This window comes from Lagenorhynchus albirostris, chromosome 17, assembly GCF_949774975.1.
Source record: "Lagenorhynchus albirostris chromosome 17, mLagAlb1.1, whole genome shotgun sequence".
Taxonomy (NCBI): Eukaryota; Metazoa; Chordata; class Mammalia; order Artiodactyla; family Delphinidae; genus Lagenorhynchus; species Lagenorhynchus albirostris.
In genome coordinates this window covers 42,829,724-43,406,439 of record NC_083111.1, presented here as the reverse complement: position 1 = coordinate 43,406,439, position 576,716 = coordinate 42,829,724, and the positions used below count along the sequence as shown (strand labels likewise).

At 40.8% G+C, this 576,716-nt stretch overlaps 1 protein-coding gene, 1 long non-coding RNA gene, 1 other non-coding gene and 1 pseudogene across 3 annotated transcripts; 2 read left to right on the top strand and 2 right to left on the bottom strand.

The window, feature by feature from the left end:
* The first annotated feature begins 78,216 nt into the window (after positions 1-78,216).
* LOC132508234 (uncharacterized) lies at positions 78,217-87,123 on the top strand. The gene is made up of 3 exons (XR_009536482.1): positions 78,217-79,543; positions 81,466-81,599; positions 86,714-87,123. It is a non-coding gene; the product is annotated as an uncharacterized LOC132508234 (long non-coding RNA).
* A 19,277-nt stretch (positions 87,124-106,400) lies between these two features.
* Positions 106,401-568,602, bottom strand: CPQ (carboxypeptidase Q). Its single transcript, XM_060128241.1, has 8 exons — positions 568,405-568,602; positions 466,547-467,004; positions 428,356-428,563; positions 364,715-364,922; positions 268,346-268,457; positions 218,165-218,256; positions 184,409-184,610; positions 106,401-107,143 (listed from the first exon to the last, which is right to left on the bottom strand). The coding sequence occupies exons 2-8, from the start codon at positions 466,977-466,979 to the stop codon at positions 106,980-106,982; spliced, it is 1,419 nt and encodes a 472-aa protein (XP_059984224.1). The 5' UTR covers positions 466,980-467,004; positions 568,405-568,602; the 3' UTR covers positions 106,401-106,979.
* LOC132508244 (large ribosomal subunit protein uL30-like) lies at positions 170,535-171,285 on the top strand (annotated as a pseudogene).
* On the bottom strand, positions 557,167-557,238 carry TRNAV-UAC (transfer RNA valine (anticodon UAC)). The gene has a single exon. It is a non-coding gene; the product is annotated as a tRNA-Val (tRNA).
* Positions 568,603-576,716: the final 8,114 nt, after the last annotated feature.

Genomic DNA, 576,716 nt, shown 5'->3' with positions numbered 1-576,716 from the left:
TTGGATAAACTGGCCCACTTTTTGTTGTTTTCACCATATAAATTAGCCTTCAATGACAGGATGACATATGGTATCTTCTTTTGTCAGTTATATAAAGTTCTTAATAGCTACAAAGTTCTAAATTTAAAGAATGGGATAGTTCTGGAGGCCAGAAGTCTGGAACCGAGGTGTCAGCAGGGTGGTGCTCCCTCCAGAGGCTGTACCGGCGAGAATCTGTCCCTCGCCTTTTCTAGCTTCTAGTGGCTGCAGGTGTCCCTGGCTTGTGGCCGCCTCACTCCAATCTCCCTCATGGTCACATGGCTTCCTCCTCTTCTGAGTCTTCTGTGTGTCTATCAAATCTCCCTCTGCCTTTCTCTTATAAAAACACTTGTGATGGCATTAGGGCTCATTCACGTAATCTAGGATAATCTCCCCATCCCTAAATCCTTAACTTAATTACATCTGCAAAGGCTTTCCCCCCCCCCCCACATAAGGTCACATTCACAGGTTCCAGGGATTAGGACATGGATTATCTTTTTAAGGGCCACCACTGAGCCCACTACAGGTGCTATGATACAAAACAAAATTAAATATAGCTATTGTTGTGATAAAATCTTGTTCAGATGAATAATAGTTGCTAAGAAATAAATTTGAATATTGCTCCAGGTCAAATTTGGAGTGTCCAACTTATTCTTTATACTTTTTTCATTCTTCCACCTTCCCTTAGTGTCTCTTACTTAAATCACGACAGTCATATCCTCCTCTCACATCCAGTTACCTAAAAAAGAAAGTGGTTACATGTGTGTTTGTCTTCCATACAAAAATATCTAAGGCTGCATGGAAACTGGGCATATTAACTCTGAAATGTTAGCAGTGATTGCTCTAGGGAGAACTGGATACGTATTCAGAATACATTGAGTACCCTCCCGTATTACAGACTGCAAGCATCCATCCTTTATGTTTTCTTCTTGCTTCTTTTGGGTGTTTACCAAACTAACATTAGAACCATGTGGGACATGAATTACAGAGTTTCCTCTTTTCAACAGTAGGGATAGAGTTCTAAGGATACACATACAGTAAGTCCCCTACATATGAACCTAAGAACATTTTATGTATATAGTTAGTCAAAAAGTATACATACTAAAATTCCAATTTTTTAGTCATTTCAAAAAGCCTTCAGTCCTTGAGTGCTTTGGCACCAAAGTGGCTCCGTAGTGTTTTCTGCTGCATTTCCCATCTGAGCCAGAAGGTGGAGATGGTTCTCATTAGAGAAGTCACCCCTCCGCCCCTTCCTGACCCAGGAAGTTCAGCGTTCTCTTTTGGAATTAGGGAGTCAGCTTTTTGAAAATTCATAATGGCATTGACTTCTTGAATTTTAAAACATTAAATAATATAACAAGCACTAAATGAATGTTGGCTCATTTGATAAACTACATGTGAGACTGCTTGGCAGAGAGCTGCATTTTTAGAAGACATTTGAAATTGGGACTATCTTTATGGTTCTGAAGGAAAAGAGATTTCATAGCGTTGGACCACTAGTATCAGTTAACGTTCCAGTAATCAACATGCTTCTGATTTCTGCATGCTTAACCTCTTAGGTCCCTTACCAGGAGAAACTTTTTGTCCTCTGATTAGAGGTTGCATACTGCTAATCTGAGGGTCAAATCCAGTTCACTGACCTATTAAATTTGCCTGAATAGTTTAAAAATTGGGAAAACTTACATAAAAATCTTGATTTCTGACTTCTCTTGAGGGATTGGGAAATCTGACCACATTGCTTACATTCCCACAGGACAACAATGGGTTGGTGATACACAGTAGAAACTGGCTTTGGAGAGGACATCCCAGCTCCAGTCAGCTACTATGTGTACCGTGCCCATCAGGTTTTACTTTTCCTGCTTCCTTATTGATGCCTGGCTCCTGCAGGTCCTTATGTTTCTGACTGTTCTTAGCAGATCAGTAAGTGCCTTGCTGCCGAGGAGACAGATAACTACATTTTATATAGATGAGCCAGCGGAACAGTTTTTGAAAGTTTGTGTGTGTGTGTGTGTGTGTGTGTGTGTGTGTGTGTGTTTAGTATAACTGCAAGAAAATTAAGTCCCAAACATTCAACAGACTTAAAAAGAAGAAAGATTTCCCTAGGTTATGTGATTTATATCACTTTTGAAGTTCCTTAATTCTTTCATTAGTTAATTTATTATCTATCTATCATCTATATATCTATCTGTCTTTCTTTTGCTAAAGACATTGGAAAATGTAACTGAAACTAAGAATTAAACCAAACTAATAAAAACTTTACCAAGCCTATTTTTTCTTTCTAAAGTGCTTAATAATATATATATATATATTTAACATACTGAACTGTGAACCACGCAGGCATGTTGCCTGCTTGGAGTTTACTAGAAGCTATTATTTCCACTGTGTAGCTGTGTGTATCATCCCGATAATTTTTGATTTTTATTTCAAGCACATTCAGATTTCCAACTAACACTTGAATAAATGGTACATACAACACGTCGGCAGCCATTGCTGTGATGAGGAACAACTATTAACGTTACCCTGGCAAGATAATAAAAAACTATGTCTTTAAAAAGTCAACATTATACTCGGTGGCAAAATTCTAGAGCAGAGGCCATAAACTGGTAGCCCTACTACTATATCTGTCCCACACACTGTATTCAAAAATTTTGAATTACCGTAGTTGCAAGCACTGAAAATCGCAATACTATAGTGCAGCCTCCACAAGGGGGCGCTTCCAGAACACTTGACTGTGTTAAATGACATGCCTGGCCTTACAGGGCACTAGAGTTTGTGACCTGTGCTCCAGGTATTCTTTTTCAATTCAGAAATATTACAAGGAGGCTCATTTTCACCATTTCCCCCTATTTTTAAAAAGTATTGGTAATATATGAAGGCATGAAAAAAATACCAAGAAGCAGCTGTTGGAAATGATGAAGCTAAAATGTGACATCATCGTAGGGTATAAAATCCAAATAAATTAGCAAACTATCGGAACTAATCAGAAGATTTAATAAAATGACTGTGAATCGATAAATGTAGCTATTAATAATGCTCTAGTATTTCAGCAAGATAATTTCTCCCTCATCTCATCTTATTTTTTTAATTGCAGTATAGTTGATTTACAACGTTGTGTTAGTTTCACCTCATCTTTTTAAAAATGTGTGCTACATACAGTTGGTTCTTGTTATGTGTGGTAGTTAAGTTCTATAAAGTTGCCACGAACTCTGACTTAGTGAATATTGAACCACTGCTTCTAGGGGGAACACAGGGATGGGTTTCTGTGAGCCTCTGGTCACAACATTTTTGTCGACTGATCAATATATGACCTTGCTTTTTGTGTGTTTCTGTTTAAAGACACTTTATTTAATATATAGTGTTGACTCACTAACACTGATCTCACAGCCAACAACACTGTCACTCAGGGGACTTCCCTGGTGGTGCAGTGGTTAAGACTCCACACTCCCAATGCAGTGGGCCCAGTTTCAATCCCCGGTCAGGGAACTAGATCCCGCATGCCACAACTAAGAAGTCCACATGCCACAGCAAAGATCCCGTGCACCGCAACTAAGACCCGGCACAGCCAAAATAAAAAAAAAATTTTAATTTAAAAAAAGGCTGTCACTCATGCCTGTAGGAAGCTTACCTAACACATATTTTCTCTGTAAGGTAATCACAGCCTTGCACTTAGGAACACTAGACAGCACTTCTGCTTAGGGCCATTTTAAACAGCAAAATCACCCACAAAAAGCACAAAAATATGAAAACCATGGCAGTAAGTAGATTGTGAAAAGGACATTTGTTGACATTTTGAGAGCTGGCACAGGAGGCAGAGGGTCACCTTGTTCTGCCCTAGCTGGGAAGGTGCACATTCGGTGACTCAAACATTTTCCCCAGTCTGAGCATTTGTGTGTCTGAATGACCTGAAAGTGTTCTAAATAGTGGTTTGTGGTTACAAATAAATTTTAGTAAGTAGGCAAGTTAAAAAATACGGAATCTGCAAATAATGAGGATTGGCTGTATGTAAACTTACAAGCACACACATAATTTTACAAAAATACATATGTACCTTTTTTTTTTTTTTTTTTTTTTGCGGTACGCGGGCCTCTCACTGCTGTGGCCTCTCCCGCTGCAGAGCACAGGCTCCGGACGCGCAGGCCCAGTAGCCATGGCCCACGGGCCCAGCCGCTCCGCGGCATGCGGGATCCCCCCGGACCGGGGCACAAACCCGTGTCCCCTGCACCGGCAGGCGGACTCCCACCCACTGCGCCACCAGGGAAGCCCCTGTACCTTTTTTTTAATGCAATTTTTCCTTTAGCGTTTTGGTTCCTTCCCCTTTTCATCCTCCTTCCTCTCCTCTGTTACATACTCCTCTATTTTCACCCCTCCCCCAGGGTAATTTATGTTGCTAACTTAATTGACATCATTCCATCTTTTCCTTATGCTTATTTAATCTTATTAAAAAACCCACATGCACATAAACATATATTGTTTTACAAAACTAGAATCTTAAACATTCTTATCTCCATCTTGCTTTTCTTACTCAACAATATCTCATGGAAACTCATCCAAGTCAACCAGTGTGTCTCTAACCCAATCTTTCAATCTTTACAATAGCTGTGTCATATTCCATAGTTGGGGGGGGGTGTATCTATTTCCTTCTTGACAAACATTCACTTTGATAGAACAAATAATGCTGCAATAAAGTTCATAGGACATATATTCCTTTATTTCTGTCAGCTAGGTCATCAGGAAAGGGACTGCTGGCCGTTGTCAGATTATTTCCCAAAAGGTCTCTAACAGCTGACATTTCTATCAGCAGCATATGAGAGTACTCTTAACACACGTCCCTATAAGGAATAGATGTTATGTCTTTTTTATTTTTGCCAGGATGCTAGTAAGAGAGTAATCTATCTCACTATCATTTTAGTTTGTATTTCCTTGACTACCACTGAGATTTTGTTTGTTTTCATTTGGATTTTCTTATCTGAGGACAACCTAATTTTCCACTGTTCTGTCTAATCACTTCTTGTTGAAATATAAGAGTTCCTAATATATCAGAAATCTTAAATTTGTTTTCTGATTTAAAAATATTTTTCCAAATTATTAGACTTTGATTATGGTATTTTTCCTAGACATGGTTTTAAATTTAATATACTCAAAATGTTCAACTTTCCCTTTTTTTTTTTTTCCTTAAACAACAAACTTTAATTATTCACAATTCTGGAGGCTGGGAAGTCCAGAGCAGAGTGCCAGCAGGGTCAGATTCTGGTGAGAGCATTTTTCCTAAGAAAGAGAAAGTAAGTACTCTTTCTCTCTCTCTCTCTCATATAAAGGACGTGTCTCTTCTTATAAGGGCACTAATACATAGGGCAGGCCATCAGGAAGGGCAGGCTGGGGCTCTCCTGCACAGTCTGAAGCTGCTATCCATAGGCAGAATTTCTTCTTCTTCTTTTTTTAAAATATTTTATTTTCATATAGCAGGTTCTTAGTAGCTATCTATTTGATGCATATTAGTATATATATATGTCAATCCCAATCTCCCAGTTCATCCCCACCCCCACACTTTCCACCCTACATGTCCATATGTTTGTTCTCTACATCTGTGTCTCTATTTCTGCCTTGCAAGCTGGGTCATCCATACCACTTTTCTAGATTCCACATATATACGTTAATATGCAATATTTGTTTTTCTCTTTCTGACTTACTTCACTCTGTTTGACACTCTCTAGGTCCAGCCACATCTCTACAAATGACCCAATTTCGTCCCTTTTTATGGCTGAGTAATATTCCATTGTATCTATGTACCACATCTTCTTTATCCATTCATCTGTTGATGGGCATTTACGTTGCTTCCATGACCTGGCTATTGTAAATAGTGCTGCAGTGAACATTGGGGTGCATATGTCCTTTTGAATTATGGTTTTCTCTGGGTATATGCCCAGTAGTGGGATTGCTGGGTCATATGGTAATTCTATTTTTAGTTTTTTAAGGAACGTCCATACTGTTCTCCATAGTGGCTGTATTGATTTACATTCCTACCAACAGTGCAAGAGTGTTCCCTTTTCTCCACACCATCTCCAGCATTTATTGTTTGTAGATTTTCTGATGATAGCCATTCTGACCAGTGTGAAGTGATACCTCATTGTAGTTTTGATTTGCATTTCTCTAATAATTAGTGACGTTGAGCAGCTTTTCATGTGCTTCTTGGTCATTTGTATGTCTTATTTGGAGAAATGTCTATTTAGGTTTTCTTAGCATCTTTGGATTGGGTTGTTTGTTTTTTTAATATTGAGCTGCATGAGCTGTTTATATATTTTGGAGATTAATCCTTTGCCCATTGATTCTTTTGCAAATATTTTCTTGCATTCTGAGGGTTGTCTTTTCATCTTGTTTATAGTTTCCTTTGCTGTGCAAAAACCTTTAAGTTTCATTAGGTCCCATTTATTTATTTTTGTTTTTACTTCCATTACTCTAGGAGGTGGATGGGATTCCTTTGTATGTTATTTGTTGTTTTTCCCTTTCTGCTTTTAATATTTTTTCTGTGTGTTTAATTTTTAATAGTTTGATTAATATGTGTCTTGCATGTTTCTCCTTGGATTTATCCTGTATGGGACTGTTGGCACTTCCTGGACTTGATTGACTATTTCCTTTCCCATATTAGGGAAGTTTTCAACTATAATCTCTTCAAATATTTTCTCAGTCCCTTTCTTTTTCTCTTCTTCTTCTGGGACCCCTGTAATTCGAATGTTGGTGCATGTAATGTTGTCTGAGAGGTCTCTGAGACTGTCCTCAATTATTTTCATTCTTTTTTCTTTAGTCTGCTCTGCAGTAGTTATTTCCAGTATTTTATCTTCCAAGTCACTTATCCATTCTTCTGCCTCAGTTATTCAGCTATTGATTCCTTCCAGAGAATTCTTAATCTCACTTATTGTGTTGTTCATCATTGTTTGTTTGCTCTTTAGTTCTTCTAGGTCCTTGTTAAACGTTTCTTTTATTTTCTCCATTCTATTTCCAAGATTTTGTATCATTTTTAGTATTATTACTCTGAATTCTTTTTCAGATAGACTGCCTGTTTCCTCTTCATGTGTTTGGTCTGGTGGGTTTTTACTTTGCTCCTTCATCTGCCGTGTATTTCTTTGTCTTCTTGTTTTGCTTTAACTTACTATGTTTGGCGTCTCTTTTTCGCAGACTGCAGGTTCGTCCTCGTTTTATTTGGTCTGTGCCCCCAGTGGGTAATGTTGGTTCAATGGCTGTGTAGGCTTCCTGGTGGAGGGTCTGGTTCTTGTGTTCTGGTGGATGAGGCTGGATCTTCTCTTTCTGGTGGGCAGGGCTGCGTCCGGTTGTGTGTTTTGGGGTCTCTGTGAACTTAGTATGATTTTAGGCAGCCTCTCTGCTAATGGGTGGGGTTGTGTTCCTGTCTTGCTAGTTGTTTGGCATAGGGTGTCCAGCATTGGATCTTGCTGGTCATTGAGTGGAGCTGGGTCTTAGCATTGAGGGGGAGATCTCTGGGAGAGCTCTCGCTGATTGATATTACTTGGAGCTGGGAGGTCTCTGGTGGTCCCATGTCCTGAACTCAGCTGTCCCACCTCAGAGACTCAGGCCTGAAACCCAGCCGGAGCACCAAGACACTGTCAGACCCACGACTCAGAAGAAAAGAGAGCAAAAAAAGAAAGAGAGGAAAAATAAAGTAAAATAAAATAAAATGTCATTAAAAAATATTTTTAAAATAAAAAAATTTAAAAAGTAATAAAAAAAAGAAGAGAGCAACCAAACCAATAAACAAACCACCAGTGATAACAAGCACTAAAAACTATACTAAGATAAACATAAAAATCAGAAACTAGTCAGTCGCATACAGCACACCCAAAGGCTACAGTTGCTCCCAAAGTCCACCACCTCAATTTTGGGATGATTCATGTCTTTTCACGTATTCCACGGATGCAGGTTACATCATGTTGATTGTGGAGATTTAATCTGCTGCTCCTGAGGCTGTTGGGAGAGATTTCCCTTTCTCTTCTTTGTTTGCACAGCTCCTGGGGCTCAGCTTTGTATCTGGCCCCATCTCTGCATGTAGGTCGTCCTCTGGCGTCTGTTCCCTACCCAGACAGGACGGGGTTAAAGGAGCAGCTAATTAGGGGGCTCTGGCTCACTCAGGCCAGGGGGAGGGAGGGGTATTGCACCAGCCTGAGGCGCGCCGTATGTTCTCTCTGGGAAGTTGTCCCTGGATCACGGGACCCTGGCAGTGGCGGCCTGCACAGACTCCTGGGAGGGGAGGTGTGGATAGTGACCTGTGCTCGCACACAGGCTTCTTGGTGGCTGCAGCAGCAGCCTTAGTGTCTCATGCCCGTCTCTGGGGTCCGAGCTGATAGTCACGGCTCGCGCCTCTCTCTGGAGCTCGTTTAGGCAGTGCTCCGAATCCCCTCTCCTCGTGCACCCCGAAACAATGGTCTCTTGCCTCTTAGACAGGTCCAGACATTTTCCCGGACTCCCTCCCTAGCTAGCCCCCTTCAGGGCACTAGCCCCCTTCAGGCTGTGTTCACGCAGGCAACTCCAATCCTCTCCCTGGGATCTGACCTCCGAAGCCCGAGCCTCAGCTCCCAGCCCTGCCCGCCCCGGCGGGTGAGCAGACAAGCCTCTCAGGCTGGTGAGTGCTGGTCGGCAGCGATCCTCTGTGCGGGAATCTCTCCACTTTGCCCTCTCCCTCCCGTTGCTGTGCTCTCCTCTGTGGCTCCAAAGCTCCCCCCACCCCGGCTACCCCCCAACTCCACCAGTGAAGGGGCTTCCTAGTGTGTGGAAACCTTTCCTCCTTCACAGCTCCCTGCCAGATGTGCAGGTCCCATCCCTATTCTTTTGTCTCTGTTTTTCCTTTTCTCTTTTGCCCCACCCAGGTATGTGGGGAGTTTCTTGCCTTTTGAGAAGTCTGAGGTCTTCTGCCAGCATTCAGTAGGTGTTCTGTAGGAGTTGTTCCACCTGTAGATGTATTTCTGATGTACTTGTGGAGAGAAAGGCGATCTCCACGGCTTACTTCTCTGCCATCTTGAAGGTCCTCCTGGAAGCACTTTAAAAACTATTTTCAATCGGCAGGATTCCTTTTTATATCCTCTGCTGGATTTTTGTTATTTCCTTCCAAAGAAAATGCATAAATTTTTCAATAACTTAAGGATATTTGGGCCAAGGAAATTATTTTTAGGTGTTAAACACAATATTGCTGGCTTCCTAGAAAAAACATTTGGTGCTTCAGCAGGATGTCTGAACCAATCTTAAATTTAAGCATCAGCTCTGGTAGCTTTAATGTGTAAGGCTGACATTTTATGATTTTTTTTTCTTTTTGGGGGTTCCCCGTGGATCTAAGCAGTATTCAAATTAAGCACGAACATTCACTTCAACAATTACGTTAGAGGCATTTGAATAATGCTTTAAAAAATGCCATAGCAGCAGGCAAAATTTTAATTTGGCCTCTGATTAAAGGCAGTCTTCTCAATCTGGCCCCAGTTCCTAGAGTAATCCTTTGAACAGATAAACACAAACACATACTTTGCTGATAATTGTGTTGACCTATAATAAATTGGCTTAGGAGTTGTTATCATTCGAAACCCAAAAGGGTGATCCAGAATATGGGCTCTTATTTCTCTAGAGCTCCAGTCGGAGAACCTTCCCTGTAGCCCAGTCACTTTGGTAAGATCACCATCTGGGAGACCTCCCCGCCTTTTTATTTTAGGGCTTTTGTTATGTCACCACCCCCCCACCGCCGCCCCCAGAGATGCTAACCTTATTTTTTCCAGTCTCTTCTTGGTTGGGGGTTGGAGAGAGCAGGGAGGGGCATACCCAGCATGGCATTTCTCATCCCTCTTTTCAAGGACTGTTCTAATTAGAGTGGGGAGTAAGCGCTTTGCTACTTCACCCCACCCTGTTGGCTATTTTAACTGTTCCTCAGCCCTAGCTGAGCTAGAGCAATGGTGACCCATGCCAATCTAACAAGAAACGGTTCTGCCAAACAGTCACGGTAGTTCTGTGCCCTTGAGCACTCCAATTGCCACTGGGGCCAATGAGCAATTGGAGAAAATGTGGTGGATCTTGTGCTAAAGACAAAGGGTAAGATGCACGTTGCAGAACGTGCTCACCTTAGAGCTGGCTTCAGGTCTGCGTTTGAAAGCCACGGCCTTCAAACCAGAGCTAGAATGCCAGTTGGAACCAACAAAGAGCAGCGGGCATGGACTGTGGTCTAAGTAAAGCTGGCTGGAGCCACTACTCTGGGTACTTGGTGGAGATGCCAAATGTTCCAGAATGGTTGACTGCTAAATGTTTACCAGAGTTAGGTCGGGGACCTAGAGAGTGGGGGAAGGAATATAATGGGAGGCTGTAGAGTCTGACAGCTAAGGCTTGGAATCAGGCATATCTGGGTTCACATCCAAACTCTGATAGTTAGTAGTCAGTGTGTGCCACCTTAGTAGGTTATTTAGCATCTCCAAGCCCCAGTTTTCTTCTCTATAGAGACAAAAGTTCTGAGTTAGGTGAAAGTCATTAAAAACCAGACTCAAATTAATGCAATAAAAAAAATTATTAGTATGTAGAACTGGAAAGTCCAGGGGCAGTCTGGGCTTCAGATAGGGCTTGATCCAGGGGATCAAACCATGTCAGCTTTTCTTTGCTCTGTATTAACTTCATTCTCAGGCAGGTTCTTCTCTTCCGGTGGCAAGCTGGCTGCCTGATGTTCTAGACCCACAAATATTACTCTTTCAGCAATCCTAATGAAGACAAAAAAATATTTCTTCCCTTGCAGTCCCCCCGAAAAAAAGCCCTGAGATTGACTCTCTTGGTTCATGAAGTCATTACATACACTCGAACCAGTTACTAAGAACTGGGTCACTGCCCAGCCCTGGAGCCCAGAATGGAGTCAGCCCCACCCAAGCTACAACGCTGACAATAGGGAAGGGATAATTTTTTCCAAATGAAAATAAATGATGGTGTCTGTACCAGAGGAAGCGGGGGATGGATGCCGGGCCTGAAAAACAATAGATGCCCACTGGGCAGAAGTCCATTCCCGGGTCATCCTTGTTAATAAGGAAGTGGGAAGGCAGAAAAAAAACACTGCTGTTATTTGTAAGGACCAGGGGCCAAAAACTCCCTACCTTTCTTCACAGCATGACAGCCTTTCTACTATGGAAATCTGGCTGCAGCTTGAATGTGGCGTACAACCCATGTTGCTTTAAGCTCTCAGGGCATCAAGCCTTGCTGTTGCTGCTGCAGCTCCGCCCCCCCCCCACCTCCTTCTCTTCTCCATTATTATTATTCTCTCCAGGTTTTGGTGCTTTTCCTCTGTGTTTTCTGGTGTGACTCTTGGCTACGGATAATCCAGACAGGGACTGCTGACTGTAGCCACGTGAGTCTGGGAAGGCGGTCAGCAGCTACTACTGGTAGGTGAGGAGGGCTCCTTCAGAGGCAGGGGCACGGGGCTTCTCACCTGCGGCAGTTTGGAGCCAGTTGATACAGGCTGGGGCCTCAGAGAATCTGGCGAGGGGTTCCTGGGAGCCATGGGACTTTCCATATACCTCAGAGAGGTTTAGGAGTTTTTTGCTCCCCCTTTCCCAGGCCAGCGGCTTGCCCTTCATCCTTCCTCATGGCTCCCACTCTTGTCTTCTCTACACGATGAGGGGTAAGCCATCACAGGTCACCCCTCAGGAATGTGGGTGGTTCAGGGACACACAGGCAGGTCAGCCTCTTCCAACACTGAGCAGTGCCAGTGAAGGGATGGACGGAAGACTAGCCACACGGGTGAAGTCCCTGAGGCCAGAGACGTGGCAGGATTTACCTTCGGCCATAGGGCAGGCCAGAATTAGAATGAATTTATAATAAGGTGAAAAAAACTTCACAAGAAATGTTCCGCACAAACTGGTAACCAGAACCTCAGCTGGGGAAAGATGAACTCTCCCTGGTGGCAGTGGGCTCTGTGCACTTCCTTGCAGGCCGGGCTGCGAGGAGGGAGGAGGTGGGAGAGAGAACTGAGAGTTTCAGATGAGTTGCACAAAATGCGGGAATAAGAGAAGAGAAGGCGGGACATAGAAGGGGCGTGGCTAATTATGTTCGGGTGGGTGAGTGGCTAGATAAATTCCCCCTGGGAGCCAAGCAGGGAAGACATTTCCTCCTTCAGAGATAAAACAGTGCCCAGAGGAGATGCCCAGCCTTGGGCCAGAGTGAGAAATGGGAAGGAGGGAAGCTTTGCTCTGAGGAAGAGGGTTTAGAGTGAAGGGAGCAGGGACTGCCCGGAAGGGGGAACCCTCTCCTGTCCCAGAGTGGGGGGACCTGGGAGACTGTGCGTGGCTGTCTCGGACCTTGGAACACCTCTGTTTTCTTCATCTGTGGGCAAGCCGTGCTCTGCGCTTGAGCAGCTGCGTGAGGACAGGCGTGGGAGGATGGGGTGATGAAGTGATGCTGCGGGGGCGGCCTGGGTCTCAGGACTGAGGCGGTGGACGGAGACGTCTCCTTTTCCTCCTGATGCTGGGGTGGTGGTGACCAAGTACGGACTGGAGAGGCCTAGTAGTATTACAGGACGCCCTCTGTAGGCCTGCTCGGCCTCGGGGGCCTCACCTGCCCTTGGCCGGGCAGGGCTTGTGTCCCGGTTCCCGTCCTTCGTGAGGGCCACTGTGAGGTCAGGCCCCTCTGCTCCCACCCACACTTACAAAGCTCTCCAGGCTCCAGCCCAGCCTAGAGGAACTCTTCATTCTCTGAAGCTTTATTTCGATTTCCACAGCACAGAAGAAAAAAGAAGTCTAAAACAAAAAGTAAAACCATTTTAGACAGCTAGGGTCTTAGTTTTGGTTCTTTGGGGGCCTGGGGGAGCTGCTTAGGGGGCTTTCCATCCCTGGAGAATCCAAACCAATGAAAAGTAAAAATTGGGTCCCAAGATTACATGGAAAAGTCTCAATTCAGAATAAACTCTGAAAGCCGCGTTTTCAGCCTGAAAGATTAGGGCTTTCTAGTGGAAATGTTGGCAGCCCCTGGCTCCGTGGCCCTGGACCTGGGCAGTGCTATGATGCTGTTTATTTGAAGGCAGGACGCAGCCCCGGGAGCGGAGCGGCGCTCTTGGGGAGTGTGGCCCTCAGCTCCCCGCCCTCCCTGCCTCCGGGGAGCGAGCCCAGCCTCCCACCCAGCCCTGCTCTGGCTCCTCTGCTGGAGGGCTCTCCCTGAAGATTGGTCCCGGGCATCTGCCAGGAGCTCCCTTTGCCTTTGAAAGAAAGCGCTGTTACTTTCCACCGCCTCATCTGGGGGGGATTTTCTTTCTGTCTACCTGCAGGGGAGGAAGTGCAGCTGTGGGCAGGGAGGGTGTGGGACCCACTGGAAGCTGAAGTAAAAGGTGAAGCCACAGCCAGCACCCGAGGGACTTGTCCTCTGGACACCATACCTCATACCTCAGCGGTGGTTTCCTGCAGGCTGGAGGCTCAGCCCCTCAGCTGGACTTGAACCTGAGGGAAAGCCTTGCTTGGCAGGGGTGTGTGTGTGAGCTGTGGGTGGGCGAGGTGGGCAAGGACAGTAGAGGTAGTGATTGGGAGCACTGGCCTTGCAACAAGACAGGAGTGGATTTGAATCTCAGCCCTGGGACGTACTGGCTGTGTGATTTTGGGCTAGTTGCTTGACCTCTCTGAGGGCCAATTTCTTGATCTTTTTTTTTTTTTTTTTTCATAGTGATAATAATGTGTACTGTAGATAAAGGCTTAGGACCTCTTGTGCCCCACAATATATTGTGTGATTTTGAAATCAATGCCTTGGACTCAGACCTATAGGCTGTGGTTTATGAAAATTCCAGCCTTCTCCTGAAATGAGGCTTATGCTCTGGTGGACTTCTCTGCCCCAGCTTCCAGTTGGCACCACAGCCTCTGTCTTGCCTCTCTATCAGCCCCCATTCAACACTCAGGTCCTGCAGCACTTTCCACAAAAGCCTCTCCCAGCAAGCACTTTGCACATCTGGCGTACTTTATGGATGATCTGGGGGCAAGGACCCAGTGGCTTCCTGTCTTCCTTCTGGTTCTTTCTCCTCACATCTCTCCACTCCTGTCCTCCAAGATTGCTCAGAGTTCCAAATCCTTCTGCCTCTATTTGTAGGGTGTGATGCAGTTTTGTTCAGCATCGGTGGGGATGTTGGGGGCAGCTTCCGGGAGCCCTCCTTAAAAACTGCCGGTGCCCGCTCTTTTCTCCCTTTGTCCTTACCCCTCCCTCTGTCCTCCCGTCTGTTATGTGGATGTGGTCTGCACCCCAGGAAGGGCCAAGTTGTGAGCCCAAAGGGGCCTGGGCTCCCCAAGAGCATGTGGAGTTGCCATACCAGCTGTGGACTGGTTTCCTCTGCATTTTTACGGGTGAGAGAACTAAGCGTCTATGTTGTTTCAACCACCGCCACTTTGGGTCCCTGTTTCTCACCGTTGAACCTTGTGCTCTCTGAGGCATCAGGTTTCCTGGCTTCAAGTCCTGCTCAGCCTGCAACTTGACTTTTGGAGAGAACTTGAAAGTTCTCCTGATTCACAGCCTCAGAGCTGATTCCCCCGAAACAGGAAACTCTCCCCTTGATGCTTTAGAAGCCACAGAGATAATGGAAACACTTCCCTGGTGGATGCTGAGAAACAGATCCTTCACAAACACCACCCTTCCCAAGGTCAAGGAGAGCTTGGATGGAATGCACTTGGCCGGTGTGTGCTTACGGGTATTCTTGCAGTGACTCGTAGGACATCGGTGGGAATTTGAATAAAAGGTCTTCATCCTCTTTATTCTTTTTTTTTTTTTTTCGGTACGCGGGCCTCTCACTATTGTGGCCTCTCCCGTTGCGGAGCACAGGCTACGGACACGCAGGCTCAGCGGTCATGGCTCACAGGCCCAGCCGCTCCGCGGCATGTGGGATCCTCCCGGACCGGGGTACGAACCCGTGTCCCCTGCATTGGCAGGCGGACTCTCAACCACTGCGCCACCAGGGAAGCCCCATCCTCTTTATTCTTGAACCAGGTGACTGTTCCTGCCCATTCTAACCCAGCCCACCCCTCTGCCTCTGCTCCTCCAGATTTAGAGTCCTAGAATCTCAGGTCTGACAAAGCATGAGACTGCCTTATCTAACCTCTTACGTATTTCCCCTGAGGAAACAAAGCCCAGAAATATGAACAAAATAGCCAGTAGTTATTCAGCTTAGTATCCCAGCTATGGCTAAGTGGAGCCCATTGAAGGCAGGGCCATCCCCACCGGGGCTCAGGACTTGTGTCCCTTGTTTTTCACCCAGAGGAATGGGGCTGAAGACCCTTTGACGACACCCGGTTAACCCCAGGCTCCTATTTAGAAATGGGAATAATCTGCATTCTAACCTCGTGAATACAGATTGACTAGGACAGAGCTCCACTGGACACACAACTTTGCTTTGTGGACCAGACGTGGTGCTGAAAGTTGTATATAAATTTTTTGTTGTTGTTAACAGCTGCATATTACAAACACCAAGACAACGGGCATGCTTAAGGAAAAGAAAAGGAATCCTTTTGTGAAGCAAGTTAGCATTTCTTAACTTGCCTTTTATGATAAATCTAGATCTTCACAATCCATGAGCATCTCTATATTTGGACATCGTATGAAACCTTGGATTAAGTAACTGCTCCATGTCTTTCTTTTCTCACCCATAACATAATACTGATACTCCTCAGCACCCCCTGACAGGACAACTGTGAGGCGTTAACTTGCTAGGCTGAACAGGAGCTGTTAGCCCCCCTGCCTACTACCGATACTGTCAGCAGTTTCCATTCTGTCTGTGGCCTTTCGCTGATGCTGGCTGGAAGGCTCCTGTCCTGGAGCAGTGAGGATAGATTACAGTGTGTGTGAGAGCGGCCAGCAAGCAGTTCTCATGTTAGAGGAACTATTCACAGTGAAGAGAAGCCCAAACTGAGGGTGTGACAATCCAGTCCAGTTTAACTTGTGTACTGAGCGCCTACTGTGTACCAGGGGCTGTAATGTGCCTGGGGAATGGAGAACTCAGTGACCTGCCGCTGCCCTCACTCGGTCGCTAAGGGAGGGCCCCTGTCAGAGCCCTGCTAGGATTCGATAAAGAGTAATTCTCCACCTTCTGACTTGGGCGTGGCGCATCAAGGACAGAGCCATCTTCCACCGACGTATTTTTGTTGTATTGAGGTGGTCCTAGCAGCTAGTCAAACATATCCTGAACAGCAGAGACAGGAGACCTACAGAAGAAAGTGTAAGAATTCGTAGTGACCTCAAGCTGGAATTTTGTCACGCTGAAGTCAAGACGCTTCTTTGGAAGAGTTCTGATCAAGCTCTCACTTTGCAGGGACACTTCTCCCCAGCTTTCCTCCAGCACTTGAAGCTGCAAGCTCTGAAGGTGAGCTCAGGCTGTCGTATCCCTCCCCCTGGCTCCCTCAACTCCAGTAACCATGACGAGCTGCATCTGGCCATGGCGACGTCTAATTCTTTAGAAAAGCCTATCTGGAACACTCACCATATTTAAACGGAGCACTGGCAGATAAGCAGCCTTCACGATGCCATTTCCAAAAACCCATCTCTAATGAGGCGTAGCTAACAAAATGTGTACCGTGATTGTTTATTCCACCAGCAAGTCCCAAGGTGATAGAATCAGTTGCACGTGAAATGTGCTTTGACAAACCATCCCCGATTATGTAAGGCTCCCTCTGTGCTCTGGACCACGGAGCTTCCACTATTGACTGGAGCTTCTGATCAACTCTTCCTGCAAATGGCAGAATATAGGTGGACGTCATGGTCAGGTCTTGAGTCAGGCACCATCTCCTGGAGCCGCACTCAGAGAAACAGGCTGCTGAATCGTGGGCTAGGAAACCATGCCTTGCTTTGACTTTTCTCCATCCCTGCCTGCTTCCTCGAGTCCTGTGATGGGAGTGTGTTCTAAATAAACCATTGCATGTGAATCCTCCTCTCGGGGTCTGCTTCTGGGGAGTCTGACCTAAGATATACCTCAAACCCCATGAGGCAGATCTATTTTTAAATGCTTTACTATTTTATAGAGGGAAAATCGAAGTTTAGACAGGTCAAGTACTTTTTTTTTTTTTTTGCGGTACGCGGGCCTCTCACTGTTGTGGCCTCTCCTGCTGCAGGGCACAGGCTCCGGACGCTCAGGCTCAGCGGCCATGGCTCACGGGCCCAGCCGCTCCGCAGCATGTGGGATCTTCCCAGACCCGGGCATGAACCCGTGTCGCCTGCATTGGCAGGCGGACTCTCAACCACTGCACCACCAGGGAAGCCCCAGATCAAGTAATTTGCCTGAGGTCATACAGCTAGTAAGGTGGTAGAATTGTGATGTGGACACAGGTCCGCCTAGCAGCACCTGAGATCTTACTTTCTGGCTGCACATCTCTGAATGCTGGCCCAGAACTGTAGGGGTAATGTACCAAGGACTCTGGCATGTCGAACTGCTCAATCAGCCTGCTTGAGGCTGTAAGGTGGAGGCTTATTGTTTCCAAGGGTACTGATGAGCGCATCTAAGTTAAGTCCTCAGTGAGGGGTCAGCAGGGGTGTCCTGGAAACCTGACCCTTTTGACTGAGGTTTGAGGAGGGAGCAGTGGAGCCGGTGGAGAAGATGTAGGAGCACCTGCGTGGCCAGCTGGAGTAGCCGAGTCCAGTCTGGTGGTCCAAGGGGTACAGAGGCCATCGGCGTTCATGCCTCACAGCCGGCCCCTGGCACATCCTCTCCCAGTGCACTCTGCACCCAGCCTGGCATGGCAGCGTCAATTCTGCCCAGAAGATTGGGCTCACTTCTCACTGTATTGGTTCCAAGACATTTTGGCTTTATCTCTTAAAGAGGGACATGCTGGGCCTTTCTACTTCCAAAGGGCTGGAAGCTTGTCCCTTTCCCTCCCTTGGGCTTGAGGAAACTGTCAACATCATTTCCATTGAGGGAGACTGGGAAATAATGAAATTAGCAAATTTCATTTCAATAATTATAAAAAGTCCTCATTATCTGAGAATGATTGATATCAGTAAAAAAAAAAAAGCTACTTGAAAGTGAATCCAAAAGATCATAGTAAAATAAAAAAAAATCAAAAAACAAAATCCTTGAATGTGATTTTTGCCTAGAAAATGAAACATTTTATAAAAACTTTTATAAAAATTAGTTTATTTTCTATCAAACAAACTTAGGGTCATAATACCAACTATTAATTAATTCTTAAAGAATGAATGAAATAAACATTTTTTACATGTGAAAAATTTCCAGCAAAATTACATGCTTGTCTGATACTAAATTCTTCACATTTAAGTTTTGTAGCACAATCCAAAACAGAGTAATTTTTACAAAATACTTGAGTTTTTATCATTTCCCCAAGAGCCCCTTAAAAAGCTTTGCTACTCAAATGGTTTTCTCTGATGCATCACTAACCTTGCGCTTTTTCTCTCTTTGTTGGTGACTGCCTATACTCCTTGGTCAGTGGCTTAGCTAACTGAACTGAGCAGTCTCCAACATCACACTCATTGACTTCATGAAATCCCTCACTTATTGCAAGAGTTGCAATTTCATTTTGCTATCTATTTGCATTGAATTTGCAAATGTGGTCAGCTGTTGTGGGCATCAGACCCTCAGGAAGGGGCAGACCTTCCCCTTTTGGCAGGAAGGAGTGCTTATATTAATTGTAAGGGGATCTGGAGTGGGGATGGATTTTTTAAGTCCTATACCTCAGCAGTGGATAGTTCTGGGGTATGAAACCTTTCACTTTCTGGTGCCACTCCCTGTTTCAGGCACTTGCATGATGAATATCATGGAAGGCCTCCTCTGTGTATGTGTAGAGCATTTCAGAGTTTATGAAGCACTTTGACATTTCATTTGAGCCTCACAACTGCCCAGAGAGGAACCATTATTTTCTGGATGACCTTTCTGAGAGCCATAAAAGTTACGTGGCTTGCCCAAGGTCCCACAGGTGCTCGAGAAGCAGAACCAGGGCTGGAACTCAGGACTGTTGTTTGTCAGTCCTGGCTCTTTCTCTCACTCATTCACAGTGCTGGTTTACCCAAGAGGGGAACTTTGATATTTCTAAAAGATGCATCGAAGTTATAATAGAAAAAAATCAGAACATCTTTAAAATTCCTTGAATTAATTTTAAGGTTTACTACTACATATATTTAAAATTACGTATTGTGGAGGGCTATATTTTTTTTGGTGCTGACATTCTCTGGAAGTTCTTCATCTGGCCCTGCTCCCTTGGGCACCCAGCGGGGCAACAGCAGATCCTGAAAGGCGGCCTAGAATGCACAGACCCCTGATTCTGTCCTGGTCCCTTCTGCTTAGCCAGGAGGCCTGTACAAGGCAGAATCTGACACCTAGCACTCTTCAGGTCTAGCTCCATACCCAGGTTAAAAAGCCCCATTAGCAAAGCTCATTTCTAAACTTTGCCAAAATTAAAGTTAGGTCCTCTGCTTGCAGAAGAGTCTACTGTGAGCAAGAAACTCTCTCTCTGGTCCAGAATTGCTATTTGGTTCACCTTGGCAATATCATTTAAATTAGGGTCAACAACCCTCTTAATTATGCAACAAGGTAATGCTTCATTCATCAGAATATTGTCTCCTAGTTATGACGCTAAGACACCCTTTGGTCTACTCCACTCAAATTATCAACAAGAATAAATCCGAGAGTTCAACATGACTGCAGATCTGTCCATTCATTAGGGCTCGTTTTATTAGTCTCCTGCAGTTTGGGGCTGCCAGGAAGTGGGCAGTCCGCTGCCAGCAAAGGCTGAACTGTTACAACTAGCCACAGAAGCACAGTGGCCAGGTCGGCTTCAAGGCAGGCCAGGGATGGGGGGGTGGCCCTTGGGAGGGTCCTGGGGGAGTCAGAGGGGAAAGGAACCAGTCTCTCGTCCTCAAATCACTTCTAGAGGACGAAGTGTTCTTTTTCCCATTTCTTTCCAAGGATGTGACCAGAGAGGTCAAGGACTCCCGAGAATCATCTGGCTTATTCTTCTTCCTCTGAAACACTGGCTCCCGTGTGCTGGCCTTGGACTTGGGAGAACTGAGGGGTCATTGTAGTAGGTCTGGGCAGCCATAAATGCATGCAGCACTGTATCGCACTGCAATTTTCCCAATGTTTTCAGATGCCTCTGGGATGAATACAATAAATTATATCAGCAGCTCTATGAGGGGCATCTTTTCAGCCTCCAAAGACACTTTTTCTCTGAGAACTAATTTCCTTCTCCCAACAGAAAATGGCCCCTGGCCCATGTTCACATCACCCTTGCTCCCTTCCCAGTCACAGCTAACTGGACCCGGGCTGGTGCCTCGTCTATGCGTAGCTTGACCACAGTCTCCCTTCTAGAACTTGAACTTGAGATTTAATTAATTTTGGGTGCAGGTGTCTGGCACAGAGGTAACCCGTAACTGGCAACCGTGGGCCAGCATCATCTTCTTGTTTTAAGCATGGAAAAAGGGGGTGTTGGGTGAGAAGTGCTGCAAACACACGGAGAGAAGCAGAAATCGAGGCAGCCACAGCTGAATCCCGAACACTCTCCAGATACTGCCTTTCTCTTCCCAGAGGCCTGGATGCTACTGGCTATCCCAGGAACCTTTCCAATGCATTACAAATTGATTAAGGTAACCTCAACCAAAGAAACACTCACACAATAGTGATTTCTTGATATTATATATTTCCTCATACAGTAGATACTAAATAAAACTGTTACTATGTGGGGATCCTGATTTTTATATATTATAAAGGTGCCTGAATTCTTTTTCTTTCCAGTTTATATATATATTTAATTGAAGTGTAGTTGATTTACGATGTTGTGTTAATTTCTTCTGTAAGGCAAAGTGATTCAGTTATACATATTTATACATTCTTTTTTTTTCATATTCTCTTCCATTGTGGTTTATCATAGGATACTGAATATAGTTCTCTGTGCTCTACAGTGGGACCTTGTTTATACATTTTATATATAAAATGTTACATCTGCTCACCCCAAACTCCCACTCCATCCCTCTCCCAATCCCCTCCCCCTTGGTAACCACCAGTCTGTTCTCTATGTCCATGATTCTGTTTCTGTTGCATAGATAGGTTCATTTGTGTCATATTTCAGATTCCACATATAAGTGATAGCATATGTTATTTGTCTTTCTCTTTCTGACTTACTTCACTTAGTATGATAATCTCTAGTTGCATCGATGTTGCTCTGAATTCTTAATAAGAATGTTTTAGAAGGATGGTGGTCTCTGCTTTGCCTGAAAATTCTCTACAAAGGAGATGCATCACTTACAGAAAATTTCTGTGAAGCACTCAGCATCCTTCACAGATTTCATGCTCAACAAGGGTTATCAATTATCTTCATAGACTCCTGACCAGTACTCACAATGACCAGGTTCAGAAATACCCTTCTGAAATCTATTGTGCATCCATGATTTGAGTGTGTCTCCCTCACCTTGAAGACCTTTGCAGACACGATGTACTCCCTCGCTTTCGGGAGTGGGAAGAACAGGCACTGGGATTGGTTGTGGGCTGAGCTGGTCTCACAAGCATCACCTGGAGAATGTGTTGGATTAAAAATTCTCAGGCTCCATCCCAGACCCATTGAATAGAAGCTTCAGGGGAGGAACCTGAGGACTGTATCTTTAACAAGGGCCCAAGGTGATCCTCATCACCAGGGAGCGTGGACCTGTCTGTAAGTGGACAAGCCACAGGTCTGAGCAGATGTCTTACATGCAGAAAATCATATCATGCTTTTGAATCTTGGGAGGGGGAAGGTTGTTTTCACAATGACCCAGCATCCAATTGCCCACCCTAACAGTACTCAGATTTTCAGTCCATTTTCTTCTTCTTCCCCACAAATCACAAGTGCTTCTAGGAAGCTGACACCACACCCGCCCCACCCCTGCCACCTCCAGGTCCAGAGGTGGGCCCTGATTAAATCAAGCCAATCACTACATTCAACTTCCCAGTTTAAGTGTGGACTCATGATCCAGGCTGATATCATCTAAGGGGATTTCAGGCCTGTGGCTTTGAAGGGATGGTGTGCTGTAAGAATGTGAGGGCTGGAGCTGCTGCAGCTCTTTTGCCACAATGAGGGAGAAAGTCTTTCAAATGACTGACCCTGTGGAAATCAGAGTAGAAAAGAGAAAAGAACCCAAACCCTTACTATTAAGGTGCCAAAGCTCAACTTACCTCTGTACTTACCATTTGTGGGGATCGAGAGCCTCAGCTCCATCTCCTTCACTCTCCCAGTGCTTTGCTCATGATTCTCATGTCCTAGTTAGCTGTTTACGTGACCCAATTTCTAGACAGTGCATCCTCAGCTTAAAGGACCTTTATTTAGCCACTGAGTTGGGTATTTGGAACTTGCTAATAGATATACTTCACGTCTTAAAAAAACATGAATTTTATTTCATGTATTGATGCAAATTGATCAAGGCATTAAATTCTTGGCTGATCCGTAAGCAAAAGGGAATGAATTTGAACTTCAGCAAGAGGGATTTAGGTTAGAAAGAAGGAAAACTTTCTTCCCATGAAGGTTGTGAGGTATTTAAAGGGGTTATCCAGAGAGGTTTCAAGAGTTTCCTGTTCTGCAGATTAAAGAAAAAACATAGAGAATTTGGTAGGATAATTTCGGTGTTGTCCTGTAGAGCAGTGGAGGGATAGATTAATTATTCTCACTTAGGATCTCTTCTGCTCCATGATTTCATAAGACCATCCAAACTTTATGCTGGACAAGATTTCTGATTTTAGTTATGAAATTCATCACCCCAGCTCTCCTGGAGTTACTGGAGTGACACTTTGCAAACATTCTCAAGGTAGACCTGCCCAGATGCCTTCTCCCAGGCTGCCAAGGAATGAAAGAGCTCGTTCTCTCCCTCGTCACTACTGACCAGATGTGTCACTTGGCTGGCCAGGAATATTTTTATTGAGAATGATGCTGTTTCCACTGACCACAGTTCCAAAGCCGTTAAGACAAAAACAGAATAAAAGATCATATTCTGGTTTGTTTGATTTTCTGATGTGGACTTGATGAGGCAGACGTTATGCCAGGGTCTTAAATCTTTCTCACCAGAACGTCCCACAGCTGCCAACACCTGCTCATTTATACATGAATATAGCAGTGGAGGTAACTTTGCCAGGAAAAAGATTTGGGTTTTTTTTCTATACCGGGTGCAACACGGACCAGGGTGCTCTTAGCGTGTGGGTGAGACGGCACCGAGGGCCATACCCAAGTTCATTGGTTTGTTATTTAGTTATTATTCACTTATGACGTTAGGCAGAGTTGAACCAGACACTGTCCCTGCCATTGACACTCTCACAGGCCAGGGACAGAGGACCCCAACCTGCATACGAGGATGTGAGAAGTGTGAGCAAAACGTGGGGGAGGGAGGGATGGAGGGAGGTGAGGATCTGCCGGGTGAGGCTCCCGAGAGGTAGGAGGCCAGCCTGGCCAGCCTGCTCGGCTCCCAGAGGACAGTTAGCTGAAGAGAACTGAAAATAACTCTTATCTGGGAGTTAAGGCTCTGGCTGTTTAGTCCCAACTCTGTTGTTTTTTTACCTTAAGCCAGTCACTAAATTTTCCTGAGCTGGTTTGCTCAACAGTCCAGCAGAGCTTATAAAACTATATAGTTGCACTTGGCGTGCAAGTGCTTTAAAAACCACCACGTGTCACTGCGGGTGAGGTGCCCTGTGAGGCTGGGAGGGGCCGGATCGGAATCCGCCTTCCGTGAAGAGGGCGGTGAGCTCAGGGGAGGCCGTAGGAATATGGGCCATTGCTGGTTTCTCCTTTCAGCCTAAAATAGCGGAAAATGCAGGCTCTCCCACATGATGGTGTCAACCGTTTCCAGGGATGGGAGTCAAGACTCAAAATTCCAATCCCAGTTCCCTGGCCTAGCAAAAACCCAATCTGTCCACTTGGTAGTTTTTTTTTCTTTTTTTCCCCGACTCTCTGAAAGCTCAGGAATATTTGACAAGCCAGGCTGCGTCACCATGGAGATGTGAACCTGCTGGTGCTTCCTGGAGCAGGACAGCCCAGGCATCGAGGATGCCCGACTCCGTGGGCCGATTTCAGACACCAGGAAGGCCCCCATTGCTTACTTTCTTCAAGGCTTTTGGGGCTTTCTTTTCCCATTTTGGAGGTCTGTTCACTGGTGTGTACATTTCCTTTAATGAAGATAAAGGCTTTTGTCCCCTAATTTGCTATAAGGGCTAAGATTCCATTGTCCCCAGGAAAAGAGGAGGGTGACTTTCCCGCAGAGACATAAACAATGCGTGAGCATCGTTTGAGAAGGATGTTGGGAGCTGGAGAAGGGTGAGAAGAGGGCTCAACTGTACTTATTGTTTTGAAATCCAGGGAAGGGCCCCCTGGCAAAAGAGAAAGGGAGCAGAAAGGCTGCTGTTAAAAAGCTACTCTCTTCTAATTTCCTCTAGGGCTGGTCCTGTTAACGGTGCCTGAGATTCATGTGTGTCTTCTGTCAGAAGATTGGCTTGATGGGGATAATATCTCCGTTTTCCAAAACAGGAAGAAAAAAGTGAATTTGAGGAAATACTGGGTTTACTGTTGATCCTCACCTAAATTCTGGAATAGATTATTTCGTAGAGGTTTGTGAGCCCCTTTCAAAAGAAAGTAGTTCTCATGAGTTACAAGCAAAGGCTCAGCTAGGAATTTATAGCCTGTAACATCTCCTTCCGTCAAGTGCTATGTGCAAGGGAATCAATAAAAACATTTGTTAAATAACTGAAGGCAGACTTGAGGTGACCCTATAATAACAAAAATGTATCCTAAAATGGGTAATTGGAGATATGAAAGAAAAAATAGTAGAGAAACAGAAAAAATAGATTAAAAAAAGACAAAACAGAAATAAATATTTTAGTACCTGGGCTAATTGAAACACTGCAAATAACCATAAGATTTAGCTCCAAGATTCCTGGAAACCAAAGCAAAAGAGTAATTGTTAGGTTCTCTTATTCTTTCGATGTTTGGCAAAAAAAAAAAAAGGAAACAGGATCGCACCTGAATAGATGTTTTTCAGTTTTTTTTTCTGGCACTAGATTGTATGTGAAATTTATTGCATGAAAATTATATTTTGCAAGGAACAGCAAGCAACACAATAATGCTTCCAAAGATCCAGAAACGTTCTTCAAATAGACATTTTAATACTGATTCTCTGTAAAAGCTGAGGACTTCATATTGAATCATAACTCAGTTAAGACATATCTGCAGGAAAATATTCAAATACAGGCCAGATGAATTTCTTTAGAGAAATAAATAAATAAATAAATTAATTAAAAAAATGTCCTTTGTTTCAGTCCTCTCCAGTATTAGATCTGTGGATGGACTTCTAGATCATAGAACACTAACAAATGCCAGAAATGTCCATACTCTGTACTTGTGATGAGGGAGAGAGCTAAATGCTTTAGGTACCAGACATGCAGAAGCAAATTTGATACAATGTTATAAAAACCTTAAGAATTTGATAAAAATTCTCACCCAGACAAGCAGTGTAGTATACAAAAATAAGAGCCTGGATACTCTTCAGATAGACTGGGTCTCAAAACTTGGCTCAACAATTGCTCTGTGACCATGTTGGCTAAGCTACTTAATGTCTCTCAGCCTTGGGATTCTCTTTGCCAAAATGTGGATAATATGCCTTACTTTAAAGGCTGAGTGAAAATTAGCTGACATAGTGTATTTGTTACCATTAGTTTTATCTACAAGCAGCAAAAACAAACAAACAAACAAAAAAAACCCCAAATAGCAGTGGCTCAAATAAGATGGAAATTAATTTCTTGTTTTTGTTCTAGACCAAGGACTTTCTTATTGCAGACAGGTCTCTTAGCTTTTTGTTCCACCATGAGTGGCTTCCATTCCTCAGATCACCTCATAGTCCAAAATGGCTGCTGGAGCTCCAGCATTACCTTTACATTCCAGCAGGTGGGCAGGAAGGAGAAAGAGAGAGGGGCACACCATTTCTTTCTGTTTTTTCTTTTAATTGAGCATTTATTATGTGCTTAGCTATTGTTTTAAAATGCAGGAAAGAATTTTTAAAATCTAGGGTTCTTAGGAGACAAAAAGTGAATATATAAAACATGAAACTCATAAAGTTTGTAGTACTAACCATAAATGAAATAGAATCCCTAGAAAAGAAATCTTCATGAAGTAAGATCTTGGCTAAATTTCCAAGGAGTGGTTAGGATGACCAGAAGGGAAGAGAATTATTCTTGATTCAGAACTGTTACAGTATGTGAGTGTATGCAAGGAAGAGAGCTTTTAGAAAGCAGACAGCTTGGTCAAATTCCAGACCCTGCATCTGTTATCTGTGTGAATGGTGAGCTAGATGATGTACTAGGACTCTTACATACCTTCTTTCAATTGACCCTTACAAGAACTTTAGAAGACTGATGTTATTAGCCTCATTTTAAAGAAGGAGAAAATAAATGAAAGAAACCAAGATCAAATCCCTAATTATATGGTAGAGCTCTGATTTGAATCCTGATCCCTCTAGCTCTAAAATTATGCTTTTCCAACTATATCGAGGTCTCTTCTTTGCACACTCATAGATTGTGACATTTATTTCTGCATATATAGCTATAATCTTATTTGTATCCCTTTGGCCAGAATTTTGTCACATAATCTCACCTTACTTCAGGGAAATTGAGAAATGTCATCTTTATTCAGGATAGCCTAGTGCCAGATTTACCAACAGCAACAAAAATACGGGACATCCAGTTAAATTAGAATTTTGGATAAATAATGAACTTTTTTTTTTTTTCAGCTAAGTATCCCCAATGCAGTATTTGAGACATACTTTTAATAAGAAAATTTTCATTGTTTATCTGGAATTCAAATTTAACTGAGAGTCCTGTATTTTATCTGGCAACTCTAGGCCAGTTAAAAATCAAGGGTCCCAGGACTTCCCTGGTGGCTCAGTGGTTAAGAATCCTCCTGCCAATGCGGGGAACAGGGGTTCGAGCCCTGGTCTGGGAAGATCCCACATACTGCAGAACAACTAAGCCTCTGTGCCACAACTACTGAGCCTGCACTCTAGAGCCTGTGAGCCACAACTTCTGAGCCCACGTGCCACAGCTACTGAAGCCCACGTGCCTCGAGCCCGTGCTTCGCAGCAAGAGAAGCCACCGCAATGAGAAGCCCGTGCACCACAACGAAGAGTTGCTCCTGCTCGCTGCAACTAGAGAAAGCCCGCACGTAGCAACGAAGACCCAAAGCAGCCAAAATTAAATAAATAAATGAATAAATACATAAATTTATTTTAAAAAATCAAGGGTCCCATTACTGAGGTGGGGGGGAAACAATGAATTTTTGTAGTCTCAGGCCACAGGAGCAAGTGTGAAAGTGTTTCACAGAGTGGGTCTCCAATAAATGTTGGTCCTCCCTCCCTTTTCCCTATGAGGCAAAGCAAGGCCAGACGGCAGTCACAAGGGTAGCTGGTAGTAGAGCCAAAATTTATGTCTGAAATAGAACTTTGAGGCCAGTTTACAAACATGCAAGCATGCGGACCTGGTTAAGACCTGAGAGATCTGTGCATTATGCATGAAAGAGACAATTTTGGCCCGGAAGTTAACAAAGTTCTGCCCTTTTTTATAAAAAACAAAAACAAGAATGCTGTCTCATCTTTGCATAAAGTCCATTTCTGAGCATGTCTGTAAGCGAGTGGACTCACCAACTGCGTTGGCTGCAAGGGATGAGGGAGAGGCCTGTGGGGAAGGGTGGCGGCAGGAGAGGAATTCCGTCTGTGGATTAACTTCTTGCCCTCCACGGTGAATATTTTCCCTTCAGCATAGCTGATGTGAGATTGTTCTTTCTGACTGTAGTTAACCAAATGTTTCTGCTTCTTCTCAAGGCCACTCTGAGTTCCAGGCCATAGAACCATGTCATCAGTATAATGGAGAAAGTCCCCAAATGCTGTGGCAGAGAGAGCATGAGTTTATTTCAGCTAATAGTGAAAGTCAGTTATTTGGGTTTCAGGTAAAATAAAGTGGAGCTCGGACACAGTCTTATTTTTCAGCGTTTAGAATTAGAATTTGCTTTGTCAAAAGACTGTTCTTACTAGCAATACTGTATTCCAGGCTTTGACAAAGAATTATTTGCCTATAATCCTTAGATTAGAGAGAATGGCAGATTTGCCCCATACTTAAGTTCTCAGATTGACAACAGCCTCTGAACTGGTCTCCCTACCACCACTCTCCTGTTCTCCCCACAAATCCATTCTTCACAGAGCAGCAAGACTGATCACTATAAAGCGTATCTCGGTACACACCTTGGCACAACCTTGGAGGCCCGAGACCTATGGCTTCTTACTAAACCCCTTACCAGGCTGAAAAGGCCCTACCCAGTCCTTCTCTTTATTCTTTGACCACACTGTAGTGGGTTGAATGGTGGCCCACAAAAGATACATCCGTATACTAATCTCTGGAATCTGTGATTGTTACCTTCTGTGGAAAAAAAGTAAATGTTGCCTTGTATGGCAAAATAAGTGGCTAAGGATCTTGACAGGAGAAGATCATCCTGGATTATCCAGGTGGGCCCTAAATGCAATCATTTGCATCCTTATAGGACAGACACACAGAGGAGAAGACACACAGAGAATAGGAGGAGGCGATGTGACCACGGAAGTAGAGATGGGAGTGGTGCAGCCACAAGCCAAAGAATGCTTGGAGCCACCAGAAGCTGGAAGAGGCAAATGGAAGGATTCTCCCCTAAAGCCTTGGGAGGGAATACGGCCCTGCCACCTTGATTTTGGACTTCTTCTTTCAGAACTGTGAGAGATTCCATTTCTGTAGTTTCAAGCCACCTCGTTTATGGGAATTTGTTACAGAAGCCACAGGAAACGAATGCACCTGTCATGATTATTACAAGTCTGCTGGTTCTTCCTGTCATTCAAGGCTCAGCTTAAATGCCACCTCCTCAGATGTGCCTCCCCTGATCGCTCAGTCTTCAGTTGGCTCCCCTTGATTCCTTAGTCATTCTTCAGGTGTTTACACGCTACTACTAGGAGAAGGTAAATATTGAGAACTGAGGAAAGGAGGCACAAAAGGGTGAATAACCTGTCCGTTGTGGCATGTTTAGTGGAGGGGCCAGGCTGCCTGACTCCAGAGCTTGTGGCCTTTCTCACCCACCTGTACCACCTCTCAGCAGGGGGAGAGGATGCTGCCACATGGCTGTTTAGGCAGCATAGGATATCTACTTTTATCCCCCAACATTTTAATAAAATTGCAGAGACCCAGGCTGCATTTTATCCCTCTCACCTTCCTCTCCAACAATCTCAGCCCTCCTGCCATGGTTGTACCTGGAGGCAGAGGGAGTCTAAGTGGGAAATGGTCACTCACTCTCAGCCACATAAAACAGCCATGCCGAGGGATGAAGATAGCAAAACGGGGCCGATGACTATTAACCATCAAACGGATGGTCCATACGGTGTGTAATTGGACATAGACTTATACCGCGGTCTGCCACTTAGCAGTCATTAAAGGAGGGTTATAAATGTATTTGATCTGGGTATTTCCCTCTTTGCTTCAGGCAGCTAACCCTAATCATTCCTGGAGAAGAAACTGTCTGGAGAGAAGCACTATTCCTGATCCAGTTTTCCCATGGGTGACTGTTTGACAGAGCCATTGCCAATTTTAGCATTCATGTGTCAGATTCAGCAGATGTTTTGCAGATGTTAGACTCAGAAGAATGGCGAATTGGGTCCACATATTTCTAGGATGTGTATATATTTTTGTAAGATAAGAGACAACAAGATGGGCTTGGAGCAAAATCAACATCAACATTTAGGGGAATGAGTTACCAGGTATGCAGAGCTGAACTGTAATTTTCATAGACTATTACATTTTTTTTTTTTTTTTTTGCGGTACGCAGGCCTCTCACTGTTGTGGCCTCTCCCGTTACGGAGCACAGGCTCCGGACGCGCAGGCTCAGCGCCCATGGCTCACGGGCCCAGCCGCTCCGCGGCATGTGGGATCTTCCCGGACCGAGGCACGAACCCGTGTCCCCTGCATCAGCAGGCGGACTCTCAACCACTGTGCCACCAGGGAAGCCCCCATAGACCATTACTTTTAATGAGATGACACAGATCTTAGTGATTAGGAGCTTTATAGAAAATTAAATATGACCAAAAATTAAATAAAATCCTTTTACCCTCCTCCATTGAGAGATGAGATCTAATTCCTCTCTCTCTTTGAATCTGGCCCTAGTGTCTTACTTAACTAATAAAATATAATGAAAATGATGCTCTGGGATTTCTGAGGTTAGGTCATAAGAAGTGTTGCAGCTTCTGCCTAGGGCTCCTGGAACACTCACTCTCAGAATGGTCTGTCTTGGAGCCAGGTGCCAGGCTGTCAGAAGCTGCTCGAGTGAGCCTTCCTGAACATCTTCCACAGCCAAGCTTTCGGATAACTGCAGCCCCAGCCGACATCTGGCAGCAAGTGTATGAGAAAGCCCAAGTGAGAACACCCAGCTGGGCTCCGTCCACCCAGAAAGCCGTGAGAAACAATACATTGTTGTTGGAAGCCATTAAGGTTTGGGTGGCTTGCTATGCAGTCACAGATAAGTAGAATAGAATTTGGTACCTGGAAGTGGAATGCGGCTATGATAAAAACTTAAATTGTGCAACATTGGCTTTGGGACCAAGCAGCAAGAAGAAGCCAGGAAGTGCTTGAGGAAACTATGCCTGAAAATGGGAAGGAAAAGGAGGAAACTGTTACTGGGGGCTGGAAAAAGGCATCCCTTATTTCGTAATGATGGATAATTTGGTACTCTGTTGTTTATGATAATGCAAACAACAGAAAATATACCTGTGACATAGCAGATTTGGCTAAGGAGACGTCCAGATAGAACGTCAAAAGTGCCTACTGTTTTCTTTTAGGTAGGTATGGGCATAGAGAGATGAGCTGAAAACTGAACTCTTCAGTTTCAAGTAAACTTAGATGAAATATAAAGAAGCAGACCAGCTGGGTTTAGAAATAAAGCTGATTCTTATTCCCAGCCTCTCCAGTTGGAAAAAGGTTCTCAAAGTAAGACATGATATGAGGGTATTGATTATCTCAAAGGCATGGCTCTAAGACACTTGTTAAGCTTTTAGAAAGTTTTAGGAGTATGTCTCATAGACCTTCTCAACTAGACAGAAAAGTTTCAAAGGAATCTGATGGGCGTTGTTCCACCCATCTGACTCTCAGCCCAAGGCAGAAAGGGGGCCTTTCTCAAAGAGATTTGCTGGTGTGTATTTTGACTCATGGTGTGAACTCAAAAGAGTCCTTAGGAAGCTCACAACAATTTAAGGGCATTATGAATGAGGAAGCACCATCAGCTGGGATGGAAAAAGACAGAGGTAGTTCAAAATGCAAAGAGCCTTCTAGGAGTGGGAAACAGGAGAAGAAGGCTACTAAGCTGCAAACCTGGCCACCTCTTATGGAAGAGGAAGGATGATTCAGAGCCCAGAATCAATACCCCAGTGAACAGAGCCAAGAGTCTCAGAAAATCATTAGTGCTCAATTGGTAGTCCCAGAAGAGCTCCCGGCCCACAGCCAACAGTGACAGTCAGCTTACATGAGTTGTCATCTAGAACGTCCAGCCCAGTCGAGGCTTCAGGTGACCGCAGCCATAGGAGAGAGCATCAGTGAAGACTTCCCACCGTAGCCCCGTCAGCCCACAGACCCATGAGAGGTAATGGTAAATTGTTTAAAGCCATTACATTTTAGAGGTGGTTTGCTATACAGCAGTAGATACGCAGATAAGATTTCAACTCTCAAGTTCCTCCTTTATTAGATATGGGAATGTGGACAAATGACCTGAAATCTCTGAACTTCATTTCCATCTCTGTAAAGTGAGAATCACAACAGGACTTACCTAATGGATTTGTTGGGGATTAAGAGAGATAAAGTACGAAAAGCAACAAGCACAGTGCCAGGGTCTTAGTGAATGGGTCAGTGGGTAGCTACTGTAGTTAGTAAATCCGTGTAAATCATGTGCTCTTGTGCAAAAGGTAGATGAAGAGCTTGCGGCATGTGGGAGGAATTCCTTTAAGAGTCTGGTCTTTTGCTAATGCCCTGAGAGTAAGATTAGGTCATTAACACCTTTGCATTGCTTTCTGTTTTTTTCCCACAAGCCAAGAGGGCATTTTGAGTCACTGGAGAAATTTTCCAAAGAAAATCTGAGGTCAGAAGAAATAGTACCACTTGGCCTTTGAAAATGTGGCTGCTATGATCCCATAGATGGGTCTTACTACCAACACATGAGCTGAGCCGACCTGATCCTTGTCACAGTGAGATCTGTGGGCTTCCCGGCAAAGGAGGCGTCTAAAGTCCCCTGGGGCCTAGGATGGTGCTGTCATCCAGTGTGTGTGCGTGTATGTTGAGGGAAGGGTGGGAGTAGGGGGTAGCTGTTGGAATTCAGAGTGGGTGAGGGCAAGCGTAAAGAAGCTGGGCTCCAGCAGAGAGAGCTAAAGGAACATCAGACTGAGGTTCAGTGCATCAGCATACTGATGTGTTCAGTCACATTTTGGTCATTCATTCATTCATATGGTCATTCACGCATTCAACACCTATTCATTGCATATCTCTATGCACCAGACTGGGTGGTATGCCCTGGAGACCCATGATGCATAAGAGACAGTCCCTCCCCAAGAGGTCATAATCTAGTGTGGGAGACAGATGAGTAAACAGGAAGTATAACCAGAGGGTCAGTACCACAGGAGAGGTGATGTGAGAGCACAGAAGAGAGGCCCCCGGTCTTGGAATCAAATCTGTCGCACCTGTGACAAAGCTCTGAGAGGAGCAGCAAGCAGGGCATGAGTTGGCTCAGCACAGACACAGAATGAATTTCAGGCAGAGGCTACAAACAGGCCAGAGGCACCGAAGGACAAGCCACCCTGACCTCCTGGGGGCCATAGCCTGGCCCCTCTGAGGCTCAGCTCCTGGAATCTGGTGTGTTTGTTCCAAACCTCCCAGGGGACCTGCAGAGAGGGAACATCTCTCTCAGGCACAGACGGAAAGCAAAGCATCTCAAGTATGTCTTCGTTTTGGCTCCAAAGACAACTTCTGTGTGGGCAAATCTTTTGCTTCGTGTGTTCTCTTACTATTTACTGTCCATGCTTTAAAACATTAAAAAAACAAAAAGCTAAAATAAACTTCCACAGAGTTCAAAATGGCAGACTGTGGTTAGAGCCAACGTCCTTTCTCTTCCAACGCTGGCTTGTCCGCCAAGTGATGTCATACATACTTGGTGAGGCTGGGCTGCCCCACCCCCACCTTCTCCTTCCTGTCACCTCCCCCAGTTCCCACCCACGTGAGGTTCTCCTGAACATCAGCTGTGGTCAAAGACTACGACCTGGGGCGAAGTCTACCCTGAGCTCTCTTCGGGGCTTGGCCGAGGGACCTTACTTGTATCTGTATTTGGAAGTTGAACTGCTCACATGGGATCGGGACCTAAGATGACATCTTTGTCAGTGACGGTGTAGAACCCTCTCCTTCTTTATCCAATGGATTGTCAAGAATCAATTCCTCCCTGGAGTAATAACACAATGTGGGCAGCCGCCAGGGCCAAGCACAATCCGAGTGTAACGTTCACGAGCCTCAGGTGGTACGGGACCCACTCCTGGTCTGGGAGCTCCTGGAGGGCAGGAACCAGACCTTCCTTCCCCATTTTCCAGCACCCAGCCGGCTCTCCACCATCTGGAAGGGGTCCAACCCGGATATCACCCAGGGTGATATCACCCAGACAACAGCTCTAAGATTCACCATATTATCAGGAGGACTTTTCTACAGTCAAAGAAGAATAATGATAATGGTAATAATCATTTAAAAATGAATACCATTTAATGAGCCCTGACACCCTGTCAGCTACGAGGACAAGTACTTTCCATGCGTGACCTCATCTGAGACTCAGAAGCTCTGGTGTGTAAGTGTCATCACCCTCACTTGGTAGATGAAGAAATGAAATCTCAGCGTTGAAGCAACTTGCAATAGCCTGGTTGATGTGGCTTGAACCGGAATGTAGGAGGGTCAGTTTTGAAGACTGATTCTTATCCATGACATTTTGTTGTGGATCCTGGGCTAAGACTACTAGAGAGTGTCCCTGGTACCAGAGGACAAATCGATACTCGGGGGTGGGGTGTGGTTCCTGTCAGGTGTCACCTTTGTCTAGGGTATACGTCCAACTCTCTCCCTAGGGAAGCAGGAGCCAGGCATATGCAGTGGGAGGATGGGTTTTGGTGCCCAAGCAGCGAAGAGATAAATACCATCCTAATTGCCACTTAAAATAAGCAAACCAGCCCCGGAGCTCACATGGACAGAGCAAGGGGCTGAGGGATTTGGTAGGTCTGTTTATTTCAGTTTGTGTTTGACCTTGCGCTACATTTGCCAAGCAACTCCCAGTGAATGCAGAAACCTTCCCCTGCCTCGGGAACATTTCCATACAAACAGAAACACCACACAGATGACAAAAATTAAGATGTACTCTGTAGCTCGCCTTGCTGTATTATTTAAAACAATTACTGTATGATTTTGCTTTCACATAGCCGTGGAAACCCTGCTGAAAGGATTTAATACAATTTATTGTGTGAAGCTTAAGAAGAAATCTGTTTCCCTAGTGCTGGAAAACAAAGCGAGCCAATTCCTCCCGCTTCCGTACAAGGTGTGATGGATGCAAAATTGTGGACCTGTGACCTCACACAGCAGGCGACCGAGCTTTCTGGGAAAGTATTCTGGAGATAAGTGGACCTGCTTCCCTTAGATGTAGGGGAAAACAAAGCCAGTGCCAGAGGAATGATAATCTCCTTTGATGTACCTGGAGCTGATTTACTTTTTCAGAAAGAGAGGCACAGCTCTGAGTGGCAGGACCACAAAGCTTTGTATTAAGCACAACAGAGAAAGTTTCCCTGCCAGGTCACCTGAGGATCCTCTCATTCACAGGCTCCTCTTACAGGCATCTCAGGCCACAGTGATGGGACCCATGAAGGAGGGTAGCTTGACACCTGGGTCTGACGAAAGGGTGGGTTCACTTCAGAGCCTCTTGATACCTGTGGCGTAGTTTTACAGCTGTGGTTCTCAATACCCGCTGCTTAGACCCCCCTGAGGGGCTTGCAGAAATACCAACTCTTAAGCCCCAGACGTTACTGATTAGATTAGAACCTGTTAGGCTGGGATAGGCACAGGTATTTTAAAAAAGCCCACCAGGTGATTTGAATGTGCACCCAGGGTTGCAAACCACTGCCCCAGGGCTTGATCTTTTTTAGGCTGAACTCTTTTATGCTTACTTTCCGGTTTCCAGAAAGAGATGCGGTGCCTGACGATCTGTAAACCTAAAACTCCTGTTTCCGCACAAATCTGCAGTCTCTGCAGTTCAATCCGTTATCCCTAGTTTCAGTGGATGGTGGGAAGAACATAGACTGTGGCAGAAGTTGGGGAAGCTGGGCTTCTCTGAACTATTTTGCAACTTCCTGGACATTTCAAAATAAAACATTAAGCAAAATTGCAGCTGAAGACTTGGGTTCAAATTCTGGATTTGTTACTTATTAGGTATGGGACTCGGGGAAATGACTTATCCCCTCTGGCCTTTTCCTTTGGGAGATGAGGGTGATTATATCTGTTTATTGTGTGACCAAGGGGGATAATAAAAGTGTAAAACCTAGATGTTAGCTGGAGTCCCTTAAGGGCTAGATGAGATTGTTCAAACCCTCAACCTGCAGGTAGTGGAACATCTAATTATTTTCTCAAGAGTCATGGAAATTTCTGAGCAGCTCACAGCCTTGCGGTCACCTTATGCTGTGAGCTCCTGCTGCCACTAAACTAGTCATTTCAGCCACTGTCTCACCGCCCACTTGGTTTGCTCAACCCAAATGTACAACTCAGTCATTTCCCTTAACTTCCCCCAAACAAACCTCTCACACAGAGTGCAGGTGACTTTACTGAAGGTTGGGGAGGATGAAGGGAATTCCACTGTAGCATCAGAAATGACATGCAACACAGTGTCATACAATCCTGTTTCTCAAGTTTCTGGCCACCTCCACACTGCTCAGTCCTCACCTCTTCTGCTCCCATCTTCCCTCCTGTCTTTTCCCTTTATCCCTAAGTTTCTGCACATTTTTAACGTGGAACATTTAGCCATCTCGTTTGTTTCCTTGGACATTCATCTTTCTTCCAGACGTCTTATTACCGGCCCCTCCAAAGTTCCACAGCGTTTCAGTAGATCAACAGAGCCAGCCCCTTACTGGCCAGGTGTGATAATATCAGCAGGACCATGCTTTCAGCTCAGGGTCAAGATCACGGTCCGCAGCTCCCTCCCACCCTCCACAGTCTCACCAGCAGCCCTGCGAAAGCCCAGGTGTCAGAAGTGGGAAGGGGGTCTAACTCAAACTTTCTCTTCGTTTTAGGTTTAGATTTGAAGACCACACTCTGGTCATTGGGGATCCAAAAATCCAGCCTTTTGAGGGAATTTTAAAAAGGGTTTATAGAGGTTTCTTGTATCATGAATAAAGAATGACATTTTGAGGACTGTAAATGAGTCAGAAACCCAAGACTGATATTTCCTCTGAAATACACAAGTTTATAAAAACGGAAGTAAAATGCACCAGGCAAAGTGCCCCCTACCAAACCCCACATATTCAATGGGAATTTGGAGTTGGTTTGCTGCCCACAGACCTCCTACCAACAAGCCCACCTGGGAGGGCCTGGGCCCCGGAGACCAGGAGGGGCTGGTGCTCTGCAAACATTCCCCCATTTGTCTTCCTGCTGGGGCTGATGACAGGAAATTAAGAGTTTTTAAGCAGATAACTGAAAGACAGGAGGGATCCAGTTGGTTCCCACTGCCTAGGAATAGTTCCAGAAGCCTCCTGTCCCTCCCCTCCCTTGCGGATGTTTCTCTGCGACCTGCCAAACCCAGGGTGGCCTTGTAAGAAGGCGTCCCTGAGAATCATTTCCTCACCCAGGCAGGGCTGATCAGCCCCCTTGCGTGCTGCCCTGGGACGCTGTTGGTACCTCCATCAGAATAGACTTCCCTCTAGTTGAACATCGGGTCTCCCACTTACTCCACCCCTTGCCCTATCTGGTGAGTTCCTCCAAGACAGGAAACACACGCTTTCTAACACATAATGCAGCCCTGGTGCAGAGAATGCGTTTATAAATGCTTGCTCCACAAATCAACGAATGAGTGAGGGCTCACCAAACAACCGCGCTGAGTTTGCTAGTGCTATTTATTTTAATATAATGCAAAATGCAGAGTGGGCATTATCTTCTGCTCCTAATGCTTTTGTGATTGGCTAATCAACAAGTTATAGCTAAAGATAGCTGCATCCTAAGAAGCAGGTGAGAGGGAAGCAATGGTGACCGCATTCTTGAAGAGGTTTCTAATCAACTGCAAATAATAATGCTACATCACATCGTTAGAACCATTCTTTAGAGCTCACCCATTCTTTAGAGCTTAGAAAGTGCTTTGCTTAATTTAAAAATATTCTAGCAAGGATAAAGGACAGCACATTTTATAATCACTTGTGAGTAATTACCAGCTAGCCTGTGATAGGGAAGGATTAAAACTCAGATCGTTAGGACTTCAGACTCTGTGGTCATATACTTTCCTTGCAAGAATTCATTTCTGGAGAAAGAAACTAAATCCTTCTAGCGGGCAGAGATGCGTCTTTTAGCAGCAGAAGGTAGGGCTCGGTTCTCAGCTGCCCTGATGTCCTTCTTCCTCTGGGGTCCTCTGAACCTGGCCTGTGGCTTATCTGGACCTCTTAGCTTCCAGGTCCACGCCAGCACTGGGGATGGAGGTGGACAACAGACAGCTGTGGAGACACTTGTTGAGCCCCAATGCTCATGCTTACTCAGTGCCATTGGACCGAGACAGAATGGCTTCATCATACTTCACAGAAAGTCAGTCCATACACATTTATTGAGTACCTTCTGTGTGCAGGCAGCGTTCTAGGTGCCAAGGATTCTGAGGTGAACAAGAGAGTCATGGTCCCTATCTTGATGGTCTAGTGGAGAAGACGGACATTTAACAAATAATTGTTTATAAATGTGCAAATTGCTGTGAAGGAGAAGCACGGTGCAAATCAAAGGTATCATGGAACTAGTGGGGGAGGTTGAGAACAAGGTCACCATGTGCTTTGTTGTTGTGCAAACTGTACTCTATGTGAATGGCGCCTGCTGGAGTTGTGTATTCTATAACCTGCCTGGTCAAAACAGTAGTCTTCGCTGATAGGGAAGCAGTAACCTGTCAACTGAAAAGGATGTAAAAGATTGACTAGGTGACGAAAGGAGGAAGAGCCTCTCAGAAAGAGGGCTTGACATATGCAAAAGCCTTGAGACAGAAAGGAGCTGAGCATGACCAAAGGATGGAGGGAGACCCGCGTGATTACAGCAGAGAGCACGAGGGACAGAGTGGTGGCCACTGTGCCTGGAGGAGGAAGATCAGGCCTGAGAGGCCATTGCAGGGAGTTTGCAGGCTATTCTCTTTTTTAAATTGAAGTGTAGTGGATTTACAATACTGTGTTAGTTTCAGGTGTACAGCAAAGTGATTCTCTCATACATGTATATATCTCTATTCTTTTTTTCGATTCTTTTCCATTATAGATTATTAGAAGATATTAAATATAGCTCCCTGTGCTATATAGTAAACCCTTGCTGTTTCTCTGCATGCTCATTCTAATTGCAATGGGAAAACATTTAAAACTGAGAATGACATGATCTATGTCATTTTGGCTGCCACTGGGGGAGGGATAGGGGAGCGGGCAGCAAGATTGGAGGTGTAGCGTGCTCAGTGTCAGTCGATTTGCAAAGTGCCTGGTGCGCATTGGGTGCACAATAAACCTTGGCTCCCTTTTCCTTCTCTCTTACCATTGTGACATGCTTTGCAATTCCCAAAGCACTTGCAATTCATTATCTGCTTTGATCTGCATAACAGCCCTAGGACGTGATGTGGGTATTTTCACCCCACTTCACACCTGCAGTAACTGAGAATTAGAAGGGCAAAACGACTTTCCTAAGATCCAAACAGCCAGTACCTCCTGGAGCTGGTTCTGACATCAAATCAGGGAACTTAACTGATGCCCAATCCTACCACATCATGCAATGCCCAAACTAAATCATGTAATTACCTAATTTTCCAAACACGGAAGTAATTTAAAATTTCCAGGAGTCATGATTTGCAAATAGAAAAAAAAGAAAGAAAGAAGAATACCATTGAAAGCGACAATATTTTCCCTAAGAACAGTGTGGGTCATCCAAACTTCAGATTAACTAAGAAGAATGTATTTCATTGGAGTCACAATGGCTCTCTCTTCTTTTCATCTTTACCCTAGAGTGGCCCACTAAAAAGGATCCAGTGTGCTCTGAGTCTCAGAAGATATATTTTTCTCATTAATCACCAAACAGGGGTTAAGACATAAACAAACCAACATTATTTATACTGAATAAGGCAAACATTCCTTGCAAAGACTTTTGTTTCCTCTGGGAACACAGGCTACCTGAGCCATGGCCACCAAAATATGTATTTTCTTTCCCTTTTAAGGAAATGCCACCTCATTGCCAAACCTCAAACACAACATCCCAAGTGGAAGGAGATGTTTCAAATAGAGCAGGGGGGGGAACTCAGATTCAAAAGCCTTTCAGTCCTCTGCCACTAGGGACTCCATCTGAAACTGTCTGTGGAGAGTGTTTAATGTTCTGAAAATCTCCTACTGAAAAGAGATTTTCGTCACAGTTACATTATAATGTTTTTCCCCAAGATCCTTCCTTGTCTGGGAGCCAACAGCTGAAACCTTGAACGAGTGGTTCCCAGACCTCATTTCCAATGCCCTCATTAAAAAGGCGGCAGGCACGCGGGAAGATCAGGCTTATCCTTCCTTTGTTCCTGACTCTGGGGAACACCAGATAAGTGGGGAGTTTGGGGCTTGAAGACTATAATATGCGACTGGCCCTCTTCCTTTTTTCTGGCGAGAGTTTTGTCAGAATTAATTCACTTGGATTTGTTGTTTTGCTAGCATCTCTATGGAAATTACTGATCCAGAATGTTATAAGCACAGTCCCCATGAAAGCAATAAAACTGAGACGTGGACCAATATGGCCCTGTGGGAAACAGAGAACGGTAAACATGAAGAACGGGCTTTTTCAGTGAGCTAGGGTTGAGGCGGAGGGATGGAAGGTGCCAAAACTCAAAAGGACCATGGCCCCAAGTCATGGTCAGTGGAAGGTTTGGGCTTGGGCACTCAGGAGAGACTGCCTGGGGGGATGCAAGGATGCCAGCGTGCCCTCCTTGACCTGGCTCCACTGCTACCACTAGGGACCCTGCTCCCTTTCCCAGGGGCCCCTGCCCAGACATGGAAGGAGGGGTGCTGCATCCGCTGGGTCAGACTTCAGTTCTGGGAGGAAACTCAGCAGGGCCACCTGGCTGTGGTTGTCACACAGAAGCAGCAGCAGAGGTGGCACCTGGGGCAGTTGCAGGGCCTGTTGCAGGTGTCCTGGGTCTCTCCCCGCCTCCTCCTGTGTACTTTTCCCTCTCCTGGTGGCACTTGGTGACACCGTTAGAATTTACCACACCTGCTGAGGATTATCTGTGCCTCTTTTTTTTTTTTTTTTATTTATCCTTGATGGGTCCTTGATTGCGAGCAACAGAAAATGACTCTGATTAATGGGGGCTGGGGATGGGGATTATTGGGAGGTAGATCAGGCACTCAGAATGAACAGGACCGTTGGAGCACCAGGCTAGCGAAGACACGGGAGGCCAGGCGGCCTTGAGAGGGGCGGGAGAGGGAAGCCAGGGAGTCGTGTTTTATCAGGACTGTGCACTTGGGATGCCACTACAGGGCCAGAAGGACCGTATCACGGGTCCTTGGGACACTCACTCAAGACTCAGAGATGGGGGAAAGCATCTGTTTCCTGAGCTTAGTCCTGCCTGGCCCCTGTGGCGTTGGGCACCGAGGGAGGAGCATCTGATTTCTCTATTTTCTCTATTCGGAGGGGAGGCAAGTTCCCCAAACCAGAAGGAAATCAGGGTGCTGTTAGGAAAGGCGCATGGACGCTGAGTGCGAGCGGAGGGTGGGAGAACAAGCTTCACTACACTTTCTCAGCCCCTCCCATGGGACGGCAAGCCATTCCAGGCAGAGAACAAGGTGTTGTTTTTCTTCTCCTTGCATCCCCAGGGCAGAGTTCCCTGTTTAATGCCAACGTTCCCAGACAGGGGCCAGACCTCTGACAGGGCGCTCGGGTAGGCTTGCTGTTGCAGGGTCAATGCTGGGAAAGGCGAGGCTCTCGGAGAGGAGGGAGAAGTGTCCACGACTCGCCCTCCAGAGTAACTGCTGGCTGCGAACACTCTTCTTTGCAGGAGCTTCGGAAACTGGGATCATAAGCCTCTGGGAAGGGAGGATTCTCTCCCAGATCCTGGGGTTGCCCATCCCAACTACGCAGCGAGCCTCCAGGAGCCTGTGAAAGGCAGGAGTGTGGGCAGTTGAGAACTTGGGAAGAGAAAGCACACATTCTCTGCCTCTCCCTGGGGACCCCTTGCTGTCTCAGTGGCAGTGATGGCTGCCTCCGTCCCTTCCCTTCTTCCCCTCCCCTGAGCTAACACCCTGGACGGCATCTATTTATTTCTGAAGCAATTAGAAAAAAAGGTAGCACCTTATAATGGTTGGTGATTGAGTTACAATTTTAACCCAGGGGAAGAATTATGAGAAAAGCATTGGCTAACTGGGAAGCAGTAAATGGGAGGGAAGGGGGAGGGAAGGGGCTGCTGTTTAAGTAACAAACTTCTGAAATTATTAGACTCTTGACACTATGTTTATGTATATTTTATTTTAGAAAATAAATGTTAAAAACAAAAAGCTCATCAGCTCTGTTGCTGGGAAAGCCACAGCATCTCCCTGGGCCCTGTTTCCTCTTCTCTAAAATGGCAGGGGCAGGGGGTGAGCTCCAAGTGTGTCCATTGCTCACCAGGCCATCATGCCAGGTGAGCGGTTCCACTGCTCGCCTAGGATGCATAGGCACCTCATTTATTTGGGGCTGCACTCAGAATGGAAAGGCACAGCTGGTCTCCTAGGTGACTGCCATGCACCACCATGGTACTCTACTTCTTGTGCCTGTTCTCCCCTGTAAAGGGCTCTAGCCAGAGATCCCAGAGGCGCTGCGGAGCAGAGAAGCCGGGAATTTTAATATGCATGTGGTGACATTTAAGGCCATGTCAGCACCTCCAAGCAGAGCTGGCACAGACTTATAGGTGACAAGAGGATGCCTCTGGCTCATGTTCTGCTTAAAAACAAAATGGAGGGCTTCCCTGGTGGCGCAGTGGTTGAGAGTCCGCCTGCCGATGCAGGGAACGCAGGTTCGTGCCCCAGTCGGGGAAGATCCCACATGCCGCGGAGCGGCTGGGCCCGTGAGCCATGGCCGCTGAGCCTGCGCGTCCGGAGCCTGTGCTCCACAACGGGAGAGGCCACAGCAGTGAGAGGCCCGCGTACCGCAAAAAAAAAAAAAAAGGAAATCCACTAGGAATGCAGATTGTCCTTCAGCGCAGAAGGAGGGATACCTGGTACAAGTGAGGTGTTGGGTGGGTCTGAAGGAAGAGCAATTTCTACTGATACTCATCGTGGGGAGTCGAGTATTAGCCTATTAAAGCCCCCTGGCAGTTCTGACAGAAAGAAAAAAGGTTAACTTTTTATAACCTAGCACCCCCCAAACTTATTTGAACATGAAATATTTTCTTTTCATGGAATACTCATTGATTGCTGGCAACTTTGCAATATCTATTTCCACATATACTTTTGTATAGGATGGGAACTGACCATAGGGTTGAGACAGTTGGGCAGCTTTCAAAGAAATGACTCAATCAGGTCAGTGAATATTCTTTAAGTGCTCACCCTGGACCAGGTACTACACTGGGTATAAAAAAAGATAAATTAGTAAAACTTCATGGTTTCTTTATCTTTAAGGAGCTTATGTCTTTTTATTTTTAAATTTTATTGAAGTATAGTTGATTTACATTGTTGTGTTTAATTTCTGCTGTACAGCAAAGTGACTCAGTTATACATATATATTCTTTTTCATATTATTTTCCATTATGGTTTATCACAGGATATTGAATATAGTTCCCTGTGCTACACAGTAGGACCTTGTTATTTATCTATCCTGTATATAATAGTTTGCATCTGCTAACCCCAATCTCCCAGTCCTTCCCTCTCTCACCCTGCCCTCCCCCTTGGCAACTCCAAGTGTGTTCTCTATATTTGTGTGTCTGTTTTCATTTTGTAGATATGTTCATTTATGTCGTGTTTTAGATTCCACATATAAGTGATATCATATGGCATTTTCCTTTCCCTTTCTGACTGATTTCACTTAGTATGATAATCTCTAGGTCCATCCATGTTGCTGCAAATGACATTATTTTGTTCTTTTTAATGGCTGAGTAATATACACACACACACACACACACACACACACACACACATTGGCTATTGTAAATAGTGCTGCTGTGAACATGGGGTGCATTTGAATTATAGTTTTCTCTGGGTATATGCCCAGGAGTGGGATTGCTGGGTTGTATGGTAGTTCTATTTTTAGTTTTTTTAGGAACCTTCATACTGTTCTCCATAGTGGCTGTATCAAGTTACATTCCACCAACAGTGTAAGAGGGTTTCCTTTTAGGAGCTTGTAGTCTTATAGCAGGAAAGAGACACTTGAAGAATGACATAAACCTGCCTTAAGTTATGGAGAGAAGTGTGTCCCCATGTTATGGACAAAATATTTGTGTCCCCACAAATGCATACGTTGAAACCCTATCTCCCAATGTGATGGAATTAGGAGGTGGGGCTTTTGGAGGTGATTAGGATCAGATGAGGTCAGGAGAGAGGAGCCCTCGTGAAGGAGACTGGTACCTTTGTAAGGGTCCCCAGACAGCCTGCTTTTCTCTGCTCTCTGCCATGTGAGGATACCATGAGAAGTCGGCAGTCTACCACCTGGAAGACGGCTCTCACCAGAACTCAACCTTGTTGGCACACCCATCTCAGGCTTCCAGCCTCCAGAACTGTGAGAAAATAAATATCTGTTGTTTATAAACTACCCAGTCTACAGTACTTTGTTATAGCAACTTGAACTGACTGAGGCACCCCTAAAATTCATGTTGAAGCCCTAACTCCCAGTGTGACTGTATTTGGAGGAAATTAAAGTTAAATGAGGAGGGGGCCCTAATCTCATAGGACTATGGTCTTATAAGAGGAGGAAGAGAGGACACACACTGAGGAAAGGCCAGGTGAGGACAAAGTGAGAAGGCGGCCATCTACAAGCCCAGAAGAGAGACCTCACCAACAAACCCAACTCTGCTGGAACCCTGATCTCAGACTTTCCACCTCCAGAATTGTGAGATAGTATATTTTTATTGTTTAAGCCACCCAGTCTATGGCATTTTGTTATAGTAGCCTGAGCTGACTAATACAAGTATGGTATGAGTTTGGGCAGGAGTAGAGGAGCTGAAGTCAAAAGTGGACAGCCACAGAAGTGTCAGAAATGACAGCCAGGGTGGACTGTGCTGGTTCCTTCCAGTACACCGTCCTTGCCATGGACTCTCTGTGGACATTTGGAAACCAAGTCAGGTCTCTGGACCTCAGCTTCCTCCTCTGATAGGTCTAGATGGCTTTAATGTTTTGTAATTATTTGGCCCTTGTATTTGTTTCCTAGGGATGCCACAAATGTGGTGGCTTAAAACAATGGAAATTTATTGACTCGCAGTTCTAGAAATCAAGGTGTCGCCAGGGCCATGCTGCCTCTGAGACTGTGGGTAGAATCCTTCCTGGCCTTTCCTAGTGCCTAGTGGCTATCAATAGTCTTTGAAGTTCCCTGCCTTGTAGCTCATCACTCCAATCCTGCCTCCATCTTCACATGGCCTTCTTTTCTGTGTGTGTATCTGTGTCCTCAATTCTCCTTGTCCTTATAAGTTCACCAGTCATTGACTTTAGGGCTCACCCTAATCTTAATGACATTGACTTGATCACATCTGCAAAGACCTTATCTCCAAATAAGGTCACATTCACAGGTACTGGCAGTTAGGACTTCAACATATCTTTCTGGGGGACACATTCAGTCCACTACAGCCATCCATAGGTAGACAAGATCAATTTGCCCAAAGCTTGTTGAACAAGTTTTAGACCATGTCATAAAGCAAAAAAGATTGATCAAGATTGGCCATGTTTGGAAACAATCGTAAACTGGAAAGCATGACATCGGCTGCTTCCTAGTGTCCCTGCTGTCGGTCTCACACTTCCGTCCATTCTCTACTGTGCTCTGAGAATGACTATAATAAAATACAAATCTAATCATGCCATCTCCCTGTCCAGAATTCTCAGGGGCTCTCCCTTTCTTAAAGCACAAACACTACTCCATCGTAGACCATGCTAGACCTCATGATTTGGTCACTGCCCAGCCCAGTGTGGGTTCGTGTCCTTGCTCCTCCAACTCAGTAGGGAACTGGGATGTCAGAAGACACAGTCAGGTGGAGAGGGGGTAGCAGTCACCCCCAAAACTCCGCAGTTGAGGCTGCAGAGGAGAGATGAGATGGGGGCTTCGGTTCAGTGGAGGCTTCCCCAGGAAGGGGCAAAGAGGAATGCAGTGGGGCTTCTGCCAGAAGAATCTCAAAAGTGACCAGTTGATGCCTAAGGAGTTGTGTGGGATGAGAGGCTTGTCAGCGGGTTTGCATGGCACTCCATCCCTGCCAAGTCTAGAGGGAGCTGGATTGGAGCTGCGGCCATTAAAATAGACAGCCGCCTTACCACGGGTATCAGCTAAGAGGCGCTCTCCCCCTTCCTTCTCCCTGCCTGACACTAGATGAGTGCCTGGAAGACACATCAAAGAGAGGGTGATGAGAAAGCAGATTCAGACCCACCCCTGCCCATGGCCCCAAACTATAGGAGTCACACATCAGGTCAGCACTGGAGGGCCAGCTGGAGAAGAACTTGGAAATAGACATGAGCTGCCACTTAAAAAATAGATAGCCTCAAGTCCTACTGGAGGGAACAAACAACGGAATGCCTAAAAGTAGCAGAGTGTAGTTGCCTGCAGTTACTGAAGAAAGAAAATCGTATGATGTTTATGCCTGCCTAGCAAGTTAAGAACTCTTCAATAATCTTTTCTGATGAGGAAACTGAGGCAAGGAGATGTTAAGCAGCTATCACATTCAGTTCTGAGGAAAATTAAATTGTGCACGGCTCTTGGCATATTACTAAGTGCTCTGCAGAGCTCAGCTTTTGTTATGTCAAACAGAGATAAACAGGGCACGGAACAGCGATGCTCAGCTTGGTAATGCCTCCATGCTGGCATTTGTCATCAGCATCGCAATTCTGGCTTCGCATGTCTGCCTGCCTGCTTGACCGTTTGTACTGTGCCTGGTACATAAATGATGAATGAGTGAATAAATAATCAATAAATGGAGTTAATATATTGAACGGTATTCCTTTTTCAAATTTCAGGAGTTAAGAGAAGACACGGTGCGTAGGTAGGTTTAGCTAAAATTGTTGGAACGCTGAATAAAGATGGTGATAGACTTGGGGTTTGGAATACTGTCTTTGAGACGTGGGTGGTAATGAACTCGGGTTTGTGAGAGAATAGGTGAGAATGGGCTGACACCTTTAACCCATGCTTGACCAGTAATGTAGGGTTGGGGGGAGAGGGTTGTCTCTCTGATTTCTAGGGAGTCCTGGGCAGCCTGGATTCTATAGTGGCCAGTGACAATGTGAAGGAAAAGCTTGTCATTATGTTCATTATGTCAAGTGTCTGTGCATTAGACTTAGTCTTTAAGAGAGCAATCTTACATGGAAGAAAGCATTCCCTGTGAGCCAGTTCTGCTGCAATAACTAAACAAAGCAAAACAAAACTAGCGGGAACCCAGCTTAGGAAGGTGAAATCCTGACTAACAAGGCAGTGCTGGCCCCATTTACAGAAATTCAGCAAAGTGCTGTGCTTACTTAGAGTTTTAGAGAGACGCTCTCCCAATTCCAGAACAAGAAGTTATTCCCAGGCAATTACTCTTGGAAGAGAAGCACGATCCTTCTGCTGGAAACCGAGTTTCCCAGGCTGCATGAGATGAAGGGTGAGGGATGTGAGCTGGTCTGTCCCCAGCACTTCAGAATCTAGCACATGGTAGCTGCTAGATAAAGACGTGTGGATTCAAAAGGAGTTGGACCTGGCGTCCTAGGAAGAAAATAGCTGACCCATGTAGCGTGGAGCTCACCGGCTTATCTTCTTAAATGGCTAAATAATCAGCAGTTCGAGACCGGGACCACACAGGGTTGAGAGGACTTAGCTCACACTGTAGGAGATGTGGCCACCAGCCTCAAGACTTGGTTTCAGAAGATTTTAATAATCAGCTCTTTCATAAGGTGAAGGGCCTACATCTGGTGATCTCCTCTCTGCCCCTTTGATTTAAAAAAGAACCGACTACGTTTATGTAGCACCTCCAGTACACCAAGGTCTGTGGTAGGCACTAGATTTGCTTTCTAGTCTGGGAGGCAGACATGTAAACAAAAAAGGAGAGATCAAGGATGCTCAAAGAACTGGGGCGATTTTCCTCTTCAGCATCCGGGGAGGCAATCCTTGGTCGCTCCCCTGCATCCCACCTCAATGACTTACTCCCTTGGCCATACTGTTTGTATGGCGCCATAGAAAACAAGTGCACAATAGCTGAAATCTTGTTTTCAAGTATCTTATTCAGACCACTACCTGGTTTACTGCCCCAACAACCCTGACACCATGGGGACTGCCAGCCCGTGGACCCAGCCAACTTCTCAGTTACCACCAATCACTGTGTCCTCAGTTCCTTCCTATTCTAGCTTGGAGTCTGTGGGGATGTCCTGTCCTCCTTGCCTCCCTCTACGATACTTTTGTGGCAAAACCTCCGCCTTGATTAAGTCTAATTCTCCCCCTCCTCTGTGCCTGCACCGAACAGCTCAACCTCCCTGGACAGGATTCAAGGTTTTTTGTTTTTTTTTTAATGAATGAATGAATTAATTTTGGCTGCATTGGGTCTTCGTTGCTGTGCGCGGGCTTTCTCTAGTTGCAGCGAGCGGGGGGCTACTCTTCGTTGCTGCGCGCAGGCTTCTCATTGCCGTGGCTTCTCCTGTCGTGGAGCATGGGCTCTAGGCGCGCGGGCTCAGTAGTTGAGGCTCGCGGGCTCTAGAGTGCAGGCTCAGTAGTCGTGGCACACGGGCTTAGTTGCTCCGCGGCATGTGGCATCTTCCCAGACCAGGGCTCGAACCCGTGTCCCCTGCACTGGCAGGTGGATTCTTAACCACTGCGCCACCAGGGAAGTCCAGGATTCAAAGTTAATCCAAGGCTTTTGGTCTGAGAGCTGAAAGGATGGAGTTGCCATTTATGGAGATGGGAGAGAGACTTTGGAAGGAATAGGTTTTGGGGCGTGGGAGTAGGGGGTTATTTCTGGATACTGTGAAGTTTGAGATGGCTATTAATAGCCAAAGTTTGGATTTATGAGTCTGTAGTTAAGGGAAGAGAGGTCCAGGCAGGAGATATAAATCTGGAAATCAGCAGCAGATGGTATTTAAAGCATCGAGACTGAAGATTTGACGACTGAACGTAGGGACTCTAACAGAATTCGGGGAGGTGAGGAGGAACCAGCAAAGGAGACTAAGAATGGGGAGCTCCTGAGGGAAGGAAGCCGGGGAGGGTGGTGTTCTGAAAGACAGGTAAAGAAAGTGTTTGGAAGAGGAGCATGTGAGCCTCTGGGTGAAAAGCATTGAAAGCAGCAGGCAAGGTGAGGATGGAGCAGGGACCGAGCTAGGGACTCGGGCATCATCAGGACACTGTTTCAGGGGGAGGGCGGGAGCCATATTATGACTGGAGTGAGTTCAGGAATGAATGAGAAGGGAAGAACTGGAGACCGGGAGGAGAGGAAACACTTTTGGAGAATTTTGTGTGTGTGTGTGTGTGTGTTATTAGATTCATAAACATATAGAATTGTTACTTTTGTAATTGTCTTTATCCCTGTTAGTATTACTTGCTATGAAATTTAGACCTTCCACCTTCTTTTGATTAATTTGAGCATGGTGTATTTTTTCCATCCCTTCATTCATAAGCTACTTGCGTCTTTATATTTCAAGTGTATTCCTTGCGATCAAGATGTACTTGAGTCTCACTTTTTATACAATCACACAGCGTTTGCCTGTTAGTTGTGTTATTTTGACCATTCTATTTATTGTGATTATTGATATGATTCGATTTGTCTAACATGCTATTTGTTTTATATTTGTTCCCTGTGCTCTTCCCTGACCCCCTTTTTCTTCTTTTTCTGCCTCCTTTTGGGAATACTTGAATAGATTTCATGATTCCATTTTATTGTCTTTGTTAGCTTATTGGCTATAGATCTTTGCTTTGTTATTTGAGTGTTTGCTTTAGAATATATAGTACACTCCTTTAACTTACCAAACTCCATATTTGAACGATACTTTACCACTTCATGTATAATAGAACTTTACAATAGTATATTTCTTCCTTCCTCAACTTGTGATATATTTGTCAAATATTTTACCTCTACATGTGTATAAGACTGCAATAAACTAAACACCACATTGTTATCATTTGTGTTTAAACAGTTAATTGTCTTTTAAAGTGATTTTAAAAGTGGGCAAAAATCATAAATATTTATCCATGTAGTTACCATTTCCACTGCTCTACACTTTTGAAGAATTTTGCTGTAAAAGAGAGAGCAGAGAAATAGGGCAGTAGAAGGGGGGGAGGGGGATGTGAGGTAAAAGGAGGTTTTTAATGGAAGAAATGATATTTGTGTGCTAACGGGAAAGTTCCAGTAAGGAGAGAAAATGACTGAAGCACGAGAGAGGAAGACTGCTGCCGGGAGCAGGCAGTCTCGATGGGATGGGAAGGGGGTCCCCAGGAAGTGGGGCTTGGGAGGGGACGTGGCTCGGGATGGGTGTGGCTCGGCAGCGGGGGGCGGGGCGCATCTTCAGTGCCAGGGGCGGTGGGAATAGAAAGTCCCGGCATCTGAGCGCCCACGCGGTGGGGCTGCGTGGGGTGACAGGGAAGTGTGCAACTTCTTTTTGGATTGTTTCTATTTTCTCAGTGCATTAAGAAGCTGTGAGTGAGGATACGGAAGAGTCGTTTGAGGTGGAAAGAGTGTGAAAAATTCATCTATGAAAAGAATGGTGTGAGTGTCCAGGGATCCTGGACTGGTTCTGGGAAGCTTTCAACAAAATATCAATGCCTGAGCAGGAAGGAGGGAGGGGGATTGGAGGAGGCGAAGCCGGCACCAACTCCAGGTCTGCTTGTACCACGAGGGGTGTGGGAGGGACAAGTGGCATCATGGGAGAGGGCATCTTGGGTCATGGTGCCCTTGGGGACAGTGGCATTTAGTGAGAGCAAGAGAAGAGGGTAAGTTTGCTGCCCGCACACGGATCAGCTGCTACCTCACCACCTGCCACCCTCCATTTATTACCGGCTCTATGTCCCCCAAACAGTCGTGGTTTCCTGAAATGTCTCAGTTTGTTGACCCATTTATCTCACTTGAGTAGAACAACAGCCTTCTGAGGGCAGGGATGAAGACCTGTGCATTGCTTTCTTCCTAGAGTCCTGAATACTACCTAGTGTTTTATATGGGCTGTGTGTGTCAATATTTACCATATTGAAAATTAAAGCAGAAAATTTAAAAAAAAAAGGAATTCAAAAATATTTATTAGTTCATTCAAAAAATAATAAACCCACTACATATTAACATAAATAAGTTGTTTTATGAAAAATGATTGTTTTCCCAAAGCGAGAAATTTAGTAATGTCCTTGTTTTATTAAGTCAAATACAAATCTCTACGTCTGACTTAATTAAAAGGCCAAGAGATTCTCATACCTGCTCGTGCCTTGAATCTATTGTGTTTTCCCTGGTCACGTAGCCTCTGGAAATCTCCATGGGACATTTGTAAGAGAATGAGGGTGATAAAGGTAAATAATGTTTTAGCAGTATTATGAAAACAGATTTGACCACTCCCTGGGGTCCCCAGATCGTACTTTGAGAACTACTCTATGGACAGTCTTTAAATATTTGCTGATTGACTGACTGACTGACTGAATGAATGAACAAATGAATGTATGACGCTCTCACTGTGCTGTGTCCATGGTGTTCTAACTCGGCTTCCTGCTGCCGCTTAGGTCTCCCCCAGATCTACCTTGTGTATCATTGCCAAGTGACCTTTCCATTGCACTCTCCATTATCTTCAGGGTCAAGTGTAATTTGGTAGGAAGACATTCATGGTCTCCAGATCTGGCCCCTGCCCACCCTTTGGGCCTCTTCTTTTTATTTTCCCCAACCCAGCCCTGTGCTCACCTCCAGCTGTCCGTAACTGCTTCCACCTTTACTCACGTTGTCCCACGCCGCCTAGAATATCTGTGTCCTTCTCCCCTCTGTCCTCATAACACAGAGTCTGGCAAACTTGTACAGCTCCTTCAAAATCCTATTAAAGGTCACCTCTGTGAAACCTTGCCTGACTGATTGTCACCTGACCCAAAGGCAGACAAAGAGGCACTTAGTCCAGACCCCATTATGTAGAGGCAAAGACCTTCACATTCAGGGCTGATGACTAAAGTGGGTGTAAACACCCCAGTGGCCTTAAACCTTTAATCCTCAGCAACCCTGTGAGTCAGAGGTTGCTCTGTGGCTGCTTCTGGCCACGCCAGACTGGAACCCAGGCCCCTTTAGGTCACGGCTCTGGATCAAATCCTGAGAAGCTTGGTCTGAAATGCCCTGGTTGTATGATACAGGCAAGTGACTTCATATTGCTAAGCTTCAGTACCCTCATCCTTAAAATGGGATGCTAATTGGACCTAAGGGATTTATAAAGTTTAAACAGGGTAATACATGCCAGTGGTTTAGTCCAGACAGTGTCGGGCACATAGATGTGCTCAGCAACTGTGAGCTCATATTATATATTGCCATGTGTCCATTAGTTCTTATTTTCTGCGCTCTTAAGTGGAGACAGATATTTTTGTCACTTTTCTCTACTTGACTTTGAAAAGCAGGAACTACATCCTGTATATCTATGTATGCACAGCATCCACTACAGCACGTGGCACCTAGTAGGTGCTCAATAAATATCCCATGAGCCAAAGAATGAGCGGCGAAGCTGCAGCCTGAGTCAAGGGACGCGTATTCCCTGTTCACTGTACTCCATTTTGGTTAACATTCAGTTTTCTCATCCTCTGCTGAGCTACACAGTCAAGTCAGCATCTTGAGAAGGCCCTTTATGGTGCCTCCCTTTTCAGGGTTATGAGAGGCATTTCCCCCACATTATTTTGTCAGAGGGAACCTGCAAGGAAGTATAATTTGAGGAAGAGTGTCTGGTGAAGGGAGGCATCAAAACTTCTTTTGAGAAGTGCCCTTTGAAAGCATACACCTTTTCAGAACAAGAGCAAACCCAGGGCGCCCAGTGGGCGCAGAGCCTTCTGGACGGCTGTATCTCTGCGTGTGGCTCCCCACAGCGCCCTCTGAGAGGAGGCCGCCTGGCCTGCTGTGAGGCCTTGGCTCTCACGTGGGCTGTCACCTCCAAACTTTCTCTCTGTGGAACGGCTGGTGGGGCCTGACTTGAGGAAGGACCGCTGGGTTCTGGTCCCTCCACACACTCACTGCCTGGCCTCACACGCACCATTGTTTGTTGTTGCTGTCATTATTGTCATTTTTGTGGGAGTGTCATTCCGAGTCCATCCTCCATCAGGAAGAAAACAGTCTCTAGTCCAGGACTGTGCTTCTCAGGCCTGAAGGCTATGATTCATGATGGCCAAGGGCAGCAGTTTGGGCGTCAGACAAAACTAAACACAAATCCCACCTCTGTGTCTTTCTGGCTGTGTGATCTTTCGTGTCATCTCTCCAAGCCTCAGCTTCCTCATCTGCAGAACGTGGACTGTCATAGTCCCTCAGAGAGCGATCATGAGATTTAAGTGATTTAGGTAAAGCTCTAGTCCTTGACACTTACTAAGTGTTCCAAAAATCCTAGCAGTTGTTAGGACAGAAAGCCACAGCGTAAACAAATTGGGTACTTTCCTTTTTCTGGAAAATCAATTTTATTCAGAGAGTTGGGAAGAAGTTTTGAATTTTGATTATCTTAACAGAGCAAGCACACAATGTAAATATTTTATAAATTTAAAGATAAAACAGACCCTTTGGAGAAGATAAATTGTGTTTTCAATGTCTGTTTTGCCCTTTCTGAACTTGATTCCAGAGCTCCCAGGCACGGGACTGGAAGCTCACCCTCCTTTGGTGGGGTAGGGAGTAGGTGACTTCAGGCCTGCATATCTGTCCTCTCTCTGCATGGCTCTAACAATACAGAGTCCTGGACCCCTTATCTCACTAAGAGGAACTATACCCTTAGGACATGGTGGGGGGGCAGGGTTTGCCCTCTCATTCATTTATTTATTTATGAAATTAATTTTTTAAAAATTTATTCTATTCAAGTATAGTTGATTTACAATGTTGTGTTAATTTCTGCTGTACAACAAAGTGATTCAGTTATATATATACATGTTCATTTTCATATTCTTTTTCATTATAGTTTTTCACAGGATATTGAATATAGTTCCCTGTACTATATGGTAGGGCCTTATTTATCCATCCTATATAAAATAGTTTGCATCTGCTAATCCCAAACTCCCAATCCTTCCCTCCCTTACCTCCCCTCCCCCTTGGCAACCACAAGTCTGTTCTCTATGCCTGTGAGTCTGTTTCTGTTTTGTAAGTAAGTTCATTTGTGTCGTATTTTAGTTTCCACATATAAGTGACATCATGTGGTATTTGTCTTTCTCTGTCTGACTTACTTCACTTAGTATGATAATCTCTAGGTCTATCCATGTTGCAGCAAATGGCATTATTTCATTCTTTTTTATGGCTGAGTAATATTCTATTGTGTGTATATACCACATCTTCTTTATCCATTCCTCTGTCAAAGGACATTTAGGCTACTTCCATGTCTTGGCTATGATAAATAGTGCTGCTATGTACATGTGCACGTATCTTTTCAAATTATGGTTTTCTCCAGATATGTGCCCAGGAGTGGGATTGCTGGATCATATGGTGGTTCTATTTTTAGATTTTGAGGAACATCCATACTGTTCTCCATAATGGCTGCACCAATTTACATTCCCACCAACAGTGTAGGATGTTCTCTCTTTTAGACTTCTAAACTATCACCAGTGAAGCAGCAATTAGTCTGCTGCTTGAGGCCTGACCAGAGCTGATCCAACAGGGAAGGGTAGGGGCGGTTTTATTCATTTCTCTACTCTGAAGTCCTTCAATACACTGAAATTTCTGTCTCCCCAGAATCCATGCTCTTATTTCCCCTGCATTTGAACTCATTTCAGGGCTGCACTCTGGCCTCTGGAAAGGTGGACAGGACTGTTAAGAAATATGGCAGGGCGGAGTCAAGATTGTGGTGTGGGAAGATGTGCAGTTAGCGTCTCCCCACAACTAGGGCGCCTGCTGGCCACTGGTGGGGGACTCTGATGCCCAAGGAGATGGGAGGAACACCAAAGTGAACTGGAAGCTTGTGGGATCTTGGTTCATGAGCCCGGGGTCAGGCCGAAGCTCCTGCAGTGGGATCTTCCAGTCTGAACCACTGGACTAACAGAGAACCTCAGACCCCAGGGAATATTCATCAGAGTGAGGTCTCACGGAGTTCCTCATCTTAGCACCAAGACCAAGCTCTACCCAATAGCCTACAAACTCCAGTGTTGGAAGCCTCCGGTCAAACAACTAGTAAGACAGGAACACAATCCCACTCATTAAAAAAAAGAGACAGCAAAAAAATATGTCACAGATGAAGGAGCAAGATAAAAGCCTACAAGACTAAATAAATGAAGAGGAAATAGTCAATATATCTGAAAAAAAATTCAGAGTAATGATAGTAAAGATATTCCAGAATCTCGGAAATTGAATGGAGGCACGGATTGAGAAAATACAAGAAATGTTTAACAAAGATCTAGAAGAACTAAAGAACAAACAAATAGATGTGAACAACACAATAATTGAAATGAAAAATACATTAGAAGGAATCAATAACAGAATGACTGAGGCAGAAGAACGAATAAGTGAGCTGAAAGACAAAATGGTGGAAATAACTGCCAAGGAGCAGAATAAAGAAAAAAGAATGAAAAGAATTGAAGAAAATCTCAGAGACCTCTGGGGCAACACTAAATGCACCAACATTTGAATTATAGGGGTCCCAGAAGAAGAAGAGAAAAAGAAAAGGTCTGAGACAATACTTGAAGAGATTATAGTTAAAAACTTCCTTAACATGGGAAAGGAAATAGTAACCTAAGTCTAGGAAGCACAGAGAGTCCCATACAGGATAAACCCTAGGAAAAACACACCAAGATGCATATTAATCAACCTAACAAAAATAAAATTCAAAGAAAAAATATTAAAAGAGCAAGGGAAAAACAAAAAGTAACATACAAAGAATCCCCATAAGGTTATCAGCTGAATTTTCAGCAGAAACTCTGCAGGCCAGAAGGGAGTGGCAAGATATACTTAAAGTGATGAAAGAGAAAAACCTACAACCAAGATTACTCTACCCAGCAAGGGTCTCATTCAGATTTGATGGAGAAATCAAAAGCTTTTCAGACAAGCAAAAGCTAAGAGAATTCAGCACCACCAAACCAGCTTTACGACAAATGCTAAAGAAATTTCTCTAAGTGGGAAGCACAAGAGAAGAAAAAGACCCACAAAAACAAACCAAAAACAATTAAGAAAATGGTAATAGGAACATGCATATTGATAATAACCTTGAATGTAAATGGATAAAATGCCCCAGCCAAAAGACACAGACTGGCTGAATGGATACAAAACAAGACCCATATATATGCTGTCTACAAGGGACCCACTTCAGACCTAGGAACACATACAGGCTGAAAGTGAACGGATGGAAAAAAATATTCCATGCAAATGGAAATCAAAAGAAAGCTGGAGTAGCAATACTCACATCAGGCAAAATAGACTTTAAAATAAAGACTGTTGCAAGAGATAAGGAGAGACAATACATAGTGATCAAAGGATCAATCCAAGAAGAAGATATAACAATTATAAATGTTTATGCACCCAACATAGGAGCACCTCAATACATAAGACAAATACTAACAGCTATAAAAGGGGAAATCGGCAGAAACACAATAATAGTAGGGGACTTTAACACCCCACTATCACCAATGGACAGATAATCCAAACAGAAAATAAATACAGAAACACAAGCTTTAAATGACACAATAGACCAGATAGATCTCATTGATATTTATAGAACATTCCACCCAAAAGTGTCAGAATATGCTTTCTTCTCAAGTGCACATGGAACATTCTCCAAGATAGAGCACATCTTGGATCACAAATCAAGCCTTGGAAAATTTAAGAAAATTGAAATCCTATCAAGCATCCTTTCTGACCACAGCGCTATGAGATTGGAAATCAATTACAAGAAAAAAACGGTAAAAAACACAAATATGTGGAGGCTAAACAGTTCACTACTAAATAACCAAGAGATCACTGAAAAAAATCAAAGAAGAAATTTAAAAATACGTAGAAACAAATGACAATGAAAACACGATGACCCAAAACCTATGGGATGCATCAAAAGCAGTTCTAAGAGGGAAGTTTATAGCAATAAAATCTCACCTCAAGAAAAAACTCAAATAAACAATCTAACCCTACACTTAAAACAACTAGGGAAAGAAGAACAAAGAAAACCCAAAGTCAGTAGAAGAAAAGAAATCATAAAAATCAGAGCAGAGATAAATGAAATAGAAACAAAGAAAACAATAGCAAAGATCAATAAAACTAAAAGCTGGTTCTTTGAGAAGATAAACAAAATTGATAAACACTTAGCCAGACTCATCAAGAAAAAAAGGGAGAGGACACAAATCAATAAAATTAGAAATGAAAAAGGAGAAATCACAACTGACACTGCAGAAATACAAAGGATTATAAAACTACTACAAACAACTATATGCCAATAAAGTGGACAACCATGAAGAAATGGACAAATTCTTGGAAAGGTGCAATTTTCCAAGACTGAACCAGGAAGAATTAGGAAATATAAACAGACCTATCACAAGTAATGAAATTGAAACCATAATTAAAAATTTTCCAGCAAACAAAAGTCCAGGACCAGATGGCTTCAAAGCCTCTTCAGTAAGTGGTGCTGGGAAAACTGGACAGCTACATGTAAAAGAACGAAATTAGAACACTACCTAACACAATACAAAAAAATAAACTCCAAGTGGATTAAAGACTTAAATGTAAGACCAGACACTATAAAACTCTTAGAGGAAAACATGGGAAATACACTCATAAACCACAGCAAGATCTTTTTTGACCCGCCTCCTAGAGTAATGGATATAAATCAGATATTTAGAGAAGAGCTAACACTGATCCTTTTCAAACCCTTCCAAAAAATTACAGAGGGAGAAACACTCCCAAATTCACTTTATGAAGCCACCATCACCCTGATACCAAAACCAGAAAAAGATATCACAAAAAAAGAAAATCACAGACCAATATCACTGATGAACATAGATGCAAAAATCCTCAACAAAATACTAGCAAACAGATTCCAACAGGACATTAAAAGGATCATACACCATGATCAAGTGGGATTTATCTCAGGGATGCAAGGATTCTTTAATATATGCAAATCAATTAATGTGATACACCATATTAAAAAATTAAGGTATAAAAACCATATGATCATCTCAATAGATGCAGAAAAAGGTTTTGACAAATTTCAACATCTATTTATGATGAAAACTCTCCAGAAAATGGGCATAGAGGGCACCTACCTCAACATAGTAAAGGCCATATATGACAAGCCCACAGCAAGTATCATACTCAATGGTGAAAAACTGAAAGCATTTCCGCTAAGATCAGGAACAAAACAATGATGTCCACTCTCATCACTCTTATTCAACATAATTTTGGAAGCCCTAGCCACAGCAGAGAAGAAAAAGAAATAAATGGAGTACAAATTGGAAAAGAAGAAGTAAAACTGTCAATGTTTGCAGTTGACATGCTACTATACATAGAAAATCCTGAAGATGCCACCAGAAAAATACTAGAACTAATCAATGAATTTGGTAAGGTTGCAGGATACAATATTAATGCACAGAAATCTCTGGCATTCCTATACACCAACAATGAAAAATCAGAAAGAGAAATTAAGGAAACACTCCTATCTACCATTGCAACAAAAAGAATAAAATACTTAGGAATAAACCTGACTAAGGAGGTGAAAGACTTGTACTCAGAAAAGTATAAAACACTGATGAAAGAAATTAAAGATGACATAAACAGATGGAGAAATATACCATGTTCTTGGATTGGAAGACTCAATATTGTGAAAATGACTATACTACCCAAAGCAATCTACAGATTCAATGCAATCCCTATCAAACTACCAATGGCATTCTTCACAGAATTAGAACAAAAAATTTTACAATTCGTATGGAAACACAAAAGCCCCCAAATTGTCAAAGCAATCTCAAGAAAGAAAAACAGAGTTGGAGGAATTAGGGTCTCTTACTGCAAACTACACCACAAAGCTACAATAATCAAGACAGTATGGTACTGGCACAAAAACAGAAATATAGACCAATGGTACAGGATAGATGCTCAGAGATAAACCCACACACATATGGGCACCTGATTCATGACAAAGGAGGCAAGAACATACAATGGAGAAAAGACAGCCTCTTCAGTAAGCAGTGCTGGGAAAACTGGACAGCTACATGTAAAAGAATGAAATTAGAACACTACCTAACACAATACACAAAAATAAACTGCAAATGGCTTAAAGACTTAAATGTAAGACCAGACACTACAAAACTCTTAGAGGAAAACACAGGAAATAATACACTCTTTGACATAAACCACAGCAAGATCTTTTTTGATCCACCTCCTAGAGTAATGGACATAAAAACAAAAATAAAGAAATGGGACTTAATTAAACTTAAAAGCTTTTGCACAGCAAAGGAAACCATAAACAAGACAAAAAGACAACCCTCAGAATGGGACAAAATATTTACAAATGAAGCAACAGACAAAGGATTAATCTCCAAAATATACAAATAGCTCATGGAGCTCAATATCAAAAAAACCAAACAATCCAGTTAAAAAATGGGCGGAAGACCTAAATAGACATTTCACCAAGGAAGACATACAGATGGCCAAGAGGCACATGAAAAGATGCTCAACATCACTAATCATTAGAGAAATGCAAATCAAAACTACAGTGAGGTATCACCTCACACTGGTCAGAATGGCCATTATCAAAAAATCTACAAACAATAAATGCTGGAGAGGGTGTGGTGAAAAGGGAACCCTCTTGTATTGTTGGTGTGAATGTCAATTGATACAACCACTATGGCGAACAGTATGGAGTTTCCTTAAAATACTAAAAATAGAACTACCATATGACCCAGCAATCCCACTACTGGGCATATAACCTGAGAAAACCATAATTCAAAAACAGACACATACCACAATGTTCATTGCAGCACTATTTACAATAGCCAGGACATGGAACCAACCTAAATGTCCATCAACAGATGATTGGATAAAGAAGATGTGGCACATATATACGATGGAATATTATTCCGCCATAAAAAGAAATGAAACTGAGTTTTTTGTAGTGAGGTGGATGGACCTAGAGTCTGTCATACAGAGTGAAGTAAGTCAGAAAGAGAAAAACAAATACCGTATGCTAACACATATATATGGAATCTAAAAAAAAAAAAAAATGGTACTGATGAACATAGTTGCAGGGTGGGAATAAAGAGGTAGACATAGAAAATGGACTTGAGGACATGGGGTGGGAGGGCAAAGCTGGGGCAAAGTGAGAGTAGCATCGATATATATACACTACCGAATGTAAAATAGTTGGCTGGTGGGAAGCAGCAGCATAGCACAGGGAGATTGGCTTGGTGCTCTGCGATGACCTAGAGGGGTGGGATAGGGAGGATGGAAGGGAGGCTCAAGAGGGAGGGGATATGGGGACATGTGTATGCCTATGGCTGATTCGCTTTGTTGTGCAACAGAAGCTAACACAGTATTGTGATGCAATTAGACTCCAATAAAGATCTATTAAAAAAAAAAGAGAGAGAAATATGTCAATTACTTTACCTGCCCCTTGGCTTTCTGCTTGCATTGGTGGCAAGGCCTAAACCTATGGTTTTCAGTGTCTCCTTCAGGGTAATTAGATACCAAAAGACAAATAAAATATACGATGCAGGCTGGGTAGCTTCTCCATCACACATCTCTCCAGGTGGTGCTGGCAGCCTGTGGCTTTATATGTGGGGCAAGTGACCACTCAAGGCCTCTCGTCTGTGGGTCATTGTAGGTCTGTTTAAGGTCAGTTATGACAAGCTCTGAACAAAGGATTAATATAAATCTAACAAATCATGTTAGGAAATGTATTTATTGTGTCAGATTTCTTGAGTGGTAGTGTTTTTCTATGCAGGCTGAATGATGGCAGTCAACGTGCATACTTACTCATCTTGACAGCTAACAAGATAAGTATGTCAGCATGTGATTTGCCAAATAATGTTCCCATAAATCTCACGTAGAAGTCGCCAATGGTGCACGCTTTGGAAAAGGGATGAATGTCGCCTTCAAGGTAGTGGCTGTCAAATTTGTTTCTTCCTGCTCTGCCTAGGTGCTTGCCTCTCATGACCAGGTCAGCCACACTTGTGCCCGATTGGTGAGCTCAGGATGAAGCATCATGGTATTAGAGGGCTGCTGGCAGAGAGCTGAGGGCTTGTGGGCACAGGGAAAGGAAGCAGCCGATTTTCAGCTTGGGGCGCTTGCTCTGATCTGTGGCATTTCTGCAGCCACAGATGTACAGGAGCTGGGGCACAGAGGGTGCCTGGTACCATCAGACTGCCTGAAGAGAGCCAGATTGGGCCCTGGGGAGGACCTCATGGTCTCAGAAGGATGGCTGGGGCCTGGCGACATAGCAGACGGGGGTCCCGATGTGGGACCCCTGAGATCCCTTGCCTTGCCTGCCAGGTATTGATTTATCAGGGACCACTGTATCAACCTCTCCATTTCCCGGGGGGCTGCACTGGCAAGACGGGGCACCTCTGGGTTAATTTGGTCCTTTTGCTTTGCCTCTGGTTCCTATCGATGGGTGCCCATGGACACAAGATGCCTCCAAGTTCAAGACACAGTGGACCTGAATTTGGAGAACATGCTTTGACAAGGGGGCCATTCCAGTGCCACGGAAGACTCGTCTACCCTGCCCTGCCATCTCCTCTCCTCTGATAATTTCCCACCCTCGGGTCTGGTTTCCAGAGTTAGTGTGCAAACTCCTGGATGCGAGGGCCCTGGTTTCCTTTTCATGGCCACCACACTACCCAGTTAGGTTCTTAATACATTCTTGTAGGTTGACCAAGCTCTGAAGAGACTTCTCGTTTTTTTTTTTTTGTTTTTTTTTAAGATGATGGGCATAGGAGTTTATTAATTAATTAATTTATTTTTGCTGTGTTGGGTCTTCATTTCTGTGCGAGGCCTTTCTCTAGTTGTGGCAAGAAGGGGCCACTCTTCATCGCGGTGCGCAGGCCTCTCAGTATCGTGGCCTCTCTTGTTGCGGAGCAAAGGCTCTAGAGCACAGGCTCAGTAGTTGTGGCTCACGGGCCTAGTTGCTCCGCGGCATGTGGGATCCTCCCAGACCAGGGCTCGAACCCGTGTCCCCTACATTAGCAGGCAGATACTCAACCACTGCGCCACCAGGGAAGCCCCGAGACTTCTCATTTTGCCCACCTAGAAGGCAGCCTCGAAGATAAGGCAAGCTTCCATCTGCTCAATGAGAAGGTTTCCCCAAAAGTGTTTTGTTTTTTGCCAACCTGATTATACAAACCCTAGGGTATAAGTTAACTCATTAGGGATACACATATATTTAAAATTACATAGCACATAAAGTATTTTATTTTCATTTCATTAAAATACTTTCTTTTACTACGGATGTCTTTGGCACCAGCGTCTTTCTCTTACCAGAGCACATCCATTTTTTTTTTACTTCCCTCTCAGCTGTTGAGCCGCAGCCCTTCTGAATCCATGTAAGATGGACAGGGAACAACCCATTGCTTATCTGATGTTATTTCAAGGGGATCTCTTGTACTGTATCCTGAGGGCCCTTGGGCATGCTTGTTCACAATATCTAACAAAACGGGGAGGCTACCATCCCAGGAATAATAACTAAAGCTGTGCTATATTCCTCTACCTTCTTTATTTTTAGCCAAATTTATATGGTCATCTCTATAAACATTGCCATAACGAGCATCTCTGTAAACTAGTATCGACAGGAGGTCACGTCAGCCTCATATGGTCTCTAAACAGGCCTTTGTTGGTCCAGATAAAGTCTTAGAGAAAAGGCTGTTTGCTATGAGAAATGAAACTTTCTAAAGGCTCAGATAAGAACATCTCTCCTCTCCCTATTTTTGTTTTTTTTTTGAAAGGTAATTTTTGTAGGGAAAAAAAGAGCTCAGCTTCTTTGGGGGCATCTATAGTATCTCAGGTTTAAGAGTAAGGGAGCATTATTACTACTCCCTTCTCATGGTTGAAGGGCCACTTCTTCCAGGAAGCCACTCTGGCCAGCTGGATTGCCTGCTCCTCCTCTATCCCTGTGGCACCCACCCTGGTCCCATCGCAGCATTTGTCGTGCTCGTTTATTGTAATTGCTCATTTAGTTGGGTCTCTCTTAATAGACCTCTCTCTTAATAGACCTTAATTAAGACCTCTTAATTCCAAGAGGGCTTTGTTTTACCCTCAGTGTCCAGCAAAGAAGCTGGCATGGTAGGAATTTAGCAGTCTTTTAGAATCTACAGGTGAAGGCGTGCATAAAAAAATTGGTGATTCTGTGGTGTGATGATTTCCAACCCTCCCTCAGCAGACAGGTAACTAATTCCTCCAGACACATGATCAGGGCTGGGCAAAGGGCTCTAGGGTCCCCTGAGGTCGGGACAAGTAGCCCAGAATTTCAGCTAAGGTGGTGACACCTCCCCCAAAGGCGTGGTCAAGTTTACTTCCAGAGCCGACCTAACCCGACGTGGTCAAGACAGCCGAGCCTTAGCCCACCGGCAAGGGCTCTGAACTTGGTACCGAAGGCCTGTTGCTGAGGAATGAGGACCCATGAGTGCGCTGGGCCCATGGGCCCTGTCACACACTGGTTTCCCTTTTTCCCTTCAGGGCTGAGGCCTGCCACTGATGTCAAAGGGCGGGGCCTGGCTCACTAACCCTTCGCTATCCCCTCTGGGGCCGAGGGGAGGTGGGGACCGCTAGATCTTTCCCTGCACACGAGGGGAGTCGACTGATGGCCCAGAACACAGTGTGGCGCTTCCGAAGTTCACCGCTACTTGCATTTGTGCCGTTTTGTTCCCTTGGTCCCTAATTCTGGGGCCAGATGCAGGTCCCCATACCTTAATAACAGCTTGTTAGTGAGTCCTTACCAGGTGCAGAGCAAGTAAGAACCCGGGCAGGCGGGCTCAGGTGCCCAGGGCTGAACCACTGTGTCTGAGCTTCCTCTCTGCTGAGACGAGAGGCCGGCTTTCAGCTGGGTCATCTGGACAGACCTGGAGCCCGCTAAGTGGTCATAACTCAGAGGCCTGATGCCAGGGGCCTGTGGTCTGCCACCCTGGATCCCTGGATATGGGTGGAGTTATTCGCAGAGTTCCAAGAACCATGTAGGTAAAGGGTGGGCGGCTCAGACACGCCCTTGGCCTGGATTATTGGGCCCCAGCACAGAGATCCTCCTCCCGTAGCCCACCCTGGCCACTCTTCAGAAGCACCACAATTCATTATTTGTGATTAGTCATGAGGTGAACCCTCAACTGTGCCTGGACACATCGTCTGCTGGGAAGCAGGGCTGGCCTGCTAGGCCTCGGAAACGGGTGTGTCAGTAACTCACTCCCAGCTGCAGAGGTGGGAAGGGGGTTGGCAGGCAGAAGGGCTGCATCAGCAAAAGTGGGCAGTGACCACCCACTGGTACTGGCCCTGGCATCAGTTCCCCTGGAAGTGGCTTCCCTTTGTCCTGGAACAACACTGCATGGGTCAGATCAACTGGTAATCACCGCCCTTTACAAAATCAGGGCTGGCCCCTGTAGAGGAAGCTCCGTCTCCAGCGGGCCCGGGCCCTGTGGGTTTCACCTGTGCCTTTCCCAGTGCAGAGAAGCGAAAGGGGCTTTTGTTTGAGGAGCTGCTTGGCAGCACCCCTGGTGGTACTCAATTACAGCCCAACTCAGATGAATGCTTAGGGGCTCGGGTTATGAAATGAATACCCACTGAGCCCCGACACCTGAGCTCTGAGGCCAATCAGATTTCTCAACGTCACTCTTGAAAAGTGAAGTGACACAGCTCCTGTCTTACCTGGATCCTATCACTCCCTGTGCCGTTGCCTTCTTGCCTCCAGTTAGGGCTTTTGGAGACTTCCTCCCCCTTCCCCCACCTCCCATCCTCTTGCATGTTCTCCCTGCAGAGGGGCCACATACCTGGCTGGTCAGAAGCAAGGGCTGTGACTCGGGGTAATGCGTGTCACGGGGTGGTGGGTTGTACCCAGGATTTTAGTGGCAGGACATTTCTGTCTTCTATCCCCTGCAAAAGCTCATTTGTCAACGATGTTTCTGGCACTTGCTAATACAGTTCTGGATCTCGTTCATCTTCTGGGGCTCCACTGAGTTAGATGCAGCCATCCAGGGGTTCGGGCTAGCCCACCCTCTGTCCTCAGATAGAGTAGAGGAAAGCCGTGCCCTGTGAGGATGTTATTGCCTGGTGGCTGTGCTCTCTGCTAACTGCAAACACATTATAAGTTCACTGCAAGGAGGAATCCTGTATCTTGGAAAAGATGCGTTGTTTCGTGAAGTTGTGTTGGAGAATTGCTGGAATCACATACAAAGTGATGGACAAATGTTGTTTGGCAGGGTCAGGACAGTTAACAATGGACGAAGAGAAACTAAGCAAGAGGAGGTTAGGAAAGGTGGTTTAAAAGAGAACATTAAAGGATAAGAAAGGTCTTTGGGGAAAATGATGATCTGTGCAATGCTTCTGCAGAGGTCTTCATTATGACTGTGTTGCAAATCAAAGCAGAATGCTTTCATGTCATGTTATACGTGTTATTGTATCGGTCACCTCTGATGGCTAGACTCACGACCTTGCTCTTGGCCTCACCTTGCCCATAGCCAGGGCTTTAGGACAGAAGAAGCTTCTCTGTGGACATCCACACTAATGGGTCCTACCCTTCACTTCCTTCCTGGGCTTCTTTGATGTGTCAGCACTGGTGCAGCTTCCAACACACACAAGTAGCCCAGAAGTGCCGGGAGCTTCAGTGGCCCCAGGAACAGCCTACAAGCAATGTGGAACCAGGAGCTGGGGGAGGAGTAGTCTCATGGTCAGTGCCCAGGTGGACAAGTCTGCCCTCCTTGGAAGGTCACTGGTGAGATGACGCCCTTGTTTGCCCCCAGGAGTGACCTTGACAGTGCACACACTACGCTGTGTTCCTTCCTCTCTTCTACTGCGTGTCCCTCAGCCACAATACCGGGATCTCCCTCTGATTCAAGGAACAGCACACGAGTCCTTGACTCAGTTTGTCAGAAAGATTCTACCCAACCTTCCTTTCAGTCTGGGTTCTAAGCATTAGCTCAAAGTTTTAATTATAACCTATATAGTATTAAATATACAATGAATGAACATTTTATAATTTTTAGTTTAAGTTTTCAAGATACATCGCTCATCGATCCGTTTCTTGCTATTCATTATAACACTTGTTTATGTTTTAAGTGGATTTACTTTAAGTGGCCTTTTCCCATCAGATCATGAGAATCTTATATACACCCCAACCCCCCAAATTCTGTGATTTTTCCCCACTTATATTGTATGTCTTTTTCCATTCATCAAATATTCTTCTAAAGTATACACTTCACCGTATGACTGTACCACGATTTATATACTCAGTCCTTACTGTATTTTGAAGTTATTTCCATTTAAAAAAACACAGAGTTGAAGAGAATAATCTCAATGTATGAAGCTTGGGCAGGTTTTCAACTCTTGTGCCTCAGTTTCCTCATCTGTCATATGGGGACAGGTAGTTAGCCCCTGCCTCATAGAGCTGCTGTGAGGATTAAATGTATTATTACTTGTAAAGTGCTCAGAACATGCCTTACCCATACTCAGTGATCCGTAAAGGTTAGCGATGATGGTGATGGTGACGGTGACGACAGACTCTTATTTTAGTGAATGACATTGTCTATCTAGTTAGTCCAATCAATTCCCAAGACTTGTGAATCCTATCAATTTTGTTTACTTTCTCCATCCTGCTGCCACTGCTCTATTCAGGCCACCCTCCCCTCTGCCTGCAGTCCTGTCCCCAAGTGGTCTCCTTGTCTTGAGTTTTGCCGCTTCCAATCCATCTGTCTCCTGTGTTTCTCAGTGCTCTCTTCAAGAACAAAACTCTGAATAGGTGAACCAATTTACTTCCTACTGGCATTGTATGAGAGTACCTATTTCCAAAATTCACTAATATTGTCTATTATTATTTAAAAAACAGTTTTGAAACATGGTATCATTTTATATTTCATTTACTTGTAAAAGTTGAACTTTAAAAAACAAATGCTTGCCACCATTATTACTCCCTTTGTATAGTGCCTGTTCATATCCTTTGCTCTAAAAGGGCTTTAATACTATGTCACGGTAAACGCTATCTGTGGGGTAGAGCTTAATTTTGCAGCCGGACAACATTTGCCCCGGCTAGCCTTGGCTCTGGGCCTGGAGCCATAGAGAAAAGCCCCTCTTACGGTTGCTTCGGATGGTCCAGTGTCCTGCGCGCATCTGTTTTGATTTGGTGGAGCCCGTGAGGACTTGCGCAGAGGACACCTTGCAGCACATAGCCATCCTTTAGTTGGCCCGTTTCTCATCCCTGGATCCCTTTCCGCATCCACCTCCTTCCGGATGGCCATTTTTAGCCCGGATCACCACACCATTTTGAAGCCTACTGCTTCAGGGGGCTAAATTTAATTTCTCTGGGAAAGGGGCCAACCACAACAGTTTATTTCCATTAGGCCTTGTCTTGAGGCAAGACTGACTATGAGAGAAGTGTGGAGCCAGCGTGAAGACCCAGCATGGCCCCGCCGAGTGCCAACCACCACTGCACAGACGCCTTCTGGTGACAAAGGGGAACCAGAGGACAGGTGCCCCGCTCCTACTCTCCAGCCCCCGGAGGGAAGAGGCAGCTTAGTCATGACCTGCGGCCAGGTTCTTCTGGTCTGAAATGACAGGGGAGGTTGTGTGTGTGCCTCAAACCTTGCTGGAAGGTTCTGCCTGAACTCAGTTTCTCCTGCTGGTATCTTCTGCCAGGATAACACAGGAATTATACTCCATTCTCCAGCCGCGTTGAACAACTCCAGATCCCTGAGTGCCCCGTGCTGTTTTACAGATCCATCCTTTTGCATGTGCTATTTTCTCTGCTTGGGTTACAACTGGAGACCTTGTGCTTTTCTTTCCAAATCCAGACTCAGTGCTCCTTGAGCCACGAAAATACAAGTCATGATTGCTCCCATGTCTGAGTAAGGTGCCCAGTTCATACTTTGGTTGTTTTAGCACTACATTTTCTATGCTTGTGTCTCCTCTATGGGAGTGTGAAAAACCTTGAGGGCAGAGATGTCTTCACTCATTCAGCCATTCAACAAACATTTGTGGGCACCCACCTTGTGCGACATGTACCCTTACTTACCTTTGCATACGTTCTGCTCAGGCTGGTTCTGGAACATAACAAGTGCTCAAGGGTGGATGGTGGATGGGATTGAGTTATGGAGAATGGCTACCCAGCCCATTCCGGCAGTGGAGGGTTGCCCTCAGGTGCAACGCATTTAGTTAGCCTGGGTGTCCCTCACTCCTCACAGGTGAGGGTTCTTAATGTGGTTCCACCATGTGGGAGAGATGTGCCGTTGTCTCCCCACCTTAGAAAAATTCACCACTTCCTGGCCACCCAGCCTCACTCCGTGTCTAGAGTTGCCAGGTCCCATCAGGAGAATCACCTGAATCCTCACCTGCTCTTCCTCCCCAGTTGACTTGCTTTCCCTGTGGAAATTACACATCATGTTGCACCCAGAAGGGCCAGAGTGTGCCCAGTTCACGGCACGCCTCGGTCCCAAGTCCTGGGAGCTATTCCAGGGAAGCACAATACCAACGTGTAGCAGATAATAGGAAGTGGATGTTGGCAGCAGTCACCATTATTCATTGAAGAGGGAGGATTGTAAAAACAAGGGTCACAAAGATGGATTTTAGTGACTTGAGTCTTGATGGTGTTTGGAAAGGCCTGTAACTGGGGATGGAGTTGAGGGGAATGGAATGAATGTAAGTGTGGAACAGAGAACTGAGAGACCCCCCCCCCACGTCTATGTACCATTTACAGGAGTGTGAGCCGTGCTTGTCTTTTGGAGGCGTCTGCCACTTGCAGACTCTTGTTTTCATTCTTGGTTTTCCATACTCTGGACCCGCTGCCCATCCCTCCCTCTACTGAGTCCCTCTGTCAGCCTGGTCTAGTTTCCCTGGCAGCTCCAAACAAGCGTCCATGGAGGAAACTGTCCTCGAACTGATCTGGGATTGAATTCTACACTGGTCATTAAGCATAGATCAGCATTCTATAACCATTAATTTTAGTCAATTATTTCTTTTTTCCATCTTTTTGTGTCTTTTTTGGTATTTGTGTTTGACATATTTTATGCTACTTCTTTAAAAAGAATAGATTAAGCTCTTCCCTAATATGTGGTTCTATAATTCATTTTCCCCCCAAAGTAATATTTATTATGTAAATTCCACAGTAACTGTTTCATTTCTTTACTCTTATTTTAATGACTGATTTTGGAGTTAGTATGTTTTGAAATGAGATCTCAAAACCAGATCACAATTTTATTAAAAATAAAGTTTTATAACATTAAAATATGCTTTTCATTTTTTACATTTAATTTTAAAATATGTTTTTGGAGCATCTGTACTAAAAGATGACTTTCAGTATTTTTAAACAGAATTATTTTTAGGATGTCCTAAGGACCTCAAATCTTGCTTTAAGTTGCTTTCCAAAAATCAATAATTTTCTTTATAAAAGTGTCTCATTTCAGGTTCTTTGTGGGAATGTTGGGGTGATCCCTCTGTCCTCTCCTCTGGGTCTACCATCTCCTGCAACAGGCGGGCTTCCCAAGATCTCAGGGGAGCAGCCAGGGGTCTGCTTCAAGTGGACATCCGGGTCACCTCTGCTTCCCCGACAGTGTGATTGGTCCTTTGATATGTCCTCTCATCCAATCAGAAATCCCTACATGGTAATCAAGTCTTAGTGATGCTTTTCACTGTTGGGGGAAAAGTCACATCACAGCCTAATTTAGAGGATCACCGAGCCACTCGCTTTCAGCTTAAGTTCCTAAATCCCAGGTGTGTGAGAAGTTAGTCCCTGGACATTTCGGGAGATATAGTGCACACTGGTAGATGTGAAATAAAGGTCCATTCAGGCAATTTGCCCTTTCAAGTGTGATTACCCAACTGTACTGACGATCGCACAGCAGGGGCAGTGCATCCCACTCTGTACCCCTGGTAAAGTGGAAAACAGACAAGAGCTCAGACTTTATCTTAAAATATTAAGCTTTTACTTTCCATTTCTTAGAATGAAATTCATATGTGAATTCCATATGTGAATGGGTAGAACCAAGTGTTCTTGAAGTCAGAAAAACCCAATTTAAATCCTTAACTCCACACTTCTTAGCTGGGTGACCTCAGGCATAGTGTTTCACCTCCCTCAGCCTCAGATTATTCACCCATAAAATGAGATGATGACACTGACCCCCTAGGGCTGTTGAGGAGATTCAAGGAGACAGAAGTACGTACGCAGCACCAGATGGACAGTACCCAACAGATAGCAGAAGGTAAAGAAGTGAAAACGGGCCAGGCTTTTGAAAGACCTGGAGTGTAGAAGACAGAGTTTCCAGTTTAATTTAGGCTTGGAGACTCCTGCTCTTACTTGGTGTCTCTTCTCATCGCCCTTAAGTTGATTGTGAGGGCAACCACAGCATTGTGGTCCATGTGCAGGGGCACATCAGGTCAAGGGTCACAGATGCCATGTACCAGCACCTCACTTTACTGTCACCTCAGCTTTTCTGTGGAAGGTTGCTGCTTTATAACAAACTCCCATTACCTGAGGCAACTTGGAGGCATTCTTTAGAGTTAACATAGCTTAAATAATTCAGGATCAGAGATTAGGTGTTAGAAACCTTTTTCTGTGAAGGGGCAGATAGAAAATATTTTAGGATATGTGGCCCATGCGGTCTCCGCTACAGTGACTACATCTTTGTAGCATGAAAGCAATCACGTACTACACGTGAATGAATGGGTGTGGCTGAGTTCTAATAAAACTTTATTTGTAGACACTGAAATTTGAATTGCATACAATTTGCATGGATCATAAAATATTCTCCCTTTTATTTTTTAAAATGACATCTTAAGACATAAAAAACGAGCCATACAAAAAGAGGTAGTGGGCTATTTGGCTCACAGGTTGTTTTGCGGACCCCTTGTCTAGAATGATGTCTTGTTAAAGATAAAACGAGGGAGTCTGCTGGCTTTAGCTTTCTTCCTATTAAACGTGTGTGTTTTTTGAATGTGGACTCTGGGTCTGCACTGAGTTAGCTTCACATTATCAGGGTTTCAAGGAGAAATCAACACATCCACCATTATAATGAAAGGTTCCAACACTCTCCTTCCCATAAGTGACCAATAAATAAGATGTACATTATCTTTTTTCATCTTTACTCAACACTGCAAGGTGGATTTTATCACCGCAATTTTGCCACTGGGGAAACAGAGGTTCAGAGTGGCTGCTTAACTTGTCCAGGGTCACACGTGAGGAAGGGGTGGAACCGAGATTTAGCTCAGGGTCATGTGCTGTCAAAGCCCAGGCGCTTTGCACTGGCTTTCGTAGCCTCCCTTCACCACCAACCTCGTGATCATGTACGAACTCATGGGGGAGCAGAGAGCTGCAACGGCAGGGCTGTGTTGACCCATGACCTCGCTTTTAAAAACCCCAGTAAAGGGTTTTTCCAGAGACTTGGGTTCTGTTGGGGTAACACTGAGGAAGTTTGATCAAACGACCAGCAACTGAAATAGCTATTCATATTCGGTTTGGGGTTTTAATCACATGAGCAGGCATGACTATTAGCCAGGAGTCAACGGCCACACACAGCGAGAGACACCCAGTGGTGGAGCAAAAATTACGGAGGCAAAAGATCCCTGTGGGGCCAAGCTGACGCCGGGGTCTGGTCATGGATGGAGCAGGTCAAGGAGGCTGAGCTGGCCTGGACATAGTTCAAGGCTCTCTGTGTCAGAGGATGCCAATTAAACTGAAGGAATTCAGAGACCAGAAAGATAACTATTAACAGCTCTGGAAGGGGTTGAGTCGGGAAGACCAGCTTCTGATCTGACAGAGTTGCAGCGGGGAGAGGTGATGGGAAGGTTCCTGAGAAGAGCCTTATTTGGCTTGAGAGTAGAGGAAGGGGGTCAAACGACCAACTTGAATTGTTCTAGAGGCCGTTATCAGGTCTCTTCTGAGGAAACACACACACACACACACACACACACACACACAGGAAAAAATGGGTAAAAACAGAAAAAAGGAAAATAGCAAGAAAAGCTTGAGGTTTACCATTAACTGGCCTTGGACTAACTTCTGAAAGGAAGAACGTGTGTTTGTTGTGGGAGAAGCTAAACCAGGGTGTAACATGAGATAATAAGCAAACAGGAGGGGACAGTTTTGTCTGACCAAGAACAGTAAGGAAGTGTGGAGATGCCACATCCGTTTTCTCACACTATGACCAAAGGGACCAGATTTCAGGGCGTGAACCTGCCACAGCGGAGTGGAAAGGGTGTGCGGGAAACACAGGCGGACCCAAAATGATGACAAGAGGACGTCCTAGCTTGGGCTGCTCCCCAAGGCAGACTCTGAGACAAGTATTTGAGTGCAAATAGCTTTGGCAGAGGTGATTGTGGGAAGCAGTGAGGGGTTGGGGAAGACAGACAGGCGGGAAGGCAAGCCAAATAAATGTACATCCTCTAGCAAGTCCACCACGGTGGTCCATCCTCCACCGGGGACAAACAGAGCTTAATCCCACCAGAAACACTGGGGACCAGTGTGGAACGTGGGCTTTGGAATTATCCCACCCGAGGAGAGAGGGAGCCGGGTGTTCTGTCCATCGCCGGTCAGCGGCTGGTCGAGGGCCTTTTCCCACATGGTGTGTGACCCTTGACCCCTGGTGGGCTGCAGTGGGCACAGCAGGCACAGGGGGCTTTTGCAGTCAGAGGGGCCTTTGTGTGAGCATCACAGTTGCTCGCTGGTGGCAGGAGTTATGGCAGGGGTGAATGCTGAGGGGATACGGCCAGGGCACTGACAGCATCTCAGCTGGGCACCTTCCAAAGATGCATCTTGGAAGTGAAGGTCTGAGGGTTATGGCTTTCCATGTACACATGTCCCTGGTTAAACAAGCAGGGGGTGGGTGGGAGCGAGGAGAAAGAGAGACGAATGCTGTAGAGCGAGAGGATGACTACAGAGAAAAAAGCAAATTCAAGTAAGACCAGAGGTGTCAGACTGAGGACCAGAGCTGAAAAACTGAGTGCTAGAATTTTCTTGCCAGTTGCCCATCCCTGTGACAAAGGAAAACTGGATATTGTCCATTGAGCCTGAAAATTCGAGTCTTCCCTGTTGTCATGCTGAGTATTGTGCTGGATACGAAGATAGATGCTTCTCTTCTCAAGAGTGAAGCTGGACATGGGAGAAAAAGTTTGCCATGGCAAAAAAATTAAGCTGCTTTTGTTGGCATGAAAAACTCCACAGATTAGGGAAAACAGAACCTCTGAGTCCTCCTTTTAAGTGGTCTAGCAGTGAGAGCGTTTTCCCCAAAAGAATTCCTGGGCCAGTATAAACCTCTGCTGCGGCCAACGCTGCCGTTCCTCTCTCCACCCATTTCCCCAGAAGCGTGAGCCCAGCCAAGTCCTCTTTCAATACCAGCTAAGCTCTTGGAAGTCTTGTGCAGTGAGAGGGTGTCTCCACTCAACGAACATGCCCCATTCATCCTTCGGGTCTGGGAGTGGCTCTCTCAGGTGCCCAGGGGACAACATCTCTTTCTATCAGTGGGGCTGTGGCTTTTGCTGATTTTTGCTCTTACCCAGGGGATGTTGTGAACTCCTCTGAGCTCAGGGCATCAGCCTCCCCCGGGAAGCCAGAGGTATCAGGTCCTGATTCCTGGAAACTGTAAATATTACTCTATTTGGAAAAAGTGTGTATGTAGATGTAAGTTAAGGATCTGGAGATGAGGCGATGATCGTGGATTATCCAGGCCCTAAACGCCATCACAAGTGTCCTTGCAAGAGAAAGGCAGAGGGAGATTTCACACTCGTGGAGAAGAAGGCCATGTGCCAATGGTGGCAGAGACTGGAGTGATGCAATCTCTGGCCAAGGAACACTGACAACCACCAGAAGTTGGAAGAGGCACAGAATGGATTCTCCCCTGGACCTCTGGAGAGAGGGTGGTCCTGATGACAGCTTGATTCAGGACTTCTGGTCTCCAGAGCTGTGAGAATAAATTTCTGTGTTTTAAACCAAGCTGTGGTTATTTGTTATAGCTGCCACAGGACAGTAATACATGACAGTGTAAACTTGCTTCCCACTGGTGGCACCTATATGCTTTAATAGATGATATTTGTTTTTCTCTTTCTGACCTACTTCACTCTGTATGACAGACTCTAGGTCCATCCACCTCACTACAAATAACTCAATTTCGTTTCTTTTTATGGCTGAGTAATATGCCATTGCATATATGCGCCACATCTTCTTTATCCATTCATCTGTTGGTGGACATTTAGGTTGCTTCCACGTCCTGGCTGTTGTCTTTTTGAATCATGGTTTTCTCTGGGTATATGCCCAGGAGTGGGATTGAGGGTTCTTGCTCTTGAAGGGCAAGGGCTTGACCCCAGCCGACCTTGAAGGCAGGGCCGTCTCTTGGACATCTTTGTGCCCCGAGTCAGTCAGTGTCCAATCAGCAAAGCTGAAACCTACCAGAGATTTGAAACAGAATCTGAAATCAGTCAGGGAATTTATTGAAAAAATCCTGGATAGCACAAGGAAAGGGTAAGGGAAACCGAATATTAGTAGCTGCAGGAAGCTGCTAGGGGGCAAAGGGCAGAGAGTGGAGCGGCTGTAGTCTTCACTGCCTCGATCCCCCGTATGACCAGAGCCACTGCTGCTGCTGCTTCAGGAAGTTAGAAAGCATGACTTGTCCTGGATTGGGGTGCTTTCTCAGGGAGATGCCTGAGAATGACGCAGAGGAGGAGTGAAGCTGAGGATGTAGCTATGGTGACAAGGCTCTGTGCATATGTGTACGTTCGTGGGAGCAGGTGCTCTTCACTGCTTAGTGCCCAGATTAGGTAATTAACCAGGCTCCCGTAGCCCACTGTCATCCTCATAGCACTTGATCCATGACAGTTACTCCAGCTATGATTTTAATTATGCATTTTACTAGCTTCCCATCTAGACTGTTGGCTCCATGAAGTAAGACCTCACCCTCTTGCTTTCCCTCATGTCCCCTTGTGCCCAGCACTCAGTGGCTACTCAGTGCACGGGTGTTGACTGACCACCAACCAGGATCTCTAGAGATACCTTTTCTTTTCTCATCAAAGACACACACAGCACATCAAAGGGTCTCATGGGACTGCCGGGTTTTTGAGAAGAAAGCTGGATTTGCAGGCTGTGTTTTTCCTCGGCTGTGGCTGTATCATTCAACTTTTCACAGAGGAAAGGCAGCAAGAATGGGTAGGCCAAAGGCAGTCAGAAATAGAAGCTGGGAGGACACACACTCCTTCCTGGAGGCATCTCTGAGTAGAGATTGGGTGGTCACCGAAGCAGGCAGAGCTGGGATGCCATAGCAGCAAGGCGCCAGCCTGGACTCTCCCATCATCCATCTCTCCCTCCGACCATTATTTCCAGCCTGCTGCCCTGATCCCACGGGCTTGTCTTCACTCCCAAAGGAAAAAGACGTGAAATAGATTGATATGAGAATCTGTGTGTTTTGTCCCTGAGCCCAGTGGGAGCCGGCATTCTGAGAGCAGTTCTCATTCTCCCAGAGAGAATCTGACGGTCTGGGTGTGGACTCTCCCTGAGAAGCTGCTCTTTCCCTCTCGTGGCTGAAAGTGAACGGACTGAATCCTATGCTCGGTGGTGTTAATTAAGCTCTAACACTGAGAGTTTATGAATGTGACTGTCAGGTCTGCTGGACAATAACAGCTTGGGCTCTCACGGATGCATTTTAATCTTGCCCCTGAAAATGTGCTGAGCAGACTTGCACTTGTTCAAGAGGCTGCCACCTATCCACCGTTTGACCACAATATAACCTTTATACGTCTATAAGATACATACTTTTTTTTTTTAACCCAGATAACTCCTGTATGGGAGGGATATAAAATGCATTTTATCTTGCATGTCCACTTTGATCATTTGTTGGTTGCCTGGGGCACTGTGTTGAGAAGGATTCTGAAGCACTGTGATCAGTAAATTATGGGCACCAGAGGACTTATAAGACTCTTTTATAAGAAATATGCTAAAAAGCAAAGGCTCAATAAGGTGCATTTCTAACCTTCCCTGGGAGGAATTCTGCTGCTCCTCTAGAATGCAGAAGGGACTGTGGTTGTTGCTCTTCTTTCTTTCTGTTAATAGCAAAATTTCCCTTCCTGTCACACTTGCCTGTCAGCAGACGTGACATATTTCATGGTATCATTGAATGTTAATGCTGGGTGATTCTTCAGAGAGCACTTAGTCTAAGCAACTTGTTTTACAGAAGGTGAAAAGGAGGCCGTAGGAGTCAGATTTTCAAAAGGTCAAACAGCTGGTTAATACAGGTCCTCTGTCTCCCCTTGTCTTCTTTTGGACCCTCTGCTTGCAAGGCAGGAAATCTGTCTTTACCTCGGCTGTCTGCTCGAAAAAATGTGGGCTTACGCAGGACGGGGACCTTGGGATGTCACAGCAGCACCTTCCAGCCCCAGAGCCTGGCTCTCTCACTTGATAGTTGAGTAACCACGAGTTAGTGGCTTCTTGCTAAGCCGCAGTTTCCTCACAAGTTAACTGAGGATGAAGATTGTGAGGTTTTAATGAGATAACTAATATAACGTGTGCAGCACTGGACCTGGCTCCACAAACACAGGCTACTGTTAACATCTGTAGGACAATCTAGCTGGGCTCAATGATTCCTTATCCTGAGAGCCTACAATTTGGAACATCAGCTGATAATACACAGGGCTGCCTCTGAAATACCTGTGAGGAGTTCCAGGTTTCCATCAAATGAGATGATACGTGGAGAGTGAGTTCTTTGCTAACTAAAAAGCATTTTTCATTGTTTATTTCAGATAACATATTTATCATCATCATTTTTCTTACTACTACTAATCATTTCAAGGGATATTCTGTGAGTATTGCTCTGATTCCATGACAAGTTTCAAACCCATGAAGGACTCTCTGGAATTCTTAACCTCCTTAAGGACAACCTCTTTTTGCCAACATTTGTATCCTGACTTGTGTCTTTAAATTGATTCTTCTCAACAAGGTGATGTTTTAGGCGTATCTTTATATCCTGCTACAGTTTTAATTAGTATCACAATTATATTTGCTTTTTTATTGATAGCTTATTCCTGGTTTGTATCCACAGTCATGTCCTGAAGGACACAGTTTTTAAAAGCCTAATAAATAAATGCTAAGTGTGTGTGTGTCTAGGCTTAAGTCGGCACAGCTTCTGAGCAGTGAGCATGGGTGTTTGTGAAGGGGAGTGGTGTCTTAAGGCAGAATCATCTCTTATGCCTTGGGATGTTGTCTGGGCACAAGTCCCAAAATATGCCATTCTCAGTGAAACACACTGAGAGCGCAATTGGGACAGGCTGGGACCTGGGACCTGGGACCCTTTGCTGCAATGCTTGCACCTGCCCAAAAGTCTCCTCGAGTAACAAAATATGAAGGACGTATATAAGGGACTAAAAATAACTTCGGGTCTGTGCAGTTGGGGCAAATTATGGACAAACAGATACAAAAAGACCAAAAAGCCCAACTGCCACTTCTGAAGAGCCGGGAGCAAAATCAGGGTGTTGGGAGCAAAAGCGGGGTACTGTGCATGACCCCTGCACACGTCACCACCAAAGGGGTGAGCAAACTACTCCAGCCCGAGCCCCGGACACACCCCTACCCTCACCCCATATAAGGAGCCAGCTTGCCCCCATTCGGGGAACAAGCAAGCCAGGGAACATGTTGTTTCTTCTTGTTCCCCACTGCTGCAGCAGGGGCCGCAATAAAGCCTTGCCTAAATTTCTTGTCTGGCCTCTGATCAATTTCTATTGATGAAGGATGCCAAGAACCCTGGTCAGTAACACAATCATCGTGATCTTGTAGTCTTGACCCACGCGGCGTGTACCAGGAAATCGACCGGGAAGACGCTGTAGACGTGAACTCAATTGATGTCCCATCCTAAGGTATCTTGAAGCCCCAGTGAGTACCCCGCGTCTGCACTTCATCCTGCTGGAGATGTGCTCCGTGAACAAAGTCCAGTAGTGGGGTTTGGCAACATGCTGACAGGCCGGGGAACCCGAAGTGTCCTTTATGGCTGGGGTTCTTGGATCCACTAGGGAAAACTCACTGAACTTTAGGTGTATTGTTTTTTTCATGAGAAGGAAGCATAAAGACGATGAGGAAAAAGAAGGCTTTGTGATCGGAGACCCTGGGTTAGAGTCCTGGTTGGCCCCTGCCTTGTTATTAGCCATGTGATGCCAGGGCTGGTGCCTCCGTCTCCTGCAGGGTCAGTTTCCCCATCTATGAACTGGAGGAGGATTGTACTTCCACAATCTTCCAGACTTATGGGTTGTTGAGATAACAGCCACAGAAGGATTTGTAAGTTCTTAAGTCATTTTCAAAAATATCTCACAATGGGCTTCCCTGGTGGGGCAGTGGTTGAGAGTCTGCCTGCCGATGCAGGGGACACGGCTTCGTGCCCCGGTCCGGGAAGATCCCACATGCTGCGGAGCGGCTGGGCCCGTGAGCCATGGCCGCTGAGCCTGCGCGTCCGGAGCCTGTGCTCCGCAACGGGAGAGGCCACAACAGTGAGAGGCCCGCGTACCGCAAAAAAAAAAAAAAAAAAAAAAAAAAAATCTCATGATAATCATAACAATTTTAGTGATGCAAAGATAGTCCCACCCTACATTCAAGTCCCAAGAGCAGAAAGGAGGAGCAGGAGAGATATAGAATGAATAAAAGACACCATCTCTGCTCTTAAAAGCTGCAGTCTAGACTGAGCATGTGATCCTGCTGGTGAAACCCCAGTGAAGCCTGGACCTCAGGGCTTGTGTCAGGCAGGTCTCTTTCAGCCATGAGTGATAGAGCCCACGCCAGCATGGCCTCAGCAGAGAGCAACTTACTGTCTCTCATCGCGGACAAGATGACAGCTGGATCCAGAGGCTCAGTGGCATTGGGCCCTGGTCTCCCTCATTCAATCTCTTGGCTACACCTTCGTCTTTGTTAGCTTTAGTCTTGGGCGAAACCACAGTTCTTGTGTTGGTCCCAGCAGTAAAAGAACTTCTCATTCCCAAGTCCTAGAACTTGAATCCAGTCTTGAACGGAATGGCTTGGGTCATGTTGGTCATGTTTCCTGAACCAACCACCATTGCCAAGGGCCTGCAATAAGCTCTTTCATTCATTTATTCAACACATACTTATTAAGCATCTACTTTGTTCCTAAAACTTTTCTGGGAGCTGAAGATAGAGCGGTGAACAAAACAGACAAACAAGTAAGTGTGCAAACAAACAGATAACTTCAGACACAGACTCAAATTTAGAGGTTCTGGGTGAGGGCTAAGGCTGCATTTTAACAAGCTCCCCAGTGAGTCGATGCCAGTGGCGTGGTCCCCACTTTATTAGATCGCATGAACACAGTATAAAGAATGTGCTCCAAAGAACTAGTGAGCAGTGTCCAGCCGCAAGCCCCCTTTTCTTAGGCTGGGGAAGTTCGTGTAGACATGAACAGAGTAGACAGCAACACATCAGTGACGATAACTTCAGGATGGACAGGAAACAGTCTGCTTGCTCAAAGGGCAGCAGCTGGAACTATAATTGTTCAAGGCATCATTTCTCACCCTGGAAGGCCCCAGCATCACCCAGGTCAAAACTCAGATATTTCCTGCAGATATAAAAACGAGGATTTTTTTTCTTCCTCCCTTTCCAGCTTACATATTTGTAAAGATGCAGTCTGTGTGGGAATGCATCATTTTGTGCTCCAGATGCGGGGTTACACGTTTAGGGTCCAGTATTATGTATTATGGTTGATCATTATTTCACGAGCTGTCACTCTTTCTTCCCTTCAGAACAGGCTCTAATATCTCATCTCTTTCCCATCCCCTGAAAGGCAGATCCTTGCCAAAGATGTGTCTATATGTGGAGACCAGAAGCTGGTCTCTGGAAGTGAAGAGCGAGTGATGCTTTGAAATCTGGTTTCACAAGCCTCCCAGTTTTACCAGAGGTAAGAAACCAAAGCTGAGTCAGAGCAAAGCCAGATATCGCTTCTGGAACCTTCTCAGGTAAAGCTGTCCTGAGGCTATTTCTGTGAGTTTCTCCTTCTCCTTTCCCAGCTTCTCCTGTTTGCTTCCCTGGGGAAAATATACAGTGTGACCTCCTTTTCTTCTGAATTTTCTGTCTTGATATCTAGACTTTGGTCACTATCTTTCCTTCTCTGAAGGTCAGAAATAGGGGCCTTGCCATGCCAGGTATGTAGACATGTCCATGGATGTTTATTAAGCGAATGAACTATTGCTGCAGTTGAATGTGGGGAGTGGAAGGTAATTATGATGGGAGGCACCCAAGGAAGGCAGGGTGCAGACCTCAGCTGAGGAAATAGGTGAGAAGGCAAATCCTTAGTGGTTGCATTAAGCATTCTACCTCGGGAAGCAACTGATGTGATGCCACTTCTGGATAATAAAGCAAGGAGATGGTTAGAACCACTCTTTAGAACCTCCTTCTGGATCATTCACAGATCCGTCACTTAAACGGAAATGTAGATTAAAGGTGGAGACCCAGAATTAGAAGAGGACAAAGTGGAAATGTCCCAGCGCTCATCCTGTGGGGCTCAGGCACCAGAGAGGAAAGTGAGTCCAACAAAGGGGGTGACCTGACCAAGGTCAGCCAGGACCTTTCAATGACAAAGCATTGCAAGGCATAGGCTGAAGCCAGGGCGGCCAAGGGCAGCTTAGATTCACCTGGGTGCACAATTCCTAAAGTCTATCAAGTTACATAATAAAGAAAAAAAATGATATCATTTAGTCATTTATGGATAAAAGAATGATATGAGTGAAATGTTGACTTTACTCAGAACTTCTCCGTCTGCGGCAAGATGCTTGGTGGAAGGTGGACGGCTCCATCTGTAGAGGAGAACGGTGGTCAGTGAGATGGTACCTCCTGACTGCCCTCTGTAACTGACCAACCTCCTGAAGGGTGACCCCTGGTTCTTTTGGACCTGGCAATTTCCTCCCTTTTTAAAGAGCTTCTTGAGTAGAATTTGAATCCTAATTTTAAAAAGCAATGATAAAACAAAAAGATGAAGAATTCATTCAAATCACACGTCACTTCCCGCCTCCAACCCTCCAATCCAAAGGTCTTAGCAAGGCCTCAGCCCCTAATCAGTCTGCCGTGCCACCTGACTTCTCACCTCTCGGAGCTACCGGCTCCATCCTGTCTAGGACTAAGTTATGCATTGAAATCATCAAGTCTGGGAAAGCGGGTTCTCTGTTGCAGCGTGTGAGAAATTGTCTCCTTTTAAAAAATTTATTTTAAACAGTCAGGTGAGTTGTCAGTATTCATGCCTGGACTATGAGAGATGAATTCAAACGAAATTGTAGTGGAGGGCGTGCGCTTGGGGAGGAGAACAGAAATACAGTCCAGCATTCACTTAAAAATATGAGTTCGACCTTAGGTATGAAGGTGAATGGGGGTAGACTTTCCTGAAACCAAGTTCAGATGTGACCTTTCCTAAAGAGGCCCAATTAAGATCATAAATCAAATCACCTCCCAGATTTGCATGTGTAAAGGAGCAGTTATGGTTGTAGCAGCCTGTTTGCATGGTGAATTATGTATAAGGAGCTGTGCCTTCCTTCTGTCATCAAGACGCTATTTCAGCCATTTCCGTATTGATTTTGTAGACTGGAAAGCCCTTGTTGCCATTAATTACATCTGTTCAAAACAGGAACGAGTGGCGATAGATTGGTAATAAAATAAGACAAGGCAGAAAATCTTGCAGAAGACCTCCACCAGTGCTGGGAAAGGGCAGGCTTGGAATTATCTGTGCAAGGAATCCAGGCTGCCAGAGGTCAGGAGGACAAAACTGTCTCTCAGGGCAGAAGACACTTTTCAGATAACTTGTCCCTGTGTCCTCTCCTCTCATTCCCCCAGGGGCAAGCTTGTCGGAGTCATTTCACAGCATCGGGCAGCATCCTTTCTCTCCACCTGTGCGATACATCACTAGACACCCTCCCCGCTCCATCAGCAGCATGTTCTCTTGGCTCAGTTTGGCTGACAACACTCAGGTAGGTCCATCCCAGCCCAGATAAGTACTTTGGTTCTCAAGTTGTCCACGCATTAAAATCACCACCCAGGGAAATTTAAAAAAAAAACAAAACACTGTAGATTTTCATTATCCTTATGGTTGTTTGATGTTTGTATTTGGTTTGTATTAGAAATCTATGACTATTCCCACTGCCACCCTTAAGTAAAATAAATCACCCTTAAATAAAACAAAACAAAACAAAACACTGATGTCCAGGGCCCTGTCACCCCCTGAGAGCCCGATTTAATTGGTCTGGGTGGGCCCAGATGTTCAGTTTTCTGTTCTGTTTCTTTTTAGCTTTTCCCGTTGATTCTAATGGATAGCCAGGGTGGAAACTTAATGCATTTACGAAAAGCATGAATACTTCAGGGAAGCTGTTGCTTTTCCATAATTGTGTTTTGTTCAGGCAGGGGAGCGTGCTGTATGGGGAGGCCTGAGCTCCTCTGGGCTTCTCACCCCCACTGGCCAAATGCCTCAGCCTCGCTGGGCTCAGGTTCCTCTCAGGTGAAATTAAGAGTCTTCATTTCCTCTGGTTCTTAAGGAGGTGATGTTGCCAGAGCTGCTCCAGGTCTTTGCTCAAAACCCGTCAACCCCCATCTGTAGCAGAGTTAATGTAAATCTTTACTTAAAGTGTCCAGAGATAAGAAAGGAAGCTACAAACACACACCCACGTGGAACCAGCTGGGACCAAGGTGGTGATGAATCCGACCTCCAACAGAGCCTGAGTCTCATTATAAGCTGATGTTACTACGGGAGCATAATAAATGGCACACCTATCGGTGACCATGACAGCATATTAAGGACCAAAAAAGAATAAAAAGGGGGTGGCATCTCACATCCTGGAAAAGCCCTGCCCCTCCCCCCAGTAGACTAATGCATATGCCTATCACTAGCCTCACTCCTCCTCCCTTTGCCTTTACTCTTTAAAATTAAATCCCTCTGGCCAGGTGAGATTTAATTGATCTGTGAACTTAGTTCCTGCTTCTCCATTCTTTGGCCACTGAATAAAGTTTATGCTGTGTCCGTCTCAGCTTAGGTTTTCTTAGTCGACAGCTTGAAAAAGAACCCTCCCCAGCGGAGGCAGAGAGCCTGGCCAGGCTGGGGCCCGAGCAGGGTCTATAGGGCTTAATTCTGTGACAGTGACTCTGGGACTCCTGCAGGACTTCCGTTCCTCTGCCTGACCGAGGTGCAGTGAATAAAAGCAGCTTTCGTGTCTCATTTAGCCCAGTTTGTAAAAGGGACCCCACTTTGTTCTTTCTTCCTTCAGATTTCAGTTTTGGTATAACTCTAGGTTGGCGATTACATTCTCTAATCAAAACATCTTCTTACATTCAACTCTAATTCACTTGAGGTTGGCATCCACGGCCTGACACTGGAGGAAAAAGGTCAGGATGTTAGGTCCCAGATGGCAGTCCAGCTCAGTCCCCTATCAGAGCTAAAAGCAGGCAACATCACACCTCAAAAGGCACCTTGGACTTAAGCTCTCTAGCCTGGCAGCCCAGATGCCCATGACACTTAGAAACTTGTAGATTGAAAAAGAAACTTCAATTTCTTGGAGGCATAAAACTCCCCCCAAGTCCCCGATTTAAACACAAAAGATATGAATGTCTATTTAGCCCTAGAAGACAGGATGTCACACAAGAGCAGCTATATGAGTTAATACATTAAAAAAAAAAATGGGTTAATAAATCTTAAGGGCAAAATTGAAGGGCAGGCAAATTAGAAAGATGCACGTTACGTCTTCCCTGAAATGGAGCACATAGTGAAAAATGAAATAACACAAGGATTTGGGACTGAAATATTCTGAGGTCTCCCTGATCTCGTGCCGTGCACAAAAGCAGTCCTGGTGCTTATGTATGCGAGGGCGTGCGTGGCTCTTTTCCTCTTCCTGAATCTGCTGCTGGGATCTATCGTCCTGTCCTTTTGCATAACCTTCTCTGCAGGGTAGATGCACTCTCCCAACGGGGGCTCTATTTGCTCAGCCAAATCCCATTCTGAGAATCAACTTTCCAAATGGCAGCTTCACAGGCACACAAATGTGGCTGAAAACTAGGGATCCCCCTACAGGAACGGCCTGAGTTTGGAAGTTAAAGACACTAAGCATCCCTGTGGAACAAGCTCATATTTCCTGAGGACTCTGATGGCTTGTGCCGGTTGAGGTGACCGGTCTCTCCAGATGGGACATACCACTTTGTGCACTGGGCTGTAATCGCCCATGACAATTGCAGTCTTCTTAACTACACCAAGAAGGAGAGATATGCCAACAAAAGCAACCAGAAACCCACACTGTTTGAGGCAGATTTCCTATTAAAACTGTAATGTTCTCCATTAGAGAAATTCTTCCCCATGTTCTCATTCTTTGTTTCAAGTACCTATTTTTCAGTAGTCTTCTCCCAACCACTTCCCTCAAATCTCCTGGTCTCTTTTTGTGGAAGAGAACCAAAGGAATTGCTAACCTTGAGTGCTCTCACAGTTCAGATATGTAAGAAAGTATTTTTCTTGTAAATTTCTCATCGTACGGACCCTTGCCCTGGGCATTACATTTTTGCATTAATTCACACATTCATCCATCCACCCACCCACCCATCCATCCATCCATCTATCCGATATTCATGCATTTACTGTGAACTCATGAAAATATTAGCTGTTTTTGCCTGCTCAGAGATGTTCCCTCTTCTCTTGGCAACAACCCCATTTTCCTTTAGGAAAATGTTCTCATTTATTTTCAATCTGTGTGGTTCAAATAGGACTGACTCTACAGCCAGCAGCAAGGGTGCATATATCACCCAGGCCTGGCCACTGCCCCTCATCAGTGACTGGATTAGCTGGGCAAATCAGAGTCAGTCTAACTCATTGGTCTGTGGCTGGAACCCTTGGGAAGTAGAATCTCTCATAGAGTTGACTGCCAAGCTATAGGAATGTCAGCTTAGAGTTGACGGTAGTGAAGTAGTGAAGAAACAGAACTGAGAGATGATAGATGGGCAGGCAAATCCTCCCTGCCTGGTTGAGCCCACGGATCCAGCTGTTTCAGTCCTATTCCCTAAAATTTTCAGGCTTGTGAGTGAATATATATCCCTTTTCACATTTTGCCTTGGGTTTCTGTTACTTGCAAATGAAAAAGTTCTGTCCGCTCTGTGCTAGGCCCTGAGACCAAGACAAACCAGTTTCAGAAGTCAAGCAGCCTAGTAGAGTGGTTGAGTGGAAACTCCGTCACCTCATTTGAATTCTGGCTCCACCACTGACAGTGGGTGACCTCACACACGTTCCTTTGTGCCCTCATTTACTCATCTACAAAATGGGGAAGGGGTAAATAGTGATTCAGCTAGAGTGTTTAGCATGGCACCTGATCTGCAATGAGCATTCAATAAACACAAGCTGGAGGCAAATTGCGGTCAGCACTGTCTGGAGGCAGTGAATGAGATCATAGCCATACCGATATGCTCATGCGTCTGCCTTCTTATCTTTCTTCTCCTCTTTCTCCCACTTGTATAGATTGTATTATTGTTCCTCCACATTTTTTTTTTTTTTTTTTTTTTTTGCGGTACGCGGGCCTCTCACTGTTGTGGCCTCTCCCGTTGCAGAGCACAGGCTCCGGGCGCGCAGGCTCAGCGGCCATGGCTCACGGGCGCAGCCGCTCCGCGGCATGTGGGATCTTCCCGGACCGGGGCACGAACCCGCGTCCCCTGCATCGGCAGGCAGACTCTCAACCACTGCGCCACCAGGGAAGCCCTGTCTGTATCCTTTTGCTGTAATAAGTGTAACCAAGAGTTGAATTGCTTTTCTGAGTTCTATGAGTCCTAGAAAATCATCAGATCTGAGGGTAGTGTTGGGGATCCCTGACACAGGGGCCCACAGATGGTGGGTACCCTGGGCCAATGTCACATACTTGTCCTCCTAGAGAGTTGTGGCGTGCCTGGCCTAAGCTGTTGCTCACCAATTAGCCTGATGAACAGTTAATGAGTTCTATTTGAGTTTCTTGGGCAGAGGACACGTGACCTGAAGCATACAACCAGTATCTTTCCAGATAAGGAGATCATGAATATTAAAGGCTCATATATATTTAACAAGTCCTGATATTTAATCTCATGTGTATTTAGTATACTATGAATATTTAGCACTGAGGTGCATCATACAGATTAGGTATTTCTTGGTTCCTCCATCCTTCGTTACCTGTGTTTAACATGCACATGTTCTACGTGTTGACTACTTATCTTATACTTAACACGTCCCATGAATTCTGCCAATGACTATCACACTTTTTGCTTAATAGCTTATTTATATTTAAACATCTTAAGATAGTTTGCCTATGTTTGTAAACTACAAGCTTCTTTATTTACTAGAACCGAATAGTCTCAAAAGTGTGCACATCACAGGGCACAGTCTGATCAGTGAATTAGGGGAGGAGAGGCAACTATATCACTAAATGCTTTTGTGCTCCAAGCACTTCAGTTCTGGAAACGAACGCACACACTCCTGATTCCTGGCCTCATGATGGCTGCCTCCCAAAGGGCTGAGCTCCTACCTGTGGTTCTTGTGGAATAATGACAATCATGATAATAACAGCAATCACATACACAGAGCTACTATGTTCCAGGCATTTTAAAAAGCACTTCACGTCAATTAATGCTTGACAGCAACTCTGTGAGGTAGAGGCAATTTCAATCTCATTTTTACGGAGGAGAATATAAGATGCAGGTGAGGAAGGAACTTGCTCCACATCAACAGCAGCCGGAGCTCAAACTCAGGAGAGCTAGTGCCACAAACCCTGCATTCACGGCGTTCTGCTCACTTCCGCAACAGTGTCAGCCCCTCGTTTGCTCACTGCCTTGGCTGCACCCAAGTGGAAATGCCTCAGAAACACTGCTAAATCGAAAATATCTGAAAATTAAAAATGCTTCGGCTGAATGCTGATAAGAAACTAGAGTGACGGTAGAATGTATTCATTCATATTAACCTGTAACGACACCATCCTTCAGGAGGAAGTTTTATCATTACTTTAATTGTAAAATGGACATGAAGTGTAGAAGTGCAGAATGGTAGAATTTCATCCAGTGCTAGCACAGTGAAGAAGTCTTTTTTTTTTTTTTGGGGTAGGCGGGCCTCTCACTGTTGCGGCCTCTCCCGTTGCGGAGCACAGGCTGCGGACGCGCATGCTCGGCGGCCATGGCTCACGGGCCCTGCCGTTCCGCGGCATGTGGGATCTTCACGGACCGGGGCACGAACCCGTGTCCCCTGCATCGACAGGCGGACGCTCAACCACTGCGCCACCAGGGAAGCCCGCCAAGAAGACATTCTTTTTGCGGTACGCGGGCCTCTCACTGTTGTGGCCTCTCCCGCTGCGGAGCACAGACTCCGGACGCGCAGGCTCAGCGGCCATGGCTCACGGGCGCAGCCGCTCCGCGGCATGTGGGATCCCCCCGGACCGGGGCACAAACCCGTGTCCCCTGCATCGGGAGGCGGACTCTCAACCACTGCGCCACCAGGGAAGCCCAAGAAGACATTCTTAACAGGTAATTTGATTTGGAAGTGTTAGTAGAAAATAATACTTATCCATAGCAATGGTGAAAACGTACGGTAATATACATGGAGCATCGACACATGCAACCACTCCAGATTGGCCAGGTATTTGTCACAAGGTTTGTCTGCCTACTCTTGTACTCAAAAGTTGGAAATATTAAGCAAAAGAAAAAAGGTCCAGAAGCGTAGATAGGGTGGGTGAGATCAGAGGGTGTCACCCTCAGAGGGAGACATTTTCACATTCCTTCCCTTAAGCTATGTACTTCTGAATGCTAATGGCAAGGGTTTTAACTTCCATTGAAAGTCACTGTCTGGGTTATTCTGTTGAGACAGGGCCAAGGGGTGGCACAGGACCAACTTCAGTCAAAGGACTTGGGTACCAGCTCTGCGCTCATCAGGTGGCCTTTTGCGGTCTGCGAGCCTGACTCTCAGTGTGTCATCTGCAGAACTGGTGACCGTCCACGTGTGCTCGGGGGTCCGTGTGCTGTGGGCACGGTGGAGAAAGGCCAGGAAAAGTACTTTGCACAGGGTCTGGCATAGAGCAGGTGCTCAGTGATGGCAGTGCAATCTGAAGTGTGTATACGTTTTGTTAAAATATTCCTTTTGGAGGTGAGCTCCTAAATTTTGCCCGTCCTGGCTTCCTATTTGTCCTCAGAATGTTGGAGGGGGTTGGGTGGGGTGGGAACTGGGTTCCTGGCTCAAAAGAAAATGTTCCTGACAAAACACAACATTTAGTTTTTCAAGGGCTTCTGAAAGAAAATATCTCACGCAGTTTCTTGGAAATAAGCACTCCCCACCTGAGCGTGTTTTCAGCCACAGCTGAAGCATAGGACGTGGAGGAGAGTGGGGAGGAAAACCTGGAAAAAGCTGTCTCCACCAACTTACTGATCTGAGGGGTCAGGGAGCCAGCCCCAGGCAAAGCCTGTTTGGAGTTTCACCAAGATCCTAATTTTAGAAAATGAGTAACTTTGCTGCCTCTCATCAGCTTGTCTTGCTCCTGCCCCCTTCCCCGCTGCTACTAGTTAATGATCCCTGTGGGCAACAGTCCCCTTAGCTAATGAACCCAAACAAGATCAGGCTTCCTGGTCCCTACACAAGCCCAAATGTGGCACATGGTAGCAGACTCCCCATTAAGCCCTTGCCGGGGAGAGGGCTGTGGTCACCAAACGTGGCCCCCTCACTGTGAGTCACTAAAACCCCTCAGCGTAGGCCAGGGAGTTTTCCTCATAATTAACCTCTCTTTTACAGCTAATGGTTCTTACAGCTAGGCCTCTAGTGTAGGGCAGTTTCACCTGAGGGCTTCTTTCCATGTATAAACCAAACCATTTTTAAAGAGTCTTTCTGTGGCCCAGCAACCTAAAAGTTGCTTAGAAAGCTCATGGTAAAGGCCTTTATTACTCTGAGGACAATTCCACTGGACCTAAGTTGTGTTTTTTTTTTTTTTTTTTTTTTTTTTAGCGTTACGCGGGCCTCTCACTGTTGTGGCCTCTCCCGTTGCGGAGCACAGGCTCCGGACGCGCAGGCTCTGCGGCCATGGCTCACGGGCGCAGCCGCTCCGCGGCATGTGGGATCTTCCCGGACCGGGGCATGAACCTGCGTCCCCTGCATCGGCAGGCGGGCTCTCAACCACTAGCGCCACCAGGTAAGCCCTGGACCTGCGTTTGATTTCCTTGTTCTTACCCCCTTTTTTCTGAACAACAGAAAGAATCAAGTTCATTCCCATTTAAGTGTGTTCTGTGATTGCAAATGGTGTCCTCTTGTATTCCTGGGGCTATCTGACTGGGGGTTGCTGGAAGCTGAGACTTCAGAGAACTTCCAGCCTGAGAGTGATATGGTTCTTAAGAAACTTTCAAAGATAGGGAAGCTATACCATTCACCTGTGAGTTCAGGTTGAGGCTAAGGGAAAAAGGGCTAGAACCTTCCAACAGATAACCTGCTAAGAAATAATTCCCACCAGAATGCCAAATAAATAAATGGAAACAAAACCAAACATACAAATGAACAAACAAAAATTCCAAGATCTTGAAACAAGAAAGAAAATGAGTGTGGCGTCTCCCAATTCTACTTGTAAGAGTAATTGATTTGGTGATAATCACACTAAGAAGAGCTAACGTTTATTGCCAATTGAGGCCATGCCAGACACTATTGTAAGCAGTTGGTAATGGTTCCCTCATAGAATCCTCAGGACAACCCTATGAAGTAAATGCTGTTAGTCCCAATTTACAGATGAGCACACTGAGGTGAATATACACAAAGGCAGAAAATGTTGGCACGTGACCAAGAGCTGGCTCTTGGCCGTGCTTGAGGCAAGTTCATACATCTGCCTGGGTAAGGATGTCCTCTGGGGGCCAGTCTTGGGTGATCTGCTGACCTTCCCGGCTGTGTGTGGCAGCTGATGCTATATTTTCTATTGCACAGAATTATAGCTCCAGGAAAGTTTTCCTTTTTAAAGCCACATCTCCAGTCTGTTCTATCTAGCCTCTCCTCAACCCAGTTGGTTTCTAGATACAAATCCTGCAGCTGTGTCAAACCAGAGGGTGAGTAAGAGAGAGTATCATGCAATGAGCACGCCCTGGATTCATGCAATGGGTGGGCCTCTGGGACACAAAGATGGAAAAGCCAAGGTCCTGGGACTCAAGGATTTCATAATCTGGTGGTGGCGACAGACAAGTGAACAGACCATTCCAATACATGCAACAAATGTTATTATAGTAAGTACAGATAGCACTTAATTTGTACCAGGCACTCTTCATAGCAATTTTCATAGATTTCTCTCATTTAATCTTCACAGCAATCCCATGAGTAGCTGTGGTTATCATTTTGCAGACATGGGAGTGGAGGCACCGTGAGGCTGTATGACTTAGCTGTAAGTGAAAGAGACAGGATTCTGAGTCCAGGCAGTCGGGTCCCAATCCTGTACTTTTAACCAATCTGCTCTGTGGCCTCTGTCCTGAGGGAGGCAAGCATGGAGGACTGTGGGAGCACAGAGGAAGGACTCTCCATCAGGCAGGGAGGCGCCTTTCCAGATGAGGGGGCTCCCAAGTTGGATGAACTGATCTGTAGAACCTAGTCCATGACTAGCCCAGACATGTGTTGGGGGAAAAGTATTAGAAAAGGGTGCAGGCACATCATAGGGTATATTTTGTGGTTGGAAGCTATGGTCTGGCAATGTGGCAACATGGATGTACCTTATGAACACAAGATGGAATGGCAAAAGGAAGACAAAGCATGGGACCTGTAGCCCAATGTCATATATGTAAAGACGCACGCACAAAAACAATATATATACATTATTTAAGAACGTATATAAATGAAATGATTCCTATCAGACAGAGTAGAACGGCTGCCTTCGGGGACGGGAGGAGAACAGGAGTGGAGAAGAGGGATAAGATGAAATAAAGCAAGGGAAGCGTGATGATGATAATGTGCTGTGAACTGAAGAGAATAACTGTGTCAGTCTTGGGCCCCTGAGAGAGGAGGAAGGTCCTTAGGAGCGTCTGTGAAGTGCTCCTTTGCTGAGTTTTGCCCCTTCCTCCTTTCTTTTTTTTTTTTTTAATTAATTAATTTATTTTTGGCTGTGTTGGGTCTCCGTTGCTGCATGCGGGCTTTCTCTAGTTGCGTTGAGCGGCGGCTACTTTTCCTTGAGGTGCTCGGGCTTGTCATTACGGTGGCTTCTCTTGTGGCGGAGCACACGCTCTAGGTGCCAGGGCTCAGCAGTCGTGGCTCGCGGGCTCCAGAGCACCGGCTCAGCAGTTGTGGTGCACGGGCTGAGTTGATCTCTGGCATGTGGGATCCTCCTGGACCAGGGATCAAACCTGGGTCCCCAGCATTGGCAGGTGGATTCCTAACCACTGCACCACCAGGGAAGCCCCCCTTCCTCCCTTCTTCCATGGGTGTAGCAGGAGCATCAAGTTGCTTCTTCCGGTGTAACCCCACCCCCTTCTCATCGTTGATTGGTGCAGGGATGGGCACCTGCCTCAAGCACGGCCAATCATTTCACTTCCTTTTATAGATGGATTTAGTGCCCAAGAGAGGTGCTATACCTGAGGGTTAAGGGCAAACTCGAGCCAAAGTAGATTCAAACCCTGTCTCCACCGACTTCCACGTGACCTTGGGTACGTGGCTTAGCCTCTAAGTCCTGGGTTTTCTTGTCTGTGAAGTGGGAAAATATAATACCCAACTTACAGGATTGTGTGAAGATTTAATGAGTGAATGAAAGGCATGTACAGTGCTTAGAACAGTGCCTGCCCTACAGGACTCAATAAATGTTGGCCATAATTGCTTCCCAAGAACTTGGGAATTGGGAGACTAGAAAAAGGGCTGTATGGGTAGCTGATCAGTATGCCAAGGAGTAGGTCACTTTCCGTTGTGTGGAGCATCCTCATTATTTTATCCCCATGGGCCATAGAAATACCATCATTTTATCTAATACTGGCAGGTGGAAAAGGGTGGGAAGCATTGCTGAGCAGGAGTCAGTCTCCGGTTCAATTCCTGGAGCCTCACTATACTGAGACCTTGAGCTCAGCTCAGTATTTTTCCATTCCATCTAATATCCCTCCCCACCTTTTATGCTGAAGTTAGTTTAACTGTATTTCTGTCGGTAACCTATAGAATCCTGATAACGAGGGTCATAATGACATTGAAGACTCCAAGGCTCAGCCTCTTAGCTCATCTCCACAAGTGGTCACTTCCATGCTGTCATCCTTACAGTGAGAATCATCCTTACATGCTGATTACTGAGTTAAAAATTCTTGAAAAACAAGTACAAAATCATATATCCCTCTTGCTGCCATCACCAAGTCCCAGTTCACACAAATGGTGGCGTAACAACCTTAGCACACAGAATTTTGTAAAATCTGGATTCTACACAGAATTTTCTGGGGTAATGACACATTTGTGACTTCATCAGCTTTAAATACGTTGATAAAAGAATCAGTTCCTGCCCTTACGCATTTACCCCCATTCTGGTAAATTTCTATTTACCATTTCCCAGTAGAATGTTTATACAACTGTTTTTGAAAAAATGTTTCAGTTTTTGGAAAAGATGGTCAAGGCTGTATTGGGAATTCAAACTTGTATATCAAACAGATAATTGATGGATTTATTATTTTTTATCTCAAATACTATTTTTTTATTTGAAATATATTTGTTGTACAGTATTATGTTAGTTTCAGGTGTACTGCATAATGATTTGACATTTGCATACATTATGAAGTGATCACCGTGATAAGTCTAGTAAATCTGTCCCCATACAAAGTTGTTACAATATTACTGACCACACTCGTATGCTGTATATTACATCCCTGTGACCTATCTATTATATAACTGGAGGTTTGTACTTCTAAATCCCCTTAACCTATTTCACCCCACCCCCCCACCGCTTCCCTCTCTTTTGGCAACCACCTATTTGTTCTCTGTATCTATGAATCTTCAAACAGATAATTGATGGATTTAAATCTCCTAGAACAAAAGTACCGAGGAGAGATGTGACAGTGTTTCAGGAAGGAGAAACAAACAGAAAACCTTCCTTGACTTTTGGAAGTCAGAGAATAATCAACACACTGATTTAGGCAATTTCACTGCTTTGAAGGCTTTCAAAGAAGACTGATTTCTGTTTGTTCAGCCACCATTTGGAAGTGCAAAGATCAGGAACATCAAAAGCTTTATCTGAGCTTCTAAATGTGTTTGTGAAACCGCTAATATGCCATGCAGGCATTTCTCAGAGATCTGCATTGTGGCGGTTTATATCTTTGTTGGTTTGACAGGTGCCATCTGATAGAGTGGGTGGCCCTTCCGGCATGCCAAACGCCTCCGAACGCCTTCCAAAGGAAAGCCAGAGAGAAAGGCAAACCAGCCATTTCCTGTGACTGGGAGTCAGAGGCAGCCGAAGGGTTCTGTAATGACTTCCTGAGGATGTTTAGTCCATCACTACTGTGGTTAAAAGGTTTTGCATGAAGTGCATAGTCTATACTTCCCAAGTAGCAGTATTAAATCTTCAGAATCATAAAGAAGTTTAGTCACCCTTCAGTAGGAAGTACAACGTCAATAAAGTCTATCTGAGGGAGTCAGTCCAGGGCTGATAGCGTACTCCATAGTCTCAGGGACCCATAGTCCCTCCTGTTTGCTTCTCTGCTTAGTGTGCTTCTATCCCCAAGTTCACTTCATGGTCCAAGTCTGCTGCTGCTCCTTCAACCTTCCAACAGGAAAGAGGATGGAGGAGAAGGGCATGCCCATCCCCCCAGCTCCCCTTAAGGAGACTTCCTGGAAGTTTCTCATGCTACTTCTGGTTATAACCCATTAGCCAGAATTTAATCACGTGGCTACCTCTAGTTATGAGGTGGGTTGCAGGATATAATCTAGCTAAGATTTAGGGGGCCTGTTACCATGAAAAAAGGTAGAATGGATTTTGAAGGACAGGTAGCTAGCTCTGCCCCATCATCCTTCAGGACTCAGCTCAAATGTCCCTTCTTTAGAGAGACCACCTGAGCCCATCCTTTTGGTAGCAGGCTATCCTCACTCTCTAACACAGAACCTATTTGGTTCCTCCATAGGAATGATCCTTTGTTTATTTCTTTACTTTTATTTTTTATGGCCGCACTCCTCAACTAGAATAAAGTTCCTTGAGCCCAGGAATCTTATCTGTCTTGCTGCTCACCACTCTACCCGCAGTGCCTCACAGCGCTTGGCACCTGGCAGAAACTTTATAAACATGTGGAATGAGTGAACAAATCATGAATGAGGGCCCTTACAGAGAAAACCACTGTGGTACTGAGATTAAATATATAAGCTCTGGGGCTGGACAGTCTTGATTAAGATCTTGCCTCACCTCTTATTAATAATGTGACTGTGGTCAAGTGACTTAACTTGTCTAAGCCTTGACTTCTCTATTTGTAAACATGGAGGGGAGGGCTTTTGGAAGAATAAAAGGAGTCCATACATGTGACATGCTTACCTCTCTGCCTATTGGAGAGCAAACAGTCAATTTTATACACGACCATCAAAATAATTTTTATTTTTGATATTATTGGGATCTATCTAGTCCAAAGATTCAAAGGAGGCTTCTTGGAAGAAGGGATCTTAGAGATGAGTCCAGTGGACAGGCAGGAGTTAACTAGACCGGAAAGGGGTGAGGAGAACATCACAGGGAGAAGGAAGCGCACGTGCAGAGGTCTTGGGGCAGGAGGGGATATGTTGGACGTACTAGAATAAAAGTCAGTGTGGCCAGAGTGAAGAGAGGAAGAGCAGTACATACACAGAGATGGGGAAGGAAGACAGGGCTAGAACGTGCAGGGCTTCCATATTGCGAACGTTACCCCAAGTGCAAAGAGAAGTTACCAAAGGGTTCCAAGCAGGGGAGTGCATAATCAGAGTTGTAAGGTCTAATATCATCCTGGCTGCGGTGTTATCAGGAGGGGGATGGGGTTATCACATTAGAGTAATTTCCGTAGATGAGAAGTCTACTGTATTCTCACTTTCAAACTCAAGTCTGCCCCTATCAAACATTTGCGAGGCTCTGGGCAAAGAGCGCGTAGAGCAGCAGACCAGCCTGGGCTGGCTATTCTTGGGCTTCTTGATTGTGAGAAACTTTTAGATATGCCTAAATATTTAAACAGTATAAATGAAAATTAACAAACTGTTAAACTAAATGTTTTCTAGCATCCTGTTTTGAAAACTATACATACATAATGACTAAAAGTCAGAAAAATATCAGAGATGGTTGAATTTAATTATTATTGTCCATGCTTGGGTGTTCTGTTATTGGATCAGGCATACATAATTTGCAAATCATTATATATGTATTCCATAAACTTTATTTTTCTTGTCTTCAATTCAGCAAAATCATGAATCGTGTTCTTTTTTTAAATTTATTTATTTATATTTTATTTTTGGCTGCGTTGGGTCTTCGTTGATACGTGCAGGCTTCCTCTAGTTGTGGCCAGCAGGAGCTACTCTTTTTTTAAATTAATTAATTAATTATTTTATTTATTTATTTTTGGCTGTGTTGGGTCTTCGTTTCTGTGCGAGGGCTTTCTCTAGTTGTGGCGAGCGGGGGCCACTCTTCATCGCGGTGCATGGGCCTCTCACTGTTGCGGCCTCTCTTGTTGTGGAGCACAAGCTCCAGACGCACAGGCTCAGTAGTTGTGGCTCACGGGCCTAGTTGCTCCGCGGCATGTGGGAGCATCCCAGACCAGGGCTCGAACCTGTGTCCCCTGCATTGGCAGGCAGATTCTCAACCACTGTGCTACCAGGGAAGCCCATGAATTGTGTTCTTATAATCCAGGTTTTCACTTAATTTGTACTCCACTGAAAATAATGTTCTAAAGGACTAAAAAATAAAATGAATTTGTATTCAAAATCTAGAAAATTTGAATATATTTAATAAAGACATAAATTAAAGTGAATGTAAACAATTAAAAACATTTTGTATATGTTTTCAAAAAAGTTATTATTCTTCTACAATGTTCAAAGTTAACTACTGAAGCCAGGGCAACTAGCCAAGAAAAAGAAATAAAAGGCATTTAAATCGGAAAGGAAGAAGTAAAATTATCTCTGTTGACAGATGACATGATCTTATATGTAAAAAAAACTCTAAAGATTCCATAAACTGTTAGAACTAATAAATGAATTCAGTGAAGTTGTAGGTTACAAAATCAACATATAAAAATCAGCTGCATTTCTATACACTAACGATGAACCATTTGAAAAGGGAATTAAGAAAACAGTTCCATTTACAATAGCATCAAAAAGAATGAAATACTTAAGAATAAGCTTGACCAAGGAGATAAAAACTTGTACACTGAAAACAACAAATTGCTGCTGAAAGAAATTGAAGTCACAAATAGAAAAAGACATTTGCTATGGACTGAATGTTTGTGTTCCTCCCAAATCCATCTTTTGAAGCCTTAATCTCCAGTGGATGGTATTTGGAGGTGAGGCCTTTGGGGAGTAATTAGGGTTAGGTTAGGACATGAGGGTGAGGCTCTCATGATGAGATTGGTGCCCTTATAAAAAGAGGAAGAGACTTGAGATCTCTCCATGAGCACACACCAAGGAAAGACCATGTGAGTGTGCATTGTGAAGGTGGCTGTATACCAGCCAGGAAGAGGGCCTTCACCAAGAACGGAATCTGATGGCACCTTGATCCTGGACTTCCCAAAATCCGGAACTGTGAGAAATAAATGTCTGTTGTTTAAGTCACCCAGTCTATGGTATTTAGTTATATTAGCCCAAGCTAAGTCAGCAGCCCTCATTTGTGGATACTGTTAAGATGGCAGTACTACTCAAAATGATCAACAGATTCAGTGCAATTCTTATCAAAATCCCAATAGTGTTTTTCTGCAGAAATAGAAAATTCATCCTAAAATTCATATTTAATGAATTTTAAATATGGAATCTCAAAGGACCCCAAATAGTCAAAACAATCTTTAAAAAGAACAAAGTTGGAAGTCTTATACTTACTTATTTTAAAACTTATTATAAAGTTACAGTAAATCAAAACAGTGTGGTACTATAATAGAGACAGACATATAGATCAATGGAATAGAATACAAAACTTAGAAATGAACACTTCATTTTATATGGTCAAATTATTTTTGAGAAGTGTGCCAAGACCATTCAAAGGGGGAAAAGACAGTCCTTTTCAATAAATGTTGTTGAAAAAACTGGATATCCACACTGAAGAGAAAGAATGAAGTTGGACGCTTACCTTATACCATATATAAAAATTAACTCAAAATTGATCAAAGGCCTAAATGTAAGTGTTAAAACTATAAAACTCTCTGAAAAAAAAGGAGGGGAAAAGCTTCATGACATGGGATTTGGCAGTGGTTTCCTGGAAAAAACACCAAAGGAACGGGCAACAAAAGTGAAAATAGACAGGACTACCCCCAAATTTAAAAATTCTCTGCATCAAAGGATGCAATCAGCAGAGTGAAATGGTAACCCATGGAATGAGAGAAAATATTTGCAAATCACGTCTCTGATAAGGGGCTAATATCCAGAATACATCAAGAACTCCTACAACTCAGTAACAAAAAACAACCTGATTAAAAAATGGGGAAAAAATGTCTACTTGAGTACACATTTTCCCAAAGAAGATATACAACTGACCAATAAATACATGAAAAAATGCTCAACATCACTAATCATTAGGGAAATGCAAGTCAAAACCACAAGGTACCACCTCACACCCATTAGGATGGCCACAAAAAACAACACACCCCCAAAAAAAATTACAGGGAGAAAAAGGAAAATAACAAGTGTTGGTAAGGATGTGGAGAAATCAGAACTCTTATGCACTCTTGCTGGGAGTGTAAAATGGTGTAGCCACCGTAGAAAACAGTATAGTGTTCCCTCAGAAAATGAAAAACAGAACTACCATATGATCCAGCAGTTCCACTTCTGAATTTAAGCAGGATCTGGAAGAGATATTTGTACACCCATGTTCATAACAGCATTATTCACATTATTCATAACAGCGTTATTCACATTATTCTCTCCTGGTTGATCCACCAAGAATAGATCAACATCGATGGATGAATGGATAAACACAATGCGGTATAAGATACAATGAAACATTATTCAGCCTTAAAAAGGAAGGCAATTCGGACACATCCTACTACATGGATGAAACTTGAGGACAAGTGAAATGCCAGTCACAGGACAAATACTGTATGATTTCACTTATATAGGGTACCTAGAGTAGTCAGATTCAGAGAGAGAAAGTAGAAAGGTGGTTGCCAGGGGCTGGAGGCAGAGAGTAATGGGGTGTTATTGGTTAACTTGTACAGAGTTTTAGTTTTACAAGATGAAGAGTTCTGAAGATGGATGGTGGTGATGGGTGCAAAAAAATGTGGATGTACTTAATGCCACTGAATTGTACATTTCAAAATGATTAAGATGATGGATTTCACGTTCTGTATATTTTACCACAATTAAAAATAATAAATGTTAAAAAAAGAGAAATATAAATTATAATGAATAAATATCACATGTTAAAATAAAAATATTTAAAGTGAACATTTTCTCTTAACATCTTTATTGGAGTATAACTGTTTTACAATGGTGTGTTAGTTTCTGCTTTATAACAAAGTGAATCAGCTATACATATACATATATCCCCATATCCCCTCCCTTTGGCGTTTCCCTCCCACCCTCCCTATCCCACCCCTCTAGGTGGTCACAAAGCACCGAGCTGATCTCCCTGTGCTATGCAGCTGCTTCCCACTAGCTATCAATTTTACATTTGGTAGCGTATATATGTCCATGCCACTCTCTAAAGTGAACATTTTCTACTTAGATTTAAAAATGTTTGTTGGATATTATTAATTTTACAAATATAAAACTATTTGCAATTCTAGCATGAAATGTCCATCTAGTTGCCAATTTAAGTTACGGATATTAGATATTCAATAATATTGAAAATATTAAATAATGCAATATGCCACCATGTACAACTGTTGCGAGTACCATGCTTATTCATGAGTGTGTTCAGAACCACAAAGTGGAACGGGATGAGAATCAAGAAAATGGACGCTCCACACTTCTGGGAAACAGTACCTAATTATGCAATAACTATTGCCTTCTTGCTTTCTGAGAGGAAAGATTTGACAAGTTAATGAATTTGTCTTTTCTTCTTGAGTACTTTTATCCCTCAGATCTTCTTCATGTTCTGAGGCAGTGTCTATGTTCACAACATCCGGATACAGTTGTCTCTCAAAGGCAGGACCCAAGGGCAGCGTTTCTTTGGAGCCAACATGGCATTCGCCTGAAAGTGATGCTTACACTCACGAGTCTTGCTGTGCCTGCCCTGAGTGCCAGACAGCTGGTGACAGAAGCCCATATAACCTTCAATAGATTTGTTGTTGGTGTGTGTTTGTGATATGTGGGGTCTTCTAAAAGCACAAAGCCCCTCTTTCTTGAGCCGAAGAATGGCACTGTTCAAGCCCCACTTTCTATTCCTTGAAATGAAAATGAACCAGTTAGACTGGATCTGTCCACACAGTGAAGGCTAGAGGGGTCATTATCCAGAGGATTTATGTTTGTCTGAGTGGGATGTTCGGGACTGAATGTTTTAGATTTCAGCCACATTTTATCAGCTCCGTGATCTTGGAAAAGTAACGTATGAGGTGTATATCCGTGTTTTCTCATCTCTAAAATGGGGATTAAAATAGGACGGACCTCACTGTGTTGGGTGAGGATTAAATGAGAAAATGCATATAAAGTTCTCAGCAGCATAACTGGCCCAGGCTGGGTATTAGATAATGGGGATGATGATTTGGATGGCAAGGCAGAGCTTGGGGAGAATTCATGGTCCATTACAATCTCTGGGATAGACTGGCAGGTACTTAGAATTAAGAGAACTAATTGGATTAGGGTGTGCCTTTATCATCAAGATCTAAGGCACAACTAATTGTTCTTTAAATCTGGAAAATAAAACAAGGCTTTCTGAGGTATCATCAAACTCATAGATAGTTGTACGGCTGCTTGAGCAGAACTGGAATGACCACCAATGATAATAAGAACTCAGATTCTGCAAAGGACTTGAGCAAGCTTAGGATATGCTGCACATATATGAGTGTTTCTCTGTCAAGTTTCAGGGCCACAGAGAGGCTCTAACGTCCAGGGAAAAGGTCTTTGCCTGAAATTGTGTAATTGATTGGTTGGAAGACCTGATTTGGTGAAAGCTGAGTTTTGCATACAAAACTCCGCTAACCGTTGCTTTCCACCATTCCTTTGCTGAACTGTGGATCATCTAAGGGAGAGGAAAGAAAAAAAAAACAAACTTCAAAGGTAATTCCTTTCTGCTTCAAAAACAGTCTTGGGTTTTCTGGTTTAACAGAGAATTGAGAAGTCAGCATGCATCATTAATTTCTATGCAAAAACATTCTTCACTTCAAATGGCAATTAGCTGATAACATTTCTATCTCGTGTCGTGCTGAGATTTTTACGCTAATCATCACATAGCAGTAAATTAATCATTTGGGCACAGTTAGAGAGGATGTATATTTCATGAGACAGATATAGATATCAAGATCTGTTTGATATTTACTCAAGGTAAGTGGGAAGCATCTCAAATTATTATGAGGGGAGCACACTGAGCAAATAGGACTGCGTGGCAATGAAATGTATGCAGTGCATGAAGACTTTCAAAACACTCTTGGTGTCATTAGCGTAATTATTGTGAGGAAATTGGAACACTCTGGGAACTTCAACTCCAAATCATTCAGACACACCAGAACCCTCAAAACCACATCTTAACAATGTCAAGGGAAAAATCAGCAATTGACCTCCTTTCCCTCTAATTCCCTCCCTTTTCTGTTACAGAATTCACCTTTTCCACATTGTACAATATGTAAATGGGTTTCTCTTCTCGATTTGCACTTAAGTCTACTCAGCCAGACGAATCAGCTTGACCCTAAAGGCAAATTGGAAAGCGGCTGCGTGCACATTATAGGCCACCACTCAAATGAGACACGGTTTCTTAGCAGAGGAACAGTGCCTTTGACAATTGATGGAAAATAAGAGAATTGTACTTGAAAGTGCCTCTACCTGTAGTGATTCAAGGGCACGTGCCAGGCTCCACGGCTGCCTGGGAGACCTAAGCAATTATGATGTGCGAGCAGAGTTATCATGAGAAAAAACTCTACAGACCCCTCTCTTTCTTCATAATTCTTCCTCCCCCCTCTATTTACCCCATGTGGTTCTCCGTAGCTCCTATGCTATCAGTGCCACTGATTATCCCACCAACCAACACACTCCCCAGCCTCACACATTCACACTGTCCCGCAACCCAGTCCCTCCATTCTCCTCCAGTAAGGCAGCAGTAGAGGGCCCTGGGAGGACATGCCTTCATCTGGCCGTATGCAATTATTATTTTTTCAGGGAAATAATAATATTTTTTATTACTATTGTCCCTAATATTTTTCAGGGACAACTTTATGGGGAAAGGCAAAGAGATGGAATAAAATCACTTCCTCAGAGACAGTTCTAAGATATAGGCGAGGAAGGTACAAGCCCACACGCCATGCAGAAAGTGGAGGGGGAACAAAGGGCCCCGTTTCCTGGAGGGGCTGGGTGGGTACAGTGACACAGAAGGCAGTTGGTGGGGGGGGGAGGTGGAGTCTCGCCAGCTGGTGGGAACTAGAGGCTAGAATATCACTTTGTGATGGTTTTTCTCTTTCAAAGTGGCTCTGAACTTTAAAATTCTGGAGTGAGCGGGGAGGATGGTGGTGGCAATGAGTGGAGAATACAACACGGGACATATATCTGAGCTCTGCCATCTGTGAGGGTGATCTAAAGATGCTGCTCAGGGTGACAAGCCGAAAGCACAGCAGCTCCAAGTCAAAGGGAGGTAGACCATGAGCGTAGCTGTGTTGCTACTGAGAAGTCCCTCTCTGCTGATCTTGAAGGGAATGGAAGAAATTGGTCCAATAGGACATAAAGTGTTGCTCTATTTTAGGGAGCAACCAGCAGCCTATGAGTTTACATAAATGATTATATAGGTATTTATTTATATATATTTATACATCATTTAAAATTTATGTAAAACATATGACATTACATATAAATATATATATATATACACATCTCTATAGGACATATTCTTTCTAGAAAATAATCCTTGAAACTAAAAATGATTACCAGCTAAGCCATAGAGTATCTTTGGACTCTGGTAATTCATGGATGCCATGAATTTTAGCTCAGTCTTTGTACAGTTCGTGAAATCCTTGAGAATCTACATTCCCAAACTGGAATCAAGTAGTGAGAAAAGAATGATTCAAAATGTAAAAAGTATATGGGTGTATACATTGGACAAAAAATAGTGACTTGACACTTATTTCTGCCCAAGTAAGAGTAACAGGGATCAGCTTTGGTTTTAGGTATGAAATAATTAAAAACTCAAATAAATATATGAAACAAGAGTTTTTAAAACACTGAATGTCAGGAGATGAAGGACCATGGTGCCCAAGAGACGGAAAATAATCGAAGTGAGTCCTACGATGGCACTAGCTTACCTTGAGAAAGCTTCCAGTCACTGTTGAGGAAAGGGAAACCCAAGCAGAGCCCGGGAATCACCATGGGTTGAGGGAGGATTCTGAATGTCCGGGGAGGCCAAGGCAGCGAGAGTTCATGGGACACAGTCTCAGAGAGGGGAGAGCCTCACAGAATGAGATGCCAGAGACCTGCGGAGGGTCCCCCACCCCTCCCCAGCTGAGCACCGATCGGTGCATGTGTTGGAGGGAACTCTCAGAGGCTGGGAAGAGCCAACTGAAAGGGATAGAAGAAATAGCACTAGGAGCTCCAACAAGGACAGAAATAGTTTGTTCTGCCCATCAGAGAGGAAAATCTCATAATTTATGGGGTATCAACAGAGCATTCAGAGGGTTTAGCCCTAGTAGTTAGGCAAAATTAGCCCTAGACTAAATGCTCCTGTAATTCTGCCTCACAGAGCTTGGTTAAAGAATTAGGATGTGCTGTATTTCTTAATCCAGCATGAACCTGAGACTGACTGGATTTTGGATCGAGGTGGAAGACATCACCTTGTAAACCGCATGACCAACATTACTCAGTCAGAAGATCTATCTTCTTGTGTCTCTGCATGGCCACTGTAGTAGGAACTGACAACCATGTGGGTTACTTGCAGTCCAAGTCTCCATTTATGGCTTCTGTCTCCTTTTGTGAAGATGGAATACAAATGGGACCACCTAAAGCACAACTGTGAAGACCTCCCTCTTTGGCAGCTTCCCATGTTTCCTGATTAAGCTTATTCCCTTGCTTGAGCGAATGCCAGGACTTTCCTGCTGGTATTCAGTTTAGCTCTCTCTTGATAGGGCTGCATGTTAGGAATGTTTATCCTGTTCCTATCATTACCTCAAAGAAGAGAAGGACTGAGGAATGGAAACTGAGAAATGGACTTGCCACAACATTAAAGGAGCTGACATTCCCCAATCAGAGGACATTTATTGTGAAGCTACTATGTACTGTGCACTGTTCTCGGTGCTTTCAGATGTGTTTCAGGGGACTGTGCCCTTAAATTAGTCAAGCGATTCAATCACTTGTTTTCAATCTATTCTCAACAGGACGCTACATAGGAGATATGACGTGAGAGTCGAATTTGTTTACTTAGAGACAATTGTTCACTTAGAGACAATTGTTCTACTATTTATTGAGAAGTCTATGTTTTCTTTTTTGCTGATCTTCTGTACCAACCTGGCCATAAATCGAGTCTTCATGAATGTGTGATTCTGGATCTGGACTCTATTCTGTTTCATTGGTCTGTTTATCTACCCTTGTGCTAATGCCATGCCATCTTAAATACTACAGCCTGATAAGAAGTCTTGATATCTGGCAACGTAAGATAAAAATAAATCAGTCAGAGTAAGCTGTGGTAACAAAGTCCCACAGATTATCAGTGATACTATAATATCAGTGTCTTTCTTGTTCATGCTTCATGTTCATTACGGGTAGACCAGAAGCTGGGTTGTGCCTGGTCATCACTCTGGAGGGGGATTCCTGGAGCAGGCACTCTCTGCAACACTGTCTTTTGCTATGATGAGGAAGAGAGAGGATGGCAAAATCATGCACTGGGTCTTAAAATTGCCACTCAGAGGTAACCACTTCTGCTCCTATTCCTTTGTCAAAAGCACATGGTAATACCAAATTACAAGGGATCAGGAAAGTACAACCTTGCCTAGAAAGAAAATCAAGAATACTTGGCAATCACATTAATGGCTACTATGATCCCCTACTTTTTCTCTTTCAGGAACGCTGCCTACTGTTAGTCCTTTGTCATCCAATTACCTTTTAAAATCAGCTTGGTACATTAAACCAAGCAACCAACCGATAAACTAAAATTAAGAACTCAAATCCAAAAAATCCCATTGGGAATTTTTCATTGAGATTGTATTGATTCTACAGATAAATTTGGGGAGAATGGACATCTTTACTATTGAGTCTTCCAAAACTTAAACATGGTATATTTATCCAATTTAGTTCTACCTTAATATACTTCAGTGACGTTTTATCATTTTCTCCCTGAAAGAATCTTACACATCTTTTTTTGTAAAATTTGTTTCTAGATATATTATTAGATGTTAATGTAAGTAACATATTTTTGGTTGCATTTTCTAAGTATATGTATAGAAATGCTTTTCATTATATTTGTTGATTTTTCTCTCCAAACCTCCTAAACTTTGTTTTTAATTTTGATTTTTTGGTAGGTTCTTTTGAATTTTCTACATAGGCGATCATATTTAGCTACAAATAAAAAGTTTTCTTTCTTCATTTCCATTGCTTAGACTTTGTCCCCCCTGCCTTTCTGTAGTGGCCAGGACATCTAAGGTACCATTGACTAGAGGTAGCTCCAGTGTCTTATTCCTTATCTTAAAGGAAAAGTTTTTGGTATTTCATTGTAATTGTGATATTTTAAACTTTTTTGGGGGTAGGAGGTTTTCATCAGGTTAAGGATGCCCTCTTTAGTTTTATCATAAATGGATTTGGGATTTTACATGACTCTTTTTCTACGTCTTTTGTGGTCTGTAGTTTCTCTATAACGAGATTTCCTCTCGTTTATTCTGTTTGGGATTCATTGGGTTTCTTGATTCTGTGGATTGGTATATTTCATTATTTCTGGAAAATTTTCATTTATTATTTATTCAGATAATTCTGTCTTATTTCTTCTTTTCTGGAACCCTGATTAAACATATATTAGGGCATATAACTCTATCTTTCATATTTTTTAACCTCATTCATTTTTTCCATATCTTTTTCTTTTTGTGCTAAATTCTCATTAATTTCTTCACTATTTTTTTTAGTTCATGAATTCTCTTATCTGCAGTTAAGCTGGTCCTATAATTTTCAAATTCCATTTACATTTCTAGAAGTTCTATTTTTTTAAAAAACAATATGCTTTGTCACTTTTTGTAGTCCTTTACTCTCTATTCTATTTTCAATCCCTTCTTTTACTTCCTCAAAACATAATAGGCATAGATTAGAAAATTCTTGATTTAAAAATTGCAATATCAGAGGATATTGTGAATTAATTCTGATGTTTTCTTTTTTGGACTGCTGTTGCTCAGAATGTTCTGATTCCTGTTTTTGTGTTTTATTTTCTTGACTGTGTAACTTTATCTGTGGGAATTTCTCTGGACCCTCCATTCAGCAGTTACTTAATAACAGTAATTTTCCTTATGGTCCTCAGAGTTATTTTTAGTTCACCATTGTATTGAGCTATAATCCTTTGGGGTTCCAATTTCATTGGGGTTCTCTAATGTCCCTAATATGGGATTTGTCTATAGTCCCCTGAGCCACTAAAAGCCGTGAAAATAGAAATTTAAGTTCACCACATCCTGCATATTTTCTCAAAAAGAAAAGCTGGTTTAATGTGCTATATATCATCTTGGTTCATGCCTCCACTTAATTTTTTGTCTAATATTCTTTACCTTTTAATCAGTTAATTCATATATTTAAGAAAGTGTTTCTCAGATGTTATCCAACATCTTTAGTTTTCAGTGTAAGTGTCAGTCAGTGTACCAGTCGGCAACCTTGCCAGATATGAAAGACCTTTTTAATCATCACCATTAATAAAACTGATACTTTGTCTTCTCCTTCTAAGAATTCAGTTACATGTATGTTAGGCCTCATATATATTAGATCACAGTCTAATGATCCATTCTGGTGTTTGTTTTCCTTCACTTTTCTTTCTCAGTGTTTTAGTTTGGATAATTTTTATTGATCTGTTTTCAAGTTTGTTGATTCTTTCCTCAGTTTTATCCAGTCTGCTGATGAGCCCAGCAAGGAAATTCTCCATCTCTGATGTTGTATTTTTTATTTTAGTATTTGCATTTGATTCCATTTTATAGTTTTCATGTTTCTGTTGAAATTCTCCTGTTCATGTATGTAGACCCATTTTCCCACTAGAATGTAACCTATTAATCACAGTTATGTTAAAGTTCCTCTCTGATATTCCAACATCTGAGTTATCTCTATTGTCTGGTTTTCTTAATTGCTTTAACTCTTGACAATGAGTTTTTCTTGCATTTTTGGGTGTGTCTTGTAATTTTTTAAATGGAATACTGGACATTGTGTGTGGAAGAATAGTAGAGATTATTCCCAGAGTAGAAGGGGATCAGTGTTTTGCTCTGTGAATATGATTTAGCTTCTCTGAGCCTCAAACCTGTTATCAGCAAAATGTGAATAAGCCCCAACTTCATAGATATATTATGTGAAATATATAAAACATAAATGTAAAATAGTATTATCATTTGTTTGGTGACAGATCTTTAATAAGGCAACTGGATTTTACATACTTGATTTTTTTCTCCAAATGGTGACTTCTTTCTGTGAATTAAAAAAATTTTAACCTCATTAAAAAATTCTAATAATATAAAAATGTACAAATTAGAAAGCCAGATGCCTCCATACATTCAATTAAGACTGTACTACAATTGTGTACTCCTCTACTCCTTCAATGAATAACTTAACAAAATATTGGTCACTGTAATTAATGTTCATAAATACATGCATAAAAGCCAGAGGTCTTCCAAAGCTTTATCCAGTATTTACTTTCAAAGTAGAAACAGTATTTTTAATATGTGGTGTAAAGAAATTCCCTCACTGTGATCCCTACCATTGGCTGATTCTTTGTGGGGATGGGGCTTATTCCTTACACTAGGAACAGAGAATTTGGAAAGTATCAAGAAACATGATATCAGAAAGTATGAAAAAATGTTGTGCTTTGTAAATGATCACATAAAATTGTTAGGTGAAGTGGGGCTCCTTGAAGCTGCAGACCCAGGATTCCTGGCCAGAAAGGACAAAAGTGCCTTCTCTCTTGCTCTTGCTAAGACCTGGGCAGCATTTCTTCCATGTCTGCAATGACATAAGAGACAACAGCCCAAACAGCAGCAGCAACATTCATCTGCTTTGGATCCATGACAGTCATGGTGTCTCCATGGGAGTGATGGAAGGAGAAATATTTATATAGGTCATCAAGTAGACTGGCTCCTGGGGAAAAAAGAGGAAGAATTCTTAGTGAAGTATTTTGACAGGCATTGCTGAATAGCGGCTCAGAAACCACTGCCCCCTTCCCTGATCCTATTATACAGGCTGCGATGGCAAAATAATGATGTTCCCAGCCTCTCTTGCAGCAAGAAATGGCCATGTGACACTGTTCTGACTACTAGGATATGAAGTGGCAGGTGGTGGGTGAGTTCTAGGAAAGCCTTTACTTGGCTGACAAGAGTCAGTAAAATGCCCTCATGCTGAATTAGATGAGAAGTTTGGAACTGCAGGGGGCAAAAAGCCCACACACTAAAAATGGCAGAGTGGAAAGACAGAAGGAGCCTGGATTTAGAAAATATTGCAAGCCCATTGAATAAGCTCTACACTGCCTTCTTCTGGACTTCCTGCTACCCAAAGGAGAGTAAACTTTATTTGAAAAGCAAGTGATACAATACCCTCTTTATTTATAAAGAGACAGTATTTTTTGGTATTAGCAGAGTGCACATTTTTTACCTCCCTGGATACAAAAGAAAGTCAGTACTCCTTTGCTCAAATTTTTCTTCTCATTCATTTACTTCCAATAAAATTTCCCAGCAACCTCCAAGGGCACCAGCAGGAGTCTCCGCCCCACTTAAGAGCTTTCTTGTCACTCTAGTGAAGCTTTTCTGTAGTTTCAGCCGTGGATCAGAGCCTCGAGGTATCTTTACACCTCCCAGTCATCCTTTAGAACCTACCTGGCCCATTCTGTGGGTTCCAACTGCAGTTCTTTAGCCTCTGGAACTAATTTATTTATTTACTTACCATTTTATTATGAAATATAGTACCATACATACATAAGATTGTAGAGAACATAATGTATATTATAAACGGTGACAAGATAAGAGTTCACGTATGTCCATGATTCAATGCAAGAATATCACCAGTACCTTTGAAGCCCATCTTATGAGCTCCCTCCCACCCACCCCACCCCACCCCACCCCACCCCACCCCACCCCACCCCACCCCATGGATCCTTTCCTCCCTCCAGAGGAGGGAGGTGCCCACTATCCTGTTCTGCTTGCGTATTAACCACTCATTGTATTTCTTTATAGTTCTACCAAATAAATATAATCAACACTCTCTAGGGTCTAAATGTAGGAGTGAAATTGCCGGGCAATAGAGCCACATGTGTGTTTAATTTCATCATGCAGGTCCAAAATGCTTTCCTTTTCAGTTTATCCTCCCACTGTCAGTATATGAGTCTTTCTCTTGCTTCACATGCTCTCTAGCACTTGGTGTTGTCAGGCTAAGTTTTGCTAATCTGCTAGGTGTGAAATATTACCTCATAAGGTTTTAATTTTTTTTTTAATTAATTTATTTATTTTTGGCTGTGTTGGGTCTTCGTTTCTGTGCGAGGGCTTTCTCTAGTTGCGGCGAGCAGGGGCCACTCTTCATCGCAGTGCGCGGGCCTCTCACTATAGCGGCCTCTTTTGTTGCGGAGCACAGGCTCCAGACGCGCAGGCTCAGTGGCCATGGCTCACAGGCCCAGTTGCTCCGCGGCATGTGGGATCTTCCCAGACCAGACCTCGAACCCATGTCCCCTGCATTGGCAGGCAGATTCTCAACTACTGCACCACCAGGGAAGCCCTAATTTTTTAAATTATTAATGAGACTGAGCATGTTTTCACATATGCATTTTTTGTCATTTATGTTTTCTCTTTTGGAAAATGCCTGTTCATGCCCCTTGCCCTTTTTTTTTTTTTTTTTTTTTTTGCGGTACGCAGGCCTCTCACTGTTGTGGCCTCTCCCGCTGCGGAACACAGGCTCCGGACGCGCAGGCTCAGCGGCCATGGCTCACGGGCCTAGCTGCTCCGCGGCACGTGGGATCTTCCCAGACCGGGGCACGAACCCATGTCCCCTCCATCGGCAGGCGGACTCTCAACCACTGCGCCACCAGGGAAGCCCCCCTTGCCCATTTTTGAATTGATTTGTTTGTCTTTTCTTATTGATTTGTAGGCGTTCTTGATATATTTTAGATACTAATCTTTTGTTGGTCGTTGGTTTATATAAATCACTTCCCAGTTTGTGGCTCTTTTCACTCTGTTTATCATGCATTTAGATGAATAGATGTTCTTACTTTTAATATAGTTGAATTTATGAATCCTTTCCTTTATGATTTTTATTTTTTATATCTTGTTTAAGAAATCCTCCCTACTCTTATATCACAAAAATAGTCTCTGGGGTCTTATTCTAAAACTTTTAAAGTTTTGCTTTTCATTTTTAAGTTCTTCATTCATTTAGAATTGGAATCCATTTTGGTGTAGGGTAGGCTTTTTTTATTTTTAGTTGTTTCAGCAAAATTTGGCTAATAAATCCTCTTTCCCCGCTGGTCTGCAGTATCAATTTTGGCATATATCAGATTTCCTTGTTGCTTTGTTTGGGGGCTTTCTAATTCTGTTCCAGTGGTCTGTTTGTCTATTCCCAAAGCAATATCACAGTATCTTAACTACCATTGCATTCTAATTGTTGTTATCTGGCAGGGCAAGTTCCCTCACTTTCTCTTTCTTCCCCTTCAGGAATATCTTACTATTCTTGACTGTTTGCTCTTTCAGATAAAGTTTAGGATCATTTTTAAATTGTACGAAAAATATTTTTGGATTTTGATGGGAATTGTGTTAATCTACGTATCAATTTGGGGAGAACTAGCATCTTTATATTAGGATACTGTGTTTTTATCCATGAAAATGGTGTGTTGATATGTTTCTATTTATTAAGTCTTCTGTAATATCTTTGAAGTTTTGTAATACAGTTTGGCATGCCTTTTGTTAGTTTTCTTTCCTCCATGGCTTATACTTTTTGTTGCAACTGTAAATTATACATTTAAAAAAATTTGCATTTTCTGTTTGTGGCTTTCCATTTTTAGTATCAAGGATATATATCTGATTCATAAAATGGGCAAGTGATCCTTCTTTTTCTATACTCTGGAATAGTTTGTGTAAGATTAGAATGATTTATTTCCTGGTCATTTTGTAGAACTCCTTACAAAACCATCTAGGCCTGATACTTTCTTTATGGTAAGAATTTTAACTAATGATTCAATTCCTATCCTGGTTATTGGGTTATTCAGGTTTTATGTTTCTTCTTGATTTAACTTTGGAAATTACACTTTTCTAGGAATGTGTGAGTTTTTCCAAATATTCAATAATCAGCATAAAGTTGTCAGTAATATCCTGTTTTTATCTTTGTTTATGTCTGCAGCACCTATAGGGAGTACGCTTTTTCATTCCTGATACTGGTTATTAGAGTCTTCTCTCTTTTTTGTTCATCAATCTTGCCAGCAGTTTGTCAGCTGTGTTACTCTTTCAATAAAAAGAGAGACAATCTTGTTTTGGGGGGACATTCTCTAATGTATAGCAGTTTTCTTTCATTGATTTTTACTCATTTATTATTTCCCTCCTTATTCTTAGGTTGATTCACTTTTGTTTTTTTAACTTCTTGACTTGAATGCTCAGTTTATTACTTCCTTGTCACTGACATAAGCAGTAAGACTACAATCTTTCCTTGTCACTGACATAAGCAGTAAGACTACACTTTCCTTGTCACTGACATAAGCAGTAAGACTACAATCTTTCCCCTATTACTGCTTTAGCTCTCTATATCCCACCAGTTCTGATGAGTATTTTCATGATCACTTAGTTCTAAAATATTTAGTAAGTCCTACTTTGATTTTCTTCTTTAACACATGAGTTAGAATGTGTTTTTTAATTTTCAAAGGTATGGGGTTTCCTTAGTTATTTTTTCATTTTTGACTTCCAATTTAACTGTTAGAGAATGTGGGCTATATGATACAAATTCTTTGAGTTTTGCTGAGATTTTCTCCATGGCCTATTGGATGATCCATTTTATAAATGTTACATGTGTTGAAAAGAATGTGCTTTCAGTGTATTGTGTCTGTGCATTAAACAAGCTTGTTAATTGTATTCTTCAAATCTGTTAACTCCTTACTGATTTATTGTCTATTTGGTTTATCAATTTTGAGAGAGATGTGTGAAAATGACCTGTGATTTGGGATGTGTTTATTTTTCTTGTAGTTCCAGCAATTTCTTTTTTATATATTTCAAAGTTATTCTTTTAGGAGCACATAAACTTAGAATTACATCTTCCTGGTAAATTGAACATCTTTATTTATTTTAACGTCTTCATTGGAGTATAACTGCTTTACAATGTTGTGTTAGTTTCTGCTGTATAACAGAGAAAATCAGCTATATGTATACATATATCCCCATATCCCCACCCTCTTGCGTCTCCCTCCCACCCTCCCTGTACCACCCCTCTAGGTGGTTGCAAGGCACAGAGCTGATCTCCTTGAGCTATGCAGCTGCTTCCCACTAACTATTTTGCATTTGGTAGTGTATATATGTCAATGCTACTCTCTCACTTTGTCCCAGCTTGAACATCTTTATTAATATGTAGTCATCCTCGCCATTTGCAGTAGTGCTTTTTGTCTTGAAGTCTAGTTTTATGTAATATTTAGTATAGCTCTATCTCCTTTTTTTAACCTCATTCTTCGTATGTCTTTTCCCATCAATTTACTTGCAATCTGCCTCTGTCCTTATATTTATAGGGGTTTCTCTTACGGATAGTTTAAAGTTGAATTCTTAAAATCTAGTCTAACAATCTTTGATTTTTAACTGGAGATTATAATTCATTTGTGTAGCTCGTGATTATTGTTAAATTGGACTCATTTATTTCATCTTAGTTTTTACTTTCTATTTGTCCATTTGTTTTCTAAGTTTGCTTTTTTTCCTTTTCTTTCTTGCTCTCCTTTGTGTAGATTTTTTTTCTTCCTCCTATCATTCCTTCCCCCACCCCAACTCTACTCATTTGGAAGTTACACACTTTCTTTCAGTTCTCTCAGTGGAGACCTCAGATGTTCATATGACTTACATGTTTATTTAAAGTTAATCAATACCTTATACAAGGACACTGGGGCTCCAGGTTTTGTCTCCTGTCCCAGACACATTCACGCCTCATTAAAACCCATGCTCTAGGAGAACAGGGATTGGCAGATACCCTTAGACAAAGGCTCTGGAGTTTTCTTACCTCTTACAAATTCTCACTTCATCATTTTTCACCCCAGAGGAATTCCCTTACTTTGCCTTACTAAGCCATGTATTATAGAAAGAGTTATTGTTTTATCGAACAATTATTTTTGGCAGGGGGAGCTAGGTGTCTGAGAACTTCTGGCCTACCACATTGCCAGAGTTCTCTTCTCCCAATCCTCTACTTCCTGCTCTTTGTTCCTGAGCCCTCTGTTGCCTCAGGATGCTGTCCAGATTTTCTCTACGCTGACCCAAGTTTTAAAAGCTTTTTTAAAACAAAGTTTTAAAAACTTTGTACCTACTTATCTCCCCAGACTCCTTGCTCTGGAGTAGGACATGGATTTCCCTCCATTCATTCATATTTCACACTGAGTTCAGCTATGTTGCTATCAAACACAACACAAGCCAGTGATGCAAAACAAACATATAAAAGAAAGCTCAACTCTCAACCCTGACAATTAATGACTCCAATGCCTGTCAGCAGGCATTGTCAGGGTGTATTAGGTTGATAACATCTACCAAACCCTTCACCTGTGTTGAGGAGGCTCTTCTTCTTCAGTGATTTTTCTTTTTCAACTAGTAAAACATGTTTTCTGTTGTTCCGATAGCTCTGAAAGGGTGGGATCGCACCATTATCCAGCCTAATAATGTACAACCTTCAGTGGGTGGGCTGGAGCTGAGGTTCATAAGTGTTCAGAAAGTTCAGTCCGATTCAAGTGGACAAATACTTGAGTTCCTACAACATTCTAGGCAGTGGGCTAAGACATAAAGGTGAAAAAGACAGTCTCTGCTCTCAAAAGCTTATTCTGCAGTAGAGGCAGAGAAAATGTGTCCACAAATAATAATAACACAATCAGAATGCACTAAGTGCTATGGGCAAAGGACAAAAAATAGTGGATACCTTATGTAGTTGAATGACCTTCTCTGACCCCTAGACTAGGTCCCCTTGTTGCGTGCTCTCCATACTTCTCCTATCGTAATCTTCACCATTCTTTGTTATAACTGCTTGTTTCACATTTGTTTTCCCCACTATATTGTAATTTCCCTGAAGGCAAGGCCACTGTTTTGTTCTCCACTCTTGTCACCAATGCTTATAACGTAACACCAAACAAACAGACGAGGAATGTGAATTTGTTGAATGAATGAATGAAATCAGAGAAGTGTATAAGTGAACTGGGCCTTGGGGGTGCTGTATCAGTCAGAGCCCTTGTAGGAAACAGATGGGACACTCCAAGAAGATAACTTGGAAAATTTAATGAAAGGATTATTTACAAAGAGTGGTCAGGGTTAAATAAAACCAATAAGGGATGCTAAAGGAGAAGCAAGGGAGGCCATTTCCACCCCTAGGCCTAAAAAAGCAGAGAAGAAAGCAGCTGTAGCTGCAGTTGTATCTGTTGGAGAGGGTCACCAGAGGAGCTGTGGTTGTTTGAAGCCAGGGAATCAGTCCCCTCCTTGTGCCTCTCATATCCTACAGGCCTCCCTTGGCCAAACCCACTCATAAGCCAGAGGGCAGTCCATAACCGTTAGCCTCCAACGGCACAGTATAGGGTAGAGAAAGGTGAGGATTGATAAGGAGTGGTACAAGAGAATATCTAGCACAAGTACTTAGGCTGTCAACAGACCGAGGTGGGGACACGGATATTCCAGGTGAATAGAACGTGTGAGCATTATGTGTGGGTAACTTGGGTTAATTACAGGCAGAGAAAGTTGGCAACTAACGTCATCTTGGAACGTTCCTAAATAAGGCTGAAAACAGACTGAACACAGTTCATAAATGGGAAGGCTTTGGGGGCCAATGGGCATGAAGGTGGGGAGACGGGAGCTGCACCTTAGGGAGACATTCCAGAAAAATGTGGAGGTAGAATTCTGTAAACAATCGTGGTGGTGAGGAGACGGCTAGGAAGGAAGTACAGTTTGGGGGACAGGTGACAAAGACCAGGGCCAGATGATGATAACCCAGCCTCTGAAGTTCTCTGGAAAGCATGTGTACAAAGATAACCAAACTTCCAGTGAAAAGCCCAGTGGTCCATTTTTAAACCAGAAGACACTTTACGCCATGAACTCACAGCACAACCCGAGAGAGACAAATCTGTGTGTTTACTTTGGTAGGAGCTAGAAGCATTTTAACAGAAACCATGACATTTTAGAACTAGTGGCAGCCGGTGAGCAGGATGTGCTCTCTGGATCCCAGAGAGCATCAGCTGGATGTCAAATTCATCCACAAGTTAAGGACAAAGTCAAGGAGTTCAAAGAACGGAAGTCACTGAGGGCAGATAGAAGATGAATCAGAACTGTGGATTTCAAGAAACAGAAAAGGACATTTAATTCCAAGAGACAAAGTGCAGCTTGCTAGGGGCTGGTTTCCTCCCATTTAGAGTTTCCTAAAGACGCAGCATGATGGCTGACAGACAAGACTCCAAATTCCGTATTGAAAAAATAGAAGCAAGAAATATTTGTGCATGCCCTCTTCAAGGCCTCTGAAATTCCCTGTCTCAGACTGAAAGAAACTGACTGCCAGATGGCTGGGAATTTGGCTGCCTCCCTTTAAAACTAGTGACTTAAGGAAAGCATTTCCTCAGCGATCATCTAAGTTCCCATGAGCAACAGACAAAACTGAAACAACTCCAGAAGATCTGGTACCACCAGTGAGAACACTGATAGCCACAGGAGATGGGAGAGCAGGCCTGCTGGCAGCCTTACAGCTTTGTCTCTGCAGTTCCAAGGAGACATTTTGTCAGTGACAGCCACTGAATCGAAAAGACCAGCACTGAGGGAGAGCCTGCATTGCAATTTCTGAGAGCGCCTGACATCACAAGGTGGGGGGCGGCGGAGGAAATGTTAACTGTCCTTAGGGATAAATTGCACAGTATCTTCTGACAGGTAGGGAATCAAATGAAATGAATTTTAGAAGGTGAAAGCTGGTAGGGAGGAGCCCGCTCTGAAGGCTAATATTCACCCCTTGGAAACAAATTACAGCATGATTAGGACAGTTCACCTTTAGGAAATTAGTTCTAAGGGAGGTTTGGAATTTGAGGATGTGAAGACGTATCCTTGAGCTTGTCAGTCAAGGAGAAATTTGGCCTAGACGGGGAGATACAGCTGAGAGAACATAGGGGTTAGAGTCAGATAGGACCGGGTTCCAATTCAAACTCCTCTGCTTAATATCTGGGTGAATTTGGGAGAATCACGTAAGGCCACTCAGCCTCAGTTTCCTCGTGAATGAGTGAGGGCTAATGACACCCGAGTTCAAGATGCTGGTGAGGATGAGTAAGCACTCAGCTAATACTTTACTATAAGATATTACGTATCCACAAGGTTAACCCAGTATATCCACAACAGCATGATCATTTCAATACAACTCGAAGGATTTAAAATACTTATTTAATCAATCAAAGTTCTGATGATTATTCTTAAAGATGGAACAGTTGGACCATGAGGTCTATTCTATGTGACCCCACCTTGACCCATGTTTGGATTATTTTTCCTTCTCATCCTTCTCTTCCCCCTTCTTCTCTCTCCTCTCTGAATCCTTTTTTTTTTCTTTTGTAAACATTCATCTCACAAAATATTTTCCAGCTGTGTGACTGGGTGAAGATGGTCCAATGAATATCGTAAGAAATACGTGACCTGCCCTGTACTGTTCACAGAAGATTCCAATCTTCACAGAACGATCCCTGTAATGACGGATATCTGTGCAGCCTGTGCAGGATATCAGAACAAGATTAAATGAATACCTGCTAATTCCTGAAGAGATGGGTGGATAAATACACAAAGATTCTCATAGCCCCTTCTTATTGTAGGTTGACTCTCATTCATATGTAATCAGTGGGTTTTCATGTACACAAATTAAGCAATTCATGTTATGAGAAGATTTTGAAAGACATTTGAAAGCTTTGAAAATTTAAATTCAAGTCTGTTATTTCCGTGCATACATTGGCTGCCCGCAATGTTTCACGAAGGATGCACTCACAGGCAAGCAGCTGTGGAAAATCCATTTGTCCTTTATAAACACATCTTGCACAGTCTGGGGTATGCAATTTAATTACAATGTAATGTATTACAGACATTTCCTGATCATAATAATTATGAGGTTAGAGAAGAAGGTTATGGTCTTAACTTAGTCCCTACAAGAAAACTTAGTCTCCCTAGGATATATAAAATAAAAAATTACATTTAAAGTTTAATTAAAATTATTATTTCTTTCAGCAACGTTATCAAATGAAAAAAATTATTACCAAAACAATTAGAAAATCAATTCAAGGAATTTGCCGACATTTAATCTCTCTTTTCAAAAGGGGCAGTTTTATCCCTACTATATTAAATCTCATTGAAAATTAGAGTGAGACGCAGCTAATTAACAGCTTCCTAACCCATAGCTCTCCAGAAGAAAAGCAACTTATAAGAGGGAAAGGAAAGAACAGTAAAACAAAGGAAAGGAAAGGACAGACAGGAAATGGAAAAACATCCCAGATCAAAGCTCCATGAAAAGTATTATAATTTTAGTTTCTAAATTCTCACCCAAGAATTTCCAAGCTTGTGCTGAAAAGTTTCAGGTGTCCCACTAAGGCCTCGCACCTTCCATCTCTTTGGAAAACTTGCATTGTTGGCTGGATAATTTTGACCACAGAACATGGGTCAACACCAACACACCTGGAGGACCTCCAGTTCACATGTACCTAAACTCTGTGATAATGATTCATCTTTCCATAAAGTTGAAGAACCGTACACCTGTAATAAGACTAATTAATGACTGCTATAGGAAGATGGTACTACAGACTCTCAAAATGTGGGAATAACAGGAAAAATACTATTTGTTGATGGCCTCCTGTGTGCCTAGGGCTTTTTGGAGATGATTTCATTTAATTTTCCAAGTGACCCCATGAGGGAGTGATCATTATGCGTCATTAACAGATGGAAAATGGATTTGAGTAACTAAAGTCACACAGCCAAAGCAGTAGAGGTAGGATTCAAGGCCAGCTGTGTCTGATCTGAAAACAATGCTCCTAACCAGTCTGCTGAGCCTTCTCTCCCTGCCTTAAAGCAGGACATCTGTAACAGCTTTTTCCCCAGTGGCGAACTGTGTGTGTTGTTTGCTCCACTCGCAGCTCTGGTCTCCCCTCCTTACTTTGCTTCATGACAAGAAGATGGAAACTCAAACTGGAGGTATCCTGGGCCATGAACTAGAGTGAAGATGTAATCATATTCAGACAGTGGGCTCAGGCAGCCTGGGACTACCTATCAGAAGATGGATAGCAGAGCCTCTCCTGACACCAAGCCCCCTGCTCTTGCTGGGCCACACACTGCAGGGCCTGCCAATCCTCCTAAGAGCTTGCAACCATCCCATCTAAAACCCACCCCTCCCCTCTAATCATTTGTTATCCTCTTACCCTGCTTCTTCCCCGCCCCTACCTTTCATAGCACTCTTCTACCACCTAAAACTATATTATTCTTGTAATGATTTCATTATTTGCTGCTTGTCTTTCCCACTAGAAGGGACTTTGTCTTTTTTTCACTCTACTCCCCAAAGCCTGGCAGGCAGTAGATGCTCAATAAATGTTTGTTGAATCACTGTATGGATAAATGAATGAACTGTTAAATATCTAATGGGGCAAAAGCAGAGCTAAATACTGGCTTCATTCTCCCTCTCTACAGCAATTTTGCTAAGTAAATCCTATTTTCTGGGGATTCTTCTCTCAGCTGCTGCCTTGGGGAATGATAAGAAGAGTCTTGTTACCAAAAACATGGGATATTTCACATATAAGCTGAGAGCTAAACACTCTATTATGTACTATTCAATATGTTCCTCTACTTTTCACCGTTATGGAAATTATCCACAACTTGAAAATAAGGCAGCACATCCTATCAATGTCATTCAGGGCAAAGTCCATGCAAAGATTCTCTAGGACAACGTACTTTGTTTGACTCACTGCTTACTACTGATTAAAGGTCCCAGACTTGGTGACGTTATATGTTAACTCATAGATATTTAGTCTATTTCATTTTTTCTAGATGAAAATTATTTCTGTCCCATAGAACAGTTGTTTCCAAAGGTTACAGTTTATTGGCCTCTAAGACATTAACCAGTTAAGCAGTTTTAATCTAACCTAGCAATCTTAGGTTAATACTTATTAAATTACATAAACTCAGTTTCTCAAATGCTCTTTGGTGTGAATATCTTACTGATTCCCATATAAATGAATGAATTGAATAAAATCTTTGACATGTGTTCCTTTTTTCATTTGCATGAGAATCATGATTTCAGCTTTTAGAAAACTATAATTTAATACCACCCATCTACAACCTTAAATGAATAATCACATTCATGTTGCTTCTCAAAAGTTCAGCGACTCACAGTCCCCATCCATGATTTTACCCATGATTACCCTAACAGCACTGAGCAAACTGGTCACCAACATAAGGGCTGGTCTTCTGCCTTCTCCCTTTAGGGTAGTGGATGGTCCCCAATTATGAGGAGGATTGGGGGGAAAATAAAAACAAATTTTATACACACACACACATTAATATAAATGAATGTATATATGTCTCTCTATAAAAACATATATATGCACATCTGTGTGTATATAAAATTGGACTTGTCTTCAACATGTACCCACCCCTTAATACCCTAATTTCTCCCCGACCTGCCTCACACCTTCCACATGAGAGTCATGATTTTGCCTTTCAGAAAATTATAATTTAATACCACCCACCTATACACCTTAAAAGTACAGTCACATTCATATATGATTGGTTCCTTATCTTTGAGTTTATAATTTTATGTGTGTGCATGTGTCATAGCTTCCATATGTAGCTATAAAGAAACATCTATACCACTCTCTCCTTCTACCTTGTTTTGTAACTCAAACTAATATTGACACTTCTTCTGAGGGGGAATTTTTGAATCTTACTCATGTTTATATGTCAGTCCCAATTTATAATTCTCCCTTTGTCCATACAGAAATTATTGCCCACTCTTCTTTCATGGCCTGTTGTCAATAACGCTCCCACCTACCTGAGCCAGCCTGACTCCTTGTAAAGGCCTTTCAGCAGTTCTCTCCATACCTGGGGAACGATGCTCCTAAGAAAACATCAGTAAAAACTATCTCTGACAGAGCACACTGTGAGAACATTCAATGCATATGGGTCTTCAGACTTGGAAAGACTCTAAAGATTGTTTCCAGGGTGAACTTTATAATGAAAGCCTTAAAAGCAACATGGTTTTCCATAATTGTGTTCAAATGGACAGATTTTGATTTCTGGCTACAGATACATAAAGGTTACAAAGTCACTGTGAGTGGAAGGCGGATGTTAGTATTGATAGATAGAAACCTTTGTGTCTGTTTGCCACCTCCCATTCTGTTGGCAAGCAGACACAAAGGAATGAGACAAGTTGGAAGTACTACATGGACATGCTGTTCTAGACCTACTTCCTCTACTGAATTATGATAATTCTGGAAGGCTGGTTGGCAGGTGCATGGCAGGAATGCCTGGGGATCATGGTGGAGCTGGAGAGAGCCACTGCAAATGACTATGGTATTGGCGGCCAACTGGTCGATAGGAAGATGTTCATCCATGAGAGAGGTTGCAAGGGAGACTCTATGAACCTCTGAATAGTGATTCTCACTGCCACATGGCCAAGCTGATGGATTTATAAAATTTATTTTAAGAGGTTTATTATTAAGCACTTAAGCTCATAGTCTATAGGGAAAAAAAGATCATAGTTTTTTTTATAAAAGGAAGAGTTGGCTTGTTTTCACAATGTTTACAGTCTTTAAAAAGGTTTAAAAAAGTTGTAAGCAAGGAGAAGGGGGGTATTTTACCCATTCAAAGAAACACTGATAAAACCATACTGACAATCAAAAAGGTTGAGTTGCTATTGGATGGAAGGGAATGTTTTGCTGTGGATAGAGAATTAACTGGCTATGAGACAAAGAACAGAAGCAGCGGGTATTTCTCTAGAAGACAGTCCACCTGAGGATCGGTATCACTATTTGGAACTGAAATCAGTCTTGAGAACCTGTAATGGCCCTTCCAGTTACACTGTGGATCTCCATTACCCTCCCTCCATCCTGCCCCCCACCCACTCCCCAGTAGGTAGGACAGGCTAAACTTGTCCTTTTAAAGGGATCTAGCTAAATTCACAGCTGATTAAGCCATACTAGGTTACAAAGAGAAATGGGATTATTTTAGACTGTGCACCTAAAATCTTAGGGATCATGTCAAGGTGGGCAGCCAAGTCCTCCACAAAATGGCCTTGGGGGCCATTGTCAGCAGTAGAATTATGGGCTAGATGGACCGAGAGTCTGCACCAAGATAGGCTTCTTCATTTCTGGATATGACAGCGTGAAGGTCACAGGAAGTTGTATCACAGAAGATAGGAAACATACAGAAGAAAGTACACCTGCTACAAAAAAAAAAACCCATCTGAAAAGATATAGCATTAAAAATATAATAAAAGGTAATCCTAATGAATAACATGTAATCATGGCCAGAAAAATGCTATGGCCGCTCAGGACATTGAAGAAAATTGATCTGGGACTGAGTGCCTCTCGACTCCTTTCAATTCTTTATTGTTTGTTTATGTGTCAGATAGCATGGATTTATCCAAAATAAGTATGTCCATGCTTCTGTGTAAGTCAGTGGGTTACAGGAAGATCACAAACTATTTGGCTAAAGCTGCGAAGTATTAGTCAACTTTCCTCCACTTCTGAGGAAAGAACTACAAGGAAAATAGAAACGTGAATAGTCCTGGCTTCAAACCATAATCCTGAAAATGAAGCAGGTAAAGTTCGAGGTTGACACTGGTGAAAAATTTGGTGGATGTTGGCTCAGTTATTCTAATATGCTTTCATTTTATTTATGCAAATAACCTCTTTCTTTCTTGGTCACCTGGCAGGTTCCCATTTGGCAGCTAAATGCAGCCCCATTAATTGACTATCTGCTAAAGGGATGCAATTTTTTTTTTTTTACACACAAAACCTTTTAAAATTTAACCTTCTGAAAGTCGTTATGCAGGGAGGGAAAAAAGTGAGCTAAACATGCAAAGCTTTGTGGATTCCAAAACAAAGGAAACAAATGTATAAGAAGGAGACTGGGAAATGAATATGCTCTTAATGCAAACGCACATTTCACTTAAAGTAAAACACCAATTCAAGGAATATCCATTAAATGCCAATGCTCATGAAAAGATCCTGGCCCATAGCTACCAATTAATAGGGAATCTACAAGGCTGAGATGTAAATTTAACATTTAAACGCAGCTAAATTCCCAATGCTATTATGGTTCCCCCTCATTAATGTAATTCTTAGGACAATCCTTATAATGAAGAAACAGTGAATATTCTCAGTAGCCGCTCAAAATATAATTACAGTACATTTGATTAAATGCTTCTGTGGTGAGATAAACTGCAATGTATACATTTCTGTGGTTTTTTTTTTTTAAAAAAAGGCTGATGATGATAAAGGAAGCTAATGCTACTTTGTGGGCCAACATGTCATTAGCTGCTCCATCATTTATACTCAAACTCCGGCATCGTGGGGCAAGGTAAACGGTGCTTGAGATTCGCTGCTACAGACCCTGAAATAGTTTCGAGTGCAGAGTTTATAAGTAATACCAGGAGTCCTGCTGTTTCACCTCCTGAGTCATTTTTCTTAAAGTCTTTAGAATTCTTGACAAAAGGTGGAAAGAAGAGAATGCTGTCCTCTACTAACTAATTAAACTAGTAAGAAGACCTCATTATGAAGAACAGGGAACATGAAGCATGAATTAGTTCCTTGTTAATTTCATACAGCTGAGAAACAATCTCCCAGTTGCTGTAAAGAGGTTAAATGACTACTCAGTAGGATCACAGTTACACTTTCAATGTACGAACCTTGCTTCACTGCTGCACGGCAAGGCAGCCACTTAGGGGTTCTGTCAAACGTGACTTGTATATAAGGTTTTTGGAAAGGAGATCATATTCATTCATCTGATATCTACTGAGCTCCTACTAAATGCCAAGTACCTTGCTAGGCCCTGGGCAAACAATGATGCGTGTAACTTACAGACGTCTGCTCTCACGGAATTTCATAGAACTTTCAATCTAGTAGAATACACCTCCGTAGAAATGAGGTTGACTGGAAAATAAAGTATTACATCCAAAACTTCTCGGGACTCTACAGATAAAACTTAAAAAGGAGAAAGACTCATTCTCCCCAAGTTTCTGATTTTAATGCAGTAAAGACTGTTCATGAGCGTGTTAGAAGGCGGCACAGGCTGTTTCGCTCTGGGCGTGGTACAGAGACTGGAGATGGTACTCCTACTTACTGTCTCTGGATAACTGGCAATGTACAATGACATATTGTTTAATGATGGCCATTTTCATAGCCAGGATTTACTAAGTACTTTCTATGTGTCATGGCCTTAACTAAACATGCATGATCTTATCAAATCCTCATGATGGTTCTCTAATTATTATTATTCTCATTTGACAGATGAGTAAACTTAGACTTAAAGGTTATAATGACAATGATAAGCAAAGGAGTCTGATGAGAGGATGTGCAGACCTTGTGCTGAATTCATTCCTTCATCTTAAGGATGAAGGTCCTCAGGAGTGGGTAGTCTTGCCCTCACAGAGTGGAGTGAAAGGGCAAGTCTATGAATGAGCCATCCTCAGGTGATTCATGCCCACATCACCACCATCTTTTCTTTCCATGGAACTTCTCACACGAACCCGTGTATTTTGAAACTCCTATTAGATTTCATAACAGAATATCTGGTTTGTACATTTCCAAAATTATATCCTTCCCTTGCTTATAATTCAGCCTCACATTCTTGGTAACAGGCGTTGAATCCCACTCTGTTGGTTTAGGGCAAACCCCACTCTATCTGTGGTCAGGGGATTGTCAGGATGGCCTCTGTCCCTCTTACTTTTTAGAATCTCTTTTCTCTATGGAGAAACACTGCATCCCCTTGGAAGCTTTCTTTTTACATAAATCAGAGCTGGGAAAGAACTTCTCTAGTCCAAACATCATCCGATGTTTGAATCACTTTACAACATTTCTAATATACAGTTGTTTAGTCTTCTCTTAAACACCTCTATTGACAGGAAACTCGGGACTTTCCTAAGTAGCCCATCCCAATTGCTCTCCAGTAATACGTTCATTCAACATTAACTACGTTCACAAAATGAGCTGTGGGGAAAGTTTTAAGTAAAGAACTGTTATAGCTGTACCAAGCTCCTGCCCTTTATGAGGCCAACTAGGGGAGCTAAGAAATGCACACCAAGAGCTAAAACATGAGATCCAAAGTTCTGTAAAAGCTCAGGGGATGTAAAGGTCAATTCCAGTTGTGATGTTCGATCAGACCAAGATAACCCGTGCTAATCTCCTACTTGTCAGATGAACTAAAGGAATTCAAAGTACTGTATAATCTTGGGAAAGAGTTAGATAATAGTCAGTGCTAATATTGCTTACACAACAAATGATTACCTTCTTGCATACCATAAAATATACCCATTTTAAGTGCACATTCTTCAAGTTTTGACAAATGTACACACCTGCGTGACTACCACAGCAATCAGGTTGTAGAACATTCCCATTGCTGCTAAAAGTTCCTTCGTGTTCCTTCTTTTTTTTTTTTTTTTTTGTTTTGCGATACGCGGGCCTCTCACTGTTGGGGCCTCTCCCATTGTGGAGCACAGGCTCTGGACGCGCAGGCTCAGCGGCCACGGCTCACGGGCCCAGCCGCTCCGCGGCACGTGGGATCCTCCCGGACCGGGGCACAAACCCGCGTCCCCTGCATCGGCAGGCGGACTCTCAACCACTGCGCCACCAGGGAAGCCCAGTTCTGTCGTTTTTTTCTTTATGTATTTTTGAAGCTCTGTTATTGAGAGCATTCACATTTAAGATTTACATGCCTTATTGATGAATAGACTATTTTATCTTTATAAAATGTCCCTTTTTCTCTATAATAATATTCTTTATTTTGATACTTACTTTTATGGATAGTACAGTTATTATGGGCTTCACATGTTCAGAATTTGCTGTATATCTTTTATCCACCCACTTACTTCTAACCTACTTGTGTCTTTCTATTTAAAGTGTGCTTCTTGCAAATAGCATATAATTAAGTCTAATTTTTTTTGGTCAGTTTGACCATCCCTATCTTTTAATCAGAGGGTTTAGTCCATTTATGTTAATGTAATTACTGATATGCTTTGCGTTTTAGTCTACCATCTTGTTATTTGTTTTGCATTTGTTTCGTTTATTCTTTGTTCTGTTGAATGTACCACATATTCAGCAAGTTTGATCCATTTTGGCTGATCAAAATTCAAAAATTTCCCAGCCCTGAGGTCTCTGGGAATTGTCCAGTCTCCAGCTCCCTGGTGGCTGTTCCGTGCTGATACTTGCGGAATTTTACCCTACACATGCTCAGCTTACTATGCAGCAAAGACTCAAGGAGACCCTTATGCAGACTTCTGGAGTTCTTTTTCTATGTAGCTCCTTGCTCTGGTACTCCGTCCTACAAAACACAGCTGCCTCAGGCTTCCTGAACTCTACTCTCCATCCCTGTAACTTAGTGAGACTACTGTGTTGTGCTTGGATTTTCCCTCCCTGCTCCATGACCCCAAATATGCCTTTAGGCAGAAAACTGGGGCAATCACAGGGGTCTTCTTTTGTTTTCTTTACCCCAGGGATCACAGTCCTCACCTTCCTGTTGTCCAATGGATGAATTAGTTGTCTGACATGTTTTGTCTGGTTTTCTAGTCTTTTTTTTTTTTTTATGGCAAGGGCAAGTCCAGGTTTCTCTCTTAAGGCTGGAAGCAGATATACTTATTAGCTTCTTGAAGGTAGAAAATATGTCATATGCTCCTACATTTCAGCCTCTGACAGTTGCTTTACTTGTCAATATAGCACAGTGTTAATAGCACAGATTATAAAGCCAGCCTCACTGAGTTTGAATCCTGACTGCATGTATTAGCTTGTGACATGGGGAAGGGTATTTTACTTCTCTGTGCCTTAATTTTCTCATCTATAATATAGGAATGGTAATAACCTAGCTTCTGGGTTTGTTTGAGCTTCAGTGAGTTAGAATACTGCTCGGCATATGATAATGCTTAATATTACTCTGTTGCTAACATTATAATGACTTGTCTTCAAAAGACCAGGTAGCTTATTCCTGTGAAAAAAGTAAAGATTCCTTCACTGTTTTGGAATCTCATGCAGATAATCAGATTAAGTTAGTCAATAAAACCACATGATATTGTTTCACTGTTGTTATACTAAAGAATCATGGGGCTTCCCTAGTGGCGCAGTGGTTGAGAGTCCGCCTGCCGATGCAGGGGACACGGGTTCGTGCCCCGGTCCGGGAAGATCCCACATGCTGCGGAGCGGCTGGGTCCGTAAGCCATGGCCGCTGAGCCTGTGCGTCCGGAGCCTGTGCTCCGCAACGGGAGAGGCCACAACAGTGAGAGGCCCGCGTACCGCAAAAAAAAAAAAAAAAAAAGAATCATGGACCTCCATTTCTCCTAGCCAATCATAAGTAACAAGTAACATCAAGCTCCTAGCATGAGAACAAAGGACCTTGACAAAAGCCACATTAAGATCTAAGGGGACCATAAATGCACGCTGCTCTTCACATTTCCATTTAGGTTAGCAATGAAAAAGCATATGTGGGCTGCATTTCTAACAATGAGATTTTATTAGAAATGCACTACTGGCAATAGATCAGTTAGAGGAACATGGCAGTGAATCTGCTTGTAAAGTGAAGACTCCTTTTATAGAGCAAATGATTGCCCACTAATTTATCTATGCCATAAATCCAGAGTTTTGTATGTAGGGTTTGTAATGGGCTGCACCTGAGCCAATGTTACTTTCAAAGACTAGGCTTGGCCTCCTTAGCTGGCTGCTTTGAGACATATTAAGAGCTGCTCCTTTAGGGAGATCCTCCCTGGGGCTTTGAGGGAGTTCTTGGGAAAGAGGAGGTTCTAATATTTACATGTGTTAGGCAAAGGTCTGTTACTCACTTGTGTATGTGCTTAAACAGCCTGGGTATCAGTCACGTGTCCAAGAATCAAATACGAATTAAAGTTTTAACGTAGACAAATATCTTTGGTATTTGCTCTGCAAACCGGCCCATGTGTTACCACCACCACTGCTCTTCTGTCTTGGGAGTAGTCCTTCATCGTGGGCCTGAAGGCCCCTCTCTCTTGGTCCTGGATTAAAATGGCCAGCTCTAGGTGACCCCAGCAGAGATGATGGCATGATCTGAAGTTCATGTCTTGTAAATGTTTAATGATAGTCTTCAGAGGATAAAGGGATAAAGAAGCAATTAAAACTCTCTCTCTTGACTGGATACTGTGATTAAATTAGGTTCTGATGCATTACTGTAGCTTTTGATGTGGTACCACAATGCAGGGGTCTGTATGCTATCACTGACCTAAGTAATCCCCCACTGAGGTACATGAAGGAACTAATATCACAGAGGAATAACACACCATTCGTCATTCCCGAATCATCTAACAGCATCCACCCAATGACTAATACTTTGAATTTAAATCATCTTTCCTTCAGACAAAAAAATACATCAATGCTTTTTTTTCTTATCTAACTTAACAACATTTCTATGAGGAAAAAAGGGGCTGGATTTGTATTCCCCTCTTTTTAAGAGTATGAGAACCAGAGAACAAGAGAGTAAATCATTTGTGCGATATCATACAGTGACAGAGGACCTAGGAGAATCCTGGACCTTGGAACACCAATCTTGAAACCTTTCTGCTAGATCAGGGTTAGCAAAGTATTTTTGTAAGGGGCTAGAGGCTAAATATTTTAGATTGGGTGGGCCATACAGTTTCTGTGGCAACACAACTATTCAACTCTGCTGTTGTATCATGAAAGCTATCACAGCGTATAAATGTAAATGAATGAGCATGGCTGGTTATGATGACTGACTCTCTGACTCTCTCTTTTCTCTCTCTGTCTCTCTGTCTATATATATGTATAAATACACCACACACACACACACACACACACACACACACACACACACACACACACACACACACACACACACACACACACACACACACACACACACACACACACACAGGTGATGGGCCAGACTTGGCCCACATATAAAAGTTTAACAACACTTGCACTAAACTGTGACCCATGTTAGATGCTACCATAGGATCTAAGGGATACTACATGACAGTAGAATGTGACATTTGTCCTTGCTTCTTGCATTATCATTTGGTCTTCACAAGAACCCTGCTATGTAGGCTATTAATGACTTTCCATTTTATATATGAGAAAACTCAGAGGCTAGCTCACTTGTCCAAGGCTGCATGGTTGTAAATGTAGTGTGAAGACTGCAACATGAGTCTCCTGATGTCTAATATTTCTCCTCTGTTAGCTGTTCCATAAGAAGTTCTTATCTACACTTGCATTTTTAGATGTGAAAATGCTTGGACCTGGGGAGGCTGAATGACTTGTCTGCAGTCAGTTGTCTGTTAGTGACTGAACCAGGACCAGAACCGTCATCTGTTGGCTTCCAGGCTGGTCTTCTAAGCCTTTACATTATTGTGAACATTTTCCAGAAGAAAAACTGTATAACTAGATAGAATGATAGTATGTTCATTGTATTTCATGCTTTAAACTTCCTGAAATGATACCATTTTAGAAGTGGTCTCTTTGAGGTACTAAACAGTATCCAGATAGAGGATAATGATTTGTGATTCACTTTATGTCTTTGACTATCTATCTAATTTTCAAATCCCAATCTGGATTATAAATTTTTTTTTGGCACACAGCAGTACTTTTTGTTTAATTTTATTCTTTAATGCTGATGATTACATCTTCAATCATAGTACTTAATTATCTCCTCCGATCCAGGGAATGTGTGAATCAGAAGGAAAATAAATTGATAAAGAGGCCTCGGTTTTAACCAGCATTTTAAAAGGAATCACTGTGATTTCTAGGGTCTCTTCAGGCTCTATCAGAACGTGAAAGATGATCGGGTGACCAGTTGTCCTGGTTTGCCTGGGACTGAGGGGTTTCCTGGAATTAAGGGATTTCAGTGCTAAAACCAGAAAAGTCCCAGGCAAATGGTCACCCTGCTTGTTAAATCATATATGTTGAATGAATTGACCACTGATGGTACCTCTGCATGCCTGGAGGTAATGATCCTCCTCTGGAGGGGACCAGGGATAAGAATAGGAGGGCTGTCCAGTTTCTCAGCAACACTTGAACATGACAGGGCCTCATGATTTTGTGGAAAAATCTAACTATATTAAACCCAACTATATTAAAATATCAAAGGGTATGGATGAAAGAATAGCGCATTGACAAATACAAATCAGTCTGGATTATTACTGCTACATTTCCCACTCATTGATGAAAATTGTGTCATCTGTCACTTAACCTAAGAAACACATAAACAAAGAGGGCTTTTAGCGTCAACCATAACTGAAGGCATCTGCTCAATATGGAAAACTACCCACAAGCTGCTGGTGAGCATCAGACTCAACAGAATATCCACTTGCCAGTGCAGGGTCCACAGGAAGCCCGGGAGGTGATGCCAAGTTTCCAAACTCGGGATCTGAAGCCGTAGGCAAAAATGACATCTTCTGGAGATTCCTCTCAGGCCTCCTGCCATTTCTACCTTCCTCTGACAGCTCTGGTTTGGCAAATTTGGGCTGGCTGAGAAGAACTGCTCTGGCATTCCCAACTTTGGGGAAAGGAGATTCTGATGGTCCCATGATAATCCAAGTCTCTCAAAGATCCCTTTGTTACTGGTAGAGTTAATGTTCCTGCCAAGGGGATTCACTCGCACCCCAGATGTCAGCCACTCTCCCTGCCCTGGAGCATGTTAAAAGTAAGTACTAGAAGGATCCACACAGTCCAGCAATGGAACAGTTGCTACCATACTAGCCAGGGTTAAAAACCACAAATTACTAAAAACTTTGGAAAACCCAATGTGAAGGGTTGTCAGACTTTTCCTATAGAAACGCTCACCACCGAAAGCCTTATTCTAATTTGCAGCTACATCTGTGACTGTTTATTTAAGAACTTGGTTAGAAAATTCAGTTCAAATATGCATCAGTGAATTCTGTTGCCATTACAGGCTGGCCAAACCCAGTAATGAGTCTGAGTTAGCATATGCAGGGGACAGTCCCCCTGACCATCAGACTGTCCCAAGGCATTCAGACACCTAACTTCACTAGGGATCGATCTAGCCCCGTCCATGTCCTCCCAGGCCACCAATAACCTGCAATTCTCGAGACCTGGCCGTCTCTGACTTTCTTCTCCTCAATCCTTAGTGTAGCCTTCACCTTTTCTATCTCCTTCGTCGAGTCCATTACTCAAGTCCACACCATTTCTTTTCCCGTCTCCCATCGTCCCTTCTGCTGCTTCCTTGACCCTTCTTCCTTTCTAACAACTTATCTCCTGTCAACCTCTCCCCCATCTCTTTGTTATTTGCCTCTCTCTTTCTTTTTAACTGTGCTTGTCTCTGTGATTTAATTTCTCTTCCTGTTTTGCGGACTTGTTGTTTTCCACTTGGGATTCCTTTCAGCATTTAAAAAGCCAATTATTACCATGTTGCCTCATTTTTAGCAAACCTGATTTTGAAAGTGGAAACTCCATTTCCTTGGCATGCTACGGCAGAGAGGTAAAGACATAAATTAGAGCCGACTGAGATGGGGAAGAGAGAGCCAATTTGTAGCTCTGTGCCGGAATGTTTATGAAGCAGGTGGCGAGGGGTATGAATACACACCTCTATCCAGAGTAGCACACCCTGTACTCACCAAATATCTACAGCCTGTCCAGGCCCGAAGAATAATCAATTTGTCTTCGCTGAATGCCAAATGAAGGCTGCTGAAGTCAGGTACTGACCCACTATTTAACGAGAACAAATTCAAAAACGGCACAGAGCTTTGTGAAATTGCCATGAAGTCCAGTTTCAGAAACATGAGTACTTGAGTCAGCCGAGGATATTCCTACAGGGGGACTAATGTCTGTGTTGGCGGAAGTGCTCTGGTATATTCTCCAGATCCCTGAACATTCTGCTAACATAAAATCTGAGTAACACAGGCCCCCTGGCTAGAATAAAATTGCTTCAGGTTGATAAGCATCGAATAGCTTCCCTGAATTTTCAGCAGGCTCAGACTCATACTCGCCAATATTGCCTTTGATTACAAAACACAAGAGTTGGGCAGTCCAGGTAACCATAATTATCTCGGTAATTAGACTCTGTCAGGCACGGTATACTCAGGCCTTGGGCTTTTGTGGAAACAGAAGAAGCACCTGGAGTATCTTTAGAGCACTTGGTCTCTTCTAGAGAACAGGTCGCTAATAAGCTCTTCCTGAAATGATGAGAAGGCGGATTGCCTCTCCTTTCACACCTCCTTCCACCCCTTTCTGGTTCAGCAAATTTCAGTTGTGTTGCAGAATGAAAAAGAAGAGAGAAAGCTGTAAACGAGGAGAAGGGACGGAAACCGTCCAGGAAGAAATCCAATTTCTGTCTTGGGTTCCGTGCATTTCAAAATGGAAACACCACACTCAGTAAAGTGCCCATTAAGCAAACAATACAGGGAAACAAGATGGGGTTTAGGAAACTGAGAGGGAGGAGAAGAGGCAGGTCAGGGGAAACAAGAGGAAGGCGTTGTTTTTAAAGGTGATTGAAAAATGTTCAACCGGGGGAAAGAAATGCCTGCGCACATTTCACTGAAGACTGAAGGAGAGCATCACCTCAATACTGACAACCGGCAATAATGTCTCTATTGCAGCCGCCCAGAGGTCTGTCTGTGTCTAACAAGACAACGGCGGGTCTGGTGATGGTATAACTTCCACACCCTGAGTTCCATGCATCAGGTGGAGGTGTGACTAAATACTTGATCTATTGACTAGATATGAAGAAATATATCAGATCTGTGAGAGTAAACATGGTTACCTAGCAGTCAAAACAGGCATACAGGGGCTTCCCTGGTGGCACAGTGGTTGAGAGTCCGCCTGCCGATGCAGGGGACGCGGGTTCGTGCCCCGGTCCGGGAAGATCCCACATGCCGCGGAGCGGCTGGGCCCATGAGCCATGGCCGCTGAGCCTGCACGTCCAGAGCCTGTGCTCCGCAACGGGAGAGGCCACAACAGTGAGAGGCACACGTACCGGAAAAAAAAAAAAAAAAAAAAGGCACACAAAGAAGGGAGAAGAAAAAACACAGAATACCTACTGTGTGCCAGGTACTTCCATCTACTCTGTCTCACTTAATCCCTAACACACGCTGGTGCAGCGAGTATTACGAGGCTTCATTCCAAAATGAGGACAAAACGCTCAAGAAGATGTAAATAACCCAAGTTCACACAGCTGTTCAGCAGCAGAGCCCAAATTCGAGGGCAAACCCCACATGGCTTCTACCCGGTCATGCTGCCCCCCAGGAACACAGTCTCCGTGCCTTCCAGAAAGGAAACCAACGCTTAAGAATCACCAACCACATGCCAGCTACTCTGGAACACATTCTCACATTCTTCATCTCCTACAATTTCAGTTCCACCAACACGCAGACGATTTGACAGACAAACAGTATGCGGTCTCTTCAAAAAGACGATTCAAATCTCCGCCACTGCAATTACGTAGATCTGGTGCCTGGGGTTGGGGTATTCTGCAATCCCCAGCATTTGGCCCCCTCCTGAACAGAAAATCTCATCTGAGGACCAGAGGATAGGCGTTGGGAAGAAACAGGGAAGGGACCCACAAAAGATTTCTGGGCTGCGTTCGCACCGCCTTCACGACGGGCGCTTCTGCTGCAGGTCTGGCTGGAGCCCAGCCACAGTGTCAAGGGATTCTATGGGCACAAGGTGCCCAGCTCTTCAGGACGGGTCTGATTCTCAACAGTCTAGAGAACAAGGGCACAGGACGTGTTGTTTGAACTCGTTCGCAGCCCAGGTGAGAAGCCACTGGGTGAGTTCTCTCCCTGGAACGTTAGGCTTCCTTAGATGCTTACAGCTAACATTACTGAGCACTTGCCCGTGTGTACCAGGCACTTCTGTGTCTTATCTCATTGCAGTGATGAGAATCTAGAGGTGGGTATGCTTATCCCGACTTTGGGCAGAGAGATGAGGTAGCTTGCCCAGCCCCCCTCAGCTGGGACTGCGCCGCGTGGGTTTGCCCCTGGACCAGCCCACTATGCTGCTTCTACAGCATGGAACTGGATTCTCCAACCCTTTTGCACATTGGGGACTCGATGCACTCTTACAGCACTTTGTCTTTATCAAGTGAACATAGTGCCTATATTCTCCTGTTACTTGCTTTCTATCCTCCAATTGCTTCTCACTACAGATTTCATGCCTTTCTCTTCCTTCCTCACTCTAAAACATGTTACAGTCTGTTTATGTTTCTCCCATCTTAAAAAAAAATCCATTCTTTTACCCTATACCCCTCTCTAGGTACTGCTCTTTCTAGCTCCTCCCTTTATAGCCAGTCCTCTTGAGAGAGTTTCCTTTCTTGCCATCTTTATTCCTCCTTTCCCACCCACTGTTCAATCCACTTTACACCCACTCTTCCCCTGAAATGGCACGTGCCAACCACACTTTTCTGGTTGTTAACTCCAATGGGTATAAGAGTGCCTTTCTGGGACAGTGGGAACTTTCAGTCCTCTTCCCTCCCCAGCCTCTGAGGAGGGGAGAGGGGCTGGAGTTTGAATCAGTCAACAGTAGTCAATTATTTCATCAATCATTCCTATGTAATGAAGCCTCCATAAAAATCCAAAAGGAGGGCGTTCGGAGAGCTTCCAGCTCCTTCCACAATTGTGCAAAGCGAATTACCATCAAAAAGCCTCCATCCCGGACTTCCCTGGTGGTCCAGTGGTTAAGAATCTGCCTACTAATACAGGGGAGATGGGTTCAAGCCCTGATGCAGGAAGATCCCACATGCCGTCGGGCAACTAATCCCATGCGCCACAACTACTGAGCCCACTCACCGCAACTACTGAAGCATGCACGCCTAGAGACCGTGCTCCACAACAAGAGAAGCCACCGCAATGAGAAGCCCGTGCTCTGCAACGAAGAGTAGCCCCCGCTTACTGCAACTAGAGGAAGCCTGTGCGCAGCAACGAAGATCCAGCGCAGCCCAAATTAATTAAAAATTTTTAAAAAGCCTCCAAAAAAAAAAAAAGTGCCTTTCTGGGACATCAGACCTGTTTGACCATCTGTCCTTCATGAAAGGCTCCTCCGTTGCCTCCTGTCAGGGTGATCCCCTCTCCTGGTTTGCCCCACTCCCTGGCTGCCCTTTTTCTATATATTCCTCTTCCTCTGCCCCTCCTTAGTGTCCGCAGCCCTCCCTTCTCCTGGGCTGTCTAGCCCATTCTGTGGCAGCACGAGCATCAAGTACTGACGACGTACAGCCCCACTAGCGCAGTCCTCTCCTGAGGCCCAGACCCATCTCCAGTTGACTCGGGGACATCCCTAGCCTGAAGCTCCTGTGTTCCTTCTTCTGCGACTGACAGCGATAATCCAGGCCCGAACCCTAGACTCACCCTTTACCCTTTCCTCTCCCCCAACTCTCACATCACACCACCAGGCCGTGACGTCAGCAGCCCACCCACCTTCTCCAGTGCCCCTGCCTCTCCTCTTGTTGAGCCCCCATCACCCCTGTCTGGCCCTCCTGCCTGTTGCGGCTTTGCCTCTCCAATCCATGCTATCAGAGCGTCTGCCAGAGCACCCCTTTAAACACAAAAGGGGTGCTCTCTTCTACTTGAGACTTTGAATGGCTCCCCTTTGCTATGAGACATCCCTAGTCCTTATTAGAACTTACAGGAAAGGCCTGTTACGATCATGCCCGCAATTATATTTTCGGCCTCATTTTTCACCATCTCTCCTGCATTCTGCTTTCCAAACATAACCAAACTTCTTTCAGTTCCTTGCTGTGTCATGCTCTCGCAGTTTCTACGTGTTCCCACATATGGCCTTTATTACGTGAAGCACCCCACTCCCACACTCACGTCTCTCAGCTGACTTCTGGGTAAGTGTTACTGCCTTAAATGTCACCTCTTCTTTGAAGCCTCCCCAGACCTCCTGAGACCGGACTCCTTCCGTGTGTCCCTACGGTGCCCTGCACTTTTAATAAGATGGCAGTCAGGACACATTTTTGTAGTTGTCTCTTTGTGTATCTGTTTCTCCTAGTAAACATAAGCTCCAGAAGTAGGCACTGTTTCTATCTTGACTTTTGTTGGACTTTAACTCCTACCACAGTGTTTAGTGAAAAAATTAAAAAACTTAAAATGATGTGAAATATTTTTGAACGAATAAGTATACTTTGCAGGGACTAGGAGAAAGTGAAGCAGGCTAGCCAGGTGAAGAGATGACCCGAAGGGCAGAATAAGGAAGTACGGGAAGGTAATATTCCTGGGTGTTCCTACTTGCATTTTCCAGTATTAAAAACGAAGGATTTTTCTGGAGTCCAATAAAGTCAATGGGAATTGAAAGAGAAGACTCTTCTGTGCAGGCTGTCTTTCAGGAAGACGTCTGGGAGAACTGCCCAGAGTCTACGAGGGAACAGACAAGGTGCTGGTTTGTTGGAGTGAGAGGGAACAGAGCAAAGAAAGCCTGGAGCTTGTAAGGCCTCCTCTCTTGTCTTGGTCAAGATGTTTGCCAAATTTAAGCCAACTGTTTCTGTGTCTCCCTTGGAAAATGAGCAGCCTGTATGGACAGTATGAGGCAGAGCCGCAGAGCTCAGTGCCTGCCCACATGCCTGGAGGACTGAATGCTTTCACATGCGCTCTTGACTGCAACTCAAGCTCTCGACTGACTGGTGAGTGATGAAACGTGGTCTGAAGCAATTTGTCGTTTGAAGATGATGGCAGGAGGCAGGCAGTGCTGGTTAGAAGTGGAGTGGCTCATTCTGAGCAAGGGATGTCCAAAAAGAGGTTCTGCAATAGCAGCTGGCCCTCTGGAATTGGGGTACACTTGTCATGTTAGGCCCTGGGATGCCCCTAATAGTCTAGAAGCCCTGGAAGCCAGGATGGGGGCTATCACCCTCCCCTGGGGAGGTTATAATAATTCACAGGAGAGAATAGTTACTCAAGGATGAAGCCGTGGGGAAAGCTTCATAGAGATACTGGCATTTGTGCCCGGCCTTGAAGACCTAGCTTCTAGGAGGGAAAAAGAGAGGGCATTCCAAGTAAGAATTTCCCCCCATACTGTGGGAAAAGGCATAGAGGAGGATATGAACAGGGTATGCCTAGGGAATAAGGATTAGACCAGCTTGGCTGGAGAGGCGGGCTCCCGTCATAGAATATTGGAAGTTAAGACAGGACAAAAATACCCTGCAGTGTTCTACAGGTAAGATCAATGGCTCATTTACCCAGCTTCAAAAGGCTGCAAATAGCTATTTTTTATGTTGGAAAAGAAACCCAATAATTTGTATCACTTGCCGCTATGAATCTGATAAAAGGCCTTGCCTGAAGACTGGAACAAATGGCCACAGGAGCCCTGCATTCCAGCTGCAGTATTGTAACACACTGCGGGGAGAGTCCCATCATACTGATTTTGCTGGGCCGCTCGGCCGCCTGTACAGAGTTCCCAGAGTCCCTGCCTCTCTCACTGGGTTCCATTTTGTCCTGTTTTGTACAGATTTAGAGAGAGCCAGCTCTAAGGAAGGCTGGACCGGGGCGTGCAAAGCCAACGGAGGCACAACTGCAGTCCTTAAGAAGCTCAAGTGGAGAGAGAGATAAGATGCTCTAATAACGCGGGGCCACATGTCAAAGAAAAGCGTGAACGACAGCACAAAAGGAAAGACCGATGTGGAGCGACTGGGACTCTCATCCGCTGCTGGCAGGGATGTAAAGAATAGGAAACAGTGACAGCACTTAGCAAAACAGCTGGGCAGTTTCTTCCAAACTTAAACATACCTCTGCCCTATGACCTACCAGTTCCACTCCTAGGTATTTTCCCAAGGGGGGGGAAATGTACATCTACGAGAAACATCTGTATAAGAATGTACATAGTAGCTTTATGCATAAATACCAAAAAACTGAAAAAAAAAAGGTAAATGTGTATTTAACAGGAAAATGGATAAACAAATTGTGGTTGGAAAGTATTCAGCAATAAAAAAGAAGGAACTACTGATAAATGCAACAAAATGGACGAACCTCAAAAACAGGATGTAGCGTTAGCGAAATATGGCACAACTCCCTGCATTTACTCCGTTTACATGCAGTTCAAGCACAGGTGAAGCTAACCTCAGATGATAAAAATCAGAATAGTGGTTGTCTCTGGAGATGGGGTGGGGTTGGGGGTTGCCTGGAAAGGAGAATGAGGACACTGTCTGGGGTGATGGAAATGTTATATCTTGATTTGGGCGTTGGTTACCCAGGTGTCTGATTATCAAACCAGGCGCATTTTACTGTATGTCAGTTATACCTCAGTAAAAAAAATAAGACGAAATAGGAGTTGGGTAAAGGACAGCACGGCTCCATGGAAATGCTGCCTTGAGCAAGCTTCAGAGGGTGACCCTCAAAAAGTGGCTGGGTCGAAGGCCATCCAGGGGAGTGTCCTGTGGGTCTCAGGAAGGGCTATGTTGGCCATGGGAGGTAAGGCCAGAAATTGTGGGCTGAGGTCATAACAGTGGGTGGGGTGGTAGGAACAGAAATCACGGACTAGATCTCATTAGATTCAGCAAGAAAGAGAAGGGAAATAGAATAATTAAAGGGATTCAAAAGCTTCGGAAATTATGTTGTTTGGATTTGTTTGTAGCGTGTTTGTAGGCCAATGGGCTGAATCACTGCAGAAGAGATACTGAAGAGAGGAGATCAGTCACAGAGCACGGTTCTGATAGATGTGGGTGATTCACACTTAGAAGGGACGCGAACCTGCTACACCTCTGTCAGGAGAGGAGATGGAGGCCTGAATAAAACTGTGAAGGGCAGGGAGCATGAGAGCTCATGGTAGACGTCCTCTAATGTCTCAGTATAGCAGACTTTCAGTGAAAGTGACCAAGAGGTAGGGCTGGGGCTCGAGGAGCATAGAAAAAGTTCCGAACAGGGTGATATAGAGAATCTGAAAGAGAATCCTGAGATGAATGGATAAATTCTGGGAACTGCAGCATGGATTGCTAATAGAGACCACTGGCCAGGCTGGGGACTGGCAAGGCATGGAGAATGAAAGCAAATGGTGGCTACTGAGAACGTGCTTGACACGGGTCACGGCTAGAGGGCAGGGCCAGTGGAGATCACGGAAGGGTCAAGGTTCTGGCTGCCAGGAAGAAGAGGAGTAAGTCCGGAGGCATAAGAAATTTGACAAGGATAAGGCAGTGTTGATCAGCGAAGGTGGTTTTATGATTCATGATGTTTGAAGGAAAGCAGTTCCGAATGATGGGTGGGTTGAATGGTGACGCCACCCAGCACTGGAAGTGGGGAGTCACCAAGGATGATGGCAGAAGACACGTGGAAAGGGAAACTGAGCCAAAGCTGAAGTCCTTGAGCAAATGTGGTGGAATGTTCCCACCTACAAGTTCTCTCTGCAAAGGTGAAGCAGAAGTTGACCTGAACTTTGGTTACAAAGTACTGTTTTAAATAATATGTTACTGATTATATTTAACTCTTTTTATTCTATGAAGTTGAAAATGCTTCAGGGTATGTTTTAAAGTTGATTTTAATCAAGTCTCTATGAGCAACACGAAAGTGGTTTTTATTCTCATTTTACAAAGGAGGAGCCTCACTTCAGTGCCCCTCCCCACACTGAAGGGGTAGGACTTGGGTACACAAAAGTAATTGCTGAAATCACCTGACTACTCAGAAAGTGATTGCATTAGATAAAGGGCACAAAGCAGCAGAGGTTTCAGTGTCTGAAAAGAAGTTGTGTGTTTTGACACTTAAAAAATAAAATTTATGAGAAGAAAGAAGTTGTTTTGTTCTTACTCATCTTTCCAGTTCTTTACTGATTTTTTTTTTATTGGAGTAATTCCTTCAAGCCCTTAAAAATCAAAATGCTTATTTAGGGACTTGCAGACTCCTACATTAAGAAATATATTCCAAAGGCCAGTGGGAGCTTTTGGGTATATCATGAGTCAGAGGGAAATGGCGGCAGAATTGTTTTTACCACTTATTAATTGTGTATCTCTTGACAAAATATTGCCTCTCTGTGCCTTGAGTTCCTCACAGAGAAATGCTGCAAGTAAAAGAGCTATACAAGGTTGGAATTTTTAATTCACTAAGATAACAGTGAATAGTTAGTGAGTCCTTAAATAGAAATTAAATTAACAACAACAGAAGTCAACTTTGACCTGAAACAGCACTCTGGCAAGACATTCTTAATCCGGGATCTTCTAGAAACCAGTGCTGATTAGTGAGATGAGAACTTCCACACCCCCCACCCCCATATCTACTTCCTCACCAGCATCGGCACTCACGTGCTCTGTCTTCTTGCCTGTTACCATAGAAGGACCATTCAAGCTTACACCCAAAGCCAGCTTCCACATTTTGGCATTAGATCCTCTTCCCTTTTGCCTACTCAGAGAATTGTTTTTGTCATTCTTTTCTTTTCCACATCATCTATTTTCCCCTCTCTATTAGATTGTTCTCATGAGCAAATAAACATTATTTCTCTATCTTAAAAACCTTTTTCTCTACTCCTTTCCCTACCAGCTCAGAGAGCCAGTGAGAGGGTCCCTGCCCTTGGCTCTGTGCCTTAAAAGGCTATGTTCTGGTCCTTCCCAGCCACAGGTTTCCCTATGGGGTGAGAAGTCTGTTGGACAAAGAAGTGCTTACCCAAAGCTGATGTTCCCCCTTTCTAAACCAGTCTCTGTGTACCCTCCCTGCACCACAGAATTCTCTGCCCACACAGACACCTTAGCCCCTCATAGAGTGTCCACAGTCCTCTTCTCTGAGTCCATCTTCCTTAGGGTAGACCATGCTGCTAATTTACACACGCCTAGACTCGGGTGATATTCAAGAGATGGTCTTTGTGGGAGTGTGGACAAAGCTTGGACATGCAGGCTGGGGCGTCCTCACCCAAGCACACAAAGCCCTTCATAGTATGGGATAAAGCTGGGGTCTGGAAGGGAAGGGGTGTGGGCCACAGGCCCTTTCCCTGTGCCACCAAGTTATGGCGTGGAACTCCAGAGTCCAAGAATTCCAAACCTGAACCTGGCTTTCCAGGTCCTTACAAAATACATATTTGTCAACATAATGGAAATAACATATTTAATAGTTTGCTAGCTTGATATAGAAATTTTATATATTGAAAATATATGCTGATTCCTTCTTTTATCTTATCCCAAACTCTTAATGCTGGAATTGCCAGGGCTCAGTGTCAGTACCTCTTCTCTTCTCTATCCTCACTCCCTTATGATCCACCCAGCCCATGGCTAGATTGCTCATGATTCCCAACTGGTTTCTCCAACCCACACCTCCTTCTTAGTTTTATACTCTCTACTTGACATTTCCACTTGGATGTCTAACAAGCATCTCAAACTTCACATGTACCAAAATAAACTCCTGTCTTCTTTCCCAAACCTGTTCTAGTCACAGCCTTCCACATTCTACTTCATGCCAACTCCATCTTCCAATTGCTTAGGCCAAAAACCTTGGAGTCTTTTGGAATCACCTTTTACTCTTGCAATCTATCAGGAAACCATATTGGCTCTACTTTTAAAATATATCCAAAGCATGACCATTTCTCACTACTTCTACTGCTGCCATGACCCTGGTCCAAGCTCCAATCACCTCTTGCCTGGACTACAGCAACTGCTTTCTCACAGGTCTCTCTTTCGGTCTATTCAGCACGATACCATCCCAAGATGACAGATCACGTCATTCTGCTCAAGGTCCTGCAATGGTTTCCCCATTTCAAGCAAAGGAAAAGCCAATCATTAATAGTCTGCAAAGCCCTATGTTCTCTAGACCCTGATATCCTCTGATCTCCTCTGACCGTTCCCTCCCTTGCTCACTCAGCTTCAGCTACTCTGGTCTCCTTGCAGGTCCTGGAATGTGTCACGTGTGTTCCTGACTCAGTACGTTGCTCTGGCTGGTCAGTCTGGTGGAAAGCTTCCCTCTCCGTTATCCGCTTAACTAACATTCGCACCCCTTTCAAGTCTGTTTGGATCTCACCTTCTTAGCAATACTGACCCTGACCACCCTGTTTAATACCACAACCTGTCTCCATCCACCTAATTCCCCTTACACTTCTCTACTTTTCTCTATTCCATACCACTTACTACCTTCTAACAGTTCATAGTTTATTTAATATTTCTCTTTCCTACATCATGATGGAAATGATGTACATCTGCACTGTCCAATATAGTAGCCACCAGCCATATGTGGCTATTGAGCATTTCAAATGGACTTAGAATTGAATTTTTAATTTTACTTAATTTTAATTAAATTTATATTTTATTTAAGTAGCCACATGTGGCTAGTGGCTACCATCAGAACAGCTCCAGAGTCTGAGTACCAGGAAAGCAGGGAACTGTTTCATTCACCAAGGTCACCTAAACACCCAGCAGAGTGCCTGACACACAGTAGGTGGTCAATAAAAATGTGTTAATGAATGTACGATCAAAGTCCAAGGCCAACCTTTCCAAGACCTTGCAGTCTACCACTCGAAGAGAGATAGGGTAGAACCAGGAACTCATCGATAGGAAGCCCACTTTCCCAGCACATCAAAGAAAGACCCAGAAGTCTGGGCAGGGGCTTTCTGCCAGACATGCCCTGTAAGTAAGCACAGTGCCTCACACATATAAATTAAGGAAACAAATAATCCCTCCTGCACGGAATCCGAGTCTCCAATCTCTGCCAATATGTAACCAGCTCGGCTCATTTGTGGCCATCATCAGAATTCAAGGCAGAGACTCTCCACAGGCAAGGTCTTGCAGAGGAAGGTTAATACGAATCTATAAAGTACTGCACCATCCCCATGGTGAGGCAGATGAAGGTACATTTCAGCATCACTGATGAAAACGTTGAGGGCACGGAATATAAGGTTTTATGCAATTGTATCCTGGAAGCCAAGCAGAATTACCAAATAGCTGTGGAAATGTATGTGATTTTGGTGGAATGAACATCCCATATAGGAAATTAAATAACTATTCCGTGAACAGTATTTTAAAAGCTATTTTGGAGATGAAATAGAGAATCAGTCTTATAATAATACCAAATCAATATTTTCAAACTGTTTCCTTCCAGAATCTTATTTTGAAGATCTATAAAACCGGCGCTTTCAGTGTTTCTAAGGTAGCGAAGATGTTAAAAGTGCTCTACTAAGCTGCAATAATACCAAGGATTAGGCAATATTTCCCTTGTATTATCTGCTTCGTTCCTTAGGTTCCTAGTCAAAGCAACAGATTTTCATGTCTCTAGTTTACTTTAAAATACTTCAGCATATGTTTGTACACCCGTGTTCATAGCAGCATTATTCACAGTAGCCAAAAGGTGGAACCAACTCAAATGTCCATTGACGGATAAACAAATAAATAAAACGTGGTGTATACATACAATGGAATATTATTTGGCCTTAAAAAGAAATGAAATTCTGACACATGCTACAACATGGATGAACCTTGAAGACATTATGCTAAGTGAAACAATGCAGGCACAAAAGGAAAAATATTGTATGATTCCATGTATATGAGAGACGTAGAATAGTCAAACTCATCGTGACAGAAAGTAGAATGGTGATTTCTGGGTGGAGGGGAGAATGGGGAGTTATTGTTTTCTGGGTACAGAGCTCAGAGTTTTAGTTTGAGAAGATGAAAAAGTTCTGAAGATGGATGGCATGGTGATGGGTAACAATGTGAAAGCATTTAATGCCACAGAAGAGTACACTTAAAACTGGTTAATGGGCTTCCCTGGTGGCGCAGTGGTTGAGAGTCCGCCTGCCGATGCAGGGGACGTGGGTTCGTGTCCCGGTCCGGGAAGATCCCACATGCCGCGGAGCGGCTGGGCCCGTGAGCCATGGCCGCTGAGCCTGCGCGTCCGCAGCCTGTGCTCCACAACGGGAGAGGCCACAACAGTGAGAGGCCCGAGTACCGCAAAAAAAAACACAAAAAAACGTTAAAAGGTTGAGTTTTATGTTATGTATATTTCACTACAAAACAAACAAAAATTATCAGCATGTGTCATGTGACACTCTGCGGGCCATTCCTCAGGTTAAGCTGTAACCAGGTGCTGGAATGTGCTGCGTTCTAATGAAGAAAGCACAGTGCGGGGGTGGTCTTGCCAATTAGCTCCCACAAGTTTCTGTTTTCTGTATCTCAATTAGCAAGCAGTGCTATGCCAATTAACATACTGAAAGTCAGAAGTGTTTTTTTCTAATTGATGAAATTAGTAGTCTGTTAGGTAGCATGGTGAATGTTAGAAATCGGCTCTCATTATTGAAATTAAAAGTATTCATTATATTCATATGTGGATTGGCAGATATACTTGAGACAGTCCCCATACTTGCTCCACCAGGGCATAAGAATGACCTAGTAGTGAAGCTGTCAGCTAAGTAGGAAACTCTTACATTGAAACTTCTTCAGAGGCTACCATGATTTACCAAAAAGAACCTAAGGGTCACACATGGCTACATCAGCCCAGGTCAGTTCACAATCACAAACACAGAGGCCAGAGGAAAATTCTAGTGTCAAAGGACACGGGAAACCAAACCGTGAAGAATCGAATTATTAATCCAGGGAATATGCAATGGATTGTTTAGTTGACCATCCTCCCTGATTTTAGAGACAAAAAATTGGGAAATGTTGAGTGATCTTCCCAAGTGCCAATGAATTTCATAAGCAGAAACTAAAGGGAAACATTTGATATCGTCACTGTTTAAGAGCTACCAGTTATTGAGCAATTATTATGTAAGGGGCATACTGCTAGGTACTTTAACAAGTGATTGCTAATTTTCACAAAATCCCTGCAAAGTGAGTACTATTGTCCTCAGTCTTCAGAGGAGGGACTGAAGTTCAGAGAGGTCACGCCCCATTCACAGCCCCAAGGCACTCGGCATTCCTCACTAGATGTGGGCATCCTGCTGCCAACACTCTCCCAGGGAGTGGAGGGGAGTGCAGCAGTCTGGGAGTCCTGGGGATAACGCCTCCAGATCAGCGCTTGGCCATGGGGAAAGCGTCCTCCTCCCAGGTTAGGTACCTCTGAGGCATGTTCTACACTGTCTCCCAGACCCTGAAGTTCACCCAGTGGCCCACAGGAGTGACCTGCTCAACAACATGCTACTTGTTAGCTGCCTTCCATTCTTGGACTCATTTCCTCACTTCCCATCATGCTTCTGGGGATCACCTTTCAAATAAACTACCTGACTCAAATCCCTGTCTCAGGGGATGCTTTGGGGGCAATCACGTCATTTTCCCAAGGTAACCCAGCCAGCCACCAGGTTGCAGAGTTGGATGGTGAACCCAGGACTATCTGTGTTTGAGGATCACACTGCTCTTCTACAAATTTAGTTACCTCTTCTTTCCTAAGTAGAGATAAGATAGAGGTGGAAGGAGAGAATGGATATTTCAGAAAAAGCTCTTGAGATTTCTAAATGATTTGTTTGGTTAGTATCTCAAACGCTCATGTCCCCAGAGTTTATGCTCACCGCTTTGCATCATAGAGATCTGAAGCAAATTATCACCATGATGGTCACAGATCTGATCAGTCTATGTGGGAGGTTGAAAAATGGCTCCCAAAGATGTCCACAATTCCAGTCCGCCAAACCTGTGAATGTTACTTTATGCCGCAAAAGGGAACTTTGCAGATGTGATTCCATTAAGGATCTTAAGATGGGAAAATTATACTGGATTATCTGGGTGGATACAAGGTAATCACAAGAGTTCTTATAAGAGGGATCTAGAAGGAGTCAGAGGAGATGACAATGTAGTGAGGAAAGCAGAGGTCAGAGTGATACACTCTGAGGATGGAAGAAGGGGCCACACGGTAGCAGGAGACAAAAAAGGTTAAGGGAATGGGTTTTCCCTCACACCCTCCAGAAGGAACCATCCCTGCTAACACCTTAACTTCAGCCCCATGGAGCTGATTTCTTACTTGCAACACCCCAAATTGTAAGAGGACAAATTTGTGTCGTTTTAAGCCAAGTTTGTGGCGATTTGTTGCAGGGGCCACAGGAAACTGACACAGTCCGCTAAGCATTACCAGTGATAATAATAATACAGTAGTAGATAATACTTATTCCTAGTGATAATAGTTATCTAATAATGGATAATGTTTATGCAGCTCTGACCATGTCTAGGCAGAGTTCTGGGCATCGTATTGGACCATCTAGCCTCACGGTCCTCATAAAAAGAGTGAGGAACTATTTCTAATTTTCTCATTTTAAAGATGAGGAAGCTGAGGCTTAGAGAGGTTCAGCTTGTGTCTCAAGTCACAAGCTAATACCTGAACTCCGGCTTTTCTGAGCCCCAAACCACGTGCCTAATAAAAACTCCAAAATCTGAATCCTTGACAGTGAGAGTGAAAGGAGGCAAGTGAAAGGACACTGATTGTCAGTGTTGCAAAGCAGCCGGCCTTGACCTTCCATTATACGCTGAATAGAATGAAACCAGCAACACACACAACCTACCTTTTGAACGTAAATCGCTCTGGTCTTCACTCGAATCTCCCACCACATCTTCCAGAGCAGGAAATGGTCTTATTACATTTTTTCTCTCTTTAGCATTCAGTGTAAGGTGAGCCATCAGTAAACAGAGGGGGCTGGGTGGTGGGGATCATTAGTCAAATGAATAAATAAAGAAGAGCCAAAGAAATGAAGAAAGCAAGATGTGGGAAGGGAGGTTGAGAGATGACTTTCCTATCAGTCCTGCATCTATGCATTTTAATCATATGCACTTACACACTTCCAGCCCATTGAGAGTGATAAGGGGGTTTCTTTATTTGAAACTTTGTAGAGCCATCCTTCACTCCAGAATAGTAAGTCGTTTCCATTTTGCCTGTGTCAGCTCTGACCTACTGGCACTGGCTTCTAGAACCCTATACGGCAAAGAGAATTACCGGCCAAGCCAAGACTCAGCTGGAAAGAATGTGTGATTGGTTAGTGATGTCTGCTTTGGAGTGAGAATCAGAGAGCTGGAGAAGTGCCGCGCATTTGCCGAAACCTTTCACGCCATCAACTGTGGGCAGAGCTTACTGCCCAAATTTGTTTTCAGACAATGCCATCACCTCTGAAACTATCTCTACTCTATGAACACGTAGTTTTCACTTCTGTCTTCAATAGTTTCTTTTACTGACACCCAGGGAATCTTACTTTTTGCTTCTAGGCATACTCAGAAACAATGACTTTAATTTGAGAATGTATTTGAAAAGAAGGTTAAATCAATGTTTGTCAAGTTCTCTGAAGATAAGGAATGTTATATAGGCCAAGAATCATTAACAACAATAAGGCTTTGGCTACCATTCCTTAACAATGCAAGTGTGACTGGGTATTATTCTAATCAAGTCCCTTCACTTACTCAGTGAATGAATGGCTCTTTACTTCCCACATATAACTTTGTGAAATGAATATATCCAATTCATAATAATTTAAATTAACGACACAAATTTAACTTTACAATCACTTCTAAAGCTTACTTAGGAATCTTAAGAGAATTTTTCTCACTTGTCCTATTTTGAAATGATTCAATAAGAAATCACTAGATTTCATCTTTTTTACCTATTTCTTCCCAGGCACACATCCTAGGGCTTTTCTATGAACAATTTTTCCCACTCCAAGAGAACCCCCGGAATCAAAAGGCCACCCAGAACATTATTTTCATCAATAATAACAAAAATAATACCATCTTTTAAATAGCTCAAGTTTACTTTTCACCTGTCATATCTCCTTGATTTTTATTTAATATTAATGTCTTAATAAATATTTATATTTATTAATATCTAATAAATATTAATATTATTTCATGTCTTTTAGTATTATTCCCAAATTGTAGATATCACATTAGGTTACTGAGTAAATGGCAGAACTAGGACGGAAGCCCAGATGATGTGACAAAGTCCACACTTCCATGCCCGGTAGGCCTGGTTTCTATCACGTCACCGTGTGATTCTCTGACCCAAGTTAAGCCCATTTCCCCACCGCACTGTGGTAATTCCCTCTTCTACTACTTCTCTCTTCTCTTCTACTGGCTTGGTCTCCTGCACCTACTTGAAGTCTATTATTCTTCATGGCTCTCCTCAACTCTACCATCTTCATATATCTTTGCTATTCTTGCTGGACTCCTTCAGCTCTGACATTCTTAATACTTGTTGATGTGGTCCTCCATGCTGTTTCATCTCCATTCATTTAACAAATAAGCCTGGAGGATCCACTATTGCCAAGTACTGTTTAGGCACTAGGGATTCAGCAGTGAATAAGGCTGCCTCTCACGGAGTTTACATTCCAACTGGGGCTCCTGCTTCTAGCGTTCACATCTGGATTTTAAGCTCCTTTACGACAGTAACCGTGCTTGTGTTTTCTCTACGTCTATGAAAGAGCAATGTAGCGTCACTGCTGTATAGCTTATCACTAATAAAGTGGTGTCCTGGTGGTGTAAGTAGATAGCCAGCTAATGTCAGGGGCCTAGACGAGCAAACTCACTTGGGATACCAGCTCACTCCATTCTCCAGTAATATTCTAACTCTGGGGAATCTATAATACTGTTGAGTAAGCGGCTTTAGGAATTCTTGAGGAGGAAACTGCCTGGAGATGGTTTTCTGTCTATGCTAAAGCAAGATCCAAATATCTGTTTCTCAGAGATATGTCTGGGAATTTCCACCAAACTTGGGAACAACAGTTTAAGAGGGTTAACGTCTTTCCCTTCTTTGATCTTTTCCTTGAGGACAAGTAGAGGTATTCTTACAGCATTTCAGGGGTGGTGAGAGCTCAGCACTAGGAGAAACCACTTGCTCAGAAAAATATATTTTAAGACTTCTTATTATAACCAAAATGAACAAGGGTAGAGTTGAACCCACTAAACAAACAAACAACACCACTTTTCCCTCCCAAGTCTGATAGGAAGTGATCAGAGACGGAGTTTTAGGACTTCTTCCAGAGAATTCATCTTGGAAAATTTGGCATCTTGAATGTTTGTAAAACGTGGTTTAAAAAGATACTTGGTTGCTGTGTTAAATGAAACATATTTAAAAGCCTAAGGCAGTCTCCTCCACAAAATTTCTCTCTGAATTTTGTACAGACACACACACACACACACACACACACACACACACACGTCTCCCTTGAGGAATCCTGAGATACCAGTGGCTGTCTGTGGGACCTGATTTGCATAAATACCCCTTTTTCCCTATGGGAGGACATGAGAAGGGGAACTTGGGGCTACTGTCAACTCTTCTTTCTACCTTAGAGCAAGCTTCCTCCAGAGGCATGGGATGCCAGCCCTGGGACAGCCAGATCCACTCAGATAAGTTTGAGAGCTCACCTTGCGCCCAGGAACACAGTGAATTTGTGTCATGCCTCAGGACATGATCGAAAGAAAATCTTAGAAATAAGTAGGCGTATGGCTCTGGGTTATGCTATCTACTCTTATCTCTGAAAATTAATTCTAGGGATGTTTGTAGGTTTCTGAACCTTTTGAAACAGAGAGTAACCCTAGAGGAACAAGTAGGCTTTCTGTAAAGAGCTGTTGTCTAGAGCTGATGTGGAGAGGGGACTATGCCTTCTCTCTGAAGGACCTAGAAGCAGTCTGAAAGGGAGAAAGGCACTGGAGAAAGACTTTTGGAGTTGATGTTAGGATATGACAAGGTAAGGCTGGCCCCAATAGACTGAGCATCTGGAGAGCAGAGACTGTCTTGTTTGTGATGGACTCCCCAGGACCTAGGTCAGTGATTGGCTCATGGTAAGACCTTAACTAATGTTTTTGAACTGAACTAAATCAGAAGCAGCTGCAGAAAGCCATGATCAAGGAAAAAGTAGGTAGAGCAAATTTGGGAAAATGGTATTATTTGTGTATTCCCAGTGTTCTATTGATAGCTGAGAGTGGGGGAGGGAGACTTTGAAACTTTCAAAATATGCATAATAACTAGAATGATGAAGAGGATACAGACTGTGATAGAGACAATATTACGTGTTCACCAAACCACTTTAGTTTTCTCCTGAACACATAAGAAGGCTACATTTCCCAGCTTCCTTGTACCTAGACAGGGCTATGTAACTTGCTCTGGGCAATGGGACGTGGGCAGAGGTGAAATGTGTTGCTTCCAGGCCTGGCTCCAAACCCCTTTCCTTTCCCCCCCCCCTCTCTCTCTCTCTCTCCCTCTCCCTCTCTCTCTCTCTCTCTCCCCCTCTCCCTCTCTCTCTCTCTCTCTCCCTCTCTCTCTCTCTCTCTCCCTCTCTCTCTCTCTATCCCTCTCTCCCTCTCTCTGAATAGATGCGGAGGTTTCAGTGGAGGACTTCAAGGGTCTGAGGCTTGGAGCACAGCAAGGCCAGTAGACGGAAGGAGTCTGAGTACCTGAATAACTGTGTGGTGCACAATGTCTCCTCCAAAAAACACTGATCTCCACTGGGCTGTGACACGAGCAAGAATGACATGTTTATTTTTTAAATCACTGAGCTGGGGTTGTTTGTTGTAGCTGCCAGCATTACATCCCTGACTAATAAAAGGCCATTGAATTCTGTGTCAGTTATAGGGACCTGGAATCCTCAGATTCCTGACAGAGAGTAGGGCTACAAAAATAGACATTACAATCATGTACGTTTTTGTATATGTGCACACTGAATCACAAATGCCATTTCTTAAACATTTTCCATATGTAAGGCATCAAATAAATAGCAAGCAAGGCATTTCAAAATGATTCTTTGTGTACTTAGACATTAGAAGAAGTGAGTCTAAGGTTGACATTCACCAATTAGTCATGTCAGAGTTGGCCACTACCAGCTTCAGGTTGCCTATGATCATTAACTCTTTTCCCTAAGAAAATGCATCCAAAACATAGTTCACTACTAAACAACAACAACAAATCAGACTCAGTGAGTCCCTGCGATCTCCTGAGAAGCCCACGGAGTAGAAGAGCCAAGCCCACTGGGCTGCTTTCTGGGCAGAAGAGACATAACATGATAGCTTGGAAAAAGGGCACCAACACCTTTCTCAGGACTTAGAACCATAGGGTTTAAATTTGAGGCCTCCCGGGATGTTAAGATACCATTTGCAAGAGGGAAGAGATATGGGAACATATGTACATGTATAACCGATTCACTTTGTTATAAAGCAGAAACTAACACACTATTGTAAAGCAATTATACTCTAATAAAGATGTTAAAAAAAAAAAGCTCACCTCATCGTCTAGGGAAGCGGGCACAGACAGACCAATTAACGTGCGAATGGACTGAGTTGGGGGAGGGAAGCAGATGTCAGTGTAGAGTTGCTGGGGCATATTTCCTTGCTTCCACAGATGCCTGCACGGCAGCTGCCAAGGGGTCCTGAGCCATGAGTGACTACATTCTCCTCTTCCCCTCCATGGAGGGGGAGAGACTGTGCTGAAGCCTTTTGCCTCTGTTTTACTCCTCTGCCATAAAGACAGGTAATATGAGGCTGTTGTCTGTCCCCTATAACCACCCTCTAAATCTCATCCACTCTTCACCCCTTGGACAGCTTCACCCATTAGGACCTAACTTAGGCACATATCAAATGCCACCGCTTCCAAAAAGACTTTCCTGACTTTTCCTTAAACTTCCTCAGGTTTCAAGTATCACTTGTAAGTTTTACCATTTATAATATTTTTCCTAGCTATTGTGGTATCATATCTTACGTATCTTTCTAGGTGGCAAACTTGAGGGCAGAACTGTATTTTATTCAAAGACCCAATTCAGTCGCAAATTAGATATATAATAAACATTTGAATTGACCTTTCCGGTATCTCACAAAGTAATAGGAGGTTAGTAAGGTTAGTATCAGGGCATGGAGAATATTTTCCCTTTCTTTTTGTGCTCTGAACTACTATTCCACGTGTTCAAATCCAAATTTCACTGCTTATAAGATGTATCACCTGGCTAAGGTATTTTCCTCTCTCATCTTTAATTCCCTCACCCATTAAAAGAGATTAATAAGAAGATTACACATGTAAAACATTTAGAGAGTGCCTAGCATATAGTAAGAACTCAATAAATGTAATTATTACCACCACAAGAAGAATTTCACTAGAAAATTGTTGATGGTCTTTGGTTTTTTTTTTGTGGTACGCGGGCCTCTCACTGTTGTGGCCTCTCCCATTGCGGAGCACAGGCTCCGGACGCGCAGGCTCAGCGGCCATGGCTCACGGGCCCAGCCGCTCCGCGGCACGTGGGATCTTCCCGGACCAGGGCACGAACCCATGTCCCCTGCATCGGCAGGCGGACTCTCAACCACTGCGCCACCAGGGAAGCCCGAGAAGCCACATTTAAAAACTAGGTAGAAACAATGTAGTAATGAGAAACTTGAATACCTTAACTTAAAGCACAATGAGCAGAGACGAGGCTATATTTAGGTTGAATTGGCATATCTTGGGGATTGACCGAATGGAGAGGGATGAATGAGGAAGAGAGATCTACGTCAGTGCAAAGCTTGCAGGTCTGAGTGACTAGAATGATACTCTGCTCTTCCTAGAGATGTGTTGCAGTGAGAGTGAGATAAAAGTTCAGTTTTGGGCATGTTGAGTTTAAGTACCCATAGGACATCCAAGTGGTAATGTTGGCTACATGGATTTTAACACCTGGAGATATAGATTTGGGGATCTATAGAGTTATCTTCTAGGAACAGTGAACTGAATAAGAAGAGTCTAAGGATGATACCTTATACATACTAACACTGAAGAGACCAGCACAAGGAGAGGGACTTGAAAAGGAATGGGGAAAAGGAGGTACAAAAACTAGGAAAGAGAAGTGCATAGAAGCTAAGGAAGTAAACAGTTTCAAGATGTGGGTAGTGCTCAACAGTGTCAATGCTTCAGAAAAATCAAGTAAGGAAAGGACTAGCATGGGCCTGTTCAATTTGGGCAAAAGAAGAACCATTGAATCCTGGGAAGGGCAGCCTTGGTGGACTGTCCCAGGTGGAATTCAGACTGTAGTATGAAAAGGAATGAATGTGAGGAGACAAGCTTGGCTGCAAAGAAAAGAGCTGGAAGGGCACGGAGTCACGTAAAGGTGTGTACATTTTTTTTTAATGCTAAAGACTTGAGAATATTTTATATTCTGAAGGGAAACATTTTAAGGAAGAGAAAGGACTGAAGCTATAGAATAGAAACTATAATGGTCAGTTTGAGGTGCTTGAGGGTGTGGAAGGGTACAGGACCCAGAACATAGCCGTGGATAAGAAGAGAGACACATACCCTGTTGTATCCAAAAGGGAGAGTGGGAAAGGATGCATGATGGACCACCCTTCTTGAGTGAGGGAGAAAATAGAGAACGGGAGGATGTCGGTGGAGACCGTTTGGGAGAGGAAGTGACTGAGGACACAGAGCAGAAGCAGGAGGCCACGAGTTTGCAGCGGCACCAAGTTGGTGCGTATGTGACTTTCTCAAGCAGCCCTTGAATGTCTAGAGGCAAAGAAGGCAGTGACAGAATTGATCCAAGATGTCCAGACATCCGGGGAAAAGCTCATGCTCACGAACTGTTTAGTGATTTCCTCAGCCTGGGATTTCATTATGAGTCTGAACAATTTGCAAACCTGCAGATCATCTGAGATTTTCCCAAAGCTGTGTTGAATACTAATTCATCTAGATCAACAGGGTAACCTGCAAGGGAATTGGAGCTTTTAAACTCAATTCTCTCTTGACACTTGAGAAATGAATGGAGAATTATGTGTCCAATTCTTAATCTTTGGAGAGCCAAGCACAAAAGTGTTTTCTAAGAGTTATCAGAGAAGAATTTTGTTCTTTTCAGAATGCTCAATATGAAACAAGAAAAAAAGAAAAGAAAAGAAAAAAGGAGCAAGGAGGCTTTCACATACCCCAACAGTAGAAGGAGGGGCTGACCAAGGACACTCCCTACCTTTGCTTATGAAGCCTCATACCTTATGGTGCCACAGGCTCTAGATATTGGCTGTGACAAGGCTTTAAAGTAGAAGGAAAAGAAATTGTAGGCAAATGGTTTCCCTTAAAGATTTCAAATTTTGATTGGTGGTTTAACCTCTCGGTAGGCTTAGCCCTTACAAAGAATCCAGCAAAGAAGAGGGATCACTGTCGTGTGCCCAGGGTACCAAACATTGAGTGAGAGTTCAACCTCTGTAGCTATCGATGCCACTCGTGTGGCATCACTGGGCTCTTTCCCACACCTCTTGAGGAAGGATCCCTCTCTACTGAGTGTTTCTGCAGAAGCGCCTGTTGGAAAAGGAATGCATCGTTTTTTTTCTTTTTTTAAAAATATCTTTATTGGAGTATAATTGCTTTACAATGTTGTGTTAGTTTCTGCTGTTCAACAAAGTGAATCAGCTATATGTATACATATGTCCCCATATCCCCTCCCTCTTGAGCCTCTTTCCCACCCTCCCTATCCCACCCTTCTAGGTGGTCACAAAGCACCGAGCTGGTCTCCCTGTGCTATGCGGCTGCTTCCCACTAGCTATCTATCTATTTTATATTTGGTAGTGTATATATGTCCATGCCACTCTCTCACTTCGTCCCAGCTTACCCTTCCCCCTCCCATGTCCTCAAGTCCATTCTCTAGTAGGTCTGTGTTTTTATTCCTGTCTTGCCCCTAGGTTCTTCATGACCTTTTTTTTTCCCTTAGATTCCATATATATGTGTTAGCATATGGTATTTGTCTTTCTCTTTCTGACTTACTTCACTCTGTATGACAGATTCGAGGTCCATCCACCTCACTACAAATAACTCAATTTCGTTTCTTTTTATGGCTGAGTAATATTCCATTGTATATATGCGCCACATCTTCTTTATGCATTCATCTGTCGATGGACACTTAGGTTGCTTCCATGTCCTGGCTATTGTAAATAGAGCTGCAGTGAACATTGTGGTACATGACTCTTTTTGAATTATGGTTTTCTCAGGGTATATGCCCAGTAGTGGGATTGCTAGGTTGTATGGTAGTTCTATTATATCCCCTTGCTCCTCCTTATAATTTCCCTACTGATCTACCGCTTCATGGGGAGGAACCTCTCCTCACACTTCTTACTGTTTCTAAATCCCTAAATATCCCAAACGCATAAGTTCCTAAATGCTAGGGACAAACAACTTGAGAACAGATAAACTGATTATAAACAAACCATGGCAAAGCCGAAGATTAACTTAAAAAAAACAGCACCTATGAAGAGAACCTGAAATGTTCACGACAAAAACAATCATACTGCTCTAAAACGAATTTTATACCACTAGGACATCTGCTCTGAAAAAGACGAAAGCAGCCCCTGACATCCAGGAACTGGTGTGACACTTACAGGCAGGCGGCAGGGCTGTTAAAGAAGCCAGGCCGCCTTGTTCTCCTGCTGGACACATGAAGAACCTCACAGAACACCAGCGTCAGACAAGGGCGTTCTGTGACTGACAAAGTGAGTGAAAACAAGCCACTTCATAGTTCTGCGTAAGTAAGTCCAGACTAAAACGAAGTTCCTGTGCAACGAGGGATAGACCCGCCTTATTCCAACACAGGCATCTCCCTGGCCTTTGACAAAGCAGAGGTGACAGGCACTCTTGCTGCACATTGCTCTGAAGTGCACATAATGTCTGGAAAGGATGAAGTGGGTAAAACAATGAGAGAGGTTCCTCTAGTGAAGAAGCAAGGATGCTACTTTTCAAAAAACTCCAATTCCAAAGAACCACTTGAGAGCTTTCCCTCACTCAGCTCCTTCTCTTTTGCATGCAGTCTTGTATAGAGGCACCCACACACTGACTCATGATTGGGAAGGGAAGCCTTTGTGGTTTAACCTGACTTTTTATCCCATATATGATCTCAGGCTAGCTCAGCAGCTGTTTGCTATTTTCAGTGAGTCAAATATGGTTGACCTCCTAGGTTCTGAGCATGGGAAATGTAATATTTCCAAGGGTACCAGTTAGAGGCTGGTTTGGAAACATGACATGTAATCTGGCATCTTGATATCTTTATAGAAGTGAATTGAGACAGGATGAAGGTAAAGTTGAAAGTTATGGGCAAAGTCTCTGAGGAAACAGTCTTACAAACCATCACCTGAAACTCAGGGAAATTACTGTAAAACATAAGGAAAATGCTGGGTTTTCTATGGGTGTTTGGTTTCTGGAAATCTGTTACTTATGTAACTACTGTACCACGTAGGAATTAGTTGATTTTCACAAGTTGTGCCTCAACATTTGTCAGAGCATTGGTGTTAGGTGGGTAGAAGGCAAAGATAATTATCGCCCCTCATATACTAGAAAACTGAGTCATGGTAATAAGTCGCTCAACGCTGCCAAAGCTTCATCAACAGGGCCCTGGAACTCACCCAGGTCTTCCCACGCCAGAGCCCTCTCAGTAGCTACCAAACTGCTTTCAGGCCAGGTAGTCTTTGATTCTGAACCTGATAACATTAATAAACCTTGGAAAACACTGCCTAGATCATCTGATTCTTAGGTGGTTGCAGTAGGTAGTTGCTGTTTGAACATGGAAGGACTCAACCCATCCTCTTCCTCAAAGGATGGTTCCCAGACACCCATCTTAATCATCAGGGGAACTTAAGAAAAGTAAAGATTCGAGATCCCACCACAGACTTACAATAATGTTTCTGGTATGGGACTCAGGAACCTGCACTTTTAATAAGTTTTACAAGAGCTTCTCAATTACATTGTTTGAATACTACTGGTCCAGGGTAAGCAAGTGTTTGCAAAAAGCCACTCAAAGTTAAAGAAAAGATCAACCCCCCCCCCCCGCCAGACCCTATCCTAAGTTGAGTTCAATACACATTAGGAATAGTGTTAAAAAGGAAAAAGCGGCAGATGTTTAATTCAGGGGCCACTAAGCAAAAATTTCAGAAGGGCCCCTCTTAGTGTGTATTGACTACAAAATAAATAGATCTCCAGCATAAAGGGATCCAGAGGTTTTTCAGATCCTCTTATAACAAAACTGCTGTCCTTATGCTCATGGGGCAGGGGGATGACCCCTGTAGTAATGGCGGGAACTAGCAGCTATTTTGACGTTAGCAGAATCTGTGGCCTTAGGTCTGGTCTTGATTGAAGCAGGGACTTAGGATATATTCTGGATTATTAAAATTGCTTCTAGCCCTGTGCTTTTAGAAAAGAAACAAATATACAGTAAGGGTAGATAGAAGCAATGCAATTTTCTTATTAGCAGTGGCTACCTAGGAATCTTGGGAGTCTAATATTATATATTATTGTTATTTTTTAAATAGAAGAGTCACCTATAAAAGTTATTTCAAGCATAGCTTGGACTTTATATTTTATAGCTATGCTATAGGCAATCTATTTCTTTTCTTCCTGTATATGCAGTAGTTTTTTTTCTTTTTTTGCTGTACGTGGGCCTCTCACTGTGTGGCCTCTCCCGTTGCAGAGCACAGGCTCCGGACGCGCAGGCTCAGCGGCCATGGCTCACGGGTCCAGCCGCTCCGCGGCATGTGGGATCTTCCCGGACCGGGGCACGAACCCGTGTCCCCTGCATCGGCAGGCGGACTCTCAACCACTGCGCCACCAGGGAAGCCCTATGCAGTAGTTTTAATCAAGCTTTTTAAGCTATCAGTGGCTAAAATTAACCAAGTGTGATGAAAATAATGCTACAAACCAGTCTGTTACCCTAAAGCAGCGTTTTTTAAACCAAGCCCTAGGTTCTGAATGCAAAAATCTCTCATGAACTAATAAAGGAAACACAAGGGAGTGAAGGGCCTACAGTAACAGAGCTAAGAGCATCAACAGCCTGTCTAGTATTTAAATCTCAACTATTCTCACTTTCACTGCTGAAACCGATAAGTTTCAATTCTTCAACAATTGTATAACATTTGAAAACTCATAGCAAAATCACTAAAATTACTGAATTTTAAAAAGCCATTCTAGGTTACACAATTTAAACTAAGGCAAGCAAGTCGTGTAAAATCCCTCTTCACAAAGGTCTCATTTGGGGTCTGAATGCAGGATAGAGAACCAGACAACTGGTAGGAGGTGAAGTCAATGAACCTTTTAGCTTCCTTTTCCCAAATGGTCATCTTGAGCACAGATGTTTAAAATGTGCTACAGATGTTTAAATCAAGGTATGTAGCTATTTATAAAATTAAAATTCCATTGATCAAAGGTGAAATATTTACATTTTTACCCCACTCTCATCTTGGCAAATAATAAATTAACTCTACTTACCTGAAATTTATTACCACTGCTTTCATCACTACCATTTCCTCTTTGCCATCAATATTTTTAGGGCAAACACAAAGTATGAAATACTGTTAAAGAAGTAAGTACTTTCTCTTTTGAAGTCATATTATGAAGAAAATAGGTGAAATAAAAAAACCCCTAATTTTCTCTCTTTTTTTCCTCTTTGTTTTTAACTTCTGTTTGGATGTAAAATGTTTAATAACTGCAAGTCAAATATTCGTTGATGAGAAAAGAAGCTTCCAATATTACCTTATAAACTGTGCTTGCACATCACCAGAACAAAATAATAACTATAACTACTTCAATTTAAAATTTGACAAAGTCCTCTAAATGTATAACCTCTTTTTAAATTGGGTACTGCAAATAGGAACTTTTTAAACCAGGTACAGACTATGAATATAAAATATCCCATGTCAGCAATAACCTTTTGTGTTTTTTAGTGAGATCTTTTCGAATTAATCTTTCAACACTCATATTAAGAAATTCCAGTTCTTGTCTGTTCTCAAATTTAATGACAGCCTTTTGCATTTGAGATACTGAGGATTAGAATGAGGTTATGAATGCGCAAACTTGGCCCACTTAGCTTACCTCCAGTCCACAAAATTAATGCCACTGGTTTCCTAGTGGAAAAGCTTTTAAAATTTAAAATTCTGTTTAGGATTTCTTAATTGACTGTTCAAGATATAATGCTAATTACCAGTATAACAAAAGATTAAAATAAAGAGAAGAGCCTGCCACGTTGGGGGGTGGTGAGGACTTGCCGAGGAAGGACTGCTCGTTAGGCAGGGTGAAAGCCCTTGACCTCCGCAGCCAGCGCCGGGAGAGCTGTACTCCAGAGGCCGCTGCCTGCCCAATCCAGCAGCCAGAGGCTGTCTTGATTCCCTCTCGTGTTTTCACAGTGCAAGGCCATTCCTTCTGTCCCATGTAATTTGCAGCCATTATCATAGATATTAGATGTGGAAAGACTTGCCAGGTTATCTAACTTCCCAGCCCTTCGCACAGAATGCCTGTTGAATATATGAGGCAGTTGTTAACAAGCACCTTTGGAAGCCAGCCTATTAGCAGTCACAGTCATTTACCACCAACTGGGGGGCAAACAACATCCAAGGAGCCTTAACACATAACCATAAGTGGAAAAATAAATAATGAAGGAATGCCGCATTCAAGACATTTGACTAACTGTCAGATAATGAGGTTTATTAAAAACTTCCATAGAGCTTCAAGATGGCAGAGGAGTAAGACATGGAAATCCTCTTCCTCCCAACAGATACATCACAAATACATCTACATGTGGAACAGCTCCTACAGAACACCTACGGAACGCTGGCAGAAGACCTCAGACCTCCCAAAAGGCAAGAAACTCCCCACGTACCTGGGTAGGGCAAAAGAAGAAAAAAAAAAAAACCAGAGACAAAAGAACAGGGACGGGACCTGCACCTCTGGGAGGGAGCTGTGAAGGAGGAAAGGTTTCCACACACTAGGAACCCCTTCACTGGCAGAGACAGGGGATGGGCACCAGGGGGAAGCTTCAGAGCCATGGAGGAGAGCACAGCAACAGGGGTGCAGAGGGCAAAGCGGAGAGATTCCTGCACAGAAGATCAGTGCCGACCAGCACTCACCAGCCCGAGAGGCTTGTCTGCTCACCCGCTGGGGTGGATCCCAGGGAGAGGACTGGGGTTAGCTGCCTGAAACAGCCTGAAGGGGACTAATGCACCACAGCTAGCTGGGAGGGAGTCCAGGAAAAAGTCTGGATCTGCCTAAGAGGCAACAGACCTTTCGGGGTGTGCGAGGAGAGGGGATTCAGAGCACTGCCGAAATGAGCTCCAGAGACTGACGAGAGCTGCGGCTATCAGCGTGGACCCCAGAGACAGGCATGAAATGCTAAGGCTGCTGCTGCCTCCACTGAGAAGCCTGTGTGCAAGCACAGGTCACTGTCCACACCTCCCCTCCTGGGAGCCTGTGCAGCCCGCCACTGCCAGGGTCCCAGGATCCAGGGACAAATTCCCGAGATAACACACAGCGTCGCAGGCTGGGGCAACGTCACGCTGGCCTCTGCTGCCACAGGCTCGCCCTGCATCCGTACCCCTCCCTCTCCCCGGCCTGAGTGAGCCAGAAACCCCTAATCAGCTGCTCCTTTAACCCCATCATGTCTGAGCGAAGAACAGACACCCTCAGATGACCTACACACAGAGGTGGGGACAAATCCAAAGCTGAACCCCAGGAGCTGTGTGAACAAAGAAGAGAAAGGGAAACCTCTCCCAGCGGCCTCAGGAAAAGCAGATTAAATATCCACAAACAACTTCATGTATCCTGCATCTGTGGAATACCTGAATAGACATGAATCATCCTAAAATTGAGGTGGTGGACATGGGAGCAACTGTAGACTTGGGGTTTGCTTTCTGCATCTAATTTGTTTCTGGTTTTATGTTTATCTTAGTTTAGTATTTAGAGTTTATTATCACTGGTAGATTTGTTTATTGATTTGGTTGCTCTCTTCCTTTTTTTTCTCTCTCTCTCTCTATATTTTCCTTTTTCTCTTTTTGTGAGTGTGTATGTATATGCTTCTTTGAGTGATTTTGTCTGTATAGCTTTGCTTTTACCATTTGTCCTAGGGTTCTGTCTGTCCATTTTTTTTTTCTTTTTTTCAGTAGAGTTTTCAGTGCTTGTTATAATTGGTGGATTTGTTTTTTGGTTTGGTTGCTCTCTTCTTTCTTTTTTTTAATTACTTTTAAAATTTTTAATAATTTTTAAAATTTTAATAACTTTATTTTATTTTAATTTTCCTTTCTTTATTTCTCCCTTTTCTTCTGGGCCATGTGGCTGACAGGGTCTTGGTGCTCCAGCCAGGTGTCAGGTCTGTGCCTCTGAGGTGGGAGAGCCGAGTTCAGGACATTGGTCACCAGAGATGTCCCAGCTCCACATAATATCAAATGGCAAAAGCTCTCCCAGAGATCTTCATCTCAATGCTAAGATCAGCTCCACTCAACAACCAGCAAGCTACAGTGTTGGACATCCTATGCCAAAGAACTAGCAAGAGAGGAACACAACCCCACCCATTAACAGAGAGGCTGCCTAAAATCATAATAAGCTCACAGAAATCCCAAAAGACACCACCGGATGTGGTCCTGCCCACCAGAAAGACATGATCTGGCCACATCCACCAAAACACAGGCACCAGTCCCCTCCACCAGGAAGCCTACATAACCCACTAAACCAACCTTACCCACTGGGGGCAGACACCAAAAACAACAGGAACTACGAATCTTCAGACTGCGAAAAGGAGATCCCACACACAGTAAGTTAAGCAAAATAAGAAAACAGAGAAACACACAACAGATGAAGGAGCAAGGCAAAAACACACCAGACCTAACAAATGAAGAGGAAATAGGAAGTCTACCTGAAAAAGAATTCAGAGTAATGACAGTAATGTGATCCAAAATCTTGGAAATAGAATGGAGAATATACAAGAAATGTTTTAACAAGGACCTAGAAGGACTAAAGGCCAAACAAACAATGATGAACAACACAATAAATGAAACTAAAAATTCTCCAGAAAGAATCAATAGCAGAATAACTGAGGCAGAAGAACGGATAAGTGACCTGGAAGATAAAATAGTGGAAATAACTACAGCAGAGCAGAATAAAGAAGAAAGAATGAAAAGAATTGAGGACAGTCTCACAGACCACTGGGACAACATTAAATGCACCAACATTCGAATTATAGGGGTCCCAGAAGAAGAAGAGAAAAAGAAAGGGACTGAGAAAATATTTGAAGATATTATAGTTGTAAACTTCCCTAACATGGGAAAGAGAAGAGTCAATCAAGCCCAGGAAGCACAGAGAGTCCCATACAGGATAAATCGAAGGAGAAACACACCAAGATACATATTAATCAAGCTAAAACAAATTAAATACAAGAAAAAATATTAAAAGCAGCAAGGGAAAAACAACAACTAACATACAAGGGAATCCCCATAAGGTTAACAGCTGATCTTTCAGCAGAAACTCTGCAAGCCAGAAGGGAGTGGCAGGACATATTTAAAGTGATGAAAGGGAAAAAACTACAACCAAGATTACTCTACCCAGCAAGGATGTCATTCATATTCAGCAGAGAAATTAAAACCTTTACTGACAAGTAAAAGCTAACAGAATTCAGCACCACCAAACCAGGATTACAACAAATGCTAAAGGAACTTATCTAGGCAGAACCCACAAGAGAAGGAAAAGACCTACAATAATAAACCTAAAACAATTAAGAAAATGGTAATAGGAACACACATATTGATAACAACTATATATGTAAATGGATTAAATGCTCCAACCAAAAGACATAGACTGGCTGAATGGATACAAAAACAAGACCTGTATTATGCTGTCTACAGGAGACCCACTTCAGACCTAGGGACACATACAGACTGTAAGTGAGGGGATGGAAAAAGATATTCCACGCAAATGGAAATCAAAAGAAAGCTGAAGTAGCGATACTCATATCAGACAAAATAGACTTTAAAATAAAGACTATTACAAGAGACAAAGAAGGATACTACATAATGATAAGGAACAATCCAAGAAGAAGAAAAACAACAGGAACTACGAATCTTTCATTTATTGATACAACAATTGTAAATACTTATGCACCCAACATAGGAGCACCTCAATACATAAGGCAAATACTAACAGCCACAGAAGGGGAAATCGACAGTAACACAATGATAGCAGGGGACTTTAACACCCCCACTTTCACCAATGGACAGATCATCCAAAATGAAAATAAATAAGGAAACACAAGCTTTAAATGACACATTAAACAAGATGGACTTCATTGATATATATAGGACATTCCAAAAACAACAGAATACACTTTCTTCTCAAGTGCTCATGGAACATTCTCCAGGATAGATCATATCTTGGGTCACAAATCAAGCTTTGGTTATTTTAAGAAAATTGAAATTGTATCAAGTATCTTTTCAGACCACAAGGCTATGAGACTAGATATCAATTACAGGAAAAAATCTGTCAAAAATACAAACACATGGAGGCTAAACAATACACTACTAAATAACCAAGAGATCACTGAAGAAATCAAAGAGGAAATCAAAAAATACGTAGAAACAAATGACAATGAAAACATAATGACCCAAAACCTATGGGATGCAAAAAAGCAGCTCTAAGAGGGAATTTTATAGCAATACAATCCTACCTCAAGAAACAAGAAATATCTCAAATAAACAACCTAACCTTACACCTAAAGCAATTAGAGAAAGAAGAACAAAAAACCCCCAGTTAGCAGAAAGAAAGAAATCATAAAGATCGGATCAGAAATAAATGAAAAAGAAATGAAGGAAACAATAGCAAAGATCAATAAAACTTAAAGCTGATTCTTTGAGAAGATAAACAAAATTGATAAACCATTAGCCAGACTCATCAAGGAAAAAAGGGAGAAGACTCAAGTCAATAGAATTAGAAATGCAAAAGGAGAAGTAACAACTGACACTACAGAAATACAAAGGATCATGAGAGATTACTACAAGCAACTATATGCCAATAAAATGGACAACCTGGAAGAAATGGACACATTTTATGAAAAGCACAACTTTCCAACACTGAACCAGGAAGAAATAGAAAATAAAACAGACCAATCACAAGCACTGAAATTGAGACTGAGATTAAAAATCTTCCAACAAACAAAAGCCCAGGACCAAATCACTTCACAGAAGAATTCTATCAAACATTTAGAGAAGAGCTAACACCTATCCTTCTCAAAGTCTTCCAAAATATAACAGAGAGAGGATCACTCCCAAACGCATTCTACGAGGCCACCATCACCCTGATACCAAAACCAGACAAAGATGTCACAAAGAAAGAAAACTACAGGCCAATATCACTGATGAACATAGATGCAAAAGCCCTGAACAAAATGCTAGCAAACAGAATCCAACAGCACATTAAAAGCATCATATACCATGATCAAGTGGGGTTTATCCCAGGAATGCAAGGATTCTTCAATATACGCAAATCAATCAATGTGAAACACCATGTTAACAAACTGAAGGAGAAAAACCATATGATCATCTCAATAGATGCAGAGAAAGCTTTTGACAAAATTCAACACCCATTTACGATAAAAACCCTCCAGAAAGTAGGCATGGAGGGAACTTATCTCAACATAATAAAGGCCATATATGACAAACCCACAGCCAACATCGTTCTCAATGGCGAAAAACTGAAACCATTTCTTCGAAATTCAGGAAACAAGACAAGGTTGCCCACTCTCACCACTATTATTCAACATAGTTTTGGAAGTTTTAGCCACAGCAATCAGAGAAGAAAAAGAAATAAAAGGAATCCAAATTGGAAAAGAGAAATAAAGCTGTCAGTGTATGCAGATGACATGATACTATACATAGAGAATCCTAAAGATGCTACCAGAAAACTATTAGAGCTAATCAATGAATTTGGTAAAGTAGCAGGATACAAAATTAATGCACAGAAATCTCTTGCATTCCTATATACTAATGATGAAAAATCTGAAAGAGAAATTAAGGAAACACTCCCATTTACCATGGCAACAAAAAAATAAAATAACTAGGAATAAACCTGCCTAAGGAGACAAAAGACCTGTATGCAGAAAACTATAAGAAACTGATGAAAGAAATTAATGGTGATACAAACAGATGGAGAGCTATATCATGTTCTTGGATTAGAAGAATCAACATTGTGAAAATGACTATACTATCCAAAGCAATCTACAGATTTAATGCAATCCCTATCAAACTACCAATGGCATTTTTCACAGAACTAGAACAAAAAGTTTCACAATTTGTATGGAAACACAAAAGACCCCGTATAGCCAAAGCAATCTTGAGAGAGAAAAGGAGAGCTGGAGGAATCAGGCTTCCAGACTTCAGACTATATTACAAAGCTACAGTAATCAAGACAGTATGATACTGGCACAAAAAGAAATATAGATCAATGGAACAGGATAGAAAGCCCAGAGATAAACCCACACACATATGGTCACCTTATCTTTGATAAAAGAGGCCAGAATATACAATGGAGAAAAGACAGCCTCCTCAATAAGTGGTGCTGGGAAAACTGGACAGCTACATGTAAAAGAATGAAATTGGAACACTCCCTAACACCATACACAAAAATAAACCCAAAATGGATTAAAGACCTAAATGTAAGGCCAGACACTATCAAATTCTTAGAGGAAAACATAGGCAGAACACTCTATGACATAAATCACAGCAAAATCCCTTTTAACCCAGCTCCTAGAGAAATGGAAATAAAAAGAAAAATAAACAGATGGGACCTAATGAATCTTAAAAGCTTTTGCACAGCAAAGAAAACCATACACAAGACGAAAAGACAACCCTTAGAATGGGAGAAAATAGTTGCAAATGAAGCAACTGACAAAGATTAATCTCCAAAATTTACAAGCAGCTCATGCAGCTCAATATCAAAAAAACAAACAACCCAATCCAAAAATGGGCAGAAGACCTAAATAGACATTTCTCCAAAGAAGATATACAGCTGCCAACAAACATATCAAAGGATGCTCAACATCACTAATCATTAGAGAAATGCAAATCAAAACTACAATGAGGTATCACCTCACACCAGTCAGAATGGCTATCATCAAAAAATCTACAAACAATAAATGCTAGAGAGGGTGGGGAGAAAAGGGTACCCTCTTGCACTGTTGGTGGGAATGTAAATTGATACACTCACTATGGAGAACAGTGTGGAGGTTCCTCAAAAAGCTGAAAATAGAACTACCATACGGCCCAGCAATCCCACTAGTGGGCATATACCCTGAGAAAACCGTAATTCAAAAAGTGTCATGTACCACAATGTTCATTGCAGCTCTATTTACAATAGCCAGGACATGGAAGCAACCTAAGTGGCCATCAACAGATGAATGGATAAAGAAGATGTGGCACATATATACAATGGAATATTACTCAGCTATAAAAAGAAACAAAATTGAGTTATTTGTAGCGAGGTTGATGAACCTAGAGTCTGTCATACAGAGTGAAGTAAATCAGAAAAAGAAAAATAAATACCGTATGCTAACACATATATATGGAATCTAAAAGAAAAAAAATGGTTCTGAAGAACCTAGGGGCAGGACAGGAATAAAGACGCAGACCTACTAGAGAATGGACTTGAGGACACGGGGAGGGGGAAGGGTAAGCTGGGACGAAGTGAGAGAGTGGCATGCACATATATACACTACCAAATGTAAAATAGATAGCTAGTGGGAAGCAGCCACATAGCACAGGGAGATCAGCTCGGTGTTTTGTGACCACCTGGAGGGGTGGGTTAGGGAGGGTGGGATGGAGACGCAAGAGGAAGGGGATATGGGGATATATGTATATGTATAGCTGATTCACTTTGTTATACAGCAGAAACTAACACAGCATTGTAAAGCAATTACACTCCAATAAAGATGTTAAAAAAAAGAAAAAAAAACTTCCATAGAAACTAGATTCCTCATGTCTGGGGATATAGTTAAAGGGGCTTCAAACAATAAATCTTGGCTGCTTTCTTTCCTTTTGTGTAGAAACATCTCAAAATGGGCTCTTCCCACACCAGAGATAGAGCACACTTCATGAGCCAACCTGAAGGATTCTTAATTTAGGCACCATGAATTTAATTAATATGAAACAGCACAGCATATACTTAATTAACATAAGACAACATTTTTAGTATTCCCCTGGGACAATGTGAGTTTTGAGAGATTTTAAGCTGGCTACAAAGCAGAAACTAGATAGAGGATATAGCATCATTTGATATATGGTATAATTCAGGCTCAGATCCAGATCAATAAGTCCTCAAGTTGATTTGCAGGTGTGAGGCTGGGTGTATGTCTTTGGCCAATTAGGCTGCACTGATCGTAAAGCCTACATGAACTAAGAAGCTGCCACTCTTCACTGTTTTCAACAAAATCTCAGGGATGTGAAGATAGCAGAGAAGGAAAACAGGTTTTGCAATCATACAGAGCTGGTTTCAGATTGTACTACACTTCATGTTAGTTAGGAAAATGCTCCTAGGCAGTCTTAGCTTGTTTCCTCATCTGTAAAACAGAAACAGCAATATCTACTCGTGGATGTTAAGAGAAGATAAAACAATGAATGTAATATCTTGTAGATCCTCAATAAATATTAGCTTCCTTTTCTCCTCTGAGAATTCTATAGTTGCATTTAAATGACAGATTATTTAGGCGTACAGCAAAAATTTATTCCAGGTACATTTGCGTGACTCAAAATGCAATCAAATTTTCAAAATACTTCTAACAGAGCAAGTTTTTTAAGTGCCAAGCAATTAGAATTGCTTCCTTCACAAATCCTTGAGTTTAATAGCAAACCGATGCAAAACTTAATGTTGGAGAAGAGGCACACTTGTGCATCCTGTTTTCCCCATTTGAAGAAGGTGGTACCTTGGTTCTAACAGCTTCCTCTCTTCTGTAGAATTCTCCAAACTCTTCAAGCTACTCCTCTTCAATAAGCACTAAAGAATCTGTAGGTCACTTCCACTCTTCTCCAATATGGTGGTAATTCATTTAGATATCAAGGATAATTAAGCATTACAACACACTTGATATTTAAAGATTAAGAAACATCATTAACCACCATGGATGAAACTACCATTGGCTTTAAATTCAGTCTGAACTTCTTTATCTTCTAGCTCTCTTTCAGGTAGCTCTTCTACTAGAATTCATTTAATTGTTCATAATATTAATGAGGTACTCACAATATCCCAAATCAGTACCTCTCCTTTAAATGAAAAAAAAAATTAGTATTCCTATAGTCATGCATACCCAGTGCTAAATATTTGAATGAAAGCAGGAAAAAAGGTCAATACTTTGGACATTGCCAAATATTCTAGGTACTAAGCTTAGAGCAATAAAATACCTAGATAGATGACTTGTAAATTCAGCTCCACTTTTCTAGGTTCTAGATACTTCCTGAATAATATGGCTTATAGAATGCAAAAAGCTATATGCTCACAGGTCAATCAGAGATCCAAAAGAGAGAAAGCATAACTCCGGAGGGCGTCCCAGTGACTTATAATTACATGGATTATATTTTTTAGAAACCTGATCCAAATCTTGACTAAATATGAAATCAGAATTCAGTAGTATTCAAAAAATAGATAAAATCCAAGAAAAGCCAAGAAATATGCTATTTGACAAAATAATAATAAAAAAAATAAAAGCAGCGGTTTACAAGAAAAGTGGGTGGATATGAGAAAAAGGTCTTTATGCTTATTATATGGCATGGTTCTTTTCTGGTGCAGACACACACACACACACACACACACACACACACCCCATAATAAGGGAAAGCAAAAGGGAATGATTAGTTCCTTTACAAGATACATAAACACATTAGCAGGCAAAATTAAACTCTTTAGTTCCAGGACACGCTTTGTAAATGTCCCTGAAGGCCTGTGACCAGAGTCACAAGGAAGCACATGCCATGACAGGAATGGCATCACATGTGCCTCTGTAATTGTCAAAAGATGTAGCCAACAGAGTACAAGCACAGCTTCCACTTAACACACGCTTTTTGGTGACTGACAGGCTGGAGTCTTAGAAAAATGAAGGTTTGATGAATGAGGCATCCTGCTTAATTGTGTTAAGCTGTTTAGTTCCAATTTTCATAAACAGATTCAAGAGTTGAGAAATGGGAAACCTCTTCCTGATTCTCTCAAGAAAAAAGAACGGGAGGGACAGGAAGGAAATGAAAGAGAGAAGCACAAGATCACGTTGCCACGGGATACTTAAATGACTTAAATCAGGCATTTATGTGGTTGTATTAGCAGAAATTGAAATAAAATTGTACCAAGACCAGATGTTAAACAAATACTAAGAAAATACATTCCTTCACTGCTGAGATCTTCTCATCAATTTGCTCCCTACATTTTAGTCATGTCAAAGTAACAATCTTTTGAACAATTTAAAATCCATAGCTGACCTTTACTCATGTTTGTTTGATATAGGCAATTCTGTGCTAGTTAATCTCTTGCTCCTGAAAGGCAGAGGTAATCTCATTCTCCTTCATTTGAATCATCTCTGCTTTATACCAAAAGCAATTTTCACTTCTGGAAAAATATGGGCTTTAGGTTATGGAGTCTTAACACTAGTATAAGCTTAGAAAGGTAATTCCCCCATTTTTAGGTCAGAGAAGATGCCTACTATATACATATTTTTGGTGCGTACTATCTGAATATCACTGTCTGGGATGAGGCTCCTTGCCAACAGAGAATACCCAGTCGGTCCACAGCACAGAATCTAGAGCTTGATGTTGTCCAAGAGAGTCAATGAGAATGCCATCTGTGTCCTTGGCCACAAGCCAGTTGGCTTTTACACATTCACTTATATAATCCTCCCACCAACTCTTATCCACCCATAACCAATTTACTTTGGCTGAATAGGAACTGTAAAGAGGTCTCAAAATCCCAGAAGCATCATTTGACATAGAAGAGCTACCAATGGTATTAACATTTGACTTTTTTCTTCTTTGCTTTCTTCTCTGCAGTGTTCACCATGTCAGAATGAAGTGAGTCAGGTGCCTTCCTAAATAATGCCGCCGAACCAGTAAAGTATCAGGGTCACTTGAAGTGAATGCCAGCAGTTTCGTCACTCGTTTATGTAACCACAAAGTAAGATGCTAAGACCCAAAGGTCAGTGAGCAGCAATGATACTCATGCATCTTTTGCAGTATGTCCTAGAATATTCAACTATATGCCCAGTCACCCTCTCTACTGGGTCTAAACACACGAAAGCATGTTCATAGCAAGGCCTCTTCGGTAATTTCTTAAAATATAAAACTAAACCCCAAACACTGAAACCACTTATTGAAGATCAACTGTGTAGAGTGCAATTGACTTTCAAATACGTTATCACTTATCAAATATATTCAATTCTCACAATAGTCCTGTGGAATATTATTGCCCTCATTTCACAGATCAGGAAACTGAAGCTCAGAGAAGTTAAATGACTTGTCAGAACCACACTGCTATAAAACTATGAAGGCTGTTCCTCCTTCATGACACTTGCTGCCTCTCTAAGACAAATGTGAGATAAGTGGTCAGAACAATTCAAATGTTAAAGGATGTCTCTGAGTCTGTAGTGACATTCTTCCTCATTGCCTCCTTCTTGGATAAATACACAGTGCATCTGTAGAGTGTGTTCCTATAAATAAGTCTCCTAAGTTTTCCCATCTGTAGAGGTAAGGAGAGACCGTGGGGTAGAGGTGGCAGGAGAGAACACTTCAGGTGTTCAATCATGCGGATCGCTGGGAGTGTGGCATCAACTTATCCAGCTCCGCATCTGCCTGGTCACCTGAGTGTCTCAGGTAAACTGGGCCAGAAACGTCTAACAAATGCTTTTCTTGCCCTAAACTCATTTTAGGTCATGAAGAGCTGAAAGAACAGGTATTATAAATTCAGGGTACTTTTTTTTATTGCTTCTGGGACTTCACTGCTGTCCTTCCTTATCTGCTAATAGATCCTAGATGGCAGAGGTTTTATGTATTTTATATATTTTGAATCAGGTCTCAACAGTGAAAATAAAGGTAGTTACTGTGTTCATCTGCACACCACCACTTCTCCCCACTTTAAGGATTACACACCTTGACAACAGGGATGAACAAAGGAGCCAGGCTGGGCTACTGTGATTTTCCCAACTGAGTTGGATGTGATGAATTACTCGGTTCTTCTGTGCTTAACAGGCTGTAAAGATGTTAAGTCTTGAGTTTTGAGCTGCATAAGGTCATAGTTCAGCCTCTAAGGGGACAGCTGGCTTGAGAGAATGAAGGCACCATGAAAGAAGGTGGAATAAGCACCAGAGAGAGAGAGAGTACGTGTCCTAACAGCATCCCATCGCTGGAGTCCGTAAGACCCAATCCAGCCCTACTCTTCTTGTGGCTCGCTCAGATTCTCCATTTTGCTCCAGGTCGTCTGAGTTAGATTTCTGTCACTTAGTACTGAAGGAGTCTGGACTAATACAGAAATTATGCTTTAATAACTGAAATAATAACAGTGGTTTCTTGAGAGTTAACTTTGTGCCAAGCATTTCACTCAGATTGTCTTTATTTTTTTCTTGACTATAATCACACAAGGCGGGTATCACCCTTTTATTTACGAAGAAATTGAAGTTCCGAGAGGTTAAATGACTTTCTTAAGGTCACACAGCTAGAGAGTAGTAGAGCAAGATTTTGAATCCATTTCTGCTTGACTCCTAAATCCATGCTCTTAACATCTAGGCTATGTTTTACCTCAAAATGGTTTTCAAGTCTGGCTGTATATTGCAGTCTCCTGGGGGGCTTCTAAAAACAGGTGTGCTCAAGCCCTCTCTCTGGCCCCAAGTTTGCACAAGTCCAGCAGGCACCTTTCACATGGAACACAAGGGACTTGTGCTCTGGGAGGTTGCGGGCCCTGAGGGATGAATATGTTCTATGGTAAATGTACTCCCTGAACTGGTGCAACTGTTGTGACCCTGCAGCCAGACCAGTTAAATCTGAATGTTTGTAGATGGGGCGTCAGTGCTGATATATTTTTAGAAGCCTCCAGGTGATTTTAAAGTTCAGTCAAGGGTTTGAACCACAACTGTAACCTGAACACATATCTGGGTCTACACCAATACAAGATGAGAAATTACAGCAATTGAAGCTAACATATTAAATGACTACAGTTATCTCGGATAAAATCTTCTGTCAGGAATAGTGAGTGTGGAATCACTGACCCCTCCATCTGTGCTTTGCACTGCAGTGTTGACTAAAGATATTAAAATGATATCTATGAGTACCTTCATTCTTTAAATATGGCATCAATGATACTTAATAAACTATTTCTGCAAAAAATGTGGATTTTGTATAGATGTGTCCAGCAAACATTTCCACTTAGATTTAAACCTTCCATAACTGGGTAGTTTTGGGTATTGATGAAAGCCATGCCTATTTCTACATAGGATTCTGTTCTTTCAATTGTCAGGAGACTATTTCAGCCATTACAACAGGAAGGAAGGAAGGAAGGAAGGGAGGGAGGGAGGGAGGGAGGGAGGGAGGAAGGAAAGAGAGAGAGAGAGAGAGAGAGAGTTGGAAAGATGGCAGAGGAAGAGGCAAGAAAAAAGATCCCTTTGGTTTCAGAAAAATCTCCTGAAAAAGAGGAAGGCTTATCAGGGCCTGAAAGCCACCCAGGCAAAGCAGGCGCTTTTGCAAAGGAAGGAGCAGAGGAAAGGAAAAGAGATCAAGTTTAAGCGACTAGAATGGTTCCTCCATGATTCCTGGCGGCAACTACGTGACAGGGTGCGACTCAGACAACTAGAAGTGAAACCTCATGGCTTAGAAGTGCCAGATAAACATTCCTTGGCCTTTGTTTTACGCATCGAAAGGATTAATGGGGTGAGTTTACTGGTGCAGAGGACCATTGCAAGACTTCGCCTGAATAAGATTTTCAGTGGTGTCGTTATGCAAGTAACCCCTCAAACCATAAACATGCTTTGTATAGTGGAAACTTATGTGACCTGGGGATTTCCAAATCTGAAGTCTGTTTGGGAACTCATCTTGAAACATGGACAAGCCAAGGTCAAGAATAAAATCATCCCTCTGACAGACAACACAGTGATTGAGGAGCACCTGGGGAAGTTTGGTGTCATTTGCTTGTAAGACCTCATTCACGAAATTGCCTTCCCGGGGAAGAATTTTCAGGTGATCTCAGGGTTCTTGCGCCCTTTCCAACTCTCAGTGGCCTGTCACGCTACCAAAAATAGAGTGGGCTTCCTCAAGGAAGTGGACTCACCTGGCTGTCAAGGTGAATGCATCAATCAGCTCATCCAGCAGCTGAACTAAACCCAACATATCTGTGCATGTGGAAGCATGTGTTTTTGTTTTATGGAATTGTTATCCAGTATCTTCAAGGAAGATTACTTTCTGCTGTATCTTCAGAAACTGGAGGGAAGGGTCAGGGAAAAGATGGTGATGTTCAGGGCAGGCACTTTTCATCCCACTTCAGTTCCAAGAAAACGTTCCTGTGTGTTTTCTGCAAAGACTGCAGTCCACCTCTAAAACCAGTAAAGGACTTGTGCCATGGAGGAGGGAGTCATGTTTTACCACACCTATTCTGGGATTTAATGTTGGTGAACGAATGAATACCCACACATGAATACAAGACAGCAGTGGACCAGGCCCAGGGGCATATTGAACCTGGGGTATCCAAAGGCCTTGTTTTGGAAAGAACTTGAAATACAATTAGAAAGAAGTGCATAAAAAGAAAGAAAGAAAGAAAGGAGGGAGGGAGGGAGGGAGGGAGGGAGGGAGGGAGGGAGGGAGGAAGGAAGGAAGGAAGGAAGGAAAGAAAGAAAGAAAAAGAAAGAAAGAAAGAAAGAAGGAAGGAAGGAAAGAAAGAAAGAAAGAAAGAAAGAGAAAGAAAGAAAGAAAGAAAAGAAAGAAAGGAGAAGGAGAGGGAGGGACAGATAGAGGGAGAGAAGAAGGAAGGGGAAGGGAGGAAGGAGGGAGAAGGGAGGGAGGAGGGAGGAAGGAAGGAAGAAAGGAAAGAATACTGAGGACATACTTCATAATTAGTCCTGTTACAGGCAACAGCTTGCCAGATTACAAGCGATCCACAACTAATAGATTTCACAGATCTCAACCATATTTGATTTATGCATTACGAACTGGAAGGACAATTAAGATAGCAAATGTCATACTGTAAAAGAAAGTTTAGTTACCATGAATTATGCAATCTCACACTTTCCTATAAAAACGAGATAATAGGGAGACTTAATTCACTGTGTTAGAAATTCCCATGAGGGGAATGTACAAGAATATCAGGTTAAGTAGTCATTTTTGAACTTTAATACTGAGCAAAGGAAGGATCTTAAGCCAATGAAAGTACCCAGACTAAGGAGTCTATTGTACACAATTGAGATATAACTCATTTCTATAGTAAAAAGTCCTTACCCAATCAGAACTCAATTTTACCAAAACCTCTTGAATTGTGATGCTTTTCCTGTTGTTCCCATAATCCTATGCTTATTAAAGGAATTAAATTGATAAGCATATTTTTAGTAGAGCTCTTGTAAGAAACTGATGAGTTGTCACAATACGTGAAGACTTCTTTGACTCAAAGAAGGTTCAACAAGCAGATTGTGTCCAATTACAGTAAGACTTCATTGTTAATATCTGAGAACTCCAGCAACCCCTGCCAATCACAGTGCAATACCTTATGGGACTATTCCAAGTCTCTCCAACTGTACAGTTTAATTTGGCAAAACATCAAGTAGCAAAACATCCAAAAAAGTGCAATTTTAGCAAGAAATTGCCAGAAGACATGCAGACCAACCCACGAGATGTGCAGATCTATGAAGCTGGTTTTTGTCTTGAGTCTCTCAAAGGAGGATGCTGTGGGTTAGATGAAGCCTACTCAGTGGCTGGGATAGAGCCCCATCATGTCTCACTCCTGTTCAGAACTTTCAAAAGTTTCTGGCTGTCTCAAATTCTTTGAATCGCGTTCAGGGTCCAACTGGGGTCCCAAGGGACCTTTTCAGTTTTAGCTCTATTTCCCTATATTAAACTAAACTTTGGCCAAACCAGACTACTCATCATTTCAAGAACCTGTTGAACTTTCTTGCCTATGCAATTTTGTGTATCTCCATCTTTTCATGTGCAATGCCGTCCCTCTCCATCCAACAAAATTCTGCTCTTTCTGGAAAATCAGGTGAAATGCCACCTCTCTTGTGATGCCCCATGATTTTAATTCCTCTCTTGCTTGAACTCCTATGGTGCTTTGTTCTTCCTGTGTCTAAACCCTCCATTAACTCCTTGAGGATAGAGAGCGAACCTTGTATATGACATTGGAATAAAACAGGCCCATATGTTAATTCTGGCTTTTCCACTTAATATCTTTGTGACTTTGGACAAAGGAAACTCCCTGAGCTCCAACTGACTCATCTGAAAATTGGTTACAGACTACTACTGTATGCTTTAAAAGGTTCTTATAAAATTATATAAGATAATGTATGTAAAGCAGCTAAAATAATACTTGACATACAAAAGACGCTCAACACGTATTAAATTCCCTCTTTATTCCCCTTGTCTGAATGTCATGTAGTACTTACTAGATATTTCCTGAATGAATGAATGAATGAATGAAACTGTCTGAGTCAGATCTAATAAGAAAGAACAGGCAATGTATGTGTTGAACATCCAACTATGACACTCCAAGGTAATTATTTTAATAAGTCTTACAACTAGTCCTCTCTGTAACCTTTTTCTCGCTTTATAAAGAAAAATTATAAATAAGCACTTAAACATTTTAGAAATCACTAGTTTCAGATTTTAAGACGAAAATATGAAAGATGGAAATGATATTTCATTCAGGGTAACTTGCATTATAGGTTAACAGAAATGTGTACATCTCTAGTGGAATATATAACATATCCTAAAGACATAAAAAGAACCTGCAATAAATAAACCATTTTCAATAATCACGCTGTTGTTGGTTGTGTGGTGGTGTTATTCTGAGACTACTGTGTGTGCTGTGGGAGAAAGCAAGTGAGTGGTTATGCTGTTGCACTAAGAACCAGGATTTCTGGCAAAGGAAGAAGGAGACACAGACGTGACACCAGTGAGGTAAAGTGCAGCTTTGGAGTCCTCAACCTGAACTGGAAATATATAATTCACAATACCTTCTTTATAAAATTAATTAATTAATTAATTATTTTGGGGCTGCGTTGGGTCTTTGTTGTGGTGTGTGGGCTTCTCATTGCGGTGGCTTCTCTTGTTGCGGAGCACGGGCTCTAGGCGCACGGGCTTCAGTAGTTGTGGTACGTGGGCTCAGTAGTTGTGGCTCACGGGCTCTAGAGCGCAGGCTCAGTAGTTGTGATGCAAGGGCTTAGTTGCTCCGCGGCATGTGGGATCTTCCCGGGCCAGGGTTCAAACCCATGTCCCCTGCATTGGCAGGTGGATTCTTAACCATTGCGTCACCAGGGAAGGCCCCACAATATCTTTTTTCTTAAGAGAAAAAGAAATTCTAGTTCTGTCCGCTAAAAAGACTTAGAAACAATGACCAACCCAGCAGCAATAAGCACACTTAGTGTTCAGACTGTGGTCTCTAAATACAGTGACCTAGTAGAAGAAAGTGGAGCTCTTTGGAGAAATAGCTGATTCCATCTGGGGCAGGAAATACACAAGATAGCCTGGAACACTGTCACATCAGAAAGCTAGGACACTATCAGTGACTACAAGGGCATTTCAAAAGAACTCAGGAACCAGTTTAAAGAGGCTCTCATTGGCCAAAAATAGGACAATTTTGAGCATAAATAAGCATAATTACTACAACAGAATGAAGCACATCTATATTTTTTAAATCCATTAGTAAATTATGATAGTAAAAATTAGCCCAATCAGTTATCTTTGGAGGGTACTAGGGAATCAACTAATAATTTTAAAAATAGGTAAATAAAGGGAAAGAATGAAACATATGTCCTACTTTTCTTACACAAAAGTACCTCCGAGTAACCAGATAGTCAATGGGGGGAGAGTTCTTTTTATAGAATTATTTCAACTAATAATCAAAGCTACCATTTTGCAACCCCCAATGAAATAACAGATCTCGGCAATAATCTTCAATGACAGTTAATATCATAAAAAGAGAGAAAACTAGACATCACTCATAACGGAAATAAACATCGATACCTAAGAAGTATTCTTGCCCCCGAAAATTAAAAAAAAAAAATCAAACCTGAATCAGATCAAGCCTCTAGAATTAACTACCAATTAACAGAAATATAAGAGAGTGGGAACATGTTAAATGATTCCATAGAAAAGGAATTATCTAAATCCAGACTACAGGAAATCCCATGGAACAAAGTACTTGGTTTCTGTAACAAACAAGCAGCAGAAAGAAGAAAAATGAAGGCGGAACCTATGGATTAGAAGAGACTTAGGAGACATCGACCACCTCCACCGATTGCATTGTTTGACCCTTACTGGAATCCTGTTTTACACAAGAAAATTGTGAAGGAAAATGCAGCTTGGAGGAAACTGGAAACATTTGAAAACTGGCGATATATTGGATATGATATTAAGAGATTATTGTAAAATATTTTAGGAGGAATAATATATGACTACAATATTATTATTCCTCCTAATATATATATATATAATATATATATCTCCTTACCTTTTAGAGATACATTAAAATATTTACAAAGGAGATGATATAAAATGATATGATGCTGGGCATTTGCTTCAAAATAATCTTGGCATAGAGGGGTGTAAATGAAGTAAGCCTGCACAAGGATGAAAAATTCCTGAGTGACGAGTATAGAGGAGAGTTCATTAGACTATTCTCTTCACTTTTGCATATGTTTGAAATTTTCTGTAATAAAAATTTTATACCGTATTTAAAAGCATCTAATACACCAGGCCATATGAATTTTACAGGCTCTAATCACTTAAAGTAGGGATAGACAAAGTTCACATAGCTGACGCGGAGGAAACATATTCTGAAATCCTACTTCCTTGTACTCTACTGGTTTTCAAGTAATGTTAGATTTTTTTCTTAGAAAATTTCAGTGTAGCTTTATTTGGTTTTCCATGATGAAGTCTTCCTTCATGATTATTAAGTAAACCAAATCACAGTCAGTCCTCGATAGTGAGCTCCTGGAGAAAAGGGGCCATATCTTATTTTTGTATCCTCCATAGTTTATATATAATATGGCTACCTGTTGAATGAAGTGTTACATAAGGAGTCAATTAGAGGATCTGTAAAGTATTAAGTGAAACTGAGGGAAAGTCAAATGCATAGGAAAGGGAACCCGGAAGAACCAATCTTGAGGTCTTGAAAGGGGCAGTCAGGAAAGCGAAACTTTTCTAGGCTACATTATTAGCAGGCATGGGAAATCGTAGATAGAGAAATTTAAGTCATAGTGTTTTTTGGTCACTATAGTGCAGAGAATAGTGCAATAATTTAGCGCTATCCTCTGCTTTTCTAAAGTAATTGTTTCTAATCCTGTGCTACTTCCTCAAGCTCCCTTTTCACACCAGGTCTTCCCACTTTGAGCCTCCTACTTGAGTGTGACAGTGTACCCCCTGGCAAGAGTTTTACGGATTCCCTTCTAAAACCCTGCTCTTACCTTCTCCTGAAGACGTCTGGGGACTTTGCATCAACTACAAGAGTTTCCACCAGAAATTTATGTCTCTTCTTCATCTGACCCAGAGGTACTCAACTGTACCTACCACCCACTGCTCTCCAAGTGGATTCCTCTGCCCTGTGAAGTCACTCTCCCCACTGTCCCCAGTGGGGACAACTGCCTTTGTTCACATGACTTCTGCCACCAGGAATGCCCTTCTCACCCCTTCTGTCCCTTCTGACACCACAAATCCTTCAGTTTCCAGCTCAGTTCACCTCTTCCAGGCCTTTCCTTTCTTCTACCCTATGAGTTCCTACCGCTTTCTGCATGTGTTATTTATCTTGGTGCTGTACCAAAACTTCCTTTTTCTGTGACTTAATTCTTTTGTATGTTCATCTTAAAATCAAATACATCTACTCAGTAAACATTTATTGGACACCTATTATGTTCCAGGTAATAATAGGTATTGGGTGTTTAAGGGTGAATAAAATACTCTCTTGGTTTTCGATACAGTTAAGGAGATAAAATACAAAGTATATTAACTTTAAAGTGAAAATGTGGGCTTTAAATAACAGATTGGGCAACAACAGAAGACACTTCAGAAGGCAGTGCATGACTAACTGCCCGATGGTAGAAACAATGCCCTCTCCTTCTAGGCCATTGTCAGTCATACTACAGGGTATGAGCCCAGCCTGCTTTGGTCAAGATACCCAATGGCTTCTCTGGAGCTGCAGCAGGCCTACTGCAAGAGGAAAGAACGTGAGAAGCTTATTCTGTTAGCTGTTATTATTAGCTGTTCTGATGAGCAGTTCCCAATAGTGTGGTATTGATGTGGATGTTACACACACCTATCTAGCATACAGCAGATGATGAGCATTAAAGCAAGAGCTCTGACTCACCTGAGTTAGCGGTGAGAGGCAGCCACCTGCTATAATACTCTGCATTACCCTTATCACTCTCTAATGTTTTCCTCCATTCTTGATTTCTTTGTTATAGTTTGTCTCCTCCTACTGTCCCCTCCCCACTCCCCACTACAATGTAAACTCCATAAGGGCAGAGAGCTGGTAAGTCTTTTTCATGCTCTATCTTCAGTGTGTAGAGTGCCTGGTTTACAGTAGGCACTCAAGACATGCTTGCTGATTGAATGAAACCGCTAGGCTATTTAAATAAGGGCTATAGTCGCAAACCAGGAAGTGCCTTTTCATGTTCCCAGTGGGGTGAGGTCTACTCACCATGCAGCATCAACCTCTCCAACATCACTAGCACAGAGTTTTTTCACCATCAAGGAGGCATCTCTTAATTAGTGACAGCAGGGGACATAGAACTACTGTATTGCACTATTCCATCTGGTGACTGGAAAACGTATGAGTCCTGGGTCCAGAGGTTGAACCTTCAATTTACTTTACATTCCTGCTTGTGTCCTGATCTTCTCCTTTCTTGGAAAATTTTAAAAGAAAGGCCTTTGGAGATGTAGAAGTGAAAAGTTTTCATTTAGTTCTGCTTAATGCCATGTAAGGTATCAGAAAGACGCAAGAAGGAAGTTCTGAGTAATCTGCATATTTGGTACTTCACTATGGAGTCTGAGCTATTATGAAAAGATGAAAGAAATTAAAATGTGATTTTGAAAACAATTCAAGATACAAGAAAAGAGGACAGCTCAGTGAAGCAAAGTTATTACTAAAGTAATCACAACTTACGTTATGGCATTACAGCTTACAAACCTCTCTCACATCATCTAACTCTTCCTGCAAACCTAGACATTACTGATTCAGCATTTGATTCAAGACGTTTTGTCAAGGGCCAGGCGCTTCTCCTTAGGTGCTGGAAACTATGAGACATTCACAGTCAATCACAACTCTAAGGGTAAGTGCCGTGAGGAGAGGCAAACCGGGGGTTATGGGAACATAACTCAAGGTTCACTCACCCAGACCGCTGGGGATCAAAGAAGGCTTGTGAGAGGAGAAATAGGTGCTGAACCATGGATGAGTAGGAATTAGCTGGAGAAGAAGACAGAACAGGGCAGGTCCGATGGCTAGGAAGCTGAGAACACAGGGTGCACCGGAACCTCAATTAATGAAACTTGTATGAATGAGAGATGGATAGAGACCAGTGGGGCAGCCACGAGAGGCAAGGCTGTACATTAGCCCAGGGTGGAACCAGAAGGACCTTGAATTCCATGCTAAACAGAGACCTGACACTGAAGATGATGGGGAGACACTGAAGGACTTCAAGCAACGAGGAGAGATGATCAGATATGCCGCTACTCTTAGTTGCTTATCAGTGGGAAGCCTCATCTCCTTCCTAAAGAATCCCAGCTTTTCTCACACATCAGGAGGCTACATTTTCAGCAGAGACTGAGCTCTACCCTAGACCCAGGAAGTAAAATTCGATCAATATAATCCAATTTTGGTAATTCTACTCCATTGCCACCAACACGGCCAATGAAATTGAGGAAAAATCTGCTTCGGGGCTTCTGGATGCGATTGTCTTACTGTTAAGAAGGACTGGCCATTATAGACATTCTCTCTTCCACTACTGCACTATGCGTGAGAATGTGTTGCCTAGGACAGCTGCAGCCATCTAGGGACCACGGGGAGACACGCCTGAAGACAGAAGTCAACATGCCGAGGGTGGCACGGTGGAAAGGTGGCAAGAACCAGCGTCTCTGATGTGGTTGATGATTAAATTAAGCATGCTGTAACCACCCACTCGAGAGCTCTTTTTAAAGTAAATTAAAAAAATCCCCTTACTACTGTTCTAAGTGGCAGCTTCTGTGATATTTTGCAGCCGAAAGCATCCCAATTGATAGTCTGACTTTTAATTTAGAAAGTTCACTTTGGAAGCAGTGAGCCAGTTAGATGGAAGGGAACTAAGAATGCAGGTTGATATGTCAGTAGGAGGCTGCCATAGGAAAATCAGTGAGTACTCCTGAGACAAGGTGTGTGGGGTAGAGAGAAGGGAATGGGCTTTGAAAATAGGAGGAATTTGGAGGAAACAGGACTTGAGAGTGTTTGGTTCTATGTTCCAGATGATTGTGTGGTTTCTGGGAGGTGGTGGCAGTCAATGAGAGAGGGGACAGAGAAGGAGGAGGAACGCACGTGGGGCTTGGTGGTGACCATACCTGTTTTGCATATGAGATAACCAAGTCTCACTCACTAGTCTGTATAGACTGTGAGAGTACAGATCTTGTCTATCTTCTTTACTATTGATTCCCAAGTGCCATACAGCAGATGAGTAATAAGAATGCTTAATAGGGCTTCCCTGGTGGCGCAGTGGTTGAGAGTCCGCCTCCTGACGCAGGAGACGCGGGTTCGTGCCCCGGTCCGGAAGGATCCCACATGCCACGGAGCGGCTGGGCCCGTGAGCCATGACCACTGAGCCTGCGCGTCCGGAGCCTGTGCTCCGCAACGGGAGAGGCCACGACAGGGAGAGGCCCGCGTACCGCAAAAAAGAAAAAAAAAAAGAATGCTTAATAATCAATGTGTGAGGCTGAGAAAACTTACATCATTTGCCTTAGATGGCACATGAAGTTCAAAGTTGTGAAGCTAGAACACACACTCTAATTCTTCCCAGCGCACTGTCTACCACTTGCCGAGATCATCAGCAAAAGATTGCCTCTCAGATTCTGAAGCAGAGGAAGGAACTCATTGGTAGATATGGAATCATGGTGCGCTCACTGCCTCAGGTCACAAGAAGAAAGCATCTCATTTTTTACATTAACGTATCAATATATTTTATAGAAGAGTTCCTAAAGAAAGGTGTTCAAGAAGGATGCATTAAGGACCTCTGAGAACCATGAATCATATCTTATTACTGGCATGTTCAGAATGAAATAGATTCCTGTCATTCTAACCTGGAGCTTATAATTGGAGGATCAGGCAAAAGTTTAAGGTTGACGGCCTCTCTGCTATCTGGGGCCAATAGAGACTAACCTAAATCCCTCTTGGACTCCTTTGAGTCATGCTCTTGTATTACCTTTGACTGAGTCAGGGAACAAGAATCTTGCCACTTTATGTGGTAAATTATCTATGTGTATTACTGCACTAATGTACTAGAAAATATGACTCAGCATCTTCTCTCAGTCTTTACTCCTGTAAATAAATAATCCTAATTGCTCTAGCCTCCTTAATTTATGTCGTTCTTCCATCTGTCGTTTTTTCTATCTTTCTGTCTTTTTTCTCAGCATCCTTAATTTTCTCCACAGTCTTAAGCTGAAGGACCCAAAGCTTGTCGGGAAAACAATTACCTCTATGTTTCTGTTTTTTCTCTTGTGAGATTTACAAGAATTTAAATGTTTCCCAAAATTAAACTAAGAGCTACAGAGGAGGCACCGAAGTAGAAAACATTGACCTTGATCTCAAAGAATTGATCACTGAGTACAGGAGGCGGGATGCACGGAAATTCCTAGTAACCCAAGAACGTTTGTGTGTGATTCAAGTGCGAGACTGGGGGCTACATTAGCGTCTTAGAAATTCAGAAAGGCAACACAGCACCAGGGTCTGTTAAAGATGGATTTGCGGTCACCAATGAATATGGAGTGAGACTTAAAGAGCATTTAGGATTTGGAGGAGAAAATAGGAAGGCGTATGGAAGGGGGTAGAAACGGGAGAAGGCTGGAGTATAAAGGTATCTGGAACAGAGAGTTTATGTGGAAAATACATCTGTTATTTTTTTAACTTTTCCCCCCAAAGCCTTATACTTATGTTGACAGTTATCCTGTCCATCATGGACATCACCTAGATGGATGAAGGATATCCTATCTCCTCTCCAAAGATGATCCTTTCATAAATTTATCTATTTGGCTTCTATAATTTATGAAAATCATGTTGAGTTTTAATTCTATCTGTGCTCTTAATTAGTATTTTGATATTGAGTATACATGAAACATTAAAAAATTGGGGCTCAGTCATCAGACTACAGAAATTTGATAGGTCAAGGACATGGTAAGGGCTCAATAAATATTAGTTCAATGGATGACAGGAAAGAAAAAGAGAAAGAAGAAAGGAAGAATGGAGTGTGGAAGTATTTCTCATTAATTTTCCAAAAGTTAGGTGAGCAGTTATTTAACTCATACTTAATTAGTATCTTGAATCCTATCTTTAGGTTTAACTCACTGTAACTTACCATATCTTCAAGAATTCAGAGTACACAACTAGTATATTTTTATTTTCTTTTTCGGATTAACTATGGTTCTCCATCTTTTTTCTAAAGTCCCTGAAATTTTCAACGGGTAACAAGAGTTATAAACAGTTCCATTATTTCTTCCAGGAAGAGCCCAAACTTGAAATATCAAAAGATAGCTTCAATAGTAATAGGGAAAAACAGCAATAATTTGGTTCCATCTTACAATACTCTAAACGAAATAAAAAAGAATTCCAGGAAACATTAGTTGCAGTCTAAATGAACTACCAAGTTTATATAAACCTTCCTGATCTACAGAGATAGAGAGGGGAGTGGAACAAAGAATGCGAGAAGAAATAAGTAATTATTTACAATAACAAACTCCTTTCCCCCGGGGTAAATTATTCTGGAGCAGGAATGAACTGAAATCCTTTGCATACGCAAGAGCTGAGTAAGATAAACATTTCAGACACTGCCATAGATTTGGAAGACCATCTCAGCATTCCAGACGCCCCTGTGTTGTTGCATATTGTGGGAAAGGGGCCACCAGCCTTGAGACCAAAGTGGCCTGTTCTCAGGATGACATCTACACTTAAGAGCCGGAGAGACTTGGGCGAGTCATTTAGTCCCTCTGAGTCTGTTTCTTCATCTGAAGAAGAGGAATAATTGCACTTACCTCTTAGGATTGTTGTACAGATCAAACAGACAGGGTCTTCAAAAAGCCTAACCGTGTGTCTGACAACTAGTTCAGTAAGTTAGAACTCGCATTAATGCTGAAGCAACCACAAGGGGGCTCAAATTCCCCACGGCACTGTGGCAAGAGGGGAAGCCCTTCTTACCTTTGTGAAGACAATCAAATCAACTTGTTAATTCCAAAGAGAACCATTCTTATGGAGTATCTACATGGAAGGAGTAAAGCTAGAGCCGATTCTCTTTTGTTGATCCAGTGCAACAGAAGCAAAACTAGCTGGGAGGAGGCAGCACACGTTTTGTTCTACTTCGGTCCAGGCTTCAGTTCCTCACCTCCCCTTTAAGCACCCCCGGTCTTCACTCGAATTCACCCACAATCCATCAGTCTTTTCCTCACCTCTATCCCCAGCAAACTGACTTAGCTTTTCTGAAATTTTACCAAGATTCTTATTGAAAAAGTTAAGGGTCAGGAAAAATCTAAAATTCAAACAAAATCGTTCTATAGGACTTAAAGGGCAAACTCCCTTCCCCTAGACCTTGATCATGATTAAAAACATATATGTAGAGAGTCTTGTGTCTGTCTAGATGACCCACTGAAAATGGAAATGTTGTTTTAAGATATTTCACAATATGGTTAAAATATACACAAATCATTGGAGAGAATTTAGTTTCTTGTCTTAGAATAAAGAATAGCTCCTTCTGTTTTTAGTTATGTAAGATTATTAGCAACCTTAACATCTAAAATATGCCTTAATCTATAATATCTAAAGAATGAGCTTTTTAAAAAGTTTAAATCCATATAGTATGCTATTGGTAAAGTCTACTTTGCAGGCTTAAAAAAAAAAAGGCTGGAGTGGGGTGGATCTAGAGAGACTTTTTTTTAAACCTGTGAAATGTTTTGTAGCCATAGAAATGGTTCTGGAAACCATAATTTTAAAACTATTCAAAAGCTGGACTTCCTGTTTGCATAATACAAGTACAGAATAATTTGCAAATAGATTCTTTAACAGTGTTTTTGATTATGGAGATGATGGTGTTAAGGGAACAACCCCAGGTCATAGAGGTCTAATATCAACAATAACCCTTTCTCATGGCCAGTCTAGGGCAAATTTGTGAAGTACTGTTTGTCTTCTTTAGGACTGCTCTCCTTTCTAGTCCTGTAACCGCCAGGCCTATTCCTATTACATAATTTCATCCCTGCCCAGTACTTGTCTTAAAAATATCAACCTGATGAATCACTGATCAGGGTAAATTAGTTTATGTCCAACCTCTTAAAGTAGTCTCTGCATTAGGAAAATATGATTAGCAAGAAGTACCCAACCTCAAAGAATAAATCTCTAATGGTAAAATTTCAGATATCATGGATTTGGGTAGGGAATTATTTGGGTCAGAGAACTTTCTGCAGCATAGGACTAGAACTAGAAGGATATTAGTATTAATAATTGCCTTCTACTCTATTTCATAAATTTTGGTCAGGAGATCATTTGTGCTACAATTACCAGACACCTGCTTAAAACAAAAAACAAAACAGTTTCTAGGCACAATCCCAGAGTCATTAAATCAGAATCTCTTGGGGTGAGGAACTTATACTTCAGAAAGAGAAGACAGATGGGTAAATAAATAAAAGGAGCATTATTATCCCAATATTGGAAATCATCAGATTATACCTTGTGGACAAAGCTAAGGGTTTATATATATATACATTTTTTTTTTTTTTTTTTGCTGTACACGGGCCTCTCACTGTTGTGGACTCTCCCGTTGTGGAGCACAGGCTCCGGACGCGCAGGCTCAGCGGCTATGGCTCACGGACCCAGCTGCTCTGCGGCATGTGGGATCTTCCCGGACCAGGGCACGAACCCGTGTCCCCTGCATCGGCAGGCGGACTCTCAACCACTGCGCCACCAGGGAAGCCCTAAGGGTTTCCATATTTTAAATGACCTACAAGTATCTACTGTGGCACGTCAGAACAGAAATTTTAGTTTAAATTGGTAGCAGTAAAGAACCCCAACTTCATCTATTGCTCTTACCAGGTACTCCGGCTTGGATCCAGAAGTTAATGTCTGTCCCTTCTCCAGCTCTAAAGACCTGTGTGACATTGATGGGCTCCAGCAGGCACATGACCTCCTCCACGATGGCCCTGGCCTTGTCACTGCCAGTGAACTGCAGCCCAGAGGGTAAGAAGGTCCCCAGGTCAGACTCCATCACGAGGCTGTAGTTGGAAATATTTGCCTTAACAAAAGAGAGAAGTGTTTGGGTCATATTTGTTGCTTCTCTGCTTTCTCTTTGGAAGTTATCAAAAAAACAATAACCAAATACTTTTATCTCCTCACCAGTTGTTGCCAAAGCACATGTTGCTCTGCTTGACTTAGGATCCAGTCTGCATATTACCTAACAGTTCTGAGATGCAAGATGACTCATCTTGGAATCTGCCGAATTTGAGTTGACTTGGAAGGTTTTTTTTAAAATTCAATGAAAATAAATATAAAACTCCATATAAAAATTACTCAATTATTGCTACTAGCAATAATATTCTTTCAACCAATTTTCTTAAGAGCCTACCTTGCACCAGATACAATTCCTTTTATATGGTGGGGACCTCCGGATAGTATTAGCCGTGCTTAGACAAAAAAAGGTGTAACCTGTGGGCCTATTTCTCTGCACCTCTTCCCCCTAGATGGATATTCTATCTTATTTTAATCGTGAATTCTGTGAAGGCTTAAAGGCATCAAACTGACAGGTCTGTCTTGGGTTTCTGATTCCATTGTTGTTCCATCTGTTGAATCCCCAGGGAGGGAGGTAATAGAACAACACTTGAAATGCTGATCTCTCTGGGGTACAGCTGTAGCATCTAAACCCCGGCAACTCTGCCAGGCCACTAGTGTGTAAACTTTTTCCAGATAAAGTCTGGTAAGAAAGCACACAGTGATTCCACGTAGCCAGTATTGTCACAGCAAGAGCTTAGAATATAAGAGCCTCTCACCAGATTGCACAGCTAAATTGCCACACTGCCCTAAGACTTGCAAGTTTAAGGTCCTTCAAACTGGCCTGGCCAGCTATTTCCCAGGACCCATTCACTTCTTCCAGACTGACCATATACTACCTCGGTTGAGTTATTCCCAAGCTGTCATCCTCATTATTCACCTAGTAAAAATCAATAATAATATTTTTACAGTGCTTTCAGAGAGCTTTCATATTTGCAATCTCCTTTGATCTTCTTCCATAATCCATAAAGTAGACGGAGAAGTTTTATGGTTGATGCTGTTTTATAGAAAAGGAACTGAGGATCAGAGAAGTCAAGTGATTTGCTCAAAGTCACACAGTTGGCAAATGAGAGAGCTGGGTCTGAAATTCTGTGCTTTCCAAAACTCCACCCTGTCACCACTAGCATGGGAGGGAGGAAGTAGTAGGCCATGCTTGTTTTGAATTAGAATGGTTTTTCACTTACAACATAACAATTTCAGGGTTGCATACATTTTTTTTTTCTGTAGAACAGATATGTTTGTACAATGACTTCCTAACTGTTGCCATGGAAGGGTACTGCTGTTACAAGGGCAAGAACAGGACCCTTCGTTTCTAAAGGAGGACGTTGCCAACCTTTAAAGGACTGAACTTCATGGCCCTGGGATATCATTTTGTTGTTGTTGATGATGATGAGAAGGTTAACAAAGCAGAAGTCTGTTCATATTTCCACTTTCACTTCTAAGGAATTTCTGTCTTCATGGTGATTATCAGAGAAAGACCCAAGGCATTTATGATCAAACGTACCACCTCTGCTTTCAGCTGTGGCTACTGTATGGCGGTAGCATCGTTAGAGTTAATGACATGCAAAATATTTGCATTAATGTCTTACATTCAGGGCTCGTTCAACGAGCACATTGGTGCTACGTGAGCAAGTTGACATGAATTTGGCAGTCCTAACCCTGTCCCCTTATGTGCCCTGCTGCCCCCCGCCCCAAATTCTCTCCCTGTCCTGTAAAAACGAGAAAAGAAATAACATAATATATCTGCAAATAAAAACAGTTGGGTAATGTATGTGAGGATTCCCATATTTCTGGAAGATCCCATCCTTCCAACAAGAAAATCAGGCAATTTGCTCCTAACTATATACAATTTAGTTAAAGGTAGAGCTAGTCAGTAGTTTGGCCGTCAGCCTGGTGAGATGGACACAGCCCTGGACCCACTCGACTCCATTCCTGACTCAGCAACGGACGTGCTAGGCTGCTGAGGGGAGTGACTGGCCTCTCCCTCTGTCCCCAAGTCATGTCACCTTGGCCTCTGGCTTCTCCATCTGTAGGCTGGGACAGATGCTCTTTTCCAGGCTTGAACAATGAGCCTGGGCACATGGAGCTTTGAGGGTCTTCAAAGAAAAGACATTTGTAGACCAAAAGTGAAAGTGGTGTGCGAGTTGAACTTGTCAGGGCTCCTAACAAAATATGCATTAAAGCCTTCTTGACCCTCTTCCACTGCAAATGAACAGATGTCCCTGGGACAGGGCACCCCACAGTTTGTGAATGGTACCGTGCAATGCCAGGATGTTAATGGGAATGTTGAGAATAGTGTAAATAAAGGAGGTTTCAAAGGTGCCAGACGCTGTCTGTGTGGCAGCCTTTTTAGCAGAGTGGTAACAAGTATGCACTCTGGGATTATTCAGACTGGGTTTGCGCATCAGATTAACCAATCATGGGCTCTGTGACTCTGGGCAGTCTGTGTAACCCCTCAGTTTCTTCTGCCATGAAATGGGGATAATACTGGTACCCAGTTCATAGAGTTGTAAGAAAGAGTTCAATGCAGACCCCAACGTATAACGAGCACTTGATCAATAGTTGCTGTTACTGGTCTTACCACTAAACATCAGTACCTCTCAGATTTTCAAGGATGGCCTCCATATAAACCATTCTGTCAGCTGCTTACAATGATAATATGTAGCTTTTTTGCAGTGCTTCCTACATGCCAGACACTGTATGAAAGGCTTTACAGCTTATCCCATGTAATGCTCCCAATCATTCTATGAGTGCCACATTTCTCATCTCACAGATGAAGCAACTGAGGTTTAGTCAGGTTAACTAACTTTCCCCAGGTTACCTAGCTAGTGAGTGGTTACCAGAATTCAAACCCGGAGGTCTGCCTCCCCAAGCCTGTGTTCTCAATCCCTCCACTGCCCTGTCTGCTGCTGCTTGTTTCCAGCTGTCAGGCCACAAGTCCTCACTTCTAATTCAAAAATACAAAGACTGTAGTGAAACAGATGTATGGAGTTTAAAATATTTTTGCGTGATCACAATACAAGATCTGATTGGACAGAATTTATTGTCCCTGCTAACGAAGTAATTTGATTAAGCAAAGAGAAGAATGAAACAAAAACAAAAACAAGGACAATACCCTTGGTCCACCATTTCCTTCCAACTAGGAATAAAAAGTAAAACAATAAAACATCTTTTCAACCCAAATTAGATAGGATATGCAGATCTCAGCAAACCAGAATTCTGGAGTAGGCAGACACAAGTTTGATCTCTATTCATGTAGAATTTTATTAGCTGCTGCTAACATGATGGCAGCAGTCTATTGTTGTCTATTTATATATAAACATCTCCATATGTTTTCAATAAAGAACTAAGAAAACAAACCACCCACCGTCCATGACACCGTTTTTTCTCCTCATTTATGGAGTCATTGTCTAATCGTTAGCACATGGCCAAAGAGCTTGGAAAACAAAATGTCTCTGCACAAAGAAACAGGAATGAATAAGTCGGGTCACTGGGCTGTTAGAACTGCTGCTTCTCAGGAATGTGTGGTCACAAACATGTTCCTCACTGTGCCATCAGTCACTGGGGACATAGTGTAGATTTGAAAAGCTGATTATAGCTAGTGAAGGCAGAGCAGAGCCATGCTGGTTTCATTCAACCCACCTCAGCACACAAAACAAGATATCCATCCTCCTGGTTATAGGATGTAGGGAGAAACCTACTTCTAGAGATTGAATGCTTTATTAACCCTTCACTCTGCTCTCTTCATAAAGAGAAACATCTCTTTATTAGGAGCCATGGAAACTGTCCTTCATTGCCATGTAACGGACATAATGTGATGCAGAGAAATGCTCCTGGCTATCCTCCAGGTTGGGATTGCTGGATTAGTTAATATCTGCTCAGGGTTGAGGATTCATAACTTTGTCCTGTGCTAGAATCACATCCTATCACCTCTTTGCCTTTTTTCTTTTTTTTAAGCGTCAGCTTACGCTGCCAAAGAACAATTTGGTAACCATTAGCAATCCTTGGGAGCAATGCAAGATTAGAAAGTAGAACAATGTTTAAAATACGTATTGCATGTTTTCAAATGCTTACTTCCTCATATAAACACAGGGATGATGTCTGTGTTCTTTGCTTTTATAAAATTCCAGATAATTCTTCTTCGGAAATATAGACCCAAGTTCAACATTTCCTTTCCTCCCAAATGCAGCTTCTTGTTTCAAAGCTTTTATTTTCTCATAACCTAGGTAACCTGTCTTTGGTTTTGAACTAAAATTGCAATCCCCAAAATCAACTGACAAGGAAAAGAGACTCCTAATTATTCGAATTAATCACGTAGCCTCCTCAGTTCAATCTTCAAAGAAGTAAACGGTTCCCGCCCACTCCGCCCCCGACACAGGGCAATCAGTCTCGGTACCATTTTCCCCGCTCCGGTAAATGTTAATATTTTACAGACGATGGTGGTGATGCTATTTGGTCAGGTGGTAGGCTCACAAACGAGTTCTCAAAAGGAAATCATCCTATGAGACCATGTGCTGAGTTGCTATAATCATCTTCTCCAGTGCTGCCCGTGACCCTGGAATTCCCATTTCAAAGGGTGTAACTGGAGCGGGGCTGCTTCACGGAGCTTTAGCTCAAATCCCTGTCATGATGGGATATAGGTAAAGAGGTTTCTCCCTGCTGTGTAAAACCAAGAATAGGTTTTACTTTCTGGTCAGGTCTACCCCGAGGTTCACACTTTTATTTCTGGCAGTCTCCAGCATTAAGTTTGTTTTTTTTTTTTTTTTGCGGTACGCGGGTCTCTCACTGTTGTGGTCTCTCCCGTTGCAGAGCACAGGCTCTGGACACGCAGGCTCAGCGGCCATGGCTCACACGCCCAGCCTCTCCGTGGGATGTGGGATCTTCCCGGACCGGGGCACGAACCCGCGTCCCCTGCATCGGCAGGCGGACTCTCAACCACTGCACCACCAGGGAAGCCCCAGCATTCCATTTTGAACAGCCCTGGGGACCCAGGGGAGGGCCAGGAAAGGGATGATGACGAGGTGGAGTGCCATAAGTTATTTTTGTTTGACAGCTAAGCTGGCTGTGGCTTGGGGGAACAGGCAGTCTTGGGTAAGTTACATTAGTACGAAAATCACAGACACCTATTGTGGTTTAGTCACTATGCTGCCGGGAGATGGGACCAAATAAATGGCTTCCGGAGATCCCTTTCCAGCCCTATCATTCTCTGCGTGTGCACAGAAGGTTTCTCTTGGGAGACAAACCTGTGTTTTCAGGCAATCCAATTTTCACAGCGTTGTTTGAAGCACTCTAGATCTCAGTGAATTCTCCTCTTGAGCTACTTAAGGTCCGTGGCTACCCCTTAAACTTATGGAAAACACACGATCCCTCTGTAAATGTCACTATGGTAACAATAGTGAGTCAGAAGGCTGAAAATATGGCATAAACCTAGGCTAAAAGAAATAATATACCTAGGCTAAATTTTATGTATATTATACAGGAACTGTGACTGTATTTACATTTCTTTTAGGAATAAAAACAATCCAATATCCAGGGTATTTGGTAGACAGACTTAAAAAATGGTTTACATGGCAGCTTGCTGTCAAGCTCAGCTTTTAATTTTATTCCTGCACGTTGAAGCAACATAATCAATAGTTGGAATCAGTGGGACTCAAAGTCTCCACAATTAAATTTTGATTCCTTTAACACAATATATTGCCCAAGTGTTTCATGTTACTAGTTTCATATACATTTCAATAAGCAGTTGTAGAAGAGACATCTCCAACGCAGCTGGCTTTGTGAAAGCAGCTGTCTCTGCCTTTATCATTCTCTATCCCTCTCAACCTCCTCCGTCGCATGGTATCCCCCTGTCTCCTCTTGTACTCATCATGCTGCTATCAAAGTGTAAGAACTAAACTGTCTAAAAGAGGATCCCTTCCTTTGTTTGACCTTTCTTCTTTGACACTGTTGCATGCTTAATAAACATAAAGATATGTTTCTTGTTTTTGATGGTGGGGTCTTACCAGCCAGGACAGTGCTTTCTGGTTGACTTCTAATCAATCCCCTTCTCTTGACTGGGAAGACTACAGCAGCCTTAAATCCCTAGCCAAGGTCATAACTGAAAGGAGTTCCTCTTCTTAGGAGCAGACAGCTTATTTCTTTTAAAAATATAGTACTTATTTTCTCGTCCTGCAAAAATAGGCTGCTTTATAATCTGGAACTGAAATATTCACTCAATCCTAGGGCATATCATATTACAACACAATTAATCATTAATTCTCTTTTCTCTATAGCCAGTAGACAGCACCTAGAGCATTTTTGGATTATGACAATATCCTCAAATGCTTTACTTGATCAAGCACTCTTTACTACTCTTAGTAAAGATGCTAGATGCAGCTTTAGAAATCATTTTATTTCCTTAAACGTGCCTTCTTTTCTCTCAAAAGCACAATAGTGGGTCTGAAACCTCATGAAAAACGTGAGGAGCTTCAAGGCTCTGGTTCTACTCAAGGCTTCATGCTCTACCTCTCCCCTCGCCTTCCATTCCTAACACGCCACACCCCTATCTGAATAATATACTGCACTGTTGCGCTTTATTCTATATGTCTTTTATACCTACTTTGCTCTTGAAAGAATTCAAGGCTTCCTATAAGATACTAACACCATATTTTAAAAGTATGGAAACTCTTGAGAACCAAGAAAATGCCATGAAGGCAGGGATCAAATCTGTGTGGACCTCTGCCATACCTGTAGCTTAAATAGCAAAGCTCAGCACATAGTGGGTACTCAAGAAATATTTGAGGAGAAAGAAAGTCACAGCTGGGAAAATCTGACATGATACCATAACCGCAACTTGAAGATATAACAGTTCTAGTTCGTGCTACCAAGGTAAGAGGGAAGAACGATGTACTATGAAGCTCTCAGTATCTAGGAAAAGAAAGGATACCACCAGCTCCTCGAAAAAAGCAACAGTTTTTCCAGCATTCCATTCTAAGAGGAATTACCACATGGTTCTTTCTATGAGGAACATTGAACATAATAAAGAACAGAGTCTCCAATAACAGTTTAATAAAAGAGGCAGAAATATCTTTCCTAACACTATTTCCTAAATATTGATCCTCAATTAAAGCCAAAAGCAAAATATTAAGTCATATTTCAGTAAAGATGTTTCTTTAGGAAGTAAACTGTATTTATTTAACAGTTATTGAGACAGAAGCCAAACAGGGGGACCGTACATTCCTGTTTGCCCTGGGCAGTCCCAATTTACATCCTTTGTCTTGGTATAATTATTACTGGTGCCTCCTTTTTCTATCCCACTCTCAAATATCAATTGTCTCTCATAGAATTTTTGTAGAAGTTAGCGAAAAATTCAAGATTGAGATCACTTAGCACTAAATTGTGAATATCTGATGGAGCTGAATTTGTCACTTGCTTACTCCTGCCAATACTTTCTTCCCTTGGCTACTGGGACCGTAGACTCTCTGGTCTCCTCATGCATCACTGGATATGGCTTCTCATTTGTTGGCTGGTTTTCTCACTCTCCTGATCTTTAGATGTTGGGGTGGTCAAAAGGTTTTTCATTTCTCTATCCTCACCCAAGTACTTGAAATGCCCAAGTTCTTGCTCAGTTGAATTTCTAGACAGAATTCTTTTGAATTTCACCAAAAGAATGGAAGAAATGATCTTGGCCAGGTGCTCTCATCCGGCTTTATGGTTTTAAATAAACCTGTATTGTGATGAGCTCCAATTCACATCAAGTTCAGACTCATAATGAACAGAACATCAAGTTCTCCTCAAGTTCAGACTCATAATGAACAGCTACTCAGCATCTCTATTTAAAGGTCTAATCATGTATTAGTTTCCTATTGCTGCTGTAACAAATTACCACAAATTTGGTGGCTTAAAACAACATAAATTTATTATTTTACAGTTCTGGATGTCATAAGTCTGACATGAGTCTTATAGGGCTAAAATCAAGGTGTTGGCAGGGCCGGTTCCTTCTGGAGGCTCTAAGGGGGAATCCATTTCCTTGCCATTTCCAGCTTTAGAAGCTTCCTCTATTCTTTGGCTCATGGCCCCTCATCTCATTGCCTTTTCTCCTCCTGCTTCTGTCATCACGTGGCCTTCTTCTGCCTTTGCTGTTCTTGCCTCCCTCTTATAAGGAGGGCCCAACCCAGTAAACAGCAAATCCATTCTTCTAGTTGCTGAGTCTAAACATTTTGACTCCTCTCAAATTCTTGGCTTCTCTCTTGCTTTTACACCCCAAATGCAATCTATCAGCAAATCCTGTTGGCTTTATTTTCAAAATAGACCTGTTGTTCAACAACAACTCACCAGCTCCACTATTCTCACCCAGTTCGAGCCACTATTGCCCCTCACCTAGAGTACTGCAAATAGCTTCACAACCATTTCAACCCTTGCCACTCTTCAGTGTATTCCCTATACAGAAGCCAGAGTAACCCTGTTAAAAAAAATCTAAGTCAAATGATGCTACTCCTCTTCTGGAACTCTGCATGTGGCTTCTAGCTCACACAAGCTAACAGGCAAAGCCCTTATATTTGCCTACAAGGCCCTAGATGTAGATTGAGCCTGACCTTCCATAACTCCTCTGACCTCATCTCCTACTACTCTCCACTTCACTTTCATTGTTTCGGCCACCTTCAGTTCCTCAATAATGCTTGGGTTCTGAAGCTTATGAACTTGTTCCTTCCTCTGGCTGTTACCCCGTTCCTCTGGATATTTCTCACTTCCTTTTGGGCTCTGCTGAATGTCCTCTTCTTGGGGAAGTCTTCCTGCCCACCTTATATAAAAGAAGACCTCCCCTAATACTCCTGATGACACTCCCTAACCCCCTGATTATGCTTTCTTTTTCTCCTTTGTATAAACAATGAATGTTTATCTTTATTGTCTGTCTCTTCTTAGAATAGTGTTTGGTCCCTGATGGCAGAGACTTCTCTGCTGTGTTTACTACTTGTGATCGATTGTTTAATGGCTATAAATCCTTCCCTTCCCTGTATATATTCCCTTTTCCAATGTGAATTTGCCACTCCTTTCATCAAGAGGTGCAATCTCTTTCCCCACCCTCTGAATGTAGGCCAGCCCTGTGCCTTTATTTGACCAATAGACTCTGGCAGAAGCAACCACTTGCAACTTCAGAGCACGAACCAAAAGAAGCCTTACAGGTGCCACCTTGACCTTTTGCTGCCCTAAGACTGACATGTCAAGAAGCCTGGGCTAGTTGAGGTACCACATGGGGAGAGCAGCCCAGATGACAGTCTGCCCCAGCTTCCATAAGTTGGGCCATCTTTGACCATCCATCCCAGCCAAGCTGTCACATGACCTCAGTGACCAGATAAAATGCAGGATACTCAGTTAAATTTGAAGTTTAGATAAACAATAAACACGTTTTTAGTATAAGTATGGCCTATGTGATATTTGGAAGCATGTAGGCTCCCTGATGACAGGGAACTCCCTGAAACAACACCAAGAATATGTAACAGGGCTCAATAAATATTTGTTGAATGAGTGAATAGTCTATATTATTGATTCAAAGAAGATTCACATGTTTATATATAATTTGGATATGTGGGCAAGTTGGAATTTTATAATTAAAAAAATTAAAGAGTCTGGTTGTAATCTTGCCCATGTGTTGAATCATCCCTTCTCTGCTGACATGGGCTTAGGAGAATATCTATGAGCAGAGCCAAAAACATTCTCAAGAAGCACCTTAGGATCTGATGAAATGCCCAAGTACTTGCTCAGTTGAATTTCTAGACAGAATTCTTTTGAATTTCACCAAAAGAATGGAAGAAATGATCTTGGCCAGGAAGAATCTGGGGGCAAGAGTTACTAGTTATTTGGCGTTATGATTAAAGTGGCCTCAAGTTGTCTATAGAATATTGAATTGAACCTCAAAGAAGGCTGAACAAAACCATTCCAATCAAACAAAATCAACTGACTTATTGAATGGAGTGGTGGTGCATCCAATCCCCTTAGGGGCTACAATGGCCATGGGGGAAGGAGAGGAGAGATGGAGACTGAATCAGGAGTAGGGAAAGAACAGCCCAGAGATAGTGACTCCCAATGAGTCCCATGAGGATGGGATGGAGGACACCTGTGGAGAATGTTAACCCTGGGAACCAGAGGATCTTATATCCCCTGGAGAGCAAAAATAGCAATGCCAGTGTTGAAAGTGCAGAAGCCGAGCTTCCACTGGACGGGAGGCAGAGGTGTCGAGAGAAGGAAAGTAGTATTGTCGATATAGATGGAACATTTCTATGGAGAAAAATCCATGACCATGGCTATCTTTAGACCTCTCCCCTAAACTCTAGTCTTTTTTTGTTTTCCCCAAGCTGTGTACTTGACCTCTCGACATGGATGCCCAATATCTCAAACTTGACATGTCCAAAACTGAGCTCCTGACCCCCTCCTCACACCCCTCTACCCAACTCCTCCCATTCGACTTGCTCAGGCCTCAAACTGTGGGGTCACACTTGGCTCTTTTCTTTCTCTCACACTGTATATACAATCCATCATCAGATCCTCTTGGCTCCTTCCTTAACATATATCCGGAGGCTGACAACTTTTCATCCACTGCTACCATCCTGGCACAAGTTACCATAATCTCTCACCTGGATTATTCAGCCTTGTTCGGTTCTAGTCCTCCTTCAGTCTATCCTCAAACTGGCTTCCAGAGCAATCGTCTTAGACTATTAATTCAGATCAGGTTAGTTCTCTGCTCAACAGCCTCCAAGAGTTCTAATCTCACTCAGAGAATATGGCCCATGAGACCTGACATGATCTGGGCTCCTCTGTCCTGCTACTACAATCCCTTCCCTGCACCAGTTCAGGTACTCTGGCTTCCTCGCTGTTCCCAGAATGTCCCCTACACTCCATCAGCACCTTCCCTAGAATGTTCTCTTCCAGATACCCACAGAGCTACTTCTTTATCTTCTTCAGACCTTTACTCAAACCCTTCTGCAGTGAAGTCTTTTTTGCCCCCCGCCAACAAAAATTCAAACACTCCCTCCACATATACCCTATCTGTGTCCCCTGTCTTGTTTTTCTCTTCAGCTGTTCTCATATCATTTTATTTGTTTATCCACATCATCAGCCTTGATGCACAAGAATGGAAGTAAGAGGTGGGCAGAGTTTAAAACAGTGCCTGGAACTTAGAAGGCCCTCAACAAACACGTGCTGGGTGAATGAATAAATACGTGTATGTATGTGTTTAAACACATATGTGTGTATGTATGCATGTATAAACCCTGTAAGCACACCTCTAGATGCTATTTTGGGTGACGGTGGTGGTGAAGATAACAACGATGAGATGGTTGCTAGTGCTGGTGGTAAAAGGCAACATCAGTTTTTCAGAATATGTCTTTTTTTAAAAAAATCTTCTCAAGAAAGCATAAGTTTCAACAACTAAAGGTGAAAGCTGAATCTTTAGTGTATATTTTATAAAGCTCTTCAAATATACAAGTTTTTGCAACATCCATTATATGTGCTAAAAATAAATCCTTCCTAGAAGGCTGTATAAAGTGATAGCAATCAAAAATGCCCTTCAGTTACCTAAATACAAGTGAAACTTCTAAAATTCCTTCAGTAGTGAAATACTAAGATACTCTTATTCTCAAAGCTGTGTGGCAAAAGGAATCTCCTTTTCAGGTGAAAACAGCGCTGGAAGACATCCTTATGTAGCATCCCTATGTCATGGTCATGGTCATTTCTATCAGAGATGAGAAACCCTAATATGCAAGATTTGCCAAAATAAAATGGTCACCATTAACAGGAGGAGAAAGGATGAGCAATTAACAACTGAACTGCCAAGGGGTCATATACATCGATTTTTTCAAATATTAAATAATTTTGAAAAGAAACCTTAAGGTTTGTTACGCTAGAGTTAGTACAATGTGAGGCAAATAAGACGTGGTGTCATCACTAAGACTTAATTACAGAAACTAATACATGCATCCTGGGACTACTTAGAGCTTTAACAATGGCTTTGCATACTTTGTAAGCGTTAAAGCGTTCAGACAAAATGAAGGAAAAATAATAAACAAATGAGGCAATTTAGCTTTGAGAAGAGTTAAGCTAATTTAATAGGTATAGTTTAGATAAAAAGAGGCTAAGGAATTAGAGCAGTTACAGAAAAAAATCCAAATAGGTATGTATATTGAGATAGCGGAGGTGGAGAAAAACAATTTCCCTCATCTGAGAATATTAATAAGCAACAGCAGAAATCACCTAAAGGTAGAAGAGGAAAATGGCTACAGTAGAAAATAGCATCAAACACGTTGGAAATAACGATCATTCTGAAAAGCCACCTGAGGACCACTTAGGGGAGACCAAACACTAGAAACGCTTGAGGCAAGTTGAACCTAAAGCGTTAGTCAGGCACACAGACCTCACCCCAGATTTCTCTTTGGTTATCTGCAATCTTCATCAAGGGTATCATTAGTGTTTGAAGGAGATACAAGTGATTAGGGTAATAATCCTTACAGGGTCATCTGTCTCAGAGTGGAGTGGATGCTACGATTCCCACTTCAATGGTGATTGCCACTGGGAAGTTAGAGGAGGTGACGCACAGATGCTAATATCACTTGATGCCCTTCTCGGCCATTAGGTGAAAAATATTAGGCAAGCTACTTAATACCCTGGGCCTCAGTTTATTCATTTGTAAGGTGGGGATAACAATAGTTATTTTGCCAGTTTATTGAAAGCAGGAGTTCTTAACTGGGCACCCCTTGGCGGTTCATAAATTTGGAGGCAGTCGGTGAACCTGAGTGGGAAAAAATTACATCTTTACTTTCAATATCCTCTAACCGAAGTTTAGAATTTCCTTCAATTATGGATGTAAGTAACAAACCACAGTAGTATTAGCAGAACCTGTCACTTTGTCACCAATAGAAATCACACATATTTTCATATCATATTAGACTTATTGTAGAAATCTCAAAATAATCTTTATGTTCATCACTACTTTGAAATTACAGTAATAGATAATACTGCAAGATCTTATTATTTTATGCATTTAGAAAACATACCAATATCATGTATTTATTTAAAAAAATTTGATAACTGCATTTTAATAGAATTCATATCCTTGTAATACTATGCATTTTATTTTATGCATTCAAAAATATTATTTGAGAAGATGTCCATAGGCTTTACCAGACTGCCAAAGTGGTGCATGGAACAAAACAATGGCCATGAACCTCTGTTGGGTAAGTGGTAGCTTCACCATTAAGGTGATGATGGTGACGATGATGATGATGATGGTGATCGTTCCTCCTGTTATTATTATTATTAAACTCACTAGAATTCGTTTGCCCTGGACATCTGGATTGCAGTCTTGCTTCTGTAACATAACAGCTGAATGAATTTGGCAGGCCATTTAATCTCCCTGAGCTTCGTATCCCCTTCAACAAAGACCAATTTAACAGGGCTTTTCAGAGGATCGTATGAATTTATTACGTGTATTCAAAGGTATATTGTATACCAAACTATTCAGTTCTCTTGAGACTTTTTACTGTTAGTGTCACCAGCAAGAGTGCCTAATAAGTAAAACAGCCATATAAATGATCATCTGAACCGACGAGAGCTTTGAGAGTGAAAGATCAATAATTATGGCAGGACAATGGGTGGAAACTGGACTATCTAAGGTAAATCAGGAACCAAGAAGCTACTTAAATACTACTTTTCTGATTTTTTTTATATCTCCTATTTCTGCCACTATAAAATTCAACAGATAAACACCAAATTTCCTTGATTATATTTTAGCATTTTGGTAATTGGAATGCACCTTGTTATTGATACATTCCAGAAGATACTTGCCAAATTCCAGGCAAAGAAACAAATCGTGCCATATATTAGTTGTCACTGTTTGTCTGTGTACAAACGTCTTCATACACAAATGGTCTCTGGGATTTCATTTTACACTTTGGTTAAGTTATTTACATTGGTATCGATATAGATCACTAAATTTTAAATGTGAGCCCCTAATTTTGATTAAAATTCTTTATAAGTTTCTATGTACACAGAAGACTGATTTTCACGTGTGAGGCAAAGCAATGAAAGGCAGTAGAAGTCGCCAGATGCTCAGACTAGAGTGTTCAGGGTTAGTGAAGACGGGTGTCACCAAACATGTGTCATGGAGGCCTCTACTCAGGTACTGAACAATTTGTCCAAAGCGTCCTTAGAATTTCAAAAGAAGCTGTATGACTTTTAGAAATATTAAAATTCTTTTAAAAGGAAAAAAACCTCAAAACTTAGCCCAACTGGAAATACAGAGGAAAGCCTATATTCAATATGCCTCATAATCATACTGTCAACCCTGAAGGTGCATCCTTAGCGACTCGTCAAAATAAGGAGCACAGGTTACACAAAGCGGCCTCTCACCCCGACATGAGGCCTCACTGCTCAGGACCAAAAGGTATCCAGCGCCATCTTTAGACTCGGAGAGACTTTGATTCTGACTACAAAAGGGCGAGATATTGTACGTTGTTGTCAGTTTTTTAAAACTGTACATTTAATGTAGTCCTATTTTTCCTGAAAAGCTTTATTATTCCTAACTGCACTCCTTAAAACTGATAATCCTTAAATCAAAGAAATAGAGAATTGAATCTCTTCCAACCAATCCCACGAAGTCCCTCCTTAGTTTCCTCTCCTCTCTCTCAGGCTCCACCATTATTTTATAGCTTAAATCTGAGAATACACTATTTGACATGCTGTTGTTCTAGCTGAAGAGGTGTGAATGGCTGAGTTTTTGTTTTTGGAAACGTAAAAGGACATTTCTTCCACCACTATTCGTACATCAACTGCTCGAGTCATGTTTAAGAAGAGAGAGGAACAGTCCAGACTCTCGCAGCTGCTGGTGGCCGTACCTCTAGACATTCCTTGGGTTTCGCTGTCAGTAATAATTTACTCACATAAGTCTCACTACCCTACTTCAATGGTAAATATCTGCTAAAAGAAGGTAGTATTATACACATAAATAAGGAAGGCACTTTTTACTTAGAATAGTCATGAGAAAAGTGAATTTCATCCCACTTGAAAATTTTAAGGGAAAGTCCACAATTGCTGGCTTTTATGAAGACCACATTAAACTATTACTTCACATGTGTCACTTCCATATAATGAACTAATTAGCTGGGAAGTTGTATTTGCATTCTCGATATTTTTGTACAATAGGAATGTCATTAATTAGGCATTAACACAGTTTTAGAGAACTGAAGGTAGAAGCTTTGTATACAGTGATTATTTTTTCCATCTTCATTTGCTCTATCCTTATCTTGGTGATTCAGAAAAAAGATGTTTAAATAGAGCCTTTCAATGGAAGCCAACACTACTGTGTTCCATGTCAAGGTAATTGCCTTAAAGATGCGAAGATAAAAATCACATGGGCGGTCAGTATTTCTGCCAAGCTCTTGTGGAAGCCAATAGACTTAGAGTCTTAGGTTCCAATTATTTGTTACACTCTTGAATATGTCCTTCATTTTCCTTTTCCTTTCCATTTCTGTTGCATTAGACTTTGGCAGGCTGAACTACCCGAGAGAGGCAGCTTTTGATCACAGCCACCTTTCATTGAAGAAGAGCAAACACCAATCCATTCTGGCAGGTACAATTTTCCACATATTCAGAAAACAGTTTGCCAAGAGTAGTAACAAACTGAGTTCCCAATATGAAGAAAAGAACATATTAAAGGTATAAATTTTTTTAATCTCCCCACCAAGGAAAGAATAAATTAGAGTCCACTTTCTTAAAAACAAATACAAACAAACAAACAAAAACAGAACAAGTGTTAAATCATTTGTTCTTTGAGTTTAGTTTGCAAATAATGTTTAAATTTCTCTTTTGCAATTCACAATGCAGCCCCCATCCCGCAATTCACCTTTCCTTCCTTAGTGTTTTACACAGAAACTACTAAGGCAGGTAAGGTTAAGGTACACTAACTTTTGGAGACCTGATGGCTACCTTCTTTTATAACTGCTCCTCTGGCATTCTAAGTTGTATCCTTAAATTAAGACATTGCTAAGTGGACACGGCGTGCAATATGCTTGCTGTTTAATAATGTTAAAAAATATTGACACAATGAAATCTCTGTCTCTGGAAATCTTTAAAAATAACATAAGTAGGAATCCATCCTGGTGTATCCTCTGTACTTAGTGTATCAGGCGCAGCTATCCTGGAAAAAGGAAGCTGGACTCGATTTATGGAGGGTCTCGCTATATTTTCCTAGGTGTCTAAGCTCGACACATGTAGAATAGATGTAAACAGATAAATACATATACTATATCCGTCTCTCAAGGATCAGAGTTTTCGTCTATATTTTCCTTTCTTTTAAGATTAGAGGCAGTGGGAGATGTCCTAAGGTGGTATCCAGGAGAGCCTCTGATCTGAAGACTATCTTCTAAATAGTGGAATGATTTTAACATTTATTACTGTGAAGAGTTTCACATCACTGAAAGTTCCGTTTGGATGTTTGTTTGATTTTATTGGTTGGCAAAAAAGTTCCTTCGTTTTTTTCCCGTACGATGGCTTTAGTAGAGCTTAGTTGTCTTTAACTTCATTCAAAACAATTTTGTTAGACTGTATTGCGACAGCTGTCGTATCAGCGTGCATTAAAAAAAAAACTTATCAAAACTGGTGAATTTTTGTGTAGCCACTTTTAATATTGAAGATGGAAGAAAAAAAGCAATGTTTTTGACACATTACGCTTTATTATTTCAAAAAAGGTAAAAACGCAACTGAAACGCAAAAAAATGATTTGCACACTGTATGGAGAAGGTGCTATGACTGATCGAACGTGTCAAAAGTGGTTTGCGAAGTTTCGTGCTGGAGATTTCTGGCTGGAGGATGCTCCACGGTCAGGCAGACCCGTTGAAGTTGATAGCGATCAAATCGAGACGTGAATTGAGAACAATCAACATTATGCCATGCGGGAGGCAGCTGACATACTCAAAATATGCAAGTCAAGCGCTGAGAATCATTTGCTTGGTTATGTGACTTGCTCTGATGTTTGGGTTCCACATAAGTTAAGCGAAAAAAACTTTCTTGACCGTATTTCCACATGCGATTCTCTACTTAAACGTAACAAAAACATTTTGTTTTTAAAACAAATTGTGATGGGAGATGAAAAGTGGATACTGTACAATAAAGTGGAATGAAAGAGATTGTGGGGCAAGCGAAATGAACCACCACCAACCACGCCAAAGGCCGGTCTTCATCCAAAGAAGGTGATGTTGTGTATATGGTGGGATTGGAAGGGAGTCCTCTATTATGAGCTCCTTCTGGAAAACCAAATGATTCATTCCAATAAGTACTGCTCCCAATTAGACCAACTGAAAGCAGCACTCGACGAAAAGCGTCCGGAATTAGACAACAGAAAATACATAATCTTTCATCAGGATAATGCAAGACCACACGTTTCTTTGATGACCAGGCAAAAACTGATACAGCTTGGCTGGGAAGTTCTGATTCATCCGCCATATTCATCAGACACTGCACCTTCGGATTTCCATTTATTTTGGTCTTTACAAAATTCTCTCAATGGAAAAAAATGTCAATTCCCTGGAAGACTGTAAAAGGCACCTGGAACAGTTCTTTGCTCTAAAATATAAAAAGTTTTGGGAGGATGGAATTATGAAGTTGCCTGAAAAATGGCAGAAGGTAGTGGAACAAAAGGGTGAATATTTTGTTCAATAAAGTTCTTGGTGAAAATGAAAAATGTGTCTTTTATTTTTACTTAAAAACCGAAGGAACATTTTGGCCAACCAAATATCTATTGTCTAGCTAAAACATTACTTAGAAAATACCCCAAATTAGAAGAAAATTTCAGTGAAGATTTTAAAAAAAAATTAATCATTGTAGCAGTATATAAAAAGTTAACTTCAGGGATAAATAAATATATTTTTATACTTTTCAGAGAAAGTACGAATATAAAACATTGAGAATTATTGGTGACAGCTAATGTCTGCATGATTATACAACAATATCCCTTGGCCTTAAACTCCAAACTGTGGTAGAATATGATTCTGTGCTATATGTGTTTTAAACTAAGCACTTGGAAGTGACTTCTCCATTCATCCATTCGTGTGTTACTGTAGCCACCATGCCTGAATAAATTGGTGTGTATGTGCTTCAGACTATGACAAGCGGATAAATGTACCTATCAATATAAATGTAGGTAAATCCTATGTGTAAGATAAGTATAGAGAAGTGCATGGTCAGAGAAGTCCTTATGGCTGAAGTCTAGAGACAGAAAAGCTAGGTTCAAGTTCAGGCTCTGTACCTCATATCTGTGCTGTGCAACTTTGGGTACATCTTTTTTTTAACCTGTCAAACCTCTTTTTTTTCCCCCAAATATGATATAAGTTAAGCAGTCCACGGCCTGGCAACTACCAGGGTCATGACTATTATCAATGTCTATGAAAAAGTATTCATATTTATAAATGATCATATAGATGCAAGAGATTACAATGACACCTTGTAAACAGTAAGAACATAGTACATATTTGTTTGGGAAATGGGAGCTTTCAAAATTCCTGATTGTTTCTTTTCTCTCTGTAAGTCCATCCAAAAAATTCTCTAGTATTGAATTTCCATATCTGTTAAAAGGAACAAAGTATTTTCCCTTACATGAAAAAAAAATGGACAATTTTCACAAAGCACTCTTCCCTCTGTTTACTATCACATTCTCTTCCCTTTGACCTTTCCTAATTCAAATGACAAAACAGCTTCATTGTCTCCCATTTGGCTCTTTGGGGCGTGATAAAGTATTCCAGCGCTTTGGAGGGGAAAATACTATCCAGTTATGCCAATGTCGGGGGGATGGATGCGTGCTATACATTCTCCCGGGCCTTAGTTAATACGTGGAGAGTTTCCTGAAACACATTTACAAGTATTTAACACAGCATCACCTCTGCTTTCACAGGGATGAGTTTTATTAAATGAAACCACAGAAATTTATAAAAGCAAATTACACTCCTGTTTTAACTAGTAATGAAAATTCTGTCTAATCTCAAAATAACTCATGTTATGAAACCAGTTTAAACCTTTGTTGAAAGGCCTTGTTAAGCTTTTAAAATTCGAATTGTTGTTTATATATGTTTTGCTGTGTGGGGTACAAAAGCTCTTGAGAAATTGATTCCGAGAACTCTCCTTTAAGAGAACTCTGAAACCAAAGCAGTTTAGACAAACTGCTGGTTGTTCGGGGTAACCTCAGCTTCTAGAATGAATAATTGTAAATGCAGGGCAACCATTTGATAAGAGGATGCAAGAGTGAGATCTTCTGAAAGAAAATAAGGAATCAGAGTTCTAATCTTTTGGTTAGGAAAAAATTATGCCTTTATGTTTTTAACACAAATAGATGAGTCAGAAGGAATTACAGATGTGCCCTAATTGATAAGGAAGTTAGAAAACCCAGAGCAAGACTTTCTCTATCAGGGGACAAGTGGTATCTTTAAGACAGCACAGGACTTGGGTTAATACTTATAGGAATGACCTGTTGGAATGAGTTCCAGAGAGAAAGACAAAGGCCTGTGGGCAATACTCAGGTTGCACTCTCAGCTGTGTCCCACAATTCTGCTTCTCAGTTCCCTGTTTGATCTTCAGCCCTAAAAGCAACATGGTTTTAGTTCTACCTATTGTCACTTCTAGACACTGCTCTCAGAGTACGAAGTAAACTCACCATCCAGTATCTGCTTTCTAGCACTGATGTTGCTGGCAGCCCTGCTAGTTTGACTCTGCCCATTCATCCCTCAAGCCATCATCAACAGACCATTCTTCAATGATTATGCATTATTCTAGCACAAGTACACAAAAACCACAGCAGACAGAGTAGGGGGCAAACTTCCAGAAGGGCTACTGATTACCAAAAGACATGAGTTTCTTGAGGTCTCCTGGGAAGAGCCTCTCTCCCAGACAATAATGCAGATTTTAAAAAAGAAACATTGCAGGCAAAGCTACAGATAAAACTAGGATGTGGTTAAACAGTGAATGGCAACTGTTAAGGATTAGTAGAAAGTCGTCCAGATATATTAGATTGTTCATTTCTTTAAAAGATGCTTCTACATGTGTACACTTTTTAAAAAAATGCCATGTAAAATGTATTTTCAAATGTTATCACATTTAGTTATCTTAATAAAAGGTTCTGCTCTTGCTTTAGGAAATATTGAGGAAGTATGTTAACCCCTTCCTTCAATCAACTTAATATGCCTGTTGTGTGGCTCATCGGGCTAGAACTAAGGCTACAGACTGACCTGGTAATGGTGTGTTCTGTGGGCCAAATACCTAAGGGACAAAAACTGCAACCTCTTGACTGCTGAGCATACAAATAACAGTCATATTAAAATATAAATGTTAGGGGCTTCCCTGGTGGCGCAGTGGTTGAGAGTCCGCCTGCCGATGCAGGGGACACGGGTTCGTGCCCCGGTCTGGGAGGATCCCACATGCCGCGGAGCGGCTGGGCCCGTGAGCTATGGGCACTGAGCCTGTGCGTCCGGAGCCTGTGCTCCGCACCGGGAGAGGCCGCAACAGTGAGAGGCCCGTGTACAGCAAAAAAAAAAAAAAAAAAAAAAGATCTAAATGTTAGAGATAAGACACTTTAAATGTTAGAATACCATCATGTGCTACAAAGCTCTTCCACCAAAAGGTGTGATCATAAGATTGGAAAAGGCTTCAGAAGAAAGTTCTCTAGAAACTTCTTCCCAATAACAGGAATCATCATATTATGGCCAGCATGCCGATTCCGACCGCCTCTCCCTTCTCCACCTCTTCCTCCTCCTCTCCTCCCCCCGCTTCTCCTTCTCTGCCTTCTTCTCCTTCTCCTCCTTATATTTTATTGGGAAACAGCTCTGCTCATCTATTTAGTATTGTCTATGACAACTTTGGCACTACAATGAATTGAGTAGAGAGATCATATGGCCTGAAAGCCTAAAATATTTACTACTTGGACCGTAAAGACAGCTGGCCAACCCCTGCTTCTAGGAGACAAAGGGAAGACGACATTCCCAGGCAAATTAAAATAGTGCTGCTGGTTCGAAAGTGGTTTTCTGACTCTGTAACGTACTACGGCCCGAGTGCATGGGGATGAGACAGTTTAGTCCCAAAGGCTCTTGTGATCCTAAGCATGACAGCTCAGTTCAGATTTGTGTATCCTGGTGTGCCAATCTGATTTCCTTAGGAAGTTCATGCACTAAATACGCTAGGGGTCCTTCCGGGTCAGATCACGACCTGGTTAGCAATAGGGAGGCACTGAGGCAGAAACTGCCTAGTAGGCAACCTCTAGTAAGCTGGTAAAATGGGCTGGATACAAACTGAAGTCCTTCATGGTTTCACAAATGGAGAACAAAATGAGATAAGATGCCAGCCACAAGAACTCACAGTGAACCTGAGTGTTTTGGCACAATGTTCTCAGAACCAACTTTGAAATGCAGTTGGCTTCTTTGGGTTAGTGATGGTAGCAGAGAAGTCAGGATATGGTTCTTTACCTGTATGGGCTAAAACTAATACCCAAGCCAACTTCACTGTGACCTGAAACCATAAGGCCTTATATGATAAATATTGTCCCACAACTGTAGTAGGCAAGGTCAAAGATGCCATTCTTGTTGTCACAGCCAGTCTTCTTACTTTCTTTTCTCTTATGTGGAAAAAAATAATAAAAACTTAGCTAAGACAGATCCCTTCTAAAGAGATAAAGGAAAGAGGTGAGTGAAAGCCTACGCATGTTCATTTGCAAGATAATGTGATGGTCCTAATGCCAAAGGGAACAGTTTGACAACTCTTCCCAGGCTGACATAACATCTATATATAAATACCATACAGAACATTCTGGAATCCCATAGTCATAATGGAATTCTCAGGAGAAAGCAAACAAATACAAAAGACAGCCCTTTCCTTTTTTAAAAAAATGAAATCCACAGATTCTAATAAGACCCCAAAGGGCACCCAGGTGTGCTGTAGAAACTATGTGAATGTTGGAACTACGTGGGGCTCCAGACCAAGAACACGCTGAGATAAATGAAATTTAAACCAATTTTGGGATGTGCTCGACAGACTAATGCAAATACCTAGGCACTGAAAGAAAAACACGGGATGCATAAAAGCCCAGCAGAAATGATTAAAACAATAACCTCTGATTAGTACATCTATACTGCACGGAACATTAACGACACAAGCAAGGCCGTTCCGGAGACACAGTCCAGACACAATTACGCTGAATGAGTGTATCAGGTCTATTATTTTTATAACCAGAGCTGCAGATGAGTACAAAACTGTGCTCACTCTAGCACTGTCAATCTAGCTAAATTAACATTAGATAGAGGCAGTAGGGTTGGCAAAATAAGAATGTCAAAGTAAACCCATTTGCCCAGATAACACGAAGAATTCTCACAAGCATTTCTAAATATCCCTTTATTTTCGAGTGGAACATGAACCCAGTGTGGGCTGGGAAGTTGGCAAGAACTTTACTACTAAACTAAAAGAAGCTAGCATTTTTGTATATTTACTTAAGTAAAGAGGAAGTTTTGTTCCTCAGCGTGGCAACATCAGAAATTCTGACAAAATATTATATGTATTCATTTTAACATTTTCTGTTTTACAGTTGGCTAGAGTTAGGATAAAATAATGTATTTAGAATGATCATACATCCCATCCCTCATTTAATAAAGCCTGTTTAAGATATTGCCTATATTAATGACTACCAGAACATGGCAGTGTTCATAATCCCAGTAATTCAATTGCCAGTAGTTTGTGCAATAAATCAGGAAAAGGTTAAAATATTTTTCATGCCAAAAGAGAACATATCAAACTATTTTATTTGATTACTTTGTGTAATGAGGCTTTCTCAAGGCCAGATTACCTTACTCATTATAATTACGCCAGATCATATTTTTGCTTAAAATGGAAAAGATTAAAATATGCCAGCAATCCAGTTGAAACTATTCTAGGGTGGTTTTCCTCCTTTGTATGTTTCAGGACATGAGAAATGACATCCTGCTCTCCTTCCAAGAGTAGAGAAGAAAGTAACATTGTTCCCATGAAAAGCAGATTAGGCAAATGGCATCTGGACAATACTCATTTTCCTCATTGACTTGAAAATTCAATAAAATCATCTGTAATATTTTTTAATTCCAAAGTTAAATTCCACTCCTATAAGTAAACTCTTAAAAATCACTAGAGCACAATAATATCCTTCCATATGTGGTGACATTTCCTTCTCAGTGAATGCAAGCTGAATTCAACCAAAAAGCAGCTCATATTTAAAAAAAAATAATTTTATCAATAAAAAATAACACAAAGCATTTTCTGACATCTTTTTTCCTGCTTTCTAGAATAACCTCTTTTCTGGGCATGAGGAAAATCTCCCTCCCCAAACGCTTTTGGGGCTCCTTCTTGCCTCAGGCTCCCTTTGGCTCCAGTTGAGTTCCAGCAGCCCCAGCCCCCATGCAGAGTCTGCCTCCAGGGAGTCAGCGTTGCTTATGAGAGGATGGCATTTCTATGTCCTGCTCTTCCGGGCTGTGCCTCCAAATGGAAATAAGGTCACTCCAACCATTAACAGCTGGGGAAAAGGCCCTTGACCTCGCTAACTCATAAGGCAGAATACAGAATGAAGGTGGTAGTCTTAAGGCAAGGAAGCAGGAAAGGGTGAAAGAATGATGACTATCAAAAGTGGAGTCAGGGGCTTCCCTGGTGGTGCAGTGGTTGAGAGTCCACCTGCCGGTGCAGGGTACGCGGGTTCATGCCCCGGTCCGGGAAGATCCCACATGCAGCAGAGCGGCTGGGTCCGTGAGCCATGGCTGCTGAGCCTGCACGTCCGGAGCCTGTGCTCCGCAACGGGAGAGGCCACAACAGTGAGAGGCCCGCGTACCGCAAAAAAAAAAAAAAAAAAAAGTGGAGTCAGAACTTTTCTTGGGACTTTTCAGACTGGTACCTTGTAAAACATAAAAATATTACTCCCACAAGTATGGTCAGAAATAAAAAGTCTAACAAATACTACTAAGTATCGGGAAGGATAGGGAGTAATTAGGACTCTCATGTGTTGCTGGTGGAACGTTGAATTGTACAGCCTCCTACCACTTGGGCAGTTTCTAACAAAGTTAGACATTCATCTACCATATGACCCAGCAATTCTACTCCTAGAAAAGAAAAGAAATGCATATGTTCATCAAAAGATTTGTTCAAAAATGGTCATATCAGCCTTATTTATAATAGCTAAAACTAGAAGCAACCCAAATGACCATCAATAGGAGAATGGATAAAGAAGTTGTGGTATATACTATTCACACAATAAAAAACTACTCTTCAGCTTCTTCTTCTGGCAGTGGCAGGGGAAGCTGGATTCCACGACAGCAGGAACAGGGTTCCTGGCAAGAATGATGGCTTCCAGGACACCTAGGGTGGTCTTGTCTTTCTGCAGCTTGTAGACCCTCAGCCTTAGGGCTGTTTCAAGCACACAGCCTTGAGAGAGTAAGGCGTTCTTGAGACAATCTGTACCGAATCTGTGACTGAACCCAGTGAAGACCTCTATATAAACGTTTAAGATACTGGCAGCACATGCGGAGACCTACTCTTTTAGCCACCAGCTGCTGGAGACAGTCTCACAGACAAAGTACTCCCAAGTCAGCCTGTTCTAGCTGAACAGCTATTGTAGACCCTCATAATCTGACTTCAGAATGGAGACCGCCACTTTCACAGCTATGCGGCTAATAGGGTATTGGTGCTCTGGCCAGGTGTCAGGCCTGAGCCTCTGAGGTGGGCCAGCAGAGTTCAGGACACTGGACCACCAGAGACCTCCCAGCCCCACGTAATATCAATCAGCAAGAGCTCTCCCAGAGACCTCCATCTCAACACTAAGACCCAGCTCCACCCAATGGCCAGCAAGCTTCAGTGCTGGACACCCCATGCCAAACAATTAGCAAAACAGGAACACAACCCCACCCATTAGCAGAGAGGCTGCCTAAAAACATACTAAATTCACAGACACCCCAAAACACACCACCAAACACAGCCATGCCCACCAGAAACACAAGATCCAGGCCCACCCACCAGAACACAGGCACCAGTCCCCTACACCAAGAAGCCTACAAAGTCACTGAACCAATCTCACCCACTGGGGGCAGACACCAAAAACAACAGGAACTATGAACCTGCAGCCTGTGAAAAGGAGACACCAAACACAGTAGGTTAAACAAAATGAGAAGACAGAGAAATATGCAGCAGATGAAGAAGCAAGGTAAAAACCCACCAGACCAAACAAATGAAGAGGAAATAGGCAGTCTACCTGAAAAAGAATTCAGAGTAATGATAGTAAAGATGATCCAAAATCGTGGAAATAGAATGGAGAAAATACAAGAAACGTTTAACAAGGACATAGAAGAATTAAAGAGCAAACAAACAATGATGAACAACAAAATAAATGAAATTAAAAATACTCTAGAAGGAATCATTAGCAGAATAACTGAAGCAGAAGAACGGATACGTGACCTGGAAGATAAAATAGTGGAAATAACTACTGCAAAGCAGAATAATGAAAAAAGAATGAAAAGAGTTGAGTACAGTCTCAGAGACCCCTGGGACAACATTAAACGCACCAACATTCGAATTATAGGGGTCCCAGAAGAAGAAGAGAAAAAGAAAGGGAATGAAAAAATATTTGAAGAGATTATAGTCAAAAACTTCCCTAACATGGGAAAAGAAATAGTCAATCAAGTCCAGGAATCCCAGAAAGTCCAATACAGGATAAATCCAAGGAGAAACATGCCAAGACACATATTAATCAAACTATCAAAAATTAAATACAAAGAAAAAATATTAAAAACAGCAAGGGAAAAGCAACAAATAACACACAAGGGAATCCCCATAAGGTTAACAGCTGATCTTTCAGCAGAAACTCTGCAAGCCAGAAGGGAGTGGCAGGACATATCTAAAGTGATGAAAGGGAAAAACCTACAACCAAAATTACCCTAGCCAGCAAGGACCTCATTCAGATTCGACAGAGAAATTAAAACCTTTACAGACAAGCAAAAGTTAAGAGAATTCAGCACCACCAAACCAGCTCTACAACAAATGCTGAAGGAACTTCTCTAGGCAGGAAACACAATAGCAGGAAAAGACCCACAAAAACAAACCCAAAACAATTGAGATAACGTTAATAGGAACATACATATTGATAATTACTTCAAATGTAAATGGATTAAATACTCCAAACAAAAGACATAGACTGGCTGAATGAATACAAAAACAAGACCCATATATATGCTGTCTACAAGAGACCCACTTCAGACCTAGGGACACATACAGATTGAAAGTGAGGGGATAGAAAAAGATGTTCCATGCAAATGGAAATCAAAAGAAAGCTGGAGTAGCAATTTTCATATCAGACAAAATAGACTAAAATAAAGACTATTGGGGAACCTGGTGCTAAACCATTCGTAGATGACCTGCTTCTGGGTCGGGGTTTCATACGTAGCAGAGCAGCTCCCTCGCTGCGATCTATTGAAAGTCAGCCCTCGACACAATGGTTTGTAAAAAATAATAATAATAAAAAAGACTATTACAAGAGACAAAGAAGGACATTACATAATGATCAAGGGATCAATCCAAGAAGAAGATATAACAATTGTAAATATTTATGCACCCAATATAGGAGCACCTCAGTAGATAAGGCAAAAGCTAACAGCCATAAAAGCAGAAATGAACAGTAACACAATAACAGCAGGGGACTTTAACACCGCATTTTCATCAATGGAAAGATCATCCAAAATGAAAATAAATAAGGAAACACAAGCTTTAAATGATACATTAAACAAGACGGACTTCATTGATACTTATAGGACATTCCATCCAAAAACAACAGAATACACTTTTCTCAAGTGCTCATGGAAGATTCTGCAGAATAGATCATATATTGGGTCATAAATGAAGACTTGGTAAATTTAAGAGAATTGAAATCATATCAAGCATCTTTTCTGACCACAACACTATGAGACTAGATATCAATTACAGGAAAAAAACTGTAAAAAATACAAACACATGGAGGCTAAACAATACGCTACTAAATAACCAAGAGATTACTGGAGAAACCAAAAGGGGAATAAAAAAATATCTAGAAACAAACGAATATGAAAAGACGATGACCCAAAACCTATGGGATGCAGCAAAAGCAGTTCTATGAGGGAAGTTTATAGCAATACAATCCTACCTCAAGAAACAAGAAACATCTCAAATAAACAACCTAACTGTACATCTAAAGCAATTCGAGAAAGAACAAAAAAACGCCAAAGTTAGCAGAAGGAACGAAATCATAAAGATCAGATCAGAAGTAAATGAAAAAGAAATGAAGGAAACAATAGCAAAGATCAATAAAACTAAAAGCTGGTTCTTGGAGAAGATAAACAAAATTGGTAAACCATTAGCCAGACTCATCAAGAAAAAAAGGGAGAAGACTCAAATCAATAGAATTAGAAATCAAAAAGGAGAAGTAACAAATGACACTGCAGAAATACAAAGGATCATGAGAGATTACTACAAGCAACTATATGCCAATAAAATGGACAACCTGGAAAACATGGACACATTTTTAGACAAGCACAACCTTCCAAGACTGAACCAGGAAGAAAGAGAAAACGTAAACAGACCAATCACAAGCACTGATATTGAGACTGTGATTACAAATCTTCCAACAAGCAAAAGCCCAGGACCAGGACCCGGGCGAATTCTATCAAACACTTAGAGAAGAGCTAACACCTATCCTTCTCAAACTCTTCCAAAATATAGCAGAGGGAGAAACACTCCCAAACTCATTCTATGAGGCCACCATCACCCTGATACCAAAACCAGACAAAGATGCCAGAAGCAAAGAAAACTACAGACCAATAACACTGATGAACATAGATGCAAAAATCCTCAACAAAATACTAGCAAACAAAATCCAACAGCACATTAAAAGGATCATACACCATGATCAAGTGGGGTTTATCCCAGGAATGCAAGGATTCTTCAATATATGCAAATCAATCAATGTGATATACCATATTAACAAACTGAAGGAAAAAAAACATATGATAATCTCAAAAGATGCAGAAAAAGCTTTCAACAAAATTCAACAGCCATTTATGATTAAAACCCACCAGAAAGTAGGCCCAGAGGGAACTTACCTCAACATAATAAAGGCCATATGTGACAAACCCACAGCCGACATCATTCTCAATGGTGCAAAACTGAAATCATTTCCACTAAGATCAGGAACAAGACAAGGTTGCCCACTCTCACCACTATTATTCAACATAGTTTTGGACGTTTTAGGGATGGCAATCAGAGAAGCAAAAGAAATAAAAGGAATCCAAATCAGAAAAGGAGAAGTAAAGCTGTCACTCTTTGTAGATGACATGATACTATACATTGAGAATCCTAAAGACTCTACCAGAAAACTACTAGAGCTAATCAATGAATTTGGTAAAGCAGCAGGATACAAAATTAACACACAGAAATCTCTTGCATTCCTGTCCACTAATGATGAAAAATCTGGAAGAGAAATTAAGGAAATACTCCCATTTACCACTGCAACAAGAAGAATAAAATACCTAGGAATAAACCTACTGTAGGAGACAAAAGACCTATATGCAGAAAACTATAAGACACTGATGAAATAAATTAGAGATGATACAAACAGAGGGAGGGATACACCATGTTCTGGGATTGGAAGAATCAACATTGTGAAAACGACTATACTACCCAAAGCAATCTACAGGTTCAATGCAATCCGTATCAAACTACCACTGGCATTTTTCACAGAACTAGAACAAAAAATTTTACAATTTGTATGGAAACACAAAAGACCCTGAATAGCCAGAGAAATCTTTTTAATTAATTAATTAATTATTCTTTGGCTATATTGGGTCTTTGTTGCTGTGCATGGGATTTCTCTAGTTGCAGCGAGTGGGGGCTACTCTTCGTTGCGGTGTGTGGGCTCCTCATTGCAGTGGCTCCTCTTGTTGCGGACCACAGGCTCTAGGTGCACGGCCTATAGTAGTTGTGGCACTCGGGCTCAGTGGTTGTGGCTCGTGGGCTCTAGAGCACAGGCTCAGTAGTTGTGGCACCTGGGCTTAGCTGTTCTACGGCATGTGGGATCTTCCTGGACCTGGGCTCAAACATGTGCCCCCTGCATTGGCAGGTGGATTCTTAACCACTGCACCACCAGGGCAGCCCCAGCCAAAGCAATCTTGAGAAAGAAAAACGGAACTGGAGGAATCAGGCTCCTGGACTTCAGACTATACTACAAAGCTACAGTAATGAAGACAGTATGATACTGGCACAAAAACAGAAATATAGATCAGTGGAACAGGATAGGAAGCCCAGAGGTAAACCCACGCACATATGGTCACCTTATTTTTGATAAAGGAAGCAAGAATATACAATAGAAAAAAGACAGCCTCTTCAATAAGTGGTGTTGGGATAACTGGACAGCTACACGTAAAAGAATGAAATTAGAACACTCCCCAACACCGTATACAACAGTATAGGGTGGATTAAAGACCAAAGTGTAAGGCCAGACACTATAAAACTCCTAGAGGAAAACATAGGCAGAACACTCTATGACATAAATCACAGCAAGATCCTTTTTGACCCAGCTCCTAGAGAAATGAAATAAAAACAAAAATAAACAAATGGGACCTAATGAAACTTAAAAGCTTTTGCACAGCAAAGGAAACCATAAACGAGACAAGACAACCATCAGAATGGGAGAAATATTTGCAAACAAAGCAACTGACGAAGGATCAATCTCCAAAATATACAATCAGCTCATGCAGCTCAACATCAAAAGAACAACCCAATCCAAAAATGGGCAGAAGAGCTAAACAGACATTTCTCCAAAGAAGATATACAGATTGCCAACAAACACATGAAAGGATTCTCAACATCATTAATCATTAGAGAAATGCAAATCAAAACTACAATGAGGCATCACTTCACACCCATCAGAATGGCTACCATCAGAAAATCTACAAACAATGAATGCTGGAGACGGTGCGAACAAAACGGAACCCTCTTGCACTGTTGGTGGCATTGTAAATTGATACAGTTACTATGGAGAACGGTATGGAGTTCCTTAAAAAATGAAAAATAGAACTACCATATGATCCAGCAATCCCACTACTGGGCATATATTCTGAGAAAACCATAATTCAAAGAAACATGTACCACAATGTTCATTGCAGCTCTATTTGCAATAGTCAGGACATGGAAGCAACCTAAGTGTCCATCGACAGATGAATGGATAAATAAGATGTGGAACATATTTACAATGGAATATTACTCAGCCATAAAAAGAAATGAAATTGAACTATTTGTAGTGAGTTTGATGGACCTAGAGTCTGTCATACAGAATGAAGTAAGTCCGAAAGAGAAAAACAAATATCGTATGCTAACACATATATAGGGAATCCCAAAAAAATAGGTTCTGATGAACCTAGGGGCAGGACAGGAATAAAGACGCAGATGTAGGGAATGGAATTGAGGACACAGGGAGTGGGAAGGGTAAGCTGGAACAAAGTGAGAGAGCGGCATGGACATATATACACTACCAAATGTAAAACAGATAGCTAGTAGAGATAAGCTGGGTGCTTTGTGACCACCTAGAGGGGTGGATAGGGAGGGTGGGAGGGAGACGCAAGATGGAGGGGATATGGGGATATATGTATACATATAGCTCGTTCACTTTGTTATACAGCAGAAACTAACACAACATTGTAAAGCAATTATACTCCAATAAAGGTGTTAAAAAAATTTTTAAAAAACTCCTCTGCAACAGAAAGAGACAAACTGCTGTTACTGCAACAGCACAGAAGAATCACAAAATCATACTTGTTTACATATTGCAGGAAGCCCAGGAGTATATACTGTATCACTGAAGTTCAAGAACAGGCATAAACAATCTGTGGTAATAAAAATCAGTATAATAGTTATCTTTAGTTATCTTTGGTGGAGTCAGAGGTTGATCTGAAAGGGAAATTTCCTAGGATAACAGGAATGCTCTGCATCTTGATCTGGGCAATGGTTACACAGGGGTATACATTTGCCAAATATATATTGCACTGTATACTTAAGATCTGTGCATTTTATCACTCTATGCTACTTATACCTCAATAAAACACTGTTAGCATAAAATGTGTGTTACTTATAAACAAATCAATGAACATAAAGCACAAACAATATACATATAAATAATTCTCAACTTCATGTGCTAATGTGAAGATACAGTGGAAAGAACTTGAACACTAGGAGAAAAAAGTTTACAGTTTATCAAAATATGCGAAGTAGCATTTTTTAAAAAATAAGAGAATAATATGTACACAACCTTTATAGGACTTTATGCTATGAATTGTTACGGGCATGCTGGATGGATACCAGGAATGATTGCTATTCTAGTTGACTCCAAAATATATTTCCATACAATAAATTATTTATAACTTTGTATGACCTAAATGATAATTTTATAAATTTTGTTTGGAGCCAATTATATAAGTATTTTGCAGGAATATATTATTGTTATAAATAATATAAATGTACATGTATATTACACATGTAAAGTGAAAAACTCAGTACTTCCTGTTAGAATTATTTTACTTACTAATAATGCCTGCCAAAATGCTCATAGACCTTTTTGAGCCGAAGTTTGTTTCCTTGGAAAGTGTGTTTTAGATATTACAATAAAGTTCTACTTTAGCTTCAAAATTTATACACAAACCACAAAGAATCTCACATATTACAGAACAATTTACTAAGGCTAGCAATTATTATAATAATTGAAGTAATACTTCATAAGCATAACTATGACATAAAGGCAGCTATTAATCTGATTAGAATTTTGAAAATTAGTTAGGCAATAAGTTTTAGCATATGATTTTTTTATGCTTATTTTTTATTTATTTTTTCTTATTAGTCAACCATTTTATACACATCAGTGTATACATGTTAATCCCAATCTCCCAATTCATCACACCACCACCCCCACCCCCCCTCCGCTTTCCCCCCTTGGTGTCCATATGTTTGTTCTCTACATCTGTGTCTCAATTTCTGCTCTGCAAACCAGATCATCTGTACCATTTTCTAGATTCCACATATATGCGTTAATATACGATATTTGTTTTTCTCTTTCTGACTTACTTCACTCTGTATGGCAGTCTCTATACGCATCCACAGCTCTACAAATGACCCAATTTCGTTCCTTTTTATGGCTGATTAATATTCCATTGTATATATGTACCACGTCTTCTTTATCCATTAGTCTGTCGATTGGCATTTAGGTTGCTTCCATGACCTGGCTATCGTAAATAGTGCTGCAATGAACATTGGGGTGCATGTGTCTTTTTGAATTATGGTTTTCTCTGGGTATATGCCTAGTAGTGGGATTGCTGGGTCATATGGTAATTCTATTTTTAGTTATTTAAGGAACCTCCATACTGTTCTCCATAGTGGCTGTATCAATTTACATTCCCACCAACAGTGCAAGAGGGCTCCCTTTTCTCCACACCCTCTCCAGCATTTATTATCTATAGACATTTTGATGATGGTCATTCTGACTAGTGTGAGGTGATACCTCATTGTGGTTTTGATTTGAATTTCTCTAATAATTAGAGATGTTGAGCATCTTTTCACGTGCCTGTTGGCCATCTGTATGTCTTCTTTGGAAAAATGTATTATTAGGTCTTCTGCCCATTTTTTGACATTGAGTTGTATGAGTTGTTTGTGTATTTTGGCTATTAACCCTTTGTCGATCGTGCCATTTGCAAATATTTTCTCCCATTCCGTAGATTGCCTTTTTGTTTTGTTGGTGGTTTCCTTTGCTGTGCAAAAGCTTTCAAGTTTGATTAGATCTCACTTATTTATTTTTGCTTTTATTTCTTTTGCCTTGGGAGTCCCTGTCCCCTGCCTTAAACGTGGTCTTTTATTTCTGTTTATGATCTTCCACTATCACCTTCTTGCTTCAAGCTTCACTTTTGCCTTATATTGGTCACTGTCAAACCACACTGGCCTCCACATTCCCAGGTCTGAGACCTCTCGTTGCTGCTATTCCCATGGCCATTATCGATGCTCCTGGCTGACTCAAGGTCTCAGGATGTGGCTTTCAAATACCAGCGCTCCCAGGAGGATTTGGGACATTGGGGTATGGGGGTGGACTCAGTAGGAACAGGGAATGTTAACCTATTACTATTTCTCTGGCATACATGAATATAGCAGAACTAGAGAGTTTAGGAAAACGGCCACATAGCAGGTGTAATTTTCCTAAGGCTACAGACTAATGTAGAAATAGAAAATCACTCAGCTCCATCCCAGCACCCTCAGCTCACCAGTGCATTCTCCTTTATGGAGCTGGATGAAGACTTCTGCAAGGGGTGTTTGCCAGGGCCAGCCTACCGCAAAGTATTGCTGAGTCTTCAGGACAACAGAGGAAATTCTTAAACTAAAAGCATCAGTGCTTTTGCTGTATTTACACTGATATTACATGTGCAAATGCCCAGCAGTCCATGGCTGCTCTCTTACCTTGTGTAATTGGTAATACTGCAGGGCACCGATTCCACCTTGCTCCTCTGCAGTCCAGAGCACCAAACGCAGAGTCCTCTTTGGACGCAGCCCTGGGAAAAATAATAAAATAAAACAAGTGGTTCTTCGGTTGCTTTTGAATTTTTGAAAAGTGGCAGGGCCTCTTATCTGCATTCTGGAGGCAGGAGGGAATCAGAGGTGTGCACGTTCATCTCTTACTGGTGTGGCTGCTTGATTTAGGGTGTGGCCGACACAACAAAGGAGTACCCTCAGGGCTGATGTCCAGGGCAGGTTAATGAAGAAAGGGGTTGTGATAAATGCGGTCTGCCGGCCAGGAATTGAGAGCCTCTATTCATATCCTTAACTGGACAACCTGCCCAGTAGGACCCAATGGATGGCCAAGTTCATTGGGATATTAGATTGCATCCAGAAGATGCAGTTAGGCTCTAGACAGATCACGAGGTCTTCCAATGATTAACTGAAACCCAATCATTTGCCTCTGCTTCAAGACAAGGTGTGTCGGGAGTTGCGTCTTAGTCTAAATCCACAAGTATAGCTAGCTGCCCATGCTGTCCTTAGTAATGATTGTGAAGCAGATGCAATGTTTATGTTTGCCCAGGGTCATGTTGCCCTCCTTCTTGGACATATAAGGTCATTCACTTAAGGTCAATGAAAATGAATTGAATGAGAATGACACTTTATTCATCTCATTACCGCACAAACAGCTTGGTGGCAATTTCATTGACCCGGGAAATACAAACTTGTATCCTGCAGTTATTAAAGCTACTAGCAGATCTGGCGTATCTAGAACCATTTTTGAGTGACTGTGTCCGCTCCGCAAAAGCTCACTACAATGGTCAAACAGTATGCTAAAAGTTCCACTTTTTGACCAAGAATTAAAATTCATTTCTGATTTGGACCTGATGATGTGGTTTCTGAGAGATAACAAAGGCAGAAACATGTGAAGCTGGGCTTAAACCTTATTAATAAGATCTGTCCTCTTGCCTCACTGCAGGGAAACCATAGGGAAGGACTTTGAATGGCTCCGAGATGGACACACTATAGACGTCGAGTATAACCAATTGCTACCACCCAGGCACGTGGCCTTCTTCAAGGGAGCCGGCGGGTCCACTTCAGCCTGGATGATAAATGCTCCTGGGAAATGGAGCTCTGTCCTGCCTCCTCTGGACACCAACAAGTATTCTGCTTTCACAAGTCTAGTGCCAAGGCATTGAAAAGGAGCTACGTTTCTCACTAAATTGAATATTGTGAAGCTACTCTACACTTGAGCATTTTAACATAATTAAAAGAGCGCAGGTTTAGGAGGCAGGCTGACCTGAGTTCCAGTTAAAGCCTAGACAAGCAATGTCCACATCCAATTGTTCAGCAAATCCTATTGGTGTTTTCTTCTAAGTCCATCTAGAATCCAACTTTTCACCTCTGCTACCACGCTGGTTCAAGCCCCACCTTCTTTTGCCTGGACTGTTGCAAAACGGTCCTCCGAACTGGTCTCCCTGACTCAGCCTGCGCCCCTCTGCAGCTGATGGCCTGCACGGCAGTCAGCAAGACTCCTGTAAAACTTATACCAGAGCATGTCATTTCTCTGTTCAAAACCTCCAAGAGCCATACTGTAAGCTTCTCAACGGCAGGTATTTAAGCTTTGTGATTCAATGTGATGCCCCCAATGCCCAGACTGCTTGGCACACATTAGGTGCCCAATAAATAGGTCTTGAATGAATAAATTAATCCCAAGTGTGGTGCCTCACTAGTAAAATTCAAAGCCCTCTACCACTGCCTCAACCTCATTTCCTAAAACTTTCCTGCTAGCTCATTTCCAGGCAAAATGTTGTAGTTGAAAAAGGCGGACAGATCTGGTGAGCCCTGCTATTAATAGGCACTAGCTGTGTAACCACTGGGAAATAGATCTACCTGAACTTCAGCTTCCTTATCTAAAGAGTGGAGGGAATATTACATGCTCATAACATAACAACTTCCCCAGGTGGTTGTGAGGATGAAATGAGGTGTGATGAAGACAATCTGTGTCTGCCATGCAACAGACATTCAATGAATGAATTATAAAACTACATAATGCATAGCCAGGCACAGAGCACACACTTTTACCCATAGAGAGAAGGAGCATCTAAATACTCAGGACAATCTTCCAAAGTCATTTGAGCCCCTGCTGAAGAAGAATCGTGAAGTACCCACTGCCTGCTGCACAGAGTCAAACCACCGACTCACATTCATAGCACAAACTTAAACTGCTGTTGGATTAAGAAATATAATCAGTCTATATCTAAAGACTATAGTCACTGGCTCCTCTAACAGAAATGTGCTTAGTGTCAATTTAAATCAAATGACATTTTGCTTGCAACATAGAAAAAAAATTAAAAAAGATAAAGTGCTGCAAATGAAAATTCTGAACATGTTTTTAGGTCCATAAAGAAGGGGAAAAAAACTTTCTGTTTACATATCTCCTCATTTACCAGCAAAACAGTACCAAGTTATTAAAATGATGGAATTCTCTAAATAAGGATCAAGGGACAGTTAGCACAAGTTAGAGAAAAATCAATTTTTAAAAGCAAATGCCCTGAATATCCCCACAGATTTGGTGTTTTACTTGCAAATCATTACCGTACAGGATTAGTCTCCTTCACATTTCAATCAGCTAGATAACCAATGATGTTATATTAAGATAACAAAAAAGTAATCGGTTTGAAGGGAAGAATGCTAAGGCCTCCAAACAACAACAGCATAGCTGGTGCATGGCTGGCCCTCAGGAGACAGAGCCACCTCCCAGCCCCGGAGAAGTTCAGTCCCCACCCAACTCCACATTCAAGTTTAAGGCCCAAACAGAAGAGGTTAGGAAACCAGTGGTTAAGCAAATACCTGACTGAGCTGCGAAGTCTCTTCTCCACTCTGATATTCTCATTGTCCCTAGAACCTAAGAGAAATGCATGGCACTTCATTCAGTACTGGACCCTGACTTTAGTGTGGACTTGGAGCCCCCAGGCCACCTGAGTCCACAGACAGGCAGCATGGGGCACAGAAAGGTGTTGGCTGTGGAATCTCAATGAACATTGTTTGATTCCCTGCTCTGCCACCTCTGGCTCTTTGACTTTAGATGAGTTGCCCAATCTCTCTGAGCCTCAGTTTCCTCATCTACACCATAAGGAAAAGGGGAATGACCTCATGACTTTGTTAAGAAAATTAAATGAGACCAGGCAAATATATAGGAGGCACAGTTCCTGGCGCATAGTAGGCTTTCAAGAATTGTCTGTTAGCTTCACTCTACATCACTCCATGAACTTCAGTCTGTGCCAATGATTTCCTGGGAAATCCTGTGAGAGAACTAGGAAGGAGGCATCTTCCTCATTCTTCTTCCCTAGGAACCGTAGAACATCTTTGTTTATGCATAATGCATACCCACCAAGGGAGAAACACAAATTTCACCTAGCTCATAGAAAAACACATAACCTCTTTCAGCACGGAGTAGGCCCTCATTCCAACATATAGCATATCCAAATCCAAATAAATAGAAATTGTTTCCTCACTCTAAAAATTGAAGGCCAATCAGAATTTTTAGTTTCTGGATAAAGTAAAAAAGGCTTAATAAATCTGAAAACTGAATAAAGTTGATACAGAGATGTCTGCATTTATCATTTTAAAATAATAGAATGTATTGTGTATCTCAAATCCAAACTGGTTTCAAAGCTAGGCATTTTAAGTATATAAAGCAACAAAAATAACAACAACAACAATAATAAAACAGTAATAATGACAGCAACACAACAAAGTGATACAAGGTCAAATGCAGGGATCTCATCTTGTAGTGAAACTAGGGCAAATGAATAGCTCCACAGTAATCCTAGCTCACAGCTGTGGCCCTGGCTCAGTGGTTTACAGCACCAGCCTAAGGCAAGCACATGAAGTAAACCTTAGAGTTGGAGGTGAGAGGGAAGACCCCGGCTGAGCTGGCTAGGAGTCAGGTCTCATTGAGGTTTTGTCAGAAGATGGGCAATTAGTTCCCCCATAAATGTAATGAAACTGCCCAGAGATCTCTTGGCCTCCTGGAATTTTTATTAAGAACTTCAGATAGCACAACAAACTTTGATGGCATTACAGTTTTTCTCTAAAAGAACATAAACTACAGATAATATGTCAGAGTCTTGTCTTTGTTTATGAAATAAGACACATGCGTTTCACTTTCATTTTACTGAGGAGAGTAATAATGCTATTGGGAAAATAGTGCCTATGAGAAAAGGTGAAAACAATCTGGCTGGAGTTTATTTTCTGTTATTATCAAATTTAAAGATAAGTAGTCTGAGAGTTAAAGCAATAAATTGAAAAGGTCAACTGACTGTCCTGCACTTGCGCTAAGAGTGGGCCAAAATAAAATAAACTTAGATTAATCCAGCCTTGTAGATAGATTTCCCAAATCATGAATTCTAAAGAACACGATTTGTTAACAAAGTGTATTAACCCAAATGCCTGTTTACTACTCCGTTTCAGTACTGCCAGAACTATGTATAAGTACTCTTCTCCGTTCTGACACCAATTTTGTAGAGAAAACACAATTTTCCCCTACAGTAAATATACTCAGTTTCCACATATATGCGCTAGCTCATAAATACACTTGTTGTCCAGCTCTCCTTTATCAACAATTCAAAAGAGCGCTGCATTTAGCTATGTCTAATACTGCAATAAACTTGACTAGTATAAGTGCAGTATTTGAATTAAAGAATAAATCATGATATATTAGTATATAAACTGAATGAGATGAGGCAGTAAGCATAGTGGTTAAGCATACAGGTTTTGGGGTTGAGACCTATTTCCACCTTGGACAAGTTACATAATTCATTATATAATATATAAGCACATTATCACTGATTTTTTTAAAACAGGGGACATGGTTACACAAAGATTCATTATTTTAGTGAAGTCAATTACAACTACTACTCTTTATAGGCAGGAACAGAAAATCACTTGGAGGAAGATCTTTTGTTCTTGGAAGAATCACTTGTATCTTTCTTAGCCATGTAAATATAAAGCAATTAGGCAGTTTTGGGGGGCATTGGGGCAGGGCAACAAGCTTTTTAAAACTCCATCTTGCTAGCTGCTTCCCCTTGAGCTATCTGGAGGAACAACCTGGACACTGGGAAGGAGATAAATCAGAGTGTAAGAGGAGCCCGGGGGGCTTCCCTGGTGGCGCAGTGGTTGAGAGTCCACCTGCTGATGCAGGGGACACAGGAAGATCCCACATGCCACAGAGCGGCTGGGCCCGTGAGCCATGGCCGCTGAGCCTGTGCGTCTGGAGCCTGTGCTCCGCAACGGGAGAGGCCACAACAGTGAGAGGCCCGCGTACCGCAAAAAAACAAACAACCAAACAGAAAAAGAGGAGCCCAGGGTCTTCTGGGAGGAAAGCCCAGTGTCCTCACCCCTGCTTCCTTAGACAGAAGACTGGGGATGAGAGAAACGTTGGGTCAGGGTGACAACGACTAAAGTCCCGGGGCAGGGAAGGTCCTGGAAACCACTAAAATAAAGTGATCTTGAAGAAAGGGGTCTGGGTTATTGACCTGGGCTCAACACAGTGGCCTAAGATTCAGGGGAAGGGCTAATTGTAGTCTAGCACGTGGCCAAGTCCAGAAGCTCCTTCAGATCCGGCAACGCTAACAGAGGTTACGATTTAGAGAACTGAGGATGGGAATATCAACAAAGGGAGTTGTAACCTTGCTCCCCAAGATGGGCACCACTATACCTTAGGGCTGCAAACAGTGCCATGCAGCAGCCACGAGTAGGAGCCACAGGTGGATCCAGCCACAGGTTTCTGGAGGAGGACTGACCCATTTGCCCTGAGCTAAGTCCCAGAGACCTCAGGAGGAGATAACAGACTTCCTGCTAATAGGCCTGTAGAGGGTTGGATGATTCCCTATAAAGGAGACTGAAGGATGTGATCATATTTATAACCTGTGTTTGTGGAGCAGGTCATAACAGTTATAATTTCCATGATTCAAAGTGAACAGTCCTACCTCATTATAATGATTAGGATTCTATTAGCCAGGAAAATCACTATTAATCATTGCTGAAGTAGAAATGCTGTGACTACCATGGGTGTGAAGGCCATTTCTGGCCCTAACCCAGTTTTCCACCCTTATCATCCTGCTTCCACCTCTCATGCTAAGCTCCAGCCACATCACATTTCCCACCAGTCCCTGACCTGAGATGCCATGATATCTCAGATTTCTGGTCCTTTGTAGATGCTCTTCTTCCTACCTAGAACGCCCCTTCAACTTTTCCTTCTGGCAAACTCCTATTCATTCGACAAAGCCCATCACTAACCTTACTTTATCTGGGAAGGCTCCCCTAACTCTAGGGAAAAGTTGGTTGTTCCTTTCTCAGTGTTCGTCTAGATCTTCACATGGATCTCTCTGTTCATTTTCAACCACATTTACACATTGATCTCCCCACTAGACCACTAATTTTCTGAGACACTCGTTTCTCTTTTTCATAACCCTGGTCCAGTACCTGATGTGTAACAAGTGCTGAAAAACTATTTATTGACTGACTGGATGAATGAATGAGTGAATAAATATATTTATATAAGTATAAATACAGCTACTACCTTTTCGGAGAGTGGCATTGACATATATACAGTACCAAATGTAAAACAGATAGCTAGTGGGAAGCAGCCACATAGCACAGAGAGATCAGCTCGGTGCTTTGTGACCACCTAGAGGGGTGGGATAGGGAAGGTGGGAGGGAGACGCAAGAGGGAGGGGATATGGGGATATATGTATACATATAGCTCATTCACTTTGTTATACAGCAGCAACTAACACAACAATGTAAAGGAATTATACTTCAATAAAGATGTTATGAAAAATAAATAAATAAATAAAGCATACTAGTGACTCTTCAGTTCAGAAAGTTAAGATATGCTCTTTTTGTGAAACCAAAGCCCAGTGGCCTAGTTAATTAGATGTGCTTCAACTTCTACATTTGCTTCAGTCATTAATACATTTACCTACTTTTGTAGCACAGACGGATCTAGTCAAAATTATTACATCAATAGCTCTTGTTGATCAAGTCATTAAATAAATATATTATGGTCACAGAAATCTTTCCAACAGCTAATTGTATTAAATTATAGGTATCTGCATTTTAAGCTCTGACATTTCTCTTTAATTTTTTACTTCAATATTTTTTCTGATTATTAAACAATATATCCTTTAAAAAATGGAAAACTATAAAAAAATTAGAAAACAAAAACAACCTATAATTAGAAAACAAAAAATAAAATAAGCATATTTTATTTCCTTATAATTTTTGTATGCATGCATTTGTATACATATATAAAGAGTGATTTTTATATATAATTTTATACTACATTTTCCACTTAAAAATCATGGCATATGTGGCCTCTATCTATAATAATAATCAATAATCTTTAAGAAAGTGATTCTAAATTTTTTTAGCTATTCTCTTATTGTTGGATATTTAAGGTTTTTATCCTTAGGGCAAGTTCTTAAAAGTAGAAATAATGAGTCTAAATAGTATAAACATTTCTAAGGCTCTTGAAACATGTCACCAATGCCCTAAAAAAAGCTTATCAATATATATTCCCACCAGCAGTGTATGAGAATATTCACTTCTATTTAATGTGGAACTTTTAATCTTATCTCCTTAATTTTTATGTCTGTCAATACATTATATTTACTTTTCGATACTACATTCTAATCACTTTCAGCCAAAATGATTACACCACACACATGCACACTTAATCTGCAGTCTAGTTTAACTTGACTGAGACAAATGTTAAGTTTGTATCTGATGCTTGACTAGAGTTAAAATATGTGAATTTGTTTTTCTTATTTAAAATGCCTGATAGTAGGGCTCCTTCAGTGATATATTTCTAAGATAATGTTAGTATGTAGGGATCACAAGCTTGATCTAGCTGGAATTTTAAAACATATTATTTCTTTTTCCCTATCGTTATTTAGAGTGTTTTTATCTGCAAGGGGGTAATAGAGAAGCCTGCTTAATGATAGATTTGAACTCTGAATCACACTTCCGTTAAGAGTTCTACCTTGCAAAAACATCAAGTGGGGAAGTTAAACAAATACTGCAATTTTTAAGAAATGATGATAAATCAAGACCTCTCTTGCAAATTCACATTCACCAATATGATCCTCTAAATTGCACTTCTTGTGAAGATGGTGCTGTCTGAGGGAGCACAAAAGTGTTTGTACTTGAATCAGAGGTTATCAACAAGCAATGCATCTCCAACAAGCAACTGAGGTGAGAACATTTCTGGGATCCCTTTTCAACATCAAACAACAGATATGAAGCATAGATGTTTTATAATGAAGGCACCGTCTTTAAGCTGCTCCTGTTAACCCTTCCAAGTGCTGGTTTTTTTGGGGGTTTTTTTTGCGGTACGCGGGCCTCTCACTGTTTTGGCCTCTCCCGTTGCGGAGCACAGGCTCCGGACGCGCAGGCTCAGTGGCCATGGCTCACGGTTCCCAGCCACTCCGCGGCATGTCGGATCTTCCCGGACCGGGGCACGAACCCGTGTCCCCTGCATCGGCAGGCAGACTCTCAACCAATGCGCCACCAGGGAAGCCCCCAAGTGCTCTTTCTTAGGGTTATGGTGGAAAGGATGTTATCTACATTTTTAAAGATTTTCCTTGTGTATAAAATGATTTGCAAAGTTATCTAAACTTGTTTTTGACCAATAAATTAATCATAATTTTTATTCTTGGTTCCATTTAAGTTTCAGTTTTCAGACCCCCTCTTCTTTCCATTCCCACTGTGGCTGCCATTATTTAAGCCCTTTGAATTGCTGCAGTTGCCAACTAACTGCTTCTTCCGATTCTGTACAAGTGCTGCCAGATTGATCTTCCTAAAGTACTGCTTTGAATATGTCACTGGCTAAGTGGAAATCTTTAATCAGTCATCATCTATAGAAGTACTCTGCCTCTAAACTTTTTTGAATATACATCTCTACCAGTAAAACATTTGAGCATGCATCACATGTACGTATATTTATGAATAAATGACACATATACAATATTGTCAATACATGCCAGAAATATTAGTAAGAAATTAACATTTCTTGTTTTAGATAGAGAATAAACATTTTCCTGTACCCAAATGATGGTCCTACATAGTGCCTGGCTTTTGAGGCCACTAGTTTATAGCACAGAGTCTGTCCTGTTTAGTATGGCATTCGAGGACCTACGCAGACTGGTTCCAATCTGCTCCTCCGACTTGCCTCTTCCACTCCCCTTCCCAAAGCCTGATTTCCAGGTAAATTGGCCTCTTCATTTTCTTCCTACCTCTGTGCTTTTCCTCCCGCCATTTATTTCCCATCCTCTTTGCCTTTCCTTTTTTTTCTTGATTTACCCATATCCCAACCAATCTTTCAAGATCCAGTTCCAATTCCTCCTGCTCCAAGTGGAAGAAGAAAGTCTTCTTCCTCTGAACCTCAAAGTTGCTCTTTTCTGTACTAACCATTTGGCAATTAGTCATGACTAATGTACTTTCTGCTCTTGATTTCCACACACAGCCCCTGGTAAATCAAAGAACCCTATACATATTTGTTGATGAATGCATTAGCACATCTAATGGAAATTGTTTTCAATTGAAACAAGACAGATATAGATTAGATCTGTAAAAAGAACTTTTGGACAGAGGACATTTTTAAACATTAAATCAGTTATCAGTTACATTTGCCTAAGGGAGAGTAAAGCCTGGAAAGACAGCTGGGCTTGGACAGGTTTGGAACATGGAAATAGACTGGAATCTTTGAATCTCTGTTAAATCCAGAATATTATAATTGGTGACTCTGCAAATACTGAACTCTACCCACAGGGACATGAGATTGACCTGTTCTCTAGACAAGTTTTTGGCCTTACAGGAGATGTGCTGTTTATCTCAAACATCTTCATTCCTCAATTATGAAAAGTGTGAACATATTTGTATTCTCCAGATAAAAGAAAACTTAGAGAAGACTCAGGGTATTTACGTGAAATTAATGCTTTGTAATTTATGCACCTCACATTGCCAAGGTAATGGATTATCTGACCCCATGGGCCTCTTTTTTTTTTTTTTTTTTTTTTTGCAGTACTTGGGTCTCTCACTGTTGTGGCCTCTCCCGTTGCGGAGCACAGGCTCCGGACGTGCAGGCTCAGTGGCCATGGCTCACGGGCCCAGCCGCTCCACGGCATGTGGGATCCTCCCGGACCAGGGCACGTACCTGGCATCGTCAGGCGGACTGTCAACCACTGCGCCACCAGGGAAGCCCCCCATGGGCCTCTTGCTTTTCCAGGTCATTATGTCACATCTTACATATAAAAGCCATTAGGGTAAGGGAGAAATTTTATATAGTCTGTTAAAGTATTTATAGGCACTTGTAAAAGTTTACTTTAGACTTCAGCAGACTGTCATCTTAGAAAGACTCTCCAAGTTTAACTGCTGCCCTCCAAGGGCCAAGCTTACAAGGCATGTTCAGAGACTGTGAATACTTTACTTCTGAAATGAAACTAAACCCATGCAGAGTTATGTGCTCAGTGTGGGAAGGAATGTGATGCCTCCATTCTCAGAACTTTTCCCAGGACCCCCTGTCCTCAAACCTTAAAATCAACCTACTAGAGTTCTTTTTCCCTGTGTAGACAGTGACATTTCAACAACATTATTTCCTGTCATGTTCTAACTTATTGATATTTAATATGCACATATGACGCTTATTAAAACACATCAGCATGGTCCATCTTTGGAGGTATCAACACAAGCATACGTTTAAGAATTCTATTCCGTAAAGGAAGAACGTTCTGTAATAGGAGAAGTGAACATACAAATCAACAAATACTCATTTGGACTAACTGTGCAGAAACCAAGAAGATTAAATGGCACAGTCAAAGCTACTTGAAATATCAGACTCATTCATTCAACAACTATTCCTGGTCCAGGAGTGAGGGGTTTAGGGCTGAAAAAGACAGTCACGTTCTTTGAAACTTACAATCTAGAAGACAAAGTGGATAAGAAATTCCCATTATTCTTATCATCATTGCCATCACCTTTAATCATAATCATTGTTGTAGGTACTTTGAATTTATCTAAAGAAAACTGATTTTTTAGAAATTAAGTTATCATTGCTCTGGATGGAAAATGAGGTTACACCAGAGACAGACTTAAGTAGGTTCAAGGGTAAAACTGGGAGATAGGGCAGAAAGGTAATGAAGAAAAGAACTGGAGGAGAGCAGTGACGTAGCAGTAAAAGCAATCACAGCTTCACCAGTGTGATTTTAGAGATGGCCAACATTCGGCACAGGATGGGGGGAGAGGGGACCAAGATTTACGGGCACTCAGTACCAGTACCATGCTAGCCACTGTGCCGAGATGTTTCCAGACACTGTATCATATAATTTCAGAAACATGACTTCATTTAATCCTGCAAAGCAAGTAACAGTGCCTTCCTTTTTTTTTTTTTTACAAATAATGAAACTGAGAGATACAGAAATTAAGTCACTTGCCCAGTACTACACAGTTGGTAAATGGCAGAGCTGGGATTCTAATTTGGGACTGTCTGATGCCCAATCCATGCTCTTAACCACATCCAGCTACTGCCTTCCCAAGCAATAAGCTGCATGGAAAGATCTGACCCATCCTGTGCAACCTCTGCTTTCTTCTTTTTTTTAGGTGAAACTCTCACATTAGAGAATATATTCTAACAAAGTTGATGTATCTGTCCCATTACTCAGAGGTCCACATTAGTGCCTTCAAATTCCATCTCAAACTGTCCAATTTCAAGAGACAGAGGGGCAAGAATATGGCTATAGACAGTTGGTTGGGTAAATGTGTTGGGTCAGTAGAGTTGAGGACCAGGGGACCAACGCAAAGTAGGACATCTTCTAGGTTGATAGAGACAAGCAATCAGACACTAAGACATGCAGAAGCTGAACAACACTGAGTATCCAGATTTATAGCAACAGGAATAACCAAAGTCTTGAACTGTTGGGTCCAAAAATCATCACCAACTCAAAATAAGTAGGAGGCCGAGAAAGAGAATACCTTATCTTCTGTGTGGGTTGCTGAAGAGTCTCTTGCATTTTGGGGACCTGAGCTCCACAAATATTGAAATGAAATCTAAGATCTAAAAAAGCCTAGCATCTGCTTAGAAAAATTAACAAAATACATTCTCTGTGGACAAAAATCAGAGGGCTTTTCTAAAATTGGAAAATATTACTGTCAAGGTTATTGTGAAAAATCAGCTCCAAATGTAAATATATTAATTTTTGTTGTCAACAGTATATCCTATTGGAAAACAAAAACTCACAAGGGCATTGCAGGAGCTTTAACTTCTTCTCAAGGAAAAATGATTTTTTAAACATTAAGATTTCACTGTTTCTGTGAAGAAGATGATACCAGTGGGAGAGTGACAATTGAGTTTAGGAAGATCTGGAGGCAGGGCAAAAAGGCGGTCAAGGAGTGGATTGGTGTAGAGTGATTCTATCATAGTGAAAGTATTTGCAGCTCCACTGCTCCTGTGTTAGAGACAGCTGGCCAGCTGGTTGGGGAGGTGAGGCTAAGGGAGAGAGGAGGACAGGATTTACCGGGTATTAACCACTGTGCCAAACACCATGCTAAGTTCTTTCCAGACATTATCTCACTTAATTTTCCCAGCAATCCTATAGTACCTGGGAGTATTATAATACCCGGGGCTGTTATCCCCAAGTTACAGGTAAGAAACAAAGGCTAAAAGAATGTAAGTGACTTGCACTGTGTTGCAGAGTTGATAAGTGCTAGAGGCTGGATATGAACCCAGTGTCTGGGCCTCCTCAACTAGAAACCCTGATCCAGGCTCCCTTACGTTGAGAACATTCTCTGACATACGAAAGACAAAAATCATTTAGGACAAATACTAAAGGCATAGGGAGACCACAGTGGCCTGAACTTCAATACGATATATGGAGTCATCAGTGTTAGGTCACAGGCATCATCACGGTGGAGAACAAGGCCTGTTTTCAAGTTCTCTATTCACTTCCATTAGGTCCCCACCTTCTAACCCCTCAAGTTTCCAGTGCAACCTTCCTCAGAAAAACAAGGATTGAGATAAATGGAAAGTGTGGGGAAGGAAAGAAGTGGTACAAAGGCAGACACAAAGCATAACAGCAAATCAAACACTACCAGCCTGTTGCTTGCAGAAATCACAGAAATTATACAGATCACATTGTGAGCTGCAGGCTTTAAGCCACCACCATCCCTATTCCCCCACTACACGCTGCACATGGCGCTCTGAGAAAAGTCCTCACCTTCTATTATAATTTAGTAGGGACTGATCTCTCACCTGCTTTAATGGATGGATGAACATATGAATGAATGAAGGAACACAAGAATAAAAGAAGAGAAGAAAGAAAACTAATCGAGAATTAAGAAAATCCAGAAAGGAAATGACTAGGCTATAGTGATATAGATATGATATAGACATTCTCAAGTCCCATTTCAAAAGATAAAAACCAGATGGTAACCCATGTTTCTTTTTATATAGAATAAAGAACATCTTCTTTTTCCCCCTAGTAGATAAATAATTCCTTAAATTAAAACTGCTGACCATAAACAGCACTGCCACAAACTCAAGATGTGGACACCCTACTCTGTCCCTCCCAGCCCCTTCTGCCAATACCACCCTGGTTGGGGCAGCTGTCAGCAAGCCACGCTCCCTCCTAAGACCCTGCATCTATCCTCTATGATAAGGAAAAATCAGATGTGACGTGGAGGAGATGAGGTGGAAAGTGTCTGGACCAAGTAGAAAGAATGCTGGAATTGGTCAAACAGAGACTCCAAGAATCCAGAAATGCAGGTGCCCATCTGGCCTGGCTCTCTGAGGCCTTGGAAGGTGTGCTGTGGTCGCTAGAAGGCCAGTACAGAGCCTGTGCACACGGGGAGCAAGTGCCCAGGGGCTGATCTGCGGGGGCCCGAGCGGCTGGCTTTGTGAGGCTGCCAGTGTGCGGTGGCTAGGAGGCTTCCACCCTGGACTGTAAAGAGATGTTGTGCACAGGACTGACTGGGATCCAAAGCCAGGGCCACAGCCTAGACCTCAGAGCCGACCAGGTAAGCGTGCGAAGAAGTAAATAAGTTACGAGGCTGTAATGTACAGCACAGGGAATAGAGCCAATATTTTATAATAACTCTGTATGCAGTGTATTCTATAAAAACATCAAATTACCACACTGTGCACCTGAAATACAAACCAGGCAGACTTCCATGGTGTCATGCTCACCCTGATGTGGACAGGAGAACACTAACTAGAGAATAGAGATGTTTGCTAATGAGGTAAAGTAAAAAGTGAAAAGAAAGCTAGCATTTATTGAGTGCCTACGATGTGCTAAGGCAGTCTGATAAGCACTTTATGTGGCTTTAGTTCCTTTAATTTTTCTCAACTGATCCTCACAGGAACACAAGGATGCAGGTATTATTTTTCCTATTTTATAGATCAGGAAACTGAGGCTTAGGGAGGTGAAGGAAGCAACACACTTGTGGTCACATATACAATAATGGCAGAAGCAGGACTTGAACCCAGGCCCTTCTGATCCCAAAGCCCATGGTTGAAGCCTGTATGGGGGCCCTTCAGTGAGCCTGGTGGGCTGGGGCTGACTCACATGGGGATTAGTCCTGAGGGAAGCAGCACAGGCATCTGATGAAGACAATAACATGCTATCATTGATACACACTCACAAGACTCCAATAAGAAAAATATGTGCTCAGCCAGTCACAAAACTGAAGAGTGAGGAACCCAGTCCAGGGGAGGAGCTATTCTGTCGGCACTAGGCCCACACTGGCTGCAAGTTGAAGGTACATTTGTACACATTTTGTATAAGCAGACAGTCTAAAATTTCCAAGCATAAATCAACATAGTATTTCAGGATCTCCTGGGCTATCGATCCAGCTTCCCATTTCTCCTTGGCCTGACTCACTACCATGTTGCTTAAATCTACTTTTGCGTACTGGGGAATCAATGGCACAAAGCATCAACTCGTTCTGGGCAAGTAATTTTGTCTTTAAACTCTTCAAATGACAACTGGCATTAAAGAGCTTTTAAAAAAAATAGAGATGTCAGGCCACTTCCTCAAGGTCTGGACTTCACAAGGACCTAAGGAGGCAGGATGGCTCACTACTCCAGCGCCCAGCCACACATACGTTCAAGCGCTCTGTGTGATAATCATGTCGATTTATTCATTTTTGAGCCTTGAAGCTGGATTACTTTGAGTCAACTGCCTAATCTAAGTCAGACTGTTTTACTGTTCCAGCATTAAATAACAGCACCAAAGTGAATCTCTCCAGCACCTAACAGACTACGGGCATTCAATGTTAAGTAAACAAGACTTATCCCAGTGTTTCGCAGCCCACGGCTTTATAGTATTAAAACTTGCTTCATGCCCCTGAGGTTCTCAAGTAAGAAAAACAGCCTGTTCTTTATTATAAGCAATAACAATTTCTCCTCCCATCTAGAAACTACATGCCATTGCTCAGAATGGAGTTTATCTCAAGAATTAGGTCACCTTAGACTGTAAAGCATAACCCTGTTCTGGCTGCCTGAGAAATCGCAAGCCACTTTGAAAATGTATACACATTTGTCATTTAGAAATACTTCTTTGCTTTGCAGGTAAAGGATTTTTCTAAGGACAGTGTCAAATAGCCCCATGATGACGCCCATTTTGGTATGCTAATCATTATCTTCCACCATCAGGCCACAGACACTGTCGGTTTTGAAAACAGCCTCTTTATGGAAAATAAGAGTCAGGAGGCAAGCAAGTTCTCAGAGGCATTCGTGTGTCATTTTATCCCAGGCAGTACCTGTGGCATTTCTGCAGGGTGGGCCTGCTTTCATCAGCGGCCAGGGGCATCGTGGGAAGACACTAGCTCTCAAAGATCTGGCTGAAAAAACACGACACAGCTTCTGTCAAAACAGTTGGATGCCAAAAATTAAGCCACACAGAAAACTGTTGTGTAAAACTCCCAATGAAATAGAAGATTCTGTCTCTCTCAAGAGAAGCCCCTCTCATTCTAGAACCAGCTGTTACAGACTTCAGTATACTTGGGGCGCATCTGGTGTTCCACAGAAGAAACTCTTTGAACAAACGAACTCTGGTGGGGGTAGGAGACAGGATTGGGAGCAGAAGTGTGCTTTTTAATGACCAAGGCTGAATAAGCTTTGCTCTGGTTTTCTTTTATGTTTCTTCATAAAGCATATTTCATGCTTTCCTGCTATTTTGCAGTGGCTTTTTTTTTTCCTAATATACTTAGGTTGCCGAAAGAAAAAAGCATCTCTGCCCCCATGTACTCTATTTAGTTGAAAGACAAGCTTCAACTATTCCATGCAGGAGAATGAGCCAGCAACCTGCCACAGAGGTCAGGTAACAAAAGGCTCCCTTCAGAGCCTGTCAGCTTCCAGGCTGCACTGCTCTGCGACCAGATAAGTCGGACCCCTGTGCGCCTGGGTCCTCCCCGGCTGCCAGCGAGGTTGCTGGCATCACATGTCAGGGATCCAGTCATGCTATTTACATTTTAATAACTATTTTGTTTTAATTTTGTTTGTTCCTATGGGTTCTAAGAAAGGGAGAGACACGGCCATAACCAACTCCTATAGGGTAGAAGCAGCTACATTTGGTGGAACTGCAATTTGGTCTAAGAAATCAGAGCTGGAATTTTTCAAATAGGACAAATATTTAGAAGGCAACAAATGTACTTTGCATAAGCATCAAAAAGCTGCTTAGCTTAGTTTAGGATCTAAGCTATGATGAAACTTTTCTCTCTCGCTATCTTCTTCACACTTTTAAGTGTAAGCTTAGGAGAGCTTGTCTTTGCTGGCTATTCAAAATGGATTTTAAATTAATCCCATGAAATGATCATAAATACTCAGTTGCTATACAGAAAAAAAATCACAAGCCTTCCCATTCAAACCACGTTTGCGGATATCCTTTCCCCAGCACCATAGAAATTGTTTTGATTGTACTTTTTCTCTATTAAAAAATAAATTTCCTTTTTCCCTTAAAATAGAAGAAATTACATTAATCATGGAAAGTTTGGAAAATGTGGAAAAAAATAGTCGCAGCTCTATTAACAAGAGATAATCTTTGTTAACATTTTGGTATTTTCCTTCAATTCTTTCACAATGCTTTTAAATTGCTTTAAGTTGATCCATTACACATGTACATTTTTCATTTTACATTACAACCTGGATGTTTATCTGTGTTATTTCATAGTCTCTCTAAATCGCTATTTCTATTTCAAAATATTTCATTATAAGGATGAAGCATAAGTTAACTGTTCTTCACTTGTTATACTTTTCATTTATTTCCAACTTTAATATTATACATAATATTGTAATGACTATCTTTGAACATAAAGCTTTTTCAGGTATTTGCCTTTTTTTGAGGATAGATTATGAATTAGCCAAAGGGTAATTTTACCTCTATGATATATACTGCTGAATTGCTGTCCAAACAGTTGGTATCAGGTTATATTCCTATAAACAGGGTATAAAAATGCCTTTTTGTTGTGCTCTTACCAGTATTCTTCTTGTAAAATCACTAATTTAAAAAGTAAAAAAAACAAAAAAAGGCTTCCCTGGTGGCACAGTGGTTGAGAGTCCGCCTGCCAATGCAGGGGACACGGGTTCGCGCCCCGGTCCGGGGGGATCCCACATGCCACAGAGCGGCTGGGCCCGTAAGCCATGGCCACTGAGCCTGCGCGTCCGGAGCCTGTGCTCTGCAATGGGAGAGGCCACAACAGTGAGAGGCCCGCGTACCACAGAACAAACAAACAAACAAAAAAAACAAAAAGAAACCAAAAAAAATGTTATTTCATTATCTTGAATTACATGTATTTGATTGCTACTGAGATTTAACACTTTAACCTTTTTTGCAAATTATATATTGTGGTCCTTTGCTCATTTATTTATTGCAGTCCTAGGACTTCTTTCTTACTGATTTGTTTGAATGCTTTACGTATTAAGGATATTATTGGCTATAATTTCATTGGAATTCTTTCGTGTATTTTGAATTAAGTTCTGTGATTTCACTATCTGTCCTTCTTAATCCTCAGTCTTCCTGCTAACATTTCAAAGGATGGCTTTGGATATCACCTAATAAAAATGAATTAGGAGAATTAAAGAAAAAGATGTCAGGATAGTTAAATCCAAAATGTAATTCTATCTCTAACATTATAAATTCAATATTGCGCAACACATACCAAAATTCCTTCCGAAGTCTGAGTAATAAAGACAGGTGCATATATCCTAGATAACAGTGCTAATGATCATCAACAAAATAACATAATAGTATCTCACAGAGTGATAAGATTTAAGGGAGATGCTCCATGAATGTCCCCTCTAACAATGAGAATTATTTTCCCCCACGTGGTTTGGCATAGTGAGGAACAGTGCAATTTTAAAGGCCCCTACCAAGCAGAAGTTGTCAGTATGTATCCAGGCTTATCTCAGGTCCTTACCAAATCCCTTAGTCATCAAATTCACTTGGCAAAGCATGTAGATGACTGCAGATTGAGTTATGTAGCCCAGGCCACCAGGGATATGAAAGACAGGTAACCCAACAGTGGGAATCTAGTGATGGGGCCTCAAAGTGCAGCAAAGCTGGTTACTGCTGAAGAAGAGGCCAAGGCTCTCAGCCTTCAAGAGGGGTATATAGGTGTGTATAAGTATAGATAGTGGGTAGAGTCCTAGAAAGTAAAGTCAAAGAATTGCAGACCAATTATATTCATCTAAAACAAAAACTTCAGGTTAATAACAACTAAACTGCATACAGTGCTCTGAGGTGGTTCAAAAGATTTTAACATTAGTTTTCTCAGTTGATCCTTCCAAAAACTTGGTGCCTATGATTATATTAATTTTACTGATACAATAGCTAAGATAAGAGAATTTCATTGAGGTGTCCACAATCATAGAGCTTTTAGCTTGCAGAACAGGGAATCAATGTCAGACCTGTAAACTATAAGACCAGTCAATTCTTCGGCTCATTAATGATTCCTAGGCTTGCTGGTCTTCTGTGGCTGCCTCTCTTACAACCTGAATGGAAAACTCAACTTGTTTTCTCATCCAAACCTTATAAAACTCAGAAGTAGAACCAGCATCTGCTTTCAAGAGAAAGATAAGAGAGTAGAGAGGAAATGCCTCTCTGTTAGAATCTACTGGGCAGTTTGGGAAGGCTTTCAAGTTCTGGCAACAGAAAATTCTTAGGGCTCAACAAAAGGCAAGTAATTTGTATTCCTCATGAGCCTAAAGGGTTCCCCAGAAATACATATGATAGGGGTAACTAGACCGGCTAGGACAGTACTTATGACTATGTAGCCTGGATGATCTTGGCCACATGTGGATCTGAAAAAATGAACTATTATAAAACAACCAATCACTTGTCTAGGGATCAGAATTCCATCAATGTCAACGTTCTAGAATACAACCCCACAGGAGAAAGGCTGCTGAGAAAGACAGCCCATAGTTTTCCTAAAGGCTCATATTTTCCATAAAAGAATCTGGGCTTAGAATTAGACTGACTTTGTTAAAATCTAGGTTGCACCACTGACCATACTAGCTAAAGCTGCATGACTGTAGGCAAGTGACTCAGCTTCTCTAACTATTGCCTCAGGGTCCTCATCTGGAAAATGAAGATGATACAGTAGTACTAGCCTCATGTGGCTATTGTGAAGATCATATGAGAAAAATCTTACAAAAGTGTCCCATAAATAGTAAACTTTCTATAAATATAAGCTATTGTTATTCTAGTATGATTATGTGCTGCTTTAAAGCCAATCCTTTATTCCATAGACTATTCTTATTTATTACCTATTGAAAGTTTCTTAATAAATATAGTTTTGGGTTGTCCAATAAACAACAAAGAACAGCAGCAAAGTAAAATGAGCTGGAGGACAGTACAATGAGTACATGACGGCAAGCAAACTAAATATAGAAGAAAGCTTTATCATAAGACAATGCAAGAATATACCTCTAGTAACAAGGAAAGCTTCAGAATTATCTCACATCTCCCCATTCAAAAAAGCAAACATTTTGCCCTTGATGTTCTTTAGCTTCATTATAATGTAAACATAAGAAGTTTTTAAAATGTAATATTGCTTGGCATTCTTTGAACTTTTGTGAATATGAATACTCATGTCTTGCCTTATTTCTGGAAAATATTCAGCAATTTTCTCTCTGTTCTCTCCTACTGGGAGTATTTGTTATATTTCAAAATCTTTAATATTTTCAATTCTAATTTTCTTTCTTTTATGCAGTTTGGTAATTTTCTAATTTACGTGTTCCAATTCATAAAGTCTCTCTCTGACAGCATCCTCTCTTTGACTATTTATTCCTTCTGTTGAGATTTTTTAAAGAAAAAATCTGAATGACTATACATTTTTATTTCCAATAATTATAATTGGCTCTGTTTTGTGTCTGGACATTCTAGTTTCATCCTAGTTTCTACCATTTAGTTGTTATTTCATAAACTCTTGTTCTTTTTTTTAATGGATGATATTCATTCTTTAATTTTTTGAAGATTTTAGACACACTTGTTTCTTATCTTCAAGTCTTTCCACCATAATCATGCCACCCTATGATGACTGGGGTAGCACAGCATGCTGTACAGGGATATAAACTCAGGTTGCTAGACAATGTAAGGGAATGTACGATTGAGGGAATGGCATAAGCAGACAAATGGAGGCGATGGAGATTATGTGAGAAAGCCACCATATAATTTCCATTTTTCTTAAGCTGGATTTTAAAATATTGAGAGAAAAGTGTTGAATACACTTTTAAGAAATACAATAGCTAAGACATATGATAAATCACTTGCTTTACAAATTCAAAAAGCTAACTTTCCTGAGGTAGTATTCATTGTTCATTGCCTAGCCAGAGCTTAAGACTTAACCATTGCTCTCAATAACTGTGGGTCGAATAGATGCATGAAGAATAGATGGATGAATAGTAAGTAATGATGAATCCCACAAATGGAAAGGCTCAGTCAAGTGAAATGATCATTAATACCATAACTCTTCAATTACAAGAGCATATTTTTTAACATTTAAATTTTGGGAATTAGAATTATGATCAAGGTATACATTCACTGAGAAGGCTTTATTTTTCCTCATGAAAATCTCTTACAGCAAAAGATGCATCTTTCAACTAGTGTTGTTTCGAGTTAAAGAAATAGAATATTTTAATACCGTAATTATAAAAAGGCATTATACACCTGCATGAAAAGAAAATGATAGCAACAATTTGGAAATTTTTAATTAAATGGGAACAACAGAGACCAATCCCTAACTGAAATGGATAGGCTACATTATATAAAGTCAGCAAAAATATGAGCTTGTTCAAAACCAGAGGAAAATTAAATTATATGTCTTGAACTCTCTGGAGGAAAATAACCTTTTCCTAACTCCCTAGGGTCTGTCCATACGAGCAACTTTGACGCTTCTAGCTAACGTGAGCCTTCTAGTAAAAGAGTGGAACCACGTTTATGAGTTTAAGAGGAACTTAATTGGTAGAGAAAAAATTAAAAGGGGATTTCTGAATGCTCTTGATCAAAACTGAGGTATCTCTGGGAGAAACTTTTCCCTTGAGGCTAAGAAAACATTTGAAGAGACTTTCCAAACAGAAGATCTCAGATAAAAGGCAGCAGTCCTGAATAATGACACAGCCATAAATTCTGATTCTCTTATGCCCTAACAAGACTGGAGGTGAGTGACGGGAGACCTGGGACCTTTAAAAAACAAGGCCATTGGCTCCTCCTGGTAGAATATTTCCAGATGCTTAGTCTACCTTATTCCACTAGTAGCAAACTAACTGCTTTACTCTAGTCAATAAACCAACTAAGGCTCTGGGGGAAAATATTAAAGTCTTTGAAAAGAATTATCATTCAGTAAACCTCATCCAATGTTATGACTTAATGATTTAATAATTATTCTTTGCAAAAAGCTGGAAACATGGGCATGAAAAATAATGGTCAAAAAGATAAACTGCAAAATAAGCATAAGCAACTGGTTGAAAAGAGGAAACAAAGAGTAGATTGTAAAGGAATTAAATAATGTGATACTAAACAATTGAGAACTCTATTCATAAATATACTAGGTATGGATACTTGTTTGAACTCTAAGATATATATCCCAAAAGACTCATAAGATCAAATTAAATTCTAACTTAAATTTGTTAGGATAAGACAGATTTTATGCCTTGTCTACAGGTGTCACCTTGTGAAAATAAAAACTGAACCTGGGAACTTATTAAGTAGAGAATCACGGAATAATAAACACTTTGAGATGGAAAGAACTTTGAAGGTCATGTAATTTAAAACATTTCCTGGTCTGCAAATCCTTTGTGTAGCTCTGGGACCAAATGATCCCATAGGCCCTGTTTTTAAAGAGGCCCCAGCCACCAGCTGACCCTTTCTTTTCTTCAAAGTCAAGTGACCTGAAGCAAAGATTAATGCATCATTACCTCCACATCCTCTTCTCATTCTCACCTCTACTCTTTGTGATCAGACTTCCACTTTCCCTACTCCACTGACTTTATTTTTTCTAAAATCACCAATAGCCCCCACTTTCTGGATTCACGGAACTCATTTCTGTTCTTATCTTCTTGAGCTGTGCTTGGCACTTAACACTGTCGCCCACGCTGCTCTTCCTTCACACCTCTCGCTGGTTCTCTTCTACATATCTGGCTGTATTCCTTCTTGTCTTTTTCAAGGGCTTTTATCCTCTGACCTTCAAATACTGGCCTACCCTAGATACCAAGGAATGGCCCTTTCTTTTCTCATTCTGAATACTCTATTTGATCTCCCATATTTCCCTGGTTCCAACCACTATCTAAGATCCTAAAAACTCACAAATCTAGATTTCAACTCAGAACTCTATCTGAGCCCCAGATTTAGATATTCAGCTGCCTATTAGACACTGTTATTTGGATACCCCATAGGCCCCTCAAACTCAGCATAATCAAACTGAATGTATTATTTGCCCCCCACTTAAATTGGCTTTTCCTGTATTTACACTTTTAGTAATTTATCCAAACTGTATGCATTATTTCCCCCACATAAATCAGCTTCCCCTGCATTTACTATTTTTAAGTGCTTGTTCATTTATTTATTTATTTTTATATTCCACATATAAGAGAGGTTATGGTATTTATCTTTCTTTGTCTGACTTACTTCACTTAGCATAATGCCCTCAAGGTCCATCCATGTTGCTGCAAATAGCAAGATTTCATTCTATTTTATGACTGGATAGTATTCCACTGCGTGTGTGTGTGTGTGTGTGTGACAGTTTCTTTATTTATTCATACATCAGTGAACACTTAGGTTGTTTCCATATATTGGCAATTGTAAATAAAGCTGTGATGGACATGGGGGTGCATATATATTTTCAAGTTAGCGTTTTCATTGTCTTTGGACAAATACCCAGAAGTGGAACTGCTGGATCATATGGCAGTTCTAGTTTTAATTTTTTGCAGAACCTCCATACCATTTTCCATAGTGGCTTGTACCAATTTACATTACCACAGCAGTGCATGAGTGTTTCCTTTTCTCCACATCCTTGCCAACACTTGTCATTTCTAGTCTTTTTGATAATAGCCATTCTAATAGGTGTGAGGTGATATCTCATTGGAGTTTTGATTTGTATTTCCTTGATGATTAATGGTGTAGAGTATCTTTTCATGTACCTGTTGGCAACCTGTATGTCTTCTTCACAAAAAAAGTCTATTCAGATTTTCTGCCCATTTTTTAATTGGATTGTTCGCTTTTTTGCTATTGAGCTGTATGAGTGCTTTATATATTTTGGATATTAGCCCCCTATCAGATATACGATTTACAAATATTTTCACCCATTCAGTAGGCTGCCTTTTCATTTTGTTGATGGTTTCCTTTGCTGTGCAGAAGCTTTTTAGTTTGGTATAGTCCCACTTGTTTATTTTTGCTTTTGTTGCTTTTGCTTTTGGTGTCAGATTCCAAAAATCGTTGCCAAGACGTATGTCAAGAAACTTACCACTTATGTTTTCTTCTAGGAGTTTTATGGTTTCAGAGCTTATATTCAAGTCTTTAATCCATTTCAAGCAATTTCTGTGTATGTAAGCATAAGATAGTGGTCCAGTATTATTCTTTTTCATTTGGCTGTCCAGTTTTCCTATTAAAGAAACTGTCCTTTCTCCATTGTATATTCTTGGCACTTGTGTCGTAGATTAATTGACTCTATATGTGTGGGGTTATTTCTGAGCTCTCTATTCTGTTCCATTGATCTATGTGCCTGTTTTTATGCCAAAACCAAACTGTTTTGATTATTATAGCTTTGTAATATAGTTTGAAATCAGGGCTCATGATGCCACCAACTTTGTTCTTTCTTAAGATTGCTTTGGCTGTTTGGGGTCTTTTTGTGGTTTCATACAAATTTTAGAATTGTTTGTTCTATTTCTGTGAAAAATGCCATTGGAATTTTGATAGGGATTGCATTGAATCTGTAGATTGCTTTGGGTAGTATGGACATTTTAACAATATTAATTCCAATTCTTGAGCATGGAATATCTTTCCATTTACTTGTGTCTTGTTCAATTTCTTTCATTAATGTCTTGTAATTTTTGATATACAGGTCTTTCATTTCATTGGTTAAATTTATTCCTAGGTACTTTATTCTTGATGCAATTGTAAATGGAACTGTTTTCCTAACTTCTCTTTCTGATAGTTCATTATTAGTATATAAAAATGCAACAGATTTTTGAGTATTGATTTTGTATTCCACAACTTTATTGAATTTGTTTATTAGTTCTAACAGGTTATTTTTTGGATGGATTCTTTAGGGTTTCCACATATAATATCATGTCATCTGCAAATAGTGACAGTTTTACTTCTTCCTTTTCAATTTGGATATCGTTTTTGTTTGTTTGTTTGTTTTTCTTGTCTGCTGTGGCTGGGGCTTCCAATAAAAGTAAAATTTTCAATAGAAGTGATGAGAGTGAACATCTTTGTCTTGTACCTGATCTTCGGCCTTTATCATGTTGAAGTATGTTCCCTTTATATCCCCTTTGTTGAAATATTTTTTTTTTTTTTTTTTTTTTGCGGTACACGGGTCTCTCACTGTTGTGGCCTCTCCCATTGCGGAGCACAGGCTCCGCACATGCAGGCTCAGCGGCCATGGCTCCCGGGCCCAGCCACTCCACAGCATGTGGGATCTTCCCGGACCGGGGCACGAACCCATGTCCCCTGCATTGGCAGGTGGACTCTCAACCACTGTGCCACCAGGGAAGCCCTGTTGAAATTTTTTATCACAAATAGACGTTAACTTTTGTTAAATGCTTTTTATGCATCTATTGAGTTGCTCATGTGACTTCTATCCTTCAGTTTGTTAATGTGGTCGATCACCTGGAATGATTTCTGGATGTTGACCCATCCTTACATCCCTGAAATAAATCCACTTGATCATATTGTATGATCCTTTTAGTGTATTGTTGCATTTGGTTTGTGAATATTTTGTCGAGGATTTTTGCATCTGTGTTCATCAGGGATATTGACCTGTAATTTTCTCATGAAATCTTTGGTTTTGCTATCAGGGCAATGTTGGCCTCATAAAATGAGTTTGGAAGAGTTCCCTCCTGTTTTATTTTTTGGAAAACTTTGAGAAGGATTGGTATTAATTCTTCTTTGAATGTTTGGTAGAATTCACCAGTGAGGCCATCTGATACTGAACTTTTGTTTGTTGGGGGATTAGGTTGTTGCAGGTTGATTAGTGATTCAGTCTCCTTACTAGTAATTGATCTGCTTAGATTTTCTATTTCATCGTGATTCAGTCTTGGTAGGTTGTACATTTCTAGATTTTTATCCATTTTTTCTAGGTTTCCAATTTGTTGGTGTATAATTGTTCATATTAGTCTGTAATGATCCTTTGTATTTCTGTAGTATTAGTTGTAACATCTCCTCTTTCATTTCATTTATTTATTTGAGTCCTCTCTCTTTTTTTCTTGGTGAGTCTAGCTAAAGGTTTGTTAAATAAAAATGAAAATGCAACATACCAAAATTTATGGGATGCTACAAAAGCCATTCTAAGGGGGAAGTTCATAGCAATAAATGCTTACCTCAAGAAACAAGAAAAGTCTCAGATAAAGAAGCTAACTTTATATCTTAAGGAACTATAAGAAGAAGAACAAATGAATCCCAAAGTTAGTATAAGGAAGGAAATAACAAATGTTAGAGCAGAAAAAAATGGAATAGAGACTAAAAAGACATTAGAAAAGTTCAGGAAACTAAGAACTGGTTCTTTGCATTTACTATGTTACACAACGATCCATCCAGACACCAAAGTCAGAAACCTGTGAGTTTCTTAGATACTTCTCTCATATTCGGTCATTACAAAAGAAAACCTCCTCATTCTCCTCCTCCTCCTCCTTCTTCTTCTTCATTATTGTGATCATAACAAATATTTATTGAGTGTTCACTGTATGATAAGCACTCTTATAAGCTTTAAAAGTTATCTCATTTAATTTTCACGACAATTATTATTAACCCCATTTTACAGATTAGTCAACTGAGGCAGAGATTAGTTGGTAACTTCCCAAGTTAACACAGCTAATAAGTGGTGGACTTGGTTTTCAAATACAAATAGTCTGACTCAAGAGTCTAAGGGTCTTAACCACTATGCAGATTAGTTATCAAGACTGTACAGTTTAATTCCTCAACCTCTTTCGAATATGTCTACTCTGCTCCATCCTTAGAGTAGTGCCCTGTTTACACCCTTATCATTCACTAAACCAGATTCTAAATTCCATGAAGGTCAGGATCATGTGTGCCTTTGTTTATCAATGTCCCCAGTGCTTAGCACGATGATTAGCACTTAGTATATCTTTAGTGTCTGCAGAGGAAACAAGTGAAATATTTTTACCATGTTAATAATAGGAAGATGGCCATATACTTTAGTGTCCAAACTGGGAAAGTTTTGTGATTGAAACAGGGCACTATCAATAATTACTGTGGGTCAACAGGAATCGGCTGGTACTGTTCCAGATAAACTGAGACATATCGTCACCCTAATAATTGGGCTACTTATGTATGCCAAATTGTTTTTTGCAACTCAACACCATTTTCTCCTTCTTCACTCTCCCTGGTATTATAGGGATTAGAAGTCCAGGAACTACATTTCCAGGAACGTATGTCACCAGGGTTATGAGATGAGATGAAAACAATGATCTTCATTTGTGTGAGATTTCACAGACAAAAGAAAAATAGAAACCACTATTACTCCTTTGAGGGGGATAGTCACTTGGGCCTTGATAGATAGCATATGTGAGCTTTTGCCAACAGCTTCCAAGCATCTTCCTACAAATCACTCATTTCGATGCAGGGGAGAACTGAAATCATTGGTGAAAGTTTCCTGTAGTTCCTGTGCTTCAAGATTTTCTGAATACTAGTAGCTGCATTTCTGATATTCCCTCTCCCAGGCCTTCCAATACTTTTATAAATCCCTTTATTTGTAAGGCAATCAACCTAGCTGCCTCAACAGACAGCCAAAACTCTCAAATCTCTATGTGTTAGTCCAGTAAATGTTGACTTTTGCTCATGCAAAGTCCAAATACAGGTTGATGAGAGCTCTCTTCTATCTGGTGATTCAGACAACCAGATTCTTCCACCTTTTTATTTCCATCTTCTTATATAGCTTCCAGGGTTGCTCCCAGGGGCAGTAAGGGTTAGAAGAGTCATACAAGCTCTTAACCATTTTAGCCCTGGGAAATTAATTCACTCTCCTCCACAGTCCTTTGGCCAGGACCATCATAAGTTCCCAACCTCATAGCAAGAGAGGATGAGAGAACAATACAATGTTTGGTAAGCATTAACTCTTTCTTTCATAGGCTTGAATTCCCTAAATTAAATCCCTTCCTGCTTGAAATATCTGAGGTGGTTTCTGCTCTTCTTATGGATACACTATGAAATAATACATAAAAGTGTAGAACCTAAATATATTAATTTTATGAAGAGGCACTAATCATTAGTTTCCACACCTAAATGTGTAATTATTGGTTTTGCTGTGTATGTATACAAGCATATTATCGTACATAAAATTTTATATACATGCTTATGGCTTGGCTCATATACCTACTGATAGATATTATTTGAATTAATAGATTCAACAGTAAAGACTAAATTGGCATTAATGTCTTAAATGAAGAGAACAAAACTTTGTTGATATGTTAACTTATTTATACATATATCTACCATTCCTTTGAATTAAAATGATCTAGTTTAGTGAATAATAATGCTTTTGAAATTTATAAAGGACTGCATCTGTTGTACCTGTAAAGAGCAGGGCTCATATCACTATTTTCTTATACCAACATGCCTGATGATGCATAAGTTTGTACTAAAGTGAGCAAAAGTGGTTGTGAAACAGGACATTGACTCCTGAATTTCGTAATCATTATATTTTCCTAGAAAACTATTAGCTTCTGTTTGACTCTTATCAAGAAACGAATAATACATACACAGACCGACTCATGCAACACAATACCTTAAAACACTTGTCTTATTGTGATTATAGGTGTAGATGCATATACTGTGCTAAATGTTCATTCTTTCCATTTGAAGGTGAGTTTAATGGACGGGCCCTTGTTTCCATCTCAGTGACTATGGTGAAGATGGGTTAATTTCCAGGGATGATGTATAGTCAATGCAGGTGGCGGAGCTTACGCCACAGGCAACATTCAATTCCTGCCTGAATGGAGAGATTCATCACTGTATTCTGCCTACCTGTGTCTCTGTCAACAAATGAAGGTCATGTTACTCCCTCTAATTTGTGTTAACAGGAAATGTGGGTACAACAAGCAATCTGAAAGATAAATATGAATTGAGAATAAGCACTTCAGGTGAGCCATTCCAGGACTGATGTTTAATTCTGCCACTTTTCATTCAGGTTAATTTATGGAAAAGAAAATGAAGGGAAAGATGTGAGTGGAAACTCACCTTTACCAAATACTTACTCTGGGCCAGATTCTGTGCCCAATATTTTCAGACATATTTCCTTACTGATTCATCACAACATCCCTTGTAGAAGATATGACTGTTATCTTTATTTTATAATACGGAGGCCTGACTGTGTCACTTACTGTCTCAAAAATTTTGAGCACAGCTTTTTGTCTCTCTCAGCCTCAGTTTTCTCATCTGCTAACACCTACCCTGTATCTAGGCATTCCTCACACTTGGAATGATTTCTTTAACATGTCCCTTCCTTACTAGACAATCAGCTACATGAAGCTTTCAAATGCACACCTGTCTGATGCCAAAGGCCTGCTTTCTGCCAGGCCTCAGAGCCCACCTGTAGGAGGGGCTTTGAAATAAGAGCTCGCTTGGACAAGCTAGAGCCTCCCCAGGCACGTGTGCGCCCTCAGGTAGAAGCTGCATTTAGTACAGCACTATGAGAAGCTTATCTCTGCCACTAAAAATACTCACACATCAAAGACCAAAGAAGAAAAACAGCAGGAGAAAAGTGGCTACTGCTGATGAGCAGAGAGGGTCATCCCCCCGTTGATGATCGCTGGCACCCACGCATCAAGGGACCTACAACGAACCTGAGTGAAAGTCAAATGCCTCTAGTCTGTGTGCCAGGAACTGAGACTAGGGAAGAATCTACAAAGAAATATCATGAACTTTCGAAGGTCCTCACTTACAACCAAGGGTAGTAGTTGGTCTGTTGATCTGCTGTGAGTCTTGTGCCTTCTCAGTCATTGAGAGTGGAAAGTGGGAACCCAAACGAAAAACTACCACTCTCTACAGAGCCAGGACAAGAACCTCAAAGATAACAAGAATCACAGGAACAGCCCATAATTGCTTTAAACTTTTCCCTGTCACTTCATCAACCAACCAATGACTGTAGTACATACCCCACTATGGACCAAGTTCTGGAGATAGAGCAGTAAACAAGATACATATAGACCTTGCCCATGTATAGCTGATAATCCGGCAGTGAAGGAAATGTTAAGAAATCATTGTATGCGTGGACCACGCCTAGACCTAGGGCAGGATTCTTACTCATATTTAACAGACAAGAAGACCGAAGCTGGGACTTGTAAGAGGCTTTGAATACCGTTTTTAAACCAGTAAGTGGCACAGTCAGGCCTCAAACGTGGGCCTTTACATTTGTCATCCAGGGCTCTTTCCATATTGCTATACTGCCTGGCTGCCTGCCTCTAAGGACCACTTGCTATCAAGACACCCTGCTTTGAGTCTACTGAAAGTTGAATATGGTGAATACAAACTAGAACGAGAAAAGAGTAAACAGATCACAGGTGATTCTGGAGCTGACCTCGAGTCCTCCCCTTTCTTGGTTTTAAACCACAGGGCTCTTGTTTTAGGAGGGGTTTTAAAAAGGAGGTAGAAAGCATGTCTCTGAATTGCACTATGATCCACAGAACTTCTGCTTAGGCTAACTATGGTCTTTATGAATTTCCACGAAAAAAATCTTTCTATCATCAGGACACCTGTGACCTTCCTAGGGCTCACCTGTCACCCAGTCAGTAGATGTCTATGTTGAGCATTTACCATAATACCCATCCTGCAGTTTCCATCCCTCCTCAAAGAGGAGCTTTAGGCGAAACTGTGAACCTCACAACTATACTATTGGCAACGCCTTTGGGAGACATCCATCTCAACAATAAGAATTAGCTCTTTTTGGAACCATCTCTGGAGAAAAGGGACAACTAAAAATGGTTGTTGAGACAGGTGCTGGAAATGTTTCACCAGTGGAGACTGATTCTGAAGAGGACCTAAACATGAGTGCACTTGAGTTCTGCGTGGCTGTGCTTCTTCCTTCTCCTACCTGTCCGACAGGAGACTGACTATTCAATACGCCAGCTAACAGGCCGGGAGTCTGCCGTGTTCTCAGCCTGGTGGTAGGTGCTGGGGGGACTACTGTGCAGAAGACAAAAACTTAGACATTGGAGGATGTGGTCTGATTAGGAAATTGAGATCGAACATGAAACAGAGAATAAAAATGGGCCGAAGGAGTCCAGAGAGAGGAGAGGTTAATTTGGGCGGGAAGAACTGTGGAAGCTTCGCTTCAGACGGGATTGACTACGTGTTACGGGATGTGGTGAGTTTGACAAGATGAGCTGGAAGAGAAGGGCAGGCTGAGCAGGGCACATGGTGTCAGCAAAGGTGCAGGGGTGGGAGCGAGGAGGGTTTGTGGAGGACACAGTGGCCCATCTGCAAAGTAGAAGATGTGTCTTGGAGAGCAATGGGACTCAGTTGGTGGGTATACTACAGCCCACCCAGGGCCACGAGTCAGAAAACCTGGCTTGGGACACAAACCATGGTCTGGGTCGTGGCACAAGCCACATTCTCTCTGGGCTTCCCATGAACAATCAGATTGTTCCACTGGATGAAGATCCCCTTCCAGCTCTAGCAACTATGATCTTTTGATTTTCAAAGCTATGGGGGTCCTACTTCCGGCTAAAGGTCCAATGGGAGACAGAAAACCAAGGTCACAAAGAACAAACAGGAAAATGTCTTATTATTTTTTCTAGCACAGTTGAGACCCCCTGGAATTCCTTAAACCAGAAGGAGGGGGTCTGGGTGGTTCCACATGGAGCTGCTGAGGCTCACTATTCCTTTCCTCCCAGGACCCACTGTCCAGGGGTGGTGGGGTTTGCGGAAATCCAGCTCACATGCTCATTCCTTTTCTCTTCTGCTGCACATGCTTCTGATAGTAAGACATGCTTCACCAGGCACATCCTATAAAACCGGTCACGCACATTTCTTTCTTCAGAATCATTTCCTCTTGAAAGTGCTTCCTCACAAACAAGTTATTCAATGGCCACCGTGGCAGTTTTCATGTAGTGTCTCAGAACTAGGGCCTGCGGAGGGCCTGCCTTCTGGATGCAGGGCACACAGGGACCAATGACAGGAATCACCTCTGCCGCCTGGCCGCAGAGAGGAGTCGTCGCGCGGGGAGCACGGCGAGGGTCTGTCTCTCGCAGATGGAATTCACACAGCAGATAATCTTGTCTTCGTCTCAGCACAGCCAGGGAAAACATGACATCTTAAATAGGCTCCTATATAAACCAAGGATTGTGCAAACAAACTATTTTGATCTAGATGTATTTCCCTCAAAGAGAATAAATACATAAGAAAATCCATTTTTGAAGACCAAATAAAAATAAGCACATATACACACACTCATCAAGGGAAATCTTCTAAGACTTTGATTTTATTACCACTATGCAGCATCCTCAGTTCATATTTAACTGAAGGAGGAGGCATTTCTGTTTGATCATTTTTATCTCCCCCCCTTAGCAAGTAACTGCTTTTTGAATTGCTAGCTGTTCTTAACAAGAAGCAGAATGACCAACGTTTCCCTTTCCTTGTGATGTCTTATAAGATTTCAAATGCTAATATTACTACTTCCACCACTGAGTCACATGAGATAAATCTTCCCAAGTTTGTGAGGTCAACAACCAAGGTTTCATCAAAGCTGGAAAGCAGCATCTGTACTTGGATGTTTCTCACGGTTTCAAGCAGTAAATTACGGGGAAAGAGAAATAAAAAGGCATTTACTGAAATTAAATCATCCGCTCACAAATAGTACATTTTTTCCCAGTCTGAAAGATTTGAAAAGAAAACAAAAACCCTGGATGTGTATGCAGCAGAAAGGGGCAAATGCTGATCAGTCTTAAGTAATATATAAAACAAAATTTTAGAAACAGGACTTATGTAGAGTAGGAGGTATAAGATTTATTTTACAAAGTGAATGTAATGAAGTTAATATCACTGAGGAAAGATAAAAGATTATTTCTCTTCTCTAGCCATCTTTCAGTCAATGAAGGGGAAAAAAAGAGTATGTAAAAACTGCATCTGAACATGAAATTTCAGGACAGCTAAACATAACAAAACTACCCCGCAACTGAACTAGTGAACAGCAACCAGGGCCAAAAACAACAACAACAAAAGGTCTGAATCTCTTGGATGTAGATCAACTCATCTCACACATTTCTGAATCTAAAACAAACTCTACCTAGTTGCTGACAGACAGTGTGCAAAGAAATATTACTTCAGAGATGATCACAGCAATTCACAATGACAGGACAACTCCCATCATGGGAATTCACTTCATGTCATTACTTTTTATAGCACTTGGAGAATTACGAAGAATCTGCCACTGTGACCACAACTAATCTCACCACTTGAAAAAATTATTCAATAAAATCTATCTTCTTCCATAAGAGGAAATAAAGGTCACTTTAAACATGTGTAGAGCAAAAAGGACTGAACGTAGCCTACGTTAAAAGAAGTTTTCTAAGTTAATATTAGGAAGGACAAAAGAAAAATGATTAAACGATTAAACAAAGACCAACTGATAAACAAAAGGCTAAAATCCAGAGACAGTGTAATGATGGCGCCCAGATCAAACAGACGCGGATGTGGCCTTCCCACCTGACTTCACGATCTGTACCCCAAACTCATTCCCTCACGCTGCGGGGCCTCCCCAAGCCAGGCTACAATACCAAGAGGTTGCACCTCTTGGCTTCTTTCTCTCTTCTTTCTTTCCCCTATAGCCATAGTTGGCTTCCTTGCCAGTCTTGTGTTTCTGAAAGAGACCCAGGGCCTCTGTGGATTGACTCCTCTACTCCCCAAGCAATCTTTCCTCTGAACTTCTCACTTTCCTGGCCCAAAGTATTGGAGTGGGGTCAGTTCTGCTAAATCTGACAGACACTATTATTATTATTATTATTTTTTCTGTGGTACATGGGTCTCTCACTGCTGTGGCCTCTCCCATTGCAGAGCACAGGCTCCGGACGCACAGGCTCAGTGGCCATGGCTCACAGGCCCAGCCGCTCCGCGGCATGTGGGATCCTCCCGGACCGGGGCACGAACCCATGTCCCCTGCATCAGCAGGCGGACTCTCAACCACTGCGCCACCAGGGAAGCCCCAGACACTATTATTGATATTATCTTCTGTTGGGGGCGGAACATGCAAAGATGAAAAGGCATGCTTAAGGAGCTCAAGTCTTACAGTGGAAACATTGGGTACACATAACATATTGGAGATGGGGTGAAGGAGGAGAGGTGAAATAGTATGGCAGATTTAGGGACCTGCAGTAGATGTCGCATAAAATACCCTTGAAGATACACAGCAGGCAGCAGCTCCCATGGAGGGGCTTGGAGGACGCACATGTTCCCACTTCCCACATGACTCCTACCTGTGCCCGCTCAGGGACCAACACCGACTCCTTCCAGGCCACTGACCAACAGCGACCAACATCACTCTCCATTTCATTCTCTTTATCCATATTCCCCAGATTTAAATGTATAGGCTTAAGTGTCCTCACTAATATACCTATCCCTCACTGAATGACCTTTCTTCACTATGAAATAAAGAACGGCACATAGAAGCAAATCAGGTAAATTACAAGGCCAGAAGTGTGATTCAAAAGTTTGGATAGGGCTTCCCTGGTGGCGCAGTGGTTGAGAATCCGCCCGCCAATGCAGGGGACACGGGTTCGAGCCCTGGTCCGGGAAGATTCCACATGCTGCGGAGCAACTAGGCCCGCGAGCCACAACTACTGAGCCTGCACGTCTGGAGCCTGTGCTCTGCAACAAGAGAGGCCGCGATAGTGAGAGGCCCACGCACTGCGATGAAGAGTGGCCCCTGCTTGCTGCCACTAGAGAAAGCCCTCGCACAGAAACGAAGACCCAACACAGCCAAAAATAAATACATAAATAAATACATAAATAAATAAAAATTTGGATAATAGAATTGTATTGTTTATCCCTCTAGCAAGTCCATTTTAAAAATATGCTCTAAGTACAGAAAGCAACAGAGAAATGGCTGCTGCTCCTGGTGGCTTCCTGATTCACCTTCCCACTGTCTCCTCAGGCTCTCCAGTGACTAGTGTTTCGCCCACTGTCCTTCAGGGACAGGCCAGCTTCTGAGTAAGCTCGGCTGTGAATGTCATGAGTGGCTTAGATTTGGAATTAGGGATTTGTTTCTTCTTCAGTGATGGTCGTTGGGGGTTGGGAGATGGGGGATGCAGGAGACCTGCTTAATAATTGCCAGGAAAAATCAGTATAGATTTTTCTAAGGCACTATTCTGAAAGAATAAATAGACAAAAACCCACAGTGAAAATCTTTAAGTGAGGGCTGATTATGTAAGTTGCATTGACGAAAGCTGGCAGAATCACTGATAAGAACACGCTTGCTTCAATGGCCCAGGACTTATAATCTGATATGAAAGTTGGGGTCATTTTTTCAAAGGTGGCAATGAGATGATTTTGTGTGATAATCTTCCTGCTAGTCCAAATAACATCCTCTGAAAACTAATATACACCTGTGCTTAGACCACTTAGGAGCTGCATCTCCAACCTCTGTAGATGCTGTGAACTGGGTGAAGGAGGGGATTAGCAGTGACTGCAGAGGCAGTTTCGGGACCAGCCAGTAGTAGCTAAACCTTGAGAGAGAAGGGGGTAGGCAAGAATGACTTTTCTCTTTCTAGGGCTCTAACCAGTACCTTTATGCCAGCGTTGCCACAAACCTAGGATTGAGAGAGGGTCTGTAAGCCAATTTCTAAAAAACACAGAGGAAAAATTATACCTTTATATGTGAAATGGTTCCCTCTGTAAGTTAAACTGACAATTTAATTTCTTTGCTCTTGGCTGGAAGAATGTCAACTTGATAATAGTAACACTGGTCATCTCATGATAAAAGTATGGTTGTTATAAAGTTTCGTGATTAACAAAATTTGAAAATAAATCATTATTAGTTAACAGGTTTTTTTTTTTTTTTCTTCAAAACCTTGCAAAGCATGCAAATAAAGATGAAAACACAAAGGAAGCTGGATAGTAAAATGGTTGGGGACTATAGGCCTTGGCCGTCCATGCTTTCCTCCTTGTCCCTTTCTCATTATTCCATGATAATAAATGCCACAGACAGGTCACCATCCTGATCTTCCAGTTCTTCTTTTTTCCAAATGCCAAGCACCAGGCTGAATGAAAGGAGTTTTGCTTTCTTAGAAAAGGACTAAAGGACTTCTGGCTGCTCAAGGTGATGCCAAAGGGACCCTTTCTCATATAAATATGTATTAAGTGCTTAGAAGGTATGCATTTAAAAAACTATTGTTTAATGCATAGCATTAACTCACAAAAAGAGAAAGGGAGGGAGAGAGAAAGAGGGAGAGAAGGATGGGAGGAAAAAAAAAGGGAGGGAGGGAAAGAGGAAAAAAAAGAAAAAGACACAGAAATCCTCAGATCCCAGAAGCAATAAGGGAATTTAAGCCAGAACGGAAAGTAAAAGCTGACACTGCAGTAACCTGGGGTTTTCAAAACCCCAAGCTGAGAAAGTAACCGGGAGGCTGGTGTAAGATCTCAGAGATGCAGAGAGATCAGGCCCAAGTAGAGCGGATTTGCTGGGCCGGCACCTCCATACCCGACTCTCACAGGACAAAAAGGGACAGGCTATGACTTAACCCATATGTAGTTTAAGTTAAAAACTCAGTGGAAGAGACAGAAAGTAGAATGGTTGCCAGGAGTTGAGGGAAGTGGAGAAGGAAGAGTTAGTGTTTAATGGGTAGAGAAGTTCAGTTTCACTAGATGAAAAAAAGGAAAAAGAACTACCATGGGGTCCCCTTTAGGAAGAAGGTAACTGAAGCAGAAGAAAGGAATAATAGATAATAAAAAATGTCAGTAGGGCTTCCCTGGCGGCGCAGTGGTTGAGAGTCCGCCTGCCGATGCAGGGGACATGGGTTCGTGCCCCGGTCCGGGAAGATCCCACATGCTGCGGAGCGGCTAGGCCCGTGAGCCATGGCCGCTGAGCCTGCGCGTCCGGAGCCTGTGCTCTGCAACGGGAGAGGCCACAAGAGTGAGAAGACCGCGTACCGCAAAAAAAAAAAAAAAAAAAATGTCAGTAAACATGGTGGCAATCTAATATTACTTACACTGATTATAAATAATAATAACAGCTAAAATTCACTGAGAAGTTATTATGTGCCAGAAACTGAACTAACTCATTTAATTATCATAATAAACCTATAGGTAGATGCTATTGTAACCCCATTACACATATGAAGAAACTGAGGCATAGCACACTTAAACAGGAATATAGCCAGTAAGTGAAAAAACCAAAAAAATAATAATAACCAAATAATAAATCTGGGGAGGGTTTGGAAACAAGGCATAACTCAAACACTAGTCACCAAGAATATACATGATACACATGATGGGCGTGCATATACTGGAGCAACTTATGATTGCTGTGTTATTTAATTAAAACAAATATACATGTGAGGGCTCCCCTGGTGGCGCAGTGGTTGAGAGTCCGCCTGCCGATGCAGGGGACACGGGTTCGTGCCCCGGTCCGGGAAGATCCCACATGCCGCGGAGCGGCTGGGCCCATGAGCCATGGCCGCTGAGCCTGCGCGTCCGGAGCCTGTGCTCCGCAACGGGAGAGGCCACAACAGTGAGAGGCCCGTGTAACGCAAAATAAATAGTAAATAAATAAATAAATAAGACATTTCAACAATAACCACTAAAAGAATAGGAAGAAAATGAATAAATTTCCAAATGGTGGAGGGAAAAATAGGAAGAGAGTGTAAGAAAAAACAATGAATCCAATAGAAAGCAAAAAAAGAAAAAGAAAAGGAGAAAAAAGAAACAAAAAAGGCAGCTTTAATAGAAAAAAGTTAGAAAGTTACTAAAATATAGGTAACCACAATAATGAGAAGCAGAACAAACATATCCGTTAACTGATATTGTGAGATTGAATATTTAAAAATCGAACTATACGCTGTTTACAACAGAATCAACTAAAACACAATGACCTAGGTTAGTTGGAAGTAAAGGAATAGAAAAAGAAAGAGTAACCAAAAGAGTGGTAGTCATGATACAGTACTAATATAAGATAAAACAGACTTACAGGGAAAAAACATTAAGGATAAAGAAGGTGTTTAGACTCAATCAGGTAAAGCAACAAAGCTTCAAATTATACTAAGCTAATTAAGCTGATAGAAATTCAAGAAGAAATTTATAAAATCACAATCTTAGTGGGAGATTTTAATATACTGCTCTCAAAAACTGATAGAGCAACCAGATAAAGAAACTAGTAATGATATAGTAGTTTTAAACAGCACAATTAATACATTTTCTCTAATGAAAGAATATGTAGAATGCTATTCCCAGAAAACGAGGCTACATATTCTTTGCAAGTCATAAGAACACGTTTTTAAAAAACTGACCAATAAACCAAAACTTTGTCTCAACAAATACCAAAGAATCAGTATTACATAAACCATGTTTAACAACTACTACGCAGCAAAACTGGAACTCAGTAACTAATATTTTTAGAAACTTAAAGAAAGCTATAATAATTAAAGAGTCAAAGAAGAATCATAATGAAAATCCTAACATGTTTAGATTGGATGGCCATTAAGACACTATGTCAAAACTTGTGGAAAGTAGCTAAACCATTGCTTAGTAAGAGATGTATGGCCTTAAATGTAAATGTTAGAAAATAAGGAAGACTGAACATTAGTGGACTAAACATTGACCTGAAGAAGACAGAAGAAATAAATAAAACACAATAAGCCCACACATGGAAGAGAATAATACCATCTATGTAAATTCAAAATCACAAAAATGATCTAATACTGTTTTTGGATAAATACCCTTACAGAACAATGTTGCAACAATCAGAACACGGTTACAATTGCAAGGGGAGAAGGGGATAGATTGTGGAGAGGTACAAAACAGGTTTCAGCTGTATTGGTAATTTTTAACTTCTTTTAAACTAAGGACTGTTAACAAATATTTGACATTGTTAACATTTATGAGATTTGGGTGGAGGATTGTTAGTGTTTATTATTCTATGTCTGCTTCCAAATATTTGAATTATTTTTAAAAAAGGGGGGGCAAAGAAAAAAATTGAAGAGAAACATTAAGAAGAAGAAATAAAAGATTTTCTACTTTTGTAACTTGTAAGTAGCATCAGCCTTAGGCCCCTCATCTGTAAAAGGAATAATAGTAATTTCTACCTTCCAGACTCTGAGAACTGCATATCCAGCATGTAGCTCAGAGCTTGGAACAACGTGCTCTAGAATGCTAAATGCTGTTATTATTTCATCCTAAAGTCAGGAAGCACCTCTTTTCATCTTCACATCATTCTAAGAAGACCTGGATGAGAAATCATTTTTTTTTTTTTTGGTCCTCCTTCATTTAAGTCCTAAAGCAAGACTATTTACTGCTACTGTTGATTCTTAAAAAAAAAAAAGAAAGAAATAGTACACATTTGTAATTAGTAAAATGATGCTGTTATAAAACGTTGTAGGACTTTACTGAAGTTTTTTCTTACTCTAACCACTTTAAGGTTACCTTGTATCCCTACCTCCCAAATCACTTCTCCACCAAAGTGCTCCATTTGAATTCCAGGTCAGTGAGATGGTAACCATCAGTGGCAGCATTGCCACTACAGTTTTCTTCAACATCTGTGTCATGGAGTTTTCACCTTTGCATCTTTGTCTGATAGATATGCATTTGCTTACATTGTATTTGATTCATGTAACGGTCCTGCAAACATATTGTCATCTATTTTACTGGTAAGGAACTAAGGCTCAGATAGGTCCAGTGACCTGCCAGACATAACAAGATATACCTCAGAGGGCTCTTTTGAGGATTAAAAAAGGTCATGTGAAGTAACTGGTGCATAGGAGATATTCCATATATATTGGCTCTCTTCTCTTTTCTCCCAGATGTTCAGTTAATGTTTGCTGATATATTGTTTAATTAATGTCTTATTATATTAAGTGAAAACATAAGGTGTTCTTTTGATATATGTTTTGCATTATTATCAAAAATCCCTATTTTAGGGCTTCCCTGGTGGTGCAGTGGTTGAGAGCCCGCCTACCGATGCAGGGGACACGGGTTCGTGCCCTGATCTGGGAGGATCCTACATGCCGCGGGGCGGCTGGGCCCGTGAGCCATGGCCACTGAGCCTGTGCATCCGGACCCTGTGCTCCGCAACGGGAGAGGCCACAACAGTGAGAGGCCTGCGTACCGCAAAAAAAAAAAAAAAAAATCCCTACTTTATAAGTTTAATCACTGTTTTTTGTAACAACGTAAAGTTCCAGAAAGGTATAATTTGAAAATTCCTCTAATTCCTCATTTGTGGCTAAAAATGACATTCAAATGATTTCATCTAAAATTATTCAACTATAAAAGATGAACTCACACTTATATCTTTCACAAAAAAGTAATTCCAGTAGGAAGCACTTCATAACATCTTCCCTTGTTCTAATGTGCTGCTTGAAACAAGTGACTGTGGGATGGCTAAGTGGATAGATGGTCTATGGTGACGTGAACAGAAATATAGCCTTTGAAACACTTCCTGACTTATATTTTCCTATACACATTAACCAAGGCAATAACTCGGAATACTTTCAATTATATTTTAAATGTATTTCTTTTTAAAAATGTCATTATTACAGAGAAAGAACAATAATGCAAGCATCAGTGGTCATTGTGCTCAGTTTTCTATGCATGGGGATCCTCTGAGAATGCCTGGAAATTGTGGGGTTTTGACTATATTAAAAAATAGAAAGACTTCTTGAGAGCTCAGTTACCAGGGTAAAATGTTAAGAGTAAGTACTAGATTTGATTCTTTGTTTTCTCTGCCTTGATTTTTTTCTATATTTCAAACAATTTACTTTGTAGTAAATTATGTTGCCCTCAACAGCTATTTCCTGTTTTTACTATTTTTTTCTTTAGGGATATTATAAGTCTTTGTAAATACAGCATTACTAGGTTAAGGACACTGGCAGAGAGAGAAAAGGGGATGAAAAAGATGAAGATCTCTCCATCCCCATATCTTGTGAGTGTTACTTTAATTCCACATCACATTTTTGAAGCATCTATTAACTGCCCTTCTCTACAGCAATGAGGAGAGAATCAGCCTTATATATACTCTTTTTTTAATATATAAATTTATTTATTTATTTACTTATTTTTGGCAGCGTTGGGTCTTTGTTGTTGCACACGGGCCTTCTTTAGTTGCAGCAGGCGGGGGCTACTCTTCGTTGCGGTGCACGGGCTTCTCATTGCGGTGGCTTCTCTTGTTGTGGAGCACGGGCTCTAGGTGCATGGGCTTCAGTAGTTGTGGCACGTGAGCTCAGTAGTTGTGGCTCACAGGCTTTGTTGCTCCATGGCATGTGGGATCTTCCCGGACCAGGGATGGGACCCGTGTTCCCTGCATTGGCAGGCGGATTCTTAACCAATGCGCCACCAGGGAAGTCCCTATATATACTCTTGAATGGTGGCTATACGGGGGTGATGGTTCTTGAGTCTGGCTCATCAGAACCAGCTACCGTTCTTTTATTATGAAGGCTTCTCTGCTTTAGGGAAGGCCTTGACCAAGCCCAACTGTGCAAAGAGATACAGACATCAAGCCTTGAGAGACAAGGTCGATCCTGAGATTATACCCCCTGCTGGAATATTCACCCTTGTTGTTTTGGCAATTAACACCTAATAATAAGAGTTATTATTACTGATGATTAGTGGGGACCAGACACTGCCTAAATTATTTCAAATCATCCTATAACAATTCAAGATAAATTGTTGCCATTGTAAGGAAGAGGAAACTGAGATTTAAAAGGTTAAATAGTTTGTACAACATAATACTAAGTAGCATAGAAGGATTTGAACCCAAGATCTCTAACATGGAGTGTATGCTATTCTACTATCCATGCTACCTCTCGTTTGCCTACAGGTTTTGAGTTATTTAGGGGTTAAGGAAGTAGGAGTTCATCAGTTAAAAAGTCCATGAGATCTGAGTCACATGGTACAATCTGGAGATGCTGGTGTCAAGCAAGAACATGGGCTGAGTTCATCACTGATGATTTCTCCAATATGAGGATGGCATTAGCAGGATTACAAATAAGTAATGTGACAATAGTCGACTTCATTTAACACTTTATTTAGCTTATCATTTCCGTCACACATCCAGTAGAAACTCTCCATTTCTAGAGCTTGCTTTTGGGGATGTTCACAGGGCTGGTGGTGCCTAAAAATGAACTAAACTAAATCCTTATCTCCCAGGACCATTGAAAAAATCCCGTTAACCATAAAGTTCCAGTCAGATGTTCACAATATATTTTCTTGTTTTTTTGTTTGCAGACCTTTGTTTTTCGGCACATTTACTGGAACAGAATTTATTCTAAGCTGAGCAGACCACAGCTCTTGCAGAAGGCAGCATTAGCATGATGCAGCGAAGTGTGTAGGCGAAGAACACAGCATCCTTGGAAACCCCGTCACTTCCTCTTTGGTATATTTAGCTGGCTTGTCAGCCACATGGCAAATAAAATTTGCTTAGTAACTCCAAAACTGTGGTTCTTCAGGCTCTGTACAGCTGGAATCTCCCCACTCCACTTTCCTGTGTCTCCATTCTATTCATCCCACTTCCTTACAAGTTAAACGGATAGCCCAGCCAGTATCTTTAGAAGAAGTCAATCTCATGCTTAAAATCTTCAATGGCTCCTACTGCCTATAGCACCAGCTCTGAAGTTCAGCTTCGTGTCCAATGCCCTTTACAAATTGACCCTCATCTGCTAAATTCTCACCACTCCTCATTCACCTATGGCTCTAGATTTACGAAAACATCCTCCACTCCTCAAATTATGTACCTTCATGAGCTCTAATCGTGTGCTTTCTTCTCCTGCTTCCCACCCATGTGAAGCTGTTGATGCCTGACTGTGAGCTCTTTGATGGAATGATCTGTGTCTTACCCATTTTATTAGCCGGACATGAAGCAGGCGTTCAATATTTATTATTGAAATAGGAGATCTCCTTGTGAGCCAAGTTGCACAGTACTGTGATGACACAGTTCTAACGAGGTAGCCTACATTTTCGAGGCAGCCCTGCTCTGGACTTATATGGCTCCCATCCTTGAGTGGAAAGAAATCCACTGGGGCACTATGGATTCCATTATTAAGTCTTTACATAGCCATTCTTCTCCAGGATAATTAGTAGCAACTTTTTTTTTTTTTTTTTTTTTTTGCGGTACGCGGGCCTCTCACTGCTGTGGCCTCTCCCATTGCAGAGCACAGGCTCCAGACGCGCAGGCTCAGCGGCCACGGCTCACGGGCCTAGCCGCTCCGCGGCACGTGGGATCTTCCTGGACCGGGGCACGAACCCGTGTCGCCTGCATGGGCAGGTGGACTCTCAACCACTGCGCCACCAGGGAAGCCCAGTAGTAGCAACTTTTAAGGCTTCCTTTTCCTTTACCAACACCACATTTCTTAACTTTCTAAGGCATACGGGCCAAATCAAAGCAGATGTCGGGGAGGAAGCTGAGCACGCTATGGACAGAGGGAACCCTGAGGCCCTTCCTCTGGCAACATTCATCCGCCACCTCTCCAGATTCTGTCAGACAGGAAGGAATGAATCGCAAGGCTGAATGCCACTGGGCCTGGGTCTTGTCTCCTTTGACACAGAAATGGTATATTTTAACTACATGATAAAATAATGACAGCAATATTCATGTAGTTTAAGGCTTTGAAAGGACTACAGAATCTCCCCTACCACGTCCAAACTAAAAGGTAGAACACATTCTAAGTGATTCACTTGTAACAAGCCTTACTTTATCTCATGACATATTTGGAAGAACAATCTACACACAGTTTGTCTTTTTACACACACCACTGGAAGTGTCTAAGTCAGCTGAATGAGATATAAAGATGCAAAGTGTTTTAGTGAGACTTACAATGTGTTCAAACCTCAAGAAAAGGTCTCAGCAATTCCCAGCTGAAAAAATATGTATCTGCCACAGGTCTTAAGGTAAAGCCAGACACTTACCACTAGAGGAAATAACATATTTAAATAAAAAATGAGAAGATCATCCTCTAAAGACCATGAGAAGGAGCTAAAAATGCCTCCTGACTATAAACCTACTTTTAGGAGTTAGAAAAAAAGAGAAAAAGCAAGCAAATTCTTAGTTTCTAATTCTTCCATTGTTCTAGGTATTTACATCACTAAATATAAAGAGTCAAGACCAAAATTTGTTCAGAAAAAAAAGGCAAACAACCATCTACAAATTAAAATTCAAATTAATAAAAATAAAATTTAATGCTGGAGAAAACATTTTTTTCTAAGACTTGAAACAAGTTAATTTCTTGGACAGTTCCAGAAGCGGACATATTATTTCCTAAATGTATTGAGGTGATTTTAATAGGAAACCTTTCCCGGGGATGTAAGACTCCCTTCTTGTGTTCACAAAATAATTGTGGAGAAAGTGCATCCAAAAAGGGAACAGGGAAGAGTTTGTGGAATGTTTTAAGATCAAAAGTCCTTCTAGAAAAAATAAATCCTACCAAATTCTAGTGCATTGGGGGCCCACAGAAAAACCTGGCAGAGAGAGCCTTTGGTATATGTCAAACATTTCCAATAATACTACATTTATCTTAATAAAATAGGCTTAGATAGTGCAGAAATGAAGTTATTTGTTGGGTAAAGTTTGCACTTGGGTGGGTACAGATGCTCTTCAGGAATATTCTTATAATATAAGAATAATCTCCACCATGCCAGTTAAGGAACCATTACATGGCTCTATCTTGTCAATATTCTGGCAATCGCAAGAGCCCAAAGACAGCCTAGAAAATCTAGATAATGAAAATAAATCCAAGGCCATTTGTACTCAGTTCCATGAAGTATACCTCAGCAAGCATTCTTGGATTCCTCCTCAATTCTGCCAACACCAGTAATGCCCCAGAGCAATGTTTCCCAAAGCACACTTGAGTCATGGAATCACTTTCCCAACAAATGTTTTTTGATGAATAAAGAAATTACCAGGACATGGAAGCAAGCTAAGTGTCCATCAACAGATGAATGGATAAAGAAGATGTGGCACATATATACAATGGAATATTACTCAGCCATAAAAAGAAACGAAATTGAGTTATTTGTAGTGAGGTGGATGGACCTAGAGTCTGTCATACAGAGTGAAGTTAAGTCAGAAAGAGAAAAACAAATACCGTATGCTAACACATATATATGGAATCTAAGAAAAAAAAAAAAAGGTCATAAAGTACCTAGGGGTAAGATGGGAATAAAGACACAGACCTACTAGAGCATGGACTTGAGGATATGGGGAGGGGAAAGGGGAAGCTGGGACAAAGTGAGAGAGTGGCATGGACATATATACACTACCAAACGTAAGGTAGATAGCTAGTGGGAAGCAGCCACATAGCACAGGGAGATCAGCTAGGTGGTTTGTGACCACCTAGAGGGGTGGGATAGGGAGGGTGGGAGGGAGGGAGATGCAAGAGGGAAGAGATATGGGAACATATGTATAACTGATTCACTTTGTTATAAAGCAGAAACTAACACACCATTGTAAAGCAATTATACTCCAATAAAGATGTTAAAAAAAAAATTACCAAGAGAGAGTTTCCCAAACTTATTTGACCATAAGAGGAGGTCCTTTCTAATGGAACCTCCTTTCTAGATCTGGGCTAGTCCCAAGTTGGCTTCATGCTCTATCTCTAGCTCTATCCGTTAGGTTTCTATTTCTTAGAAGTTTTTCATTTCCCTCACTCAGTTATTCTGGATTGGACTTCCTGAGACATTTCCAAGGGAGGCTTGACCAGGGCCTGGGAGAAGAAAACCCTCTTCCTGGATGGATCCCCACCTCTGACAGGGAACCCAGTGCATTAGAAATGGCTACATAAAACTCTAACTCCACCAAAGCCTTAGCACGCATTTGGTTGTGTTGCCTGGTGTACTTCTGGGCATTGGTGACTCCTGCACGACTCTTCCTACTTCCTACCTCTGGCTCTGTAGTTCCTGTTAACAGAGTGTTTATGGTGATGGCAAGACCAAGAATTTTTTTTTTTTTTTGGCTTTTGAGAGTTTTTTCTTAATTACTAAAGTAACACATGCTTACTACACAAAAATCTAATATTATATATCAGGTAAAAAGAGTATCTCCTGCAATTCCGCGAACCCTCTCTTCCCCCGCAGTCCCACGACTGTTACTGTCAACAGTTTTCACCTCATTTTTAATGATACACAGGACTGGAAGCTCTAAAATCTGCTGGGAATTCTTCATTGTGCCCCTTTTGCTTCAGGAAATTCTATTTATCTTTATAAAAGGAAGCTCAAATATCACTTTTGTGAAGGCGCCCTGACCCAGCCAAGCCATGCTTGTCTCTCCCTTTACCAAGTACCCAAAGTAATCTGCACATATTTCAATTACCCGGAGTAATTTGCACATATTTCAATTAAAGAGCTTACAACAATTTCATTGCAAGTTTTGAATTAAATGTCTCTCCTACTTCTAAGACTTCAAGGACGAGTTTCATTCCTCTTTGTTACAAGGTATCTGGCAACTGACATGCAATCAGTACACAGTAAATATTTGTTGAGTGAATGAGTGAAGAAATATATAAATAAAATATTTTTCTAACACACAGACTTAAAGCTGTATAAAAATCACAGTCAAGATGCTCACGTTTAAATTTCTCTAAAAAGATGTTTCACACATATCCAACATTTCAACAACCAGGTAGTACTGTTAATTACTTTTCCCGTTTCTTTAGGCCTGAAAACTTAAAATTCTAACTTCATGGAAAATGGTAAAGTTGGAAGAATTTGGGGATGGATGGTGGTTTATTATTCAAGTGCCAAATGAACATTTTGAAGCATAAGATCTTTGGCCATTGGCTTTGTCCACTGACACCAGAACATTCCAGGAAATGACATTTCAAATAAACACTTTCAAGACCAGTAAACCACAAACACAAAAAAGTATTCAATGGCATTTCACAGCAAATAGCCTTCTGTTGACAGTTACTCAGGAATGACTGGTTATATTTGCAAAGCACAAATATCTCTTCTGTTAGATTAACTGAATATGGTTTTAGCTGATGGCTTGGGCAAAAGAGTGAATCTATAAAAGTAGTGAAAGAAGTGAATAAAGGAGAAGAGACATGAAGGATGAATCTTCGAACAATATTTCTAAATATCAGAAAGTTCCACTGGACCAACACTTCAAATTAACAAGCCCCACTGAGGAACTTTGACATGCATTCTGCATGACATCTTGTCCAAGGAGTAGCAGCCAGAAGGAATCTCACTTTTCTTGGAAAAAGAGATTGCCTATAGAGCTTTCATATTTTACCAACTAAACAGTTTGGGGTCAATGTAATTAAGTAATATAATTATGAACCCATTTCTTGGCCTCTAGCCCAAAGTGCTATTTCTTATTCAAGTATATCGTTAATTTTCATCTAGAAGGCATATGTGACACGTTAGACATAGTTCTTCATATTAAAAGACATACACAATCTACAAACAGAAATCCACAATCTAATTTTAATTTTAAAGTTAAAGAGTAAGACTCAGTGGGTGCAATCATAGGATGTGAGGTACAGCACGGATTCTAGGCCTTCAACTTAAGCAGGAAGTGGCCAGGAGAAATGTAGACTCTTGAAAATTTAGCATGAAAGTGGAAAATGGTGAAGGGGTCAGTGGATTTCCATCATACAAGAGATGGTGACTTAAATAGTAAAGGAAAGGATATTTAGGGATACAATAGCAGCTGGCCCTAGAGTTACATCAGTACAATTAACATATTAAGTTAGGAGGCAAAGCTGGTGTGGGGTTTAAAAAAATATGGTACTGTCAGATCATGCTTATTAAATAATAAAAGTTAAAATTTATTGTGTATCTGGGTTGGGTTAGGCACTGTTTTAAGTATATTATGTGAATAGATTATTTAATTTTCAGAGCTACCTTATGAGATAGACCCACGCACTCTGGCTCCAGAGTGTTTTTTTAACAGTATGCCATGCTGCCTCTTAACACCTACTCAAAAGAAATATTAGTCTTTATTTTAGAGTTGAATTCATGTGTTTACATAGGTGTTCAGAAATCTATAGGAGAGTTAAGTCCTGAATTGAACAAGACTGATTACTAGCTATCAAAGGCAACTGAAGTCAGTATACTTTCAGAGCTGGAGAAAGATACTCAATTCACCTTTGCATGGTGTTTGACATTTATTCATGCAATTGAATGCAACTCAATTAACAGTGATTTAGGGTCCCATGCTGAGTACTAAAGAAGTAAGATTCAAAGCGTAGAGGAGACACAATTTTTATGCCAATCTAGAGCAGATAAAAATACTCTGGAAGCTAACAGTTGAACAGAGGTGAAGAAAACGAAGTCCAGAGAGTTCAAATGACCTGCCCGAGGCCAGAAAAGTAGTTTGTGGCACAGAGGGACCTAAAAATCTAATTGAGGTGGGTCCAGGTCTCTTTTTACACTCCACTCTGCCTCCTGTCAAGCTGGTTGGAACACCTGGGAATAAAATTAACTTCTAAAATAAATATCTGTGTCCTGTAAAGAGGAAACTGTTGGATATTTGCCTGCCTCGTCTCTAGAACCCACTTCATTCTGGAATGAAGTTAAGGACAGAGAGAACAGATAGCCAAGGCAATATTTTTTTTTAAGGTTAGAGGAGGAGAGCATTCACATATGGAGTCTCCCAGATCTCCTCTGAAGGAATGAGTGTTTTTCGATTTTATTTGCTGGGCCATTTATCTCTCTCAAACCTTACCCAATTCTAAAAGCAGACTTGACATTATATCTTTATTGATAACTATGTGTGTAGGTGCATATGTATGTCTTCAACTATGTTCTAAGGGTCTTAAGAACAGAGGACATACTTTAAACCTCTCTGTATGCCCAACTTTTACAAAATGCTTTCACATAGTAGCTGCTCAGTATGGTAATGATGCTAAAAGTATAAGTATATACAATGTAAGTTTTCCAATTAGTTTGTTTCATTTTTTAAAAAACGACCCTGTATTCAGGTCTCCTAGAAAATTTTTAATAGCTTCTTTTAGTGGGTCAATTTTACGTGCCACCCTTTCCGCCCACAACCTGCCGGAGACATTTGGCAATGTCTGGAGACATTTTTGGTTGTCACAGCTTAGGGGCTGGGGGAGAAAGGTGTTACTGGCATCTAGTAGGTAGAGGCCAGGGATGCAGCTAAACATTCTACAATGTACGGGACCCACCTCACAACAAAGAATTATCCGGCCCCAAGTGTCAATAATGCCAAGGATGAGAGACACCGGCCTCTTCAGAAGTTAAAAACATGCACAATCACCTTCCCATTTCTCCATTTTTAAAACACAAGTAAGACATAAAGCAAAATGATACACCAAATATTTGCCTCGACCAAGACAATGTCAGTAGTCTAGTTAAGAAGAACAATTATTTAATGGGCTGATTTAGGATTAGAAGGGTTCATTAAAAGCCAGAGGAAATGCATGAATTTAAACACATGTGTACTTAAGTAAGCAATGGAACACCTTCACCAAAAGGCATGTTCTGATCTTCACTACATCTGAAACCAAGGTTACTCCACAGTTACAACATAAAACGTTCTGCTGATGAGGCATTTTCAAAACCACCACTGGTTTGATTCAGACACGGAAGTCTCATTTCAGACTGTTTCATTATTTCTAACCTCGCTCAAAATCTACCTTTTGACCAGCACACAAAGAGGAAATGTATGTTTTTTGTTTGTAAATAGGGTCATCAAAATAAACTGTTTTCACAATTAGTCTTTCCTTTTGATGCCTGTCCCATGTCTAGGTTAACCTGGCAGGTCCAATTTTTCATCCTAGATTCCTTATTGTGGCCAAAAGCACCATTCCTTCAGGCCTACTTTGGCTCCTTGACTTCTATCATGGAAAGACGACTGCAGTAAAGCTATCCTAACAGCCTGATGATGTCTTTAAAGACAAACAAGGAAAAAGGAAGTGGGGGAGCTGCTGATTTTTCTTTCCACTTGGTTATGGTTTCCTTACATAATCTCTAGCTGATGTGGTTGCATTTGCTACAGTTTTATTTGCTTGTTCATTTTCCCCCGTGGCTGATCATATTTGATCCTTTGGCTGTCTGGTGGACACTTGAATAAAAATTTCTTTCTTTAAGGGGACAAATTAGTTTTTTTTCTGGGAATCAACTGACAAAAAACATACAGACCTCAGGAGGATCTTTAAACATGGCATAATAACCAATCTGTTGAGCATTCTGTGTATTGAGTTAAACATGTCACCCCTGACACTCTCACACGTTGGTTAACGACTTACTAAATACTTACCAAGATCTTTAATAAGCGAGAGCGCTTCCCATGATATAAAGGCTCCTCCACCATCATCCATCGCACCCTGCCCAACATCCCAGCTGTCCAGATGTCCACTGACCAGTACAACCTAGAATAATAAAGAGAAAAAAAATAAAACTGAGCAGAAATGACATCAAAGAAGAAGCAGTCATAGGCATTCCAAATATATAAATGAAACTTTTCTATTTTCTATTTTTACTTTTTAAAAGATGTGTGTCATTACTAGTGGAAAACTTGGTATAGCGGTGTAAGGTCATCTTAATAGTAATAAAACTTCTCACCTTGTACTTCTCTTTATTAATATAATTTTGAATACTAAAGAAAAATGGTTTATTACTGACAGATGTTTGACAACTTTATTATATGGCTTAAAACCTAAATGACATAAAAATGGAGCTCAAAACTTCAACCATATTCTCAACTGTCCCAAATTCTAGCAGACAAATAATAAACATGTGTTGAATTGAATTCAAATGAAAAAGTGAGAATAATTTATTTATTTTTAATTATTGTGCTTTGTGCATTATGAATCACTCTGGTGTTGAATAAATAAGTATGCTGGAGTTACAAACTAGAGTCTAATTAAACAGAAGAACCTTTAAGAAATATCTCAATTTATGTGTTAAATAAATCTGTTGATTATATTATAAATTTTACATCACCATAGGTTTAAATTTTTTTCAAGAATCATTAGTAATTCTCTCCAGGAAAATATAAAAAATATTTCAGTGAAACTAAATTTTATGGACATATTTTATTTTATTTATTTATTTTTTGTTTTGTTTTGTTTTATTTTTTTAACATCTTTATTGGAGTATAATTGCTTTACATTGTTGTGTTAGTTGCTGCTGTATAACAAAGTGAATCAGCTATACATATACATACGGCCCCATATCCCCTCCCTCTTGCGTCTCCCTCCCACCCTCCCTATCCCACCCGTCTAGGTGGTCACAAAGCACCGAGCTGGTCTCCCTGTGCTATGCAGCTGCTTCCCACTAGCCATCTCTTTGACATTTGGTAGTGTATATATGTCAATGCCACTCTCTCACTTCGTCTCAGCTTACCCTTTTCCCCTCCCCATGTATGGACATATTTTAAACAAGTTAAAAACCAAGTAAAATGATGCTGGGTTAATAGGATATCCACACGGCAAGTATGTGTCTTGATCTCTAGATCATGTAGTATATGAATGTCAGTCAGATGAATTACAAATTTAAATAAAGATATTAGAGGAAAGCATAGAACAGCTTTGTCAACTTAGAGTAGGCAAAGATTTCTTAAATTGGACAAAAAAGTGCAAACCATAAAAGAAAAAATAATAAATTGGACTTTAAAAGTATTAGGAATATTTGTTCATCAAAAGACTCCATTACAGGAATGAAAAGGCAACCCACAGAGGAGAAAATATTTACCATACATATTTCAACAGAGGTCCTATATCCAGATTATATAAAGAACTTCTATGAAACAGTAACAAAAAGAGAGTCAAATGATAGAAAAATGGGCAAAAAACTTGCACAGACAATTCACAAAAAAAGGATATATCAATACAAATTACTAATAATCATATTAAAAGTTGCTCAGGTTCATTATCATCAAGGAAATATAAATTAAACCACATTCAGTACATATTCACTGGAATAGCTAAAATGAAAAAGACAGAAAGTATTGGTGAGGAGGTGGAGCAACTGGAACTCTCATACATCAAGTGTGAGTATAAATACTTACAACCACTCTGGAAAACTGGCTTATCTACTGAATCTGAACATACACACACACCCTAGGACCCAGCAATTCCACTCCCAGGTACACTCCAACAGGAAGGGATGCATATGAATGCTTTCAGCAGAAGGGATGTACTAGAACGTTCAGAGAGTATTCATAATAACTCCCATCTCCTCCGCAAAGGAAACTACTCAAATGCCTGTCAACAGCAGAATGAATAGTGTGTTGTACTGACCAATGGAACGCTGCGCAGCAGTGTGAATGAACAGATACAATCAATACACAATAAATACACGAATCTCATAAACATAATGAAAAATGAAAGAAATAATACATCGTGTATAATCCCATTTATGTAAGATAGAAAAACAAGCAAAACAGGAGAGTGGTTACCCATGGTAAGGAGGGGTAGTGACAGGACGAGGACACGAGTCGAGCTGCTGGGTGCTGGTCATGTTCTGTTTCCTGACCAGGTGCTGGTCACGTTCTTTTTTCTGGGTACTGGTTACACAGGTGCACTCAGTTGGTAAAAGTTCATCTTGTTATACGCTTAGGATTTGTGCATATTCTCTGAGAATATTACACTTCAATAAAAAAGCTTAAAAAAATCAAGCTCAACAGATTGATTCTACATACAGCATACAGTAAATAAATAAACCGAAGTTGAACAAATCTTCTTGATGATTAACAGGAAAATGCCCCAGGACTTCGGGAAAGTAGGATTTTGGGTTTAAAATATCAGGGTGACCCCTTGCACTGCCTCGTTCCCTGAGCAGCTGCAGGATCTCCCACTGACTCTGTATATACAGGCAGACCCAGCTTACTACTTCATTGTAGTCATAAACAAGTACAATGCCCCAGACTAACAAATGGCCATGTAATGAACCCAAATGGATTGTTTCTAAGGAAAAAAAAACAAAAGAAAAAAATGTGTTGCAATAGCAGGAAATTCTGATTCAAAAAGTGGTGTAATCCCATGTGGGATGAACAAGCCAATCAGTCAACATTGTCACCACCCTCAGGACCATTTTCCCAATGAAGTTAAAGTTCCAATGGATAAAAAGTGTCAAAATCTGTTTTAATCAACTTTTTCTCAGATAACACGAGTAATTAAATCAAGGCAGCTACTGTTTTAACCTTCAGATTTCCTTCAGAATAACTGAGGTTGTCTTACAGTTATATTTCTTTATGTTTTCTGAAATATCTCTGTTCTCTAATCCAGAATTATTACTTAAACTAACAGTGAAAAGATGGAAATGGTTTGATGATAGGAAACTAAATGATAATCCCATAGGATGAGGTCTTTGGCACAGTGATATGGAAGAGAGTTTGTTTTACTTTTTTTTTTTTTTTTACAAAACCAGAATATATTGGGGGTTACCATGGGATAGTAGTAATTTTAATATAAACTGATTTAAAGACTAGGTGATGACAAGAAGCTACTTCTAATTCAGTAGCATATTTAACGAACTTGAATTTTCCTAATCATAAAAGCTTCAACCTAAACCTCGGAAGTAGTAGCGCAGGAGGTCTCATTCAACAGGGTGTCTGGCTAGCATGCTGTAATGCAGCCTCACAAAGGATAACCCAGAAAAACATAACAAAGGGTCAGGCAGAGATGAACATTACTTGTAACATATTTGGATCTCATTTAAGCAAACAAAACAAAAACAGACAACTCAGAGACACAGTAAACTCCAGATTTATGAAAAAGGATCACGTTATAAAAGATAAGGGAATGCACCGGTTCTGCTGCCAGATGTGCAGCCCTTAGAGCAATAACATGGCCTAGAACCAACAGAGAAGTGGGGTGCCCCCCCATCTACCCTCCTTATGCGCTGCTCCCCGAGGCAGGCAGAGCACTGACCAATCCCCTGCCCTCCAGCTTCCATCTCACCATCATCTCTTCCAAATGCAGTAAAGAGTAAAAATTATTCAAACAACAGCAAGAGCCAGGAGCAGCCACAACAAAACAAATAGGAAGGCAGAAAGGGAACACCGATGCTCTGAAATACAGAGTTTGCTATTTGTGAGGCACACATTAGCCCTGACCACCAAAGGCTCAGGTCTTGGGGGTGGGGGGAACTTCTGCAGTAGGGCAGAGATGCACTGGATGACAGCCTGCGAGGATGAAGAATCAGACTGGCAGCAGCACAGAAACACCTGCAGGCCAGCTGTGGGTCTGAGAGCAAAGATAGACTAAATCAAAGGTAGACAGAGAGCAGCCCGAGGACAAGCCCCCGCTTCGTTGTTACTGGGGCATATGGAGATACTGAAGGCAAACAGATTTGCTTGATTAAAAGATAAATAAGAACACAATCGAAATGGGACATATGAAAAATATCGCAGAACAAGGGAAAGAGAACAGCATCAGAAGAAGTACATTCTTATGAAAACAAGCTAATACAAGATCCTGGAGAAAATGTCATGGTCTTGGGCATTTATGCATGCATTTATTCAACAGCTTCTACTGAGTTTCTCTTATGTGCCAGAGATACAGAAATGGACAAAACAAGCAAATATTCTGCCTTAATGGAATTTATATTCTGGTGAGGGAGACAGGCAATAAATAAATATAATGCAATGATAGTTTTAAGTATTATGAAGAAAAACAAGGCAGAGGAAGGGAATAGAGAGGGTAGTGGCAGGGAGAGGAAAAATCAGTCAGCTTCCTCCTAAGGTGTAGACAGCCACAGGAGAATTCTGCCCCTACCCTAACAATAAGAGAAATCTGGATAATCTAGAAAATCATAACTTTTTTAGGCCCATCAGAGATCTGAGATTGTAATTCAACCAGAGGAACTGAATTGCAGAGGATAACGTGCTCATCAAAGGAGAGGTGGGACACGTGAACTGGCTGCCTTTAGCAGCGACAGGAGGGAGAGGCCACAGTCATAAAAGCAAGAATGAAGACAACTGAAATGTCAACAAATTCTTAAAGGGTTGAGTGTGTGTTAAGATGAGAGTTTAGAATCCCTGGGAACCTCCCACATAAGGGCTCTAGGTACCTATTTTCTAGATCTTTTCCACAAACTTCCATCATGGGCGCACAGGAAATAAAGAGCAGGGCAGAAGCCCTAAGAGAGCCCACCTCGTGGTGCAGGGATACATATGACTGGGTGCTGTCGGGAGCAGGCAGCAGATACACCTACTTCCGGGACGCTTCTCTCATACGAAGCCGAGGCTATCTCCCCCTGGGGGAGAGGCAGGAAACTGCCCTGCAGGGCAGTACTAGGCAAAGGCTGGCGGCTACAGGAAAAAGGGTAGAAACTGCACTCCCACCCTACACCGACACCTGTCTCCAGGAGGGCAGGAAACTTGCCCACGCCCAGAATTCTGCACTGATGTAAAGAGTTCTGCTGCCCCTGGGTAAGGGACGAGGTACGCATCCCCATGGCTCATGGCAGAGTTTGGCTTTCACGGGGGGAGGAGCAGAAATGCTGAGAAAGCCCCACTCTTTTATTTTTAATTAAAAAAAACTTTTTATAGGAGTCTAGTTGATTTACAATGTTGTGTTAGTTTCTACTGTACAGCAAAGTGAATCAGTTATACATATACATATATCCACTCTTTTCTGGATTCTTTTCCCATATAGGCCATTACAGAGTATTGTGCAGAGTTCCCTGGGCTATACAGTAGGTCCTTACTAGTTATCTATTTTATATATAGTAGTGTGTATATGTAAATCCCAATCTCCCAGTTTACCCTCCCTCCCCCACCTCCTGGTAACCATAAGTTTGTTTTCTACATCTGTGACTCTATTTTTGTTTTGTAAATAAGTTCATTGGTACCATTTTTTTAGATTCCACATATAAGCGGTATCATATGATATTTGTCTTTCTCTGTCTGACTTACTTCATTTAGTATGATAATCTCTAGGTCCATCCATATTGCTGCAAATGGTATTAATTCATTTTTTTTTTATGGCTGAGTAATATCCCATTGTATATATGTGCCACACCTTCTTTATCCATTCCTTTGTCAACGGACATTTAGGTTGCTTCCATGTCTTGGCTATCGTAAACAGTGCTGCAATGAACATCGGGGTGCATGTATTCTTTCATATTATGGTTTTCTCCAGATATATGCCCAGGATTGGGAGTGCTGGGTCGTATAGTAGTTCTATTTTTAGTTTTTTAAGGAACCTCCATAGTGGTTGTAACAATTTACATTCCCACCAACAGTGTAGGAGGGGTCCCTGTTCTCCACACTCTCTCCAGCATTTATTGTTTATAGACCTTTTGATGATGATCATTCTGGCCTTGTGAGGTAATACCTCATTGTAGTTTTGATTTTAATTTCTCTGATAATTAGTGATGTTGAGCATCTTTTTATGTGCTTTTTGGCCATGTCTTCTTTGGAGACATTTCTATTTAGATCTTCTGCCCATTTTTTCATTCGGTTGTTTGATTTTTGACATAGAGCTGCATGAGCTGTTTGTATATTTTGGAGATTAATCCCTTGTCGGTCGCTTCATTTGCGAATATTTTCTCCAATTCTGTGGGCTGTCTTTTCATTTTGATTATGGTTTCCTTTGCTGTGCAGAAGCTTTTAAGTTTAATTAGGTCCCATTTGTTTATTTTTGTTTTTATTTTCATTAAAGAATAGTCAAAGCAATCCTGAGAAAGAAAAACGGAGCTGGAGGAATCAGCCTCCCTGACTTCAGACTATACTACAAAGTACCGTAATCAAAACAGTATGGTACTGGCATAAAAACAGAAATATAGATCAATGGAACAGGATAGAAAGCCCAGAAATAAACTCATGCACCTATGGTCAACTAATCTATGACAAAGGAGGCGAGAATATTCAATGGAGAAAAGACAGTCTCTTCAATAAATGGTGCTGGGAAAACTGGACAGCTACATGTAGAAAAATTAAACTAGAACAATCTCTAACACCATACACAAAAATAAACTAAAAATGGATCAAAGACCTAAATGTAAGGCTGGACGCTATAAAACTCTTAGAGGAAAACACAGGCAGAACATTCTTTGACATAAATCGCAGTAACATCTTTTTTGATCCACCTCCTAGAGTAATGAAAATAAAAACAAAAAATAAACAAATGAGAAAGCCCCACTCTTGAGCTCAGGCACATAAAGCCTGGCTAAGACTGAGGGGCAGAAGCACCAAGAAACCATCCTGTCCCTGCCAGGAGCCTCCAGTGAGTAACAAGCAGAGAAGTAACAGTTCATAGCCAAGGGAAGGGCAAGGGTATATAGAGACCCCTTCTGTGGTGCAGGCATACAGAGACTGCTGAAAGCTGAGGGTGAAGCAAGGCACTGGGAAAACTGCTCTGACAACCCAACCCCTACACTAAAAACAGACTAGCAGCAGCAGCCTGAAGTATGTGAGCACCAAAAGCAAGAATAGAAATGATACAATCCAAACCTAGCTCAACTCTAAACAGATGGACTGTACCACCCTCACACTAATGGCTTGACAGAAGAGGTGTTCTCATTTTTTGAGCATGTACACTGCTCACCTCAGGCTCTACTGTTCTCTTATAGATGATATCCAGCTTCCAATAAAAAATTGTGAGTTATAAAATAAGCAAGAAATAAAAAGAATTTTTATCAGGAAATAGAGTACTCAATAGAACCAGACCCAGATATAGCCCAGATAGTTAACCAATCAGACAAAGACTTTTCTCAGAATTCATGTAAAAGGCATTTCACAGAAAAGAACTTAGGAACAGCCATCAAGCATTTGAAATGACCAAACTCTTTATTGATCAGGGAAACGTAAATTAAATCCTCGATATCACTTTGCACCTATCTAATTGGTAAAAAGTTTTAAACCTGACAATGTGAAGTTGTGGCAAGGATGCTGAGCAACAGGAATTCTCATCCACTGCTGGCAGGAGCAGAAAATTGTTAAAATCATTTAGGAAAACAATGGGGCATATCCTTTTAGGATGACTACATCTCACAGCCCAACAATTTCACTTTAGGTGCAATTTAGAAGAATTCTGGCAATTGGGCTCTTGGAGACATGTACCAAAATGGTCATATAGAAACAAGCATAAGGCCTCAAACTACAACCAACCCAAATGTCTATCAGCAGTAACATGGGTAAACTATGGTACAGTCATACAATGGAATATGATAAAGTAGTTAAAATTACCTATAGCTACATATATAAATATGTATAAATGAATATAAAAACAGAAATATGAAAGAAAAAGCAAGAACAAATCACAAACGAAATAGAAGAGTATGATTCCATAGTACAAATTTCAAAATTCAGTGAGCTAAGTAATATAATCTTTAGCAACGCATACAGAGATGATAAAATCATGAAGAAAAAGCAAAGTAATGGTAAACCAAAATTAGGATATCATTTATATCAGATGGGGTTAGGGCAGAGAGGGGGAAATCATCGTAGAGGGGCACACAGCGGGCTTCTAAGGCACTGGTAGCGTTCTATCTCTGAAACTGAGTGAGAACACATGTAAACTTTTCATTCTTCTTCTTTAGATTGTACATACATGCTAAAGTCTTTTGAATGAATGCTATACTAAACAATAGCAAGAGTTATCAAAGATAGTTTTTTAAGTGAGTTCAAACAAACATTAAAGGTCAGATTTATCTCATACTACTTCAACTGTTGCAAAGCAAAGAAAAATATGGAAAATGTCTACATTTACTTAAAATCATAATTTTGTTACTAAAACATGAAAAAGGTTGTATCCCTTCCTAAAAACCAACTAGAGAGAAAATATAATTGTAAAATCTAAAATAGTTGTATCTAGCAGCATATTGAAAGCTATTGCAATATAACAGCTCAATGGTCCCCAAAGGCCCATGTTAACTAGAAGTTACAGATATGTAGCAGATAACACAGTCATCCTTCCCTCAATATATTCAGAGTGTGGTTACAGGGCGCCCCAGCAAATACCAAAATCCATGGATGTTCAAGTTCCTTACATAAAATGGTGTAGTATATGCATTTAACTTATGCACAAACTCTCATATATTTTAAATCCTCTCTAGATTATTTATAATGCCTAGTACAATGTAAATGCTATGTAAATAGTTGCTGGCTTGCAATAAATTCAAGTGTGGATTTTTGGAACTTTCTGGAATTTTTTTCCAAATGTTTTCAATCTGCAATTGGTTGATTCTGTGAAGGCGAAACCCACAGACTCAGAGGGCCAACTGTACTAATGAAGGGCTAGTATTGGCTCATCCTTACCTTCTCAGCATGCCTAGCTTTTCACAGTCTGCATTTTAAACTGTGAGTTGTATACGTATTTATCTAAACCTGACCAAGTTCTTGTTGATCAATCTTCAATAAACGAGATGGTCACTTCCTCTGAAGCATGCTTCATCTTATAAATGTCTTGCTCAATCATAAACCAGAAAGACAACTACCTGGTGGTTTTATTTTTTGCTTTTGTGATGTTTTGTTTTGTTTGCAGCTGCTTCATTCTTTTCGTCTCATTTTATTTGGTTTATTTTAAGAGCTAGCAGGAGAGACCTTCAAGATGGCGGAGGAGAGAAACGTGGAGATCGCCTTGCTCCCCCAGAATACATCAGAAATACATTTACATGTAGAAGAACTCTTACAGAACACCTACTGAACGCTGGCAGAAGACCTCAGACCTCCCAAAAGGCAAGAAACTCCCCATGTACGTGGGTAGGGCAAAAGAAAAAAACGGACCAAAGAATAAGGATGGGACCTGTACCACTGGGAGGGAGCTGTGAAGGAGGAAAAGTTTCCATACACTAGGAAGCCCCTTCTCGGGCGGAGACTGTGGGTGGTGGAGGGGGAAGCTTCAGAGCCGCGGAGGAGAGCGCAGGAGCAGGGGTGCAGAGGGCAAAGCGGAGACATTCCCGCACAGAGGATTGCAGCCGAATAGCACTCACCAGCCCGAGAGGCTTGTCTGCTCACCTGCCGGGGTGGGCGGGGCTGGGAGCTGAGGCTCGGGCTTCCGAGGTCAGATCCCAGGGAGAGGACTGGGGTTGGCTGCATGAACACAGCCTGAAGCGGGCTAGTGCACCACAGCTAGTCGGGAGGGAGTCCGAGAAAAAGTCTGGACCTGCCGAAGAGGCAAAAGGCCATTGTATCAGGGTGCACGAGGAGAGGGAATTCAGAGCACCGCCTAAATGAGCTCCAGAGAGGGGTGCGATGCATGGCTATCAGTGTGGACCCCAGAGATGGGCATGAGATGCTAAGGCTGCTGCTGCCGCCACCAAGAAGCCTGTGTGCGAGCACAGGTCACTATCCACACCTCCCTTCCCAGGAGCCTGTGCAGCCCACCACTGCCAGGGTCCCGTGATCCAGAGACAACTTCCCTGGGAGAACACACAGCGTGCCTCAGGCTGGTGCAATGTCATGCCGGCCTCTGTTGCCGCAGTCTCATCCTGCCTTCTATAGCCCTCCCTCCCCTTGGCCTGAGTGAGCCAGAGCCTGCTAATCAGCTTCTCCTTTAACCCGGTCCTGTCTGAGTGAAGAACAGATGCCCTCAGGTGACCTACATGCAGAGGCGGGGACAAATCCAAAGCTGAACCCCAGGAGCTGTGCAAACAAAGAAGAGAAGGGAAATCTCTCCCAGCAGCCTCGGGAGCAGTGGATTAAATCTCCACAATCAACTTGATGTACCCTGCATCTATGGAATACCTGATTAGACAACGAATCATCCCAAAATTGAGACAGTGGACTTTGGGAGCAACAATATATATACATTTTTTTTCCTTTTTCTCTTTTTGTGAGTGTGTATGTGTATGCTTATTTGTGTGATTTTGTCTGTATAGCTTTGCTTTTACCAATTGTCCTAGGGTTCTGTCTGTCCGTTTTGTTTGTTTGTGTTTTTAGTATAGTTTCTACTGCTTGTTATCATCGGTGGATTTGCTTTTTGGTTTGGTTGCTCTCTTCTTTCCTTCTTTTTTTATTACGTTTTAATTATGTTATTTTTTAAAAATATTTTTTATTTCAAAAACTTTCTTTTCTTTCTTTCTTTCTTTTTTCTCTTTCTTTCTTTCTTTCCTTCCTTCCTTCCTTCGTCCCTCCCTCCCTCCTTCTTTCCTTTCTTTCTTTCTTTCTCTTCCTTCTTTTCTTTCTTTTTCTTTTTCTCTCCCTTTTATTCTGAGTCGTGTGGCTGACAGACTCTTGATGCTCCGGTGGGGTGTCAGGCCTGTGCCTCTGAGGTGTGAGAGCCAAGTTCAGAATACTGGTCAACCAGAGACCTCCCAGTTACACGTAATATCAAATGGCAAAAGCTCTCCCAGAGATCTCCATCTCAACGCTAAGACCCAGCTCCACTCAACAACCAGCAGCTACAGGGCTGGACACCCTATGCCAAACAATTAGCAAGACAGGAACACAACCCCACTCATTAGCAAAGAGGCTGCCAAAATCATAATAAGGTCACAGACACCCCAAAAAACACAACTGGACACGGTCCTGCCCATCAGAAAGACAAGACCCAGCTTCATCCTCCAGAACACAGGCACCAGTCCCCTCCACCAGGAAGCCTACACAACCCACTGAACCAACGTCACCCACTGGGGGTAGACACCAAAAACAACAGGAACTATGAACCTGCAACCTGCAAAAACGAGACCCCAAAACACAGTAAGTTAAGCAAAATGATAAGACAGAGAAACACACAGCAGATGAAGAAGCAAGGTAAAAACCCACCAGACCAAACAAATGAAGAGGAAATAGGCAGTCTACCTGAAAAAGAATTCAGAATAATGATAGTAAAGATGATCCAAACCTGGGAAATAGAATGGAGAAAATAAAAGAAACGTTTAACAAGGACCTAGAAGAATTAAAGAGCAAACAAACAATGATGAACAACACAATAAATGAAATGAAAAATTCTCTAGAAGGAATCAATAATAGAAAACTGAGGCAGAAAAATGGATGAGTGACCTGGAAGATAAAGCAGTGGAAATAACTACTGCAGAGGAGAATAAAGAAAAAAGAATGAAAAGAATTGAGGACAGTCTCAGAGACCTCTGGGACAACATTAAACACACCAACATTCGAATTATAGGGGTCCCAGAAGAAGAAGAGAAAAAGAAAGGGAATGAGAAAATATTTGAAAAGATTACAGTTGAAAACTTCCTTAAGTGGGAAAGGAAATAGTTAATCAAGTCCAGGATGGGCAGAGAGTCCCATACAGGATAAAACCAAGGAGAAACATGCCAAGACACAGGTTAATCAAACTATCAAAAATTAAATACAAAGAAAAAATATTAAAAGCAGCAAGGGAAAAACAACAAATAACATACAAGGGAATCCCCATAAGGTTAACAGCTCATCTTTCAGCAGAAACTCTTCAAGCCAGAAGGGAGTAGCAGGACATATTTAAAGTGATGAAAGGGGAAAACCTACAACCAAGATGACTTTACCCAGCAAGGATCTCACCCAGATTCGATGGAGAAATTAAAACCTTTACAGACAAGCAAAAGCTAAGAGAATTCAGCACCACCACACCACCTTTACAACAAATGCTAAAGGAACTTCTCTAGCCAGCAAACACAAGACAAGGAAAAGAGCTACAAAACCAAACCCAAAACAATTAAGAAAATGGTAATAGGAACATACATATCGGTATTACCTTAAATGTAAACGGATTAAATGCCCCAACCAAAAGACATATACTGGCTGAATGGATACAGAAAAACAGACCCGTATATATGCTGTCTACAAGAGACTCACTTCGGACCTAGGGACAAGTACAGACTGAAAGTGAGGGGATGGAAAAAGATATTCCATGCAAATGGAAATTAAAAGAAAGCTGGAGTAGCAATTCTCATATCAGACAAAATAGACTTTAAAATAAACACTATTACAAGAGACAAAGAAGGACACTACATAATGATCAAGGGATCAACCCAAGAAGATATAACAACTGTAAATATTTATGCACCCAACATAGGAGCACCTCAATACATAAGGCAAATGCTAACAGCCATAAAAGGGGAAATCGACACTAACACAATCATAGTAGGGGACTTTAACACCCCACTTTCACCAATGGACAGAGCTTCCAAAATGAAAATCAATTAGGAAACACAAGCTTTAAATGACACATTAAACAAGATGGACTTCATTGATATTTATAGGACATTCCATCCAAAAACAACAGAATACACTTTCTTCTCAAGTGCTCATGGAACATTCTCCAGGATAGATCATATCTGGGGTCACAAATCAAGCCTTGGTAAATTTAAGAAATTTGAAATCATATCAGGTATCTTTTCTGACCACAATGCTATGAGACTAGATATCAATTACAGGAAAAAAATCTGTAAAAAATACAAATACATGGAAGGTAAACAATACACTACTAAATAAACAAGAGATCACTGAAGAAATCAAAGAGGAAATCGAAATATACCTAGAAACATATGACAATGAAAACATGACCCAAAACCTATGGGATGCAGCAAGAGCAGTTCTAAGAGGGAAGGGATAGGGAGGGTGGGAGGGAGACGCAAGAGGGAGCAGATATGGGGATGTATGTATATGTATAGCCGATTCACTTTTTCATAAAGCAGAAACTAACACTCCTGTAAAGCAATTATACTCCAATAAAGATGTTTAAAAAAAAAAAGAGCTAGCAGGGAGGAGTATTAGGGCTACAGAGTTCAAGACCTAATGCATTTTCAGACATAGGAAATCCCCAATCAAATTTTCAACAATAAAATTCCTTAAATAGTTGAAAAATATGACCTACAAAAAGAGGAGGGAAAATCTCTCATTATTTAGCCTAGAGAAGAAGTCAAGAAGTGATCTCATAATGGACTTCAGCTGTGACGGGTCCCTTCTGTGGCAGATATGAGCAGCAGAATATAAGGCATAGGAAAACCAGGTTTTGGCTGCAGCAGTGAGCATTAGGGGTCATATAAACGATCAAGAATTTTCTGATGGAAGGCTTTTGTAGGAGTTTAAAAAATGGCTAACAGGGGAAAGGTTATGGAAAATTCCATTCCTTGGAGGATTTCTAAAATAGAACACATTCTTAGGTCTTAGAAGGAAAGCTAACAGACAAGGAGTAAATAAAAATCTTTCAAGGTTCCATCTAGTCCAATATTCTATAACAGTTTTCAAGAATTCTTCTTTTATTCAAACCACTTTAAAGGGGGAAATTGTCCTTTGAAAAGTCTCCATAACCTCAACAGACTTTTTTCCCTGAGCATCTCCTGGTTCTTCCCACGATTTAGAATCTAAACACAGGTGGACAGGCACTTCTTAAGAAACCTGTTTCACGATTCCTGTCAGAGACAAAGCCTTGGCTTTCAGAGGGCAGTTGCCGAATGTATCATGCTCTTGCCTAGAACAGACAAAAGGGGACATGTGTGAACAAATACCATCCTCACCACGACCAGACTAGGTGGTCTACAGAATGCAGCTGGGCTCCTGACACACAGGGTGTTCAGACACAGCACAGCAAACATCTGAGCTCCTCTTGAATTGGTTTCTTATTATCAAATCTTATTTACTGAAGCTGTTGGGTGTTGATAGCTTGTGGGATACATGCTTCTTTCACAAGAAAATAGGCCATCTGTCCAAATGCTCACGCATCGCAAAGCTGCTCCTGAAAGGGGCTGTTTCCACTCCTAGAGGGCACCCCTGCTGTGCAGGGCACTCAGATTGGCTTCATAAAGGGAAGATCATGCCTAATCCTGGTTGAATTCTCTGAGCACATTACTGCACTGATATCAGAGAAAAAAACAAGAAGGGCCTAATTTATCTGTGACTCACAAAAACCAAGCTTCTGGTAGATTTAGCAAATGGGATTGCGGTGTATTTGGAAGAAATGGCTGAAATTGATTAAACATTGATTTGTGGATGGGGCACAACAAAGATTATCTGTGGAAGGAAATCATTCTGATTAAACGGAGGCAACTGGGTTTTATCCAGAAGTCATGACTGGTTGCAACTGGAGATGACATTCTTTTAAGTGAGAGAACTATGCTCCTGCATGCCTTTTCCTTCGGTCTAAGCAACCACAGGATAAGAGGATGAGAGGAGTAGAAAAGTTGACTTACAACATTGTGTTTGAACTTTGTCAGGGGAGGAGAGGGAGACAGTTTAGGCAACTTCTATCTCAATAATGACCATCTTTCCCATGGTTGAATCCAACTATGGTACAGTGCCCAGCTGGAACTTCGTTTTTCTTACAACCATTCACTCACCACTATATTCCAGGATTCTGTTAGGCGTGGTGTATAGGATTAAAAAAAAAGAACAGGGGCTTCCCTGGTGGTGCAGTGGTTGAGAGTCCGCCTGCCGATGCAGGGGATATGGGTTCGTGCCCCGGTCCGGGAAGATCCCACATGCCGCGAAGCGGCTGGGCCCGTGAGCCATGGCCGCTGAGCCTGCACGTCCGGAGCCTGTGCTCCGCACCGGGAGAGGCCACAACAGTGAGAGGCCCACGTACCGAAAAAAAAAAACAAAAAAAAACAAAAAAAAGAAAGAACAGAGGCATGTGGCACTCTGATATTCTACAGACTCTTTCATGGTTCAACTTAGACAAGCTCATAGAGGTAGCATCAGTCTTTCATTATAGAAAATGGAGGCTAAGATGCTTCCTACTTAAAGGAACTTTTTTAACCTTTTTTTTTGGGCCATTTAGATTTATAAGCTAAAAGATTCTTCTTGTCCCCTAATGGTTTCTAAAATCCCAGAAGCCTATGCAGCTTAGAGTACTGTTTTTGACGCTTGGTTGCCTACTGATTGTGGAAACTTTCTCAATTATTGAACCTTCTCTGATCGTCTGAACATTCTCTACAGAAGTCAGTCTGCAAGATCAGCTGAAAGCCTCAGTCTATAAAATACTCTGCAGGCTCCAGTTCTGAGCCATGAGAAAAAACTAAACAACAGGCCAGGATTTACCTATTCAAATGAGTGTTGTCATTCTGAAAAGCACAGTCCCTGGGAGGCTATTCCTTCTCTACCACCAGTTCCCATAAAGAGAAAGCCAAATTAGCATGGATTAGTATATCGATTTACTTCTGTCTAGCTTTTCCTTAATAGAAAGAAATTTAGTCTGAGGATGGGGGATTTTTAGTTACTTTAATTGTGATGATTAGGGAAGGAAGAAGGAAGGATGGAAGGAAGGGAGGGAGGAAAGAAGGAATGAATTAAAGAAGGAAGGAGAGGGGGAGAGGAGAGGACAGAGGAAGAGAGGGAAGCAAAATGGTGACTAGCACAAAAGAGAAGGTGAAGTAGTGAACAGACTAGAAGGGAAGTGTACGGCAAAGAAGCTTTCAGAAAGGCAGAGGAAGAAAAGAGAAAGTAAACCCAGGTCAAGATGTGAACCCAGGCTTGTGTCATGTTGCTCAGGTTCACATGACAAAGTTGAGAGAAAATGTGTCCCCATGTTCTGATGTGCATGGGGCTTGATGTCATCATGGATGTTGCTAAGACGAGGTAAGCTCAGAAGTGGGAAGGAGGCTTTGGAAGTACTACCCAGCCATGAGAGCCTGTGTAATTTAAAGAAAAGCTACCTGAAATATTTCTACCTCAAACATTCAAGTTATTCATTGGCTCCTGCCTAACATGTCCGTGGACCACAGTGGTAAGGAGGAATCAGAATTAACCATCCCGTGTCCCAAGACTTGGCAGTGAACTCTGGGGTAGCTGCATGGCTTCCTATGATGTCAGCACTTGAAGACAGCTTTAATTTCGATGCATAAACTATAGCTTAAACAAAAGACAGTCAAATAATGTTACAGATACCCTGAAGAGAGGACTTTTCTTTTCTTTCTTTCGTTTTGTTTTTTTTTGGCCTCGCCATGCAGCTTGTGGGATATTAACTCTCCAATCAGGGATCAAATCTGTGTCCCCTGCAGTAGAAGCATAGAGTCCTAACCACTGGACTGCCAGGGAATTCCCAGTAGAGGACTTTTCAACGATCTAGTTTTTAGCTTCAGGACAGAGTGTCAAGGAGCCAAGCTTACTTTGAAAGGCTCCATGTCTGCGTGAGCCACAGCCTTGCTGTCCAAGCGTAGTACTTCCTGGTCCTTAGTCCTCTCATCATACTTGACCTCACATTCTATCAGCTAGGTCACTGCAGTTAATAATCTCTGTGTTAAGACTCTAGGGAGAAGCCAAACTTCCATTGGTATATTTTGTTTTAGGAGGAAGATGTTGCAAATATCGAACATTTTATATTCTTGCATCCTTGCCCATTAATCCTGATTTTGTCTTATTTTTTATTGGAGTTTACATGTCCCAGGAAAAAAACAGAATAGACATCTTAACTAGCATTATAACTAATATAAATGCTAAAAGATCCCGGGAAAAGTATATGTTATAGATATTTACCCAAACTGAAAAAGTCTCCCTTTCCATTTAAAATATAACAAATCGCAGCTTAATTTCAGTATTCACAGGCAAATAACACGTCTACATGAAAAAGAGAAGTGACAATTTTAGTTTCACAAGAATCAAAAGCCATTAAAAGCTAAAGAGCGGGTTAACCTTATGACGTTCGTGCATCACAACTCAAAAGGAATCGTCGGGAAGTGATTTCTTCCAAGTCCAAAGATAACCTGAAGTATGGCCACACTTTGCACAGCACAGAAACATTATCCTCTGCCCTCTTTACAGTGAACTTCAGGGGTAAGGAGTAGGAGCCCCTTGAATGGCATAATGTTTGGTAAAGGCAGACCTGCTAAACAGAAAGGAATAAAACTGGGCCCTAGCGTCCGAGGGCTCATGAGGAGTGCCTATCGGAAAAAGAACATAGTGAGAACACAAGGTAATTTTCAGAACTTAACAGAGGCCACAAAAGGATAATGAATAGTTTAGCTTTTCTCTCTCCAAAATGCAATTAATTAAAAAAAAAAGAACATCATGTTAAAAGAACATTCACTTTCTCCATAAATGGATATTGTGGCATTATTACAACATTGTGGGCCTAGATTTCTTAAGGTCAACACTTATGAGGTTATCTATGGTCCCCTAAGTATTCTGACTTCTCATGAGATTATATTCTCATCAGTTAAATGTTGGTTGTAGCCATGTGGTTTGAAGAGTTAATCATATACCTTGGGGAAAGAAAGGAAGAAAGGCAGGGAGGAAGGAAGGAAGGGAGGGAGGGAGGGGGGAAGATGGACTCTTTCTCCTGAATTGTCCTCTTTCTGAAGAAACAAAAATGCTAATAAAAGCAAGTATTTGGACTTCCCTGGTGGCGCAGTGGTTAAGAATCTGCCTGCCAATGCAGGGGACATGGGTTCGAGCCCTGGTCTGGGAAGATCCCACATGCTGCGGAGCAACTAAGCCCGTGTGCCACAACTACTGAAGCCTGCATGCCCTAGAGCCCGCCGTGAGCCACAACTACTGAGCCCATGCACCTCAACTACTGAAGCCCGCCTGCTTAGAGCCCATGCTCCACAACAAGAGAAGCCACCGCAATGAAAAGCCATCACATTGCAACGAAGAGTAGCCCCCGCCCGCGCAACTAGAGAAAGCCCACGCGCAGCAACAAAGACCCAATGCAGCCAAAAATAAATAAATTAATAAATTTTAAAAAACCAAGTATTCATTAATTTAACTTGTATTTATTAGCACAAACACTATATTTAAATAGGCTATAAAATTAGAGCAAGAGAAACAGAAGCATCAATATAAGTCACATATTTCTCACTGAATTCTTAATGTTAGCACTTGCTTAACTGGTACAATCTGGTACAATCATGTTCAACATTTCCATCAATACCTTAAAAACAGGCTTAGGAATTTTAAGATGATAAGAATATAAGATGAACCATTAATATGTTGGGTCAACTCATCAGGATCCAAAAATATCCTGAAGCAGAAATGACAGTTTATAAGATAATTCAGCAGGATAAATATGAAGGTGCACACTGCACTTTGAGGCGGTGGGTTGATTGTGATTCATCTGGGGACAACCAGAACATTCAGGTGGGCCTATTCATATTGAGCCAACAGTGTGTCTCAGCTATGAAAAAGGTTAACAAAACTTTAGGGTTTGTTGATAAAAATATCGGATTCTGATTACATGATGTAGAATACTCACACTTTATTCTAGTTAATCAAACCATTTTCCTCCTTTTTGCCCCACCTAGATACCTAAGCAGATCTGGAGAAAGGACTGTGGTCAGAGAAGAGCTGTCGGGATTTTATGTTTGAAGAGCAACTGAATATGTCGCCCTGAGGAAGAGAAGGCTTCAAAGGGCTAAACGCTTCATCTACAAGGAGAGCAAACTTGCCCACAAGGTAAAACCAGGCCAGTGAGCGGAGGGCATATGCAGATAGGTTTCAGCTCAGCAGAAGAAAAGATCTGAGTGTTCCAACAAGGGAACAGAATCCCCCAGAGGAGTGAGCTGCCAATGCTGGCAGTGTTCCAGCAGAAGCAGAAGGGACATCTGTCAGGTAAAGAATGGATACCTGGCCTGCGGTGAGAGTGGGAGTGGGGCACTGAGCTGGGTAGTCTCCGAAAGGCAATGTAAACCCCAAGACTCTATGATTCTAAAAGGAAAAATGGGCTTATCTTGGCCATGATTCAGTGATGTAGTCCTATGATACTAATATATTTTTGTACTATAAATTTCTATTATGTTTTTTCTTTGACTGGATCGAAAACAAAAATTTTAAATTATATTACTAGTAACATTTATTATTAAGGAAATATGCCATACTAAAAAGAACTTCTTATGATTTTAAAATTTGCCTCTTTGCTGCATCGACTTCCCCTGGAACCTAGGGGCATACAGTGGGAGGGCATAATAATATGATCACTCTCAATACCATCCTTGGCGGTGAGCTCCACTTCTTATGGTTTCCTTTAATAATCCATGATGGACCATCATCTCTTCATTCGATTAAATTTTCTCCAAGTTATTTTCATTTTTTGCATCCATGGGTAGAAAATTCCATAAGTCTATCAACCCCACATGGTTATTTCCCTTTATCTGCCCTAAGGTTACCTTCTCAAGTACATAATACACAAAAACTAGACATTTCTAAATGAGCTATTTATTTTTCTTTGCAGGGTATAAAGATTGCTACACTCATTATAACAGTCTCATACCATTTTGATAGTTCCTTCTGAACTTTCTCCAATTCCGCTGGATTTTGGAGACGTGGCAATCAAACTTGTAACATACAGATGCCATAACTTTTTTGTTGTATTATAGAGAAACTACAACAACCTTCCTGAGAGTTCCCAGAACTTAGTCTCTTTAATTGCCTAGAATTACATAAATTAAGAAACCTACTTGACCCCGGATTTCTTTTCAGGCTCCGACATTCATCCTCTACTCGAGCAAGATTATGGTCAACACTCTGCTTTTATACACAGGGAAGTAAAGTGATCTGCCCAAGCAGCAGGGTCTGAAAATCAAACCCAGAGCTTCTGACCCAGAGCCAAGGGTTAGTTCCATCATATCCCTCTGCCTGCTTCATAAGAAATAGTGCCTAGCCTACTTTTGAGTGCTTTTCTCTAAGGCATTGCCTGTTACTTGACTGTGCTAAAAATTCATCTGCTACTTTTTGCCTTAACACATAGTCTAATGAGTTTATTCAACAATTTATCCTGATCAGCTTGACGTGGGTAAGTTCTTTAACCTCTCTAAACCTTGTTTCCCTAGCTGTAAAGTTGGAATAATAATACAAACCTTCAGAGTGTATTCTGAGAATTAAATGAGATGAAATAACACGTTCATCACTGTCATGGTCCCTGGCACTGAGCAATGAACACCGTAAATGGTTGCCATGATTGATTACGCCGTAATTATTTTAAGATGACCTCAATCGCTGCAAACAATTCTCTCCAGGAAAGACCCAGTTGGGAAGCTGGAGTGCGTAAGTGGATTTCACACAGCCCACTGAAGCAGGCACGGGTTTAGGGTACTAGGTGCTGCCAGTTTGAATCAGAGGGAGTATCGATCACAAGCACATGTTATTTAGAAACACGACAAATATTCTAAAAATGTTGTTTGGTGAGCCTAATTTAAAACAGCAGGAACTTACTCCATTTGAAAACATCCATATACCATGAAATAGCTAACTTACATTTTCATTTCAGTAATAGGTTGCCAAGGGGCAGAAAAAAGTTAGAGCTCAGGCAGTCACAAACATGCAGCCCTCTCTAAATAACTCTGCAGTTACTAGGTAACCAGGTAGCACCGGGTGAAAATGAATTCAGGTGTTTGAACTGATGCTGCCCCACGTACCAGAGGTGAGTTTTGTCCCGGCAGTGGCTAACGGAATGAACGATTCCACTGTCAATTGCATTTACAGAGCTGGCAAGATGGGCTGCACAGCAGCTCTCTCCTCAGGAGGGCCTAGACTACAGGGAGAGAGTCCAGAATACAGCCTTACAGAAAAGCATCAAAAGTCTGGCATGTTTCACGTAGAAACGAGAGCTTACGCTGGGAACAGAGAGCATATCCTGACATCACACTTGAGCATAATCTCCGTAGAGAAGGTATAAAAACCACCAAGAATGGGGAGTGGATGACAAAGGGCAGAGATCAATTTTTCCTGCTGTTGTAGACAAATTTAAGGGTAGCGTTGTTTAAAGATCAAAGAAAGAACTAACTGGCTTGTCAAAGGAGCATTGTTTCATCTCTTTCAACTCCATACTCTAACAATTTATGAATTTGAATCTCCATATGTTTCCTCCAGTAAACTGCGATGAGGTACAGCATGTTTCAACGTTGTCTTTGTTCCTCGTCTTGCAACAGAGTAGTTAAGATCATTGGCTCTAGAGGTAGAAGGGCGGGATTTGAAGTCTACCTTTCTCACTCACCAGGAACTTTCAGCAAGCTGCTTGGGCTCTTTGATCTCCCATTTCCATGTATCTAAAAACGAACATTAACGACTGTCCACAGCATTGATGTAACAGCAAGCACGAGGAAAGGGCTTAATGCGTTGCCAGGGATCGAGTGCAGGCTCCATCCATCTAGTTTCCTAATCATTCATCTTAGCATTTAATTACATGTTTAACTGTTATCAAAAGGTCCTGTTGAAATGGTGTCTGTTCTTAGTAAAAATGGCTCTCTCTGATGGTATTCTCAAGCAGTTGGGGGGCAAAGAATACTACCCTCCCCTGGTGGAAGGGGGCTGGGAAAGGGAAAGAGCGTGCACAGTCTGAAAATAAAAAGGCTCCCGTCCCTGATTTGATGCACTTCTACTGGGGAGAGGGAAGGAGGATGCCTTCCATCCCCATCCCTCAGCCAGGAAACACTATGCTCTCCTAGTGGCAGTCTGCATCCTTCACATGTATTTCTCACAGGGCTTGAAATATGGTAGAGAGTCAACAAATCGACAGTTGATTTGTTTCTATTTAGTAATAAAATGTGATTCAGAATCAAGCTAGTTCAGTCCCTTACAGAGAAAGATACTAGTGTTTGTGATCAATACACAATTAAAACAAATTTCCAATTAATTACTTGGACATTTACAATTTAGTCACATAAACTCATTAAAGAAGTTTACTCTCAACTATGTATAATGGATAACGTTAACTCCATTTCTCTCAATGATGAGTATAAACCATGAGCACATTAAAAAAAGATTAAGCTTTAATGTGTTCTTCAAAGGTCAGAACCATACAGAGCTATGGACAAGAAATTAGGACTAGAAATAAAGTCACGCTTAAAAGTTAACTATGAGACTTCTGGTCAACATGGTATAGCAATTCACATCTTCATGAGCCTCCTCTGTTCCAAACATGTGGCAATTAGAGATGAAATACAAAAAGGGAAAAGCAAACGGTTGTAATTTGGCTCCAAAAACCAGATAAATACCTCTGTGGACTAGAAAGGGATTAGAATCACAAGGCAGTGAGTGGGTCTGAAGCCAGGGGACCTGCAGGGCTCCAGATACAGAAGCCAGCCGTGACTGCTTGGCATTCTGTCCCTGTAGGCAGACAGAATCTAAAATTGCTTCCCTGGAAATAGGGAGACCTAAGCCAGGCTAACTGTGTGGAAGCAAGCAAGAGGGTTGAGCTCGGGAGAGGAGGCTGAACACAAAAGAAAGATGCCAAGAGGTAAAGCTTTATCAAACATTTGAGCCTGTGGAGGAGAAACGGACAAAGACATGAATCAGAACCAGGCACTGAATCAAGCCACCTGTGCTGGCTTTGTAACAGAATATGTGATCCTCCTTATTACCGCTAGCAAGGGTGGCTGATACAACATAATAAAACCTGGTTCTCCACTGGCAGTGTTGCAGGCCAGGTGAAAGCAATCATAAAACCTCTGAGAGAGAGAACTGAACCCAGAGGGAGAGAACACAATACAAATAATAATATAAACTGAATTTTAAAACATCCTACTCAAAATAAGTCAGCAAACCCAAATTCCAAAACATATGAAGGAATATAGTGCTAAAAATGTCAACAAAATCAGAAACTGAAATAAAACCTCCACTCCAGGTTAATTTGTGGAAAGACTGTATCACAAGTTTTAAAAATTATACTTAGGGTGATCAAAGGATTAATTTTCAAGAAAAAGAAAAATCACCAAAAGTGACTCAAGAAGAAACAGAAAACCTGGAAATATCAATAAATATTAAGAAATTCAATCAAGACTCAGAAAGTACTCCCCTTCTCACACACACACAAACTAATCCACCAGACTCAATGGGTTTTACAGGTGAGTTTCACCCAATTAAAAGGAATAGAGCATCCTCAGACTTAGCCACCTCATTTATCAAGGTGTTACACTGATACCAAGAAAAAAAAGACAGGGACAGTACAATAAAGTAAATTATAGACCAATCTTATTCATGAATAGGATGCAAAATTATTAAACAGATTATTAAACATGATGCAAAACATCCTCCAATTTTAATAGATAAAATCAGAAAACAGACAGACAATAAAGCTTTGGCCCAAAATGTGAAATATAAGTTAGTCATTCTCTATGAAAAAATAAAATCCATAATACTTCTGATTATACACATGGTGGGGTCTGTAGATTTGTCCACACAGACATGTCATCTGGAATGACCAACTCCAGGCTGTCGCCTGAAGATTAAAGCATTAAGTTGAGCAGAAAATGAGCACACTAATTCATTTACTCCTGCTTCGCTACCCACATCTAGGAAGCCTAACAGCACGGTACCGGCACCACAGTTTACGTATTTCTATTTCAAATACACACGCTATTGTAGCATCCGTGAAACAGTCAACCATTGAAAATGAAAACAAAGCCAACAGTAAAACAGAAAGGTAGGACTGCGTTGCATTCTGTCTTCCGTGCCGGACAGGAGCCCTGAAGCACCGAGTGCCTGCCCTGCCCACAGGCTTCTCCTCAGGAAAGCAGCCTCAGGAATAGTCGTTAGGGCTCATGCCATGTGTCATGAGAAACCAGCTCTGCTTCAATGGTTACAAATAATTATCTCAAAATCGTCTCCCGAGTCAAAGTAACATAGGTAATCGGACGTGAGAGAAGCTTACCTTTGACCTGGACTGGCTCAAAAACCTACTCAAGACGGGTGAGTTGCATTGGATGGCAATAAATGAGGGGGGACACAGAGAGAGGACAGGGGAGGGAGGGCTCTCCTGCACCCTCTGGTTAAGTCTATTCTATAATACAGTCTCAAAAGTATAGGGACCATTAATTACTGCAAAGCTAAAAAGGAAATTACATACCTGCCATCCATATGTCCTTGTATAGGTGCAGTAAATCATTATACCCCAGGTTAATCTGGGCATATTCCATCCCTTCTGAGTTCCCCCAATTATCTATCGATCTATCTATCTAAATATATTTAGAAAATGCTATACAGTCTCGAGGAACCTGCTTAGCTTTACCCATTTCCAAAATGTTTTATCCGTGCATTCAGCAAGCATCTATCAATCCACTGCTAGACAACATACTATGTATGTGGTGAGGACAGAGCAATGAACTTGACAGATAAGGCCTCTGTCCTTCTGAACTTACATTGTAGTTGAAGGACAGGTGATGACCAAGTGAACAAAGATAACCCCAGACAGTGACATATGCTGTGATAAAATAAAATCGAATGAGTGTGAAAGAATGGTGAGGGGCTCATCGGCTAGAAAAATACCTCTCCAAGAAAGTAGAGTTTGACTGAAACCTGAATGGGAAGAGCTGGCTCCGTGAAGATCTGGGAAAGAAAACTCCAGCCAAAGGGAACAGCTGATGCAAAGACCTGGGGGCTGGAATGAGTTTGAGTGGTTAAGTCTTTCTTCACAACAACCTGTGAGCATTCAGCAGAACAGTGAATCAGGGAACCACATTTAGGAAATACTTGAAGTACCAGAAATACTGGTTTAATCTGAATTTAGGAATTATGAATGGGCATGCTGATTTAGGAAACTAAAGAAATTACTTAAATGCTCATAAACAAATCCATCTGGAAATGATAATAATTCCCTTTCAAGTAGGGAAATGCAACATATTAGATCTAGAAGCCCCAGGAAAGATTTGATATAGCAAACTAAAATGAGATTTTCTAGAATTATTTTTCTAATCATAGACAGTCATCAAATAATTTTGTTTTGGAAATGAAAGTAATGCAAATGTCTGTCATAGAAGTCCTGTGGAAGGCAACAAAGAAGGAAGGATCATTTCTGGGGGAAAAAAATCTATCTACCAGGGAAAACTGGGGAAGGAATGGGCACTGAAGATGGAATCAAATGGAAGAGGAGTTGGATAAACAGAAGATCTAAGCAGACATAGACCGTTTCACAGTCAATTGGAAAGCCAACATCACTGAAAGCAGCCCTAATGGGAACGGGCTGTGGCACTGGTGGCATCAACCGGGCAGCAGCAGCGCATGAAATAAGCAGCCACCACTCAAGGCAAGTCACCTGGAAGCCACTAGGCTGATCGCAATTCACAGTGTCACAAGTGATGGACAGACAGCAAACTCAGGGGAATCTGAGAGCAAACTAATAGCGTGGAGAACCTCGTCAAGAAGAGGATGCAGTTAAGAACACGTGGAAAGCAGTTAAGGAAGAATTCACACAGTGCAAATAGGATGAAATGGGGACAAGTGAACAAGTGAAAGAGCAGGGTTGTGTTTTGTGTTTTACGGAATATCGCACCATTACAGCAGCTTACCTTTCAGAAACGTGAGTTCCTCCAATTTCAAACCTAACTTGAAAAGGGTGCTAAATTGGATTTAAGTGCAAAAAATAACCATGCTGCTGGGGACTCTTTCATCTTGAGAAAAAAACATGCTCAATCAAATCATTTATGGAATGCAGTGTTCCGATTAAATCAATTTCCTGGTTAGATAGGATTAGATTTTTAAAATATAGTTGTCAATCTTTCTTAAACATATCAGCTAAGATTAGTGGAACAGAACAGACAGTCCTGAAGCAGATCTGTGTATGTCTACAAAATAATTAAGTATATTGGAGAGGCCAAGTCTGTGGCTCAGAAGCCAGGTACCTGGGGGCGAGGCCTCCTCCCTCTCACCTGAGCAAGGTTGGGCTGGGCCTGGGCGCATGCGGGTCTCAGATTCCACACCAGGAACCGTTTGAGCCAGCCTAGGGCTGTCTTTGGAGTTGCAGCTGCTTCCGCATTCTCTCCCAAGAGCCATTGGCAAGAGAGGCCTTCAAGATGGTGGAAGAGTAAGACATGGAGATCACCTTTCTCCCCACAAATACATCAGAAATACATCTACATGTGGAACAACTACTACAGAACACCTACTGAACGCTGGCAGGAGACCTCAGACTTCCCAAAAGGCAAGAAACTCCCCACGTACCTAGGTAGGGCAAACAAAAAAAAAGCAAAAACAGAGACAAAAGAATAAGGATGGGACCTGCCCCTCTGGGAGGGAGCTGTGAAGGAGGAAAGGTTTCCACATACTAGGAAGCCCCTTCACTGGTGGAGACAGGGCGTGGCGGGGTGGGGGGAAGCTTCGGAGCCACAGAGGAGAGTGCAGCAATAGCAGAGGGCAAACAGGAGAGATGCCCACACAGAGGATCGGTGCTGACCAGCACTCACCACCCAGGGCGGGTGAGGGCTGGGAGCTGAGGCTCGGGCTTCCGAGGTCAGATCCCAGGGAGAGGACTGGGGTTGGCTGCATGAACACAGCCTGAAGGGGGCTAGCGCGCCACAGCTAGGCGGGAGGGAGTCCAGGAAAAAGTCTGGACCTGCCTAAGAGGCAAGAGACCATTGTTTGGGGGTGTGCGAGAAGAGGGGATTGGGATCACCGCCTAAATGAGCTCTAGAGACAGGCACAAGCAGCGGCTATCACCGCGGACCCCAGAGACGGCAAAGAAATGCTAAGGCTGCTGCTGCCGCCACCACGAAGCCTGTGTGCGAGCACAGGTCACTCTCCACACCTCCCCTCCCAGGAGCCTGTGCAGCCCGCCACTGCCAGGATCCCGTGATCTAAGGACAACTTCCTGAAGAGAACACATGGCGCACCTCAGGTTGATGCAACGTCACACCGGCCTCTGCCACCGCAGGCGAGCCCCTCATTCCATATCCCTCCCTCTCCCTGGCCTGAGTGAGCCAGAGCCCCCTAATCAGCTGCTCCTTTAACCCCGTCCTGAGTAAAGAACAGATGCCCTCAGTCGACCTAAATGCAGAGGCGGGGACAAATCCAAAGCTGAGCCCCAGGAGCTGTGCGAACAAAGAAGAGAAAGGGAAATCTATCCCAGCAGCCTCGGGAGCAGCAGATTAACCTCCACAAACAAGCTGACGTACCCTGCATCTGTGGAATACCTGAATAGACAATGAATCATCCCAAAATTCAGGTGGTGGACTTTGGGAGCAACGATATATATATATTTCTTTCCTTTTTCTCTTTTTGTGAGTCTGTATGTGTATGCTTCTTTGTGTGATTTTTTCTGTGTAGCTTTGCTTTTACCATTTGTCCTAGAGCTCTGTGTGTCTTTTTTTTTTTTTTTTTAACTATAGTTTTTAGCCCTTGTTATCATTGTTGGATTTGATTTTTGGTGTGGTTCTCTCTTCTTCCTTTCTTTTTTCTTTTCTTTATTACTTTAAATTAAAAAAAATTATAATTTTAATTTTAATAATTTTATTTTTTTTCTTTCTTTCTTTTTTTCTCCCTTTTCTTCTGAGCCATGTGGTTGACAGGGTCTTGGTGCTCTGGCCGGGTGTCACACCTGTGCCTCTGATGGGGGAGAGCCACTCGGAGTTCAGGACAGTGGTCCACCACAGACCTCCCAGCTCCATGTAATATTAAACGGCAAAAGCTCTCCCAGAGATCTCCATCTCAATGCTAAGACCCAGCTCCACTCAACGAGCAGCAAGCTACAGTGCTGACACCCTATGGCAAACAACTAGCAAGACAGGAACACAACCCCACCCACTAGCTGAGAGGCTGCCTAAAACCATAATAAGGTCACAGACACCCCAAAACACACCACTGGACACGGTCCTGCCCACCAGAAAGACAATATCCAGCCTCCTCCTCCAGAACACAGGTACCAGTCCCCTCCACCAGAAAGCCTACACAACCCATTGAACCAACCTCACCCATAGGGGGTAGACACCAAAAACAACAGGAACTACGAACCTGCAACCTGCAAGAAGGAGACCCCAAAACACAGTAAGTTAAGCAAAATGAGAAGACACAGAAACACACAGCAGATGAAGGAGCAAGGTAAAAACCCACCAGACCAAACAAATGAAGAGGAAATAGGGAGTGTAACTGAAAAAGAATTCAGAGTAATGATAGTAAAGATGATCCAAAATCTTGGAAATAGAATGGAGAAAATACAAGAAACGTTTAACAAGGACCTAGAAGAACTAAAGAGCAAACAAACAATGATGAACAACACAATAAATGAAATTAAAAATTCTGTAGAAGGAATCAAACAGAAAACTGAGGCAGAAGAACAGATAAATGACCTGGAAGATAAAATAGTACAAATAACTACTGCAGACGAGAATAAAGAAAAAAGAATGAAAAGAATTGAGGACAGTCTCAGAGACCTCTGGGAAAACAATAAATGCACCAACATTCGAATTACAGGGGTCCCAGAAGAAGAAGAGAAAAAGAAAGGGGATGAGAAAATATTTGAAGATATTATAGTTGAAACCTTCTAAAATTGGGAAAGGAAATAATTAATCAATTGCAGGAAGCATAGAGAATCCCATACAGGATAAATCCAAGGAGAAACAAGCCAAGACACATAATAATCAAACTATCAAAAATTAAATACAAAGAAAAAATATTAAAAGCAGCAAGGGAAAAGCAACAAATAACATATAAGGGAATCCCCATAAAGTTAACAGCTGATCTTTCAGCAGAAACTCTGCAAACTAGAAGGGAGTGGCGGGACCTACTTAAAGTGATGAAAGGGAAAGACCTACAACCAAGGTTAATCTACCCAGCAAGGATCTCACCCAGATTCGATGGAGAAATTAAAACCTTTACAGACAAGCAAAAGCTAAGAGAATTCAGCACCACCACACCACCTTTACAACAAATGCTAAAGGAACTTCTCTAGCCGGCAAACACAAGACAAGGAAAAGAGCTACAAAACCAAACCGAAAACAATTAAGAAAATGGTAATAGGAACATACATATTGATATTACCTTAAATGTAAATGGATTAAATACTGCAAACAAAACACACAGACTGGCTGAATAGATACAGACACAAGACCCATATATATGCTGTCTACAAGAGACTCACTTCGGACCTAGGGACACATACAGACTGAAAGTGAGGGGATGCAAAAAGATACTCCAAGCAAATGGAAGTCAAAGAAAGCTGGAGTAGCAATTCTCATATCTGACAAAATAGACCTTAAAACAAAGACTATTACAAGAGACAAAGAAGGACACTACATAATGATCAAGAGATCAATCCAAGAAGGAGATATAACAATTGTAAATATTAATGCACCCAACATAGGAGCACCTGAATACATAAGGCAAATGCTAACAGCCATAAAAGGGGGAATCGACACTAACACAATCATAGTAGAAGACTTTAACACCCCACTTTCACCAATGGACAGATCATCCAAAATGAAAATAAATTAGGAAACACAAGCTTTAAATGACACATTAAACAAGATGGACTTCATTGATATTTATAGGAAATTCCATCCAAAAACAACAGAATACACTTTCTTCTCAAGTGCTCATGGAACATTCTCTAGGATAGATCATATCTGGGGTCACAAATCAAGACTTGGTAAATTTAAGAAAATTGAAATCATATCAAGTATCTTTTCTGACCACAATGCTATGAGACTAGATATGAATTACAGGAAAAAATCTGTTAAAAATACAAATACACAGAAGGTAAACAATACACTACTAAATAACCAAGAGATCACTGGAGCAATCAAAGACAAAGTCAAAAAATAACTAGAAACAAATGACAATGAAAACACAACGACTCAAAACCTATGGGATGCAGCAAAAGCAGTTCTAAGAGGGAAATTTATAGCAATAAATCCTACCTCAGGAAACAAACATCTCAAATAAACAACCTGACCTTACACCTAAAGCAATTAGAGAATGAAGAACAAAAAAACCCCAAAGTCAGCAGAAATAAATAAATAATAAAGATTAAGAAATAAATGAAAGGGAAATGAAGGAAACAATAGAAAACATCAATAGAACTAAAAGCTGCTTCTGTGAGAAGATAAAAAAATTGATAAACCATTAGCCAGACTCATCAGGAAAAAAAGGGAGAAGACTCAAATCAAAAGAATTAGAAATGAAAGAGGAGAAATAACAGCTGACACTGAAGAAATACAAAGGATCATGAGAGATTACTACAAGCAACTATATGCCAATAAAATGGACAACCTGGAAGAAATGGACACATTTTTAGAGAAGCACAATCTTCCGAGACTGAACCAGGAAGAAATAAAAAACATAAACAGACCAATCACAAGCACTGATATTGAGACTGTGATTAAAACTCTTCCAACAAACAAAAGCCCAGAACCAGATGGCTTCACAGGCGAATTCTATCAAACATTTAGAGAAGAGCTAACACCTATCCTTCTCAAACTCTTCCAAAATATAGCAGAGAGAGGAACACTCCCAAACTCATTCTACGAGGCCACCATCACCCTGATACCAAAACCAGACAAAGATGTCACAAAGAAAGAAAACTACAGGCCAATATCACTGATGAACATGGGTGCAAAAATCCTCAATAAAATACTAGCAAACAGAATCCAACAGCTCACTAAAAGGATCATACACCACAATCAAGTGCAATTTATCCCAGGAATGCAAGGATTCTTCAACATACACAAATCAATCAATGTGATACACCATGTTAACAAACTGAAGGATAAAAACTACATGATCATCTCAATAGATGCAGAAAAAGCTTTCGACAAAATTCAACACCCAATTATGATAAAAACCCTCCAGAAAGTAGGCATGAGGGAATTTATCTCAACATAATAAGGGCCATATATGACAAATCCACAGCCAACATCATTCTCAGTGGTGTAAAACTGAAAACATTTCCACTAAGATCAGGAACAAGACAAGGTTGCCCACTCTCACCACTTATTCAACATAGTTTTGGAAGTTTTAGTCATAGCAATCAGAGAAGAAAAAGAAATAAAAGGAATCCAAATTGGAAAAGAAGAAGTTAAGATGTCACTGTTTGCAGATGACATGATACTATATACAGAGAATCCTAAAGACTCTACCAGAAAACTACTAGAGCTAACCAATGATTGGTAAAGTAGCAGAATACAAAATTAATGCACAGAGATATCTTGCATTCCTATACAATAATGATGAAAAATCTGAAAGAGGAAATTAAGGAAACACTCCCATTTACCACTGCAATAAAAAGAATAATATACCTAGGAATAAGCCTACCTCAGGAGACAAAAGACCTGTATGTAGAAAACTGTAAGATACTATGAAAGAAATTAAGGATGATACAAACAGATGGAGAGATATACCATGTTCTTGGATTGGAAGAATCAACACTGAGAAAATGACTATACTACCCAAAGCAATCTACAGATTCAAGGAAATCCCTATCAAACTACCAATGGCATTTTTCACAGAACCAGAACAAAAAATTTCACAATTTGTATGGAAAGACAAAAGACCCCGAATAGCCAAAGCAATACTGAGAAAGAAAAACGGAGCTGGAGGAATCAGGCTCCTGGACTTCAGACTATACTACAAAGTTACAGTAATCAAGACAGTATGGTACTCGTGCAAAAACAGAAATATAGATCAATGGAACAGGATAGAAAGCCCAGAGATAAACCCATGCATATATGGTCACCTTATTTTTGATAAAGGAGGCAAGAATATACAGTGGAGAAAAGAAAGACTCTTCAATAAGTGGTGCTGGGAAAACTGGACAGCTACATGTAAAACAATGAAATTAGAACGCTCCCTAACACTCTACACAAAAGTAAGCTCAAAATGGATTAAAGACCTAAATGTTAAGTCCAGACACTATACAACTCTTAGAGGAAAACACAGGCAGAACACTCTGTGACATAAATCACAGCAAGATCCTTTATGACCCACCTCCTAGAGAAATGGAAATAAAAACAAAAATAAACAAATGGGACCTAATGAAACCTAAAAGCTTTTGCACAGCAAAGAAACCATAAACAAGATGAAAATATAACCCTCAGAATGGGAGAAAATATTTGCAAATGAAGCAACTGACAAAGGATTAATCTCCAAAATTTACAAGCAGCTCATGCAGCTCAATATCAAAAAAACAAACCACCCAATCCAAAAATGGGCAGAAGACGTAAATAGACATTTCTCCAAAGAAGATATACAGATTGCCAACAAACAGATGAAGGAATGCTCAACATCCCTAATTATTAGAGAATTGCCAATCAAAACTACAATGAGTTTGATCACTATCACCTCACACCAGTCAGAATGACCATCATCAAAAAATGTACAAACAATAAATGCTGGAAAGGGTGTGGAGAAAAGGGAACCCTCTTGCACTGTTGGTGGGAATGTAAACTGATATAGCCACTATGGAGAACAGTATGGAGGTTACTTAAAAAACTGAAAATAGAACTACCGTACGACCCTGCAATCTCACTACTGGGCATATACCCTGAGGAAACCATAATTCAAAAAGAGTCATGTACCACAATGTTCAATGCAGCTCTATTTACAATAGCCAGGACATGGAAGCAACCTAAGTGTCCATCAACAGATGAATGGATAAAGAAGATATGGCACATATATACAATGGAATACTACTCAGCCATAAAGAGAAACGAAATTGAGTTATTTGTAGTGAGGTGGATGGACCTAGAGCAGGTCATACAGAGTGAAGTAAGTCACAAAGAGAAAAACAAATACCCAAATACTGTATGCTAATACATATATATGGAATCTAAAAAAAAAAATGGTTATGAAGAACCTAGTGGCAGGACAGGAATAAAGATACAGACATAGAGAATGGACTTGAGGACACAGGAAGGAGGAAGGGTAAGCTGGAATGTAGTGAAAGAGTGGCATGGACTTATGTATACTACCAAATGTAAAATAGATAGCTAGTGGGAAGCAGCCACATAGCACAGGGAGATCAGCTTGGTGCTTTGTGACCACCTAGAGGGGTGGGATCGGCAGGGTGGGAGGGAGACGCAAGAGGGAGAAGATATGGGGATATATGTTTATATATAGTTGACTCACTTTGTTATAAAGCAGAAACTGACACACCATTGTAAATCAATTATACTCCAATAAATATGTTAAAAATAATTAAGTATATTACAGAAAATGCTTCACAACACCAACATACTATGTGCATTATGAAATATCCACAACAACAGAAATTTGAAATGAGATAAACCTAAGTTTTATATTTTTTCCCAACATCCTCAAGGACCTCCTTGTACCCACTTTGGAGACTTCTTTGCTCTCTGCCCACAACGACCTCTGCTGAACTGTAACCATGGCCTCCAGGAGGGCAGGGCCCTTAGATGCCTTGCTCATCCTATAATCCCCATTACCTTAGAGTACTCATTGAGTATTAGTTCTCCCTTGAGCCCTTTCCTTCCTGGGGGGCTGACACTAGACATAGGTGATACTAGTTTCTCTGTTATCTTTAAGCAGTCTAATTCTATAACTTCTGGGGGGCACTAAAAAGAACTTCTCCACCCAGTGACAGAATGACAAGCACTGGAATGTAAAGTGAGTCCCTTAGCCTAAGGCTACTGATGAAAGTGAAGGAGAATTTTTATACCCTCTAGGAAATGCAATCCATTAAACCGTTAAAAAGAGGAATTTGAGGTATTTCCCCACTATCCAATGGCACTGGAAGAATTTTTAAAGTTGAAGAGTAAATACGGGAACACTGTAACCTTTCAGAAGTACAACTGTTTAAAAAGAGCATACTGGGAAGCTGCTCAAATATTCTAAAACAATGAGCAGCTTGACATTTTTCAAACAAATATTTTAAAACTCAGGTCCACACGTGCACTGGAAATTAATGCCATTTGTTCAACAATAATAGACTTGGTTCACATCCACTCTTGTACGTTGGATTATATTTGCTGATTTCATTAAACCTTCAAAAGGTTACAGCAGTTGACATATGAAAAACTCCACACCTCTAGAAGAAGGAATTTTGTCCCAGTCCTCTTTTTACAAAACCTCTCTTCAGAAAGAAATGATAAAGCATAGGACTCTGTTCCTCACTATCCCTGATTATATATTCAAACTTCTTTATCTACAGATATACTAACAAGGAAACAGAAACAGGTGGTCATGAACAAACTTGGGACTGAGAACAAGGCCAGTACCATGGGGAACTCCAAGAACTGCCTGAAGGGACGTTGTAGGGAGGCCCAGAGACCTGGGCTCCTCAAGCAAGGGTCACAGGATGCAAAACTGGGCATGAATGAGCCCACCTCAGCACTCAACTGGTGGGACCAGGGGGCATTTTAATCATAGACAGGACTCCAGAATTCAGTACTTAGCAATGTCAATTGTCTTCCTATCTCTTCTTTCCAGAACACTAAACAAAAACACACAAACAAACAAACAAAAATCCTCCAAAGGGATTTCAGCAGGACCAACAGAAGGGCTGTGTAACTACAGAGAGAATGAAGTCAGCCCTTAAATATGCTTTATAAAGCTACTTGAATTGGAAAAAACTCCTTGACCATGCCAGAAACATATGATCAATGTGGGTTAAATTAGGGTTTCCATAATCATGACAGTAATTTCTGCAATAAGATCTTTAACAGCTACTAATGTACAAAACTCTCCAGCCTAAAAGGCTTAGTGACACAAATAACTATTACGTTGTCAAATCCTGAGTAACAATAAAAGTCCTGGAATTAACCCCAATATGCATTAAAGGCTGCAGTTACTGTATCTGTGGCCTAGATACATTTCTGAAAAACTTCAAAAAAAAAAGTCTACAACACTTCTCACTAGTGGTTGTGCTGCAGCGCTATAATGTCCTTTATGTATTTATTTCCTTTTTCTTTTGAAAAAGAAGGCTTCTTCAGATTCCTAGTTTCCTTAACAGTTTCATTTTAACTTACACAAACCAAGAGGACCAGACTGCTATTCTCCAGTTGTACAAGTTCCTTAACTTTCTTGTGCCTTGGTTTCTTATCTATAAAAGCAGAATAATAATAACACAAAGTATTGGTTATTATGAGGATTATCTGAATATATGCAAATCATTTAGGACAAAGCCTGGTCCATGGTAGTCAATTATCAATTATTTGTATTATTTTTATTACTTGAGTGGTTTATATAGATTTATGAAAATAGGTCCAACCATGATATGGGGCAAACTTTCAAATTTTTGATAATTTACTTCCAGGTCATTCAGCTCTCCCACTTAAAATTCCAGCCTATGAGTATCTCTTATTCTACACTGGAGTACTAGAGGGCTTTCCTTTGGAAAAGGAACAGAATTTGGGTAGGTCTGGAAGGCTAGCGGCTTTCAATTGAAGACCCCAGCTTTCAATCATTCAAACCACAGGACAGTACATGGGTCTGGTAGGAGAGTTCCAGAAAGCAGATCTCCCATAAGTAATATATTTAATGCCCTCTGAGATAGAGTTCAACCATGTTAGATAAAAGCACATCACAGGGATTCCTGGTCCCAGCTACAACTGATGACATTAAAAGGGTCATATTCAAAGTTACTTCCTGAATCAGAGAAAGAGCAAAAGGGAAGAGATGATAAGAGGCACTAGGTTGGTATTTCTCTAAGTGTGGTCCTCAGAATACCAGCATCAGAATCATCTATGACATCTGTAAAAATGCAGATTCCTGGGTCCCATCCCGGACCTACTGGATCTGAATCTGAGCATGGGTCCGAGGAATCTACATTTTTATTAATCACCCGGATGATTCCTGTGCATGCTAAATTTTTAAGAACCAGTCCAAGAAATTCAACTCAGGTTGTGGGACTGAGCCATAAATCTGTGCTGCTGGTGAGGGATCTTCTGTGTAACTAGAGGAACTGTGGATTGGTTGAGCTCTGGCTTACCTCTCTTATACCCCAAGGGTCCCTTTCATTTGCTTCATCCCTGCACTTATCCCAGCCTCAAACCGAGAACCCAACTCTACAAATCGTACTGGGACCAAAAGAGGGAAATGGGCAGAGCTTGCCATCCTGAGAACTTGGCTCCAACACTGACTTTGTAGTATTCCTTCCTTAATGTGGCTTCTGGCAAGATTATCAAATTTCCATTGAAAAAAAAAACCGTATAAGTTCAGGGTAAGACAGTAAGGCTTGAAAAAAAAAAACAAAGAAAGAAAGAAAAAACCCACTCAGCTCTTCCCTAATAGGGATGAAAGAAGAAAATGGAATATAGAAAATGTACCAAATAAAAAAATAAAAGAGAAAGAGAAAAAAAAAGAAAATGTACCAAAGAATTGCTTTTTGTGGTTTACTTGTGAAATCAAGTTAGGCAGTCTTTTGAAAGACAATGCTGTATGAGGTTCTGCTAACAAGAATAACCAAATTGTTTCTCTAAATTATAAATCAGTATATATATATATACTCCTATGCTATTTAGACATTGCAAAATAAGTTATCTTCTCTAGAGAAAAGGAAAAGGGGAAAGGATAAGAATAAAGCATTCTAGACATATATCAACATTAAAGAAATTCAATATTTCAATAGTAGCTTGAATGGCTAAACATCTTCCTCTTTAAGTATTAGCTGCCTTATTCTTTCTTTTTATCAGTTCAGTGTTCTTGCATTTGTATTTTTTTAATTAAAATTGTTACATTTGATCCACAGGAGTGAGAAGAGGACATCCGATGCACAATACACGTATACATGTGAAACTGTGCTTGCTCCACTACTGTGAGGGCACAGAAGGGTATTGTACACTTTCACTCCAGTAGTTTTAGAATCATGGATCTCAGTTATGCCCGTGACATCCCTAGTAGGGCAAGGACAACGTCACCTCCGGCAGGAGTGGGATGGGGGACCTGGAGTGGCTTGGCAAAATCCCACAGCATGCTGGCCAGGAAACTCTCAGTTGCGAGCATCTCGGTCACCCTGTGGACTCAACCCCATGCTGGTGCTCAAGCCCAACTCATTGCTACTAACAGCAGCCATATTGTCCAGCGTTAAGGTACACGGCCACACTGTGGACAGGAGCCTACAGAGAAAGAACTTGTTATGGAGTGTAAACTGGGGGAGTATTTAGGCAGCTGAAAGTCTGAAGCTGATTTACATGCAAGCCAGCCAGGCCAAAAGAGGAAAGAAACTAGGGGCCGAGGCAAATTCAGCTGAGCTCTGGAATGCAAATAAAGTTTACAAATGAGAAAGGTATCAAGGTTATAATAGTAAGAGTGCAAGGCCAGCACGAGTTCGGCCAATCCCAGCAGCCTGTTGAAACCAGTTCTCCCCTACTCCACTGAATGTACTTCCTGATTTCAAAGTTACATAAGCCCATCTGCGGCAGGCAGCTCCATCCATTACCCACATTCCATCCAGCTAATTAGCAGGTGCCAGACATCCTTCTATGGGAGAGGGCTGAGAGCACTTCTGTAAGTCCCTGTGTTTTCATTAATGTGAATTTCTCAGCCTTTCTAGGTCAGAGAAACGCTGGGTGATTACCAGCTCTTACTTGTATGAAAAGGGGAGAAAGCATGCTAGCACATTATAAGGAGCTGATGCCAGTTCCCAAGATTTGGGGAAAGAAGATGGAGTGCTTGAAAGAATGCAAAGGTATTTTTTCTTAAGTAACATAAATTGATAGACTGTTTTACATCTCCCAAAGGAATCAATCAAGAGAGCACGTAAGGTGCTTTGAGTATTAAATTACAAAAGAAGACTAACTCCAGTAATTAAAGGTGGACTAGCTGATGGGAATTCAACTTCTTGTAGTTCTTCCTAAACTACGAGTGAACTGAAAACTCTTTGTAGTATTCATTTATTCATTCATTCATTCAACAAATGCTCCATAAAGCCTACCTCATCCCAGGAACTGAGATGGACTCAAGGAACACAGAGGTCGAGTTTCCTCCTTTGTACTCCAAAGGCCATCTGTCCCCTCATCAACATCCCATTTGCAAGCTACTCAGGAATATTACTTTGTCTTTTCCACTAGATTTTTAGCCAGTCAGTTAATGAACACTTGAGGAAAGAAAGATAGAAGGGAGTGAGAGAGAGATGGAGGGAGACACAATTCCTTTCAAAAAGCACATCACCTAGTTTGCTGTGAAAGTCAAGGTGGTCTGGAGTTTCGTATAAAGGGACCACGGAGGACTGTTGGCTTTTTTTCCCTCTTTGTGAGCTAAGTCCTCCATATGGGACCAACCCTAACCTTTGGCTGATGAACCATAATTTTATGTGGAGCTCTATCAGTATCACATTCATTTTAGAGTTGGGAGGAATTAAAAAACCCATTTGGGATATTTGTTTTCAATGTATTAAACTGTGTAACTGTCAGGGAACAATGAGGGAAATCAAATAGGGCAGGAAAGGGAAAACAATTTTTACAGAGAAAAGTAGAATTCATGTTTTAGAATACCCAGGTTAAAAATATTTATTATGATAACAGAGTCAGACTCTCATTACACTTTCACTTGGCATCCCTGAAAAAAGTATTAGTGGTAGAAATTAAGACACCTGAAATTACCAAGCACTGGGGAAGACAGGGAACAGCCAGAACTCTTACGTACTTCTGGTGGGAATGTAAATTGGCACAATCCCATTGAATACAATTTGGCATCACCTAGCAAGGCTGAATATGTGTAAACCCCTTGACCCAGAAATTCCACTCCTAGGTATATGCCCTAGAGCAACTTTTGCACGTATGTGCCAAGAGACGTGGACAAAAATATGTTCACAAACTACACTGTTGGAAACAGCAAAAACTGGAATCAACCCAAAAGTCCATCAACAGTCAAATGGGGAGGTAAACTGTGGCATAGTCACACAATGAAGTCTTATAAAATGTGAAAATAAATGAAGCACAGCTGCACACGTCAAAATGCATGCTATGCTTTTTAAAAAGCAAATTATGGAAGACTACATACAATGAAAAGAGTTTTATAAAGCTTTTAAAAAAGCAAAACTATGTAATATATTGTTTAGAGATACATATATGGGAAACCTATTTTAAAAAACATAAAAGGATTAACACAAAAAATCCAGACTAGCATTTGCAGGGTGAGGGGACACAGAGAGACTCTAGGAGTGGAGCCCAAGGTAGAGTCAATGGGACTAGTGATGTTAGGTTGAGACCGTTTCATTATACAGACGATCGTTTCATTATTAGGCTTCACAGTGTACATAGATGATACACATTCTGTTGTACAGATCAACTGTGACATATATAAAATATTTAAATTCTGGTATATCATATGATGGAATACTACACAGCCATTAAAATAAGTTAATTAGATCCACATGTTCTGGAAAAGATCAAGACAAATTGTTTAGGTTAACAAAAAGACCAAGACAGAACCATACCATAGTACACTACCATTTCTGTAACAAGTTAGCCAAGATATTAAAAGCTCATATACCTATGTGATAAGTATATATTTGTACTGAATACCTTCTGCTTGGCCCTCCAACCCACCCTCCATCCTGCACTCTGACTGAGGAGGTTGACCTAGATGGACCCCATCAATCAGTTTTCCTGCTCCCTGGCTTCCCATAGGGTTCAGTCAACAGGGAGCTTCAGCAGGAGAATGGAGGGAGGGAAAAGAGGGAGGTCAGTGTGCTTATTCCCAGCTACCTCTCTGTAGGTGTGGTCTCAGCACCATCAGAGGGTCCTTTCTGCAGCACGTTCCCTGTGTCCAGGTATCCATGAAACTCCCTCCCTGTGCCCTTTCAGGGCTAGGGATAGTAAACACTGTCTCTTGTGGCTTCCCTCCACCATCTCACACTTTGTAAATAGTCCCTTTATTAAACTCAAATTATCCTAATTTGATTCCACCATCTGTTTCCTGCTGGGACCCCAACTGATACAATTATACATGGATATACAAGTATAGAAAAAGGACTAGAAATATACACAAGAAAGGTAATCAGTGGTTAACACTGGTGAAAGAAGCTAGAATTAGAGGAAGAGGGAAACACTACGGTTTTGGCCTTTATATTTTTGTATTGTATAACTTATTTCTAAGAGGCAAGTATTCATGTATTTGAGCAAAACAAATTTTATGAGTACCAGAAAAAATAATGTTTTAAATGCAAAGCTGGGCAGGTCAGTTAAAGGACCAAATCAGGTCCCTTCATCTCTATATCCCTGGTCCCCGGCACAGCGCCAGCCACACAGTAGGTGCTGATAAGAAATGCTGACACTGTAATCCAGTGAACCTTAGACTTAAAGGATGTCTCAGAAGCAAGGTTAGCTTCCATGTAGTTAAGTAATAAAAGGGAACGAATAAACACCTGCTAGAGTAGCTCCACAGAGGCTTCCTAGAGGCGTGGGTAATGATGGCCCCAATGACTGTAGGTGCAGGCAACAACTGGGCAATGAGCCTGGTTCCTGGCCTGCATGGTGTGCCCACGGCTGAGGCCCCAGGCCCTCTGCACTGAGCTGGGCATGAGAATTGCACATAACCATGCTTACGGAGGTGTCTCTCCAAGGCCAGACAGACTTCAGTACTACTATCTCCCCTCTTGGTACCCAGGGTCTGGACGCTTCTCTGGACTATGAACTCTGTGGTTAAAACCCTTTGGCTGGGTTTCCCTGGTGGCGCAGTGGTTGAGAGTCTGCCTGCCGATGTAGGGGACACGGGTTCGTGTCCCGGTCTGGGAGGATCCCACATGCCACGGAGCGGCTGGGCCCGTAAGCCACGGCCGCTGAGCCTGTGCGTCCGGAGCCTGTGCTCTGCAACGGGAGAGGCCACAACAGTGGGAGGCCCGCATACCGCAAAAAAAAAAACAAAAAAACAAAAAAACCCTTTGGCTACCAGGCTATGACCACTAGACTGGATGCCATCTGGGCAGCTGAGGCTGCGGGTGGCCACCAACACCTGTCTGAGCCCAGGAAGGAGATTAAACCCAGGTCCAGGCTCCCCGCTAGGCTGGTCCACTCAGCCATAGAAAACCAGGTCTGGTTAACTCAAATTGTCCTTCAAAACTCAGTTCCTCTGAGAAGCCTTTCCTGATTCCCTGAATTTGAGTTAAGTGCTTTCCTTCTTAAATGGTCCATAGACACTGTGTACTTCCTCTATCATAATATTTTTTATACTATTGATATATTGAAATCACCCGTTTACCTGTGTGTCTCTCTCACTAAAGTACAAGCTCTGAGGACAGGGGCTGAGTCTTAGTCACCTCTGTATCATAAGGGACACTGACATAGAGTAGGGATTCAGCAAATACTGGAAGGGGAAAAAAAAAAGGAAGAAGGAAGAGATGGAGTGAGGAAACTAAGGAAGGAAGGGAGGGAGGGAGGGAGGGAGGGATGAAAAAAAGAAACCACACGCTGCGGGGTCCATAGATATGACAACACAAAATAGTTCACCCTGTTTTGCCTAATCTGATGACTTAAAGCAATGGATATTCAAGAGTCCCAGCAAAGATGAAGTCGTTGATTTATCACATACTTACTGAGAACTTCCCTTCCACCAATTACTGTGCTAGGGGCCAGTGATATAATGGTGAGAAGAAAAACAGATCATAGCCCCTTACTCACCCCCTACCCCCACGCACGTATGTGGGGACATTTTGTTTTTCAAACTTCTGATGTTTCTTAATGTCCTGAAATATTTTCCAAAGGTCTCTTGAGATCTTTGGAGTATTTAGATATTTCTGCTTATTTCTAATAATAGTTTTCAGGCAAGAGATTTTGTGAGTTAATTAGCATTAGGTACAGCTATCAGAGACCTGTACTGGTTCCTCTGTGCCGAATTATCTCAAGAATTCTTTGCCAAAGAAACAAAAATGAATGTTTAATTTTGGACCCCCTCTGTCTTTGTGATGACTTTACAGAATTCTGTGGTATTTGAAAAGCATCAGGAAAAGTAAATAATGAAGGTTTGGTGTTCCTTTTTTAAACACAAATGAACCCATTAGGCAAATGAGTCAGAAATCATATGAGAACATTAGGAATTAAAACAGACTTGAAAATGATTTCTAAAAGACCTTAGGCAAAATTCTATTCAATTCCATCCAGAAATACTGCATTAGTCCCACCAGATTGATCGATGCTACCTTCTGATTGCCCCTCACCACCCTTACCTCCTTCTAATATGTACCCATTGCCACCATGCAGCAGGCAGAGAGAATGCAAGAACTTCATTCTTAACAAACAGGTCCAAGGTTTTCTCCAAGCACATGAGAAGTGTACCAAAAGACCATGAAAAGGAGAGAAAGAATAAAACCAACACACAAAATTATAATTTTCTATTGGATGTTCACTACTTGACTTGGGTTCATAAGACACTGGCCATGCTCATTAGAGAGGTGAGCAATACATGGTAAGAAAAGAGGTAGAACGAACTGGGATGCACAGTCGACTTTCAGTGACCCACATGTGGTAAACCAGTGGAGACCTTTCCATCTCAGGCTGATTTCCTGGGCCACTATCAGGATAAGACTTTTAAGTGGATGGAGTAGACTGTTACTTTGTGCTATGATTTGGGAGATCCTGAAAAATCCTAAAATCCAAACTCCTCCCTCACGGGCCTTTCCATGGTACACAAAATTCCCACGTTACACACATTAAAACACTGACAGGCCTTCACAAGAAGGCAAGCTCTACCAGGGATGTGAAACCTTAAACCATTACCAGCCTGTGGTTGGCTACGTGGCTGATGCATGGGTGGGTTCACACACGCTGGCTCAACATCCATTTCCCCTGCTTTTGAAAACAGAAACCTGGTTTTGTCCTGGGAACAATCTCTTCCCCACTCTCAGTCCATGGTCTGGGTGAAACCGACCGTGACCCCTGGCTCCGGTATAGCACCCTAGCGAGTGCTGGACAACCGCAGACCGACGGCCCCCCATCACAGTGAAAGGAGGCAAATGACTCAAGTCAAACGAATACAAGTTCAATCCAGGACTTCTGCCAGAAAAAAAAATGTCCCCATTTCTTTTAGGATTCTAAAATGGTAGAATATAATCCTGGTGCTAGTAAGGCCTTTGGGACCCCATTTCTCAGTTTGCCTGAGAATGAAGCATACCAAAAAAAGTAGAGCCTTGTGAAGGAGAGGCCAACGTCTGATATATTCTAGAAACCTGGATTCAGCCCTACAAAAATTCTTTAGTTACACGAGCCATGACATTGCCCTCTTACTAAACCAGTCTCACTAAGTTTCTGAAACTTCTAAAACTCCAAGAGTTCTGATTCATACGTAGGTATTGATGCCCTAATCAGAATGCATGATGGAGAAAAACGCAGGCTGCAGAGTGGAAGGAAAAGAACATAACTGGAGATCACAAAGATCTGGCTCTGTCCCTAAATACTTAACGTTGGACACGTCCCTTCATAAAAACAATGGCGGGGGTGGATGATAATGAACTCTAAGCTCCCTTTAAGCTTTGACATACCATGATTACAGACATACTTCTGAGAGTGGGGAGAAGAACCGGAGAAAGGCATACTTCGCATGCTTGCGAAGGGAGGTGGGAGTCGGGGGCTTGTTTAGCTAAGCTAATGGGGATCCACAGGCAAGGAAGATGGGTTGCTGACAGGAAAATGAATGATCGTGCAACAAACTTCAATAACTTGACAATTTTGCCTGAATCAGTCCTGACTATCAAAGAAAGAAACTTCTGAGTCAAAGTCAAGACCTGTGTATTAACCATTCCCTCCAGGAGTAAAGCTGCCCTAGAGGTTAGGAGATGAAGGATGTGGCTGCCACACTGATGTGTGATTGGGCCCTTTTTGCTCCACTGAGACCCTGCCAGGAACACCCTCTTCACCTAGCACTTCCTGTCTGAAGCCTACCTGACCTTCGGCACCCAGCCCAAGGCTCTTCTCCTCCATGAAGCCTCCTGCAGCATTGCTTCATGCAGTGATCTCTCTGTGGTCCTTAGTCCTAGGTCACTTGTTATGTGTTCCTCTCACTTAAAAATTACCTGATTTGTGGATGGGCCTTTCTGCAATGATGGGAGACCCCAGAGGATGCCAGAGACGACGTGCCCCCCAGTGACAGATGCTGGGTGAGAACTTAGGTCCCCAGCCTCCACATGCAGAGCTCTTCCCTCCACATCCACCAATGACACCTACTGCTGCCTTCTCGTCCTCTTGTTGCCTTTTCACTGAATGTTCACTTCAACACTGCTGCCCCTGCAACTTCTTCCTGAATGCCTCCTGTGTACGAGGCACTGTGTTAGGTTGCTTGTGAACATTTTCTGTAATCATCACAACAATTCTGGAAGTACACATCACCAGTCCCATTTCAGACACGAGGCACAGTAAGGCTGAGTGACTTGACCAAGATCACAGAGCTATGAACAGGAAGGGCTAGGATTTCAAGTTAGGACTATCTAGCTGTGAGGCCATTTTTTCCCCCTCTCTATCATCATCACCACCACCAACACCACATTAGCATCGCTGGTACTTAGCAAAGAGCAGCTAAAGATATTACTTTAAATCCTCCCCGCCTTGCCATGTGGATATTAATCTTATTTTCCAGATGAAGTCACTTCCTCCAGGAAGCCACTGCTGACCACCACCTCTAGTTGAGCTTAGCGTCCCTCCTAAGTGCTTCTCTTCCGTCCTATGCTTCCTCTGTGTTTTTAGCATTTAGCTACTGCCTTGAAAACCTCAGCTTTCTGTCTCCTCCACTGAATTAAAAGCAACTTGGAGGCAGGGACAATGTCTTGTCAGTTGCTTATTCAGTAACTAATTGTTGAATAAATAAGGTTGACAAAAGTTCACAAGAAGCCTCTGCTGATGGTACAGGACACTTTCCATTTCACCCTGGCCCCTCCCCCTACTCATTACAGGAGGGCACATTCACTTCCACGCAGAGCAAGAACAAACTGGCCCCGGGCTGCCAAGAACAGCAGCATCAGGGGAAAATTATCTCCCTGCGACTGGGGCTACACACTTGGCATTTTTCTCGCCAAATCTGGTGTTCATGACTTTGCTGAGGCCTAGTCAAAGACAAATCAAAGCTACTTCCAAGAGACAGACGGCAAAAGAGCATACCCTGAGCCAGGCCTCTCCAACCACCGACTCCCCGTGGCAAGAGCTTTTGGTGTCTCTTTGCAAACGTCCAGCAGTCCTCCCTGAGCCATGCAGAAGGACTCTACAATCTGAAAGAGCTGACAAAAATCATCTCTTGAAGCTACTGTGGCAATTTTTAAAGAATACACCAATCAGCGAGAAATCAGTGGTTGCTGGAGGGTGGCGTGAACATTTTTAGAAAGGCCTTAATACCCTCTTACATGCATTCAGAATCACCCTATTCCACAGACACCCCCTTTCACCAGAAGCAGTCATTCATCTAACCGGTAGTTACTGCATATCTGTTGAGAATCCAGCACTCTCCTAGATGCTGGAGAGATAATGGTGAACAGATGAAACCTGGCATCACAAGTGAGCGCTTACCTGGAAGTGGCTGCTCACCAGACCATTTGCATCTAACCACTGGGAAATGGGTGCATGCAAGTTATATCTCCAGTAAAATAGATGCTTAAGACTGAAAACCTCCAAAGAATACCATCCTTACTGCCAGAGATAGAACTTTTTGGTAATTGTGTTTGTGAGGGTTCAACTTACCCTTTAGAAACAGCTAGGCAAAGAATCAGACCTCTGAAACAGTAATTCTATGGACTTCAAATGCAGAGCCAGCAAGCGAGAGAGATTCTCTATTCCAAACAAACTCTGCACAAGTGAACAGGATTAACGTTTCAATATATCCCCAAAAAATCACTCCCTCTATATATTTTAAAAATGTAACAGTTCTCTTAACTCCTCATCCAATGAAGATATAAGGAGTTCCAACTGCTAGCCATCTGCTGAGCTAAAAGAAATACGTGTCCCTCTTTGCTCTGTGACTTTCTATGTATTTGCTTCCTTGATCTTGGGCTCATGTGAAGCTGAAGGCTCTTAAGGAGAGAAGATAACACTGTATTTTCCCTGTTCATTTCTGTTGTCATAGAAACCCCTATAGTTTCTGAATACGTTTCAGGAAACCTATATCTCCCTCTTGATCTCGTAGCAGCGAAGATCGGGAAAGAAAAGCTTTCTCCCCTCTTCGTTTTTTTTTTTTTTTTTTTTTTTTTTTTTTTTTTGCTGTACGCTGGCCTCTCACTGTTGTGGCCTCTCCTGTTGCGGAGCACAGGCTCCGGACGCGCAGGCTCAGTGGCCATGGCTCACGGGCCCAGCCGCTCCGCGGCATGTGGGATCTTCCCGGACCGGGGCGCAAACCCGTGTCCCCTGCATCGGCAGGTGGACTCTCAACCACTGCGCCACCAGGGAAGCCCTCCCCTCTTGGTTTTTGACTGCTCTAGCCGAGGGTGTTTCTTGATTACCCTCCTGACCTGAACACAGTGCCCCTTGAGTTCTCAGAACACAGAAAAGGCTGTTTTCAAAGCATAGCAATTTGTAAAGAAACTTTTGCCTCTGAGACACAGACCTAAGTGAATTCTCGACCCACAGTTTTCAGTGGATGCTTTCAGTTGGAAGCAAGCACGAGTAACTGTATCTGAGTCTAACTCATTTGTGTGCTTATACACACACTCCTGAAAATAAGAGAATACAGTGAAAGTACATTTTCAACCCAAACTCTACAGTGTGAAGACACATGTAGGAAAAATGAAGCATGTTTCAGAGAGAGAGTCAGAATTGGTGAGAAGCCATGCTTTGAACCACGCTGAAGAAAACTGCAGGAATATCCACTTGGATTTCTGAAATTAAGCCAAAGAGGGGTAACCTGAGAGGGGACTGCATTCCGATTCTCTAGGATAGGACTTGAGAAACTGGCATTCGGGGAAGCATACAAGACAGCCTAGAAAGACAAGCATTTTTGTTTACTCTCATAAAGCAGGTCAAAAGAGCCCCGAGCACAACTTCTTTACAGAATGACATGCCACGTTCAAGCAAAGCAAAACATCCTACCTGCTGCATTCCTTCCAATACAACAGGTCGCTTCAGTAAGGCCTTCCTCATGGAAACAAAACGAATGTTACACATTTCATTTCTTTGCCTTGGAAAGGTTCTCTCTAGGACGTCTTAGTCCCCTGTCCCTCCCCAATAAACAGAAAGAAAGAGCGCACTTGGGATTTTAAACTATCACTCACTTAGGTCACAATGATCTTCCATCACTCAAAAGGCTGCACAAGCTCTAAGATAAATACTTGTTAAGAGTTCATTACAAAGTCATGCCCCAAAATGAGGTTGGAAGGGGAGAGCATCTTCTCACTGGGAATAAAGTATAAGAAAAACACAGGTTTTTGAAATAATTCACAATTCCTTGAAAGCGACCTGGATTGAAGTTTGGTTTCTGTTTGTTTTCAGACTCAGCAGAAAGCCTTCAGGCCCTGGACTCCTCAAATTAAAATCAGACACCAATCCAAGCATATTGTTTCTTCTGACTTGCCGCCCTCGGATTTGGAGTATAATTCCCCTTCATCAGGGCCTGAACTTCAGAAGCCCGTCTTGCAAGCAGCTTTCAGCCCACAGACAAAGTGAAGAGACTTCTGCTTTTCAGCAGGAGAGTCAGTGATGTGGAGAGCCTGGGGGCTCTTCAGAGCACAGCCCGGGTGGGTGCAGTCTAAATGCAGGGCTGTTTGCTGTCTGCTCAGGAACTGCAGAGTACAGAGGTAAACTGCTTAACCATGTCTGCCCGTTCAGAATACCATAGTCAGGAAAACCTGATTAAGAGGCCTGTAGCCGGCCAAAAGATAAACATCTGATACACATGCATCACCCACAAATCACAGGGCTGTGTATCTGAGGCAACACACAAGGCCAGCACCTCTCTCTCTCTCATGCAATCCTCTCTTATACCAAGACCTAATTTTTGGCTTATTCTTAATTCAAAGTAGGCAAGCACTAGACAGCTCATACGAAGGGAACCTTAACCCCTGAATATTGAATTTCCTGACAACTGATTTATGCTACCATGCCAATGTTAACTCCATTTAATTTAATTGTTTTGGTTTACGTTCGTTTCAAAAGCACAAAGGAGGAAGGTTATTAGTGCATAAATGCTCCAGGGTTTGAAACTGAAAGAGCACTTTTCGCTCACTCCCTGTCTTATGATATTAGAAAATGCTTCCTGAGAATAAGAGATAGGTATGGTCAACCCACAAAATGAATTGAGTAATTAGTTGGTTGTATAACACCATGATGAACTTGAGCTGTACAGGACTTGCTGATCCAGCCCTACATGTTTTCATTGCCTGTGTCTGTTTTAAGGTCAATGCGGTTGCAGAGGGCACGACTACCTCCTGGCACGATGTATATCATGGGATAAAGCAGAGTAGGTTGGAGGAATAAGCCAGAATTCATCACCAGAGTGCAAATTTCATTGCACTGAGAAACAGAATTAGATGGAATTCATATCATCTCGGGGCTGGGTTTATTTGAAGGAAAGGAGGACCTGGGGTCTAAGGAGGCAAGAGAGGATGACGGTGGGAACATCTTAGCTAGGTTGGTTTCTGGAGCATAAAATGCCTCTCTGATGTGTTTCTAGGTTGGGGTTAAGTGGAACCATGTTCTGGTTCCCAGGAGAGAGTCCCTGGGACCCCTGACTTTTCCTCTGATGGGACAGCATAGAGTTTCAACACTTCTCCAGTACCAGTTCTTTCACGGATGCTCATCTCCACTGTGCCCTAGGGCCAGTGCAACCTCATGACACTCTCTGGGGACACCATTCTCCTGATGTCTATGAATGCAACTCACTGGGGTCACAACAATGGGAATGGAGCCTCCAGAGCTTCACGGCCCAGCAGCCCTGTCTTCCTCTCCTTGAAAAAGCCTTGGAAACCCATTTAAGGCTAGTGTGACCCAGACCTGCCTTTAATGTGCTTCGTTTCCCAACACAACCTTCGATGTTAGTGAACTGGCATGACCAAGCACTGCTGGACCAAGATTCTCCTGGGAGACCCCAGCTAGCTGCCGGCATCACGGGGAACAATGCAAGGGGAAGCAATCTTGTCCATCTTCCCCTCCCCCCAATTATCAAAAGTCAAGTATCTTAATCATTCAGCCTGGCTTCATTTAGGGATGTAAAATGACTCAGAATGAACTCTGAGAAGTAACTTAGGACATTGCCCTCTGCCCTCAAGGCGGTACATAAATGGAGTCACATGAAAGTATGTCATATCTAAAGTTTCAAGAAAAGATTCCACAGCCTTACTCAGTAAACTGTTCCCAGAGTTTCACAGTCATAACTCTGCTACATAAGTTTCTCATGTTGAAGCTTAAGCCCATTTGGTTTCTTACTGTTCTAGCCTAGATAACCTTTTATGTAAGAAATGTGGCGTATTAAAACAAAACAGAATTTACTTATAGGAGTGAAGATTGACTTTCAAATCTTCCTAGGACTCTATATGTTTACTTCCATTGAGGTAGCCCAGTGCCCAATACAGAGTCGTCATTCCTTAAATTTATTTTTGAGTGAATGGATTGTTCAAATATTTTTTAAAAACTTATGGGGAAGGTTTATTTTCCCTAAAGCAGTGGAAACAGGAAGAATAGTTTGAAGCTACGAAGAGATAGACCTGGATCTGAACTGTTCACAGCTGCCCAAAGATGGATTAGCCCGCACGGGGGAATGAGTTCCATGTCACTGGGGGTATTCAAGCTGGACAATCAGAATGTTGTCAGAAGTATCTAGGAATTGGAAGAGTGGTTGGGCTACTCCACCTCCAAAGTACTTTGATTCAGACTACAAGGGCAATTACAACTGTCTTTAAGAGGTATAAACAAGGTTTCCTGGGTCTTCAGAGAAGGGAGCAAACATGTCCAGGTAGGATGGTGGTTCTCCATCTTGGCTGCACATTGTAACCACCTGAGCTTTTAAAAATGCAAAGGCCTGAATCCCACCCCCAGCAGCTCTGATTTAAGTAATCTGGGGAGGGAGCCTGGGAAACAAATATTTTTAACAGCTCCCCAACTGTATCCAAGTATAAGAAGCACTGAACTGGAAGAAATTGGAGAAGATTCATTAAAGAAGGAGAAATTATGTCTGGGCCTTAAACGCTAGGTAAATTTGAATAAATGGAGAGGAAAAGAGAGGCATTCCTGGTATAACTTGGTATATGTGTGTGATAAACACGTTATAACATGTTATATATAACATGTGTTTATGCTCTACAGAGCGTCCATACATGAAGGCCAAAAGAAGGTTAATTTACTAATTTTTGTTAGAGTTCATGGGCATTTGTTCTTAGATATAAATTCCAAATGAATTTCTTTCATGCATTCAATAATATTTCCCCTATATTAGTTACTCACAATTACTTTTGTCGTCCTCAGCCCAGGGGTGTGCAGTGTAGAAATGATTAAACAAAAGGGTGGGTGCCTGTGTTTAAAAAAAAAAAATGACAAGGCCAATTCAATGACAAAGGATTAGTAAAAATCTTTTTAATGGATCCAAGGTAGATGACATTCAAACCCTGACACTTGAAAGTATTAATAAACACAGAAACTTCCTTATTATTTAATGAATTCAATGGTAGGTGGTAAATTAAGCCCACCATGCAAAAATCAGTCATTATATCTAGTCTGGTTTTATACCCATCTCTTTTTCTCTGAAAAGTGGTCTGAATCAAATATTTCTCTCCCAACTTTCCATGTATAGTGTCTGCTTACTAACACACCATAATTGGAGAGTGAATGGGTGATAAAATAAACTGCATTAACCATTAGAAGAGTTATGCTACGTGGATGTAATCATCCTTTGTAAAAAAAAAAAAAAGTCATCGCACAAGAGTTGTGAAATATTCTTTTCAAATGATAGATAATAAATTGAATGGGCATGATTAATGTCAGCACAGGGAAATTTGCAGTGGTGCTTTCGGTTGCAATATTTTTCTTGTCTGCATAAATCTGCTGAAAAGAGGTTCTAGAGAAAAGGGAAGCTATATATATTCAGGAAATGAGTAAGTCCAATTCTAAACATAGTGCTGTGTTTCTGCACGTGAAATTGAGTAAATGTCCACTCTGGTGAACTTTACTGGAAAATGGAAAACTCTCATGCATTTCTATTTAAGGCAGTTAGGAGGGCCACAGAGGTTGACGCAGATGCTATGGATACCTCATCCCACAGCCTCTGGGCCCCCCTCTGGGCTCACTCGCAGCCTTGGTGAACAGAACCTGTTCATGCCTCTGTTCTCTGCTTTTATACCCAAGGGCTTTCTCAGGCATTAAAAGCCTACTAGGAGGGAATCCTAAAAAATGTCAGGGATTTAATGCCCCCAAGGTAACTTTCAACCAATAAGGACAAGAGTCAATGGATAAACCTCTCAGCTTTCCCATCTTTCAGTAGGATATTCTGAAGCGTGTTCTACAAAGTTTCTAAAAAAATCCCCAGCAGGACTGAGCCCAGTTGGCCATAGCAATTACTCATGTCTTAATGCATCCTTTATTGTTTTTTTCCCCCTTCCTTTCTCCCTCTTTACATCACTTCGGCTTCCTGGAATCACCTATCAAATAAACTACTTGCACCCAATTCTTTATTATAGGTTCTGCTTTTGAAGAATCAAACTACGATCAGAGCATCTAACATTTCATTGTCTTCCTAGGTTGGCCAGGGAAATAATGTTTTGAGAATATGCCTTGCATGCACACAGTCGTTATTCAATAAATGATGGATGGGTGGATGGTTAGATGGATGGACTAATGGAAAGATGGATGGATAGATGAATGGGTTGATGGACAGACAAACAAGAGTATGTTATTGGGGACAACAGAAAAAATAATAAGATTAATACTGGAGCCATGGGAAACAATAACATTTGAAGGAAAGAGAGAGAAATAGAAGTTGAAGAAGGAGACTGAATTTTTCCCACTGGCCAGGTTCTAGGATCTAGTTGAATGATTCTGATGGAAGAGCTGCGCCAGTGTAAGGATGAGAAGGAGTATGTCATGGGGCACAGCTGAGAACTTTATCTGCTGACTCTTGTCCTCACTGGTTGACAGTTACCTTGAGGACATTAAAAAGGTACTCTCTCTTAATACCCAGACCATGTGTTTAACTGTATAGCCACTGATGATTCAAGTTCATATTTTATACCGTTTCCTTATACTTCTTTGCATCATAATCTTAACAGCTTCAGTTTAATATTTAATGCATTACTTTTAGCCTCCAGACTAGAATTCTGATTTCCAGAGAGATGATACTTAAAAAAAAATCAAGTGAGGATAATATAGAAGCCAAGGGAATAAAGAATATTAGAAAGTCAACCTGGTTAAGTGTGCCCTGTGCCACTAAGAGGGCTGGTATGATCTTGACTGAGAGGTCCTTATCCCTGTAGCTCAGTCTTGGCTAAGATGACTTCAGCATCCAGTGGCAATGGCTCACGGAGATATCATCGAAAAGTTTGCAGGCTACTACCTTCTACTTACTTCTGGCCCAAGGAAAGATGGAGATGCTCTGGTAGAGGCAGATCTTCCAACTCCCCGATCCCTACAGGGAATTTATCCTCACTGAGACATATGGAAATGGACTGAGGGGAGGGGTCAGTGTTAAGGAGTGGTCTCAACTGCATAGCCCTCTACCTCAATTTTGCAGGTCAGCTAATCTTATAGGATGCATCACCCAGTCGAGCAGCAGAGGACTGATCTGACCCTGCCTTGGGCGCTCTGAGCTCTCTGCACACCATGGGGTGGTCTAATCAACACCAACCATGTGTGCATTCATCTAAAGAAATTGGATTTTTGAGCATATTATGATCTGTGTTAAGTATTCACTTTTTAAGAGGCGTTTCTGCATCGGACGTAACTATAAGGAATTTGGTTAAAATTATGACAGATAAGTAGCACTGTCCTATTTAATCAGAAAAGGACGAAATATCTAAAAGCCTTTTAGGTTCAGAGAGACATTGATTTGAAAGTTGTAATATATTTTTACTTCTTTTTAAACAAAACAAAACCCTATTGCATAGGGTCACGAAGAAGAGAAAAACAATGTATTATCCCTGCCCCATGTTTCGGCTACTAGTCAGTCTCCAATTCTGTTTGGCAGCTCAGGCTGAGTACATGGAATTCGTAGCAGTCTATCCCTTTCCAAAAGGAAAAAGAGAAATAAATTAGGGGGTTAATCCTTGCTGTCTGATGAACTCCCACTGTCCAAATCACATGCTGCTGAACAAACAGATTTAAAGCCTCTGTTTGCAAAAAGCATTTTGATTATTATCCAAAGTTGTTTTTTTCCTCCCCCAAAGCCACTACTTATGTCATCTTGTAAAACAGACAGTTGGGAAAATATTAAGGGTTGATCCTGGTTAGGAAGAATGGGTTGTCATAGTTACTGTTTTATAAATATGGGCTCTGGACCAAGTCCAATACTGATCATAGTTAGGAAACATCTTTCTAATTAGATGGCTAGAGAATTAAAGTTACATACTCTGTGTTGTCACACAAGAATAACAAAGCTCTCTGAAATTTAAAATTTTAATTTAATTTAAAAACATGATTGAAAAAACTGATTGCTACTCTTAGGGAGGAAACAGAAGCGTTCTCCAGTTCTTGAGGTAAAATTTTTAGTGAAAAAAATATAACGCACACAAACTTCTTTTAAATTGTAGCCTAAAAATAACAGGAAAAAAATCCCAAATCAAAGTTGTTATTTGAATGTCCCCTCCGTCCCTTCACTTTCTCCCCCAAGATTCTTCCACATATGAGCAAACAGTTACAGCTTTAATGATGAATGACTATGACAGTAAACTAAGACAGTATAAGGCCAATAATATCAGATGGTTTACTATATTATTTTGAGGCAAGTTTCTTCAAATTTCCATAGAAATCTTTCTGAGAATGAAGGAAAACGTTGAAAGTTGAATTTTGGGGCGGGGGAAGGTATACTTTCAACACAGCAAAGAACCAACAGTGTAATCTCACAAAAAGGAGAAACCTCCCTGACTCCAGAGACAACAGTTTTCTGTTCAACCATATTCCTCCACACCGAACACGTCAACTCCTATTTGAAAAGTGGGTATCCAGACTCGGGGCTCATAACAGGGGCTCAACACGTATTTGTGGAATGAATGAACGGCTAAAAGCTGATCTAACCACAGAATGGCTTCAAAGCAAAACAAAAACAAAAACAAAACAAACAAAAGTATGTCAGTATTCCGTTCTTCACTTTCAGTGGAACAATGACAGAAAATTGAAAGGCATTAGATTCTGGAAGCTGAGGAATAAATAAAAATACTCTTTTCAGATTTAGCAAGTTTCATCCCAGCGTTAGGCAGAAATCCACCGTCACCAGTGGATAACCCACCAGTGGTAACCTGTCAAAACTCTCTTATAACAAATCCAGTGCGTAAACTACACTAGGAAGAAACAGGTGTACATTCTACACTCATGGGAATTGGGAGAGATAAAGAGAGGGAGATTTAAATCGAATAGCCTGCCTTCCAATTCCACCCGCCCCCTGAGCAGCTCTGTGTTTGTACAGACTCTCTGAACAAGCACTTCATCTGTAAAATGGAGTAAATAATAACACTTATTTTAAGGGCTGGCTTAGATTCAAATGATGTGTGTGATAAGTGCTTTATAAACTACAAGGAATAAAATAAAATCAGAAATTCCAGAGTGAATTTCGCTACTCAATGCCAAGTGTGTTAGTTGGCTAGGGCTGCCATAACACAATACCACAGAGTAGGTGGCTTAAAGCACAGAAATTTATTTTCTCACACTTTCTCACAGGCTACGCGTGTAAGATCAAAGTGCCCGCAGGTCTGGTTCCTCCTGAGGCCAGTCTCCTTGGCTTGCAGATGGTCTCCTTCTCTCTCTCTCTTCACACGGCTGTTCCTCTGTGAACGTGCACCCCTGGTCTCTCTGTGTGCCCATTTCTTCTTCTTAGAAGGACATCAATTATATTAGATTAGGGCTCACCCTAAAGGCCTCGTTTTAACTTAATCACTCTTTAAAGGCCCTATCTCTAGATATGGTCACCTTCTGAGGTACTGGGGGTTAGGGCTTCAATGTCTTTGGCGGGAGGAGAATTTAGCCCATAACACCAACTAAATACGTTTTAATATAAAAATGTGGTGAGAGGATGAGATACTGAAACAACACTGAAGGCTGATCTACTGACTAATTAGCAGAATGCCAGAGGTAACTGATAGCGTTTGGAGAGAACAATATATTATAATTGTTAAGAAAACAAGTTCATTACCAAATAACACAATGACTTACATCAACGACTTCACAACATTAACAGCTAAATGGAGTAGCTAATGGACTTCAGGTCATAAGAAATGATTCGTATAGCTGCTCTTTTTCTTGGCTGCTAGAACACAATCTTTCAATTTAACAGGGCTCAGCGAAGAAAGTACCGCTGCCTGCTTAGACTGCAAAATCTCCAGTGCCCCATCCCCAAACCACACCCCCCAATTTTTTTCCCTAAACTTTTCCAAGTAATCTTAGACAACTATCCAATACTTGCTTGGCATTATATTAACTGTCATGATAGATAATAACAAATATAGGTAATACTTATTGGAAGCTTATGATGTCAGGTATTATGCTCAGTGTTTTATATGCATTACCTTGTTTTATCCTCAGACAACCCTCATAAAACAACAATATGTATTCTTATTACCCCAACTTTAATGTGGAGAAACTGAGGCTCAGAGAAATTAATGACTTACCCATTTGGGCAGGGAAGGAGCTAAGGTTCAAACTTAGGTGTGTCGAACTCCAGAGCCCACATTCTTAATTACCTCATGTGGCTTTCTTGTCTTAGCCCTAACTGGACTTCTGTTGCTGAAGAGATGCTTTCTAAAGGTTAGGTCATACGAACAACACAGCAAATCTACACAGAAATGATATTAAAGTATGAGAGATGTGTCTACCTAATCAGAAAAATCTAGTTCTTCTGGAAATCTCCCCCATTATTGTGTCCTCAGTTTCCTACAATTCTTCCAGGTCACCCCAGAATACCTCCCAGAGGCAGTACAGTTTGGGGGCATAAAACTGAGTTAATACTTGGGAATGTAAGATTCTAGTACATCCCAACATTATCCCTTAACTTCTCAAATGATGCCTGAGCAACTATAATGTATTTCAGAGCTTTTAGTGCCTGTTCACAGTTAATGCAGCAAACACAGTGCTGTTCACTTATTTTTATATTCAATAAGCAGGTATTGACTATACCTAGCAGAGTCAGGCCAGTGCAAGGCTCATGGCACACACCGAGTGAGATGTGGTCCCTGCCCTAGTAGGGCTCAGCGTCTAGTGGGGAAAATGAACAGATGTATTGCAACAGAGTGCTGTATGACATGTGCCCTGAGAGAGAGACAGTCAGAATGCCATGGAAGCCAAGAACAAGGTAATCTACTTTGCTTGGAGGAGTCAGGAGTATCTTTTCCAAAGAGGTAACATGAGCTGAGGCTAGAGGGGGTCATAGAAAATGTAGATCAAGTGTAAGACCTCTTGTTTAAGTTGGGGGTCCCTTTCCTATTCAAAATCACTCCCCGCAAACAACCCATAGCCCACGAAATACAAACACAAACTCCATCTTTGATGAAATTTAAAGACATCTGTAACACTGAAACACATTAACCGAAGGTGTAAAGCAGATATAGAATTCTTACTGACTTGTCAGAGTAAAGCAAGAGGACCCCATGTGCCTGCAGACAGTATACCTAAGGGAACCAAGCTACGTTACTGCAGAGAGCCAACGGAAGGTTCAGGAATTAGACGTATCAGGTACCTCTAAAGCAGGGGTGAGATGTCGTATTAAAAGCAAGACGTTTGCTTCAAAGTATTTATGAAAAGCTGGTACACCCCCAGGTTTCTACCCTTCATGCCCACTCAAGCAACCGCAACCTGCCTTCTCCAAATGCCCGCACACAGGAGCATAAGTCTCACAGAGGGTGACTCAGAAAGTAAAACAATAAGACCCCCGCTTTCCTTCTCCATCCAGTTCCCAGATACCCATGGCCTTATTCCTGGCTCTGCATACTTATTCTCAATGAAGTATTCCAGAAAACAGAGGGTCCTGGGAGGTGAGGATGAGTGCTAAGAAGAACTGAAAATTATTTAGGAAGTTTAATCACGTGGGAAAAATGTAGACTGGAGGGCAGCTATAGGTACAAAAAATGAATTAATTACTAGTTCTAGGATTTTTTTTAATTAACAAGAAAATAAATAATGTAAAAACTAAGTATTGATTTAATTTAAAAAACTGTGAAATAACTATGTTACAAAGAAATTGGTCAGGGGAAGGAGGTGAAATAACGTTCAATCCTCATCTACGATGATAGGAAATCAGTGGATATTGTTTCAAATTGATGTCTCAATAGATAGCTGTAAAGCACATTATTTAGAATTATGGATACAAATAGCTAACAGGTGAATGTGTTGCTCTCGGGAAACAGGTCAAGATGGAGTAAGAGGAAGGGACTGCTATTTTTTATTATAAGCCTTTCAGCACTGTTTGACATCTTTAGCTGTAGATTTAGTCCTTGGATAAATATAAAACATAATTTTAAACAGATTATATTTTAAAATTGTGCGGCTGAGAAGGAATCAAGATGGCGGAGTAGGAAAACCCTGAATCACCTCCTTCCATGGGCACACCTACACTACAACTACTCACAGAGCAACTTTCTAAGAGAACAACCAGGAGACTAGCAGAAAAGATTTTCTACAACTAACGATATAACAAAGGAACCACAATGAGACGGGTAGGAGGGGCAGCGCTCCCCAAGGAGCAAAGGGGCTGAGTGAGCCCTGCATTGGGCTTCCCAACCCAGGGTCCTGTACCAGGAAGATGAGGCCCCAGAACATTGGGCTTTGAAAAGCAGCAGGGCTTATGTTCAGGAGAGCTGGGGGGCTATAGGAAATAGAAAGTGCTATTAAAGGGCATATGAAAAACCTCACACACTCCAAGTCCCAATGCAGAGGAAGTGGTCTGAAAGGCACCTGGGTTGCTGATCTTGGAGATTTTTCTGGAGAGGCAGGAGGCAGCTGAGACTCCCTTTGGGGACTGAGACACTGGCAGCAGACATTTTTGGGGATCTCATTCTACTGTGCTGACACTGGCACTGGCAAGTACCATTTTGAAATGCTCCTTCCAGAGTATTATTGAGGGGGCCTTCCCTGCTCACCAGCAAACTCATAGCAACCACACACAGCTGGGCCACATGGCCAGTCATGCTAGGAGCTGGTGCCGCCCACCAGCGGGTCCACAGCAGCTGCAGAGCCTCACAGCTGGCTGAATGAGGCAGAGCCTCACAGCCGGCTGAATGAGGGCCCAGCCTCACTACCAGCATGCCTAAGATAGGTGGCTCCACCACAAGAGAAGGGTCCATGCAGCCCACATAGGAAACTCCCCAAGAGAATCTACCTCTGATAACCAGAAGGAAGCATGATGCTGGGCCCCAGAGGATGTCTCCTACATAAGATCACTTCTCCAAGATCAGGAATAGAAATCAACACACAGAACTAGGCAAAACAAGAAGACAAAGGAATATGTTCCAAACAAAGGAACAAGAAAAAAACTCAGAAAAAGAACTAAATGGAACAAAGATAGGCAATCTACCCAATAAAGAGTTCAAGGTAATGATCATAAAGGTGCTCACTGATCTTGGAAGAAAAATGGATGAACACAGAGAGGACTACAACAGAGTTAGAAAATATAAAAAAGAACCAATCAGAGCTGAAAAATATAATAACTGAAATGAAGAATACACTAGAAGGAATCAACCGTTGATTAGATTATACAGAAGAACAGATGAGCAATCTGGAAGATAGAGTAGTGGAAATCACCCAAATGGAAAAGAAAAAAGAAAAAATAATTTTTTTGTATGAGGATAGTTTAAGGGACCTCTGGGACTACTATTCACATTATAGGGGTCTGAGAAGGAAAAGAGAGAGAGAAAGGTGCAGGAAATTTATTTGAAGAAATAAGAGCTGAAAACTTCCAGGTCCAGAAAGCACAGAGAGTCCCAAACAAGACAAACCCATAGAGGTCCACACCAAGACACATTGTAATTAAAATGTCAGAAATTAATGAGAAAGAGAGAATCTTAAAAGCACCAAGAGAAAAGTGACTAGTTACATATAAGGTAACTCCTATAAGACAACTGGTTGACTTTTCAATAGAAACTTTGCAGGCCAGAAGGTAGATACACAATATATTTAAAATAATGAAACAAAAAATCTATAACCAAGAATACTCTACCCGGCAAGGTTATCATTCAGAACTGAAGGAGATATAAAGAGTTTCACAAACTAGCAAAAGTTAAAAGAATTTATCACCACTAAACCAGCCTTAAAAGAAATGCTAAAGGGACTTCTCTAGGTGGAAAAGAATAGGCCGCATTTCGAAATAAGAAAATTACGAAAGGGAAAATCTGAACAGACCAATTACTTAAAGAAATTGAATCAGTAATCAAAAAACTCCCAACAAACTAAAGTTCAGGATCAGACACCTTCACAGGACAATTCTACCAAACATTTAAGAATGAGTTAATACCTATGCTTTTCAAATTACCCCAAAAAATTGAAGAGGAAGGAATGCTCTGAACTCATTCTAGTAGGCCAGCTTCACCTTGATTCCAAAACCAGATAAACACACTCAAAAGAAAAAAGGAAACTTATAGACCAATATCACGGATAAACAGGGATGCAAAAATCCTCAACAAAATATTAGCAACCTGAATTCAACAATACATTAAAAGGATCATACACCATGATCAAGTGGGGTCTATCCCAGAGATGCAAGGATGATTGAATATCCTCAAATCAATCAATGTGATATACTACATTAACAAAATGAAGGGAAAAATCATACGTTCATCCCAATAAATGCAGAAAAAGTTTTGACAAAATTTGACATCCATTTATAATAAAAACTCTTAACAAAGTGGGTAGAGAGGGAACATACCTCAACATAATAAAAGCTGTATATGACAAAGCTACAGCCAATTTCATAGTCAATGGTGTAAAGCTTAAAACAATTCCTCTAAGATCAGAAATAAGATAAGGATGCCCACTCTTGCTACTTTTATTCAACATGGTATTGGATATCCTAGCCATAGCAATCAGACCATAAAAGAAATAAAAGGAATCCAAACTGAAAAGAAAGAAATAAAACTGTCACTGTTTGCAGATGACATAATACTATATATAAAACACCCTAAAGACTTCAATAAAAAACTATTAGAACTTATAAATGAATTCAGTAAAGTTGCAGGATACAAAATTAATATACAGAAATTTGTTGTGTTTATATACTTTAACAACAAACTATCAGAAAGAGAAATTAAGAAAATAATCCCCTTTACAACTGCATCAAAGAGAATAAAATACCTAGGAATAAATCTAACCAAGGAGGTGAAAGACCTGTACTCTGAAAACTATAAGAATTGATGACAGAAACTGAAGATAACACAAGCAAATGGAAAGATATACCATGATTAGGGACTCGAAGAATTAATCTAAAACAAAGGAGACAAGAATATATAATGGGGAAAAGATAGCCTCTTTAATAAATGGTGTTTGGAAGACTGGACAGCTACATACCAAAAAATGAAACTGAACCACTTTCTCACACCATATACAAAAATAAACTCAAAATGGATTAAAGACTTAAATATAAGACTGAAAATCATAAAACCCCTAGAAGAGAACATAGGCAGTATATTCTTTGACATTGGTCTTAGCAATATTTTTTTGGATATGCCTCCTCTGGCAAGGGAAACAAAAGCAAAAATAAACAAATGGGACTACATCAATCTAAAAAGTTTTCGCACAGTGAAGGAAACTTTCAACAAAACAAAAAGGAAGCCTACTGAATGGGAGAAGATAGTTGCCAATGATATATCCAATAAGGGATTAATATCCAAAATATATAAAGAACTCATAGAATTCAAGATCAAAAAAACAAACAACCAATTAAAAACACGGGCAGAGGATCTGAACAGACATTTTTCCAAAGAAGAAATACAGATGGCCAGTAGGCACATGAAAAGACGCTAAGCATCACTAATCATCAGGGATATCAAAACCACAGTGCGATACCACCTTACACCTGTCAGAATCATCAAAAAGCCAACAAATAGCAAGTGTTGGCAAGGATGTGGAAAAATGGGAAACCTCATGCTCTGTTGGTGGAATTGTAAATTGGTGCTGCCACTATGGAAAACAGTATGGTGTTTCCTCAAAAAACTAGAACTACTATATAATCTAGCAATTTCACTTCTGGGTATTTACCTGAAGAAAACAAAAAAAAAACTAACTCAAAAAAATATATGCACCCCTATGTTCACTGCAGCATTATTTACAATAACCAAGATATGGAAGCGACCTTAGTGTCCATCAATAGGTGAATGAAGAAAGAAGATGTGATACACACACACACACACACACACACACACACACACACACACTAGAATACTACTCAGCCGTAAAAAAGAATGAAATCTTGCCATTTATGACAACATGAACGGACTTCAAGGGCATTATGCTAAGTGAAATGAGTCAGACAGAAAAAGACAAATACCATAGGATCTTACTTTATATTTGAAATCTGAAAAACAAAACAAAAAATGAAAACAGACTCATTAGGTACAGAAAACAAATAGGTGGTTGCCAGAGGGGAAGGGGTGAGGGGATGGGTGAAATCGGTGAAGGGAATTGAGAGGTACAAACTTCCAGTTACAGAATAAATATGTCACTGGAACGTAATATACAGCATAAAGAATATGTTCAATAATAATGTAATGACTTTGTATGAGGACAGATGGTTTCTAGACTGATTGTGGTGATATTTCATAATGTATTTAAATGTCAAATCACTATGTTGTATACCTGAAGCTAACATGATATTGTAAGTCAACTATATTTCAATTAAATACATATATATAGCATGAAACAACCCTACTGCAGAAGGTGGAGGAATAGGTGTTCACCTAAGTAACTCTGGAAATGAGCAGAGTCCATAATGTAAAATGAATTGCACTATAAGCACTGTACTCTAGTTGATAAAGTTGTTTTCTACAGGGGTACAAGTTAACAATGCTGAAACAACAAAACATGTACACTGGAATTGAACAATTAATTCAATGGATGGTGGCTGGTGCCACCAATGAGCCAGTTTTCTCATTGTTGGGTGCGAGGTTACAGAAAAGCTAGTGGATAAGGCTGAAACACGGTAAAGGATTAGAGCTGGAGACATCAGTACGAATCACGTTTAGCGTAATACAGATACAGACGTTTATACACAGAAATATTTATGGATATGTATATACACATGGTTTGGTATATAAACACATATCTCCTTGCCCTGTCAGCTGAGAGGACCTAGAACCAAGGACACCCCAATAGCAACAAGCAGACCTAGGGCCAGATCTTTGTTCTTAATGCCATTCTCCAATAAAGAGAACTAGGGTTCCCTGGAGAAGTGGCTGATTCTTGAACTGGGGCAAGAAATAGGCAAGGTTAGCCTAGGGTATCTTGTGGCGTCAGAAAGCAAGGAGGTGCCTAAAAAACAAGGACAAGAACAAGCCGCGCTATAATAACGGGAGTCTGTCAAAGGGACACAGGAGCCAACTCAAAGAGTTCCCCATGGCCAAAGTTGTAACAATATGAGCAAAAAAATAAATAAAGTAGTTTTGAATTATAACCTAAAGTATAGAATAAATATCTATGCATCCATTCTAACACAGATAAATGATTGAATAAGTAAGTAGATAAAAAAGAAAAATACTCAAATCTCCTGTGCAGAAGAACTACAAGTAATTTACATAGATGTTCCACCCTTAAGAAGGTACAGCATAACTCTCCAAATCTTTAAGTGTGGGCTGCACAGTGACTTCCTCCCAAAGAATACAATGTGGAAAGGGAAAAAAAAATAACTTTAAAGTGGAGAAACCTGTCAGACAAGGTCAATATCAACAGTAATGTCATGTTGTTAATATGTACCTTGATACGGTGTGACGAGAACGGCACTTTACCTCTGTGGTCTTCCTCCCCAAAACACATCACTCTAGTCTATTCATTAGCAAAATATTAGACAAATTCCAGTTGAGGGACATTCTATAAAATATCTGGTCAGTACTCTTAAAAACTGTAAAGGACATGAAGAACAAGGAAAAGCTGAGAAACAATCACACCAAGAGCAGTCTAAGAGGTGAGACGTCTAAATGTAGTGTGGATTCCTGGATAAGATCCTGGAACAGAAAAAGGACATCAGGGGATAACTGAAGAAATATGAATGAAGTACGGATCAACATCAATACTGGTTCACAAATTATGACAAATGTACCCTACTAATGTTAAGATGTTAATAACAGGGGAAACTGGGTGTGGGCTATATGGGAACTCTGCACTATTTTCACAATAATTCTGTAAATTTAAAACTCTTCTGAAATAACAAGGTTATTTAAAAAAAGATAATAGTCACAGATTTCCATAATTTCTGCTCTACTTCTCCATTTTAAACTCACAAGTTTCTAAAACTCTTGGGAGAAATGAAGCAGCATAAGGGAGATTATTTAAATTCATATCCAAGATCCCTTTGAATTCTAAAACCTTCTCAACTGTAGGCAACAACCTACACTATGCTCTCAGCGTGCTGCACGCTAGCATGACATAAATTGGCACTGAAGATGCTGTGTGTATCAGGATAGTTTGTCAGCAAACAACAGCCGATTTGGGCCAGTTGGGACAAAATAAAGGGATTTATTGGAAAGATATGGGGCAGCTCACAGAATCTTAGGTGAAGCTACCCGGCTAGGCTTCACAAAGGACAGGTAGCAGGCAGCTGGAAGGCAGGCAGCAGGATCTCCTGTCTTCTCTTCAGAGAACTCCCTTGAGAGAAATCAGTTCTAAGGAGTTTTCATTCTAAAGGGAACTCTGCTCAAAGCTCAAACTCTTCGAACAGAGATAGAGAGTCTGGGTGACCTCATTTGAATCACGTGACCACTTTCAGGCAGAGGAGAGCAGAATATCTTAATTGAGATGCTACTTAGCCCGCATGCAAAGTGGGAGAGTAAGTTCTCCCAAGTAACTCAGGTATTTCCAGAAGAAGAGGAAGCAGGTGCTCCGTAGGCTAAAATATCAGCTGTCCAACCACAGCTGTTTCTTCAGGGAACCTAAGATGCAAAGGGAAGGTTGAGGCAAAGAGCGTATTTAGACCCAAGCATCCTGAAATAGATGACAGAGGTGGCAAGTTACAAAGCAGAGAGGTGCGGCCCTCGAGAGAGGAATCTTCAAGGTCCATCCTCAACAATGGCAGCACAGCGATGGACGACAAAGAGTCAAACAACTGTGAGGTCCTCTGGGAAGGGAGCATTCAATGAGAAATAAGTATGGAAAACTCAAGTAGGTGACTTACAATTCATCAACATAGAGAGTAGCCCATTTTGTCTACATGGGTGGGTGGTGTGTTTTCTCTTATTCCTTCTTTTGCAAACCTTATTTTTAGAGTGATTTTTTTTTTTTTTAGAATATGCACAAATCCATGAATGAAAAAGAAAACGTATATTCAGTCACTGGGATGCTTCCAGTGATCAGCTCTAGATATTTTTGCGTTTCGCCCTTTAGCCACAGACTTCTAGGTACACGATGTGCGTGATCCTACAGAAGGACGTTACCAACACCTCAGGGGGCTTGTCTCCACCTCCCGGGTGTGCAGAGAGGCTTGCACGCAGGAGGGATACTGGGAAAGAACCCTCTTAGGCCCCGACTCTTAAAAATCATAGGCCCCTGCATTGGGGAGGATGGAAAGGGCACTTCAGGCATCCCGTATCATTGGGCAAGTCAGTGCTAAGGACCACTCAGCAGTTCCTGGTTCTGTAGTTCTTCTCCTCTTTTATGTTACGTGAGGCAGGTAAAGCAGATAACCCAGGAAACCAGCCTCCTGTGTCACGATCCATCTTTTCTGACGACTTAGAACATTTCCCTCTGATTACTCCATCAGTGATTTCAATGCCGAAGAGCCAGCTGCAGTAAGTAATCTTTCCCATTTTTGACTGCACAATGGACCGTAATTGGCAGAAATGCATCCCACAAGTCAGTCTCTAACCCACAATTCAGGCTTACATCAACAAATTCCTCCCGTCTGTCAAGTGTTATTCCATCTGAGCAATCGCCTTATTCCTGGCATCCTAGCATGCCACCTCCTGCTCTGTATGCTGGAGGTGGGGATCATTTATGGCTAGCTGGAGTCAGCAAAGTCGCTGTGAAACTGGCTTGGTGGAATTCTGACCAAAAATCCCTTACTATAATTTAAAAACAAACCATCCCAAAACGACAAAGCAGAACCAAGGGCTATGGTTCCCCTCACCGAAAAGGAACAAGTTTAATGGAAAATAAAATGGCAAAGCTGCAGGGAAAATTACTATGGCAAAAATTGTATTTCAGATTTCTGAGCACAAGGCAATTATATTTCCTAAAGTTGTTCAAAGGATGGATAAAATGCCAGCTAACCTCGCAGTGTGTATGTCTATTAATTTCCTACCAGCACTACCTGCTGAAAGTACCACGAGAGGATTCCAGAGCTCTGTACAGGGCCCTGCTCTAGTCCTTTCACGATCTTACTACCCTTGCTGTAAACCACTCTGTGACGGGTGCATTCAAAGAATGAATCAAAAACTATGTTTTCCTCACATCTAGGTTGTAGTGAGTAACCACAGCTGCCTTTTTATAGCTATAAAGTCCTAGGAATGGTGTCTCCTTTCACAAAACTAATTAAAACAAAAACCAAAACCTCAAACCCAACGAGAGGTGAAGTTTCCTTATGACACATTGAAGGTACTCAATAAATGTCTGTCAGATTTAAAAATGAAAGTATAAGTAGCACTAATACAATTTGTCTGTTGAAAAAACAATTAAATTTTGTCTTGTCTACGTACCCCAACTTACCACCACGGTCCCCCAACACACACGTGGCACGATTAAGTAGAGACACTTGGACACAATGAAAGGAATAAAAGTACTTTTCTTTAAAAGCCATTTATAATCACTTTGTAAACCTAACATGTGTTTAGGAAGCATTATTTTGCGATTTCTTTTCAGTGGTGTTCAAGGTAATCATGTGGGTGTGCAAATAGCAAAGTAATGGCTGAGAAGTAAATGACCGTAATACCGGGTTGTTATTTTTTCTTTCTTTTCTTTTTTTTTGGTAAAGTTTTCAGCAATCAGCAAGACTTTAGACGGAACAATAATAATTTATAAATAGCTGGACAACCAAAACAACGTCCCTTGAATTGCCTCTTTGAAATTTTAGGTGATGAGGAATTCTTCTCAGAGATGGGAAATAGGACATTTACAGAATACAGACATTTTACTCTCCATCCTGAAATCACAATTCGGACTCCTGACTGGAAAAGGAATTGGAAAGTATCATCCCACACAGCTTGAAAGCTTATAACGGGTGAGGGTCCAAAGCCCTGAGTTGAGGGAGGAGAGTCCAATCCACTTAATTTCCTCTTCTGACACCTCACACATGCCCCTTTTCCTTGCACCAGTAGGGTTATGGCAAAGTCCGCTGCCCCTCCCTCTCATCTGGAATTAACTTCTCCACCACTTTGTGCTAGAGAAGCACATGCAGTTCATGAGTTGAGAGCCGATAGATATTTGCTCTCCTGGAAACAACGTAAGGATGATGTGGTTGGATCAGCAAGACTTCGAAAGCCAGAGCAAAAAGCAATGGACCACATGTGTTATAACCATTCTTTAAAATGCGGCCAGCCCTGCCAGCAGCGTGGACAATGGCCCATATGTAAGGTACATCTGGAGCTACATGTGGTTGCCTGATTGCCTTGGTCAACGCTTCTGCATATTTAGTAGAATCAAAGGGTTTAATACGGAGCCCTCTTCATATGGGAATGTAACGGTAGCTTGTGTATGTTATGGGAGGAGAGGAGCAACAGGAAAGCGGAGGGGGAGACGATGGGCCCTGGCCTCGCAGGGTCGGGGATGTCACGATCAGATGAGCCATCTGTGTGTGGCACAGCCTGCACGCTCTGCTCATCAGAGAGCTTCTGTCCCACTGCTTCTACTCACACGGGCTTTAAAACAGCCTGTTTACAAGATAGAGAGGAGGGTTCAGAGCAGAGCATATGGAATCATTCTATGTAGCTGAGGCAGATTTGATCTCTGAGACTATTTAAAGATTCTAAGCCTGCAGCAATACAACTGGGTTGTTTCTCTTAGTACTCCTTCGAGGTAGGTCAGATTCGGCCATTTCCTTCAAAGAACTGGCAAGAGGAATTCACATTCCTTTACTTTAGCATTATTTCTGCAAAACCCTAAAGAAGACCCTATATAAAGTCACAAATTTGGCACATGCCTGATTTCATACAGTTATGAAACAACAGTAACCAGTTTATATGTCCCCATGTCTTCAAAAAGAGCCTTATCATTTCATGTACTTTTTAATAAGCATTTTGTAGTTATTATTATTACACTGGAACTTAGAGATTTTTCTGACACGAGAAAACTAGATTAAAGCAAACAATATGCTCACAGAGATGTACTTGGCACACAAAGGATATTTTCACATTCATTTGCAAGATAACAGAAAGAATGCCTTTCTTGCTGTCTCCCTCAGAGTGAAAGGATAAGAAATGAAAGTAACCTGGAGTGAAAACTTACTGATGTTATAAGACTTGGCTTCTGAAGTAAGGTACAAAGCTTTAAAAAGCATATTTTTTAATCTTTTCCATACAACGAATGCATTTCAAATGTTAAAAAGAATCCTGAATGACCTTTGTCTAGCGAAAGCTTCCTAATGAGGAAAAGACATCACAAGTGAAACATTCACCTGGTTCTGGGGAGCAAGGCCAGGCAAAATGCCGTTCTTGAATTAGAGCACTTTGCACGGGGCAGCTCCTTTGATCCTCACAGCACCAGCAGGCGGTGGAGACCATTACTGTCACCTTACAGATGGGGAAAGCGAGGCTCCGAGAACTCACATGACATCGCAGTTAAGCTGCAGAGCCAGGACTCGGCCCCAGGTCTGGCTGACTCTATAGCCCATGCTGTTCCCTTCTGAGTAATGCCGCCCCTGCGCTGCTTTGTAAACCTAGATTCGGGAAAATACCCACAGAAATCGCAGAAATAATGGTAAAATCAGACTAAATCAGGTTACATAGGAAAAGCGCAGGATGTCAATATGTACATGTTTTAATTGTGCGTGGTTTTCTACATATGGTCAATAGAAGGGTTTCTGAGATGAAAAGATTTCGTTTTATTGCCAGAAAGAACTGCTTTTCAGTAAGTCTGCTTATTATATGGTGGGCCTGGATGGCTCAGTGACAGCCCGATGGGGGAGCACAGGCCTTACACGGAAGAGGCCAGATGTAAGTGAAACTCGCTGCCACGGCATTACCAACAAGAATCATGAACCACAGTGTGAGGGGCAGACAAAACCCACGGCCCAGGGACTGGGAAAGTGCAAAGGGACTCCTCATTGGATAGGGCACGGGGACAAAAAGGCAAGTACAAGGCCCGCAAGACCGTTCTCCTGCTGAGCTCTCAGGTGCCCTTGAGAACATGCACCAGCTTTACCCTTACTGGCCTGAACCTGAACTTGGCAGGAACAAATGACTCAGATGGTGTCCTCATTTATGAGCTGCATTTCTGAAGCAGCGAACTACTCATTCATGGGTTGGAGCAAGGGCCTTTCCTGGTTGCTGTCTTGTACGTTTTGTTCTGGTTTGGTTCGGTTTTATAATTACTCCCAATGGAAGCCTACTGTCCTCTGCTTGATCTCTGTATCTACCCATGAGCCACCAGGGGTCTGGTGGCTCGAAAGCACATGGGTCACTAAAATATTAATATAACTCAAGAAAACTGTTTTGGTCTTCTTGCAGCATCCTCATCCTAAAAGATCCTAATCGCAGCTACTAAATTATAGATAATAACATTGATTCCTGTTTGTTCCGTCTCTCAGTCCTCTCCTCCACGTACCGGCACAACAGTGAGCGTCCACTTAGAACAGAGTGAAGCCCACACGGTGAAGTTGCACAGACCTGGGCTCAAGTCCACACTCAGTCTTCAGGGACACCCCAACAAGATGCCTGGCCTTTCAGAGTATCAGTTTTCCCAACCGTAAAGTAAGAGCAATGATAGGATTATAACACTACTTCACCAACTGCAATTAAATGCGAACATTTGTTTTAAAAAGTGCTTTACAGATTAAGAAGTATCACACAAGTGATAACGATTAAGGTTATCATTGTATAAAAGTACAATGGGTGACAAGGAAGGGAAAGGCAGCAACAGGTCTAGATATGACCTAGTGAGAGAAAGTCTTAGAAAACAGTACTCCCAGTTCCAGGTCGCCGTTCCCCAGGTGTACAACACTGGGCAAGGCATTTAACTTCTTTGAACCGATACTTCTTCCTCTGTCATAAATGTGAATGGAAGGAAGGGAAGAAAACTGTGGGCCACACAATGGGCTAGGATTTACATGTTTTCTCTCATTTAATCCAAACGGTAGGCTTCACAAGAAGCATCGTGGTAGCCACTGTTACAGATGAAGAGACTGGTGACACTGAGAACTTAGTGAAAAGAACACAGAGCACACCTTGTGGTTCCGAATTCAAACCCTGCTCTGCTAACTCCAAAGCACATGCTCAACCTGGTCAAGTACCACACAGAAAAAGTAGAGTGACCAGGGCTTTGATCGAGGTGACTTCTAAGGATTTCTTTTAATTCTAAAATACCATGAGTCTGAAACGTGGTGATTTTCCATTTAATTCAAAATAAAAGCCTAAGTAATGCAAAGTTAAATATCTCTTCAGTTCCTACATGAACTCCCTCCACAAATGTTCCCTTGTTTTTCAGGGTCAGGAAAACTGTCCACTAGTGGGCTGATCAAAGCTCCTCAGATGTCCACTCCCAACTCTTCTCTGGGGGATGGATGTGACTCATGTCATTGGGCTAGCTTCTCACAAAAACACAGGCTAATAACAGCAGAACAATCATACCACTGGCTTCCAACACTGTGAGAAAGATCTGCCCACACATCCCAGCTCCACGGACAGAAAAACAGCTCTTTCTCTCGCTCAAAGAAAAGTGCTGAATTTATAGCATGATAAGCTCATGGTACATATATTGAGAAGAAAACAGAGAAAAATCACTGAGGAATTCTCCTCTCTGACCCATGTCTGCAACAGAAGAAGGGTGTTACGGGAAGACTGCCTTGTGTTAAGTACAAGGCCTCTAACTCCATTTTATTTCCACCATTACTGATGTAATTGTGAATTCCTGCTGCATTTATAATTAAGAAACAGATGGTAATGCTTAGTATTAAGCACTAAGGAGTGGCCACTAAAACAATCTAGAATGTCAGCAGTTGTATGTGATATCAGAGGTTCAGTTTACCATAACAAAGTTTCATATCCATGGTAAAAGAGGCCGAGAAATTAAGGCCCTTTTTTCCATCACAAATCCATTCACATCACAGCTGCCCCTTCGTCGAAGGCACATTGCACATCACAGGCAGACTCCTGGACGCGTTCACTGCTGGACACAAAATAGGTCACATCTTGGTTTTATTATACATTGCCATCACAAGTGGCAAAACGTAAAATTCAAGACGGAACATTCACGGAGTTATGGAAATGCAGCTGGTGAGGCACTAGAGAATCACTTGGGGGATAGGGAAGGCTGATGGGAGAGGGAAGCCTAGAACTCCTGGAGAACACAAGAGGCTATTAAATTCTGCTGCAAAAATAAAACAAACCATCCCTCCCCCAAAATATATGTGTATATGTGGGGTGTGTGTGTGTGTGTAAAAACTGAAGGGAGAAATGGCTGTATAATTTTTCCAGTAAGACAAGCTTTAACGACCATGTCAGCTAGCTGTTAGGAAAGTAATCTATCTCCCATTCTCCATTTATACACGAGTGTTTTTGCCTTTAGTAATCTGAGCTTCCTGAACAATTTCTCAGCTCAACCTGCCTTCAGATTCTTCTTTGAACTAATTTCATCTCACTGGAGTCACACCACAGTCTCACAGGGATCCAGTTCCCACGGTGGCGGCAGGTCATTCTCTGAACCATCATACCTATCCCGGCAGCAGCTCTCACTCACATCAATCTGCTTCCATCCTCCTTAACGGTGTCTGTCACCTACCAGCCTCCAGTCTAAGTCACTAATCTTGCAAGGTGCATGGCAGCAGAGTGGTTTCACCTTTAGAATATCCCAAGGCAGCTAATTATAAGACCTTCCTACTATGAATAGTGCTATACATCACAAAATAATGAGGAACAAACTAAGAATTCTGAACTATATTGTCATGCTGGAACATTCTCTCCCCCAACTTCTTTGCCCCACCCTCAACAGAGAGGGGGAGAGAGAGAGAGTGAGAAATTCAATAAGGAGGTAGTATAGAACAAAGACAGTGCAGGGACAGGTGGAGTCTTGGGAACCATTGGTAAAAATGTTGAAAAACTGTGAACTCATTTTCTGCTTGGATAATCCTTAAGAAAACGTCCTTAATGTTCAGAGCCTCCGATTATGTGACAACAGTCACACTTGAGATTCATTATGTCACAACTGTCAGAAAAGCAAATGGGGGCTTGCCTGGTGGCGCAGTGGTTGAGAGTCCTCCTGCCGATGCAGGGGACACGGGTTCGTGCCCCGGTCTGGGAAGATCCCACATGCCGCGGAGCGCCTGGGCCCGTGAGCCATGGCCGCTGAGCCTGCGCGTCCGGAGCCTGTGCTCCGCAACGGGAGAGGCCACAACAGTGAGAGGCCCGCGTACCGCAAAAAAAAAAAAAAAGAAAAGCAAATGGAAGACAATTCAAACCAGTGCTTCTGCCCACATTTTCCAACCAACAGCACATTTACTAACTGTTCGACAGGACTCAACAAGTCTTTTCTCATGACCTGCACAGGATACAGGAGGAGAACTTAAAATCGAGGAAAAGGAATGCCAGCATCCACATTGCCCAGAATAGCACACAGGCATAGCTGGATGCTAGGAGTGATGTTGTAGACAGGATGGGAACAGCACATCAAAGGAAAGAGGATACTCCACGGCACGGCAGCCAACTAGTGAAACCAGGAAGAGCAGTGATTGGCTCCACTTCTAAAGTTCCATATACCTTTCCTGTGGCAGATACTGCTAGATAGTCACCCACTCTGTTCTCCCCTCCTTCTATAGCATTCACAATAGAGGCATAGCTGGGTATGTTGCTATTCAGCAAGGCTACATCTCCCAGCCTCCCTTTCACTTTGGCATGGTCAATGGCTTGTGAATGGAAGTGATATGGGCCGCTTCCAGTTCTGAACCGTAAGATATTCCACATTCTCTTTCCGTTTTCCAGCTGACAGGCCAGCTGCTATAATACAGATGATGACACGGCCCTAGGTTATAAAAGAGCAAGAAGATGGAAGGAAACTGTTTCCTGAATGACAACGGGGAGAACTACTCAGCAGACATGGACCACTCATACCAGGCCTGTCCCCTGAGCAACAAATAAGTCTCTTTGATATTTGAGCCACTACATTGTGGAGTTTCTTACAGCAGCTAGACTTTAACTAATACATTCCCCAAATAGGATCAAAATATATTACACATACAAAATATAGTATAAATATAATTCTTTGGTCAGTGTTTGTTTTCCTTATCTACTGCGCTCCCTATCTCAATCTGCCTTGGGAAATTCTCCTTCTACATTAGTTTGGCAGATCCTATTTTCTAATAGCATACAGATATAACTAAGAGCAGTTTTTTCATTTTGATATTCTAGAAATCTTCCAAAGGCTTCTAAGCAACCTAGATCAGATGAGGGTACCTTCCATACACATACTCCTGTGCTCAATGCTGGCAGTGGGAGGTGGGTTTACAGAAGCCCATGAAATAGACTTTTACTCAGGTAGACTTCTTTTCTAAGTAATTAGCCATCTCTTTCATTTACACAGTTTATTTTGAAATATTTTTCTAAGACCTGTGATCTATTTCTATTACATGAAAGGAAACTAAGGCTCAGAGGAGTCAATATAATTCCCAAGAAGTACAAATCTCTATTCTGGGACAGACATCACCATCCTTCCTCTCATTGCCTAGGACAGCATTCCCAAAATGTGGTCCCTGGATGCTCATGTGAAATGCAGAGCTCAGGTGTCCCCTCCAGACCCGCTGAATCAGAACTGGCTAGAGATGTGGCAGGAATCTGCGCTGCTGACAAGTGCCTCAGCTGACTGTCATGCAAATTAAGCAGAATACTGTCCTAGATAATGGACATACCTCAAGCCAGCTCAGAAACGTCTTCTTAGCTTGTGAGAAAAAGAAATTCATTTATAACATTTAATGTAATCAAAACTGAATCCCAACTTTCTTCCGCCAGAATTTTAAACTTGCACTTGTGTCCCTGATTATTTACCAACATAACCTGGCTTCTGGCAGCTACTGTGATATCTCTATACAGGCTTAAGTGTGAACAGATCTGTTTTTTTTTTTTTTAATTTGGTTAAGAAAAGGCTGGATTATTTTTTCAAAAGGAACTTCACAATACATAAAGGGAAAACTAAGCCAAAGAACCCCCAAAGAAGAGAAATTAATTGGCAACTAAAAGCTTTTCTAGGCTGGGAGAAAGCCTTACTTCTTTTCTTCAACTCAACCCTGTCTGGTGAACCCTGACCCAACCCCCACCTTTTTGGCCAAGCTGCCCTCGATACCCTGCTTTCTTCCCAGATCGATTCCTCATTTCAGATGGGTGCCAGACATGATGTGGGAGAGAATCTGATAACCAGTTTCCCGTGGGGCAATGTTGATTAGCTGTTCTTAAGCTGCCTTCCACTTGCCTATCCTATTGTCATAGCTACTGTGCCTCCATGGTTAACAATATGCTTCTGGGCCACCGTCCATTCAACACCTCACTCCTCTCTAATGCCATAAAATCAAAGAATACCCATGCTTGGAAGTGACCATCTGCGGTAATCAGCTCCCACGGGGCTGTTGCGTCGCACAACTCTAAGGGGCACCAGTCGCACCCTAGTCCGTGGGAACGGGGCACGTGGAGTTCGTACAAGCAGGTGGCACCCCTGGAGCTGTGCTACTCGCAGGACCGGTTGTTCCTCAACTGTGCGTCAGAATAACCTCGGGAGCTTGTTGCCATTACGGATTCTGGGCATCTGCTCCTTCCCTCCTTTCTCTTCCCTTCGCTGGAATTGTGAATAGGTCTAAGATGGGGCCCTTTTTTAAAAACATCAGTGGTGATTCTGATGATCAGCATGGTTTGGGAATAAATAATCTCACCCAATTCTCCCATTTTGGAGGTGAGTGAACTGAGTCCCCCAAGGACTAGATGACAGATAAAAGTCACACACAGCTGGTAAGCCAGAGCTGCCGTCAGGTCCCAGATCTCAAGACTTTCAACAAGGGCCTCTGTCTCCATTATTTAAACAACAATAAACAACAAAAACAAAGGAAAGCTACACGACGACAAAAACATTACTAGAAGGGTAAAAAGTGGTGAGACATCTCAAAATAAACCGTGAAATGCTATTCGTATTCTCCTCTGGGTGGACCTTCTGTACCACAACTTGCTTCCATGGCAAACGTGGTCCTATTTATGCATGAACACAGAACTCGGGGGATGTATTGAGAAGGGAAAGCTGAGAGGTAAGGGCTTTAGAGTCAAAGGAATAATTTTAAAGAAAACTTGGCTCCCCTAAGGACACCTATCAAGAAAGGTATAGAGGAGGAAGTTTGCTGGCTGCTCTGGGCTGGGTGACCTCCAAAAGATCACCACGTTCAGGGTCTGGCTCTGCCAGGCAGACTTAAGAGGACAGATTCATGCCAATCCAATCCTTAAAAGCATGATCAAGGAGCCATAGGGCCCGTTTGCTATTTTACAGTGGGATGTCTTCTTGGCTTGAGATGTATCAACAGTCTGCTACCCAGGAATGGGCACTTCTTCCTGGGAGGCGAGGACACCCCAAACACTAGCAGCCGGATCCACCAGAAGCTGCTTTCGGAGCAAATTAGAACAAAGGGAATAAGATGCTTTCATACCATATTTTCTCTCCATGTGGCTTTTCCCTGCTTCAAATAACTTGCCTTTGATAAGGAACTTTGTAGAAGACAGCAGAAGGTATCAGTTTTGAGTATAGGCTTCCGAGTTTGGCAGCCCTGGGTTTGAATTCTGATTCTAGCGCTCATTAGCTGCTCCACAGTCACTTCTCTGAGCACCTTAAAGGAGTAAATAGAAAACTATGCACCATTTAGCATGGCGTCAGGCATATATTTAAGAGTTGAGAAAATGGTGGCTACTTCTGCTGTTGGTAACAGGAAGAGGACTACAAGACAGGTGTAACAGACAGTAAAGCAAGTGTGATCTCTGACCAGCCTATTCAGGGAGAGAACAGCTTCACTCCTAAGATCCCCTCCTCCTTTGCAAGTGTTCACACTGTGGTAAAATGAACTCCCTAAGTACTGACACTTACCGTTAGTCGTAATATCAACTTCCAGTTTATGCTAAACATGTTTTTCAAAGAATCAATGTCCTCTTTGCCACTGAACGATGAAGTATTGCTGAGACTTCTCTATTTGTTCCCACTTTTTAGCCCAGGCCCACCTTCTTAGCTTGGCTTTAATAATTTGGGGGGTGGGGGGAGGCAGTAAACCCAGAAGAGCGAGCGTTATAAAGAAGGAAAGGGGGACTAGAATGCCAAGCAATGCCAAGTGAAGTATGACTATCACTTCAACATGAGCCACAGGGCGACACAGGTCCTCAGGCAGGTGAATGCACTTGACACAAGGGACTTTTCTAGATGTTCTAGAAAGGAAAACCTATGCCTCAGAGTCATTGATGGGGCAGAAGAAGGTGATGGGATTTATCTGGCCACCTCCCGCCTGTCCCTTGCTTTCCTCTGGTCATATTTCACCCCACAGGGAGTTAACTCTCCAGCATTTCTGGATTGTATCATCCAGGTTCTTCTGATGCTCTTGGGGCTTCATCCCAGGCCCCACGGTTTGGTATCTCATCCAGGTCCTGAAGTGGCAGCAAGAGCCAGAAACTCTGAGGAGGGGACTGGCTGGCCGAGCGGCATAGTGACAAGCAAGGGCAAGGGCCCATTTCTCCCAGGGCAGTTGATTGGGTGATTCCCTGGGCTGTGAGTGCAAGATGCAGTTGGCCCAGATGGACCTGAAAAGGCATAGAAAACGTGTGTCTGACATACCCATCTCCTCCCCTCCCACATATTCAGTCTTGGCTTTTCATCAAGGAGAGTTATAATATATAAGAAGCTTCTGCCTCAGAAGCAGGTATGTAAGCCATAAGCAATGTTCAGAAGAGCATGAACTTTGGGAAAAGACTACCTGGGTTTGGAGCCAGGTTCAACCACTTAAGAGCTATGCGACATTGCACAAGTTTTCTGACCCCTTTGTGCCTCCGTTATCTCATCTGCTAAATAGGCGTGAATGATCAAGCCTACCTCATACCATAATAAGCACACCTACCTCATAGACTTACTGTGAGGATGAAATTACTTACACACACAAAATGATTAGAACAGCACCTGACACGTAATAAGGGACACAGAAAAAACATGTGCTGTCACTAGACATCTGTTCCACAGATGGATATCTGATTTCCTAGGCCCTCTGGCTTGGGGCCCCATCTCTTTCTTTCCACTCAGTCTCCTGCTAGCTTCCTGGTTCTGAGATGAGCTTCATGAACTTAACCCGGTCTGTCTCTCTTTGCCTTAACTGACCTTCCCCCTTCTTGGATATCTCCTGTTGTCAATGTATAGCTCTCATCAGCCTCTCCATTGTCACCAGGTTCTCAGTCCTGGTCTGCTCAGTTCTGTTATGGCCAAATGCCTGGGATGACAAGTATGAAATTTTTGACATGTTTTTTCAGACACTGCAAGTACTACCAGGACAATCTTATGCAGGTCTTGGGACTCACGGCTCTCCCAAAGTAAATAAAAATGCTAATTGGCTGTCTGACTACACCTCTCAAATCTCATGAAGAAAGCCCATAGCTCTGCCACTTGACATCTCAAAGATGAGCTCATTAGGAAGCTGCCGATGAAGGATTACAGCTATGAAATGACGGAGATCGCTGTGACTAACCATTTCAGAGCTGAGTCACTAGTGGCTAATTCACTCATAAGGGACAGCAGTACCTATATAGGATATGATGCTAAAACAGTGCCTGAGTCCACACAATGAAAGGTGACTTCATTAGGATTCCAAGCTACCTCCCAATTCCCTTACTCTTCACCCTGATTTAATAATAAACTGCTACATGGCTTAACACCACCAAAGTCAAAACTCTGTGACATTCAAAATGTAGTGGATACAGAGCTGCTAAATCAAAGACATTAAAGGAACTCTTAGACAAACCATTGTCAAAATAACTAGCAATAAATGTCCACTCCTGATAGACAAGCACGAGGAATATGTGCACCTTTATAAAGGGGCTTCTGTAATTTCTCTTTGTGATATTTTATTGTCAATACGTCTAACTAGCCAAGTTCAGTATTCTAATCATGAGTAGGCAACCACTTCACTACTTTCAATTCATGAGAAAGTTTCTCTACCTCTTATGATCAGAGAAGAAAAGCTTGACAATTGTTCTATGAACTTGTTGGGAGAAAATCCAGTCCAATGTACTCTGTCCTTCATAAAACCCACACACAAAGAAAATCACAGAACCACAAGGCAATTACTTGTGGTTTTCACCCTCTATGGGTCCCCTCTTGGGCCTTGTCTCACATCTTCTCGGTCCAACTTTTTAGACCCATGAGTGCTGCAGCAACCAGTTGTGTGCAGGTGTAACCTGACAGAAGCTCACCTCAGCTGCACGTGGAATCTCTCGCTTTCTGCCCAGGGCCTTCAAGTGCTTGCCTCCTGGGAAGGTGACAGGCACTCTCTCAGCAATTCTGGGACATTCACAAACCTGGGCCTGAAAGGGAGTTAACACCTCATGGGGCAAGTCTTGACCAATGGGGATCCGGAGCTGGTGGATAAATGCTCTCCTCTTTCATCTTCTGGCAGACAACTCTACCTTGCTTCTCAGAGGGTCACAGGGAGAGTGTACCCCAGTTGCCCAAAGTGGTGAGTAGCTCAATAATGAGCCCTTAGGTTGGCTTTCCCTCTTTTACTATTTCCAGTCTTCCACTTCTTTTCCTCGGGATAATTTCTCAAAATAAACTACTCACATGTAATTCCTGTCTCCAGCCCTACTTTTGAGGGGGTACCTAAGTTAAGACACCTCTACTGAAAAATTTTTCTCTCTACTATATCAGCTTTACACATTGGATTCATAGTAATGAAACTTAATTTAAAACATTCTTCAAAGCCAACAGTATTATGATCATATAAAAGATTATACTAGGTACCCATACACTCCAGAAGCCCTACCGAAGTGTCTAGGTCCATAAACAAATTGGAATGGTTCAATTGAAGCCACACATTACACACATTTACACACATGACAGATTGGGTTCCCCAGAAGGCAGACTGCACCAGAGTTTGGCATGCAGACTGTTCATGCCCTTGGGTTGAACACCTGAGAAAGGGAGGGGAAGGACACATGAAGGAACGGATGGAGAAGTTATAATGCAGCCCAGCAATGGCCTCACCTGACCCCACTGGCAACCCTAAGACTAAAATGGCTTGCCAGAATTGTCACATATTGGACTGACATAACCAGGCTTCCATACCCTCATATGAATCGGTCACTGGATGTAGACCACTCCAGGACAGGGTGTGACCTTGGATGAATGGCTCTCTGCCAGTGAAACAGTCCCTGAAGGGGATGACACTGGAGGCCATCTGCTGAGTGCATTCCCAGAACCTGGGCCAACATCTTCCCTGAAGGAAGAGGTCCCCCAGGGAAACACTGAAGAGCCGGAGAAGAAACTCAGCCCAGCAAAGAGAAAATCAGGAGAGACATGGAGGCTGTTTCCAAATATGTGATGAGCTCTCATGTGGAAGAGATATTGGGATTTGTCTTCTACGGATAGAACTAGGAACAACTGGTGAATATCTGCTTACAAGTAGGAAGATTTCACCTCAGAAGTGAGATCTTTCATGTAGAGAGAGCTATCTAAAGGACTGGGATGTGTCAGTAAGGATTTCATGCAGATGTAAAGCAAAGTCTGCATATAGAGCAAATCCAAGACAGAATATTAAGTTCCTTTCCAACCTTGAGATTCTCTGATTCCAAGAGTCAGAGCAATGCTCATAATACAAAATTGTCACTTATGCATCATTCACAGGCAGCACTATCAGCCCTCAGGCACAAAATATAAATATGAAAGTTCTGTTTGTCATAGCTACATGAGGAAATAAAGTTGCTAAGCAATAGGAATACTGACTAGTGACTGCAGATACTTCCCAACTTCCGAACATCCAATTCACCAATAAACATCTATGCACCTACCTACATATCTACCTACGTAGCTAGCTGTCTCTGTCGATACCCACCTATTTATCCTAGGATATCCACCTAGGATACCCACCTATTTATCCTCCACTCTTCTGCAGCAAATGCAGCACTCCAAGTATACCCATCTCCACCACTGGGCAACAAACCAAGCTTTCTCTTGTGACCAGACAGCAGGACATAGCTATCCCAAGGCAGCTCAAAATCTTCCTAGCTAAAACCAAGCTCACCTCTCCTTTGCCCACACCCCACTCCATCCCATATTCCTTCTACAATCCTTTATTTTGTTAATGCTGGTCTATTAACTCAGACATTCCAAGCCAAAAATGTTGGCGTTCATGAGTTTTAAAGACATACTCGATTATGAAACTGACTTTTCCCATTTACTTATTATATGGACATAAGCAAGTTACATAAACCCCTCTGAGCCTCATTTTTCTCAGTTATATCATTGGGATAATACCTATTTCATTGGGTTGTTTTCCAACAGGAGGATTCTGTTTGTGAGAAAGGTTACCAGGAACTGGAAGAAGAGGACAAAAAAGAGGGGCTATCAAAGATAACATCATTTCTTTTCTTTCTTTTTTTTTTTGGCCAAGAATTGGCCCGAAGTCCCTAGATGATAGAGGTAAGTCTCCTCCTCCATCATCCTGTGCTCTCATACTGACTTTCTCTTACCCTTGTACCTTGTTCTCGTACAACTAATGCTAGAAGATGAATTAAACAATCATTTTCAGCCTCATTTCTATTGGAGATGCATTCGAAATTCCAAACGGCCTACTTTTTTGTACAATGGCTGGTAAATTAGCAACTGTTCAAATCTGAAATAATATAACAAAAAGTCACTTTAAGGAGGTATGTAGCGGCACCTATGGCTTCTAATACTCTCTCCAGGCCCCTATACTAAAGATCAAAGATACACATTTGATCAAAACTCCCCCATCACTTCACATCAGTGTTCCACCAGCCAGCAGGATCCTTTCTTTTTCCATCACAGCACCCTAAAATTGCCCACAACCTTTCATCGGCTGGAATATACAAAGTCTTAATCCTAGGTTTCCTTAACACAGATGCCTCCTGGACATCTCATTTATAATTCTCTATATTCTTATCAAATCCAATATGCACCGTTTCCCTTTTGAAGTTCTCACCACCCATAGCTGAACGCTGATTAATAGGCTCGAGTCTCACCATAACTCTATTCATTAAAAGAGGGTCTTGGCCATTGGATGGCTAGATGGCTACTCCTTTATAGACTACCATCCTTCTTACTCCCTCCATGTCCCCCTCCAAACCTTCACCCCCAAGATACCATTGATTTTGTAAGAGTGAAGCACTGTGAGTTTTAACAGCAGTACTAGAACAAAGCCGCAGTGCACCATCCCATAGTTCACAATCACCATGAGCATCTTTTGCTAACTCGTCATGTGAATGGTTGGATGTTCTTCTCAAGCACCGTTAATAATTCTGTGTATGCTGTCTCCTCAGTAGAAAGAGTCTACTTTTGCCTTTCCTTCTTTAGAGGAAGAAAGAATTGTCCCCAGGACTACTAATCTCAAAGTGTGGTAACCGTAATTCATTGAATAACAACTCTGTGTTAAAGCTTTCAAGGACAATATCTCACTGAACCCTCAAAAAACTCAGTGAGGCATACAAACCCCATTTTGCAGAAGGAAAACCTGAGGCCCAGAGGTCCTGAACTGTGCAGGGCAACATCATGGATGACTCAGCCCCAACCTCCTCTGTCCCTGTGTGTCTCTGCCTCAGGTTTGCCGTTCTTAGTAGTTGGGAGCTGGCAGTCCACCGGAAGCAGAAATGTTGGGAGAAGGACCATTCCCCAGAGAAGGAATCCTGGGCGGACACATCTTTCTCAAGTTCTAATTCCTTAACTAGAGGCCCCCTACTTATTCTAAGCTCCTCTACCTACTCTGCTTCAGTATGGTGTACAGATTAAAGTGGAACTTCCAACCACTAGGAACAGTACAGTTGCTTGAGATTTCCCCTTTCTGTGATTTCAGTAGTTTCCCGCAAAAAAAAAAAATCAAGCCCAGAGTCTTATTCATCAGTCATAGAGATAAGGTTTAATCTGCCCACCCCTCACATTTACTAATCCAGCGGGCATGGACAAGTTGCCTAATCTCTTTAAAATTCCCAGTCCCTATTCATAAGATTAGGGGAGAAAAAGTACCTGATTCATAGATTTCTTTGGGAAGAGATGAGAAACCGGACAGGAAAATCCCTGACACATGGTGAACACAAGCTAATGGTTATGATGATTGTTTGATGGCTCACTTCTATTAGAACTAATCAAGGTACCCAGCTCTTACTCATTGTTCAGAATAAATGGTTTCTCCAAGTTACTTCATCTTCTATGTTTTTCTCACCACTCAGGTTAATATATTTGCCTTTTTTAATGCTAAAATAGGTGACTGGCCCTCTGAAAGTAGAATCTTCCTATTTAGTGATGTTCTTAAAACACTATGTCTTCTAATGAAAAGCAATGACAAAGTGTAAGACTGCCTTTGACAACAATATCTAAATAATGTAGAATGTGGTAGCATGATGGAAAAAAAAGCATTGATCTGGAAATCGTAAGATGGGGATTCCATACGTTCCCTTTTGTGTTGGGATGATCCAATATGGAAACCATATCGGGGTGTTTCATAGACTCGAAACCCAAAACAATCTTAAATTTCTATCCCAGTTTAACCATTTTATTTTAGTCATTAGCTTCTCCTAGTAGAGAAGGCAAAACTTTTCTTTCATTCATCTATCCATTCATTTTTTCTTTAATTCAAAAAGAATTTTTGAGTGCTTACTGTATACACATCAATGAGGTATAGATTTGTGACAAAAGAGAAGCATAAAAAATGGAAGTTCTGAAGAGAGAAGCATTGCATAGGGCTGAGATTAACTATCCTAACTGGAAAGACTTTTCTGGGGAGGCGTCCTTTGTCATGCAACTGGTGCTCCGTAAATATTTATTAAATAAATTAATGTTAATGAATCATTCAATTAAATAGTGAATTAGAAAGAGTAGATAAGATTTCAACGGGTAGATGCAGAAAAGGGGATCAGTATGGGGAAGGCAAAGAGACAGGGAAGTGATAAAAAACACATGGGATAGAGAATCTTCTGGGCTTCCAGAACACAGATTATCTGTGGGAAAAGGTATGACCAGTATAATAGCTTGTAGATGCAAGGCTTTAAGTGACAGATTTAAGGAATACTGTCTATTATCTTACAGGAAGTAGGGAGCCATTGACTTTTTAAAATAGATGGTAGACACAGACATACTTAAGGAATAAGCATAAAGGCACACTTGAGGAATATTGGTTGGCTGGCGGTATACCGCACAGATGGAGAGGAGAAAGACCAGAATATTAAGATGGCATCTCTATTGTCCACACAATATCCCCTAAAGGATTAAAAAAAAAAAAAGAAAAAAGACTGGATCCAGTACCCCGTTTTGCATTGTGTCCTGTGCTTTCATATCCAGGCCCACTTCTTAGAGGCTTATTATGAAAATACACAAATGGTGGTTTATAGTATAAACTCAAAAGTCTTCTGATACAAACACTGAGGAAAAATAGGAGAAAGTGCTACTTACTAACCTGGTCAGAATAAATCTGGAATGAAATATTGTAATTTTGCAAAGAGATGAGGCATGACTAAGGAAGAACATGCATTAACTGGCCATAATTGCTGCTAAAAATTCACATGACATTAAATTAAGTTAGTTTAACCCTAAATTAAGAGTCAAGAATGTGCATAGAATAATAACATTCTTCCTCCAATCACATAACTATGATGGTACTTCCCACACACGGCCACACAGTCATCTTAGAACTTTCCAAAGGCAGCTCTTCTGGCAGAGAGAGAAGCCACGTTAATCCTTTCCTAAGCTTCCCATTGATTATTATTTAAAATTACCCCATGGTAGCAAAGTCCATAAACCGTTCAAAAGACAACTTCAAAATTCCTTAGCTGCATACTTATTTAGCTATAACATCATTTTTACTGAAAGATTCATGTATAACCAGACATCTAATAACAGGTTAAGTAAATTATAAAATACCCATTTGTTAGAATAACTTAAATAACTTAAAAGATACTAAAATTTCTATTTCAAGGGATATTTTGCCTGATGTTAAACAAAAGTTTGATCTGACACCATCTATAAAATATAACTGTATAAAATATTCATAGAAGAAAATACAGGGAAGGACATGCAGCAAGATGCTGACAGCAATTTTCTCAGCTAGTGCGTTTCTGAGTCAAATTTTTTTTCATTTTTCTTTTTTTTTTCAAATAAGTAGGTATTAATTTTTTTTAACATCTTTATTGGAGTATAATTGCTTTACAGTGGTGTGTTAGTTTCTGCTTTATAACAAAGTGAATCAGCTATACATATACATATGTCCCCCTATCTCTTCCCTCTTGCATCTCCCTCCCTCCCACCCTCCCTATCCCACCCCTCTAGGTGGTCACAAAGTACCGAGCTGATCTCCCTGTTCTATGCAGCTGCTTCCTGCTAGCTATCTGTTTTACATTTGGTAGTGTATATATGTCCATGCCACTCTCTCACTTCGTCCCAGCTTACCCGTCCCCCTCCCCGTGTCCTCAAGTCCATTCTCTATGTCTGCATCTTCATTCCTGTCCTGCCCCTAGGTTCTTCAGGACCAGTTTTTATTTTTTTTAGATTCCATATATATATGTTAGCATACAGTAAATAAGTAGGTATTAATTTTATATTAAAGTCCAACTTAAACAATAAATGGAGTCCTTCTACCAAGGGCTGCTATTAACTCTAGAAAACAGTGGAGCTGGAACTGGGATTCAAAGAGATTTCTGCAACACAGATATAAAGGTTTGGTTTATGAGGCTGTCACAGTGGGTAACACATGGATAGCACTCAATAAATAGTCAGTGAAGGAGATATAGCGTAGAATAACAAGTTGATTTGAGCTATTCCCTTTTATAAAATTTCAGTTGGTTAGCATGATGCCTAGCAAACCACATAACTGGTTATAAAATGTTAATTTCTACCTGATTGTTGTAGCAGAACTGGAGGAGTAAAAGCCCGGGGAAAATCCAGGTGTTCTTCATTAGCTATTTCTTGGCCCTACACTTAAGCTTAAAGTTTTCAAAACACAGACCCAGATACTCTAGTGAAGCTACAACATAGGGAGGTACCTATTTTGGATAGCCTGAACTCCGCCTTTCACTAAGGATTTATACAGTACTTTTTTGTTTTAATTTTTGACATAAATACTTCAGCGTTTTAATTGCTTTCCTATCTTCTTAAATAGTACATATGGAACTTTCTTGTAGACTCAACTCACTCTTAGGAACATAAGTTACTACATTATCATGTAATATAGTAAGTTCTTAAAGAGATTCTCATACCCCAAATGCTATGATTTTTGAGTTGTGAGATTTGTTTTGTCCTTTACTTGCAGTTTCTAAAATGTGCCTTGCAGTGTCACACTTTTATAGTTTTTTGCACACATTTTCTCTTTGCCTAGAACACTTCCCAATAAACTCTTGGTCCACCTATTAAATTCCTACTCATCTCTCTCATCTTTCAGTAGCCAGCTTTCCTGACAGCTCAGACTCAGTTATTCCTCTCTGTGTACCTTATACTCCTTGATTGCTATATTAGCTAACCCCAAAACCTAGTGGCTTAAAGCAATACATATTTATTATATCACACATTTTTGGGGGTCAAGAATTTGGGAGTGGCTTAGCTCGGTGGTTCTGGCTCAGAGCCTCATAACATTGTGATCAAGATGTTGGCCAGGGTTGCAGTCATCTGATGGCTTCACTAGAGCTGTTGGATCTATGTGCTGGCTAATTTGGGCTGGTTGATAGCAGAAAGCCTCAGTTCTTCACCAAGTGGACCTCTGCCCCGGGGCTGCTTGAGTATCCTTACAACATGGCAGCTGGCTTCTCCCAGAGTGAATGATCCAAGAGAAAGAACAATAAGAAAGCCACATTGCTTTTAAGTTCTAATCTCAAACATCACACACCATTATTTCTGCCACATTCTATTCGTTAGAAGTAAGTCACTAAGTACAGCCTACACAAAGGGGAAGAGGGGCCAGCTCGATCTTTTAGAGGGAGATTAAAGAATTTGCAGGTATATTTTAAAACCACCAAGCTTGCTCTTATGGCATTATAATTATTTATTTGAACACTTTGATTTTTAGGTTGTTTTTTAGGACATCCTTAAAGCATTTATTTTACCCTAAATAAACTAGAGATCTGGGCAGTGACTATAGGAAGTTATAGAGTATTCAAACTTTGAATTTTATCTTCCACTTATTAGATGTGTGTCTGACTTTAGTCATTTACTCTGAATCTCAGCTCCCTTGTCTTGAAAGTGAGAATCATAATCATCAGCCCTGTTAGGATGAGGTAGAATAATACAGGTGAGAGTCCACTGCAAACTGCAAGGTACTGTATGACCACATTAGTACTGAACCAGCCAGGATGCAGTCAGTACTGCAAGCCCTGTGTTAGCAGAGTCTGGCTTCCAGAATTTACCGCCTAGTTTACTTAGCAGCCACCATGCAAGGGCCCCTATCGCCTCTCCTCTCCTCTCTGCCTCAGAATATCTCCAAGCTTATAACACAGAGTTTTGCACATAGAAGCTAATCAGTAAGCATTTGTTGTTGTTCACTGTGAAGCTGACAGTTGTCCTGGTTTTCTTTTCATTTAGGGTAAAACAGAGGAAACTTTTTAAATAGCAGTATTTCACAAACTAGAATAGAAAGTTATTAAGACGTACAGTATAATGAATTGTTAAGAAAGAGTACACACTCTGAGAAGGGACAGTCTTGAGTTAAACTCTGCCACTCAGAAGCTTTGTGAATTCTGTGAACTCTTTAAGCCTGTTTCTTCATCTGTAACATGGGGATAAGAGCACTGATTATTTGACAAGGTCATAATGAAGATCAAAGGAGATAATACATGAGAAGCATCCAGAATACTGCCTGACAATAGTAAGTCCTCCATTAAGTGTATTATTATTCATCATATGATTATGATTATTATGAATTGGCTCCAACGTTAATATGGGAAAGGTGTTCAAACCCATGAACGATGGCATCCTCCTGCCTGCAAGTCCCATTTTGCACACTAAGATGACACTGAGTCCAGGAAAGAGTACTCTTTAAGGCTTGCCTTGCCTACCTGGGTGGCTATCTAAAACAGCCTGTCTGGCTTGAGCTATTTCCACTTGCTGACTTTATGAGCCCAGAGGCATGCACAGCTATGAGCACGTTTCAGAAATTTGAAAAATAAACAATGAAATGTCTCATGCTTGCCACACATGTATTTTTCCTACCATGATTTAGGTTGGCTGGCTCTAAACCATAAAAAGTTTATAATAAGGAAGAAAAAGAAACTGAAATTTGCCAGTTTAAAACTCTAACGCCAGCCCCCAAAACTTTCCAACTCAAGGTTAAGATGTGAACCAATGTTCCAATATGTTCATGAAAGATTTAATAATTACTTTGCTTATGAAAGTTTAAACAGCTGCTTAAGTGGGTAAAAAGGCTCCCACCCAGGCAGAATAACTTGCTGTACCCATTAAGAAGGTTTTACAAATCATCAGACTACACATTCAGATGAAAGGAAAGCCGCATTTGCTGCACAGCCTCTAACTATTCAATTATGTATGGAATGAGTTTGTCCACCAGGTCAATCAGGTTTTGTTTATTCCTTCAACAGGGCTCTCGACAGCATCAGTGTTAAGGCAGTTTCCAAAGGGATTGCTGAGCTTTTCAATAATGTATTTTTAAGAACACATACACGAACTAGGCCATGACTTTTTCTTTAGGTTATTTTACAGCTCACTTCCATGAAGACAGAGTTCATTATCAAATGGATTGGGAAATTATAGGAGGTCACATCACATTCCTTAAAAGAAGAATAACATTACTCTTTGGGCTTTCATATGCATTACTCCTTCTACTTGGAATATTCCCCATCCCAACTCCATCCCTGTAACTTTTAGCAGGTTAACTCTTCATGGATAACTACTCGTGCTGTGGGAGTTAGTTGGATCTCTCCAGAAAGCCTTCCTTGGCCTCCCTGACCGGGATGGTTATCCCCATCATACCACTTTGCTACCATATTATAGCACTTACCACCTGTTACTGCAGTTACTTGTTTAACTGCCTGTCTCTACCATGAAACCCCAAGTGCTCTGAGGGCAAATTAATATACCAGCGTATGGTAGGAGCTCAGTAAATTCCTGTAGAATTAATGAATAAATTCTCCAAATCACCCAAACTGCACTTTTTCTCCTTCTATCCAAACTTTAACAACTCTTGCCAATTTTATTTCTGAAATATTTCCTGAATCCTTCTCATCTTTTCCAACACTATTTCAGCTGTCTCAGCTCAAGTCCAGCTAATCTCCTGGCTGAATTTCAGTTTTGCCCTGTGAATATATACAGTGGGTAGCGTGAACCAAAACGAAAAATCCACTGCTAACCCAACCTTTCAGTGATTCCCTGCTGTCAAAGGACAAAGGACAAAGGACAAAGGATAAAGCCCGGCCCTTCAAGTGGCATGCCAGGCTTCTGTGGTCAGCGCCTCCTGATGTGCCACTCCTATTTCTCAATTCCTTACTTTTGCATAAGCTCTCCCCTCTCCAAAGAAGGCTAATATTTATTGAGGGTCAGAGAGGCAAAATAACCTAACAACGTAAGATAAGAAGCAGGATTTGAATTCTACAGGCTATGTTTCTAACCACAGTGCTGTGCTGCCCACCCAATGCTATTGCTATAATCCTAGTGCTTGACGCACACCCCATACTCCATAAATGTGTGTTGAATGAATGAATGAATGAACAGTTGGGGGGAAAAAAAGAATATAAAAAACACCAAAATATAAACTATCCAGTGGATCTTATGCCTCTTTTCTCCTGTTTCTCAGAAAGTTTGGGGAATATTGCAAAACGACCTCTTAAAAGATTTCCAGAGCACATGAGCACATTAAAGGCTAAGACGTGCCTCAAAAAATGGCATTTGTTTAACTGTTTTCAATAGAAGAGTTCCTAACTGTATCTGAACAGAGAATATTTTTTTTTAAAAAAAAAGGAAAGAAAGAAAAGAACACCTACCAACACCCCTACACTGTGAAAGAGTGAAAGGGCTCCCATCTAAGAGTATACAGTGTGTACCGTCAGTCTCATGATAATCTCCAAGTATTTTTTTTTAATAATGGAATTTTCAGGATGGAAATGACCTTTGAGCTTTTCCAGACAAAGTCCCCCATTCTATAGTTGAAGGATTAAGTGGCCCAAGGTCACTCAGCTTATTTGTGGCAGAAATAAAACCGGAACCAAGGCCTGTCAACAGCCACCCAGTGGGTCCTTTCCATCACTCCACAACAGTGATTCTCAATGTGCAGTGACCTCTGTCCCTCAGGGGGACGTTTGGCAATGCCTGGAGACATCTTTGATGGTCACGGCTGTGGGGAATAAGGGAGAGGCGGGGGATACTGCTAAATATTCTACAGTGTACACGATAACCTCCCACAACAAAGAATTATCTGGCCCCAAATATCAATAGTGATGATGTGGAGAAACCCTGCCCCACACTAAACAAAAGAAAAAGCAAACTCTCCGGTGAACAGGCTAGAGCTTTCATTTCAATGTTTCCCACTAGCCTGCACAGTGCTGCATTATATTTGAAATAATACTGGCATATGAAACTGAAATTGTTCTTTGAATCCCTGAAAATAACTGCTGTTGGAAAAAGGCTTAGATAAAAAAAAAAAACAATTCCCCCTCATCAAGGCTTTAGGAAAATGGGTTTGGATATTATCAACCAAAAAAAAAAAAAATCCAAAACACTCTTCTTTTCCATACAATTCCCTCAGAAGAATTCTTGAATATATTAACATTGTTTAAATATTGCATTTACTAGGCAAGACCTCAGAATAAGGCCTAGGAAATCACTGAGGAGCAGTAGTAATGGGCCAGCCCTAAAGCCAGCATGAGAGACTCTGTTCTCAGTGAGACTCTCTCCCACAGGTGCCCTGTACCCCTGGTCCCAGGTAATTTCCCCTCTTGTCAGGTCAATTTGAGCACAGCCCTCCTTCTGTGTTCGCTTGTTCGTTTGAGTGAGAGACCCTGGAAGCATCATAAGCTAAGCCTGGGAAAGACTATCTAGGGTAACGTCAGGATGGGGCCCCAGCTACACTGGGGGCTACACGGAGGATGCCCACAGGCAGCCCCTGCTTTCCAAGAAAGCAGCTCACTCTTGGGAGTGCCTTGTGAGAGTTTCCTCACGGGGTTAATGTGCCGTAGTTCGATGTCATCACTGGGGAAGCTGGTCAAAGGATACACCCAAGCTTTCTGCACTATTTTTTTTTTTTTGCGGTACGCGGGCCTCTCACTTCTGTGCCCTCTCCCGTTGTGGAGCACAGGCTCTGGACGCGCAGGCTCAGCGGCCATGGCTCACGGGCCCAGCCCTCCGCGGCACGTGGGATCTTCCCGGACCGGGGCACGAACCCGTGTCCCCTGCATCGGCAGGCGGACTCTCAACCACTGCGCCACCAGGGAAGCCCGTCTGCGCTATTTTTGCAACTTCTTGTGAGCCTAAAATTATTTCCAAATAAAAAGTGTTTTTTAAATGATGTGATTGGTAGTAGATCTGTTTTGGCTTTGTTTGTGGTCCTTTGCTAAAACAGAAAACACCTGGTTACCTGATTGGTGAGGGTGAAGGTGTATGCACAGGGGCACAGGGGAAGAGGGCATCATGAAGTGTCACTAACACCGAAGAAGTGCTGCATCCATCAGACCCTCTTCGAAAAGGACAAGGAGCTAAGGAGGAATGAGACCCAAATCAGACTTGATGGAGACAGGATGAATAGGAGGAATGGACCAAGCACCGGTGGGTTTCCCAGGTTACAACCCTCATGGGTGCTCTAACGAAGCTGAGACAACAAGGGACAGTCTATTTGAGAGTTCTTCATGCCTAGGAGAGCGGTATCAGAGGAAAATGCACACGAGAAAGACACAAGTAATGACTTAGTAGGGTTAGCATGACTTGAATCCTGAATCAACAAAATCCCCCAGATTTAAATGCTATCCATCCAGCGAAAGTGTGCCCAGGCATAATGGAGTATCTTTGAGGTAGAAAGAAATGGGAGTCAGGAAATCTGGAGTCACATTCCAGATGTGCCCCATCAGGTATTTGCTGTGTCTCCTTGGTCAGGTCACTCAGATTCAGTTTCCTCATCTGAAAGTCAGGGAATTGGTACTGAATTGCTAAGATCCTTACCTGTCTGTCTCTGCCTAACACTATTCTAAGAGGTAGGATACCCTCTATTGATTTAATAAAAAATAAAACCTATTCATGGATGGCAACAAGTTTCCTATAAATTTTCCAGTGCAAATTAGCTCTTTAATGAATGGTAGTAGAATAACATGGCAATTTTAGTGCCAGGGAGGATCAGCTCAGAAGTCAAAGAACTCTCGTTTCCACCCTCTCAGACTCATTCTCAACCACGGATGGGCCGCACAGATACAATGATTTCCCAGGGAAAAAGCTGTCTGCGAGAAAGGAGTTGCAAAGCCTAATGTCAGGGCTTCCAGAGGCCTGCTTTCCCCCAGTGAAATGCACCCCCTCTAAGTGTTCAAGGTCTGCTGAATCCTGCACAACATGCCCAAATCACAGAGGAGCAGTTTCAGAAGAGGTGGAGAGAGAATTCCGTGCCTGGAGGAGCCAGCTCGTGGGGTTTTAGCAAGAGGGTAAGATTTATGTCTATAATACCCTTATTCTGCCTTTTCACATATTGAAACCCAATAAAGTATTTGTATGACTGGCATTTTTTAAAAGCCTGTGGTTAATTCAGTCAAGGCTTATGTCTGGATTATGCGGTAGGGTTCTGAGATATGTTAATGCTTCGTTAATCACATATTCACTTTTCCAGAGCTGAAATTCACCACATGTCGTCCATGGATCTCAGGCCAAATCGGAAGGATTCTTTACGTGTTAACTGCTTCCCTTTCATCCAGGTGCTGTGCGTGTAAGGGGCTGTGCTGGGCGTCACCGCCGAAGCGTATCAGCCACTGCCTGAGTGTTAGCTCACTTTCAAGCCACCCAGGAAGAATAATGCTGATTTCAACATATCCTCTTCATTTTTATTTTTTTAATCTAAAAAATTTTTTTATTAGTTTTTATTGGAGTATAGTTGCTTTACAATGTTGTGTTAGTTTCTTGCTGTACAGCACAGTGAATCAGTCATACGTATACCCATATGCACTCTTTTTTAGATTTCCTTCCCATGTAGGTTACCACAGAGCACCGAGTAGAGTTCCCTGTGCTATACAGTCTGTTCTCATTAGTTATCTATTTTATATATAGTAGTGTATATATGTCAGTCCCAATCTCTCAATTCATCCCATCCCCTTTTTCCCCCTTGGTAACCGTAAGTTTGTTCTCTACATCTGTGACTCTATTTCTGCTTTGCAAATAAGTTCATCTCTACCATTTTTCTAGATGCCACATGTAAGTGATATTATACGATATTTGTTTTTCTCTTTCTGACTTACTTCACTCTGTATGACAGTCTCTAGGCCCATCCACATCTCTGCAAATGTCACTATATCGTTGCTTTTTATGGCTAATATTCCACTGTATATTTGTACCACATCTTCTTTATCCACTCCTCTGTCGATGGACATTTAGGTGCTTCCATGTCCTGGCTATTGTAAATAGTGCTGCAATGAACATCGGGGTGCATGTGTCCTTTTGAATTGTGGTTTTCTCTGGATATATGCCCAGTAGTGGGATTGCTGGGTTCCTCTTCATTTTTAGAAATAATTTCCACTTCATCTAGTTTGCTCAGCATTATTTAGCACTATTCTTTAGTATAAAAAGTAGCAAGGTAGCAAGGATGTGTCAGGGATAAGTTAGTCAACCTAAAGTATCAAGACCAACATTTATGTCATTCAGCATACTTATCATTTAAAATAAAGTTGAATGATTTTAGAAAAGCTTGTCAGAGTTTAGGAGAACTGAACTCCTTCACTAGCCAATGAAAGAATGGGTCTTAGCTGGTACTGAATCTCCATCATACACTTCCTTTCCCTCTTTCTTCACTCTAATTTTCTGCTCATTTATAAATAGTACTATATTATTTAACCATAACTGTCTCCTATTTAACCCCCCCAAACGCCCCCCTGCATGGTCTCTTTTCTTCCGTCTTCTTCACCTCTGGTCACTTACCTCAGCATTTACCTAGATCATAACCTTTATCTTATAGGCAACAGGAGAGGGGACCTGACAGCATGGAAACACCATTTTGAGATCGGTGTTTTAAAAGATAACTGAACTGCATTGCAAAAATGCAGAAGCAGAAAGAGAACAAAAGAAAAGAAAGTCAGGAGGGAAATAGCAAGGGCCTGAATTAGAACAGTAATGACAGTAAAGACAAGACAGGGACAGATTTTTTTTTTTTTTAATAGGCTGAAAGTAGACTGAATAGGAAATGGTTCCTGACTGTAGGACAGTAACAAAGAGGAGAGAACGAAAAACAACTTGACGTTTCTGAACTGTGCTGATAGGTAAATATGGTTCCTTTAACAGAGACAAGAAACCAAGGCGAGGTGTTAGGTGTGAGGGAGTTGATGGACTCGAGTTTAGCCATACAGAGCTGCATTCATGGGTGATGTCCAATGTGCCTATGGACAACCAATGTTCCAAATGGGCAGGAAAACTTCTGGATTTAAAGAGAATAGAGATTAAGAAAATCTTCTACTTGTTTTCTTCCTTTATTCTTCTCTTCATTTTACTGAATTAAAATATGAATTGAGAAGCTACTGCATGCCAAGTTCTTGGACAGGCATTAGGGAAAAAAAGAAAAGAAAGTAAATAGAATGCTCAGGGCATCTGCAAGTTCTGGTGGGAGATGACAGCATAACAATGGCATAAAGTGGTGGCATGAGGGGAGGGTTCCCAGAGGAGGCTTTATCAGGGATGGACGGTGCTTACTAAGGTTCATTAACTCACCTCACACCTGGAGGGGAGAACACATGCTTTCCACTTTCCTTTCTGGTCTAGACATGCCCTGTGGTTCCAGGCAGGCTGTAAGGCAGATTCCCCCCAAAACACAGACACATGGACTTCACTTCACTGCACTCACCCACATTCCTTCTGGGCAAATGATGCTGCGACTTCTTTGTGGGAGACCTTTTGTTAATCTTCTATCTTTTACATGTAGGCAACAAGGTATTTATAACTAACTCTTGGAATGCTGTGCAACGTTACGATAGAGGTAAAAGTTTAATCCTGTTTCCTGGGACAGCTCTGAAATTGTCCATCACTCTCCCGGAGAAGGCGCTACCCCCATGGAATACAGAGGTTGAAGCATCTTGACAGAGATTAGGGTGCTTAAGATTCAGGCCAGCCCCACAGTTCCACCCCTAGGCACCTACCCAAGGAGGAATGAAAACATACGGCCATAGGGAGACTTATACAAGACTTATACAAGAATGTTCACAGACACTTTACTCATAACGGTCAAAAACTAAAAACCACCCAAATGTCCATCATCAGCGGTGAATGGATAAACACACTGTGAAATGTGTCTTGGGCTGCAGCAGCTGCAGGGTTGAGGTGATGCTGTGAAATATTACCCAGCAGTATAAAGGCATGGACAGCAGATACAACAACACGGATGAACCTCAAAAGCATTATGCTGAGTGAAAGAAGCCAGCCCGGAAGACCCCGCTTACATGATTCCCCCTATATGAAACTCTCGAGAAGAAAAAGCTATAGTTCCTTAAAGCAGCTCAGTGGTGCCCAGGGCACAGGGGAGTAGACTGCACAAGGGAACATTTGGGGTGATGAAAATACTCTCTGCTACGAATGTGCTTACATTACTGGATTACAGTTTTCAACACTCATCGAATTGTACACTTAAATTTGGTAAGTTTATTTTATGTAAATTACACCTCAATAAAACTGATTGGAAAAACAGTCACGCAGGGCTGAGGAGGAGAGGCCCGAGCACGCTCAGCTGGAAGATGCCGGCGGTTCCTGGGAAGCTCTGAGCCAGCACTACCTCAACCCTCCAGCTGCTGCAGCCCGAGAACGCCTCTGTTTTAATGCTTTGACCTCAGAGCCCGACAGCCACTGGTCATTTCAGATTAAGGTTCCAATAGCTCACTCTCACCTTGCCACCCACCCTTAGGCCAGAATCAGCCTGTTCATCCAGACAATTGATAATATATAATCCTAACCTCCTCCCACCCTGGACTAGGGATTACTCAGTACCTGAAACGTGGACTCTTGGCTCTTCTGTTGTTCTCGGTTTCCTAAAGAGACAAGGGGCTGGGCTTATTTGTTTTCTCAACATTTAAAACTACAGTTTCGGGCTTCCCTGGTGGCGCAGTGGTTGAGAGTCCGCCTGCCGATGCAGGGGACACGGGTTCGTGCCCCGGTCCGGGAAGATCCCACATGCCGCGGAGCGGCTAGGCCTGTGAGCCATGGCCGCTGAGCCTGCGCGTCCGGAGCCTGTGCTCCGCAATGGGAGAGGCCACAACAGTAAGAGGCCCGCGTATGCAAAAAAAAAACAAAACAACCTACAGTTTCTCTACACTGTCTGACTCTCCATGGTTCTACTGAGATCTTGCTTTTCCATTACCTCTGCGGCCGTAACCCCAGGGTTGACGCATGTCCGGGTCCAGGGAGCAGGTCATTTAGGAAGGGAGAAGAGGGTCCCAAAACGTAAAACGCATCTTACTGCAGCGCAACCCTTTAAGTGTGAGAGAGGCCCTGAGTCAGGACATGTGCAGAAGGACTGTTCCTTCATCCCACTGACATTCTTAAACAAAATACAAGTCTGAACTGCCCAAACAGCTATATTTTTAAGTGCTATTTTCAGAATTTCAATAACTACTAATAAAGAAGGTTTGTACCAGAAACCTTATGAAAACCATCTTTTGTACACTTGATGTCATAGGAAGTAAACTGACATGACATTCAATGAGGGCATGTGATGTGACAAACACTATAGTAGGAGGCTATCAGATATGCATTATCTAGTCTAGCCCTCATAGTAATCCTGTTCCTTACATACACCAGCCCCATCTTTGTAGATAAATTCTCTAAGACTTAGAGAATAAGTAACTTGCTGAAGTCATTTAAGCTTCGGCTACTATACAGTTTGAATATGCATCTAAGACTATTTGAAGTTTCCAAAAAAAAAAAAAAAAAAACCCCTCTAAAGATTTCACATAAACTGTGGTCTATAGCTTGGATTAATATTCACAAGGTCCTGGGTTTGAGTCCTTTCTCAGCCATTTACTAGCTGTATGGACCTTAGGCAACTGAGTTTCCTTTAGGTTAATTTCCTCACCCGCAAAATGAAGAAAATAGACTTAGTTCACAGAGCTTTGAAAGGATGGAGGAAGGTAAGTCACACAATAAGCACGCCGTCAACTACTGGTATGATCTCAAATGCCAAGTGGCTCCAAATGGAAGAAATACAACACATATGGACAAATACTGCCCTCAACTATTCGGAGTTGCATTTCCACACAGTGGATCATATTCTGCCCTTCAGTTAGTCCTGCCCTTCTTCGGTCAAAGTAGTAAACTCTTGAAGGAAAAACAAAAAAGTGTCTGCCTTTAAGGAGTCTATGAAGACCCTCTCTGCAGACTCATTCTCTCTTTCCTAAACCGTCTCTAAAAACTAAAACTTGACCACAACACCTTATTCCCAGACAGCCCATCCCTTGCCTTCACTCACCTGCTCCGGATACTTGCTACCGACGATCTCTGCTACGGTGTTGAAGGAATCAGCATCTGGGTAGTTCTTTGCCCCCATCTTCAGCTGAATGACAATTCTGCTCCCACGAGAAGCCATTCTTGACACCATCTCTGCATCTTCCACCGTAATACAAGCTGTTGGGATCTTTGGCACACCATCCTGGTATTCCTGAATACCTGTGTGAGGGCTTGAGAAAAGAAGCCACCAGGTTACCTTGAAAGTGGAAATGGACCAAAAAAGTCTTTTTTAAAAGACTTTCACTGATCTCTGTTTTCATGTGAGGAAGGGAAAGGGTGGGCAATATTGGTTTACTTGCTTTTGATGTGAATGTAATTTTTCTTTTTGATAAAAATAACTTAGAAACTTCAATTTAATAAAAATTTCATTGAAAACATTACATGAAGTTTATTACTTCACTACATGATGTCTAGGCTGCAGACTAGAAGGCCCACACGTCTGGAAGAAAACTGGCCCAGGTACAACCAGCTCTCTGGTCACTGACTGGCTCGAGAGCTACGCTCTTCCCACCCAAACACAGAGGTCTGCATATGTGGCCCTGCATAGGGGTAGAACACTGTGTGCGAAAACCACAGAACAACATCTGGGGAAATGTTTCGATTCCCAGGAAGAAAAGTGCCAGATAAACCCAGGTCTGTGATTTCACTGCCACAAGAAAAAGAAAACAAACTATTATGATTTGGGCATGAAGGGGGAAATATTACCCCAAATGGTCAAGTTTTTTCTGCTAATTTCCAGATGCTTCTTATATCACTGGAAACACTTGTAATTGAAGTTGATATTAATCTAAATTGAAGTTGATATTGATTCAACCTCTCCCCATGCTGAGTTTATCAAATTCACTTTCTAGAACTGTTCTTTCAAACTGTCCCCTTTTACCTCTGAGGTAAAAACTCCAAACCACACCACCACAACTCGCTCAGGACCACAGCTTCTGAGTGCTCACCATATCCCATCAGTCTGTTCCTGTCTTCTGTGGAAGCACAAGCTAACAGCCTCCCTTTCCAAATTAAGTTTTCTTTTTGTACTTCTATACTCGTTTCAGGTTGTCTCATATTCAGAGAAAAGCCTTTTTCCTCCTTTGAGCCATAACACATTTCTCTCCTGTACAAGTGACTCCAATCTGCACGTGCATAAACACGATGATCCAGTCTTATCACTGATTTCTGGGTGTGACTGTTATTGCTGTGACCGTGTATCAGGTGACTATTTACTGACTTAGAGAAACTGCATGACAAAGTGATTAAGAATACAGGTTCTGGAGCAAGACTGTCTGGGTTCAAATCTGGGCTGTGCTACTTATTGCTAATTGGCCTTGGGCAAGTTACACGTCTTTGCTTCAGTGGCTTCAGCTATGATTGGCGAAGGTAATTATAATACCTATATTATAATTATAATACCTATTTCATAGTTATTTTGCAAATTTAGTTAACTTATACAAATAACTCACTTACCCTGGAACATAGTAAGCCCTTAATAAATGTTAAATATTTATTATACTAATTTATCTATTACATTAACCCTGCAGAGAGAGACTGTGTAATCTCAAGTCCTTAGACTTAGACCATCTAAATACATCCTTTACGGACATTTCTTAACTGCTGACTGAAAATTGTATTCTTCATTAGAGAGAGACAAATGACTTATAAATTCAAAACTTATAAAGCAGAAACCCTGAATCTGAATCCCTGTTCTGGAATATGCCTAATCCACTCTAGCTTCCAGTTTAGGTCACATCCTGGATCTACCATTCTCCACCTGCCTGACACCAAGCGACTTAGATTACCTCTCTGTTTCTGAGTTTCCACAACTGAAAAGTAGAGAATAATATTAGTATTGACCTCATAAGATTGCTATGAGGAACATAAGAGATAGTATATGTAAAGGATTTTAAAGTGCTTGGCATATAGGAATTACTTAGCAAACATTAGTTGTTATTATTATTTCTTCAGTGTTAATTTTCCCCACTGAGTTGGTAGAGTGGTTAATGACCAAAAGTATTTTGAAACACGTAGGAAGACAATCTAAATATTTATTATTCATATTACCTTACGTGATGTCTAGGATTCAACAAACTCTCCTTGTTCTCAGGCTCTCTGACTCAAAAGGAGGTCAGTGTAACACCTCTTAATAGGCTCTTTTAAATAATGTTTCTAAACAAATTGGCACTAATAAGTTACAGGTAAGGCTTCTTAATTTGGGGACAGTGAATTGGGCATATACCAGGGGCTCCACTGAGGAAAATGGCATTTTCCAACTGTGGTTCTGAATTCAAGATATAAAAAGCTTCTAATTTGTTTCTACAATTAAGCATGTTCTCCAGTGGTTGAGTGTTCAGCATTGTTCAGCAGAAGTAGGCAGAGTGAAGACTCAACAGTTCTATTTAGAGTCCTGTGTTTTTACTGTCAATTGTCCTACAGGAGGTGATCACCATAAACATCACCTTCCTGGCCCCACTTACAAGCCCCACTTGCATTTAACAATAGCAAATGGTAAACTACAAAGGAAGCCATAAAAAATCAAAACAAGAACATTTAAAGATTAATACCAATCCTCCACAAAGTCTTTGAAAAAATACAAGAGGAGGGAACACTTTCCAACTCATTCTACAAGGCCACTGTTAATAAGAACAAAACTAGACATAGACCCTACAAGAAAAAAAACTATAGACCAATATCTCTTAAGAATATAAATGCAAAAAACAAAATCAACAAAATACAAATTGATACTGCAACATATGAAAAGAATTTTACACCATCACCAAGTGGTATTTACTCCAGAAATGCAAGGTTGATTTAACATCAAAAAATCAATCAATGCAGTGTATTATAATAATATAATAAAGGACAAAAACCACGTGATCAGCTCGATAGACGCTGACAGTCTTCGACAAAATCTAACGCTCCTTCATGATAAAAACACTCAACAAACTTTGAATGGAAGGGAACTTCCTCAACCTAATAAAAGGTATCTATGAAAAACCCACAGCTAACGTCATACATAGTGGTAGAAGACTGAATGTTTTTCCCCTGAGATCAGAAACAAGGCTAGGATGTCTGCTCTGCCCACTTCTATTCAATGTTGTACTGGAGGTTTTAGCCAGGAAAATCAGACAAGAAAAAGAAATAAAAGAAATCAAGGTTGGAAACAAAGAAGTAAAACTACCTCTGTCCACAAATGGTCACGTATATAGAAAATCCTAAGGAATCCACATGCCCGCACACAAAAAACTATTAGAGCTAATTAACAAGCTCAGCAAAGTTGCAGGATACAGTATCAATATACAAAAATCAATTGCACAGTAGTAATAAACAATACAGTGTAGTAGCAATAGAGTAGCAATGAACAATCTGAAAGTTAAGTAAACAACTGCATTTCCATTAGCAACAAAAAGAATAAAATACTACAAATAAACTTAACAAAAGAAGTGCAAGATTCATACAATGAAAACTGCAAAATGTTGTTTAAATAAATTAAAGAAGATCCTAATATATTGAAAAGTGCCCCATGTTTATGGATTAGAAGACTTTACATTTTTAAGATGGTAATACTCCCCAAACTGATTTACAGATTCCATGCAATTCTTCTCAAAATTCCACCTGCCGTTTTTGAAGAAATTTACAAGCTGATTCTAAAATTCATATGGAAAAGCAAGGGACTTAAAATAACCAAACTGATTTACAGATTCCATGCAATTCTTCTCAAAATTCCACCTGCCGTTTTTGAAGAAATTTACAAGCTGATTCTAAAATTCATATGGAAAAGCAAGGGACTTAAAATAACCAACACAAGTTGAAAAAGTAGAACAAAATTGGTGGACTCACACTTCTAAATTTAAAAACATACTACAAATCGATAATAATTTAAAACGTGGTACTGGTATAAGGACAGACACATAGATCAATAAAATAGAATTGAGAATACAGAAATAAAGTTTATAAGATTGGTCAATTCATTTTCAACGAGGGGGCCAAGATAATTCAATGGGGATAAAACAGTGTTTCCACAAATGATGCTGGGGCCAACCAGATACCCAGGTGAAAAAGATTGAAGTCGCACCCCTACATCACACCCAAAAACATTCAAAATGAACCACAGACCTAAACGTAAACTGGTACACATATGTTTACAGCACTACTCGGAAGAGTCCAAAGGTGGAGACAACCCTAATGTCCATCAGCTGATGAGCAGATAAACAGATTTGGTATATCTATACAATGGAACAGTATTCAGCAATAAAAAAAATAACGTTCTGAAACATGCTACAACATGAACGAACCTTGAAAACCTTGAACCTTCTTTCACTTCTTTCCTAAGTGAAAGAAGCCAATCACACAAGACCACATATTGTAAAGTTCCACGTATAAGAAATGTTCAGAATAGGCAAATTCACAGAGGTAGAAAGTAAATTTTAGGTTGCCTTGCACTGTTGGAAGGGACAGGGAAATGGGAAGTGAATGCTAACTGTTAGGGATTTCTTTTCGGGATGATGAAAATGTTCTAAACTAAAATTAGACAGTGATGGTATTTGCACAACTCTTTGAATATACTAAAAAACACCAAACTGTGTGTGTTAAAATGGTAAATTGTATGGTTTGTGAATTTACCCCAATAAAACTTCTATTAGAAGTTTAAAGAATCAAAATAAAAATCTTAGGGTTCCAGATTTCTCTTTAAGAGGAAAATCCTGGTATCTTTTTCATTCAAAAATCACGCTTCTAGGGCTCTGGTTTATGACATGTATGAAAACAAAGCCTGCTGGTCTCTGTGCTTGTAAGAGAGTATACCCAAAATATAAAATGAACATGGAAACTGTAAGTCTTAATAAGCTTTTCAAATTTTACTAAATTTCTTGTGTATGTTTTGTAAAGTGATATAGCGAAGTCAGCTGAATATTGTCTTTTATCTACATAAAATAAGTGCAAGGTTTAAACAAATACGTTTTGACATTTCCCACCTGATTACCACACATCAGTCAAACTCCCTAAATGCTAGTCACTTTTCACTAGCTCTTTATAAAAGATACCAGGCACTCTGTTTCTCAGCACTTCAAAATTTGCAAAGCTCAAATCAACCATTGGAACTGGGGGTCAGCTTGTGATGTTAAATACCCAACATGAGGAAAATTATGTATCCTTACTGAGGAATATGTAGGTTTTCATAGGGGCATAGAATACATTGATTGAAGTAAAAATTATTCACAACACAGTGAAGTCTTGGAATGTTTCCTAAAGAAAGAGTCTAGAGGTGGGAATGATTTATGAGGACTGCGAGCTTTTGAAGCTATAGTCTCTTGTATCTATGACAGGTTTTTTTTAACTTCCTTATTAGGATGGTTAAAAGAGCACCTATTCTGTTTATCGGAAAGCCTTGTTTGCTTTAAAAATCAAAGCAAAATTCAATCAAACCTCATAAGATTGCTATGAGGAATATAAGAGATAGTATATGTAAAGTATTTTAAGTGCTTGGCATATAGGAATTACTTAGCAAACATTAGTTGTTTTATTATTATTAGTTATTATTTCTTCAGTGTTAATTTTCTTCAGTGTTTGATTGAAAATAACTCTCTTGGAAAAATTACAATTGACTTTATTAAATTTTTTTAGATCTACCACTTTAAGAGTAAATTCATCTCAGACTTTTATACTGTCATTAACAACAATAAGAGTAAATTGATCTCAGGCGTTTATACTGTCATTAAGAATACAAAAGCAAAAGGATTCATTTACACCATAATTTCACAAAAAAGGAAACCCTGAAATATTTCCAACTCCCACAGGTTAAAAATAAAAAACGAAAACAAAAATAACCTGACCAAGAGAGAGGAGGTAGGACTAAATTTCATTCCTAATTTCTATAATTCAGTTGAAATGGCAGAAGAGAGAGAAGAAAAAGTCAAATTCTTGAATTCTATTCCATATTGATGACAGACTCCACATGAGCAAAACTCAACCAACATGTTTAATATCATATTCATGGGCAGATCTCAGTAAGGAGACTATTACAGACACAGCATCAGAGAGATGTACCTTCTTGCAAACCAGAGGAACACAGACAGCTCCACAAGACTGTGAGACAGAAGGAAGATGGTCAAAATGCTTAGAGGAATAAAACCGTGTGATTTTTTAACATCCACAGCATATAGGAAGGGATTTCAGGTAATTTCTCTAAGACACAAAAATGTAAAGACCTGCCTGTAAAATAAATAGAAAAGAGAATTCAATACACCTAAAAAAAATTTTATACTTAATATTTTGTTACCTAGAAAGTACTGCATAAATACTAGTTTCATTATTATTAGATATTTTGTAACCTAAAGTAATCATCAAAAATATATTTGTTCCCTTTTTTCCTTTCTGATCTTGTTCTTCTGTATAAGTTACAATTTTCTGCTAATGTACAGTTATTTCATCACCTTAATTTGTTTTTTTCTTATATTCTCCTCCAATCTTTACCATTTCTAAAAGGAATTATGTATTAAGTAAGATGAAAATCTACCTTGGAATAACAAAAATGTTACAATAGATAATTTCTTTAATAAAAATGATAATAATGATAAAGATATGGAGGAACATAAAAATCACTGATAAATGAAGATGGTAATTTTAACCAACAAAATGCTCTATCCATTTTACTAACTAAATATTGTTTTGAGTTTAAGCCTCAATGGGAAACATTTCTGATTAACTGGACTGGAAAGTATTTAAAGATCATCTGACCCAAGATCTCTGTCTTCTCAGTCAGAAATATCCTAAGTTTCTATTATTAACTCTGTTAAACTATGCTAATCTCTCATTACCCTCAGAGCCCAACATCCTCTTATTAGAACAGAACTGAAGATATAACTAATAGACTAATAGACTGAATGTTTGTGTCCCTCCAAAATGTATATGTTGGAATTCTAACCCCACATGGTGATGGTTTTAGGAGGTGGGGTCTTTGGCAAGTGACTAGGTCATGAGGACATAGCCTACCTGCGTGGTATTAGTACCCTTATAAAAGTGGCCCCAGAAAGATCCCTCACTCCTTCCACCACATGAGGTTACAGTGAAAAAACAGTTGTCTAGGAACTGGGTGCTCGCCAGACACTGAGTGTGCGGGCACCATGATCTTGGGACTTCCCAGCTTACAAAACTGTAAGAAATAACCGTTGGTTGTTCATAAGACCCCAGTCCATAGTATTTTTGTTATAAAAGCCTAAACAAACTAGACAGCATATTTTGTCAGAAGGGAAACAAGATAAAGCCATTTGAATTATTTAATATCCATTCTTTTTTTTTTTGATGTGGACCATTTTTAAAGTCTTTATTGAATTTCTTATAATATTGCTTCTACTATTTTATGTTTGGGGGGTTTCTTGTCTGCAAGGCATGTGGGATCTTAGCTCCTCAACCAGTGGTCGAACCCACACCTCCTGCATTGGAAGGTGAAGTCTTAACCACTGGACCACCAGGGAAGTCCCTAATTTGCATCCTTGATTAAAACTCTGGGGGAAAAAAAGGAATGGTTGATTTCTTTCTTGACATGAAGAAAATATTTTTAAAACAAAGCATCAGATAATCATACAAAGGTCAGATCAAGATGGCAGAGTAGGAGGATGTGGAGCTCACCTCCCCCCACAAACACATCAAAAATACATCTACACGTGGAACAATTCTCATGGAAAACTACCTGGAAATTGGCAGAAGAACTCCTGTACAACCAAAGCTGCAAGGAAGATTTCCACATAACTGGGTAAGGATGGAAAAAAGGCATAGATAGGGTTGGGACCTCCACTGCTGGGAGGGATCTGAAAGAAAAAGAAGGTCTTCACAGGCAGACCCTCGCCCTGGGGACTGAGTAGGCTGAGCGACAGACTGGGTGTCCCAGTCTTGGGGTCCTACATGGAGAAGACAAGCCCTCTTGGCTGCTGGGAGAACCGCAGGAACTGGAGAAGGGCTGGAGAAGCCTAGACTCTACTCATAAAGAGTGTGCAGGTGCTGGCTTGCCAACAAACAGAGTAGAGAGAGCTCTGCATGGTGGCTGCCACCTCACCACTCTTCTGAATCCAAGTGGGGTGAACACCCCGGCCCTGCCCACTCCACACCACATCTTGGCACTGGATCTGAGGTAGACAGGCCCTGGGAGAAGACTCAATCTAGAGATGCAGAGGAGGCTAGGGGGTGTGGGGTATGGTCCAGGTGGGGCAGCTGCAACCAGTGCTGGCGCTAACTCAGTCTGCACTAATGAAGCAGCCCACCTCAATTTCTCCAGCCACAGTGCCCCAACTCCCAACCCCCACCCACTCCACACCACAGCCTTGCCCTAGATCACACAATGCTAGATGACATTGTACTAGATGACTACAACAGGGGAAGGGACACAACTTGGGCTGCGACTGAGTGGACCTGCAGACACCTACACAGGCGATACCATCAGATCTCTGTGAGTGCACAAGCCTCACTTACTTTGGGGCAAAACACACACTCAAAGGGAACAGAGTCTGCTTGAGCCCAACCCTCAGGACTTCTGCTCCAGCAACTGGGGAGCAGACCCCACCCCAACAGGCCAGCGATAGCTATGGAGCAGAGAGAAAGTTCCACTTCACATGCTGCATAGGCTTTCAATCCTCCAACACCAACTACACTCCCTACCAAGGTGATGATGGCCAGCACACCCCGAGGAAAGACATGGCTGGTGTCTACATCAGAACCAGCCCTCACACCAAAGACATTGGATAAACACAGTCTACATAGGGACACTCCCACATAAAAACACCCCTTCAAGACCACAATAGGTAACTATTCCTCCTAAATTCACAGAGACAGAGAAAGTTGAGTAAAATGAAAAGGCAGAGGAACTACTCCCAATTAAAAGAGCAAGAGAAAACACCTGAAAAACTAAATAATGAAACAGAGATCATCAGTCTACCAGACACTGAATTCAAAAAGGAGGTAATAAAAGTGCTAAATGAATTAAGAAAGACTATTAATATAAATGCAGATCATTGTAACAAGGAACCAGAAACTATAAAGATGACCCAATCAAAAATAGATAATTCAATTTCTGAGATTAGAAAGCAATCTAGAAGCAATGAATAGCTGAGTAAATGACACAGAAGAACAGAAGAACAAATAAGTGATCTGGAAAATAGAATAAGGGAAATTGCCCAATTAGAAGAGCAGACAGAAAAACAAATGGAAAAAAAAAACAACATACAAGATCTCTGGGATAATATGCCAACTTACACATAATAGGGGTTCCAGAAGGAGAAGAGAGAGAGAAGGAGATCAAAAATGTATTTGAAAAAATTATGGCTGGAAACTTCCTGAACCTAAAGAAAGAACCAGATATCCAGGTACAGGAAGAACAGAAAGTCCCAAACAAGATGAACCAAGACAGACCCACACCAAGGCATATCATAATTAAAATAGCAAAAGTTAAAGAGAATTCTAAAGGCAGCAAGAGAAAAACAAAGTGTCACTTACAAGGGAACCCCCATAAAGGCTACCAGCTGATTTCTCTGCAGAAACTTGGTGGGCCAGAAGTGTGTGGCATGATATATTCAAAGTCCTGAAAGGGAAAAATCTGCAACCTAGGATATTCTATCCAGCAAGATTATCATTTAGAAGAGAAGAAGAGATAAAGAATTTATCAGACAAGAAAATCTAAAAGAATTCAGCAATACTAAACCTACCCTAAAAGAAATGTTGAAAGATCTTATCTAAATGGAAAAGAAGCAAGAATCCATAGGAAAGGAAAAATCCTAACTGGAAAGGCAAATACAGACTAAGATCACTTAGTAAGATCACTTAAGTAAGCCAGATTTTTTTTTAAGTTGTAAAAGTGACTATAACTACAATAAACAGTAAAAGGGATAAGCATGAAGATACAAAATAGGACATCCAAAACACAAAATGTGGCGGAGGGGAGTAAAAAATGTAGATCTTTTAGAATGTGTCTGAACTTAAACGATGATCACTTTAAAGCAACTATATATAGTTATAAGTCAACATACATGAACCCCATGGTAACAACAAATCCAAACCCACCAAAAAACCAAAAAGAAAGGAACTGAAGCATACTACAAAAAAAAAAAAATCATCAAACCACAATAGGAAAAACAAAAAGAAGAAATGAACAAAGAAAGACTCCAAAAACAACTGGAAAACAAGGAATAAAGTAGTACATACCTATCAATAATCACATCAAATGTCAATGGACTAAATGTTCTGATCAAAAGACATAGAGTGACTTAGTGGATTAAAAAAAAAAAGCAAGAACCTTCAATATGCTGCCTACAAGAGACTCACTTCAGGGCAAAAGACACATGCAGACAAAGTGAGAGGATGGAAAAAGACATTTCATGCAAATGGAAATGACAAAAAAGAGGGGGTAGCAATATTCGTATGAGACAAAATAGACTTTAAAACCAAGGCCATAAGAAAGACTAGAAAGGCATTATATAATGATAAAGGGATCAATACAAGAAGATATTACACTTGTTAACATACATACATCCAATACAGCAGCACCTAAATATATAAAGCAAATACTAAGAGACATAAAGGGAGAAATTGACAATAATACAATAATAGTAGGACTTTAACACCCTACTGACATCAATGGACAGATCGCCCAGACAGAAAATCAATAAGGTAAGAGAGGTCCTAAATCACACAATAGACTAGTTGGACTTAATTGATATCTACAGGACATTACACCCCCCAAAAAACAGAAGACACATTCTCTCAAAGCATGCATGGAACATTCTCCAGGATAGACCATACACTGAGTCACAAAACAAGCCTCCACAAATGTAAAAGGATAGAAATAATATCAAACATCTTTTCCGACCACAACAGTAAGAAACTAAAAATCAACTACAGAAAGAAAAATGAGAAAAGAACAAACATGTGGAAGCTAAACAACATGCTACTAAGAAACCAATAGTCCAATGATGAAATCAAAGAAGAAAGCAAAAAAAAATCTCAAGACAAACGAAAATGAAAACACAACTTTACAAAATCGATGGGATGCAGCAAAAGCAGTTCTAAAAGGGAAGTTCATAGCAATACAGGCCTTCCTCAAGAAAAAAGAAAAATCTCAAATAAACAACCTAACCTACCACCTAAGATAATTACCAAAAAGAGAGCAAATGAACCCTAAAGTCAGCAGAAGAAAGGAAATAATAAAGATCAGAGAGGAAATAAATAAAACAGAGATCAGAAAAACAATAGAAAGAAATCAATGAAACTAAGAGCTGCTTATTTTTTTCAAAGGTAAAGAAAATTGACAAACTTTTACCCAGGCTAAGCAAGAAGAAAAGAGGGAAGGACACTGCTAATTATTAGAGAAATGCAAATCAAAACCACAATAAGGTATCACCTCACACCAATAGAATAGCTATCATCAAAAAGTTTACAAATAACAAATGTTGGAGAGGATGTGGAGAAAAGGGAATACACTGTTGGTGGGAATGTAAATTGGTGCAGCCACTATGGAAAACAGTATGGAGGTTCCTTAAAAAACTAAAAATAGAACTACCATATGATCCAGAAACTCCACTCCTGGGTATATATCCAGAAAAAACAAAAGCACTAATTTGAAAAGATACATGCACCTCAATGTTCACAGCAGTAGTATTTACAACAGCTAACACATGGAGGCAACCCAAATGCCCACCAACAGACAACTGGCTTAAGAAGATGTGGGGTTTGTGTGTGTGTGTATATATATATATATATACACACACACACAATGATACATACACAATGGAATATTACCCAGCCATAAAAAAGAATGAAATATTGCCATTTGCACCAACGCAGATGGACCTAGAGAACATTATACCTAGTGAAATAAGTCAGAGAAAGACAAACACTGTATGATATCACTCACATATGGAATGTAAAAAGTAATACAAATGAATCTATATACAACACAGAAACAGACTCACAGACATAGAAAACAAACTTATGACTATCAAAGTGGAGGGAAGGAGAGACAAATTAGAGGTATGGGATTAACAGATACAAACTACTATATACAAAATAGATAAGCAACAAGGATTTACTGTATAGCATAGGGAATTATACCCAATATCTTATAATAACATAGAATATAATATGGAAAAAAAACTGTATGCTGTACACCTGAAACTATGCTGTACACCTGAAATTAGCACAATATTGTAAGTCAACTATACTTCAATCAAAAAAATTAAAAATTTAATAATTAAAAATAAAGCATCAGCTAAGTACTGAAGGAAACACTAGAGTCACGTTCTCAAGGTGTTTTCTGCAGAATACTAGGTCTAAGAAACCTTGTAAGGGGCAAAAGATTCCCTGTTGAGATACAGTCATGAAACACTGAGCATTATTTCCCTGTTTTGAGGAGTCAAGAAGCACATTAGGCTATTGATAGGCTCTGAGAAGTAACATACCTAAGAAAAATGTTTGACTAACTAAGCATTCCCAAACTTAATTGACCATAGAACCATTTTTTTGTAACACTTTCATCATTGCATAGTCTTATCTAAGAAATACACTGATTCACTCTCCTTAAAGGAGGACCAAGAAAATGCCTGGGCATTTTCCTTCAATGATCAATTCAAATAGCCCTTTCTCTATAAAGACTTTTGAATACCACTAAGGCAGAGTTGGAGACTCACTCCCCTGTGTACCCCTGCTTCCCCCTCTATATTTCTGTTTATAATCCTAATGATATTGTTATATTCATGTGTTTAAACACCACCCACTAAATATGAGCTCCTCAAGAGTCTCGACCATGTGTAATTATTCTTTGTACAGCAAGAACATGTAGCTTCTACCATATTTTAAGTATTTATAGTTTCTACCATATTTTTAAGTGTTCAACAAATACATATATTCTGTATATATATTTGTTGAACATACACACACACACACACACACACACACACACACACACACACACATATATATCTCCTATTGGTTCCCTTTTTCTAAAGAATCCTGAATAAAAGTTAAATTTACTTTTATTTGCAGCCAAATATATTCCCAACATTTGCAACAACCAAAGTAGAAAAATCAGTATATTGCATATTTAAAAATTATAAATATTAGGGCTTCCCTGGTGGCGCAGTGGTTGAGAGTCTACCTGCCAATGCAGGGGACATGGGTTCATGCCCCAGTCCGGGAAGATCCCACATGCCGCGGAGCAGCTGGGCCCGTGAGCCATGGCCGCTGAGCCTGCGTGTCTGTGCTCCACAACAGGAGAGGCCACAACAGTGAGAAGCCCGCATACCGCAAAATAAATAAATAAATAAATAAATAAAATAAAATAAAATAAAATTATAAATATTAAAACTTTCCTTTTTAAAACATTCAGCTCCATATCAAGTAAATAAATCCAAATTACTGAAAGAAGGCATTATAGAAGATTCTTGGAAGACGGCAGAGTAAACCTGCCCTTCAAGAACCACTCAAGGGAGTCCTGCAGGGTGAAATGAAAGGACACTAGACAGTAACCTGAAGCTATATAAAGAAATAAAGATCACACTAAAGGTAAATAAATAGGCAATTATTAGAGCTATTTTTATTGTAATAATGGATTGTAGCTCCACTTTCAGTTTTTTGTATGATTTAAGAGACTAATGCATTTAAAATAATTTTTAGTTTATATACTGGGGCACATAATATACGAACACATAATTTTGTAACATCGACAACCAAAAAGGTTGGGGAAGGAGCTATAAAGGAACAGAGTTTCTATATGTCACTGAAGTTAAGCTAATCTAAATTCAAATTAGTGTTATAACTTTAGAATGTTAAATGTAATCCCCATGGTAACCACAAACAAAATAGCTCTAGAATATAAAGAAAAGGAAATGAGAAAGAAATGTAAACATTCCACTACAAAATAATAAACTAAACATAAAAGAAGATAGTAATGCAGGAAATGAGGGACAAAAAAGCTAAAAGGTATAAAGAAAGCAAATAGCAAAATGACAGAAGTCCCTACTTATCAATAATTACTATAAATGTAAATGGATTAAACTCTCTAATCAAAAGACAAAGATTGGCAAAATTGATTTTTAAGTGATTCAACCATCTCCTATCTACAAGAGACTTACTTTGAAGCCAAAGACACAAACATATTGAAAGTGAAAGAATGGAGAAAGATATTCCTTGCAAATAGTAAGCAAAGGAGAACAGGGATGGCTATACTAACATCACACAAAATAGACTTTGAAACAAAAAGAGTTTATAAGAGAAAAAGAAGGACATTATTTATTAATAAAAGGGTCGATACAGGAAGAAGATATGGCAATTATAAACATGTACGCACCTAATGACAGACTATCAATATATATGAAACAAACACTGACAGAATTAGAATTGAAGGTAGAAATAGACAGTTCTAAAATAGTAGACTTCAATACTCAACTCTCAATAATGGACAACAAGCAGACTGAAGATAAGTAAGGAAATAGAGGACTTAATGCAATAAAGTAACAAGATCTAACAGACATATACAGACCACTCTACACAACAACAGCATACACATTCTTCTCAGGTCCACATGAAATGTTTTCCAGGGTAGACCAAATGTTAGGCCCAAAACTAAGTCTCAATAGCTTTAAAAAGATACATATGCAAAGTATGTCCCACATACCACAGCAAAATAAAATTAGAAATAAATATCAGAAGGAAAACTTGAAAATTCACAAATTTGTGGAAAGTAAATGACACACTCTTAACCAACCATTGGATCAAAGAAAAAAATCACAAGGGAAATTATAAAATATTTAGAGAGGAGAGAAAACAAAAATACAACATACCAAAGCTTATGGGACACAGCAAAAGCAGTGCTAAGGGGGAAAATTATAGCTATAAATGCTTACATTAAAAAACAAGAAAGATCTCAAAAAGCAACCGAACTTTACAACTTAAGGAACTAGAAAGTAAAAAACAAACTAAACCCAAAGCTAGCAGAAGGAAGAAAATAAAGTTTAGACCAGAGATAAAGGAAACAGAGAACAGAAAAACAACAGAGAAAATCAATGAAACCAAAAGTTGGTTCTTTGAAAAGATCAACAAAATTAACAAACCTTTAGTTATCTGGACTAAGAAATAAAGAAAGCAGAATCAAATTTCTAAAATCATAAATGAAAGTGAGGACATTACGACCAATTGCTCAAAAATAAAAAGGATTATAAGAGAGTACTATGAACAATTATATGTTACCAAATTGGATAACCTAGATGAAATAGACTAATTTCTAGAAACACAAAACCTACCAAGACTGAATCATGAAGAAACAGAAAATCTGAATACATCTGTAACTAATAAGAAAACTAAATCAGTAATCAAAAAAATTTCCCAACTGATGGCTTCAATGGTGGATTCTACCAAACATTTGAAGAACTAACACTAACCCTTCTCAAACTATTTCCAAAAAAATTTAAGAGGAGGGACTACTTCCTAGCTCATTCCATGAAGCCAGCATTACCCTGATACCAAAGCCAGGTAAAGACACTACAAGGAAAGAAAGCTACCAACAAATATCCCTTCATAACTTTGACGCAAAAATCCTCAACAAAATACTAGCAAACAGAATTCAGGAGCATATTAAAAGGATTATACACGATGACCAAGTGGGATTTATTCCTAGAATGTAAGGATGGTTCAACATACAAATTCGACTGGTGTAATATACCACATTAACGGAATGAAAGAAAAAGCCCACGTGATCACCTTATTTGATGAAGAAAAAAACATAACAAATGTCAAGACTCTTTCATGATAAAAACACTCAACAAACTAGTAATAGAAGGAAACTACTTCAACATAACTAAAGACATATATGAAAAACCCACAGCAAACATCATACTCAACGGTGAAAGACTGAAAGTTTTTTCACTAAGATCAGGAACGAGGCAAAAGGACACTTGCAATTTCTGTTTCACATAGTACTGGAAGTTCTTGGCAGAGCAACCAGGCAAGAAAATAAATAAATAAATAAAAGGCATCTAAATTAGAAAGAGAGAAGTAAAATTATATCTGTTCACAGATCATATTATATGTAGAAAACCCTAAAGATTCCACAAAAAAACTACTGGAAATGAATTCAGCAAAGTAGCAGGATACAAAACCAACACACAAAAATCAATTGCATATCTAGACATAAACAATGAACAAGCTGAAAAAAAAAAACAATTCCATTTACAATAACATCAAAAAGAATAGAATACTTGGGAATTAACTTAACCAAAGAGTTGAAGACTTGTACAATAAAAATTACAAAACAGGGCTTCCCTAGTGGCGCAGTGGTTGAGAGTCTGCCTGCCGATGCAGGGGACACGGGTTCGTGCCCCGGTCTGCGAAGATCCCACATGCCGCGGAGCGGCTAGGCCCGTGAGCCATGGCCGCTGAGCCTGCGGGTCCGGAGCCTGTTGCTCCACAACGGGAGAGGCCACAATAGTGAGAGGCCCGCGTACCGCCAAAAAAAAAAAAAAAAAAAGTAAGGAAATTCTGACATATGCCACAACGTGGATGAATATTGAGGGCATTATGCTAAGTGAAGTAAGGCAGTCAAAAAAGACAAATATTGTATAATTCCACTTACATGAGCTACTGAGAACAGTCAAAATCATAGAGGCAGAAAGTAGAATGGTGGTTTCCAGGGGCTGGGGGAAGGGGACACTGGGGAGTTATTCTTTCATGGGGATAGAGTTTGAGATTTACAAGGTAAAAAGAGTTATGGAGATGGGTGATTTGATGGCTGCACAACATTACGAATATATTTAATACCACTAACTTGTACACTTAAAATGGTTAGGTGTGGTTAATGGTTAATTTTTAAAGCCATTACATACATAAATTATTAATAAAATAAAATCCAATATTGTGTAAATGGTGAGGGAAAGTATACATATATCCCATGCTGATGGTACTGTAAATTAGTTTGATATTTCTATAGTGTGATATCCCAGTATGTAGCAAGAACTATAAAAATTCTTACTTTTTTTCAGTTATTCTGCTTTAGAGAATAAACTCCATGGCAATACCGTAAAATGAAAAAATAATAATTTATACTAGGGTGTTCCCTGCCTCTGTGTATAAATGTGAAAATCTAGAAACAGTCCAGCAGAGGAACTTCAGGAGAGGTAGCAGGAAAATGAAAGGGTAGCATGGCAAGTAAATGGCCAAAAGCTATACATGGAAACATGTAGATAAAAATAATGTTAAGTTAAATAAAGCTATGTGCATGATAAAGATTGATGTATATTGAGTCAAGAGTCACTTGATTCATTGAGAAATTAGTCATCCTGTTAGACTGAAATCATGTGAACTGCAGCATTACCAATAAACAGAATTAAATCCTTAAAAGTCTGTGCCACAGTCCGTAAAATAACGTGGAAGCAAAGCCTGAAGCTATCATAGTAGCAATTTGAATACTTGAAATTCCAGGTCACAGGCATTTGAGCACCTGTGGCAAATTAATAGAAAAATATCTGTTGAAATTTTCCTTTCTTCCACCATCAATTACATGAAATCCTTGCAGCTGAATCCTGCTGCAGTGCCAGTCTATCGACGTGCCATCTAGGCAGAACTTCAAAGCTAATATTTTCTTGATGTCAATCACATTTGCGTTCAAGGGCTCTTCCTGTGCATCTGGTAGTGTTTCAACTGTTTATTCACATTTGTGTACATCTTCTCAGCCTCTGAGTCAACAGGTACACATTTTTAGTCTTCTAATCTTTAGACAAGTCATATATGAGATCTCCATGCCACAATGATGTAGAGGAGCACAGAATGAATTCTGAAAAGGCTGCTTGCACAGATAGGAAATCAGCACTCAGTCACTTCAGAGCAAAATAATGTCTACAAACAGCATCTATGCATCATTATCAGTAAGTTTGCTTAGACAATACGTTTTGATGAAATAAAAATGGATGCTCTGCCCTTGGATTTAAAGATTTCCTTCTCTTGGCCCTTTTTAAAGCTTTACTTTGGTATCAGCTTTTTTCCCCTTATTTTAGGCACCATGAAAAGACATTTACTCAAATAGGTAGTGGAGCTTCGAACCCTACACTGTTAAGGAAAGGTGATCTTCTTGTTCCATGGATCTCTAAAACATAAACCCTTCTATCAAAAATGACAAAATACCATGAAGAGAAGTTAAACTCTCTAACAGAGCAGTCCATGGAATGTTCCAAAGTAAGTGCTAGCTATTCTTTGGAATAGCTAGCACTTACTGATAATAGCTAGCACTTAGAGAACTTGCTATGGGGCTGGCAGTGTGCTGAGTGTTTTAATGAATGCATTAATTCATTTACCAGTCACTGCAACCCTATGAAGTAAGGACTTGTCCCCACTTTACAGATGAGGAAGTTGAAGCACAGAGAGGCAAAGCCCACAGTCTCACAGCTAGAAGCTGACAAAGCTAGAACTGAACCCTGGCAGTCTGTCTCAGGTCCATCCCCTTAAACTATATAGAATCTGTATTATTTTGCCACACATCACACTAGTAACAATGATGATGAAAGGCTGAAATTTTTTAAAATTTATCATTTTAATGATGATTACTGTTAATAGCAAAATTCAATAATATCTATTGAATATGAAGATACATATTGAGCTAAGCAATTTCATACATTACCCTTATTTAATCTGCATCTCAATTCTGAGATAGGTGCCTATATACTCATTTCTGAAGTGAACTGACAAACACAGAGTCTGTGAATAGCTCAAGTGCTCTTGGTAAGAAATAGTGAACTTTGAGACCAAGATAGGCTAAGTTATACTATGAAAACAAACAGCCCCTAAGATTCTCGTCATTTAAATGATAATTTTTTTTAAATTTCAGCCTTTTAGAAAGATATAATTGACATAGGAAATCATAAGATATTTAAATATTACATCAAGATGATTGACATATGTATACATTGTGAAAGGATCCCCCCCTTGAGTTAATTAAAATATCCATCACCTCACATATTTATCCTTTTCTTTTTTTTTTTTGGTGAGAACATTTAAATTCTGCTCTCTTAGCAAATTTCAAATATATAATACCGTTGACCCTTGAACAACATGGGTTTGAACGTTCAGGTCCACTTATATCATGGATTAGTTTTCAATAAATGTGTACTACAGTACTACACAATCAGGAGTTGGTTGAATCCTCAGATGGGGAATCACATACATAGAGGGCCAACTGTAAAGTTATATGCAGATTTTCAACTGCATAGAGTCAGTGCCCCTAACCCTAGAGTTCTTCAAGGGTCAACTGTACAGTGTTATCAGTTACAGTCACCACGCTTTACATCAGATCCTCAGACCTTACTCATCTCACAGCTGAAGGTTTGAAGCCGTTTACCAACCTCTTCCTATTCCCCTTCATTCCCACACACATGGGCCCTCACAATCACTTTTCTACTCTCTGTTTCTATCAGTTAGACCTTTTATTAGATTCCATATATAAGTGATGCATGCAGTATTTGTCTTTCTTTGTCTACCTTATTTCACTTAGCAGAGTGCCCTCAAGATCCATTCGTGTTGTCACAAATGGTATGACCTCCCTCTTTCTTATGGCCAAATAAGATCCCATTGTGTGTGTGTTTGTGTATACATATATATATATATATATATACACACAAACACATATACACATATACATATCAACATCTTTATCCGTTTATCTGTTAACAGACACATATATTGTTTATATATTTTGTCTATTGTGAATATTATTGCAATGAACATGTGGTTTCGGATATCTCTTTGATATCCTGTTTTTATTTCCTCTGGATGTATACCTAGAAGTGGAATTGCTGGATCATATGGTAGTTTTAGTTTTATGAGGAACCTCCATACTGCTTTTCATAGTGGCTGCACCAATTTACATTCCCACCAACAGTGAATAAGGGTTCCTTTCCTCCATATACTTACCAACACTCATCTCTTTTCTGTTTGATGATAGGTATTCTAACAATATCTCATTGTGATTTTGGTTTGCATTTCCCTGTTGGCCATATGTATGTCTTCTTTAGAAAGGAATCTATTCAGTTCCTCTGCCCATTTTTAATCAAATTATTTGTTTTTTGGATATTAACCCTTAACAGATACACAATTTGCAAATATTTTCTCCCATTCAGTAAACTGCCTTATCATTTGTTGATGGTATCCTTTACTGTGCAGAAGATTTTTAGTTTGATGTAGACCAACTTGTTTATTTTTGCTTTTGTTGCTTTTGCTTTTGGTATCAAATCCAAAAAATCACTGGTAAGACCAATGTCAGGAGCTTACCGCTTATATTTTCTACTAAGAATTTTATGGATTCAGGTCTTATGTTCAAGGCTTTAATCCATTTTAGTTGATTTTTGTGTATGTGGTCTAAGACAGGGACCCAGTTTCATTCTTTTGCATGTGGCTGTCCAGTTTTCCCAACATTATTTATCGAAAAAAACCTACCCTTTCCCCATCATATATTCTTGGCACCATTGTGGTAAATTAATTAACCTTACATGCATGGGTTGATTTCTGGGCTCTCTATTCTGTTCCAGTGATCAATGTGTTTGTTTTCATGCCAATACTGTACTGTTTTGATTACTATAGCTTTGTAATGTAGTTTGAAATCAAGCCATGTAATGCCTCAGGCTTTGTTCCTCTTTCTCAGGATTGCTTTGGCTATTAAAGGTCTTTAGTGGTTACATACAAATTTTAGGAATTATTTTCTATTTATGTGAAAAGTGCCATTGAAAATTTGAGGGACTGCATTGAATCTGTAGATTGATTTGCAAAGAATGAGCATTTTAACAATACTAATTCTTCTAATCCATGAGTAAAGAATATCTTTTCATTTGTGTCTTCCTCAACTTCTTTCATCAATGTCTTATAGTTTTCTGAGAACAGGTATTTACCTCCTTGGTTATATTTATTCCTAGGTATTTTGTCCTTTTTTATGCAATTGTAAATGGGATTGTTTTCTTCTTCTGATAGTTCCTTATAGTTCCTTATTAGTGTGTAGAGATGCAACTGATTTTTGTATATTTATCTCTTATTACAGTCTTTGGCTTATTGTCTGATATCAGTCTATATTGTCTGATATCAGTATTGCTACCTCTGCTTTCTTTCGGTTTACATTTACATGAGGTATATTTTTCTATCTCTTCACTTTCACTCTATTAAAGCTAAAGTGAATCTCTTTTAGGCAGAATATAGTTGGTTCTTGTTCTTTTTGTTTTGTTTTTTATCCATTCAGCCACTGTATGTATTTTAATTGGAAAGTTTAGTCAATTTACATTTAAAGTAATTATTTACAGGTATACTTATTGCCGTTTTGTGAATTGTTTTCTGGCTCTTTTGTAATTCTTTTGTTCCTTTCTTCTTCTTTTGTTCTCTTTGTGATTTGATGATTCTCAGTAATGTTATGCTTAGAATCATTTTCTTTATCTTCTATGTACCTACTACAGGTTTTTGCTTTGTGATTACAGTGAGGCTTACATAAAGCATCTTATATTTATAACAGTCTATTTTAAACTCATAACAGCTTAACTTCGAACACATACTAAAGCTTTACATTTTTACTTTCTCCCCACACCCACATTTTATTTTTGATGTCACAATTTATATATTTTTACCTTGTGTGCACATTAATCAATTTTTGTAGTTATAGTTATTTTACTACTTTTGTCTTTTAACCTTCATAATGGATTTATAAGTGATTTGCCCACCACCATTACAACACTGGAGTATTCTGAATTTAACTATATATTTACCTTTACCAGTGAGATTTATACTTTCTTAAGTTTTCCTGTCACTAATTGGCATTTCATCTTGAAGAATTTCAATTTTCATTTCATCTTGAAGAATTCCCTTCAACACTTCTAGTAAGGCTGGTCTAGTGATGATGAACCCTTTCAGCTTTTGCCTGTCTAGAAACTCTATCTTTCTTTCAATTACGAAGGACAACTTTACCAGGTAGTGTAGTCTTGGTTGACAGGTTTTTTTCTTCCCAAATTTTGAATATATCATGCTACTCCTTCTGGCTTGTAAAGTTTCTGCTGAAAAATATGCCTTTAATCTTATTGGGGTTCCCTTGTACATAACAAGCTGTTTTTTTCTTGCTGCTTTTAAGATTATCTCTTTGGCTTTAACTTTTGACAGTGTGATTAAAATGTGTCCCAGTGTGGGTCTCTTTAGATTCTTCTTCTACAGAGCAGCTCTCTGGGATTCCTGTATCTGGATGTCTGTTTCTTTCCCCAGGTTAGGGAAGTTTTCAGCCATTATTTGTTTGAATAAGCTTTCTGCACTTTTTTTTCTTCCTTCTCTTTCTGGAACTGCTATAATGCAAACATTGGTCCTCTTGATAGTCTCCCATAAGTCCCTCAAGCTGTCTTCACTCTTTTTCATTCTTTTTTTCTTTTTGCTGCTCTGATTGGATAAATTCCAGTGCCCTGTCTTCAAGTTCACTGATCCCTTTTTCTGCTTGATCTTGTCTGCTACTGAACCCCTCATAGAAATTTTTAGTGGAGTTATTGCATTCTTCAGCTCTGTGACTTCTGTTTGGTATTTTCTTACATTTCCTATCTCTGTAGATATTCTCACTTCATTCATGCATTGTTCTCCTGACCTCAGTGAGGGCTTCATGACCATTGTTTTCAACTCTGAATACCATAGAGAGCCAAGAGGGACTAAGGGAAGACAAAAGGTAGATGGGAATCATGAGGGGACTGAGACTGGGCACCATAAGAAGATAGGAAAAACAAAATAAAGGATGGTAAAATCACACAAATAACTATGCAGCCATTAAACACTATATTTTGATGAATATTTAGTGATACAAGTAAACAGTTAAAACATGTTTCAAAAGTGTGCATATACTCTAACCCCAACGGTATATATGCAAATTTATGCAGCAAAAAATGACTCAAAAAACAGATGAAAAGGTAAAAGTTTTTTTATCCTCTGAACCTGAATATAAAGTGTAAGCTTTAATATTGCCTTATTCCCCTCTTTTTTCTACTTCTTTCTCCCTATATACCTTTCTAAATTGTCTTAAACTGATTAATAATGATGAGTTAAGCAGAGAGATTTTTCAAAGGATTAGATTATGCTGCTGAGTTTTGAGGAATTAATGGGTGTTCCTCCATTCATTTTACATAGTTTCAATTAATAATCTGGCTTAAGAAATTGGGAAATTAAACTTTTCTTTCAAAGATAGACTATAGAGTAAACTAGGAGAGCTAGGGCAGGTACAAGAAGCACTACCAAGGACTTAGCATTCACACAAAATTCCACAAAAACTGGCTGAATTTTTGTCAAACGTGGAGAAAATAGGTGATGATATGGAATAAGTCCCTTTAAGGCAGAAGGGTGGGTGTGAAGGGCTGAAGAACAGCTCGAGTATAATATTTAGTTGATGTAAAATACTTTCATCTGGTACTTTGAAGTAGACAGATTTTTTTTTTAACCACAAAGTATAAACAGGACATTAGTAAAATGGCATTTTATAAACATCTGGATAATGTGTTGCTAAGGCCTAGGCCTGAAAATTCAGGAATCAGCTGGCAGTAATTCCAAATCTAACACTGATTAAAACACTTTTCAAACATCAAATCTCTGGTACTTGCTGTGGTTTCAGAGTGCACTGGAACATTCTATATATTTTAATCAATTTCATAAACACTACATTGAGGTATTTAGCCTTAAATTTATAGTTTTAATTTTAAAGGTAAGGGTAACTAAAACCATCGAAAAGTAGATGGAAGTGACTCTAAAAAAAATTAGTAATCAAACAGAAACTATTATTTCTACTTTAGAACTATAATTAAGCTTCTGTGAGAAATTAATATCTATTACTCTTTTAAATCATAAAAAAGTCATCAAATAGCTAATAAATTTCCCATAATCTTACCTTTTTTCATGTAATTTCTGCTGTTAAATAAAAAGATAGATGTAACTTTTAAAGTTATTCTCCTAGTTGTCTTACAAGAATCTTATATAACCTAATAGGTCTCATTTGCTGGGAAATTTTCCTAAGCAACCTGGTGTAATGTCTTAAAACCACCAACGGATTTGCTGAGCTTGTCACAGCCTTCTGCTTTTATTAAAAATAAATCATTCGCCAAACCTGTGACTAAGCACAATCATTAATTACCAGAATTTAAACATTTGGCTACCAGGTTGACTTTGGCAACCGAAATTTTCTAGCTCACTAAAGGGAGCAAAAAGAGCTCATGGGTTAAATTAACTCATTTTGGCCACTTGAACATGTAATTGGAATTATTAATAATATAACATAATAATAAAAGATGAGAAATATTATTAATAAGTCATTTCACAAAACATCTTGGGTACTCAGCTAAGCCAAATTCTGTGCTAAGTCAAAGGAGACAGGCTACAACTGTGAATAAAACAAACGTGACTCGTGTCCTCTAAAGAAAAAAAAATGTCACATTTTTGCAAAAGATCTTGGAGCATTTATTTCCCAGACTAACCTGAATGCCACCCTCAGGCTCTCTACTTCGCCCTCTAGGACAGGTATTGTTTATATATTTATCTCTATATGTCTAGCATTTAGTACGCACTGCCATGCACAGTAGGCTTTTAATAAATGTTTGATGGATAAATGAATGAAAAAACATACATTATTATATCCATGATTAGGCCCCTTACTAGGGGATGATGAGTTTACTACTGACAACTTGAGTTTAGGAAAAACTTAACCTCTCCTCATCTGTACTCTAACTGTTCTCAAACCCCATGGGTCTATTTAAAATCAATATCATCTGAACTTCTAAGTCTGACAAAGAATCAGTCACACAGCAATCAGTCACACAGCAACTCTAGAGAAAGTGCAGCTTAAGAGGCAAGGGCATGTTGCAACCCCTCAAAAGTCAAGTGAACTGAAGTTGAGTGGAATAGGAATTCAATAAATGGCCACCCTCCACAGGGCAGCATATCGACCACACACCTGCTGGGCTCCTCTCAGATGCACTTGTTAAGAAAAGGGATACCTGGGTATCTCAGCACATCATCCATGTGCTGCTCAAAGTTAAGTTAGATCTAGCAGAGCCTCCTTCTCTGCTCCTTTCCCCAAAGATAGACCTAGCTTGCTATGGTGGCTTACTCTCAACACCTGCCTCTCTACTCCGGACAGACTCACAGCGTTTTGCTGAGTGAGACAGCTAGCATTTTGAAGCATTCGAACTGGATAGAGCTCAGCTGTCATTCAGGGAACTGTTGATTCCATGTTGAATCCTGGAGAGGCAGGGTCAACATATGAACCAGAGCGACCAGAGTCAAATGCAGCTTTGACACTAACTAACGGTATGACCTAGAGTAGCTTTCACAGGCAGGCTCAGCCTCAGATTTCTCATCTGTGAAATGGAGGGAATATCTAGCTCAGAGTGTCAGTGAGTCTTCAGAATAGCTATACAAAATCCCTGGCCCACTGTGATTTAGAAGGGCAGCCATCATTATCAGTCTACGTTTTGGAGCCATTTGCCTTTCTACATATCCAGGGGCCCAAAGCCCATACATTCCACACAAGCTTTGCACTCATGCCTTCCTCCATGGGTCCTACTCCTTGGCAGTACTCCAATTGTTAGTATTTTATTACATTGCTGTTAGCATCAACAATAACATCTAACATTTGCACTGTCACTTAGCATTTACTAAGCAGGAAGCAGGTCCTCATAATTTTTTTTTACTTTTCACAACAATCATATAAGGTAGGTATTGTTACTCCAATTCTTTTAAATGGAGAAACTCTGGCTCAAAGTTAAGTAATTTGCTCAATATCACACAACTAGTAGTTAAAGGAAGTGAAATCTGAACCACGATTTTGCCAATACCTATGTTTATGGGGAAGACATGCTACCTCTCACTCCCCATTCTATGCCTCATCCCTCACCCTATCACTCCAGTTAGCTATTCGTGCCCATTTCCTTATGTTTGAAAATACAGAGAGGACAAGGTAGATCTAGGATGCAGTTTTCAATATTTCTGAAATAAGAATATTTACCCAAAATTAATTTAACAAATATTTATTGAGGCACTCCTCTGGGTTTAGATGATAAAACAGCAAATGTGATATTTTGTTATCAAAAAACCCTTTTGGGTTTCTTACAGTCCATAACTCTGCACTGTTTCATCTTTCAAATCATGGAACACTAGCTGCTTTGGACACTGCTGCTCAGACCAAAACTCTGTCCCACGATTCCTGTAACCTTTACACTCACAGACCTGTGCCTTTAGAGTCCTGATGAGTGCAGAGAATCAAAATGTCTGAAGTTTCTGTGGTCTGCAGCCTCCTTCTCTCCTGCTGAGAGGGAAAAAAAAGCTTTGGGCAGGGTCATACATAAGTCTCAAAGAACTTTCAGGAAATCAAGGAACCACAGATGGCAGTATCTTCCACCTTCTCCAACTGAGAGAATATGGTTGGTCCTGGAACATGGAGACTAGTGCAGGTAGACCCACTAGGTCCTTTGGTGGGCTTGACTGGGGGCAAGGCACTCTGGGCCTCCAGCTCTAGAACAAGCTGGTTAAGAAATAGGAGGGGAAAGGTACCCACCTCCTCCAACGCTTTCTCTTGGCACAAGCCATGCTTTCCCTCACATTTCTCAATATTATCCCTCTTGCAGCTATCCCCACAAATGCCTGGTGCGTGTCCAGGCAAAAGTAATACTGGCTACTACCAGTTACCATATGACCTGTTATCCTGAAGACCGGTAACAATTATGCATACTATTACAATGTGTAAAATACAATTTGTTATTCATTTTATTTGACGCCAACACTAAAAACATGAGTTCTCAGCGTTCAAGGTTTGTTGCTTAAGCAGCATGATCATCTGCTCACTACTTTAAAAGCCATTAAGTAACTTTCCAACCAAGACCATCCATCCTCCATGGAATTCCTTGGCAATTCTGTCAGTGAGACATTTTGGTACGCAGCTGCTCACCTGAGAAGAGCCTACCAAAGCTGTAAGCAAGCATTAAAAGCAGAAAACAACTCCATGGGCTGCAATGAAAGGCTTCCCTGAAACATTCAACAAAATAGCATTTTATTCATTAACAAATAAACACATATAATCAGTACCTTCTTGACTATGAGTAACCAGGGAATGCCTTTTCCTCTCCCACATTTCCTGACATGTACAAAAGAAATAAACTTCACCATCCAGTCTCAACTCTTCTGCCTTTAACCCTCAACCATCAATATGCATCTCCTTCTACCTAACTTTCCTATCTCTGTTGCCTCTGCCACCCCCCGCCCCGTGAACAGAGACCTCGTCCAGTGTCAGCCTTCAGTTTTTTGCACTCGTTTTACACTCTTTCTACATTCTTCTTCCTTGGAAGTTTCATCCCCTCCCATATATTCAATTATCAGAGCTATTTAGAGGCCTGGTTCCCACTTCAAGTCTATATCACCAATTCTGACCACTCTTCCAGGCTCCGAACATTGGTTTCTAATCATCTGACATCTCCGTCTGGATTGGACCCTAAACCAAAAGCATCATCCTTCCCCTGTTCCAAACATGTTTCCTTTACATTCCTGTAACCGCCATTGGCTTGAACTCCGAGAAAGTAAACTCCTATTCATTTTCCCCTCCATCTCTGAGTTGGCTAGGATTAGATTCTACTGCAAGTAACAGAATCCCAAATTTTCAGTGGCTTCAATAAGAGAGTTTAATCCTCTCTCATGTGGAAGTCTGGTGGAATTAGTCTAGGGCTGATATGACAATTGTGGCCTGTGAAGTCTTCTGGGACTCAGACTCCTTCTAGTTTTTCTCTCCACTATTCCTAAGATCCAAATGAGCATCTAGACCTACCAAGATGGCAGATTATCTAAGTAGCAGAATAGAAGAAGCAATGGAAAAAAAGGATGTGTGCCAGCCATCTTTTAGGCATACTACTGCATGATACTTCTGGCCAGAACATAGTCACACTGCCCCACTAGCCACAAGGAAAGATGGGAAAGATAGTCTTTGTTTTAGATGGCCATGTTTCCAGCTAAAAATTGAAAGGGGAAAGAACAGATACTCAGGTGTGACTAGTAGGGTCTGACACCATTCTCCATGACTAACTGTGCTAAGCTTTCACATCTTATCTCTACAATGAAGCTAGCTATCAGCACAGCTATCAGAATAAAATTTCCAATTCTAAACTTTAATCATATCAACGAGTCAAAACTTTTCAATGGCTCTCCAATGTTTGCTATCATTTATTGAGAGCCAAAGATTTACATAGATTAGGACCAATCTTCACCAAAAAAAAAAAAATCAAACACACACAGAAATCCAAAAAAACAGTATTACTGTCCTCCTTTTAAAGATGAGGGAATTGAGATTCAGAAAGGCTAAGTAACAGGGGCATAGTCCAATATTTATGAGCAGAAGGGATCTGAAGACATATCTGTGTGACCCCAAAGTACATTGTTTCTCTGCATCCTCCATCCCTACCCCCCACCCCATAACACACCAATAGTCATCATACAAGCTCTACTTCTAAAGCTTTGTTCTGCTGTTACTTCACACCTAATGTCCATATCCTCCAGCCCTGTTGAGATCTATCACATATTGACATTTAAACCATCTTCCATGATAGGTTAAAATACTCGCTCCTTCATGAAAACTTCTCTGATTTTTTTGCCTTCCTCCCTCTACTCAATTACCAAACAACCAGAAGTCCTTTTCCCCTGAATGCCCACAGTATTTTGCTCGTATTTCCTTTAAAGTCTTAATCATATCCTATCTTATATCATGGTTGGCTATATCCCAGCCTGCCCCCACTCAAGGCTTCGTAGTCTCAGAGTGCTGGACCAGAGTGTTTATCATGTACATTCCCAGTGTGGGTAACACTGGGTGCCAGGCATTCTGGGTAATCATCTAATTTTTGTAAAGTAAATAAACCTGAATTAAACATATCAAGTTTTCTTAAGAATAAGCACACCTGTTTAAGATGTACCTCCATACACTGTTGAGCACGTTCTCTGCAACAACTCTGATGCCAGAATTAGCAAAGGGAAGTGAGACTGTGAAGAATTTACCACACCCCAGTGATACCCTTGTCACGCCCTTATGTCTTCAGGGTCACAATGTACTAATTGGGAAATAGAAGATCTTGTAAGCTTGGTGACCTAAACAACCTTCCTCAACCCTTGTTGTTTTTCCTCCTTCTGTTCAAATTTTGTCCTCTCAGCTCTGTCCCCATTCCATTAACATCTTGCCTCTTTCATTGTTCTTCTCAGTTTTCTACTTAGTGTTAGTCATAAGATTCTGAATTACTGGTAAAAAGCAGCGCACTTTCTTGGACAACTGGCTGTGCAATTTTGATCCCAAGTGGAGTATTTGTTTGGTTTCTATTTTCTACACTCTAAGATGCTCATGTTGGCTTAGAATTCAATCTAGGCAATTTTTATGACCCAGCACCAGCAAAAGTATCACAGCCTTATTCATGTGTCTATCACTAGTGCAAAGCCCAATGTCTAATGGATAGGAGGATTTTAATAACTGCTTAACCAAGAGTGAATAAATGAATGAGTCTAGAAAAGAGACTGCTTTATTTCTGACTCCTTCTCCACTATATTTCAAAGAATTAAAATGACATCACTAAATCAAAATCCAAATTTTTAAAATTCAAAATAAACCAGCGTGTATTACCAGGAAAACTCACGTTGAAAACCCATTTGCTAGTTTTGAAAATAAGCACTATAGTTTATTTCAGTACAATACAGAGTCTATGAATGCCGCCTAAAGCTAAGCTACTGCAGAGGAAAAAAGGAATAAGGAATTTTCCTTTAGAATTTTAGCTTAAGTGTCCAGAGCCCTGAGACTTATCCCTACCTCCTATCTATTCAGGCAAGAGCTTAATTCTACCCTGGAGTGAAAGGAGACCCAAGATAACTATCCCAGCAGATCTATGCTATGAACTGGAGGAGCTCCTACAGGCTGAACACATTTGCGCACCCCATGTTTACTGCCTCCAACCCTTCCCACTGCTCAATACCAATAAATGCCTAGAAAAAGCTACTTTCACACCCTCTGTGCCCTGGCAAGAAAAGGAGCTGCTACTGGGCCAAGGAGCGTCAGGGAACCTGAAAAGGTATTCAGATGCACTGAGTGAACCATCCAAAGGATTGATTTTACAGCAAAAAGCACATGAAAAAAATCACTGATGTGAATAAAGAGCAGTCCCCACAGCTTTGAAGCAGTGGCCAGTATCCTCTCAGTGCAGTAATAGCTAAGCCTTCCACCTGGGGAATTGCCTGCATCCGAAATATGCTATTCTTGGTGATGTTATTTTCTGCTGACTGTCTCCTCAGTGTTGATATCACTCCCCTGGTGTCTTAGCGAATATGTTGAACTATTGTAATCCACTTCATGATCATCTAACACACTGTAAAAGTTCTGAATGTGCCCTCAGGAGAGCACCAGGGTCAGAGTGGCAGCGGCAACGTACGTAAGCCCTCAGTGTGCTCAGTGTCTCTGAAAGAGTTAATAGGCTTCTCCATGTTCCTAGTGGAACTATTTGGTACTAGATCAGATGCAGACCTAAAAAGTATTGATCTAGTTGACAGAAAGCCTCTGAGAATCTAATTTAAATTGTTTTGGAGAACAATTTGGTAATCTCTAAAAAAATTAAAAATCCGGGGCTTCCCTGGTAGCGCAGTGGTTGAGAGTCTGCCTGCCGATGCAGGGGACATGGGTTCGCGCCCCGGTCCGGGAAGATCCCACATGCCGCGGAGCGGCTGGGCCCGTGAGCCATGGCCGTTGAGCCTGTGCGTCTGGAGCCTGTGCTCTGCAATGGGAGAGGCCACAACAGTGAGAGGCCCACATACCGCAAGGAAAAAAGGGGAAAAAAAAATCCATATTTTTCAATCCAGAATTTCCAGATATTAGTAACTGCCATACTCAAATAAGTACACAAAGATGCATGTGCTTTAATTTCAATTGCAAGACTGTAACCATGAAAAACTAGAAATAGTAAGCATGTCCATAAACAGGGAGATGGTTAAATAAACTACAGAGATACTATATCATGCAATGAAATAATCTGTAGGAGTTAAAAACAAGGAGAGAGAAATTCTACTTCTGGGTAAAATGAGTTATTCATAGCAGGCCAACTTTCCCACTATAAACCATAAGAAAAATCAAATAAATTACAAAAATCATATATTTAAAGATATCAGAGCATTACTGAAGCAAAGAGAACTGAAAAAGTAAACTTCCAGGAAGAAAGAAAGGTTTCCGAGGTGACCTCAGTTTAAGCAGCTTCCCATGGGGGTCATTTGCCACTCCTGAGCTGGCTCACTCTAGAGGGTCTAGAGGATAGACTCAGGGTAGGGTCCAAGCAGAGGACAGCTACTAGGACAGAGAAACCATCAGATCCTCTGGCAGTCATTTGGACTTCAGTGACAAAACTGGAGATGTGAGGGGCCTTGACCACAGAGTTGGTCTGCCCATCAAGTTATCTGTCAAATTCTGAATTTGCACAGGGCCTAAAAGTAGCCAGTTAAGCCAAAATATCTCAAATGCAAACCAGAAGCTCTGCATTCTCTCAGAGCTAAGGAGTCAAAGGTCTACCAGTGTTTTGATTGAAAGCCCTAGAGGGCCATGCTTAAAAACAGGGAGAACCGGAAGTAGTCTGAGTCTTAACAAAATTGCAACCTATCCTGATGAAACTTAGTCCGTGGTTGGATTAAGGAGACCAGTCCCTCAACTTGATCTGTCTAGCAGAGGAAAGGTAAATCTATGAAGCCTCTATAGCTTTTTAAAAAAATGTCTGGCATTCATACAAAAATTATTAGGCATACAAAGAGAAAAACATAAATGACAAGAGAAAAGAAAGCAAAAATAAAAGCCATAAAGTAAGTACTACATGTACTGATATAAAAATATTTCTAGGGACTTCCCTGGTGGTGCAGTGGTTAAGAATCCGCCTGCCAATGCAGGGGACACGGCTTCAAGCCCTGGTCCGGGAAGATCCCACATGCCACGGAGCAACTAAGCCCGTGCGCCACAACTATTGAGCCTGCACCCTACAGCCCGCGAACCACAACTACTGAGCCTGCGTGCCGCAACTACTGAAGCCCATGCACCTAGAGCCCGTGTTCCACAACAAGAGAAGCCACCACAATGAGAAGCCCGTGCACCGCAATGGAGAGTAGCCCCCACTGGCCACAACTAGAGAAAGCCCACATGCAGCAACGAAGACCCAACACAGCCAAAAATTAATTAATTAATTAATTAATTTAAAAAAAATATTTCTAAACACAAAACTAAACAGTTACAACATCTGGAAAATTAGTGAGCCAGCAACCTATTTGCCTTGACAGGATAAAAGGAAAGAAGCTAGTAGAAGGAGTAGAAAGAGTGGGAGATCTCTTCTTAACTAACTACCCTAGCAATGGTGATTTTAACATTTTCTTTTAAATTTATTTATTTATTTATGGCTGCGTTGGGTCTTCATTGCTGTGCGCAGGCTTTCTCTAGCTGCGGTGAGCGGGGGCTACTCTTCGTTGCAGTGTGCAGGTTTCTCATTGCAGTGGCTTCTCTTGTTGCAGAGCATGGGCTCAAGGCATGTGGGCTTCAGTAGTTGTGGCGCATGGGCTCAGCAGTTGTGGTTTGTGGGCTCTGGAGCGTGGGCTCAATAGTTCTGGCGCACGGGCTTAGTTGCTCTGTGGCATGTGGGATCTTCCCGGACCAGGGCTTGAACCCGTGTCCCCTGCGTTGGCAGGCGGATTCTTAACTACTGCACCCAGGGAAGTCCACAATGGTGATTTTAGTCATACTCATTTGTTAATACAATTTTGCATTAGTGATTTTCATTTGGGTCGGATAAAAAGAGTAACATTCAGGATGGTTGACCCTACTGTGCAAATAACTCAGAAGTTAAGTAACTGGAAACAAAGGGTAAACTCAAAGCAGGTAGAAGATTATCTGATGAAAGCAAACATAAACACATGTACCAGTCTTGATGAGGTCTGCCACAAGCTAGAGAAAACTAATAATCCAAGAGGAATACTCAAAATTGAAATCTGGGGGAAAGTACAGAAGGATATCTAGTAAGGCCTGGATTCCCCCCAAAAGTATGAATATCTCCCTCCCTTGTGTTCTCACAAGACTTCATATTTATCTAAGTACATGCTTCCTTGAGATATAATGTTCATGTTCACATCTTTTCTGCACTCAAAACTGAGGCCTCAGAGGACAGATACTGTGTCAGGTGGATCTCAGTATCCTGCCTCACTTCTAGCAGAGGGTCCCTACATGGGCGGTTCTCTACACTTGTTTATGATCTAAACCAAAATGAAGAGACCTCTGACCATAGTGCTTTGCAAGAAAACATTCACTCCACGGAGCACCATTCACTGAAACCATCAAACCATTCATTATGAATTGAGTATCTACTGTCTGCTTAGCATTATGCTAAGTTCACACTTCCACAGCATAAGAATTGCCATGACTCACCTCTTCCCCGTCTGCTTTCTGATCAGCTTTGCTTTCCCTTTCCTCCTAAAGATACTAAATGGGTCAGTGACCTTGAGTTATGAAAAACACAGGCACAGGAAGAGTAACAAGAAGGCAAAGTGTGGGGAATGCTTCCCAGTGGAGGACCAGTATACAGGAAGCATGAATAAATATGTATCGACAACCTGACAAACAGAAAGTCTGTTCTGGCTAAAATGCATACAGTAGTTTGTAAATGGACAAGTGAAAAATGCTGTGCTACCAAAGTATTCCATGCTTACTCCAGTCAGGGAAGATTTTTCAGTTTTCGTTTTGATAGCTGACCAATAACCTAGTGAAAATTTTCTCCTGATTGTGAATCCTTATCTGAGGGAAATGATTGCTTAAGGGCAAACAAAGCTCATTTGAAAATCTTCTGCTCAAAGCAGATGCCATAGAGGAAATGACTTCGTAAGAGGAGGTCTAAGTGCGTTCCTTTAATAGAGGAAGAGGAGGTGTTTTCTTTGCTTCTTAATAAACATGCAGATGCTCCTCAGATCCCTTTGGGCACTATTTTCTGGCGCTCCGTGTTTACTGGCCTAAGTGTATTCCCCTTACAGATTTAATTCTTCCCTACTGACCTTGAGGCATCACCGTCTGCTAAATTTGCAGCAAGGCTGTGTGTGGCTACACGAGTCCATAGGTGGACTGCCCATGCCTAGTAACAACCAAAGCCAGGGGAGCAGTTAGTATAAATCTACAGGCCTGTCCAGGAAGAGATCCACAGGTCTAAGTATTGCTGACCTACATGAGAAAGGAGAGGCTTGGTCACTTTCCTTAGCTGGTCACATTGCACAGATAACAAAACAGGTACCTAAGGCACACCAGGAACCAAGCATGGGTTCCAGGCATGACCTGTATTCCCTGGGGACATATTATCTGCTTAGCACTATACAAAGAATATAAGACCTAGACCTCGCTTTCATGGAAGTTACGATCTAGTGAACACATGTAGAACAACAAAAGAACTAAAGAAGATGTGTTTCCTTAACCACCCTGTTTATCCTTTTTTCAACACAGCACTTATCAAAATCCGAAACAACTTGGTTTACATGTTTGTTATCTATCTCTTCCACCAGAATGCAGGCTACATGTCTGTAGAGGTCATTTCTTTCTTGTTCTCCTTTGTACTTCAGCCTTAAGACAGGCCTGGTCCACACAAAATATTCAATCAATATTTATACACGCACACATTCAAGGCATCAGGCACTGTTGTAGATGCTGAGGCTAAGGCAGTTCCTTGGTATCTAATAAGATAAGCGAGGTTCCTTCTTTCACTGTACCTATCGCCTGGCGGGAGGAGAAAACCAGCAAAGAAGTATACAAATAAATAAACAAGATAACTTCAAATTAAAATAAATGCCATTAAGAAACTAAAACCTAACATTCACCTGTGAATCCTTTATTTTCTTCACCTCCCACATCCAATCCATCAGCAAGCCCTGAAGACTCTGCCTACTTAACAGCCAAATCTGACCACAGCCCAACATCTCCACTGCTATTACCATAATCCAGGTATCATAATGTCTCACCTGGACACTTGCAACAGCTCTTCCTAAATGTCTGGTCTTCTTACTTCCATTCCTGCTCCTCACAATCCGTGTCCCACCCAGAGGTCGGTGACTTGCTAAAGCATAATCAGATTATGCTACTCTTCTAGTAAAAACCCATTTCCATTAGGGTAAAATGCAAGCTCCAAACCAAGGCCTCTATGACCTTTTATGAAGACGTGGCACCGCCGACCTCTCTGCTAGCCATTTCCTACCTCTCTCCCCCTTGCTCCCTCTGTGGCAGGCACATCAGCTTCTGTTCAGTGTCCAGAAGAGGTCAAATGATTCTCCCTGTTGTGCTATCACACTAGTTGTTACCTCTCCCCAAGAGACTCTTCCCCCAGGTTTCAGAATGGACAGTTCCTTCATCATTCAAATCCAAGCTGAACGTGATGTTCTGGAAAGGTCTTCCCTGGCCAGTATAGCTAATGTAATCACCACTGTGCCCAAGTCTACACTCTACTGCATTAACCTGTTTTATTTGTTACTGCATATAACACTATCAGAAATCACATTCTTTACCTGTTCATTTGTTTCTATCTGGGCCCATTATTGTATAAGATGCACCAGGGCAGGGTCCTTGTCTGTTACTCACAGTCATTGTTGAATCCCCAATGCCTTTCACAGTGTAGGCCCTCAGTAAATGTTTGTGAATGAATAAATGAGAGCAGCTGAAAGGACTACTTTAGATAGTGTCTAGGGACAGCCCCCCAAGGAAGTAATATATGAATTGAGGCTGGAATTTAAAAAAAAAGAATGAATGAATGAATGAATGAATTACATAATTGAGAAGCTAATCTACCTATTTCCCAGAATCAAGCATTCTCCTATCAGGGCTGGATTTACTGTCTTTGCCCTGGACTAGTGGGCCCATGACATGATACCAACCGTCTCCTTTTCCTGGACCTTCTCAGCAGCCACCTGTTGTCCAGAGATAGGAAGACATCTCCCTACCTCTGTCTCATCAGACAGCCCTGATGATGAGAAAGGGCCGAGGTGGTTGACTTTAAGTGTCAACTTGATGGGGCCATGAGGTGCCAGATATTTGGTCAAACATTATTCTGGGTATTTCTGTGAGGGTGTTTCTGGATAAGATTAATATGAGCGGGTCTCACCCAATCAGTTGAAGTTCTAAATAAAATAAAATGACAGACTCTCCCCAAGTGAGAGAGAATTTCTCCTACCTGATTGCCTTCAAACTGGGACATCAGTTTTCTCCTGCCTTCAAACTGAAACTGAAACATTGGCTCCTGGGTCTGGAGCCTGCAGCCTTTGGGTGGGAACTACATCATTGGGTCTCCTGGTTCTTGGCCCTTCAGACGTGACTCTCCTGGGTCTCCAGCTTGCAGCTCCTGGGACTTAATCAGCCTCCATAATTGCATTAGCCAATTCCTCGTACTAATAAATAAGGTTAGACAGATGACGATAGATGATAGATAGATAGATAGATAGATAGATGATAGATCCTATTAGTTCTGTTTCTTTGGAGAGCCCTGATCCACTTCCTTTCTTGCTACAACACGTTTACTGGGCCTTCAGTTCCCCTACTCCGTTTCTTAAAAAGAAGACACAATACAACTTTTCTGGGTGACTCAATGTTATTCTTATGAATTTCCACCATTGTAGGTATGGCAATCCAGTTTTGTGGCTACACTTTAGTTTTCTTGTCTCTTCCCGCAATGTCAAAAATGCCCTCTATCATTACTACATCTGTTAATCTGGTATGTCCTTAAAATCCATAAATCTAAACTTGTCAAAAATAAAGTGTTAAGAATAACCAACATAATACTGAAGGAGAACAAAGCTGAAGGACTGACACTACTCAACTTTAAGACTTACTACAAAGCTACAGTAATCAAACAGTGTGGTATTAGTGCAGGAACAGACAAATAGACCAACGGAACAAAATAGAGAGCCCAGAAATAGCCTCATAAGTATAGTCAACTGATCTCTGACAAAGAAGCAAAGGCAATACAATGGAGCAGATAGCCTCTTCAACAAAAGGAGCTAGAACAACTGGACATCCACATACCAAAAAAATGAATCTAGACACAGACCTTATACCCTTCACAAAAATTAACTCAAAATGTATCATAGACTTAAATGTAAAATACAAAACTCTAAAATTCCTAGAAGATAACATAGGAGAAAACCTACATGACTTTGGTTGTAGCTATGCTTTTTAGATGCAACATCACAGACACGATCCATAAAAGAAATAATCGATAAACTTGACTTGATTAAAATTAAAAATTCTGCTCTGTGAAAGATAATACCAAGAGAATTATAAGACAAGACACAGATTGGGGAAAAAAGACACATATGATGAAGAACTGTTATCCAAAATATACAAAGAATTCCTAACACTCAACAATAAAAAAAACCCAAAAACTCAATATAAAAATCGGCCAAAGACCTTAACAAACACCTCAGATATACAGGTGGCATATAAATACATGAAAAGATTCTACTCATCATCATATGTCATCAGGGAAATGCAAATTAAAACAACGAGATAACCCTATAAACCTATTAGAATGGCCAAAATCTAAAACACTGGCAACACCAAATGCTGACAAGGATATGGAGCAACAAGAACTTTCATTCACTGCTGGTGGAAATGCAAATGATACAACCACTTCAGAAGGCACTTTGGCAGTTTCTTACAAAACTAAATATACTCTTACCACACAATCCAGCAATCACGCCCCAAGGTATGTACCCAAAAGAGTTGAAAACTTATATCCATACGGAAACCGGCACACAGATGTTTATAGCAGCTTTATTCATAACTGCTCAAACTAAGAAGCAACCAAGATCTCTTTCAATAAGTGAATGGATAAACAAACTATGGGACATACAGACAATGAAATATTATTTAGCACTAAAAAGGGATAAGCAATTGAGCCAGGAAAAGACGGGGAAAACTTAAATGCATATTACTAAACGAAAGAAGACAATCTGAAAAGGCTATATACTGTATGATTCCAACGATATGACATTCAGGAAAAGGTAAAACTATGCGGATACTAGAAAGATCATGGTTGCCAGGGGTACGGGCAAGGAGAGATGAATAGGCAGAGCACAGAGGACTTTTAGGGCAGTGAAAATCTTCTGTATGATATTGTAATGATGGATATCTGCCACTATATATTTGTCCAAACTCACAGAATGTACAATATCAAGAGTGAACCCTAAGGTAAACTCTGGACTTTGTGTGATAATGATGCATCAGTGAAGGCTAATCCTTGGTGAAATTTTTACCATTCTGGGGAGTGATGTTGTTCATGGGGTTGGTTATGCATGCATGGGGGCAGTGGGTATATGGGAAATCTCTGTGTATCTCCCTCTCAATGTTGCTGTAAACCTAAAACTGCTCTTAAAAAATAAAGTCTTTAATAATAATCATCATCATGTGCTAAAGTCCCAAAAGCTCTTGGAGAGAAGAGCAGATGTACTATCTGTACAAAGTACAATGTGTACAAAGATGTACAATGTACTATCTTGCCACATGGGCGTTGTGACAGCTAGATGGGGTTGCTCACAGGTCTTTTTCTCTGATTTCCATCTTAAGTGATTAATGAAACTTCAACCTCCAAATAAATATGACATTGCCATCAATTGCCTTTGCCCCAACTATGGGGTTCCTAATACCAAGCAGAAAAGTCATTTAGTGCAAAAATAAATAATAAAGAAAAGTGTGGGTTGTCTACGCTATTGGGTACTTTATTTCTTCTCTCACAATAAGCCTTTTCTATGAATAAATTTCATCACTGAATTAGCAACAACATCAAACCTCCAAAACATGTAAATTCAGAGCCAAAGCTTACAGGCTGGAAAAAATAAAGGTTCTCATGTGAACCAAATATTGAACAACAACAAAAAAACAAAACACTGGTGCCCACCATTAAAAACATCTGCTTTGTTTGTGTACTGAAAACATCAACTTGTGTTGCTCTCTCAGAAGGCCTAAGTGACCAGTAACGGCACAGTACAAGGTTGAGGGAAAGAATTTTACTGCAAACATAAGCAAACAGCAAATGCCACATGAATTACCAGTGTTCAGAGGAGAAATTCCCCCTGTGTCTACAAAGGTTAATCTCTCTCTTCCTGTTCTCAGGGTATGTTAAGAATTTAACGATTCATAGATTACAGCCTGCCACGGTGCCCTGGTCTTGAATTTTACAATGTTTTACATGGACCAAAAATATCTCACCTGCCACTAAATACCTTCCCATGACATTTATGTCCATAGGTTCCCTGTCTGGCAAGTGAGAGCCAAAAAAAATCAGCCTTACTGGGAGGAAAATGGGGAAGAATATTAAGAATATTGCTCATATCTTGGCAAGAAGTACCAAACACAGCCAGGGTTGGGGATTGCCCAAAATGTCAACATTTTTGCAGCTCCGATAACAGGGCTGTTTATTAAACAACTAGCAGAGCTCACGACAGAGGCTTCTTCAAATATGTGCCCAAACGGGTCTGGGAAGCATCAGTAATAAGAAGCATATATAATGGGGGGATATAGACTTGTTAGGCTGAGTCACTATCAAACTCTTTTTCTTGGCAACTTCCAAGAACAACTTCATTTGTATTTCAAGGTTTCCATTTCGGTCAACAGTGAACAAGTAAGAACAGTGGGGAGAGAGACAGAAAGGCCACCTGGAACGTGAGCTGGGAGCCTGATAAGAGCCATCTTGTGTGTCCTGGCACTTGTCATCCAAATGGCTGTTCTCCTCAACAAATTTACTTTCCCCCAGACAGTTCAGCTTAAATGAGCTCATACTGTCTATCTGACACTTGTCAAAAGAAGAGTGAAAGATTTCTCTAAGCCCTGATTGAAGAAAGAGGGAGTCAGAGAGAGAGAGAGAGAGAGAGAGAGAGAGAGAAAGCTAGCAGGAGAAAGAGAAGGGCAACGAGAAGGGATACGTGCAGAGTGGGAGCCCTTTCCTGGAGGCCCAGTGCATTTTTATCTTCACCTATAAATCTCATGCCAGAAGGTGGGAATAGAAGAAAAAGTACCACTTCCAATCATATTTGTTAAGACAAATATGATTGAACACACGAAATATGAAAACAGTACAAACTACCTTTGTGCTCACCTAGTGTCATTTTTTTTTTCTTTTTGGTCTGATCGTTGTGTGAGGTGTTTTGTTTTGAGTTAAGAAAGGAAGAAATAGCAGTGGAGAAATCTGATGTGCTTTTGACAGCATGGCCAATGCTCTTTTCCAGCCCAGCTGGGACAGGATTCAGTAACAGGCAAGGGCAAGTGATTTCATTAACTAAGTCTTGATTTTGAGGTTTGCATATCTACAGATGCGTTTTTTCCTCCCTAGGTCTTGGGGAGCTGCCAACATTATGGGCAAAAGGAGTGATGGTAATGGACTGAAGCGGCCACAGAGCAAATCTAGGGAAGGGGAGATATCATAAACAGTTGCCAGGAGGGTACTGCCTGTGCCTCTCTCCCCTCCAGGCTGGGAAGTAACAGGGAATCTAATTTAGGAACTATTATTTGCCAGCAGGTATTGAATAAAGAGAAGGAGAAAGGGGACAAGAGGAAGAGCAGGAAACAAATGAGCCTCACAGAAATATGACCAAAAATGTCTTTAAAAATCCACATTCCAAAGCAAAAGGGCCCAGGACTGCAGAGGCCTCTTCACTGTCGTCAATGCTGGTGTTCGTACATTTGTGGGCCATTTTCCTCCTTTTCATTTTCCTCCTCTCGACCTGATCTTCTCAGCTGGAACACATGGCTTGGTCTCTTTTGCACCTGTACCAAAGTGATCTTACAAAAACCCTTATCTATATGTTATTTCCTCTATTTCCAGCTTAGTTACATCAAGAGGGTTGGTTCTTAAGTTGGCAAACAGATGATCAAATAAATCTTTTTCAAAATGTACTAGGACACAATCTTGATCAAGTTACTCAAAAGTAAAATGAGTCTAAACTCCCTGCCTCCCAAGGCTCTCATAAGGGTTCTCAACTGATGTTATAGATAGATAGATAGATAGATAAAGCACTTAATATTTAAAAGCTACTAAATATATGTTAGCTCTTTTCTCTTCCCCTCTTTAAATTAAGAGATTCCTAGAACTTATAGCAGAAAAATCCACATCAGTGTTGGGCATTATTTGGGCATACATCCATAAACTTAAGTTTTCTCAGGGGAATAAATCCAATTAAAGATAAAAATCGGTACAATGTCACAATGCCTATTTGGAGTATTTATGAGCATCAGAGTCCCTTTTAACAATTATTCCAATGGAGCAGTATTTTAAACTCACCATGGTGTTATGGATATAGCTGGTGCTAAGCAACGTAAGGCATGTAAGCAATGAAGATCTATTTCACAGCTTCTTTCCTTAGCAAGAGAAGAGATGACATTTTGCTGGCCTCGCCTCCCTGGAGATTAAAAACCAAGCCCCAGAGGAAGGCCAGGCAACTGACATAGAGACTCTTTCCCTGCTGAGGAAAGGAAAACACAAAGCTCGTGGAAAGCTTACCCCTTCACAAGGTGAGTTTCCACTTCCTGCAAGAGAATACAGTGCACTTTGCTGAAGGTCCTATCAAAACGAGCAAAGCAACCCTATTATGTGACATTTTAGAAGCAAAGGTCAGGAACAAGACAAGGAGGTCCACTCTCACCACTCTTATTCAACAAACTTTTGGAAGTCCTAGGCATCGAAATCAGAGAAGAAAAAGAAATAAAAAGAATACAAATTGGAAAAGAAGAAGTAAAACTGTCACAGTTTGCAGATGACATGATACGATACATAGAAAATTCTAAATATGCCACCAGAAAACTACTAGAACTAATAAATGAATTTGGTAAGGTTGCAGGATACAAAATTAATGCACAGAAATCTCTGGCATTCCTATACACTAAAAATGAAAAATCAGAAAGAGAAATTAAGGCAACAACCCCATTTACCATTGCAACAAAAAGAATAAAATACTGAGGAATAAACCTACCTAAGGAGGCAAAAGACTTGTACTCAGAAAACTATAAAATACTGAAGAAAGAAATCAAACATGACATAAACAGATGGAGAAATATACCATGTTCTTTATTGGGAAAATCAGTATTGTGAAAATGACTATACTACCCGAAGCAATCTAAAAATTCAATGAAATCCCAATCAAACTACCAATGGCATTCTTCACAGAATGGGAACAAAAATTTTTACAATTCCTATGGAAACACAAAAGACCCCAAATAGCCAAATCAATCTTGAGAAAAGAAAATGGGAGCTGGAGGAATCAGGCTCCTGGACTTCAGACTATACTACAAAGCTACAGTAATCGAGACACTATGGTACTGGCACAAAAACAGAAAGATAGATCAATGGAACAGGATAGAAGCCCAGAGATAAACCCACGCACATATGGTACCTAATTTATGACAAAGGAGGTAAGAAAATACAATGGAGAAGACATCCTCTTCAATAAGCGGTGCTGGGAGAACAGGACAGCTACATGTAAAAGAATGAAATTAGAACACTACCTAACACAATACACAAAAATAAACTCCAAATAAATTAAACACCTAAATGTAAGATCAGACACTATAAAACTCTTAGAGGAAAACATGGGAAAAACACTCTATGACATAAACCACAGCAAGATCTTTTTTGAACCATCTCCTAGAGTAATGGAAATAAAAACAAAAATAAACAAATGGGACCTAATGAAACTTAAAAGCTTTTGCACAGCAAAGGAAACCATAAACAAGAAAAAAAAGACAACCCTTAGAGTGGAAGAAAATATTTGCAAATGAAACAATGGACAAATGATTAACCTCCAAAATATATAAACAGTTCATAGAGCTCAATATCAAAATAACAAACAATTCAATTACAAAATGGGCAGAAGATGGGAGACCTTCAAGATGGTGGAGGAGTAACATGTGGAGATCATCTTGCTCCCTACAAATATAACAGAAATACATCTACATGTGGAACAACTACTACAGAACACCTACTGAACGCTGGCAGAAGACCTCAGACTTCCCAAAAGGCAAAAAGCTCCCCACGTACCTGGGTAGGGCAAAAGAAAAAAGAAAAATCAGAGACAAAAGAATAGTGACAGGACCTGCACCTGAAGGAAGGAGCTGTGAAGGAGGAAGAGTATCCACACACTAGGAAACCACTTCACTGGCGGAAACAAGGGGTGGCAGGGGGAAGCAATGGAGCCACGGAGGAGAGCGCAACAACAGGGGTGCAGAGGGCAAAGCACGGAGATTCCCGCACAGAGGATCAGAGCCGACCAGCACTCACCAGCCTGAGAGGCTTGTCTGCTCACTGGCAGGGGCAGGTGGGGGCTGGGAGCTCAGGCTAAGGCATTGGAGGTCAGATCCCAGGAAAAGGACTGGGGTTGGCTACGTGAACACAGCCTGAAGGGGGCTAATACGCCACAACTAGCTGGAAGGGAGTCTGGGAAAAAGTCTGGAACTGCCTAAGAGTCAAAAGACCATTGTTTCGGGGTGCACGAGGAGAGGGGATTCAGGGCACCGCCTAAACGAGCTCCAGAGACAGGTGCCAGGTGCGGCTATCAGCGTGGACACCAAAGAAGGGCATGAGACGCTAAGGCTGCTCATGCAGCCACCAAGAAGCCTGTGTGCGAGCACAGGACACTCTCCACACCTCCCCTCCTGGGAGCCTGTGCAGCCCAAAACTGCCAGGGTCCTGGGATCCAGGGACAACTTCCCCGCGAGAACACATGGCATGCCCCAGGCTCTTGCAACGTCACGCTGGACTCTGCCACCACAGGCTTACCCCGCATTCTGTACCCCTCCCCCCTCCCCGCCTGACTGAGCCAGAGCCCCCTAATCAGCTGCTACTTTAACCCCGTCCTCTCTGAGTGAAGAACAGATGCCAGAGGGCAACCTACACGCAGAGGAGGGCCAAATCCAAAGCTGAACCCAGGAGCTGTGTGAACAAAGAAGAGAAAGGGAAACCTCTCCCAGCAGCCTCAGGAGCAGCGGATTAAATCTCCACAATCAACTTGATGTACCCTGCATCTGTGGAATAACTGAAGACACAACAAATCATCCCAAAATTGAGGCGGAGGGCATCGGGAGCAACTGTAGACTTGGGGTTTGCTTTCTGAAAATAATTTGTTTCTGGTTTTATGTTTATCTTACTTTAGTATTTAGAATTTATTATCATTGGTAGATTTGTTTATTGATTTGGTTGCTCTCTTCCTTTTTTTATGTATATAGAAATATATATATATTTTCCTTTTCCTGTTTTTGTGAGTGTCTGTGTGTATGCTTCTTTGTATGAGTCTGTCTCTATAGCTGTGCTTTTACGATTTGTCCTAGGGTTCTGCCTGTCCATTTTTCTTTTTTTTTTTAGTATAGTTTTTAGTGCTTGTTATCATTGGTGGATTGGTTGTTTGGTTTGGTTGCTCTCTTCTTTCTTTCTTTCTTTTCTTTTTACTACTTTTTAATATTTTTAAATAATTTAAAATTTTTTATCTTAATAAATTATTTTATTTTATTTTTTTCTTTCTTTCCTTTTTTTCTCCCTTTTCTTCTGAGCCATGTGGATGACAGGGTCTTGGTGCTCTGGCCGGGTGTCAGGCCTCGGCCTCTGAGGTGGAAGAGCTGAGTTCAGGACACTGACCCACCAGAGACCTCCCGGCTCCACGTAATGTCAAACAGCAAAAGCTCTCCCAGAGATCTCCATCTCAATGCTAAGACCCAGATCCACTCAATGACCAGCAAATTACAGTGCTGGACAACCTATGCCAAACAACTAGCAAGACAGGAACACAACCCCATTCATTAGCAGAGAGGCTGCCTAAAATCATTATAAGCTCAGAGACACCTTAAAACACACCACCGGACGTGGTCCTGCCCACCAGAAAGACAAGATCTAGCCTCATCCACCAGAACACAGGCACCAGTCCTCTCCACTAGCAAGCTTACGCAACCACTGAACCAACCTTAGCCACTGGCGGCAGACACCAAAAACAATGGGAAATACAAACTTGCAGCCTGCGAAAAGGAGACCCCAAACACAGTAAGTAAAGCAAAATGAGAAGACAGAGTAATACATACCAGATGAAGGAGCAAGGCAAAAACCCACCATAGCAAACAAATGAAGAGGAAATAGGCAGTCTACATGAAAAAGAATTCAGCGTAATGATAGTAAAGATGATCCAAAATCTTGGAAATAGAATGGAAAGTATACAAGAAACGTTTAACAAGGACCTAGAAGAACTAAAGCGCAAACAAACAATGATGAACAACACAATAAATGAAATGAAAAGTTCTCTACAAGGAATCAATAGCAGAATAAATGAGGCAGAAGAATGGATAAGTGACCTGGAAGATAAAATAGTGGAAATAACTACCACAGAGCAGAATAAAGAAAATGAATGCAAAGAATTGAGGACAGTCTCAGAGACCACTGGGACAACATTAAATGCACCAACATTCAAATTATAGGGGTCCCAGAGGAAGAAGAGAAAAAGAAAGGAACTAAGAAAATATTTGAAGAGATTATAGTTGAAAACTACCCAATATGGGAAAGGAAATAGTCAATCAAGTCCAGTAAGCATAGAGAGTCCCATACAGGATAAATCCAAGGAGAAACACACAAAGACACATATTAATCAAACTATCAAAAATTACATACAAAGAAAAAACATTAAAAGCACAAAGGGAAAAGCACCAAATAACATACAAGAGAATCCCCATAAGGTTAACAGCTGATCTTTCAGCAGAAACTCAGCAAGCTAGAAGGGAGTAGAAGGACATATTTAAAGTGATGAAAGGGAAGAATCTACAACCAAGATTACTCTACCCAGCAAAGATCTTATTCAGATTTGATGGAGAAATTAAAACCTTTACAGACAAGTAAAAGCTAAGAGAATTCAGCACCACCAAACCAGCTTGAACAACAAATGTTAAAGGAACTTCTCTAGGCAGGAAACACAGGAGAAGGAAAAGAAAACCCAAAACAATTAAGAAAATAGTAATAGGAACATACATATCAATAACTACCTTAAATGTAAATGGATTAAATGCTCCAACCAAAAGACACAGACTGGCTGAATGGATACAGAAACAAGACCCATATATATGCTGTCTACAAGAGACCCACTTCAGACCAAGAGATACATACAGACTGAAAGTGAGGGGATGGAAAAAGATATTCCATGCAAGTGGAAATCAAAGAAAGCTGGAGTAGCAATTCTCATATCAGACAAAATAGACTTTAAAATAAACACTATTACAAGAGACAAAGAAGGACACTACATAATGATCAAGGGGTCAATCCAAGAAGAAGATATAACAACTGTAAATATTTATGCACCCAACATAGGAGCACCTCAATACATAAGGCAAATGTTAACAGCCATGAAAAGTGGAAATCAACACTAACACAATCATAGTAGGGGACTTTAACACCCCACTTTCACCAATGGACAGATCATCCATAATGAAAATAAAGAAGGAAACACAAGCTTTAAATGACACATTAAACAAGATGGACTTAATTGATATTTATAGGACATTCCATCCAGAAACAACAGAATACACTTTCTTCTCAAGTGCTTGCGGAACATTCTCCAGGATAGATCATATCTTGGGTCACAAATCAAGCCTTGGCAAATTTAAGAAAATTGAAATCATATCAAGTATCTTTTCTGACCACAACCCTATGAGACTAGATATCAATTACAGGAAACAATCTGTAAAAAATACAAACACATGGAGGCTAAACAATACACTACTAAATGACCAAGAGATCACTGAAGAAATCAAAGAGGAAATCAAAAACTACCTAGAAAGAAATGACAATGAAAAACACGACTACCCAAAACCTATGGGATGCAGCAAAAGCAGTTCTAAGAGGGAAATTTATAGCAGTACAATCCTACCTCAAGAAACAAGAAACATCTCAAACAAACAACCTAACCTTACACCTAAAGCAATCAGAGAAAAAAGAACAAAAACCTCCAAATTTAGCAGACGGAAAGAAATCATACAGATCAGATTAGAAATAAATGAAAAAGAAATGAAGGAAATAATAGCTAAGATCAATAAAAGTAAAAGTTGGTTCTTTGAGAAGATAAACAAAATGGATAAACCAGTAGCCAGACTCATCAAAAAGAAAGGGAGAAGACTCAAATCAACAGAATTAGAAATGGAAAAGGAGAAGAAACAAGTGACACTGTAGAAATACAAAGGATCATGAGAGATTACTATAAGCAACCATATGCCAATAAAAGGACAACCGGGAAGAAATGGACAAATTCTTAGAAAAGCACAACCTTCCGAGATTGAACCAGAAAGAAACAGAAAATATAATCAGACCAAACACAAGCACTGAAATTGAGACTGTGATTAACAATCGTCCAACAAACAATAGCCCAGGACCGGATGGCTTCACAGGCGAATTCTATTAAACATTTAGAGAAGACCTAAAACATATCCTTCTCAAACTCTTCCAAAATATAGCAGAAGGAGGAACACTCCCAAACTCATTCTACAAGGCCACCATCACCCTGATACCAAAACCAGACAAGGATGTCACAAAGAAAGAAAACTACAGGCCAATATCACTGATGAACATAGATGCAAAAATCCTCAACAAAATACTAGCAAAAAGAATCCAACAGCACATTAGAAGGATCATACATCATGATCAAGTGGGGTTTATCCCAGGAATGCAAGGATTCTTCAATATACACAAATCAATCAATGTGATAAACCATATTAACAAATTGAAGGAGAAAAACCATATGATCATCTCAATAGATGCAGAAGAAGCATTTGACAAAATTCAACAACTATTTAGTATAAAAACCCTCCAGAAAGCAGCATACAGGGAACTTACCTCAACATAATAAAGGCCATATATGACAAGCCCACAGCCAACATCATCCTCAATGGTGAAAAACTGAAACCATTTCCTCTAATATCAGGAAAAAGACAAGGTTGCCCACTCTCACCACTATATTTCAACATAGTTTTGGAACTTTTAGCCACAGCCATCAGGGAAGAAAAAGAAATAAAAAGAATGCAAATCAGAAAAGAGGAATTAAAGCTGTCACTGTTTGCAGATGACAAGATACTATACACAGAGAATCTTAAAGATGCTACCAGAAAACTAGAGCTAATCAATGAATTTGGCAAAGTGGCAGGATACAAAATTAATGCCCAGAAATCTCTTGCATTCCTACACAATAATGACGAAAAATCTGAAAGTGAAATTAAGGAAACACTCCATTTTACCATGGCAAAAAAAAGAATAAAATGCCTAGGAATAAACCTACCTCAGGAGACAAAAGACCTGTATGCAGAAAACTATAAGACACGGATGAATGAAATTATAGATTATACAAACAGATGGAGAGATACACCATGTTCTTGGGTTGAAAGAATCAACATTGTGAAAATGACTATACTACCCAAAGCCATCTACAGATTCAATGCAATCCCTATCAAACTACCAATGGCATTTTTCACAGAACTAGAACAAAAAATTTCACAATTTGTATGGAAACACAAAAGACCCTGAAGAGTCAAGACAATCTTGAGAAAGAAGAATGGAGCTGGAGGAATCAGGTTCCCAGACTTCAGACTATACTACAAAGCTACAGTAATCAAGGCAGTATGGTACTGGCACAAAAACAGAAATATAGATCAATAGAACAGGATAGAAAGCCCACAGATAAACCCACGCACATATGGTCACCTTATTTTTGATAAAGGAGGCAACAGTATACAGTGGAGAAAAGAAAGACTCTTCAATAAGTGATGCTGGGAAAACTGGACAGCTATGTGTAAAAGAATGAAATTAGACACTCCTTAACACCATACACAAAAATAAACTCAAAATGGATTAAAGACCTAAATGTAAGGCCAGACACTATCAAACTCGTAGAGGAAAACAGGCAGAACACTCTATGACATAAATCACAGCAAGATCCTCTTTGACCCACCTCCTAGAGAAATGGAAATAAGAACAAAAATAAACAATGGGACCTAGTGAAACTTAAAAGCTTTTGCACAGCAAAGGAAACCATAAACAAGATGAAAAGACAACCCTCAGAATGGGAGAAAATATTTGCAATGAAGAAACTGACAAAGGATTAATCTCCAAAATTTACAAACAGCTCATGCAGCTCAATATCAAAAACACAAACAACCCAATCCAAAAATGGGTGGAAGACCTTAATAGACATTTCCCCAAAGAAGATATACAGATCTCCAAAGGACACATGAAAGGATGTTCAACATCACTAATCATTTCAGAAAAGCAAATCAAAACTACCATGAGGTATCATCTCACACCAGTCAGAATGGCCATCATCAAAAAATCTACAAACAATAAATGCTGTAAAGGGTGTGGAGAAAAGGAAACCCTCTTGCACTGTTGGTGGGAATGTAAATTGATACAGCCACTATGGAGAACAGTATGGAGGTTCTTTACAAAACTAAAAACAGAACTACCATACAACCCAGCAATCCCAGTACTGGGCATATTCCCTAAGAAAACCATAATTCAAAAAGAGTCATGTATCACAATGTTCATTGCACCACTATTTAGAATAGCCAGGACATGGAAGCAACCTAGGTGTCCATCAACAGACGAATGGATAAAGAAGATGCGGCACATATATACAATGGAATTTTACTCAGCCATAAAAAGAAACAAAATTGAGTTATTTGTAGGGAGGTGGATGGACCTAGATTCTGTCATACAGGGTGAAGTAAGTCAGAAAGAGAAAAACAAATACTGTATGCTAACACATATATATGGAGTCTAACAACAACAAAAAAAACGGTTCTTATGAACTAGGTGCAGGACAGGAATAAGGACACAGACATAATGAATGGACTTGAGGACACAGGAAGGGGGAAGGGTAAGCTGGGACGAAGTGAGAGAGTGGCATGGACATATATACACTACCAAATGTAAAATAGATAGCTAGTGGGAAGCAGCAGCATTACAGGGAGATCAGCCCAGTGCTTTGAGATGACCTACACAGGTGGAATAGGGAAGGTAGGAGGGAGGCTCAAGAGGGAGAGGATATGGGGATATATGTATGCATATGGCTGATTCACTTTGTTGTACAACAGAAACTAACACAGTATTGTGAAGCAATTATACTCCAATAAAGGTCTATTTTTAAAAAAATAAAGTACAATTTAAAAAGAAATTAAATTCTTCTCCTAGATGTCAAATATTTAATTTATAGAGCAGCAACCAGTGCAGAAACATTCATTGAGCTATTACTATTACCCTTTGACTCACTAGCCAAGGTTGGTTAACCCTTCACCACCCCTGATGACGTGGGGAAGTTGGAGTGGGTAGGTAATTTCGTTTTCTGTACTACACCACAGAAGCTAGGTAAACTCCTCCTGAATAAACATCCTTGTAGGCCTCTGCAAACCCACACTGAGACACTTATTTCTCCTGGAAAGGGCTCTTTGAGAACACACTCCTCAACATCACCACTACGCAGCAAAAAAGAGAAAAGAAAAGAAAAAGAGAAGAAACTCTGGAGAAACAATTGCTGGATTTGAGATTTTTGCTTATTTATTTCAACAATTAACAGCAATTATGTATGGGGTGAAGGATCTTCATTCACATATGGTACACACTGTTAATGGTAGACTCTAAAAATAATTTCCAGAGTTATTACTCTAGATCTCACACTGTTAATGAGAAAGTTCAGAAGAAATGGTATTGATTACACCCTGCTAATTAGCTGACTTACCTGGGATAGTTTGGGTTCCTTTGGATAAAAAAAAGTGAATTCCTTTCAATGTTTCAAACATTCAAGGTCATCAAAAAATATTAGCTTTGACATTTAAGTGCTTTGAAATTGTTGATGCTTTATCAAAAAGAATGACAGTAATTTTAATATACATGCTTTTAAAAATCCAGGAAGTGATACTCAGAAACAATAAGAGAATAAAGGTGGAAGCTCTTACTCACAAAAACATGCCAGTTAATAAATGTACATAATATGAATAACTGAATTAGAAAAACTCTTGTAACTGGCAATGTAATGACTGATTCAGGCAAGGATCGTCAACACATGCTAAATTTTCACCGGATGAAATTTTGTTAAGGAATATAAGATTCACAAAGTCTCAAAGCATCTCACCATAATTACAACGTATTTCCCCTACAGAGGGGAAAAGGTACCTCTCTAATGAAGAAATCCTGAGATACTGCCTTAGACAAGTGATCAAATTTAGCCTCACTCATAAGGAAAACTGGTATTATTCATTTCCTTACATAATGCAATAGGAGGGACACAACATCATCTATATAGAATTCTTGCCAAAAATATTTAATTTGAATCTAATAATGAGGAAATAACTCCAAACTGAGGGACACTGTGCAAAACAGCTGCCCTCTCTAAAATACTCCTCTAAAATGTCAATGCAATAAAATATTTAAAAGACTAGGGAACAATTCCAGACTTAAGGAGACTAAAGATACATGAAAACTAAATGCAATGTAATATCTTTGATTGGGTTCTGGATTTTTTTTAAAAAGCAGGGACATTAATTATTGAGAGTGGGGGATAATTGGGATCTGAATATGGATGGAATTTACATTATATAATATTTATATGACAATGTTAAATTTCCTAAGTATGACAATGATACTGCATTATGTTAGAGAAGATCCTTGTTCTTATGAAATACAGGCACATATATTATGGTTTAAATGTTTCATGGCTGTACCTACCTTATTTTAAATTGATTAAGAAAGTGAAAGACAGAGAACAAATGTGGCAAAATGTTAAATAATGAATGTAGATGAAGGGTATATGAGTGGACACAGAAAGCAACTAAAAAAATTGATAAGTTAAAATTAATCAACGTTTAAACCTTCTCCTCATCAAAATTAAGCTAAAAACAATAAACAAAAAAGAACAGGTAAGACACCAACTGAGAGAAAATATTTGCAAAACATGTATCTGACAACGGACTCCCATCTAGAATATATAGACAACTCCTACTACTGAATAATTTCAAAACAACCCAATTATAAAATAGGGAAAAGATTTGAGCAGACTATTCACAAAGAAAGATTCAGAAATGACCGATCAGCATGTGAATGCGTGTTCAACATCATCAGTCATCAGAGAAATGCAAATCGACGCTTCACTGAGATTCAATACATACGCACCAGAATGGCTAAAATTAAACGGACTGACAACACCAAATTTCAGTGAGAACGCAGAGCACTCTGAACTCTCACGCATGGCAGGTGGCAACGTGAAATGGTACCACCTCTCGGGAAGAAGTCAGGCAATTTCTTACAAAGAGCGTACGAGTCATCTAATATTCTTTCAACTTTACCACAGATTGATATTTTACCCAAAAAAAAGTTGAGGGAAAAATCTGTGATGCTTTAGAATGTGGCTTCAGAAAATAGACATGAGGCAGTATACATCCATTTAGAGTTGGTTCTCTATTCTTCAGATCTTAGATGATTTTTTAATAGTAACTCATTCAACAAATATCTCTTGAGTACCTGCCACGGGCTGACAATCCCCTGTGTACTGGGCGTATAATGGTGTACAAGAAAGACAGTCCAGTCTTCATGGAATTTATATTCTCATGGAGAGACACATATTGAACAAGTAGAGCGAGAGAGAGAGAAGTTACCAAATGTTATTAGGCCTCTGAGCATACAGAGGAGGTGCGAGGTAACAGGAGAGGCCTGCAGGGAGAAATTTTCACTTGCCATCTGAAGATTGAAAGGGAGTCAGCCATACAAAAAGCTGGGGGAAACAGCATTCCAGACAGAAGGGTTAGTGAGTGCAAAGGCCCTGAGGTGGAAAATAGATTGGATGGTGTTTAAATGGAACACTGTCTGCATGTTGGTCAGCTGGCCATTGGTCACAGATCTGAGTCACTATACCTTTGGCACTACATGCAAGAACAGTATGGAGCATTCAAAGTGAGGTCAAAGAGGATAAAAAGAGCAGAACAGAGTTTTAAGCCAAAGACGGAGGGAGTCTACAAGAGGAGGTTCCTGAAATCGGGAGATAACTGGAACCCAGGTCTCTGGAGCACACAGTGAGGAGAGTTCTGGAGCTACTGCTTTTTAAGATATTTCAGTTCATGTCCACCTACCTGCTTAGTCCTGTCATTGTCCACTGATGATAATAACGATGGTAACAACCGTGATTAAGATAAGATGCCAGTTATATAATTCACTGATTGCTTCCCATGTCTCAGGGTCTACATCGAATGCTTGATCCTATATAACTCTCTCAACAACTCTATGAAGTAAACAGTATTCTCCCCATGTTACAGACGAGCAAACAGGTTCGGACATTAAACAAGGTATGTAGACTCAAACAACCTCTAATTGGCTAAACCTGCGTTTGAATCTAGGTCTGTCTGATTCCGGATCCCACTCTCTATATTGTTACCTTTGTTAATCTCCAGTCTTCCTGGCAGTACCTTCTGACTGGTACTTTCTCCAGGGAGCTAAAGAAGCCAAAGGGACAGTTGGATACAAGAGGACCCTTGGAATGGTCTTCAGCTTCGATGAGACAGAGAGAACAAAAGCACATGCACTCGTAAAAGGCTGACTTGAGGCTCCTGGGGATTATTTTGGTTCATACGCTACACTAGACATTTTTCAAAGGGCACTGCATAAGCAGACAACGTTGTCATAATCCTGAAACCTGAATTCAAAATGCATTAATTTCTTTCTACCACGACAGATTTAGAAAAACATGATGTGGTTCTTAAGCTTGTGCTTTCGAAAATCAGAAAGCTGGAAGGTAGAAGGTGAACATTTATTAATATTTTAAAATTATGAATATGCAAAATATCAACCGAGGATAAACTTTTATATCAAGGTTATAAGCAAAGGAAAAATGACAATCCATCCTAGGAAAGCAAACAGAACATTAATTATAGCAGCCTTGCAAAGCACCAAAGTAATAGCAGTTTGCAATTCTTTTCCAAAATTTACATAACTATATAGTCTCCTTTCAGATTCCAGAGATTCTATTTTTGATAAGCAGCAATTCAAAAGGTTAGTCACCTCATCTATATTATTATCCAACTTTTATGAATGGGAAATGGTGACACCTCGAATTTACATGTTAGCCAAACCTGACAGGTTGCCTCTAACTCTTTTTCTTCATTCATTCCAGCAATACTGTGTGCCAGGCATTGAGCACAGCCTGGAGACACTGAGATGAGTAGGACACACAGTACGTCCCCAGGAGAACTTCCAATCCAGAAAGAAAAACAGACCAGTAGACACACAACCCCAACAGAGTTCGAATAGGCTTAACAGATGGAGGTCAAAATGGCAATACGATGTTAAGGGTTGTCTCCCGACCAGACAGCAGCAATTACAATACTGATATTAAGTAAATTAAGTTCTTCTTTCTCTCTCTTCCCTCCCCCTTTCCTACCAGTCTTCCTTCCTTCCTTCTGTTCTTCTTTCTCCTTCCCTCCCTCCCTCCCTCACTCCGTGTTTCCCTCCCTTTCTTCCTCTTTTATTCAATAAGCATATCCAGTCATTACTTAGCAAGACTATATAATAAGAGTACTTTACATGTATGCAAAACTTACTGTGTCAGGCAATAATAATATCTCATTTAATCTGCACAAAATGCCCGGATTAATCCTCACATTTAATCCTCACCCCATTTTTACAGGTGAAACTGAGGTCCGGAGAGTTTACATGATATGCCAAGGTCACATATCTGTCAAGAGGCTGAGCAGAGACCCAGGCACTGTGACTCTAGAACTGAGGCTCTGAAGTATACTGCCCGAGTGTGTCCACTTACGAAGTTGTATACCTGTCACACTACCCGAAGCAATAATAATTCAGTGATTAAAGGACATTTTGGAATTTCTAACAAAGGCCTTCTGAACAAAGAATCTGCCTTTCAAAAATCAGAGAGAGATAGGGCTTCCCTGGTGGCACAGTGGTTAAGAATCTGCCTGCCAATGCAGGGGACATGGGTTTGAGCCCTGGTCCGGGAAGACCCCACGTGCCGCGGAGCAACGAAGCCTATATGCCACAACTACTTAGCCTGAGAGCCACAACTACCGAAGCCCACGCGCCTAGAGCCCACGCTCCGCAACAAGGGAAGCCACCGCAATGAGAAGCCCACGCACCGCAACGAAGAGTAGCCCCCGCTCGCCGCCAACTAGAGAAATCCCGTGCACAGCAACGAAGACACAATGCAGCCAAAAATAAATTAACAAATTTTAAAAAATCAGAGAGAGAGAGAGAGAGAGAAAAAAAGGATGATGAGAAGAAAAAAATGCAGTGTTCAATGTGGGTCTTCTCTGGTTTCCCCCCTGGGGAGCACAGTGGCCCTCCACCTGCATAAATGATGAGAATTGGCACCCTGCTTGATTACTGTGCATCTGTTATGAGCCTCAGAGTGAATTAAGCAAAAACAAAATAAGGAAAGAAAAGAACCTACTAATCAAGGCTAGCCCAGTTGTACCATTTTGAGTCACAGTGATATTTTCTTTATTTTGTAATCACCAGCAGGCACGTATGCCCCCCAAATTGCAAAAACATTTCAAAACAACTTAAATCAAGCTTGATAGCTAATTATGCTAAGGTCACACCGAAGAACCAAACCACCAGGACATCAAAGATCCCAGACAGTCTAAGTGTAAAGTAGCAGCGTTCATTTTTCTCCCATTAAAAAACAAGGGGAGGGTGACAAGGTTTTTTACTCTCTGAGAATAAACTGGCTTTTAAAAATCATCTAAAGTAGACCTCTTAAGACATTTCACCTCTGCTCTGAATGTTTTAAACTGGTCCTCTGATTACAAAAATGTTCATGTTAAAATCTCACCAAGATGCTTTCTTAAGATGAAGAATGTGTTATAAATTGTAATGGTTTTAATCAGAACCCTCTTTGAAGCTATTTAACTCTACGATGTGGCCCAACCATTGCTTCAATTATGCCACTTATCGACTCTGTATTAATTAAGTATCATTATAGGGACTGATTTATATACTTTCTCACAGCTCTCTCACCAGATGGTCTAACATCCTCCACAAACATCACCTGGATTCACTCATCTTTCTCTCCAGCTGAATGTTTAATCAGATCTTATCTTCAAACTGGATTGCTTCTCTATCCCTCCTCTTCACTCTATCAATACAGTACACAAAGGCCAAGTGGCATAAGACATAAACTAGTAGTAGTTACAAAGACAAGTTCTATCCGCAGCTCATTCCCACCTCAATGCATTCTTACCCGGTATGGTGATGCAATTTTCACAGTAAAGTGAAAGGAGAGCCTTTTGCATCCTTAGCTGATTACAACTTACAGTCTGAGTTCAATTATCTGGGGCAATGGAGAAAACAACTGGGAAAAAAATGTATATTTGGCAATGGGAGTACAACAGGCAATTTGGCCTCAGTAGAGTTACTTTCTGAATTATATTTTGTTTGGTCTAATATAAAAATTACTTTGCATTCTTGAGCTCGCAGGTTGAGAAAGCGGGAGGCAGAAGTCCCAAGGTGTACCGCACTGCAAGGAAGCCAGCCTAGAATTTTAAATTGCCTTGGGTGATCCAAAAAGTAGATAATAGAGAAATGAAAACGCTCAACTGTTTTCCTTACAAAATATAAAAGCCAGATTAATGGGACTATCTCACAGCCACCTCAAACTCCAAATGCCTAAAAACCAAACTGGTCATGTTGCCTCCATATGGGTTCCCTCTCCTGACCCCTCTGCCTCTCATCATTCTCTAGTCCCCAAGCTGGGTACAGGGAAACCTGGAAACCGCGGCAGAAGGCACATACCATCAACAGAAAGGACTTGGTGGCCGATCCACTAGGCTGAAGTTCTCCTTACAGAAAATACAAGACGTCACCCCCAGCTATAGTTCTTTCTCTAAAAACCACAAACCACTATGATTTTTAAATATCGGTCTGGACTGAATGCAGATTCAGCCTTTGGTGTTCAGTCCTTGCCTTACTGTAAACTTGGACTCCTCTTCCTCCCTTCAAATGCAGCCAGTCCCCAAGTTTTGATAATTTTTGCAAGCTGTTCTCTTGCTCTCTGTACATCCCCTGCTCGAGGAGTCCCTGCTTCACCGACACCTACTCACATGACTATCCAATTCTCCTAATTGTAAGGCTCAATCAGCAACTGCCTAAGCGCTTGCCTCCTGCCCCAGCTTCTGGTTTCTCTGGTAACTGATGAGCCAACCTGACATCAGGTCCCCCCGTAACTGGTAGCCTCCTCTTCCCCCAAGTAGCAAAAACTGCTGCCCTGTCCTGCCTGCTGTCTGCCGTACACAGTGTGGTGTCACTCCAGCACGTTGCTTCCGACTTGTAAGACTTCCTATCCAATAAACTGTGGTGGTCTCTGTTGCTGTCTCTGGGCTTTTTCTTCAGTCTTGCAGCTGGGCAATTGCAAGGCCTGCTGGGTGCAGCCCAACACCCTCTTGCTGTCTCTTTCTCTCCGTTCCCATTGCTATCATCTATGTCCTCATTACTTCACATCTGCATTATTAGATCAGTGTCCTGGCTTACCTTCTCAAAAGCACGTCATCTACAGTCAGCACACTGATCTTTCTGAAACAGTTCCCAAACTTTCACATACATCAGAATCACCTGGAGGGCTGTTTAAACCACAAACCCCACCCCCAAGCATGTTTTAATTTAATGGGTCTCAAGTGGGGCCTGACAATTTGCAAATCAATAAGCTCCCAGGTGAGGTCGATGATGTTCCAGGGACCATACTTAGAGAAACAATGCACTAAAACATCCCCCTCCAACTCTAACACAATCAATGATTCCTCATTTCCTCCACATTAAACTTAATTAAACTTAAAACTCCCCAATCTGGTACTTTGGATTCTTCATAAATCTGGTCTCTTCCTCTCACCTCAAAATTTCATTTCTCTGATCTCCTATGAAACCTTGCTCCAGTCAAACCGGTCTACTTGTGTATTACCCAGTGCGTGATACACTCCCATTTTCTTGTCTTGATCAGGTATAGAATGCCTTTCCACCTCCTGCCTCTTGTTCAAGTTCAACCTCTTCATCGAGTACACCCCACACCTACATTCTCAATGTAGCCAGCCCCCATCAGACTTCTGCTACCTCTTCTAGACTCCTGTAGCATTAGCTCTCCAGCTAAATCTAAAGTGCATGGCATTTAGAGCCAAAGGCTCTCTGGGTATGAATCCTGGTTCTTTCGTTAGCTGTGCAACTTGACTAGCCATTTAACCATTCTGAACCTGTTTCTCCCTCAGTAAAAGAGCAGTAACAATATCTATTTCTATTGGGTTGCATAAAGAATTAATTGAAACAAACTATTTAAGCCTTTGGAGAAGCATAAACAAAGTAGGTGTTTAATAAATGTCAATTTCCTTTCTTGGAATTTCCCTGGTGGTGCAGTAGTTAAGAATCTTCCTGCCAATGCAGAGGACACGAGTTCAAGCCCTGGTCCGGGAAGATCCCACATGCAGCGGAGCAACCAAGCCCGTGCGCCACAACTACTGAGCCTGTGCTCTAGAGCCCACGAGCCACAACTACTGAAGCCCGCGCGCCTAGAGCCCGTGCTCCGCAACAAGAGAAGACACTGCAATGAGAAGCCCGCACACCACAATGAAGAGCAGTGCCCACTCACCGCAACCAGAGACGGCCCACATGCAGCAACGAAGACCCAACATGGCCAAAAATAAATAAATAACATAATTAAAGTAAATAAATAAACTTTTTAAAAAATGTTCCTTTCTTTGTCCCTTTCCTCAATCATGCATTTAGCACTAAATATAAAATATATTACACTAATCATGTACATTTTAAGCTTACCCTCTTCTCTTTTAGCCAGACAGAATATTTCTGAGGAACCAAAAACATGTCTAATTCATCTTAGCAACCCTAGTATCTGGCAACTTCTGAGCAAATGGTAAGCTCTCAATAAATACTTACTAAGAAATATGATTAATTTGAGAAATAATGTAAGGCAAGTGGTTCCACAGAGCAGCTTTCCTCTGCAGAAATCAAATCTCTTACAATTACATTTATCCTTAAAATATTCTCCTGTGACAAAGGCAAAATGTATTTTACAAACAGAAAAACTAAAGAAGATCTAATGGGAGTCCCCATTAGATAGTCCCCACTTGACACTTAATACTGAACAAGAGCAAAGTCATTATAAAAGCATCAGTGAAGGAAAAATCTTCTCTTTGAAGTAAACTTGAGCCCCAAAAACACTAATAATGGGAATACAGAGAAATAACGACAAAGAATCCAGAGATAATGCTGGCAACAAGTAATGGACTGCCTTTTGAGGACATGTCATGTAAGCATGTGATTGCTGTACTTCTAAAACGGCTGATATTGATACGTGCATTGACAGGTGTCAAGTCACATTGGTAAAACACATTTCCTGTCCTTTAGGAGAGTCTCTAATTTTGAAATCAAGCAGCGACAAATTTCTCTTCTGTTCTCCTGTGTTGCTGACTTCTAACGCTTTTCCTAAACAGGATCCAGCATGACCCATTGCCATAGAGCTAAGGGTGACCCAAAAGATCACTGTGTGTGAACAGTGTGGCAGAAAAAATGGTATAACCTGGTGTATTGGCATCTGGATGTTTTCCTCCAAATACAGAGCAAAGTGCCCCAAGAGTTCAAGCTGATTTCAATTCACTATACAGAGGCTACACGGTCTGGTCAGAGAGCAATAGGAACCGGGTCACCTGCTTTGCTGTAAGAACCCAACCACGACTGATCACATGACCTCAGACAAGTGGATTCCTCCAACAGTCATTTCCAGAGTAACCACCATGTATCAAATATCATACAAGATGATGGGGACACAGAGGTAAAATATGTAATCCATGTTTTCCTGGAACTTACGGTCTAGTGTTGAGTCAGGCGATTGGAGCAGACTGCACAGTTGTTCCCCAAACTCGTTTTCCTTTCACCGCGAGCATGAAGATAGACCAGATTTCCTAGCCTCCACGTAACTGCATTGCGGCTGGTGGAATGTAAGCAGTGAGGTATGCCGTTCCCAGGTCTGGCCACAGAAAACCTCCCCCTTGATTATCGACGTTCTCTCTCCAGTTCCTTATTTGCCAGCTGGATGCAGGGCACCCTGCAGAGGACTCTGATTTCTTAGAGGTGATGAAGCCACAGATGGAAAGGAGCAAAAGTCCACCTGCTGAACACCCTCCTGGAACTATTATGTGAGCAAGAAAGAGATTCCTATTGTGTTAGGTGCCTAAGTTGTTTGCTACAACAGTCAGTCTACCCTACCAAAGCATGAACCCAAACTACCTCCAAGATACTATTATACAGAGTATGCACAGGATGACACGGGATACCCAAAAGAGGCATCTCACCTGGGCTGGAGTTGGATATCAGGCAGGGCTCCCCAGAAGAAGAAACACTTAAGATGAATCTTGAAGGACAGTGTGAGATAGTGAAGAAGGGAATAGAAGGTTGCAGAGGAGAAAGCATTTGCAAAGTCGTGAAACTCGGAGGAAATGGGGTGCACTGGGGCAGCCTTAGTGATTCCTGACTAGTAGAGTGTGGAGTGATGTTGGGAGGTGGAGGTGCTCAATATGCATTGGCTGAAATGACTGATAAAGAGCAGAAGCTAGGAGATGTCGTAGCTCCTAGAAATGATAAAAGTAAAAAAAAAAGTAATCAAGGACCATCTAATTTATAAGGCAGAACAGATGGCATTCTCTTCACTGAGATAGAAAATGCAGGAGAAAGAGGTGAAAGAATGAGTTCAATTTTGAAAAAAAAAAGGAAGGGAAGAGAAAAGAAAGGAAAAGAAAAGAATCTGAGATAGCTATGGAACACCCAAAAGATAAATCGGCAGGTAGTTAGATGTATGGACCTAGAGCTCAGGCAGTGGACAGAAGAGGTGGGTTTGGAAAGGGTCACTGTGCTTAGGGCTGAAGTCATAAGCATGATGGGATTGCTCAGGTAGAATATTAACAGTGAGAAGCCAGAGAAACAGGGAAGAAAAGGGAAAGTAGGAAAGAGGGAAAGAGCAGGAGCTAGAGAAAGAGACATTATGAGAAAGAAGTCATAGAAGCCAAGGAGAAGAGATTGAAAAAGCAATCAATAATAAGGAATACTTCCGAGTGGTGAAATAAGATGATGGCCTGAAAAATGTCCATTATATTCAACTAGGCAGCTACTTGTGACCTTAACAACTTCCATCTCAGTATTTGGAAGAGCCAGGTTAAAGGGATCTGGAGAGTGAATGAGGGATGAAAAATTACAGATAGGAATATAGAACACTCTTCAAGGAAAACTGGCTCTAAAAAACAAATTAGCCTGAAGTGGACGAAGAGATGGTTTGTTTCGTTTTGGTTTTCATTTTTCAAGATGCAAGACTTAAACACGTTAACATGCTGAATTCTCTGAACTCTTCTTTCTTTATCTTAAAATGGGGATAATAACGCCCCTTCTCCTTGGTCCACTGGATTGTTGTCAGAACAAATAAGATGACGTACGTGAAAGATTCTAAAGTACTATGTAAAAAGCAATGTTATTTTGTATTCATAAATGTTGAAAATACGGAGTTATAAAAGTTAAGAGTCCACTGAAATATGTCTGGCTATCAAATCAATGAAAAACTTATCATCAGTCTGGATCTATAAATATTAAGAAAAATGTCTTGAACGCACACTACATGTTGGCAACCCTAAACCTCAGAGGCTAACGACAGATTTCTAAGTCCTTTGCTGGACGAAATTCTTCTGGTGCTCCTAGGTTACAGCCTGGGCTTCCAGATGTCTTCATTATACCGGGAAAAAAATGTCAATGAACCCTGGCAGATTGCTGTGCATTAAGTCATCTGGGAGATTATTAGTCTTGTGAGTAGTAGTTGTTAAATGAATATTTCTGGCATTCACCCAGTTTCACAAAGCAACAGAGAAGCTCCATAATTTCGATCTCAGGACCAGTGAAATCATGGTGAATGGCCACAGGTTGCTGTGTTATTCTAAGGGGTGACTGAGGTATTCTGGGAAGTAAGCTAGCCATTTCAGGACTTCCCTCCTGGGAAAAGTAACCATCCGAAAGAATATGGTCCAATCATTATTTCACTAGTCACCAAAACTTTAAAGACTCTACAAAGAGCATTACTTTTAGCACTGTGACATCAGTGTAACTAGGTTTTCTCTCATAAAACTTCTAACAAGTGGTTTTAGCATGCCCCATCTTCCTCCCCTGGGATGATACCTTATCCCCATAAAAGAAAAATGTCCCTTTCCTTTTCTCTGCCCTTTCGGACAACTCCTCTGACTGGGTTTCCTAGTTGCTGATGTGTCCTCAGTTATTTTTAAGGGCGTAGGGTGCTAATTATTTAAGGTCAAGCAGCTGCGACTCCAGCGCCAAAGAGCAATTGTGCAGAATAAAGAAGGCTTCCTTCACAAAGATATTAAAGATCTAGTCTTGAGACTCAAATAAACCCTATTGGCAATTATTTTTACTTTTTTTTTTTATCTTAGAGAGACCAGGCCACAACACTAAAACGGTGCTTCTTTTATCCATGTTTCTCAAATATTTTATCCTTGATATGTGACACTACGATATGTAGCTATTAAACTAGGCCCAATGTCTGCAGGTCAATTTTTGGACTTTTTATCCACTGCAATGATGAATTTCCTCCTACAACTGAGGATCAATAAAGCATGTTGCAATCACCTCAATCAGAAATACAAAGAAAAAGACAAAACTTACGCTGCCCTCAAAATAGACCTTCATAAATATCAAGTATCTTTCATAAGTTTACCTCATTCAATCTTAAAATAATTTTGTAAATGTATTATTGTTAATTATCACCAATTAATAGAGAAGAATGCTGAGGCGCAGAGTTTTAAGAACATTCCCAAGATGGTATGAGATTAACAGATACAAACTACTATGTATAAAATAAATATGGAACAAGAATATATTGTATAGCACAGGGAATTACAGCCATTATCTTGAAATAATTTATAATGGAGTGTAATCTGCAAAAATACTGAATCATTTTGCTGTACACCTGAAACTAATATAATATTGTAAATCAACTATACTTCAATTAAAAAAAAAGAAGAACATTCCCAAGGCCTCACGGTTCTTCAGAAGCAGAAGCAGGTGTACATCCAAGGTCCTCTGCTGCCTCAACTCTTTCCACTACACCATAGATGGCCCCTATCATGTAACCTGCTTTATTTGTATTTCACTGCTCTAGCAACAATGGAAAAAAGCCTGGCTGCCTCTGAAGTCTTTAGGAATCTTTGATGAAATGCAGACATGAATTCAGTTCTCCCTCCAATGAAAATATATAAAATACACTGGTTATATATAGAATGTTATGGGATCATCATGGATGTGGAAAGCTTTGTAAAGGAATGCACAAATGATGCTTGGAATCCTGAAAAGGCCAAAAAAAGACATTACAAACAAATGAACAAATGTAGAATGGGGGAAAAGTTCCATGAACAATCAGTATTTTCTTTTGACTGCGTTTGTTTTTATTTCAAAAGGGCTTCTCTTTGATGGAAATCCCTGGTTTTTGAAAGCATTTCAAATGAACATAATGACCAACCTGTAGATGGAGAAGGAAGCCACCGATCGAATGAGGGATGCCAAAGCCCCCACTTTGGCAGCTTCCACCGCCCCCTGGACGCGGTACTGCACTGCCCTCGAGTAGTTGGTGTAAGGTTGATTGTAAACGACAATCTTCCCTCTTGCTTCTGGGGCCCTTCTCTGCAGTTCGTCGAAAGAAGTCACCACCAGAACTTCTGCTGTAATGCCTACAAATAAAAGTCATACAAGGTTAACATATGGTTTCCAATCAGCCAGGGTGAATTGGCACACAAAAGGTCACACATGTTCTATCCACTACATCTGGCAAACTGGTTTGCAAAGATCAAAGTTTCAGAGCCATTTGCTATGGGAGAAAGATTCTGGGGGTTAGCCAGTTTCCCAAGAAAGAGAAAAGGCATTCAAAAAATATACGACTCTTAAGGTTTTTCAACTCACTTGACCAGCTGCTATTAAATCACAAATTGCTTGAAAAGATGTCTTTTTTTGCCTCTTTCCCACAGAATGACAGCAATTATTTATTTTTAAAAATGCATTTTAGAAAGCTCCCCTTGGGTTTAAAGAAACATATTTATCTTTTCATAAAACTTTTGATATGTTGCTAAACAACCTTCACTGACATCATACAAAGGGTGGCAGTTTATAAAGAATGTTCTTCGAAGCCAACGATCTTCATAAATCCAACTTTTAACAAATGGTTAATGTAACCCGTCTCAAGAGCCACAAAAAGTCAGCTTGTTTTCTTTTCTTCCTTGTACCAAACCCTTTTAAAGAACGTGGAAACTTCCCATGCCTCTCGCTTTATAGTACATGTTCATCGCCAAACCTATCACTCTTCTTCAGATAAAAATTCTGAAGATGTTGTCTAATTGTCCCATAATCCTGTTGTCTCACTTAGAAAGATGTGGCATATTTCCTCATACCACAAGACTTGCCCAGCTCTTCCTGATGAGGGAACAGGATTTCACAGCTTGCACGAAGTCATTCAAAACCTGCTAGACCACTGAAGATTCAATTTGATGGAGTAGTTAGTGTGACAAGAAAAAAAATATTTAGCAGCAAAGGCCAGACGCAGTAGCTAAACATAACGCTCTAAAATCAAGTGTCAGGCACCTACTGTTGTATGGCTTTAGCCAGGCAGTCGTGAAATATGTCAGTAAAACCCAAGTATCAACATAGATTTGGCATACTTCTTTAATTTTGCGAACTAGAGAACTGGGTTCTTCTGGAAGCTTAACACATGTCATTAAAATAGTAACTGTTACTTGGAGAATCCTTTTAAAATGCACTGCAGATATGAGAGAATTCTTGCTTTCAATATGGACCCCATCACAATGGATTCTTTGGGCTGGCTCCTCTCCAACTTCCACCATCCGGGCTGAATTTGTACTTTCACTTTAATGTGATTGACTACAGATCCATAAGCATGTCTCCACCAACATTCGGAACTCAGAATTTAATTTATAATCTAAAGAAAGCGATGCACAATTATGAAAAGTAAGGACGCCACTAGCTTTTTCACCTGATAAATATGTGTAAAAATACAAATAAGGGTTCAGCGAGACAGACTTTGAGATTCATAACTTTCTGAAACCTGGAGTTACCTTGAAATTTGACTGGTGTTATTGTTGGCATAGCATAGGAATTTTGTTGATGGTTTTCAGCTGTTCCTAATGAATAACAGATTCAATGGTCCACCCAAGGGGTGTCCCAGCAACAGGGTAATTTTGGCATCTGGATTGGAGCCACTAGAAGTGAAGCCAAATTTCTATAAATTTTCATAGGCCACTGCACAATTAAAGTCATACAAGGGTAGAGCTTCACTACAGTGTGTGGTTCAAGTTCTTTTAACAAATGTGAGTGATGGAGTCCTAAGGAGCCAAAACCTAACCTAGACACCAGTTGCCAATGCAGAACACTAGTAGCAGCTATGGGTCAAAACCTATCACCGTGAACTTGGAAGAAGTGTTCAAATTAATGTTTTCCTGAAAGCTTAGCGTCATCTCTGATTCCTCTGTCTCCTTCATCCTCCAGATCTCATCAGTCCTCAAATACTGATAATCTTACCCCTTAAGTGTTGATTGAAAGCAGGTCCTCTACTCTACCACAGTAACACCCGCTCACATCAGGCCCTGGTTATCTCTCTGTTGGACTGCTATGAATTCCTCCTCCTCTACCCACCACCACCAGTGTCCCAGCCTCCAGCCCAACTCCCTCAAATTTAACTGCCACAACGCTGCCAGGGTGAACAACTTGAACTGCTGAGAAGTCAGATGAGCCGATGGCACCATCCCCCTGCCCCCTACCCCCTCTGCTGATTACCCATCACTTCAACATACCAGTCAAAGCCTATCTATCTCTATAGACACAGGTTCCCTTTTATTTTAAATCCTATCAATACTAAACTTAAAAGTTCCCACTTGCACCACGCCAGTCCACTTCTCAGCATCTTTTCATGCTATGGTACATCATGTCTTGTTGACGCCATTCTCCTAACTTTTGTCATGGACTAACACCTATTTATCCCTCAGGATGCCATTTAAGAATCACTCCCTCCAACTCTACTCCATATTCTGTAATAACCTATATGGGAAAAGAATCTAAAAAAGAATGAATATATGCCGATGTATAACTGATTCACTTTGCTGTACGCCTGAAACTAACATAACATTGTAAATCAACTATACTCCAATTAAAAAGTAAAAATAAAAGAAATAGACGGAAAAAAAAAAAAAAGAATCACTACTTTAGGGAGCATTCCCAAGGCCTCTGGCCTCTTGTCTCATCCCCCTCCCTCCACCTCCAGGAAGGCTGGTTCATGCACCACTCTCCTCTGGACTTTCAGAGGAAAGTTCATACCTGGGCACTAGACGATGAAACGGTTTATTTATGACTCTCTACCACCTAAACTGTGAACTCCTCAGGGTTTGGGGCCATGTTCACTTTTGTTTGTATCTCCTGGGCCTAGCATAGTGCTTGGTATATGTGCAGGAAGTCAGTCAATAAACTTTCCTTAGATGGCACTGCTCCAAACAAGGGACCACTGACTGGGCCTAAAGCGTTTCCATAAAAGTGCAATTTACCTTTAAAGCTTGATAGCACTTCTCCCGCAGTAACTCAAGAGTCTGACTCTCTGACCACCCAGAGCACAGGTGCACCAGAATAACCAAGCCAAAAAGGTCCTGGGGCAGTCAGAATAGAAATATAAATTCCAAGTACGAAAACTCAGATACTTGCACATAAGAAAGCTCTTCTGCTCTTAGAGCCTAGTTACCCTTACTTTATAGAAAATTCTAAATACAGTGCTTAAACCTATAAACTATAAGAGACAACAAATCAAAAAGAAGAGAGAGGTTTGGAAGCTGATAGCAGTACCACAAAAAACAATGTCAGAGACAGGAACATGAAACATAACAAATACATACTTACAGACTTCGTTGCAATGTCGGAAATGTTCTGCATCTGGGCTAACACAGTAGCCATTAGACACACGTGGCTACCGAACACCTGAAATGTGACTAATGGGACTCAGAAACTGAACTTTTAATGTCATTTGTTTTAATTAATTGATATTTAAATTTAAATAGCCATATGTATATAGTGGCTGTTATGTAGAACTCACAATCACTGCAGGTTCAGCCATTATGTAGGCAAGTGGGCAAAAGCATCTCCGCTGGCCCTGAGGGATTTGCAGAAGGTAAGAGGAGCAGGGAAGGGACTTTTCTGAGTAGCATCAGAAGAACAGGCCCCTATAGAAAAAGATGCCATTGGCCCCACCTAAACTTACATCTATGTTATATTCTACTATTTTCTCCACCCTTCTCTATAAAAGAAGGACACATGCCCATCAACTGCCTTGTGAACTGCAGGGTCTCTCTTGGAACACAGTGACACTGGGCTTGCCCATGAGACTCACTCTGGCCAATGGAATGTGAATGACCAGTGTGTGTGGTCATAGCTGAGCAGGAACTTTAAGAGCCGTTGCAAGTTTTGACTGTCGCTAAGAGCCCTTTATGTTTCAGCCATAGAATGGCATGTTCCAGGTGGGGGTTTCTCCTTCAGCCTGGATCCTGGAATGAAAGAGATAACTGAGGCAGAAACAAAGGCACTACTGACTTTATATATATATACACACACACATATATATGTCATATATGTACATATATATATATACACACATGACATAAATCTTAGTGGTTGCAAGCCATAGAGATTGGGGGTTGTCTGTTATCCCTGCATTACTGAGGAAGAGCTGAGTAATGCAGGAGCCCTCAATTCAAAGTTTCTATCAGGGCATTCACAATCTGCAGCTGATGACAGATAAGATATAGAATAAATACATTTAATAACTTAGGGAAGACTGTTCAGTGAAAATTACATAACTACTGACTTCCTCCTATCACACACCAAAGTGATCAAATGATTAACACCAAACAGTAGGAAGCAAACAAATCTGAAGAAGAATTTAGCAAGAGTCAGTGATTTAACACACGCAGACTAAATGACAAAGCATTTTAAATAGGAGATAAACCCTAGAGATCATTAAAATACAGTCTTGGCAGCTCAGTTAGCTAACCTACCTGATGTCACTTCTAAGGAAACAAGCAGCCCTGTTGTATGTTAAATAATTCTATATACTTTTGATAGATTTCAATATTTCACATCTAAATGCATTTTCCCTCTAAATTCCACCTTCAAAAACCAAGGGCAAAAATGATAGAAACTGGTGTTCTTATGTTTGTATCAAGTACAAAATAATGTTATTGTAGTGTTATATCAGAGAGATAAAATAACTCTGTGACAGCTTGGCATTCCAAAATGGGCTTTGTTTAAGCTGTGTTTTGAAGTGTTAACTGTCCTATGCTCTTCTTAGAGAAGTAAAACTTGGGGGGAAAAATACTGTAACCAAACAGAATTTCTGCCCTCAACAATAAGAAACCTGGCTCAGTTTCATGATTCAGTTTGACACAGCAATTTGCCTCTAAAAGAAGTTTCTAGAGACACGATGGAAATATCAGAACCATATGAATTACACAGGAAATCTTCCTGGATGCCATTTATTAAAGTTCATTGGCTGGAAGGACATAAACTCAACTATCAATGTCAATCCCATTACAATTACAATTCAAATCCATCACCATACAGTTTAAGCAGGAGAGATTTAAGCACGAGGGCAGCAACCACATTTAACAGGTGAGAAAATATGAAGTTTCAGGAAGGTACAGGAAAGTTCAAATATCTTATCAAACTAGAGAGTGGCAGCGCTTGAATATGAATCTAGGTCAGATGGACTCCAAATCCATGCTCTTCTCAACCCATCCCACATAGCATCCCTCCTAATGAACTTAAGTCAGCATGTGCTTGTATGTTTTCTCGGACTCTCTCCTCAGGCAGCCAATAAACTTCCAAGGAGCCCAACATCCTGTCCTGTTCCACAAATCCCTGGATTTAGAAAGTGGAAAGGAAAGGCAAAAATGTTTTGAGGGCTCACAAATCAATAAGTATTATTAATTTTTCAAATATTCAGAGATCTTGTGTTGCCTTCAAGATACCCAAAGTCACATATTCCCTGCTTCCTCTCCCCTATCCCTACCTGTTTTACAAATAACCCATTTTTCTATTCTCAGTCAAATATCTATTTGATTCGGCAAATAGTTGAATCAAACTAGACTCAACTTAAATAACTGACGTTAAGGTGGGAGAAGTGTATTTCCATTTTAAAAGAGATTTTCACCTACGATAATTTATTCATTCAAGAAATGTATTTGAGCCCTTCTGATACGCCAGGCCATTCCAAAGTGCTAAAGATACAGTCAATGATATAGTGATTTCACTAATGAAGATTACATTCTAATGGGGAGGACTGGTATTCAGCAAACATATTAATATATAATTACAATTTAATAAGTGAAATACATGATGCTCTAAAATTGGAATCCTTGGGATTTGATCTAGTCTGACAGGATCTTGAAAATCTTCTAAGAAAAGGAAACACTGGGCTTCCCTGGTGGTGCAGTGGCTGAGAGTCCGCCTGCCGATGCAGGGGACACAGGTTCGTGCCCTGGTCTGGAAAGATTCCACATGCCGCGGAGCGGCTAGGCCAGTGAGCCACGGCCACTGAGCCTGTGCGTCCGGAGCCTGTGTTCTGCAACGGGAGAGGCCACAACAGTGAGAGGCCTGCATACTGCAAAAAAAAAAAAAAAAAAAAAGAAAGAAAGTAAAGGAAACACTGAGTTAAGAAACTGACGAATGAGTAGACATTAACTAAATGGAGCAGGAGTGGAAAGGGAGAAATAAAATATTCCAAGCTGATTAAATAACATACACAAAAGCTCTGAAGTGAGATGAAGTCCAAGCAACTGAAAGAATACCAGGGTAGAGTGGTAGAGTGATACACGATGAAGATGGAGAGGTAGGGAGGAATCAGTTTAGGCAGGATCTTTAGGGCCACTTTAAGGAATTTGGGAATTTATCAATGAGTAGTTGGAAATAATTGAAATGTTTTAAGTGGGAGCAGTAATAATCCATCTTCTATTTTTCATCATACAGGACTCCATCCAAGGTGGCAATGGCCTTGTAAGTTTATGTTTCAGGCATTAAATCAGAACAAAAAAAGGTTGCTAACTGTCACAACTTCTATTCAACAATATACTGGAAATCTTAACTAATGAAGCAAGACATGAAAAGATATCAAATGGCTAAGTTGGAAAGGAAGAAACAAATTGTCCTTACTTGAGAATGACATAATCATCTGTAGATAATCTGAGAAAATCTACAAAGAAAATATTAGAGAAATCAGCTATGCTGCTTACACAATATACACAAATCAAAAGAACGTATATACCAGGCAAACCCTGATTTTTAAAATGTAACAGAGAAAATTATGTTATTATTAATGTCAACAGAAGTTAACTTTAAAAAACTAAAAATATCAGAGAACAAAGTATCCAGTCTTGTGTCCATATTGAGAATGGAGGCCAAAAATAGCCAGGAATATCTGAACAACAACAACAAAACACAGAGAGGGCATGACCAGACAGTAAGACTTATGACAGAGCTTAAATACTGAAAGAAATGTAATATTACTACATGAAAAGAAAAATAAATAAATAGAAAAAATAGAGTCCAGAAATAGACCCACTCAGCTATGAAAACTTGGTATATGATACAAGATGATATGGAATACAGCATTCCAAATCAGTGGGGAAATGATAACTTATTCAATGAACTATCCTAGAAAAATATAAAACTGCTCTCTACCTTCCAACATACAGAAAAATAAGTTATAAAGAGATCAACGACATGACAAATGAATATCTTTAAAAGTTTTTCAAATTCAACATAATCTCTATCAAAATCCCAACAAAATGTTTTGCAGAAATAGAAAAATTCATTCTAAAATTCACATAGAACCTCAAGGGACTCCAAATAGCCTAAACGATATTTAGGCTAACAAAGCTGGAGAATTCATATATTCAGATTTCAAAACCATATTAGAAAGCCACTGTAATCAAAACAGTGTGGTACTGGCATAAAGCCAGACATATAGGCCAATGAAATAGAATAGAGAGCCCAGAAAAAAACTCTCACATGTATGGTTAACTGATCTTTGACAAGTGTGCCAAGACAACTTCATCAACTGGTGTTGGGAAAACTAGATATCCACATGTAAAAGAGAAATTGGAAGTTTATCTTACACCATATACAAAAATTAACTCAAAATGGATTAAAGACCTAAATGTAGACATAAAACCATAAAACTCCTAGAAGAAAACATAGGGAGAAAGCTTGATTACATTGGACTTGGCAATGATTTCTAGAGTATGTTACTAAAAGGACAGGCAACAAAAGCAAAAATAGACAACAGGGACTACATCAAATTTATAAACTTCTGTGCATCAAAGGGCACAATCAACAGAGTGAAAAGACAACCTATAGAATGGGAGAAAATATTTGCAAATCATAACGGGTTAATATCCAGAATATATAAAAGACTCCTACAACTCAACAACAATAACACCAAAACATAAAATAACCTGATTACAAAATGGGGGAAGACCTGAATACGCAAAAACCACCACGAGATATTACCTCACACCCATTAAGATGGGTACTACCACAAAAACAAAAGATAACAAGTGTTGGTGAGGATGTGGAGAAACTGGAACTCCCATTCACTGTTAGTGGGATTGTAAAATGGCACAACCAAAATAGAAAACATATCACCATTCCTCAAAAAATTAAAAACAGAACTACCATATGATCCACAAGTCCCACATGTAGGTATATATTCAAAAGAATTGAAAGCGGGAATCTCAAAGAGATATTTGTACACTCATCTTCATAGCAGTACTATTCACAATAGTCAAGAGGTGGAAGCAACCCAAATATCCATTGATAGATGAGTAGATAAACGAAGTATGGTATATACATACAATGGAATATTATTCAGCCTTAAAAAGGAAGAAAATCCTGTCTCATGCTACATGGATAAACCTTGGTACATCATGCTAAGTGAAATAAAACCATCCCCAAAAGTCAAATATCATAAGATTCCACTTATATAAGGTATATAAAGTGATCAAATTCATAGAAACAGAAGGTAGAATGGTAGTTATCAGGGGCTGGGGGGAGGAGAAAAAGAGGAGTTATTGTTTAATGGGTTAGTTTTTCAGATTTGCAAGGTAAAAAAGTTCTGGATACCTGTTTCACAATAATGTGAATACACTTACCACTACTGAACTATACACTTAAAAATGCTTAAGGTAATAAATTGTACATTATATGTTTTTACCACAATAAAAAAAAGTTTTTGAAGAAACTATAGTAATATTTATGTCATCAGAGTAGGAAAGGAATTTTTTAAAAGACACAAAAAATGGGGCTTCCCTGGTGGTGCAGTGGTTGAGAATCTGCCTGCCAATGCAGGGGACACGGGTTTGAGCCCTGGTCTGGGAGGATCCCACATGCCGCGGAGCAACTAAGCCCGTGCGCCACAACTACTGAGCCTGCGCGTCTGGAGCTTGTGCTCCGCAACAAGAGAGGCTGCGACAGTGAGAGGCCCACGCACCACAATGAAGAGTGGCCCCGGCTTGCCACAACTAGAGAAAGTCCTCGTACAGAAACGAAGACCCAACACAGCCAAAAATAAATAAATAAATTTATAAAAAAATAAAAAGACACAAAAAATGCAAACCACAATGAAAATTTTATTAAATTTGACTATAGTGAAATATAATAACATAAAAACTTCTGTTTGAAAAACACCTAGTAAACAAAGTAAAAGTGCCACAGACTTGGAGAATATATTTGCTCTTCATACAACTAATAGAGGATTAGTTTCCAAACTATGTAAGGAACTCATGGAAATCTATAAGAAAAAACAAACAATCCAATAGAAAAATGGTCAACAAATATAAATAAGCAATGTGTATAGAAGTAGAAACCCAAACGACCAGTAAACAAAAAGGCATTAAACCTCTAATTATTCCTCTAATGTATCAATATGGATTAGAAGGTCTCCTATGTGGGAAGCCAACAAGCTCTGTGCTTCCCACATAGGAGACCTTCCCCACTGGGGCATTCCTGATTACAGACTTTAATGGCCACAGCCTCTTTCTTTTGAATACATTTTTTTAATTGATAAATTTTATTTTTAGAGAAGTTTTAGGTTCACAGCAAAATTGAGGGTAAAATACAGAGAATTCCCATATACTCACTCCCCCTGCACACGAATAACCTCCCCCACAATCAACATCCCACACCACAGTGGTACATTTGCTACAACTGATGAATCTACATTGACACGTCATTATCATCCAAACCCACAGTTCACATTGGGGTTCACTCTTGGTGTTGTACATTCTATGGGTTTTGACAAATGTATAATGACATGTATCCAACATTATAGTATTGTACAGAATAACTGCCCTAAATATCCAATGTGCTCCGCCTATTCATCCAGAATGTCATATAGTTGGAATCATACAGTACCTAGTCTTTTTAGATTGGCTTCTTTCACTTAATAATATGCATTTAAATCTCCTCCATGTCTTTTCATGACTTGATAGCTTTTTTTTTCTTAGCACTGAATATGTGTAAGTAACATAGTTTATTTATCTACTTAAATACTGAAGAAAATCTTGGTTGATTGAGAGTTTTGGCAATTTTGAATAAAGCTACTATAAACACCTCTGTGCAGGTTTTTATGTGGACATAAGTTTTCAAATCCTTTGGGTAAATATCAACAGATACAATGGTGGATCATATAGTAAGAGTATGTTTTAAGCCAGTGAGGACTGTAAGCCCCTGATGTCAGCAACTGTATATTACTCATTTCTATAGCAACAGCATCTGCACTGAACTGGCATATAGCAGGTGTTCAATAAAAGTTTATTCAGTGAATAAAAGAATGACAGAGGTTCAAAAATCATTTATTGAAATAAGTTATATATTGAGGGCAAAATTTAGATAAATGCAAATAACTAGATTCAGATTAGTGTATTTATTCATTAGCCCTTAGATAGCCCTAAAAACTAACCTTACCAAAGCGAATAGACTACTTCCTTCAATGGAGCCTGAATTTCTTAACTTGGAATGAAAACTCCCCAGGAGCATGTATCCATCCAGAGGCCCTTCACAGTTTTGTGTCAAAAGCCTTTGGCTTTCCAGTTTCTAGTCTTTCTAGTGAAAAATCTGTTGTTTCCAAAATAATTGGGGGTGGGGGGTGGGGAAAGGCACTTTGTTGCATTTGTAGCACTCACAATCCCTAATCTAAGTGATAATGAGTCCCTGTATTCCACGGAGGGCGGTCAGGGAGAGCTTAAGGAAACAAATAGATGGATTTGTTTAAAATATCAAAGGCTAACATAAATGAAATTGAGTTTATTGATGGTCTCACCCATGATTTAGGTAAGTAGACAGAATAATGACCAAAATGTGTTACTCATTCAAGAAGTGCTTAAGAGAAAATAAAAAATAAATAGAAGACATTTCTGGTGACAGTCTGGTAGCCTGAGTTCCTCACATAATTCCTACCTGTCCTTTGGGATTGGCTCCTCCTTCTAGAAACGAATACAGCAGTTCACAGATGTCCTGTTCTGTGAGTAAAATGACAGCCTGGCATCGAGAAATGTCCCGTTATCTGAACACAGTCACCTGGACACGTACTGTTCTCTCACCTTGGCAAGGTTATCAGAGTGCGCAGCCCCCGAGTTCTCCATGCCCCTATGACTCAGTGATCAGCGTGCTAATCTCTGTTAGAGCTCCCAGGCCTTGCCCCCTTCCAGCCTTAGCTTATTCTCTCCTTCCCACCAGAGATGCCTAGAATATTTTGACTAGATAAAAGAATGGTTGAGCTACAACTGAGATTCAACTTGTAAAGCAGTAAAAGTTATGTTGAGGTTGGAGCCAAATTCTAGGAGGCCTCCACCTGCCACCAACCCTGAAGTGTTTGTACTTCTTCTTGTCTTCCTTGTGGGGAAGGGGGCAACACTGGAGGTTTCTGAGTAGGGGATGAACAAAATGAAATCACCGTTTATTTTATAACCACATGCTTCTGACCTAATCTACAGTACCAAGCACAGCACCAAAATCACAGGAAGAAGTCTCTCGGTCTGAGCGAGGGCCCAAATCACTGTCAACCTAGACGACAAATATGTTAGCTTTCTTGAAAACGGGTGTGTTGGGTTTTTTTAATAAAGAGAAGCAATAACATATGGCCAGAGAACCAGACATCTGCTCAGCTTGAGCGGACAATCTTGATGGGGACTCAGCATTTTCTAAGAACAACCTCTTATTTGTCTCTTGGCTGGTCTAGTAGCAACGCCATCCTTTCCTCTTATGTGACTGGTGTGCACCAGCACTTAAGGGTTTTACAAAAGATCAAGAAAACCCATTCCTGTCTCAAAGACTCCATTACCGAAGGGTCTCTTCTAACCATTCCTGTCATTCCTCGACCTCGACAATACTATTCCAGTTTTAGATTTGCACCTGAGATGTTCAAAACAGTCTGGCTACAAGCAAAGATATTACCTCCCAATCACTAACATTTCAATCCCTCCAGTAATATTTTACAGCAATTACTTTCAAACAGGGAAGTTCTTTATTATGCATGAGGTGAGAGACACAGACTAACCACATTTTGTTCAATAAACAGCTATAAATTAATACATGCTGTTCGGTGAATAGGCACATCATTTTTGAAGGTGCTTCCAATGCTTTTAAAAAGTAACGTAAATTTAAATGTAATTAAAGACGAATGGCTGAGAAAACATGTTTGCTGTGGCACATAACCCAGGAAGGATGCCAAACCATCTTGAAAGCACGCAAAGCTCTGAGAAGTTATGGTGCAGCCTTTTTTTTTCTGGAGGTAGGGGAGGGTGTGAACAGGAAAATACCTGTGCAAGAAAGCTATACTGGCATAAAATATTGATCCTAAATGCAAATACGGCCAGCCCTCCATATTCACGGGTTCTACATCTGCAGACTCAATGAACCGCAGATCAAAAATTTAAAAAAAAAAAAGGCAGAAAGTTCCAAAAGGCAAACCATGAATTTGCCATGTGCTGAGAACTATTTACATAGCATTTACATTGTATTGGGTATAAGAAGCAATACAGAGATAATTTAAAGTATATGGGAGGATGTGTGTAGGTTATATGCAAACACCATGCCATTTTATTAAACGTACTTGACCACCCCAAATTTTTATATCTGCTGGGCATCCCGGAACCAATCCTTCCCAGATACCAAGGGACAACTGTATTGCTACATTAGAATACTGAAAATAACTCATTTAGTAAAAATGTAATATTTCTCTTTGAGTACTCCAAAGAGAATTGCCTCATAAGAGTATATAATCGTATATGAAAATAATAATCTACAAAGAAAAGGAATTATTGAGTTAATATCCTAACTATCAGAGTCACTAATGTGGATTTCAAAATAAAGCCCATAAACAAATATTTGGTTTCTATCCAAGTTCCTCTTTCCTTCCACTTCCCCCAATTTATATAGTCGCTCATGGGAAACACCGATTTATGTAAAGCAAATAAGCACAAGTACTGGATTAATTCCCCCAATATTTTCACATCCTAACCAAAAACACATTTGGATAAATATCTGTAAGTGCCACAAGAAGTTAGTGGCCCTTGGCATATGTGAAAAGTTAAGCCAACAAGTCAGCAAATTATTTTAAATTACTTACCAAGATTAGAACATAGGTTTAAATCACCTTGAAATAGAAATTCACTTACTAAAAATGACAGGGGACCTTCAAGTTGGCAGAGGAGTAAGACATGGAGATCACCTTCCTCCTGACAAATACATCAAGAATACATCTACATGTGGAACAACTCCTACAGAACACCTACCGAACGCTGGCAGAAGACCTCAGACCTCCCAAAAGGCAAGAAACTCCCCACGTACCTGGGTAGGGCAAAAGAAAAAACAGAAACAAAAGAATAGGGACGGGACCTGCCCCTCTGGGATGGAGCTGTGAAGGAGGAAAAGTTTCCACACACTAGGCAGCCCCTTCACTGGCAGAGACAGGGGGTGGGGGGAGGGAAAGCAGCTTCAGAGCCACGGAGGAGAGCACAGCAACAGGGGTGCAGAGGGCAAAGCGGAGAGATTCCCACACACAGCATCAGCGCCGACCAGCACTCACTAGCCTGAGACACTGGTCTGCTCACCTGCCAGGGTGGGCAGGGGCTGGGAGCTGAGGCTCGGGCTTCCGAGGTCAGACCCCAGGGAGAGGACTGGAGTTGGCCGCATGAACACAGCCTGAAGGGGGCTAGTGCGCCACACCTAGACAAGAGGGAGTCCGGGAAAAAGTCTGGACCTGCCTAAGAGGCAAGAGACCATTGTTTGGGGGTGCACGAGGAGAGGGGATTCCTTCTCTGTGTGCCCACAAAAGGCAGAGCACTGTCTAAGCAAGCTCCAGAGACAGGCAGGAGCCACGGCTATCAGCTCAGACCCCAGAGACGGGCATGAGATGCTAACACTGCTGCCGCCACCAAGAATCCTGTGCGCAAGCACAGGTCACGACCCACACACCACCCTCCCCCTGGGAGCCCGTGCAGCCCACCACTGCCAGGGTCCCGAGATCCAGGGACAACTTCAGCGCATCTCAGACTCTTGCAAGGGAGAACACACAGCGCACCTCTGACGCTGCAGGCTCTCCCTGCATTCCAATCATGACTACCTTACCCCTCCCTCCCCCCAGCCTGAGAGACCAACAGAGCTCTCATCAGCCACTGCTTTAACCCCCTCCTGTATGGGCGGGTAACAGATGCCTGAGGGCAACCTACGCGCAGAGGCAGGGCCAACCCAAAGCTGAGCCCCAGGAGCTGTGCAAACAAAGAAGAGAAAGGGAAATTTCCCTGTGCAGCCTCAGGAGCAGCAGATTAAATCCCCACAATCGAGGTGATGAACCCTGCATCTGTGAATACCTGAATAGACAATGAATGTTCCCAAAATGGAGACAGTAGACTTTGGGAGCAACTGTAGACCTGTGATTTGCTATCTGTGACTAATTTGTTTCTTATTTTTATGTTTATCTTAGTTTAGTTTAGTGCGTGTTATCATTGGTGGATTTGTTTGATTTCGTTGCTCTCTCTTTTTTAAATTTATTTTTTACTTTATTATTTTTCCATTATTTATTTTATTTTATTTTTTCTTCCTTTTTTTCCTCACTTTTCTTCTCAGCTGTATGGCTGACAGGGTTTTGGTGCTCCAACCAGGTGTGAGGCCTGAGCCTCTGAGGTGGGACAGCCGACTTCAGGACGTTAGACCATGAGACCTCCTAGCCCCATGTAATATCAATCAGCGAGAGCTCTCCCAGAGATCTCCATCTCAACACTAAGACCCAGCTCCACTCAACGACCAACAAGCTCCAATACTGGACACCCCATGCCAAACAACTAGCAAAACAGGAACACAACCCCACCCATTAGCAGAGAGGCTGCCTAAAATCATACTAAGTTCACAGACACACATACTAAGTTCAAAACACACCACCAGATGTGGCCCTGCCCACCAGAAAGACAAGATCCAGTCCCACACACCAGAATACAGACACCAGTCCCCTCCACCAGGAAGCCTACACAAGCCACTGAAACAACCTCATCCACTGGGGGCAGACACCAAAAACAACAGGAACTACGAACCTGCACCCTATGAAATGGAGACCCCAAACACAGTAAGTAAAGCAAAATAAGAAGACAGAGAAACACACAGTAGATGAAGGAGCAAGGTAAAAACCCACCAGACCAAACAAATGAAGAGGAAATACGTAGTCTACCTGAAAAAGAACTCAGAGTAATGATGATAAAGGTGATCCAAAATCTTGGAAATAAAATGGAGAAAACACATGAAACATTTAACAAGGACTGAGAAGAACTAAAGAGCAAACAAACAATGATGAACAACACAATAAATGAAATGAAAAATTCTCTAGAAGGGATCAATAGCAGAATAACTGAGGCAAAAGAATGGATAAGTGACCTGGAAGATAAAATACTGTAAATAACTGCCACATGGCAGAATAAAGAAAAAAGAATAAAAGAATTGAGGACAGTCTCTGGGACAACATTAAGCACACCAACATTTGGAATATAGGGGTCCCGGAAGAAGAAGAGAAAAAGAAAGGGTCTGAGAAAATATTTGAAGTGATTATAGTTGAAAACTTCCCTAACATGGGAAAGGAAATAGTCATCCAAGTCCAGGAGGTGTAAAGAATCCCATACAGGATAAATCCAAGAAGAAACACACCAGGACAAATATTAAGCAAACTATCAAAAATTAAATATAAAGAAAAAATATTAAAAGCAGCAAGGGAAAAGCAACAAATGACATACAAGGGAATCCCCATAAGGTTATCAGCTGATCTTTCAGCAGAAACTCTGCAAGCCAGAACAGAGCAGCAGGGCATATTTAAAGTGATGAAAGGGTAAAATCTACAACCAAGATGACTCTATGCAGTAAGGATCTCATTCAGATTTGACAGAGATATTAAAACGTTTACAAACAAAAGTTAAGAGAATTCAGCACCACCAAATCAGCTTTACAACAAATGCTAAAGGAAATTCTCTAGGCAGGAAATACAAGAGAAGGAAAAGACCTACAATAACAAACCCAAAACAATTTAAAAAATCATAATAGGAACATACATATCGATAATTACCTTAAATGTAAATGGATTATATGCTCCAACCGAAACACATAGACTGGATGAATGGATACCAAAACAAGACCCATATATATGCTGTCTACAAGAGACGCACTTCAGACCTAGGGACACATACAGACTGAAAGTGAGGGGATGGAAAAACATATTCCATGCAAATGAAAATCAAAAGAAAGCTGCAGGAGCAATTCTTGTATCAGACACAATAGACTTTAAAATAAAGACTCTTACAAGAGACAAAGAAGGACACTACATAATGATTAAGGGATCAATCCAAGAGGAAGATACAACAATTGTAAATATTTATGCACCCAACATAGGAGCACCTCAATACATAAGACAAATGCTAACAGCCATAAAACGGGAAATTGAGACTAACATTACTAAAGTAGGGGACTTTAACACCCCACTTTCACCAATGGACAGAGCTTCCAAAATGAAAATAAATAAGGAAACACAAGCTTTAAATGACACAATAGACTTGATGGACTTAACTGATATTTATAGAACATTCCATCTGAAAACAACAGAATACACATTTTTCTCAAGTGCTCATGGAACATTCTCCAGGATAGATCATATCTTGGGTCACACATCAAGCCTCAGGAAATTTTAAAAAATTGAAATCATATCAAGTATCTTTTCCAACCACACACTATGAGACTAGATATCATTTGCAGGATACAAACACATGGAGGCTAAACAATACACTACTAAATAACCAAGAAATCAATGAAGAAATCAAAGAGGAAATGAAAAAATAGAAACAAATGACAATGAAAACAGGACGACTCAAAACCTATGGGATGTAGCAAAAGCAGTTCTAAAACGGAAGATTTTAGCAATACAATCCTACCTCAGGAACAAGAAAAATCTCAAAAATACAACCTAACCTTACAACTAAAGCAACTAGAGGAAGAAGAACAAAAAAACCCTCAAAGTTAGCAGAAGGAAAGAAATCATAAAGATAAGATCAGAAATAAATGAAAAAGAAGGAAATGATAGAAAGATCAATAAAACTAAAAGCTGGTCCTTTGAGAAGATAAACAAATGGATAAACTGTTAGCCAGACTCATCAAGAAAAAAAAGGGAGAAGACAAATCAACAGAGTTAGAAATGAAAAAGGGGAAGTAACAACTGACACTGCAGAAATACAACGGATCATGAGAGATTACTACAGGCAACTATATGCCAAAAAAATGGACAACCTGGAAGAAATGGACACATTTTTAGAGAGGCACAACCTTCCGAGACTTAATCAGGAACAAATAGAAAACATAAACAGAACAATCACAAGCACTGATGTTGAGACTGTGATTAAAAATCTTCCAACAAAAAAAGCCCAGGACCAGATGGCTTCACAGGAGAATTCTATCAAACATTTAGAAAACAGATAACACCTATCCTTCTCAAACTCTTCCAAAATATAGCAGAGGGAGGAACACTCCCAAACTCATTCTACAAGGCCACCATCACCCTGATACCAAAACTAAAGATGTCACAAAGAAAGAAAACTACAGGCCAATATCACTGATGAACATAGATGCAAAAATCCTCAACAAACTACTAGCAAAAAGAATCCAACAGCACAGTAAAGGATCATACAACATAAGCAAGTGGGGTTTATCCCAGGAATGCAAGGATTCTTTAATATACACAAATCAATCAATGTGATACACCATATTAACAAATTAAAGGATAAAGACCATATGATCATCTCAATAGATGCAGAAAAAGCTTTTGACAAAATTCAAAACCCATTTATGATAAAAACTCTCCAGAAAGTGGGCATAGAGGGAACCTACCTCAACATAATAAAGGTCATATATGACAAACCCACAGCCAACATCATTCTCTATGGTGAAAAACTGAATCCATTTCCTCTGAGATCTGGAAAAAGACAAGGTTGCCCACTCTCACCACTATTTTTCAACATAGTTTTGGAAGTTTTAGCCATGGCAATCAGAGAAGCAAAAGAAAAAAAAAGGAATCCAAATCAGAAAAGAAAAAGTAAAACTGTCACTGTTTGCAGATGACATGATACAACATATAGAGAATCCTACAGATGCTACCAGAAAACTACTAGAGCTAATCAATGAATCTGGTAAAGTAGCAGGATACAAATTTAATGCACAGAAATCTCTGGCATTCCTATACACTAATGCTGAAAAATCTGAAAGAGAAATTAAGGAAACACTCCCATTTACCAATGCAAGAAAAAGAATAAAATACCTAGGAATAAAACTACCTAAGGAGACGAAAGACCTGTATGCAGAAAAGTGATGAAAGAGATTAAAGATGATACAAACAGATGGAGAGATATACAATGTTCTTGGATTGGAAGAATCAACATTGTGAAAATGACTATACTACCCAAAGCCATCTACAGATTCAATGCAATCCCTATCAAACTACCACAGGCATTTTTCACAGAACTAGAACAAAAAATTTCACAATTTGTATGGAAACACAAAAGACCCTGAATAGCCAAAGCAATCTTGAGAAAGAAAAACAGAGCTGGAGGAATCAGGCTCCTGGACTTCAGACTATACTACAAAGCTACAGTAATCAAGACAGTATGGTAATGGCACAAAAATAGAAATATAGATCAATGGAACAGGACAGGAAGCTCAGAGATAAGCCACACACATATGGTCACCCTATCTTTGATAAAGGAGGCAAGAATATACAATGGAGAAAAGACAGCCTCCTCAATAAGTGGTGCTGGGAAAACTGGACAGCTACATAAAAGAATGAAATTAGAACACTTTCTAACACCATACACAAAAATAAACTCAAAATGGATTAAAGACCTAAATGTAAGGCCAGACACTATCAAACTCTTAGAGGAAAACATAGGCAGAACACTGTATGACATAAATCACAGCAAGATCCTTTTTGACCCACCTCATAGAGGAATGGAAATAAAACAAAAATAAACAAATGGGAGCTAATGAAACTTAAAAGCTTTTGCACAGCAAAGGAAATCATAAGCAAGATGAAAAGACAACCCTCAGAATGGGAGAAAATATTTGCAAATGAAGCAACTGACAAAGGATTAATCTGCAAAATATAAGCAGCTCATGCAACTCAACATCAAAAACACAAACAACCAAACCCAAAAATGGGCAAAGACCTAAATAGACATTTCTCCAAAGAAGATATACAGATTGCCAATAAACACATCAAAGGATGCTCAACATCACTAATCATTACAGAAATGCAAATCCAAACCACAATGAGGTATCACCTCACACAGCTCAGAATGGCCATCATCAAAATATCTACAAACAATAAATGCTGGGTGTGGAGAAAAGGGAACCCTCTTGCACTGTTGGTGGGAACATAAATTAATACACCCACTATGGAGGTTCCTTAAAAAACTAAGAATAGAACTACCATATAACCCAGCAATACCACTACTGGGCATATACCCTGAGAAAACCATAATTCAAAAAGAGACAGGTACCACATTGTTCATTGCAGCACTATTTACAATAATCAGGGCATGGAATCAACCTAAGTGTCCATCGATAGATGAATGGATAAAGAAGATGTGGCACATATATACAATGGAATATTACTCAGCCATAAAAAGAAACGAAATTGAGTTACTTGTAGTGAGGTGGATGGACCTAGAATCTGTCATACAGAGTGAAGTCAGAAAGAGAAAAAGAAATACCGTATGCTAACACATATATATGGAATCTTAAAAAAAAAAAAGGTTCTCATGAACCTAGTGGCAGGACAGGAATAAAAATGCAGTTGTAGGGCTTTCCTGGTGGCGCAGTGGTTGAGAGTCCACCTGCCGATTCAGGGGACATGGGTTCATGCCCCGGTCCAGGAAGATCCCACATGCCACAGAACGGCTGGGCCCGTGAGCCATGGCCACTGAGCCTGCGCATCCAGAGCCTGTGCTCCACAGCAGGAGAGGCCACAACAGTGAGAGGCCCACGTATCGCAAAAAAAAAAAAAAAAAAAAAAAAATGCAGATGTAGAGAATGGACTTGAGGACACGGGGAGGGGGAGGGGTAAACTGGGAGGAAGTGAGAGAGTGGCATGGACATATATACACTACCAAATGTAAAACAGATAGCTAGTGGGAAGCAATAGCATTGCACAGGGTGATCATCTCAGTGCTTTGTGACCACCCAGAAGTGTGGGGTAGGGAGGGTGGGAGGGAGACGCAAGAGGGAGGGGTTATGGGGATATATGTATATGTATAGCTGATTCACTTTGTTATACAGCAGAAACTAACACAACATTTTAAAGCAATTATACTCCAATAAAGACGTTAAAAAAAAATAAAGATTATCTTGCAGAGCAAGAGTCCTTTGGAAAATAAAATAAAATAAAAATGACAATAATACACAGAATTTTTGCTGTCTATTATAATTCTATCTCATAAATTTAAGTACCTGGTTAACATACTTTACCAGTAAAATATTTCAGCATGTCTCACATTTTCTTGTCAATTTCATTTATTTTTATTCTGTGTCTGAAAAGTCATATTATCTAAAATATTATTTTGATGAATTCTTAATATACCTCAAAATTTATACATCTAATTAGGTTTTCTCCCATTTTCTTCTAGAGCAATATCCATAAGGTTAGTAAAAACTAAAAATGGGGCTTCCCTGGTGGCGCAGTGGTTGAGAATCTGCCTGCCAATGCAGGGGACACGGGTTTGAGCCCTGGTCTGGGAGGATCCCACATGCCGCGGAGCAACTAAGCCCGTGCACCACAACTAATGAGCCTGCGCTCTAGAGCCTGTTAGCCACAACTACTGAGCCCGTGTGCCACAACTACTAAAACCCGTGCACCCAACAAAGAGTAGCCCCCGCTCGATGCAACTAAAGAAAACTCGCGTGCAGCAATGAAGACCCAATGCAACCAAAATTAATTAATTTTAAAAAATAATAAAAAGAATTTAAGAATCTTGACCATCATGAGACCCTGGAAAAGCATAAGGACAACAAGCTCCCACCTAGATCGTCTAAGCTCCTATCCTTTCCACATCTTATAGGCACCCAAAGGAGTAAACAGGTGGGTTTAGGGGATATTTGAACTACAATTAAATAAAGAGGGTGCCTTTCCTCCCACAGGCTTTGCATGAGAAGTTTGTCTTTTGAAGTTCCAAAATTCAACTCTAGAGAACTTTAGCAAAAATACATTGGATTTCTCTCTCTAATGGAGGACAGGAATAGAAAACAATATCAGAAATGCTAGAAGCCTCCACGTTTGAGAGGAGAGGGCTGTAAGCCAAGCTGTGTGATGACAAGGATCAGGGACTTTCCGTGCTGGTGTGTCCAAGCTCATTGTGATCCCACAACAAACTCTCCCAAAGCCTGGCCAGACACCTGGCAGCTACAGCTCAGCTACCAAGACCCACTTCACTTGTTCATAATTTTATTTTTCCTTCTTTAGCTCAAAAAAAGACATAGGTAATTTCAAAGGCATTTTTCCCCCATTTTCTTAAAATAGAACTATATTGTTACAATCTTACCAATCTTCCTAAAAATCACTAACTAAACAGTTTGGTAAAACTGAATAGAATACAAATGAGGACAAAAGTAACATTATCTGGATTCAACAGCAACACCAAGATGCAGGCATGGTCTCAGTAGAGTGACTTGAAAAATTAACAACAGTACCAAACCCCAGCTTTGTCCAAGGCCATAAAAAGTGCACTTTTCCTTGAGGGGTGTGAATCCCTCACATATGTTCACCCTGCCATTGTCTGTGGTCCCAAGCTTAATACATTCAACTGTTTGACAAACTAAACTGGGTAGAGAAACTTTCAAATGTGAATATAAATATACTTTGGTTTCACGGTTGGTCTGGGTCTGAGCACAAACTGTCTTTACAATTTAGTATCTAAAACTGATGCTGTGTATTCTAGATCAATGATTTCAAACTTGAACTTTAAAGAAACTATGCTTGCGGTGTGTATATATATATATATATGCATATATATATATATACACACACAATGGGATACTACTTAACCATAAAAAAGAATGAAATTTTGCCATTTGCAGCAACATGGGTGGACTTGGAAGGCATTATGCTATAAATGAAATAAGTCAGACAGAGGAAGACAAATATTTTATGGTATCACTTATATGTGGAATCTAAAAAATACAACTAGTGAATATAACGAGAAAGAAGCAGACTCACAGATATAGAGAACAAACTAGTGGTTACCGGTGGGGAGAGGGAAGGGAGGAGGGGCAATATAGGGGTAGGGGATTAAGAGATACAAACTACTATGTATAAAATAAGCTACAAGGATATATTGTACAACACGAGGAATATAGCCAATATTTTATAATAACTATAAATGGAGTATAAACTTTAAAATTTGTGATTCACTGTAGTATATACCTGTAACATATAATATTATACATCAACTACACTTCAATTAAAAAAAAAGAAACTATGGTTGTACCTACCTTCATGAAGCACAAATTTCTTGATAAGAAATTGTCAGAAAGTATAGGATGAATGATCTCCGAGATATATACAGTTCAGTGAAAAGAGCAAAGATCATTGACTGTGCAGGTAGAAAGGGAAAGAATATACAATATGCTTCTATATCACAGACTGTCATAAGAAGGATTCATGGGCAACAGCTAAGTGGTTGCCTCTAGTAAAGGGAACCGGAACCAGAGATCAGCGGTTCAATAGAGACTTACTTTCCCTTGCGTTGCTGGAATTTCTCTTTATGGTGGTCATATATTAATTTCCTCTGCCCTCTCTTCCCCATTTTAGTAAATCATGAAATACGTTAATCATATAAAAAATATTTACATCTTAATATTTTGTGGTCTTTATTTCAGTTCTTTTTTCTCCGTAAATAAACATCCATTGAATACAAATCTGCAATGTTTTATCTCCCCCATCTCATTCTTTTTTTCTCCAGAGATAACACTTATTATCTAAATGTGGTGTTCAAACTATACACGTGTTTAAACCTTCACTATATATAAACGTTTAAATATAGAATGATTTGTGTGTTTAACTAACTTCCTATAAATTGTATGATACATACCTATAATTCATCAACTCACTTTTCAACATTCAGTGTTGATTCAGGCTGATAATGTAACTCTAGTTCATCCGTCTGAACTGCTTTCTAGTACTCCTCTGTCTACATCTGCTCCAATTTACTTACCCACTCCCCTGTAATAATAATTCCTTATTATTGCAAGCAGCAATGCAACAAACGTTCTTGTACAGGTCTCCTTAGGTACTGTGTGAGAGTTTCTTTAGGGTGTGTGTCTAGAATCAGGATTTGCTCATTTGCATAGCAGTTCTCAAGTAGCAACTCATACTCTGGTAGCACTTGGAGTTTCCGCTGCCCCAGAGCATTTTGCTAGAGTCAAACTTTTAAAATTTCGTTAAACTTAAATATTATCTCATTTTTATTATACTTTCAATAAGTATATAAGTTGGAAATGGGGGAGGAATAGCGTGATACAAGAAGACAAACACACTGCTGAGCCAATATCTCCAACTAAAATAGAAGCAAAATTCATTAAAGCTATGCTAGTTTCATCCCCTTGTCCATCCCACCTCATGCTGGTAACATCTGACTCCGCTCCCTAAATCCCAACTTTGTTCCATCCCCAGACTTCAGTACCCTGTTTACAAGGGCTCTGGTGGCCACTCACGATCCTATGACTGGCCCCATTGCCAGCCGTGACTCAGATCCAGCCTCTAGACCCATGCGGAGGGCCGAGTGCATCTCTGCTACCAGCCCCATCCAGCCAGGTTTCATTCCTACCAAGTCCTATTGTGGAGGGCATGCGAGAGAGTAACATCGCTACAGAAATAAACCCCATGTCAACCAAGTGAGGTCATGTGGTGTGACCAAAGCCATATGAGGGGGACAACTGAGAGAAGTCCCAAGTGTCAGAAATCCATGGAAAAACTCCCACAAGGGACAACCTACAGTGGGGTTTGAGTCTGGCTCAGCAGTTCTTTTTGGTAATTGAACTAGACACACAAATCAATAACTGCACAGAAGGAATCTGGTGACGCCAATTGTGTCAGGTAGCTTAGCAAATACTACAGACAGAAATAAACATTACACACAACTGAAATATCCAATAATGAAGGACTCATAATAAAACGCTATGTGGCAGGCATTGAATTCTCTAAATGCGTTGTCTCACCCTCATTCTAACCCTATGGGGTGAATACTATTATCACCATTTTGCAGAAAACACAACAGAGCCTTTGGAAGGTTAAATAACTTGATAAAGGTCATGTTGCCAATTAGCAATCGAATCACGAGACAACCTCAAAGCCAGGTTCTGAACAATTATACTATACAGACATTAAAATGAGGAGAAATGTTCACAATGTACTGTAAACACATAGAAACATTCAAATAAAAAAAAATAGAGTATGTATACAGACCAACATGTTCTTAGCTCTTACTTTTGGGCAATAGGATTTCATGTTATTTTATAGTCCTACTTGTGCTTTTCTTTATTTTTCAAATTTCTACATTTGAAAAGAAATGCATTACTTTTAAAATCAGGAAAATGCTGTTTTAAAAGACCACATGTAACTTACACTTCCTGCTTGCACATCATTAGCTATTCAGTTTTCGTTCAGACCAGTATATCACCTGTGGTACCCACAAATGAGCGCTTAGTAAATGCTCTTCAGGATGAAAATAATGCATAAATGCAGTCTGATGGCAAATGTCCTGTTCCATGAACTGAGAGAGACAGCCAGCAGCCTTCTCAGAAAACAAGGCCCTGAGTGTTTTGTGGTAATCTCCCCCAGATTAGGTAGAGAAAATCCACTTGAAAGGTAAGGCAGCACAATATGGCAGTCTGAATAAAAACACACTTTGCAAAGCATTCTTTTACTAAAAGCCGTATTAGCTTTAAAGTCATTTGGATCATAGTAAGACTGACAGATATATGACAAGATGGCAACGTAAAGGAGGAAGCGAACTTTATTTAGTAAACAATGAGATTAACAGTTGCCTGTGAAGGTGAGACTGGAAATTTATTTCATTGATCCTGTATGATCAAGAGAGTATAAGCTATTGTTTGGTTCGGCAGATTTTTGAAAACCAAAACACTAGATATCCTACTAAAATAACTCAGGAATTCTCATATCAAATACAAATTATGCAACTTCTAGTAATATTTATAACCAAAGAAACTCACCCCAAATCGTTCAGAGAATTTTTTTAACTTTGTCCTGGTCACATGATGTAGTAACAAAGATTAAAACTCAAAACTCTTTACAGCTAGTTCTTTATGCTTGACTAAGAGATACCAATTTAGGCTACCATCTAATCGCCCTTCCCTTCTTTCCTCACCCTAGAAATAATTTCTGTCCTAAGAAAGGTAAGAATACATAAGATGACCTTAGCAAGGTTTTCTTCAGTCTACCTTTGTAGCTTTCCAGTCCTATCACCACCCACTTATTTCTTCTCTCTATAAACATACTCCTCTGGTCATAAGGTAAATTCATCGGAAACTTTTACACCCTCATGCCTCTGCTCTTCTTTCCCGTCCTAAGAATATGTTTTCTTGCTTCTTAGCCTGAATGAATCCTTCATCCTTCAATGTCATGTCCCTCTGAAGGCTTGTTCAACCCACACATGCAACTAATCCCCATCTTCTCTATGTTCCCATCTTATTTACACCAGTGCTTTTCTCCTTATTTGACTCATCTGGGTATCATCGCCACCTAACCCTGGGCTGGGCATACAGTGGGTGCCAATGCAATAACCAATTACTGAGCTCCTGCCATGTGAGAAGTGCTACCTTAGGGGCTACAGAGACAGAGATTATAGGCAGCTCTTTTCTGAATCAAGCTCACAATACATTGATTTGACAGCTAAGTAAACATGAATCACTGTTATGGCAGTATCAACAGAGAATTCAATCGTTTGTATATAGAATTTAACTAAAGAAAATAAGAAATGCCACAAGGGTGGAATTAGTGACCACCCTGGCCCATTGTTAACATTGTGTGGCATCTGGGGAAGTTCTATAAGAGAACATGAATGTTTTCTATGGAATCAACCTCAAAAGGTCAGTGTATTAAAAAGTAACCCTATTATCCACTGTCTTCAGCCAGCTTCCTTCCCCAGGCCTCTCCTTTCTGTGACATCACTATGGTTCTTCTACTAACTCAGACTTGAAAGCTCTGTAATCTTTGATTCCTCCCATTCCTGATGTCTCATATCTAAAAGGCATTCACTGATCTTTATTTACTAATATCCGTGGGGGAATTTTCTGGCAGTCCAGTTGTTAGGACTCAGCACTTTCACTGTGGGGGCCTGGGTTTAATCCCTGGTCAGGGAACTAAGATCCTACAAGACACATGGCACGGCAAAAAAAAAAAAAAAAAAAAAAAAAAAATTCTTGTCTCCATTTCTGAGGCTATTAGTCCAAACTATTAGTCCCTCAAGTCTGAACTCCCTGTGATCTTTCTCCTTTCCATCTATTTGTCACAGAGCCAAGAGAACGTTTTCTGAAAAATGTTTATCCAAAAATTCCCCTATTTCTAAGTGTATACCAGTTCCCACTGGTTATAAATCTGATCTGGTCCTATCTTAGGTTTCCACCATTATTCAGACATCACCTTCTGTCATCTATATGCACCATTCATAAGTGCCCTACACATTACCTTGTCATATACAAGGATGAAATAAAGAAGTTATGATCACCAACAAAATGTACTTCTCAAGGTCTTCTTGGAAGAATTCCTAAGCAAGGTGGTCACAATGCTGCTAATTCTCGGGCTCAGTGGCAAATAACAGGGATTAACTTTTAATCAAGTTTTGACAGTTTCACCCTCAACTTCCTTCAAAAATACTAGGTGGATGACATCTGGTCCCAGGGGGTTATTTATCAGCCACTTTGTCAATCAGGCCTTGAGGAACCAATGATTTACCAGTAGTTGATCTAAAACCTTTAAGCCATCTACTTCTAAAGAGGACAAATCTTAATACTTCCTCAGGAAAATGTTTCAATTTGATGATATAAAGTTCTGAAACTTCCTGGAAAATTTACATGCAATGTTTTCAGACAAAGAAAATCAAGAATGTAAGGAGTGTGCTACAAGCCTTGGCCTATGGACTTGCCCCTGGAGAAATCAAAGTGGCTTCAGCTAATTTATATTATTGATGCACTTTTCCAACAACCATGAAAACGGCACTGATTGTTAGAAAATCACTTTCAATGTGAAATGCATCACGAATTTTTTCTTTACTGTTATAAGAGTACAAAACATGTTCTCACCAACTTGCTTCAAGTGACTGTAATTCTAAGAACACAATGAGGCTGTCAAAGAGGACTTTTACAGACTAAGAAAAAGACAGAAGTTCCAATTAAATCTAGAGCAATAACCTGACATAGCTACAGAGGCATCAGCCTTGGACTGTTGGTGAGGCAATGAACCAGAAACTAGGAAGTAGGAAATGAAAAGACAGAGTCCAAAACAAAAAGGAATAAGAGAGAAATAAAGAGAGTAAAAGAGAAGGGCAGAGATGGTTAGTACAGAGAGGTACAGAGAGAGAAACACACAGAGAGACAGAGCAAATAACAGAGATACAAAGAGAAAGAAAAATAAAGAGACACAGATTCACAACTATTGAGAAGAAATATCTAAATTTCCAAGTTCTACATGATGAAGTTCAATACTAATTGTAGTCTTTTGATTATTGAACACATTTCTTAGATTCACCCACAACATCAGCTATCAAAAACCTATAGTTATTAAACAATGGTATTTTCCATTAGTAAAAAGGAGTCAGAGATTTGCTAAAGGAAAGGAAGGGATGAAATGTGAGCTGGAGAAAGGTGTTTTTTAGAAAGGATACCTGGGTACTATCAACCTACATTATTTCATCATCAAGTCTCCAGGGAACATTATCCATACTTTTAGATTTAAAAAGAAAACCTCTTCCTAGAAGATTTTCCAAAAAATTAAACTAATGTGATTTAAAGGTCTTACTATACTGAAGGCTACACAAAGCAAATGAAAAGAGACATCATCCCTGCTTCCAGAGCTTTGAAAGTTAGAGGATAAAAATGACAGAGATATGTATTACATGAGTAAAAAGTAAAGATTTTACATTGTATAAGTAAAAGTAAAAAGTAAAGATTTTACATTGTATAAGCATAAATCGAAGTGATTATCATAAGATTATGGATGAAGAGGTAACTGGATAATGTTTAAAAAGTAAAGAAGAAGTGGTTTCCTTTCCTCTTAGAGAATATGACAAATTACCCAAATACCTACCGTAACCTCATGACTCATGGAGTGACAAGTGGATTTCTGTTTTTAGTATCAGATACAAAGTGCTGGGCTAATTATACTCCTTAGTTCATATCATACCATCTTCATTGGCCTATTCAAGGCAAGTGTCTTGTTTTATTTTCTTGTTTTTAATTTATTTATTCTCTTTTAACCCCATCTTCATTCCTACCTCCAACCCACGTCCTGGGTAGGCAACCATTCTAAGATATTTTTTGCTTATATGCCTTCTTGTAAAATGTGAACTATAATTCTGAGTGCATGCAAAAATTGTATGTATATGTATGCAACTGTATTATATATGTCACTCTACTTTTTACTTTTATTACCTGGCTTTATACATGTAAGATACATCCACGATAGATATATATATATATATATATATATATATATATATATTCCTTTTCTATATATATTAGTCTGCTGCTTCCAACTTCTGTATAACATACCCTGAGGAGCATCTACCACATCTTACATGTCTACTCTCCCAGTGATGGACCTCCAGATGGACACTACCCCCCAAAATTAGGCCATAATAATCATCCTTGTCATGGACCCTTAGGGACCCCTGTGACAATTTCTTTGGGAAATATACTAAGGAAGTGAATTATTTGTTCATTGGGTATGAAAATATATTTAAGTGGGCTAAATATTACCAGTTTGCTCTCCAGAACTGTGGCACCATGCTTCATGCCCACCAATAAATGTATAAGGAAGGGTTCCTATATCACCACAGCATCACCAATGCATTTTACATCTCTGCTGTAAAATGATCTCATTTTTAAAACTTTCATTGTTCTGATTGCTAATGAGTTAAGATCTCTTTATACACTTATTAGCATTCAGGCTTCCTCTTCTTTAAACTGCTTATTCAGAGCCTTTGTCCATTTTTCTATTAGGGTTACTGCCTTTTTCTTTTGATTTCCAGTAATTCATAGCCTACATATTAATCTCATAATGATTTTAGACAGTGTTAGTGTCTTCTCCCATTTTTCCATCTGCCTAACAGCTTTGTGCGTGGTATCCTTCATTGAACAGAAATTCTTAATTCTGATGCAATCAAATTCGGTAATGTTTTCGTCTTGTGGTTTGTGCTTTTTAAGTTGTGTTTGTGTGAGAGTGTAAAGGCACACAGGAGACAGATGTGGTGGCCCTATTCTTGAGGAAACAGCCAAGAGGAAAACAGATATACCTGCAAGATGTGGGCAGAAAGACCCACCATGAGGCTAGGTGAAAAAGAAGGCCATTGGGAAGGTATGACTTAGGACATACTCTGCCACATATTATATGCTGTGTTACCTTGGACAAAGTGCTAAACCTCCCAGAGCCTGCCATCTGTCAAGTGTGGAAAACACCTATCCCAAAAGACAATGTAAGTAAAAGAATCTGCACCATCACTAGCGTATAATAGACAGGCTCTCAATAAATGAGTTCCTTTGCCCCCTTCCTCCTCATTTCCAATCCTGATTTGATGCTGAGAGAGGGAATTTGCAACCTGTGACATTTTGGAATCAGATCCTTCAGCTGATCCCACACCTCCAAATTCTAAGTATCATCTGTGGATACAGGTTCCTAAGAGCACTTCTGCTCATACTGCAATTAGATATCAGACAAAGATTAGCCCTGAAAAAAAAAAAACAAAAAACAAAAAACAGTGAAAATGCTGTTTTCCTGATGAGACCAAAGGAGGAAAAGAGGACAGGTACAAATAACTAATTATCCGATGATGGGACCTTGGGCGTAAATTAGTTAGCATCTCACTAAGAAATGGATCAAAGTATTGGCTGTAGAATGTCTTCGTTTGGTGGATGTGCTGGGAGTATGCTGGAAGGCTATTTTAGGTTTCCATACGATTAAAACAGTGAGATTTTGGAATAAGCTTAAGCTGTAGCTTTCTGATCCATGTTGCTGAAGTTTTCAGAAAGAACTGACTGGTAAACAACCTCACTGTGATCTGACTGATGTTTATTTATCCTTCTCTTTCCTATGTGCCTTCACTTCAGATGCAAGCCGAAACTTATTGTTATTTGGATATGACATAAAGACCTATGGAAATCACATGAGGCTAAGGAAGCTTGAGTATAAATAAGTTTTGTTGTTTTTTTAATTAAGTTTTTAAATATCCTTTTCAGATGTGTGATATGACCCATCAGGTCAACAGCTATTTAATATGCATTTGTATTACATTACTAGGTATAGCACTAAATGAGATACACAGATAAACAAGATGTGGCTTTTACCCCAGAGGAGGTCACAGTTTCTCAGAAGAGGTAATAAGCATGTGAACAATCAACTACAGTAAACTGTGATCATTGTATAATATAGGCAAACAAAGTGCTATGAGAATGGAGATGAAAGAACAATTACATTTATTTAGGTTTACGTTCAAGAAAGACTTTAGAGAAAAGACCCACTTTAAATGAGTCTTTAAAAATGAGCAGGGATTTTCCAAGCAGAGAAGGGTTAGGTTGAGTTGGGATTAGGGTTGGGTTAGCAGAGCTCCAGGAAGCAGTTTTTAAGTCAAGGAAGTATGAACACGTCCAGGCAAGAGCAGCTAGGACCATGGTGTGTGGCTAGGGAGGAACTAGACATAAGCTCAGAAGCACAGCCTGAGGTCACCTTTTTAAAGGTCATAAGAATTTGAACTATATCCTGAACAGTGAAAAGATTTTAAGTAAGGGAGTGACATAATGAGATCTATATTTTACAAGGACAATTGAAGCAGCAGTATGGAAACTGATTAAAATGAGACTGGAGTCAGGAGGATCAGTTAGGAAGCGACTATGACACTGTAGGCAGGAGATGTTAGGTCCTCAACTCTGATGTGAGAGTGAGAATAGAAAACTGGAGTCATTTGACATTTAAGTCTTGGTGACCAACTGAATGTTGGAGTGAGATAAATGGAAAGACTCAATCATTCAACGAATATTTCTCAAAACTTTTCTGTGTATGAAACATTATGTTAAGAGCTAGGGCAGAGTTTCTCAACTTCAGCACTACTGGCATTTTAGAATGGATAATTATTTGATGTGGGGGAAGGGGAAGGCTGTTCTGTACACTGTGGGATGTTTAGGAATATTCCTCACCTCCACCCACTAAAGGCAAGTAGCACCCCCTCTCAGTCATGACCATCAGAAATGTGTTCAGACATTGCCAAATTTCCTCTAGGGAGCAAAATTATCACCAGTTGAGAACCACTGAAACTGGGATTTCTGATTCTGAGAGGCTTATTATCTGTAGAGAAATGCTTATGACATAAGCAAGTACAGGGCACAAGAAAAGCAGAAAGGAGGAAGTTATCAATACCTCCTTGGGGATGAACAAGCATAGGAAATGTCTCCATAGAAGAGGAGACATTCAAGCTGAATCCTTAAATAAGGGCATTCCTGACAGGGGACAAAAACATGAAAGCAAGATACCATATCAGATACTAGCAGAATTTTGAGGCTCTGAGCCTGAGCTCTTGGCGGTTGGCAATGTCATTAATGAATATGAGAAACACAGACAAGATGCTGAATTTGTGGGGCTTGCAGGACATCCAGCAGTCCTTGGAAATGCAAGTAGGAAGTCTTCTCCCAGCTCTCCACAGAGAGCTCACACAAATAAACTAATACACACTGTGATACTCAAGTCTAGAATTGGAAAGTTTAAAAAAATTCGCTCTGGTTACATAAGGAATCTGCTCCGTAGCACATGCCTAGGAGAATACTGCTCTTGTGATCTTGTGATCATCTTCACTGATCCCTTGTGGATTCTCAGAAAAACCACAGTCTTTCTAATCTAGAAAGATGTTACAGATTCATTTGCCAGCCATCTCTCATTTTATAGGTGACAAAATTAAGGCCCATAGAGATTAAATGACTGGGCCAGAGTCACACAACTAGTAGGTGGCTAAACCAAGGATATGACATGGGTTTCCTGGTAGATGAGATCTGCACCTGTACCTAGAGGTCCCTTTATGCAGACTTTACCCTATCTCCTGTGGGAATTTTTCCACACCTGGTCCAGCCTAACTCTCCAGTCTCCTTAGAGCTTAAAATAGCCCAGTTGCCAGACAATTGTTTATCTACCTTGAGTTCCATGGAATGAAGAATGGGGTGAAAGTGCGTCTTGGGACACCACAATAGATTCCAGTGAGTAAAATTCACTTCCCCCGGGTTTTTAAGGGCCCAGGAGCAATCTGTAACTTGGCTCAGCTTTCCCAGGCAGATAGCCAGGGAAGAGCAGGCCCAGTTACAGAACAAGAAATGAGGATACAAAAGAAAGGAAAATGAGAAAAAATGTCCAAAGGTACAGATACCGGTATCATCTGCAGTATAAGTACCAGCAACTTTTGAGACAGATCTGCTTCAGTCAAATGGATAAAAAGGGAAATCTTATAAGTGAAGATAACATTAACATATCTGTATGTGAGGCAATATAGTCTAATGACTAAAAGCACAAAGTCTGGAGTTTGACAGTGGTTCATACCTGAACTTGGTCTCTCACTAGTTGTGTAACCCTGGGCAAATTACCTCATCTCTTGTAGTCTGGTTTTCTCATTTGTTAAAATCAAAACATAACAAAACAAACAAACAAGTAAAGATATTGATAGTTAGGAGGGCTAAAAAGGAAATAAATATGTATATATGCTGGTGTCTAACACAGATGAATAACAACAGAAGGCAATTAAACAAACTCCTGGTTGACAATATAGAACCCAAGCTGAGGGGTCCCTAACACCTTAGAGGACTCTACACCTATTCACACAGCCTCAGAGAGACCAAAACTAGCCGTCCCAGTGGTACTTCCAGAATGGTACAGTGAGAAACGTGGCAGATCTTCCTCCCTACAAAACATTTAACTGGGAAAAAATATTTTTAAAAAATCACTTACAGTCTCTCAAAACTGTCCTAAGGGCATACAGCAAGTGGAGAAACATTCATTCAAGAAAATATACTAAATCTAAGTTAGAACAATGAGAGTCTGTAGCATTTGGCCATCACCTGCTTCCTTCTCCCATCCCCAACTGCATGTTATAGAAACTCTATTATGGCCACTCCACTCCAAGAGGACTAGGTCCCCATTCCTCTACCCAGCCCCTACTTGTATGGTGGAAGTCCTACCCCAAGTATAGCCATGAGAAAACTGGGACCCTGATCACTGCTATCTTAGCTCATTCATAGGCAGAGGTCTCATGCTGGGAGAGGCAAGCTGAAAAGACCAGTAGCTACCACCATCCCCTTCTAGCACCTGCCAGGGATATCACTCTGGGGAAGCAGGCCACTATCAGTATGCCTAGCTCCTGGGAACTCCCAGGGAAGAGGCAACCCAGGAGGATGAAGAGCTTTGCAGTTCTTAACCAGGGTAGTGACTTTATTTGGAACAGAACATAGAGATTCCCATGCCTAAGGCTGTTGTTGGAAACGATGGAGAGCTTGGTAGAGAACAAGTTAGGGGGTACTGGTAGCTTTATGATATTGCTAACAGCAAGCAAAATGGCAGAACAATCAGAAGTTTAACAAAAAGAACCAGGGAGGAAAAAGCGACCAAGAAAAACCCTCCCTGGATCACAATAAACCCTGGGGGTTGGGAAGGCGATCCACATGGTCCTACTTAGGAACAATCAAAAACCGGACATGGGTCAGATTGAAAACATTTTCCAAGCTGCAAACAGATCCATCAACAAAGGGCAGAAGCCTTCCTGGCACAAGAGGCTTAAGCACAACCTCTAACCAAATACTGGCTGAAAAATAAGCTATTCTGACACAGGGGAAAATATTATTAAGCTAGGCTTAATAGATAGATTGATACAGATTATGCAATCTGAAGAACAGAGAGAAAAAAAGTGGAGAACAACGAGCAGAGCCTCAGAGAAATGTGGGACACCTTTAAGTGCACCTACATACTCATAATGGAAGTACCAGAAGGAAAAGAGAACAAAACAGGGATAGAAAATATATTCATAGTTAAAAAAAAAAGCTGAGAACTTCCCGAATTGATGAAAAACATTAATCTATACATGAAGCTCAACAACCTCTAAGCAAGATAAAAGCAAAGAAATTCCCACCTACATATGTCAAAATTAAAATGTTGAAAACGAAAAATAAAGAAAAAAATCTTGAAATCAGTAAGAGCAAAATGACTTGTCACAAGGAGCATACCTCATTTTATTGTGCTTTGCAGATATTGTGTTTTTTACAGATTGAAGGTTGTGGCAACCCTGTGTTGAGAAAGTCTATTGGTGCCATTTCCCCAACAGCATTATTTTTTATTTAAGGTATGTACATTGTTTTAGACATACTGTTATTACACACTTAATAAACTACGGTATAGTGTAAACATAACTTCTATAAGCACTAGGAAACCAAAAAATTCATGTGACTCGCTTTACTGCAACATTCATTGTATTACAGTGGTCTGGAACCAAACCAAATATCTCCAAGGTATGCCTGTACAGGGGAATTCCAGTAATATTAACAGCTAACTTCTCATCAGAAACAATAGAAGCCAGAGGACAATGGAATGACAAATTCAATGTGTTGGAAGTAAAAAGCTGTGAATCAAGAATCTTATAACCAGTAAAACTGTGTTTCAAAAATGAAGATTAAATAAAGAACTAAATATGGACGAAAGCTTAGAGAATTCTCTGCTAGTGGACTGGCTTTGAAAAACAAACTAAAGAGAGTTCTTCAAGCAGAAAGCAAATGACACCAAACAATAATTTGAATCCTTATCCTCACAAAAATAAAAATAATTGTAAGTGGATACTATAAATAACTGTATGCCAAAAAATTACACAATTTGTATAAAATTAATAAATTCCTAGAAAGACACAAACTACTAAAACTGACTCAAAAAGAAATAGAAAATCTGAATAGATCTATACCAAGGAAAAATATTGAAGTAATAATTAACAATCTTCCCACAAAGAAAATCCCAGAACCAGATGGCTTCACTAGTGAATGCTACCAAAAACTTAAAGAATTAATACCACTCTTTCACAAACTCTTCTGAAAAACAGAAGACAACATAATACTTTTCAACTTATTCTTTGAGGCCAGAATTACCCTGATACCAAACCAGACAAAGACATCACACAAAGAAAATAAAACTACAGGCCAATATCCCTTATGAATATACATGTAAAACTGCTCAACGAAATACTAGTAAACTGAATTCAGTAACATATAAAAAAAGATTATATACCATAACCAAATGGGATTTATCCCAGGAATGCACGGTTGGTTTAACATCTGAAAATCAATTAATGAAATACATCCAGTTCAATGGGGAAAGAATAGTCTTTGCAACAAATGATGCAGAGACAACTGAATGACCACAGCAAAAGAAAAAAGCTGGACTCCTACCTCACACCTAAAATTAACTCACAGACCTAGATATAAGAGCTAAAATTATAAAACTCTTAGAAGAATAAATAAAACTCTTAGGAATAAATCTTTGTGACGTTGGTTTAGGCAATGGTTTCTTAGATATAACACCAAAAGCACAAGCAACAGAAAAAAAATTAGATAAATTGTGCTAATTCAAAATTAAAGACATTTCTGCAGCAAATACTACCATCGAGAAAGTTAAAAAAAAAAAATCCATAGAATGGGAAAGAACCTTAGTAAATCACACTGATAAGAGACTTCCAACCAGAATACATGAAGAGCTTTCACAATTCAATAATAAAAATTCATATAGCACAATTAAAAACTGGCCAAAGGATGTGAGTATACATTTCTCTGAAAAAGATACACAAATGGCAAATAAGAACATGGAAGGATGCTCAACATCATTAGTCATTAGAGAAGTGCAAATAAAAACCACAATGAATATCACGTCATACCCACTAGGGCAGCTGTAACCAAAAAGACAGATAACAAGTGTTGACAAGTATGTGTAAAAATAAGAAAACATCAGTGAAAATGTACAATGGTCCAGTCACTTTGGAAAACAGTTTGGCAGTTCCCCTGAAAGTTAAACATAGAGTTATTATATAACCAAGCAATTCCACTCCTTGGTACATACCCAAGAGAAATGAAAATATATGTACATACAAAGACTTATGCATGGATGTTTATAGCAGCATTATTCATAATAGCCAAAAGGTGGGGAAAAAAAACAAATGCTCATCAACTGATCAACGGATAACTAAAATACGGTATATCTGTAAAATGGGAAATTATTCAACAATAAAAATGAATTAAGCACTGATACATGCTACAACATGGATGAACCTGGAATACATGCTACATGAAAGAAGCCAGTCACAAAAGAAAATATAGTGTATTATTTCATTCATGTGAAATATGCAGAATAGGCAAATCCCTAAAGACAGAAAGCAAATTAGTGGCTACCTAGGGCTTAGGAGGGTGGTAGGAAAGGGATGGAGCATAACTGCTCATGAATATAAAGCTTCTTTTGGGGGTGACGAAATGTTCTCTGATTAGATAGTGATGGTGGTTGCACAATTCTGTGAATATATTAAAAACCACTGACGTGCACGTTTCAAATGGGTGAATATTATGGTATGTGAATTATATCTCAATAAAGTGGTTTGTTCTTTGTTTTGGGGGGTTTTTTGGCTGGGCCGTGAGGCAGGCGGGATCTTAGTTCTCTGACCAGGGACTGAACTGTTCCGTACCCCCTGCAGTGGAAGTGCACAGTCTTAACCACTGGACCCCCAGAGAAGTCCCGATATCTCAATAAAGATGTTTTTAAAAAGCTGACCATCTGCTTCTCTATTGGGTGTTTCTCTTGGCATTAGAGAAGGCCAAAAGTTTCTATAAACTTTTTAAAGAAGCTCAACTAGCTTTTTTTTATAAACTAAAGTGGACCCTTGAACAATGCAGGTTTTAACTGCACAGGTCCACTTACACGTGGATTTTTTTTCAACAGTAAATACAACAGTACTACATGATCTATGGCTAGTGAATATGCAGATGCAGAAACTCACGGATACAGAAGAAGCAAACAGTATAGATGGAGGGCTGACTGTAAGTTATACACGGATTTTCAACTGCGTGGAGGGTTGGTGCCCCAACTCTCGCGTTGTTCAAGGACCAACTGTAGTTCCTTTGTCATAGGAATATAGTCTGTGAATACACGCACAGTCCATGAATAGTCGAACACCAACTGATAGCTCACTGTTGACTGGTTTTATATCCCTGATCTAAGCATTTACATTGTCTGATGAGGCTGAGCCAGAGTGCTGCTAAGTAAAGACAGAACTCCACCCTAGACAACCCCTTGCATTAGAGACCTCAGGTTCTGTAAAAATAATTGCCTCAAATCAATTCAATGTGCAAGGCTCTGTCCCATATTTCATTAATTCTAAGAAATTCTGTACACTGAGGCCACTTGGAAGAAGTCATAGTTTTTATAACCTATTTACCTATATCTCAATTCTCTACAGAATGATACTAATGTTATATACTAGATAGAAATTATTAAGTGATACAGTTCATAAGTATCATGGACCAATAGCTGTAGATGCTTCATTTTAAAAAGGGACGCTTTCAGAAAAGAAAGAGAGGAAAAAAAGGAAGAAAAAAAGGAGTGTAAGAGTAAAGAACTCAAGCCAATGGAATGCAAAATGATTCTATCTTCCTTTTTATCACCCAGTTATAATATGAGTCATGCACACTATAATCAGTTATGTCACATGGCATTAGTTTTCATAAAGAACACAGCAAATTGACTTGAAAAGGCAAAATAATACCTTCTGGGGGCGTCCCAATGCTGCTGCCAAGACCCAAAACTGCCATCTTGTGAATTCTCGGCTCCAGCATCACAGCAGATTCTTCTCCCCTTTCCCAGTGGGGTATTCTGACAGGCTCCAGGTGGACATTCTCCAGCCCATCTTCCTGCAGGTTTTGGTACATGATTTGGATGGCTTTTTCTAGGCTCTTGGAACCACTGAGTCTGGGTCCAACAGTGTCAACCAGAAGTGCCAATCGCTCATAGGATCTGTTCTGGGCTTTCCCATAAACAGCAAGGTTGATGATTGCTTTAGCAACATCTCCATAGCAGGCTATTTCTTCTTTTATTTCTTGAAAAGTCCTCTGAGAGATGCCATTCCCATAGACAGCTTTCCCAGAGGTCAGGGATAAAAAGTGAACAGCACCAACAAATACGAAGACATGGAACTTCATGTTTTTTTCCCAGTCTGTTTTCTTCCTAAAATAATCAAGGTAAGTAAGAAATATGTGTTAGGGGAAAAGAATCTCGCAGCTATCTGCCCATAACCCAGGGACTGCTTTTCAAACAGGATTCCCCTTCCCTTCTCAACTGTTGCCCAATTTCTACCATCAAATTCAGGCGCCGTAACTCCTAGGAATGAAGAAGAGAAGAGGCAATGATTGGCCTTATTGACAGGTAGCGTGCATTAAAACCACAAAATCACATGTCACCTAGCAATCAGTTTAAAATATGCTAAAAGATTAAAATAAGAAGATAACTAGGAAAGAGAGGAAGAAATAGAGGGAGCAGTGATAGGGCTAGGGCAGTGTCACCCCTTCTTCTAAACACAGTATGATCCAAATGTTTCAGAGTTCCCTCTACCTGATACGCTCTCTCCTGTTTGCCGATTGAACCTATCTTTCGAGGCCCTTTCAGAGACATCATCTCTTCTTGACGCTCTCCCTAACCCCAACCCTTCCACATTTAATCCTCACAACGGTTCTATGAAACAGTTTCTTATTAGTGCCTTCATTTTAGAACTGAGGATCCTGGGGTAGTGAGAGATTAAGTAACTTGCCAAAGACACACAAAGGCTTTCCAGCCCTAGAGACCACGCTGTGAACAGTGCTAAAAGTATGTTTGTGGACCCATGCCAGTCCACAATTGTTTTTCACAAGTCCGCGAAAGACAAACACAAAGATTAAGAGTAAACATATTCAGTAATGTGCAACACAGTAGCCAATAGTCCAATGTGGTTATTACAATTTAAATTAAATCATCGGCTTCTCAGCCATATTAGCTGCATTTCAAATGCTCAGTAGCCACATGGGCTAGTGGCTGTTGTATTGGGCAGCACAGAAAGAACATTTCTATCATCACAGAAAGTTCTGTTGAATAGCACTGGCTTAGACACCTTTATAGATGACTGACAGAACAACTATACATTTGTCAAATCTAATGACTAAAAAATGATGCTTCATTTTACTTTTCTACTTCACTATTATATTTTTCAAAAGTATCAGTCTGCAACAAATTCTAAATTTAAAAATCTGGTCCTTCACAGATAATTTGAGAAGCACGGTCATAAACTACTATATAGTATAAACTCCAAATTCAGGCAGCATACAAGGCCTTTCAAAATATGGTTCCAACAACCACGTCAACCTCATCTCTCTACCTGCCCCTCTAGAGTGAACACATTTTCATTCTCATTCTCATTTCTTCTCTCTCTCCCTCTCTCTCCCTTTCTCTCTCTCTCACAGGCACACACACATAGCACTTTGAAATGTGGCTAGTCTAAACTGAGATGTTTTGTACCTGTAAAATATATACCTGATTTGACCTTCAAAATCAACTACTTCATACTTAAGTGTAAAAAACAACATAAATATTTCAGATATATTGGATTAAATAAAATACATTATTATTAATCTCACCTATTTCTTTTTACTTTTTAATATAGCTATTAGAAATTTTTAACTTACATAATATTTATATTTATATTGGACAGTAATGTTCTAGCTGCACTGAACTGGACCCTGTTCTTCAAATACCCAGGCCCTTTTATAACTCTGGGTCTCTACATATGTTCATTCCCTTTTATTGCAAGGCCCTTCTCTTCACCCTGGCAAACGTCTATAATGAGAATGCATTAAAAACCACCTCTTCTGTGAGGCCTCACCAAACAATACCCCAGAGGTACGTGCACCATTTTCTGTGTTTCTACCATAATTAACTATATTATCAACAAATATATTTGTTTATAAACCTGTCTCTCCTGCTCTCAAAGTCAAATAGGGTAAATTATTCATCATTGTACCCATATATAGGCACTCTATACCTTTTTAAGAAGGAATGAATAAGCATTTAATCTCTCTAGGTCTCACCTCCGTCGAGCAGAAGAGTACTTATCTTGCCTCCTTCACAAGGAAGCTGCAGGAATTAAAAACTTGCAATCATATTTAAAATATTTTTAAAAATTATTAAAACTATACATGGCTGCTGCTTTCTTTTTTATTGTAACTACAGTTGACCCTTGAGCGACACAGGTTTGAACTTCCCCGGTCCACTTCTACACAGGTCTTTTCCCATATATACTACAGTACCACAAGATCCGAGACTGGCTGAATCCGTGGATGCAGAACCCGATAATGCAGCGCTGACTACGGGACTTCAGCATCCACAGAGGACCCTGGAACCAATACCCCTCCTTGTTCAAGGGTCAAGGCATAGGTTTTTCGTTTGTACAGTCACTATACTGATGCTTGTTTTAAAACCTAAATTTTATTAAGCCATCAAAATATTTCACCAGATTGCAATTTATTCTTGAAAGTACATTTTTCCAATATATTTGGGAAAATGTTCTTGGGGCTAAAAAAGAAAAAAAAGGTTAATAAGCCATCTATTAATTGACACTAAACACAAGTATCTACTTCTCACTAAAAGTTCTGTAAGCCTTCTGCAAACATTAATTAACGATTTCATAATGCATTTATAGTGATGGATTAGAATCATATTATGACAACATTGTAGAGATACAGGAGAGCTTAGGGATCCCTAGTCCATATCCTTGTTTCGCAGAAAGTTAATCAAGGCCTGCGTTGTGATTCCCAGGCAGCAGACAAACCAGCAACTACAATTAACCAGGTAAGTGGACCAGCTAGCACATACTTTCTAAAGGATTAAGAATAGTTTTCTTCCAGGAAACTATATGCATTTACATATAATAGAAATTCAATGAAGGATACCCAAATGCAGTCTGAGAAGCGAATACCTATAATAAAAATATATGTATACAGAGTAGCATCAGAACAAAGAGAAGAACAAAGGGGATCATGAAAAGCTATAGAGAAGACATAACATCTCAGAACAGCCTCAAGAAACGGCTCTGCAGGCAGAAAAGAGTGAATGGTATCCCTCAGAGCACCACTAGAACATCATCTGAATGCCACATCCTGGTTAAAAGATATGTCCAGAAAATAACAGTGCCTGAGTCTATCATCTTGACATCTTTTTGCATATATGTCAATTGAATTAACAGATAACACATCATTTTGATAATAATATTTAATGCTTCTTAACATGGTCAGTTAAATTAATTTTGACACTAAAAAATGATATAATTACTTTAAAACAGAATTCGGTATCTGCAAGTGTTGTTCTGATTATCTTAACTACACTGTTTCTTCAAATCCCAGAAATGCAATAAGTGCTTATTTTTAAAAGTAGGTTAATTTAAAAGATGATGGTTTGTTACCTTTCGATGGATCAGTTTTTCCCTGAGTATAAAGTTTACTAAGATCAAAGGCACAAAACAATGCATTACCTGAGATATCACCCAGAGTACTTGACACAAGTAAACACTAAATACATGTTAGTTGACTCTAAACCTAGTTTTCTCTGGAATATAATCTCAAAATTACCTATGTAATTCTTAGCTAGAATGCATAATTATATATCTCTCCAATGGAGCACTACAAGAATCTTTTTTTATTATTATTACTTTTAGAAAGGTACATGAGTCCAACTAAGATGTGTTTTCAGTAATAAATGGTAGAAAATAATAATTATAACTAACAGTCTATATTTGAGGAGGTAATAAAAATGGAACAAGATATTGCTATATCAAATTCCACTCGAGAAAAAAAACCCACATATAATATGTAATTTTAAAACACAGGGACTATACATAATTTGTACATAATTTGTACAACTCTGATACATAATTTGTACATTCCTAGCAAGAAATAGAGGATTATAATAAAAATTAAAAGTGAAATATACAGACAGAATGAGATTAAATAAAGCCAATAATGAAGGACAATCTGAAGAAATTCTCTCCTAATTCACAGATTTAGGATCACCATACAACAAGAAATTCATTCTAGAACTGGAGTCAATCCAAGTGAGAGGATGATCAAAGACACCAGTATATTTGCATGAAAGGACTAAAACACTAGCCCTCCCCAGTGTGAAAAGACAGGCCAAAAGTAGAACTATTTTGTTGTATAAAATCAAGAAGGGTTTGGAAAACATGAAGACAGATTTACTCGCCATATCTTTTCATACTTGTACCAAGGAATAGCCCTAGTGGCTCAGAGATAATTTTAGGAAAATCAAAATGTACAGTTTTACACAGTAAATGATAAACATGTAAACAGTTTCCCTAAGGAAAAAAAGAGGATTTGGATAAAATCATGAATGATACAGTCATTGGAGCTGAACCCTTTTAAATCCACCACACAACATTAGCACCACACTGACCTAAGTAGTTTCCTAGGGGATCACCAGGAGGGTTTGCTGATCTGAAAGACTGTTAGTCTGCCCTAGCTCAGAGATAGAAAATGTCCCTATACAGTCATTTCAGTCAAATAAAATTAAGCAAGCTGTAGTATTTTTCTACAGTCTGCAAAGGGAGCAAACAATTCTATGGTGATCAACAAAGACAAACAGAATTACTGATCTCAAACATTTTCCCTTTATAATTGCAAATGGTGCTCTGTTTGGGGTCACAACTTCATTTCTCCAGTCGTTTAACAAAAATGTATTGAGCACCTTACCTACTAAGCACCAAAGACACAATGTATAAGATAATATCCATACCCTCAAAGAGCCGCCAAGTATAATAAAGAGACAGATAATGTGAAAACCCTACAACTGAGGTGGTTACAAGCTTCTGTGGAAACAAACTGGAGTAGGGGATTAGGAGGAGATTCCTGATGGCGTGTGAAAAAGGCGAGAGTGGCACTGAAGGAAAGATAACCCAACAGAAAAAACAAACCGTGCAAAGACACGGAGGCTTTACAAAACTTGGGCTATGGAGAAAATGGCAGGGAGTTGGATGATAAGTCGGGGGAAATGGTGGAAGATACAGCAGTGATGCAAGGAATTGTTCCCCAAGGTCTGACTAAAAAGGTCTACTGTGTGAAGCTTCAAAGTGGAACACAAACCCCCAGGGCACTGTAACAGGGGACTTAATGAACAGTTCCCACCCCTTATGCAGCCAGGAGAAGGAAAGAAGGAAGGGACTGAGGGAGAGAGGGAAGGAGGAAAGAAGGAAGCAAGGAAGGAAGGAAGGAAGGAGAGTTTTCTTTCTGATTTTCACTATGACCTGCTCCTTAGCACAAAGAATCCACACAGATTCCACATCAGGACAAGGACAGCATGTGAAGTTCTTCAAAATCCCCAAACAAGCCACTACTTATTACCTATGTGGTTATTCCTTGGAATTTTCACAGAGGGAAAAGTAAACCATGGTTACAAAAGACGCATTAGTCAAATAATTCACTTACAAAGACACTCAAGATTTTATTTATTTAAAATCCCTAAAATACTAAGAATAACTCAATTGACCAAAAAAAAAAAAAAAATCTAGCACACGCTTGAGCAAATTATAGGACACTTGAAATGTCTAAACTTAAACTGTAAAACATTTTCTTAAAATACTCTTTATTTTTATACACAGAAGGTTTGAAGTCATTGTCCCTTTACTTGAATTCAAACTGGGGGAATATTAAATGTTATACTCTTCAAAATCTTAAACAACTATTTTTAAAACTCATGCTGTATCACGCCTTTGAATTCAGAAAGTTATATATTCAAAGGAAACTTTGGAGCACTATTTGAAAAAAAGACTTTCTTTTCATATATTGTGCTCATGGTCCACAGTTACAGATTATCTTTTTCACAAAAAGAGATAAAATTGAAATGTCATTTTCATTCTTTTCTACTTAAATTTGGAAGGAAACTTAAGCAAAACCAACTTTTCTTCTGCTGTGAATTACATTCTAATAATAGGTTTATATTTTGAGGAAACAAAACAAAACCCTTTGCTTCTATTTCTAAATCTTTTTCCTAAAATATTATTGTTTGAAAATGTCTCAGGCTATGATAGAAATGCCAGGATGAATAGACTAAGAGACGTGGAAAAGGACACAATGAAAAGAGAATGTGCTGAAAGACAGAAGGAGTAAGTTTTAGGGACTGAAATTTTTATTGACTTTTTTATTGTGTCACTTTTTTAAAGACTGCATATACTACTTACATGAAGACTTAGATATTTCCCCTAAACCTACCATTGCTAAAAAGGATTCACTGATATAAACTTAACTCTTCGTCTTCAGCCTAGATTGTGTAACAGATATAATGGCCAGAAATGCCAAATCCTAGCTCTGACACTAGCACAGCGAAGTTCACTTCCTGACTCCCACAGACGCTCCTAGATTTATAATAATTAGCCCTTTAACCGTCTTAAGGAAGATTCTTTCCTTTATTAAAGTCAAAGTTCAAACAAGAGTGGGCTTCTACTTTCCAAAGCTTATATCCCAATTATTCATTCAGTCCTTCAAGAAAGCTCACTGAGAACTTACTATCTGCCAGGAACTGTGCAAGAATTTGGAGAAGATATAAAATTAAGCAAGGCTCAGTTCCTACTATGAGTAGGCACTGTTAATTATTTAATCTCCATCCCTCCCTTTTCTTGCTAACCAAACCTGGATTTTATTTGGGGTCAAAGTTTCCAACCCGATTAATCTAGCCAGTTGTTCTTAATATGGATGGTAGCAGTCCTAGGAGATGTTCTGTATATGCCGTGGTGGGGGGAGCATTTTTGGTTGTCAGAAAGGTATGGAGGTCCTACTAGGAATTACTTGGCAGAGGCCAGGGACACTAGACATACTGCTATGGGCGGCGGGGGGGGGGGGGGAAATCCTGTCTACTAAGAACTCTCCTATATTCCATAAAGATTTTTTTTAATGTGAAAACCTATTATTTGAGACTTGACCCTAACTCTATTGTACATACAAATATGTACAAAAATGGTTCCTGTGCAGTTTTAATGCAAGTTGACTTTTTCAAAAAGCAACTACCATGTATATCAAGGGAGGACTATACGTGTTTTGTTCAGGATTTTACCAAGAGCTGTTCATCGTTTCAGTGAAACACCAATGACTACGCTGCCCCTGGAACTGGAAACACTGTCACCACGCCCCTGGGCCTGTCTGCATTTGTTGCTGTCACATTCACCATGCAAGCATCTGACTACTTCATTATGTCAGCTAGTGCAGTCATGCCTGGGAATGTATGTTTTGAAGTACTTTATTATAAAGTAACTTCCTTTAATGGTTCCTTTACATGACAGTTAGGATAGCACACTGATTTACTTGAAAATATGTGGAAGCATATTATCTATGATGCTTAATTCAGGATAACAAAGCAAGCATTATAAATTATTTGTTTTGCTTTTTTGTTTTTTAAAAGAGGCATTGCATCTAATAAGATGGAGAACTAGTGATTTAAGTGAATTCAACAATTCTCTTCCTCACTCTTCCAGCCTACCTTTTAGCCAGAGGAGGCCCTGTGACCCAGTTCTACTCAAAGATACTCAAATAGAAGCAGCTGACAAGAAAATGGCCACAATTCTAGAGCTGCATCAGCTACTTTGTAACCATGGGGGCAAGTCCAAGAATACTGGTCCTGACATCACTGAGCAGCTAAACCAACACCAGCACCACCAATTTGTCTGTTACACGAGAAAAATAAACTCCATTTGTTATAGCCACTGTTAGCTGGATTTTCTATTCCTTATAGCTGTGATTACATTTCCAACTGCTATAGTACTTTCAGGGCCTCTTGGGGATCCATAATTAAGTATAGTGTTTATACTAATTAACACCATAAGCGTAATAGGGAAGAACAAATCTGACTCCATATTGGATCTGTTTCTTTTACTTTAACCTTTGTATTCTATTGCTTTTCTTCAAGTTAAGAATGTTGCCTATAGCCTGAAATATACAGGATAGCCCATTCTCAAGGTTCTGACCTTTAAAGGTTTAACACTTTTCCTTTCACATAGAGATAAAAAGTTGCAGAACAGAGAATAACACTTGTCTTGTTGGAGGTTTACAGGAACACTGTGACCTGATCTAAGAGGGCAGCTGCAAGGACAAAGGATTCCGACACCAAGAAGTTTGCAGCAACCAACAACACCCCCTCCCTTTTGAGTATAATAGAAGCCTGAATTCTGACTCTGGTAAGACGGTTCTCTGGGACACTAATCCACCACCTTCTTGGTCTACTGGCATTCCAAATAAAGTCACTAGTCCTTGCCCCAGCAACTCTTCTCGACTGGTTGGCCTGTTGTGTGGCAAGCAGTACAAGCTTGTACTCAGTAACATAAGCAAGGCCTAGGAGCCGGCATCTGGTCTACCTAGACTTCCCATGTGCACCTAAACTCTAACTATCCAACACCAAACTCAGAATCTTCCCTTCCAAACCTGCTTTTGTTCCCCGCCTCTAGTCAGTAAGTTAGAAACTGCGGTGTGTTGTTGGATTCTTCCCTCTCCCTCAGGGAAACAGGTGAACAGCTGGCAAGTCCTGTAACTCCACCTTCAGATTCTTTCTTCACCCATTTCCCTCCTCTCCACACTTACTATCACTCCCCTAGCTCAGAACCTCATTATCCTTCATCTGAAACCCTTCCTCTTACATCTCCCTGCCTTAAACTCGGGTCCCTTTCCAATCCGTGTTTCATGCTGCCACCAGCTTTATCTAGGGAACCAAATCGAATGACTCTTTGGCTGAAAGCATCTGTTGCCCCGTTTACTGGTCAGTGCTCTCCACGCGGCTTTCCTCACAATCCTTCCCTGTCGTTCCCCTCCCCTCCGACGGTGCAGCCCTAATGGGTGTTTACCATTCCTTGAAGTCACAGAACACTCTTTACACCGAATTTTATCTGCCAAAAATGCCCTTTCGTCTTTTCTCCACTTGGAGAAATCATGATCATGACCAAGGTCCTGCTCATCTGTCCCCAGCTCCAGACAGAACCATTTGCTGCCTTTTCAGTAGTGCACTGCATGCTACATGTCCTTGTGTCTGTCACCCTGCTGGACTATAGACATCACTTAATAGCAATAATATTTTATTTTATAAAATTCACCAAGCACGTTCTCTGAAAGGATTGTGTTTTGTATACTAAGCAAATAGCACAATACCTGTCAATAAATATTTATGGAATAAATGAATAAATTCATCAAACAAGTAGTTATATTTCACAACAGAAGTATACGGCTCTGATTCATCACTTTAATGATTACTTTTCCTGCATCAGACACTAGAGTTTGTGCCTTTAAACTACAGCATATTCACAACTTTCTTTCATAAAGGGAGTCAAAAGACCTGGGACTGGGTCCTGGCTGTCCCTCTCTAGACGCATGGACCTTGAACAATTGATTCGAAGTCTCTCTTTATGTGTTAAATAAAGGGTTGCATTCCAGCTCTAACATTCTATTATGGATTTTCTTAAATATTTAATATCAATCACACTTTTCTTTACACTCCGTATTAGCACATGAATAAATCACCTTATCCCATTTTGTCTCCTCCCACCAGCCAACTGAAATTGAACTCACAAAGGTCATTAAGGATGCCCTTGTTCCTAAATCCAATAAAAACATTTCAGTTCCTTTCGTACTTAACATCTGGAACACTTAACATTGTGGACAGCCTCTCCTTTTCCAAATACTCTTCTTTCTATATTTCTACTCTCCTTCCCAATCTTTTTTGTAGGGTCCCTTTTTTCCACCTACCCTTTAAAGTTTATTATTTCCTAGGGCTTTCTCCCATGAGCCACCATAATAAGGCTTCATTAAATGTGTCTGCCACTTAACATGTCATCCTCAATAAGGTATGGGCATTGAGGAAACAAGGGAGGAGGACTGACGGAAGAGAGACAAATCCTAACAGCTGTGCAAAGAACCCAGTGTATGATGTTCCTCTTTCTTCCGGCAGTTAGTACAGTAGCAGTGGGTTAGTGAGTTCATTATTAGAGCAGGGCAAATGGTACACTGACTGGCAGTCCTGTTCGCACAGGGAATCCCAGGAGCTCTGGGATGGAAGGTGTGGGAGTAACAACCTGCTGAGAGAGGTCTACCAGTAGACCGTTCTCCTCCCACTGGCCACACTGAATACCCATGGCCCCTCTCTACAGATGCCAAGTGACCCTCCCTCTCTTATCCTGTCTCATCCCACCAGGATAAACCACAGGGCTGACTCACTTTGTGTCCCTGACATTTTACGGCTTACCAGTGAGCAGTTTGGGGAAATTGTAAGAAAATTAATTGGGCTCACTTTGTTCGTTCTTTTTCCGAACTTCTTCGTCCCTTTCTTGAATATATAAAACAATGAAGCCTAAATTCCTACTGTTCAAAAGTAGGCATCTTTGTCACACAGCCGAATGTAACTGACTTCTGACCTACATCATTATGGGACGAAGAGGAATAAATATGAAGCTCCCTTACGTGCTACTTAAGTGAAACCATATGATTAAAATTCCAGTAACTGAAATCAACCACGAATCTAGGACAAACTTCGTATTCTTGGCTTGCAAAATCCTACTGAAACCCCAACTGTGTGTGAGACGGCTCTTGGTCCCTTTGTTAGCTGAGGATGCTGGGCTGACAGTGAGGGTGGATGCCCTTGAGAACAGAGGTCCCTGATCTGTGACTGCCACATGTGCACACGTCTGCAGTCGGTGGCCATACCAAGGACATACAGTCAACAAAAGTACAGACAAATCACGAAGAATGCAGTTCATACCCTTTGGGGCCGAATGCAAAGTAGGTAACCACAGACGTAAGTAATTCTGAGGCCGTATGATCTGAGAACTGAAAAAGGGGACAAAAGGACATGGGATTTTAGTCTCATAAAGTCCCAGTTTTCTAGAACTTGGACCCCCAACATAAGAGTAATAATAGGAAGTGCTTTATTTCTGTCAATAAAACCAGTGAAGCATTTGTCTTCGATCTGGTGATATTACAAAACTATTACAAGGCACGGCAGCCTCTTCCAGAGGCAAGGGAGAGAATACGGCCCTCCTTGAATCAGACAAAATACGGAAGTCTTCTAGAGACTCAGCCTCAGAAAACTATCAAGCTAGAGATATATAGATTTAATTACTCGTTGCCAATATAGGTTTACAGTAAATTGACTGTATTAATGTGTTTTTATTGCTAAAGAGCATGTTTCCCCCATGTATCTTCCCCCGAACTAGTTAATAACAAGTTCCAAGGAACACTCTGGTAGAGATATTAGTAATTTCCTTCAGAACATGCCTTTTAGTTTCCCTCACTTTAGCCAGGCTCCCCCATTCCATAAACACAAAAGCAGAAAGACCCTCATTGAATCCTGCTGCAAACACAGTTCTTATTACAGCCCAAGCCAGGGAGGCCTGTTCAGCAAGTCACTTACTGCAAAATTTGCTATTAAACCCGTCAAACAGACATGTATGAAAACGTGGCCTCGCTAAACAGCTGTTAAGTTTCACGAGCTTAAAAAGAAAATACCATCTAGCTATACACTGTTAGCTCAACAGAGACTCACCATTCGGTTTTAAAATCTGATCTGCCGGTACACTTTTCCCTAAATCCTAACATTTGCTCTCTGCTATGAGATGGCTGCCACACGGCACCATCAGCAAACACAGGCTGAGAGTGCACACACACACTTGACAACAGTGTGTGCTCCCTCCTCCTGAAATGGGAGCACGCAGCATCTGTTACTTCAGGCTCTTGCACAGGGAAAAGAGCACCTCTCGGTCGTGTAGAGAGGAAATTAATGCACAGATCCCTTCCTGTCCCAATGGTCAGATATTAATCAAAGGTGGCAAAAGAAAAGAGTTACGCCAAATAGATTCACAGTAATGGAGCTAAAACAATTATTCAAAGTACTTAATCGGTCAATGTAAAATAAAACTCTCGTAGCACTCCATCAGTGCACAGCCAGCCAAATTATCCTGCGGAGAAGGAACATTCATAAAACAAGTTTTCTCCAAAGTGGAGAAAGCAAGGTGATACAGCAGATGTTTGACAGCAGGAAATGAAAAAGGTAGTTTTAAAAAATAAAAAAAGGAATTAGCGAAACACGTAGAGAGAGATGAGTTCGGAGTGTGGAACAAAGACAATGGGGAAAATATATCCCAGTCCAGAGGTGAGAAGGGAGGAGAAAGGAACCATAAGGAGGCATGGGACAACAGCTGAGAGTGACTTTTCTTAACAGGCAATTTCTAAATCCAAAGAGTAATTTTTTAAAAGATAATCACACTTATCAGGATACTGTATGATTTAAAGGATCATGTAGACAGACTCAAAGGCAAGATTCTTGGATCCCAGATAGAAACCGCAGAAGAAAAAGGGAGAAGAGAACCAGTTACCTCTGGGGAGAGACGAAAACAGCTTGGGAGGAGGACAGAGAAATAAAAGGTACCACAGCTTGTCTCAATTTTGGTGATTTTTTTCCCCCGATATCTGACTCAAATGATGAAAAACCCATAGTCAGGTCACTCAAGTCATTGTTATGGGAAATGAGGTGAGGAAACAGTAAGTTGGGAATAATCGCCCATAATTGCCTAGAGGTCTACTAAATCCGTGAAGGATCAGACTATTTCCTAAATGCAGTGCGTTTGATTTCCCTCCAGAGGATGCAGGAAATTGTACCCTTTGAAACAGATGAGAAGTTTTGGATAACACCAGATTCTATTGGAAAGCCCCCAGGGTAATGAGTCGGCAGCTCGCAGCCTGCACAATAGTCTGATATGTTTAGTAGCAGATGAGGAGAAGTTTGTTGTGACAGCTGTGCAGAAAAACAAGCCTGAAGGTTAGGTGGATTTGCAACATGAGAAGGTGGTTTGGGCTTGGAAAAAGCAAAGGCGTCTTCAGATGGGAAGAGCACACAGAAAAATGAACAAGAGAAAACGCAGAACAGCAGAAGTAAAGGTGCCAGTGGTATGGAGTTCTTGGCACTGTTTCCACATCAGAAAGGCCTGCTCACCAGTCAGAATGTCCCACAAACACAGTTAGTTGTACCATTCACTTTTATGGCACTTAAGGCCTAGCCAAGCGTGGGAATAATGTACTACTCGCAAGATACCTAGAAACAGAGTAAACTTGAGTTACACTCGAAGATGATTCTCCTCTCTGCTTGTCCTCCCCTGAGACCAGCATCCAGGCCTCTGTTCTCTCCCCTCTGTCTCTAAGGCAATCTCCTCTCACGCTCCGCGTAGATGATGGCTGCTGCCTGCCCTCCCCGGCTGGTGTTCTGTTCAGCACAGCCCTCGGTGCTACATTTGTTTCCCATCTTCCCTCTGCCACCACCACTTGCTCAGAGGCCAGCCACTTCCCTAACGAAGTGTCACAGGCAGGGCAAGAAAGACCTTGTGTTGTACATGAGTATGGTCCAGACAAGCATCAGAGGGAAAAGACCCTAATGAACTGGAAGCAGGAAGATAAACACCAAGTGACAGAGATGGTGGCTGAAAACCCTCCAGATATAACCTCTCTGTAGTCTGCTACGGAAGTCAAGTTCCTGGCTTGATGCAGGCAGGAGGGAGGAAAAAAGGAAGGAAGAAAACCATACTGACCCTCGCCCTAGCAAATGATTGGGCTACGTGTTTTCATATGTATCATCTGATTTAACCCTCGTAAGCAGCCACTGAGGGAAATAATAATTACTTCCAAAACGGAGGTTCAGAGAACATAAGTGATTTGCTTATGTGATTTGAGTGATCTGCTCATTGTCATTTGGGTACTAAGAAGCAGAACTTTTCCTCTGCTTCTTTGAAGAGGTAACTCTGCCTCAACTTTTTTTTTTTTGCGGTACGCGGGCCTCTCACCGTTGTGGCCTCTCCCGTTGCGGAGCACAGGCTCCGGACGCGCAGGCTCAGCGGCCATGGCTCACGGGTCCAGCCGCTCCGCGGCATGTGGGATCCTCCCGGACCGGGGCACGAACCCATGTCCCCTGCATCGGCAGGCGGACTCCCAACCACTGCGCCACCAAGGAAGCCCTGCCTCAACTTTTGGAAAGCCTTTGCCTGACTTGAGAGTTTGGGTTGGGTGATCCTCCTACAGGTCCCAGTGCTACTCTGTCCCAAGTACAGAGTACATATCATGGTACATATCACTCTGCATTATAATTGCCTGCATTATAATTGCCTGTTTCTCAATCTCCACCTCTAGGCTGAAGGCTCACCGAAGGCAAAGGCTGTGGTTCAGTGTCCCTCAGTGCTAAATACAATGCCTGCTCAATACGTGCTTGAGGGATGCTGGCCAGAAATGAGAGTCCCCACCCCATGCTGTCTCTAAATAATAGTGCCTGGAATTTTAATTTAGCCAAGTGCTTAGCAAAATGAAAAAGAGAAGTTACAAAGACTAAATGTGTCCTACTTTCAAGCTCCACTGTATAGTCTCAATGGTACTAATGCTATTATGTGGAACATGGTTATGGACTTGTGAAAGAATAGGGTGTTTAAATGCAAGTGACTATACAATACTGCAGTACTTGCTATTCCCTGGTTGAAAATGAATGTTAGGTGGAAATGTTTATGTCTGACAGTAGGTTTTTTCCAGGTTCTTTTCTGTAGAGTACTAAGAAACACTGGTAAGCCCTGCCTTCACTCTTGGAGTCCCACAGACACCAATCATTCACACTCAATATCACAACTTCAAAATGTTTAATGTGCTCTGAAGTTTGATGGGTTCTTTCTTTTAGAGATGGAAACAAGAAGAGAGCCAAATTACCTTAGCCCATGTTTTTGGAAGACATTCTGGTTTCTGCACTGTAGAACCCATGCAATTGTTCCAGCAATCCTATTCCAATGTCTGTTTCCAAAGTAAAAAATACATGACTTGACCACCAGGAATGTGTGTATGTACTAAGTCCAAGTCCAGAGCAGAGTGGCTCTGCCTGAGCTATCACCCCTGATGCCCCATCAATTAGTAACGTCTAATCAACCCAGAAAACCAGAGAAAAGAGGGCAGCCGAACAACTAAGTCCAGACTGAAGCAAATCTGCTTCTAGTTACTTTTCTCTCTTGTTCCAAACACATCTAGGTACAGACTTTAATAAAGGCATGTGCAAAGGCTGGTTTTACTGAATTCCACACCCAGTGGGGATAGCAAATCGTGGACTTAAGTAGCCTCTAGCAACTAGAACCAACGCTGAACGTGCATTTAACTCAAAGGTACTGAACTCTACAAAAAATGCTCAACCTTTCTCAATCTGTCTTGGCATTTTGTGGTTCCATGCTGTATTCCAGGGCCACCAACACAATAAGGAGTCTCTTCTCAGTCTCCTGACTGCCTGGATTGGGTATTTCCTGAAGTGTACAAGAAAGAGTCACTCGAATGCTGCTGGGACAGTGGAAATTCTAATAGGCCTGAAAGCTGATTGCTATACTCTTGTATTTTTCACCTTATTCTTTGAGTCTTCATACCATTAGTCCAAGTGTTTTCAGCCACTGTTTAAAGCAGGTTTGTTGAGGTATAATTAACATACAATAAACTGCACATATTTAAAATATACAATTTGGTAAGTTTTGACATATGTTTAAATTCACGGGACCATCACCACAATTAAGATAATGAACATATTCATTCAAACTCCCAAAAGTTCCTTCATGTCCATTGATAACCCCTCCCTCCTACTCCACCTTGAACCCTTTTACCTTTGGCCCAAGGAAACCGCTGATCTGCTTTCTGTTAATATACATTAGTTGGCATTTCATAGAATTTTGTATAAATGGAAGCACAGAGTATGTATTCTTCTTATGTCTGGCTTCTATTACCCATCATAATTATTTTGAGATCCGTCCATGTTGTAACATGTACAGACAGTTCATTCCTTTTTATTGCTGAGCAGAATTCCACTGTCGGGATGTATCACAGTTAAGGTATCCAACCATCTGTTGATGGATATTTGGGTTGTCTCCAGTTTAGGGCTGTGACAAATAAAACTGCCATAAACATTTGTGTAAAACTCTTTATATGAATATATGCCCTAGCAACAGAATGGCTGGACCATATATGTATGTTTAACTTCTTTTTAAACTGCCAAATTGTTTTCCAAAGTGGTTGTGCCATTTCACATTCCCACTAATGATATATGAGTGTCCTAGTTCTGCCATATCTCTGCCACACTTGATATGGTCAGTCTTTTTTTATTTTCCTAATGGTGGCATTGTGGTTTTATTTTATATTTCTCTTATGACTGACCATATTGAGTATATTTTCATGTGCTTATTTGCCAACCACATACCTCTTTTGGTGAAGTATCTATTCACATCTTTTGCCTGTTTTTTATTGGGTTATTTTCTTAATAGTTAGATCTCAGAGCTCTTTATATATTCTGGATATAAGTTCTGTATCAGATCTATGACTTCCAAATATATATATATATATTCCCCATCTGCGATTTGCCTTTTTATTTTCTTAGCACTGTCTTTTGAAGAGCAGAATATTTCAGTTTTGAAAAAGTCTAATTTATCAATTTTTCCCTAAAACTTATTATAAAGCTAATGTAATCAAGACAGTATGGTATTAGAGTAAAGAAAGACTAATAGATCAATAGAGCAGAATAAAGACTACCTAAATGAACATTTATATGGATGGACAGTTGTTTTTCAACAAAGGTACAAAGGCATTTCAGTAGAGAAAGGAGGTTATTTTCAGCAAGCGATGCTAAAACAACTGAATACACATACACACACACACACCAAAAAAAAAAAAAAAAACAGGAAAAAAGAACCCACTTCAATCCATGTATTATGGGCTCAATTATTTCCCCCCCAAAAATTCGTATGTTGAAGTCCTAACTCCCAGTACTTCAGGATGTGACTGTTATTTAGAGAGAGGGTCTTTAGAGGGGTAATTAAGTTAAAATGAGGTCATATGGGTGGCCCTTAATCCAACATGACTGGTGTCCTTATTAGAAGAAGTTAGTTCACAGATATGCACAGGGTGAAGACAGCCACCCACAAGCAAAGGAGAAAGGCCTCAGAAAAAAACCAACCCTGCATACCCCACCCTTGGACTTCTGGCCTCCAAAATTGTGAGGAAATAAATTTATTGTTAAAGCCACCCAGTCTGTGGTGCTTTCTTATGGCAGCCTTAACAAACACCATAACTCTCATTATATACAAAACTTGACTCAAAATGGGTCATAGACCTAGATTTAAAACTTAAAACTATAAGAGCTTCTATAAGAAAATATTTGTGACCTCGGGTTATACAAAGATTTCTAAGATACAATACAAAAAGTAGGATTCATAAAGGAAAAACTGATGTTAGATTTCAACCACGTTTTAAGCATTTTTCCTTTAAAAAGTGTAATGCAGAGCACCTATATATATAGAACAGGTATAAAGAGAGCTGCTTTTGAAGGGGGCAAGGATTCTGGGTGGCTTCCTTAGTCCTTCTATCACCTTCCTTTGTGGTCTCTAAGACAGTTCTGCAGAACACAGGGCCCAAAGAATAAAACGTGGAAACCACTGGATTTTATTAACAGGATGTTTGGATCTGCCCAAAATAATAACCACTAGCTTTTACTGAGAGGCTATTTATGTGTTATGTAATGTGATAGCAGCTTTTTTATATTTTTTCTCTTTTAATCCCATGAGGTAGGTGTTATTTACATTCACGCATGAGGAAAATTAAGGCTCTCAGAGCTGGTACCTTTCACAGCTGGAATCTGAACCCAGTTCTGACCCCCAAGTCCATGATCTTTCAGGGGCACCTCACAGTATCTTGAAATCAAACATAAAAGATAAGAACCTGGGCTTTGTGTGGACGTAAACCAGTTGTACAAAATAACTGTCAATTCTAAAAAATGAAATGATTTCCCTAGAAAAATAAACTCTAGCTAAAAATAATATATTATAAACATCCAGATATACTTCCTATAAAGCCACATCAGCACGTGATAGTGTGCTATAGGGCAAAGTTTTTTGGTAAGCCCCTCTCCCAGACACACACATGCCTTCCCTGCTATCAAGCAAGTGGTACATGGGGGGCTGCAGCTGATAAATTCCATTTGTTTAAAGGCCTGCGTAGTTTACTGTCCTCAGTTCAGAAGACAAGTAGGATAGCAGAACGGTTATGAATATATTAATATCATACAAAGAATAAAGAGACTGAGCCCTGATTAGGTTTGATGCTATTAGTAGAGGTAACAGTTAAAACAATATCTAGGGGCTTCCCTGGTGGCACAGCGGTTGAGAGTCCACCTGCCGATGCAGGGGACGTGGGTTCGTGCCCCGGTCCGGGAAGGTCCCACATACCGCGGAGCGGCTGGGCCCGTGAGCCATGGCCGCTGAGCCTGCGCGTCCGGAGCCTGTGCTCTGCCACGGGAGAGGCCACAACAGTAAGAGGCCCACGTACCGCAAAAACAAACAAACAAAAACAACAACAACAATAACAAAAAACTAATCCCTATCAAGTCCTAAGGACTTAATATCACATTATCTCATTTAATTCTCACAACTCTGTGAGCTAGGTATCAATAATGTTGTGTTATAGATGGTAAAGAGACTTAGGATAAATGATGAGGTCAAGGGCACACAGTAAATGAGGAACAGAGTCACAATTTGCACCCAGATCTGTGACTGCAGAGCTGGTTCTCTGAACAACTGCTGTAATCTACCTCTGTCAGGTACAGTGAGAGCAAAGAAAACAGAAAAGCTCTCCACCCTCTCCATTGTCCCTCCACTCCAGTTCCCTGGGGTAGGGTAATCACTCCCCTGGTCATCCTACAGACCCTACAGAGGGGGCTCCCCATTGGAGAAGTCAACCCCGGGCTGCTGGGAGAGGAAAATGAGGGGTGCTGGACGGATGGTGCAGACAGCCCTGACCTGGAGGTGGTGAAGTCACGTCTGTGGGCAATTTGTCTGCATGGCAGTTTATCTGCATATGACGGCATCACAGACTTCAGGCCGGCTTGTGCATATCAAGCAGACAGGCCGCCTTCTTCCCATGAGCCAAAAACCCAGCCTGGCCAGCCCTCCTCGCTCAAAATCACCTCACACCGAAAAGGCCTTAGAAGGAACGGGGAAATGCTGGTCACCCATACTTCTGCACTTTGTCAACAGAGCGCTGGAGGCTCAGAAGGGAGGTTCTTACCTGAGGGTCATTAACAGCTGCTTCTTCCCTATGAAGTTTTAGGCAAAATCCTCAGCCACAGAACAGTTTAATCAACACACATCCTGAGACTTTTACGGCTTTAGTTTTTCTTGTTAGAAGATTTTGCCTCTCTCCAACATAATTACAAGTTCCATATTTTTGCCCTAAGGCTAAAATGTAAATCGTTTCCTGGTATACCACAACTTCCCAGCACTGACTATGTAAGGCAAGGCTGCATAGCATTTAAAATTAAAAACATCATTTTCCTGAGTGTGTGTGTGTCATTATGATGTTTACCAATGTGTTTTTGCTGGTTAAGTCCCAGTTCTTTATGCATTTCATTTCAGGCAAAGGCCCGCTGGCATCAGGATATAAGCTAAGCAATTTACCCTAAAACTTGCCAGTTTTCCTTCTCTTTGGATTCTCTGAGTTCCCTCAGAGCATACTTTATGGGTCTCCAAAATACTGATTCTAACACCTATAACCCTATAACCAGCAGGGGCTAAATTCATCTCTGTTGGTTAAAGTCCTCCTTTGGTCCCTGAGAAATGCCGCTCCCACTCAATTAGCCCTGAGAGCATCGTCATTGACAGGCCTGGGTAAAAATCCTGACCCCTCCACTTATAAGCTTGCACAAACGTCTTTCACCTCTCTGAACCTGTGTCTCCTCCTTCACAGTGTGGGAATGATAACATCAGACTCACAGAGTTCTCAAAAGTGACACAGGTTTCTAACAGACACTGGGCATAAAATCAGTGCTTAGTAAATGTTAGCTCCTTTCACCTTCTCTGCGCTTCTTATTCACGCAGCTCCCAATTCTACCCCTGACAATAGACCCCAGATCTGCAGGAGTCGTAGGGAGGAGAATGAGGTTTGTCATCACAGCTCAGGAAATCATTAGAAATGGAACAGCCTTTTAAAAGCTAGACTGTGTTGAACAACCTCACAGGCTCTGTCCAATAAAACTAAGAGGGAGCCACGTGGCTAAGCGTTTGGCTTCTGAAATCAGAGAAACCTGGGTTCAAGCTGCAGCCCTCTCAGGACTAGCTTTGTGACCTTGACCAAGTTACCTCACCTCTCTAAACTGCAGGTGCCTTGTGTGTAATTGGGGAGATAATAGTAGTGGCCTGCTCTGCAGCGTTAGCAAGAGTATTAAATGACAACATGAATATAAAGGGTCTAACACAGTAGCCAGCCTGCTGTAAATACTCAGTGTTAGTGAGCATTTCCTTTACTAACAGTGCCAGGCAGCACACCCTTGTCATACTAGCCAGAGACATGGCTCCTTGTCAGCATGCTGCCACCTTACTCGCGGCGTAACTGTTCTGCACCTCAGTCTCCTCATCCATAAAATAGTAATGAGATGGGCTTCCCTGGTGGCGCAGTGGTTGAGAGTCCACCTGCCGATGCAGGGGACGCGGGTTCGTGCCCCGGTCTGGGAAGATCCCACATGTCGCGGGGCGGCTGGGACCCTGAGCCATGGCCGCTGAGCCTGCGCGTCCGGAGCCTGTGCTCCGCAACGGGAGAGGCCACAACAGTGAGAGGCCCGCGTACAGCAAAAAAAAAAAAATAATAATAATAATAATGGCCATAAAGCACCGTGAAAAATATGGTATAGAAATTTTAGAAGTTATGATTATTATCATACAAAATGCTATAGAAATGCTAATGGATGCTAATCATAAGGTGCTTAAGTTCATCCAAAAAGCAACTTGGTCTGAATAGGGCTTAATTGAGTGCGAAAATCAATCAATCAATCAATCAATCAATTAACCCAGAAGCAACCGTTAGTCAGGAAATCACACTTCAAAGAAGGGTTTTAATGCTTCATACATATTTATGTGGTCTATTTCTGACTTTGGAAATCAACAGCCCATTTTTCTAATACTAAAATCTCTTCTCTCACTGGAGCCTTGGGGGAAAGAGAAGAAAGAAAACAAGAGAATAAATTGAGCCCTGTGAAGTCCGATTAAAGGTAGGACAGGGATGGAGCAAGGTGAGCCACAGCCCACCCCGCAGAGCCCTGGAGCAGCACACTTACTGGCTTCGTCCCAGGAGACAGGATAATGCAACACATTGTTCCCCCACCAGAACACCAGAAAGCAAGGGGATGAGGCCTCCACAGTAGGTGCCCAGGTTCCAACTTCTCCTTAGGAAACATTACTCAGAGCTTTCCTTTTCCAGGGTTTAGCTTTGGTGGGAGAAAGAGGAGTAGGAGTTCATTTATATCCCCTTCAAGAAGCTTATCAGTAAGTATGTATTGAACATCTACTGTATGGGAAATACAGAGAGTTAACACTTAGCTCTCACCTTCAAGGAAGTAGCTCACAGTCTAATTGGTGATTCAATACCTGAGACAATCATCAATGCAAGTGATAAGCCGGGATGTGGAAGCAATAAGAAGACTGGTAAAGGAGTTCTAGTGTGAAAAAGTTGGAAGATAACCCAAGATGAGTTAAGTGAGAGAGAATTCAGCCCCTGAGAATGACTTAATAACACAAAAATAAATACAAAATATGAAAAGCTAATAATAATAGTAACAATAATAATAATAACTAAAGAGAAAGCCAAAAGCCACCTGAGATCCCTAACTCATCAAAATTTAGTAACAGGCTAATGACTGGTCTTCTTAGCATGGTAGTAGGCTAGATGTGCATAACAGGGCTTCTCCTCACTTCTCATTATAAAAACCACACACACACACAAACACACACACACACACATAATGACTGGCAAAGTACAGAAGCCAAAGATCAGAAGGAAGAGTCACTCACTGTGACACTGTATTAAATTCCATTTAATACAGCCTCAGTGGGAGTGGGTTAGGAAGAACATCCTTAGACCGTACATCACAGGCTTCATCTTCACAGCCGGACAGAAAGAATGGTCCCAAAGAACACAGGCAAAGATCTCAATCACCTCTAGAGTCTGCACCAAATTTCAGAATACAGGGGCTTCAGTGGTCAGAAAGATGGTCAGCAACAGCATCCAGTTCTATGAGAACTCTCTTTTCTGCAGTCATGGACTCCTACCCAAACCAGTCTTCCCGCCCTATCAGCTCTGTCTGCACTACTTTGCTAAGAGACCTCGGCTCTCCTAACCTAGCAAGATTATAGATATAGGTGGAAGCACAGTTTTTCAGGAAAAGTATTACAAATAGGAGCAAAGACAGGAAGAGTTCACATTCTGGAAGAGCATGTTAAAGAGTATTTAACATTTTACACTATTTAAATAACTGCATATCGCATGTAACCTTATCGTTAAAAAAAATGCAAGGGTTGTATTAAGAGGATATTAACTGTCCATCTAAATCCTTGATAGATGAATGCCTGCTAGACATAAAAATAAGAAATAAAGAAAACATGAATTAAATTTTTACATTAAATCTGAGCAGAACAATGTGAACAGTTAAGTGGAGTGAAAAATGATTCACCTATTCTTTTTGTCAATAAAAACAAAGGCTGGCTAGATCTCACACAATTCAAGAATAAAAAGTAGAAAAAGAGGGCTTCCCTGGTGGCGCAGTGGTTAGTAATCTGCCTGCCAATGCAGGGGACTTGGCTTTGAGCCCTGGTCCGGGAAGATCCCACGTGCCGTGGAGCAACTGAGCCCATGCGCCACAACAAGAGAAGCCACTGCAGTAAGAAGCCCGCACACCTCAACGAAGAGTGGACCCCACTCGCCACAACTGGAGAGGGCCCACGCACAGCAAAGAAGACCCAATGCAGCCAAAAATAAATTAATTAATTAAAAAAAAAAAGTAGAAAAAGAGACAGTAATGGGCTAATGAAAAACAAAAAGCCTCCAGCAAAAGAAAAATGAAAAATATCCTAAAACTGCAAAGAAAGAGAAACTAAAAACAGTTTTCTACAAGTGAAAAATTAAATCCTATTTTGTCATCTTCATAAAGACATAAAAGGTCACCATCTCTATGAAACAAGATCAGAACACACTCTCAGATTAGAGAACAAACTGCCAAAAGACTTGGCTAAAATATGAAGATATAAGAAACCCAAAGTGCAATCAGGGATTTTAAAACATACTAACAACAATGAAGAATAGAATGACATTGCAGAAAATAGAATTTGTGACAGAGTAGCACTTCTCAAATTTTCAAGTGCTCATGAATCCCTTAAGGGCCTTGTTAAAATATAAATTCTGATTCAGCAGTTTTGGAGGGGGACCCAAATTCTGCATTCCTAACAAGTTCCTGATGATGTTGAAACTGCTGCTGCATAGACCATGTACATGGCAAAAATACAGAGGACAAGCTTGAAAAATTCTCCCAGAATACAGAGAAACAAAAAAGTACACAAAGGAAGATGGTAGGTAGGACGAACACAGAATATATATCCAAGGTACTGTAGTTATGCTAGATTTTAAAATAAAAAGACAGTGTTCTGGTTTGACCCAAAATCATTGAGAAAAATCATACCTAAATAAATTACACACACACAGACATACACACACACATATACCAGATCCAGGCAACAAAACAACTGCTACAAAGGCAAACAGGGAGGGAAAAGGAAGGAAAGAAGCAAAAGGCTGCTTTCAGACTTGCCCACCCTAAATATAAGGAACAAAAAAGGTATCAATTTACACACAGATTTTAGAGAAAAAAACTGTGCCCAAAGAATATGACACCCAGACAAGCTACTGCGTGTGTCGCAAAGCAGTAGAACAATATTTTCAGATGTGAATATGCTTAGCAAAAGCATGACATATCCACACTCCCTGAGAATGCTACTTAAAGACATTCTGGGGCTTCCCTGGTGGCACATTGGTTAAGAATCCGCCTGCCAACGCAGGGAACACGGGTTCAAGCCCTGGTCCGGGAATATCGCACATGCCGTGCAGCAACTAAGCCCGTGCGCCACAACTACTGAGCCTGCACTCTAGAGCCTGCGAACCACTACTACTGAAGCCCGTGCACCTAGAGCCCACATTCCGCAACAAGAGAAGCCACTGCAATGAGAAGCCCGGGCACTGCAATGCAGAGTGGCCCCCGCTCACCGCAACTAGAGAAAGCCCACGCACAGCAACAAAGACCCAATGCAGCCAAAAATAAATAAATAAATTATTTTTTAAAAGACATTCTGCCTTAAGGGTCTAATCAAAATTAAGAACTGATTAATAGGAAAGTCACAGTATTAAAGGACTGTTAGCATTAATCCAACTCAAGGCTGCTTACAAATGACAAATCTAAAAGAAAATGAGGTATAAACTAAAAGGCTGAATAAAGCTATACCAGGCAAAAGTAGAAAAAGAGAAGGGGAAGATAGTATTGTACATACAAAACATAAAGGAATTCAAGACAAAAATTATTAACTTGAAAGAGGGTTACTTTCAGAAGGTTTTCTTTTCTTTTTGTTTATGGTTTCCTTTGCTGTACAAAAGCTTTTAAGTTTAATTAGGTCCCATTTGTTTATTTTTATTTTCATTATTCTAGGAGGTGGATCAAAAAAGATCTTGCGATTTATGTCAGAGAGTGTTCTCCCTATGTTCTTCTCTAAAAGTTTTATAGTATCTGGCCTTACATTTAGGTCTTTAATGCTTTTTTTTTTTTTTTTTTTTTTGCAGTACGTGGGCCTCTCACTGTTGTGGCCTCTCCCATTGCGGAGCACAGTATCCGAACATGCAGGCTCAGAGGCCATGGCTCACAGGCCCAGCCACTCCACGGCATGTTGGATCCTCCCAGACCGGGGCATGAACACGTGTCCCCTGCATCGGCAGGCGGACTCTCAACCACTGCGCCACCAGGGAATCCCCCTTTAATCCATTTTGAGTTTATTTTTCTGCATGGTGTTAGGGTGTGCTCTGATTTCATTCTTTTACATGTAGCTGTCAAGTTTTCCCAGCACCATTTATTGAAAAGACTGTCTTTTCTGCAATGTATATCCTTGCCCCCTTTGTCATAGATTAGGTGACCATAGGTGCGTGGGTTTATCTCTGGACTTTCTATCCTGTTCCATTGAACTATATTTCTGTTTTTGTGCCAGTACCATGCTGTTTTGATTACTGTAGCTTTGTAGTATAATCTGAAGTCAGGAAGCCTGATTCCTCCAACTCTGTTTTTCTCTCTCAAAATTTCTTTGGCTATTCGGGGTCTTTTGTGTTTGCATACAAACTATAAAATTTTTTGTTCTAATTCTGTGAAAAAGCCATTGGTAGTTTGATAGGGATTGCACTGAATCTGTAGATTGCTTTGGGTAGCACAGTGATTTGCACAATATTGATTCTTCTAATCCAAGAACATGGTATATCTCTCCATCTGTTTGTGTCATCTTTTATTTCTTTCATTCCGTATCTTATAGTTTTCTGAGAGAAAATATTTGCAGACAAAGCAACCAACAAGGGAATAATCTCCAAAATATACAAACAGCCCATGCAGCTCAATATCAAAAAAACAAACAACCCAATCAAAAAATGGGCAGAAGACCTAAATAGACATTTCTCCAAAGCAGACATACAGATGGCTTCAAAAGTACATGAATAGATGCTCAACATCACTAATTATCAGAGAAATACAAATCAAAACTACGATGAGGTATCACCTCACACCAGTCAGAATGGCCATCATCAAAATCTCTACAAACAGTAAATGCTGGAGAGGGTGTGGAGAAAAGGGAAACTTCCTATACTGTTGCTGGGAATGCAAACTGGTACAGCCACTATGGATAACAGTATGGAGGTTCCTTTAAAAAATGAAAATAGAGCTAACATATGATCCAGAAATCCCACTCCTGGACATATATCTGGAGAAAACCATAATTCAAGAAGATACATGCACCCCAATGTTCATTTCAGCACTATTCACAATAGCCAGGACATGGAAGCAACCTAAATGTCCATCAACAGAGGAATGGATAAAAAAGATGTGGTACATATATACAGTGGAATATTACTCAGCCATAGAAAAGAACAAAATAATACTATTTGCAGCAACATGGATGGACCTAGAGATTCTCATACTGAGTGAAGTAAGTCAGACCGAGAAAGACAAAAATCATATGATATTGCTTATATGTGGAATCTAAGAAAAGGGTACAAATGAGCTTATCTACAAAACAGAAATAGAGTTACAGATGTAGAAAATAAATGTATGGTTACTGCGGGTAAGAGGACGGAAGGATAAATTGAAAGATTGGGATTGACATGTACACACTACTATATATAAAATAGATAACTAATAAGTACCTCCTGTATAGCACAGGGAACTCTACTCAATACTCTATAATGGCCTATAGAAGAAAAGAATCTAAAAATGAGTTGACATATGTATTTGTATAATAGGTTCACTTTGCTGTATACCTGAAACTAACACAACATTGTAAATCAATTATACCCCAATAAGAATTTTAAAAAAAGAAAAAAGCTCACTTAATATTGAAAAAAAATACAATGCAGATTTATTTCCATATCAGAAAGCACACTAATTACTTACAAATAACACTTTTTCCTCCTGCAAGCCAACTAAAATGACAATTTCAAAAAGCAAAACAAAAGAAAATAAAAGCAAGAAGTAACTGAAGAAATAATAGAATAAAAACTTTCAAACCTGAAGATATCTGTCTTTAGGTTAAAAGAATTCAGAAATGTTCACCAGTATAAATACAAAAAGCAATTCTTAGTTACATTTGACAAAATTCACAATACTGAAGTTAAAAAGAAAATATTAGAAACTTCCAGAAGGAATAATTCAGGTTACCTAGAAAGTAAAGACAATCAGAGTGGCATCAGACTTTTTATCAGGAATGGTACATGCTAACAGACAAATGAAAAGATAAAGGAGCAATACTTTCAAATTGCTAAGACGAAATTATTTTAAATCTAGGATTCTATACCTAGCAGAATATCAGTCAAGCATTAGGTCAAAACAAAGACATTTTCAGAAAAGCAAGGACCTAGAAAGTTTATCTTTGATGTACCTTTCCTGGAAAAAGCAAATCACTTGAATATGAACCGCAGAGGGAAAAAATGGAATAAAAAGAGAGGAATGTACAGGATGTAAGGAATAGTGGAACAAAGTATGGAAGGTTTATTATAACTAGAGAACAAAATGCTCTAAACCTTCCCCAACTAAAAGTGATAACATAGTTGGATGGTAGAGAAAGAGAGACAAAAAGAATGTTAAATTGGGAAATTCATTTCTTCATCTTAAATAACAGAGTCAAAAAATGTTTAAAAATAATGAATCAAGAAGTTTAAGTTTATTTTTTTAATTATAAAGGTTGTTTAAAAATTAAAATTAGGAGGAATTTGAGGAGAGGTAAAGGTAGTATAAATAATTTAAACCTTAGTCTTTTATATTGAAAAATCAATATATAATATCAACAGTTAATAAATTAAGAATGAAAGATAAAAACATTATTAAAGTTATGGAAGTAACCACCAGAAGAAATAAAAATAGTTTAAAAATATTCAAAAATAATTACCACTTAAGTGTGACATTGCAGGTGGGGAGTCTGAAAAAATATTTTACTTTTCATTTGATGTCCTTCTCTATTACTTGACTTCTTATTTCCAGGTAAAGGTATTACTTTTAGGATTTTTCTAAAGAAGTAAAAGTTAGAATCTAGAATAAATATATAGGAATCATTAAGCTTTATGTGCCAAATATTATGGGATAAAATATAAAACAAAAATTATCAGGAATATAAATAAAAATTGACAAAAGTTCAATTTGAAAAAGAAAGTAATTTACTACTCTCTATAATAATATATCAAGTAAACCACAATAAACAAAAATTGTTTTGAATTAGTAATTATATACTTTGGGCCTCTAAAGCCAATACAATTTAAAATATCTATGAAATATTTATAAAAATTGACCATGTAATTGATCACATGATGAATATCAGGACTTTCCAAACAGTATAAATTATAGACTACATTTTCTAATCACAATGCAATAAAAATAGAAATTAATAACAAAATAATTTAATATCTTGTGAAAAAAGTTTTAAAACCATAGTCCAATTATTGTACCAAATGAAAAATTAAATTAAAAGTAGATCCTCTATGAAACAGAAATAGAGTTACAGATGTAGAAAACAAACATCGTTACCAGAGGGTAAGGAGAGGGGGGATAAACTGGGAGATTGCGATTGATGTATATGCACTACTATATACAAAATAGATAACTAATAAGGACCTACTATATAGCACATGGAACTCTACTCAATATTCTGTAATGCCCTATATGGGAAAAGAATCTAAAAAGAGTGGATATATGTATATTTATAACTGATTCACTTTGCTGTACACCTGAAACTAACACATTATAAATCAGCTATTCTTCAATAAAAAAAATTTTTTTAAACGTAGATCCTATTTAAACCTAATGAAAATAAAAACTAACTATAATTTTATGCATTCCTGACAAAGCCACTTAGAGTAGCTCTGGAACAAAACATAAGGAATTGGGAACTGTAGTTGTTTCCTGATGAGCAGACAACTGGGGCAGGGGAAGGAAGGAGACTCAATTTTCTGTGCAAGTCTTTTTGTAAACTTTTGTAAACTTTGAATGTTACGTAACTATTTCAAAATCAAATTAATAGACTTAAATATTTTTATTACTAACCAAGAATTTTGTTTAAATGAACTATTCAATCAACTTAAGAAGCTAGAAAAGAAAGAAAAAAACAACTGCAAGAAACACAGGAAGAATAAAATAACAATCTAAGCAGAAAACTAATGAATTTTAAAAGAATAAAATAACTAGATGGATAGACAGGTGGGTAAATAGATAAGTAGAAGGGGTGATTAGTTGGGAAAAATTGACAAAGTTCTGACAAACCTAAATAAAAAAGAAACAAAATTAGAAAGGAAGTAGAAAATAAAAGAATTCACCATTTACAGAGTGCCATACACTGTGTTTCAAATATTTGGCATAGATCATTTCTTTCTATTGTATTTACCAACACATAAGTAAACATGTCTTAAGAATTAAAGAGAATTCTACACATAATTATATTTTAACAAATTTAGAAATCTCAATAACGTGAACAATTTTCTAGAAGTATGAATTAATAAAATTTATTCAATGGAGTAAGAAAACTGAATATCCATGGAAGACATTGCAAATGTTATCAAGAGATAATTTGTAAAACTGGCTCTAGAACCAGACAGTGCTATGGGCAAGACCTTGAAAGTTTTCAAGAAACTGATTAACGTCCATATTGTATAATCTATTCCAGAGCATATAAAATTATGAAAAGCTATCCCAATTCACTTTACAAGGTTAACATAACTCAAATGCCAAAATATGAAAATGACTAGGATATTCCAAAGACGGTTCTGTGGACATTAGTGTCATTTTCTGAGAGGGAAGGTCCATTGTGGACTAGTTTGGAAAACACTCTCTCAGAAATTTACAGCATGTATTAGCATATTAAAGTCTTTGAGAGGCCAGAAGCAAAGAAATTCGTTTAAATGTTTTTATCTGTCTTTCTCAAATGTGTTTGACCATCGAACCCTTTTTGTTCCTCATAATATTCCTTTTTAGAAAACACTTCAATTAATGGTACTCCAGACATGATTCATTTATGGATACAGTTGTGAAAATCCTAAATGAGGAACCAGCGAAATTAAGTCAAGTATATTAAAACAATAAGCCAGCACAATCAAGTAGGGATTACCTCAGGAATACAGGATTACTTAATATGAGAAAGTATGTTAATATAACACATTAAACAACACTAGGTCAAATGAGAAAGAGCGCATAATTATCAAAAAGGACAAAAGATCATTTGATAAAATTCAACACCTTTTTTTCTGATTTTTAAGCCTCCTAGTGATCTAGGAAGCAAAGTGTATTTCTTAATCTCTCAGACCAATTGCCAATCCCTTTTAGCAGCAAATTACTAAAATTGCTGTCATTAAAATCAGGAAAAGGTAAGGATGTCCAGGATCACTACTAACATTCAAGAAAAGAAAAAAGATATATAAATATTTGAAAAGGGGATTGCACTCCCTTCAGCAGCACATATATTAAAAAATTGAAAATAGAACAGAAATTATAATTATTTGCCCAAGATGACTGTTTTCCTAGAAAAATAAGAGAATCAAAAAACTATTAAAACTAATAATAACACTCAACAAATTGGCCAAGTATAAAATATATATTCAAGATTCAGTTTTCTATATACTAGCAATAACCAATTAGAAAATGTAATGAGGGGAAGGTCTAATTCACAATAGCTACAAACTATAAATTACTTAAGTAAAACCCTGAGAGATGAAACAGAAAATTTTAAATGTTTTGGAGGGTAGACTAAATAATGGAAAATGTCAATTATTCCCAAATAAATGTATATTTCTGGAATAATGCCAAGCATTGAGTATGGCAAAACTTGTGCATGAAGATAGTTATGGTAAAAAAAGAAAAAGTAAAATCAGTGGAAATGTACCCAAACCAGATATTAAATTGTATAATTATCTTTTAATTAATTAAAACAGTATAATACCAATGTAAGAATCAATAGACAGATCCATGCAACAAAACAAACAGGCCTGAAATAGACTCATATATTATAACTTAATATATGACAAAGTACACATCACAAGCCCACATGGAAAAAATGGATTACTCTATAAGTGATTTGTGTAAAACTATTTTGGAATTTAAAAAATCAACTTATGGTCTCACTTCAAACCATACAAAAATGGATTTTCAATAAATTTTAGAATTATGAAAATATATTTTTGAACAGAATAGATAAATATTTGCCAAATTTTAGAGAAGAAGAATTTTCTAGACCTTATACCACTGGAAGGGCTCACAGGATGATGAAATGACATGGGATCATGAAACCTGACTCTCAAAACCTTTAATGAAATGAGCAAAAATAATTTAATGACCAGCCAGAAATCACCAACAACACCCAGAAAAAGGAAGCGGCACAACCTCACACTAAGGAAGGCATGGAACCTCATAAACTGGTGTCTGAGAAGTGAAAACCAGGGAAGGAGAAAAGATCTCAAGAAAAACTAAAAACAGATGTCCTGCAGAAGCAGTTCCAGTAGAAGAAGATGAAGGAATAAAATTCAGAAAAATCTCCCTGATATTACCTAATAATGCCAAGTTGGGAGTAAAGTTGCTTTCCTACTCTTTCACTCATTTACTTTGCTAATATATATGATACATTTATTCTATTCCAAGTACTATTCATTCAATCCAGAGAATACCAATCTGAATGAATTATCCTTTCTATAGGTAACAATTTTGAAAAAAATTATTATCTCTTTATAAGTCAAGCATTATATGCTCTCTGTAGAAAATTTGTACCATTAAGATAAATCAAAAGAGGACTTCCCTGGCAGTCCAGTGGTTAAGACTCCGCACTTCTACTGCAGGGGTCAAAAGTTCCATCCCTGGCCAGGAAACTAAGATCCCATATGCTGAGCCACAGGGCCAAAAAAAAAAAAAAAAAAAAAGAAGATAAATAAAAAGAAAAAATTTCTCAGTGTACAACTCCCCATAATTGTTTGGTCCACATATACATAAATATATATGTTTTACAAAATTTAATCATAATCCGGGCTTCCCTGGTGGCACAGAATCCACCTGCCAATGCAGGGGACACGGGTTCGAGCCCTGGTCTGGGAAGATTCCACATGCCACAGGGCAACTAAGCCTGTGCACCACAACTACTGGGCCTGTGCTCTAGAGCCTGCAAGACACAACTACTGAAGCCCACAAGCCACAACTCCTAAAGCCTGCAAGACACAACTACTGAAGCCTGCACACCTAGAGCCGGTGCTCCGCAACAAGAGATGCCACCACAATGAGAAGCCTGCGCACTGCAAGAAGAGTAGCCCCCGCTCGCCGCAACTAAAGAAAGCCCGTGCACAGTGACGAAGAACTACACAGTCAAAAATAAATTAATTAATTAAAAATAAATTAATCATAATCTACCCACGGTTTCATGGACAGCTCTTTTTTTAAAAATATTTATTTTATTTATTTATTTGGCTGCACTGGGTCTTAGTTGCGGCATGCAGGATTTCGTTGTGGCATGTGGGATCTTCGTGTGGCATGCAGGATCTTTAGTTGTGGCATACGAACTCTTAGTTGTGGCATGCGAGATCTAGTTCCTTGACCAAGGATCAAACTGGGGCCCTCTGCATTGGGAGTGCAGATACTTAGCCACTGGACCACCAGGGAAGTCCCCATGCACAGCTCTTTCTAATATATCATGTACCTCTTTCCTTTTCAATAAATATAACTCTATATTATTACTTAAATGCCTGTGTAACATTCCCCTGTATAAATCCATTTATTTGATCAGTTCTCTATTTTTGGACCTTTAGATTGATTCCAAATAAATATATTTATACAAACATCTCAGATTATTCCATTAAGAAAAATACTTAGGGAAAAAAAAAGCAAAAGAAAAATTCTTAGAAGTGGAATTGGTGAGAAAAGTAAGTGTAAACATGCTTAAGATGTTTAACATACACTGCAAAACCGCACTCTAGAAAGGCTGTACCAAATTACACTTCTGTCCTCACCAACAGTGTAAACTGCCTCTTCCCTCACACCCGAGCCAACCCCCAGTACTAAGATACTTTCTTGACTACTGTGCCCTTACATTTCCGTCATTCTCAAGCTCTTTACCAGACCTGAACTAAGCCTCTTTCCTGAGTTCCTCACTGGCAGAGAGCACCCCTTCCAAGCTGTAGGCTTCCTCCCTCTTCCTTCTAGTCCTAGAAGGTCTGTACTGTTTACTGACAAATCATCTCAGCAATTTTTCAGGTCAGAATGAAAGATTATGAATTCCTGAGTTCTGGTACTTACTAATTGAGACACTCAAACACTAGCCCCAATCCAGACTTGACACAGACACAAGTCTATTAAATTAAGAAGGTAGTTCCAAGCTTTTCAAATAGCCATCATCACATCACACTCAATATGTGAATTTTTCTTGATTGCTCTTTGACAGAGTTAAACTATTTCCCAGAGCAAGGAGAGAAGTCAGATCACTTGGCCAGTCTATCATGGTTAAGTGGGTACCGATAAGATCCTGTGTTCCAGGTACTACAAAATAAGGTAAGAAGGATAAATTTCTTAAAGAACAAATATCTTAGTCAAAAGAAATTTTTCATTTAACATCAATTATTGAACATCACTTTATGCCAGACCCCATAGAGGCACTTAGGTATAAAGCAGAATAAAAAACATAACCTAGCAAGAGAGACAGAAACAGAATAATAATAATTATAGTTAGTATTATTATGTTCAATATGAATTATAAAAAAGTATAGACAAATATCCCAAGTAACATGGAAAATATACAGGAGAGAGTACTTCATTGGATCTGTAGGCATCAGAAAAGGCTTCACAGAGAAGGTGACAAATCCACTGAGTCTTGAACAATGAGTAGGAGTTCTTCAAGAAGAGAAGCTTCAGAAAGAAAAAAAACCACAGGAACACAGACCCTGCTACTTCACAGAGAACCCTGGTGCTGCACAAACTGAATCAAGGTAGTTTATTGTTTAAGCCATGAATGGCAATCTGGTACAACAAATCTTTTTCCTAAAGTAATATATAGGATATTCTTAATTTTAAGTTATTCTTGCATAAAAATGTTTTGGTACCTTTTTCCTCCAGTTTTATTGAAATATAATTGACATAAAGCACTGTATAAGTTTAAGCATAATGATTTGACACTACACATACCATGAAATGATTACCACAATAAGTTTAGTGAAAATCCATCATCGAATATAGACACAAAAGAAAAGAAAAACTACGTTTCCTTGTGATGAGAACTCTTAGAATTTATTCTCTTACCACCTTCACACATAGCACACAGCAGTGTTCATTATATTGATCACGTACATTACATCCCTAGCACTTATTTATCTTATAACTGGACATCTGCACATTTTGTCTGCCTTCATCCAATTCCTTCTCCTCCTACCCTCTACCTCTGGTAATCACAGATCTGATCTTTTTCTATGAGTTTGTTTGTTTATTTGTTGAAGTATAATTGACCTCAACACTGTGTTAGTTCCTGGTGCACAACACAGTGATTCAATATTTCTGTACGTTTCAGAATGGTCCCCATAAGTCTAGTTACCATCTGTCATCATACAAAGATATAACATACTCTTTGTAATATCTTACTCTTTGAATATATTACTATACTCTCCATGCTGTACATGTTATCCCCAAACTCATTTATTTTGTAATTTGCAGGGTTTTTAAAAATTTTTATTTTATATTGGAAAATAGTTGATTTACAATGTTGTGTTAGTTTCAGGTGTACAGCAAAGTGACTTAGTAATACATATACATATATCTACTCTTTTTCAGATTCTTTCCCATAAAGATTATTACAGAGTATTGAATAGAGTGCCCTCTGCTATACAGTAGGTCCTTGTTGATTATCTATTTTATATATAGTAGTATATATATGTCAATCCCAACCTCCTAATTTATCCCTCCCTCACCTTTCCCCTTTGGTAATCATAAATTTGTTTTTTAAGTCTGTGAGTCTGTTTCTGTTTTGTAAGTAAGTTCATTTAGATCATTTTTTAGATTCCACATATAAGTGGTATGATAGGATATTTGTCTTTCTCTTTCTGACTTACTTCACTCTGTATGACATTCTCCAGGTCCATCTATATCTCTACAAATGACCCAATTTCATTCCTTTTTATGGAGGAGTAATATTCCATGGTATATATGTACCACATCTTCTTTATGCATTCATCTGTCAATGGGCATTTAGGTTGCTTCCATGACCTGGCTATTGTAAATAATGCTGCAATGAACATTGGGGTACATGCATTTTTTTTTTTTTTTTTTTGCGGTATGCGGGCCTCTCACTGTTGTGGCCTCTTCCGTTGCGAAGCACAGGCTCTGGACGTGCAGGCTCAGCGACCATGGCTCACGGGCCCAGCCGCTCCACGGCATGTGGGGTCTTCCCAGACCGGGGCACGAACCTACGTCCCCTGCATTGGCAGGCGGCCTCTCAACCACTGCGCCACCAGGGAAGCCTGCATGAGTCTTTTTGACTTATGATTTTCTCTGGGCATATGCCCAGTACTGGGATTGCTGGATCACATGGTAATTCTATTTTTTTTTTTTTTAAGGAACCTCCATACTCTTCTCCATAGTGGCTGTATCAATTTACTTTCCCACCAACAGTGCAAGAGGGTTCCCTTTTCTCCACACCCTCTCCAGCATTTGTTGTTTGTAGATTTTCTGATGATGCCCATTCTAACCAGTGTGAGGTGATACCTCATTGTAGTTTTGATTTGCATTTCTCTAATAATTAGTGATGTTGAGCAGCTTTTCATGTGCCTCTTGGACACCTGCAGATCTTCTTTGGAGAAATGTCTGTTTAGGTCTTCTGCCCATTTTTTTTTTTTTTTTTTTTTGCGGTATGCGGACCTCTCACTGTTGTGGCCTCTCCCCTTGTGGCGCACAGGCTCCGGATGTGCAGGCTCAGCGGCCACGGCTCACGGGCCCAGCCGCTTCGCGGCATGTGGGACCCTCCCGGACCGGGGCACGAACCCGTGTCCCCTGCATCGGCAGGCGGACTCTCAACCACTGCGCCACCAGAGAAGCCCTTCTGCCCATTTTTTGATTGGGTTGTTTGTTTTTTTAATATTGAGCTGCATGAGCTGTTTATATATTTTGCAGATTAATCCTTTGTCCATTGATTTGTTTGCAAATATTTTCTCCCACTCTGAGAGTTGTATTTTCATCTTGTTTACAGTTTCCTTTGCTGTGCAAAAGCTTTTAAGTTTCATTACGTCCCATTTGTTTATTTTTCTTTTTATTTTCATTACTCTAGGAAGTGGATCCAAAAAGAGACTGCTGTGATTTATGTCAAAGAGTGTCCTGCCTGTTTTCCTCTAAGAGTTTCATGGTATCCAGTTTTACATTTAGGTCTTTAATCCATTTTGAGTTTATTTTTGTGTATGTTGTTAGAGAGTGTTCTAATTTCATTCTTTTACATGGTGCTATCCAGTTTTCCCAGCACCACTTACTGAAGAAACTGTCTTTTCTCGCTTGTATATTCTTGCCTCCTTTGTCATCAATTAATTGACCATAGGTTCATGCGTTTATTTCTGGACTTTCTATCCCGTTCCATTCATCTATAAGTCTGTCTTTGTGTCAGTGCCATACTGTTTTGATTTACTTTTCTGAAGTCAGGGAGCCTAATTCCTCCAGCTCCATTTTTCTTTCTCAAGATCGCTTTGCCTATTCAGGGTCTTTTGTGGAAGTTAATTTTCCTCGTCTATTCTTTTGTACTTGTTTCCAATTTTCTAATAGCAAGAAGTAGCAAACAGTAAATACACAAATATTAATACACAAAAATATTACACAAAATATTAAGTAAAAAAATTAAAAAGCCAAAGCAAGCACTAAATCTAGTGCTTGCTTTCTTATAAATAAATCCTTATGGTTTAATGTTTTAGCATATTTTCTATGAATAAGATTGTCTCTGGAGCCAATGATGAAGTAAAATATAAAACTATGTCATATTAAAAAAAAATTAGGAAAAGGATGACTGACTCTAGGTAATCAGCTACCTGCCTAGTTTGAGAACCAAAGGATTCCTAGATGGATGAATGGTGAAAATTTGGGAGATAAAACTACAAAGGTAAGGTATGAGGCAGTACTTGAAAAGTTCTAGTAAGGCATGCTGAGAAACTGTGCTTTATAACACAAAGAAATAACATATCAATTGTGTGAGGGACTTCTTTGCGTTTGTTATTTTACAGACAACAAAACCCCTGCAGATAATAGCATAAAGGATGATTTTGCGTGAGAAGAGATTGAAAGTTACTGTAGTTATGCAGGAAAAAAACAGGACCAAAGCAGATAAGTTGGGAGAGACAGACATAAATAATGAAAATTATATACTGTCATCACATACTAATTAGATGGTTTCTGGCAAATCTAAAACAACTATAGAGTCTTTGACATTAAAGAAGAGCGATCAGTTATGGCCGACAGGTACATGAAAAAGTGCTCAACATCACTAATCATCAGGGAAATGTAAATCAAAACCAAAATGAGATATCACCTCACACCTGTTAGGATGGGTATTATCAAAAAGGACAAATATAAATGTTACCAAGGATGTGCAGAAAAGAGAAACTTCGTACACTCTTGTGGGAATGTAAATTGGTGCAGCCACCATAGAAAACAGTACGGATTTTCCTCAAAAAACTAAAAACAGAACTACCATATGATCTAGGAATTCCACTTCCAGGTATTTATCTGAAGGAATTGAAATCAGGATCTCAAAGAGATATCTGCATTCCCATGCACTGCAGCATTTTTCACAATAGCCAAGATATGGAAACAACGTAAATGTCCATGGATAAAGAAAATGTAGTATTTACAGTCAATGTAATACTATTCAGCCTTATATAAAGGAAATCCTACCATTTGCAACAATGTAAATAAACCTGGAGGACATTACACTAAGTGAAATAAGCCAGAGACAGAAGAATGAATACATGATTCTACTTATATGAAGAATCTAAAATAGTCAGACTCATAGAAGCAGAGAATAGAATGGTGGTTACACCAGGGGCTGGGAGAAGGGGGAAATGGGGCAATGTTGGTTGAAGAAGACAAAGTTTCAGTTATGCAAGATGAGTAAGTCCTAGAGATCTACTACTGTACAGCATAGTGCCTATAGTTAACAATACTGTATTATATACTTATAAATTTGTTGAGAGTGTAATCTAATGTTGTGTTCTTAGGAGGGAGGGGTGAAGGAAGAGAGGAAGGGAGGAAGGAAGAGGGGAAGGGAAGAAAGGAGGGAGGAAGAGGAAGCTTTTGGAGGCGATGGATACATTTACGTCACTGACTGCGGTGGTGGTCTCAAAAGTGTATGCTTATCTCCAAACCCACCAAGTTGCATACATTAAATATATTCAGCTTTTGTATGTCAGAAGAAAAGTTTTATACACAAAAAAAGAGGAGTAAGGAAATCTCTGCCAAAATTAAATCCATAATTGCTATCTTTCTTTTTTGTCTTTCTCACTCAGAAAATCATAGGACGGCAAAGGTAGAAGGAACTTCATTCTGAGGTGCTCAAACTTCAGTGCACATGCTTGGTCAGCTTGTTAAAAGGAAGATATCTGAGTCCCATCCCCAGAGGCTCCAATCCTGTAGGCCTGTGTGGAGTCCAGGAATCTCGACTTTTAACAAGTCACCCTAGTAATTCTGACACATATCCGAGGAACATATTCCGAGAATCACTGATCTGGTACAAGCCCCTCGACCACCAGATGAGAAAGCTGAGGCCAGGACAATAAAAGTCATGAATCTAACCTCAGGAAGTTCCAGAGTTCAAACCCTAGGTTCCCAATTCCCAGTAATCTTTACACTACACATCTCTTACTGCCCCAAACAACCCAAAGTCAGTGTGGGCCAACTAGATGAAACTGGAATAACCAATCTGTAAGAGACACAGGGTCAAATTCTGAAAGCAAGAATTTTGGGGGAGTGGCTTTGGTCTCATGCATGCAGGTGACAGCACATTCACCTCAGCAGTAGACCCTTCTCAAAGTGTGTTCACATTCTGGTAGGCTGTTCATAGCCATTCTTCTTTCCATGCCTTGGGCAGCACTTGGTTGGCCCATTCCAACAATGAGCTCAGAAAATTGCAAATACCCCAAACCCCAGGTATCAGCCATGTCACATAACTTAAACTCTTAAGAGTAAGAAACTGGTGGGAAATATTTTGCAACACAGCATTTGACCGTTAGAGCTGTGGGGCTGAAAGATGCTAAAACTGCAGCTAACTACTTACAATTCACAACCTCTTTATGCCTCAGTTTCTTCACGTATCAAAAGGCCATAATGAGACCTTTCCTACACACCTCAGAGACATCCTGTAGGAAGCAGGTAGCTGTGAAACTGCTTTTACAAGTTTTAAAAGGACTATACGAAAAGGTAAAATCCTTTCTTGTCTACTTCAGCTGCCACTATTGGATACTTTGAGAGGTCCAGGCACAAGGAGAAGCATCTGGAAGAAATTTGCTTTTGGCTGGGCTTTGAAAAGAGAAGTGATTACTGATGGAGTGACGGTGAGGATAGATAAAGAAAATAAGGTGGACAGAAGCAGAGACCACAGGGTGGGCAGTCTGATAAGACTGCTGACAGAAATTAACTTTTTTTTTTTTTTTTTTTACTCCTATGGGCTCTTGGCCTTCATAAGGCAGAATGTACCAAGAAAGTAAGACACAGAGGAAAGACCTTTTTTCTCCAATTCCGGCTACTTACTAAAAGCTATCTATAAGATAATATTTCGTTTTTAAAACATTGTATTTAAAATTAGGTATGGCTGGATTGTTAAAGGTTTTAATGTGAGGAGGTGTGCTGATATTAAAGGGAGTTTCTCAGCTATTGCATCTCTTGACTCCAGCATTTCAAATTAACAAACCTTATGCTGCATTCATGTTTTCACTCTATAAAATACACATGACTTGTTTTTCTCCTATCTAAACAGGCCAAGGCAACTTTCATCAAGTCATCATCAAACAGCATTTTATTAAGCCACCACCTGTGCACATCATATAACACTGCAGTGAGTTAAGGAGCCTGAGTGAAGAAAGGACAAGTTCACATCGCAGCTAATTCCCAAAAGTAGGGAGAGTTTTGAAAAGCATCCACTTGTTAAGCTTTGGCACAGTTTCAATAAGATGATGGAAACTGAACTAGACCTCACTGGTCATCTAATTCAAGCATCTGTTCTTTTATTTTAACATCTTTATTGGAGTATAATTGCTTTACAATGGTGTGTTAGTTTCTGCTTTATAACAAAGTGAATCAGTTATACATATACATATATCTCCATATCTCTTCCCTCTTGTGTCTCCCTCCCTCCCACCCTTCCTATCCTACCCCTCTAGGTGGTCACAAAGCACCGAGATGATCTCCCTGTGCTATGTGGCTGCTTCCCACTAGCTATTTGACATTTGGTAGTGTATATATGTCCATGCCACTCTCGCACTTTGTCCCACCTTACCCTTCCCCCTCCCCGTATCCTCAAGACCATTCTCTAGCAGGTCTGCATCTTTATTCCCGTCTTGCCCCTAGATTCTTCATGACCACTTTTTTATTTTTTTTAGATTCCATATATATGTGTTAGCATACAGTATTTGTTTTTCTCTTTCTGACTTACTTCAGTCTGTATGACAGACTCTATGTCCATCCACCTCACTACAAACAATTCAGTTTCGTTTCTTTTTATGGTTGAGTAATATGTCATTGTATATATGCACCACATCTTCTTTATCCATTCATCTGTCGATGGACACTTAGGTTGCTTCCATGTCCTGGCTATTGTAAATAGAGCTGCAATGAACACTGTGGTACATGACTCTTTTTGAATTATGGTTTCCTCAGGGTATATGCCCAGTAGTGGGATTGCTGGGTCGTATGGTAGTTCTACTTTTAGTTTTTTAAGGAACCTCCATACTGTTCTGCACAGTGGCTGTATCAATTTACATTCCCACCAACAGCGCAAGAGGGTTCCCTTTCCTCCACACCCTCTCCAGCATTTACTGTTTGTAGATTTTTTGATGATGGCCATTCTGACCAGTGTGAGATGATATCTCTTTGTAGTTTTGATTTGCATTTCTCTAATGATTAATGATGTTAAGCATTCTTTCATGTGTTTGTTGGCAATCTGTATATCTTCTTTGGAGAAATGTCTATTTACGTCTTCTGCCCATTTCTGGATTGGGTTGTTTGTTCTTTTGATATGGAGCTGCATGAGCTGCTTGTAAATTTTGGAGATTAATCCTTGGTCAGTTGCTTCATTTGCAAATATTTTCTCCCATTCTGAGGGTTGTTTTTTCTTCTTGTTTATGGTCTCCTTTGCTGTGCAAAAGCTTTTAAGTTTCACTAGGTCCCATTTGCTTATTTTTGCTTTTATTTCCATTTCTCTAGAAGGTGGGTCAAAAAGGATCTTGCTGTGATTTATGTCATAGAGTGTTCTGCCTATGTTTTCCTCTAAGAGTTTGATAGTGTCTGGCCTTACATTTAGGTCTTTAATCCATTTTGAGCTTATTTTTGTGTATGGTGTTAGGGAGTGTTCTAATCTCATACTTTTACATGTACCTGTCCAGTTTTCCCAGCACCACTTATTGAAGAGCCTGTCCTTTCTACACTGTACATTCCTGACTCCTTTATCAAAGATAAGGTGACCATATGTGCGTGGGTTTATCTCTGGGCTTTCTATCCTTTTCCACTGATCTATATTTCTGTCTTTGTGCCAGTACCATACTGTCTTGATTACTGTAGCTTTGTAGTATAGTCTGAAGTCAGGGAGCCTGATTCCTCCAGCTCTGTTTTTCGTTCTCAATATTGCTTTCGCTATTCGGAGTCTTTTGTGTTTCCATACAAATTGTGAAATTTTTTGTTCTAGTTCTGTGAAAAATGTCAGTGGTCGTTTGATAGGGATAGCACTGAATCTGTAGATTGCTTTGGGTAGTAGAGTCCTTTTCACAGTGTTGATTCTTCCAATCCAAGAATATGGTATATCTCTCCATCTATTTGTATCATCTTTAATTTCTTTCATCAGTGTCTTATAATTTTCTGCATACATGTCTTGTCTCCTTAGGTAGGTTTATTCCTAGGTATTTTATTCTTTTTGTTGCAATGGTAAATGGGAGAGTTTTCTTAATTTCACTTTCAGATTTTGCATCATTAGTGTATAGGAATGCCAGAGATTTCTGTACATTGTTTGTATCCTGCTACTTTACCAAATTCATTGATTAGATCTAGTCGTTTTCCGGTAGCTTCTTTAGGATTCTCTATGTATAGTATCATGTCATCTGCAGTGACAGCTTTACTTCTTCTTTTCCAGTTTGGATTCCTTTTATTTCTTTTTCTTCTCTGATTGCTGTGGCTAAAACTTCCAAAACTATGTTGAATAAGAGTGGTGAGAGTGGGCAAGCTTGTCTTGTTCCTGATCTTAGTGGAAATGCTTTCAGTTTTTCAACATTGAGGATGATGTTGGCTGTGGGTTTGTCGTATATGGCCTTTATTATGTTGAGGAAAGTTCCCTCTATGCCTACTTTCTGCAGGGCTTTTATCATAAATGGGTGTTGAATTTTGTCAAAAGCTTTCTCTGCATCTATTGAGATGATCATATGGTTTTTCTCCTTCAATTTGTTAATATGGTGTATCACGTTGATTGATTTGCGTATATTGAAGAATCCTTGCATTCCTAGGGTAAACCCCACTTGATCATGGTGTAAGATCCTTTTAATGTGCTGTTGGATTCTGTTTGCTAGCATTTTGTTGAGGATTTTTGCATCTATGTTCATCAGTGATATTGGCCTGTATTTTTCTTTCTTTGTGACAATCTTTGTCTGGTTTTGGTACCAGGTGGCCTTGTAGAATGAGTTTGGGAGTGTTCCCCCCTCTGCTATATTTTGGAAGAGTTTGAGAAGGATAGGTGTTAGCTCTTCTCTAAATGTTTGATAGAATTTGCCTGTGAAGCCATCTGGTCCTGGGCTTTTGTTTGTTGGAAGATTTTTAATCACAGTTTCAATTTCAGTGCTTGTGATTGGTCTGTTCATATTTTCTATTTCTTCCTGGTTCAGTCTTGGAAGGTTGTGCATTTCTAAGCATTTGTCCATTTCTTCCAGGTTGTCCATTTTATTGGCATATAGTTGCTTGTAGTAATCTCTCATGATCCTTTGTATTTGTGCAATGTCAGTTGTTACTTCTCCTTTTTCATTTCTAATTCTATTGATTTGAGTCTTCTCCCTTTTTTTCTTGATAAGTCTGGCTAATGGTTTATCAAATGTTTTTATCTTCTCAGCAAGCATCTGTTCTAAAGTACAACTTCTCACTCAAAGTAAAACACCCACTGCCATAGCCTTAATTTATGACTACCCTCTCTCTGCTTGGAAATGTCCAAAAATGGGATGCTTACCACCCCAAATGATAGGCCATTATACTTTTTATCAATTTTAATTAAAATAATGTTCTTTTATTTGCTGTTTACCTGTTCACCTCCCTGCAATATACCTTAATGAAAAAAGCAAGAGTTTTAGAGTCATACAGGATTGAGTACAATCCCCAATCTGCCAATTACCAGTTGTTTGACCTTGAGTATCTTCTTTAAGCTCTCTGATCCTCGATTTCCTCACCTATAAAATGAAAACAATAACCGCCTACCTTAGTGGTTTGTTGTGTGAAGTAAACTATGTATGTGAAAAGTAAATTATATGTGAAAAGTGTTTAGCAGTGTACATGGCACTTAATAGCTGCTCAGTGAACAAAGTATTATTCCACTCATTTGTTCTAGCTCTGTCATTTGCTGCTAATGTTTTAATTCCTCTTTTATATGCATATAAGAGTTGTTTAAACATATGATGATGGTGAACTTCTTCTTTCCTAACACTGGTCCTTAACCATCTCCAGTTCCTGCCTTGTGTTCTGTTGCCATTTAATCCCAAGTCACTACCCTGCTGGGGTCATAGGGATAGTACAACATAATGGGCTATAGGTAGGGGATTGGGTTATTTAGTGACTTGGAACATCTTTCAACCAAAGGATATGATACAATCCAGATAAACACTTCAAACCATGACAAGACGGAAGAAATAAATCCAAATACAGGCATAACTCATTTTATTTTACTTCGCTTTACTGCACCTCACAGATACTATATTTTTCAAAATTGAAGGTTACTCTGCATCAAGTAAACTCTATCAGTGCCATTTTTCCAATAGCGTTTACTCACGTCATGTCTCTGTGTCACATTTTGGTAATCCTGATAATATTTCAAACTTTTTGATTATTATTTTTTACGGTGATCTGTGATCAGTGACCTTTGATGCTACTGTTATAATTGTTTTGGGGCACCACAAACTGCACCCACTTAAGGTGGCAAACTGACTCAATAAATGTTGTGTGTGTTCTCACCACTCCAGACTCTCTCCCTTTCCTTGGGCCTCCTTATTCCCTACGACAAAACAATATTGAAATTAGGCAAATTAATAGTCCTACAATGGCCTCTAAGCACTTGTTCAAGTAAAAGGAAGAGTTGCACATCTCTCACTGTAAATCAAAAGCTAGAAACGATTATTATGCTTAATGAGGAAGACACATCAAAAGCAAAGAGAGGTCAAAAGCTAGGCCTCTTGCACCAGTTAGCCAAGTTGTGAATGAATGCAAAGGAAAAGTTCTTGAAAGAAACTAAAAGTGCTACTCCAGTGAACATACCAATGATAAGAAAGTGAAATAGCCTTATTGCCCCTATGAAGCAAGTTTGAGTGACCTAGATAGAAGATAGTATCAGCCACAACATTACCTTAAGCCAAAGCCTAATATAAAGCAAGGTCCTAACTCTCTTCAATTCTGTGAAGGCTGAGGAAGGTGAGGAAGCTGCAGAAGAAAAGTTTGAAGCTAGCAGAAGTTGGTTCTTGAGCTTTATGGAAAGAAGCCGTCTCCATAACATAAAAGTACCATGTGAAGCAGCTAGTGCTGATGTAGAAGCCGCAGAAGTTAGCTAGAAGATCTAACTAAGATCATTCGTGAAGGTGGCTACACTAAACAACAGATTTTTAATGCAGATGAAACAGCCTTCTATCGGAAAAAGATGCCATCTGGGACTTGCATAGCTAGAGAAGAGAAGTCAATGCCTAATTTAAAAGCTTCAAAGGACAGGCTGACTCTCTTATTAGGGTCTAATGAAGCTAGTGACTTGAAGTTGAATGAAGTTTAAATGACCATTTCAAAAATCCTAAGGCCCTTAAGAATTATGCTAAATCTATACTGCCTGTGCTCCTTAAATGGAACAATAAAGCCTGGATGACAGCACATCTGTTCACAACATGGTTTACTGAATATTTTAAGCCCACTGTTGAGACCTACTGCTCAGAAAAAAAGATTCCTTTCAAAATATTACTGTTCATTGACAATGCACCTGGTTACCCAAGAGCTCTTATGGAGATGTATAATAAGATTAATGTTGTTTTCATGTCTGCTAGCACAACATCCATGCTGCAGCCCATGGATTGAGGAGTCATTTCCACTTCCAAGTCTTAACTATTTAAGAAATATATTGTAAAGTTATAGCTGCCATGGGTAGTAATTCCTCTGGTGGATCTAAGCAAAGTAAATTGAAAACCTTCTGGAAATGATTACCATTCTAGATGACATTAAGAACATTCGTGATTCATGGGAAGAGGTCAAAATATCAACATTCACAGGAATTTGGAAGAAGTTGATTCCAATCCTCATGGAATGACTTTGAGGGGCTCAAGACTTCAGTGGAGGAAGTAACTGCAGATGTGGTGGAAATAGCAAGAGAATTAGAATTAAAAGTGGAACCTGAAGATGTGAATAAATTGTTGCAATCTCATGATAAAACTTTCACAGATGAGAAGTTGCTTCTTATGGATGAGCAAAGAAAGTGGTTTCTTGAGATGGAATCTGTTCCTCGTGAAGATACTGTGAAGATTGTTGAAATGACAACAAAGAATTTAGACTGTTACATCCACTAAGTTGATAAAGCAGCAGCAGGGTTTGACAGGATCAACTCCAGTTTTGAAAGAACTTCTACTGTGGGTAAAATGCTATCAAACAGCCTTGTATTTTACAGAGAAATCGTTCCTGAAAGGAAGTATCAATCAATGCAGCAAACTTCACTGTTGTCGTATTTTAAGAAATTCCCACAGCCTCCCCAGCCTTCAGTAACCACCACCCTGATCAGTCAGCAGCCACCAACACTGAAGCAAGACCCTACACCAGCAAAAACATTACAACCTGATGAAGGCTCAGATGATGGTTAACATGATTTAGCAACAGAGTAATTTTTAATTAAGGTAGATACATTGTTTTTGGAGATATAATGCTATTATTGAACACTTAACAGACTATAGTATAGTGTAAACCTAACTTCTATATGCACTGGAAAGCCAAAAATTTCATGTGACTTGCTTTATTGTGATATTTGCTTTGTTGCAGTGGTCTGGAACAGAACCTGAAATATCTCCAAGGTATGCCTGTATAACGTTAATCACAATCAATGTAAATGGACTTTACTGTCTGGTTAAAAGACAGATATTGTCAGACCAGAGTAAAAAATAAAATACAACTCTAAGTTATTTGTGAGGGACACACCTAAAGCTTAACACACATAAATTTAATGTAAAGTTTATGAAAAAGATATATCAAAAAACACTAATTAAAAAAAAATTGGTAAAGCTGTATCAATATCAGACAAAATCGATTTAAAGGCAAAAGGATTATTGATGTGAAGAGAATCATTACCAAAAATGCTCAGTTCACTAGGAATATATAACAATTTTACATGTATATGCACTTAATTACATGGATTCAAAAGTATATAGAGCAAAAAAAAATGTCTGAACTACAGAGAAATGGGCAAATCCTCATAATAATGGAAGATTTTAACATACCTCCTCAGTAACTGACATATCAAGCAAAAACAACAACAAAATCAGTAATGATATAAAAATCTGAACAACACAACAAACTTGATCTACTGTGTACGTATGAGACAATACATTCAACAACTTGAGAATACACATTCTCTTCAAGCACACATGGTTATAAAAATTAACCACATTCCGGGCCATAAAATAGATCTCAACAAATTTCAGATTCTCTTATCTCACATACTATGTTATCTGAAAGCAAATAGTTAAATTAAAAATCAGTAGCAAGAAGAACTATAAAAGGAAATTACATATTTGAAATCCAAAAACACACTTCTAAATTACCCAGTGGTTATAGAAGAATTAAAATTAGAAAATACATAGAACTGAACGATAACAGAAATACTACTGATCAAAACACATGAAATGCAGCAACAGACATTCATAACTTTGGAATAGTGTAGAATGTACTTAAATGAGATTTTAGAAAGCAGAAACCATAAAGGAAAAGATCAGTTAATTTACTATGTCAAAGTTAATCATCTTGATTCATAGAAAGACCATAGAATGACTGAGGAGGAAAAAAGCCACAAACTGGGAGAAAACAGTAGCAATACAAATACCATCAAAAGCATTAGGACCTAGAATACAGAAGAATCTCAAAGAACAAAAGAGGAAAAGATGAACAATCCAACAGAAAAATGTGAAAAGTCACTTCATAGAAAGGGAAACAGGAATGGTGAATTAAAAGATGTTCACCTTCATTAGGAATTAGGAAATTGTAAATTTAAATCACAAGATACCATTCACACCATAATACTGGCAAACACACAAAAGTCTGATAATAAGTATGGGAGATAACATGGAACAAAAGAAGAAATCCTACACTCTGGAAAACAATTTGGAATTACATGGTAAATCTGAACATGCACATACCTATAACTCCCTTTCTGGCATGGACAACTGAGCAGTGTTACTGAACCAGTACCACTGCATACAGCCGTGTGCCTTGTAATTAGTACCTCTTAGAGGTATACAGTATCCCTACATGTAAAAACATACAGAGCAAGCCTGTCAGTGACAATTACTGAACTGGAGAACACCAGAGAAGACTTGGGGAGAAAAATCATCAGTTTATATGTCAACATTTTTCACAGAGAATACAGTCTAGTTAAAATTAAACCTTAAGCTCACAATTCTATACTCTCCTTACTCAGAAATTTTGTCTACGAATAATATAGTCACTAGCTACATTTAGCTACTGAGCACTTGAAATATGGCTACTGCAAACTGAGATGTGCTATAATTGCAATCTACCTCCTAGATTTCAAAGACTAAGTACAGAGAAGAAAAAAAGAGTATGAAATACCTCACTAATTATTTATATTGATTACATGTTGAAATAATATTTTTACATTGGATTAAATAAAATATATTACTAAAAATGTATTTCACCTGTCTCTTTTTATTTTTTAATGTGGTTACTACAAAATTCAAACTTAGTATGGAGCTCACATGCTATTTCTACTGAACGGGGCTGTTCTCAGAACTATCTGAACCACGTATTCATTATTATCCATGTCTTCATGAAGTAATGATGGATTGAAAAAGTTCATTGTTAAAACTGGTGAAAGGGAAATAAAAATGTGCCTCACACTGAAAAGTCAGGACCATAATAAAGGAAGTCATTTGTTAACTGCATGCAAAGTGAGGAACTGAAATCCCTGTACTCCGCAAATTTCACCTCTTCACCAACACAGAGAATAGTCACAAGTGCACAGACATTGAGACGTCACCGATGTCTTATCTTTGGTAGGAATGGACGGGACTTTTAAATGTCCTGGCAATGAGGAGGTATAACAAAAAAGGGAGTTTAGTGATATTAAGCTAAAACTTACGTCCTGTCTTTAAAATAGGTTTGAAACAGAAGCCTTGTGCTGAGATTTGAAGAAGTCTATATAAAAGACTCTGTACACCACTCTGCCCCAGCCATCCAATCTGTACCTGAAATTCTGAAAATGCCTTTGTTAACAGATAGATGCATTAGTTGGGGTTCACAGGGGACTTCTTTGCAAATGTATATACTCATAGCGCGATAAAGCAATGAGTCCTACCATTGATCTCACATAGAACTTGATCTGAGCTATCTTCATCAGATTCTTTCCTCAGACAACTCACTAACACTGAGGCATTAAAAAAATATTTTTTTCTGGAAGGAGGAATGCTAAAAAAAACATTGCCTTGCAGGGGGTGCTCTCACTGGGACACTTTGGGCAAGTGAACTCTGACAGCAGAGCCACATGGGGGCCCTGCTCAGAACCTGGATGTGAGTGGAGGTGTGCCAGACAGCACGGGGATACAGGAGGATAACATGAGAAGGGGCCGCCGTAGAGACAGCAACACATTTTGCCAGAAACTGCCTTGGTTTCAATTTCAAATTACCAAAAGATTTTATTGCCCCAAATAAGCATTTTCCACTTTTTACTTCTTGGAAGTGTTTTTTGTCACCTGTTTGTTAAGAACGGAAATAAAAAATACAACTACTATGTTAAAGTGGGTTAGCAACCAAACTTACATATTTTGGATAATAACATGTCAATAAGATAATTCAAAAGAAAAATTTTCGGGGACTTTCCCTGGCAGTCCAGTGGTTAAGACTATGCGCTTCCACTGCAGCGAGCACGAGTTCGATCCCTGGTCGGGGAACTAAGATCCCACGTGCCGCGTGGCACGGCCATAAATAAATAAATTAATTAATTAAATTAACCATTCTAAAAAAAAAAAAATTTAACATACTAAAGATAATCCACAGTGAGCCCACCGAACATCCTAATTGGCTCAAACACCTATTTTAATAGGGTGCTATTCCTCCATTTATCCAGATGCCAGAAAGAAAAGGTTCTTCACTGTGAAAGCTGAGGAAACCAAAAAGCATTTTTCATTCTGTAGAGGTCGGGGGTGTGCAAAGAACATGATGTGGAAATTGATGTCAGCTTGTGAAAGATAAACAGGAAATACCACCTACGGCCATGTTGAGACTTGAGAAACACTAGTTCAGTGTCATTGAGATAGGACCAAACCCAAATGAGTTTTTCCTTTAACAGATTTTAGACACTTTCGATTTGTGTATTCTACTCAACGTTATTCAATTACAGATCATCTAACTCTGTAATTCCCCAAGCCTCTGACTTCTCTGTCATCTCCCTGAACGCGTCCAGTCGTTTCACTACTTACCAAAGTCTGGGTGGGAAGAATGAGGGCGAGGAGGAAGCTAATTTCGTATCAGTCAATTACACTTCTTAGCAACACTGTAAAATATTCACAAAGGAAAAAGTGAGGTGTCTATATGACCTGGGAGTTTTGTTTAACCACACTGGAATACTAAAATGGGAAAGAATATGTTCGTGTTTTTACATACCTGCTTCAAATTCCACTGTTCTTTTAACAAAAATGTTTTCACCAAAAAATGCTCCCTCGGGCTTCCCTGGTGGCGCAGTGGTTGAGAGTCCACCTGCCGATGCAGGGGACACGGGTTCGTGCCCCGGTCTGGGAAGATCCCACATGCCGCGGAGCGGCTGGGCCCGTGAGCCATGGCTGCTGAGCCTGCGCGTCCGGAGCCTGTGCTCTGCAACGGGAGAGGCCACAACAGTGAGAGGCCCGCGTACCGCAAAAAAAAAAAAATGCTCCCTCGGGCTTCCCTGGTGGCGCAGTGGTTGAGAGTCCGCCTGCCGATGCAGGGGACACGGGTTTGTGCCCCGGTCCGGGAAGATCCCACATGCCGCGGAGCAGCTGGGCCCGGAAGCCACGGCCGCTGAGCCTGCGCGTCCGGAGCCTGTGCTCCGCAACGGGAGGGGCCACAACAGTGAGAGGCCGCATACCGTAAAAAAAAAAAAGTGCTCCCTCATCCATGAACCTGCACCTCTGTCTGGTCCACAGAGATCTCCTTCCCACATCAAACCTCCCAACCCCCGGCCCATCCACGACCACTATTTACAGACCCTCATACCATTTTCATTCTCACGAAAACAGGTTTGTGCCTGATTCCCTCTCCACTGAATATCTCAGTTCATTCACGTTACAGAGTATTTCCTGAGACATTTCATGGAAGCTCCTGGCTTCTCCTTCGTCATTCAACAAGGAACAACTCCTCCCCCACCCCATCTGGTCCCGTGATGCTACAAGTCAATCAAGAAGTTTGGACCCATCATATGTAGAGGGAATCCGTGTTCATCCTACAGTACAAGTACAATACAAAGGTAACTGAAAGTTCCCAGATTAAACCAAACCATCAATCCCACGCCAGAACAGACCTGAAAGCTTATGGTGGATTCCAGGAAAGCCTGAAGTATCCAAGGAGCCAACCTGTATTAAGAGTACACTAGCTTATATCCAACGTTCGTTTTCGTTAACAAGTTGTGAGACAGGTATTATCTCTAACTAAGAGATAAAGGAACTGAGGCTCAGAGAGTTTAGCTATAGTTGTCCAAAGTCACACAGTTAATAAGTGACAGAGACACGGTTCAAATCAAGGTCTAGATGGTTAAAATCCAGTAAACTCTAGATCAGTGATTTTTTTGAACAGTCTTCCTCTTTGGAGCTTAGTTCTAGGCAGATGCTGCTATAAGAAGGAAGTGAGAGTTTGGAAAATATTAGTAATACAGGTGGTAAATGGTGCCCAATGAGCAAGGTTTCAGAACTATCTTAGATGAAGAACCTCCACTTTTATCTTTTTTATGCATTGGAATTCCATAAAGTTTAATGGAGGTAGGGAGGACAATTGAATATGTCTTTTCTTTTTTTAAAGTTAATGTATATACAGTTTATTGCTCTAGGTCAGTAGGTCTCAAACGTAGATGCACATTAGAATCACCTGGAGAGCCTTTAAAACTCCTGTTGCCATGGCCACATCTGAGACAAATTACATCAGAATTTCTGAGGGTGGGACCCAGGCATCAGTAGTTTTGTAAAGCTTCCCGCGTGATACCATTCAAGTTTCAGATCCCCTGCTCCAGGTTAGGAATGCTAAGGATTGAGTAGTTTTCTAAAACCTTTAAGATTAGAAAGATTTTACAGAGCCTCTGACAACCACCAGTCTTTTGGGGGAAGGAGAAAAGAGATGAGCTGGACCATCTCACTGTTTCCCTCCCTGTACTAAGCTTTCTTCTTTGGCTGTGTTCATCTTCCCAAGTCTAATATCCTAATGTCTGTCATCAGCTTCTCCCAAGACACTTGGTCCTCTGCAGTTGTCTATTCCAAATTTGGTTTCTTGCTACCCCCAAGAGAGATGAGCTGACTTCAGGAGAGGAGAAGAAACTCAAGCTTTCAGGCCACTGGTAATTTTCTATGGCCTTCTCATAGCTTTAGTTTCCTTTCATCTTCCCGTCTCTTCGTTTTAACTTGTTCTATTCAGGATATGTTATTTAAAATATATGTCCAGTAGGGTCATTATATCCTCAAGCTCTGTGCTAGCCTAGCAAAGAGAAAAAATTAGCTGATTCCTTCTGAAAGGACTATGGTCCTGAGTGTTCACATGCGTCTGTCAGCTCTGGCAGGGGGCAAGACACGGGAACGTGGAACACTGTCACTGCCTTTGTGTTTATCCTCCTCATTATCCGAGGCCCTCTGTGTACAGGGTCTCCCAACTGCTGACAATCTCCAGACCCGAGGCCATTTTCAATATCAAATAAAGCATCAAAACTCATCCTGAAATATCAGACAAATTCAGGAGATGAGACATGGTATAAGCCAACTGGCTTGTCTCTTCAACAAGTCAATGTCCTGTGTTCACACATACACACAAAAGCAAGGATGAGGAAAGACTGTTCTAAGCTCAAAGAGGCTGAAGAGACATAAGAATGAAGTGAAAGGCACTGGCCCTGATTAGATCCTGAACTGAACAAACCAACTACAAAAGATACTTTGGAGACAAATGGGAAATTTGAATATGGATCAAGTATTAGATGATATTAAGGAATTTCAGCTCATTTTAATAAGAGCAATAATAGTATATGGTACTGCAGGAAATAGTCATATTTTTAGAGAAATATGTAGGGATGATATAACACTAGCAATAAAACAAAAATGATGAAGCAAATATGGCAAGATGTTGACAATTATTAAATCCAGATGATGTGTATATAGATATTCAGTAGTATATGCTAACTACTTTGTTTGAAGTTTTTCATAATAAAAAATAATTTTTTAAATTCTCATCCCTGAAAAATAGGCACAGCTAGAAAATACTCTTTCCTATAATGAAGACTTCCATAGGAAAATGCTCAGGAGATGTGAAACCAGGATGTCCAAATATACAAGGTGTGTAAGGCAGCCACAGGATGAGTGTCTACACTATGCCCAATACAACTCTCTCCACCCTTTTACCCACCCTGCATGGGAAAAGTGTTGTCTCAAGGTGCACACGCATGGCTTCACACCTAACAAGGAATCACACAGAGCTCTCTAGCATACTCAGAGTTCCATGGAGGTCCACCCCAGCTCCGTCAGCTGTAAGACTCCCTGTCATTTCCCAGATTTCTTGGAAGCCACTGGTTTCCACTGGTTATTTAAATTTGTGTGACGGGTATTACATCTGTTGTGATGCAAACGTTCTCCCTATATGTAGGTAATCTAGGTGCTGATTCCATCCACAAATGACATAATACATCCAACAGGACATGCGCTTTGAGTTCCTTTTTTGCCTAGTGATGAAGGATTTCTCACTCTCTAATCTGATTTTTCTTGAGCCTGAAACCATACATTTGCCAGACAGGCTGAGCCAGGAGTCCCTCCTTCGGCTTAGTTAACAGACCTGTATGGGGATCAAACATATGACCCTGTGCTCTAATGAACTCCACTAGCTCAGTCTCAGGGACCACATCTATAATCCCACACCTGGAAGACCAGCACAGCTGGCTCAGAAAATATTTCTGATACTGACTCAAGAAGAGAGAAAACTCTGTGATTTATAAAGTGCTTTCTTGGTTTCCCAAGATGATACTGACCACATCTACCCTCAGAATGTGTCAAATAATCCCAAGGAAGGCAAAGGTTTTCTGTTTCAAGGCTATGCCCAAAATGTTCAAAAGCCTAAAATCCACAAATCAAAAGGTAGAGAAAATTCTAAGACGGTTAAACACCTTTTTTTATAAATAAAAAAAACGGACTGCTCTTTAGCCTATCCATCTATTAGGATAAGAGGAGGGAAAATCCAATTTCTAATTACACTGCAGTCACCTGACTCACATTAGAGCACAATGAAGCAGAGAAACCCTAAAGGGCAAAGAGGTTTAAGAGTCACTGAATAATAAAATGCTGGCCTTGGGCTTCCCTGGTGGCACAGAGGTTGAGAGTCCGCCTGCCGATGCAGGGGACACGGGTTCGTGACCCGGTCTGGGAAGATCCCACATGCCGCGGAGCGGCTGGGCCCGTGAGCCATAGCCGCTAAGCCTGCGCGTCCGGAGCCTGTGCTCCACAACGGGAGAGGCCACAACAGTGAGAGGCCCGCGTACCACACACACACAAAAAAATGCTGGCCTCTTTTACTTTTTCAACATAATATATCCTTCCATATAACATTTCTCTTCTACTAAAAGTAACAAAACAAGTCTGGCCTCCCAAGCACCAGCATTTGGTAAAAGTACTTAAGGCAAGCAGTAAGGCTAAGTGCTCAGACATTGTCCTGCCTGTTCTCAGTACCAGATGACTGGGAAGTCAAGGTTAACATGACAGCCATTTCAATGAACTATCACCCCAAGAGGTAGGTGACACCCGGGTAGGAACAGCAGATAGGGGCTGAGACCAGGCAGTAGCCAAAGCACAGGGCAGATAAGCCAAACTTTGAGGCAGAGGTGACAAATGAGTGATCTGTGGGCTGCATCCAGGTCAGATATATTTTGTTTGGCCTGCACAGTGTTTTTCCAAATATCAGAACAATTAGCGACATTAAAAGGTCAGGAGATTTCACATAAAAATCTGGATTTCTGTTTTTTTTTCTGGAAAAATCAGAAGACATGGGAGCAGCCCCATGAGAAGTGGCTAACCGGTCATCAGGTCACCATAGTCCCGCTTCTCCTGATGGTGTCACACGAATCCTGGGTCACTCATTAGTGTTCCCATCCTGGATCAAATAAGCATTTGAATGTGTCATCCCTGGTTCAAGGAGCCCTCAGCTGCCAAAGGTGAGAAAAGACCAGGTATCTGGAAGGCAGTGAGTCTGTGAGTTACCTTTTTACAACATTTAGCTGCAAGCTAGGGGTCTTTTGAAGCCGGAAAACTGGGTGAGATGTAAAAGAACTGTCAGGACTCAAGGAGCTAGAAAAATCAAGACAGCAGCACCACAGAACACAGCAGTGAGACTAACTCTGAACAGGCACTAACAGTGTTTTTATACCTATGTCAGAAGCAGGAGCTGCTAACCAGACCAATTCAAAATTCTGTCCTGGAGATGCCATCAACAGCGGTTTTCACTCTTCAAGGATACTACAAAGGTGCCCATACAGAGAGGGAGGGATGGGGTAATAAAACAGGGACCAAGTAGATAGGGATCCAGCGCTAGCCCTCTTAAACCACAGCTGCTCCCTTTACGTGTTTTATAATTGAGCGTCCTCCTAAGATTTCATTTGTTGGAAAGACTTCATTGCTTATAACAAACAGAATGAGGGGAGGAGAATTTCAAAGCCACCAGTCTAAATAACACTCAACTAAGAGGATAAGTTTTCAGTCTACAGATCTTCCTCAACTTCCTCAGCTTGGGTTTAGGTCCTGATAAACCCATCGTAAACTGAAAATATCTTAAGTCAAAAATGCATTTAATATACCTAATCTACTAAACTCATAGCTTAGCCTAATCTACCTTAAATGTGCTCAGAACACTTACATTAGCCCAGAGTTGGGCAGAATCATCCAACACAAAGCCTATTTTATACTAAAGTGCTGAATAACTCATGTAACTTATTGAATACTATACTGAAGGTGAGAAACAGAATGGTTGTCTGGGAACAGAATGACTGTAAGAATATCAATTGTCTATCCTTGTGGTTACATGGCTGACTGAAAGCTGCCCATGCTACCGCTGCCCAGCATCACCAGAAAATATTTTCCACATATCGCTAGCCTGGGAAAAGATCAAAATTCAAAACTGAGTGTATGGTTTCTACTGAATACATATTGCTTTCACACTACTGTAAAGTCAAAAAATCATAAGTGGAACCACCATAAGCTGAGACGTACACATAAGGGTTAATAAAACAATCCCCTGTGTCAGGGAGATCATTCAGGTCATTTAAAACACTGCTGTATTTAATATGCATGACTGGCATATTCTTGGACAATTGTGTCAATTGAATATTTTTAAATAAAATCAATTTTTAAAAACCATTAGATCCTGATTTTAAAAGAAAGTGATTGAATTATTTACTTTAAAAAAGATATGGACTATCTGTAAAGAATGGGCATGGCTGTGTTTCAATAAAACTTTATTTACAAAAACAGCCAGCCAGCCAAACCTGGCTGCAGTTTGTCAACCCCTGCTATGGACATTTAAACTTTTCTTTTATGATCTCTGGATACATAGCCTGAAGAAGTGAAGATTAAGGAACCACAATAGCTATTCTGTATATCTGAAGAGCAGTCAAATGAAAAAGGAAATAAGCATGATCTGTTTATCTATTCATTCAACAAATAAATATTAACAGAATGCCTGTTCATGCACCAGGCATTTTATAAGCATTGTGGATACAGCACCAGACAAGACGGATCAAATCCCCGCCTTTATACAGCATATTTCCTAAGGGAGTAAAGAGGAAAAATAGAACTGTGAAAATAATTACACTAAGCTAGTGTATGAAGCATAAAGAAGGGGTTCTGTCCTGGTACAAGGATCTCGCGCTTCTCAAAAGTTCACTTTATACCACTTTGCTTTTACAAAAGACCTACATTAATACCGGTTTTTGCTAACCAAAAGAAATTCAAAGAGGAATTTCACTTTTACGACAAAAGGCAAAATGCAAAGGTTCAGCGTTTGTTTCGCAGCAAACTGTTACAGAGGCAGCACGCACCCCAAGCAGCGCACGCAGAGCAGTGAGTGGCAGCGCCAAGCTCCTTCCGTGGGAACTGCACTCAGCATCTCAGCATCAAGCCGCCATAGCTCTGAACCATGTCTGTGAGCATGTGTGCTTTATCTCAATTTACTTTGTGCATCTGTTAGCAAGATACGCTGTAACTGCCTTTTCGCTTTAAGTCATTTTGGCTTCATAGGTTTCATAGGAATGCTCTACTTTCAGATAGCAGGAAACCTATATTGGCCTTCCAGAAAAAGATAATTCTGTGCTGCAACCTAAAGGAAGAGCAAGAGTTAGCCAAGTAAGGTGGGAAGTCAGGGATGTGGGGATTCCAGACACAGGAAAATAAACATACAAAGGCAAGTGACACCAGTGCACAATTGACAACTGGAAAAGATCAGTGTGCCACATACGAGCGTTCAAGATAGGGCAACAAAACCCAAAGGTGGAGAGGAAGTTAGGGGATGAGTCAAAGAGGGAGGACCATGAGTCACTTTAGAGATTCTGAACTTTATCCTAAGGGTAACAGAATTCCTAAGAAGGGTTTCCAACAGTGAAATTACAGAAGAGACTGGTGTTTTAGAAAGCTCCCTCTAGAAGTTGTATGGGGGCTGAAAGTAAGGAGACCAGGAGACTAGTTAAAATGCTATTGTTTTAATCCTAGGGCAATGATTATCACCTGTACTAGCTATGGATGGGGACTAAAAGAGGTAGAGGAAGAATTTCTGCTTCCAATAGAAGTCAGAGAGACTGGACTTACTGGTACAGGACTAACCCCCCCACCATTGCCATAGAACCATAAAACTGAATAAGGGCAACAATTTTCAGACATTGGAAAAGAAGCAGTGCAAGCCTGCAACCTCTGAGAGAAGAAAAATTTGCAAGGTGACCCCAACTGTCCAGCTCTTTGCCTAGGAACAACTTAACCAAAAACAGCAAAGTGAGCTAGAATCCAAGCAGAGCCCAGCAGGCTCACTGAATTAAGAAAGCAGAGTTCTGAATTTGAAGAGCTGGAATCTGCAAGGCAGGGCACTAGAGAGAAGGAAGCTGTATAACAAGGGGCCCTGGAAGTCCACGTGGTGTCCCTGCAAGTCCTTAGCTGAGGGCTGGACCGTACAGCCCAGGTGAGACTACCTAAAGCTTCCCAGAGAGTGGCTGCCATAGGTTTGAAAAAGAAACAAAAACACTAGAGTTTGAGCCTTGGTGGAAGACACTGGCATTCTGGCACAGCCCGAGAGGAAAAATCTCATTATCACCTCATAAATCCCCTGGGCATCCAGCAGAAACACCAAAAAGGCTTCACCTTACGAATAGGGACCACATCCTCTGACATGTACGCTCAACAAGGATGATATCACCAAAAGGGCGAAAATTAATTCTGGGAGGAGAGAGGGAGTGAAAAACATCTTAGATATTACACAGCTCATAAGCAGGTATATAGTTATATCTGTGGTATTAAAACTTCACAAGGGGAGTGGGGAAGTGGGGGCAGGGTCAAAGATGGGGGGAAGGAGTGAAAATGCCTAAAAAGTCTCCTTGACGGGTAATAATTTTAAAAAGATTGAGAACACCGCCTTAGAGTACAGACTACTCTAGACCTTCCCAAGAAAAGCCTAAAAGTAAACCTTAACAAGATCTTCAAAGGAAACAGAGTTTATAAATGAAGTCCCAGTAAGTTAGAGAGGCTTCGGTAAACACATAGAGCTTTCCAAAGAACCATTCTAGCAAAGCATAACCCAAGCTTATCCAAGTTCAAGGTGATCAAGTGACTTCTAAAAAAAACACTGCAACTGCCTTCAAAAAAGAAAAAATACTCCTCAGAGGAAGATATTTTCAGAGGAAGATAACAGACCACATAATATCTAAAATGTATCACCTGCAATATCTAGCGTACAATCAAAAATTGCTAGATCTGCAAAGAAAAAGGAAAATGTGGTCCATAGTTAAGAAAAGAGTAATCAATAGAAACTGACCCCAAGATGGCCCAGGTGTTGGATTTATCAAAAACTTGTAAATAATTATTATAAATGTGTTCAAGAAATTAGACGAAAATATATATGCTCAGAGAATTCAAAAAGAAAATATGGTTTTCATTATTAAACAAATGAGACTATAAGTAGAGGAATGGAAACTATTAAAAAATTTTACATTCTAGGACTGAAAAGTATAGTTACTAAAACGAAAAAAGTAGAGAGACCTGAGAGATATTTTAGGAGTTGTATATTTTAGGATATCTAATAGTGGTGAACAGAGAGACAGGACTCTGAAAAATTTTGCTCAGATAACTGTGTGGGTGGTAGCACCATTTCTTGAGATAGTAACACCATAGGAAAAGTATGTCTACATTGTTCCAAAAGTCAGAACCAGAGGGCTACTGTGTAGAGATGATAAAGGACCAGATGATAGGATGACAGAACAATTAAAGCTATACAACAGTGCAACTGATTTTGTTGCTAAGTAGAGAGTACCCTTCATAGGAAACTATTGACAGACACTAAATGAACTATAGATTCTATAGAATGGAATAATACTTTACGGGATAGAAGATTGGGCTAGGTATCATATGAGGTCCCTTTCAAAGTTAAGTTTCTATTGTTCTCAAATCATTATGAGAGCTGTACTGTGGTGAATGAAAAACAGGTATAGGCTCAACAAATAATGTGAAAAAGATGTATAGGGCTTAGCCTGCCCTTTCACTAGATGGCTCTGTATTCACAAGACGTTGTGGTACGCAGAATAAAGCACTCCTAAAGATGTCCAACTCATAATCTCTAAACCTATGAATATGTTAGGTTACACAGAAAAGAGGAATTAGGGTTGCTAACCATCTGATTTTTAAACAGGGAGATTATCCTGGATTACCCAGGTGAACCCAGTGTCATCAGAAGGGTCCTTAAAAGAGGAAGAGAGAGACAGAAGAAGAGAGTCAGAGGGAGACAGAACTATGGAAGAAAGGGACAGAGAGATGTAACATTGCATTAAAATGGAGGGGAGGAGCCATGAACCAAGGAATGTGGGCTGCTTTTAAAAGCTAGAAAGAGCAAGGAAATGGATTCTCCCCAGAGCCTCCGGAAAAGAAAGCAGCCTTGCCAGCACTTTGATTTTAGCCCCGTGAGACCTATGCCAGACTTCTAGCCCACAGAACTGTAAGAAAATAAAATCGTATTGTTTAACCCACTAATTTTATAATAATTTTTTAAATGCAGCAATAGGAAGCTAATACAGTGATCTAGAACTGTGCCATCTAAGATAGTAGCCACTATGCACATGTGATTACTTAAGTTAATTAAAATGAAATAAAAATTAAAATTCAGTTTCTCAGTCACAACAGCCACATGGCCAGCGGCCACTGTACTGGACAGTGCTGACAAACACTTCCGTTATCACAGAAAGTTCTACCGAACAGCACTGATCTCCTCAGTGACTCTCTTCAATTATGCTTTCAGGCCTATAACTTTGTGCAGGGCTGTTTTTAAAGCCATAAGCCTCCTTTTCTTTCCTAGGTCAAAAGTAAAAACTATATGTTTCCAGGAGAAAATAAATAAAATGTCATAGATATAACTAAATCAAATAAGTTCTGGGCCTATTACAAAAAAGGAAATGCCATTCTGGTTTTACCGAGTCAAACCATGGGCTTTGTGGAAGATATTTTCATTGAGCTCAAAGGTTTTTATTTCAGTTTTCTCCTATATTTGTGGCTATTCCAGAAGGTTATAGTCGTAAGAAATAGGCAAATTGAGTAGCACGATCACTACTGCAATTTAAAATTTGCAAAAATGTAAAAGGGATGTAAGTAATGACTATTGAATAAAACAAAATCAAAATCACATCCTCCTCTATAACTTTGCTGGGTTTTATTCACAGTACTAATATAATGAAACCTGAAGACGTAAAGCAAGTTAGTGTCGATGAATGAGGTCACGTTATTCAAAATTATACTACTGCTTATGAATCATAACTTCCCATTTTAACATTAGGCTGTCACCTTAAATGTATGCCTTCAAATGTTTTAAAAATTGGTCTTCACTCATGTAGACAGAACTTCATATTCATCTTGATTTGAAATCAGTGAAATTTATTTTGTTGAAAGTCCCCCTCCAAAGTAGCCCCTAAGACTCTCTACCCCCAGGGCTTCCCTGGTGGCGCAGTTGGTTGAAAGTCCGCCTGCCGATGCAGGGGACACAGGTTCATGCCCTGGTCCAGGAGAGGCCACAACAGTGAGAGGCCCACGTACTGCAAAAAAAAAAGACTCTCTACCCCAACACCCTCCACACACTCACCCCCCAACCCTCAAAAGCTAAGTCCCACTCTTTCCAGTCACACAGGTCATGCTGATGCTTTTCCCCAAAGCTAACAAAATGCCCAATCATCCAAGTCACTCTGGAGATGAGAAACATAACAGGCAGAGGCTGAAAAACACATAGCTGGCTTAAAAGTACAGAGGCATTGGTTCAAAACCAGGGACTTAAGAAAAATTCCCCAGGTCAAGTAAGCATAAAATTCCACAGGTTAAGAACAAAACAGTAAGTCTTGAGAAAAGAAAATTCAGGCAGCAAAGATCACGAATTAAAGCACAGACCAGGCAACAAGGACTGGATCACTAGCTGACAGCAACGTTTCAATATTGCAGCTGTTGCTTCAGCCCAGGAAAAAGAGCCAATCTCCAAACATGGACATGGCAGGCTATGCTAGCACAGACACCCCCGCAGGAATGAGGAATGATGGGAGGGCAGCATGGCCCACTCACCTTTGCACATCGATCATATTAGCATCGTTAGAGCCATTATCACAGAGAATACAGAAACCTCATTCATTATCAAAGGTAAAAATTGCATGAAATGAAGCAATATATTTCAGAATGGAACATGGAGAAGAGCAGCACTAACCATACAAAAATATAATTAAAACCTGAGTAAAATAATGCCTATAATTGTGAAACATACCCCTGGGATTCTTTGGGCAAAGGAAAAAGAAGGATCCATATAGTTAGGGAAAGTGGCAGTACACAATCAAGGAGATGGAAGGCTTCCCTTGGCAGTCCTGTGGTTAGGACTCTGCACTTTCACTGCAGGGGACATGGCTTCGATCCCTGGTCCAGGGAACTGAGATCCCTCAAGCCACGCAGCACAGCCAAAGAAAAAAGAGGAGATGGAAAAGAGAGAAAAGGCCTACTGGTAGACCTGAGCAGGCCAGCGTTCTGAGGTGGATACCAAACCCTGATGCAGCAGCTTCTGCAAATAACTTCTAGCAGCCATAGGTCTTAGAGTAGGAGCAAATCCATGCAAAGACACCATAGATGAAGAATTTGGATTCCTCTGCCCCCAGAAAGCTTCCCATATGCTTGCTGATACCTGAAAGTCACCATTTCAGTTATAGACAAAATTCTTAAAATTAAGTGTCTACGGTTGCCATACAGAGAAGCTATGTGAGAAAAACTCTGCTTTCCATTCTTACTCATCTTTCCTAAGGAGGATCTTTATTCCCACTCACACAGACATATTCCTTGGCTACTAAGCTGTCAGTATGCCAGATGCTGGGGTCTCAAGCATCTAGTTTTAAAAGACAAAGTCCCGGCTCTCAAGGACAATAGAAGGAATGGACAAGAAAATGAATCATTAAAATATGGTAAATTAAGGTTGAATTCCAGTAGAGAGATTAGGCTCGAGGTAGATGCAACTATCTTTGGGCAACTGACAACAAACCTGTTTAGAGAGGCTATAGAAATTGGTGTAAATAACTCAGCCCCCCCCCTGCTTTTAAGATTCTTCCCTGTTCGTCCTTTTTGTCAAGTCTTTAAAGTTGAAGTTCCCCATGACTGAGACTCTCTTTTTTGAAGTCTATACTCTCTCCCTAACCAATTCATCAATACCCTTGACTTCAAATACCATCTACAGTGCTGTCACTCAAATGTGTATATTCACTTCAGACCTCTTCTCTGAACCCAATAACATGTATACACAATCGTCTATTTGACATCTCCAACTGGAGATGTTTTACAGGTACTTTGACTTCAAGATTTCCAAAACTGAATGCCTGATCTTCAGAACCACAAAAGGTCACACTTATTTGTCTCCCTCCAATCTACAGAGCCACAAGATGGATTTCCTGTTTGCAGTTCTTCAATTGCTTCCCACTGCTCATGGGATAAAACTTTAAATCCCTACACACAGCCTGAAATCCCTCAATGTCCTGCCCTCTCCTGCCTTTATAGGCTCTTCTCAAGTATTCTCCTACTCTTGAACTCCAGATATGTTGACTTTATCTCACACTCCAACATGCCATGCTTTGTCCTGATTCCTCTGCCTGGGTTATACCCTCCTTGCTGCCTTCAGTCAATTCTCACTACTTCAGAGTTCAGTTCAATCAGTATTTTCTTAAAGACACATTCCTGATTCCTTGCACTAAGTCAAAATCTCTAGGAATACACTTCATAACATCACCACAATTATAATTAAATAAGGACAAACATTTATTAAGCACCCACTATTAGACCAAACACTAGTCTAGGTGATGAAAATTCAGCAACAGGAAAACAAGGTCTCCACTCTCTTGGAGCTACATATCTATATGAAAAGAGAGACAGACAATAAGCAAAAAGACCCCCCGAAAAGCAAGATAATGTTATGTAATAATATGGGGACAATCAAACAGGTGATGTGAGAGAAACGGGCTGGGTTAGGAACAAGGCCAAGGGAGAGAGTACTTCTCTAATCGGATTGTTCAGGGTCTGCTTTTCCTGAAGGAATGTAAACTTCAAAGGGCAGAGGCTTTGTCTGTTATTATATCCCAAGTGCCTGGACATAACAGGTACTCAATGAATATTGAAGGAATAAATTATGAAATGTATTGCTTTCTACGTAGGACTATTTTCCAATATGCCACAGAACAGCTGCAATCTCAGGGAAGTCACATTTTTTATATTATAAATGACAGCACCAAAATACTTGTTCAACATACTTGTTGAATAGATGAATAAATGAAACAAAAATTTCCACTTCCATAGGTCCCCAGGCATTTATAAGGTTCTTCAGGGGCCAGAATCCCTTACATAATCTACCTCTCCAAGTCGGTGATTCTTGACCTCTGAACCCAACAACAGCCAAACAGACTAGAGGGTATCCACACAAGTAGCTGATAACTTCTTGGTTTATCAAAGTGCTCTAGGTAAGTGAATAGTGCACTCTTATCCAAGCCAAATGGACCTTAATCTTATCAGACAGGACTGAGGGAAATAAACAATCTATACGGCAAACCATAAAATTCCATTCAGAAAGTCCCAATAGCCAGATTGGGGAACTGGACTATATACTATACACAAATAGTATATAATCAACTAGAAGGCAACTTAAAGGTTTTATGGCTTACCTAAAAAGCAAGAAAATATTGATTCCCAGATCAATTCATGTATCTCTCAAGATGTCGAATACTAGACTAGGTTACCTTGTAGATATGAAGCATTCACTTATTCATTTATGCACTCATTCGTCCAATAAGCATTTACTGAGCACCAACCACTTGCTAGGGACCATGTAAGATATTGTGTATGGGATTTTATGAAGTGAGGAAACAAAACCTGTATAGCAGAGTGGCAGTGTTTAGCAAATTGACAACACGGCTTAGAATGATGGCTGTATGTCTAGCCAAACTTAGATGGTAAGGAGATATCTGTTATCATCTTTGCCAGAAAGAGATATATAATTGAGTCTCATTATTCATGGTAGTTACGGTCTATAAAGTCACCACAAACACTGAACCACAGCACACTAAATCATGGCTCCTAGGGAAATACAGGGTTAGGTTCCTGTGACCCTCCGGTTACAATGTTTTGTTTGTTTGTTTGTTTTTGTTTTTTATTTTATTTTATTTATTTTTGGCTGTGTTGGGTCTTCGTTTCTGTGCGAGGGCTTTTTCAGCGAGCGGGGGCCACTCCTCATCGTGGTGCGCGGGCCTCTCACTGTCACGGCCTCTCCCGTTGCGGAGCACAGGCTCCAGACGCACAGGCTCAGTAGTTGTGTGGCTCAAGGGCCCAGTTGCTCCGCGGCATGCGGGAACCTCCCAGACCAGGGCTCAAACCCGTGTCCCCTGCATTGGCAGGCAGACTCTCAACCACTGCACCACCAGGGAAGCCCTAGGTTACAATGTTTTTGTCAACTTATCAATATACAACTTTGTTTTATGTGTATTTCTTTTAAAGGTACCACATATAACACCTATGGATTCATTAACATCGAACTTACAGCCAATCGCACTATAACTCATGCCTGAACAAAGCTTATCTAACACGTGTACTTTCCACGTAAGGCCTCCTTGCACTTAGGAACACTGGACAGGACTTCGGCACTATACTTGAGGGCCATTTTAAACAGTGTAATCACCCCCCAAAAAAAGCACAAAAATGTGAAAAATATGGCATGAAATAGACCACAAAAGACACTTGTTTACAGTATGAGTGAAGAGGGAAGGAAAGAGAGGGGAAGGGAGGGGAAGGGAAGGAACCGACCAGCCACAGGCAGAAGGAGCCTTCTCGTGAACGCCGCAACTCTGCAACTGCCCCTTCCCATGCCAGCCAGGGACTAGAGCGTTGCCATCTTGCCAGCACTTCAGTTTTCAGTGGGTCACCAAAGAATCCAGGCTCCAGACAAAGTAAAGAGAGAGACAAGGATCCAGGTGAGAATGACAATGCCAAAGCGGGGGTCTTCTCAGAGCAAACCTCCCACGTGCATGGCTGAGCTAGAGGATGTGGAGAGGAAGACTGGGCCCAGGCCAGTGAGTAGAAGGGAACAGATACAATGGCCACCACACAAACAAAAGTTCCTTGGGTTGGGGATAGGGAAACGGTCGGGAGCAAAGACACTCAAGCCAACCCCAAGTGGCAGGGCTTTAGCTGGCAACATGAAAACCCCCTCCTGCCAAGGTTGCCAAGGAACACGCTTGCAAAGCTGAGAGCACGCCATTCAGAGCATCTTCCCAGTGAAACATGTGGGGCACGTCTGCAGGCTGGCAGCAGCCTGGCCTCAAATGTCCTCTTTCGAGCTTCCTCATCTTTCTGATCAGGACAAGAGGCCCTTTTTCACGGTCTTCATGGTATTAGATTCCAGTTAGATACGTTTAAACTTCCAAATTAAGCAGAAAAATGCTTTGAAACTGTACTGCCTTCATTGAAAAAGATAGTTTGGGATTTAGAAAACATTAAAAACTTATCAGAGGCTTCCCTGGTGGCGCAGTGGTTGAGAGTCCGCCTGCCGATGCAGGGGACGCGGGTTCGTGCCCCGGTCTGGGAAGATCCCACATGCCGCGGAGCGGCTGGGCCCGTGAGCCACGGCCACTGAGCCTGCGTGTCCGGAGCCTGTGCTCCACAATGGGAGAGGCCATGACAGTGAGAGGCCCACGTACCAAAAAAAAAAAAAAAAGTCAAAAAACAGAAAACCCCCACCAGATTCGACACAGTCTAACTAACTGCAAACGACATTTGACAGCTACCTTGGCCGTTAGTTCTTGACTTATCGCATCTGTCTCGAGTTATAGTAATAACCACCTTTCAAGGATCTATGCTGGGGCCATCACGCTAGACACTTCCTAGAACTTATTTCATTTCATCTTCCCCCAAATGTCTGGGAGGTTGACATTACAACCCATCCCCATTTCACAGTTAAGAAAACTGTGCGGAAAGTAATTTGCCAAAAATCATGTGGAAAGTAAGTGGTTGAGCAAGGGTCCCAAACCCAAGTCAGCCTGACTTTAATATCTATATCCTTTCTGTTATATTGTATATAACCAGGTAATTGTATGGTCTGCACTCAATGGAACACGGACTTGAGATGGTTTTATTTTCCCCAGTCCCTCCTGCCACTTGTGCTACAAAGCACCATACCTTACTGTCCCTTAGTAACATCTGGGTGGATTCCACAACTTTCCAATCACTTTCAGTTATTAGAAGAGTCTCATTCCAGTTTTTAAGATTCAGACCTATTTTATTTTTAGTTTAAAGCGCTCCCTCTTCCATCTCCCCAGGGCCAGCCCCGCTTCAGGGCAGGTAGGGGCTTAGAGGGAGCAGAGGCCCTGGTCTGCTCTTCCCCCCTCTCCACGCTCCTGGTAGAGAGGAGACATGCTCAGCGTCCAGGGTACCTCCTCCCTTCCCCACCTCCCAGGCTTCCGTCGGCCAGTGCTTCGGAGCAGAGAGAGTGAGATCCATGAGGTGGCGGGGCTTGACCTCTCAGGCCAGCTGCCTGTGAGAGGCGGACAGCTTCAGGAGTCTATTCGAGTGTCCACGTGGTCTTCGCTAATTTGCCAGTTTCTACCAAGAAGGTGCATGTGGTTTACTTGCAGAGATGCCTTGCTTCACTTCATCTCCGTCCGGGACTGAGAATGCTCTCAGAGAGTGGGGCAACTGTGTTTCCATGTTGTCTTTGTCAGAGGTCCATGCCCCCAAGCATCTGCCCCATCCCCTAACTAGATGTCACCTGATCATCCCCAAACTCATGCCTCCCATTCTGCATTCTATGCTTCTTCTGTGAAGCCACAGGAACCATGAAAATCCTCTTCTGGGCCTTCCAGGTAGGGTGGGGGAGTTCCTCTGCCTTCTTAGACACCTTACTTACCCTGCGGTGTCTCTATCAGCTTTGGCAGACTACCAGAGCCAGGCAAGAAGCAGCCATCGGTCTCCAAGTTCACATATGCCCCTACACTTCAGGGAGCCACGCCAGCCTCTCTCCTTCCTTCCCCACACTTAGCTCCACTCCATGCTAATGACAGCACCAAGGAGGGCCTCTGCTGCCCCATCTCATCCACCATCTAGCCAGGGTAAGAAGCCAGTCTCCTGGGACACCCCCAGGCTCTCATCAAGTAGTCCACATTTCACAGGGCTTTGAGGTCAGCAGGAAGCTGCCATGGGGAAGGGAGGGAAACACCATAACATTTGGATATCTGGTCAGCAACTCATAACTGTAACTTTCTCCTCTCTACCTCATATCTTCTTTTATCATTTGGGAAGGGATGGGGGAGGTATGAGGTGATAGTTTAGAATGGGAACAGTTTGGCCACCTCTTACTGAGCTCTGGGGAATTGTCTGACTCCACTTATTTGCATCTCACTTTAAAATAAGAGGTGTGGGGCTTCCCTGGTGGCGCAGTGGTTGAGAGTCTGCCTGCCGATGCAGGGGACACGGGTTCGTGCCCCAGTCCGGGAGGATCCCACATGCCGCGGAGCGGCTGGGCCCGTGAGCCATGGCCGCTGAGCCTGCACGTCTGGAGCCTGTGCTCCGCAACGGGAGAGGCCACAACAGTGAGAGGCCCGCGTACCGCAAAAAAAAAAAAAAAAAAAAAAAAACTCTAGTAATCAAATAAATTCAACCCATATTTTCCCTCAATATCTTCCTTGGCCTCCATTCTCTACCAGAATCATATCTCCCAAAAGATTAAACCTCTTCCATACAGCAGAGCCCAGAAGACCCTAACCCCATACTTTACCGGTTCTGGGGGTCAAGGCTCTGCTCTCCCCTTCTCTGGCATTTTCGCTCACGGAACCACCCCTGAAGGAGACATCCAGAGGGAGAACGTCCCTCTTCCTGCCAAGTAAACTCAGCCCTACTTGTCCAGATCCTGTCTACCTTGACCAGTGTCATGGCACCCCTCACTCTTACATCTCTAGTCCCTGTCTCCAAACTGTTTCCTTCCACTCTCTCACCTGGTGCTACAAATCTTCTCTGCCTGGTAACAGAGTTCCTTGACTGGACCACCTGCTCGACTTGCCATTCATTCCATTCCTTCCTTTTATTGCCACGCTTGTCACTACGGCTCCATTTCCTCCCCGCCCTCCTCCTCCTAATTCTCTGCAATGTGCCTTTCAAGGCCCTCCAACCAGTCACACACCCACAGTGCTGCGATGTGTTATTTAACATCAGGAACTCCAGGTGGCCAAAAGGCCCTTCTCCTGACCTCTCTGAGCTATGGGTTTTAAGGGTCAATCATGCTTCTCAAAATTTTCTCCCACTTTCACCCCCATGACACCAATCTATCCTGGTTCTCCCATCTCTGGTGGCCCCTTCTCTGTATTCTTAACAGACTCCTCTCTGTCTCCTTCCTTCCCTCCTTCCTTCCTTTAACCCTATTAAGGCCAAGTCTCACAACAAAATGAATGGTGGCTCTCACTGTGACATATGGTAAAAACTCACAGGCTATGGAAGGCTCACCCTTTATTAAGAGCTACAACTTCAGGACTTTCCTGGCGGTCTAGTGGTTGGGACTCCAGGCTTCCACTGCAGGGGGCATGGGTTTGATCCCTGGTCGGGGAACTAGGATCCTGCATGGCATGCAGTGTGGCCAAAACAACAACAACAACGAAAAAAACACTACAACTTTATTCAGAATAGTCCTAATATTCACTTACAAGTAAGTACGCAATCTTGCACTTCTACTGAAAGCCTGAAGGAGTCAGCCAGACCAGAACATTCATTTGTTGTTTCAAGCTTGTCTTAGGTACATTCCTGCCTTTACTAATGTCATAGTCACTGTTGGAATGCCCTCTTTCTCAGTCATATTGTACCCTTCCTTTCAGATTCAGCTCAAGATTCATTTCCCAGAGACAACTCCAACCACAGAGACCTTGCCCTTCTCCAAAATTATAGGACTTATTAATAGCATCACTGTCTTACATTTAATCATACGCAATTGTGTGTTTTTATAAATCCCAGCTCCTTCACTGGTTTCCAAAGGAAATCCACTCCACAAACTTTTATCATGAGTTTTATGGTTTTACTAATATAGAGAAAGAGAATAAGGAAGAACATTGCAGAGATCACAGAATTTCACATGAGAAATACCCATTTGGCTTTCCTCTCCCTAAAGCCACCTCTCATACCACCATCGATGATCCTCTTGGCCATCCTGCCTTTTAAATTCATTCTTGCAGAAACTTGAGGACTAGCCCGGCCTTGGAGCCTAATTCTTGCCCAAACTTATCAAAGCATCATCTCAAAAAAGACATTTCTCCTAGCAAAGTAATTCTTACACCAGTTACCAAGATGCTCCACTTTTTTAACTTATTTTTTAAACTTGTATCATTGTTCAAATGTAGTTCTTAAGTCCTCAACTAAATTATAAACATATTGAGGAATACTGATAATTAGTAGTATAGTACTAATGATACTAATAGTGATAGTAAACACTCTGAAACCTCTAGAACAGTGTTATTCACAAAGGTAGTATTCTGTAAAGGTCTGAACGTACGAAGGGAGGTGATGCAAATAGAAACACCAGTGTAGTGGATTAAACCCCAAAAAGTTTGGTACATATCTTAACACCCAGAACCTAACTGAAACCTTACTTGGAAAAAGGACCTTTGTGGATATAAAGTTAAGGATCCTGAGATGAAAGCAGCCTGAATTACTTGGAGGGTCTTAGATTTAATGACAAGTGTCCTCATAAGAGACAGAATAAGAGATGCAGAACACAAAGGATAAGGCCACGTGAAGATGGACGTAGAGATGGGGAATTATGTAGCCACAAGCTAAGGAATGCGTGGACCCACCAAAAGCTGGTACCTGCAGGAGGATTCTCCTCTAGAGTCTCGAGAGGGAGCACAGCCCTGCCAACACCTTGATTTGAGACTTCTGCCCTCCAAAACTATGAAGGAATAAATTTCTGTTCTTTTGAGTCACCAACTTCGTGGTAATTTAGCAGCTCTAGGAAACAAATACAACCAGCTTCTACAGATATATTCTTCCACTAGAAAAATATTCCTCAAGAGGTTGTTATATACAAAATAGACACTGTGCTAGCATTTTAGATACATGAAGATGTCTTACACATGGATCTTGCCTTGGGAAAGTTTATATTCCTAAAGCAATTATGGTTACCTCCTAGATTTGGGGTGTCAGTTGCTAGCAGGACATTTTATTTTGTGTTTCATAAAAGGCCACAGATATAGTCATATATTTATGTCATGAGAACAGGAAGTCATAATGTGGCTCTTAAAAGATACGTGGGAAGAGTACTCTAGGCCAGCTTTTCCTAATTCCTGCCATTATCAGGAGAGACCGTGAGAGTCTGAACAAGTCAACAACTCCAGCATTCAAAAAAGCAGGGCACACATCATTCCCCTTGCATTAGACATGTCAACCTGTGTCACAGCTCAAACAGGGGTACAGAAAGACGTCAAAGAGAGCACTTGTGGCTACCGATCTGAGACAAAACCAGCAGAGGACAGTTCTCCAAAGTGCCGCACGCTGATAGAAAAAACTAACAACCTCTTGCTTGTAATGAACAGTAGAAGCATGAAGTGGCAGCAGATTTCCTGGACCAAACTTAGCACAAAAGAAAGAAGGTGGCTGGGAATAAACAACAAACTAAATATACAAGCCATATTTTCAGAAAGCTAAAGATGAAGGATTGGGGAAGAAAGTAAAAGCTAAAAAACCATACTCACCCATAAAATCCCATGTCACAAAGGACAATACTTGTTAGCCTGGAACATGGCATTAGTCCCTCTCCCTTACAAACCTTATACAAATAACTGATCCAGAAAGTACATGCCTCATTTAAAGATGACTATAAAAAAGAAGGGAAGGGAATTCCCTGGCATTCCAATGGTTAGGACTCAGCACTTTCACTGCCAGGGCCTGGGTTCGATCCCCAGTCAGGGAACTAAGATCCTGCAAGCCACATGGCACAGCCAAAAAAAAAAAAAAAAAAAAAATTACATAAAAGCCACAGAGGAGGAAAAAAAAAGTGACATAAAAAAAAATATTGCCACAGAACAGATAAAAACCGTGGCCAAATATAATGTCACAAAACCAAAACTAAGCAAACGCCTCTAGAAAACAAAAACTCAATGTAAATATACAAGAGCTCAAGTTAAATAAAGGAAATAGAAAGAGATGAATTATATATTGATAAAATTCATAAACAGAAGAGAAAAATCAAACCATCAGAGAAATGAAAATCATATTCAAGACAGCCCAAAGAGACTGCTGAAAACAAAGTAAGGAAAATGAAGGACACAAATGAGAAAAGTGGTAAGAGTGAACTGTAAATGCAAGTTAAAAATAATTACAACAAAAATAAAAAATTTTAAATGGTTACAGCTAAAATGAAATATATGGAATTCAAAAAATGGAACCGAACATATGCATAGCTAGTGTCCCCAAAGAGCATAATCAAAACAATGGAACAGGATTCAATCCATATTTATTTCCCTGTCTAGAGAAAAATTCTCAAGGAAAGACATTAAGACCAAGTATTTTGTATCCAACAAAACTGTTGCTGAAGTATGATGACAGCTGACATTTTCTGAGCATGCAAGGACCCAAATAATTGATTCCCTCCCTCCTCTTCACCATCCCTAGAAGAAATGCTAGTACATTAACTTCAGCCAATCAAGAAATAAATGAAAAAACTCTGGCAAAAATGACGAATAGTAGTACTGAAGTCACAACAACTAAGACCAAAAAAATATATACAGATTCTGATTATAGTATAGAATGAATAAGTTATAAGCCCTAATATGTAGCAATTTATAATCAACAAGTTAAGAGAACAAGGGGGCAAGAAAGTGGTAATATCCTTCTGCTGGTTTCCTCACCTTAAAAAGGCAGGGATAGCAGACACCAATGTGTAGGTCCCACCTACACAAATCTATCCTCCCCTGCTTCTTTGTTGGTAGAGCTAGGAGGGGCTCTCCCCTGATCCAGGGAACGGATCTAAGCCAGGCTTTGTAAGTCTATTTGCCTTAATAATAACGCTTTAGCATGAACATGTGATTCAATTCTAGCCAATGAGGCATGAAGAATCATTTGTTTCTTTGCTCTTATGAAGAAATGTGAGAAGCCAAAACAGCACATTCTTCTCTCTCTTGCCATAGCTTCATAGCTACCCCATGCCTATAATCAAACCAAAAAGAGATAACCATGAAGATAAAGCCTACATGCTGAGAACTCCAAAGTGGAAAGATGGAAAAACCTAGGTACTGAAGACACGGTTGAGATACTAGAACTATCCTTCCTCTGGACATTTATTATTGAGATAACAAATGTCTTTATTGATTAAGCAATCATTAGATGGATTTTCAGTTACTCATTGATGAAAATATTCTGATATACTAGCAGTCAAAAGATATCATTTAAAACCGATAAATCAAGCATTAGAATTATACGTTTTAAATATATGAAATGTATTTACATGTAGAATTATATTAAATGTAAAGAGATAGACACAAAGAAATATAATGCCATCAACTTGGGGGTGGAGGTAGTGGAAAGAAGTGGAAATTGCCAAGTTCATCAGTGTTCATAGTGAGAAGAGAAAGAACTATGTAAAGATATGGTCATAAGAGTAACTGTTAGAACAAAAATACAAATCTTCCAAATTATCATAAAATACACACATACCCATAAAAGCAGAAATACAGTTCAAATTGTAAATTTAAAAACAAACAAAAAATGACAGAACTGAAAGCTAACATTTATTTCCAAAAATGCACATGGCCCAAACCTAACTATTGAAAGAAAAAAAGGACTCAGACTGAATCTCAAAGCAAAATCCAACTATCTGCTGCATATAAGAGGAGGTTGAAAATAAAAGGAAGGGCAAAGGCTCTAACAGGCCATAGCAAATAAAAGAAAACAAAGTTCATGTTATTAATATCAGATGAGTCTGAATGCAGAGTAAAACACATTAAATGAAAAAAAGAAACTTTATAATGTTAAACAGTACAATCCAAAATGAAGATTAATTGTTACAAATATCTAAGTACCCAACAATATAGCATTGCTATAAAGAAAAACCTACAAAAAATTCAAGTTTTAAACTAGAAAATATAATCTCAGCAACAGGAAACTTAAATTCTTTTCTTTCAGTACATCACAGAACAAGCAGACAAAATATATCTCAGAATAAAGAAAACATAAATAAGATAATGTATTCCTAAGTGATATACTCTGAAAATAGAGAATACACCTTCTTTCCAAGTTCCCATGATACATTTACAAAACTGACTGACTATCTGGAAACAAAGAAAACTTTAGCAAGTTCCAAAAAAGGAGAAGCAATATAGACATCTGTGATCCCAATGCAGTAAAACTTTAAAATAACAAAACTAGAACATAAAAAATACTCTACCATGAGATATTTTAAAATTCTGTTAACTTTTGGAACCTTCCTACACTGTAGGTGGGAATGTATGTTGGTACAGCCAGTACGGAAAACAGTATGGAGGCTCCTCAGAAAACTAAAAATAGAATTACCATATGATCCAGCAATCCCACTACTGGGAATATACGCAGAAAAAAATATAATTCAAAAAGATACATGCACCCCTATGTTCATAGCGGCACTGTTCCCAATAGCCAAAACCTGGAAACAACCTAAATGTCCATCGACAGATGAATGGATGAAGATGTGGTACAATGGAATATTATTCATCCATAAAAAGAAACGAACTTGAGTTATTTGTTGTGAGGTGGATGGACCTAGAGTCTGTCATACAGAGTGAAGTAAGTCAGAAAGAGAAAAACAAATAACATATGATACCACTTACATGTGGAATCTAAAATATGGCACAAAAGAACCCATCTACAAAACAGAAACAGACTCATAGACATAGAGAACAGACTTGTGGTTGCCAAGGGGGAGGGGGAGAGCTAGAGGGATGGACTGGGAGTTTGGGGTTGGTAGATGCAAACTATTACATTTAGAATGAATAAACAACAAGGTCCTAATGTATAGCACAGGGAACTATATTCAGTATGCTGTGATAAACCATAATAGGAAAGAATATTAAAGAAGAAAGTATATATGTATAAAACTGAGTCACTTTGCTGTACAGCAGAAATTGGTACAACACTGTAAATCAACTATACTTCGATATAAATAAATAAATAAATAAAATTCTGTTAACTTTTGCATCAAAGATGAAATCAAAACTGAAGATGTAGAATATCTAGAAGATAATGATAGAAAAAGAACTATATAGATTTAAAACACTATATAGAAGAACAGGATAACTATATTATTTAGAGGATATAGCTAAAAATATTAAGAAACAAGGAAGAATGAAAGAGATGATTTAAGCACTCAACTCAAGAAGGTAAAATAAAGGAAAGAAAGAGAAGACAGTAGGAAGAAATTAATAAAAATAAATATTGAAATTAATGAATTAGAAAAACAGAACATGGTAGAATTAACAAGTAAACCAAACTACTGTTTCTTGGGTGAAGGGGAAGGGGGGAATACAAAAGAAAACCTTTAACTTGCCTAATTTTTTTAGTTAGGAGGAAAGAAACAATGATGAGAAAAATCACAAAACATAAGAAATTAAAAGAATCCTAAAACACCATTTTGCTAATTCCATGTGAGTAAATTTGAGAACTAAGATGAAATAGATTACTTTCTAAGAAATCTCACCCCAGATGGGAATGAAAATTTAACAGACTAATGTCCATAGAAAAAGTAGGACAAGTTGTCAAACATTTACTCCTACCAAAATAGTTCAACACACAGCTGGTTTCACAAGGGGAATCCTGCCAAATCCTTAAGAAAGAGATAATCCCAAGGCCATTTAAAGTGTTTCAGAGCATAGACAAAGAAGAAAAGCCTCAAAATTATATTTATGAAGATATAAAACTCCAATAAAGGTAGTATAGAAAAATGAAAACTACAGCCCAAACTCATTTATGAATTCTGATGAAACCTTCTAGATGAATACTTGCAAACAGAATCCAGGATCACATTAAAGTATATTAATACCGTTACCAAGTGGAGTTTATTCCCAAAATAAAAGAATAATTCAAAACTTAAAAATTGATTCAATAATTTTCCATTTTAATAATAAAAAAGAAAATTAAATGACCATCTCCATAGACTGTGAAAAAGCTTTTACTGAGGTGCAAAGGAAATCCTTGGAAAAGGAGCTCCAAACAAGAAAGCTCAGTGTAGTCAAGCAGAATTGGTAGCAGCAACAGGACCCAAAGTGAGCTTCTAAAAGCATTCGGGACAATGAGAAACACAGGAATGGTGCCCTGAGAACCCTCTTGAGTTCACTGTTTTCTCACCAGTTTGGAGGGCCATTGAACCAAGGCAGCCCTAGAACCCCCGTGGAAGGGACCTTACCAAGTGGTCATGACCACTGACACTGCTGTGAAACTAGTGGTCATGACCACTGACACTGCTGTGAAACTAGAAGCTTTGTGTACACATCTCACAGCTAAAGAAGGCTTCACCTGACACCTATACAAACTCTGAAGACCTCCGAATCAAATGATAAGGAAGAGAAGTAGTTGACGTCAAGGTAGATTGATTCTACCCAAGATTCTGGGTCAAATTTTCATACTTTAACTAAACACGAAACCCTTTCTTGTTTTTCTTTCCTTTATTCTGGCACTGACCTGGAAAAATAATGCCATCGTCTGTATCTCCCAGGGCATTGCTGGGGGATGGGGGAGGGGTAACCTCTGGAATTTAGCATAACGCTTTATTTCAGGCTAGGGAAAATCTAACTGACCCCAGACTTGAAGGGGCAATTATGCCCTGACAGGATTTATCTTTGTCTGGGGTGGTTATCATTCTCCTTGAACCTAGATGGTTAGTGCACAGCTGGGCAATGCCTTTTAGGTTATCTAGCTGTGCCCCTAACTGTTCTAGAAAGGACCCATTGGGATGCTTTCCATGATTCAAGGTTCACTAACCTTGGTAGGGCCCTACTTCCCTGGTTAGGAGTTAATACAAATGACAATATGATCAGGAACCCTTCCTTAACTCTTAGAGACATTGTAGATTCTGTTGCTAGACACTAGCTGCCCAACAAAAATCTTTAAGATTCTCTGGCTAAGGGTGTTCTTGATAATAAGATAGCCCTTGATTCTCTTTTAGCTGAGCAAGGAGGTGTCTACACTGTGGCCAACACCACCTGCTGTACCTGGATTGACACTTCTGAGAAAGTTGAAACTCAGTTACATAAGATCATGAAACAACCCACTTGGCTTAAAAGAGTGACTTCTTCAGTCGGGTCTTCCTTTGATTGGTTTGAGTCTTAGGGACCATGGCTCCAAAGTGCACGAGAAACATAGGGAATTATCCTGCTTATTATAATCATGATAATCTTTCTGGAGCACTGTATTCTCTCAATAATTTTAAATCTATGCTCACGGCCGCTAAGCACCAGGCAATGATCTCCCTAACAGGGGAACACTGGAAAAGAAATGAAGAGAATGACCAACTTAACACATGTGAACCTGGAACTGTGGTCTACGGATGTCATGGGAATTAAGCAAAAATACCGTGCCACACCAAGGAACAACAGAGCTTCACAGTGGTAGCTGAGAGTGATGCTAATACCTTAATTTTTTATCACATCTCTCAATCAAGCTGAGAGTCTGACCAAAAGGGAGGAAGTATTAAAGAGAAAACCATAGGCCCAAAATGGTGTTACTTGTGCCAAAGCCCACGTCAGCAAACCAAGACTTAATACCTGATTTAATTGCAGTTTCAACCTTCCCCAGGAATGTAATTTTAATCAACCAGTCTGAAATTTTCCTGTGAGAACCAAGGAGGTAATCTGTCACACGTGAGCCCTTCCCCATCCACCACCACCCCCCCACCCCCCCCACCCCACCCCCCACCCCCCCCACCCCCCCCCCCACCACCACCACAGGAAGAAGAGTCAATCTGCATGACAAAACCCTTGACAATCCCTTGCCCCACAAAAGAAGGTGTCCTGACCTAAAAATAATCCTTTCTTTTCTTTTACTAATAGCTCCCCGTGCCCCACCTTTCCTGGGAGCACTCTTCTAGTTTGCTAGATGGGATGCCATCAGATTCATGAATTGTTGAATAAAGACAATTAGATCTTCAAAAAAAAAGAAAGGAAGAAAAGGAAGGAACGGAGGGAGGGAGGGAGGAGAAAGAAAAGTTTTTGCTAAAATTCAACATCCTTTTTGACAAAAATTCTTACTGTATACTATACTAAGAATAGATGAATTCTCACTTAACATGATAAACTATCCCTATTGCATCTCAAAAGCCAGCATATCATGCTTAATGAAAACACTATTAGTATTCTTATTAAAGTCAAGTTGAAGACAAGCATGTCTACTATGACCACTATTAATTTTTTGAGGGTCTTGGATAATAAAATATAAAAAAATATTACCTAATATTTGTAGACAATAAAAAATAATTAGGTACAAAATTTTAAAGGATAAGGTAAAATTATCATTATTTTTGGATAATATGATTAGCTACCAGGACAACACTGGAGAACCAACCGAAAAACTATATAATCAACAATTCACTAAAGTAGATAAATATAAACATAACATAGTGACATAACTACTCTTCATATACACAGACAAGACTGATAGGAGTTTTAAAGGAAGAGTACATTGCAACCAGAAGTTAAAATAGCTAGTTTCAGGTGTACAGCAAAGTGATTCAGTTATACATATACATATATTCATTCTTTTTAAGATTCTTTTCTCATATAGGTTATCACAGAATACTGAGTATATAGTAGGTCCTTGCTGGTTATCTATCTTATATATAGTAGTATGTGTGTGTTCATCCCAAGCTCCTGATTTATCCCTCCCCCCTCACCTTTCCCCTTTGGTAACCATAAGTTTGTTTTTGATATCAGTAGATCTGTTTCTGTTTCGTAAATAAGTTCATTTCTATCTTTTCTTTTTAATTAGATTCCACATATAAGTGATATCATATGCTATTTGTCTTTCTCTATCTGACTTACTTCACTTAGTATGATAATCTCTAGGTCCATCCATGTTGCTGCAAATGGCATTATTTCATTCTTATTTATGGCTAAGTAATATTCCACTGTATAGATGTACCACATCTTCTTTATCCATTCCTCTGTCAATGGACATTTAGGTTGCTTCCATGTCTTGGCTATCGTAAACAGTGATGCATTGAACATTGGGGTGCATGTATCCTTTCAGATCATGGTTTTCTCAGGATATATGCCCAGAAGTAGGACTGCTGGACCATATGGTAGTTCGATTTTTAGTTTTTTAAGGAACCTCCATACTGTTCTCCACAGTGGCTGTACCAATTTACATTCCCACCAATAGTGTGGGAGGGTTCCCTTTTTCTCCACACCCTCTCCAGCATTTATTGTTTGCAGACATTTTGGTGATGGTCGTTCTGACCGGTGTGAGGTGATACCTCATGGTAGTTTGGATTTGCATTTCTCTAATACTTAGCAATGTTGAGCACCTTTTCATGTGCTTTTTGGCCATCTGTATGTCTTCTTTGGAGAAATGTCTACTTAGATCTTCTGCCCAATTTCTGATTGAGTTGTTTGTTTTTTGACATTGAGCTGCATGAGCTGTTTGTATATTTTGGAGATTAATCCCTTGTCGGTTGCATCCTTTGCAAATATTTTCTCCCACTCTGTGGGTTGTCTTTTCATTTTGTTTATGACAATGCTTTTAAAAAGAGACAAAAGATATGAACAGACAGTTCACAGAAAATACAAATGGCTCTTAAATTTAGGAAAAGATGCTCAACATCATTCATGATGAGATAAAAACCAAAACAGTATATAATTTCCCTCCATCAGACTGCTAAACATCATAAGCTTTGGTACACATGGTGGTGACAAGGGAATAGGGAAATAGGCACAGTTACATATTGCTGCTGGGAGTGTACAATTTCTATAGAGAGCATGTACTTTTTAACACAAGAATTCCTCTTCTAGAAATTATCCTATAGATATACTCAAACAAAATGATCTATACACAAGGATATTCATTTTGATATAGTTTATAATAGCAAAAGTTTTTGGAAAAGCCTATATGCCTGTGTATAGTAGATTAAGTAAATTAGGGTACATCATAAGGTAAAACATGAAGCTATTAAAAAGAATGAAGTGCTCTCTCTGAACAAATATCGAAGAGCCTCAAGATGAAATGTCAGAAAAACAAAACAAGGCACAGAAAAAAAGTGTATAGTAAGCTACCCTTTAACTACCAAAAAAAAAAAGAATATGCTGTCTCCTGAAGGATACACAAGACACTGATAACAAGGGGTACCTCTTAGAACAAGGGCGCCTCTCAGGAGAGTAACCCAGCAGCTTAGAGCAGGAAGAATAGGAAAAGTGACATTTCACTACACACCCTTTATGAGTGGTGTTCCACTTGCATATATTGCCTCAAAAACTATAAAAATTTAAAGCCTTCTTTATATGCTTTCTTTTATCTGGCATGTATCTTCTCAAATTCTCGACAAATATGCACTTAGTGTCTGTTCTTCTAAAGAGGGTGTCACCTTTGTGGGTATTCTTGTTTTGTTCCAGGGACAGGCCAGATAAATTCCATGTTTAAGGGTATCAGTGTTTCAATTTTCAATGTGATTATGATCTCGAGGATAAAAAAAAAAATAGACGATACCGCCTCCTTTTTAAAAGCCCTTTAAACCATTTCCGTCCTTAAGCAAATCTGTTGCCAAACATCAAAAGGTGTCTTTCTACCTTTACATCCAAAGATAAACTGTTTTTCAAGGGCACTCCTTATTTTACTAAAAACAAAATAAAAATCAAGATTCCCACTTTTGTGGGATGGAGCTGTATCAGGGTACAAAGGGAATGTCTCCTTCTTCAAACAAAAGAAAAGAAAGATTTTGTTCACATTTTGTTTGACTCTCTTTCTTCTTTAGAACTGCTATGCCAAGTTTCAACCCGAAAATGTGTGCCTGTCATGGATGTGCTGACAGACCTTTATCTAGAGAAATGTTTATCTAATGCAATAATTCTTAGCCAAGTAAGACAGGTAGTTTTCCATCATTTTAAAGTCTCTGCAAACATTCCTTAAGGAAACTGATAACCTTGGTACCACTAATTTAGGGTAATATAAAAGTTTGACTTGGGTCATGAAGTCTTAGAGACTACAAAACAGTACTATTCAGCCATGTAGATCTGACTTTAATGAGATTAAACAATCTCCATAAATCCACAAGTGTTTTAAACACAACATCATTAAGGAAAAAACAAAAAGTTCAGAAAATCCACGCATTTCAGTCCCTTCTACTTCTCAGAATCCTTCCTCTTACAGAACCTCTTCTGTTTCCAACTGGTTTTTCCAGTTGGAGGAATCCAGGCTGTAACAGGTATTCTGGGTATTTCGCCATGTTGAAAATTTTAAGATACCATGGTAATGGTTGGTATATTATTGCTTTACCTACTAAAATAGATCTCCTATGATCAGTTTCATTGTTTCTAGTCCAACAATTATTTTAGATACAAGACTGCTTTCATTACAAGACTCTTATCTCCGACTCCTCCACCTCCACTATCTTAAAAGTAACAGAGGGCTTCCCTGGTGGCGCAGTGTTTGAGAGTCCGCCTGCCAATGCAGGGGACACGGGTTCGTGCCCCGGTCCGGGAAGAGCCCACATGCCGCGGAGCGGCTGCGCCCGTGAGCCATGGCCGCAGAGCCTGCGCGTCCAGACCCTGTGCTCCACAACGGGAGAGGCCACAACAGTGAGAGGCCCAGGTACTGCAAAAAAAAAAAAAAAAAAAGAAAAGAAAAGAAAGAGGGCTAGTTCAGCTCTGAATTCAAACAATTGTACAAGTGCTTGTTCTCAAGATAGCCTTCGAAGTTTGGCTCATAGCCAAAGTCTTCTAGGTGGCCTTTCCATTTTGTCACATAGGATATTAAAAGGATGTGTACTCAAGGGATGAGAGTTAAGAAAATTAGCAATTTTTATAGTTTTGTCAAGGATATTCTTAAAGGAAAGTGGATTAAAATCTGGTGGTGAAGAATTCAATGGCTGTGAGCACAGGTGGGCACCATGCCGGCTGAGTGTCAGCAGCTCATGCCCACTTGCTTTTGTACCGTCCGTGCACATGTCAACAAATGAAAAAAGCAAACACCACCTTACTCTTATTAAGAAGAGAGAAGACCCCTGGAAGGGGTTGTGGGCCACCCTTGGGGTCTGCAGATGGGGAGATGCCTGGGCTATTTCTACCTGTGCTACCAGTGAGAGCCCTGCGTACCGCAAAAAAAAAAAAAAAAAAAAAAAAAAAAAAGTAACAGAAAAGTCTCATCCGGTGTTGTGTATGTGTGGTTTGGGGTTTTTTTCTTTTTTTCAGTCTAACCACCCTTTTCCCCAGTTGCAGCCCTAACTTAGCATTTTATTGCTAAGTTGCTTCATTGTGGTATTTGAGCTGCTTTCTTACTAGCAAGGCAATGTGGTACTCACATCAAAGCTAGCTGTCAAACAGGATGTTCCCCTGCTTAAAGCCCTCAAATTGTTCCCCATCTCGCTCAGAGTAAGAGGCAAAGTCCTCAGGATACCCACAAGGCCCCTGCTACTTTCAGACCTCTTGTCTACTACTCCCTCCCTCGACTCCAGTCACTCTGACCTCCTTGCTAAAGTACAAGGTTCCCAGCTCAGAACCTCGGTACTAACTGTTCCCTCTGTCTGGAACACTCTTACACAGAAGGAACATAGTACCTTCAAGGCTATGCTCAAAATTCCCTTTTCAGTGAATCTTTCCTTGACCACCAGATTCAAAATTCCCATGACTCCCTGCTCTAGCAGTCCTTTTCCTCCTCCCTCAATTTATTTTCTGCATAGAACGTGTCACTTCTCAACATACTATAAAATTAACTTACCCATTTAGCTTATAGTCCATATTCCCAGTCTAGAATGGAAACTCTATGAGGGCAGGGATTTTCATCTGTTTTATTCACTGCTGTATCCCCACTACCTAGAACAGTATCAGGCACATGGTAGGTACCAGGGCTGTTACACAGAACGGAGCTGACTATGTAATACATGACCCCAGAGGACATCATTCACATGGTCTAGGAGTAGCGCAATGGTGAGTCCTGTCCAGGCACCTGGAGTTTGTTAACTACCTGCCTTGCGATCTGTAACACAGCAGCTTTCACAAATGGCTTCAGATGTCCATAAAGCTTTATTTTTGCCTCCTTTTTACTTTTATGGTTTCATTTTTATTATGTAGTAAGCTGGTATTGGATACTGCATAGAAAAACAATTATCTGGTTCTATAAAAGCAAAAATCTTCATCTATCACACCTGAATCTGTAAGAATTACTCTAAACCATAAGATCTGATAGAATCTATTTTTCTGCCACATCCCTGAATACCAGAGTAGTGAATTACCACTCTAGCTAAAACTTAGTTGTTTTAACTAGATCAAGAAAATTAACTAATAATTAGGAAAAAATCTAAAATGCTAAACTTTCATATATTCCATAAATACAAGTCAAGAAAAAGTTGGCAAGAATTTTATTTTCTTTTTTCCCTAATTTTTGGAAATGAGTTGTAGATTCTTCATTCATTTCAAGCTCTAGAATTACGTGGAAGAATTATTTTAAATGTAATCCATTACAATAAACCTCAAATTGATAGGTTCCTTGTTGCAGCTGCCAAACCTTAGCTACGCCATTTGTTTTTCTTTTGTTTTCCATAATTCACATGGATTTGACAATACAATGGTTAGTAATGTAGTGAAGCTACATATCCTGAGAGAGGGTATTCTTCTTGGCAAGTTAAGAGCTGAATAGGATTACAAATGCCACTTTACACTACCGTGTAGCTCTCACAGTTTACAATGGAACATTAGAAATATTGAAAAAGAAGAATTATGTCCACTCCCTAAGACATACTTGCACATGCTTTTCACAAACACACACACAAACACTCACTCACACTTTAGTTTGTATATACTGTAAACTGGATGCTTCTATATTGTATTCCTAATCATTCCAGCCACCACAATGCTGATTGATTTTCAAATACTGAACTAGTCTTGATTCCTGGAATAAACCTTCCTTGGTCATAACGTACAGGTTTTCTTCTGTGTTGCTGAATTCTATTTGCTAATATTTTGTTAAGGATTTTGTGTCTATATTCATGAGGGACATTGGTCTGTAGTTCTCTTTTTTGTACTGTTTTTGCCATTTGGTATCACAGTAATACTAGATTCATAAAATGATTTGGGAAATGTTCCCTTCTATTTTGGGGACTGATATGAATTCTTCTTTAAACATTTGGTAGAATTCTCTATAGTGAAACCATCTGGGGCTAGAGATTTCTTTCTTAGGAGTTTCTAAATTATCAATTCAATTTCCTTTATAGTTATAAGGCTATTCAAATTATTTGTTACATATTGAGTAAATTGTGGTAGTTTGTGTTTTACAAGGAAGTGGTCTGTTTCTTCTACACTGTCAAATTTATGTATGTAAAACTGCTTGCAGTATGTAGTCCCTTATTAACCTCTTACTGTCTGCAGATTTCCTGCTTCAGTCCTGGTACTGCTGTCTGTGTCTTCTCATTTCTGTGCTTTTTGTTGGTAATTTTACTGTTAAAATGGCCTCAAGCATAGTGCTGAAGTGCTGTCTACTCCTCCTAAGTAAAAGAAGCTATGATTTGCTTTACAGAGAAAACATATGCTAGATAAGCTTTGATCAAATATGAATCACAGTGCAGGTGGCAGTGAGTTCAAAGTTAATGAATCAACAATATATACTCAGTAAGGTGTCTTTAAACAGAAACACATAAAACAAGAATATGTATTGATCAGTTGACAAAAATGTGAACACAGGCTCACAGGAACCTAACCCTGCATTTCCCTTAGAAGCAGCAGTTCAGTATTTGCTAATTCAGCATGCATAGTAACTTTATTAGCTACCAAAAATAATGATAATCAACTGTTTATAATTTTCCATCCTTTTATTTTCAACCTGCTCATATTGTTATATTTGAAATGAGTTTCTTGTAGACAGTATACAGTGGAGCACATTTTTTTTAATTGTCCCTGCCAGTCTCTGTTTTTTAATTGCTATATATACACCATTTACATTTAACATAATTCCTGATATGTTAGAACTTAACACTGCTGTTTTACTTTTTGTTTTCTATTTTTCCTCTCTGCTTTTTGTTTCTGTTTTTTTTTTCCCCTGCCTGCCTGTGAGTTACCTGAACATTTTTTAGAACTCCATTTTTAATTATCTGTAGTGTTTTCAAGTATACCTCTTTGCATAGCTTTTTTAGTGGTTGTAATAGGTGTAACATCATATATATATATATATACATCATCTATATATCATATATATCATATATACATCATCACTGGTAAAATATTTTACCAGTTTGAGTGACGTATAGAAAACTTACCTATTATGTCCCTTTACTTCTCCATGTTTATATAATTTTCTTAAATATTTTCTCTACATACATTTAGAATCACATTTAGAGAGTGTTAACAGTTTTCACCTCAATCATCAAACATAATTAAGAAAACTCAAGAGGAAAACAAAAGCCAATTGTATTTACTGACATATTTGTTTATCATGTTCTTTCTTTCCTTCCTAATATTCCTTCTTTTAGCGTTTCCTTTCTGTTCAGAGAACCTCTTTTAGCCATTCTTTTAGGGTAGGTCTGCTTAAGGTTGTTTCTTTTACCTGAGAATGTCTTGATTTTCCCTTTATTCCTGAAGGATATTTTTGCTGGATATAATATCTAAGTTAACAGTTATTTTCTTTCAGCACCCAGAAAATACTGTGCCATCATCTTCTGACCTCCATAGTCTCTAGTGAGAAATATACTCTCATCCTAATTATTTTTCCCCTAAGGGTAAGGTGTTATTTTGCTCTGGCTGCTTTCAAGGTTCTTTTCTTTGTCTTTAGTTTTCAGAAGTTTAATTATGCTGTGTGTTGGCAGAGATCCAGTAGAGTTTATCCTGTTGGAAGTTTGCTCAGCTTCTTGAATCTCTAGGTTTATGTCTCTTATCAAATTTGGGAAGTCTGCAGCCATTATTTCTTTGAGAGTTTTTTTCAACTCTGATTTCTTTCTCCTCTCCTGAAACACTGACAGCATGAATGTTGAATGTTAGAATAGAATGTTGAATGTTAGAATAGAATGTTGTACTATCTTTCTTATAGTACAATGGCCTCCTGAGGCTCTGTTCCTTTTTTTTTCCAGTCTGTTTTTTCCCTGTTGGTCAGATTGGGCAATTTCTATTGCTCTATCATCCATTTTACTGATTCCTTCTTCTGTCGCCTCTGTTCTGCATTGAGGCCATTCATTGAGATTTTTATTTTGCTTATAGTATTTTTCATATATAAAATTTCCATTAGATTTTTCTTTATATCTTCTATTTCTTTACTGAGACTTTCTATTTTTCCCTGAGGCTTTCTATTTTTTCATCTGTTTCAAGCATGTTTGTAATTGCTCATTAAAGCATTGTTATCTGGCTGTGTTAAAGTCCTTGTCAGATAATTCCCAAATTTCTGTCATCTTGGTATTGGCATCTATTGATTTTCTTTTTTCATTCAGCTTGAGATCTCCCTGGCTCTTTTGTTATGACAAGTGATTTTCAACTGAAACACAGACATTGTTGCATTGTGAGACTCTGGGTCTTTTTGAAACCTCCTATTTTAGCTGGTTTCTTCTGATACCACTGCAGTGGAGGAAGTGGGTAGGAGATGTTGCTGCTGCAACACTGTCAGTGGAGGTAGCAGTGCAGGTTCCCCACTTGGCCCCCACAGACACTCAAAGAGCGGGGTCTCCTTATAAATTCTGAAGGAGGACTGGAGTTTCAGATACCCCACGTGGTCTTCACTAACTATGTAGTGAGATGGTCTCACTACTGCTGACAATGGTGAAAGTACTGACTCTCCAGGATATCCCCTCTGACACCATGCCAGCAGGTAAGTGGAGGGGTACATTGTTGCCGAATGGGTCATAGTCCCCGCTCCCCACATGCTCTCTACTTACTCTACAGGTGGGGCTGGGGGTGGGGAGGCTCATTAGTGGCTGGTGGGTATGAAAGTCCTGACTCCCTGGCTTGGTCTTCTGTGACACCACCCAGGAGGCATGTTGGGATACCCTGCCTAAGCTATCCACTCAGTCTTTTTTGAGTGGATAGATGGGTAGAAGTCTAAGCTATCCACTCAGTCTTTGTTGACATGGGTCACACAGTGGGCTACATATTTTTTGTAATGTTTGACTGGAATAGAGTGATTACTTTCTAAAAATCTTCTGTCTTGCTAGACTCTCCCTTTCCTGGTCCTTTGACTAGAGAGAGCCAGCTTTTGTTGGGTTTTTTTGTTTGTGTGTTTTTTGTCTGTACCCATTGGTATTTCCAAGTTGCCAGCTTTTTCAGCTCCAAGTCTGAGATATATGACACAAAAAGAAAACCCAAGGAACTCAGGTCCCAATGTCCCTAGCTGGTCTACCTTCTTTCCACCTTTCAGAGTCTTATTATGTTTGAGTAGGTAGGCAGGTAGGTAGGTAGGTAGGTAGACAGATGGATAGATAGAAAGACAGACAGACATAGGTTTTTAGATTTTTTTTAGTTGTACTTAGCAGGATAAATAGGAAAAAGTACATCTACCCCATCTTCCCAGAAGTGGAAACTCTCCAGCATGTTAATTTTTAACAACACACTGTGTAAAATACAAAACTGTAACAAAGCAAACAAGAGTGTCAAAGCTACCTCCCTGCCCACTTCATTTTTTTCCTGAATGTTATCTCCTCTGTGAATCCTTTCCTGAACTATCAGGTCAGAATGAATTGCTCCTTTCTTTGTATGTCCACAGCATACTATTTACTTTTCTATAATGCCTTATAATCAACCAATGATGTCATCGTTGGTCATTTAAGCAAAGCAAATTAAGGATGTGGACCATGTGGACTTCCCTAGTGGAGCAGTGGCTAAGAATCCACGTGCCAGTGTAGGGGACACGGGTTCAACCCCTGGTCCGGGAAGATCCCACATGCCATGGAGCAACTAAGCCTGAGCGCCACAATTAATGAGCCTGTGCTCTAGAGCCCACGAGCCACAACTACTGAAGCCCACATGCCTAGAGCCCATGCTCCGCAACAAGATAAGCCACCACAATAAAAAGCCCGTGCACAGCAACAAACAGTAGCCCCCACTTGCTGCAACTAGAGAAAGCCCGCGAGCAGCAACAAAAACCCAATGCAGCCAAAAATAAATAAATTTATTAAAGAAAAGGATGAGAACCATGTCATAGTTATGTTTTGATTCTCAATGTCTGAATGTCTAATAAGTTACATGTATTACAATAACTCACGCAGTGTGGGGCATATAGTGGGTACTCAATAAATATTTGTTGACTGAATAAGTGAACAAATGAACGTTTATTGAGCACTTGCCATATGTTCCAGAACTCAATAAGGGTTTGTTAAATTGGACCAAATTGTTTCCACATCTGTCAGTCTAATCAATCCACAATTATTTCTTCCTATGGGGAAAAGAGAAGCTCACTAAGCATATCCAAAGTGCAATTATTGCAGGTTAGCACTTTTTCCCAATTCATAAGTAATTAACTACCAACTATTTATTTAAACCTATATGACCAGAACTATGCATGGTATAAAGATAGTGAAAGTCAGGATTCCTGCCCTCAGAAGTATAAAATACATTGTGGAGACTGAAAGATAAGCAAAAATTAAAGAGTAAATAATCAGTAGTGAAAAATGAAGTATAAGAAAAAAAAGAGAATATAGGTGACCTGAATAATTAAGAAGGACTTCATAAAAGAGGCAGGACTTCAGTCAGGCCTTTAAAAAAAAATGGTTTAGTTGCCAGGAGAGAAAAGAGAAGGGCATTTTAGGTTTAGGAACAGTAGAGAAAGATAGAACCAAATGTGGGCTAAGCGTGGGGATTGAGAGGAATTCACTTTAAAAGAGGAGATAAGGCTGAAAATTAGAGTTTGGAAAAGACTTAGAATTCATACAGCATAGAAAGAGAAATAAAGAAACCACCATCATCTGAACATTACAGTTTACAAAGATTTTTCAAACCAGCACTTTCTCATTTAAGCCACAAAATGTCTCTAATGAAATGCAGAGGAGGAACATGAAGTGACTTGAATTTAGATTCAGACATTCACCCTTGTGCCATGTACACACCATTCTCTCTATATAATGTTCAAATAACTGGGGGTAGGGGGGTGATCCTGGGGAGTAGGAGGATACTTAGCAGGATGACCTGGTTCCTCTTCTCACAGGTTGTGTTGAATGTCCTCTTCTACAACTTTCTAGCACCCTCTGCTTACCCCCTTCAAAGTTTACCACAATCTGAATCAAAATTATCCAGACTATCTCACTAGTCTTAAAGCTTTTCAAGGGAAAGATCAATGTCTTTCCACCCAGTATACAATAAAAGCTCAATAAATGCTTTTGAGCTTTTAAAGTGAACTGTGTTTTCTTCATCCTTGTATCCCCATCACTCAGCACATGTGTGGCACAGAGAAGCAGCTAGATTGACACTGGCTAAGTGAAGAGCCTCCTGCAATAGACTGAATGTGTCTCCCTAAAATGCATATGTTGGAATCCTAACCATAATGTGATGGTATTAGGAGGTGGGACCTTTGATAGGTAATTAGGTCGTGAGGGTAGAGCCCTCATGAACGGAATTAGTGCCCTTATAAAAGGGCATCTTCTTCTTTTGCCATGTGAGGACACTATGAGAAAGTGGCAGTTTGCAACCCAGAAGAGGGTCCTCAGCAGAACCTGACCATGCTGCTACCTTGAACTCAGATTTCTAGCCTCCGGACTGTGAGAAGTAAACTTCTGCTGTGCATAAGCCACCCAGTCTATGGCGCTTTGTTACAGCAGTCAGAACTAAGACACTTCCTCGTCTCCAGTCTGACTGTACTTCTATCCACCCAACTCACCACTGCAGATTAATCTTGGTTCAAAACCTCAACTGGTAATTAATGATTCCAACAATGCTTTCATTAGCACCTTAGAATACCTTTGCTTTTCCTCCTCACCCAAGTTGCCAATTCTTCAAAACTAATTTTGAACTTTCTCTGTACGTGCTGCATAACACCATCATCAACATTTACTTAATCATGCCAAATATCTCCATATGAACTAAAGGCTGTCTGATCTCAGCTGGGTCCCTTGCATTGCTCAGCAACCCTTATATTTATCTTCAACTGACCCCTATCAAATTCCCCACAGCAGCTGCTACAAAGTCTTTCCACTCTCCTTAAGCCCCAGATTCAACCCCTACTCCCCTCATGCTCAGCAAAAGCTCTCCTCTTCTACATAACTGAGAATACGATATTATGACCATGAGATGACTTGGCTTTCTTCGTCCTCAACTCGTAACCCTTCTATCCCTTTATCTATACAGCTCTTCTCAGCTCACGTCCCAGTGAAAGAAGTGCTCACCCTCCTTTCCAAAGCCAAATTCTCTCTCCATACTGTACCAATTATTGGGAGGCACAGATACTGAATAATATCCTCCAAACTGACAAGGAACTTTGAGACAGAAAAACAAAGCAGGCAATTCCATAAAGTGCAATTATGAAGTTTGTCGTGGGTAACGTACACACAGGCAGGAAGGATCAGGCCGACGGGATGATCCAGAGGCATTCGCAGCTGCACTTTGCACCATGGAAAGGGGTACCGGGGGATCTAAAGGGGCCAGAGCTAAACACGGAATCTGACTACCAAGTGAGAAGCATGACGACACCGACGGGGACCGGGGATTTTCCCCTCCCCCAGGGATCTCAGGACCATTAACCATCTGTGTCAGCATAAGGCATTCTTCCAGTTTCCACATCAGATGAAGACAAGGGTAAAAGTTGATGGGGAACATACCCTTGTAAGTTAAGCTAACGCTGAGTCACACAGAAAGGGGAGGGGGGAGGGCTGTGGACCTAAGATGGAGATGACAAAATGGAGTCAGTGTGGTTCAGCCACACACGGCCATGCCACGTGGCTTGCGCACCTTAGTTCCCCAACCAGGGATCGAACCTGGGCCACAGCAGTGTAAGCACTGAGTCCTAACCACTGGGCCACCAGGGAATTCCCTTAAGGAGAATTGTGTCTGAACAAGAAGGACAAGATTGGGTCCAGAAAGGAAGAGCATACAACAGTATCAGCTGAAACTCCTTCCCCATCAGAAAGGCCAGGCTGACACCAGGTCAGCTGAGGAAGTGTTTAATTGGACACTTTGAGAATCTAATGTCATGTATGCAGATGCAAATGTTTGAAATGTTTGAGTTGTTTACAGTGTAGTCTGTGCCAGACAGGCTCCCATGCCAAGCCAGAACACAGCCTCCCATTATTCCGCTGGGCTCAGTTTCTAAAGATGTTTCAGGGCTCTCTGAGCCTTGTCAATTTCCACATCCAAAGGCTCATTTGTGTTTTCAAGGCAGCGTCATTCTTCCCCTCATGAGCAGACATCAGTTCTTCCCCTGCCAATCTCCGTCACTGCCTGCTCTGGTTCAGAAAAGGCTTTGGAGAAATTATTTGAGAGGCAATTACTCCATCTCTAGAAATGTTAGTAGTTTGGGGAAAACTAACACAAAGGAAAAGTCAGACTCTTGATCCCTGCCTGGAAGTTGGGTCTCAGCTGATGTAATTATTTCGAGAACTGTTTCTGTTATTCACTGACCCAGGAAAACACAGCTTATTATTAGCTCAGCGAATAGACAATTCCACCTTAACATACACCCTATAAGGCAGCAGTTCTTGATCGGGAGGATAAACAAGGATACACCACAACTGGACACTAGGGAATCCGTTCATCTTTAAGAACTGAACCATCCACACTCTGCCTTGAAAATGCAAAGCAAAAAAATATTGTCATTATCACAAACTGTTATGATGCCTTCGCTATATCCTCTTCCTATTATCAAATACCTTCTTCAAGAAAACATTTTACATGTTTAAAGTCCTAAATTGGAAATACACATGAAGACTATTGTTCATGTATCATGTTAAGGATGCTCAATTCAAGAATAAAAATTTGCCACTAGTTTTACATTGGATAAGCTTATTTGTTTTATCCAATGGTCTCCACTGGATAAAAAGTCATAAGAAAATTATTAGCATTTATTAATGAGTTCATTCATTTATTCATACTACAGACATTGATTGACTACCTATTATGCTCAGAACAACTGCAACTGTTTCAGATATACAGAGATAAAGAATATGTCGTCCTAGGCCTTAGGAAGCCAGTGAAAGAGGAAGGCAAATGACTGCGATACAGAGACAAAAGGAAACAGATTCTCAGGTACTAACAATAAAGTACAGTTGACCCTTGAACAACACGGGTATGAACTGTGTCTGTCCACTTATATGTGGATTTTTTTCAATAAATACTGCAGGTACTACAGGATCGAAGGTTAGCTGAATCTGAGCATGCAGAACCACAGATAGGTGGGGCTAACTGTAAAGTTACTCTCGGATTGCCAACTGCTGTGGGGTTGGTGCCCCTAACCCCCAAGTTGTTCAAGGGTCAACTGTAATGATAAAGTATTGCAGGATTATCACAGGAGAGAACAAGGAAGCAATAATGGAGAAGACGATATTCCAGCTCAGCCTCGCAGGATAGATGAATTTGCATAGTTGTATGGTGGGAAGGGTATTTAAAGAACAACCATGAGCAAAGATGTGAACATTTATAATATGTTCCCCAGAAATGATTTAAAAAAAAAAATTCTGGCGTATAAAAAGCTGAAGTATTATAAAGCACTAGGGAGAAATTTAAACATACACATGCATACAAGAAGTGTATTCCCAGTCCCATTTCAGACATAGTGATTCAGAACCCACAGGGTTAGGTGGGGGCCAGGAATCAGTATTTTTCAAATCTTCCCAGGTCGTGATGTGCACTCATGATGTGATCTGATACACACATATAGAATACATGGAGGGATCTAGTAGGTGTTACGGGCTGAATTGTGCCCCACCACAGTTCATATGTTTAAGCTCTACTACCCAGTACCGCAGAATGTGACTATATTTGGAGATAAGGACTTTAAAGAGGTAATTAAGTTAAAATGAGGGCACGGGGGGTGGGGCTAATACAATCTGACTGAGGTCCTTATAAGAAGAGGACATTTGGACACACAGAGACACCAGGGATGCACACGAACAGAAAGAAAATGACCATGTGAGGAAACAGCAAGAAGATGGGCACCTGCAAGCCAAGGAGAGAAGCCTCAGAAGAAATCAAACCTGCTGACACCTTGATCTTGGAGGTCCAGCCTCTAGAACTGTGAAAAAATACATTTCTACTGTTTAAGCCACCCACTCTACGGTATTTTGTTTTGTCAGGCCTAGCGAACTAATACAGTAAGTGAATGCACCAGGAACGTACCGAGAAATACATTTTAATGCCGTATTAGGAGTTTAGACTTTATTAGGAGTTTAGACTTTATTCCGCAGACAATTTCTCAAAATGTAGGTCTTTTGAGAAGGGAAGTAATATGATTCAGCCTATGATCCAGCTCTTGAAGCAGTGTGGAAGACGAAGTAATTTAAAAAATTCTGCCTGGCCAAGGCAAGAGACAATAACGGATGTGACTAGAGTCGTGATAGAAAGGATGGGGGGGATAAAAAAAAAACAGAAAATTTCAGGTGCTGTCACAGGTAGGCACAACAGCATTTGGTGACTTACTAATGTGGGAAGATGAGGAAAAGGGAAGAGTTAAGGCTAACCTCCCAGATTTTGATCCTGTTTTGTACCCTATATTTCAGATACATCACATTACCTACTATCTCATAGACTGAGATGCCATTAACCAAAATAGAAAACCCAGAAAGCATATTTGGGAATGAAATTGATGAGTTGAAAACCAGAGAACAGAAATCAGAAGAATGTCAAGTGTAGAGCTAGAGATCTCTTGAGAACAGAGGAGCTCTTTAGAGCCACATGGCAATGAGAGCACTGAGCTCACTTCCATCATCACTCCTGTCCTTACAGCAACGAATAAAATGAGCAAACTGAAAACCAATGACTCTCCTTGGAGCAGAGACGTGAGAGTGCAAAGCAAACCACCACTCTAAAATCTAGAGAGACAGGAAAATCCAGAGAGTCACAGCCCAGATCTGCTTATCTGGAGCAGAAGCCACTGGACCCATAAAGTCTAGGAATACCTAAACAGTAATTTTGACAAATTTCTGGAGACTGAGTATGGCCTACCTTGAGAGTGAGAAACTCCTAAGGCCACAGTCTTGGGGAAGGAGGGGGGTGATTTCCAACGATTTCAGGTAATCACAAAACAGCTATTACAAAGGTGCAAAGACAGGAGGGAACATACCAATGAAAAAACTAATGATGATAGTGGCTAATATTGACTGAGCAGGCCTGTCCTAAATGTTTATATTTCTTAACCCTACAGCAAACCTAGAGGATAACGCATTGGTTTTCTATTGCTGCTGTAACAAATTACCACAAAATTGGTGGCTTAAACAATACAAAGTTATTATCTTACAGTTCTGTAGGTCAGAAATCCAGCACTGGACTCACCAGGTAAAATCAAAGTGTTGGCTGGGCTGCATTCCTTCCGCAGGCTCTAGGGAAGGATCTTTGCCTTTTTCAGATCCTAATGGCCACCCATATTCCTTGTCTCATGGCCTCCTTCCTCCATCTTCAAAGCTGACAACATTGCATCTCTCTGGCCGTTCTTCCATAGTCACATCTCCCTACCTCTCTGATCCTCTTCTGCCCCCCTCTCCCACTGTTAATTAGGCCCACCACATAATCCAGGATATGGATTTCAAGTCAGATAATGAGCAATCTTAATTCCATCCACAGCCTTAATTCTCCTTTGCCACATAACCTATCATATTCACAGGTTCCAGGGATTAGGGCATGGGCATCTTTGGGGGAGGACATTATTCTGCCTACCACTGATAGTTATAATTAGTTTTCCCATTTTACAAAGGAAGAAACTGAGGCATAGAGAGGATAGGTAATTGGTCCAAGGTCACACAAGTGTTGGTGACAGAGCTGAAATCTGAACCCAAGAAACCGACTTCCGATCCTATTTTCTTAACTGTTAAACTACAGCAAATACAGGGTGCTAGTGATGGTTAGTTTAAGTGGTAAACCCTAAAATTTAGGCTGAATAAGTCGTGGGATGAAGTCTGAAGAGTGCTGACTTCCACGATTTGCCCTCTGCTTCCCAAAGAACTAAACTGGGGTTTGTGATCCTCCGTTCATTCCCTCGTCGTCCTATGGCCCCTGGTTTTCTGTAAGTCTTATCTCAGAAAAGCTAATGAAAAGAAAAACCCTATAAAAGAACAGCCAGATGCTTCAGATGGTAAATTTTGCGATACAGTACCCACGGTATTAATGATTTAGAACATTAAGCAAATGTAACAAATGCATCTTCAGATCAGTCACCGATAACATAGATCCAAAGTATTTTGCTAATGGTAAAAGAACCTCAAAACGATGTTCTGGGAACAAAAGGGACATATGAAGGTGGAAGATTCATTCTATGAACCACTTGACAGCATCGTGAAAGAGAAGATGTTTTCTCTTTACCATTTCAATCAATTACGAAGCTAATTGAAAACATGGGCTAAACCAGAGGATCAAGGCACAAGACCAGCAGGCCTCTCGGATTCACTGAATTCTTCGTTAAACGTTTTTTACAGTCTTTCATAAATGCTTGAAGAAGAAATGAATTTTCTGTGAATAAGAGACCATATATATACACATATAATCATATATCTTACACATATATATTCATATATAACATAAAGAATTTTTTGATAAACCTTTAATATACCATATTATTGAAACTTTCTATATCCCTGTTCACCCTTATGAATTATATTCTTCAACCTCATGAATTATATTATTCAAATCTTACCATTTGGCTTTTGTCTGCTTGATTTGTCATATAAACAACAGATCTTAAAGTCTCCTATAAATTGTTTTGGTCAAGTCAGACAGAGAAAGACAAATATCATATGTTATTGCTTATATGTGGAATCTAAAAAAAGGCTACAAATGAACTTATTTACAAACAGAAATAGAGTCACAGATGTAGTAAACAAACTATGGTTACCAAGGGGGAAGGGAGGAAGGGATAAACTGTGAGACTGGGATTGACATATACACACTACTATATATAAAAGAGATAACCAATAAGGACCGACTGTATAGCAAAGGGAACTCTACTCAATACTCTGTAATGGCCTATATGGGAAAAGAATCTAAAAAAAGAGTGGATACATGTATATGTATAACTGATTCACTTCGCTGTACAGCAGAAACTAACACAACATAGTAAATCAACTATACTCTAATAAAAATTAATTTTTTTAATTGTTTTGGTCATTTTCTCATACTTCTGACCATTTCCTTTATATTCTTTGAAGATAAATATGTTTAAATGCCTGGCCCATAAAATGTCACAGCTATTCTGTCTTCCTTATAGATTTTATCTTTTATCAACTCTAGATCTGGTATAATGCTCTTTGCTTTGAATTACACTTGGTTTCTTTTTAATAATGATGTGGAACTCAAGGTCCGTAAAGGTTTCTGGTTTTCCCACTCCGGCCCACTATGTTGACGGATTTACACTGATGACTGTCTCTTGTGGGTCCCACCAGGGGCAGTGCCAGTGCTGGGCTTTTCTCTCCATTTCCCAGCTGAGCTGTGGCCAGTGTCCTACCTGTAGGTGCTTCATAAGAAGCAAAGGTAGCTAGATGGATTTAATTGAAAATCATTACGTTCCATGTGCTGTAAATGGCCTCAAATAATTAGGGGATCCAGGTCCAGGTCCCCATTTTCTTACTTGATACTCAACTTGGAAAAGTCTTCACATATAATACGATCAATGTAGACATAGCTTACTGCAGATGTATCTTGCTTTAAGCAAACCCCATATTGAAAGTCTGGATTTATCCAGATAATATGTTAAGGAATGATTAATAGTTCACTTTGTAAAGAGGTTATTTGCCTCTTGGAAGATTTAGTCCTAAGATTTTTTTATATTGCAAACTCTCCTATTACATTTTAAGTATTATTTGATTTCCACAGCAATTCTCTATATACAACCCTTCATAACCATCCCTACTGCACATAGCAGAGTTGGTGCTAAGGATCCTTTCCACCACTGCCTGTCTCCCCAGAGATCTTGGCTCTGCTGGCCTTCAAATATCATCTGCTTTAGTCTTACTTTTACATGATGGACATGGTGGGAGGTGGAGGGGACTCATTGTAAAACGCCAAGGTTCCAAGGCAAAGCAAGGTTCCGATACAATGGACAGAGCAGTGGGCTGAAACTCAGAAGGCCTAGAGTTCTTGCCAGTTATGGGATCTGAGGCAAACTACAGCCTCCTTAATACCCAGATTTTCAGTTTACAAAAGAAAGATAATAGTGCCTGCCTGCACATGCTTCTGAGGGTTCATATAAAAATTATTTTTAAATATAAGGTGCTATGCTAATATACCCTTTTTTCCAAGCAAGTCTAATGCCACGACCCTAAGAGAACACTACATCAATCTAACTTTTTCTCTGTTAGCAACTGTTTCTCACAGAATTCGTTAAAAGTTCTGAAAATTCCTCTTAATCATTATCCTTTTCATTTTATCTCACTCTACTTGTTATTCTTCCCTTAGTTCAAAGTCTCCCAACTTTGAACTTTGATCTGCAAAATAAGATCAAACCCTCTGCACAGCACCTCGAAACAATCACCTATCTGTCTCTCCCTGACAAGGTGAATAAGATGAGAAAGCAAAGCTTGTGATATTCTTACCACTAAAGAAATACGTTCTTTGGAAGAGCCAGCTCAAATTTCCTCTCTGTATTCCAAATCTGCCTATACCTGTGCTTTAAGCAACCAGTCCTCTCTGCTACACTCCTGACGTTTGCTCATCTTTGTGCCTTTCAACCACTCCTGTCTGTGTTGCTCTGTTTTGGTTTCTCTTGGTGGTTTATAATAACCCCTCATTGTCTGAGTATCTAACTTTGTTCCTTCACTAGAACTTACATAATACTTAGAGTTCTAAAGATCTCACCTGAAATATAAGGGTCATTAGTTAAGTCTAATGTGGTTTTTTTCCTTCTTTTTAAGTGTTTTATTGAACTGATCTGTCTTTTTAGACTGTGGACCTGTCGTAAAGTTTGGCCAGTCTTGGCTATATATGACGTCACAGTACAGCTACAGTCAAGGCTGTACACCAGGGATCTCCCCTGGATGTTCCAAAGTTGTCTCACTGTCTTTCTGCCAGAACCTCTTCCTCATCTGGTGTTCATTACCCTCATTAGTGGCATCTCCATCCACCCAGGTAAGCAATTCCAAAACCTCAGAATTATTTTCAACCTTATTTCCCATATGCAGCTAGTCATTAAATCCTGCCTTCCCTATATTCTGAATCTCTCTCAAACTTACACTAGTTTACACCCTTATCCTATTTCATTTGGACTATAGCAACACCATCCTCACTTTCTTCTGGCCTCCTTGGCTTTCCCCTCTCTAGTTCCTCTGAAATACTATTGCTGGAGCTATTTTCTAAAGGAAATCCAATCATAGCACTCCTCTGCTTAAAAATTCAGCTTAAAAACTCTTAAAGATTATCTGGGCTGTGATAAAGCCTGAAAAACATGACATTCAAGGACCTTCCTTCTCTGGCCCCAACCTCACAAGACCTCTTTACTACAGACGCACCCAACCCGTCTCCCCCTGGGAGTGCCACGCTCAGACTGCCTCCATTTCTTTGCCCATGTAGTTCTCTGTGCTTAGAACAAACACCCTTCTCCCTCCTCTCAGCTTTCAGCCTTCGAAATCCAGTTCAAAATTCACCTGCTCTGTGAAGTCTTCCTAAATTCTGACCATACCTCTCTCCTGGGAGAATGAGTGGCCACTACTTCCACATCACCCTGTGCTGCAATTATTTGTGGATGGGTCACTTTCCTACGTAAACTCGGCATCTCATTCATCTTTACCTGGCACACAGTATGCACTCATTAAATGTTTACTGAAATTAATATGCGCTGAGTAAAAGAATAACTAAAGAAAAATTCCATAGATCTAGAAGCACACCAGTCCTCCTTCTTAGCTGCATTAAAGAAACAGGGCCCAGGGATAAAGAAAAGGACTAATAATCTGATGTAGCAAACACATGAATGGGTTGTTTGGTTTTTTTTTTTTTTTTTTTTTTTTTTTTGCGGTACGCGGGCCTCTCACTGTTGTGGCCTCTCCCGTCGCGGAGCACAGGCTCCGGACGCGCAGTCTCAGCGGCCATAGCTCACGGGCCCAGCCGCTCTGCGGCATGTGGGATCTTCGCGGACCGGGGCCCGAACCCGTGTCCCCTGCATCCGCAGGCGGACTCCCAACCACTGCGCCACCAGGGAAGCCCGGGTTGTTTGTTTTTAAAACCTAAGTGGCTTAGGGAGGGCAGGGGGAGAAAAAAGTATATTTTAAAGCTCTAGCTCCAGGGCAAGTAATAAAAATTGTTGCTTTAATGTTTTTTTTTCATAATATTGTGAGCAATGGGAAGGTCTACTCCATCACACCGGCCTTCAGGGCAGAAAGTTTCAGCCTCCTGAGCTAAGTCAAACTGGCACTGGCTCTGTTTTTCGAGCAGCCGCAATTGGTCTCTGCCTTCTATGAGACTAAACTTGACTGACAAAGAAGAAACAAAATAAATTCCCAGTTACTTTATGGGCCTCTCTTTTCTGCTTTTGCACTTGTCAATTAATTATAAGCGTGCTGGAAATTCGTCTCACATTTCTGCCCCTACACTACACGGAGGTAGGCATTGTACTCTGTCTGCGTTAGGAGTTGTCATTAGGTTGGGAGGCAGCAACTAGCCCAAGAAACAACACTGTTTAGTACTCAGAGTTTGAAGCCCTTAGATGCCACTCACCCACATAGCTTTTGATGTCATCCTTTTTATACTCCCTAGATTGTTAAATCTGAACACGTTTAAAATTAGGATGCATGTGCATCTAGGTCAAAATATCAGAGTCTAGAGTACCAATGGAACTCAATAATTTTCAAAATGATAAAACAAACAATTCTCTATAGTTCAGTCTTAATCATTCCACCCCTGAGCTCCCATTCTAAATTTACTTACCCACAATGCCCAAGAGTTTAATATACTACCTGGAACACACACAGAGACCACATTTGACAACATTACAAGGCTTTCCTAGCAGGGATTGTCTGTATTTCTGGCAGAAATCCTGCCTCCATCTACCTGTGTTTTGAATGCCTGACTTTCCCATTTCCCAAGCACTGTTTCCATTTAGGAAGGTTGAATAGGGATTACAACTGTACCTAGCACTTAGGTTTATAGCGAGGAATAAATGGGGCAATACAAGTAAAAAGGTTAAATATAACAGTGCTTGGTGAGTGGTCAGTGCCCCATAAATATCACCTCTGTTACATTCCATGCCGGAACCACATGTGACCCCATAATTGGATCTTTGAGAAAAGAGTCAGAGAAAGTTGGTCTTTTTCACCAAGCACCATGTTTGACTTCACTTCTCCCAATAGACTTGAAAGAACTGAAGTAGGTAACATTAATTTTACTTTACTTAACATGTTTGGGACTTTGTGTTTGTGAAATGTAGCATGCAAGAAATATTCCAATACGTACGTAAAATGACTTTTTAAGTGCCTTTTAAAAATCTCTAAGGTCCTTCCGTTTCCAAAATGTTGTGACCTATGATAACTGATCTCAAATGCAGGCAAATTAATAGTGATATAACTCCCTAGATATACTGAAAATATATGGCATTGTCAGGCTGGTTGTATTGGAAACAAGTTAGACCCGGGACCAGGAACCTGGGGCAATGCACAAAACAATCTTGCCCTTCTTTCTCCCCTCCAGCCCAGAGTCTATAATTCTCATCTCAAGCTCCCAGGTCCTTTTGTAGCAGATGTGGAGAGGATGAGGAATGAGTTGGAATCTGCAGAGAAAACAGTGGAGCCAAAATTCTGCAGAATCCCAAGAGGAGCAGCTTAAGTGAGCAGGCTTCATGAAATCACCTGCAATTTCACCTTTTAACCGATAAAAGAGAATCCTAGAAGTCTAACTCAAGAAGGGGCCCTACCTAACCTCCTGCATCTTGGAGATTAAGAAACTGAGACCTAAAGAGATCAAGTAACACATCTAAAGTCATCCAGCTTTTCTGAAACCTGGGTCTGGAAACCTAGAAGTGATGCAGTGACCAATCGAATTAAAGCAGGCTCAACCTATGTCACTTAAAAAGTGTCTGCACAGCGATAAATGTCTCTCTTTTCCTCTCTGAACTATATTCAGCCTTCTACAGTCACCCACAAACCAGCCAGCACTTGTCTCAGGAAGACAGACAAGATGCTCCACAATCCTGAATTCAAAGAGACATCTGGTTTTACAAACAAGTTACTAAAAGCAGAGTCATGTGGTACTACCTTCAGATTCATCCTTATCTTTCAGAAATACATTAAATAATATTAGAGTGACAATGATTCTCCAAAGTAGAAAACAAAACTCAAGAAAAAAAAAAAGCCTAGGCATACTTTGCTTTAAGTAATGCATATAGGAAAATCTACTTAGAGTGGAAATACGAGGGGGTACTTCTGGTGATTATTTTCTTTTGAAACAGCATAGAACTTTTAAGTAGCCACAGTCAGAATGACTCCATTTACAAGAGCGCCACATTCACATTACAACTCTTACAACTTAAGAGTTGTAAGCCCGTGTCTCCACTGCCTCCTTGTCGTGTGTATTTATATCCATTCATGTATTCCTTCATTCAGCTCTACTTCATGTGTACTCATTCATTAATTCACCAGTTCTCCCTCATAGGAACTCCCTCATTCATTCAATTGCTCACTTGAGTACTACCGAGTACCTGAGAAGTCCAACAGGGGCTTTGCCTTCGTGTAACTTAAGAGCCTACGTGGAGCCTAGACGTACACACCAAAAATGAAAGTACAAGATAAAAGGCGAAAAGAACCACAAAGGAGACCCGATAAAGCAACCTGGAGGCTCAGGGGAACTAGGTGCTGGTTCCAGATGCGGACGAGGGAAGCTCCTGGGCGGCTTGGGGCGGGGCACCTCCCCTCCCCGAGACAAGAGAGAAAAGGAGACATCACGCCTGGCTCACTGCTCTCCGTGCACAGCATCTTCTTCTATCCCGGCGGCCGCACGCGCCCCCCCCCCCCATTGCTTGGCCCTTGTCGCGGAAGCCGCACGCCCTGCCCGTCTCCCGGTGGCCTCCCTACCCTGTCCGTCAGTCGCTCCCACGAATGGGTGACTTGGGAAGTCCACACCGGTGCCGGCAACGCCTAGGCCCGCCCGCCGGGAGGAGCCGGGCCCAGCAGCCCGTGGGCAAGGCCCGCGGCGCACGAACCTGGTCGACCGTTCGGGCGGCGGCGGCGGCGGCGGCGGAGGCGGCGCCCAGGGTCACGCTGCCGGGTATCTGCGGTTCTGCCCGCTGCGCACTGAGCGGGAAGGCGGGGCGCAGCGGCCCGGGACGCTGGGCGCGGGCGGGAGGGCCCGGCGGGGCGCCGCCCCCACCACGCCCGCAGGCCTCGCTGCGCCTCGGGAGACCTGAGGACGGCGGGTCGACCAGCTGGTGCCTCACCTTCTGGCTCTGGCTCCCGTTAGAAAATCAGTGTCCCACCCTGGGTCCTGGGCCCCGCGGCCTTGCTTCTTTATTTAGGGGCCAAAGCGCCCGAGCGTCGCTCTCAGGCCCTCGCGGGTCTCAGGCCTGCGGAGGTTTCAAGAGCTGTAACCTCCGGTGGGCCGAAGGGCTTGGCCCAGGTGTCCTGTGCTTTCATGAGTGGCCGTGCAGGTAGGGAAGGAAGGGGTTGTGGAGCTGAAAGGAAAGCGTGAAAGGTGTTTTTCTGTCTCTGCGCCTGCATAAGGGCGTCTGGAAACCCCATGCTTTGTAAGCGTGGATAGGACACGCGGTTATTAAACCGTTATTGTCCCATCCTGCCGGGCAGGATTGTTAAGAGAGGTGGTGATGATGGAAGGTGGACAAGAGGACCCGAACTGGGAGATCAGAAAGAGTCCTGTCTCTTTGGTTTATGCGTTAATTATATGAGGGTGCCCAAGAAGAAAGGAGACTCACCTGATTACCCGGCGTAGCTTATCTCAACGAGTCACTCGCATCGCTGGTCACAAAGCGTGTGCTCACGTAGTTTCAATGTTTTCTGTTTTGATAAATTTGAATTCCTTTGTTTAACCACACTTTTCTCAAATACAAACAGTTATCTTTGTGAAACACGGAGCAATTCAGGTCTCCTCTTTAACCAGGAAAAAAAAAACAAACCTTTTAATTAAAAGAAAAAACACGTGCTCACTGGGAACTTAAAAAAGTACAAAATTTGTAATGTCCATTTACCTGCATACACTTGACCCCCAGTTAACAATCTCTCTAAACTTTAGTAACCCCGTTGCCCACCGAATAAAGTGTGAACTCAGACATTCAAAGTAGTTCCTCACAATGTGACCCTGGCCCACCTTTCCAGGATCATCTCTATGGTGCTATAACCAGCTCCACTGAATTACTTTTTTCTCAAACTACCTGAGGTAAAGGACAAGTTTTATTATTTCCGATAAGTTATGGACTGTCATTCTTGTAATATAAATTAAAAACTTGCTAGAAAAGTGAAAAAAGACATAAAAAACTACAAGCCCCAATTTTCATTACAGGTATATAACAGGCATACAAAAATAAAATTACTGTCAATTTATTTTTGTGTTCTTTTAATTTCTAAGTGTTTACTCTCAATTTCTATATTTATCTCATCCCAGGCCAGTAAAAACAGTTCATAGATTCACACTGATGACCATACTTAAAAGTGCCTTTTGACTTTGGGGCCTTTTATTCCTTCAGTGCTAATCAAAGTTCTTCTCACTCAAGGTTCAATTCGTAACGTTATAATAACAATAATGGCTTCACATTTATTGGGTACTTTATGCCAAGACTTTACATGCATTAACTGTGAATTCTTATCAACTCTATGAGTTAGGTATTATTATTATTCCCACTTTACAGATCAAGAAACTGAGGATTAGGGAAGTCAAATCACAAAGCTAGTGAGGTGCAGAGTTAGCACTCTGACCTGAGCAGGCCTATACCGTCGACCTTGAGGTGAGCCCTCCTCCATAAAGCCTCCGCATTTGCTTTGGAGTTGAAATGAATCACCCCTTGGTCCCTCTACTACATTTTCCCCCCACTGGTTTGTGTTTATTGTTTTTTGGGGTGTTTTGGCCACACCACGCGGCTTGTGGGATCTTAGTTCCCCGACCAGGGATTGAACCTGGTTCCCGCAGTGAAAGCCTAACCACTGGACCGCCAGGGAATTCCCCTCCACCCCCGCACCCTTGTCTTTTATTGATGTCTGGCGTTAAGCTTTAAGATCCTGAGTCACTGTCATTTGTGTATCTCCACACCTTTCAGTGCTGCTTTCTCCAACTGGAATTTCCTTTATGCTTTATAAACGGTCTGGCAGAGTAGGTATTATTTGATCACCATTTAACCCATGAGGAAACTGAGGCACAGAGAAGTCACTAATAAGATGCTAGTAAGTCGCGGAGTCAGCCTTCCAAGCCAGGCAACCAGGCTCCAGAGGTGATTTCTGAACCACCACGCTATGATTTTCCACTGCACCATGAGGTCTTCCTGATCAAAACACTTCACTGACTTTCCATGACTCTTAGGATAAAGACGAAACTCTTTGGTGGGACCTACAAAACTCTGTGTGGCCTCCACTCTGCAGCTGCCTCTCCCAGCAAGCTTCCTGGTTCCTCTCTGCCATGCTTGTCCTATTTCCCTTGCCCCTGGGGGTCATGTTCCCTCCCACCATAGCACATGTTGTTCCCTGAACCTGGAATGTCCCCTCATCTGGTTCCTACCTAAACCTAAACTTATCCTTCATCCAATTTTAGCTCAGGAAATCCTTCCTAGACTAGGTCAAATATCCTATTAAAGAGTTTATAGCGTTTTTAGGTCTTAACATAATTATCATTTTAAATGTAGTTTATGTGGATATTTGACTACGGTCAGTCTCACACATTCAACACTGTCAGCTCCACGATGGCAAGGATTATCTTATTTTCCCACCTTTATATCCTCAGCGACAAGAACAATATCTGACATATAGTAGGCAGTGGGTAAACATTCACTGAATGAATGAAGTAAATGGTGTTCCAAGTGTTATGAAAATATAGGAGGCGCACAGCGTTGTTCCAGTAAATGTTTATTGATCAGTTAAAAAAAAAAAATCCTGATTTGTACCATTTGTCAATTTCCCTGATGCGAATACTCCCATGATGGCCAGTTTCGAGATGCCAACACTACGTCCCACAATGCTGAAACCGGGACGTGATGTGAACAATTGGCTGTGAGAGCCTGTTCCAGTTGGCTCCAGTGCACCCCTGGAAGGGCACCAAAGTTAGTGGGACAGAGAGTGGCTCACAAAGCCCAGGCAAGCTGCCCAGAGATCTAAACTAAGACCTCAAGTATGAATAGAAGACAGGTTTGGGAGGTGGATGTGTATGCGGGACAATTAATTGGCAAAGTGGGTGGGACTGGAGAAGAAAAAGGAGAACAGTGTAAATTTATAACCATTGCGAGTTTTTTCAAGTATTTTTTTTAAAATGGACTGCGGTGAGTAGCCAATCACTGAAATTTAAATGCCTTTGGGTACATTTAGAAGAGTGATATAACAGTTTTATTTTGAAATGCCAATATTCGCAATGCTGGAGATTGTATTCTTTGTAACTACTATACTTACAATGAAAACTATAGAAGTAATTTTTTTTAATGTGCCAAGGAATATAGTAGCAAAAACATTTGAAGACCATGGGTTTACATGACCTAGAAGTTAAAGTCTGGCTCTGCCGTTTGTTAGCTGTTAGCCACGGACAAGTTGTTTAACTTCTCTAAGCGTTAATTATTTTATCTATAAAATGGGAAATAATAAACCTGCTTTGTGAATTAGATTGAATAAATTTTATAAAAATTCCTAGCAAGCCTGGCACTCCAGCCTGGTACTCAATAAATGGTACACAATGGTACTCAATGTTAACAATAGCTAATATTTCTTAATCACTTACTATATGCTAAGCACTGAGCTAATGCAATTTAATTTTCATATGACTCTCTGAGGTAGGTTTCTACGAATCATAGGTAAAGAAACTGAGGCACAAAACAGTGTCATTTTGTTTTTTAAGTACTTTACAAAACAGTTGCTTAATGGTAGAGTCATCATTCAAAATCAAGTAGTTTGACTCTAGAGCCTTCCCTGGAAACCACTAGACCTTACTTTTCTTCCCTAGAGGCTCCTCTTGCCCATCCAGGAACCTGAGTTACTATCAGGATTTAAGAATAATTCTCATTTATAAGTGGAACTTTTCAGTGTGCTAGGGGTCTCTTACTATTTTTTCTCATTACTGACTTTCCAACCCTTTGTACATTACTTCACACAGAGAAAATGATATCTGCAGGAAACAATGGATTGAAGGATTGAGGTATCTCACTGTAGGAGTGACCAGCCCAGTAACCTCATTCTCTTCAATCCCGGCTTGACCACCCTTGAAGGTTGAGTAGAACCCACGCCTCCCTACACATGTAATTCATTCCCAGCATGCAGTGTGCCAAGGCACACAGATTGGGCAGCTCTAGTATAGGTACTACTGAAGAGAGTTCTACACCTTCTTTTCCCCTTGACATGGGCTTGCAGGAATAACTGTTGGGTCCTTATTTTGGTGGGTCCTGATCAACTTGGCATGATGGAAAAATGTTTTTTTGTCAAAGTTGGCACTATCAGAATATTGCAATTAGGGAAGATATCATAATCAAATGCTATCTGTCAGCTAGAAAAAGTCAATGTTGTTTTGATTCTTCAAAGAATGCAATAAGAAGCATTGCTTATTCTCTTTCATCACTCACTCCTAACTACTCTCCCAGGTATATGAAAAAAGAAGTCTACCTAAATATGAATGGCTGAAACTTATACCAAGACACTTATCTTGTCTACTGAGAATCCAATGGCCAAAAAAAAAAATAAATGCATGTCATAGTAATTAAAAGCAGTACAGGATCAATGGATTTTGATCATGTTTCTCTGTTTCTATGCAATCATTTTTAAATAAGACTACATTAAATAGTATAAAGAGTCTGCTGGTAATTATGAATGCTAAATACCTGTATAACTCAATGACTTTTCAAAGTGAACACACCTGTATAATCAACACAAAGATCAAGAAACAATATTACCAGTAGCACCAAAACCCCCTTCTTGCCCTTTCCAGTTACCACCCACACCCACAAGGATACCCCCTGACTTCTAACACCATAGATTAGATTATTTTTGAATTTTATGTAAATGGAATCATACAGTTTATATTATTTTCTGACTCCTTTTATTTAAAAATGTTTGATGGCATAGAGACAGACTTATAGACAAATGGCTTAGAACAGAGAGCCCAGAAATAAATCATCATGTATACGGCCAGATGTTCTTTGACAAGGGTGCTAAGACCACACAATGAGGAAAGGACAGTCTCTTCAACAAATGGTGCTGGGAACCTGGACATCCGCATGCAAACAAATGAAATTTGACTATTACCTTATACCATATACAAAAATTAACTCAAGATGGATTGAAGACCTAAATGCAAGACATAAAGCTATAAAAATCCTAGAAGAAAACACAGGGAAAAAACTTCATGACACTGGGTTTGGCAATGATTTCTTGGATATGACACCAAAAGCACAGGCAATAGTAGCAAAAATAGATTAATTGGACTTCATCAAAATTTAAAACTTCTGTGCATTGAAGGACACAATCAACAGAGTGAAAATTTATCCCTGAAGAACAGGAGAAAATATTTGCAAATCATATATCTGATAAGGGGCTCACACCCAAAATGTATAAAAATTCCTATAACTCAAAAACAACAACAACAAAAACAAATAGCTGGATTTAAAATGGGCAAAGAACTTGAACAAACATTTCTCCAAAGATAACGTACAAATGGCCAATAAGCATATGAAAAGATGCTCAACATAACCACAATGAGATTCCACCTCATACCCATTAGGATGGCTACTGTTTAAAAAAACAAAAAACTGAAAATAGCAAGTGTTGGCAAGGATATGAAGAAATTGGAACTGTTGTGCCATGTTGGTTGGAATGTAAAACGGTGCAGCCACTATAGAAAATGGTTTGATGGTGACTCAAAATGGTAAAAATAGAATTACCATAGGATCCAGATATCCCGCTTCTGGTTATATATCCAAAAGAATTGAAAGCAGAGTCTCAGAGAGATATTTGCTCACCCATGTTCATAGCAGCATTATTCACAAGAGCCAAGAAGTGAAGCAACGCAAAAGTCCATCAAGATGAATAAATAAACAAAATTCAGTATATACATCCAATGGATATCATTCAGCCTTAAAAAGGAAAGAAATCCTGTCACATGCACAACATGGATGAACCTTGAGGACATTATGCTAAGTGAAATAAGCCACTCACAAGAAGACAAATATAGGTAAGGTTCCACTTATATAAGGTATCTAAAGTAGTCAAATCCATAGAAACAGAAAGTAGAATGATGGTTGCCTGGGGCTAGCAGAAAGAGGAAATAGGGAGTTGTTGTTTAATGGATACAGTTTTTCAGTTTTGCAGGATGAAAAAGATCTGGAGATGTATTGTGCAACATTGCAAGTACAGCTAATGCTACTGAACTGTACACTTAAAATGTACACTTAATATATTTTGTTACATGTCTTTTTACCATAATTAAAAATTTTTTTAATGTATGTTTGGGAGATTCATTCATATTATTGTACATAGCTATGATTCACTCAGTCTCATTGCTATTCCATTATATACATATACCACAATATATTTACTCATTCTACTGTTGATGGGCATTTGGGAGGTATCTAGTTGGGGCTATTGCAATTAGTGTTACACATAGTATTTTAAAACAAGGAAAATAAAAACCTACCAGATTTTTAGGGCTTAGAAGGCATTCAGAGAACACTCATAATGTATTTTGAATACATTAATGTATCCTCACTCTAAGTTTGTATATCCAACTGCTAACTACTCCACTTGAATATCCAACAGATGTCTTGAACTTATCGTGTCTGTATCTGCTTTACCTGCAAGCTTCTTCACATCTGTTAGCAACTCCATCCTTCTAGTTGCCCAGGTCAAAAACTTTGGTAACATCTTGACTCCTTTCTTTCTCTCACACCCACATTCAAGTCATCAGTAAATAATGATGGCTCTACTTTCAAACTAAATCCAGAATCTGACCACTTTCTATTATCTCTGTTGTTATCATTCTGGTCTACACCACTGTCACCTCTTGCTTAGATTAACCTCTTGGATAGTCTGTCTTTGGCACCTGCCACTCCCATCCTTCCCCCAACCACCCAATCTATTCTCATCGCAACAGCTAGAGGGACTCTGAGGCATATTATATTTTCCAAAGATAGAAATAATAATACCTCCCATACCACATACTCTTTTGCAGTGTGAGCTTTGCCGTTCCCCCACAAGAAGTGGAGTCTACAACACCTCTTACGAATCTGGGCTGACCTCAAAGACTTGCTTGAACAATGGCAGAAGTAACATTCTGGGATTTCCACAGCTAGTTCATAAGAACCCTTGCTGCTTTGGTCTTTTGGAAGTCTTGCCTTTGGAATGCTTCCCCTAGGAACCTACCTTCCATGCTTGAGAAGCTCAAGCCACATGGAGAAGCCACGTGTGGGTGTTCCAGTCAATACTCAAGCTGCGGACCCAACCAACAGTGAGAATCAAATGTCATCTGACTGAGAGAACTCAAGGAAGAACTGCCCAACTCAGCCCAGTCAATTCACAGAACCATGAGAGATAACAATAAATTGTTTTAAGTCACTACATTTTGGGATGGTTTGTCACAACAGTAGGTAATGGGAACAGAACTTCTAAACAGTGAAAGTCAGATAATGTCATTCTGTTCAAAATCCTCCAGTGGCTTCCCATTGTACCCGGAGAGTAAAGGTTCTTATAACAGCCTACAAGATGCTGCATGATGTAGCCTCCATCCTCGCTTCCTTTCTTCAGGGTTACTCTGCTCCATCCATACTGCTTTCTTTTTTTGCCACTTCTTAAACACTCCCACATTAGGAACTTTGCACTAGTTGCTCCTCTTTCCTAGACATCTACTTAACCAACTCTCCTTGGTCACTTCCTTTAAGTTTTGGATCAAATCTCATCTTCTCTATGAGGTTAACCCTGACCACCCATTTAATATAGTAACCAGCCCCCAATCTCCCTTACCCTGCTCTACTTTTTTTTCCATAGCACTTATCATTTTCCAACATACTATATAATAATATTTATTTATTATGTTTATTGTATACCTTCTGAAAATTCCTCAAGGGCAGGGAGTTTTTTTTCCTTTTTTACCTACTGTATTCCCAGCGCCTAGACCACTGTCTGACACACAGTAGGCACTCAATAAATATTTGTGTTGTAAGTCCTAGTAATAGTTAAGACTGAGCTGGCCAGGATAACCGGGA

Excerpts from the sequence above, each read along its gene's own strand:
- CPQ (XM_060128241.1), bottom strand. The coding sequence starts at position 466,979 with ATGAAGTTCCATGTCTTCGTATTTGTTGGTGCTGTTCACTTTTTATCC. Across the intron at positions 428,564-466,546 it reads CATTGGGACGCCCCCAGAAG|GCATTACAGCAGAAGTTCTG; the intron begins GTATTATTTTGC and ends TTTTATTTGTAG. Across the intron at positions 268,458-364,714 it reads GTAGCAAGTATCCGGAGCAG|GTTGTACTGGTCAGTGGACA; the intron begins GTGAGTGAAGGC and ends TTATTATTCTAG.